Source organism: Ovis aries, chromosome 6 (genome assembly GCF_016772045.2).
Source record: "Ovis aries strain OAR_USU_Benz2616 breed Rambouillet chromosome 6, ARS-UI_Ramb_v3.0, whole genome shotgun sequence".
NCBI lineage: Eukaryota > Metazoa > Chordata > Mammalia > Artiodactyla > Bovidae > Ovis > Ovis aries.
The window spans coordinates 17,323,277-17,808,338 of record NC_056059.1 but is presented as its reverse complement, the minus strand read 5'-3'; the positions used below and the strand labels follow the sequence as shown (position 1 = coordinate 17,808,338).

Sequence of the window (485,062 nt, the reverse complement as noted above, 5' to 3'; positions counted from 1 at the left end):
CCAGGTGGAAGAAGTTAACTATTTGATGACCAGACTGTACCCACAACAGAAGGTGCCACAATTCTGAGAATCGGCCTCAAAGAAATGGTAACAAATGGACCCTGGAACTGAAGATTAACTGTACCTAAAACAGTCTAGATGACGCTGGTCAGACCACTGATGACCAATTTGAAGATGACTGTCAGAGCTGATGTAGCCCTCCCCCCTCTTCTGTCTAAGAATCTCTTGCCCCACTGGCAACCAGTGGGGCAGGGCGGGGGAGAGTCAGTCTGATGGGGTGGCAGTCAGATGTCTGCCACCATCCTCCCCAGTTGCTGGCATCTGAAATAAAGCAAATTTTCCTTTCCACCAACTTGGCCTGTTTATTGGCTTTTGAGCGACGAGCAGTCAGACCCCACAGACTCCTCTTTTGGTAACAGTAGTGTGGCTTGTTGTTGTTTAGTCACTAAGTCCTGTCCAACTTTTTTGTGACCACAAGGATTGTAGCCTACCAGTGGATTTGATCATAGCTCAGTCGGTAAAGTATCTGCCCGGTAAAGTATCTGCCTGCAATGCAGGAAACCTGGGTTTGATTCCTGGATCGGGAAGATCTCCTGGAGAAGGAAATGGCCATCCACTCCAGTATTCTTGCCTGGAGAATCCCATGGACAGAGGAGCCTGGCAGACTACAGTCCATGGAGTCGCAAAAGTCAGACACAACTTAACAACTAAACCACCACCACCAGGCTCCTCTGTCCATGGGATTCCCCAGGCAAGAATACTGGAGAGGGTGGCCATTTCCTTCTCCAGGGGATCTCCCCAACATCTCCTGCATTGGCAGGCAGATTCTTTATCACCGAAGCGCCAGGGCAGCCCAGGATGGCTACAAAGGATATTTATTAGGATAACTAGTGAAAGTTGAAAATGGGCTATAGGTTAAACAGAGCAATGCGTCAGTGTTGAATCTTCCAGTTTCGATAGCTGGATGTGCTTGTTTTAGAAAATATATACCCAAGTATTTAGAGGCAAAAAGTTATAATATCTACAACTTATTCTCAAATGGTTCAGAAATGACAACAATAACCATGTGCACAGAGACACAAAATGAGAAAACCAATGTGGCAAATGATGACTGTTGAGTTTAGTGAAGGGTATACAGAAATGTTTGGCAATATGCTTCAATCTTCTCTGTGTCTTAAATTACTTTGCAATAAAATGTTTAAAAATAACAAGGAAAAAATTAGTAGAAAACTGGAAACAGTGGTAACGTTTGTGAGTAGTGGGCGAGGCCTGAGGGTGGGAAGGGAGGAACACATGGAACTGTGCTAATGATGTGCTAGTCCCCAGACTAGATGATGAGACCGTGGACGCCCATCCGACTATGTAGCTTTAACCATTATGTATGTATACATGTATATGTGTGTATATATACATACATGTATATATATATACATATGTATACTTTGGCCAACTGATGCAAAGAGCTGACTCATCTGAAAAGACTCTGATGCTGGGAAAGATTGAGGGCAGGAGGAGAAGGGGATGACACAGGATGAGATGGTTGGATGGCATCACCAACTCAATGGACATGAGTTTGAGTAAACTCTGGGAGTTGGCAATGGACAAGGAGGCCTGGTTTGCTGCAGTCCATGGGGTCGCCAAGACTGAGCGACTGAACTGAACTGACATATTCTGTACTTTTGTACATGTAAAATATTATACTTTAAGAGATAATAAAAGGAAGAACAAAGAAAAAGATAGTAAGACATGAATCAGATGCAATCTGATGAGCTGTGTGCCCTCAAGTAGGTTTCTTTTCCTCTCTGAGGTTGTCCTCACCTACAGAAAGGGAATAAAATATCTACTGTGTAGCTGTGTTGTAAAGCACTTGGCAGTGAGCGCTCATTAAGTGGCAGCTGCTGTTGTTATTTTCTCTGATAGAGGTAAGAGGCATACACCTACAGAGATAAAGCCTGATAAAAGTAATAGAAGTTTGAAATAATCTTTGGGATCAGTTGGTAAGGAAGTTATCTAGGGAGTAAAACTGAGCTAATGTTGGAAATCATTAAGTAGTTTTAGACCCAATGAGCTTTGTCTATTTTTTCCAAGCTGTACTCCATGGTCAGAAAGTAAGACTTGGAGAAAAACAGGTATTTATGCTGGAAGGTGTAGAGGAAGGTCAACAAAGCAGAAAGGCTGCTGAGAGTGAGGCAGATAGCATCCTGCCTAGGCTATAAGCCTTCTATTACCTAAAGTTTTGGAAAATGAGACACAATTTGGAAGAACTAGAAGATATAAAGGGAGCTGATAATTTGCTAGATTAACTGGAGACTGTGTGAAGAATTCCTAGCAGAATAATGATTTTACAGTCCAGAATAAGGACATCCATTCCTATCTTTCATGTATCAAATAAAAAATCATTCTAACAGGATATATGCACACTAAGTTAGACAGATGCCCTCATAGTTTGCCTACATTTTGTATATGAGAGCCCTTAACAAATTGCAACAAAAGAGAAAAGGGAGCAAATATGTACTGAGCTCCCACTTCATTCAAAGATAGCTCTGCTGTAAGGGTTATAATTGAGGATTTGGTATTAGCTAGTGCATGATTGATTGAAATTTTCATTCTTCCATATTATTTGCTTTCTGAATATATGCACACAGGTGATTTTGGCCTATCATGCATGAAACTAAACTCAAAAGTATGAACACTAGAGCAAATTAAATGAGGCTTATACACTGAAAGTGTCAAAGTGGAAGCTGCTCAGTCACGTCCGACTCTTTATGACCCCATGGGCTACACAGTCCATGCAGTTCTCCAGGCCAGAATACTGGAGTGGGTGGCCATTCCCTTCTCCAGGGCATCTTCCCAGCCCAGGGATTGAACCCAGGTCTCTTGCATTGCAGGCGGATTCTTTACCAGTTGACCCACCAGGGCATTACTAACAGTCAATTCAGTGAAGAAAAGAAATAATATCAGTAGTCTGGCATCTCAAATGTCAAATGTTTTTCAATATAGATAGTGTGCAGAAACAATCTGTCACCCTAAGTACTAGAAATGCTGCTGAAGAACCACTATACTAGCTGTTGGTGTATGGGAAATGCTTTTGTTTTCTTCCTTCAGAGTTTATTTCTTAAATATGAATTATTTATATTATATATCAACTATTATCACCTTATTTTATATCAACATAATATATATTAATTAATGCATTATTATCTATTATCTATTCTTTCCTTTATTGCTTCCTATACTAAATGCACAGACAATTTCAGAGATGAAGGCAGGTATATGTGGTATTAAGTTAGAGATTTTAAAAGAAATTTATTATAAAATTTTGGAGTTATGTGTATAAAAATAGGTAACCCCAACCATTGTCTTGTTCTGACTTTGATAGTTGCACATCATGCAGTCACTATATTCTCCCAAAATAGAATTACATAGAGAAGTTATAACAATTAATGTGAGCTTCCTGAGAAATGCAGTTTTAGAGGAACTGAAGAATATGGGGAGGAATGATACTTGCAAACCTGAGTCAATATAACAAACTAGTTATGAGGAGGCACCAGTGAAATGAAAAGATCTTACAGAGAATGATCTTCCTGGTCCAGGAAGATCCCACATGCCTCGGGGGCAACTAAGTTCATCTGGCACGACTATTACAGAGGAGACACCGCAATGAGAAGCCTGCACACCTAAGCAGAGAGGAGCCTCTGCTCGCCACAACTGGAGAAAGCACTCGCACAGCAATAAAGACCCAGTGCAGCCAAAAATAAATAAACAGTTAAAGAAAAGAGTGGGATGACTCAATTCATGACATATTTCTGCCAAAACTATCTTCGAAAAAATATGTTTCATAAAGAATAAGAGAAAATAATGTACTGCTATCACAGGATTTAAAATATAAATGGGGATTTATGATTCCATATGATAAATTGAATGGATGTATCACTTCCATTCTCTCCTGAATTCCTATTAAAATGATAGTAATAATATTTAAAATACATAGGTCTAAAGGACTGGGAAAAACAGGAGAGAAGACAGCAGGGGATAGGAGATAGCAACAGGTTTTGTAAGATGGAAAGCTGATGAATTAGGAGAGTAGGGAAAATTGAACCTAATTTCGTCCAAAAAGGAGGAAAAACCAAACTGAGAAACTTGGTTGTACAGAAAGACAGTGAGGCACAGATCTGGAATTCAGAGAATCGTTTGAAAGTCTGCACATGAATCAGTTAGACCCAAAAAATCCTCTTCAAAAACCTCAGACATGAGATTGATTCCTTCAGAACATGAATCAAAGAGGTTCTGAGCTTGAGGAGAGAAAGGTTCAGAAAAGCTCAAGGGGAGCCAAGGGGCTGAAAATAGGTGGATTAAGCGGAAGTTTGTATATTTATGGGTAAAATACACAATCACCCTTTCACCAGCCCTGTTTCCCCTTCCAGATCCTCAAATACCTGTAGCCAGGCACAAGACTGGAGGGTCTCTGTGTAAAAACTGAGTGACCCCTGAGGATATTCTGCAAATTCAAAGCTGTCATCAGGCATGCAGAGTCTCAAACAAACATACAAATCATAAACTATGGCTAGAAAGCAACCATTCAAGATTGGAGCAGGAGAACAAAAGTTTTTGGAAATAAATTTAAAATGGAACTCAGATTATTTGACAAGTATTGGGCCATATTTAGAAAAATTATTTGGAAGACTACCAAATGAACAATTGATGCAACTGTTGACTCCAGGGGAAATGAAAAGAAGCATAATCAATCACGGTACACAGCTAGTTTCAGCAGTGAAATATGCATAGACAGTCAAAATAATGTAAACACATAATAAAATTTAGCCAAATCTGTGATCTGATTATATTGGGAGGTTGGAGGGAAAAAAAGTAAGTTGATCATACACTTACTTACCAATGTGAAAAGTCCAATGTGAAATAGACCATGTATAAATAGACGTAATAAATTATATCAGCATAAAGATGTAATTCTCATGTACAAAAATAAATACCACAAGACACAGGGAAGATTAGAAATAGGGAGTGAGACTGGCCACAGGAAGAGTTTTTAAAAATTATAAAAATTAGCAACCCACTCCAGTACTCTTGCCTAGAAAATGCCATGGATGGAGGAACCTGGTAGGCTACAGTCCACAGGGTCGCAAAGAGTCAGACATGACTGAGCGTCTTCACTTTCACTTTTCACTTTCATGCATTGGAGAAGGAACTGGCAACCCACTCCAGTGTTTTTGCCTGGAGAATCTCAGGGATGGAGGAGCCTAGTGGACTGCTGCCGTCTATGGGGTCGCACAGGGTCGGACATGACAGAAGTGACTTAGCAGCAACAGCAGCAGCAGCATAACTATCTATTGTAGCCCATTATTTTAATTATACTATCAAATAGTAGCTTATACATGAGCTTATATTCTGTGTTTTTCAACAATGTTTAATCCATGATTGCATTTGGTAAGCAAACAAAAACCATGTATTGTTTTTAATATTATTTGGAGATTGAAATGAAGCAAACTTTGTGGCTAAAAATAGTTTAAAACAATGAGACAAAAATAAAGTTCATAGGTTAATATAAAAAAATAAAGCAATGAGACAAAATACTGTTTTGCTTTCAAACTGCACGTACTCCTTCTTGCCTCTTCCACAGAACGGGATGAGAACATGCCTCCCGATCCTGGTGGAAAATAATAGTTGGTCGCTCTTTCTCGTTTCCTGGCTAAGGATCTTAAGGTTTCTCCTGACTTCAATCAATCCAATTTAATGTATTCAATCCAAACTCATTGTTTCCTGGCTTTCAAAGCCTGTCCTCTCCCCTAGAGGCTGGATTTCTACCTATCTAGCCTTATTTTCCGTTTCATCACAGTAAGCACCTCTGTTCGAGTTATATGGATGTCTCAGAACCCTGTCCCCCCTGGACCATGCCTGCTGTCATCTTTTGGGTCAAGCTATGACTTCAGTACCTGGGCCCATTTCCTCTGTACCTGGCCAAGGCCTTCTTATCCTTCAAAATCTGCTTCAGGATTGGCAAAGATATTTTTCATCATAATTCTACCATTGTATCATCCTTGAACATTGGTTTTTTATCATTACAACTTGAAAATACTACTTACTGAAGAAAAAATTTGAAAATTTTGTTTGTGACCTTCTCGGACAAAGGAAAATTTAAACAAATGAACATTTGTCTAAATTCAAGACGAATGTGCTGAATCTATTGGGTTGGCACCATACCAATAATTTCCACAATGTGATGTACCAGTGATTTTTTTTTTTTTTAGCATTGTGGCATTTGCTATTAAAGGACCATCTCTTTAAGGCATCCAGTCCCAACAACAAGAACACACACAAAATTTTTCACTGCCTATCTGAAGGGACAAACAGTAAATCAAGATTAGATTAGGATACCAATAAATCTGATAAGAATTAATTTTTATATTGATGGTTCCTGTTAATTATTTTAAAGGCTATAGTTTTTATTATATTTATTGTAGGAGCAACATAATAGTAACAGAAAACAAATAAAAAGCAGTGGGGGAGGGGATTGTCTATACTTTTACCACCCAAAGAAACAGTTTTTCCTTTTTTTTATATAACTGTTTTATTTCTCATCCCCATAAATACATAATTTTACATACAAAGTATTATACTTTTTACCTTGGTATCATATTATAAACATTTTCATAAGACCTCCTTCATACTTATTTTAATACCTAAACAATAATCCATCTATAAATATCTGTATAATAATTCATCTATAGTAGTACCATAATTGTTTCTCTGTCATTAGTCATTTACAGTTCCTTCCAATTTTTTTAGTAGACTGTGGACAAATAGGGACTCTTATGCATGGACAATACTTGTCAAATTTAAAACGTACATCCTCTGACCTAGCAAATCTGTCTCTTAGATTCTATCCTTGAGAGGTAATTACAGAACTGTGTAAGCATATATATGCTCTTTGCTGCATTATCTAATAGTAAAAATTCAAAGTGATCTAAATGTTTGCCCATAGGGTGATAGCTAAATAAACTTTAGTAGACCTATACATAATATATGGTCATTGAAAAAATGAGTTAGGTCTGTCTGGGTTGACTTGGAGGATATTCATAAACCCGATGAATGGTAGTGGAGTTAGGGAGGGCATGAGTTTTAGATAAATAGAGCTCACGACTGTGAGAAAAAATACTATACATGTATGTTTATAACACATTTTACAGATGTGCTTTCTATAATATTTAAAAATTTCCAAAAAGTTTAAAGCATTTAGTTCACTTAGTTTATACAAATACATTGAAAGATGTAAGGGAAAACACAGAAAGAAGCATAATTCATGTACACAGGCTAATTCAAAGTTTAGCTTTTGATGGGCTTCCCTGGTGGCTAAGATGATAAAGAATCTGCCTGCAATGCAGGAGACCCAGGTTCGATCCATGGGTTAGGAAGCTTCCCTGGAGAAGGGCATGGCAACCCACTCCAGTATTCTTGCCTGGCAGGCTATAGTCCATGAATTGCAAAGAATCACACATGATTGAGCAACTAACACTCACACTCATCTCAAAACCCATGGGTAGATTTTCTTTTAATTTAAATGTATTTTTAATTGGAGGATAATTGCTTTATAATATTGTCATGGGTAGATATTGACCAAACCATTAGGTAGTTCAATTCAATTTAAGTGTTATAATCTTAACAAGAAATACTAAGGTTGTTATTCTATTTAAGATTTAAAAAATTACTCAGCCGTTAAAAAGAATACGTTTGAATCAGTTCTGATGAGATGGATGAAACTGGAGCCGATTATACAGAGTGAAGTAAGCCAGAAAGAAAAACACCAATACAGTATACTAACACATATATATGGAATTTAGAAAGATGGCAATGACGACCCTGTATGCAAGACAGCAAAAAAGACACAGATGTGTATAATGGACTTTTGGACTCAGAGGGAGAGGGAGAGGGTGGGATGATTTGGGAGAATGGCATTAAAACATGTATACTATCATGTAAGAATCGAATCGCCAGTCTATGTCCGATGCAGGTTACAGCATGCTTGCGGCTGGTGCACGGGGATGACCCAGAGGGATGTTGTGGGGAGGGAGGTGGGAGGGGGGTTCATGTTTGGGAACACATGTACACCCGTGGTGGATTCATGTCAATGTATGGCAAAACCAATACAGTATTGTAAAGTAAAATAAAGTAAAAATAAAAATTAAAAAAAAAAAAGTTAAAGAAAAAAAAAAATTTTGGAATTGATTATTTACTAGATAGAGAAATTATGATCATGCATGATAATAAAAAAAGAATGACAATAATGTAATAAAGTGTAAATATAAATTCAAAACTGATAATTATCCTGCTAATTTAACTAAGTCGAATTTAGATAGTCTGAGTGACCTAGTTTGGCTGACTAGATTTTTTCTTTAAAAAATAGTCAATTTTTCTCTTACTTTGTACCTAATAAATTTAGTACAAAGGTACTTGTTTATAATTTGAAGAAATCTATTTTTCATGATTTTCCAGTAATGCTACTTTCTATAGAACAAATATTTTCTCAAAATTTTGTGCTCTACTGATAGCATGTTTTTATCCACTAAATAAGCATTTTCTTGTTTATATTCTTGTGTGGCATCCTTCTTTCTAAAACTACTATAATTATCCATCTACTTATCTTACAAGTGGAAACATAATCTTTGTGGCTGTTTCATTTACTATGGAAAGAATACAATGTTTTACTACAAAAGGACATCAAAAAGCCCTATAATTCTGGTGCTTCTTATCCTTGAGTCATAAAAACAGGCTAGGCTTATGGAAGAAAAGAGATTAGAAAGCAGTGTTTATAATCATAGGCAAAACTATACCCTAAAGAAGCTACAAAAATAAGTCTTTTTAAAAACATCACACTCAGAACTATGATTTTAAACCCTTTAATTTAACTTCGCCTTGCCTTTGAAGGGAAAATCTCCTTGAACTTTAAATAACTTTTAAATTTTCACTCCACTCTCTCACTGAATTTTTCAAGTCCCAAAGTCACTATTTGTTGAATCACAAATAGCATTTGTAAAAGAGGCCTTCAATAACTCTGCACATGTACTCGTCAGCTACAGTTTCTAGAGCTCATTTCCATACCAGTTACCAAATAAGCCCAGGGGCTAAAACAACAGCTTAGAAAGCAAAACTCTGTAACCTACAAGATCTCTTATTTTCTCACATTGAATTTTTAAATGTACTGAATAAAAGCGGGAAGGAAGAGAAGGTAGAGAAACTTTTTTTCTTGGCTTAAAAAAGAAAAGATTGGGCAAATGCCTACAGTAAATCTCATAAGCAGCCTAAGTTATTAAATATAAATGATTGTAAAATGAAAACCTGCAATCAGGTAAAGGTTAAAATAAATTCCCCAAATCTCTGAGCTGTGTAAGTGGTTCTCAACCCCAGCACACATTAGAATCACCTGGAAACTTTTTAAATAATACAAAATTAGGTACTGAACTGGCCTGCTGTGGGGCCTGAGCACTGGCTTTTTAAAAATCACCAAGATAGTTTAATATGTTGGAAGGCTGATGATACAGATCCACATATTATCAAATAAAATACACAGGCAGATTTTTAACCAAAGGAAATGGTTATTTTAGCACACATAAGAGTCCCATGGACAGCAAGGAAATCAAATTAGTCAAACGTGAATCTGAGTGAACTCCGGGAGTTGGTGATGGACAGGAAGGCCTGGTGTGCTGCGGTTCATGGGGTCGCAAAGAGTCGGACACGACTGAGCGACTGAACTGAACTGAAAGGAAATCAACCCTGAATATTCATTGAAAGGCTGATGCAGAAGCTCCAATACTTTGGCCACCTGATACGAAGAACTGACTCACTGGAAAAGACCATGATGCTAGCAAAGACTGAGGGCAAGAGGAGAAGGGGACATCAGAGGATGAGATAGTTGGATGGCATCAGTGATTCAATGGACTTGAGTCTGAGAAAACTTCAGGAGATAGTGAAGGACAGGGAAGCCTGACTTGCTGCAGTCCTCGGGTCACAAGGAGTTGGACACGACCGAGTGACTGAACAACAAACCATCGCCAAGGGCCTGCAAGGACCACGCTCTGTGTTAGGCTTTGAGGATACAAAGTATTTGAAAATTAAGGACTTCATGACATACCAGCAGTTCAAATTCTTTTAAAAGTATTCTTTTTAAAAATCCTCCATCATTTTTTTCCTGTAAAAGGAATATGCACCAACACATATTTCATGAAGCAGACTCTAAATACATCAGGCTTGGTTTGCAAGTAAACTATAATTTAAAAAATAAGAACATAAATGGCAATAACAAAATATTTACTAATAAGAAATGAGGATTGATGGTTCTAGAATATAGATGAACACTAGAATCGGGATTTCCAAATAGATGATCCAAAGACTCTTTTTCAGATTTATACACAGTTTTAATGAAAATCCTTAGAGTAACAATATCCATCACTTAATAATGAATAAGCCAGAGACTTTTCAAAACATGGAGATGGAAGTCACAAAATCTGGAAAGCAAGGGGAAAAAAACAAAACGAAACAAAACATTTCAGGCTAGTGCTTTGTGATAGTCAGAGGGAGGAAGCTGCTTACAGCCAGCAGAAAAGCTAAAGTTAGATGAATGACGAAAAGTAAGGAAGTTGAGAAATCTTAGCCAGAAATTTAATATGGCTTTATTTCTCTTAATACGTAAATTCTAAGGAATCAGAACAGTCCATATTCAACTGTGAAAGCAAAAACATATTCCAAAGTGAAGTGAAATTATCTGTAGGTTTTTAACAAACAAATTTAAAATCTTAAGAATTAGAGTTCCCCATTGGATGGGTTTGGGGATTTGATCCAAAAAGAGGCATTTTCACAAGAGCTGAGAGCTTGACCTGGGGACTCTCTTTGAATAACCAAATAATAACTATTGGTGCCGGCATTATGACCACTAGTAACATATATGATTTTAAAAGTAGATCTAATTATTATGATTCATGAGAAAAATCTGGAGAGTACATAATCACCTGTGGTAAGAAGATACTGCTTAAAATACATAGTTTTTCTCAGATTTAGAACAAATTTGTATCTGAAGTTCCCCTGTAAAAAAGGGTGTAGGATTTATTTTCAGTTTCCTTGTACTTGGTTTCCTGAGAACTGCAATGTTCTTCAATTATGCACTATCCGATAAAGTTCTCATCATTTAATGTCTTTGGAATAGTCAACTACTCCTATATATAAGTCATTACTACCAGCATATCCCCTACTAATAAAAATGAATATGATGATGAGACAATTCATTGGACCCTATTATATGCCAGGTCCTTAATGTATACTAAGCATTTTTCTATATTATCTCATTTAATCCACTCAATTAACTGATTCAATTCACATTTTAAGAAGAGGACTGAGGCTAAGCGATATTTTAAAACTTGCCCAAGGTCACAGAATTAGGAAGTGGTAGAACTAAACCCAAAGTTCTTTAGTTGTTGTTGTTGTTGTTTGTTTTCTTTTTTTGTCTCCCGTTTGGGAATCCAACACATTCTAATAATAAATGTTCACTGTACAAAAATTATAGAATATAGAAAAATCAAAAAGATAAAAGGGCTTAGACCTGAAGCATAGCTGTTGCAGAATTTTCAGTGTATTTCCTTTCCATTTTTTTGCCATGCCTTGTAAATCAATGCCCGTAATCTGAAGTACCAAGCTCAGGTAACCCCTCTATGCTTCCTTCTGTGTGTATTCAAAATTTGCCCTTTTACAGACTCCCTGGACATTCTGTCCCCCATACATACACTCCGGTCAGAAATACACATAAGTGCACAGGAAGTTAGACTTCCTACCTCCCCCTCGAGTATTATTCCCTCTGCCCTGTCTACCCCTTATGAAAAAAAAAAAAATTGGCAAAAGGGAAGAAGCAAAACCCAGATGGCCAGACAAACCAAGGATTTCTTCAAAACACAGTAACATAATGAATCACTAGAAATGATGCCTCAGGTCAGAGTGCAGAGACTGATGTCATTAACCCAGGTCTCTGGAGAAAAAGAATAGCATGCAAGATGGAATCTAAGGAAGTATGCCTTAATCTCTAACACACACACACACACGCACACACACACACACACACAGAGCTTATAACTGGCTCCCAAGGGACTGTGTTCTTCTTTAAAACAAATTTTTTAATTCATTTACAATATTATATTAGTTTCAGGTGTTCAACTTCGTGATTCATTATTCTCATACATTATACTCTACTCAGTCATTATAAAATATTGGCTGCATTCTCTGTGCTATATAATATACCCATCTAGCTTATTTATTTTATACACAGTAGTTTGTACTCTTAACTGCCTGCTCCTGTCTTGTCCCTCCTCTCCTCCCTCTCCCACTGATGACCACTGGTTTGCTCTCCATGTCAATGAATCTGTTTCTATTTTGCTACATTCATGCTTGCTTTGGATTTTAGATTCTAATCTAAGGGAAAGCATACAGTATTTGTCTTTCTCTGTCTACTTACCTCACCCTCCAGGATGGCACAATTTTATTCTTTTTTATGACTGAGCAGCATTCCGTTGTCCCTTATCTACCTACCTATATGCATGCGTGCATGCTAAGTCACTTTAGTCATGTTCAGCTCTGTGCAATGCTATGGACTGGAGCCCACCAGGCTCCTCTGTCCACGGGATTCTCCAGGCAACAGTACTGGAGTGGGTTGCCATGCCCTTCTCCAGGGGATTTTCCTGATCCAGGGATTGGACCCACATCTCTTACCTCTCCTGCATTGGCAGGCGGGTTGTTTACCACAGCGCCACCTGGGAAAGCCCCAGGCAAACCTTGAATATGTTTAAATGACACTGTATACCTCTGATCGTTTTTGAGGCTCCTTCTCGGTTTTCGGAGGTGGGGCTAGTTGTCCCTCATCAGCCATCCCTCTGAAGGTACAGAGTTCAGTCCTTGGGCTATTTCTATTTTCTGTATCACTCACTCCCTAGGTCATCTCATCCAGTCTTGTGACATCAAATAGTAAAATAAAAATATTTACATTCATAAAAAAGAAATAGGGCTTCCCTGGTGGCTCAGTGGTAAAGAATTTACCTGCCAATGCAGGAGACACAGGTTTGTCACTGGTCTGGGAAGATCCCACCCGCTGTGGAGCAACTAAGCCCCTGCAACCACAACTATTGAGCCTGCGCTCCAGAGCCTGGGAGCTGCAACTCCTGAGCCGGTGCGCCCTAGAGCCGGTGCTTCCTAGCGAGAGAAGCCCCTGCAACGAGAAGCCCGCCCACCACAACTGAAGAGTACCCCTGGCTCGCCGCAAGTAGAGAGAGAAGCCAGTGTGGCAACGAACACCCAGCACAGCCAAAAATAAAGTCAATCGCAGCTATACTGATGACTTCCAAACAAATATTGGTAGTCTGGATCTCTCTTGTGAACTTCAGACCCACATTTTACTGATCACTTAACACCTCTATTGGCATCTAAGAGGCATCACAACCTCAATATTCAAAACTGAGTTTTGAATATTTCCCTCCAAGCCCTCCTACTGTCGTTCCAGTCTTAACAACAACACTAGTTTGCCAAACTCCTCAGGGGAAAAAAAATCTTTGTGTTAAGCTCAACTCCTCTTTTTTGATCTCTCCCACACCTCGTTTCCAGTTGCCTGGCAAATCTCCTTGGCTCTGCCTTCGAAACATTCAGAATGCAACAGCTGCTTCTCCCATTGCCTTGTCTATACCACTATTTTATCTCATTTAGTTGCCTATGATCACCTAAATAGCCAGTCAGGATTTCAAGTCTCTCTTCCTTGCTTTATATTTTATTTTTCTCCTTAACATTTATTCCTAACAAACTATGCCTTCTATTTACTTATTCTTTATTGCCCACTTAAGCTCAAGGGGAGCGAAGACTTTGGTCTCTAGTTCACTGATGTATCCCCAGAATTTAGAATGCGGCCTGCATTTAGAGCCTACCTTTCAGTAAATATTAGTTGCAAGAATGAATGACTCTTGTTTCTTCTCTGTGGTTTAGGTGTTTTACTTACCTACATGGTTGAGACCTGGTCCAAGCATGGTCCATGTTTGACTCCCAGAGATGGGAAAGAGCATAGAGGAATTTATACATCATGTTTCACAGTCTAAACCAGGAAATCGCACACATCACTTGTATTTACATTCTGTTAGGCAGACCGGAAATTCATGGCTGTAACTAGCCATAAGGAAGTTTGGAAATGGCACTCCTAGCCTGTTAGCCATGGCCTCACCTGAAAGTCTATAGTTTAAAATGTGGAACAGGATCTAGGAGACAGTTGGCAGTCTCTACCTTACCTGTTATTTACATAGCTCATTTTTTCCAGAATGACAACACACTCAAAATACTTCAGAGTTCCAGAAGTAAATTACAGACTGAAGGTAGACGAAGCTGTTCAATGGTGTGAAAATTGAGAGTACTTTACATGCCATTGATCACACCTTTGTTCTTTAAAGCAGAACTGAGGCAAATTGCACTTGAAAGGCTCTGCCAAGTCTCAGAGAGTCTTGCTAATTCTTTAGATGAAAACCGCCTAGGACACATGGACCATATCTTGAGACTTTTATTATTTTATTGCGTAGTACAACTTACAGAAGTTGTGCAGAAATAATATTAAGAACTAAGGGCAAAAAAAGTGTGGATGAAAACACAATGGAAGAAGCTTATTACTTCTATTGCTATCACTTCAGTTACTAGAACTACTGAAATAACAAAACAATTGACTAATTTTCCTTCTTCTAAGAGACTCTAGCAATCTATGGCATGAACCACAGAGAACTGGACCACGTAGAATCACAGGGTGTGGAAATTCTACGATCCGAAGTCCAACCATAGATCTTTGTGGAAAACATAACCTTAGGTGTTAGAATTAATCAGTAGGGGAAAAATAGCATTTTTGTGCTTTATCTAAAATTTTTAAAAATGCAATAGACCCTTTCAAATCTTTCAAGGTGATTGAAGTTAACTCCCACAGTCAACAGATAGAGCTTATATCCTTATGCATCAGTATATCAACATAATATCAAAAAGCATTTGTTAATAAGGCCCTTCTTTCAGCAAATAAAATGTACTAAGTATGGTAGCTCAGACGGTAAAGCATCTGCCCACAGTACGGGAAAGCCGGGTTCAATTCCTGGGTCAGAAAGATCTCCTGGAGAAGGGAATGGCAACCCACTCTAGTATTCTTGCCCACCCCCCCCCAAAAAAGGGACTTCTCTTCACCTTAAAATAACCATTTTGTTGTTCAGTCACTCAGTCATGCTCAGCTCTTTGCAACCTCATGAGCTGCTCCAGGCCAGGCTTCCCTGTCCTTCGCTATCTCCCGGAATTTGTTCAAAACTCACGTCCATTGAGTCGATGATGCCATCCAACCATCTCATCTTCTGTTGCCCCCTTCTCCTCCTGCCTTCAGTCTTTTCCCAGCATCAGGGTCTTTCCCAATGAGTCGGCTTTTCACATCAGATGGCCAAAATATTGGAACTTCAGCTTCAGCAACAGTCCTTTCAATAAACATGCAGGGTTGATTTCCTTTAGGATTGACTTGTTTGATCTCCTTGCAGTTCAAGGGACTCTCAAGAGTCTTCTGCAACATCATAGTTCAAAAGCATCAATTCTTCAGTGTTCAGCCTTCTTTATGGTCCAACTCTCACATCCATATTTTTATTTTTCTTTATTTTTCTGGGCTCCAAAATCACTGCAGATGGTGACTGCAGCCATGAAATTAAAAGACACTCCTTGGAAGGAAAGTTATGACCAACCTAGAGAGCATATTAAAAAGCAAAGACATTACTTTGCCAGCAAAGGTCTGTCTAGTCAAGGCTATGGTTTTTCCAGTGGTCATGTATGGATGTGAGAGTTGGACTATAAAGAAAGCTGAGCACCGAAGAATTGATGCTTTTGAAGTGTGGTGTTGGAGAAGACTCTTGAGAGTCAGACTGCAAGGAGATCCAACCAGTCCATCCTAAAGGAGATCAGTCCTGGCTGTTCATTGGAAGGGCTGATGTTGAAGCTGAAACGCCAATACTTTGGCCACCTGATGAGAAGAGCTGACTCATTTGAAAAGACCCTGATGCTGGGAAAGATTGAGGACAGGAGGAGAAGGGGATGACAGAGGATGAGATGGTTGAATGGCATTACCGACTCTATGGACATGGGTTTGGGTGGACTCCAGGAGTTGGTGATGGACAGGGAGGCCTGGCGTGCTGCGGTTCATGGGGTTGCAAAGAGTCAGACATGACTGAGCGACTGAACTGAACTGAACTCACATCCATACATGACCACTGGAAAACCATAGCTTTGAATATATGTATCTTTGTCAGCAAAGTGATGTCTCTGCTTTTTGATACATTGCCTAGGTTTGTCATAGCTTTTCTTCCAAGGAGCAAGTATCTTTTAATTTCACGGCTGTGGTCATAGTCTGCAGTGATTTTGGAGTCCAAGAAAATAGTCTGTCACTGTTTCCATGAAAATAAGCACGGTTGATATAAGTTTTATTATTGCTTCATTGCAAGAATTTGTGATATTTTCGGCAATGAGTTTGTTCCTCTGCCAAGGAATCCAAAGAAACAATTTCAAATGACCACCTTTTTCTCCATTTTTTACACTGTCACATGAAGAGTATTCAGATAAAGGCAGCTGGTGGAAGCAAGGCAGGAAGATGGGGCCTCTCAACTGTACATGTAAATTGCTATAACTCCCAAATAGCTCAGGATCTAGATGTTTGCTCCTTTTAAAATAATTTAACAGAACTTCTCTGGTGGTCCAATGGCTAAGACTTCATGCATCCACTGTAGAGAGCACAGGCTTGATCCCTGGTCAGGGAAGGTCCTGCATACTTGCAGTGCTGCCAAAAAACAAAATAAAATTTAAAATAAATAACAGAATTTTGGACTTCATCTGACTTATTTATTAACATAAGTAAACTATATAGGATATGCAAAGTTAATTTTAGTTACAATTTCAGAAGCTTCTTTTCTTTTTTTTCATTTAAAATTTTTTACATTTATTTTTTAATTGAAGGATGATTGCTTTACAATGTTGTGTTGGTTTCCGCCGCACAACAGTGTGAATCGGCCATAATTACATGTGTAGCCCCTCCATGTTGAGCCTCCCTCTCGTCCCCCCACCCCACCCCTCTAGGTCAGCACAGAGTGCCAGGCTGGACTTCCTATCTTATACAGCAACTGCCTACCAGCCATCTATCTTACACATGATAGTGTATATACGTCAATGCTACTTTTTCTATTCATCCCACCCTCTCCTTTCCCCACCGGGTCCACAAGTCTTTTCTCTACATCTGCGGCTCCATTCCTTCCCTGCAAATAGGTCCATCTGAAGTTTCTTTTTTTGTTAATAGCTGTATTAGAAACTCTCAGTTTACTGAAGAAGTTATGCTCCTTGTACTCTCAGCATTTACTTGTTTTTACTTTCTTTTATTGAAGTACAGTATTATATGCTATTGGTATACAATAATAGTTTAATGGTATACAATTTTAATGGCTATAGTCCATTTATAGCTATTATAAAATATCGGCTACATTCCCTGTATTGTACAGTATGCCCTTACAGCTTATTGATTGATTGCAGATTTGATCAACTTTATTTTACTCAGTAAGTAATAGCATACATATAGCAAAGTGCATAAAATGTACTAATTGTAAGCTTTATAGTTTGAATTTTTACATATGTATATATCTTAATAACCACCACTGAGATAAAATAATAGAATATTTCCTATAAGAGTCTCCTGCACTTTTCCCTCTTTTCCCTGATGGGTTGATCACTATTCTGACTTCTAAAAACATTTCTTAGTTTTGCTTGTTCTTAAACTGTATGTAAATACAATCACATACTAGACCTCTTTTGTATCCGACTTCTTTCACACAATAGAGTGTCTGTGAGATTTCTCTTTGTGTTAAAACTATTTTGGTTTTAATTGATGGGTAGTATTCCATTACATAAATTATCACAATTTATTTATCTGTTTGTGTGATAAGCACTTGCATTCTTTTATCTTTTGGATATTATGAATAAAGCTGCCATGAATATAATTTACAAATGAGAGAGTATATGAATTCATTCCTTTGGAGGATAAAAGGTGGAATTGCTGTATCATGAAACATAACCCTAGTTGAAACTAACAAATGGTTTTTCAAAGAGATTATATCATTTTGCAAACCCCACCACCTTGTAGCTTATTTTGTACCTAATAGTTTTTAACCTCTTACTCCCCTACTCCTATTTTGCCCCCTTTTCCCTCTCCACACTGGCAACCACTAGTTTGTCTCTATTCCTACAAGTCTGCTTCTTTTTTGCTCTATTCATTAAGTGAAGTGAAGTGAAGTCGCTCAGTCGTGTCCGACTCTTTGCGACCCCATGGACTATAGCCTACCAGGCTCCTTTGTCCATGGGATTTTCCAAGCAATAGTACTGGAGTGGATTGCCATTTCATTCATTAGTTTATTGTATTTTTTGTATAATTCATATTAGTGATATATAGTTTTTGTCTTTCTCTGGCTGACTCATTACACTTAGCATAATACCCTCTAAGTTTATCCATGCTGCTAACAATGGAAAAAAGCCATTTTTTAAATGACTGACTAGTATTACATTTTATGTGTGTATGTATTAATATATGGTGTATATATATATAGTGGAGAAGGCAGTGGCAACCCATTCCAGTACTCTTACCTGGAAAATCCCATGGATGGAGGAGCCTGGTAGGCTGCAGTCCATGGGGTCGCTAAGAGTCGGACACGACTGAGCGACTTCACTTTCACTTTTCACTTTCATGCATTGGAGAAGGAAATGGCAACCCACTCCAGTGTTCTTGCCTGGAGAATCCCAGGGACAGAGGAGCCTTACAGATTACAGTCCGTAGGGTCACACAGAGTCAGACACGACTGAAGTGACTTAGCAGCAGCAGCAGCAGCATATATATAGATCACATCTTCTTTATCTATTTCAAGCTTCCATATCTTGGCTATTTGTAAATGATGCTGCCATGAAACTGGGGATGCATGTATCTTTTTGAATTGGTGTTTCTGAGGGTAATTTTTTCTTGGCCGTATACCCAGAAGTGGAATTGTGGGTCATACGGTGCTATGCTTAGTCATTCAGTCATGTCCAACTCATTGAGACTCATTGGTCTTTAGCACACCAGAATCCTCAGTCCATGGGATTTTTCAGGCAAGAATACTGGAGTGGGTTGTCATTTTCTTCTCCAGGGGATCTTCCCAACCCCGGGATCACACCCACATCTCCTGTGTCTCCTGCTGGGAAGCCTGGGTCATATGGTAGTTCTATTTTTTAGTTTGTTGTGGGTTTTTTGGTGTTTTTTTTTTTTTTTGGTCATGCCACATGGCTTGCAGGATCTCAGTTCCCTGACCGGGGTGGAACCTGGGCCATGGCAGTGAAAGCTAGAATCCTAAACACAAGGTCCCCAGGAAACTCCTTATCTTTAGTTTTTTGAGGAACCTCTATACTGTTTTCCACAGTGGCTGCACCAATTCACATCCCCACCAACAGTGACCTAGGGTTCCCTTTTCTCCACATCCTAACCAACATTTGTTAGCTGTAGCCTTTTTGATGATAGTGACTCTGACAGTTATGAGGCAACATCTCATTGTGGTTTTGATTTACATTCCCCTAGTGATTAGCAATAGAATTATCCATTTGTATATCTTCCTTGGAAAAATATCCATTCAGGTCTTCTTGCTCACTTTTTAATCACATTGTTTCTTTTTTTGGCATTAAGTTATATGAGTTGTTTACATATTTTGTATATTAACCCCTTATGGGTCATATCACTTGCAAATACTATCTCCTATTCAGGAGATTGTCTTTTCATTTTGTTGATGATTTCCTTTGCTGTACAAAAGTTTCTAAGTTTCATTAGGTCTCAGTTGTTTATTTTTGCTTCTATTTCCTTTATTTGAGGAGATAGATTATGCCAAACGATTTATGTCAGTGTTCTGCCCGTGTTTTCTTCTAGGAGTTTTACGGTTTCTGGTCTTGCATTTAGGAATTTAATCCATTTTATTTTTTGCCTGGTGTTAGAGAATATTCTAATTTCATTCTTTTACATGTAGCTGTCAATTTTCTCAGCTCCGCTTATTGAAGAGACTGTCTGTTTCCCATTGTATATTTCTCACCTCCTTTGTTGTAGATTAACTAGCCATAAGTGCGTGGGTTTATTTCTGGGCTCTCCAATCTGTTCCATTGATCTATGTGTCTGTTTTTGTGCCAGTACCATATCGTTTTGATTACTGTCATTTTGTGATATAGTCTGAGTATCCAGGGTGCCTGATTCTTTTAGCTCTCTTCCTTTTTCTCAAGATTGTTTGGGCTATTCAGGATCTTTTGTGTTTCCATACAAATTTTAAAATTATTTTTCTAGTTCTGTGAAAAATACTATTGGTATTTTTGAAAGGAATTGCATTGAATCTATAGATTGCCTTGGGTGGTACGGTCATTTTGACAACACTGATTTCTCCAATTCAGAAACACAATATATCTGTCCATCTGTTTATTCTTCAGTTTCTTTCATAAGCATCTTACAGTTTTGGAATAAATGTCTTTTGCCTCTTTACGTAGGCTTATTTCTAGGTATTCTATTCTTTTCAATGCAATGGTAAATGGAATTGTTTCCTTGAATTCTCTTTCTGATAGTTTGTTATTAGTATATAGAAATCCAACTGATTTCTGTATATTAATTTTGTATCCTGCAACTTCACTGAATTCACTGATGAGCTCTAGTAGCTTTCTGGGGCATCTTTGGGATTTTCTGTGTATCATATCATGTCATCTGCAAACAGGACAATTCTTTTCTTGATTATAGCTATATCAGGAATGCCCAGTTTATTGAAGAAGTTATGTAGCTTGTGTTCCTAGCATTTATTTGTTTTTATTTTTAGGAACATCACAACTTGTTGTTGGGAGGTTATAAAGTGTAAGATATTAAAATAGAAAAATTGCATAACATTTACTTTCTTTATTTCTTTTTTGGCCATACCATGAGTGGCTTGTAGAATCTTAGTTCCTTGACCAAGGATTGAACTTGGGCCCCTGTAGTGAAACTGCTGAGTCCTAACCATTGGACTGCCAGGGAATTCCCAACATTTTCTATTTTAATAACGCTCTAGTGTACTTTGGGCTTCCCAGGTGGTGCTAGGGGTAAAGAACTCGCTTGCGAATGAAGGAGACATAAGAGATGTGGGGTCAATCCTTGGGTTGGGAAGATACCCTGGAGTAGGGCATGGCAGCCCACTCCAGTATCCTTGCCTGGAGAATCCCATAGACAGAGGAGCCTTGCAGGATACAGTCCATAGGGTCACACAGAGTCATACACGACTGAAGTGACTTAGTGCGTAACACCAGAAAAAGCACTAACACATTGTAAAATTAGAACTCTCTATACAATTCTAAATAAAACAGTGATTAGCATGGTCAAATCATTTCCTTCTTTTTGACCACTTCTCAAATATTATTTAATAAATCTTTGGAACAACTCTTTTTAGGGATCATTCCTTAAATATTAGCATGCTACCTAAATGGGTCCTTAAGTTTCTTGAAAACTAAGTAACTGGAAAGAAAAGTTATTTTGAAACAATTATTGACCCTAGGTCTCCTGCATTGCAGACAAATTCTTGACCTACTGACCCAGCAGGGAAGCCCAAAATACAGTAAAGCATTTGAAATCATTTGTGCTCTGAACAGCAGTCAGACTTTTACCCTTTCACCTTCATGCCATTTTCACAGCTGAGTGGTGCTCATTTCCCTTGTGCTCTAAGATGGAATCATCTGGATTTTTACAGTGGGAATCAGTGGGCCATAGAGAACCAGCATTAGTAACGATGAAGCTTTTATGCAACACTGAGTCTCTTTTCATCTCATTTCTATCACATTTTATGGTTAGACAGTCTAGTTCAGCTGGCTATATCCAGTCTCACTGTCCAAGACAGACTAGCTAGGGGATAAAGATGACCAGGCTGTGCTCTCTAGAAGGCCAGCTTCATAGTTCTATGGCAAACAGGACTTGAGAAATATTTGTTCAAACCTCAGACTATTCAGTTTTGTCGATCCATTGGATCTGCCAATGGTTTTAGAATCATTTTTTTTCCATGGTCATACTTCTAGCAGTCAAGATTATTATTATCTTCTATTTTTCTGAAGAATAAGCAAGTGAAACAGAGGAAAGGAAAGCTATTTTTCTATGAACTAACTAACATAATGGGATAAGTATTAATTCAGATTTACTGGTTTAGGAATGGAGACTTGGCCATCTATTGGGCAGAATTCATATATACTATGAATTCCCACCATATTTTTGTTTTCATTCTGTCTTTTGAAACAATTAGTCCATTGCCTCTCCAACTCATTCAGATTCATTCTGAAGCAATCATGGTTGAGATCTGTATTTACTTAAAGCCAAAAATTCATTACTCTTCTAACCTGATACATTTGTAGACAATAGATTATACATTATCCATCTGGTAGCCTATGAATAATGCTTTTAAATGACAACTTTTGTTAATATTTTCTGGTTGAACTCATAGAAACATAACTTGAAATGATAATGCTTTCCTCTACTCATTCATAATGTTTTCCCTGGTTCATTGGGGTTGTAGGTTTCAACATATAACTGCATATGCTTCCCATTCACCAGTTTTAAAAGAAAAGTCACTTCCCCAAGTGAAATGCAAAACATGCTAAATTAGGGACTTAAAATAAACATCTCATAAGGTACATGCTCCTTGTTAAAATCTTAATCAAAAGCAAAATCCCAATGGATAAATAACAAGGTCCTACTGTAGGGCACAGAGAATTTTATTCAATATCCTCTGATAAACTGTACTGGAAAAGAACATAAAAAAGAATGCAGATATAATGTATTACTGAATCACTTTGCTGTACAGCAGAAATGAACATGACATTGTAAATCAATTATACTTCAATAAGAAAAATATTGATTAAAAAAAAGAATCCCAGCCCAAGCTTTGCAAATATGGGCAGCACCACAGGCATTTCTTCGCACTGTCAAAGATTTTGCAGCTTGCTATATGCTATTACCCTTTCCTAAGAAACATACAAGAAAAAAATTTCTTTTCAAGCTTAAGAGAAGAGTCCTGAGAGTGAGTTATTTAAACTCCCCTCCAGTTTCCTGAACTGACGGGCTGGAGAGAGTGCTTACAAGGAGAGGTTCTAGTAGGGCAGGATGTGGAGTGAAGCACAGCTTGCAGACCCAGATTCAGAAGGGACCCTTGAGTTCACTGATTCTGCTTCCTGGATGTCTGCACATGTGCTCATGGTATTTGAGGTTTGGGGGGCATCAAGCCAACATGAAGTATTTTCCTGCGTGATTGCATTCCTTTTCCACAACCTCGATGAAGCTCTATCACCGTCACTGATAATCTATACAATGTGTTATGAAATGCGACCCTGTCTCATTGACATTTCACCCAAGGTCACACTTCAATCCTGGTTCACTTTCAAGAACCACTGCTGAGAAGCATCATTCTTCAGATTAACAGCTGGGGTACACTCCATCACATCTTCCTACAGCAGGTCACCAACAAACACACTCCATCCTTAGGATGTTCCACAAAAGCCCTGAATGGTGTGGATCCTGCCTACCTCCCACTTCAACTCATATCCATCTCTGACTCACACATCCCATGACAACCACCCCGGCTTGCTTTCAGTTCCGCAAAGAGTCAAGCTTCCCCCATGAGACCTTTGCTGCTCCTTCAGCCCACGACACTTCCCAATGTCCCCAGCACTCACACTCTTCACACACACAGGCACCTGTACACGTGCACACACACTCTGCCAACTCCAACCCCAGCCTTCAGCTATCAGCTGAATGTCATTTACTCAAAGCAGGGCCTTCCTTAGCCCCGAATCTAAATTAGGTTCTCCTATAACAATGCCTCACAAAGTATCCTATACTTCTTTTGTTGGACATATCACTGTTTGAAAATATATATTTACTCTGGTGGCTTGGTTTGAAAATTTTCCCCTTGCTGGATAATAGTAGGTTCCATCAAGGTAGGATGGATCTCTCATTTACCAGTGTAGTTCTGGTAACTAGCATGTAGCAAAGACTAAATATTACTTGAAAAAATAAACTATACTTCTACATCACATGCCAAGAGGAAAGGTCTCAGAACATTCGGCCAACCATTTTCCAGATTCTCTGTCCCTGACCTTTGATGAGTTTTTTTAAAGGGCCAGAATGTGCCTTCTAATTGTCACTGAGCCAGGTCATGCCCAGAGATTGTTATCCAGCCCTGGTCACTCAGCCATTCTTCAGAAAAACAACTAGCTTATTCTCTGCCTGGTTCTAGCAAGAGAAGGTTAAGTACAGGTGACCACAAAGTCCCTGTGCGTGACAGGCAAAAGCTATCTGTATGCTTCCCTCTGTTCTCCGTACAGATTGTACAACTTACTCCACCTTCTTCTGAACATCTTCTCTGCTTGCACAGTGAGAAGGCATTAAAGCACTCCTGTACCTGTTTTTATGTGTTACGATAACTCCACTGTCATTAGGCGGTGTTAAGGAATATTATCTTTTAAAATGCCTCAAATCAAATTGTCACACATTGTGAAGCCTGAACTGCAAGGGGACCACATCGTGTGTGTGCGTATTCCAATCCTTTATCTACAGACTTCTCTAACTAGGAGAACTTAATGTGCGTGCTACTACTTTGTTGCAGGGTAGCTGTCGACTCAGGTCCTCTTTACGCAGCTAAGGGACAAGCTATGGCTGCAGCGTGCTCCAAGTAGCAGGGCCACTGGCCCTGATGTTGACCACACGCAGTCCTATCTCGTGCTTTTCTGAAATTTCTGCCCACGACATGAGACCACTGCACAGGTATCGGTGGCCTTCTGTGGGCAGTCATCTGTGGAGGTGAGCGTGGCCCTGGAGCCACTCACAAAAACAAACCCTAGCCCTAGGCAGGCTTTAGGTTGTGTGTGCCCCATCCACAGCTGGCATCTGACCCATGGCTGTAGCCACACCAGAGATCCCTCTTAGCATCCTCCAAGACCATGAGCATGACTAGTAACAGCTAGAAATGAATTATTGTTAGAAATTCTTACTCTAAGCCAGCTGACTTTACAGTTCTTGGGCCATTTATTTTAAGTGTAGTTCCCTTGAAGTTCTTAATAGTTCTTGGCTATACATAATTTATGGCTTCTATTTTTTAAGTGCTATCAGAAATCGATAAGAATACAAACACACGCGCTGTTTCAAACGTCCTCACAGCGACTGTCAACCCATGCCATGCTCTTTTCACCAAAGCGACTAGAACAATTGATGCCTTTTTAATGTCAGCTGTCTCACTCAGGTTGAGCCACAACTGAAAAAAAATATTAACTAGTATTAAGGAAGAACACTCTACCCTGGGACTTCTAACTCAGGATGAATCATTTAAAACATAAGTAGCACTCAGCAGCACTAGAGCACCACGGAGGTTTCAGTGTATTAACAGATATGTATTGTATAAATTGGACGTCCCTGGTGGCTCAGATGGTAAAACATCTGCCTATAATACAGGAGACCCAGGTTTGATCCCTGGGTTAGGAAGATCCTCTGGAGAAGGCAATGGTAACCCACTCCAGTACTCTTGCCTGGAAAATCCCATGGGCGGAGGAGTGTGGTAGGCTACAGTCCATGGGGTCACAAAGAGTTGGACACGACTGAGCGACTTCACTTTCACTTTCATTGTATAAATTATATTGGATATTTTTCCAAGTAGAAAATTTCATTTAAGTTACTACCATGCAAGAAGCTTTCTAGTATATTTCGAAGTCTTCAACTATATTTAGTAGTTTAACACTACAATGTGAAAATTGTTTTATTAATGTATGACCAGTACCTTCATTAAATCATTCAACAAACATTTATTAAATGCCTCCTATATGGCGGTCACCATACCACGGATTGGTGCTCCCATGATGAATACGTCTCCATCTCTGCCTTCAAAGTGTCTTCAGTCTACTCCATGTCCCTGTTTAAACTTCTCCTAAACTCTGGAGGATGGGCAATAGGCTCACTCATCCCTACATCCTCTGCGTCCTATCTAGTGCCTAGCATGAAGAGCCTAACACAACAAATGCTTCCTGAACAAATTGATTAATGCATAGATGAATGAATGAAGAAATAGAAACTACTGAACAAATATTTAAAGAGCCAAGCTGCCCAGAGACCACCAAACCAAGAAGTAACATTCACTTTTCTCTCTTTGAGTTTAGAAAACAGAGGAGATATAGTCTTTGCCACCCTTCCTCCCATTTGGCTTCCACTCAGCTTCCAGTACCTGCCATTTTCTCATGAATGTATTATTTCCCCTTGCTCTCCTATTTGTTCTATATAAGAAAACCGTCTAGAGTAGCACAAGGTCCAGGATGCTTAGTTGAATAAGCAGGTAACAGCTGGGGCTGTCTCCCTTTCCATTTCCCAAAGCAGCTTACATGGTCAGTTGCCATGAGATTTTGATTTGAGATTCTTCTAATATGTGCATGTCCCTCTGTGCGTTTATTAGACCAAGACTGTGCTCCGTGGGTTCCAAAAATTAGGCATCTCATGGGAAGCAGAATGTAACATAAAGGCCAGCTAATTTCTTGTGTTCCGAAATTCACTCTGTAAATGAGCGCCGGGTTTGAATGGGGCAACGGATTTGTCATTACTTCTCTGGTGTCAGTGGCCCAGAGTCACCCTTGTCCTACCTAGTCTAGGGAGAGCATGAGTCAGTGACCACTCAGCAGGTTCCCTGAAGACACCAAGGCACTATGCATTGAGCACCACACCCTAGATACTTCCACAAAAAGACCTAGGAAGAAATAGAGCTTTCTCAATTTAAACTGTGGGGAAAGTTCTAAATAACGAAAGAGACTGGTTAGCATATTGTCTTTGCTCTAATACAGATCATTAGCCTGAATGTTTTTGTTTTTGTGTGTGAAGCAGTCACAGTTCATGAATATTATAACAACTGTGTAGATCAGAAAAATCTCCAAGGGTTCTTTAATAGAAAGTTATTCATTGATTTAACTAGAAACTTCCCCAGAAGGTGACAGGCAGCAGATTAGACAATGAAGATGAGTGTTCCTCCCTCCAGTTCCTTCTGGAGGGGCTCACAATCAAGAAAGGGAACAACTCCAAATGGGTTCAGTGCTGTGGAAGAAATGACACAAACCATTCTCAGGACGCAGAGGAAGAGCAGCCTCCTGAGTTTCAGACAAAGGAGGCTGTGTAGCTCAGCACTTCATAGGACAAGCCCTGGCGACAGACTGCCCTGCCCCAGAGCTCACCAGCGAGACTCAAGGGGTATGAGGATTACACAAGATAGTACAGGTCAGGCAAACGGTAAGCACTTAACAGCTATAGATCCTCTCCCCAAATGAAGATGTCTAGCTCATTCTGCGGGCTTCCCAGGTGGCGCTAGTGGTAAAGAACCCACCTGCTGACACATGAGACATAAGAGACACGGGTTCGATCCCTGGGTGGAGACACAGGTAAATCAGTTAAAATGAGGTCATGAGTGTGGTCCCTAATCCAACATGATCTCCTGGAGGAGGAAATGGCAACCCACTCCAGTATTCTTGCCTGGAGAATTCCATGGACAGAGGAGCCTGGCAAGCTACAGTCCTTAGTTTGGCAAAGACTAGAACACGACTGACACGACCTAGCACACACACAGCTTGTTCTACCCATTGCTAATTTTGAAATTAATTTTTTAAAACAGTTAATTGGAGGATAATTGCTTTACAATGTTGTATTGGTTTCTGCCGTATAACAACATGGATCAGCCATACGTGGACATATATCCCCTCTCTCTTGAGCCTCCCTCCCACACTACCCATTGCTATTTGAAATGTTATCTTTGCCTCATGTATATCTCCATTTCTCCCCTCATTATTGAATATTCATTCCCCTTCTTCAAATCTTTATTAAAAATCTAAATATATATTGTGTACTAACTGCTAATAGCTGTTTCTAAGACTACTGAGAATATTTTCTCCTCAACCTCCCAAAAAGATTAGGCTTGAAAGAGCTTTGTTCCCGAGGGCAGAGCAAACTGAAACTGGCCCCAGATGCAACACCAGGGAGTCCTTAAGTCCCCCGGCATCGAGGCAACCAGTATTCTCAGTACACACAGGTAGGCCCTTTGAGCCCCAAGAGAGATGAGGGACTCCAGCTGACAAGTTTTAGGGCAGGATCACAAGCAATTCCAAAGACCTATTTACTTCCAAAGTCCTCTTTGGACGACAGTTTGGAGATGCAGGTGGAAATGGGAAGGTTTCCTTCCTTCTTCATTTTCCATAGAGAGGGAGGGAGGTTTCTCAGTTCCAGACGTAGGAACACGCTGGACTTCCTTGATCCCCTCTCGCTCTTCCCCAAGCATGGAGGAACTATGTCTCTGATTGGCGACATAGGGAAGAAGGATCAGAATTTATCTTTGGTCCCTTTTCCTCTATTTCGGAGGCTCTGGTCTCAGGATGTTACAGGTGGCATTCTGTCCTCCTAAAAAAGTTGTGTTGAAGTCCTGACCTCCCATTACCCCAGAATGGGACCTTATTTGGAAACAGGGTTTTTACACAGGTAATCAAGATAAAATGAGGTCATGAGTGTCGTCCCTAGTCCAAGATGACTGAAGTCTTTATAAAAAGGGAAAATGCAGACATAGACAGGGATGCGCACAGAGGGAAGGCCGTGTGAATAGACGGGGAGAATACTGTCTGATGAGGAAGGCAGAGGTGGGGGTATGCCGCCACAAGCCCAGGAACACTCGGCGCTAGAGAAACAGGAACACGCAGGGGAGGAGCATGTCCCTGCCCGTCTCAGAGGGAGCATGGTCCTTGATACCTTGCTTTCAGACTTCTGGCCTCCAGAATTGTTAGACCGTAAATTTCTGTCATTCTGAGCCACCTAGTTTGTGACACTTTGTTATAGCAGCCCTAACAAACTGATACACAAGACAAGCACTTAGTCCACTCTGCTGTATATGACCTAATCCTACGAAAAACAAGCCTGTATCCATCTCCACCTGCGATGGAGAGGCCGGAATCAAATGGGGGTGAAGCGGGTGAGGCAGGGAGGTGGTGAAACCTAGTAACAAACCTAATAGCAAGCTTCCTCTAAACAGCCTTTGTTGGTAGCAAAGCCAACACGTCAATGTCCTCTTGTTGCTAATTTTTTTTTTCTGAATTTGAAGCAGGGAAGAAAGTCTGATTTTCTGACCAAAACTCCAAATCTAGGCTGGGATGCAGGTGCCACTAATGGTAAAGAACCAGTCTGCCAACACAGGAGATGTAAGAGATGGGGGTTTGATCCCTGGGTCTGGAAGATCCCCTGGAGGAGGGCATGTCACCTACTCCAGTATTTTTGCCTAGAGAATCCCATGGACAGAGGAGCCTGGCAGGCTGCAGTCTATGGAATCAGAGTCAGACACGATTGAAGCAATTTAGCACGCGCACACACATAGTTTATATGTATATTAACTCATTTAACTTTCACAATAGCCCTATAAGAGAGGATGTCCTACTATTATGCCCAATTTACAAATGAGACAGCTTAAGTCAAGTAAGCTGTCCAGGTCAAGTAACTTACCCAAGGACAATGAATGCTAAGGGTTGCTTGTAGGCAGCTTGGGGCCAGAATCTGTCCTGGCTGCCTCTGCAAAGGTTGCATTCCAAGGAGCAAGTCCTTAAATGGTCCCATTAAAAGAATCTCATGGCTATATACATGAAGAGAACCCTCTGTGAACAAAAGTAAACTTTTCTTTAATTTTTCCTGATCTTCTCAGAGCCTTTACAGTACCAGTGTGCCTTGTGACTCGGTCAGGACAGAGAGTAGCATTTGACCACAGAGCAGTTTACAGGGAGCAGCTCCTGGGACCAATGTTCTGAGGAACACCAGTTTGGGAAACACTGAGAGAATATGTAAGGTGGGAGGTACTCTTTTGTTTGGATACAGCTCTAGGATTTTAAAATAATTTCTATATGCAATTCAAATACTCAGAAATTCCTTCCTTAAAATTTTACAGAGAGAGATAGGTTTACATAGTAAGGCTGGGCTATGAGTCCTGGGAGCCGAAGCTGACGCAAACCCAGGTCATTGCAACACCCAACACTGGAGCTGCTGTAACAGAGCTGCAGAGCAAAGCTGGCAGAAGGTGAGGCTCCATCTCAGAGGGAGAAAGGGGGCGATTTCATGGAGGAGTCAGGCCTTGAGCACGGCTTGAAGGCGAGGTGGGACTTCGGGCAATCATTTTGGATTAACTCCTTTAGGCCTAACTCCTTTGATCCTGCTTCAGGAGGGTGTTAGAAACCCCCATGGCTCTAGAGGGCATTCTGGTCTCAGTTTGTCAGGGGCATTATTTCCACAGCTAAGCAGAGACCACAAACTGGTAGCCCCTAGGAAAGCTCAACATTCAGAAAACTAAGATCATGGTATCTGGTCCCATCACTTCATGGGAAATAGATGGGGAAACAGTGGAAACAGTGTCAGACATTATTTTTTTGGGCTCCAAAATCACTGCAGATGCTGATTGTAGCCATGAAATTAAAAGACGCTTACTCCTTGGAAGGAAAGTTATGACCAACCTAGAAGAAGGCAATGGCACCCCACTCCAGTACTCTTGCCTGGAAAATCCCATGGACGGAGGAGCCTGGTAGGCTGCAGTCTATGGGTCCCTAGGAGTCGGACACGACTGAGCGACTTCACTTTGGCTTTTCACTTTCATGCATTGGAGAAGGAAATGGCAACCCACTCCAGTGTTCTTGCCTGGAGAATCCCAGGAATGGTGGAACCTGGTGGGCTGCCGTCTATGGGGTCGCACAGAGTCGGACACGACTGAAGTGACTTAGTAGTAGTAGTAGATAGCATATTGAAAAGCAGAGACATTACTTTGCCGACTAAGGTCCGTATAGTCAAGGCTATGGTTTTTCCAGTGGTCATGTATGGATGTGAGAGTTGGACTGTGAAGAAAGCTGAGTGCTGAAGAATTGATGCTTTTGAACTGTGATGTTGGAGAAGACTCTTGAGAGTCCCTTGGACTGCAAGGAGATCCAACCAGTCCATCCTAAAGGAGATCAGTCCTGGCTGTTCATTGGAAGGACTGATGTTGAAGCTGAAACCCCAATACTTTCACCACCTGATGCGAAGAGCTGACTCATTTGAAAAGACCCTGATGCTGGGAAAGATTGAAGGCAGGAGAAGAAGGGGACGACAGAGGATGAGATGGTTGGATGGCATCACCGACTCAATGGAGATGAGTTTGGATAAACTCTGGGAGTTGTCGCTGAACAGGGAGGCCTGGCGTGATGCAATTCATGGGGTCAAAAAGAGTCAGACACGACTGAGCGACTGAACTGAACTGAACTGAACTGAGGAAAGAGTGAGCAGCAGACACCTGTTTGGCTAGCACAGTATGGCTGGCGGGTGTGTGTGTGTGTGTGTGTGTGTGTGTGCTGAGTCACTTCAGTCGTGTCCAACTCTTTGTGACCCTGTGGACTGTAGCCTACCAGGCTCTTCTGCCCATGAGATTCTCTAGGCAAGACTATTGGCATAGGCTGCTATGCCCTCCTCCAGGGGATCTTTTCTGACCCAGGGATCGAACCCGTGTCTCTTCTGTCTCCCACATTAGCAGGTGGGTTCTTTATCACTAGTGCCACCGGGAAAGCCCATGTATGTGTGGTGTGGCTTTTAATTTAACCCATGTTCTCTTGGGCCTCACTTTCACATGCACTTTTCTCACCTGTCTGGTCCCTGAAGACATCTGAGTTTCTTCTAGGTTGACAAAGCCACAACACACCTGAAAGGTATGGCACCTTTCCTCTTCTGTCGACATTTCAATAGACAGACAGTGTCACAGAAAACATCAGGGAGTTAGGTTGCTGACGGGGAAAACATGAAATACTAGTTTGGAAATTGTGGTCTGATACTTCCCAAGTTAGTTACGGCAATCTCCCTCCAAAACAGATTCCCACTCCAAGGCAGTGGCATACGTCTGTATGAGAGCCCTGCCTCTAATATTTGAGTTCAGTAACTTTTATAATGGATTATCTTAAATATTACATTAAACGTGGCAAATCTGTCATCTTCTTAAATATGCTGAAAAAAAAGAAACATAGGCTACCAAATAATTTAAAATATCTTCTTTAAACATCCTTAGATGGTGATCTACAGGCCATTTCCTGAGGGCCTTTTTGTGTTTGTTTTAAAATCCCTCATAGTTCTGGTGGTTCTTCTGTACTCGTGTGGTTGTTTCATTAATGTTCAGAAAGTAAACACTGTATGTTTGCTTTATATCGTTATGGTTATAGCAAATTGAGTGCAATAAAATGTATCCCTACAGCACCCTCAGTAGAGGGTGACCATGAGAACTAGCCTGTGCCTCTTTATAATTATGGTACACAGAGTCTCCCTGGAGTAGGAAATGGCAGCCCACTCCAGTATTCTTGCCTGGAGAATCCCATGGACAAAGGAGCCTGGCGGGCTACATCCATGGGGTCACTGAGAGTCGGACACAACTGAGTGACTAACGCTTTCACTTTCATGCAGGGTCTGGGTAAAGATACCAATGGAAAGCGTTTCACCTTTTCTTCTCAAGAGGGCAGAGGTAGGAAACCACTCTCTTGATCTCCCCAAATCAAATTTAGACCTCAAGCTTTTAAGATATGCTGCAAACAGAACTGGGTGTTTCCTTCCTCTTTGCACAGGTCCTAATGAGGGCACTGTGAGTCTGAGACATCACCGAATTCTGCAAAGCAGCGCTGCGAAAATGCCCGACAGCATGCTTCCCGGCTTCTCTTCTGGGCTTTCCTGTCCTCCTACAGGCTGGTGGTGATAAGATGCCAGCAGAGCATGTGCCATTCGGCTTGCACATGGGCTGGTGAAACACTGCTCTCCACTGGCAAAAATCCTGCCTATGCCCTCCTCTCCCAGGGCAGGAAACTTCGTTCACGCTCCTGGGTTGAGAGAAACCATGGTTTAAATGTTTATAAGTGAATGGAAAGCAATGTGTTGGAAAGGGGGTGGGGGGCAAGAGACTCCACTTTTCATTATAAAGCCTGCACTGTTTGATTTGGTAACTAAGTATTCTCACTTGAAACATATTTAGATTCAGGGACTTTCCTGGTGGTGCAGTGGTCAGGACTCCATGCTTCCACTGCAGGGGATACTGGTTTGATCCCTGGCTGGGGAACTGAGATCTTATGTGGTACAGCCAAAAAAAAATTTTTAGATTCGCCCTTGAATGAGTTGCTACCCCATTGCTTTGCTCCCTTCTGCCAGCAAACCTTCCTGAAAGAGGTGTCCATAAATTCCTATCTCTTCTTTTAAACCTCCTGTACAATGTATTTTATGTATTTTTTAATTGAGGTATAGTTGATTCATGCTATTATATGTTTCAGACATATGACATAGAAATTCACGATTTTTAAAGGTTATATTGAATTTATAGTTACTATAAAATATTGGCTATATTATGCTGTATAACACAACCTTGTGACTTGTTCGTTTTATACACAGTAGTTTGTATCTTGTAACCCCCTACCCCCATCTTGTCCCACTCCCCCCTCTCCTCTGTCCACTGATAACTACCAGTTTATTCTATACATCCGTAAATCTTTTTTTGTTATACTAACTAGTTTGTTTTATTCTTTTAGATTCCACATATAAAAGTGATATCTGAGTGACAAAGAATTGACACTTTTGAACTGTGGTGTTGGAGAAGACTCTTGAGAGTCTCTTGGACTGCAAGGAGATCCAATCAGTCCATCCTAAAGGAAATCAATCCTGAATATTCACTGGAAGGACTGATGCTGAAGCTGAAACTCCAATACTTTGGCCACCTGATGTGAAGAACTGACTCACTTGAAAAGACCCTGATGCTGGGAAAGATTGAAGGTGGAAGGAGAAGAGGATGACAGAGGATGAGATGGTTGGATGGCATCACGGATTTGATGGACATTAGTTTGAGCAAGCTCCAGGAGTTAGTGATGGACAGGGAAGCCTGGTGTGCTGCAGTTCATGGGGTCGCAGAGTCAGATACGACTGAGCAACTGAACTGACAACATTTATCACATACATATACACGTGTGTGTGTGTGTGTGTGTGTGTGTGTATTAGTCACTCAGTCGTGTCCAACTTTTTGTGACCCCATGGATTGGGGCCCACCAGGCTCCTCCGTTCATGGGATTTTCCAAGCAAGAATACTGGAGTGGGTTGTCATTCCCTTCTCCAAGGGATCTTCCTGACCCAGGGATCGAACCCAGGTCTCCCATATTGCAAGCAGGCTCTTTACCTCCTGACCCACTGGGGAAGACTATATATATTTTTTTAATTGAAGTATATATACCATATATTTTGAAAAGTTACACGTATCAGTTTTATCTAATATATGTAAATAAGTCTTAAATATTCAACTGGCACTCCCGCTTCACTCCCAGTGGAACCCACTTTCAACTTCTTTGCTGTTTTTACTAGTAATTATTGACATATTTTTATAGGATAGTAATGCTATTTCTTAATATACTTTAAATATCTTCTGAACGCCTCCCGCTACAGAAGGTAAAGTATGTCATGCCACTCTCTCACACACACACAACTCCCCTTTCCTGCTTCATCCCCTCCATGTAAACTTATTATAATTTTTGGCTAAATCAGCTGTTGTTTACATTACTATGTCCAGTAAAGATTCCCTGTTTAACCCAAGATGCATGAATATTTCCTTTTCATACAGCATTTTGCTTTTCCTGCAGTTGAAATTGCCTTTGCTTAGCTTCCCATGTGTTTATCATTTATTGTTTCTCTAAATGTTTCAATAGACTTGCTGAACCTTTACCAATAATTTTCCCCACATGTTTGAACAAATCAGTTTCATTTTTCATTTGGCGCCCTCCCTCTGAAAGCCTCTCTCTTCTAAGCAGGAGAGGTTGGTTGTCCTCTAGAAAAGTCCAGCGCATGGCTCTCTTTTTACTCCTCTCCTCTGTTGAAATCCCTTACATTAATCGAAGTGGGATGACTGCCATTAAAACCAGATCCCAAAGGTATAAAAAGGCACACTATCAATGGTTATTTCCTGTTCAGGGATATGAACGGAATTGTGACCCCCTCTCTCATTAAATTCATGTGTTGGAGCTTTAACTCCAATACGACTGTATTTGTACATAGGGTTTTCAGGAGGTAATTATGATTAAATGAGATGATTGGAAGCTTTATAAGAAGAGGAAGAGAGAATTCTCTCTCTCTCTCCACTATGTGAGAACACAGCTGTCTGCAAGACAGAAAGAGGGCGCTCCCGAACACCGTAACTTCCAGTGATCTTGGGCTTCCCAGCCTACAGAACTGTGAGAAACGCCGATGGTGATTCGTTATAGCAGCCCGAGCAGACCAAGACAGTGCCTTTTTATTGGATGATTCTGGAGATACCAGAATCTGTCAGTCTTTTCTCACATGCAATTTAGATTCTTCAAAGAAAGTCCCCCAATATACTTTCCAATCTGTGGACAGAATTCCAGGAGCACAGCAGGAGAAGGGAGTCTAATCATTGTAATTCAGTATGAAAATTTTCACTTAATTCCCACCTTTATAACTCCATGTCTTGTTCTCTCGTTATCTCTCTGTCCCAAAGTCTAGTCTCTCTCTCTAATCCAGTTTCTCCAGAGGATAAAACTCTTCGGGCAGGCTGGAGGTGCATGGAGTTGTAGTCCTCTGGGCAGGTCATATAAGGAAAGGAATCAGTGAGATCAATTACTCTATAAAAGTTTTCCACCACTATCCCTGTTTCTATCCAGGCAGATTAACTTTACCTTCTGTAGTACCTTCTGGACCCAAGTGCAAAACGTCTGAAGAGTTCTACATAGCAAATGGACTTGTTCGTCATCAAAGCACCCCAATTCCACCACTGCCCCCGGTCACATAGGCACGTATCCCCTGATCTACTAAGTCAAGTCAACTTCTACTTTTTCAGGTGCTTCTCATCTTCCCAAAATTGTTGACATTGCTGATCTGTTGCTGTCTCTTTTCCTATAGTTCTGACCCTGTGAGTTATTATTTCTTGTTATCCTTTGCTCTTATTTGGTGGAGCTATATTTAAGTACAACCCACTCCCTGGAGAAGAAAATGGCAACCCACCCCAGTATTCTTGCCTGGAAAATTCCATGGACTTCTAGAGGAGCTTGGTGGGCTACAGTCCAAAGAGTTGGACACGACTGAGTGACTAAGTACACACACACACACACACACACACACACACACACACACACACACACACACACACATTGAAGTATGTGCTAACTCGCTTTATTCATGTCCGACACTGTGTGACCCTATGGACTGCAGCCTGCCAGGCTCCTCGGTTCATGGGATTCTCTAGGCAAGAACACTGGAGGGAGTTGCCATGCCCTCCTCCAGGGGATCTTCCCAAGCCAGGGATGGAACCCTTGTCATATACCTGCATTGGCAGGTGGGTTCTTTACCACTAGTGCTACCTGGGAAGTCGTATTAAGTACAGTCCTCGAGTAGTATCCTCAAGCCATTTTGGCAATCCATCTCAGCTCTGATCTTCCCAGAAACTGTTCTTACCAAGGTTGGCAAAGATCTCCATTGTTGCCAATTTAATGGAGGCTTTTCTAGCCTTATCTTATCCAACTACACAGCAGGAGATGAGATTATTGACCCCTCTCTCCTTCACACAGTACCACCCCTACCCCAAGTATCTCCTAGTTTTTCTCCTACATTACTGGTTCTAAATATCTTTTCTTATTATTATTATTGGTTTCTCCGTCTCTGCCTGATGTCAAAATGTGGACATTTTCCAGGTCTTAATATTGGAACCTCTCTTTCCTGGTCATGTCTTTACTTTGGGTAGCTTCATCCATTCTCATAGTTTTAACTAATTCATCACGATGAATATTCCCAGACCTCACCTCTCCTTAGGTCTATACTCATCTATCCAACCATCTTTTTGACACTTCTTTGACAACAGATAATTATTTCTACTCATTCAACCAATAAGTATTGGGTACTTAGTATGTGCCATAGAATATTCTAGGTTCTTGGGCTATACTAGTATCAAATTACTGTCCTTCATCCTGCTTACATTCCAGTGAGAGGAAAAGAAAATTAACAGTTGACCTTATAAAAGTGTCATAGTATAGGAAATAACCCAGTGGGACTGTGGTTAGGACTCGGCACTCTCATTGCTGAGGGCCTGGGTTCAGTTCCTGGTTAGGAAACTAAGATCCCACAAGCTGTGCAGGGTGCCCACCCCCCCAAAATGGGGGGTGGTGGTGGTTATGAAATAAAAGTGCTATGCAAGAAGAGAAAGTAGAGTGCTGGGTATGGAAGAACAGTCGTGGTTTTAAATAGGGTGATCAGTATAGACCTTAACCAAGATGCCAAAATTCAGGCTAAGGTTTGGAGGAGGTGAGGTCAGGAAGATAGCTAACTTACTTGTAGGAAGAGCATTCCCCTCAAAAAGGAAGATACACTGCAAAGATCCTGAAGTGGGAATGTACCTGGTATGTCCAAGGGATAGCAGGAGAACAGCGCAGCCGGAAGGGAAGGAGTAAGGATGCGTGCAGGAGTCAAGGGCATGACTTCGGCTTTTACCCGTAGCTAGAGGTGGAGTCGTTGGATGGCTTACATCCAACGCTGAGTTACAGTTTAAGAGGCTGCTCTTGCTGCTGCCCAGTGAGCAGATACCGTAATGGAGTATAAGGGAGACCAGGTAGGACCCTCATTCAGAAATTTCAAACTTAACACATGCAAAATTGAATTTAAAAATTTTCTTCCCCAAATCTCTTCCTCCCCACAGCCTTCCTTATGTCAATAACTGACCCCACCCAGAAGCTAAAGCCACACATCTAGGTGTCGTGCTTGTTTCTTCCTTTGCTATCAACTCCTCCTTAAATCCATTAACAAATCCTATCCCTAACCTGAGCTCCTCCCCATCAGCAAGCCATTATTTCCGGTCAACAACTGTTTTCTCCTGTCTCTAACAAAAGACAGCAGCCAAGTCAATTGCCTTTGTGACAATTACGGGGGTCTCCAGCTCTGGAACTGCCAGCTGCTGCCGGGACACATCTTCTGATGATGAGGGGCATCCCCCGAAGTCATCATTCTCCCCTCATTCTCCAAAAAGTAAAACATTTTCCATTTTATTCAATTTTTCAGTTGAATAAAATAAATAAAAATTTATTCAATTTTTTGTTCTGTTTTATTAAAAAGGAAAAAATACAGAGATGATCTTCTAAAACAAGTCATTGTGGTAGAAACCATCAAAACAATTCAGAAAAGTCAGAAGAAACAGTAATACAATTTTCCATTTGGGGAAGGGAGATAAACACAGCTACTAAAGCATTTCTTTGCTTCTTTCTCTCTGCCACCCAAGTTCTATTTGTACTTAACAAGGCCAAACTAAGGTTTTTGTTTTATTTTTTGGCCTTAGGAAATGCAAGGATTTTTCCATTCTTTTTTTCCCAGGTCACTGTAGTCCTCTACCAATATAGCTGTCTGACTTTAATTTTTCACCATAATCCCACTGGATTTCCCTCCCTATTTTCTCCAGAGAGTGTCATTTGAGTACATACTGCAGTGCTAAAAAGGAAATTTTAGTTGAATTTTTTTTAAATCACTGATAACTACTCAATGAAGCTGAGACACTGGAAGACAGAAAATTTTTTTTTTTTTTTTTTTTTGCTTCCAGACATGTTTTCATTTGTGGCAACTATGCATCTACCCTATTGTGGGCAATGTGAAGACTTCATGAGAGGCTGTCAGAAGGCAACTAACAAATTGCCTTACGAAAAGTGGTCTCAATTTGCTTTGCTTTATTGACTGCTTCATCTGTTTCCTTAACATTTCTGCAACTTGAAGCATTTCTGCTTAAGCAAAGGAAGAACTGCCTAGCAGTTAAGAGTGCTGCAGCTCTGAAGCCAGATGCTTAGGTTTAAATCCCAACCTGACTACTTCTTTACTGTGTGATCATATGCAGGTCACTTTTATCTCAGTTTCCCCATCGTAGTGACAGAAGGGTGAGATATGCCCAGCACATTCTAAGTGCAGTGTAAGTGTTAGCTATGTTAAAGGGCTAGGTATGCATTTATTTGCTGCTGCTGCTGCTGCTCAGTCGTGTCCGACTCTGTGCGATCCCATAGACGGCAGCCTACCAGGCTCTGCCGTCCCTGGGATTCTCCAGGCAGGAACGCTGGAGTGGGTTGCCGTTTATTGCTAGGGATCAAATGATAGACAAGACCGACAGCATCTTGCCCTATGAAGATTTCTAGCCGTAGGACTTAAGCAAATGACTTAACATGAGCCTCAGGTTAATTATTTGTAGTCAAGTGTTTTTCTCACAGGATTATTACGGGTATCACATGAGATATGCCACGGAAAATGTTTCATAGGGTGTGGTGAGTATTAAACACTGGATGTGAGCTAATACTGTACAGCAAGACGGGCAGATAATTAAACATCCTAAAAGATGCGATAGCTTGTGATAAGAGAAGTTTAGGTGCTGTAGGAGTGCCCACTAGGATATCTAAATTGAGTCCTGAAAAATAAGGAATTAGTGAGAAAAAGAAACGGAAAAGGGTTCCCAGAAGAGGAAGCCAGAGGGCTTACCAGTTTAAACAAACTAGATGTTTAATGTAGTGGAGAACGGAAACTGGGAGTTGCAGGCAGAAGTAACCATTAATTGAGATTTTCAGCTGTACTCAGAGCTGACATTGTTCTGAGAAATGAGAGAAACTAGAAGTCATACAATGGGCTCTAGTTGGGGCTGATAAACCCAGAATGTTGTTTATTTATTCATTTATTATTAATATTTATTGTATTATTTATGTATATATAAATATATATTTATATAATATTTTATTATGTATTTACATATTTACATATATTTATATGGTTATATTGGAGAAGGCGATGGCACCCCGCTCCAGTACTCTTGCCTGGAAAATCCCATGGATGGAGGAGCCTGGTGGGCTGCAGTCCATGGGATCGCTAAGAGTCGGACAGGACTGAGCAACTTCACTTTCACTTTTCACTTTCATGCATTGGAGAAGGAAATGGCAACCCACTCCAGTGTTCTTGCCTGGAGAATCCCAGGGACCGGGGAGCCTGGTGGGCTGCCGTCTATGGGGTCGCACAGAGTTGGATACGACTGAAGTGACTTAGCAGCACATATGGTTATATATAAATACGTATTTATATAGTTTTTATAATTATAAGTATATTGTATATTTATTATATTATTCATATAGTTATTATATATATTATTATTATATATAATAACACCATCATTATAAATGGTGCTATTCATTTACTTTTTACTTCTATTTATTTATTTGGCTACACCAGGCGTTGGTTGTGGCGCGTGGTCCTCGTTGCAGCATGGGGGACATTTAGTTGAGTCGTGTGAACTCAGTTGCAGCATGTGGGATCTAGTTCCCCAACCAGGGATTGAACCTGGATACCTGTGTGGGAAGCACAGAGTCTTAGCCACTGACCCACCTGGGAAGTCCTCAGAATGGCATTTTAGGAAGAGTCTGATGGCTGCAGGCTATGGAATGGAATGGAGGACCAGGTCTGGAGGCAGGATGCTTGTTGGGGAGCTGCCTTAGGGTCTAGGTGGGGGGAGGCACCTGGGACAGGGTAGTAACAACAGGGTAGAGAGACCTGGTCCATCCTCAGTCCTGCCGCTCTGGGGAGAACTCCATGTCTTCAGCCTAAAGTCTTCTTTCCCATGTCAATTTCACTGTGACTGTTTTTCTGGCTCAGCTGTTGCAGTGAGGGGTATTACTTGTCCTCCAGAAACTCCCTCCAGCATCCTGCCACAGCAACAGGCACTGGAAGAGAGTTTACCAGCTTAGCTGGTTTGGCTGTTGATTGTTTCCCACAAAGAAAACAATTCTTAATCAAATATAACTTGAGGCTCCGTGTCATTTTTTTTACACACTGCCACCTGGAGCTGCCCTCAGATATGTCTTATGACCACAGGGCTGCCAAGATGATTAGGACTGCAGTTTTCCATCTAGAAAGTTAATATTTACCTCGCCAGGAGGAGAAATGCAACTGCTTCTTCATATAATAAAATAATGATTTACAAACTTCTTCACCACCTGACCGTACTCTATCCAACTATTTATGAACAATTCCTCAGAGTTGACTTAGATATTGGGCAGTGGGGAGGATAAATTAGCTCTGTCATGGAAGCCCGACCCACCCTAATCACCTAATCCACCATCAGAGTTCTCATACAGAGGTGATCTCATACAGAGGTTGTGAGTTGTGATAAGATAACCCTTCATGTGTGCATGCTCAGCTGTGTCCAGCTCTTTGCAAGTCCCTGGACATAACCTGAAAGGGTCTTCTGTCCATGAGATTCTGCAGGCAAGAGTACTGGAGTGGGTTGCCATTTCCTCCTCCAGGGGATCTTCCCGACCCAGGAATCGAACTCTGGTCTTCTGTGTTGACTGGTGGATTCTTTTTTTTTTTTTTTTCCAAATTGTTGTGTTTATTTATTTATTTAAAAAAATTTTATTTTTACTTTATTTTGCTTTACAATACTGTATTGGTTTTGCCATACATTGACATGAATCAGCCACGGGTGTACATGAGTTCCCAATCCTGAACCCCCTCCCACCTCCCTCCCCATATCATCTCTCTGGATTCTTTACCATTGAGTCACCGGAGAAGCCTAAGATGAGTGAGCAGTAAATAGCTAATCAAATGAAGAAGTGCCATTGTAGAGGTCATTGGCATCACTGTGTTTCTCCTAAAGTATTATGGTACTTGGGTAACAGGTTAGTTTTATGGTTTGTTTTTGTTTCTGTTGTCATCTTTGCTAACTAGAAGCCCTGACTGGCATAGCCTCAAGCAAAATTGGGATTTCAGTGGTAAAGAATCCAACTGTCAGTGCAGGAGACAAAACAGGCATGGTTTTAATTCCTGGGTCAGGAAGACCCCCTGGAGTAGAAAACGGCAACCCACTCCAGTGTTCTTGCTTGGGAAATCCCATGGGCAGAGAAGCCTTGTAGGCTGGACTCCATGGGGGTCACACAAAAAAATCAGACATGACCTAGCAACTAAACAGTAAGCACAATTGTAAGAGTGGTGAATTTTCCACTTTTTCCCACTCTTTGCTTTCCTAACCTTCAATGCCTTCACCTGACACTCTCTCGAAAGCAAGAAAATGGGTTAACTAATTTACAATAAGACTTTAGTATGTATGTCTCAGTATAAGGTGAAACCCAATCCCAGGGAAGCAAAGGTGATCTCAGACTAAGGGAGCCTGAGAAATTTGCTAAAAAACATGGATTTAGGGTCATGAGGATATAGAAGGAAGTGTAAGCCTGAATCAGTTCAACTGAATTGTTTTTATTCCATTGCTAAACCATGTCTGGCTCTTTGCAACCCCATGAACAGTGGCACACAAGCCAGGCTCCTCCATCGTTCACCATCTCCTGGAGTTTGCTCAAATGCATATCCAAGTTCAATTGAGATCAATGTCCAGTCTGAGAGCCATGAACCTCTAATCTTCCTCCCCTCCTCCCTTCTGGTCATGCCCTGTGTAACTTTAACTTCTAACTCCACAAACTATCCAACTTCCTAACTTCAAATCTTTAACCACTATAATGAAACAGGAGGAAGGCAGGCAGGGCACAACCTTTGAAAGAATGACATAGCCCAAGGACACAACACAAACTGATGGGAACCAAATAGGTCCAGGATGGCGGACAAGTCAACTTCGTTAGATGTTGAGGCTCAGTTCAGCTCAGTTCAGTTGCTCAGTTATGTCCGACTCTTTGCGACCCCATGAACTGCAGCACTCCAGGCCTCCCTGTCCATTACCAACTCCTAGAGTTTACTCAAACTCATGTCCATTGAGTCGGTGGTGCCATCCAACCATCTCATGCTCATTATAACACATCAGCAAGCTAAGCAACACATCCATAGGCTGGCACCATGACCATTCCAAGGCTGACCATCAAAGATCAAAAGGTGGGTACTGGCCCAACTCCTGGAAATCTTCGCCACTTCCCCAAAATAGTTGGAATAATCCTCCCGCTTATTAGCTAGTGAAATTACCCAGCCTGTAAAAGCTAACCACACTGCATCTCAAGGGCACTCTTGCCTTCTGAGATAGCCCATGCTCTGTTTGTAGAGTGTGCTGTTGTTGTGTAGTCACTAAGTTGTATCCCACTCTTTAGTGATCTCATGGACTGTAGCCCACCAGGCTCCTCGGTTCATGGAATTTTGTAGGCAAGAATACTGGAGCTGGTTGCCATGCCCTCCTCCAGGGGATCTTCCTGACCCAGGGACTGAACCTGTGTCGCCTGCCTTGAAGGCGAATTCTTTACCACTGCGTGCCACCTGGAAAGTCTGTAGAGTGTGTTTCTCTGTAAATAAATCCACTTCTTATCCATTACTTTGTCTCTCACAGAATTCTTCCTGTGATGAGACATCAAAACCTGAGCTTCATTAGGTCTTGAAACCAGGTGTGTTTTCTCAGTTGGAAGACCATGGGTTTTGGTCGGATTCAAGCCCCAATCTGAGGTCAATGGTTTCAATACTGTAGGATGCTTCACACCATGGTACTTATGCAGAAAGTTCCTTGGCCAGAAATACTTTAATCATATCACTTGGACTGTGCCCACTCCAAAATAATAAGCATATATATAAATCCCTCTCTGAGAACAGTGGTCTTCCAGCTTTGTGCATGCATACTTCAGTCACTTCATCGTGTCTAACTCTTTGTGACCCCATGAACTGTAGCCTGCCAGGCTCTTTTGTCTATGGGGATTCTCCAGGCAAGAATACTGGCATGGGATGCCATTTCCTCCTCCAGGGATTATTCCTGACCCAGGGATCAAACCCACATCTCCTGCATTGGCAGGCAGATTCCTTATAACTCAGCCACCTGGGAAGCCTAGCTTTAGAACCTCTCTAGTATAACCTGAATTCCATTCACTGAACTGAATTCATTAGGTTTCTCCTTTATGCTAGAAAGTACTCTAGACCAGATGTTGTCATGTTTGACTGTAGACTGGAATCATTCATAGACCTTTAAAAATACCATGTTTGGAAGCCACCAAAAGATTCTAATTTAACTGATTCAAGGTCCATCAGGAATTTCTAAAGCTCTCCAAGTGATTCCAATCCACAGATAAGCGCCTTTGATCCAAGTACAGGAGATACAGAGATGAACAAGACAAATAAGACAGAACTCTAACAAGTTCAAATTCTATCCCTCCTTCAATTATCAGCTGCTGAAACTCTCTTGCTAGCTTATCTTTTCTACTATTCTTGCTCTTCCAGATCCTGGTCCTAGATAAAACCATCTAACACTGCCTCTTCTCAAGCACCCAGGTGTCCTGGTGCAGCTGTGTGGAACATAACTCTGATTAGCTTCATCATAGATTTATGTCTCCACTCTCAGTCTGGCCCTCAACATTGGCAATTTTTTTACTTATCTTTTGGCAGTCTCATTTCTGATAGTGGATATTTCAAATCTTTATTTTCCTCGTAAAACCCCATATCAAGATCCTACCTCTTTCACTCTCAGCAGGTGATTCAACCTCTTTTTTAACAAAGAAAATAGTAGCCAGAGTCGTGAACTCCCTCAGCATCCCTCCTTCCCACCTTGATAGTGCAATCCTTTTCTCCCTCTTGTATCTATAACTTCTCTCTACAGCCAGATCCTTCTCTGTTATCTGTGACTGTCCTCAAGCATCTGCCTATTAATCCTCCTTGGAATCAGTCTATTTGCTCTCTCTCCCTTCGCTCACTGACCTGTATGTCAGTGAAAGCAATTCTCTACGCGCACAGCCTCCACCTCCGCTTCTCCACTTCCTCCTCCTGAACTGCTGCTTGGCTTGCTCTTCTATCAGTCTTCTATCACTTGGGGCTCCCCTTGTAGCTCAGTCGGTAAAGAATCTGCCTGCAGGGCAGGAAACCCGGGTTCTGATCCCTGGGTTGGAAAGATCCCCCTGGAGAAGGAAATGGCAACCCACTCCAGCATCCTTGCCTGGAAAATCTCATGGACTGAGGACGGAGGAGCCTGGTGGGCAGCAGTCCATTGGGTTACAAAGAGTTGGGCACGACTGAGGGACTAACACTTAACACTTAATCTATCGCTCTATGGCAGTTCTTTCCAAATTTTCCATGTCATGGCAAACAGAGAAAATCCCCATATTTGTTTGGTATCCTGAGCACAGCATCAAGATCACTCTAGCTCCTCCTGGCGCTCACGGGGCTTGGTTCTCAGCTCACCTGCGTTGTTCATGCCTCACTAACCTGCCTTGGCATACCAGACGGGAGACTTTGCAACACTGAAGCTGCTTTGGCAAAGGACACCAGTGACCTCACTGACAAATGTCCACAGTGTCCGCTTCTCTGTCCTCGTCTGCTCTACAGCACTTTATTGATCATGGAGATTCTATTTAAAATGACCAAGATAGTGCGGAGCTGGAGGTCAGGAAGTAGGCTGGAGATGAGAAGAGCAGCTTGCTTTCCTTTCGCTGCTTTGTTGACCAAAGCCCAGTTGTTTAGGAGAATCAACAGGCAATGCTTGGGACCACAACTAGAGAGTAGCCCCTACTCGCCGCAACTAGAGAAAGCCTGCGTGCTGCAACAAAGACCCAGCACAGCCAACATTTTAAAAATAAATAAAATCATTAAAAAATAAATAAAAGCAGGCAGTGCTTTGGAATCCAAAGTCAGATTATGTGCTGTGTGGCATGTAGATCTCAGTTCCCCATCCAGGGATTAATCCTGTGCCCCCTGCAATGAAAATGTGGGGTCTTAACGCTGGACCACCAGGGAAGCCCTTGGGGCCCCAGAGTCTTAACTGAGTAAGCAATTGGTAAACTGAGGCACTCAAGAATCATTTTGTGTACTACTGTACCCCTAGGATGCTTTCACAAATCAATTCTAATTAATCAAGGTCCTGAGCATGGACTATCTGCATCTTTCTGAGGAGAGGTCATTTAGGGAGTCCTTGCATTCCTAAACCTCAGGGCGGTTTCTGTTGTGTGTGTGGCTTAAGTTGGGATTGTCCATGGCATCCATGCCTAACTGCTTATCGTACTTTCACGTTGGCTCATCTTATACCAGTTGGCCCTTACTATTAAGGTAAAGTTTGGCCTGACAAAAGAGCATGTTCCCACCAAAAAAGCAGGGGTAAAATGTGAACAACCTGGCGACATTTAAGCTGTATGGTAGTTGGCGTGGTGGGAGGACTTTGGGAGACTGACTGGTTAAGTTAGATTCTCAGGTCATTTGTTTCTTCAGTTTGCCCAGTTATGCCTCTTTCCAACCAGGTGGAGGATGCTGGAGTTCATTGCCTTAGAAATAACTTATCATAAACCTGCCTGTGCAGACTCCCAAAGCTTTGTAGGGATCTGAGCTTGCGATTCTGTTTGCCTTCCCAGATACAATCTCACTCATCTCAGCTCTGTTGGCTGCCCCTGGACACTAAACCGTTCCCAACAGCATCATCTGGGCTTCATCATCCTTCAGCTTCGGGTTGGGGTCAGTCACGGGCAGGTCATCTGAGGAAGGGAGCAGAGAGAGGTCAGGATCTTTGCTTTCCCCTCTCTGAGTGGTTACCTTCCTCCCCTGAAGGACTTGGCTCCCTCCAGGCAGCCCCTTTCACAGAGCTGTCTTTTCTCTGGTGCTGGAAACATCTTTCCTTTTCTTCCCCCTTCAGCCCCGGAGTTGGTAATGATTTCCCAGAGCCCTTCGGGGCTTCATCATGTCTTGTTCTATCTTTGTACTGGCCTGACTATAGGAAGATCCCCTGGTGGCTCAGACGGTAAACAAAAAAATCCACCCGCAATGCGGGAGACCTGGGTTCAATCCCTGGATTGAGAAGATCCCCTGGAAAGGAGAAAGGCCACCCACTCTAGTATTCTTGCCTGGAGAATTCCATGGATTGTATAGTTCATGGGGTCACCGAAAGTTGGACACGACAACGAATTTCACATTTTTCTTTTCTTTCTCTGACTATAACATTTCTAACTAGTCCCTTCATTAAACTCTTTGTAGTTAAACATTTTGGGGTACATCATCTTTTTTCCTGCCAAGATCCTGCCAACTACAAATTGGTGCTTGCCAAGGATATTTGCCATCTGCCTCTGCAGCAATTGAATCCTGTGCCGCTGCAGCTGCTCACCTTCGACACGCCCTGAAAAGGAGTTCAGGGCGGAGAGTGAGGCACTCTGTGTGCCAGGGAAACTGGTGGAACAGGTCCTTAGATGGTTAGATATTTTCAGGAACTGATTTCATAATCCAACCCTTCCATCTCTTCATATCTAGAAAAGCACTAAAGCATGGTGACATCAGCTCTTTGTGACTAGCAGGAAACCTGTAAAATGAGTGCTTGATTGCATTGAACAGCCCCCATCACCGAAGTCTTATATGTTGACCTTCCCCCACTACCTTTTTGGAGCAGTCGCTCAGAGCTCCCTGAGGTGCTGTCTCCTGGGCTGCAGTCCTCTTTTTGCCCCAGATAAAACTTAACTCACAGCTCTCATGCTAAGTCTCTTCAGTCGTGTCCGACTCTGTGAGCCTATGGACTGTAGCCCGCCAGGCTCCTCTGTCTGGGGGATTCTCTAGGCGAGAATACTGGAGTGGGTGGCCGTGCCCGCCTCCAGGGGATCTTCCTGACCCAGGGATGGAACCCACATCTGCGTCTCCCGCATTGGCAGGCAGTTCTTTACCGATGACACCACCTGGGAAGTCCCACAACTCTCACGTTGTGTATCTGGTTTTTAGCTGACAACCCTGACTGTATGATGACATGTATGACATGAACCGTATGTCTACGGGTCAGCATTTCAGTGAATATAATTACTGCTGTTATTTTACGTTTTTCCTCTTGATTTTTCCTATTAATTTAGTTATCTATGACTTTAATTCCCTAGCATGTTTCAAAGGGTATTTGAAATCTCCTAGAGATGGAGGGGCATTGGAAAGCCAGAAGCTGTTGGCACTGGTAGATACAGTCCAATTAAAGTGGGTCCTAAATAGCACGGCAGCTTCCCAGGTAGCTTAGCAGTAAAGAATCCGTCTGCCAATGCAGGAGACAAGAGTCCAATCCCTGGCTTGGGAAGATCCCATGGAGAAGAAAATGGCAACCGACTCCAGTATTCTCGCCTGGGAAATCCCACGGACAGAGGAGCCTTACAGACTACAGTCCACTGGGTCATGAAGAGTCAGACACGACTGAGTGACTGAGCACACAGGCAAACATCACGGCATGTCACCCATGAGTTGAAAACCTTCAAAAACAAATGTGAAATAAGCATATTAAGATTTAAGTTGCTTCCAGGTGAAATAGCACATTTTGATAAATTTAACTCTAATGTGTTTACCCTCTTTTCCCAACGGTATTGAGAACATTTTGAAACAAGCACAATAGAGGCTATACTTTTGTCCCTCTTATAAAACTCAGTCTTTTTTCTGTAGTAAATACCGCAGTACTACATGGTCTACAGTTGGTTGAGCCTGCAGATACTAGGAACCTAGGAAATAGAGGGCCGACTACCAACTGTAGTTGGATTTTCTAAATACGTATTTATTGATTTTCTTGGCTGCACCTGTCTTAGCTGCATCACATGGGACCTTCGATTTTCACTGCCGCGTGTGGGATCTTTGGCTGTGGCATTCAGACTCTTGGTTGTGGCATGGGGGATCTAGTTCCCTGACCTGGGATCAAGCCCAGGCCCCCTGCATGGGTAGCACTGAGTCTTAGGCCCACCAGAGAAGTCACTGTACTTGGATTTTCAACTGTAGGGAGGGTTGACCTCCCTAACCCTCTAACTGTCTCAACTGTGTAATGAAGGAAACCAGACTAGACGAAGAGAGAGTGAAAAGAAGGACACAATTAATTTATGAGACCTAGCTTAGCAAGTGCAAGGGCAGCAGAGAATGAAGAATACTAGCGTGTGTGGGTAGGGGTGATAAGGACAAGAAATTAAATGGCAAACAATGTTTTAACGTCACAAAAGGAAACAGAAAATGGTTTTTAGAAACTATTATAAGCATTTACTTTCTTCTGAATCTTAAAGCATTTGATATTAAATACTGAGCACAGACTAAGGAGCCATCATGATTTAAGAGACGGTTTTAAAGAGATAATAAATGAGTTAATGATATGAAAGTACTCTGGATTCTTTTCAACAGCAACATTAGTATAAAAGCAAGATGTTAAGTCATGTTAAATTTATAGATTGCACATATGATATATACTCTGATGGCCACTATCTGAGAACACACCTAAGATTAGAAGGGTTCAAGAAACTGGGAGGCCAAAGATTTTTGCCTATGATTGCTCATCTTCTTCCTCTCTTTCTCCCTGATAATATTAACTACTAGAAAGTTGTAAAGATGATGACTGATATGGTATATATTACATGTCTGAATACCTTCATACAGAAAGCACAAAGTAGAGTTATTACTGCCCCCCCCCCACTTCCTTAAAGAAAAGGCTTGCATAAACAGGCAGACTTTGTACCTTTCTTGCTTCCCTGATAGCTCGGTTTTTAAAGGATCTGCCTGCAATTCAGGAGACCCTAGTTCGGTTCCTGGTTCTCCGCTGGAGAAGGAATAGGCTACCCACTCTAGTATTCTTGGGCTTCCTTTGTGGCCCAGCTGGTGAAGAATCTGCCTGCAATGCGGGAGACCTGGGTGTGATCCCTCGGTTGAGAAGATCCCCTGGAGAAGGGAAAGGCTACTCACTCCAGTATTCTGGCCTGGAGAATTCCATGGACTGTATAGGGGTATGGGGTCATGTATAGGGGTATGGCACCCCACTCCAGTACTCTTGCTTGGAAAATCCCATGGACAGAGGAGCCTGGTAGGCTGCAGTCCATGGGGTCGCGAAGTCAGACACGACTGAGCAACTTCACTTTCACTTTTCACTCTCATGCATTGGAGAAGGAAATGGCAACCCACTCTGGTGTTCTTGCTTGGAGAATCCCAGGAACAGAAGAGCCTGGTAGGCTGCCATCTCTGGGGTCGCACAGAGTCGGACACGACTGAAGTGACTTAGCAGCATAGGGGTATAGGTCTGTATGGGGTCACAGAGAGTCAGACGTGACTGAGCGACTTTGACTCTCACTTTCATTAAACATTTTAGTTTGAGCTACCAGATGAAAAGTCAGGGCTGTGTAGAGTTACCATGTCCTTCAGCAATATCATCCTCCTTCACATTTTAAATTGGGGGAAATGTGTGTTTTAATTTGCAATGCAAGTCCCATTCATTTTAATCATTTTCAGTGCCCTAATAAACTCTATGGAGGAAGATGCGTGTGTGTGTGTGTGTGTGTGTGTGTGTGTGTGTGTGTGTGTGCACATTCTAACTGGGATATAACCAGGGAAACAATTGGAGATCCAGCTAATGAAGAAGTGAGTGTGGCCCGGGAGGCTAGCCAGCCTACAGAGAGTCATTTTCCTGGTATGGGCACCAGTCTGTGAAGTCCAGTCTTTAATTTGGTAGGCTTGAAATTCAACTTTGCTAGAATAGCAAGGTGACTAGGTTTCTAGAGACAGACTGATAAGAATTACGTAGACAATGCTTTAACCAGAATATCACTACTAAACTCATTAGTGAATTCCCTTTCTCTTGGTTTAAGTCTAGACCCGTGACTGTCAAACAGGGAAGGAGGCTGGGAGTGGAAAGGTGGGGGATTACCCCTCCTATTGAGAATGAGCCTCAATGTCTCCAAGGAATCTGTTTAAGACCTCTTAAACTTTCCCTGGGCTTCCAAGGTGGCACTAGCAGCAAAGAACCCACTGCCCAGTGCAGGAGATTCTCAGAACTGTATCTGCCATTTCTCATGTGGTCCCAACACTTACCCCTTTATCATGGAATTGAGAGTCAAACAGCAAAAGCAAGGCAGTCTCAAGATTAGCCAGTCAAGACTATATGCAGACCCCAGAGGTTAGACCAGCCCTTCTGGTTAAAGTACTGTGTTTCAACCAACCAGATTCCCCTGATTGATGGCTGTTTGGTGCTATTCTCTTTAGCCCAGTCAATTTACTGCTCCACGCACAGCCGTATACTCTCTTGATTGACTCGTGGCTTTTTATCTTGGTCAGCAGAGGCTGCCCACTCCCGTCCCTGCACCCTTCACCCCTACCGGAACACTTTCTGTCTTCCCCCAAAAGAGTTGGTTAGCACTTTAAACCAATTTTCTCCTGCCTATTCCCCAAATATGGCCATGATTTGTCATTCATTAGCAGACGCATGTGAGAGCAGGTGGTGAGGGGAAAGTTAGTGGTCTGGGGATCCTTAGAGAGGACAAGTGGAGAAGCAGGGATCCTCACGGTAGTCTGGCCTCTGGATGAAACAGCTGTCATAAAATGAAACCATTTGCACTAAGATTAATCTCTTCTCAATGCACCTCCTGAGCTTTATTATGCTAAATAAGTATGTCTCCATTGGAGCCTTGAGTTACATTACTATTTACCCACTTTCTATTTACTCTGACTTTGGCAAAGAATCAGGCTATCAGCTCCCAAAAAAGGGAGGGTTAGGTTTAGGGAGAAAATGTCCCCCTTCCTACTGACATACCTATTCCATCTTCATACATTTATTTCCATAATGCTCTGTGATTTTGTTCCCCTGCTCTCCCGGACTCTTCCCATCACTCCCTAAGCTTCTCTTATATCCTCTGAAATCCCTACTTTATGATCACAAACTCTCCTATATGTTCCATCGCATCTCTGAATATTTCCTATATTTTTTGCCTTAACTGAAATCAGAGGACACACTTTGTCTGCAGCCGGTCAAGGATGTCTGATGACCTTCTCTGTGTCCTTGAAATTGAAAGGTAAAGTCTTCATCCCTTTGATTTCTAGAGCTACTTCTGGACCAAGATTATTCCAGGCTTTTGTGAAACTCCCCACTCCTTTGAGGCATTCAGGTCCTCTGTACCATCCTCTTCCTCTCCTCATTCCAACCCGTCATTGTTGGTTTGGCATCTGATTTACCATCTTCTTCCCTACGTCTAGTCTGGTCAGCATTCCGGGTAACTTTAGCATCCATGACAATTACTCCTCCAATGCCCTGAACTCTGAAGTGACTTCATTCTCTTCTCCTCCTTCCCTACATCCTCACTCATCCACTCACAGCCACAGCCTAGACCCACGCCCTGCCATCGCCGCCAACAGCTCAGATAAATGGCTCATCACCTGATCTCTGCACTTCCAAAGTCTTCCATCTATCAGCCCTAGTTCACCCATTCTGCAGTGTGTCCAAGATCTCTAGGCCATTGGCCCATCAGCTCTTCTCTTTGTCTCCCTGACCGTCTTTTATTCCCTAGGCCATCGTTTCATTGACACTACCCTAGGCCTTGCTCTCTCTCTCCTTTGCCTGCCTGTTCCATCACTAGCCCTATTCTCTGTGCCCTGCCCAGAAAAAAGTCACTCTTGGTATCACTATGGCCCCAACTTCAACTCAATCTTCAGTGCTGTCTGTCAGATTTACAGTTTTTCTAGTAAGCTCATGTTCTTGCTCTCCAGCCTGGCCATTTCAAACTGTTCCTATCCTTTCTAAAACTTCCCACCTCTTCCACTTCTTACTCTCAGTTAATGATGTCACTTTGTGCTCAGCAGACTGGGTCCCCCGAAGATATCCATGCCCTAATCCCCAGAACTTGTGGATATGCTACATCGCATGGCAAAACTGTCCCCATTCCCTTTTATCCTTTTTCCTTTTCTTTTATTTATTCTCTTTCTTTTTTCTGTTGGGCTTCAGTGATTTCCACAATTCTGTTTTCCAGCTCACTGATACATTCCTCTGCATCATTTAATCTTCTCTTGATTCCTTCTAGTTTATATTTCATTTCAGTTATTATCGTCTTTATTTGTTGTTCTTCTTTATATTTTAATCAAGATTATGGGCCTACAATAGAAAAAGTATCCTGAATTATCCAGATGGGCCCAATTTAGTCATGTGAGTCCTTCAAAACGGAACTTTCTCCACCTGAGGCAGAGAGATGTGGCAGATAGAGACGCAAGCAAGAGTCCAATTGTGGGAAGGATTGAACAAGTTGTGACTGGCTCTGGGACAGATGCCTCTGCCGCCATAGGCATCAGACCACCCCCCACCCCCACCCCCGCCCCATCGCTCCCAGCTGACAGCCTGCAGGGAAATAGAAACCTTGTTCGGCAACCGGAAAAGAACTTGATTCTGCTAGGGACCTGAAGGAGTTTGGAAGCCTGCCACTGCTGATAAGAGCCCAGAGAGCCACACCTTGATTTCAGCCTCATGAAACTTGGAGCAGAGAAACCAGCAGATCTGTGGAACTGTGAGTTAATACAGTTGTGTTATTTCAGACTAGTGAGTTTGTGCTCATTTGTCACAGCAACAACAGAAGACTAATATACCGCATAACTCACAGAAAAATGGAAGAATTGAAGGGGTGATTTCAACTTTCTACAAACGGCCTATAAGCATAACTGTGTTACTCCCACACGCCTCTTTTTTTCTTTCCCGCTTGTATTGGTCTAGCCGTTCTTTCTCATCCCTCAGGCCGTTCCTCCCCTCTGTGTTCTGGACGCCTCTTGACTCCTCCTGAATGTTGACTGTTTATCCTCCCCGTTGTATCCTTCTTCCCCCCCTTTACAGACTCTTTCCTATCAGCCTTCAGTCATATTTTCCTTACCTCAGAAAGAAACTCTATAACTTATAGTCAGTCTTCACTTTTTCACCAACCCAAGTTGTATTTTATAAATTTATTCTGGTAATGCTTTAGCATCCCTTATAGATCAGCCCTCCAGGAAGCCAACTCCCAGACCAGCTACTGAACTCAGCTCTCTCTCATTTCCATTCAACCAGGATTCCCCGGCACCATAGCATAACCAACCCCTGTGGTTACAGCTAACAAAGACCTCTATGTTACCAAATCCAGTGGACTTTTACAGCTTTATTTTACCTGCTCTCTCAGGAGAATTTGATATAGATGGCCATTCTACTTTCCTCAAAATATCTTTCCATTGTTTACTTGGATACAGACCTGCATGTCTGTTTCCTTTTCCAGGTTAGGAAAGTATTCAGCTATTATGTCTTCAAATATGTTCTCAGTCCTTTTCTCTCTCTCTCCTCTCTCTGGGACTCTTATAATGCAAATGTTACCAAGTTTGATGTTATCCCATGCGTGCTCAGCTGATTCAGTCATGTCTGACTCTTTGCAACCTCATGGTCCATAGCCTGTCAGGCTCCTCTGTCCACGGGATTTTCCCAGCAAGAATCCTGGAGTGGGTTGTCATGCCCTCCTCCAGGGGATCTTCCCAACCCGGGGATGAACCTGCCTCTCCTGTGTCTCCTGCATTGGCAGGTGGATTCTTTCACCTCTGAGTCACCGGGGAAAGCCTGAGAAGTCTCTTAAAGTGTCTTCATTTCTTCTTATTCAGTTTCCTTTTTCTCTTCAGCTTCAGTGATTTCCACAACTCTGTCTTCCAGCTGGCTGATACTTCCTCTGTGTCATTTAATCTACTCTTGATTCCTTCTAATTTTTCATTTCAGTTATTACATTCTTTATCTCTTGTTTTTCATTATATTTTCTCTTTGTTAAAATCTCCTAATTTCTCATTCTGCTCAATCCATTACTTTGTACTCTTTGTCAGGTAGATTGACTATCTCCATGTCACTTAATTCTTCTTTGGGGACTTTATCTTGTTCTTTCATTTGGAGCAATTGTCCTCTGTCAGCTCATTTTCCAAGTTGCTGGTATGTGGAGCTGGGTCCTAGGGCCTCTAGCTATAAGGCCCTGGATGCTCCAAAGCTGATTTCAGTCTGTTGATTCCGTCTGACTGGCTAGGTTGGATCCTGGAGCCGCTGACTGAAAGGTCCAAGGTGTCCCAGAGCTGCGGGGCATGGCCAGGGCCTGGGAGTTTCTGGGCCTGGTGTCTGGATGCTGGTGTGTTGAGTGGGTCCTGACAAGACCGACTGAAGGCATTGGTCCCAGGGCCAGTGACTGCCTGCTTCTGTGTGGGGTTGGGACCAAGAGACCCGGGGACAGGTCACTCAGCAGTGTGTGGCTCTTGACTATACCATGACTCTCCTCGTCCTGCCCACCTCATTGTGTCTTCTTTTTTTACATCTTTAGTTGTACAAGACTTTTTCTGATCTTTCTCATCAATAGTTGAGCTCTGAATATTTGTAATTTGATTATGCCCATGAGAGGAGGTGAACTCAGGGTCTTCCTACTCCATCATCTTCACCAAGGGTTCCTATGACTTTCTCATCTACACGCTGACTATTCTCAAATTCATAGCTGCTGTTCTTGGCTCTTTTCCAAGTTCCAGAGTACTGTCATCAGCTGCCCACCTGACATCTCCAGTCATACATCTCATATCTCAAGGTCATCATGTTTAAATAAAATTCATCCTCCTCCTTTACAAACCTGTTCCCGCCTTGGCATTCTTTGTCTTGGTAAAAGGCATTACCACCCATCCACCAAGTGCTCAAGGAAACAAAAAAAGCAGGCGTCGTCTTTGGCTCTACCCTTATATACAGTTGACTTGCAAGTTTTGTCCACTGTACTTCACGGCTGCTCTTCTTTTTGCATTCCCATCACTCCTCTCCTAAAGCAGACGACTGCCGTTTCTCACCTGGACTGCTGCAAAGCTACTCATTACTGTCCTTACTCCCGCTCCATTTTCCTCCAGTCCACAAACAGCATGAATAGTAACGTTAATAAGATGTGGCAAATAGGACATTTCATTTACTTTTCTGAATACCCAAACCATTTCCACTAATATAAAACATCTGTATAAATACATATAGTATAGTATTACTAAGTCTAAAAAAATAGCCTAAGGTGTACAAAAATATTAGAATAAATTGCTCCCTAATCAAGAACTAGACTACCAGATTTCAGAGAGTCCAAGTTCAGTGCACATGCATAATCCACAAGTGTGTATATATATATATATATAGGTATACTACCCAGACACTAAAACATTAATTTTGAGGAAAGAACATATGCTATAGTGCTACATTTTAAAAAATATCAGAATTAGAATCATTTCTATGATGTTGTTGAAATTATCTGAAGCAATGGAAATCCAAGGGAAGCAGGCTGGACTTGAAAACATTAATAGTGTTTTATTTTTTTTCATTTTCCAATTGCTCCAAAATATGATACTAAGTAAAGTAAGTAAAGTTGCTCAGTCGTGTCCAACTCTTTGTGACCCCATGGGCTGTAGCCTACCAGGCTCCTCTGTCCATGGGATTTTCCAGGCAATAGTACTGGAGTGGATTGCCATTTCCTTCTCCAGGGAAATATGATACTATTACCTCATATTTTTAAAAATAAAGTTTAAAATACATGTTTTAAAAACCAAAGTAAGAGCATTGTTATATCAAGACAGGTATATCAGTGTGGATGCAATTTATGGAATAGCGGCCACAAGCATGAACTTTGGGACCAGAAGACCCTGGTTTTACACCCCAGTGATGCCACTTAACTTGAGTATGATTTCTGGAAAATGACAATCTCTCTTTTCTTTGGCTACCTCATATGTAGAGGAGGGCACTATGAGTACCTATCTCAGATTGTTGCTTAAAGTAGTAAATGAGATATTATAGATAAAACAATTAGCATAGTCCCTGGCATACAACAAGTATTCAATAAATGGTATGTAATTGCTCTTTGGATGGGCTTGGCACAGAGTAAGTATCTGAAACCCCAAATTCAGAGAGTGATTAGCCTTAATCTCTAGTTGTTCTGGGTGTTATTGTCTCTCCAACTAGACAGTAAGCTTCCTTATGTCTTGGATTTGTATTACTGCCTTCTTGGTTATAATACTGTTTGTGCTATGGTCTTTAATTTCAAAAGTAGTATGGGTGATTGAAAAATAGCCCAGGAATGCTAGTTTCCTCCTCACACCCTTCCCTTTACAGTTGCCCTCGGTATCTGCAGAGCATTTGTTTCAGGACTGTGATGGGTATCAAAATCCATGGACGCTCAAATCCTTTATCCTAAATGGCAAAGATGTAGCATGCAACCTATGCGTACTCTCCCATATACTTTAAATCAGCTCTGCTGCTGCTGCTAAGTCACTTCAGTCGTGTCCGACTCTGTGTGACCCCATAGACGGCAGCCCACCAGGCTCCCCCGTCCCTGGGATTCTCCAGGCAAGAACACTGGAGGGGATTGCCATTTCCTTCTCCAATGCATGAAAGTGAAGAGTGAAAGTGAAGTCGCTCAGTCGTGCCCAACTCTTAGCGACCCCATGGACTGCAGCCCACCAGGCTCCTTCATCCGTGGGATTTTCCAGGCAAGAGTAATGGAGTGGGGTGCCATTGCCTTCTCCTTAAATCAGCTCTAGATTACTTATATTAATAGAATCTAATTCAGTGTAAATGTCCTCTAAATAATTGCTAGCACTGCAAATTAAAATTTCGCGTTTTGGAATTTCCTAGAAATTCTTTCTGAATATTTTCAATCCACAGTTGGTTGAGTTGGAGGCTACAGATACAAAGAGCTGACTGTATCTCATTGCAAGAGGTAATATGTTCTTTGGTTCTGGATATTTGAGGGTAAGGTATATTTGTTTGATTCATTAGAAATAGTGCACGTGTGTGTGTGAGAGAGAGAGAGGGTGTATTTCTTATCATTGTATTGTTCTTGTATTTTTCACTTAACAAGGACAGTTTTCTAAGTCAGAGCCTACAAAACTATTTTTTTTTCCTGTTGCCTATACAGTATCTCATAACATGGGATTACTTCACTATTAGTTTGTTCACTAAAGCTTGTTCATTCACTTATTTCACTCATTGAATAATTATATGCCAAGCACTGGATCCTGGGAAAATTATAAACAGTACTGCTATAAACATCCTTATGTAATTAAAAAAAAATATTTACTTAATTATTTGGCTGGGCTGGGTCTTAGTTGTGGCATGTGGGATCTAGTTTCCAGACCAGGAAAATTCCTGCATTGGGAGCATGGAGTCAGCCCCTAGACCACCAGGGAAGGCCCTACCCTTATGTAATTTTTTTAAAGAAGACGACTTTCCCATTGCTGAGTCATATATTTAGAAGGTGCACGTGGTGATTTTTAGATAAACAATGCGGGCACAAAGTGAGAACTCAATAAATTAATTAGTTACTTGAGTCAATGATTTAGGCACATTCAGAGTAGGAGTTATTATAAGAGCAAATAAGTACTACAGATATGTATGTTTTCCTAACTTAATCAGTATGTCTTATCATACCAAAGAAATATCTGTAAAACTTGATTTATAGTATGTACTGGTTTAGAAAAAAAATTGACAGGAACACAAATGAGAACATTCAGCATTATTGTTTTTGTAAGGTGATTAAATCAAGGACTTAGTAAACTTTGACTTATTATATGAACAAGAAGTTCCAGTTGAAAAAGTCGCTATTCTTGTGAGATGGTCAAGTCAACGTTTTTCAAAACACAGAAATTAAGATGAACAAATTACTTTCTCATATGCTTTTAAAATTATTTATTTATTTATTATTGTCTTCCTTTATTTATTTATTGGGACTTCCTTGCTTTGCATGGGCTTTCTCTAGTTGCAACAAGCCAGGCCTCCTCTTTCTTGCTGTGCGTCAGCTTCTCTCTGCAGTTACTTCTCTTGTTGCAGAACACCTGCTCTAGGCTCCCAGGCTTCAGTCATTGCGTCACTCAGCCTCAGTAGTTGCGGTGTGAGGGCTCTAGGGCATGGGGTCTTAGCTGCTCTGAGGCATGTGGAATCTTCCCAGACCAGGGATCAAACCCATATCCCCTGCAGGTGGATTCTTATTCACTGTGTCACCCTGGAAGCCCTCTCATATGTTGATAATGTTGTTGTTGTCCGGTTGCCGAGTCATATCCAACTCTTTGTAACCCCATGGACTGTAGTGCACCAGGCCTCCCTGGCCCTCACCATCTCCCAGAGTTCACCCAAGTTCATGTCTATTGATCGGTGATGCTATCCAACCATCTCATCCTCTGCCGCCCTCTTCTCCTTTTCCATTCAATCTTTCCCAACATCAGGTCTTTTCTAACGAGTTAACTCTTCACATCAGGTGGCCAAAGTATTGGAGCTTCAGCTTCAGCATTGGTCCTTCCAGTGAGTATTCAGGGCTGATTTCTCTGAGGATTGACTGGTTTTATCTCCTCGCAGTCCAAAGGACTCTCAAGAGTCTTCTCCATCACCACAATTTGAAAGCATCAATTCTTCAGTGTTCAGCCTTCTTTATGGTACAACTCTCACATCAGTATGTGACTACTGGAAGAACCATAGCTTTGACTATATGGACCTTTATTGGCAAAGTGATGTCTGTTTCTTAATACTCTGTCTAGGTCTGTAATAGCCTTCCTTCCAAGAAGAAAGTGGCTTCTAATTTCACGGCTGTAGTCACCATCTGCAGTGATTTTGGAGCCCAAGAAGAGAAAATCTATCACTGCTTCCACTTTTTCCCTTTCTATTTGCCATGAAGTGATGGGACCAAATGCAATGATATTAGTTTTTTGAATGTTGAGTTTGAAGTCAGCTTTTACACTCCCCTCCTTCACTGTTCATCAGGAGGCTCTTTAGTTCTTCACTTTCTGCCATTAGAGTGGTGTCTGCATATTGGAGGTTGTTGATATTTCTCCCAGCAGTCCTGATTATAGCTTGTGATTCATCCAGCCTGGCAGTTTGCATGATGTACTCTGCATATAAGTTAAATAAACAGGGTGACAATATATATCATACAGCCTTGCATGAAATGTTCCTTTGATTTCTCTAATTTTTCTTGAAGAGATCTCTAGTCTTTCCTATACTACTGTTTTCCTTATTTCTTTGCATTGTTCACTGAAGAAGGCCTTATCTCTTCTTGCTATTCTCTGGAACTCTGCACTCAGTTTGGTATATCTTTCCTTTTCGGCCTTGCTTTTTGTTTCTCTTCTTTTCTCAGCTATTTGTAAAGCTTCCTCAGAGAAGCACTTAGCCTTCTTGCATTTCTTTTCCTTTGGGATGGGTTTGTTCACTAGCTCATGTACAATGTTACAGACCTCTGTGCATAGTTCTTCAGGCACTCTGTCTACCGAATCTCGTCCCCTGAATATATTGGTCACCTCCACTGTATACTCATAAGGGATTTGATTTAGGTCATACCTGGATGGCCTGGTCGTTTTCCCCAATTTCTTTAGTTTAAGCCTAAATTTTATGATAAGGAGCTGATGATCTGAGACACAGTTGGCTCCAGGTCTTGTGTTTGTTGACTGTTTAGAGCTTCTTCATCTTTGCCTGCAAAGAATGTAATCAATCTGATTTTGGTAATGACCATTTAGTGATGTCCATGTGTAGAGTCCTCTCTTGTGTTATTGGAAAAGGGTGTTTGCTATGATCAGTATGTTCTCTTAGCAAAACTCTGTTAGCCTTTGCCCTGCTTCATTTTGTACTCCAAGGACAAACTTGACTGTTACTCCAGGTATCTCTCAACACCCTGCTTCTGCATTCTAATCTCCTATGATGAAAAAGACATCTTTTTTTTGGGGGGGGGTGGGTATTAGTTCTAGAAGGTCTTGTAGGTCTTCATAGAACTGCTCAACTTCTGCTTCTCCAGCATCAGTGATTGGGGCATAGACTTGGATTACTGTGACGTTGAATGGTTTGCCTTGGAAACGAATTGAGATCATTCTGTCATCTTTGAGATTGCACCCAAGTACTACATTTCAGACTCTTTTGTTGACTATGAGGGCTATCCCATTTCTTCTATGGGATTCTTGCCCACAGTAGTAGATATAATGGTCATCTGAAATAAATTAGCCCATTTTGGTCCATTTTAGTTCACTGATTCCTAGAATGTTGATGTTCACTCTTGCCATTTCCTGTGTGACCATGTCCAATTTACCTTGACTTAACATTACAGATTCTTATGCAGTATTGTTCTTTATAGCATCGGATTTTACCTTCATCACCAGACAACATCCACAGCTGAGCATCATTTCCACTTTGGCCCAGCCACTACATGCTTTCTGGAGCTACTAGTATTTGCCCTCCACTCTTCCCCAGTAGCACATTGGGCATCTTCTGACCTGTGGGGCTCCTCTTCTGTGTCATATCTTTTTGCCTTTTTATGCTGTCCATGGGGTTCTTGTGGCAAGAATACTGGAGGGGTTTGCCATTCCCTCCTCCAGCGGACCATGTTTTGTCAGAACTTTCCACTCTGAGCCGTCCATCCTGGGTGGCCCTGCGTGGCATGGCTCCTAGCTTCACCGAGTTGTGCAAACACCTTCGCCACAGCAAGGCAGTGGCCCGTGAAGCCTCCCGGGTTTGACGGTTGCGTCATTGGTGGCTGTGGTGTGAGGGCTCTAGGGCATGCGGGCTTCAGTAGTTGGGGCATGCGGGCTTCGCTGCTCTGAGGCATGTGTAATCTTCCTGGACCAGGGCACAAACCCATATCCCTTGCATTGGCAGGTGCATTTTTATCATCTGTATCACCAGGGAAGTCCTCTCATATGTTGATAAAGAGTATAATGGAAAAACTTCATGGAACTCTGTCACAATTATATTATTACTTTTACTAGAGGATATTGACGGAGAAGGCAATGGCACCCCACTCTATTACAGAGTCACAGGATTTCCATCTGCAACAAGACACATCGGATGGTAGGCCTTCTTTTGAGCTTCTTTACTTTACCCCTGTACACGGACCCCAAAGCCCACAACATTAGTTTTTGAGATCTGTAGAAAATCTTATTTAAACATATTTCTATAATGACTGAACATTTGGGTCATAAAGTAGGGAATAGGTGGACTGCTACTCAAACTTTGCCTGTGGCTACATATTTCAATGGAGAAGGCAATGGCACCCCACTCCAGTTCTCTTGCCTGGAAAATCCCATGGATGGAGGAGCCTGGTAGGCTGCAGTTCATGGGGTCCCTAGGAGTCGGACACGACTGAGTGACTTCACTTTCACTTTTCACTTTCATGCATTGGAGAAGGAAATGGCAACCCACTCCAATGTTCTTGCCTGGAGAATCCCATAGACGGAGTAGCCTGGTGGGCTGCTGTCTATGGGGTCGCACAGAGTCGGACACGACTGAAGCAACTTAGCAGCAGCAGCAGCAGCAGCAGCACACATTTCAATCTAGTCCTTCTGTGTTATCTGTGGACAGGACACCCAAGCCTCTGGTTACATCTGTGATTGTCTGTAAAAACTGTTGGTTTGAATTTCTATTTACTTTGCATCCTAGCAAACCAATCCATTTGCTAGTGCCTTCTGGGCAAAATGCCTGGGTTTTATAAAAAAAAACAAACTCCTATTGAAAAGGAAACATAAGCCCAAGGAAAATAAATTTCGATTGTTGGTGTTCTCTTCTGGAGTTCTTACCTTTCTGTACCTTGAAACGTACATTTTCCACAACAGTGATGTTGAACTTCTGGTTAATTTCAGGATCATTTTCATTTCAGGGACACTCCACTAGTGACAACATCATACAGTTGTCTGTTTGGGGACTGTTATGCATGGTTTGTTTGTTTGGTTTTCTGTTACCATCCTGTTTAATGATCATAAACAGATGATTGTTTACCTACACGATTTCTGCACTGGGCACTAGGACATGCCTCTGGATTATTTCTGTTGATTATATGGAATCACCCATAAGCCACTGCAAATCCTAAACATAATTACCCTGTCCTAAAGTAGAAATTAACATAAAACATAGCTGTCAATTAAATTCAATAAAGATTTGGCCAAATTCCCTCTGGTTTCATCCTACTTGGAATCTGAGGCAGTGATCATTTACTCTGAAAACTGCCCAGCAGGTGTATGAATAGCAACTCCAAAAAATGCAGAGCCTTGACCATTTTAAAGAAGGCAACACCCCTTCTAAAAACATTACTGCTGAATTCATCAAAGAAACCTCACCCAATGTCTTGTGCTCCAAAAACCTGCGGAAAAGCGCAGTGTTCAGCTGAGCAAAGAAATATTCTTCCACTGTTTATTTTGGTTATTGTTTTTCAGCCTTAACGAGAAGCAAATCAATTAACAGGACTTATGACACTGTAGTTAGTCACCTAAGGGAAAGTATTATTAGCCTCATTAACTTGGAGAATCCTTCCAGCTCACATCTAGAGTTAATCATCGTACGGACCCACGACTAACCCTGCCGGGCAGTCCTGTGACGTTAGGAAACCCCACCTCTTTGACCTAGGCCCGGGCAATACCCCGTGAGTAACCGCTGGTGCCCCAAGTCCACTCGCGCGGACAGGAAGCAGTTCCCGAAAAAGGCGAAATGCGGGGGTGGGGGACGTCTTCCCGGCCCCACCCTTGAAAGTTGCAGGGAGTGGCACCCCAAGAACTTTGGCAGATCGGTCTGTGTCGCCGCTCGGGGAGGTCGGCTCCAGCTTTCCCTGCCTGAGCCAATCTGCCCTGCCTGCCAAGCCCCTCCTTCCCTGCACCTTTAAGGGCTGGAAGAAGAGAGTGTCGGCTGAGGTTCCCTTCTTAAGAAGTCGCACCGGTTTTTCGAGCTCCGCTCTGAGCCCGGGGAGCCACGGCAGCGGGGAGCGGGCGCCTCCGAGTGAGTCACTGTTTGGAAATGGAGTGGGCGGGCAAGGGTGTGAGAGAATGAATGATGTCAGGAGCGCGCAGGGCGGCGGGCGGGGAGAGCGGGCCGCGGGGCCGCGGTAAACACCGAGCGCCGCGCAGCGGGCCGAGCGGGGAGACCCCGCCCTCGGCGCGCACGGAGCCTTCCTCGGCCGCCCGAGCCCGGCCGGTGCTGCAGCGCCGCCGAGAGCGGCCCGGAGAGCGGCTTGCCTGGTGGGGCCGAGGCAGGAGAGGGCTAGACCCCCGAGCAAACTTTCCAGGGGCTTCAGCCGGGGGCGGCTGCGGCAGCCAGCTCCGGCCCCTAGCGGATCCCGGCCCGGGAGCTAGTGCCTCGGGCTGGGAAGGTCTGGAGCCCCAGCTGAGAGCGGGTAAGGAGCACCCGAGGGGCCGGGGAGGAGGATGGGCTGGAAAAGCGGCGCGGCGCGGGGAAGGGAGGGTGGACTGCGAACGCGGACGTGGCTCTAATTCGGCCCCTAGTCGCCCCGCCCCAGGGCATCCTTCTTTGATTTTGCCTGGTAGAGGATGGACGTGTCTTCGTCTCTTTGCTCCGAGCGTTCAACTCATTCATTTGCAGTCATTGCGGGTAACTCGGTCCTGCCCGTGAAAGGACCCAGATTGAACCGTAGGTTGTCCAGAGCCACTCTGGAGGTCAGGGCTAAAGTTTACGGAGCCGGGGGAGGGACTGTCTTGAAGCTTTTTTGAGAGGCACTTACCGATGATTTGTGAACAGTAAGAGCCCAGGTCTGGGCTGCCCGCACTGAAACCTTTCAACATTTGGCTTTCCAGAGTTACTCCTTAGGAAAGGGAGGTCTGGTGTTGCAGCGCACATAGGTAGGAGCGGACCTGCCTACTTTGAGGTACGGATAGTTAATAGCCCGCGGCAACGCCTTAAAACAACTCTAATGTCAGGTTCTGTTGTTTTTTTTTTTTTTTAATCAATCTTTACCATTCTGTTTCGTCTTGCTTGCTCTAATAAGACCATAACATCGTTTTGACACGTATGTTAAATTTTTGAGGAGATTCGGTTGTTTAGTGTCTCTGGGTAGGCGTGGATTTTGAACTTTTCAAATCCTTGGTTTCATTCCTAGTCTCATCTATTATCGGTGGGTTCTCAGTTACATTAAACACTCAGAACCAGCAAAACGGGACTGTAACTACTTCAGAGGCTAGTAATGAGGATTAAAGCTCAGAAGACCTGTCATGATGTCTGGCGTGAAGCCGACCTCAACAAATTTTAACTGTTTGTGTATAAATAGTGTGTTAGTGACCTAGCAGCAGCAGCAGTGTGTTCCAGCTGGCATAGGTAATCATCAATTAATTTCCACAACGTTTCCTACTTACAGACCTGGTGGGTTGAGGTTTAGCGTGTGAAATCCTTTGGCAGGTTCGTCAGAGTGTGGTGATGTCTTCAGGAAGTTAAATGCTTCCTTGTGGATACCCGTAAGATTTGGTATGTGTGTGTCTTGGTCGCCCAGTTGTGGCCCAGTCTTTGCGACCCCATGGACTATAACCCGCCAGGCTCCTCTGTCCATGGAATTCTCCAGGCAAGAATGCTGGAGTGGGTAGCCATTCCTTCCCTGCTCCAGGGGATCTTCCTGATCCAGGAATCGAACCCAGGTCTCCTGCATTCCAGGCGGTTTTCAGGAAGTTAAATGCTTCCTTGTGGATACCAGAAAGATTTGGGATTCCCACGCCATATTAGGGAAACTGCCATTCACTCTTTAAACAGAGTCAGAGCAGTGGCTGAAAGTGGCAAATGGAATTCGGAGTTAGTTATGGAGAACTCTCTACCCTTAACTGGTGTTTTTTTTTGTTTGTTTTTTTGTTTTGTCTTAAAATATATATATATAATCAGTGCAAAAATGTAGTCCTTTCCTTCCTTGCTTTGCTGCTTGTCTCACTTCACCATAGTCTTCTAGTTGAAGTTTTTTTTTTTTTTAACGAGTTAATGTTTAATTTGATTTCTCTAGTTTCATTTTTAAGCAGAGCTGGTTGACTTATGAACATGGAGGGAAACAGACACCTTTGAGTTACCGCCTCTTGTCCTCGGTTTCTCTTTTCACAGAGTTTTATAAAAGCCTCTAGGAAATATTTGCAGGGATAGAAGCATTTTGCTCAGGTGTTATATTAAAAACAATTGTTTTTACCATATCTACAACAACTTTTAGGGTCAAAGGACTCAGGGAATCCTCCACCTACCCACCCCAACCCCCCACCCCCCCAGTGTGATGTAGAGATCTGGTCATCAGAACCCAGAAGACCTAAGGCTATCCTGGGTGGTAATTTACTGGCTGTGTTGTTACTTTGAGCAATTTATGTAAACTCTCTGGAATTCTTGTGGGACATTTAAACGAAATACAGGGAAAAAAATAGAAATAATCTTACATCTATGCAAATTGACATTGGAATACAAATGAGAACTTTTTTTCATGCTTAACCTTTATTCATTTCAAGAAGCTTTAAAAAGTTTGCAATTTATAACAATAGAAAACTATTACAATCGGTATTTGAACATCAGATATAGGAAGCTATGCACTTACTGTTTGTTTTGTTGCTAAGCCGTGTCCGGCTTTCTGTGACCCCATGGACTGTAACCTGCCAGGCTGCTCTGTCCATGAGATTTCCCAGGCAAGAATACTGGAGTGGATCGCCATTTCCTTCTCCACAAATGAGAACTTTTTAAAGAAGTGATACTTTGAAGTGAGATGTTGTTTTCTTTTTAAAAAAGGAAGAATTACTGAGAATTCTAGACAGTTTCAGAGTAGAGTATCTTACTCACTTTTATCCAGTACCCCTATGGGGGATTTGAAGCCTCCATCCTGAACTATAGTTATCAGGTATTTGTTCAGTTGGTGAATGTTTAGTGAGCAGCTACTATATTCCAGCCACTGTGCTATGTACTAGCAATGCTAAGATGATGGAGGCACTCTAACTGGCTTTCAGTCTGGTAGAAATAGCCCCTAAGTTTTGATTATGGAGAGGAAGAAAGAGAGAGGAGTAGGGAATTGGAAGGAAACCAGAAGTGACCAGGCCATGATAGGCTGCCTTCCACTGATAATTTGAGGTCTATTGCTATCTAAAGTATGCTGAATTGGGGCTCATAAGCTATGAGGCTGAACAATGTAAGTATGCTTTGCTTTACCCAGTAAAAATATTATAGACAAATTTGGCCCATAAATAATTTTAAACGCATCAGAGCAGACTTGTTTAAATGAAATCTGAGGGGTAAAATCGGTTCAACCAAGATTTACTTACTGTGAGGAAAGAAAGCACTGTTTAAAATTTTAAGAGAATAATCATTGTGTGTGAGTAGTATTTCAATTTATTTTTCCTCATAAGTAGCATTTAACTAAAAAAAATAAGTAGTATGTCACTTGTAGAGGTTTAAAAGTACAAGGTAATCAAATCAGCCACCACCCAGAAAATTCTTAGTGTTATATTCTTAAATCCTTTATCACCTGTAATACGCTTACTCTGAGCCAGGCAATGTGACAGTTACTCTATATATTTAGGATCCCCTGTTATGCTCACCCCAACCCTATGAGTTAAGTGTGATTATGGAGGGAAAGGCTGATTTAGAGAAATTAACTTTCCTAAAGTTACACAGGTAGAAAATTATTCTGTATGAAATTGGTTTGTTCTCTACATACTAACTTTTTTTTAAATCCCCATCCAAATATGGATGGCTCTATATCACTGAAATATATGCTTAAACGACATGTTTTATAGTTTTCGGTTGAATGACTGCATCTCTAGCAGTCTCCTATTGTTGGACAGTTAGTTTCCAGTTTTCACTATTTTAAACAGCTCTGCCGTAAATATTCTTATGGCTGTATCTGTGTGCAATTCATGATTATTTTAGTCATTTTGCATTTTAAAAAGTGAATTTTGATCTTTAATTTATGTGCCTTTTTCCCCCCACCATATTCAGGATTAGAAAACTTTCTCCTTTCTCTTTAAACTTTGTTTTAATTTCTATGTTCCTTTAGTGTTTCTTATAAGATTTCAGCAATAGGATCAACATTCTCTGTGGAGCTGCACAGTCGGTCCATAGCTCATTACCCGAGGGATTTATCTGCTGAAAATGGAACACTGAGGCTTTCTTAAAGCACTATTTGTGTTTGTATTATTGCTATTAGACAGAAAGCTGAACTTCTTTTATGGGGAAATATAGCCGAATGGAGCAGTACTGACTTTGCCAGACAGAAAAAAATTTTTAAAAAGACTTACTGAAGTAGAGTTGGTTAACAGTGTTGTGTTAATTTCTGCTATACAGCAGAGTGACTAAGTTATACATATATATTCTTTTCCATTATGGTTTATCACAGGATATTGAATACAGGTTTCTGTGCTATATAGCAGGACCTGTCTGTCTGTCCTATATGTAATAAATTGCGCTGTTAATCCCAAACTCCCAATCCTTCCTTTCCCTACCTAGCTCCTTCTGTGGCAACCACAAATCTGTAATTTATGTCTTTGAGTCTGTTTTGTAGATATGTTTATTTGCATCTTATTTTAGATTCTACATATAAGTGGTATCATATGGTGTTTGTCTTTCTCTCTCTGACTTTTTTTTGCTTAGTATGATCATCTCTAGGTTCATCTCTGTTGCTGCAAATAGTATTATTTCATTCTTTTTATCAGTTCAGTCAGTCAGTTCAGTCGCTCAGTCGTGTCCGACTCTTTGCGACCCCATGAATCGCAGCACCCCAGGCCTCCCTGTCCATCACCGTCTCCCAGAGTTCACTCAAACTCACGTCCATCAAGTCAGTGATGCCATCTAGCCATCTCATCCTCTGTCGACCCCTTTTCCTCCTGCCCCCAAACCCTCCCAGCATCAGAGTCTTTTCCAATGAGTCAACTCTTCACATGAGGTGGCCAAAGTACTGGAGTTTCAGCTTTAGCATCATTCCTTCCAGAGAAATCCCAGGACTGATCTCCTTCAGAATGGACTGGTTGGATCTCCTTGCAGTCCAAGGGACTCTCAAGAGTCTTCTCCAACACCACAGTTCAAAAGCATCAATTCTTCGGTGCTCAGCTTTCTTCACAGTCCAACTCTCACATCCATACATGACCACAGGAAAAACCATAACCTTGACTAGACGGACCTTTGTTGGCAAAGTAATGTCTCTGCTTTTCAACATGCTGTCTAGGCTGGCCATAACTGAGTAATATTCCGTTGTAAATACGTGTCACACCTCCTTTAGCCATTCTTCCGTCAGTGGACATTTAGGTTGCTTCCATGTCTTGGCTATTGTAAATAGTGCTGCTGTGAGTGTGTATCTCAGAAAAGAAATTCTGTTTCTACAATTTACGTCATTGGTACTTAGCAGGATAGGCAGATTACGTTTTGCAGATATTACATTTAGCAGATTTATCACCAGGTTTAGAATAAGCTCTTTCATTTTTAAATAAGCCATCTTTAAAGAAAATCTTAGAGACTTCCCTGGTGGTCAAGTGGTTAAGACTCCCTGCTTCCAATGCAGAGGGTGCAAGTTTGGTCCCTGTTTGGGGAGTTAAGATGCTACATGCTGTGCGACCAAAAAAAGAAAACTTAGACATTTGTTCTTTGATCTCTTAAAAAGTGTATCATTGCTAAGACATTTTCCAGTTGATTTAATGAAAGTGCCGAAAAAAAATCCATTAGCTAGCTTTCATTATAGGTATAAAGCATATGTTCATTTAAACATTTCTCACGTTTTATTATAATATCATACTGTCTTTGCTACTCTGAGTCATACTTTTTTCTTTTGGGTTTATATTTCCATATCCAACACACATTACCTTATCCTCATGATTTTGATAAATGATATTGGAAAATGAGTCGTATTCAATTCAACCTTTTTATATAGAAACTCAGATCAGTTCAATTTATTAATTCCTAACAATAATTATTAATTCAAAGCAGAATTTAAAGAAACAGCTAATAAAATTACAGTATAAATAGGATAATCAGTTATTTGATGATTGGTTTTCCCTGCTGTAAAACCCTCTATGATCATTTGCTTGCAGTTTAAAATTCAGCCTCAGAATTTTGTGCCTTTCGCTTGACGGTGTTGCTTGAAACGTCCAAACAAACTTGTACATGTTCTTGTTTCTTTTTTAAAGCAACATTAGCTGGATTGAGTGTTTGTCTTATGTTTATACGTTTTCTTTCAGTGGATCCCTTGTACTCTTTAAAAAGAATAAAACCACATAATAAAAGTGTTAAAGAGGAGGGCATAAAAGGAGATGAAAGATAATTTTGAAGCCAAAGTGTCCGGAAACTGCTAGTTACTCAAAGTCAAATGAAGTAAACAACTGGAAAGGCCCTCCAGGCCGGTGCCATTTCTCCACCTGGTATTCCCTGTGCTGAGCTTCGTTTTGTTGTTGTTCAGCCGCTAAGTAGTGTCGAATTCTTTGCGAATGAAGAATGGAGCACGCCAAGTTCCTCTGTCCTCCTCTGCCTCCCAGAGTTTGTTCAGATTCACGTCCACTGAGCTGGTGATGCTCTCTGACCATCTCATCCTCTGCCACCCCCTTCTTTTTTTGCCTTTAATCTTTCTCAGCATCAGAGTCTTTTCCAATGAGCCAGCTTTTTGCATCAGGCGGCCGAAGTATTGAAGCTTCAGCTTCAGCAACAGTCCTTCCAGAGCTTCATTTAGGGCAGAGAGAGAGATACCCAAATGTTAGGGCTTGGCCTCAGGCAAAATTGTGAAATTGAGCTGAAATACTCACCGTAGGGTATCCTTAACTCTAAGTTTACCTGACAGGACTTGCTCACACAAGAAAGTGCTTGATAAATACCTGTATAAGGGGAAATGCAAATTGAAACTGTGGAGCTGGAGGCGTCATATTTATGAAAAACTAGGACTAATTCAAAATTGGGAGGAGAGTATACGTCAAGGCTATGTATTGTCACCCTGCTTATTTACTTTAAATGCAGAGTACATCATGTGAAATGCCAGGCTGGATGAAGCACATGCTGGAATCAAGATTTCCGGGAGAAACAATCAACAACCTCAGATATGCAGATGATAACATTCTAATGGGAGAAAGGGAAGAGGAACTAAAGAGACTCTTGATGAGGGTGAAGGAGGAGACTGAAAGCTGGCTTCAAACTCAACAATCAAAAAACTAACATCATGGCGTCCAGTCCCATCAATTCATGGCAAATAGATGGAAAAACAAGTGGAAACTGACAGACTTTATTTTCTTGGGCTCTGAAATCACTGTGAATGGTGACTGAAGCCATGAAATTAAAAGACGCCTGCTCCTTGGAAGAAAAGCTATGACAAACCTAGACGGTGTATTAAAAAGCAGAGACATTACTTTGCCAACAAAAGTTTGCATAGTCAGAGCTATGGTTTTTCCAGTAGTCATGTACGAATATGAAAGTTGGACCATGAAGAAAGCTGAGCACTGACTAATTGATGCTTTTGAATTGTGGTGCTGGAGAAACTCTTTGAGAATCCCTTGGACACAAAGGAGATCAAACCAATCAATCCCAATGGAAATCAACCCTGAATATTCATTGGAAGGACTGATGCTGAAGCTCCAATACTTGGGCCACCTGATATGAAGAGCCGACTTATTGGAAAAGACTCTGATGCTGGGAAAGAATGAGGGTAGGAGGAGAAGGGGGTGACAGAGGATGAGATGGTTGGATGGCATCACTGACTCAATGGACGTGAGTGTGAGCAAACTCCAGGAGATAGTGAAGGACGGGGAAGCCTGGCATACTGCAGTCCAAGGGGTTGCAAAGAGTCGGACGTGGCTTAGTGACTGAGCAACCACAGGAGCTGAGTATCAACTCTAGAATTTAATCACCTCGTTTTTGGTTTTGTTTGTTTATTTATGACTGCACTGGGTCTTTGTTGCTACGTGTGGGCTTTCTCTGGTTGCTGTAAGCGGGGACTACTCTCTAGTTGCGGTGCCTGGGCCTTTCTATGTGGTGGTTTCTCTTGTTGTGGAGTACAGGCTCTAGGCAAGTGCGCTTCAGTAGTTGCAGCTCACATGCTCTTTGAGCTCAGGCTCAGCAGTCGTGGCTCACGGGCTTAGCTGCTGGGTGGGACCTTCCTGGACCAGGGATCGAGCCCTTGTCCCCTGCATTGGGAGGTGGATTCTTAACCACTGGACCACTGGGGAAGTCCCTTTAAATAAACTCTTTTCAATTAAGATGATTAGAAATGCAAAATACTCGATGAGTCAAACTTTGTGAAAAAAGCTTTTCCATAAATGGGAGGGACTCAAGGGAGGAGTTGCCCTGGAGATGGGAAAACAGATATGCAAAGAAGGATGCAGATGTGCCAAAGGCAGATTCTGTGTCCCTTGGGAAGACATACCTAATCCCGAGGCTTGCTGGGATTCAGCTCCTGCTGTTGAAACTGGGATCACATGTGATCCTGGAGGATCTGGCCTCCCAGGAGTGAAAATGCACGTTAGGGGCCTCTCTGACCTGCTCGGCTGATGAGAACCATCCTGGGAAATAGCTCTTAACATGAACCCCTCCCAGATGGGCTAAGGATGCTTTTCCTTACCTGGGAGTACTTTAAGTAGGGAGTCTGATCTGACTAGAGAAAGTGTGAAGGAATGAGTTTTCCTTTAGGGGTAGGAAAAAGTGTTAATAAGTGGTTCTAGATCAGGCATGACTTAGCTAAGTGGGTTGCACACCTCCAGTGAGAAGCGAAGACCTTTCAGGAAAAGACTGGCAGCAGTAGCTGAAAATGAAGCTGAACCTTTAAGACAGAGAGATGGCCAATGCTGACCTAGACAGCATATTAAAAAGCAGAGATATTACTTTGCCAACAAAGGTCATCTAGTCAAGGCTGTGGTTTTTCCAGTAGTCATGTATGGATGTGAGAGCTGGACTATAAAGAAAGCTGAGTGCCAAAGAATTGATGCTTTTGAAGTGTGGTGTTGGAGAAGACTCTTGAGAGTCTCTTGGACTGCAAGGAGATCCAACCAGTCCATCCTAAAGGAGACCAGTCCTGGGTGTTCATTGGAAGGAGTGATGCTGAAGCTGAAACTCCAATACTTTGGCCACCTGATGCGAAGAGCTGACTCATTTGAAAGACCCTGATGCTGGGAAAGATTGAGGGCGGGAGAAGAAGGGGATGACAGAGAATGAGATGGTTGGATGGCATCACCGACTCAATGGACATGAATTTAGGTAAACTCCAGGAGTTGGTGATGGACAGGGATGCCTGGCTTGCCACGGTCCATGGGGTCACAAAGAGTCAGACATGACTGAGCGACTGAACTGAACTGAACAAGTTGGTTCTCCAAGTTTCACCAGACACAGAAGCCAGAGATAGTGCAGTGAAATAGTGATGGTTAAACAATGTTGAGTACTCTTGAGTTAGGTTCTAGAGAAGATTAAATCACATTCTCTATCTTCAGGCAGCCCTGCACAATAGAAATTATATTCTCTCCACTGTGGAAGTAGGGAAACAATTTAGAAAGGTCAATGTGCTCAAGGCTGTGAAGCTGGAAGTACGAGGAGCAGGGCCCGCTGATTCTCATGCCCACGCTCTGCCCAGTAATCCCCCGAGGTGTTTTGTAATCTCTCTGCTAGCTTTGGAGATACAGCAGGTTTGAGGTTTGAGGGCATGTATTTTGATACGTGGTTGTGTACCACCCCATCTCCTGGAATGTTTCTCTGGTCTGTGCTGCCTTCAGGCCATGAAGTAATACCAGAGAGGCGAAGGCCCCATAGGCTTACTCAGGCCAGCTTGGATTTATGACCCAGGAACAACCCTTTACCATTAGGTGACTATGAGCAACTTCCTGCGATGAGTCTCCATTTCCTGGCTGTGAGATGGGACTAAGATAGTATTTACTTCCTGGGGTAACTATGAATCATGCTACTTTATATAAAACACTGAGGCTGATGCTCGGTTCATTGTTAATATTTGGTGGCTCCGCCATCACTTTTTTGCATATAGACTCTATTTATCACTTTTAAAACAAAGGATTCATTCCTGCTGTCTCAAGGATCAAATTGTTTCTCATTATTTCTCATGAAGTTAACATGTTTTTAGGTAATGGAATGACCGTTTGTCATATCTCGCCTCCATTGTAGGCTCTGGGTCCTATCTCTTACCCTCTCCTCTTCCTTTCTTTCGGGGTTAAAATAAGAATTTTTTAAATTGATCATCCATTGCCATTCAATTCAAGAACTTTCATAAGAAGTGTATAACATCAGCTGTGAACGCTGACAAGCCTTCCAGGCTCCCATCACGATACGCCAGGCCTCTCCGCAGATGCTGGTAGCAGTGGCGAGCACAACACCACGGTCCCTCAGAGCCCAGCCTTCTGAGGAGGATTGTACCATGAGCTCCCTGTCCCAGAAAGTGCCAAGGCCATTAAGGGTCACAGACCCTACTGTCTTCCCTGGACAGTGTGCTGGGCATCTTTCTTTAGGAGGCCCTGAGACGGTTTATCTAACACAGCTGCTACTGTTTTCTGAGATTTGCATTGGATCTGTAAGTTCTTTAACCATCCAGTTATTACTGCCCCATAGTTGCTTCCAAACTTTAGTATCAGCAAAGGGCATTTTTTTCCTGTTAAATTAACAGCTCTGTGTGTGTGTGTGTGTGTGTGTGTGTGTGTGTGTGTGTGTGTGTGTGTGTGTGTGTGTGTAAGTTTATAAGCAGCAAGCAGGAACATTTACAATTTTATTTTCCAAACACTTAAAGTGCCCACTATGTGCCAGGGTTTGCTCTGAACAGTTAGAACTCTTCTTCATCTGTTCCTCCTTCAACACTCTGAGACAGATGTTATTACTCCCATTTTAAGAATCCTCTTTTGAGACACAGTGGGCAAATTTTTTGTAGGCAAGTTGTTACTTGCCTACAGTCACACAGGTGATATGAGGCAAATCTGGGTCTTGAAAGCGGACAGTTTGGCTGTGGTGTCTGAGCACTGCACTGTTTGTAGAAAGCTAGTGTGTATTTCTCCAATACTCTTGCCTGGAAAATCCCATGGATGGAGGAGCCTGGTGGGCTGCAGTCTGTGAGGTCACGAAGAGTCAGACACGACTGAGTGACTTCACTTTCACTTTTCACTTTCCTGCGTTGGGGAAGGAAATGGCAACCCACTCCAGTGTTCTTGCCTGGAGAATCCCAGGGACGGGGGGAGCCTGGTGGGCTGCTGTCTATGGGGTCGCACAGAGTCAGACACGACTGAAGCGACTTAGCTGCAGCAGGAGCAGCAGCGTGTATCTTGCACTTCAGGCCTAATTTTGTCCTTGCACGTGAAGTTTTAGCAAAGGAACATCACACCTGTCCATACATGCTATCAACTCCTTATGATTTACCATGTAGAGGACTACAGCTAGGTCATACATTTGTGTCACTATTGAAATATGTTGATGATTGGTATCATTTTTCTGTATAAGCTTGTGAGAGCTCAGTCAGGCTGGGTGTTTTGTCTGAAAAAGGAGCAGTGAGTTCTTTCTCCCAGCCCCCTGATCAGTACACTCAACTGAACCTATTCCTGCTACTTTAATATTACTTATTTTTTAAATTTTAGGCTTTCACTTATTATAAATTAAAATATTAAAAAATCCTCATTGTAAGAGAATAGCTTGAACATGTGAGAGGTTTCTTTAAATGTTTGCTAATTACTCTTGGACAAGGTGGCAGGCAGAATAATGGTACCGCAAAGATGTTCACATCCAAACCCCCAGAAATGATGAATCTGTTATTTTACTTGACTAGGAGGGATTAAGGTTGCTAATCAGCAGACTAAGGATATAGAGACTATCCTGGGTTATCTGGGTAGACCCAATGTAATCACAAGGGTCCTTATAAGCGGAAAAGGGAAGGAGAAGAGTCAAAGAGTTGACACCATTAGAAAAACCCAAACAGCCATTGCCAACTTCGAAGATGGAAGGAGGCCCTGGACCAAGGGATGCACGTGATCTCGAAGAAGCTGCGAAAGGCTGGGAAATGGATTCGGGGCCTCCAGAAAGGGGCACAGTCCTGCTGACATTTCAGTGTTAACCCACCGAATCTCCTTTTGGATTTCTGATTTCTCAAACTGTAACAGAAGAAATTTGAGTTAATTTAAGCCAGTGAATTTATAGTAACTTATACAGCAGCAATAGGAAATGGATAATACAGACAGTTACTGGCACAATCAGTGCTTTGATTTTTTTTTTTTTTTCCTTTATCCCAGCCCCGTGAGAGAGCTGCTTAATCTCATGACTTATTATATGGACTGGTCAGGTATAGCAGTGTTTACACTTTGGAGGTTGTTTTAGTTTGCATGTAAACTGAACCACCTTAGGGCAGAGGGACTTAGCTTTTGATAATTTTATACATTTGTATATTTGTATACAAGTAAATGGGCTTCTCAGGTGCCTCAGTGGGTAAAGAACCTGCCTGAAATGCAGGAGATGCCCGAGCTAGGGGTTTGATTCCTGGATTGGGAAGATCCCCAGGAGGAGGGCAGGGCAACCCACTCCAGTATTCTTGCATAGAGAATCCCATGGACAGCGGAGCCTGGCAGGCTACAGTCCATAGGTCTCAAAGAGTCAGACATGACTGAAGCCAGTAACTGAGCACAGCACAGCACACAAATATATACTGTGCATTTTAAATGACTGTATCAAGGTTTTAGCAAAAAAAGAAAAGTCTTATTGATTCCAGAGCAGGTCGAGCCTCTTAGCCTTTCATCAGATTTACCCAATAGAAATGTGGCTCTGCACCCCACGTGGCAGCCCTTACAGCCTTGCATTTGTTTGGGGTAGGATGATGGTCCACATATGATGCTGGTGATGGCTGTGGGCATTATTGCTTGAGTTTTGACTCCAGATTCCTTTTATTTTATTTTAGTTTTTTTATTGAGGTATGGTATATTACTTTCAGGTATACAATGTAGTGATTCAGATTTTTTATGGATTATACTCCACTTATAGTAATTATAAGGTATTGACTGTATCCCCTGTGCTATACAACGTACCCTTGCATGTGTGAATGCTCAGTCGCTTCAGTCGTGTCTGACTCTTGGTGACCCCTGGACCTTAGCCTGCAAGGCTCCTCTGTCCATGGGATCCTCCAGGCGAGAATACTGGAGTGGGTTGCCATGCCCTCCTCCAGGGGATCTTGCTGAAACACGGATCAAATCCGCGTCTCCTGCAATGCAGGTAGATTCTTTACTGCTGAGCCACTGGGGAAGCCACAACATATCCTTACAGCTTATTTATTTTATACACGGTAGTTTGTGTTTCTTAGTCCCCTATCCCTATCTTGCTCCTTCTCTCTCCCCACTGGAAACCTTTAGTTTATTCTCTATATCTGTGAGTCCGTTTCTTTTTGTTTTATTTGCTAGTTCGTTTTTTTAGATTGCACATATAAGTAATAACATAAAAGATTGGTCTTTTTCTGTCCAACCTGTTTCACTAAAGTATGATATATCCTCCAGGTCCATCTGTGTTGTTGTATGTAGAAATTTTCCTTCTTTTTATGGCTGAGTAATATTCCGTTATATGTACATTATCTCACATCTTTATCCATTTGTCTGTTCTCCTTGGAAGGACAGTTATGCCCAACCTAGACAGCATATTAAAAAGCAGAGATATTACTTTGCCAACAAATGTGCATTTAGTCAAGACTATGGTTTTTCCAGGGGTCATACATGAATGTGAGAGGTGGAGTATAAAGAAAGCTGAGCACAGAAGAATTGATGCTTTTGAAGTGTGGTGTTGGAGAAGACTCTTGCGAGTCCTTTGGACTGCAAGGAGATCCAGCCAGTCCATTCCAAAGGAGATCAGTCCTGGGTGTTCATTGGAAGGACTGATGTTGAAGCTGAAACTCCAATACTTTGGCCACCTGATGCGAAGAGCTGACTCATTTGAAAAGACCCTGATGCTGGGAAAGATTGAAGGCGGGAGAAGAACGGGACGACAGAGGATGAGATGGTTGGATAGCATCACTGACTCTATGGACATGGGTTTGGGTGGGCTCCGGGAGTTGGTGATGGACAGGGAGGCCTGGCTTGCTGTGGTTCATGGAGTTGCAAAGAGTCAGACACAACAGAGCGACTGAACTGAACTGAACTGAACTGAGGCACTTAAGTTGCCTCCATATCTTGCCCATTGTAAATAATGCTGCTATGAACATTGGGCTGCCTGTATCCTTTCACATTAGTGTTTTCATTTTCAAATATATACCCAGGAGCGGGATGGCTGGATTGTATTGTAGCTTCATTTTTTTTTTTTTTTTAGGAACTTCCGTATTGTTTTCCACAGTGGCTGCACCAATTTACCTTCCCACCAGCAGTGTGCAAGTGATCCTTTTTCTTCATATCCTCACCAACAGCTGTGGTCTTTTTGATAACAGTCATTCTGACAGATGTGAGGTCAGAGTCCTTTTACTTCTTTTCTTTTTAAAAAATTTTTGGCCATGCTGCTCGGCTTGCTGGATCTTAGTTCCCCAACCAGGCATCAAATTCACACCACCTGCCATGAAAGCATAGAGTCTTGACCACTGGACCACCAGGGAAGTCCCTCGCTTTATATTTTTAAAATCTGTTTCTTGCTCTGCTTGCCTAGCAATGTTATTATGAATTCTTTGAGAGCAGGAGCACTTCTATACAAGGGCTTTTCAAACTTATTGTAATGAATTAAAACAAATAAAAAGTAGCATCATACATTGGGTCATCTGTAGTAAGTACCTAGAGGGTTGTAGACCCTCGAGTAGACAGTATCTTGGAATCAGCATGTCAATTATGGAAATTTAAAGTAGCAAGAATTATCATAATGAATGGGGTTAGTTTGGGGGCTTTTTTTTTTTAAGGAATCCTCCAATAACAATCTTACATTGTAATTTGGAGACAGCTTCATCAGTTAAGGATTGCCCTTTTGTGCAAAGTAGAAATAGCACCAGCGTAAGAACTAAAATCTTGGGAATTTTCTGCTTAAGAAATGAAATAAGGGATAATAAAGGATTTTTGGTAATTTTGAAGAAATATGGGTGACCATTAGCTAGATGATGTTATCTATATCTATAGCATTTTCTTTGTGACCCCATGGACTGTAGCCTGCCAGGCTTCTCTGTCCATGGAATTCTTCAGGCAAGATACTGGAATCGATAACCATTCCCTTCTTCAGAGGATCTTCCTCACCCAGGAATCGAACCCAGATCTCCTCCATTGCAGGCAGATTCTTTACCATCTGAGCTACCAGGGAAGCCCCTTTCACAGAGGGAATAGACTGTCTCATGCAGAAGCAGAAAAAAAATTGGAAACTCTTAAAACCATGGTGATGGGATATTTGGAGTCACTTTGCTAAAAACACATTTTATTTAATCAATATATTAAACTGTTATCATATTTAATATTAATATTAATGTAAACATTCTTGACATTTTAACTTTTTTTCTAAATCTTCCAAAAATCCAGTGTGTATTCTCCACTGCCTGCACATCTAAGCTTAAGATTGGCCATACTTCAAGTGCTCAGGAGTCACGTGGGCTTAGTGGCTGCTTTGCCAGGCATTGCAGCTCTGACCAGCCTTATCCTTAAGGAACAATACCCTGCATGAATCTGAGGTTATCCTTAGAATATCCCTTAATGGTTGTCATCCATGACTTCGGTGTGTTGTATTTTATAAACTGAATTATCTCCTGGCATTACTAGAGAAAACTGGTTCTGATTCCTTTTGCTAGAATGAATGAACAGGCTGAACGGTACAGTGAACTCTCTCTCTAAGGTTATCTGTAATATAAATTTGTGAATATCAGTGCCAGCGGTGTGCCTGGGCCTATAAATGAAATATTTAGATTATTAGATTCATGTGTATAGAAAGGATGGCTGCTCATATACCTTTGTGAGCTGTGGTGCGTGGGATGTGGTGGTGCCTGCCCTGGTCGTCACGCTTTTCTTGCCCTGTTTATATGCATGATGTTGCTTACTAATTTGTGTTCTTGTCCAGTTGCTTATTGTGACAATTTAGGAAGCAAGGCCACTGTAAAGCCTAGATCAGAGAAATCATTACTTGGTATCAAATATCAGTGTGCCAGGAATAGATAAGATTAGACTGTAAGGAGACTCAGGTTCAGTATGAGAAGGAGAGAAGAAGAGAGAGAGGGATAAGCGAGAGGGTGATGCGGGGAGAGAAGAAGGGAGAGACGGAGGAAGGAAGGAAGGAGAGAGGGCAGTTCTGTGCAGGAAAATCACCTAAATGCAGAGGAAGGAAATCACGATGGATGATTTTGTGGCAGAAAATTCCCCCAGCCACTGGGCAAGCTGATGTTCTCACTGAGGCCTCAAGACAGGTTGCTTTGGGTTTCATAAATATATTGACTTTATCAAATACCTATACTAAACAGGTAACTGAGATTAGACCCAAGCCCTCCTCGGTTTTTTCTGAAATTGATTAATGCATCCAACACTATTTTTGAATACTTGCCGTGTGCTAGACTTTATTCTTGATTCTAGATTTCAGTGAACAATAGACAATCAAAGTTTCTACTCTTAATGGAGACTGTATGAGTTTAATGTGTTGAGACAGGAAAAAGTGCTGAAAAGGGAGGTTGAACAGATGATAAGCAAGTAAGATTAATAAACAAGATCAGTTCAGATTTGGACCAGTTCTTTAAAGGAAATATGCTGAGAGTGACTGGGGAATCCTACCCAAGCATGGTCAGGAAAGTTTTGTCAAAGAGGTTGAACTTGCACTGAGATGTGAAGGGTGAGAAGGATCCAGCAGAGGGGACAGGCTAAGTGCTTAGTTATGCAGGGGAAGGCAGGGAGGCCAGTCTGGCCACAGTGTCTGAGCAGGGAGGCGTGAGAAAGATGGTGCCCCGGCACGCAGGACCCAGTGAGGAGGGGTGTGTGTGCTGAGTCGCTCCAGTCTGTGTCCAACTCTTTGTGACCCCAGGGACCATAGCCCGCCAGATTCCTCTGTCCATGGGATTCTCCAGGCATGAATACTGGAACAGGTTGCATCCCCTCCTCCAGGGGATCTTCCCAACCCAGGGATCGAACCTGTGTCTCTTATGTCCTGCTTTGAGAGGCGAGTTCTTGGCCACTGATGCCACCTGGGAAGCTCAATTTTGTTAGTTCTGTAAATTTTACTCCAAATGCAATGAGAAAGCATTGTGCAGTGATCTGAGAAGGAGAAGCAGGGAGTTCTCTGGTGGTCAAGTGGCTAGTACCCTGAGCTCCCAATGCAGGGGGGCCCAGGTTCAATCCCTTGTTAGGGAGCTCGATCCCGTATGCTGACACCAAGAGTCCACATGCCTCAACTGAAGACCCGCGTGGTATGCTGCGATGAGGATCGAAGCTCCTGTGTGCTGCAGCTAAGACTTGGCACAGCCAAATCCATAATTTTTTTTTTTTTTAAGAAGGAGAAACACATGACCTAATGTGGGCTGGAGCTGTGTGGTAGTATCAGAGATGGAGAGCAGTGGATGGATTTGAGAGGTTTGGAGACAGGATTGACAAGACTTAACTGATAGGCCTGGATGGGTGAAATGACAGAGTAGGAGAAATCAAGCACAAATCCTGTTTGTTTGTTTTTTTCTGCTGGATGGGGGGATTGTAGCGAATAGGGTTCTGTTTTGGCCAGCTCATTGCCTAGTTGACATCCTAATGGAGAGAGTTCTCAAACGACCAGCAATGATTCTGAAAACTGAGTTCAGGGACAAGATCATGGCCAGTGGTGTCAGCACAGAAGTGCTATATAAAGTGACGGGAAGTCTAGAGTCACCTGGGGAGATTTTGGAGGCCCAGAAGAGAGGCAGAGATTAGGCCCTGCAGACTAACAGAATTGATAAATAGGTCAAGTGCGGGGAGAGCCAGGAGTAACCAGCGAGGTAGGAGGAGGACCAAAAAGGCAGCCTTCCAGATGCCAACAAAATTGAGTGTGTAAAGCAGGATGGAGTAATCAGTTCTGTTCTGAGCTCTCGAGCTGAGTAAGATGAGAACACAGTGTTCACTGGGTTTTACAATGTGGAGGGGTCCTTTACGTGGTGATCTTGTTGAGCATTTTAGAGGAATGATTTCAAGCACAAATGCCTTGACCGCCAGCCTCCCCCTCATTCTTTCCTCACTCTTTCCCTTCTCCCCATCACCCCCATGGGCCAGGTGTCCCCTCTTTGTTCCAGAATAGTTGAGCCTTTCTCTGTCACTGGACAACCATACTGTAATATGATTTTCTGCTGAAACTATGTTTCTTCCAGACTGAGCTCCTTGGGAGCAAAATTTTTTTTTCTTTTTTTTTTAAATTTCCTAGCATGATGTAGGCACTCAACACATGGTTTCTAAATTAATGAGCATTCTCGAATACTGCTTTTTGGCCTGCATTATTTACCCCTGTGTGGTGTCAGGCAGAAGCCAGCGAAGAGCCCAGGTTTCCTGATTCTCAACCTGCTGCCCTCCGCCTTCCGCAGCCACTGTCTGGCCTGGGCTCAGGGCGTATTTTGCTCAGGATGGCCCCACTTCCCCTCCCCGTTCTCCCCAGTGGCCAGTGATTGGTCTGGGAGGCTAGCTTAGCCTCTAATGCCCTCCTGGGCATTTTCCCTGTACTTGGTCCCCTGTACCTTCTTGGGAGCCACATGTGAAAACCTGAGGAAATCACTTCTTGTCTATTTCAGGAACCTCACCTCTTCCCTACCTCAGAGTTCTTTTGTGTGATCTGCACTTGCTCCATACAATTCATCATTCTGAAAGCTTTTATTTGCCTCCTTGCATACTTTAGTATCTTAAAGGCATAGTCGCGACCGACTGAAGCAGCCCCCAAATGGTTCTTTCTAGCAAGTTTCCTTTCTTTCTTCTTGGTAGTTACTTTCCCGCCAAGGCTGTGTGGAAGTGTTTTTTCCTTCCGTACTACTTCTATCATTTGTTTTCCACTTCATTATCCTCCTGCCATAAACCCCAGTTATACCAGTTGCTGTGGAGATATTAAGTGCTTTGCTAATCATGGAGGATTATTCCTTTAGGTGGAAGAATAGAAACAAGAGAAGGATATAAATCTTCTTTTTGTGCAAATGTCTCCCGGTAACGGCAGTGACTAAGTGGTACTGGAGACTGTGGTGTGGAAATGTCTATATGGGGTTGGTTTATGTTTTTAGAAAGGATTAGGTTTCTTAAATAAAGAAAATATTACTTTAAGCTTCTGGTCTTGTTAGAGGTTAATTCCTTATGTTAATACTTTACTCTTCATTCTTTAATTTGTATCTGTTGGCACAGGCTCACTAGTTTGTTTAATAGGATGTTGCTTCTTGTGGACTTTAGTTTGTTACAATTCATTTCTTCTTCTTTTTTTTTTTTTTTACAATTCAATTCTAAAACCTTTTTTTTCTTATAAAAACTTTACTAAAGGAGACACATTTTAATATTGTTCATCTGATCTGTGTTTCATGACATCTTGTCGTGTTCCATGGACTCTGTTATAATTAAGGTAATTATGTATCCTGATGGGGCTTCCCAGGTGGTGTTAGTGGTAAAGAACCTGCCTGCCAATGCAGGAAACATAAGTAGTTGTGGGATCCATCCCTGGGTCAGGAAGACCTCCTGGGGAAGGGAATGGCAGCCCACTCCCGTATTCTTGCCTGGAGAATCCCATGGACAGAGGAGCCTGGCGGGCTGCAGCCCATGGGGTTGCAAAGAGTCAGACACGACTGAAGTGACTTAGCATGCATACATACAGTGTGTCCTGATTGCCTGGGACAGTTCCTGTGTATACATATTGTCCTGGTGTGGTTACTGTTTTTTTTAAATTATTTGCTTATTTGTTTGTTTTTAGCTGTGCTGGGTCTTCGTTGCCACACAGGCTTTGCTCCAGCTGCAGCAAGTGGGGGTTCCTCTCTAGTTGCGGTGCAGACGTCTCGTTGCAGTGGCCTCTCTTGTTGCGGAGCACGGGCTTTAGAGCACCCAGGCTTCAGGAGCTGCAGCTTGCGGGCTCGGTAGTTTTGGCTCCCAGGCTCTAGAGCACAGGCTCACTAGCTGTGGCACGTGGGCTTAGTTATTCGGCTGCATGTGGGGTCTTTCCGGACCAGGGATTGAACCCATGTCTCCTGCCTTGGCAGGCAGATTCTTTCCCACTGAGCCACCAGGGAAGCCCCCTGGTGTAATTATTAGTAAATCTCTCTTTTACTCAGAACTGGCCTGGTTAGGATGTTAAGTTAAATGGCCACCCTAATTAAAGGCCATACTTAATAGGAAACTGAGGTAACGAAGTGTTTTATATTTTTTGTTTTAATCCATGTAATTTATGGATAGATATATATGAATATATATGTAGATTATATACATACATATAAAGGTATGTGTATTTTTTTCATTTAGTTTTTCCATTTAACCCAAGTCGCACCTTGCTGTATCTCCAAATCATGGGCTTTTTGCTTGAATTAACAACGTCAAAGTGCCAGCGTCTTTTCATCCTGCACTTCTCAACTTTAATGCTCCTTCCTCAAGGGGGTCCTTCCTTGTCCTCTGTCTAAAGTTAGTTTCTCCTCTTATTTTCTCTCAGCACTGCTGATCCACTTTCAGAGTTTGTAATTAGGTACTTGTTGCCTTCTTTTGACAGGATGTCTCCCACCCTGGGTGGTGGGCTCCACGGGGATATGGACCATGTCTGTTTGTTGCCAGTTTACCCAGCCTGGCACAAACCAAACACTTGCTGCTGCTGCTGCTGCTGCTAAGTCACTTCAGTCGTGTCTGACCCTGTGCGACCCCATAGACGGCAGCCCACCAGGCTCCCCCGTCCCTGGGATTCTCCAGGCAAGAACACTGCAGGGGGTTGCCATTTCCTTCTCCAATGCATAAAAGTGAACAGTGAAGTCGCTCAGTCGTGTTCGACTCTTAGCGACCCCATGGACTACAGCCCACCAGGCTCCTCCGTCCATGGGATTTTCCAGGCAAGAGTACTGGAGTGGGGTGCCACTGCTAGTTCTTGTTAAACCCTTCCCTGTGACCAACTTTTATTCCTCTGACCTACAGCAGGGTGTGTCAGGACCCTTTTCCAGAGATTGGCTGCAAGAGATGGTCTCCAATACTCCTAATTCACTTTTTGTTGCTGTTGTTCAGTTGCTAAAGTGTGTCTGACTCTTTGTGACCCCGTGGACTGCAGCACACCAGGCTTCCCTGTCCTCCATTGCTTCCCGGAGTTTGCTCAAATTCATGTCCGTTGAATTGGTAATACTATCTAACCATCTCATCCTCTGCTGCCTCCTCCTTCTTCTGCCCTCAATCTTTCTCAGCATCAGGGTTTTTTCAAGTGAGTTGGCTGTTCACATGAGGTGGCCAAAGTATTGGAGCCTCAGCATCAGTCCTTCCAGTGAATATTCAGGGTTGAATTCCTTTAGGATTGACTGGTTGGATCTCCTTGCAGTCCAAGGGCCTCTCACTAGAGTCTTTTCCGGCACCACAGTTCAAAAGCATCATTTCTTTGGCTCTTCGCCTTCTTTATGGTCCAACTCTCACTTCCGTACTTTTCTTTTAAAATCACTTTGGGGTCTTCTTGACCCCAGAGATAACCTGCCAGAAATTTTTCCAAGGATCTTAGATCAATTATAAAAGCTTTAGTATGATTCTCAGAGTTGTTATAATAATAACTTGATATTAAGGGAAATGGACGGGGGAAGGAATGTGATTATTTTTTAAGTGCAAGATTGAATATCTAGATAGCACTTTTTATTCTTTAAGGTGTCCGAGATTTTAAAGGACCTTTCCTTTCTTTTTCTAGCAACTATTGTTCTACTTTACGGTGTGTCAGTAATGAAGCTGCTAAAAGAGAGATGAGGCAATGGAACAGTTTGGGACATACACCCATTCCACAGGCGGGGTCGGGGGGCGAGGACAGTCTAATGTGAACTAGAGGTGACGTGTATTTGGCAGAGGGAAACAAAACTTGACATACAGGAAGTCGTTTCAAATCAGGACAGCTGAGATGATATCACCCCCTGAAAATAGATCCTGCCCACCTAGGAGGAGTCGGGTTATGTGTTATCACAGTCGAGTTTATCTTAGTGAAAATATGACATGAGGAAATCAGGAAGATGAACAGGTCTTTTGGTTTGCTTATAGCAACAACAAATATATATCTTTCTATAGTATCGAGATATTTGGCAAGTTCTAAACTCTAAGTTTAATTGGAAAAAGTAAAAGAAAAAACATATATTGCTTATGTGTGTGTATATATGCATATACGTATATAACCCATGTATATATCCATCTATATCTATTACTGAAGGTAATATATGATGTTAGACCCTAAGTTTCATTTCTGTTCTTTTTGTCCCCTTTGCCGAACACTTGAGCCTCTTCCCTATTCTGCCATCATCATAAAAGAAAATGAGGCTGGATTCTTATTTTAAATGATGTGCTTGAACCTAGATTCCAAAATACTATTTGGAAAAATAATCTTAAGGTTGGGTACATACTCCCTTTTTCATGTAAGTGATTAGCTATTTTCGAATTCTAAGAATCCTTTGATCCTTTACAACATGAAACTTGAAAAGAAGAAAATATTAACAGAAGGCATTTATTTATGTGTTTCAGCTGTACTGGGCTTTTGTTGTAACACTCAGGCTTTTTCTGGTTGCGGCCGGTGGGGATGCCTCTTGGTCTTGGTGCACACGCTTCTCATGGAGCTGGCTTCTCTTGTTGCAGAGCAGGGGCCCGAAAGCACATGGCCTTCAGTAGTTGTGGCTCACTGGCTTAGTTGCTCCATGGCATGTGGGATCTTCCCAGACCAGGGATCGAATCCACCCCCCCTGCATTGGTGGGTGGATTCTTTACCACTGGACCACCAAGGAAGGTCCTGACAGAGTGATTTTTTAAAAAATAACTTGTCTTCAAATACATTTTTATTCATTTATATGAGATTTGATCATATCCTAATGAGAATTTAGATTGTTTCTTTTAGTGTAACTGATTTCACAAATATAGTGGTCTGGTGCACCAGATTTATTATTATTATTTTTTTTATCAACCACAAGTGTTACTGGTAGTTTCTGAGTACTGTGTCGGGAAAGGGAAGTAGTGGAAGTGGTGTGTGTCAGCTGTGAGCTGCCGCAGTCAGGGCTGTCCAGGAGCAGCAGAGTGGGCAAAGGGTGTGACTCCAGGAGGAAACTGGAGGTGGAGCTCTGAGGTCCAGAGTCCTGAGGTTTGCCTCCATCCCAAGGATGGCTTCGCAGGAAAAGGTGCAAAGATCCCGCACCCTCTGAGGCAGGACTGAGAAGAGGATCACCATACAGGCTGTGCCGCTCCGCCGCAGGGGCTCAGGGTGCCCGCCTGAGTCTACCTGCCCGGGGCCCCACGTGTAGTTTTCAGCTGTAGCTCACAGAAGCCTTGAGAAGGCTGTTTGAAGCGCAAATGTTTTACTTTAAAATCACAGTATAAAAACTTACCTGGAATTTTGCAAATGGCTGAAGAGATATCTTTTGGGACCTGGCTGTTATTTCTGGGGTCAAATTTCTGTCTTATTGGCAGATGTGCTTGTGTTAGCTGTGTCTTCTTAGCTGATAGCAAAGCTCTTGACAGCAAGGCTCCTTGAGGCAAGCAGTTTGGGAACTCTTCACTAGAGAGCTCTATTAACGTGCATCTTTGGCTGTGAGAGCATTCTTAAGGGTTGTCCCCAAAATGTCATTTCGGAAGGAAAACAAGTCTTAGTTGTAATTTCAACAGGGTACATGTGTGCATATGACACGTTAGAGATTTGTGCTAAGCCCCCTTCTTATTTGTGCTTCTGCGCCACCCTGAATGGAACCTTCCATCTCAGCAGGATAACGCGTGCCCTGCCCTTTGGTACACAAAACGACATCTTCATATCTGTTGGAATGAATATGTACCTAGAGTATGAAAACCTGCAGGGGCGGAGTGACAAAACGGAATGCTGCCCTAACCACAAATGTTGTTTCATCAACATTAAGCGGGGTTCAGAAAGTTCTCTGTATTTAAAAGACTTAAGTGCTTTTGAATTATAGGGCAGTTTTAGATCAGTGGTTGTGCTTGAGCAAATTGTCATTGTCCTTAAAGGACATAACTGGAGGCTATTTTGACATTAATTTTTGAGTGTTGCTTTACAGGTTAAATCACAGTATTTGGAGGGGTTCTTTTGTTTTGTTTTTATTTTTGAAAAAAACTTTTGCTCTCTTAAAATATCTTTAAAATGAGTGAGTTTATAGATAATTATGAGAAGTACTTTTTTTGTAAATTAGTAGGCTTTATTTTTTGGAGTGGTTTTCAGTTCAGTTCAGTTGCTCAGTCCTGTTGGACTCTGCAACCCCATGGACAGAAAAATTGATCGGAAAGTAACAGCGTTCTCATAGGCTATGCCCCCACGTCCCCCAGTTTCCCCTATCATTAACATCGTGCACTAATGGGGTATATTTGTTACAGTTGATGAGCCAGTGTTGACACATTATTGTTAAAGTCCATAGTTTTCATTAGGGCTCACTCTTGTACATTCTGTAGGTTTTGACAAGTGTATGACATAGCCATCATTTACAGTATCATATAGAAAAGTTTCTTCAACCCCAAAACCCGCTGTGCGTCATCTATTCACTCCCCTCTCCACCACCCCTGACCACCACTGATCTTTCTCCTAGCTCCACGGTTTTGCCTTTTCCAGAATGTCATATAGTTGAAATCATATACAGTATGTACCCGTTTCAGATTGGCTTTTTTTTTACTTAGCACTTTGCCCTTAAAGCTCTTCCATGTTTTCTTTTCTTTTGTAGCTTGAATTAGGTCGTTACTTTTTATCACTGAATAATATACCACTATTATTAATAAATGATAATCTGATATACCACAGTTTATCCACTCACCCATTGAAGGACATCTGGTTTGCTTCCAATTTTGGCAGTTCTGAATAACCTTGCTATAAAGTTTTATGTACATGTTTCAGTATGGACATAGATTTTAGCTTCTCTGGGTATATACCAAGGAGCAAGATTGCTAGATCGTATGATAAAAGTGTATTTAGCTTGGTTGAAGCCTCTAGACTGTCTTCCACAGTGGTTGTGCCATTTTGCATTCTGACCGTTCGTTAGTGAGTCTTCTTGTCGCTCTGCACACTCACAGTCGTTTCGTTTTGTCAGTGCTCCGGATTTTGGGCCTTCTGATAGTTGTAGTAGTAGCTCATTGTTGTTTTAATTTGTATTTCCCTGTGATATATGTTGTGAAGCATCTTTTCATACACTTATTTTCTATCTCTGTATCTTCTCTGATGAGGTCTGTTCAAGTCTTTGACCCACTTATTAATTGGGTTTTGTTTTTCTTATTGTTGAATTTTAAGAGCCTTTGGTATATTTTGGAGAATAGTCCTTTATCAGATATTCTTTTGCAAATTTTTGTCCCAGTCCATTGCTTGTCTTCTCATTCTCTTGACATTGCCTTTCTGAGTCCAAGGTTTTAATTTTAGTAAAGTCCAACTTATCAATTATTTCTTTCAAGGATGGTGCTTTCGCTGTTGTATTGAAAAAATAATCTCTATACCCAAGGTCAATTGGTTTTCTCCTATGTTATCTTTTAGGAGTTAGTTTAGTTTTTAACATTTAGGCCCGTGATCCATTTTGAGTTAACTTTTGTGAAGGGTATAAGATCTGTGTCTAGGTTAATTTTTTGCATGTGAATGACCTCTTGATCTAGTACCATTTATTGGAAAGACTGTCTTTGCTGCAAGATATTGTCATTACTCCTTTGTCAGAGATCAGTTGACTTTATTATGTGGCCTCTTAGAATGAATTAGGAAATATTCCCTCTGCTTCTATCTTCTGAAAGACACTGGTATAATTTCTTTTTTAAATACTTGGTAGAATTCACCAGTGAAACCATCTGGGCCTGGTGCTTTCTATTTTTTAAGGTTATTAATTTTTGTTTTGTTTGGTTTTGTTTTGACTGTGCCATGTAGCTTGCAGGGTAATCTCAGTTCCCCAACCAGGGATCTAACCCAGGGACCTGGCAACGAGAGCACCGAGTCCTAACCACCAGGAAATTATCAAAGTTATTAATTACTGATTCAATTTATTTAATACATATAGGCTTATGCAGATGGTTTCTTTCTTTGAGTTTTGGCAGCTTGTGTTTGAATATTTCTGAGATGTGCAATGATGTCCTCCTTTTTATTCCTTTTAAAATTAGCCAACTTATCAATTTAGTTTTGGTTGCTCTGGGTCTTTGTTGCTGCGCATGGGCATTCTCTAGCGGCGAGTAGAGGCCGCGCTTCACTGTGGCGGCTTCTCATTGCAGAGCAGAGGCTGTAGGTGCATGCGCTTCAGCGGTTGCAAGCGGGCTCTACAGCTGTGGCGCATGGGCTTACTGGCTCCACGGCACATGGGATCTTCCGAAACCAGGGATGAATCCATGTCCCCTGCATTGATAGGTGGATTCTTATCCACTGATACCATCAGGGAAGTCTGTTTTAATTTCTGATATTAGTAGTTTGTGTTCTCTCTCTTTTTTCTTGATTAACCTGCCTGGAGACCTGTTGATTTTATTGATCTTTTCAAATAATGAGCTTTTGGTTTCATTAAATTCTCTTGATTTCCTGTGTTTAATTTCATTGATTTATGCTCTAATTTTGTGTTATTTGTCTTTTTCTATTTACTTTGGGTTTAATTTGTTCGCTTTCTAGTCTCGTGAGTTATAAATTTAGATTATTGATACTAGATCTTCTTTTCTGAATTGCATGTTCACTGCTATAAATTTCCCTCTGTTTTTGATGCATCCATAAATTTTGATAAGTTATATTTTCATTTTTATTCAAAACATTTAAAAAATTTCCCTTGGGATTTCTTCGTTGGCTCATTGTGTTAATTAGAAGTGTGTTATTTAATCTCCAACTATTTGGGGATTTTCCAGCTATCTTTCATTATTGATTCCTAGTTTAATTCCATTTTGATATAAAAGGAGACAGTAAAAGAATAGAATAGACTTTCTGTTCTTTTAAATTTATTAAGGTGTGTTTTATGGTGCAGGATATGGTCTCTCCTGGCGCATGTTCAGGTGAGCTTGAGACGAATGTGTATTCTGCTGTTACTAGATGAAGCTGTCTAGAGATGTCAATTAGATCCAATGGATTGGTTGTGTTGTTGAGTTCAACTATAAGTTTGCTGGTTTTCTGCATGAAAGTGACTGTTAAAGTCACTTAGGACTATACTGATATTCTGATATACTTAGAATATTCTGATACACTTAGGAACAGCAGAATCCAGATTCAAATCAGGTCTTCTGCTTGTAATAAAGTATTCTTTGCACATGCTCTGCCCCTCAGGAAGCCTCTTTACTTTCTTGTTTTCATCATATTTCCCACTGCTCTCAATTAGAGAGTGGCTCACCACCTAATACATTATTACAGTTTGGAGTACCATGAAACAGTGAAAAACGAATGTGTGTATTCTCACTGGAGAGAATACACATGCTTGCATTTCCTAGACATATTTTAGTAAGTTTGTTTAGAAATGTGATGTAGCATTGGGATGTAACAATGTGATGTAACATTTCCATCTGTAAGCCTTCCTGTAAGAGTGAATAGGAGTTTTTCGCTTTTCTTTATGGCAAGCTTTAGACACTGTAGGAAGGTTGGGGGGGGCCTCAAAGTTTCTTTCTCCATGCGCTAAACCCCATCCTTCTCTTGAAGGTGCTATATTCTGAAATCAAGGTGATGTCTGAAGTATTCAAAGCCCATGGATTGTATCTCAATAGCAAGAGAGAGTCTAGGATGGTCATTAATAATGACATTCATAAAGCTTACTCAGACTTTTCCTTCGTGTACTCTGAGGTGTAGCCTCTGACCATGCATGATTTAGAAGCTCAACATAAAAGCTCATGGCTGATTTATGTATTTGGTTAGCATTACCATGCATTTTTGTGCCAGCCCATTAGAGCCTGGGTACTCTGGTATCTGATTCACGTCTTGATTCTCACTTCTGGCCCTTACCCTTAAAATGTGCTCTTCATCCTTGGGCTCTGGGTGCTTTGGTTCATTTCCCCCTGCCTTTTTTTTTTTTTTTTTGCTCAAGATTCAATTGCAAAAACTTCTACTAGCGTGCCCCTTGTTTCACATTTTTCTTCTTTCCCCTTTCCGGTTATTCCTGGTATTTTATTTGTTCTTTTATTTCGACACCAGATAAATTTTTTTGGTCCCAAGAGTTTACTTTCTTTCTATTTCTTTATTTATTTGGCTGTACAGGGTCTTAGCTGCAGCAAGTAAAGATCTCTGATCTTTGTTGAGGCATGCGGGATCTTTAGTTACAGCATGAAAATTCTTAGTTGCAGCTTGTGGGATTTAGTTTCCTGTTGAAGTTGTGGTTCTTCAGTCACTAAGTGGTGTCTGACTGTCTGCAGCCCCATGGACTGCAGCATGCCAGGCTCCTCTGTCCTCCACTATCTCCCAGAGTGTGCTCAAATTCATGTCCATTGAGTTGGTGATGCTATCTAACCATCTTGTACTCTGTCGCCCCCTTCTCCTCCTGCCTTCAATCTTTCCCAGCATCCAGGTCTTTCCCAATAAGTTGGCTCTTTGCATCAGGTGGCCAGAGTATAAGAGCTTCGGATTCTGCACCAGTCCTTCCCATGAATATTCAGAATTGATTTCCTTTAGGATTGACTGGTTGGATCTCCGTGCAGTCCAAGGGACTCTCAAGAGTCTTCTCCAGCACCACAGTTTGAAAGCATCAGTTCTTTGGTGCTCAGCCTTCTTTCACTTTGGGCTTCCCTGATGGCTCAGATGGTAAAGAATATGCCTGCAATGTGGGAGACCAGGTTCGATCCCTGGGTCAGGAAAATCACCTGGAGAAGGGCATGGCAACCCACTCCAGTATTCTTGCCTGGAAAATCCCATGGACATATGAGCCTGGCGGACTAAAGCCCATGGGGTTGCAAAGAGTTGAACATAGCTGAGCGATTAATACTTTCACTTTCAGCCTTCTTTATGGTCCAACTCTCACATCCATACATGACTGCTGGGAAAACTGTGGCTTTGATTATACAGACCATTGTTCAAATCTGGGTTCTCTGTATTGGGAGCCAGTCCTAGCCACTGGACCACCAGAGAAGTCACTGAGAGTTTACTTTCTTGACTCATATTTTGTCCTCTGAACATCATCCGAGACTTAAAAGAAGACTTTGATACACATCACTTTGTGAAACAGCAGATTATGTAAATATGCTAATGTGTAATTTGCTTTGACGTTGTTTAGAAGGAAACCTAAGAGCGATGATGTCTGAGATGGGTCATGAGACACAGGTAGACCAGGTAACTCTCTGCATCCCAACCCCAGGATCAAACCCACGCCTCTTGCATTTCCTGCATTGGCAGGTGGCTTCTTTACCACTAGTGCCACATGGGAGTTAGTTAGTTCAGTCGCTCAGTTGTGTCCGACTCTTTGCAGCCCCATGAACTGCAGCATGCCAGGCCTCCCTGTCCATCACCAACTCCCAGAGTTTATCCAAACTCATCTCCACTGGGTCAGTGATGCCATCCAACCATCTCATCCTCTGTCGTCCCCTTCTCCTCCTGCCTTCAATCTTTCCCAGCATCAGGGTCTTTTCAAATGAGTCAGCTCTTTGCATCAGGTAGCCGAAGTACTGGAGTTTCAGCTTCAGCATCAGTCCTTCCAATGAACACCCAGGACTGATCTCGTTTAGGATTGACTGGCTGGATCTCCTTGCAGTCCAAGGGACTCTCAAGAGTCTTCTCCAACATCACAGTTCAAAAGGATCAATTCTTTGGTGCTCAGCTTTCTTCACAGTCCAACTCTCACATCCATACATGACTACTGGAAAAGCCATAGCCTTGACTATATGGACCTTTGTTGGCAAAATAATGTCTCTGCTTTTGAATATGCTATCTAGGTTGGTCATAACTTTCCTTCCAAGGAGTAAGCGTCTTTTAATTTCATGGCTGCAATCACCATCTGCAGTGATTTTGGAGCCCCCAAAATAAAGTCTGACACTGTTTCCACTGTTTCTCCATCTATCTGCCATGAAGTGATGGGACCAGATGCCATGATCTTCGTTTTCTGAATGTTGAGCTTTAAGCCAACTTTTTCACTCTCCTCTTTCACTTTCATCAAGAGGCTTTTAGTTCCTCTTCACTTTCTGCCATAAGGGTGGTGTCATCTGCATATCTGAGGTTATTGATATTTCTCCTGGCAGTCTTGATTCCAGCTTGTGTTTCTTCCAGCCCAGTGTTTCTCATGATGTACTCTGCATAGAAGTTAAATAAGCAGGGTGACAATATACAGCCTTGACGTGCTCCTTTCCTATTTGGAACCAGTCTGTTGATCCATGTCCAGTTCTAATTGTTGCTTCCTGACCTGTATACAGATTTCTCAAGAGGCAGGTCAGGTGGTCAGGTATTGTATTCCCATCTCTTTCAGAATTTTCCGCAGTTTATTGTGATCCACCACAATAAATTTCCCACCTGGGAAGCCCCTTATAAGAGTTAAAGTAAGTACAAATTATTCATTTTCTAAACAGAAGAAGCAAACTGCTGATAACTAGTGAGGAGGCTGCAGTGGACAACCTCTTGGAAATCTTAATAGTAAGGACAAGTTTACAAGAGAGCAAAATAAGAACTAAAGGAAACAGATTACAGGAAGGAGAGATTTAGGATTCTAAAGAAACCTTTCCAAACAAGGGCTGATGAACTCGCACAAGTTCACTGATCCCTTAATTACTCAGGTGTAGCTAGTCTGCTCATTCTGTTAACCTACTCAGGTACCTGTACTACAGAATCCTTACACTTTTGATTATAGTATTTCCAGATCCTCAGGAATCAACTCTGTCTCCCCCACAAACGTCCTTTCTCCCTGACCAGAGGTGACCTCTCACTGTCTGGCAGCCTCTTTCTAATAATATCTCCCCCCACCCCAGCTTGTTTCTGTCTTCATTCATATTTATCCACTTCATTTTTCTGGTTTGTCAGGTTTCATTTTTACTCCTAGTTTCATTTTTATTTTTCAAAGACAGGATTATACTTGAGCAAGAGTAATCATCACAATAAATATGTACATTTTACTTTAATTTTATGAACTATATAATTATGCTATATTTAACTAGAGAGGCTACCTGGTGGTACATCCCCACAGATGGCATCTTGGTAAAAAGAAAACATTTTAAGTTTCCAGGACAGAGTATTTTTATGTGCCTACTCCACACAGTAACCAAAATGAAAAAGAGGTTTGTTATTTTTATCCTTAGTACATGGTATTTAAAAAGACTATGTGCTTATCATAATAAACTCTTTAAAGAGACTGTTAATATGATAGCTAATATTTGGAAATTTATGTTGGGAGTTTAGGACTCACCTTTTCTCTTTAACTTTTAAATTATAAAATTAATAACAGCTCATGTTTATTTTAGAAAATTTCAAACCTGGATAATCAAAGGGAAAATTTAAGCCATCTATAAATTTATTGCTTGTTAAAATTTTGCGTGATCTTTCCAGTGATGATGTCTATGCTTGCAACTTTTAAAAAGCAACTTTTAAATAGGGTCATCCACATGTCACTGTTTTGCACTGATGGATGCATCATGATGGATGCATCCTCTTGTCACTCCCCACATGAAGGGTCGGGAAGTATTTCAGTGTCCTGTTGCATTCATCCAGCACAGTTTATTTAAGCAGCACCCCCGGGTTGGCCAGCTAGTATTGTCCAGTGTTTTACTCTTAATGATGATGTCAGAGGCTATGTGATGTCACATTGATAGGTTGTTTGTAAAATACAAGAAATGTATTTTATGGTAGTCCTGGAGGGTGGCTTGATACTTTTGTGGGTATTTTTAAAATCCAATTTAATATATGAAACACAGTATCTCACTTTTTTGGTTCGGGTTTCTTTGCTCACCAATGAGTGTAAAACACTGTCTCACTTCCAGCGTTAAAGTATGACGGTTGTTTTCTTTGGTTGTAAAAGGTCCAAAAGCATTCCTTAAAATCAGGTAATTATTGAAGTTTCACTGTTATGATACTATGTGATACTATTTCTTGTGACTTTTACTGTAAGGAGTTGAGAAATTGAGATGTAAGAGTAACTTTGTGTCCTGAAGGAGAGAACTAGATTGTTGATTGTTTCTTCATGGAAGACCTAACAGAGGAACTGTAGAGTTGGGGGAGACACAGGGCTTTTTAATCTGTTAGTTCAACCTTTCTCTTTGGGCTTTTTTTTAAAAAGGACTTCTATTTCTGGGATGCTTGAATGCTGCCTACTGTATTAGGCAGAAAGAAGTACAGAGTGACCTTTCAAGATATTTCAAATTTAAGAGTCTATAATTAGAAAACACTGTTTGCGTTCTCATCATAAAATTGTACTCGTATAGCACCCATCTGAATTAGTGGGCCATCCTGCCCCCGTCTCTCTCCCTCCCTCACTCATACCTGCCTTGTATACTCCAAGGACTTCGCTTCTGACACTCTTCAAGGCATCAGACTTATGGGTTGTGTGATATGCTTTCCTCCCTTCCTGCCCACTGTGTAAGATTACTTCAATGACTTCCCGGTTTTACTTGCAAGGGGCTCACATGAGACTCTTTAGGAACACAGCTGCTGCTGCCGCTAAGTCGCTTCAGTCATGTCCGACTCTGTGTGACCCCGTAGACGGCAGCCCACCAGGCTCCCCCGTCCCTGGGATTCTCCAGGCAAGAACACTGGAGTGGGTTGCCATTTCCTTCTCCAATGCATGAAAGTGAAAAGTGAAAGTGAAATCGCTCAGTCGCGTCCGACTCTTTGCGACCCCATGGACTGCAGCCTACCAGGCTCCTCCGTCCATGGGATTTTCCAGGCAAGAGTACTGGAGTGAGGTGCCATCGCCTTCTCTGGTAGGAACACAGCTGACTGTCTTATAAAGTGGGGGTTAGTCAGTGAACAAATAACATCAGCTGTGTGCCGGAAAAACAGCAGACAACCTGACGCATGAGGTCCCTTCCCTCATGGGGTGTACAGTCTGACAGGAAAGAGCCAGTAACTCTGTACCAGTAACAGTGAAAAAGTCAAAGTGTTAGTCACTCAGTTGCGTCCAGCTCTTCAGGAGTCCATGAACTGTATCCCTCCAGGCTCCTCTATCCATGGGGAGTCTCCAGGTGAGAATACTGGAGTGGGTTGCCGTGTCCTTCTCCAGGGGATTTTCCCAAACCTGGGAGATCGATCCCAGGTCTCCTGCATTGCAGTCGGATTCTTTACTGCTGAGCCACAAGGGAAGCCCTCAGCTTTGGTAGTACCCACCTAAGAATTAAAATGAAAATACATTGCTAGAGTTGATTAACAGCTTTAGGATGAACACTATTTTAATGTGAAGAAACAGTCTTAGATTATCAGTCTCAAGAACAGCAACACACTGCCTGTTGGAATAAAGCTGACAAATCACTGGAATATCGGTGTACTCACAGGACTTTTGGAGTAACCATGGAAGATATCATGTCTTCCATGTACAGCACGGGGATATCTGAAGGAACAAAGGTCCTTTTCTTGCTAAGGTTTGCTCTTTTATAACTAGTCTTTGGGGCTTCCCAGGTGGCGCTAGTGGTAAAGAATCCATCTGCCAATGTAGGAGGCCCAGGTTCAGTCCCTGAGTCAGGAAGATCCCCTGGAGAAGGAAATGGCAACCGACTCCAGTATTCTTGCCTAGAGAATCCCGCGGACAGAGGAACCTGGTGGGCTATAGTTCATAAGGTCACAAAGAGTTGGACATGACTGGAGTGACTTAACACTCATGGAACTAGTCTTTAAAATAAAATTTCATCTCTTTTCCAGCTTACAATAAAATGCTCCTTAAGCACAAGGGCCTCTGTGCTTGTATTTGGAAATACTCCACGTTTAACTGTTGGGTAGAGCCTGAGATGCCTGTGACAGAGAGGAATATTCTTTTGAGTTGTTTAATCCCCTGAGATGGTCATAGCTCTTCTTAGGCCAGATGACGACTCTCCAGTCCATTAGGCCTAAAAACAAATGCATCCATGGAAAGTCACTTTCTGTGCATCAGGTTACTCAGTGTTTTTATATGGCTGCATCTTGGCTGTCTCCTGGTAGAATTTGTTCCACAAATCTGGAACTGCCTTCTCTTCCGCTCCAGTCAGATGCATGGCTGGCGGATGTTGAAGTAAAGGATGGGTTTCTGGTGCAGCTGTGTCCCTGAAATGATCCAGACCATTAGAGCCGCTTATTTGTATTGTGTTGCCTGGGTTTCCTGCCAAAAACAACAACAAAACAAAACTCTGGAGAGTTTTGCTTCAGAATTTATTGAGGGGCGTCTCTGGTGGCTCAGACGGTAAAGAGTCCTTGTGCAATGCAGAAGACCCGGGTTCGATCCCTGGGTTGGGAAGATACCCTGGAGAAGGACGTGGCAACCCACTCCAGTATTCCTGCCTGGAGAATTCCAGTGGACAGAGGAGCCAGGTGGGCTACAGTCCATGGGATCGCAAAGAGTCGGACGCGACTGAGCAACTAACATACGCATGATGAAAATCTGTCCTGTGACGTCATCCGGTGGTCTGCCTGGTCGGTGCTGTTGCTCACCGCCCCTGTGTACAGACCTGCAGTGAGCACGTTAGGGCTAAGTGTCAAGAAAAGCTTTTCTTCCACCGGGAAACCGATCCCATACTCCCCTCCCTCCCCTCCCAGTACATGCAGATACGGAGACACCACAGTCTGCCTCTGAGCCTCGAAAATTTCATTTCTTCTCTCTTTTACTCTAGCTGCCAAGGGACTGAGAACTGAATACGTAGCCCAGTTTTTGTCATGCTTGAAGACTTACCTAGTACGCTGTCACCCCTTTTCTTCTCATTTCTATTTTAGTCAGCTAACAAATACGGCTCATGCGTGCTCTGTGCCAGGTGCCGTTTCTAAGCTCTTTATAAATATTAATGCCCTCACCCCTCCTAAGGACCCCATAAAGTTAGTGCTGTGATCCCTATTTATAGGCAAGGAAACTGAGGCACCGGAGGGTTATGCATCCTGTCAGGAGCTCCAGAGGTGCTGAGTGTGGCACCCTGCTCCTGGGAGCCGGTGAGATGTATTCAGTCACGGGAAACACATCCCCGCCCCTCCCACTGCTTCCTGTGATCAAGAACCCTGTCTCTACTTGGCTTTGGGTTCTGCATTTCTCCTCTTGTAGGAGTATTTTACTTTGTAGGTTGTATCGTTTATCTTATTCCTTTATGAAGTGATGCATGGTACATATACTTTAGATTAAGATAAATGAGCTTTTCCATAACACTCTTTTAAATGGGTCTTTTCAGCTACTTTGGGATGTGTACAGAGTGTTTGGAGTGGTCAGCATAAATTTACTGTCTAGTACCCTCTCTGTTTACCTCTCCTTTTCAATAAGAGCACACATTTTAAGTTAGACTAGATGAAAAAAACTATAAACTGATGATTTTATCAGCATCATTAATAGGTGTGCTGTGCTAACTCCCTTCAGGCATGTCTGACTCCCTGTGACTTTTTGGACTGTAACCTGCCAGGCTCCTTTGTCCATGGGATTCCCAGGCCAGAATACTGGAGTGGTTTGCCATGCCCTCCTTCAAGGGATCTTTCTGACCCAGGGATCAAACCCTCATCTCCTGCATCCCTGAATTGGCAGGCGGGTTCTTTGCTACCAGCACCACCTGGGAAGACCATCATGTTATAAACAGTTATAATTGTCCACAGATGTTACAGGCAAGGAGGCACTCTCTCCTCTTCTTTTATTTGATTTACCTTTTTCTACCTAGGAAATAAAATGTTGGCCCTGTTTTATGAGCCACTTTAAGTTTCAGCTTCTCCCATCTTGACGCTCTGGGCTTGTTTTTATATATAGCTGTGTGTAGGTACCTGAAAAATATTGGACCTTCCAATGTGTCTTCTTGAAAAATCTCTTCATTAGCCCAGTTCTTGCTTAATCAGTTATTTATCTAAGCTAACTTAACTCTTGACCTTATAAACAGGTAATTAAATTGATCCTTTTGATAGAGTAGCTTAAGTTGGCAGATGCAGAGATTAGCCCATGAGATTACTGGCGGGTGTTAGCACTGCAGCCAGTATCCCTGAAGGCAGAGACAGGTATAGTTTGGGGATACTCTGAGGTTGCATTTGTAGGCACCTTTGATGTTAAGGGGCTTCCCTAGTGGCTCAGATGGTAAACAATCTGTCTGCAATGCAGGAGACCTGTGTTCAGTCCCTGGGTCAGGAAGATCCCCTGGAGAAGGGAAACCCACTCCAGTATTCTTGCCTGGGAAATCCCATGGACAGAGGAGGCTGGTGGGCTACAGTCCATAGGATTGCAAAGAGACAGACACAACTGATCAACTATCCCTTAACTCTTAATTTTGGTATTAAGAGGCACATGACCCTTTTGATCCATGTACTACCTAATTGCATATGAATATAATTAATTTATTCTAATAAGTACCTCAGTGTTCCAGAAATGGCTTCAATAGGGGGAACCTCTGAAGGGTTTAAAATGAGAGAATAAATTTTTAGAAAGGTCAGTGTGGAAAATTGGGACAGGAAGGGATTAATGCAGTCCAGGGGAAACACGATGGTGACTACAAGTATGGCTATTAGCGGAGCTGTTGGACAGACAGAGTCAGGTTAGTGGAGTTGGTGGGGAGGGTAGAGAGAGGCAGTAGCTAGAGTGAGGTCCCAAATGAGAAAAACATCCTCTGATGGTGGAGTGATCTCTTCAAAGGATTAAACATGTCCCACTGAGAATATTGTATGGTATCTGAAATGAGCACAGAGTTGCTTACCTCCTATTACGGGCCTTACTGGAACGTAGCAGTTTTGACCAGTTGAAGTTTATTAATGCTTAACGTCTGAAATATTCTCAGCATTTCAGATATACCTTTGTTCTTTCATTTTTATAACAACTTTATTGGGATGCAATTCATAACCACGAAATTCACCCTTTTAAAGAGTACAATTCTTTTAGTGTATTCACAGAGGTGTGCAACCATCACCTCTACCTAATTTTAGAACATTTACATCATCCCCCAAAGAAAGCCCCTACCCACTGGTATTCACTGCCCAATCTCCTCTGCCTCCAGCCACTGGCAACACTTGTCTGTGTTCTGTCTCTGTGGATTTTCCTCTTCTGCACATTTCATAGAAATGGAATCATGAAGTACGTGATCTTTTGTAACTGGCTTCTTTTACTTAGTGTGTGTAATGTTAAGGCCCATCTGTGTTTTAGCATGTATCACCACTTCATTATTCTTTATTGCCAAGTAATATTATATGGGTACAGAGCATTGTGTTCATCCATTCATCAGCTGGACGTTTGGGTTGTTTCTGCTTTTTGGATGTTATGAGGAATGCAGAATGAATATTTGCCTACAAGGTTTTGTGTGAACTAGGGTTTTCATTTTTCTTGGATATTTAACTAGGAGTGACACATTCATTCTTGAGTCTTTTCCAACAGTTGAGTATTTTGGGTGAAAGTGGGATCTCAGTTGAAAATCAGTTTCTGGTTGTGGATGCATATATGTGCTGTAATTGTTAAACATAGATTTTAATGATATTGGTTGGGCATTTAAAAGATATACATACTTCAAATACCAAACCTGGTATGTGTGTGTGTGTATTGCGCTATACTCTAAGGATATAAGGTAGTTCCAGAAAAGACTCTGATGCTGGGAGGGATTGGGGGCAGGAGAAGAAGGGGACGACAGAGGGTGAGATGGCTGGATGGCATCACTGACTCGATGGATGTGAGTCTGAGTGAACTCTGGGAGTTGGTGATGGACAGGGAGGCCTGGCGTGCTGCGATTCATGGGGTTGCAAAGAGTCGGACACGACGGTGAGACTGAACTGAACTGAACTGATGAATTGGAAACCTCTGGAAAATGAAGTAAGTAGTTAGAGCACAGAGGAGTTTTAGGGCAGCAAAACTACTCTGATAGTTTAATGGTAGATACGTGTCATTATGCACGTTTCCAGGCACACAGAATGTACACTAGCAAGTGTGAAACTGAACTGTGAGCTGTGGACTCTGGGTGAATCTAAAACTACTCTAAAAAATAAAGTCTGTGAAAAATCCATTAAAATATCATAGCAGTTGTATGTATTGCAAGGGAATCCTTCACCGTTTTGCTGGAATGTGATGCAAAAAATCCCATGGATGGAGGAGCCTGGTAGGCTGCAGTCCCTGGGGTCGCTAAGAGTCGGGCACGACTGAGCGACTTCACTTTCTCTTTTCACTTTCGTGCATTGGAGAAGGAAATGGCAACCCACTCCAGTGTTCTTGCCTGGAGAATCCCAGGGACAGAGGAGCCCGTTGGGCTGCCATCTATGGGGTCGCACAGAGTCAGACACGACTGACATGACTTAGCAGCAGCAGCAATGCAAATATTGAGTTGGCCAAAAAGTTCATTTGGGTTTTTCCATTACATCACCAGCCCAGTACTATCAGCTCATTTCCTAACCACTAATCCCTAAATCGGCTTCCCTGGTGGCTCAGAGGAGAAAATGTCTGCCTGCAATGCAGGAGACCCGGGTTTGATCCCTGGGTTGGGAACATCCCCTGGAGAAGGAAATGGCAACCCACTCCAGTGTTCTTGCCTGGAGAATCCCACGGACAGAGGAGCCTGGCGGGCCACAGTCCACGGGGTCGCAAGGAGTCGGACACAACTGCGTGACTTCACGCTCAATCCTTAAATCAGCTACGCCGGCCTCACTCTGATTCTGACTTCTCTCAGTGGCGTTTCTCACAGTCTTCTTGTTTATCTGCCGTTGAGCATCATGAGGGCTGGGACTCTGCCTACCTCCCTTGCTCCACCTCTGAACAGTTCTGTCAGGTATTGTTAATGGTGGTGGAAAGCACAAGTTGCTTTTCTCCTCCTGAAATGCTGATACCTGTTAGACCCAGTGTCCTCCCGGGGACTCTTCCAGGGGGTGGGACGGCAGTATCGTAGAACTCATCATTTCACTCTCACTCCAAGAAAACCAGCAAAACTTAACAAAGCATGATTCTGACTTAAGCTCTCACTTTCTCTTTTAGAGCTACCATCCTCTGCCCTTCCCATTCTTCACAGAAAGGATCTCTGACAAGTCTTAACAGTGTTGACTGCTGCGAGGATCACGGACCATGGTGGGATTTATTGTTGTTGTTGTTGTTCAGTTGCTAAGTCGTGTCTGACTCTTGTGCAACCCCATGGACTGTAGCCCACTAGGCTCCTCTGTCCATGGGGCTCTCCAGGCAAAAATACTGGAGTGGATTGCCATTTCCTTTTCCAGGGGATCCTCATGATCCAGGGTTCAAACCCACGTCTCCTTCATTGGCAGGCAGATTCTTTACCACTGACCCACCAGGGAAGCCTGCACACAGTAGGTTGGGTGCTTCCTGGTGCCAGATCATAAGTATGATTTGCTCAGTGTTGGATGCCTACCAGTTGTCCTGCAACTTCTCTGCTATCTTCTCTTTCCTAAAGACATTTCAAAAAATGCCTTAAGCAAAACATGCCTTAACTTTGAGAATTTCTGTTTTATCTTCAGGAGAGTCTTAGATTTCAAGCTGTTTCACGTGTGTGGATGTGTCCTCATGTGTTGGATTGTTGTCTAAAATGACAGCAAGAGAAATAGAGGTGACACCCAAGCTTCCTAACCTCTTTGCATGACTGCCCGCGGACAGGGCACTCAGTCACTGCCTCAACTGTGCTTTGAGAAGAATTAGTGGGACTAAAAGCCTTCAAAGAAACATCAGTCAGCTGTGCAACTGTTTAACTACATTACTGAAATGATTACTAGCAAAGTTACTTTGTTTCTGTAGTATTTAAACTAAGGTCAAACAGATGTGGTAATTATACACATTCTTCCCTGGTGGCTCAGATGGTTAAGAATCCTCCCGCATTTGCGATGTGGGTGACCTTGGTTTGATCCTTGGGTTGGGAAGATCCCCTGGAGGCAGGCATGGCAACCCGCTCCAGTATTCTTGGGCTTCCCTGGTGGCTCAGAGGTTAAAGTGTCTGCCTTCAATGCTGGAGACGTGGGTTCAATCCCTGGGAGATCCCTGGAGAAGGAAATGGCAACCCACTCCAGTTTTCTTGCCTGGAGAATCCCATGGACAGAGAGGCCTGGTAGGCTACAGGCCATGGGGTCGCAAAGAGTTGGACACAACTTAGTGACTTCACTTTCACTTTTTGCCCACTGAGAAGGAAGCTTTCACGCTCATGGTTGACATTGTGCAACTCAATCCACTGTCTGGAGTATTGGTAATTTGAATTTAATTCCTAGGATAGTTTAATTCTTGCAAATAAAAATAGCAGTTGCATCTTTAATACAGAAGGGTTTCTTTTTCTTCTCTACAGCAATGGGCACCTTACGACTGGGGCTCAGTTTTTTCTGACGTAGCCATTCTTTTTCATCATTACTTGTTAGCGTCATGTTTGCCTAAAAAGTCTTCAGCGAAAGGTGGACTTCAGGGCCCTATAATCCCAGTTTAATTAAAAGTACATTTTTATGAGCATTTAAGTTGTTCAGCACTGCACTCTATAGGCTTACTTGTTTGTCTTAGGTAAAATTCAAAATAGTTCTAAGAATGTTGCTAGGATTAGAATGCCTATAATGGGCCAATGCTAGGAATGACAACTGTTTCTGAATATTTGATCACAGTAATATCTCTCCCTTTGTCTGATAGTGTCTGTCCTGTTGAAGCTGGGTAAAGAAAAGAATTCATTTGTTCAATAAATACTTACTGAACGGTTTCTGTGTGCCAGGCGCTCTTTTCAGTGTCGCGAATGCAGTGAACAAAGTAAAACCCCTGTTTTCATGGAGCTTTTAAAAGCCCCGAACATCCTCAGCAAACAAGTGGCATTAAAGGAGGCGCAGGGAACTGACTCCCTCTCAAATGTCCCTGGGGAAAGCTCCTTTAAAATGGCAGAGAGACACAGTATGCAAAGGATAGAGCTGGAACCTGGTTTGGAAAATAGGATAAAGCCATCGTGTAATGCTTTAGTTTTGACCACTGCAAAATAGAGAAGCTTATTAAAACAAGAAACCAAAAAACCAGGTGCCAGGGTGATCTGACCTAGGCTAGGGAAAGAAGGATTACTTTTCAAATATACCATTTTAAGTCATTTTGGTTTATAGATTCTGCACACAATTCTGCCTTCACTGCCCCCTCCCAGCCTTGGCCTAATGCAGCTTTCCAGAGTATCTCTATGCACAGTGAGTTCATATTTGCCCCATTCGTAAAGTAGAAGATAGCAAACTATACTTCTGAGCAATGTATTTTTTTCTCCTTATATATGTAGGAGGGTTTAGCAAATCAGTACAAAGAGAGCATCCCCTTCCCTTTTTTTTCTCCCCCTCGTCACAGAGTAGTCCATTGTATGGATGTACCACAATTTAAATAGTGACCTATTGATGGAGGTTTGGGTTGTAGCCAGTCCTTGCTCTTAAACAATGCTGCAATAAATAACTTTGTGTGTAGGTTATTCTGCATGTACACAATTATATGTGTATAAATTTGCCAAGTAGAATTGCAGGTCATAAAGGATGTGTGTAATTTTGATAGCTGTCTTGTCAAATTGCCTCCCAGAGAAGGTTTATCTTATTCGTACCCCCTGCTAGAAATTTGTGAGGCTAGCTGTTATTTGGGTCTGGGTTTTTTTTTTTTTTTTTTTGCCGGTCTGATAAGTTAAATGGTTTCTCAGAGTTTCCGTTTAGGAATACTATTCATTCAGAAATTTCAGTGGTATATTTTTTAAAAGAAAGTGCTCAGAAATGTAAACAAGGCTAGAATTTAGCTCTTTTTATTGTACAAAAAAGAAGCTAAAGGCCATCTTACATCTTCTATTATGTAAGGTAAGTTTGTCCATGTTGAAAATGAAGGAGGAAACAGAACAGGCTCCATCTTGAAAGCAGGACAGCATCTTGGGCCTGACTGGACTTTGAGCTATATCCCCAGTATCTATGGAAACGACATACCAACTGGAAAACCAGGCCCCCCAGATGGAAGAGCCCCAGGGCCCATACCTAGATTCTCCATTGCCTAAAAGGATACCCTAATTATCTGTGTAACCAAAGAGAATCATAAATTCTGTTATGCTTAGTGGGGCATGACCACAGGCCTATTGATAATTGTCCACTGTTAACTACCTAGGCTTAAGGCATATGAATCACGGGTTAACTTTGATTGTATCTTTCTCTTCCTTTGTTCAGACTAGTTTCAAGGAATTTGGGGAGGTGGATTTGAGCACGTACACTTAGGGTATATAAGGTTTTCACAAAAGCTGGTTGGGGTCCTTGGCTAAGAGGAGACTGCCTTGGGCCCGCCGGTGTAATAAATAAACTGCACTCCACTATCTGCATTGTCCTTCTGAGTGAGTTTGTTTCCCGGAACTCGTGGCTACAACAAAAATGCTACGTTTTAAATACTGAAAATAATACAAGGTGAGAGTGCTTCTAGGCTCATGATATACCTAGGTGATCTGCTAAGAGTAAGACCTTTCTTATATAGTTTAGTCCTGCGTGATAGTTAATTGAACTAGGACAGTGTACAAAGATGAGTTAACACAGCAGGCTGAGACTGCTCTTCTAGGAAACAGTGCTTGCAAGTTAGCCCTTGACTGGTGGCACATGGTAACTTAGATTAGAGGAGGGTTCCCACCATTTCCTGGTAAGGATGGCTCACTGTGCCTGACCTGTTTGTGCAAACAGTATTGGTTTCTACTGAATACCTGCTTGCATTCCAGGAGTATAGAATTTAGGTACGTGCCTAGCAGAAGTTTCCTATGTAGCCAGTCCCAATAAAAACCCCAGACGCTGTGTCACTAATGAGCTTCTCTGGTAGACGGTATTTCACAGGTGTTGTCACAACTCCTTGGGGGAAATTAAATACCACCTGTGTGATTCTACTGGGAAAAAGCCCTTGGAAGCTCGCTCCTGGTCTCCTCTAGACTTTACCCCACATACCTTTATCCTTAGCTGATTTTGCTTTGTATCCCTTTGCTATAACAAATAGCCATGAGTACGACTGTATACTGGGTCCTGTGAGTCCTCCTAGTGAATCATCACACTGGAAGTCTTGGGGACCCTGCCCCAAACAGCTTGGAAAGACTAACATTCTCTGTCTGTATTGGTGTTAGTGGTGAGTGACACAGATATTTTTAGCATGCAATTAATTGACTTTGGTATTGTGTCTTGACTTATAGTCTGTGTTCTATTGTAAAGTGTGTAATGCTTTAGATTTCTGTGATTTAACCTTTATATCTACCAAATGGAGGCAACAAGAAGGGTGCTGGGGAATGGAGAGTTTTATGTTTAGTGATGAGTGCACAATTGGTTATTTGGTCTTCCCAGTGCCTATCAGTTCAGTTCAGTTCAGTTGCTCAGTCGTGTCCGACTCTTTGCGACCCCATGAATTGCAGCACGCCAGGCCTCCCTGTCCATCACCAACTCCCAGAGTTTACTCAGACTCACGTCCATCGAGTGAGTGATGCCATCCAGCCATCTCATCCTCTGTTGTCCCCTTCTCCTCCTGCCCCCAATCCCTCCCAGCATCAGAGTCTTTTCCAATGAGTCAACTCTTCCGCATGAGGTGGCCAAAGTACTGGAGTTTCAGTTTTAGCATCATTCCTTCCAAAGAACTTTGGCTTAAAAACTTACTGCTTTAACTTTCTATACTTTGGTTATTAGGTAAATGGATTTACTCAAATTTCTTTGGCTTCATAGCCACAGAATTTTAGCCAGACAGTCTCATTCCTAAATATACTCTGATTCTGAATCTTAACTGCAAACCAGTAGTCCTGGAAGCATCACTTAGGACAGCACATCTTTGCCCAAATAGGACATAAGGCCCAAAGATGGAAATAAAGCTTATTTTTACTTTATTCTATTTTATTAGCCTGCTGTTTTTGTATTAACATCCTGTTTAAAATTTTTCAAATGGAAAACTGATAAAAAGTGTTAAACATAAAGATTTATGTCTTTAAGTTGCTTTAAAAAAGAAAAGAAATTAGATGGCTTCTGAAGGCTGAAAAGGACAAAACAAAAGGCAACACAGTATCTGGTATGTGTGGATGTGTGTGGCTTTTTCAGAACCACTTTCCCCCTTTGACTATTTCATGCATAACAATGACTAGGAAGAAAGGTGGTTCCATAAAGTATTAGTTCAGTTCAGTTCACTCACTCAGTCGTGTCCGACTCTTTGCGACCCCATGAATCGCAGCACGCCAGGCCTCCCTGTCCATCACCAACTCCCGGAGTTCACTCAGATTCACGTCCATCAAGTCAGTGATGCCATCCAGCCATCTCATCCTCGGTCGTCCCCTTGTTCTCCTGCCTCCAATCCCTGCCGGCATCAAAGTCTTTTCCAATGAGTCAACTCTTCGCATGAGGTGGCCAAAGTACTAGAGCTTCAGCTTTAGCATCATTCCTTCCAAAGAAATCCCAGGGCTGATCTCCTTCAGAATGGACTGGTTGGATCTCCTTGCAGTCCAAGGGACTCTGAAGAGTCTTCTCCAACACCACAGTTCAAAAGCACCAATTCTTTGGCGCTCTGCCTTCTTCACAGTCCAACTCTCACATCCATACATGACCGCTAGAAAAACCATAGCCTTGACTAGACGGACCTTAGTCAGCAAAGTAATGTCTCTGCTTTTGAATATGCTATCTAGGTTGGTCATAACTTTTCTTCCAAGGAGTAAGCGTCTTTTAATTTCATGGCTGCAGTCACCATATGCAGTGATTTTGGAGCCCCCCCAAAATAAAGTCTGACACTGTTTCCACTGTTTCCCCATCTATTTCCCATGAAGTGATGGGACTGGATGCCATGATCTTCGTTTTCTGAATGTTGAGCTTTACAAGGAGCTAGTAATATCTAGTGAGAAATGTCATGAAATGCAAACCTAGAATGTTTTATTCTAGAGTTTTGGTTTCTACAGTGATCTAGGCATGGGTGCTAATTTACGTTTAAAGACAAAGATCAGAGAGGTGACCTTAGGCGGCCAGTGACATTTATTTATATTCCTGGTGGTGCTTGAGGATGAACCTCTTCAATTCTAAAGCTACTTGTGCTGTGGTATCAGTTCTTTCAGGTTAAAAAGACAGGTATATGTAAAAGTGTAATCGTTTTTCTGACCTGGAATGGGGCCTACCAAAGGAGTCAACCCTCTGGTTGCCTGAAAAAAATTCCTTCTTGACTCCGAGGTCAGAATTAGTGACTCAGGGCTGTTTAGGAATGTGTTATATCAACTATGAATTCAGGAGAGAATTTTTATGGGGATGGCAGGTAAGTTCCATGACAGCCTGTAATTCCAGTTCACTTGTATGTGTTAGAATCCTGTAATTGCTTTCTCTGTTAAAGCTTTTCTTCAGAACTCAGTAGAAGAAATAAAGCAGACTGTATTTTAGCTGTGAGGGATCTGTTAAATCTGTGCACAGACTTGAAAAGAATTGAAAGTGCCTCTCCCCGCTCCCCGTGGCATGAGAAAGAGCAGTGTCAAGGTTAAACATGAAATCAACAGTCTAGTGCTGGGAGCAGTTTGCCCTGAATAAATATCTGTCCTGCGTCTGACTGTACCTGCGCCTGAGTCGCCTTCCTCCTGCCAAATACAAACAGGTTACCAGGCAACAGGAGTGATTCAGACCCTCTAAACACTTCACCCCGGTGAAATGTCCATCAGCCAGATTTCCAGGAAGTGTCCCTCTTGTAAGTCACTGGGGAGCTGGACAGACATTCACGCAGGCGCTGAAGGTACCAGATGACCCGGAGCTGGGAGCTGTGTTAGACGGTGGGGCCAGCTAATATCTGGAACAACATACCTCCTAGGGCAAACACCAACTGTTATCTGTTAATACACGGTAACTGTGGGAAGAAAATGTGGAGGAAGGAAAGGTGAAATCTCCCTAGAAGGACTCATGGGGAAGCAAATCCACCGCTCTTAGGGGGAGAAAAAAAAAGCCAGCACATTCCAGATTGTAAAAACAGATCAAGATCTCAGAAAATCTAGCAGCGTGGCTAAGATCTCACCACTTGCTGGATTTCTGGGTTTCACTTCCTCTTGCCTCACATGGAGGTGATGATGATACCTACTCTGTAAGTGGTTGTGCATATTAACCAGCTAATAATGGGGAAGCTCCAATCACATCCTCCAGCCCCCAGGCAACTCCCTCAGTAAGCGGTGGGGGGTGGGGAGGTCAGTGGGGGCGGGTGAGGGTGGGGAAAGGTAGAACTGTGTCGGAATGAAGGAACACCCATCGATGGGTGAGAACTTCTTAGGGATTTATCTATTCTTTTATCTTGTTGAGAACTGCACTTACAGACACTGTAGCCTGTTTAAGAAACCTCTCCAAGGGTTTTCAGAATTTCTTACTTAGAAAAGTATTTATATATCAAAAAACTACTGCTGGATTAGGCAGGTGCAGGAGGATATAATCATGGAGATTGGTTGGGGGTTTCCAGGGTATCTGAAGCTATATGCATTTTTTGCTTTACTATTTTTCTATAACCTTATGTTTTATCCTCCTCTTTATGTAAGACACATTATAATTAAAAATGCAGGGAACTTCCCTGACATTCCAGTGGTTAAGACTCTGCCCTTCCAATGCAGGGGGCGTGAGTTCGATCCCTGGTCGGGAAGCTAAGATCTCACATGGTCTCGCAGAGCAGCCAAAAAAATTAAATAAAAATAAAAATGTAGTCACACAGGGACTTCCCTGGTGGTTCAGTGGCTCCACACTCCACGCTCCCAAGGCAGGGGCCTGGGTTCAATCTCTGTTCAGAGGATTAGAGCCCACAGGCCACAATTAAGATTTTGCATGCAACCGCTAAAGATCCCACAAGCCGTAACTAAACTACCGCACGTGCTGCAGCAAAAATTCAAGAGCCTGTATGCCGCAACTAAGACCAGGAACAGCCAAATAAACAGATTTTTTTTTTTAAGATGCAGTCACACAAAGCATTCTAAGTTGGGTGAAATTTTGGAGTCTTGTATCCCATATGGAAATTATAATTATACAGACACATTGTTGAGTCCATTAGAAAAAGAAAGGTGCCTATGGTACTGTGGAGAAGGGTGCAACAGGGCTGGAGTCTCTCAGTGTGTGAGATGACACATTCACTCACAGCCATTCTAGTGCCTCTGAACGCCAGGCACCTGGCTGGTGGCCAGCGACGTTGACACACAGCAGATGTGAACTGACCTTGCACCTTCTAAGCCAGCAGAGGGGATCCCCTGTGTAGGCTGCAAACTACAAACCCATAGGCTGGATGAAAGAAATGGGAGGAGCATTGGTAAAGCGAGAAAGTCCTGACATTAAATCCCAGTCTGATCTTTTAAGCGTTCTTGAATTTATTTTTTGAAAGGAAAGCAGGATGTTAGCAGATTGGATTGTGTTGCTGTACATTGGGCTACTGGCCCAGCAGTGGTTGGGTGATGGGAGAGAGTTGTGAAATTAGGAGTCATTCTTCTTCCTGAGTTTGCAGTCTGGTTCTGTCAGGTGGAGGAGTTTCCCAGGGAAGGATCCGCTGTAAAGTCAAGAGGAAGAACGAGATTACAGGAGTGGCTCTCAGGGCTGGCTCAAGAGCTCATCCTCATAGTCCATGGTAGGACATTAGTGTGTGTAAAGTCAAAGTGTTAGTCACTCAGTCGTGTCTGACTCCATGTGACCCCACGGACCGTAGCCTGCCAGGCTCCTCTGTCCATGGGATTCTCCAGACGAGAATACTGGAGTGGGCTGCCATGCCCTTCTCCAGGGGATCTTCCCAACCCAGGGATTGAACCCTTGTCCCCTGCATTGCAAGCAGATTCTTTACCATCTGAACCACCAGGGAAGCAACCGAGGTTAACTTTGGAATCTCTGTAAAAAGTAAGAGAAAAACCCATTTAACTCTATAAAGTTTCTCACTTTCCCTTAACCCGCACTATACAGTGCTTCATTCGCTGACTTGTTCGTTGGAGGTAGCTTTCTTTCATATGCAGTCTTATACTTTGAATAATTTTCTGAGTGTAGAATGTTGACTTGGGGCAAATGCTTTTAAGTTTGACTTGTTTTAAAAAGAACCGAAGTAATTAATGATTGAAGGATAGTTGATATACAATAATATTACATAAGTTACAAGTATACAGTATAGTGATTCACAGGTTTTAAAGGTTATACTCCATTTATAGTTATTATAAAATATTGACTTTATTTTCTCTGTTATACAGTATATCCTGGTAGCTTATTTTATAACTGATATTTTGTGGTTGTTGTTCAGTTGCTAAGTCATGTCCAACTGTTTGCAACCCCATGGACTGCAGCATACCAGGTTCCTCTGTCCTCCACTATCTCCCAGAGTGTACTCAAATTCACGTCCATTGAGTCAGTGATCCTATCTAACCATCTCATTCTCTGCTGCCCCCTTCTCCTTTTGCCTTCAATCTTTATCAACATCAGGGTCTTTTCCAATGAGTTGGTTCAAGTGGCCAAACTTCTGGCACTTCAGCTTCCGCGACAGTCATTCCAATGAATACTCAGTGTTGATTTCCTTTAGGATTAATTCCCGTTAATTTAGATTCTCAGTCTTTCATCAGGAATCTTTATGTTATTTGATGGGAAACTGTATTAACCGTTATTCATAAAAGCTTACTAAACATATATAACTTCTTTTCAAAAACAGAGGAAGCCATAAATGTCTCAAATAAGTCAAATAAATTTTGGAGTTCACTTATTTTATTTGTTGCAAAAAATGTTTGCTCTAGGAATTTGTGATCTTGATTACTAAAGTTCTAACCAAATAAATTACCTCAGTTTATTGAGGGTGCAGATTTGAGCTTAGTAATTTTCACCTTAGCTAACACATCTCCTTGCCTTTCCTTATGCTCCAGTGATTTATTTAATCAAAAGTTAAGGAAACACTGTTTACCTCTTTATTTCAAAGAAGCACACTAGCCTTTAGAGGCCTCTGTTTGCATTCTTGCAGTGCACTGATCAACTGGTGCAGCTCGGATGAAGTCACACCTGAAAGGCTGGAACTCTCCGTATGCTGACGACATGCTTCCTTTTTCCTAAAAAGTCCTTCCCCCTAGCCCAGTAAATTCAAGGACCAGCTCAAATACTGGTCCAGCTTCCTTTAACACCACGTCCCCTGTAGAAAAGTTAATCATTCCTTCCTCTGTGCTTCTCTGTACTCCTACAACACTTGGTGTTTCCAGAGTAATTAGATAAAGGAAATCTTTTTTTTTTCTTCCTCTTTACTTTTTTTAAATTTTATTTTTTTGCTTTAAAGTTTTTATTTTGAATTGGTATATAGCTGATTAGCAATGTTGTGGTATTTACAGGTGAACAAGGAAGGGACCCAGCCATACATATACATGTATGCATTCTCCCCCAAGCCTCCATCCCAGCAAGACTGGCACATACCATTGAGTAGAGTTCCATGTGCCATACAATAGGTCCTTGTAGATGAAGGAAATATTTCTTCAAAGCTTACTATAGGCTGTCCATCAGAGGCTTTCTTTTTTTTTTTTTCGCCTCAGTGAGTTAATATCACGGGGGTCAGAACAGGCTGCCCTAAAATATGGCATGTATGTTCAGTCGTGTCCGACTCTTTGTGACCCCATGGACTGTAGCCCTCCAGGCTCCTCTGTCCATGGGATTCCCCAGGCAGGAATACTGGAGTGGGCTGCCGTTCCCTTCTCCAGGAGACCTTCGCTCCTCAGGTGGGTTCTTTACTGCTGAGCCACCAGTTAAGCCCTGGGGTCTTCTTTTGCCACTAGCTGTTTTGTCCCTGTCACTTCCACAGCTAGATATTTGCCAAATATCTAATTCTCATTTGAAAGCTTCATGATTATGAAATACAATGTTTAAGTAATTCTGTGGATTTTCTTGCTACTGAAATCTTTGCACTAAAGTCTTCTTTGACCTCCAGAACACCATGTATAAGAGTTTTAATAATTATACAGGAATATGCAGTCAAAAGGCAAAGTAAAAAATGGTGAAATTATCACACACAAAGCACCCCAGAGGTAAAGATTGGTTTCTGTCTTAACAGGCTGTAGTTATAAATTGGCATCTGTGTTTCAGTGGGAACTTGACAAAAGGGTAAGGGAGGTTACACTAGTTACACTAGGTTTTGTAACCTCCCGGGATGGTGAGTGCAGTGTTTGACTATGCATTTCTGGGTCCAGGAATTGTAGCAGGAAAAATTTCTTGGCGTGTATGTAAGCATGAAGTGGGAGTGAAAGGAGGTTTGGGCTGCTGAAAAATTATATGGAAAGCAGGTATTGCATGTGAAGGGAACATTAAGCATTAAACATTAACAGAAATTCAGCAACTCTGTCTGGAAACAGGGTTTCAGTTCAGTTCAGTCGCCCAGTCGTGTCCAACTCTTTGCGACCCCATGAATCACAGCACGCCAGGGCTCCCTGTCCATCACCAACTCCCGAAGTTCACTCAGACTCACGTCCATCGAGTCCGTGATGCCATCCAGCCATCTCATCCTGGGTCATCCCCTTCTCCTCCTGCCCCCAATCCCTCCCAGCATCAGAGTCTTTTCCAATGAGTCAACTCTTCACATGAGGTGGCCAAAGTACTGGAGTTTCAGCTTCAGCATCATTCCCTCCAAACAGTGTTTAGGGAAAGGTAAAAAAAGTGAGTCTCAAAGTGGGCCTGAAAAGGAAGGCAGAACCCAGATTATGAAGTTCTTTTAAGCAGTGTTACCTGATAGAAGGACACAACAGCATCTAAGAAGCAGTCCAGAGAAAGAAGATAATTAGGGAAAGGTGATCTGACCAGATATTTGTTATTAAGGAAATAAAATTTATTTTGTTTACCTATAATGGCATTGGATTTTTTTTTTTTTTAAGACAGCCTCAAAGAGGCATACTGAAATATTTACAAGTGAAATGATGCTTGGGCTTGTTTCAAAAAAAAAAAAAAAAACTCAGGGTAGAGGATAGTTGAAATAGATTTCCCATGATGATCATGGTAACTGATGAGGTTTGCTATACTGTTCTCTCTGCTTTTAATACAAAATTTGAAAAATTTCTATTATAAGGTGTTTTTGTTTTTAAGCGAAAATAAGCAATGGGCTTTTGGCCAATAGAAGCCATTCAAGGGCTTTATAGGAGCCAGTAAAGCAGGAAATGGACTGGGAACAAACCCAGAGAGGGAGGGCATGCTGCCTTAAGTACCTGTTCACTCCTTTCCCAGTGACTGCCTGCGGGGCTCCTCCTTTCCCTTGTGCAGGAGTATTCATGTCCTCTTAGTAGCCTGTTCCTGATTGTCCACTTCCTCTCAATAGCAATATTTTCACTTTGTATCCAGCAGTCCAAAGTACTAGCAGTGCTCCATATACCTAGTACCCAACTCGGCTTTCTCTTTATTCTTTATTTTTATTTTATTTTTTGACTGTGCCACACAGCATATGGAATCTCATTTCCCCAACTCCGATAGCACCTGTGCCCTTGCAGTGGAAGTGTGGGGTCTTAACCACTGAACCACCAGAGAAGTCCCAGCTTTTGTTTTGTTTTGTTTTGTTATCAAAAACAGTTTTTTAAATGTATCTTTCTGGTAGATAAATTGAATCCATTGGAAATTTATTGTGGCTGCTGATATGTTTGGACTCATTCATGCTTTTATAAGGAAAGGTGTTTGTGAGCTGAACTGAGCTAAAGAGATAAGAGTTAGGTAAGATAGATTCAGGATTAAAGTGGGTGGGATGTGGGCTGACTGGGGAGCAGAAGAAGGAATTTGAAGCTGAGAGCATCTCGAAGGTTTTATTTACCCTGTAAAACTGCATGCGTGCTCAGTCGTGTCTGACTCTTTGTGACCCCATGGACTGTAGCTCACCAGGCTCCTCCATCCATGAGAATTCCCAGGCAGGAATACTGGAGTGGATTGCCATTTCCTTTTCCAGGGCAATCTTCCTAACCCAGAGATCAAACCCAAGGATTAGACCCACGGCCCCTGCATTGCAGGCGGATTATTTACCTCTAAGCCACAGGGAAGGCCCTCCTACCCACAAATGAAATTCAGTCCTGTCCTTTAAAGATACTCCTCATCAGCCCATCAGCCCTTTTGACATTCTTAAGATGTGCCTTACTTTAGAGTATAGAAACATATTAACTGGAATGTCATTTTTACTCTTGTTCAGTATAAGCCTTGGAAATGGGCTCCCAGTCTTCTAATGTCTTTATTACTGCATATTATGCTAAGGAGATGTTAGAAGAAAAAAAGACAAAATCAAAAACCTTCAAAATCAGAATATGAAAAACTTCTAGACTGTTACTTTGTTTCAATCAAAAAAAATATTTTAGGGCTTCCCTGATAGCTCAATTGGTAAAGAATCTGCCTACAATGTGGGAGATCCCGGTTTGATTCCTGGGTTGGGAAGATCTGTTGGAGAAGGGATAGGCTACCCACTCCAGTATTCTTGGGCTTCCGTGGTAAAGAAACAGCTGGTTCAAAATCCGCCTGCAATGGGGGAGACCTGGGTTCAATCCCTGGGTTGAGAAGATCCCCTGGAGAAGAGAAAGGCTACCTACTCCAGTATTCTGGCCTGGAGAATTCCATGGACTGTATAGTCCATGGGGTCACAAAAACTTGGACATGACTGAGCAACTTTCACTTTCACTTTGATAGCATGTTTTTAAAAGACAGTTTCAAATGAGTAATCTTTATGTAGAATCATCAATGAAAATTGCATTTAATGGAAATAAGATTAAATATGGAATTATATCTTTTAGTTTCTGGATGCTAATTGAACATTGAGTTTATAGCGTTTCCTGACTACTTTTTAGCTTGAGGTTCGGGTTCAGAGAATGCTTTTAATCATCCCGTGTTTTTTCTAAACCTGCTTCACTCTGTAGAAAACAGTCTGACCATATGATAGACCAGTGCTAAACTGAATAGAATGATTTTTTATTCATTACTGATCTGTGGAGCTTGGCATTTAAATAAGAAGACTTCTACATTAAAAAATTGTTTTCAGTTTTCATCTGTGTACCCTAGACATTTAAAGTTTCTAAGATATATATATGTCTTCCCTCATCTCCCATTTTATGTCCATTATTTGAATTTTCTTTTCACTTTTACTTCTATCTGATACACTTTACTAAAGTTTTACTAAACTTCAAATGTATTTCAGGCTCTTCTCTAATTTATAAAATTTGTTTTTATTGCTCATTCATCTTTTTAAGTGGCTTAGAATGGGGGGAAGGTAGGAGTTACTTAATCAAAAATCTCTTGAGGACAGGAGCCAGCCTTCTGCTACCTTCCTGAGCACTTACAGCCAAATTCCACACAGAACAGAAAGCCAGAAATAATTCTCTGTTCTGATTGGCCAACCATTCATCTGCCTCATCTAAGCTTTCAGCAGTGCAGACAACATTTACTATATATCTAACCCTCAAGTATTGCTTATCTTGAGACTGGTCACCATTTCATTAAATAGCTTTATAAGTTTATTGATATCTGTAGTTTCTCTCCTCCTTATTTAAGATAAAATATAATTTCTGCATCAAAACTCAAACTGAGTTCTGAATCCTTATTAGGTATGTGACAGCTTCAACTTTTCTGTTCCCACATAATATTTTTGTTTTTAATCTTCCTGTGTTTACAATATTGCATCTTTAACTTTTTCTTCTTAAAAGCCTCATGTGGGTTAAACCTTTCTTTAAAGAGTGTACTGGGGTGATCAGTTTTTTAAAAGTCCATTATGACCAAGAGAACTAGAATACTTTACACATATATACATTATTTTAATCTATTAGAAATGGAAAAGAACTCAAAGACAAAAATCTACAATTGAGCGTGTAGGGGGGCATCTTCAGTGAGATTCCTTTTAGTTTCAGAAAGTTTTATTTGTACAGGTTTCTAGAAGCTGTTTACTGTGACCGAGTTTCAGCAAGTTGGAACATAGGTGTTCTTGATATTCATTTGACTTGATGGGGTACTGATTTTTCTTCCACATAATGAGTGTTCATTTAAAAATTTTAAAGTGAATAGTGCTTCATAAGCTTGGTGATCTTACTTTAAACATCCCTCTTATTTTATTTTTTTCATAGCACTTGAAATTTGTTTATTGTTGTTGTAGTATAACATTAGCAGAATTTAAACTCCGTGAAGGAAGTGACTTTTGAAAAACTGTTGTGTCCCTACCACAGCCCCTAATACAGAGTATATACTCACTAAATATTGTTGAATCAACGATTATCTTTGCTCTTAGGCAGTAAAATAAAAATATGCTGCTTACTTATTTTTTCAACACAAAAAGGTAAAAAGTGAGGTAAGTATTCCGTATAATATCACCTTTCTAGTAACTAGTTTATTTATGCATAGCACAATTTTCCCCCACAGTAAAAAATTGTGCTATATATACCATTTTGTAACTTTCTTCACCTAGCATTGTATTAGTATGATGGTATTTTATTGTGTAGGCTTCCCTGGTGGGTCAGTGGTAAAGAACCCACCTACCAATGCAGGAGATGTGGTTCAGTCCCTGGTTTGGGAAGATCCCCTGGAGGAGGAAGTAACCCATACTCCGGTATTCTTGCCTGGAAGATCCCAAGGACAGAGGAGCCTCGTGGGCTACAGTCCATTGGGTTGCAAAGAATCAGATGTCACTTAGTGACTGAACAGCAACAATTTTATTGTACAAGTAATATTTATAATATAACTAGTCCCATCTTGATAGATAATGTGATTTGAGTTGTATAGATTCAGAATCACTGATCTGCAATTTCAAAATCTAAACTTCTTCCTTCCTTCCCGCCTCCTCTTGATAACCCAAGTCAGTGTCAATATATCCCTATGTCTCATTCAGATATATTACTGTTTGAATATCTGGTGTTTCCAGATCCAGCAAGGTGATCGCGGTGAGCCATGAGACCTAATATGTGCTGTATATATGTGCTAAGTCTCTCAGTCATGTCCGACTCTCTGCAGCCCCATGGACTCTAGCCCACCAGACTCCTCTGTCCATGGGATTCTCCAGGCAAGAATACTGAAGTGGGTTGCCATTCCCTTCTTCAGTGGATCTTCCTGATCCAGGGGTCGAACCCGGGTCTCTTGCATTGCAGGTAGATTCTTTATGTCTGAGTCACCGGAGCAGCTCCATAACAAAGCCAAACTCCGCCAAGTAACAGGAAAAAGATTTTCAAAAGTGCTTAAATACACAGGCTTCCTAAAACATTTGTGGTGCACAAAAATTACCAATATTCACCCAGAGGGCTTGGAGATTTGCTGAATGACTGGCTGGTTTTCTTTTGTGAGAGAATGAATGACATCCATTATATGGAAATTTATAAAGCAATCTTTACCCTTCTTGGGAATAAACCCTGCAGAAGATATCACACTTTAGTACAGTGAAGTCTGTTCTTGAAAGTTGAACACTAAGTAAAGACTAATTTAATTGTGTGTTTACTTCAAGTTAGGATTGTAACATCCAAAAATAGTTACTGGTTTACCAGGCTTTCTCTACAGCAGCAATAGTGCAGACTTGTCCAAAGTGCAAAATTCTAAACATATACTGAAAAAACAATTTTATTTGGCTGTACCAGGTTTTAGTTGTGGCATTTAAACTTTTAGTTGCAACATGTGGGATCTAGTTCCCTGACCAGGAATTGAACCCGGATGCCCTGCATTGGGAGCACCGAGTCTTTGCCACTCGACCACCAGGGAAGTCCCTAAACATATGCTTTTTATTGCAGTTAATTGAGGCTGAGTGAAGACATGAAATAAAGCTTTCAGTGGATAAATTTTCTGTGAAAATAACAGCAACAGTTAGACATAGTTTCCAGTACTTTTAGCTATTGGTATAAAATGACACACTGGTAATGAAAATATTTCTAAATGTGGACTATACACAGATGTAGGAAGGAGAAAAATCTCATACTCCTACCACTTGAACAACCATTCTTAATATTTTAGCGTACTTGTGCTCTGACTTGTCTGTAGATGCATTTTTTACATACTTGAAATTATACAAAACAAAATACCTTTTTAAAGAACAGAAGCACATTTTCCCTGTTAACTCTGTCAATACTCTTATAGTTAAAATAACCATTAGCATTTTCCTGATTATTTATTGTTGTTGTTCAGTTGCTAAGTTGTGTCCAGCTCTTTGCGACCCCATGGACTGAAGCACTCCAGGCTTCCTTTCTTCACTGTCTCCTGGAGTTTTCTCAAGTTCATGTCCATTGAGTCAGTGATGCTATCTAACCAACAATGATTAATATGGAAAATTAGAAAATACAATCCAAAATAAAAAAGTTAAAATCACCCATAAATTCATTAAGCAGTATCAATATATGGTGTATTTTCTTCAGAGTTTTAAATATATATATGTAACATGCATCTTTAGATTGCCGAAATCATATTGTATTTTCCTCATCATTAAAATCTTAAACATAATATTTATAAACTGAGAATACAGTTGTATCTATTAATAGATATATAGGTAAATACTTTTGTCGCAGAAAATTTGGAGAAAGTAGGTAAATACCAGAGGAAAAGAAAATAATTAGTAAATCCCACAACCAACATTAACACCTTACCTTCTTTAGGGTGTATTTATTAACTTGTTTTTAAAATGTCATGCATTTAAATTTTTATGAAAATAAAAATATGTTGCTGTTTTTTAAACAGAAAGTATAATGTATTTCAGTCATGTCTGACTTTGCAATCCCGTGGACTGAGGAGCGGTTTTTCCAGGCAAGAATACTGGAGTGGGTTAGCATTACCTTCTCCAGGGGATCTTCCCGACCCAGGGATTGAACCCAGTCTCCCACACTGCAGACAGACTCAACTGTCTGAGCCACCAGGGAAGCCTTAATGTATTTCTTGGGTCCTTCAAAATGTCTGCTGCAGACATTTAGATTGCTTTAATGTTAACCAAATATATTTTTGGGTAATGTTTTTTTCTGTATTTAAAACTGTTCCAAAATAAATTTTCAGTAGTAGTTAACATGTCAAGAAGTATAATCATTTTTAAAATTCATGTGCTTAAAAAGAGAAATTTTCATAAAAATTGTACAATTTATGATCCTTACTGTATTTTTTAATGCTTCTTTCTGATTACAGCTTAAATTACATTTTAATAGGCTTTGTTTCAAGGTAACTTTCTAGTGTTCTTATCCATGGGTTACAATAGACTAGAAGCTTGTGTGTTTAATCTGTCAGTGAGACATTCTGTAGGAAGTTTCTGTTATTAGTAATTGGGAGACATTTAGTCACAGGAATTCTTTTCTTAGGATTTGTCAGAGGAGGTGTAGAAAATAAGGAAATGAACTCTGGCTATGAGATGGAGCTGCAGAATCTTATCTTCTACTTCTGTTTCCTTTCCTGACCACTCTTCACTCACTGCATGGATAAACCAGCAGAAATCATTCTGTTTCTCTTGTCTCTTTCCAAGTTCTTCTAGTGGGTTTTGAGGGTGTACTTCAGGGCTTGGGTTCATCAAATCACCTGCCCTTCCTGCAAAGATTGTGGAAATGAAAAGCCGATTTAATATGCAAAGAAAGGAAAATGAAAGCCAAGGCCCTTTGTGAAAGCCTTGATTAAATAGATCATCGTAATTAAAGGATTTTACATGTTACTTGTGAATCTATCTATAATGAATAATACAGCCAGATATAGATATAATATAAATCATATAAATACATGCTAAATGAAATATTTTTGTTTATTTACATATGATAACTAACCATTTCTGCTAAATACAATATCTGATTGTTTCATATGCTGACTCAGTTGTGGTTGTATTTACTATTGCTCGGGGCTTCCCAGGTGGCTTGGGCTTCCCTTGTGGCTCAGTTGGTAAAGAATCCACCTGCAATGTGGGAGACCTGCGTTTGATCCCTGGGTTGGGAAGATCCCCTGGAGAAGGGAAAGGCTACCACTCCAGTATTCTGGCCTGGAGAATCCCCTGGACTGTGTAGTCCATGGGGTCGCAAAGAGTCGGACATGACTGAGCGACTTTCACTCACTCGCTCCCATTTGGCTCAGATGGTAAAGAATCTGCCTGCAATGCAGGAGACCCAGGTTCAATCCCTGGGTTGGGAAGATCCCCTGGAGAAGAGCATGGCAACACCCTCCAGTATTCTTGCCTAGAGCATTCCGTGGACAGAGGAGCCTGGGAGGCTACAGTCAGTGGGGTTGCAAAGAGTCAAGCACGACTGAGCAACTAACACTTTCACTTATCTTTCTTTGCTATTGCTCAGATAGAAATGTTTCAGTAAACGTAGTCCCCGTACTTTCAAAGTTATGTTACTGTTTAACAGTGTCAACTCCCCCTTCACCCCCCCATCCCTACCACACTTTCTTGGTTTTCTGTCCAACTCCTTGGAGCTCTCCTGGTTTTGCTGAAAAGGACTGATGCTCACTCACCTCCAGTGCCCCTCTGCACTCCCCAAGCTGTAAGTGCCATTTTATGGGACATACTCTGGGCCCCTAGAAGCCATTTGAGTCAGCTCTGATATCTATACTTGTCTGTATTGTCTTTCTCTTCTCAGGGTTCCTTGTAAAAACTCTGACTCATTTTCTTGTATCTTTCTTTCCAAACTCTTCTCTCTCTTTTTCTAACTACCTCCTGGAGGGATAGCTTGGGTATATTAGAACAAAATTTCTCGTGTTATGGTATTTCTAAGAGAAATACAAAATAGAACTGTGTATTCTGTTCCGGATTTTTGTTTAAGGGAAACGGGCAGTTGGCTAAAGGTTAAGGGTCACTGCAAAACCAATGGTATGTAGATAATCACTCAGATATGGTCTTGATCATACCAACAGCCACCTACGTTTTGTGGTAGAGGATTCAAGCTCCATACAGGGGACATTTAGTAGAACAGGCAACAGAAGACACATTTGTTGATGAGACTTTGCAACTTTCCAACTTTTACCTCTGAACAGCCTTGTTTTCCTTAGCAGACCATGTCTGTTGGCAGTTATTCTGAATATCCAAGTATTTACTAATATTTCCTAAAATAATATTTAAATGCTGTGATGTATAAACCAAATTTCTTTTATTTTCTTCAAGTGAGTTTTTTTAATATGCAAACTTTCTGGTGAAAATGAAAGAAATAAACATTTTGTGACAGTCTCTTCTTTTCCTTAATTTATTAGGATAAGTAAAAATTCAGTAGATAAATATTTCAGAGATCTATTTCAAATCCCAATTCTAACATTCACTGGCATTCCTCAGACTTGTTAAACGTGGCATTGTTAGACTCAGGATTTCCATCTTTTAAGTTACTCTTGCTGCCTTTTTCTCCATGGGCGCCATTCTTTGTGTTGGAGTTATTGGCAGAAACCAAAGCCAAGGTTGGAAACATTGGTCAAATAAGTGCTTTTGAGCAAGAAATAATTTATTGAAATACAACATAGTAGTTTAAGTTCTGGAAGCCAAGTGTAGTGACCTTAATGGCTTTGGAGAAAGTATTCCTTTTTATAGCCTCATACCATTTGAAAGCAGTGGCTTATTCGGCCAGTCATGCAAAAGAACCTTTTTGTGGTTGGCATAAGAGAATGAGAAACGGAGGCTTTATACAGGCTTCTCTTGGCTCTTCCATGCCTGCTTTCCTCTCCTACTTTTTCCTTCCCTTATATGAAACTGTGCTCTGCCTTGAGGACGCCAGATGGGCTGCAGCACAGGACTTGAGGAGCTGTCTGGCCTTCCTGCTCTCCTTGCCCTCTGCTAAAGCCTGGCGAACACCACACCCCAAATGCAGCAAGCAAATGGGACTAACCTGCTGAGGGTGCAGACTCTAGAACCTCCCTTTTCCTTCACTTTTTAGTGTTTTAATTCTTGCTAACAGAAAGTGTTCCCCTTCGTCTCTGAGGCTGTTTTAAGCTATTTCTTGTTTTGTTGACACAGTGCACTAAGCAGAAATATAGTAACAAGGAACCCATTGTATTTTAATGCATATTAAAATGTCTGATTCTAGACTTTAGACCTCTACAAGGAGATTGTGTTCAAGTGTACCTAGGTGCCGTTCCTTCAGCAGCCCTGGGGATTGAGTAAGCTTCCTGTTCTTAGGTATTTGCCTCTGTTTACAACTATAAAATGTGCTAACCACAGCCCCAGGTTAAACGTTTGTCCTGAAGTCTCCCCTTTGCCTCCACCCTAGAGCAGGATTATTTAACTCCTTCCTATAGATTCTTGCTTAAAGATAACTTCACTTAAATCTCTGAGTGCTAAGACTTTCTTCTAATGTATTCATAAACATCAAGCAAAGTTCCAAGATGTCAGTTTTTTTAATACTCATTTAAATAGCCTGTTAATTATTTTATGCAAACTTTTTGAAATTGTATAAAACAGACACCAAGTTTGGTCACGACATGGTAAAGGAAGAAATCAAAAGGTATATTTTAAAATAATCTGAAAGGCATGTGGTAAAGGAGCTTTATTAAAGGAAAAAGTTATGAAATTATTTTGAAGAAACTGTTCTTTTTTTCTTCTCACAATTTTCCTAGTGTACGAGACTACGCTTCCAAATCTAGAAAGTTTGTTGTTGTTGATGTTGACAAAGAAATTGCTGTTGACTTTGTGATCTATTTATTCATTTAGAATGAGATCTCTAGTATGGCTTAGAAAATATATGTTTTAGACTGTATAAGGTTAAGCTGTTAGACCCAGCTTCTGCTTTGCTCCTAGACCAGCCAGGGTTAGAAGAAAATGTAAGTTCCACTCTCTTTTGAAAATATTAAATGGAATTTTTTTTAATGAGTTTTAGAAACCTCACACTAGAGTAGGTAATCTGTGCAGACTCCTACTACAGAGTAATAATTATTAAAACCTACGGGAATCAGTTTCTAGGTGTGTAAATCTTTGGGGTATATACGGAAGCTAGAGATGAAGCAGCAGATAATTACCACTGTTGTTCAGTTAGGCTGTTAGCGTTAACCTTTCTGATACAGCCCCCAGGGTGTTTCTCCTAAGCCCGAGCCTTCGACTTTTGTTTGACCATTAAACAGGGAACAGGTGGTACCAGTTAGCGTGGAATAATTCTCTGGCCAAACACCTCTTGGACAGGGTTGCTCAGAAATTAATAGAATCACGGTTCAGGTTGTTAAAGGTACAAATGTCTGTTTAAATTATCAGGAAGGTGTTTTGCTTGCCTGCTGCAGTAGATGTAAGCATTTTACCACAAATACCAGCTTTCGGCCCTCTTTACTTATTCTCCAGGGTCCTGGGTTTATCATGCGGGCTGTAAATACATAAAGGGGTGGGAAGCAGAAGTTTCCTGCCTGGTTCTTTCTTCTAAACCCTGCAGACACACAGGCAAAGGAGGGAGAACCCACCTGGAAAGCCCACTGACCCTCACCCTCCAGAAATTCTCTGAACTCCCAGATGTATCAGGAATGGAGGTGGGGAAAGGGGCTTGGGGCAGACATCATCCAGTATTTGGGAAAAACATGTGTTCCCCCACTCCACCCCTTAACTCTGAGAACCTCTGATTTAGAGTATATCCCCAAGAAACGTAGAGGATTATTTGAAACATTCCCTAGCTTTGGACCTTGTTTTATAGCCGTCTTCTATCTTCAGGGTCTTATCTGTCTGTCTGATTACTTATCCAGTCTGTCCATCTACTTGCTCATTCCTTTATTTACGCTTTTGTTCATTCATTTTCCTTGTTATCACATGTTCTACAATGTACCGGGGATTGTTAAAACTGTCTTTCCCTGGGACTCCACCTCTATGATTCCTCTCCTGGAATTGGATCTAATCTTTGGAATTCTCCGGCCATAAATAAAAAGATGGACAAGAAATAGAAGACGAGATTGAAAACATCCTATGGAACACTTTGCACAGCAGATTTTAGTGAAGGTACTTTATTCTATCAAACTGAATGACATCAGAAACAGTTACTGCTGGCCGAGTGCTGCTCTGCCCTGTGGACAGACCCCAGATGATCACTTCTTGTGAAATACTCTGAGTCCAAATTTATTGTTTTCAAATTTGCACAGCTAATATTTGCTCTGTGTCAATAAATATTCATTTCAACAAGTATTAAACTACCTCGCTAGTTAAAGGGACCAATTTTTTTTAAATAGTGAGAGAGAAAACAGACCCTCACTTTTCCCCCTGGAGATCCAACTCGTAGTAAAGTTTGATGAATTCTGTTAGAAAACCCATCTGTTTTTTGTCACTTCATCTTATTTACTTACCAGTTTATTTTTGGAGCACAGTTTGCACAAATTTTGTTAAACAGTTTGCATTTTATTGGCTGGTTCTTGATCCTGTCTATAGAAAACTTTAAATTGTATGTTATTTCAGTCACTGCTGAGGAAGTGCTCAGCTGGTAAATAACAACACTTTAAAGGGTTAAGTGAGCCTGGAATATATAATAACAGAACAGAACATAGTCTTTGGTTTCTAATTCTTTAGAAATTATGTGTCTTGATGGGCTATGGGTTTTTTTTTTTTTTAAAGAGTAAAGCTTAATTGAGTTATGACTTTCATTCTATAAAATGTATGTGTTTTAAGCATATAATTGAATGATTTTTAGTAAATTTACAGAATTGAGCAGCCACCATCATGATCTGATTTTAGAACATTTCCATTGCCCCAAAAGGAAAATGGCAGCCTATTTGCAGTCTCTCTCCATTCCCACCAGCAACCACCACTGCTAGGCTGAGTCTTCCTCTTATAACAACTAGTTATAGAACTAAAGTTGTCTAGTGTATCTTAGTTCAGTTCAGTTCAGTTCAGTCCCTCAGTCGTGTCCGACTCTTTGCGACCCCATGAATCGCAGCACACCATGCCTCCCTGTCCATCACCATCTCCCGGAGTTCACTCAGACTCATGTCCATCGAGTCAGTGATGCCATCCAGCCATCTCATCCTCTCTCGTCCCCTTCTCCTCCTGCCCCCAATCCCTCCCAGCATCAGAGTCTTTTCCAATGAGTCAACTCTTCACATGAGCTGGCCAAAGTACTGGAGTTTCAGCTTCAGCATCATTCCTTCCAAAGAAATCCCAGGGTTGATCTCCTTCAGAATGGACTGGTTGAATCTCCTTGCAGTCCAAGGGACTCTCAAGAGTCTTCTCCAACACCACAGTTCAAAAGCATCAATTCTTCGGTGCTCAGCCTTCTTCACAGTCCAACTCTCACATCCATACATGACCACTGGAAAAACCATAGCCTTGACTAGATGGACCTTAGTTGGCAAAGTAATGTCTCTGCTTTTGAATATGCTATCTAGGTTGGTCAAACTTTTCTTCCAAGGAGTAAGCATCTTTTAATTTCATGGCTGCAATCACTATATGTAGTGATTTTGGAGCCCCCAAAATAAAGTCTGACACTGTTTCCACTGTTTCCCCATCTATTTCCCATGAAGTGATGGGACCGGATGCCATGATCTTCGTTTTCTGAATGTTGAGCTTTAAGCCAACTTTTTCACTCTCCTCTTTCACTTTCATCAAGAGGCTTTTTAGTTCCTCTTCACTTTCTGCCATAAGGGTGGTGTCATCTGCATTTTAGTGTGGGATAGCAAATTAGTACCAGAAATCAAAATGTTTGTTCTCTACCCAAGCATCACTCTCCCCAAGTTCAGAATTACAGTCATCATAGTAGCTGCTTTTTTAATTCTTCTTTTTAATTAAGTCTTTTTTCCCAGTTCATTCTCAGAATAGTGTCACAAAGCTACCTTCTAGGCCTGCCTGTTTCCCTGATTTAAATCTGTACTCTTATACAGATGTGGGACCTATAAGGGTCTGGATGCCTTTCCATGTAACTTTTGTTGGGAAAGTATTTCACAAATATACATGATCATTTTTTTTTAATTAAATAGTGGGTCTTCTTTTCAGTTTTCAAGAACTTGTTAGTAAAAATATTTAGCAAATTTTATGGGCATTTTTGAAATAGGATGCCATGACTCATAAGGCACCCTTGTTCTGTAATCATACTAACTAATCCCTATCCATTTTAGGCAGGAGGATTTTTACAAGTAAATTAAGCTCTAAGAATGTTAGTAAGGAAAAGCTAAGATGTCTTGGTTTCTGAAAAAACTTTTATAGGTGTAAAATTTCTTAGCTCAGCTGGGATCCTGTTAACATAGCAATATATCTATAATATAAATTTAATATAGTGGTGTGTTTGCTACGGTAATTATGATTAAAAGGGAAATATGGATAACAGGGAAATACTTCACATGCTCCTCCCCTCTCCCCTCAAGAGGGGTGATTTATATATTAAATTTTTTTTCTAAGTTTATATTAATTTTTTCAAAATTATAGAGATTTAAAAATGCCATATTATCTGGAGACTTTCCAATGTGTTTATGCCTCTCTCCTTTTTTAAAAAAAAAAACCTTGTAATTGATTGTCTCGATCTTTTTCACTGACTATATTGTTGACCTCTGTGACAGAACAGGGACTCCTGAGATCGAATTCTTGGTTCAGATCTGAGCTCTGCCACTTCCTCCCTGTCTGACCTTGAGCATTTCACATGGTCTCAATTTCTTTTTTTTTTAAATATTTCCTGGGATTTCCCTGGTGGTCCCGCGGTTGAGAAAACCGCCTTGCAATGCAGGGTAGGTTTGGTAGGTTCGATCTCTGGTCGGGGAACTAAGATCCCACGTGCCCCAGAGCAGCTAAGCTGCATGCTCCCTGTGCATGCTGGAGCCCACGTGCCACAACCCCTGAGGCTGCTTGCCATCACTAGAGAGTCCGTGTGCCACGCTGAAAGATCCCGAGTCACGCAAGGGAGAGCCGTGTGCCGCAACTAAGACCCAACACAGCCAAATAAATAAATGTTTAAAAATATTTCCTAATGTTGTTCTAAGGATTAATTATATAATGCCCAAAGCACAGTGCCTGACACATATTTGGAAACTATTATATTGTGTTTGTTTTATTCTACAGCTTGACTTTTTCATGGCTTTATGGTGACAATTGGGGTTTTTTTTTTTCTTTTTAAAATTTTATCTATTGATTGATTGATTTCCATGCCAGGTCTTGGTTGCTGCACAGGCTACTCTCTAATTGTTGTGTTCAGGCTTCTCACTGTGGTGGCTTCTCTGGTGGAGTACAGGCTCTAGGGTGCACAGGCTTCAGTAGTTGCCCATGTGAGCTCAGTAGTTGCAGCTCCCAGGCTCCAGAGTACAAGCTCAGTAACTGTGGGGCAGGGCGTTAGTTGCTCTGCAGCATGTGGGATCTTCCAGGATCAGGGATTGAATCTGTGTCTCCTATATTGGAAGGCAGCCTCTTTACACTGAACCACCAGGGAAGCCCCCTGGGTTTTCTTTTTTAAGGGCTGGTAAAGCTTTAGTAGTCTGTTAAGAAACTCATCAGCTCTTTTGTTTCCATTGATCATTCAACTCTGTTTCAAAACCTTGTTATTCTTAAGCCTTTAAGCAACATCTAAGTCTCTTTCATTCATAATTGTAATTTGAGGATGTTAGCAACACATTCTCTTTGGTCAGTGTTTAACCTCTATCTTCAACAGATTACATCTTTTTAAACATTGAAACCCACATATAGACTTCAATAAGTTTCCTTAACTTTTAAACTGTATTTACACACTTAATACATCTTATCTTTTTAACCACTCCAAATGTACAACCAGGTCAACATACAACTTTAACAAGCAATGTGCTTCTTAGCCTATTGACTGGAGCACATGTCTGTGCTTAGTCTCCTCTGTGGAATGCTGGCCGGGAGCCTCAGATCAGAACTGGGAGTGAGTCATGAGACTCACACTTGCACCTTTTCTTCAAGCCTTGAACCTCTGTCACATTGCTCCTTTTCCATCTTTGGTAGACCATGAAATTAAAAGACGCTCACTCCTTGGAAGAAAAGTTATGACCAACCTAGATAGCATATTGAAAAGCAGAGAGATTACTTTGCCAACAAAGGTCCGTCTAGTCAAGGCTTTGGTTTTTCCAGTGGTCATGTATGGATGTGAGAGTGGGACTGTGAAGAAGGCTGAGCGCTGAAGAATTGATGCTTTTGAAGTGTGGTGTTGGAGAAGACTCTTGAGAGTCCCTTGGACTGCAAGGAGATCCAACCAGTCCATCCTAAAGGAGATCAGTCCTGGATGTTCATTGGAATGACTGATGCTGAAGCTGAAATTCCAGTACTTTGGCCACCTCATGAGAAGAGTTGACTCATTGGAAAAGACTCTGATGCTGGGAGGGATTGGGGGCAGGAGGAGAAGGGGACGAGAGAGGATGAGATGGCTGGATGGCATCACTGACTCGATGGACGTGAGTCTGGGTGGTCTCCAGGAGTTGGTGATGGACAGGGTGGCCTGGCGTGCTGCGATTCATGGGGTCGCAAAGAGTCAGACATGACTGAGCGACTGAACTGAACTGAACCTCTGATAGGAATTACTGAGGCAAGAATACTGAAGTGGGTTGCCATGCTCTCCTCCAGGGGATCTTCCCATCCCAGGGATTGAACCCAGGTCTTCCACATTGTGGGCAGATTCTTTACCATCTGAGCCACCAGGGAAGCTCAATAATTCTGGAGTACGTAGTCTATCCCTTCTCCAGGGGATCTTCCTAACCTAGGAATCGAACTGGGGTCTCCTGTGTTATAGGCAGATTCAATACCATCTGAACTGCCAGGGAAGCCCTCTACACTTATCCAGATCTAAATCTGTACCTAATTCAATACTGCATCCTTCTTCTATAGAATTTATAGACTTGTCTCACAGTTTGGTAGTTACTGTATCCAAATACAGTATGTTAAGTATATTATGATGGCTGTAATTTATTTAACTCCCTATTGTTGGATATTAGAGTGTTTCCATTTTCTGCTTGTAGATGTATTGAAAGCATACTTGTGGAAATATTTTATGTACATCCTTATTTCCTTGGGATAAATTCCCGAAATAGAATAACTGGGTGCCATTGCCCCAATATTAGTTGTGTAATGCAATATCTACTGATACAAAGCTGCTGCTGCTCCCATTTTTACTCCTTGATGAAGCATAGAATCATTTTGTCAAATTACTATTGAAAAATACTACTGGGATTATTAAGAGAAAGTGATTAATGTATTTTAATATGGTAAGATCAAACCCTTTATGGTATAATAGAGGTAAAATAAAACATATAAGCAAAAGTATGTATTTTCTTATAATTTGACAGATCCTGAAGTTCCCTTAGGGATGAAAAGTATAGGATGTTTTTTCCCGCTAGATATTAGAACACATATTACACAGCTAAAATTGTGATTTTGGCATTGAAAGAGCATAGCTGTATATATATACTTTTGTTCCTACTGTTGAGTGCTTTCTACCCCCCCAAATCAAGTGGATACTGAATTTTATCAGTGCCTTTTAAACATCACTCAAGATGATCATATCTTTTTGGTTTACATTTATTTTTTTTTTTTTGGTTTACATTTCTTTGTATTTAGTAAAATACAAATTATAATCATTTCCTAATTCGCAAGCTTGTATTTCTGGAGTAAATCATACTTTGTTCTTAAAGAAAAAAAAAAAAAGCCCTAGCAAAGCGAGGTTACTGTACTAACAGTTTCTGAGTTTTGCACTTGCCTTCAAAAGCAAGATTAGTCTATAGGGATCTTAAACTTTTAAAATATTATCTAGACTAACTTGCAGTATTTTGCAATGGAAGAAGACTTGGAAAGCTTCTCATCTGCTTGTGCTCTGGCGGAGTATACCCTAAACAAATGACCTAATGGGGTTGCCAGCCTCAGAAGGAACCGCTGTGGTTCTTGTCACTTTCCAGATACTTGCTGGTAGGAAAGTCTCACCGTGGGAATGAGTATGTTGTAATGATCATCGTGATGATGAACACTGCGCGTCCCAAGATTGGCTGACACATGATGATGTGCTTTGTATGTTTAATCTTCTTAATGAAACCCCAAGGAAAACATCAATCCTGCCACTAATGACAATAAACAGGCTTTGTACTCACAGAGTGCTCTTCCTCCCAGGAGCACAAAGCTCTTTATGATTAATTATTTCAGTCATTCTCACACTTGTCCCAGTAGGTAGATAGCTGGATGCTTCCTCTTTAAAATTAAAAAAAAAAAAAAAAGGCAACTATTCTGTTCTACATTCTATGTTCCAGAATTAGGTAGCTACCTTTTAAGGACCATCTGTATCTACTAGAGTGGACCTGGGTTTCAAAATTACAAGCTTCTTTCCCCTACAAACATCAAACTCAGAGCAGTTGTGGAGTAGTGAAGTTGGATGGAATTTGGATGATAGTTTGGCCAGATGCTATGAGTGGTGTAGCCTGAAGTTGGCAAAAAGAAGCAAGTGATGGCTGACCTAGTGCTTCCGTACCTCCATTAGAAGTAGTTGTCCATGGTGTTGATGGTTTGTTTTGGAAAATACCTTACTGAGGCACCTCTTCGTTATACCTAGTCTTCCCACAACACTGAGCCAGGGCACTGCAGAGAGTCTCTCTGCAGAGAGAGGGGCCCTGGTCCTTTCTCACGCTGCTCTGATGCCTTAGTATCTGGAGGCTTTTCCCAGGGCCAGGAGAAAGGTGAGGGGTACTTGCTCTCAGCGGATCTCCATCTCTTAGTGATCCTCCTAGCCCTGCCAGGCTAACTTTCCTCTTGCTTTCACTTCTTCGGAAATGGACAGCGCCTTTCTGTGGACACGTCTTTGGGAACACAACTAGAGCTACATTCTGATCTAGCCATCCACCTCCTCCTCCTTCTTGCAATATGCCAGTCAGTCTTCAAAGCTTCATCACTTCAGTTCTGCCTCTTCAGTTAGACTTTGAGCTCTTTGGGTGGCATTCTGGTTGGCGTGTATTTTTTTTTTTAACTTCTTTTTATTTGCCCGTACGTATCCCTCAGTGTTGGGACATTTAGGTGCACAGTAAACATTTCTGGTTGATCTGTTTGCCATTCACAGCTGTCAACAAATACTGCCTGTCCATACCATCTGTGCCATTTTAACTTTCTTTCCTTGCAGTTTCGTTAAATAAAGGCTTGGCTGTCATCACTTTTTTTTCCTCCTCCCAATTTCCACCCCCTGAGGTCACTCTGAAAGGGAGGTCTTTAAAATGCAAAAGCTTGTGCTTAAGTTGTGCAGTGTCCTCTGCGAGGGGACTAATTACGAGGTTTGGAAGCCTCTTCAGGTGGCTGGGATCTACAGCAGGACGAAAATACTGCTTTCCTAAATTGAGAACAGCTGGAGCTGTATTGCTGGCCCATATAAAAGAGGTGGTGCTGTGGTGCTCTGTGCTGTGGAGAGGCGTCTCTGCTCTTTGGGGCCTGTGGAGCTTCAAGCAGAGAGCACCTCTCGTCCCTGGTGTCCTGGTGGGTAAGTCCTCTGAGCTGGTCCTCTGGGTGCCCGCTTCTATTGTCGGACAGAAATTATGATGGCTGCATGGAAATGTTCTCAGTTACTAATTCACCATGTTGGTTGTAGTAAATTATTTTCTTCTTGCAGAAACCAGTATAACTTGCTCCCTAAATGAGACATAGCTAGTAAGGCTTTGGTATCTTTTCACTGTGTTATTTTGTAGGCTGTCAGCGTTTCTTCTGTATGGTGTGAATCTCTGACTGTAAAAGGATAAACATAGTTAGTACCGTTTAAAATATCTTGAATGTGTTCGGAAAAGTAGTCACTTAAAGATTACTATGAACATAGAAAGTCGACAAATTCACAGAGTAACAATTACTCCATACATGTAAGCAACTCATCACAGTTTTTTATTCTTTAAGCTTCATAGAGAAGATGCCGTGTTAGGAAGGAATGATATGATCTCTGGGGAGGTTCTGGCTTATTATGACTTCATGGTTAGCAACAAGTGATACTGTCTGATGAAGTGTTTGCAATGCTGGGTCCTGACTTTTATTTAAAGAAATTGAAAAGGAATTGTTTATTAGAATGTTCCTATTTATACTGAAATCAGCTCAAAAAGAGAAGAATTCCGAGATGAAACAACTCAGTGTTTTATAAATAAACTCCATCTCAGCAGCTTTTAACTATGTTCTGACGATATATTTATAAAGCAAATGGCTTTGGTATTTATTTCCTTATTTTGATAATGTTTTTGTTTTGGATGGTTGGCAAGTGGACAAGCACGGTTTCTGAACAGAGTTCTGTTTTGTTTTTCCAGGTGGGATAGTAACATCTTTGGGGGAAAGAAAATTGGCGTCCTTTCCTGAAAGTGGTAAACGTATAGCAGATGGTGGCCCAGGAGGAACACTAGAGAGATGGAGACCATCTATGTTTTACACTAGGAAACAAGATCAGTCTTAAGAGTCCATGTTGATCTTGGAAATAGAAGGATTAGAAAAAGTCGAGTTTCCGCAAAGAACAAGAACTTTACCATCTCCTTTTTGACCTGAAGACCAGGGGACAATGGATATCATAGAGACAGCAAAACTTGAGGAGCATATGGAAAATCGAACCAACGACCCTGCAGACACTTACACGAGACCTCCTGAGCCTGTCGAGGAAGAGAACAGAAATGGCAACAACAAACCTAAGAGCTTATCCAATGGGTTGCGGAAAGGCACCAAAAAGTACCCAGACTATATCCAAATTGCTATGCCCACAGAAGCGAGGAACAAGTTTCCCCTCGAGTGGTGGAAAACGGGCATTGCTTTCGTGTACGCTCTTTTCAACCTCGTCCTGACAACCGTCATGATCACGGTTGTGCACGAGAGGGTCCCTCCCAAGGAACTCAGCCCTCCACTCCCAGACAAGTTTTTTGATTACATAGATCGGGTGAAATGGGCATTTTCTGTATCAGAAATAAATGGGATTATATTAGTTGGATTATGGATCACCCAGTGGCTGTTTTTGAGATACAAGTAAGTAAGGTCTAACATGTTTTGGGGGTTTGCCATGGGAGTTTATATTTAAGTGAGTAGATGTGTGATCGAAATGCTCTTTCTTGGTTCTATCTGATAACTTCAGTCTTATCCAGGCGCTTGATGAAGAGATAGAAAGATCTACAACCTTGAGTAAATCCAGTCATTATTCCATCAGCATTTATTGAGCAACTGTATGGAAGTGGCAGGTGTGTATGAAGGTACAGAAATGCTGTGGTGGATGACTCAAAGCTTGTAAATTTAAGGTGCAGTTCTGATTTCAAGCAACTTGGCACTATGGTATGTGCATGGTACATTAAGAGGCTTGGAAAGGAATACAGTCACTTCATCATGCTCGTGTTATTCCAGGCTCTTGACAGGTGGGGAAAGTAGTCGGCTGTTACTCAGAATGTGATGACTATATTGGTCTACAGTCAATCACAGCAGGCTTTGAGGTTTGCCTCTCTTCAAGAGTTCTCAGATTTTACATTTCTTTTCCATTTGCCTATTAGCAATTCAACCACAAGAGTTTGCTTAATAAACTGCATTTAGACCTGGGTCCATGCAGTTCAGGTCTTACATACCTGTAGTAAACAGGCCTTCTAGTTTCCTCACGCCATCACAAAGGAGCAGCCAGTTCACTGGCTTCAGTCTTCCCTGTTTAGAATAGCAGAAATCAGGAAGTGTAGTAAGCCAGGTACTTTTGCTTTGAAGACACTTAAAAATAGGACAAAGCTCTGAAGTGGTTATTTCTGTTTCCCTGTGAATTCAGACTGCTAGCCCATTTAAAAAAAAAGGAGGGGGGGGCTCAGTTCCTCTTTTCTTCTCAGCCATTATTCAGATGTTTTCTCTGCTAAGATTCTAGTAATTAAGTCACAAATTTAAATTTGGTCAAAACATTGCCCACAAACAAGGCTTTTAAAAGTATGATATATGCTAATATATTCAATACACTTCAGAGTCAAATAGGATTTCAGGGTTAATGCCACAAGATCATTTTTTGAAGAGAGAATTTATGCTGTATTATTTTTTCAATTGGTTGTTGCTTTGAGATTTGAAGAGTTCAATCTATCTTTGCTGAAGAGTTCTACATCAAGTTTGCAATTTTTGAAAACTTGTTCCACAAACTGAAGTCATTCCTGAGCATTTTCTTGTAAATAAAATATTTCTCTCAATATGTATAAGTGAATCATGTAGCTGTCAATTGTCTTAGAACTTTTTACAGAAGGTGTTGGTTATGACATGCTTCATGCTAAAAGCTAAAAAACTTTTAGCGTTTTTCTTTTCAGTGTCTGGAATGGACACACTATAAGAGAGACTGCTCAGGCCAAAGGTATTTGCTCTCTTTTATTTCAGAGCAAAGTTTCATTCGTGTATGTCCGTGAAAATAGAAATGTCCCAGGGTCTGGTTAGCAGCTGGCTTCCAGCCCGAAGTACCATTTTGCTGTGTTTGAATGTTCATCCAGAGGATTGTTGTTAACCTGCCTTTCCATGGCCATCTTTGGTTCTACCACATCAAAACTTGAAGTCACACAAGCCAGCCATGCATTTTAATAGCATCCACTGTTTTGGTCACAGTCCACCAGCAAAAACTTGCTGGGGAAAATCGCACTAATTTTCCTTTTTCAGGTAGATTTGGATCTAACATTTTAGTAACTGGTAGAGTACTTTTTATAACTTGTTTTGCACATTCCAGCTGAATAAAAAATTCTACTTGTACTCTCACTCTCTCACTTAAGAGCACCTTCAAAGCGATGGGGGAAAAAATAATTGGCAGTAGTTCTTAAACTAAATAAGACTGCAGAGTGCATATTTCACCTCTAAGTTAATTTTCTGTTCTGAGTACTGCTGAACTGTGAATACTGGAGTGAATATAATCGACTCATAATAATTCCTGCTTATTACTTCACCGTGTCTAACAGCATGGAGCACAAATCAGCGCTCCTTTTGAGCCTGGGGTTGAATCAAAGGGAGGATAGTTTTTCACTTAACCAAATGGAGACAGTCAGCAGTGTTTATCACCTGTTCCTTTTTAGTACTAGTAAAGGCAATGGTAGAATAGTAAGCCTTTGAAAGAAATGCCTTGCAATAAATAAATGCTTTCATCAACTAGTCAAGGTGGTTTTTCTCTATATATTTTGATCCCAGAAACCCTGGAATCTTCTTAAAATAGCTCTTGGAGACAGACAGCTAAAATTATATCTGTACATAATTCTTTAAATTAGAAGTCCCAACAGTTACCTGAATTAGACCTTGATCCACAGCAGATTGCAGTCTCAGAGAAAACTTAAAATATGCCACATGCCTGGAACTGTCTGTTTTTCCAGAGATCTTTGGGAAGATCTGGTTTGGGAAGTTTGAGAGCTCTGAAAATGGGGGACCTGGAGTAATATATTGTATGTGCTAGGAAAGTTACAACTAGTAATTCTAAGGGCTTTGTGGGTCTCACCCATGTCTTAATCCCCAGAGCCCAGAGTTTATAGACCCATCTCTGACTGCACAGCAGGGCCATCTTCAGAACTCTTTTTTTTTTTTTAATTTTCTGAAAAATATTTATTTGGCTGTCCTGGGTCTTAGTTGTGGCATGCAGGAGCTTTAGTTGCAGCATGTGGGATCTAGTTCCCTGATCAGGGATCGAACCCAGACCCCCTGCATTGGGAGCAAGGAGTCTTAGCCCCTGGGCCACTAGGGAAGTCCCATCTTCAGAACTTCCCATGCCCATTCAGGAACCCATGAAGCAGTGGTGCAGACAGGGAAAGCCTTTCCCTTTGGAGACAGGGTGCTCAGAGCCAGCTTCTAGGAACCACTGCCTCAGACTAAGGACTCAGAGGGCAAAGGACAGGACTAATGTTAGTCAAGACAGCTGTCTCCACCAAAACATACAAAGGGAAAAAGGACTTGTGGCTTTTTTTTGCCTCTTTTCATCAAGAATGCATAAAATAAGGGTGAAATTTACAGCTTCACTCTTAAATATCCTTAAATGCACGAGGACCCTTTGACCGTCTTCAAAATATAATTCTCTGAAAATCTCTATAGTCATAGACAAAATAGTTCATGCCGAAGTTGTCAGAATATTTTTGGATGGTCCCCAAATAACCCTTGCTTATATAACTTAGGTTAAATGAGTTGTCCCATTTCCCTATGTGCCCAATTATGTAGTATCACCTTAGCTCATTACTAAATTCCTCTGTGGCTGTGGCTCGCTTATACCTGTGCTGTGTTCCTGAGAGAGGGCTTATTAATGCAGTGGGTTGACTGACAACATAGAGAGGTTCATTGAATTCTCTGGCAAAGAGTGCTTTTTTAAGGAGTGGTGGTTATTTAACCTTTAAACTGCTTTAACTCACCAGAGATTCATCACACCTTTGGGGCCCAACCCACCTAGACTGATCACGGTATGTGAATCTTTAGTTCAGAAAACTGCAGATATTTTTTATTCTGTTAAACCTTATTTTATATTGCCTTTAGGATCAGAAAGCCCCAGTAAACCTATTTTTTCCCATCCCTATTTTTCCCTTAGGTCAATAGTGGGGCGCAGATTCTTTTTTATCATTGGAACTTTATACCTATATCGCTGTATCACAATGTATGTCACTACCCTCCCGGTGCCTGGAATGCATTTCCAGTGTGCTCCAAAGGTAAGCCCCTCCGAATTACCCTTTAGAGGACGTTAAGCAGTGATTGGGCACCTGCTCTCTGTTATTTGTTCTCCTAGACACACTCATACATGTTAACTGAAATCTAGCACATTTTCTGCTTTGCTTTAGATTTTGTGGGGGAGAAATGAAAATGTGGTAATAAAATGTATGTCTTTGTGCATAAAACTTTTATTTTCTGCTACCCGGAAGTTACTGCCGGGTTTTGGACTCTGCTTTTTTCGCCTTTTCATTTTCTCATTCATCCAGTCATTTTGGAAGTATTAAGTTCCTGTTGTATCCCAGGCACTGTATGATAGCAATGACCAAAATGAAGTTCTCCTCCTCTGAGAATGTATATTCTTATGGAAGAACAGCAATGAATAAATAAAGTCATAACTTGTTACATGGTGGTGGGTCAAATAGCTGTCAGTTGGATTAAGGGTGAGTAAAATAAATAAAGCTGAGTAAAGGGTGAAAGGGACTGTGAGGGTAGGTACTATATTTTATATAGGCTTCCTCCACGGCCCAGTGGTATAGAATCTGTCTGCTGATGCAGGAGACGTAGGTGCCATCCCTGGGTTGGGAAGATCCCGGGGAGAAGGAAATGGGCCCTCACTCCAGCATTCTTGCCTGGGAAATCCCATGGTCAGAGGAGCCTGGTGGGCTGCAGTCCATAGGATCGCAAAGAGTCAGACATGACTGATCAGCTGAAACACGACAACACTACTTTACAGAGTGGTCAGGAAAACGTCTTCAATAAGAAAGCTTTTAGCCAACCAGGCTTAGGGAGTGAGCCATGTGGATGGGGTGAGAACTCCAGGACAAGGAAATAACCGTCATGGTGTATTCCAGAAAAGCAGGGAGACCTGTGTGGCTGAGCAGAGTTGTGAAAAGTTGAGATGATGCAGCCACATATTTCACAGGACCTTTAGCCCACTGCAGGAACTTGAACCTTGGTGGTGACTGTGATAGTGAGGAGAAGTCATTCCACTTGGGATATATTTTGAAGGTAGAGCAGACAGGATATACTAATAAGTTGGACATGGGTTTAAGAGAAAGAAATCAAGGATGAACTCAGAGGTTTTAGTAACTGGAAAGACAGAGTGGCCTTTTGCTCAGATTGTTGTTGTTGTTCATTTGCTAAGGCGTATCTACCTCTTTGCGGCCCCATGGACTGCAGCACTCCAGGCTTCCCTGTCCTTCACCATCTCCCAGAGCTTGCTCAAACTCATGTCCATCAAGTTGGTGATGCCATCCAACCATCTCATCCTCTGTCACCTGCTTCTCCTCCTGCCTTCAACCTTTCCCAGCATCAGGGTCTTTTCCAGTGAGTCAGCTTTTCACATCAAGTGGCCAAAGTATTGGAGCTTCAGCATCAGTCCTTCCAATGAATATCCAGAGTTGATTTCCTTTAGGATTGACTGGTTTGATTTGTTTACAGTCCAAGAGAATCTCAAGAGTCTTCTCCAACACCACAGTTCAAAAGCCGCCATTCTTTCCCACTCAGCCTTCTTTTTGGTCCAACTCTTACATCTGTACCTGACTACTAAAACAACCATAGTTTTGACTATATAGACTTTTGTCGACAAAGTGATGTCTCTGATTTTTAATACACTCTCTCAGTTCAGTTCAGTCACTCAGTCGTGTCCGACTCTTTGCGACCCCATGAATCGCAGCACACCAGGCCTCCCTGTCCATCACCAACTCCCGGAGTTCACTCAGACTCATGTCCATCGAGTCAGTGATGCCATCCAACCATTTCATCCTCTCTCGTCCCCTTTTCCTCCTGCCCCCAATCCCTCCCAGCATCAGAGTCTCTTCCAATGAGTCGACTTTTTGCATGAGGTGGCCACAGTACTGGAGTTTCAGCTTTAGCATCATTCCTTCCAAAGAAATCCCAGGGCTGATCTCCTTGTTTGTAATAACTTTCCTTCCAAGGAGCAGGTGTGTTTTAATTTCATTGCCATAGTCACTGTCTGCGGTGATTTTGGAGCCCAAGAAAGTAAAATCTGTCACTGCTTCCACTTTTTCTGCTTCTATTTGCCATGAAGTGATGGGACCAGATGCCATGGTCTTAGTTTTTCGAATGTTGAGTTTTAAGGCAGCTTTTTCATTCTCTTCTTTCACCCTCAGCAAGAGGCTCTTTAATCCCTCTTCACTTTCTGCCATTAGACTGTTATCATCTGCGTATCTGAGGTTGTTGATATTTCTCCCAGCAATCTTGATTCTAGCTTGTGATTCATGCAGCCTGGCATTTCACATAATGTGCTTTGCATGTAAGTTAAATAAGTAGGGTGACAATATACAGCCTGACATACTCCTTTCCCAATTTTGAAGCTGTCCATTGTTTCATGTCCACTTCTAACTGTTGCTTCTTGATCATCATACAGGTTTCTCAGGAAACAGATAAGATAGGTAAGGTGGTCTGGTATTTCCATATCTTTAAGAATTTTCCACAGTTTGTTTTGATCCACACAGTCAAAAGCTTTATCGTAGTCAATGAAGCAGAAGTGGATTTTTTCTGGAATTCCCTTGCTTTCTCCGTGATCAAACAAATGTTGGCAATTTGATCTCTGGTTCCTCTGCCTTTTCTTTCTAAACCCAGCTTGCATTTCTGAAGTTCTTGGTTCACATACTGCTGAAGCCTAGCTTGGAGGATTTTTACCATTACATTGCTGGTGTGTGGAATGAGTGCGATTATATGGTAGTTTGAACACTTTGCCATTGCCTTTCTTTGAGACTGGCATGAGAACTGACCTTTGCCAGTCCTGTGCCACCGCTCAGTTTTCCAGATTTGCTGGCATATTGAGTGCAGCACTTTAACAGCATCATCTTTTAGTATTTTAAATAGCTCAGATGGAATTCCATCATGTCCACTAGCTTTGTTCATCGTAATGCTTCCTAAGGCCCACTTGACTTCACGCTCCAGGATGTTTGGCTCTAGGTGAGTGAATCACACCACTATGGTTATCTGGGTCATTAAGATGTTTTTTTGTGTAGTTCCTCTGTGTATTCTTGCCACCTTTTCTTAATCTCTTCTGCTTATGTTAGGTCCTTACCATTATCTGTCCTTTATTGCGCCTACCCTTGCATTAAATGTTCCTTGTTATCTCCAGTTTTTGTAAAGAGATCTCTAGTCTTTCCCATTCTATTGTTTTCCTCTATTTCTTTGCATTTTTTATTGAAGAAAGCCTTCTTATCTCTCCTTGCTATTCTCTGGAACTTTGCATTCAGCTGGGTATGTCTTTCCCTTTCTCCATTTACCTTTTGCTTCTCTTCTTTCCTCAGCTATTTTAAAATTCTCCTCAGACAACCACTTCACCTTCTTATATTTCTTTTTTTCTGGGATAGTTTTGGTCACCGCCTCCTATACAGTGTTACAAACGTCTGTCCATAGTTCTTCAGGCATTCTCTACCAGATCTAATCCCTCGAATTTATTTCTCACTTCCACTGTATAATCACAAGGGATTTGATTTAAGTCCTACCTGAATGGCCTAGTGGTTTTCCCTACTTTCTTCCATTTAACTCTGAATTTTGCAATAAGGAACCGATGATCTGAGCCATAGTCAGCTCTAGGTCTTGTTTTTGCTGACTGTGTAGAGCTTCTCCATCTTTGGCTACAAAGAATATAATCAGTGTGATATCTGTATTTACCATCTGGTGATGTCCATGTGGAGAGTCGTCTCTTGTGTTGTTGGACAAAGGTGTTGGTTATGACTAGTGTGTTATTCTCTTGAAGAACTCTGTTAGCCTTTGCCCTGCTTCATTTCGTACTCCAAGGCCAAACTGGCTTGTTACTCCAAGTATCTCTTTACTTTCTACTTTTGCATTCCAGTCCCCTATGATGAAAAGGACATATATTTTTTTGGTGTTAGTGCTAGGAGTTCTTGTAGGTCTTCATAGAACCATTCAACTTTAGCTTCTTTGGCCTCAGTGGTTGGGGCACAGACTTGGATTACTGTTACGTTGAATGATTTGCCTTGGAAATGATTGGAGATCATTCTGTTATTTTTGAGACTGTACCCAAGTACTTCATTGTGGACTCTTCTGTTCACTAAGAGGGCAGCTCCATTTCTTCTGCAGGATTCTTGCCCACAGTAGTAGATATAATGGTCATCTGAATTAAATTCACCCATTTCCTGAGACAGAGTGTGAGAATGGATACTGAGACTATTGTAAGCAGGATTTATAGTTTCTCCAGGTAGAATCATTTCTCAAGAGAGCTGTTAATCATCTTAGACTCCAGTGTGCCCTGGTTTATAAAAAAGGAAACGTGCAAATCATGTGCTTTCTGGGCAAGGGAGTAAAGCCTAACATTTTTTACTGAACACTAAGCAGATGTCCAAGGTGGAGGGAAAAAATAGAGTTGTTCTAAAGAAATCAACAGTCTCCTTCACCAAATATAGGTGTGGTTTGAGAAGCTCTAATTTTCTAAAGCCATCAAGGCAGAAAGTGTGTGTAATTAAAACAGTGTACATATTGAATTTAAACATTGGCTGATTTTTAGTGAAACTAATTTAAGGCATGGGAGAAGTTCAGAGGCATAATAAATACTTCTAAGGGGTTATTGTGGTGGGTTAAATGAGGAAATGGCCACAGGAGAGAAGGCAAGCCCATCCTAGTAAAAGGTGTGATTTACAGGGATGAATTGCTATGATTACAGAAAGAAGTAAATTAGAGATTATCTTCTATGGAAAACATACAATTTTCAGAAGCCACAAGAGCAAATGTTACTGCTGAATAACTGAGATGCAAAGACTCACAAGGAAGCTCTAGGGACCTCCTTGCTAATCAGCCCCTGTGTTCAGTTGTCAAGACCCAGAGCCTCTTTCTGAAGCGTCAGCAGGCTTTAGGTGCCTAGATTGTGGCTCAGTAAAGCAAACACACATCAGTTTGTTTGACTAGAGAGGACGTGGTTTGACAGAACAGGGAGCAGAATTGCATTTTGAATGTGGTCCAGCCTCCGGCTTCAGCGCTCCTTAGATTTGTGGTTGCAAAACTGTTAGAGAATATACCTGTCTCCTCTGCTGCTGACTCTATAGAATGCCCTTAGTGACTGAGAGCAATGACAGAACTCTGTGTGCTGAAACCACTTGCTCTGGAAGGCTGTCTGACCGGCCACTGATGCCTGACGTCACTCGTTACGCGCTGGGTGTGGTCACAGAAGCCGTTGCAGTGAAAGGCCCTCGGTAGAATCGTTGACTTGCAGTTTTCTGGTTGCCCTCCTTCCTTCTCCATCCTAGGGTTGAAGTGCTTAGGTTATGATTTGCTCCATCCCACCAACCCAAGCTTTGGTTTGCAGGCACATCTGAGTTCCAACAGTTGTGTTTAGATGGATGTTGGCCTAGTTATTAGGACTCTGCATGAAATACTTTAGGTTTTCAAATCCCTTTTTCCACAGGAAATATTGGGCTGGCACAGCTACTTTGCTTTTCCTGAGAAAGCTGCCCTCTTATTCTTGCTGTAGAGGTGCAGAGGACCTCTTTTCTAAATTGAAGGGAATGTATGGATGGTAAGGTTTCTGGTTTGGCAGCAGCCAAGTTGATCTCTTTTGTACCTAAGTTATTTTGGGGGGAAATGGTGTGTGAAGGTCACAGTTGGAGGAACCCTTGAGAACACTGAGCTCTGTTTTGGCTCTTATGATCAATGCTTCTCTTTCTGCTTTTTTACATCTTCAACTCTATATTCAGAAATAGCATGGAATGGTATAAAAAATGAGGAAATTAAGAGGAACTAGAATTTTAAGTGGTGTATGATGGAGGTCCCAGTGAAATAGAACAGATCTAGGGCTTCTCTGCAGGAGACCTAGGTTCCATCCCTGGTTTGGGAAGATCCCCTGGAGGAGGGAATGGCTGCTGACTCCAGTATTCTTGCCTGGAGAATCCCATGGACAGAGGAGCCTGGCGGGCTACAGGCCATGGGGTCGCAGAGGGTCGAACATGACTGAACGGACTGAGGATGCGCACACACAGGAAATAATCCATTAATCTCAACTCTGTTACCCGTCCCTTCCGCAGTTTTCTTTCCAAGAAAACTCCTCTCTCCCTCGTTTTAAACTTCCTTTCTTGAAGTTCTATTTGGCATTTATGCTGAGCGTGTTCTGACGTCTAAGATAGCAGTGACAGGATTGAGAGATTGAGGAGCAGAAGAGAGCCCTTCCTCTGTCCTGTGAAATGTTATTGCAAATTTCCATACCTGAATACCGCTGGAAGGGAGGAGGGCGGAGAGAATGGGTGGCGGTAGTATTTTCACTCCTGGTTTGGTTATACCTTTGGATTAAGTGTTTTTGCACTTAGAAAATCCAAGCATTGAGTTGGGGTGGGTGAGTGGATTAAAAAAAGTTATTATGGTTTTGAAGTGAAGAATAATGTGTTCTAAAAACTGAGAACACAATGGTCGGCTGGAGTGTACATACCTTTTTATTTGATCTCAGTGTTGACAGTTTGTACCAACCACACAACCAGAAATTCCTGAAGGTCCACCTCAGATCTGATAAAGCGCATGCTAGATTCTATCCTGCACATCAAGGGCTTTCAAGCATTTCATGTGGTCTGCGGGGAGTCCTGCAATTCTGTCAACAGTCCTTCTCTTCCCCGGGTATGCATCCTTTGAAAAGCGAGAAAGTAGTGAAAGCGTTAGTAATTCAGTCATGTCCGACTCTTTGTGACCCCATGGACTGGAGCCTACCAGGCTCCTCTGTCCATGGGATGCTCCAGGCAAGAATACTGGAGTGGGTTGTCATGCCCTTCACCAGTGGATCTTCCCCACCCAGGGATTGAACCTGTGTCTCTCATGTCTCCTGCACTGGCAGGCAGGTTCTTTACCACTAGCACGCCCTGGGAATCCCCTGCGGATCCTTTCCCGCCTTCTAGATCTATCTTTTCAAGGCAGGGTCACCTATTGCTTAACATGTTTGTTTTAAAGACTGTCAACTCAACGAAACCTGTATATTCTCTCTGGTTAGCCTCCTGGGCTTGTCCTGAGCCAACTTTGGAAGGAGGTTAAGTTTCCTTGAAACCTCCGGTTTCTTCCCTTGACCTCTAATCCTGTTTCCCATCATCTTGTGCTACAGAGCCCTACATTTAACTATCACCCCAGCATAGTGTGTTTGCCTTTTTACAGGGGTCATCTGAATACCAGACATGTTTCCAGATCCATAAGATACTTTTCACTGGAAAATTTTTAGACAAAGATCCCTGCCCCAGTTCCTATGGTACTGAACAGGATGGGTTTCCACCTGCTTTGGAGACTGGACTGTCTTCTTACCCATCTGTACACATCTCACCCTCTTTCACAACTGCACATCTGCTTGGACCAGACACTACCTGTCTACACTGCCAAAGACTTGAACCACCACCGTGATCGGCCTGGCCACGTCTCAGGGGCCAGTGCCTAGAAGGATCGTCACTGAGTGTGAAAGGCAGCGTGTCACATAGCTGTGCGCCCAGGCCCCAAGCGAATAGTCATTGACAGTCTTTCTGTATTTCTCTTCTTATGTCTCCTCTTACTTCGTTTTATTTCTGAGTATCATTCTTTGATTTTCTAAACCTACTCACTTGATATTAGGCTGATCCGAAGTCTTCCACCCGGTGGCCCAGCATTTCAGTATTCCAATTTCTCATGTATTCCCGCTCAGTCCACTATTCCTTCCCGTATACCTAAGGTTTGGGTTTTGTTGTTGTTTTTTAGTACAATTTTTAAAGGTTACTTTCCACTTACAGTTATTATGAAATATTGGTTGTATTCCCTGTGTTGTACAATATATCCTTGAGACTTTTTTTCTAATTGGAGGATAATTGCTTTACAATGTTACATTGATTTCTGCCATACAACAATGGGAACCCGTCAGAATTATACATGATACCCCTCTGTCTTGAACCTCCCTCCCCTCTCTCGTCCCACCCCTCTAGATCATCACAGAGCACCAGGCTGCTTTCCCTGTGTTACGTAGCAGCTTCCCACTACTTTCTCAATTCAGCCTGTCCTCTCCATGCCCCGCTGTGTCCACAAGCCCGTCCATAAAACCTGTAACCCTGGGCAATCTGGGGGCAAGAGCCCATCACTTGTGCTCCACTGGAAGATAAACCGTGATGGGTCTAAGCCTCTGGATTGACGATGGCTGTGTCCACACGTGCATCTCCATTTCTTACACCCAGCAGTTTGTACTCCCGCCTTCCCACCCCTGTGTCGCCTCTCTCCGCAGCTCTGTCTGCTCATTGGTAACCACTAGTTTGTTCTGTATGGCTGTTGGTCTGCTTCTTTTTTTGTTATAGTCACTAGTCTGTTGCATTTTGTAGTTGATTCTACACGTAAGAGAGATCTGTGTGCCTCAGCTTGAATGGGTTATAAACCTCTGACTGTTGTATCACACTCCTGCTGTAGCCCTTCATTGTCCCTGCGTCATCATGGACGCTTCTCGGGGCTTCTCCACCTCGCCCAGGGGAGCCCTTCGCTCACCCCCTGCCACAGCACACAGATTTTTGCTCTGAGGATGTTTTTCCTGATCAAGCCACTCCTTTTAAAGCAACCAGTACATCCCTAATCCATCATTTTCAAACCTATTTAAATTATTTAACAAATTGCAGCTCTTTTAAACTGCAGATATTTGGATCAGACATTAATACAACTATATGCACCCTCTAGGCTGCCCACTTAACACAAGGTAAGAATACCCTGTAGAGTATTAGTAATGTGGAGGGCAGCCGAATCAAATATTAACTATCCGAAACCCCGACTTCCCCTACAAAGAGGAAAGAGAGGAGCTTTGATCTTTTCAGTGCATAACTGTGGTGAAGTCATTGGTTATTAATATTTTTAAAAGCTTTGCCCAAGGACACACCACCACCAAGACATATTATTAGTAACATACTGAATAATTTAGAACATGTCACTAAAACTGGCCAATGCAATGAATAAAACCCAGTTTGAGGAGCTTCCCCCTTGGATTCTTTTTGACTTAAAAGGGAAAAAAATCACAACTGATGACCTTTGTAAATGTCACATAAATTAGGCTAACACTTGATTTATCAGCTTGTGAATTTTCTTCCTGATCTTCTTGTGTCATTCAGCTCAACGGAGACTCTCAGGCCAAAGTACAGCGGATTCTACGGCTGATCTCTGGCGGTGGATTGTCCATCACGGGATCGCACATCTTGTGTGGGGACTTCCTCTTCAGCGGCCACACAGTTGTGCTGACACTTACTTACTTGTTCATCAAAGAATGTAAGTGATAACTCATTCCTGCTTTGTTGATTGTTGCAGTGACTGGAATCCCTAGGCCCTGAAACTGATGAGCCCTTATTCTGTTGAAATTAAGAGCCATGGAAGGAGGGGTGTGTGTGTGTGTGTGTGTGTGTGTGTGTATATTAAAAATCATTGCAACCAGTCATGAACACTGAAGGGTTAAATCCTAGCCCTGGCTTCTTGCTAACATTCAGCATGCCTCCAAAATGTCTCCCTCCTCGGATAGTACTTCTTAAGGTGTGTGCATGCTAAGTCACTTGAGTTGTGTCTGACTTTGCAACCCTATGGACTGTAGCTCACCAGACTCCTCTGTCTCTGGGATTTTCCAGGCAAGAATACTGGAGGGGCTTTGCCATTTCCTACTCCAGGGGCTCTTCCTAACCTAGGGATCAAACCAGAGTCTCTTACATTCTCCTGTTTTGGCAGGTGGATTCTTTACCACTAGTGCTACCAAGGTATGAAAGGCTATTTTAATGTTGGAATTAAGAGGAATCGTTAAGTTTATTGCAAAAAGAATCAACCTGCTCCAGAGCCCAGTGGAAAGGACTTTTGAGTGAAATTTCCATTTTACGGATTCATTACATCATCCCCAATGCTTTGCTTAACGTTTTCCTCTTTTGTAACTTTTCCTTGTCTGACTTTATTCTAATTGCGTCACTTCCAGTACTATGCTTTAATAGGCATCTTCACGAAACATTTTGCCAATTCTGACCATTTTCCTCTTAAAAAGCAACATGGAGATGAGAATGTGAGATATCTTTCCATATTTATATACTTAATTCTCATTATACAAAGTTCTTGTGTATTCCAATAACTTCGTGGGGAGGGGGCCTAGAATATCTTGTTCATTGGAAAGAGGGATGGGGACTGTATTTGATTTTAGCTGCCAGCACATCCCCTTGTAGATTTCTGAGGCTTTGTGTAGTGGGGCCCATTATCTCAAAACTCTTTTGAAGTAGTGATGCTTCGTCCTCCATTTTTACCAGCTGGTCAGTATTACCCTTCATCTTCAATTGCAAGATACCCCATCTCCATGCCAGTGTTCTTTTGGAGTCTTATCTCAATTCTGTTCACTTGCAAAGCATATCATAAGGGTCTTTGGGCAGAAAGCAGGGGAAGGAGACCTCCCTTCTGTCCCCTTGGCTCAGTTCTCTTCCTTCCTCTTTTAACCGTCATCAATCCAAACAGGCGTAGACCCATCTTGGTTTCTCTTCCAGTGGAGCAGAGGTGAATTCTTGCCCTTAGATTGCCTGATATATAGGTTTTAATTCTGCTTTGAGGGCATTATGACAAAGAGATACGAGTCTCTGTAGTAGATGAAGTCTTTTTGTTTTTTGATGGCAATTGTATATCTTCTGAATTGTTTTCTTTCTAAATGCTACATACAAGCCTTGAGCAGGGTGAACAGTCTATTAAGTGTTCGGCCTTTGCCGCACTGTCTGCCTTGAAGGCAGAGGCCTTGGGCACCTTTCCCCTCGTATTTATGTTCTTACACTGTTGGGGAAGTGGTGGAAGATAGGAACCTAGCTCTGTGTGGGCACCAGTATCTCCTTCAACTTCAGTCTTCTGAAATTTCTAATACCTAGTTGTTGGTTCTGGGTGGCGGGCAGAGCGATTTATGTTGTGTGTGGTTCTCACTCCAGCTTCTGCTCTGGAAAGGTCCCATCTCTGTGTAAGGTCACTCTCCAGTTGAGAGGTTCATTTGGGTGGTAGAATCTTCCCTCTAATCTGTTACATCATAAAAGCTTATAGAAGACGAGGATGATGGCAGGGAGATGTTACAAGTTGAGAGTGAAGCCACTGTGGGTGGAAAACCAGGTAATGAAGAGAAAATACCCCAGGAAACGGAGGGCCAGTTTGGTAACTGAAGACGAGGGGACGTTACCAATAACAATGAGTAGACAGAATGCTTCCTCTGTGCTGGGCACTATTCTGAGCCCTTAGTGCAGATTAGCTTATTTAATCCCTGCAGCCACCCCAGGAGGGAAGCACTGGTTTCCCCTATTTTTTCAGAGGAAGCTTAAGCATAAGGAAAGTGAGTGGATTAGCCACAGTCCACAGTTAGTAATTGGAGGCTGACTTCAGCAGTGCCACTCTCAGTTTCTTGGCTCTGCTTAGAATTTTTGGAAACCCAAGTGTCTGGTCTGGTAGAATTGCTCAGAAATAGCCTGGATGTTGGCTTATTGTTGTTCCTTTGCCTCCACGCAATAGGGCAACTGCATAATTATTTCTCTACTTTAACAAAGGCAAGTGCAGTGCGTAGACATGTTTCCTTCCCCAGGTATGGTTTGGGCTTGAGCTCTTTAAACTTGTGTAGGTTTACATATAGCAAGGAAAGAATTACATTCTGCTTTCTCTAAGCTTTGTTGAGAAACAAAAGGGCAAATCTGTAATACTGTATACGAACCCAGCTTTAGGATCTGTTCCGTACGTAAGCCAAGGATCCCGTGTTTAGGTCCGCTTCCTATGCAATTAGGGGAAACAGCTTCTAAATTATACCATGTGTTGTTGTTATGAGTAAGCAGTGGTTCCAGTGGTTTCTTTGGAGATTCCGCTGCTAGAGTTAGACGCATTATTTGTATATTTTTGCTTTCCTGACTTTTGATCGTTTTGGACACTCCTTGTTTGACATTCTGTTGTCATCGGTGGATTATCATCGGGACCTAGGTTCCTTCCCTATAAAGTTGGCCTGGAGAAACCCACCTAGCTCTTAGTACCAAATGTCTTACTAATTGAGAAAACTTTTTCTTCCTCTTTCTTTTTCACCTTGCTACTACACTGAGTCCATTATCTCTGGTAGTCATTGACAGGCAGGGATCGGATCCCACACAGACAGTGGAGTTTATTAAGAATTTTGTCATTATCTCTCAGCTCAAGGTTATCCCTGGCGATAGAATGAGAGAGCAGAGAGGATTGCCATTTTGCCATTTCTGTTTCAAAATAGTTTATATTAAATCTTCTATTTGGGTCCACCAGTGTTCTCAATTAATGAGCAGTGGTCCCAATGTAGTAGCTAGTAGGGAATATATTTTTATGGGAGAGCAGTGCTAGGGTGTCTAGATATTCCTAAAGCCTGATTTTCAAATCTGTGAGTAGTAAATTGATCATTCGGGCCACCTCTTTACTCCCCACCTGCTTCAGCTTTGCTTCTTGTGCATAACTGTTAATCGCTCAGTCATGTCCAACTCTTTGCAACCCCATGGACTGTAGCCCACCAGGCTCCTCTGTCCATGGGATTTTGCGGGCAAGAATACTGGAGTGGGTTGCCATTTCCTCCTCCATGCGATCTTCCTGACCCAGGGACAGAACCAGGCTCTCCTGCATCGGCAGGCAGATTCTTTACCGTCTAAGCCACCAGGGAAGCCCCTCTTGTGGATAAACCAATACACAAGTTTTGCTGAAGCATTTTGAACTTTTAAGGTAAATAGCAGGTGACCCGTGAGGATGGGAAGGAAGCAAGACTGGTGTGGAATTTCAGGCAAGGGTAAGGGCTGTGGTGCTGGAGAATCATATTTAGTGAAAGCTCCAGATTGCTGAATGTTACTTCAGTTTTTAACATTCAGAGCCTAACAGAACAGTTATGGGGACTGGATCTGGCCTCCCACATTACAGAAGTAAGGCTTCTCCCAGCTATAAAATTCTTGGATTCCATGAGCTATTGGCTGGAACCTAGTGGCAGGATGAAGCAAGTAAGAATTAATGAGTTGTACATTCAGAAGTAGGAAATCAGACTTTCAAATACAAATACAGGTTTATCATCTTACTGTTCCACGTTGGACCTAAAGAGCACTAGCTATATTATTTTTTACTTGAACCATGCCTGATTTGATGTGTCATGTAACGTTCTGAAAAGTAAATATCACTATACAAATAATCACAGTTAAATATGAAATAAATTTCAGTATTACATTATTATCTTTGTGAGCTAATAAAGCTTTAAAAGAGGGGAAAAAAACAGTTATTCAAGAGAAGAAGACTTATTAGAAATGAGTGCTGTTTCCATTTATACCTGTGTCATTACTGCCTGTGTAGGAAGGTTGGTGCAGGATCATGTTTACCCTGTGAAGGGCCTTACTGCTGCTGCTGCTAAGTCGCTTCAGTTGTGTCCGACTCTGTGCGACCCCATAGACGGCAGCCCACCAGGCTCCACCGTCCCTGGGATTCTCCAGGCAAGAACGCTGGAGTGGGTTGCCATTTCCTTCTCCAGTGCGTGACAGTGAAGTCGCTCAGTCATGTCCGACTCTTCACAACCCCATGGACTGCAGCCTATAGGCTCCTCCATCCATGGGATTTTCCAGGCAAGAGCACTGGAGTGGGGTGCCATTGCCTTCTCCGGTGAAGGGCTTTAGTTCTCTCTTAAAGCTGATCAGTGTCATGAACATAGTGGCCTCACTAGGTAAGGCTCAAACCCATAAGTGCATTGGCAAGAACCCTAAGCTTTTACTCTGCTGTTGTTGTTTAGTTCCTAAGTCGTGTCTGACACTTGCAACCCCATGGACTGTAACCCACCAGGCGCCTCTGTCCATGAGATTTCCCAGGCAAGAATGCTGGAGTGGGTTGCCATTTTCTTCTCCAGGGTATTTTCCCAACCCTGGGATGGAACCCACATCTTCTTCATTGCAGGTGGATTCTTTACCACTGAGCCACCTGGGAAGCCCAAGCTTTACATAGGGACTGTCCTGTAGTTGCTATTGGCAATAACAGCATAAAATTGCTGAGAATCAAAATATTGCTAGGCACAAATGCCATTTTTCTCTCCCTGCAGGAATGAAAATAAGTTTATGTATAAGAACTAAAATCACTCTTGCTTTCTCATCCCTCGTTTCCATAGACGGTACCTTTTTCTTTTGACCTCTGCCCTTTTTCTTTCCAGCGGAGTCCCTGTGGGAGCCAGTATGAGCCAATCTCAACCTAACGTGAAATATTTCTGTTCTCTTCCTTATTATTTGCGTGAGCAAAACCTAGAGCAGTGTTACCAACCTGCGCAGGGAAATGACTATTAGACCTGCTACCAGCAGCCTCCCCTGCCCCCATCCCCTCAACCCGAGCAAATCCTGGGCGGTTCACAGTGACTCATAACTTTGGGTTATCCATTTTCTCTGCCGGTGACGTCTCGGCCTTAGAAAGACTTTTCTCAGGTCTTTAGGGTAGACTGTCATTGTTCAGTTCATCTCGGGGAATGCTTCTTAACTCTTGTCGCTTTTCCGCTGTCCAGATTCGCCTCGCCACTTCTGGTGGTATCACTTAATCTGCTGGCTGTTGAGCGCTGCCGGGATCATCTGCATTCTGGTAGCGCACGAACACTATACCGTCGACGTGATCGTGGCCTATTACATCACAACTCGGCTCTTCTGGTGGTACCATTCCATGGCCAATGAAAAGGTGAGAGCAGTGAAATTATCCTTGGATAATTTCTTTAAAGGCAAGGGGCCTCTTTTCACACAGCGGGGGGGTTCATGTAGCTTAATGGGAATAACTGCTGTTGCCACCTAAATGTGTGGTTGAGGTCAATTGACTTATAGGGATGACTGCCTCTTAAAGAATGTCACAAATATAAATGACATTTAAGGGTGAAATGCTGTGTAATTGTAGAGCACAGTGTTTTACTCATCAGGTAACGTATAGGAGAATTAAAACTGAATAAAAATTTAGAAGCCTTCTCTGTAGAAGCTTTGTTGTGCAGCTAGGTGAGACACTCAGAGAACTTCTTTTGAGGAAGACACCAACTCTTTTAAAGTCAAGCAAAAATGAGTGACTAATGAATAACTGGACTTTGTACATCTTTTAGTGATACTATGCTCTCTGACTTCCCTTCTTATCCTTCCTTCCTTATTTCTGCTGCCTCTTGTTTCCATATGATTCTTTTTTTTCTTCTCCCATTCATTCTGAAAGAGGTGGCTCAGATGTCATCTCTTCTGAGAAGGCTTGCCTATCTCCTGCTCTCTGCCTCTAGTCTCAAGACAGAATGATTCCTTCACCGTGTCTTCCTAGCCTCAGTGTATGTCCTTAGTGTCAATAGAGTTAGTCTGCGTGCCATGACTTACTTATCTGGGGATGTGAGAAAAAAAGTGAAAGTGTTAGTCACTCAGTCGTGTCTGACTCTGCGATTCTATGGACTGTAGCCTGCCAGGCTCCTCTGTCCATGGGATTCTCCAGGCAAGAATACTGGAGTGGGTTGCCATTCCCTTCTCCAGGGAATCTTCCCAGCCCAGGGATTGAGCCTGGGTCTTCTGCTTTGCAGGCAGATTCTTTACTGTTTGAGCCTCCAGCGAAGCCCACTTATCTTGGGATAGTCTGATTATTGTCCAATACCATATTTTCCATATTGTCTGATGCTTACAGTGTTGCGAGAATTTGTGAGCAATGAAATATGCTATTCCCTGCGGATCTAACTCCAGTTCTCAGTGTTGTGCCCAGTAATAAATGCCCTTTCTATGGATTACTTCATTTGTCCTTGTGGCTCTGTTTCCTACTTACATCTTCCTTCTTCCGGTCCCATCTAGGTAACTACTAACGCCACTGAACTGAAATCTCCATCTTTCCCCTTAAAGACTGTCAACCTTATGAGCTCTCCTTTCACTCTTCCACCTTCCTTGAGCCATAGATCTGACCGCTCACATATCCTGAAGATTTTTCCTCCTGGAGATCTCTCACATCCATTCCTGAGTCTCCATTCTTCCTGGAATCACAGGCAGATTTGCCTGAGCCACAAAGAGGGGAGGGGTTCAAGGGTGGAGCCAGAGTCTTGTCGGAGTTGATGCATGCGTGCTGAGTCCCTTCAGTTTTGTCCACCTTTTTGCGACCACATGCACTGTAGCCTGCCAGGCTCCTCTGTCCATGGGGATTCTCCAGGCAAGAATACTGGAGTGGCTTGCCATGCCCTTCTCCAGGGGATCTTCCCAACCCAGGGATTGAACCTGTGTTTCTTACGTCTCCTTCATTGGCAGGTGGGTTCTTTATCACTAGCGCCACCTGGAAAGCCCTATCAGAGTTGGAGAAAGGAGCAACGGCGACTGTTGTCTTGTGATTCAGATTCTGCTGGTTTCCCTGTTCAGTTATAGCAAATGACAGTTTAATTCAGAAGCAATGTAGGGTGCAAATCGTGAAAAATATGTCTCGTTTTCCTGTTCTTTACCTTTTACAGAACTTGAAGGTGTCTTCACAGACTAATTTCTTGTCTCGAGCATGGTGGTTCCCCATCTTTTATTTTTTTGAGAAAAACGTACAAGGCTCGATCCCTTGCTGCTTCTCCTGGCCTCTATCCTGGCCTCCTGGCTGCTTCAAATCATCTTGCAAGAAATACTCACGGGTTCAGAAGATTGGTGAAGATAATGAGAAATCTACCTGAGGAGCAGAGCAGAGGCATTGGCTCTTATACCAAAAGAGTTATCGCTGTAACCAAAGGTATAGTTTTGATTTTTATTTTAGGAAAACTGATCACTAAAGGAAGAAGCGGACCAAGTTTTGTGCAAGTGATTAGAAAGATGAACGAAGTATTACCCTTGGACTGTTTTTTTTTTTTTTTTAATTCATCCTGAGAAAGTTAAATTCTCCTTCGGCTCTTCATTCATTGGTGACAAGCCCTCCAACTGGGATTTTACTAATGAGCTTGTTAAAGAGGTGCCAAAGAACAGGCTACTCCTTTCTTATTCTTTCTCCAGGAAAGCTCTCTACTTCAGAATTTTTTCAGGATTTTTTTTTTTTCCTCCAAGGTCAAAAGAATTTGTTAAAATTTTAAATAAATAAAGATATCTGGATACAGACAGCTACTGTGTAAATAAAATCTCCGAATGCTGAGAGTGGTTTTTAGCATTAGGCTTCTTAGCCGTGGGTTGTGAGTGAACTTTGGGTGAACCTTGTTTCTGTCCTGCCTTAGGGGAGGTCAGGGTCAGGTCTGGGAATACGTGCTGCTGCTACCAGCCAATGTACTCCGTGTCACTTTCACTTGATTTTTTTTTTAACTGATAATTTTATAACTTAAAAAGTGAACTAAGTCAATAGAGAAGTATTTGAGACACCCCGCAGATTTCACATGTGTGTAAATATTTCGTTCTGAGATCCCTATGACAGGTATACAGGAGACATGGGGCTGTGTATGCGAATGAGGGGGGCTTCTGTTCTCCACATATAAGTTCGCATCTGTACCCCCCAGGGCAGTCAACAGTGTAGCACAGGCTGAACATACATAGGTGTGTGAACTGACACTCCTGCCCTGTGGGGAACAAGCCTGTGTTTTTCTCCCAGGTCACACACACCCTGGCTGAGATCTGTCATGGAGCTGTGAATTGGAACTCAGAAATCCAACTGGGCACATGTCATTGAAAACCATTTCTTCCTAGTTCCATTGTGCTTTATGGAAAAACCAAGATAGAGTCCAAAAGTTTATCTCATCCTTGCCTTTTAGCAAGAGACTCGTTTCTTATGTACTGGTCCTAAGGACACATACCACAGTCGAGTAATTTTACTTTGACCCTGAAATTATACCATGGTGCTGCACTGTAATCTGCGGTTCGAATAGGTGCGTTCGATGGTGACGGCTCCTCAGTAAAGGGGGGTAGCTGCTTCTGAGGTTCTTTCAGGTGATGTTAAAAAAAAAAAAAAAGATGGATTAAAAAACAAAAATCCGGCCAGATTTAGTGCATTGTTTAATGCTGTTGAATCTTTTGGAAAATTCTTGGCTTGATTTCTTTAAACTTCTAGTAATCATAGAAAAAAAATTTAAGGTTACAAAATCATCAACAGTAGTCAGGGGAAAAGTCGGTCTGGGTAGCAGGAGGCAGTTACCTTTATATTGATGGTGAAGATTTCTCCCCACTCAGAATGAAAAACATCCCTAAGTTTGTCATTGTCAATGAGTCAGCCTTGACTCGGTACACAGAATTGAACTTGAACTTGTCTAAGAGAAGCACAAAACAATTCTGTTCAGAAGGGTCATCCTCCTCTGGTGCTAAAATTCTGTGTATGTTTTCAGTATGATTCTTTCGGTAAAAGAGAAACACTAAAGGTTGAATCAGGAAGTAGAAAGACTAACTTACTTATTTAAAACACGAATTGAAACCCTATACATCCTTGGCAGATTTTGAAATGCAAGAAGTCTTTCCAGTATTTATTATTAAGTCAATAAGAACCATATGTACAGCTTACGTGGTGTATTTAGCTATACTTCTACGTAATTTTCACTTATTTTCATTTGTTAAATATTGACGCTGGCGATAAGACAATGTATTCCACTTGAAAATACTGATTTTAAATTTTTCTTATCTAATTGTGAGGAAAAGTATCTGACACAGAAGCTTGAGTTTTGTTCTCCTAACACTGATATATTCCTTGAGCCTTGAATTTAAATAAAACAACCTAATATACCTTAGAGCCTCATTCAGCTAGATCTGGTATAACCCATTCTTTTTCAAATTAAGTAAGGAAAGGTGTTTAAGCTTTAAAAATCATGGTGTGTTGATTATTGGACAACCTTGAAAACAGTATAAGCTTTGCATTTTAATCAAGTAATCCAGTTTTCGTTTTTTTTTAAATACCATCACCTTTTGAAGAACTTTAAAAACATCTATGACCCCATGTATGGACACCACTGTTCCCATGTATATGCCACTGCTCTGTAATAAATGCTGTGGAAGCATGTGGTATGAAAATAAGGGGAGAGGGGACTATTAGAGTTTCTAGATGGGAAAATAAGAGAAATAGCAAAACCCATTTACATTTAGGAAACCAAACTTGAGGTTCAACCCCATATGCCACTTGGGGATATAAATCTTAAATAATTATTAGTCTTACTGTGGTGATAATTTCACAATATGTACAAATAAATCATTACATTGTAAACCTAAAATTAATATAATGTTTTATGTCAATTATACCTCGACCGAAAAAAAGAACATAATTATGAGCTTGCCTTTTGAAACAACATACGATCTTATCTATTATCCTTGTTTTTGTATGCCAGTGCTCCAGTTTGAAGCTTTTTCTGGGATTAAGTCCTTGGTGCAATATTTCTATAATATATAATTTCTATGAATGATGCCACATTTAAAAAAAATCTTTCAAGTGAAAATGAGTTCCTTTCAGATTCTTTTTTTTTTTTTCCTAAGTTCCTACATTAGCTCTGAAAACAGTCTTCTTACCCACTCAGTTCCACCCAAGGTAATTTGGAATTTGGTATTTAATTTCCTGGCATCTTGGGAAACAAGTTTTGCTATGGAAGGAAGGTGGGGAGGTGGTTGTGACTGAGCTGGTTGATGAATGACAGTGCATAAGGTTCTCTGCTGTACAGCAGTGCCCTCTTGTGGAAATATGTTATAGATCTTGGAACACGAACTAGGCACAAGTGTATTTCCAAGGTTTTAAAGGCATTTTAAAATTATTATTTTTACCAGTAATCTGAAAGCATCATGAAAAGTAATTATTTTTTTCAAAAGGAATTATTTTAAAGGCATTTAAAACCTTTTCCAAAGGGAAAATGTGCTTAGATCGCAGGGGTTATAATTCTAATCTTTTATCCATCTGATCAAAGAAAATTTGCAGACCATTTTTACCTCTCACTATCACAATCATTAATGTCTCCCTTTATAACTTCCTATACTTTGTTTATCTTGAAACACCAAATTGGCCATCTTTCTCGTGTGTGTGTGTGTTTGTTTTTTTTACATGCTAGAATTCATGCAGTTACTTTTTTGAGAGTTAACATCTTGTTCCTTGAATATTTTGAATATTTCTATTAAAATTCTTTTATATTGTTGACTTTATTTTGTGCTGTAAAGCTGATTTCAAATGTAAGCCAGTCTTAACACACTCACTCCTGTAGTGTAAGGAAGTGTGAGAAGGAATTCTTAATAAATGAGTTTACATGTTTAAATCGGACATATTATAATTAATATGCCATATGTTGAAGGCTTTTCTATTTGTATGTATAAAGAGTCCTTTTTCAATGTCATTGTGTTGCAATAATTTAACTCCTCTGACTTACTTGCTAAAAATATTTCTTCTATTAAGAAGTGCTCTTGACTTCAATACCTAAACCCTGAAAATCATGTCAAAAGGTACCCAAAGATAAGTTTTTATACAGATACACACCTTGTAAGTTCTGATTTATTTTATTACTCATTAATCTAACTATGTTGTGTTCTGAATGAATCATGAATAAGAATAGCTGTTTATCGTGGATTTATTTAAAACTGTCCTTTAAAAGAAAAAGAAGCAGCTATTAGCTAATCTAATTGCCAAGTTGGAATTCATTATTTAGTTTACCTCCTATGCAATGATTAATGCTGCAAAATGTATGGTTATGTTATACTATATTCACAAGAGAGAGATTATTACAAGGTTTGAGAGGTAGCCAATTGCATCGTTCGGAAATTTACTGTACTGTTTCAATGTGTTAAGTGCCTTGTTGTAAAGTAAAATTCTAAGTCTAGAATTCATTATTTTCCTGACATATATTTTTCATTATGATATATACTGTATATTGCTGTAATAGTTTTATTAAATGCTTATGTTTTAATTAAATATGTAAATTTCAGAAACTCTTTTCTCTTACCCACTGGTACCTTAATCATTGGTCTGTCATACAGATTTGAATTCAGGTTCCTTTTTTCAAGAGGGGAAATTCTCTTAGTTTAGAAATATGTTTTCCATGCTTGTGCTTTTGTGTTTGTAAAAACATTTCAGGAGGAATTTGGGCGCGTTGACTATAGTTTGTACTTCAAAATGCCATTTTACATTTACATTTTAAGTGCCTAATTGTTAGTTAAAACTAATTTATGTTTCTATTCTAAAAAAAGAATGTGTCTACTTGGTTTCTAATCTCTTTGGCTTTGCTTAAAAAAAAAAAAAGCAAGAGCCTATACTTTGTATTTACCCAATAAACCACCATGACATCAACAGTCTTTTCAAAATTAGTATTATGGTTTTCTTCAATTAAAATAAGATTATTGCTTTCTTTAAATGTTTGTAAAAAATTATTTAGTTTTAAGTAGCTATTAAAACCACAGGAGGGTTATTTTCTTCAAGCACTATTTTTTAAATAAGCAGATAACAGCATACTAATTAAACTGGGGTGTGTTATTTTCCTCCCCTTGGATTTAAGGTGAGAAATAATTCACAACAGTATAAGGTCATTCATGGAAAGGTATAAAATCAGATCCCTGCTCCATTATTCAGATTCTCATTGTTCACAGAGTAAAAAATAACAAAATGATAAATCACTAATTCTTCAAGGAAAGCAGAGTCCTTTCTGTTGCTCAGTTCTGAAAGAAATTATCATCCTCTTCTTTCACAAAGTGAGCCCCAAGGTGATGTCCTTAGCCACCCTTCAGTAGTCACTGAAACAGTGGTTTGCTATCAGTTGTTTTTAGGCCCCCTGATAAAAGATGAAGTCATGACCCTCAGAGGACCTCAGTGGGATGAGGGCACAAAGGTAAGATAATATGGTTCAAAGAGGAAATTGTTGGATAATTCAGGTTTCTTTGAATTATCTGGAAATGATAGAGTGAGTCTAAATCACAGTAATCTCTCTGTCACCTCCACCCCAGTTGTGGATGAAAACCTTGTTCCATCCTTCTGTTTGAGATATTGGCTTGCTGGTTTTGCTGGCCAGAGCCTCAAAGATTGCCTTTTTTATCGAGAATGCATGATACAAGGAACTAGTGTGATGTTTGACAAACCTTGACACCTAACTTTTCCCTTTCCTTAAAAAAAAAGTTTTTTGTTCAGTTTTTGGCTGCACTGGATCTTCGTCGCTGCACGTGGCTTTCTGCGGCTGCAGAGAGCAGAGGCTACTCTCTAGTTGTGGCACCCAAGCCTCTGATTGCGGTGTGGCTTCTCCTCTTGCTGAGCACGAGCTCTAGGGTGAGGGCTCAGTTGTGGCCCATGGGCCCAGTTGCCCCATGGCATGTGGGATCTTCCTGGACCAGGGATCGAACCCATGTCCCCTGCATGGGCAGGAGGATTCTCAACCACTGGACCACCAGAGAAGTCCTTACATTTCATTTTCTTCTAATAAAATATATAAGACTGTCAGAAGCATACTAGATTACTCACCAAATAATGAGTAACAATGCATGTTAGAATAGTGGATTATGCACTACTGTGTGCCTAAAGCATATTTAATTTATATGTGGCAGATGTAGAATGAGGTGTCTGTCTTTACAGTTTTTATGCTTGGCATACATTCTTGAATCTTTACAAAACCCCACAAGGTAGACAAGGAAAGAGTTGGTGACCTCGTTTTGCGAGATGAAAGAGCTAAGAAGTGTTACAGCTGGAACCTGAATCTTGTTTTCTCTGGTTTTCTGCCTCCCTGTGATAATTACTATGGCTACCATCACTGTTCAGAGGTTTCGTTTTTGTAGTTGTTGTTGCTTGTTTTTAGAGAAGTTTATTCTCTTGTCAGCCAATTCGTTTGTTGAGAGGGAAACTGATCCTTGGAACAAGTTCTTTGTCCAATGCTGCTGATTTTTCTTGTAGTTGGGATTTACTACATTTCAGAGGGGGAGAAGAGTCAACTCTTCTAGTGCAAAATGGCCTTGAAAACAAATGAATCTCTGGGTTTGAGCTTACAATAAAACAAAGTTATTACAAGTATCCCTTGTAGGATGCTAAAGCTAAGTCACTTCAGTTGTGTCCACCTCTGCAATCCCATGGACTATAGCCTACCAGGCTCCTCTGTCCATGGGATTCTCCAGGCCAGAATATTGGAGTGTGTTGCCATTTCCTCCAGTAGTACATAATTACTGTCATGCACCTTAGCCTTACACAGGTTGGGGGCGTGGTGGTTGGGGAGTGCATAAGGTTTTATCTCTAAATGTGACTCTCGGGGATTAGTCTCGAGGGGAAATCAAAAGGAGGAAGAGATACATTGACCTACTTTCAAAGGACAGCAAAGGAAATGGAACAGAGTCTTGGGACACATAGTAGTCTGGGTTGATTCTGGGCTCCCCAAGGGACCAAAGTGAAGCCATAGGATTGTCTGGCCCTAGTGTGAACTGGTTCTGTGTACTAAAAATCTGTCCAACACATGTGCTTGCATCCGACCAAGTGTCTGGGCACACTTTGCCTCAGTTCTTGTTTCCAAGAAGTTATCTCTTTCTCTACCTAAATTCCTTTAAGCTAGCATGGATCAGGCACTGCAAGTTGGTGTCTTCTTGTTTAACACCAGGCGAATCTCATTATGCTCCTTTTACACTTGAAGGAACTCTGACTCAGAGAGACAAACAGGGCACACAACTGCTGATGGGCACGCAGCTGCTGATGGGCACACAGCTGTCCAAAGCCCGTAATTTTCCCATTGCACCAATGGGATGGAAGAATCACCCCACGTGGGAGGAATGAAGGAGAAGAATGGCCTCTTGCAGAAATCTTTTGACAACCAAGTTTTGTGTTGTTGAGAGCAAAGTTAAGGAGTGCGTGACCTTGAGCTCTGTAAGATGCCGTGACCCACATTCTGCAGATGTCCTGTGTCCACGTTACCTCTAGTCCTTTCATCTGTGTGTTCTCTTCCTCTTTATAACCCCATGCCCTGTAACCGATGTGCAGTGATAGCATCTTCCCTCTCCTTTCATCATACACCTGCCTCTGGCAGACGGCAGGAGCCCTGGGTCTGCAAGGAGACTCGCCCCCAGAGCACACACCCCAGGGTCCCCAGGCACACAGGGCTGCAATTGCAGGGAGGAAGGGATACTTTTTGAACATACTTTGTATTACATCTGGTCAATTTCCTAGTCCATGGTTTGAAGGGAATGTTTACATTTGACACCAGGGGAAAGACATTTCCCTGATGTCCTAGCGTTTAAGCTGTTTTAACAAAATACCGTAAACTGGGTAGCTTAAACAACAAACACGTCTCCTGGTTCTGGAGGTTGGGAAGTCGGAGTCCAGGGTGCCAGCACAGTCAGTTTCTGGTGAGGCCTGTCTTTCCTGTTTCCTCTCATGTGGGTCATGGCACGTAGAGAGAGCTCTGATCTCTTTCTCTTCTTTTAAGGACCCTCCTTTCATTACCCAGTCTGACCTTCTCTAAACCCAATAACCTTCCAAAGACCACACCTTTGAATGTAGTCCTCTAGAGGTTTTATTTCAACATGATGGATTTTTTTATTGTTTTGATGGGGAGGGGGACACAAACATGTAGTCCATAACACCTGGGTTTCAAATTTGTATAAAATCAAAGACATTTGATTTTACACAAAAACATTTTTTAAAAGCAAAGTGCACTTTTTATAAGCTCTGAAGCTCTTTGGGCCCCGTCTCTTCCGATCTGTGAGCCTGTTGATGAATGCAAGGCACTTTCCCGCTGCTTCAGTGAGCAGCCCCTCTGTCCTAGTCAGGCTCCTCTTATCCTGGTCTGCTGTGCTGTGGCGCCCAGTCCAACCTCGTGAGGTGCTTCCCCAGACAGACTGTCACCTGTGGAAGGCAGGGGACACGGTGGCCCTGTGCTCTCTGGGTTTGAACCTCGCTTCTTCCAGGACTGGCTTAGGTGAAGGCCTGAAACAAGTTGCCTGGCCTCTGTGCCTCGGTTTCTTTATCTGTGGGTTGGAACAGTCCCTGTCTCACAGAACTGTTGAAAGAAATGAAAGAGGTCGTTATAAGGCACACATTCAGTGTTAGCCAAATGCAGTTAAATCTCTTAGGTACAGGAGTTCTAGCTCTGAAATTATTCCTCTATATCCAGATCTTGCTTGTCCTAAAAGTTCAGGAGAAGTCTTATCTCCTGAAAGCTTTGCCTTACTTCTCTGAATCTGAATTCCTCCCTAAAAGATACATACAAAAAAAACTGTCGAAATGTGAGATACACTCACTGGTTTAAGATCTTAAAAGACAAGCCCTGTTAATATACCAAATTAAAGTTCCTTCAGAGAAAGAATTGTCTTAGTATTCATCCCAGTGTCTAATTAAGTTCTTACCACAGCAAGTATTTGTTGAATGATATTTTTCTACCTAACATCATGTTGCAGATTGGAGGTAAGGTGTAGTAAAGCAGTTGATACTGCCTGATTATATACATCTATTATATATTAGACGTATATAATAATGTCGAATTAGCAAATAAACTTCATGGAATTTTAAAAATTTTTTGGAAGTAGTTTTAGAATTTTTAAATTGCAAGAATTTAATAATTTTCTACTTAATACAAGATACATATGTTTGTCATGCTGTACAAACTTTTTGGATTTCAGTTGAGAACAATGTCCAGTGTTGGAGCTTATGTTTCTAAAGTCCCCACACCACCTACCTTCCCCACATTTACCACACTAGATAAAAACAAGCCCCCCCCCCGTATTTATTCCAGTATAATTTTAATAGAAATCGGAAATAAGCTAGGTATTTCTTAACAGAGAATTGGACTAACATTGTGACGTACCTGTAGTGTTGGTTTCGTCTCTGCCCCTTTACAGAACAGTCAAAATGATTCTATTAAAACATCAGGGTTAAATAAGAAGAGCAGATTAGTAAACCAAAAACATAGTGTGATGCCACTTATGGGGCAGCAGGGGGAATCTATGTAAGCATATACGTAATCTGAGAGGAAAACATCACACTTTCAACAGAGATTCTCTCTCGGGAGTAGAAGGACAAAGTGCCTGATTGTATGTGTGTGTATGTACTTTGTTCTGTTGGTGCTTTGGTCTTAGTACCAGTTCTAGTTCTTGGTATTTATCTAACTGAAATAATCATAGGTATACATACCACATTATTGTTCATAATAGCAAAAAAATCGAAAATAGCTTGTGTTGACAATAGGCTACGGGTCAGATCAATTTTGAAATATTCCTAAACAATGAACAAGATTTTTTAAAGTCCAGAAGTCAGCAGATAATGGCCTTCAGAATAAGTCCATCTGGTTGCCTGTTTTCTCAATCAGGTTTTACTGAAATATGGCCATGACCATCTATTTATTGCCTATGGCTACTTTCCGGCTCCCACAGCACAACTGCACAGTTGTGACAGAGACCAAATTGCCAACAAAACCAAAAATATTTTCTGTTTGGTCCTTAACAGGAAAATCCTTGGGCTAGAAGAGAGCAATTAAAAAATAATTTGTGGGAGAACAACATGAAAAATGTTAATGACACATATACATATGTATAAAGATTAAAAATATCATAGATACATGAATTAAAAGACTGGAAGGATACATACAGAAATATAATAAATTAACCCTAGGTGGAAAAAGTAAAAAGATTATTATTTTTTCCTTTGCAGTTTCTTGCATTTTCAAATTTTCTACAAAACTATGTATTGCCATTTTAAAAATCAGAGTAAAGCTATCAACTTTCAAATATCTGATTTGCTGTGAGTATGTTCTTGCCTAAAGGAAAGAGTAGGTAACCTTTCAAGTCAAAGTTGCTCAGTCGTGTCCGACTCTCTGCGACCCCATGGGCTGTATAGTCCGTGGAATTCTCCAGGCCAGAATACTGGAGTGGGTAGCCATTCCCTTCTCCAGGGCATTTTCCCAACCCAGGGATAGAACCTAGGTTTCCCACATTGCAGGTGGATTCTTTACCCACTTGTGTCCCTCCTAAAACATGATTCTACATGAGACTTAGAGATGAGGCTTCATTATTAGCCAAAGCATGCTGACTGCCATCAGGAAGCAAAAGCCTTATGCTTTGCTGAGGCAAAGGGCTTACACTTGACTTTGGGAATGTACTTTTATTTTTTTCAGATTTTATTAACTAAACGTATTCTTAATCAAGGGCCAAGTTCAAGGTCCTGACAATCTACTTAAGAGGGCAAATCTTAGGGACCGGAGGCATTTTAGAGCCTTGAATTAAGCTCCCTCATTTTACAGTGAAGAAGTCAGAAAGGTTAACAACTTGTCCACGCAGCCCATTTAGATCTAGGCAGACTCCATGCTGAGTTCTGCAAAATAAATGGAAGTAAACGAGGGAGAAGAAAGGAACAGGGATTCCAGCTTGCTTTGGCTTACATAAAAATCAAAGTCCCCAGTATGTAACCATATGGCCAGGCTAATTAAAGCAAGGTTATGTTTATTTTGGTGATTGCAGCCATGAAATTAAAAGACGCTTACTCCTTGGAAGGAAAGTTATGACCAACCTAGATAGCATATTCAAAAGCAGAGACATTACTTTGCCAACAAAGGTCCGTCTAGTCAAGGCTATGGTTTTTCCAGTGGTCATGTATGGATGTGAGAGTTGGACTGTGAAGAAAGCTGAGCACCAAAGAATTGATGCTTTTGAACTGTGGTGTTGGAGAAGACTCTTGCTAGTCCCTTGGACTGCAAGGAGATCCAACCAGTCCATTCTGAAGGAGATCAACCCTGGGATTTCTTTGGAAGGAATGATGCTGAAGCTGAAACTCCATTACTTTGGCCTCCTCATGCGAAGAGTTGACTCATTGGAAAAGACTCTGATGCTGGGAGGGATTGGAGGCAGGAGGAGAAGGGAATGACCGAGGATGAGATGGCTGGATGGCATCACTGACTCGATGCACATGAGTTTGGGTGAACTCTGGGAGTTGGTGATGGACAGGGAGGCCTGGCGTGCTGCCATTCATGGGGTCACAAAGAGTTGACAAATGTGTATACCCATGGTAACCAACACTTCAATCAAGACATAAACCATTTCCACGTCACCCCCTGGAAAAATGTTTCATGTCCCTTTCTCAGTCAGTCCTGCCCTCTGCCCTGATTTATACCACCATGAGTTAGGTGTGCCTTTCTAGAACTTGTTATAAATGAGTTCTTTCAGTATGTAGACTTTTATGCCTGGCTCTTTCACTCAGAATAGTGGTTTTTTAGAATCATCATGCTGTGGGGTGTATCATAACTTTTACCTTTTTACTGATGAGTGCTGCTGCTGCTGCTGCTAAGTTGCTTCAGTCGTGTCTGACTCTGTGCGACCCCGCAGACGGCAGCCCACCACGCTCCCCTATCCCTGGGATTCTCCAGGCAAGAACACTGGAGTGGGTTGTCATTTCCTTCTCCAGTGTATAAAAGTGAAAAGTGAAAGCAAAGTCGCTCAGTCGTGTCTGACTGCTAGCGACCCCATGGACTGCAGCCCACCAGGCTCCTCTGTCCATGGGATTTACCAGGCAAGAGTACTGGAGTGGGGTGCCATTTATGAGTAGTAGTCTATTTTGGGCTTCCCTGGTGGCTCAGATGGTAATGCATCCACCTGCAAGGCAGGAGACCCAGGTTTGATCTCTGGGCCAGGAAGATTCCTTAGAGAAGCAAATGGCTACCCACTCCAGTATTCTTGCCTGGAGAATCCCATGGACAGAGGAGCCTGGAGGCTACAGTCCATGGGGTTGCAAAGAGTCAGACACAACTGAGCAACTTAATCCCCATCCTCTTCTGTTGAAGGACATCTGGACCAGTTTGGGCATTAAACAAAAATATATGTTCTGATCCTACTTTAAAAAGTTTTGAGAATTGGATTTTGTTACTATTGAGATTCTGCCTTCTACCAGTACTTTTCAGGGTCCTCCCTCCCCTCATCTCCTCTCCAGGAAAATCATAATACATTCAACTAGAGAAGAATGATATGGGTAATACTGAAGATGGGCCAGTTTATTTATTTATTCATCATACAAGTCTGAAAGGCTGAATATAGAAAACAAGTTAATATACTGGCCAGTCTCACAATCTAATTTTGGAAAAGGCAGGTAAAGTTGCAAGAGGTGAAAAAGGAAGGCAATACCACCAACCTGTAGAGTCAGGACCCAGAGATAATTATTACCATTACAGCTTGTACTCATTGAGCCTAAACTAAATGCTAGACATTGTGCTCATTACTTCATGTAATCCTTACACTTGATGTAGGCACATTGGTTAACCCAGTTTCCTGTAGGGCAAATGGATGCTCAGAGAACATGCACAGAAATACCCATATACTATATGTGGAAGTATGTATGAAGGAGTATATATGAAGCAAATCATAGGAACTTAAAGGAAATGAAGGAATTAATTTTTAAATGGCTAGTAGAGTTGTGCAACTAAATAATACAATTAGTATTTCAACTTGTCCTTTCGTTAGCATTTTGCAAACTCTTCTTAAGCCATAAGCTCTCTCTGTTCATGCTCACTGACTCTGGATGAGTATCCTGTGTAGCATTTACCTCCCAGGGAATTACAAGCCAGCTGGACAATTGTAGTTTTACAAATAGAGTAATTTAACACCTCTCTTTTAAAGATTTAACACCACTCTTGATAACAAAATAATAGTACTTAGATATTTTGGATATACTGTTACCAACAATTCTGGCTGAAATCCAGCAAGAAGGATTCCAGTGGGAAGGTGAGTGGTTTAAATGATCTTTGGGGATTCCATTTAAAAATGTTTCCCTTAATACTCCTCTCCTCTTCCTTTCCCTCTCTCCCCACCCCAAAGATCTTTTGGTATTCCTTTCTTCTACTGCTGCTGATTATTATATTATTCCTCTATTTAAAGTAGGATGGATGAAGCAGAAAGTATTCCTTTTTCTGACAAGAAAGGCCTGAATATCATTTGGGAAAATTCATCCTTAAGAAGCACTGGATGAGCTATATGTTTCATGTTTAAATAATTTATCCATAGTATGTATTATGAACAAGGTCTCCCTTTCTGAATTTGTTTGCAAGGGCTGCCATAACACAGTACTACAGACTTACTTCCTCAGTTTCTGGAGGCTAGAAATCTAAGAATCAAGGTGTTGGTAGGGTTGATCTCTTCTGAGTCCTTCCTCCCTGTCTTGTAGACGGCCATCTTCCTCCTGTGTTTTCACATGGTCTCCCCTCTGTGTCTGTTGCTGTCCTAATCTCTTCTTCTTAAACAGACAGCAGTCATACTGGGTTAGGGTCCACTTATATAACCTCATTTTACTCTACCTCTTTAAAGGCCCTGTCTCCAAATACAGTCACATTCTGAGGTAGGCTTAGGACTTCAATACATGAATTTCAGGTGAACACAATTCAGCCCATAATACTTCCTATCTGCATCACAGAAGTAAGAGACTTACTTGGGAAAACAAGGCAATTATATCTTGTGTAATGTCAGAGAAAAAGGAGGAGCCATAATTATGGAAAATTAAAGACAGACTTGGAAAGCATTACTCAATTCTTAATATGCCAACCTCAGCATCTCTGGTTTGTTATCATACTTAGAACGATACTGTCACCCCTCCTCGCCCAATTTGCTTTTTATATTGTTAGCTAATTAAACCCGCCAAGCAAATTTCTGGATTAGGTCTCGCGCTGAAACGCACGCTGAGCTTTCACTTTCCGCACAAAAGAGATATTCCCACCGTCTAGTGAACTCCGGGAGTTGGTGATGGGCAGGGAGGCCTGGCGTGCTGCGGTTCATGCGGTCGCAAAGAGTCGGACACGACTGAGCGACTGAACTGAACTGAACTGAACTGAACCGCAAGCTCTACGCGCTTTACTCCATCATCCGCCCCCCCCTCCCCCAGCCTCTCACGACTATTACCCACCCCTCCTTTCCAAAGCGTTGGTCACCTACATCTACAAATTCTACACATTGCATTTCCATCACCCTGCTGTTTCTAGGTGGAGCAAAGGGTCATTTCTTCCTCCGAATCCCGCCTTAGATAAAGCAGCAATCCTGTCCTTTTGCTCCAGGAGACGGGACGAGGACCTCTCTCCCAGCTCAGGGTTAAAGTGCTAATGTTTAGGCTGAGTCATATGAACGGCCTATTGACCTGGCACGGTTTAAGCACGCAACTGACAATGGACACAGGAAGTCTGATAACCAATCAGAGCGTAAATATGCGCGAGCATCTTTTTCTCAGGGGTAGGTCACTGCCAAGTCCGACCCAGCGGAGGGGCGCGACCCGGCTTAAGCCACCAACTTTCAGGACGCGAGCCCAGCCGGGTCCGCAGACCTCAACAAGCGCGGTTGCGAGCGCGTCCCCGTTTCCGCTCGGGCGACGCTGATTGGAGGGACAGGCGGAGACGGTGGGCGCAGCCAATCCGGAGTGGCATCCGCGTCTTCTCCCCGCCCCTAGGCGGCAAGGGGAGTTGGCCCTGGGGCCCGGCACCAGTGTCTGGGAGACCTCTCGTGGGGTCTGCGGCAAGAGCCCGGGAGTGCGGGCACCGGCACACAGGCCATGGCCTCCCCCGGGCTTCCCCCGCCCCCCACCGAGGACGCGCCCTGGCCTCTGCGCCTCCTGCACGCGCCCCCGGGGCTGCTGCGGCTGGACCCCACGGGCGGCGCGCTGCTGCTGCTCGTCCTCGCCGCGCTGCTGGGCTGGAGCTGGCTGTCGCGGCTCCCGGAGAGGGGCATCCCCCCGGGGCCCGCGCCCTGGCCCGTGGTGGGCAACTTCGGCTTCGTGCTGCTGCCGCCTTTTCTCCGAAGGAAGAGCTGGCCGTATCGCCGGGCGAGAAACGGAGGAATGAATGCCTCGGGCCAGGGCGTGCAGTTGCTCCTGAGCGACCTGGGCCGTGTGTACGGCAACATCTTTAGCTTCTTCATCGGCCACTACCTGGTGGTGGTCCTCAACGACTTCCACAGCGTGCGGGAGGCGCTGGTGCAGCAGGCCGAGGTCTTCAGCGACCGCCCGCGGGTGCCGCTCACCTCCATCATGACCAAGGGGAAGGGTGAGCTGGGCCGCGCCTCGGGGGTCACGGGCCGTGTGAACGTGCGGCTGGGGCTGCAGGTGCGCAGAGGCTGTGGGTTCTGTGCCCCTGCGGCCGCGCACCCGGCCCGCCTCACACCTGCAGCCGGAGGTGGAGGGAGGCGCGCCTCCCACTCCTGGATCCCGTCGGTCCAGCTGGGATAGGCTCCATCTGCCCCAGGAGTATTCACTCCTTCCCAGAACAGGGCCTCACTCTTCAGGCTGTGTTCCTGACGAGAAACTTTGGCCTGGTTAAAAAGAGAGAGGGATATTTACACCGTTGACCTTCTGAGTGCAAGACTTTAATGTGATTATTTTCCGATAAGATAGGAGCCAATTGACAAGCCTAATACATCAGGTTCAGAGCCTCTGTGATTCCTGCTTATGGAAGTCTAAGTTGGGCAGTTGTAAGGGTTAGTAAACATCTTATCTGCTGCAGTCGGATATCACAGTTGCCCTTTGTTTATCAGTGTTCCCTCTGTTGTGTTGGCCGGCACGGGTCCCAGACTATTTTTCCATCTGTGCCAATCCTGTCCTTAACTCAGGTGTTAATTTCAGTGTCTTTCCTGCAGGGAGTTTTGTTTTTTCCCTCACTTCTGCTTGGGTAAGTTAGGCTCCCTTGTTGGAACCTGTTTAATTGCAAAAGTACTTTTCCTTCGCTGCAGTAATCAGTACCGAGGCTTCAGAATTTTATAACCTTGGGCTCAAAAGTTGTGTCTTCACCACTAGACTGACATCTAGGAGGACAGAGTAACTCCTGGTCCTTCCTGGCACGCAGTGGTGTGGCAGTGTTGTGTGTGTGCGCTCAGTCGCGTCTGACTCTGCGACCCCATGGACTGTATAGTCCACCAGGCTCCTCTGTCCATGGGATTTTTCAGATAAGAATACTGGAGTGGGTTGCCATTCCCTTCTCCAGAGAATCTCCTGGCCCAGGGGTTGAACACCTTGTCTCTTGCATCTCCTGCATTGGCAGGCAGATACTTCACCATTGTGCCCCCTGGAAGTAGGAGTCAGTAACCATTAAGTAAATGAACTACTGCTTTCCCTTCTTGGAATGTGGCATAAAGAGATTCAGGCTTTTTACACCCGGATTAAGCCAGATTTTTTGCATCAGGATTTTAAATGAATGGTAAAGATGATCTTAATATTTTAATGTTTAAAATATTAATTTTGGTATTACTGAAAATCACGCGCGTCGTGGTCCATACCTCACCTTCTCCACGCCTTCACACAGGCTGCTGCTTCTCCCTGGAATTCTCTTCTGATCTCATGGCCACCTGGAGAACTTCTGCCTGCTTTTCTTCTCTCTCTCCTTTTTTTTTTTTAGTGTGGTGAAGTGCAGATAGCATAAAATTTACCATCTTAATCATTTTTAAGCATACAGTTCAGCGGCATTAAGTCAATAACGTTGTGAAACCATCACTGCTATCTCCAGAACTCTCTTCATCTTTCAAAACTGGAACTTTATACCCATTGAACAAACACTAAACACCCACTGAACATTAAAGCCTCTAACCTCTGGCAACCACCATTCTAGTTTCCATCCTAGGTAATTTATTTCAGTGGAATCATGCAGTATTTATCCTTTTGTGACTGATATATTTCACCTCATACAATACAATGTTTTAAGGTTCATCCATCTAGTGGCATGTGTGAGAATTTTCTTCCTTTTTAAGAGTGACTGCTGTTCAATTTAACGTTTGCAGTGCACTTTGTTTATCCATTCTCCCTTGGTGGACTATTGGGTACTTCTGTCTTTAGACTGTTGCGAAAAATGCTGCTGTGTATCTACAAATAACCGCTCAGAGTGCTGCTATCAGTTCTTTTGGGTGTAAATCCAGAAGTGCTTGATCATAGGTAACTCTATGTTTAATTTTTGACTAACTGCCATACCATTTTCCATAGCAGCTGCACCATTTTCCGTTCCTACCGGCGATGACCCACATTCCTGCCGGCAGTGACCCACACTCCAGGTTTTCCACATCCTCGCCAATACTTGTGCGCTGTTTTCTCATACCTGCTTCAATGTCTCCTCTCTGAGGACATGTTCTATGACATATTTCTCTACCCTCCCAGGCAGAGGTGCGCTACTCTTTTCTCTGTGATACCACTGTTTTCATTTAAACTCTCATCCCATTCCCTTCCAGTCAGTCAGTAAGTCTTGTCAGTTCCTACTGCAGATACATCCACATGCTGTATGCATCCACTTTTCCCCATCTCCAGCTTATCCAAGCTACAATCAGTTCTCATCTCTTACTGCAGAAACCTCTTAACCAGCCTGCTTGCTTCTGCTCCGATCATTCATATATACAGCAATTAAAGGGATCTCTTAAAAAAAAAACACAAATCAGAACCAATCATGTCACTCTGCCACTGAAACCAATTGCTTCTGACCCTGTTCTTGACCTGTATGCCCTAAAGGATCTGGCGTCTGTCTGCCTTTTGGAGTTTATCTTTTTCTATTCTCTCTTTGCTTGTACATTACAAGTAGTGTCTGCTCTGGACACACTAAGCTGATTCCTGGCAAGTTGGTGACTGCCTCTGGCTACTGGGTTTTGTTATCCTTGGGCCTGGAATAACTTTCTACTTGGCTAACTCTTTATCATCTCTTAGGTCAAATGTCACCTTTCACTTCTAGTTTAGACACTGTCCAGTATCATAACTTAATCTCATTCATATTTCACTAAACTCATTCATTAAACATTTTGAAAGCATTTAGCCTATTACCAACCCCACCTTCCTCCAGAATGTGACCTCTGTGAGGGTAAAGACTTAGGTCATCTCAACCACTGTACCCCCACTAATTGGCACAGAATAGGTAGTCAAGAAATGAATGAATGCATGCACCCAAGCACCTATTGTTGTACTTACCACATTGTATTGTCACTTTTATTGCGAGCCTGTCTTTTCCTCCTGATTTTTTAAAGGTAAGAATTGGATTTTCTTCTTTGAGGTCCTTCTTGGTGGCTGTATAGTTTGGTCAATAATCCATAATAAGGCAGTTCTTTTTTAACTGGAAGATAATTGCTTTAGAATACTGTGCTGGTTTCTGCCATACATCAGCCTGAATCAGTTGCAGGTATACATGTGTCCTCTCCCCCTTAGAGCTCCCTCCCATCTGCCCCTTCATCCCACCCCTCTAGACTGTCACAGAGCCCTGCGCTGAGTTCCGTGTGTCAGCAGCAAATCCCCACCAGCTCTGTTTGGCAGATGGTGGCGTGTGTGTTTCCGCGTGCTCTCGCCATGCGTCCCCCCTCCCCCACTGTGCCCACAAGCCGGTCCTCTGTGTCTATGACTCTGCTGCTGTTCTGCAGGTAGGCTCGTCAGCACTATCTTTCCAGATGCCATACACATGCATTAATATACAATGTTTGTCTTTCTCCTTCTGACTTCCTCCATACAATAGGCTCTGCCTCCTGGAGGAATTAATACTTTAAGTGAAGCACCAAAGTATCCCGGGCTCTTAAGACTTTCCTAAATAAGGAGGGATCTAATAACAAGCTGTGATCCAACTAATACTTAAAAACTGCTTTATTAGATATAATAAGGCAGTTATTATTATATGTAATATAATAAGGCAGTTATTATACATAAATATATTATAAAGCATTTATTTACATAAGGTAGTTATATATAATAAGGTGGTTATTATTACATATATAAGGTAGTTGTTATATATAACAAGGCAGTTTTTAAGTATTAGTTGGATCACAGCTTGTTATTAGATCCCTCCTTATGGGGAAAGTCTTGGGTGCCCAGGATAATTTGCTGCTTCAGTGTCTGACCTAAAAGTATTAGTTCCCCCAAGACACAGCTAGGACTTCTGAGGCGATGCTGCTCTGGTGTTCTGGTGGATGTATGTTGGGCAAATGTGCTGGAAGAAATTTCTGTTGCTCGTGAAGGTGATTGACAGGAGAAGGTAAAGCAAGAACCATATGTAACAAGGGAAATGCTTATGGATTTTACTTGGAATAAACAATAGGCCATCTGCACAGGAAAAGGTAGATAGTCAAGGAATCTTTAAATGGAATTGTTGCAAAGGTGAAGAATAAAACAGGAGAAGGTAAATTTATCTCAAGATGCCCATCAAGGGACAAAGGAGCAGATGAGTTCTGGGTTGACTTCATAGATCTGGAAGTGGATGGCATGGTCAGCTTGGAGGAGATTGGCCACAGGAGTGAAAGGCTGGGAGACTCAGCAAGATTTGAGGAGTGCCCAGACATTCCTCACTCCCTCCTCACTCCCTTCAGTGTCGTTTCCAATGGCAACATTATAAAATGTGACATTGTCCAGAAGGAGGATGTGTAGGCTATAAGAGAAGGTGCTATTAGGAACTGGAGACCAATAGGCTTATTAAATGTTTCTTACAAGAAATTGCTTTTAAAGAATTTTGCTACTAAAGTTGGTGAGACTAGCAGAGAAGGAATGTTTCATGAACAGTCATGTGCTGGAAATTGTTCACTTAACACATTGTCAACGAGTTCTAGCATGTAGGAAAGTTATGTATTTGAGTTTTTCAAATGATTGTGCTTAGACAAGTTGATGTTGTTTTTAAGCATAAAAACTATAGTCAGCTAGGTAGGCCATAAAGATGTTCTACATTAGCTATGCCCATCAAACCTGTTGAGCCATCTGATTCTGTTCCTGAGCAGGAATAGTTAATAAAGCTACAAAGTCAGGTTAAGAGGTACAAACTACTAGGTATGAAATAAATAAGCTACAAGGGTATATTGTACATCACAGGAATATAGCCAATATTTATAATAATGTTAAATGGAGTATAATTTAAAAATACAGAATCATCTTGTATGCCTGAAACTAATTTTGTATACCTGAAATTAATATAATATTGTAAATCAACTCTACTTCAAATAAAAAAACTTTTTTAAGTCAGAGCCAAGTCTACCCAAGAAGTACTGTACTTACCAGAATGGCATAGTTTGAAAACCTCAAGGCAGAACTAATGAACACGTGAGACCTTCTCCAGCATTTTTCAGGTTATAACTAGAGAATAGAGGGTTTTGGAAGGGCTTTTCTCTCTAGTGGTGAAAATGGGAGAATGGGCATCTCAGGGTAGCTCCTGATTCTTGGAGAAGCTGGTTCACAGTAAGAAAGAAGAAAGGCAGGCAGAAAGAAGTGAAAGTGGGTGCGGAGAGGAGTTCTGTGGCATTGAGTCCTCTCTGATGCGGTGACACCCAGCTCTTTCTGCTTTTTGATTCCATCCACAGCCTACTTGGCCTTTTTGCCAAACTAGATTGAGGGCATGTTTTGTCATTTCCAAACCGGAGTCCTGATTTTGCTGTGCGATCGTTTTTATTTTTCAGTGTTTTTCTATCCCTCTTGAGATGAAGTCTTTGTAGACAACCATTGTATACATAAGAATAGTGTGAAGTTGCTCAGTCGTGTCTGACTCTTTGCGATCCTGTGGACTGTAGGCCACCAGGCTCCTCTGTCCATGGGATTTCCCAGGCAAGAATGCTGGAGTGGCTGCCATTTCCTTCTCCAGGGGATATTCCTGACCCAGGGATCAAACCCGGATCTCCCTCATTGCAGGCAGATGCTTTAACCTCTGAGCCACCGATGTCAAAAAAAAAAAAAAAGAATGGAGGTGTCAACAATTGGAAGATGTGCCTGAACCTCTTCCAAAGACTCTAAGACTTCCCGACCAGGGTATTTACAAGGTTTGAAACCCTGATGTCATTAATTCTGTCCATGCCTCTCATCCCTGGCATTCTCAGACACTGTCTCCTTGGACACCTCTTAGATCTTGCACTTCATATCTGTCAAAGTGAAAGTGTTAGTCACTCAGTTGTGTCCGACTTTTGCAACCCCACGGACGGTAGCCTGCCAGGCTCCTCTATCCCTGGAATTCTCCAGGTAAGAATACTGGAGTGGATTGCCATTTCCTGCTCCAGGGGGTCTTCCTGACCCAGGGATCAAACCCAGGTCTCCTGCATTTGAGGCAGATTCTTTACCATTTGAGCTACTGGGCAAGTCCTCATACCTGTCAAGTTGTTGTCAATACCCAACGCCCAAGTACCAGCCTCTCTTGAGAGAGTTCCCTCCTGTTCCCCGCCTTATCTAAACCTGAATTTTTCCCTAAAGATAATCCAGCCCCTTTTTAACTTCCCCCAAGTTCTTCATTTTTCTAAAATGTGCCTTCATATACATCCTTATTTACAAATGAAGTATCACTCAGATGTCACTGCTTTTACTCAGCTGACAGGATGCTCTTTCCTCTGTCTACATTGAAACCTCAATAACCTCCAACATACAACATTTAATACAATGTATCCCAACAATGGAACATTCAGTATAGTCCAACATACAGCATTCAATCCTGTACAGTCCAACAATGCAACATTCAATACCATACATACCAATTATGCAACTTTAGTGCAACCCACCATACAACATTCAATATGCTATGCAACCTCAGTAGAGTCCAGCGTAAAACAGTGTATTAGAGTTGTTGATTTATCCAGTTCCTCAAAAAACAAAGCATCTTGAGAACAGTGACTATGTCTTTTAAATCCATATGCCCTTAGTAGCTGACACATAGGGGACTTTAAATAAATATTGGAAAAACTAATAGAGGGCATTTTGCTAGATAAAATGTTTCTAAAATCCAAATGTATGGGTTTAAAGATGAGTTGAAAGGTGAGAGTTTGAAAGATGATAAGTAGGTGATACAGACTGAGGACCTAACAAAAGAATAAAATCTCTTGAGAAATAGGACAGACCAGAGATGTCATATGTGACATCTTAAACTAGATGGTAGTTAACATTAGGATAAAATCCTGAAGTTAGAATGAGAGGCCATAGCTTTCCAAGGAAAGAGAAGGGAGCCCAGTATCGCAGCCTCTGAATGCTGACGGCAGCGAAAGGTTTAGGCATGGTTAAAGACAGGAAGTGTGACTAAGCTGTGGTTCCCTAGAAAATAGTTTATGGGGCTTTAGTAAACAAGAGAGTCTAGTTTCAGAAGTAGTTCATAAATTTTTATTCCTTCTTTGTCTTGAAAATCACACACTACACCAGAGGGACTTTGCACAGAAGCACCTACCCCATCCATGATGAAATGTACCTATAACCCTGTACCACAACACCTGAAGACAAAGAATGGAGACAGGATTGGCAGATGACTTCAAAGTGTGGTGGGTGACCGCCCTTAAGTTTCCACAGGGGGAGGTACTAATGGAGTGTGGTACAGTTCTTCCTAAGGAATCCGAAGTACCAGTGATCACAGGAGATAGGGACGCGCCAGAGAGCTGGAAACAGCACTTGCTAGAAGTGCGCATAAACTACAGTTAGACCAGTTCCTTATCACCACCACCCTCCCGGCAGAAAATAGAAAATAGATGCTCTTGAAGAACTTTGGATTTTAGTGACCTCTTGGTCAGCCAGTGATTTGAAGTAGGGAGGGGAGTGAGGGCAGAGGGATATGACCTTGTGCCATGCAAGATGAAAATCTGCCACAATGAGGAGCCTGTGCACTGCAACTGCAGAGTAGCCCCCACTTGCCGCAACTAGAGACAGCCGGAGCGCAGCAACGAAGACCCAGCACAGCCCCCAAACCAAAGAAACCAAGAATAAGGAAGGCATTACATGGTGATAAAAGGAACCCTGTTTTTAACCAGGAAGATAAAATATTTCTAAATTTGAATGTAGCTGACAGTGTTGTCTGGCATATACAACATAGGTACAGAGATATATAAAATTTTTGTGTATTTTAATTATATATTTTAATTCTTAAAATATTATATATATACATATATACACATAACAAAAACATAATTGCAAAAAGAAATTGACAAGTACCATTAGAGCAAAAGATTTTAACGTAAGTATTTGAATAGTTGAGAGATCAGGCGGATAAAAATTTGGTAAGGATAAAGAAGATTTGAGTCTAACAGTTATCTGGCTTTCTTTGCTGGAAAGGACTTTACAGTGGCAGGCTTAGTGTATTTATCACCCATAGTGGATCAGTTTTTAGTGCTCTGGTCCTTCATGTGAAAAAAAGATTTAATAAGGTCATGTAACAATAAGCAAAAATCACTGTCTTTTCCGTTTCTTCTTTAGTTTCAAAATGACAATTTTACAATGCTAAATTTCAATTGTATTGGATACATGTATATGTATGGCTGAGTCCCTTTGGCTGTTCACCTAAAATTATCACAACATTGTTAATTGGCTATACTCCAATATAAAATTAAAAGTTTTTTTTTTAATTTCAAAAAAAGAGGACCTTATACCCAATAATTGCGTATATAAAAATTCTTCCCTACTTTATTTGGAGGTTAATTAAAATTGATCACATTCTAGACTAAAAAGCTAGCCTCATCGATGTAAAAAATCAGCATAAGCCAGTTAACCTAGGTGGCAAAAGAGAATCATAACAGAAGAAGAACTTTATACTTCAAATGCATTGAAGAGACATGCAAACAATACTTGTGGACTGCAGCTAAGGTGGATCTCAAAGGCAACTGTAGAACCTTGAAAAGCGAAAGTGTTAGTCTCTCAATAGTGTCGGACTCCTTGCAACACCGTGGACTGTAGCCCAAGGCTCCTCTGTCCATGGGATTCTCCAGGCAAGAATACTGGAGTGGGTAGCCATTCCCCTCTCCAGGGGATCTTCCCAACCCAGGGGTGTCTCCTGCATTGGCATGCAGATTCTTTACAGTGAGCCACCTGGGAAACCCTTTTAGAGCCTTCACTATCCTTTATTAGGATAAAGGTCTGAAAATTAGTGGGCTTCCCTGGTGGCTCAGTGTTAAAAGAATCCTGCATGCAGGAAATGAGGGTTTGATCACTGGGTTGGGAAGATCCCCTAGTCCATGGGGTCCCAAAGAGTTGGACACAACTTAGCAACTAAACAACAGCAACAATATACAGTAAAACAGACTAGAAAACCTGTAAATGGAGCTGCCTGTATACAGCAAATGTGTGACAGAGGAAGTGGTGTAGATCAGCAGGGGAAAGGAGAAGCTGTTCCATTAATGCTGCTTGAATAACAGATTATCAAAATAGGGGGTAAAGTGGATTCCTTCTTCACAACAAGTAGGAATACCTAACATAAGTGTAAACTCCAGGTAGGCTATAGAGACCTAAATGTCAGAAAGCAAAATGTTTTAATTTTACACGAAAATAGTTGTATTTATGAACCTGTGGTAGGAAAAGATTTTTAAAATAAGATACACAGAATAAACCACCAAGAAAAGATTGGTAAATGGAACTACCTTCATATTTAAAACTTGTTTATCAAGTAGTAGCATGAAAACATGAAAAAAGCAGTTCACGTGATGGAAGACAATATCTGCTTTGCATGTAGAATATATAAGAAGAAAATTGCACAGTTTATAAGTACAAATCACAGAATAGGAAACTTGGGCAATAGCCATATGAGAAGCTGTTCCAACTCACTGTAACAATCAGGGACATGCAAATAAAAATCAGATGAGATACATTTCAGCCCTATGATTGGCAAAAATAAAATGTTGATAACTGCCAAGCGATGGCAGCTATTTGATGAGATCGTTAATATACTTCTGGTAGGCACACTTTTGGGGTCTTCTCCACTTTGGAGAGGAGTTTGGCCATACCTAGTCACACTGAAGGTGTGCAATTTTATGACACATCAATGTACTGTTAGCAATCTTTTCAAAATTCTGATGGAGGGGGAAAGGTACAGTTAATACATTTGCTGAAAATCTTTAGAAATTTGTCTCTGATGAATTCCTTTCCCAGGAAACTACTAGAGGATAGGCTTCAACAAAATACAGTAGTGAAAGAAGAAAAAGACATAGATTCCAGGGAAATGGGTTCAACACAGGAGGGTCCAAAAAGTTTCTACTCTGCGCTACAACACTTCATTTGTGTTCAGTTCTTTCTGACCCCATGGACTGTAGCCCAGCAGGCCCCTCTGTCCATGAGATTCTCCAGCCAAGAATATTGGAGTGGGTTGCCATGCCCTCCTGCAGGGGATCTTCCCGACCCAGGGATCAAACCCATGTCTCATTGGTTCTTTACCACTAGCACCACCTGGGAAGCACCCCCCACCCCAAAATTTTGTAGATGATGACAAATGGAAGTCATAAAACACCTAAACAAAAGGCCTAGAAAGAATATCATATTTGAGCAGATGTGTGGAAGATTCCAGGCAGGAAAATGAACCTGATAAATCATTCAGAACGTTTGACCATGTGGCTGCTTTTTTATTGAGAATCGTTTTACATAGACAGGCTTAACCACTGCGAGAGGTCTTTATTTCATTCTCAGCTGTATTCACAGCATCCCAGTGTCTGGTACATAGTAGGCATTCAGAAATATTTGTTAAGTGAATGAAGCATGTCCTTGAAGGCAGCAAGAATGAAGTAGATGAAAAATGGGAAGGAAGGAGGAGAACTGGCTGAAACAATAAAGCACACCATGGAAAAGAGGAGGATGAAATAAGTGAGAGGAAGCAAGGAATATTTGAGAAGAGTTTGATACAACATCTGAGAGGATGGTGAAAGATGTATGACGGAAGTGAGAATCAAATAAGATGTGGTTGTGAATGTCCTAGAGTTCAGATGCTTGTAAATTCGGGCTGTTTGCAACAACAGGCATTTTAGATTACTTGCCAGTTCTTTGATCCAAGCTTTGATGAGCAGTGTTCTAATTCAGTTGGGTCACTGATTTATTCAGCTAATATTTAACAGGCTCCTCCTCTGTATGTAGCACTGTGTCAGAAGTTTGGATTTTAATGATGAGCAAACTCGGAGAAGACAATGGCAGCCCACTCCAGTACTCTTGCCTGGAAAATCCCATGGACGGAGGAGCCTGGTGGGCTGCCGTCCATGGGGTCGCTGAGGGTCGGACACGACTGAGCGACTTCACTTTCACTTTTCACTTTGATGCATTGGAGAAGGAAATGGCAACCCACTCCAGTGTTCTTGCCTGGAGAATCCCGGGGACGGGGTAGCCTGGTAGGCTGCCGTCTATGGGGTCACGCAGAGTCGGACACGACTGAAGTGACTTAGCAGCAGCAGCAAACTCAGATATTGTCCCTGCCCTCCTGTGCACTGTGTTACTGTGCTTCTTCTTCTGTTCATAATGTTTAGAATATGGGTGTACCTAGCTTGAGACATTTTCTAAGTCTGGGTTCACTTTAAGAAAATAAGATTTTGAAATTTATGTAACTCTAGAAATCGAGTCTTGTTTTCTCTTATTTCACCCGGAGTTGTTATAATAAGCTTTTTAGCAAAGGTTTCTAATGAAATTAGGTATGATTTTTGTTATTAGAAACATACACTATCTGGACAGCTAAAGTTTGCCAGGCGTTCTTCTTGGCTGGTGGTCCTTATCTATACATATACAAGCTTTGCACAAGTGGCTTGAGAAATACAAGTCCACTTCATGGTTGGTCCTCGTCAGTATTAAATCAAGCTTTGCTGTCTCACCTTCTTTCCTTGGTTTCCTTTTGCAGGGATTGTATTTGCACGTTATGGTCCAGTCTGGAAACAACAGAGGAAGTTCTCTCATTCAACTCTTCGTCATTTTGGCTTGGGAAAGCTTAGCTTGGAGCCCAAGATTATCGAGGAGTTCAAATATGTGAAAGAGGAAATGCAAAAGCACGGAGAAACCCCTTTCGACCCTTTCCCCGTCGTCAACAACGCCGTCTCTAACATCATTTGCTCTTTGTGCTTTGGTCGGCGCTTTGATTACACCAATAGTGAATTTAAGAAAATGCTTAATTTTATGTCACGAGCATTAGAAATTTGTCTGAACACCCAGCTCCTCCTGGTCAACATATGCTCCTGGCTCTATTACCTTCCTTTTGGACCATTTAAGGAATTAAGACAGATTGAAAAGGATTTAACCATTTTCCTTAAAAAAATCATCAAAGACCATCGAGAGTCTTTGGATGTAGAGAACCCTCAGGACTTCATCGACATGTATCTTCTCCATGTGGAGGAGGAGAAGAAAAATAATAGCAGTAGTGGTTTTGATGAAGATTACTTATTTTATATCATTGGCGATCTCTTCATTGCTGGCACAGATACCACAACGAACTCTTTGCTTTGGTGCCTCCTGTATATGTCACTGCACCCCAACATTCAAGGTAATAAACAGATGTTTCCTTTATTCATGGCAAAACCAGGATATTTAAATCAGGATCAACAACCTTGGTGATCCTGTGGCTCCTATCAATAAGCAACGTCTTCAGGCTGGAAAACAAAATGGAAATGCTTGCATCTCATAGGGAATTGGTAAGGTGTTAACAGTGAAACTCCAAGATTCTAGACAGTGGCACTAAGGTCACAGCTTGCATGCATCTGTGTTAAATCTCTACAGGTCTGATTCTGTGTGAAATCTAGGGTGAAGAAAGAACTTTAGAGAAGACTCTTTTAGAGTTGAAGAGTATCATAATCATCTGAACCCATCCATCTTTCTTGAAAATGAGACCAGAGGCCCTGAGTTCTGTGATTTTCACAAGGTCACAGAGCTAGTTCCACCACATCAATACCAGTAGGTAGTGAATGTCAGTGGAAGGACAGGGGGAAGAAGTGTATTCATTTTCCATTCCTCCTACAACAAATAACCACACACTTAGTGACTTAACACAAATTTGTTGTCTTAGAGTTCTGTACATTAGAAGTCTGACACTGTCTCAGTGAGCTAAAATCAAGACATTGGCAGGGCTGCGTGCCTTGCTGGATACTCTGGAGGAGAATCCATCTCCTTGCCATTTCCAGCTTCCTTGGCTGGTGGCCCCCTTGCTCCCATTTTGAAGTCAGCAATCTTGTATCTCTCCGGCCGTTTTTTCGTAGTCACATCTCCCTCTGACTCTAAACTCAACTGGGAAAAGTTCTCCAATTTTAAAACCCATGTAATTAGTCTGGGCACGCCGAGAAAATCCAGCATAATCTCCCCAGCTCAAGGTCCTTCATTTAATCAAAGTCCCTTTACCATATAAGATAGCATATTCACAGGTTCTAAGGGATTATGGACATCTTGGGGGACCATTGTCTGACTACTGTAGATGGGATTTTGCCTACCTGCGTTCATTAACTATTGATGAGTAGCAAATTATCCCAAAATTTAGCATCTTAAAAGAACAACCATTCATTATGTCATATAATTTCTGAGGATCAGGAATTTGGAGCAGCTTAATCTGGATGTTCTGCATAGGATTTCTTATGAAATTATAATCAAGATGTTGGCCGGGGCAACAAATACCTGTAGACTTGACTAGGACCCTCTAGCAAGATGGTTCACCCACATGACTGCTGGCGGGCCTTGTCCTTCAGACCTTGACTTGGCTGCCAGGTTCTCCCAGAGTGAATGACCCGAGAGCGGGTGGTCCAGACAGAAGCCATGGTGGTCAACTAGCCAAGCTCAGAAGGGTCATACCGTCACTTCTGCCTATTCTGTCGGTCCCAGAGACCAGTTTGGTATAAAGTGGGAGGGGACGGCACAAAGATGTGACCACCAAGAGGTGAGGTCACTGGGGGTCGTGTTGAGCTGTCACACGTCATCACAGGTAAAAGCTTAGAGAGCCAGTTCAAAGTTGATACGAGAGAGTGATTCAGACTGGTCCTGAATCCAGTGCACCTTCCCCTTGGCCCCTCTGTCTGCTCTGCCATGCTCCGTTAAGAGTCCCAGGCTGGTACAGAGTCCCTGGGACCAGCTGCCTCTACTGGGATATCTGACCGGTGCTCCACTTCACGGAGGCTGTCAGCTTCTACTGCTGACTTCCCAGCTGTGCGGGTGTGGTGATGGGAAGTGAGCATGGGAGGGCAGTCTCTCCTGGCTTATCCTTTGGATTCTGCTTTCCTTTTTTTTTTTTTTGGTATAGAAAAGGTTCATGAAGAAATTGCAAGGGTCGTTGGTGCTGACCGCGCCCCCTCCCTCACTGACAAGGTGCGGATGCCCTACACAGAAGCCACCATCATGGAGGTGCAGAGGCTGAGCACCGTGGTGCCGCTCTCCATCCCTCACATGACCTCAGAGAGAACAGGCAAGTCCAGAGCCTTCCTCCTTGGAATGCTCTTGAGGGGAACCCAGCCCCTTCACCCGGAGGACCTGAGGTGAGGGTGCAGCGGGGGGTCGGCATGGTCATGGATAGTCAAATGTCCAGGGGATGCTTCAGCCTCACTGTCCCTGTTTGCTGTGCTGGCTGGTGTTCCAGCACTGCCTGTCTGGTAAATGGCTCTCTAGCCTTCAAAGCATGCTCATGTACACTGGTCAGGCAAATTCTGCTAGCCCTTTAAGGTGGCTGTATTGGCAGATACAATAATTAACAAAGGTCCCGCTCAGTCCTCCTGTTCTTGGAGGTCTGAAGAGCTAGCCTAAATTTGGAATTAAGGAGTTCAACTGGGAATTACCCTGCATCGTTTTTAACAATTCTGCAACTGAAGCACAAATGGCGAAGAATTAGAAGAGCCCACCTGCTTCTGAGGGCACATGTTTCAGCCTCTCACCTACAGTGACGTACAGGCACTCAGACTGTAAATGTCCTTCATAGCCAGGAGTTGTCCTCTGGAGACAGCCTGTGATGAAATGGGCTTACATCTACTTACAAGACAATTGTAGGAGGCAATCACTTATAAACGACATTGGATCACTCAACAGTTTGGTGGAAATTAGATACGAAGTATGTGCGGCATCTTTGGGGCATTGTTTAAAGTACATATGGTCTTGTCAGCTGGTAAGAGCCGGTGCTGACATCCTGTTATATCCCTTCGGTTTACCTTCTTCATTGCATTGTTGTGTGGACGTAAAAGACTCTGTGAGCTGTAAATTATATATAAGAATTACTGTAGTCTGAAGTGAACTGAAAGTTGCTCAGTCATGTCCAACTCCTTCGACCCTGTGGACTGTAGCCTGCCAGGCTCCTCTGTCCATGGAATTCTTCAGACAAGAATGGAGTGGGTAACTGTTCCCTTCTCCAGGGGATATTCCCAACCCAGGGATCAAACACAGGTGTCCTGCGTTGCAGGGCAGATTCTTTACCATCTGAGTTTAGTTGTTATGTCCGACTCTTTGTGAACCCATGGAGCGTGGCTGCCAGGCTCCTCTGTCCATGGGATTCTCCACTCAAGAATACAGAAGTGGGTTGCCATGCCCTCTTTCAGGGGATTTTCCCGACCCAGGGATCGAACCTGTGTCTCGTGCATTGGCAGGTGGCTTCTTTACCACTGAGCCACCGGGGAGGAATTTATAATTTTGGGGGACAGTTTACTTGACATGCCACATGATTTCTATTTTAATGTTTCTGTTAATTATAATTTTTAATGGTTTGATTGAATTTATTAACTCAATATGCATCAGAGCAGCTCCTGTGCTCTGTCTTAGGCTGGGTCCAGGGATCATGTGGCGGAGAAGGCAATGGCACCCCACTCCAGTACTCTTGCTTGGAAAATCCCATGGGCGGAGGAGCCTGGTAGGCTGCAGTCCATGGGGTCCGCAAAGAGTCAGACACGACTGAGAGACTTCACTTTCACTTTTCACTTTCATGCATTGGGGAAGGAAATGGCACCCCACTCCAGTGTTCTTGCCTGGAGAATCCCAGGGATGGCGGAGCCTGGTGGGCTGCTGTCTATGGGGTGGCACAGAGTCAGACACGACTGAAGCAACTTAGTAGCAGCAGCAGCAGCAGCAGGGATCATGTGGAGACGATAACAGTTAATAAGGTCTTTTCCCTGCCCTCAAAGGACCTGAAAGTTTACTCTCAGCAGGTTAAGAACCTAGATACATAACTAGCTCTTTTTTTTTTTTTTTTCAAACAGTGATGTTTACTGAGAGCTATTAGTAAAAGCATGTTGAATGATTCTGTGGTTTTGTTCTGTTTTAGTGCTCCAAGGGTATACCATTCCTAAAGGCACAATAATATTACCCAACCTATGGTCAGTACACAGAGACCCAGCCATCTGGGAGAAACCAAATGATTTCTACCCTGATCGATTTCTGGATGATCAAGGACAACTTATTAAAAAGGAAACGTTTATTCCTTTCGGGATAGGTCAGTTAAACTTTTATTTTCTTAATGGTATAATTAAGAAAGAAGTAGAACCAGAAGAATCTTTTATTATTTCATGATATTGTTTTAAAAATGTGTCTTTCTTGACAAGCCAATATATGAGAGAAATAATTTAGATAATGCATTTCCACTGTGTTCATTTCATATTTAAAAAAATGAAAGCAGTTGATTTTAAATCATTAAATGTGACTAGAAATCTTCCTTTTTGAGTTGTCCAGGTGATTGCTTAAGTCCCAGAGACCAATTAGAGTTAAGAGCAGCTTTCAACCTGCCTGAACGATGGGTGAGAGGGTGGGATCTCTGATCTCAGCAGTTACTCTTTTAGGTTCCTAGATGAGGGCAGGGAGGCTTCTTTCTATAGAAAAGGAATGCTCCAGAGATTCTCAAGTGATGTCTCTGCTCTTCAATCTTCCAGGTAAGAGCAGGGAAAGAGAAAAGTAGGTATGGAGGAGACGAGGTAGCCCTCCTTGTTGGGTCCGTCTCCAGTTTCTATCTAGGATGAGCATAGATTTTTGGGAGTAGGAGTTAGCTAAAATGTGAACTTGGTAAAAATTCTGATAGACTGTGGGAAACCCTGGGGTATATGTGGCAATTTTATTTCAAACCTCTCTGTGTCTGCCTTTAAAACACTCAATTTAGAGTTTTTGTATAAATGTATCCCTTTTGAGGTAGGAAAAGGGGTGGTCTTGTAATCCCTTTTTTCTGGTCTTATTTTTAGGGAAGCGAGTGTGTATGGGAGAGCAGCTGGCAAAGATGGAGCTGTTCCTGATGTTCGTGAGCCTAATGCAGAGTTTCACGTTTGTTTTGCCTAAGGACTCCAAACCAATCCTGACTGGGAAATATGGCCTAACTTTAGCCCCACATCCATTTAATATAATCATTTCAAAGAGATAAAGAACATCTCCATGAAAAGATGGTGCAGAAAATGTAAATACACATCCTTGTAAACAGATGCTTCCTTCTATAATTGACAGTGGATCTGGAAACTCTGAAAATCTAGGCTGGGCTCAGATCAGAGAGAGATTGGAAAGAGGGTTGAACATGTGGGACTTTTCCTTTTGAGGGAGCTGGTTCCTCTGCAGGAAACTTCAGCCATTTCTATAATGCATGTGACTTGGGGGATTGCGACCAAAGTAGTGGATGGGGAAGAAGGCGATACGGATTTTTATGCCCAGTGGGCTCCACCAGTGGGCATTTCATTTCATCTCTCAGTGCCTCAGTCTTTCCACATGGAAGGTAGTGGTCACAGAACCTGCCTTATATCTTGGCATGCGTGTGTGCGTGCTAAGCCACTTCGGTTGTCTCCGACTCTGTGATCCTATGGACTGCCCCCCCAGGCTCCTGTGTCCATGTGATTCCCCAGACGAGAATACTGGAATGGGTCGCCATTCCCTTCTCCAGGGGATCTTCCAGACCCACAGATCAAACCTGGGTCTCCTGCGGCTCCTGCATTGCAGGCAGACTCTTTACCACTGAGCTACTGCAGACACTCATCTCGGCGTGAACGGTGGTCAAATGCCTCATATCCTTTCTGACATCACTAAGATGCTGTTAAGTTCTGGAGAACGAATCCGGGAGAAGGAAGACCTACCTGTTTAAGACCCATGGCAACCTGAAAGTGGCATTCAGACGTTAATAGTTCATCAGAGAAGGATGTGGGCTTGAGAGATAATGAACTAGAACTTACCTTGGAACAGAGCTTATGTCCGTTTTAGGGGACTTGGTATCATTACCCTTTTACGATTTTAGTTTTTGCTCTTTGTAGACATAGGATGAAGAGAACCCTTGTTCAGTATGTTGAGGAATGGATATGGTCTGAGTGTATATGTCTGCCTTCTATTTCAACTACATGAAGAGTAAGCCTGGATGAAGAAGTGGCTTCATGGCAGGATTCCTTTCTGCTGTCTTTACCCACAAGGATGTAGCTCTAGCTTGTAACTTGAGCCCTGAAGAGTGAGCTCAGGAATTTTGATACTGGGATTTATAAGGGAAGGATTCGAGCTGTACTGAACGTTCCTTTCCTGTTCTTCCTTCCTGCCAGTAGGCCTAACATATCTCATCCTTGAAGACTCGCAAAGACAGGAAGGCATTCTTTTGCTTATTAAGATAACTAAATTGTTTCTTAATAAATAAGCTCCTTCTGAAAGAACAGTTCTCGAAAAAGGCAACACCCTCTTTCAGGAGGTGTTTGGAAATATGGGGGTGTGTTTTCAGTTATCACAATCATGGGGGTTTGCTGCCACAAAGCCAGGATGATCAGTGTCTGAGCAGTCCTAGACAATGGAGAGCAGACCTGTCCACAGAGAACGTGCTCCAGAAGTGGCCATGCCTTTGCTTTATTCTCCCAGCATTCTCCGTATATAGAAGGAATCGTGATACAACGTGAGCAGCTGTCCTTTTTGAGCCTTCCTCATCCTGGCACCATACTTTATGCTTCGGTCGGATACTTATGTAATTCTTACAGACTGTCCAGTCACAGGATGATATTTTGTAGCTGATGAAGCTCAAGCTTAGAAAAGCTAAGGACTTCCTGTAGTTATTAATAAGAAGTACCGCTGTTTGTTTCACACCTACCAGTTTATAACAGGAGAGTTCTTCCTGTGCCACTTCTTGGTACTTCCTCCACTAGGTCCCATAGCAGCCTATCTCTCTGCATTTTCAACATGGATAAACGAAATACAGGCCAATCTTTAGGTGCCTTGAGCATTTTTTGTTAATTAAAATAGAAAACCTAATGAATGAAACGCCTAGGCACTGTGAATGAGTGGAGAGTTTGTCGTGTAGATCTTGGATGGATGGTGTGGATTACCCTGCGTAGTGAGCAGGGCAGTTTGCTCCTCGTTTGGAATTGCATATGCTTTGGAATTGCACTATTAACTTTGCATTAGCAAATTTATTACTCCTCGATTTATAAATACATTTTCAGTATTCCCTAAACAGTTTGCAGCTAATTTGAGAAAAAAAAATTATTCTGTGAGAGTATGTTGAAATGTTTATTAAACTTTAAAACATAATGCCTTAAACTGTAGCACTTTAAAAACATCTGTTAATGGCAAATCACTGCAAAGACTGTTAGTGCTTTCCTCCCATGTGTTGATGTTTTACGATTTTGTACTTTATGATTTACTTGAAGTGTAAAAAAAAAAAAACTTTGTTTTATAAGTCTGCCTGATACCTACTTTTAGTCCTCATCATGAACATAATTTTTGATGTTTTTATTAAACTTTTAATTTTAACTAAGTGTCACTTCTGGGTTTTGGGGGTTTTTGAGTTGCTAAGCAAAATTCTCTTTACCAGATGTCAAGTTAGGAAGTGGAAGAGGGAACAGACCTCCAGAAAGAGAGAGATGGCCACATATAAGCATGATCTCCAGGCAGGAGGATAATTCTTTTAAAATATGCTTTTACACAGTTACTCTCAGGGCTGTCTTAAAGCCCACGTTTATTATTTCCCACATCAAAATCCAGCATGAGTTGAAGGATGGATGAATCTGTACAAGCCCATGGTGGCAAAGTATCAAGGGCTTGTCTCAGTTCCACTTAGCTCAGGAAGACGAGTTTTTAAAATACCCCACCCTATGGATTTTTCCTCTAGATGAGCCCACTGCCAGCCTTTTTCCATGGCCCAGTCTTTCTCCTACAGGTTACAGCTCAGAGGTCACCTCCTCAGGCACAGCTTCCACTAAAGTCTAATCTAAAGTGGCCTTTCCCGAGAAATCTTTGCTATAGACTGAATGTTTGTGTCCCTTGCCAAGAATTCATTAGTTGAAATCTGATCCCCCGTGTGATGGTATTTGGAAGTAGAATCTTTGGGAGGTGATTATGTCACGAGAGTGGAGCTCTCATGAATGATTAGGGTCCTTATAAGAGCCCGAGAACTGCCTGGTCCCTTCTGTCACATGAGAACGCGATGCAGAGACAGCCGTCCATGAACCAGGAAGCAGGCTCTTACCAGACAGCAAATCTGCAGAGGCCTTGAGTCTGGACTTCTTGCCTCCAGAAGGGCTTCCCTCGTGGCTCAGTGGTAAGGAATCTGCCTGTCAATGTAGGAGATGCAGGCTTGATCCCTGGGTCAGAAGATCCCCTAGAGACGGAAACGGCAACCCACTCCAGCATTCTTGCCTGGGAAATCCCATGGACCAAGGACCCTGGTGGGCCACAGTGTCACCAGAGTCAGACACGACTTAGCGACTAAACAACAGCCTCCAGAACCATACGAAATAAAATTTGTAAGAATCTCAAGTCTATGGTGTTTTTGTTATAAAACCATAAATGGATAAAATACTTCCTAACTTATCACCCAGTTTATTTCCTCCAGAGACCTCCTCGTTATTTACAGTTACCCTGTTTATTAAAATCCTCAGTTTCCATCATCTCTTCCACCTCTGGCCAGAGGACCATTGATGCAAAAGTTTTCAATTTTGATGAAGTCCAGTCAGTCTATTTTTTCTTTTGTTGCCTGGGTCTTCAGTGTCATATCCAAGAAATCACTGCCAAATCCAATGTCATGAAGCTTTTCCCCTGTTTTCTTCTAAGAGTTTTATAGTTTTAGCTTTTATGTGTAGGTCTTTGATCCATTTTGAATTGATTTTTGTATTTGGTATAAGGTAAGTGTCTAACTTTCATGCATGTGGATAACAATTTTCCCAACGCTATTTGTTGAAAAGGCTGTCTTCCCCAATTAATGATCTTGATACTTTTGTCCAAAATTGTTTGACCTTATACACAAGGATTTATTTCTTGGTGGATACTACCTTTTTTTCTTTTTCTTTTTTTCATTGTCTTTTTATTTTGGCTGCATAGTGCAGCATGCGGGATCCTAATTTCCTGACTAGGGATGAAATCTGCAACTACTGCATTGGAAGTGTGGGGGCTTAGCCACTGGACCACCGGGAAGTCCCTGGATACTACTTTTAAAGTAATGAATCACTAGACAGTTTTGTACTAAAGCCAGAATATTCAGAAGAATCAATGAAACAAAATAGCATATCCTCTTGTGTATAAAAGTAGCAGCATGCGGTTGTTCAGTCACTCAGTCGTGTCCAACTCTTTGCAACTCCATGGACTGCAGCATACCAGACTTACCTGTCCTTCACCATCTCCTGGAGTTTGCTCAGATTCATGCCCATTGCATCGATGATGCCATCCAACCATCTCATCCTTTGTTGCCCCCTTCTCTTCCTGCCCTCAATTCTTCCTAGTATCAGGGTCTTTTCCAATGAGCCAGCTCTTTGCATCAGGTGGCCAAAGTATTGGAGGTTCAGCGTCAGTCCTTTCAATGAATATCAGGGTTAATTTTCTTTAGGATTCACTGGTTTGATCTCTTTGCTATCCAAGGGACTCTTCAAGAGTCTCCTCTGGTGTCACAGTATGAAAGAACAAAATATTTTAAAAACCAGTGCTGGGCAATTGGTTGTTGCTGTGTGCCTGCTCAGTCATGTCCACTCTTTGTGACCCCGTGGACTGTAGCTTGCCAGGCTCCTCTGTCCATGGAATTTTCCAGGCAAGAGTGCCGGGCTGGGTTGCTGTTTCCTTCTCCAGCGGGTCAAACATGCATCTCTGCGTTTCCTGCATTGTCAGGTGGATTCATTACCACTGGCGCAACCTGGGAAGGGCAATTGGTTAATTGCTTAGAAAATTAACTCTTCCCTCTTTTCCAAACACCCAGATTCATCCCAAGAGGCCTAATAAGTAAAAATAATATATTTGTATGTGTTCCTGAAATATCTGATACGGGAATGGGAAGCGACTTTTCCAAGCATAAAAAAGTTACGGACATTTTGAAACTCATACAGAAGTTAAGGTCAAATCTTGCTTCATCTATACTATCCCACTTCCGACCAGCCTCATTCTGTACTGATTTATTATGAAGCAAGTCTCAGATGCATCACACGAGCATATGCATCATGTAAAACATGTCTTGCAAGGATGGCTCATCCCGAGTTGTAGTTTTATTTCAAAGAAATATTGACAAGGGGTATAGGTGCCACAGCAGTAAAGAATCCACTTGCCAATGCAGGAGACACAGGTCCAATCCCTGGGTCAGGAAGATCCCCTGGAGAAGGAAATAGCAACTTATTCCAGTATTCTTGCCTGGAAAATTCCACAGATAGAGGAGCCTAGCAGGCTACAGTCCCTGGGGTTACAAAGAGTCAGACATGACTGAGCACAGCACAGCACAAATATACTGACAAATAGCCCAAGAAAATATTTTAGAATGTCAGACCAGAAGACTATGGTGAAGTTATTTTTCTCAAACATGTTTAAAGTTAAATTACTAATGCAACAATGAAAAGAATACTACTAAATGACCTATATCTTATAGTTCCTTCTTATTCAGATTTACTACTCAGTTTTCTTTAGGTTGTGCCTCATTTAAAAGAAAATTTTCCATGACAAATATACCAATTTGGCATTTCTAATACATGACACTAAAGATGGAAGTTCCACCACTGAAAACTCTCTTCTCCCATTATACCCCACTTGGCAGCATTTGTTCTCATTGTGCTTTTTTCCAATCTGAGTTTGTTTAGCAATCCTCTTCCTACCTGAAATGCAAAGACTTGTAGAGGGTTGTTGATTATTATAGTTTTTGAAAGATATCTTCCAAGGATATTTGGTCCTTTCCTTGTATACAAACTCATGTTTATGGGAAAGCCGGTGCTTCAACATAAAAATAAAAACAAATTAACCAAAACTTCAATAAAGCTGTTATTGTAAAGGGAGAGAGAGAGAAACAGTCTAGAGTCATGCCATACGTGACTCTAGACTGGATTAAGTACTAGAAGAAAAAAAAACTATAAAGGACATTACTGGATCAATTAACTAAACTGGATTACACGTGCCCAAATAGATAGAAATGTTGTATCAATATTAAATTTACTAAAGTTGATTACTATCATTATGTAAGAGAATCCCCCTATCCCTAGGAAACATGCATTGAAATATCATAAAGGACAGTGATGTATGTAACTTACATTTAAACAGTTCAGAAATTATTCATCCTATATATATAAAATATCTATTATAGATAAACATATAGACAATTGATAAAGCAGTTTGGTAAAATACTAGCAATAGGTAAATATGAGTAAGAGGTATATGGGTTTCTTTGCACTGTTCTTGCAACTTTTCTATAAGTTCAATTATTTCTAAACAAAAAAACAAAAGAACATGAGTGTGATTATGATTCTCATAAAAACATCTACTCTGATCTGGCCGCTGCCTACCTTTCCAATCTCATCTTCATTCACCCGAAAGTTCCCTGGGCTTTTGTTATCCCTCCTGCGTTAATTGTATTTCCAGACCACTCTCTATTCTTCGCTCCTTTACAGGCTATGTATCCATTTTTCTGTCTGAAACATCTTTATAACACATTCTCTGCTTGAAAACCTTCTAATCATCCTCAGTACTCTGCTGTAACATATCCATCATGATGAAGTAGGTTAGGACACTGGTTATGAGCAACAACTTTGCACTCGGGTAGCCTGGGGTTCAACACCTGGCTCTATGCTCTCTCCCTATCACACATCAGGCAAGTTATTTTCTGCTCTAGGCTTCAGTCATCCCATATGTGAAACATATACATTATGAAATATACATTATGAGTATAATTATATATAATTATGTATTATTATATTAATGTATTATTATATATAATTATATGAATATAATGAATGAATATAAATATACATTATGAAACAGTAACATTAGACTGATGGGAGTGGATGAGAAGATACACATCACATGCTTGACACAGAGCCTGGCAAATTAAGCACTCGTTAAATGCTTGTTTTACCCTTGCTTCCTCCCCTTCAATAAAATAATAAATAAATAAATACCTGGCTCTGAAACTCTCAGAAGTATAGTTAGTCAAAATATATTTTACCCTTCAACTCATTTATAAATATTAGTATATTTATATCAGATAGTTTCCAATTTATAAGCTAAAAAATCAACTTGGTTCTTTGTGGCTAGGATTTAAAAACTCAAAAAAGATGTCCTCTTCATTATAGGGGACTGGAATGCAAAAGTAGGAAGTCAAGAAACACCTGGAGTAACAGGCAAATTTGGACTTGGAATACGGAATGAAGCAGGCAAAGACTAATAGAATTTTGCCAAGAAAATGCACTGGTCATAGCAAACACCCTCTTCCAACAACACAAGAGAAGACTCTACACATGGACATCACCAGATGGTCAACACCAAAATCAGATTGATTATATTCTTTGCAGCAAAAATGGAGAAGCTCTATACAGTCAACAAAAACAAGACCAGGAGCTGACTGTGGCTCAGATCATGAACACCTTATTACCAAATTCAGACTCAAATTGAAGAAAGTAGGGAAAACCGCTAGACCATTCAGGTATGACCTAAATCAAATCCCTTATGATTATACAGTGGAAGTGAGAAATAGATTTAAGGGCCTAGATCTGATAGATAGAGTGCCTGATGAACTATGGAATGAGGTTCATGACATTGTACAGGAGACAGGGATCAAGACCATCCCCATGGAAAAGAAATGCAAAAAAGCAAAATGGCTGTCTGGAGAAGCCTTACAAATAGCTGTGAAAAGAAGAGAAGCGAAAAGCCAAGGAGAAAAGGAAAGATATATAGCAAGAAGAGATAAGAAAGCCTTCTTCAGCGATCAATGCAAAGAAATCGAGGAAAACAACAGAATGGGAAAGACCAGAGATCTCTTCAAGAAAATTAAAGATACCAAGGGAACATTTCATGCAAAGATGAGCTCGATAAAGGACAGAAATGGTATGGACCTAACAGAAGCAGAAGATATTAAGAAGAGGTGGCAAGAATACACAGAACTGTACAAAAAGGATCTTCACGACCCAGATAATCACGATGGTGTGATCACTCATCTAGAGCCAGACATCCTGGAATGTGAAGTCAAGTGGGCCTTAGAAAGCATCACTATGAACAAAGCTAGTGGAGGTGATGGAATTCCAGTAGAGCTATTTCAAATCCTGAAAGATGATGCTGTGAAAGTGCTGCACTCAATATGCCAGCCAATTTGGAAAACTCAGCAGTGGCCACAGGACTGGAAAAGGTCAGTTTTCATTCCAATCCCAAAGAAAGGCAATGCCAAAGAATGCTCAAACTACCGCACAATTGCACTCATCTCACACGCTAGTAAAGTAATGCTCAAAATTCTCCAAGCCAGGCTTCAGCAATACGTGAACCGTGAACTTCCGGTTGTTCAAGCTGGTTTTAGAAAAGGCAGAGGAACCAGAGATCAAATTGCCAACATCCGCTGGATCATGGAAAAAGCAAGAGAGTTCCAGAAAAACATCTATTTCTGCTTTATTGACTATGCCAAAGCCTTTGACTGTGTGGATCACAAGAAACTGTGGAAAATCCTGAAAGAGATCGGAATACCAGACCACCTAACCTGCCTCTTGAGAAATCTGTATGCAGGCCAGGAAGCAATAGTTAGAACTGGACATGGAACAACAGACTGGTTCCAAATAGGAAAAGGAGTACATCAAGGCTGAATATTGTCACCCTGCTTACTTATTTAACTTATATGCAGAGTACATCATGAGAAATGCTGGACTGGAAGAAACAAGCTGGAATCAAGATTGCTGGGAGAAATATCAATAACCTCAGATATGTAGATGATACCACCCTTATGGCAGAAAGTGAAGAGGAACTAAAAAGCCTCTTGATGAAAGTAAAAGAGGATAGTGAAAAAGTTGGCTTAAAGCTCAACATTCAGAAAACGAAGATCATGGCATCTGGTCCCATCACTTCATGGGAAATAGATGGGCAAACAGTGGAAACAGTGTCAGACTTTATTTTGGGGGGCTCCAAAACCACTGCAGATGGTGACTGCAGCCATGAAATTAAAAGACGCTTACTCCTTGGAAGGAAAGTTATGACCAACCTAGATAGCATATTCAAAAGCAGAGACATTACTTTGCCGACTAAGGTCTGTCTAGTCAAGGCTATGGTTTTTCCAGTAGTCATGTATGGATGTGAGAGTTGGACTGTGAAGAAGGCTGAGCGCCGAAGAATTGATGCTTTTGAACTGTGGTGTTGGAGAAGACTCTTGAGAGTCCCTTGGACTGCAATGAGATCCAACCAGTCCATTCTGAAGGAGATCAGCCCTGGGATTTCTTTGGAAGGAATGATGCTAAAGCTGAAACTCCAGTACTTTGCCCACCTCATGCGAAGAGTTGACTCATTGGAGAAGACTCTGATGCTGGGAGGGATTGGGGGCAGGAAGAGAAGGGGACGACCAAGGATGAGATGGCTGGATGGCATCACTGACTCAATGGATGCGACTCTGAGTGAACTCCGGGAGTTGGTGATGGACAGGGAGGCCTGGCGTGCTGCGATTCATGGGGTCGCAAAGAGTCGGACACGACTGAGCGACTGAACGGAACTGAACTGAAGAAGGAAATGAGTGAGTTTAGAGTACTGGGGCCAGGACTTGAGAAGTTAGGTCATTATCCTGTGGGTAAAGTCTTTAAAAGGATGGGAGTGCAGTGATCCAGTTTATAACTTGAGAAATCAGTCTGAGAAGAATGTGAAACATTAACTGGGAGGAAGAGACACTAGTTTCATCAAGGCATGTTATGAATGGGCTCAGCCTATACTTGGGAGACAGTTTGAATAAACGCAGAGGGGGACAAAAGGGAGGAATCCTGGATGGAATCAATAAGGTAGAATTGATGACATGTGACCAACCAACATGGTGGTGAGGGGGAAGGAAAATGCTCTTCGTCGATGACTAAGGCCATCATGAACTGAGATGATGAGTGCAAGAGGAGGCAAAAAGCATCATGGGAGGAGAAAAATAATAGGTTCAAATTTGGTAAGTTACAGTGAAGTAGCTGAGGGGTTTCCAAGCAGAGGTGATCAGTAGACAATTATTAATGGATGTTTCCATTTAGAAGCACGAGTCCACATGCTAGAAATCAGGATGGCATAAAACACATGGCTGTATAGAGTGTTCAGGTGTAAATACTGGAATCACTGTGCAAAACTTACAGTACTGGAGCTAATTAGCAGGAAGGTCTAAAAATATTAATCTGCTTAACCTTAATGATTACATTAATACAACAGTTAAAGCTCCAAATCTAGACATACATATGTGTTACTGGAGCCCACTTCCCCATTTTTTTCCCCTCTAGCAGCAGCAGCACTTTCTAAGGAGTATGAAATTATGAAAGGAGAGACGTTAGAATGGATTCAAATCCGAGCCTAGCCAGTGATTAAGCTGAGTGACATTTAACAAATGCCTTAATCACTCAGAACCTCAGTTTCTTCACCTTTGGAGTTGGATAGCAGTGGTAACCTTAGAGTTGCTATGAAGGAAGGCAAAAAACACAGCGGCCAAGAACATGAGTCCTTAAAACAGACTGTCTTAGGGTTGAATTCTACTGTGCCATTCATTAAGCTGTGTGACTTCAGTTAACTTTCTGAACCTCTCTGGGCCTCAGTTTCCTTACCTGTAAAAAGGGATACCCTTTCCTTTGCTGTTTCTGAATTAATCGGTGACCAGGGCCATGCTTCCCAGTATTCCACTCTTCCTGCAGAGAGAAATGAAGCACCACCCCAAGAACAGGGTGAACGTACAAGTCAAGGACCAGAGAAATTGTTACCAGGTGCCCAGAAGCCCAAGGCTGCACTTAGGAAAAGAATTGCAGTTCTGGCAAAAAGAATGATTCTATTGTAACTGTCATCTGATCAGGACTGGGCAGGAATAGAGGTCAGTGTGGCCTTCCTGGTTCAGAAGAGCATAAATGAGAGTCAGACTCTGAGTGTGATACAGCTGGAAAGATGCCTGAAGCCCAGGTTGTCTGCAGATGGTCATACTCCACACCAGGGACTGAGCAGGACTCCTGATGCTCACTCCAGTGCTCCTTTCTTCACATAATACAGACGGCCTCAGATTTGCTAAAAAATACTGTAGTGGTTGTTCTTTCTTTTCTGAGGAAAGGAAATCAGAAATCTGCTGCTAAGTCGCTTCAGTCGTGTCCAACTCTGTGTGACCCCATAGAAGGCAGCCCACCCGGCTCCTCTGTCTCTAGGATTCTCCAGGCAACAACACTGGAGTGGGTTGCCATTTCAGAGATCTGAAAACGTATCAATTACTCAGGCATTATGTTTTACATTACACACAATAAAGCACTTCCCAGGTGGCACTAGTGGTAAACAAACTGCCTACTAATGAGATCTATGAATTCCATCCATATTGGGAAGATCCCCTGGAGGAGGGCATGGCAACCCACTCCAGTATTCTTGCCTGGAGAATTCCACAGACAGAGGAGACTGGTGGGCTACAGTCCATAGGATCATAAAGAGTTGGACACAACTGAAGTGACTTGGCATTCAAACTCATTAGAAAAATATATGTGGTGATGACAATATGTTTGGCTTAGCATTAGACACAACTTTGAAATAAGAACGAAAATCCACTGAAAGAATCATCTGTGCCTCCTCCTATTCTACCATCCTAGCTTCACCCCTAAACATATCTAATTCTTCATCCTTTTCTCGCGGGCAATATTTTTTACATTCCTACCCGTACATGTGCTGCTTGCTGTGCCTGGAATGCTTTCTTTCTTCATAAATTAATTCACCTGTTCAAGTTACTAGGTTTTCTGTGTAATCTACTCATTTCAATTCTAGTCTTGTTGGTTTTTGCAAGAGGAGTCTGGCAGGCTAGTCAGTAGTGTCCCAAAGATTACGACACGACTGAGCAACTAACATATGCACACACACACACACACACACACACACACACACACTATGGCATTTAATAGACTTTATTTGGATGTGACAGTGTCTTCAGCCAATAATGATCTCCTTAGAAATGTCCCAAGCCTAACCGAATGCTCAACACAAGCACTTCTCCCATATTTTTACAGAATTAGAAATGAGAGGAAAGCAAAGGAATGGTGAAGAAGGGATTCACTATGTAAGTTACTTCCAATAGGAAGAGGCCGACTTTGGATGGTGGTTGGCGAATCGTTATAAAATATTTAAAAATAAATTTAAAAAATTCTGTGTTACTAAGGCACAGTAACTAAAAATTACTCACACGAGAAAATAGGCCTATTGTTATCAGTTACACTACAAAGGTTGCTCTTTGACTAAACTGTCCTCACGTTCGTTCCCTGCATTGATAAAGATGTAAAGTTGAAACGGGCAATTAAAGGTTAAATCTCTTTTGCTTAGTAGGCCTGATTTTTACATTAAAACTCATTTGTCAGTAGACACTGCTTTGGGTGTGAGCACTTTATTTCCTTCCGTTTTTAGCAGGAACAATACGCACCGGGTTAGAATATTCCCTAGACTTGGTTATTTGCTGACGTGAAAGGAAGGTGCTCATTTTTGGTTCCCCCATCACCACTGCCAAATAGCACGTATTTACTCGGCGCCGAGTTATACACGAGGACTAACAGCGAGGAGTCAACAAGGCACCACCACCGACCTCCCCTTACAAGGGGCCCGTAGCTTCTCTGAGTAAACACTTGCCTGGGCCGGTACCCGAGCGCTAACCGCCCCTCCGCGCCTGGCCTGGCGGCGGTGACTGAGTTCACGTCCTCGGCTTCTCCAGAGACCGGCGGCTGCCCGAACCAGCCCAATGGGGCCTGGACGCCGCGCTTGGACGTTCGAACGCCGTCCCTGGGGCCTCGGCCAATGGGGAAAGCGGGCCACGAGGCTACGCCCCGCCGTCGATGACGTCACGGCGACGCCCAGGGCGCGCGGGCTCTTGGGCGCCTGGGCCACCGCCCCCTGACGTTCGGTCGCTGCTGTTTCTTGGGCTCCGTGCAGGTTGCTTCTCCGCCAGGTCTTGTGCCTGTCGCTGCGTTCGCCGTCTGCACCATGGCTTTCGTAACCAGGCAGTTCGTGCGCTCCATGTCCTCCTCCTCCACCGCCGCGGCCTCGGCGAAGAAAATCCTCGTCAAGCACGTGACGGTCATCGGCGGTGGGCTGATGGGCGCCGGCATTGCCCAGGTGGGCCGTCCGCGGGCACCTCTGCCCGCTTGTTTCTCGGCCGGTCCTGACAGGAAGGCGCTTGCGGGCCGTGACACGGAGTGGAGGGTCCGGCCCGAGGCCAGCGCCCACGGGAGACTTGGGGAGTCTTCATCCCGATCCTCCCCCGTGTAGTTTGAAATTTCTGGGCCTGTGGGTCTTCACTCCTCCAAAGGTCTAGTGTGTTTGGGCCGAGCCTCAGTTTCGGGGTTTGCTTCCCGAGACCCGGACTGCGATCAGTTTTAGTTTTATCAGTTATTCTGCAGTCGTTAGTCAGGGCAGTTTTCTGCTCCTAAATGGTCTTCTTTCTCCCCTCCGAGTGTTTCCTTTGCTTGCTGAAAAGAATAGTAGTCAGCACTTTTGTAGCAGTTTGTAAAGTTACCTAATCGGAGCTTGTGAGGCCCTGAGACTTCACTAACAGCTGCACGAGATGTCTTTGACCCAGTGCCCTCTGGCTCTGGGGAGACTGGGGGAGGGGGCGAGTGAGGGCTCTGAAGAAGCCTCTAATCTCACTGCATCTGCAGGACTCTGCCCGGTTCCAGCTAAGCTGTGATTCAGGGTCAGGTGTGCAGTTATTACCTAGGTCCTGGGTTGGGAAGCTCCCCTGGAGGAGGAAATTGCAGCCCACTCCAGGATTCTTGCCTGGAGAATCCCATGGACAGAGGACCCTGGCGGGCTGCAGTCCATGGGGTCACAAAGAGTCGGACACGACTGAGCAGGCGCGCGCCTATTTTTACTTATTGATATTTAACGGTTATTTTCCAGATCGGATCAGGTAGCCGTGATTTTCATAGCTTAGCTGATAATATTCTCAGCATTTCAGCCCTTTCCTACTTGTATTGTGGGCGGGGAGGCATTTAGCTAATTTTTCTTGAAGGAGTACTCAAGTGGCTATGATCATAATAGAGTTTAATTTTTTCTTTAGTGTCTCTTTCTAGCCACAGCATCTGTTTTCTGTGCTTCCTTTTCAGAAAAATCTTTTATTATTATTACTATATACCTTAAACTTTCCTACACTGCAGGTTTTTTGCAACATATTAATTTGATAGCAGTTTCTCCTGAAATCTATATTTCATTATTGTTTTACCCTGAGACGCTCCTATTTCTTCTCAGATCACCCTCAGGCATTTATTGTGTACATGCCTGGTGCTGGGTTCTGGAATCTTTATTATATGTGAGGTGGGAGGAGTAAGTCTCTTTAACCTTGAAAGTTCCACACTTTGTATGCTACATGATACTCAAAAGAAAGTTTAGGTTGAGTGCATTTGTATATCCCTGCTCCACCCAAATCTCCCTGTTCCGTGAAAGAGAGATTTATCGTGGGCAGGTATAAAATACTGTTTGCTTAAAAACCTGTAAACAGCATCTTAGTGGCAAAATATTAGAGCCTTGCTGCTGCTGCTGCTGCTAAGTCGTGTCAGTCGTGTCCGACTCTGTGTGACCCCATAGACGGCAGCCCACCACTCTCCGCCGTCCCTGGGATTCTCCAGGCAAGAACACTGGAGTAGGTTGTCATTTCCTTCTCCAATGCATGAAAGTGAAAAGTGAAAGGGAAGTCACTCAGTCGTGTCTGACTCTTCAAGACCCCATGGACTGCAGCCTACCAGGCTCTTCCATCCATGGGATTTTCCAGGCAAGAGTACTGGAGTGGGGTGCTATCACTTTCTCGGATTAGAGTCTTAAGCTCCCAGTAACAATATAGGAAATGGGTTAGAAACTATAGTTGATGGTCCCTTCAAGACATCAGTGGAAGAGGATTAGAAGCTAAGTTGAAAGTTTTTGTGCACATTTCAGCTTTTGTACACATTCAAGTTGCTCAGTTCTTGGAATATTGTATCCATTGGCCAAAAAAGAGTGTTATGTTGTACAAAAATGCACACAGGTAGAACCTAAGATTATAAGTATGATGTTGGAGCTTTCATCTGAGAAAGGAGGAGCTTGACACTGATGCAGTTCAGACTTGTGGATCACATCCTTGCATAGTTGGACCAAGGTGTGCCTTTTGAAACCTAAGGTGTTAAAAAAAAATGCTGTTTACCCCTCAGAATGGAAATATAATGGAACTGTCATTCAAGAAGTTGATAAAGGCCAAAGATTTAAGTAATTCTGTCCTTACATAACAAGGTTTAAAAGAGCCTCAGCCACTGTGGGTGGCAGTTTTAGTCCTGTAGAGGGGAATCATCCTTTCCTGAAGAATATCTCTGTGCCACTTTCTGCCAGTTGGTTGGCTTTGATCTGTTTTTGCACTTGACCCTAGATCATGCTGTTTGAGGCAGTGTTGCCTCATTCTTTATGCTCCTTGACCTACAGCTCTTGGTACTGGGTAAATCTCTTTTGCTTATTTAGTGCCGTAGACTTATTAGTTGCTACATCTCGACTGTAGATTGTATTCAGTTCACTATGGGGAGCTGGGATGGCCTGTGCTGGCCTGCCTCACGCTGGCTGTACTGATATGGGAAACATGCTTCTGTGCCTTATTTTACTAACCTCTGAGGTAGGACCAGCCTCCTAGGAGAGTGGAGGGATCAAGTGGATTAGCACACATCAAGCACTTAGCATGGTGGCATTTAGTAGGAACTCGAATGTTAGCTGTCTTGGGGGTTATTACCTTTATGGTGTTGCCCTTGTTCTTTTGTCATTGTCCTCTCACACCATTCCCATCTCTGATCTTGCTGCTGTGGTAGGACTGTGACGTTAAGATGGAGAGTGTTGGTTGTGATTCTGTCCCTTCTTGCTTGATCTTCAAGGTGAATGCCAGTTGGCAATGCAGTTTGTTCAGGGACCTCTGAAAAAAGGGAAGGCATTTTTTATCCTCTTCAGGAAAGCTTTAAAAGCATAAGCACAAAGTAACACCTAAATTACGCCGTTAATTTGCATTTAGCTTCATTCTCCAGAACTCTTTCTGAAGTAGTTTAAATTGTAATCAAGGTGTAGTTCTATTTACATTTTTAATACTTTAAAATTTTGTCATTTTTGGCATGTGTTCCAGTTCATGTTGAGTAGGATGAAAAAAAAAAACCCTAGATTTTTGTGGGAGCCTGACATGTTTCTCAAGCAATTAAGCAATTTAAGACAAGTGAGTTCTGTGTTTAATAATATGTAGTTGATCAGAGCACAGACCATATGTATATTTGTTTTGTCCAAGAGTTCTTTGCCTGTCACTTTTTTTTTGCTTGTTTTAAATTTTAAAAAAGCACACACAACTGACTCATGGTTAATATTTAAGTAAGGTTAACTGGTTTTATGTGTTCACACATTATTCTTACTTGGGTCTGATTGCCAGTTATCTTCAGCTGGATATTTAGGCCAGCAGAGAAACTTCTACCAGTAATTGACCCTTGAGTAGGGGATGGGTTGTTTTTTGCTTTGTAAAGAAGGGAAAAAAGGAAGAAAGTTATGAGCTGTGCATTTCTTTAATTTGTAGAATGAGTTTAAGCTTTGCTTCCTGAATTGCCTTTTTTTCTTATAAGGAGCTCAGAGAGTTTATGGCTTTCATTTAGTTACTGGTGGGCAGCCAGTGGGATTTCTGGGAATGACGTGTCAGGAGTGGACTTCTTGGCTTTCTGATTTACCTTCCTTTTAGTATGCCATACTTTGAGGAAGTGAGAATTGGCATCTTGAAGCGGGTTGGAGCTGGGTTTGCACCCGAAGACTTTTTTTTTTGCTCCCTCTTAAAGAACAAAAAGTGCATATTTTTTCTGGGGAGAACTCCTTAGGATGGGGTTGGGGGAGCCGTATTCTAAACTACAGATAGATGTTTCCCCGACGTTGTATTACTGAGGACTCAAGTGGGTTGGAAGTCTCCTCTCTCGGCTCTGCATTGGTTCACCCATCTCTTTTTCCTGCACCCCCAACTCTGAATTTTCTGATGCTGAAGAGAAGAAGGATCAGAATTGCTTTGTGTTATTTAGCTTTACTTTTCCCCTGTTGCCTCAGTGAGTTTGCCTCTGTTGAAATTTGCTTGAAAGCAGTGCAGGGGCCTAGAAGAAGTTTTAAGATCTCAGGAGCCTGGCACCATCATTAAGTGGTAAGCTCTCCTTTGGGACTCAGACTTCTTAATGGAGGGAGTAGTTTTATTCCCAGGTGTTGACTTTGTCCTCAGGTGCATGGGCTGTGTTTGTCGTGAAGTTCTTCCCTCACTTCCTGTGTTGTCGCAGGGTTCTTAATTGGGCTGTTCTCTTATCTCCATGATGTACCGGGGACAGTAAAATCAGCTTCTGTCGGCATGTTAGTCTTTGGACTTGGGGTGTGGCTGGGGATACTCTAGCAGAGGTAGGGCTGACAGGCAGAAAAATGAATGCCGTGGACTGTATTTGGACATGTGGAGCAGAAATGGTACCTCAGTCAGGTTTTGGGTTTTCTCTGCCGTGTCCTGGATGCACCTCACAATTATCTGCCCCCTTCTTGAGTTTCTAACTTCATTTCCTCTCCCGAGTTCTGCCTTAGGCACAGACCTCACTGCCTAGCTCTCCTGGAACCACAGGCAGGTAATGCTGCTGGTCGCTGTGCTGAATCTTCCTCCAGGTTACGCTGAATGTGGGATGGCTTCTGCTGAGTGTGATTGAAAGTGAGCAGGCTGAAAGGTGCCTGCTGGAGTTGGGTTCCGGCCCTTCTCCTCCTGGCCGTGGGAATCTCGAGCGAGTCTTAATCTCTCTCCGCTTCTTCCCTTATCAACAAATAGTGTTACTTGTCTTAGTGTTCTGAGGGAGGAAATGAGCTAAGTGCTTAGAACTGTACTAGTGTGTTCAGTGGAAGCTGTTTAATAATTGTTAGCTGCTTTTATTTGGTGTAGATCCATCAGCTCTAATCTCATGAGGATTCTCTTATTTTAGATTCTTTTAGCAATGCTTAAAGATCTGATAGTCAGTTTGGGAAAGTTCAAACAATTCTAAAGATTTTAAGCTAATTGTGTGGGTTGTTGAGAGATAACCTTAGTGCTTTCTCTACTCGTATTTGGTTATTACAGTAAGTTCATACTCGCAGAGCATTTAAATCTGAGCTTGGCACTTAACACACACATGCACATCTGTAGTGTTTTTTTTGTGCACTTTTTTTCTGTTCTAAGTACTTTAATGTCTCTATCATTTCTTGTGACCATTATAGTAATCATCCCAGCAGAGCTGTCACCTGGGCTCAAGGGTCAGCGGCAGAGCTGAGGCTGGAACTCAGGTCTTTCACTGACGGTTCTGCTGGCTGGAGATTCCTGTGGCTGAGATGACCACGGTTCTACATGTACCTTTTGGCCTCTGCTGTCTTTGGGGAGAAGTGTGGCCTCCATGGGCAAGGGGATCTGTGGGTGTCTGGAGTCAACATTTAGCATCTTGTCCTTTCTTCAGCTCCAGATTAGCTGATCACCTCCATCCTCTGCTACCATCTTCCTGCCCATAATAGACTCAGACTTCCCTGGCATGACTTCTTTGTTCTCTCCAGCTTTCCCAGAGAGCTTCCTTCCTCTGTGATTGCCACTATTGACCTTATGGCCGCCTCTGAATACGGGGTTGCTGTCAGAATGTCCACCGTTCTGCAGAAGGCTCTGAGGAGTGCTCCTGCCCCTGTTCTTTCCTTTCTAATTCCTAGAACAAGGATTGATACCTGAATTGTTGAGGAAGGATCTTAATTGGTTAATTGCCACAGAATCTAATAGAGGAAAAAACCCTCCTAATAACTATTGCCATATTAATCTTCCTAGAGAATAGTTAGGATTTGCACTCTCTTCTCTACTCAGAAAGTATGCATTCTGGCAATGTCCTTCAGAGATTCTTAATATAATTGAGAGCTAGTTGATGCCATGGATGTGTCCATCTATCCCATCTCCTTTCCAGAATTTGTGGGAGATGGGAGTGGAGAGTCCAGGAAGAGAAGTTATTCTTTCTCTCCATCACCAAACCCAGATGCTTATTGAATTTTTAAAAACTTGTGTATTTAACAGACTCACTTAAAAACAGAGGCACATTCCTTTGGCTTTTTAGAAATAGTTTTTTAAGTATAAAAATATAAGTTAAAGAGGCCGACCAATGAACTTAACAGTTTTAAATATAAACCAGCTGTGGTGGTGGTGGAACGCTTCAACAGAATGCCTTTTTCTGATTGTTGAAGTAAGTGAACACAACTGGTATTGATGGCAGAGTTTAAGGCATTGCATAACCAGAGATAATCATGAACCCAGACTTGCCAGCTCTGGGAGAGGCAACTGATTTATGACTTTTTTCTCCCTGGATCATGTCCTGAGAACCCAAGGGCAGGTCTTTATGCAGAGGTGCAGCAGCTTCAGGGGAGCAGTGACTCAGTGTACTTATTCTGGGTGGACACTTCTCTGGATATCAAGAAGTCAGAATTTGGTTGTGGCAAAGGGTACATGAAACTCGGCGGTTTTCAGAGAGAAAGTAATGTTGAAATGTAGCCCTCCTGTAGTGTAAAGGCACATGGAACCCCTCACTGGACCAGTTGCTGCAGTTCTCACAAATTGATAACTCAAGTAATAATTCAGAGAAGGGGCTTCAAATCTCGTGGTATGTTTGCAAAAATATAGAAATCCAGCACACTTCTGCTTGGCATGTTTCCTTGGCCCTGTGACTGGAGTACTTCGGCATTTTGACAAGTGTGCTATTTACTGGGCCTATTTTTATAGCTCTGAAGCATCCTTGTCCAAAAATATTTCTCTCTGGCTAAGCCTGCTTTCCACCAAAGCTAGAGAAGTCATGGAGTTGAGGACATAGCCTTCAAATACATTTTTCTTTTTTCCCCTTGCAGACTTCTTGTCCTCAAGCTCTTGTAGTCATTATCGTATAAAACTAGAGTCCTCAGTGGGTCTTCAGTGGGTTGATTCAGATTATTGGCACTCAAGTTAAAGTGCCAGGGAAAGTCCTCCTTATCTATTGAAAATATATCTATGGGAGATGAAAAAAGATTGCTTATTTTTGTGATCTACTCTTCCACTGCCATCTCCTCGGAAAGTTGGGAATAATTCATTGATTAATTTGAGAAAAATGAGTGTGATTGGTTTCCTTGCATCCAAGACATGTGAAATTCTTTTCTAAGTAAGAACCTTCAGTAATGTAATTTTAAAAACAAGGTGTGAATCATCAATATCACTCTTATCAACAGTATTGATAAGCTGATACGAACCACCTCCAGACTTCTTAATGTTCCAAAGCAACACTGTAAAGCAGTAGGTTTCATGCCTTGACCAGGATCATTGTGATGCTAGAACTTTAGCAGAACTACTCAGGCTAATTCTAGACCTGCTGGAATCAACCCTCACAGCACTGTTGCTATCCACAGTCATGGTCCTGACTTTTGACACACATATGTGCTTGTTTCTCTTGGGTGAAATTGCTGGATTACAAAATATGAATATATTCAACTTCCACAGATAATGCTGAACAGTTTTCCAAAGTGGTTATATCAGTTTAGAGTTCTGCCGTCAGGGTTTGAAGGTCCTCCTTGCTCTATAGGATTATGTTCTTGTTCCTTTAGTCATTCTAGTGGGTTTAGTGATATTTCATTGTGTTTTTATTAGAATTTCCTGTTTACTAATGAGGTGAACCCCTTTTCATATATTTATTGGCCTTATGTATTCTTATATAATGTCTTATTAGATTTCATTCCTATTTTACTATTGTGTTGTACATTTTCCCCCAATTGATTTGTAGGAAATGTTTATGAATTCTTATATGTATTTCAGAGATCTTCAATTTCCTGCATTGATTTTAATTTTCTTTGTGGTTACCATAAGGCTAACATATAGTAACTTGTATGTGTAACAGTCTGTATTTGATTTAATAACAACTTAAGTTTGATCCTATTCTGATGCTCAGCATTAATAACCCTCCTTGGTTTATGTGTTTGATGTCACATTTCACACTTTTTTAATCTTGTGTATCCCTTAACTATTCTATTCCAGTAGAACTGTTCAAAACCCTAGAGAATGATGCCATCAAGGTGTTGCATTCAATATGTCAGCAAATCTGTGAGACCTAGCAGTGGCCACAAGACTGGACCTTTTCTTATCCCAATTCCCAAGAAGGGTAGTACTGAAGAATGTGCTAACCACTGGACAGTTGCACTCATTTCTCATGCTAGTAAGGTCATGCTTAAAATCTTGCATGCTAGGCTTCAGCATTATGTGAACCAAGAACTTCCACATGTCCATGCTGGGTTTAGAAAAGGAAGAGGAACCAGAGGTCAAATTGCCAACATTTGCTAGATCATAGAGAAAGCTAGGGAATTCCAGAAAACATCTACCTCTGTTTCGTCAACTGTGCTAAAGCCTTTCACTGTGTGGATCATAATAAACTGTAGAAAGCTCTTAAAGAGATGCAAATACCAGCCCATCTTATCTGTCTCCTGAGAAATCTGTACACAGGTCAAGAAGCAACAGTTAGAAGGCTGTATTGATTCAAGATTGAGAAAGGAGTATGACAGGGCTGTCTGCTGTCAACCTGTTTGTTTAACCTATATGCTGAGCACATCATGAGACATGCTGAACTGGATGAGTTACAAACTGGAATCATGATAGACTTGAGAAACATCAACAACCTCAGATATGCAGATGATCCCACGCTAATGGCTGAAAGCGAAGAGGAACTCAAGAGCCTGTTGATGAGGGTGAAGGAGGAGAGTGAAAGAGCCAGCTTAAAGCTAAATATTAAAAAAGCTAAGATCATGACATCCAACCTCATTGCCTCATGGCAAATAGAAGGGGAAAAGGTGGAGGTAGTGACAAATTTCCTCTTCTTGTGCTCTAAAATCACTGTGGATGGTGACCGCAGCCATGAAATCAGAAAACGACCGCTTCTTGGCAGGAAAGTGATGACAAACCTAGACAGTGTGTTGAAAAGCAGACACATTACTCTGCCGACAAAGGTCCGTAGAGTCAAGGCTATGGTCTTCCCAGTGGTCACATAGGGTTGTGAGAACTGGACCGTAAAGAAGGCAGAATACTAAAGAACTGATGCCTTTGAACTGTGGTGCTGGAGAAAACTCCTAAGAGTCCCTTGGACTGCAAGGAGATCAAGGCAGTCAACCTTAAGGGAAGTCAACCCTGAATACTTGTTGGAAGGACTAATGCTGAAGCTGAAGCTCCAGTATTTTGGTCATCTGATGTGAACAGCTGGCTCATTGGAAAAGTCCCTGGTGCTGGGAAAAATTGAGGGCAGAAGGAGCAGAGGGCATCAGAGGATGAGATGACTGGATGGCATCACCGATGCAATGGACATGAACTCGGGCAAACTCTGGGAGATGGCAAGGGACAGAGAGGCCTGGCGTGCTGCAGTCCATGGGGTCGCACAAAGTTGGATACGATTGGGCGACTGAACAACAACAACAACCCCTTAACTAATTATAGTAATCATGTGTTTTTTTTTTAATTGCTCTTTTGTCTTTTAACATTCATACTAGCTTTATAAATGATTAATCTACTACCTTTGTTTTATATATGTTTACCTTCATAGTGAGATTTATTCTTTCATATGTGTTCTTGTTACTAATTAGTGCCCTTTCTTTTCAGCTTAAAGTCCCATTAATGTTTCTTGTAATACAGATTTAGTAGTGATGAACTCGGAGAAGGCAATGGCACCCCACTCCAGTACTCTTGCCTGGAAAATCCCATGGACGGGGGAGCCTGGTAGGCTGCAGTCCATGGGGTCGCTAAGAGTCAGACATGACTGACTGACTTCACTTTCACTTTTCACTTTCATGCATTGGAGAAGGAAATGGCAACCCACTCCAGTGTTCTTGCCTGGAGAATCCCAGGGATGGGGGAGCCTGGTGGGCTGCCATCTCTGGGGTCACACAGAGTCGGACATGACTGAAGTGACTTAGTAGCAGCAGCAGTGATGAACTCCTTCACTCTGAGCTTTGCCAGGGAGAATGTTCTTGGTTGGAAGTTTCTATTTTTGTTTTTGTTTCCAGTACTTTGAATACATTGTGCCCCTCCCTTCTTGCCTACAGTGTTTCTGCTGTTGGTCTTATTGGGGATTCCCTTATGTGTAGCAAGTTGGTTTTCTCCTGATGCTTTTACTATTTTACAATGTTAATCTTTGTCTTTAACTTTTGACATTTTAGTTCTAGAGTGTCTTGGTGTGGGTCTCATTTAGTCAGAATCCAGGAGGAGGAGCTTCCCTGGTAGCTCAGCTGGAAAGGAATCCACTTGCAATGTAGGAGACCTTGGTTTGATTCCTGTGTCGGGAAGATTCCCTGGAGAAGGGATAGGCTATCCACTCCAGGATTCTTGGGCTTCCCTGGTGGCTCAGACAGTAAAGAATCTGCCCTCAATGTGGGAGACCTGGGTTCGATTCCTGGGTTGGGAAGATCTCCTGGAGGAGGAAATGACAGCCGACTCCAGTATTCCTGCCTAGAGAATCCCCATGGACACAGGTGCCTGGCAGGCTGCAGTCCATGGGGTCACAAAGGTCAGACTCAGCTGAGGGACTAAGCACTAAGCGCAGGAGTAGGGGAGACGGCAGTTAAATGGCCGATCGTGACACTGTGGTGGGTGCAGTGGTAGGGGAATGTAGGGCTATTACCGGAATGTGGGGGACTCCTTGCTTGGGACTCAGAGGATCTTGGGGGTGGCAGTGCTTAGTATCTGGAAGTGATACTTGGGCTTAGTTAATGAGGGAAGTTGGGGAGAAGGCTTGGGCAGTACAGAGGCCTGGAGGTGAGCGGTGCAGCTGTAGGTACCTACACACCTTGCGGCAGTCTCTGGCAACAGTGAGCAGTGTGTCTGGAGAGGAGATGGGTCCCTTTCCTGGAGGGCCTTGTGTGCCGCGTGTAGGAGCTTTTATTTTGTGACCACCAGGAGCCATTGAAAAGCTTAGTTAGTATTCTAGACAAAAGTACCTTTTACAGAATTATGTTTTGGATACATATGTGATCTTAGGTGAATAATATTTTTGTTTTAGTTGCTGCTGCTTTTCTCAGTAAAATGAAGGTGTGTTGGATTAAAGGTTTTTGTGTGTTGTATGTGGTAAAAACAAAAAAATACATAAAGTAAAACTTACTTTAAAAATGTACACTTCACTAAACAGACCTTTCTCCAAAGAAGACATACAGATGGCTAACAAACATGTGAAAAGATGCTCAACATCACTCATTATCAGAGAAATGCAAATCAAAACCACAATGAGGTACCATCTCATGCCAGTCAGAATGGCTGCTATCCAAAGAATCTACAAGCAATCAATGCTGGAAAGGGTGTGGATACACTGTTGGTGGGAATGCAAACTAGTACAGCCACTATGGAGAACAGTGTGGAGATTCCTTAAAAAACTGGAAATTGAACTGCCATATAACCCACAATCCCACTGCTGGGCATACACACTGAGGAAACCAGAATTGAAAGAGACACGTGTACCCCAATGTTCATCACAGCACTGTTTATAATAGCTAGGACATGGAAACAACCTAGATGTCCATCAGCAGATGAATGGATAAGAAAGCTGTGGTACATATACACAATGGAGTATTACTCAGCCATTAAAAAGAATACATTTGAATCCGTTGTAATGAGGTGGATGAAACTGGAGCCGATTATACAGAGTGAAGTAAGCCAGAAAGAAAAACACCAATACAGTATACTAACACACACACACACACACATATATATATATGGCATTTAGAAAGATGGTAATGATAACCCTGTATGCGAGACAGCAAAAGAGACACAGATGTATAGAACAGTCTATTGGACTCTGTGGGAGAAGGCGAGGATGGGATGATCTGAGAGAATACCATTTAAGCATGTATAGTATCATATGTGAAATGGATCGCCAGTCCAGGTTCAAGGCATGAGACAGGGTGCTCAGGGCTGGTGCACTGGGATGACCCAGAGGGATGGGTTGGGGAGGGAGGTGGGAGAGGGTTTCAGGATGGGGGACACATGTACACCCATGCCTGAGTCATGTCAGTGTATGGCAAAAAACACTACAATATTGTAAAGTAATTAACCTACAATTAAAATAAAACTACAAATAAATACTATACACACACATCAGCTTGGAAAAATTTGAAAAATCTGATAAAGTGTTGGGAAGGATATGGAGCAACAGGAAGTTCATATTTCCTGTTGTTGGTGGGAATGTGTCAATAGATTAGTGTAACTATTTGGGAAATGCTTTGGCATTTATCTAATAAAACTGAAAATATGCACATAAAAAATGTACAGTTCAGTGGCATTTAAGTACATGCCCGTTACATGATAATTTCCCATCTCTCCCTCCCCCAGCCCCTGGCAGCCATGCTTCTACTTTCAGTCTCTATGAATCAGACTGTTCTAGATTCTTCGTATGAGAGAAATCACTCAGTGTTTGTCCCTTTGTGACTGCTTTATTTCATCTAAAAACCTTAAAGGTTCACTGTGTTGTAGCTTGTGTCAGAACTTCTTTCCTCTCTGAGGAATAATGTTACATCGGGATATTTTTCGTGGAGTCGTATTCCATGGCATGTCTGTGGCACATTTTGTCTGCCCGTTCATCCATCAGTGGACACTTGGGCTGCTCCCACCTTTTGGCTGTTGGGGATGCTACCATGAACATGGTCTGCAGCTGTGTTAGAGTGTTGCTTCTAGGTCTGTGTTAGAGTTCTTTTGGATATATACCCAGAAGTGGAATTCCTGGATAATATGGTAATTATTTTTAGTGTTTTGAGAAACTCTAATAGCATATTCCACAGGGACTGCATCAGCAGTGTGCAGGAGTTCCAGTTTCTCCATATCTTCGCTAACACTTATTTTATGTTTTTTGTTTTTGTTTCTTTTTTTAAAATAATAGCCATCTCTGAATAGATCAGAGGTGTGTTGTTTTTTTTTTTTTAATTTTAGTTGGAGGCTAATTACTTTACAGATCAGAGGTTTTTAACACTACACTCTAATGGACTTTAGGGTTAGGAGCTCAGAGCGGTTCCTTGGTGGTTCCCAAACCCCTCTCCCCTGACCTGTGCTTTATGTATTACTCTTCTGTATACTTTCTTAGGAGGCATAATTTCAGGGCTGAAAAGCCTGAAAGCAGTTGCACTGATTTTCCTGCTCTAGTAATCGATGGTCTCGACTATCTGTAGCTAATAAAGCTGAACAGTAAGTAATTTTCCCTCTCTCTGACCTTGCAGTAGTTGAGAAACTAAGGTGCCTCTCACCCTCTCCCTGCTATGACAGAGAAGGAAGCTACATTGGAGGGAAACCTGTGTTGTGTGTCTGCCACCATCCCTGCCCTGGCTCACACATGTCCCTCACAGATGGACACACACAGGGTCTGCGTGTCTCTTTGCGCACAGCCCATTTGATAAATGGTACAGGACACATTGACATGCTGGAGGAAATTAAGCATAAATCCAGTTTTGAAAGTACAGAGGTGGTCATATTACACGGCAGTTGCCCTCTAGTTACCCTTTTGCCTGGCATCTCCACCACCAATGCCAGAAAATGGTTGATCTGCCCACCAAAATAATAGAGATATTATAACGAGTTTCTAATAGCAAAACCAGTCATGATTTCTTGAGAACTTATTCCTAAGATAGTTCACAAATTGAAGCTTTTAAAAACTAGATCTATTGTTCACGCATTCTTTTCATGAAGATTAAGTGTACCTTTGTGCTAGACATTGAGGTGGGTGAGAGGTAAGGTGTGGTTGTTGCTCTAGGATTGCTCACCGTCCACAGGAGGCGCAAGTGTGAGCAGCTAACTGTCATGAAGGCACAGATGGCCTGCTTGCCGTATCTGGGATGTCACCTGAGACAGATAAAAGTTTCAGTGGGTTAAATACTTTACCTTAAGATACGGCCTTTAGACACTTAAAATATGATGTTACAGATACATAAGATATCTTCTTAGGTAAGGAAAAAGGGACATTAAAAAGTATGAGTTTAAAAAAAGGCGTATGTATGTAACTGCACTACATATATGTATATGAAATTTGCGTTTACTGGAAATTTTGGTTGGACTGAAGTTCGGAGTATGACAGAAATACCCTGTGTTGGGCTTTGTGGTAACAGCTACTTCGGATTCTGAAGAAGTGGACGATGTGGCAGGTCTTTTGCAAAGGTCTCTAGCTGTCCTTCAGTATTTTGAGTTCATCATCCAAAGCTGGTGTTAGTTAACTTTTCCATGTCTGATTTATCTTTCACATCTGGAATTTCTCCTACATCGTCCTTGGTTTATGACCTTTGTTCTAAAATTCGTGAGATTTTTACAACTTGAAATCGCTTACAACCACTTGTTTCTTATTTCTCTCTTATATTCATGTCCTGGGGTTTGGGCTGCTGTTAACATAACTGAGTGATCATTGGTAGCTGTGACTCTCACCAGCTCCACACTGGTTTTTTTCCTATATTTAGGGTCCTGCAGGAAGGACCTGCTATATCTGTACATCAGTAGAGCACAAAGAAGCGACTGCCTGTGCTAGAGGTTGAGAGAGCATTCACGGAGGGAGAGAGGGCCTCTCTGTTCGATTACGGGCTGGCCTCAGTGAGGCGGAGGTGCTTTTTGAGGGAGGGAACCTCAGGGCGGGGTTGTGGAGCCGGGAAGCAGCTCAAGGAGTAGTGTGACGGGGCTGGGGGAAGGCCCAGGCTTTGGCCACCTTGCTCTTGGCACCTGGTATTGAGCAGTGAGTTACCGGACAAGACCACGTACAGGTGATGAGTGGCAGGGGACTTAAGGGCCAGATCATTGTCGCCACTAAGGGAGTCAGATCCAAGAGCAGAGACCACATGGCACCGTTGACTGGTGTCAAGCAGCCTAGTAACAGCAGTGAAAGTCTACCTCTAAGGTTTAAAACAAGAAAAAGGACATTGGTTTGGGGAGGGTAGCTTTTGAAATGGGCCTTAAATGATGGATAGAACTTCTTTGGATGTAATTAGGGCGGAGGTTAAGAAAAAAGTGTTGTCCAGCAACTCTTGTGACCCTCAGGATAGTGGTAACATTAATGGAGGTCAGGAGAACTGGTTTTAGGGTCACAAGGTATTGACTGCAGGCTTCCCAGGTGGCTCAGTGGTGACGAACCCTCCTGCCAATGTAGGAGACATAAGAGACACAGGTTCTATCCCTGGGTTGGGAAGATCCCCTGGAGGAGGGCCTGGTAGCCCACTTCAGTATGCTTGCCTGGAGAATCCCATGGATAGTGGAGCCTTGCGGGCTGCGGTCCATGGGGTCACAGAGTTGGACACGACTGAAGCGACCTAGCATAACGCACGTGGCATAGACTAGCTTAGGACAGAATGTGCTGGTGTCACGCCTAGCTGGAGTTATGAGAATGGTTAAGGTTCCAGAAAGAAAAGATGTAAAGACACAGGAGAAGAATACTGAAGGCAGAACCTTGAAAGATAACTTTGAGAAGATTGAGAGAATTAATATGGCTAAAAGGAACAGATAGAGATAAGAAATCGGAGAACTTCAAAAAGGAAGGCTTAGCTGGCAGTTTGTAGGGGTTGGAAAAGTAGATGAGGCCAAAGAACAGGCATTGGCTTTAACGCTTGCAAGACATTTGAGGTGTTCCTGCATTCAGCAGAGCTGGTGCTCCGCAGACAGCTGTGTCCCCCCGCGATTAAAGGGCTTCTGTAGTGAAACAAAGGTCAGCTTCAGGTGGCTAAGGAAGTTTGTGGGTGTTCCCCTGCCTTTTTAACGTTCTTTTTAAATGAAGAGGGTTCCTAACCTGTTAGGGACACAGAAAAGAAAACCTGAAAATGAAAACCAGAAAGGGGGCAAGTCGTGAGATCCGAAGATATAATTTCAAAGGCAAAGTAAAATATATTCCTTTAGAGGCAGTACCTGGATCTATTATTAAGCCTTGGACCCTTACAGAAGGAAGAAGGGGCCTGCCTAGAATAAAATCATTAAGCTGTTGTGATATCCTGGGCACTGTTCTGGGTGCCTAGCATATCACATGTTCTTTAACTCTTAATCCTCTCAACAATTCTACTGTGTTAACTGTTTTAATCCTCTCAACATGTATTAACTCTTTTGATCCTCTCAACAACTCTTCTGCTCCAATTTTACATTAGGAGACAGCCTTTGAGAGTTAAGGAATTTTTCTGTCTCCTAGTTGGTAGGCTCCAGAGTCTGACTCTAGCCCAGTTCAGAGCTGTTTCAGACTGCTTCCCTTGGACCCAGCCATGCCGTGCAGGGTCAACAGCCAGCATGTGAGCTCGGCATACAGGTAGGCCTAGCTTCAAAGCCCCTCACGTCCAGGCTTTGTTCGCTTACTGTTAACAGTGCCTCCCCCAAAGGCTATTATAAAGACCAAGTAGGATAATTTATGAGGAGTGAAAGCTCTCTGAGAGCAGGGGATTTGTTTTGTTCATCACCTTATCCTGGGGCCTGGAACAGGCCCTGCGTGGTGGTTGAGTCGGGAGGAGGCAGCAGTAGTGATGGGAATGAATGCAGAGCTGTGCCCAGCATGCTGCAGTAAGGCGGTTCCTCTCTACCCCAGGGGAGCTCAGGTGTTGGGGTGGTGGGGCAAGAGTGCTCACCTCAGAGAAGCCAAAGTTTTTGTGTGGCCCTTGGTCATTTGGTGTAAAACCTTCTGTAATCATCTGCATTTTTTTCACCCAAACTATTTGAAGACTTTCCCCTTCCAGATTGTTTGTGTATCCCAGTACAATTACTTGGCTTCCAAGAAAAACACAGCACTTCTTGTTATGTTTTTTCTGGCTTTAGCCTTCATACCAGCATGTAGCTGAAGCTATGAGTGAAGATCTAACTACTGGCCGTGCTTAAGGTTGCATCTGCTTGTTGAGCCAGTCTGGGAGGCAGTCACGCACCTTTCAGGTCTGACATGGATTGCATGGGGACAAGCGACAGGCTGCCTGCATCCTCACTCTGTCTTGATGATAGCCCATAACGGTAGGGAGGAATACCAACCCCACTTGGAGGAGATGAATAAAATCAGAGCACTGGACTCATCCCATGGAAATGTCAGGTATCTGATACATACCAGGCAGTGGCTACCTGTGGTTTGTTTGTTCATTTACTTTCCAGCAAATATGCATTGAGTGCCCACTGAAAGGTTGTTGTTGAGCCATGAAAGACGCTAGGATTCTTGGCCTCTGGAGAAGAAGAATTCTATCTGGGGCCAGTGACGAGGCTTGATTGCTCAGAGCTTCTGTGTAATAAAGTTTTATTAAAGTATAAAAGAGATAGAGAAAGCTTCTGACATAGACACCAGAAGGGGGCAGAAAAAGTGCCCCCCTGCCAGTCTTTAGCCGGATGTTATATAGCTACTAGCAGTCTGCTGGAGAAGGCAATGGCAACCCACTCCAGTACTCTTGCCTGGAAAATCCCATGGATGGGGGAGCCTGGTAGGCTGCAGTCCATGGGGTCGCTAGGAGTCGGACACGACTAAGACTAAAGCGACTTAGCAGCAGCAGCAGCAGCAGCAGCAGTCTGCTAATTGGAGAAAGGAAACGTCTCAAAACTCAGAGACTGGCACCAAGCCCCTCACCCACAACATGCATTTTGGCATAACACTGGCACAAGGTGAGTTGTCTGGGGCCATTAGGCAATGTAGATACACAGTTCATTAATGTAGCTTAAGACAAATATTTCCATAGGAAAAACGCTTTGGTTAGCTCAAGGCTTGAGAAAAGTTAAGTGCAGGTGGAACCATGTGTTGTCATGACAACACAGAATTTTAAAAGCAACCTCTTTTTAAATTTGTGTAGAGAAGGGGAAAAAAGCTAACACTTGTTTGTTTCCTCTTACCGCTTAAGAGAGGCAAAAAAATGTCTGACACTTGCAGCCTGTTTCCTCTGTTTGGAGACCCCTGGTCTTCCTGCCTGTTACCCTCTCACCACCATGGACCAGGCACTGGGTTTGTGAAGATGAATAGGACAGGAAGTTACCCTCAAGATGCTGCCAACCTTGTGCCTCTCGGGTATGTCTGCAAACAAATGATTCTAAGGGAAGTTCTTTAGGTTGGATTGGGTTGCTGTCTACAGGTGGGTAGAATGAAAATACTGCTTTCATTGAAATTACTTGAAGTTGTGCTGAAATGGTAGGTTATTGCTATGCAACCAAGAACTTCATCATAAAATGGATAATATTTCAAGAATTTAAGTGTATCTTTTCACCTATATTTTCTCCATTCAGTCTTCATTGTGTCCCCTTTGGGTGGGGTGTTGTTATTATTGTAGTTTGTTTGGCCAGGCCATGCAGCTTGTGAGATCTCTGTTCCCTGACCAGGGTTTGAACAAAGGCCATGGCCGTGAAATCTGCCCCAAATCCTAACTGCTGGACTGCCAGGAAATTCCCCACTAGCCATGTCTACTTTGAGTTTAAACTAGAATATCTTTTTCTGCCTGTGGAATAGCAATACCATAAGATTTCCTTTGTATTTTATTGAAACTTTATGAGTAAACCAAGATAAGGAAAGCTGAAGTAGAAAGTATTTAAAGGGATAACCATTTAGAGTATACAATTATTGCTTTCTCACTAGACCAGAAGTACTAGTCTAGGCATTTTGAAGGTCCCAAAATTGTAGAAAATGTTTGAGGCAGTTGAGTTAGGGAAAACAGTTAAGCTAAGTTCCTACAAGAGCAGCCTCTGTAAAGACCAATGAGGCGCTGTGGGGCTGAGGGACGTTTTGCAGAGTAAGGATGTGCTCAGTGACACGCTGGGAAGGTCTGTCTGCTACCTTTGTGAGACTGGGCCCCTCCTTGCACTCCTGTATATTCTGGTTGATTTGGGAAAGTAAACAGACATTTTGCACACACAGTAGCTTTGACATGGGTCATTTGACATGTGCAGTTTGGTCTTCTAGAAGGTTGCCTAGAGGGCTTTGATTTAATAGCTGATTTTGGTTGGTGTCTGCATACTGTACCATCTCCAGGGTGCCCATGCAGACGCGGGATGAAGAAAAGCAATGACTGAATTGCCCAGTGTCTCCTTATGGGCGGGAGTGAGGGTGGGGGAGCTGGGCTTGTTTATCAGAGGACACTGGATAAGTCCTCATTTAGGCTGAAAATACTTCTTGGCCACGTATTTTCCCAGTTGAATTTTAGTGTTCTTGTAAGTCTCTCTTGGTTCACTTGAATTTTTGAGGGTTGCTTCATGTCTTGGATTGGTTCTGTTTGCAGTTTTTTAAAAAGGTAATCTTAAGGGGATGGCGTTATAGCTTATCTGCAACATAACCAAAGATGCCGGGACTGTCACAGTCACACACGATTACAGTAACTCTGCACGGGGCTTTCTAGGGAGATGGCACGATGCCCCCTCCCTCACTGGCTCCCCTCCACCTCTTTAAGGCTAATGCCTTACTCTTTGGGAGAATGGCATCTTCCAGGTGTACTCCTCCTTCTGGGTACAGAAGGTGTACCCAGCCTTCTGAGACCTGATTCCTGACGGAGTTCTTCACCGTGCGGCTTTTATTTTCTTTGACATCTGACATACAGAGCTTTGTATTGTTGAGTGTTTTTTTTCCTCCCGTGTTTTCTCAGTGGGATTTTAAAGTTTCAAAACAAAAGGACACTGCTTTAACTTTCCCTTTTTATTTCTTTGGCCACTCGCTATAGCTTCTGAGATCTTAGTTCCTGAACCTGGGTTTGAACATGTGCCTCCTGCAGTGGAAGCACAGAGTCCTAGCCGCTGAACCACCGGCAAAGTACCTCTGCTGTCTTTCTTTGTTTCTGTTGCCTTCAGCTTTTTCTCTTGTTCCCAAAGTGCTTGAATTTTCCTCCCCAAGCCCCTGAGGGCAAAAAAAGGCTGAGTGATGTTGGAAGTGGAAGTGAGGGAGAGCGTACTGGGACTGGGCAGGGAGGAATCTGAGGAATCCCATTTGGCCTGTTCAAAGGATGAGCTAGGTCAGAGGTTAAGAGGAAGGTGAAAATCAGTTGTGTTATTCCAGAGGGACTGCCACACAGAGGAGCTGAGACAAAAATGGAAGGTCCCCGAGCCAGCACCTCTGCTTGCCCCCTTTTGGACAAAGTACCCCACCAGTAGTCATCATACCTCCCTTCAGCTGTTGCTCCTCAGGGCTGCCTCTCTCTGAGCAGTTCAGTTTCATCATTAGATGCATCTGAAATCTGAGATCTGTTTTCTTATTTTCTATGTTAGGGTTCCCCACCAAATTCGCCCCCCTGCTCCAGATTTCATGACTTTCTCATCTCACCTCTCTCAGTTGCTCAGTCCTGTCTGCCTGTTTGTGACCCCATGGACTGTAGCCTCCCAGGCTCCTCTGTCCATGGAATTCTCCAGAATACTAGAGTGGGTTGCCATTTTCTTCTCCAGGGAATCTTCCTAACACAGGGTCTCCCGCATTGCAGATAGATTCCTTAACATCTGAGCCACCAGGGAAGCCCAGGACCAGCATATAGTCATCATCATGGCTATAATTTTTTATAGCAAAAGGGCACGGAACAGAATCAGCAAAGGGGAAAGTCACATGGGGCACGGTCTGGAGGAAACCAGGGGCCAGCTTCTTGAGTCCTCTCCTGCTGATGCCGCACAGGACACACTTAATTCCTCCAGCAGCGAGTTACGACAGGTCCTGTGAAATGTCTACCAGGGGTGCTCATTAGAGATGCAGAGCCAAGAATCTTTATTGGGGCTGGTCACACAGGTACCCTCTGCCTGGCCAGTGCCAGACTGTCAGACACTGGGAAGGAAAGCTTAGGTGCGTGGGGCACGAGCCCTCTCCACATACCCGTTTCCAGACACCTGTTGTGTGACTGTGGGCCCATCTCTTGATCTTCTTGTAAGGCTGTTTTGAGAATTGTCGTCATCCATGTTAAGCACTTAAAGCAGTGCCTGAGAAGAAGTGTGTGTTTAATTACTGTTGGCTTATTATCATGTTTGTGTGGCATTTTGAGTAGAATAGTGCTAGTGTTCATGTAGAATATGAAACTCTCTTGGGTTTTATTTGTTTGTTTTGGCTGCGCTGAGCAGCTTGCAGGATCTTAGTTCCCCAACTAGGAACTGAACCCAGGCCCTAGCTGTGAGAGTGCCAAGTCCTAACCACTGGACCACAGAGAATTCCTATCTACTAATTTTTTTAAAATTTTATGTTTTCTTGCCTTTTTTTTAAATTTTTTTTTTCTAGGTTGCTGCAGCAACTGGCCACACAGTAGTGTTGGTGGATCAAACGGAGGACATCCTGGCAAAATCTAGAAAGGGAATTGAGGAAAGTCTTCGGAAAGTGGCCAAGAAGAAGTTTGCAGAAAACCCCAAGGTGATTTCTTGTCGTCATTATCTTCAAGACCGGTTCTCTGACCACTTCACATTTGTGAGGGGGTTCTGGCCTGTGCTTGCTTTTTAAATGTTTGAATTGAAACTTGAGGCCAATAAAACAGGCCTAACTTTAGGCCAGTATAGTAACATAATCACTGAATATTCCACGGGGACTGATAACAGAGCAGGAGAAGTAAATAGCCGTACTGTTGGTTCTTTTCGCCTTTTCGCTATTGTGAATGGTGCCGTAGTGACCGTGAGTGTGCTGTCTGTTCACGTCCCTCTTTTCACTTCTTTCACTATACCTAGCAGTGCAATCACTGGGTCATATAGCAATCCTAGGTTTAGTTTTGCCGGGGAGCCACCCAACTGTCTTCCTCAATGGCTGGACCATTTTACATGCCTACAAGTAATGTACAGAGGTTCCAGTTTCTCCACATCCTCGCCTACAATTATTAGTGTTATTTTTGTAACAGCCATCATAGGAGGTATGAAGTGGTATCTCATTGTGATTTGGGTTTGCATCTTCTTAAAATCTAGTCACCTTTTTAAAAATCAGAGGAGCAGGAGAGGAGATCATTTTATGTTCTCCCTAAAGAAATCTGAGCAGTATGTGTCACAGCAGGTTAAACTCTCCTCACTGGTCGCGATAGAGAGGAGCATGTTATGACAAGGGTCTGGTCAGGTGGGATTGAAGAAGGCCGAGGGGAAGCAAGGACAGAGTGATTGGACCCAAATAACCTGCATTCTCACTTGTTTACTGTGCACACTTCTGCCAGTTGTCCCCTTTGGGCCGAGGCTCTGGGCCCCACCTTGAGGGTAAAAAGGTGGCATCTGTTCTCAAGATGCTTCGCTCCTGACCGGTCACTCCTCAGGAGTCTGGTCTCCTGGAGTTTCCCACCTCTGCCAGGGACATGCTTGAAGGGTCAGCTTCCGCTTGCTGAGTTGACATAAACTGTATTCATCTAGCTCTGTATTCATAAACTGTATTCATCGCCACGGGCTACAAGTGGCTGCTGAGCACTTTAACTGTGGCTAGTCCAAACAGAGGTGCATTGTAAAACAGACATCAGATTTCAAAGACTGAGTAGAGAAAGAACACAAGACATCTCTATATTGACTACGTGTTGGAATGATAGTAGCTTAGATATCTTAGGCTTAAATAAAACTAAGTTTTACCTGTTTTCACGTGTTAAAATGCAGCCAAAAGAAATTTAAAATCAGCTATCATCTTGCATGACGTTTCTATTGATCAGCTCTGATAGTTTTTTTAAACTTTTTATCTTATATTGGAATATAGCCGATTAACAATGTTGTGATAATTTGTGGTGGCCAGCAAAGGGACTCCACCACACATATACATGTAGCTACTTTCCCCTAAACTCCCCTGCCACCCAGACTGCCACATACCATTTGAACAGCTCTGAGAATTGTTTATTCCTTGATGATTTTGGATGCCTTTGCTGGACTGCTTTGAATCCTCATGGGCAAATTATATCTTGAAGTAAAATGGCAGCTAATAAGGGGACCACCTGTCTTTGCCCTGATTGAGATCTGTTTGTGGAAACCTGCAGGTACAAATGAGGAAAAGACAGGACTGTACGCTCTCCTAGGGCAGAGGCTGTGTCTGGCATGTGCTCTTGAACCACCAGTTGCCTGCACATGATGGGTGATTTTTAGTTGATAAACAACTGCTGAGTCTGGCAGCTCTTCCCTGCCTCCTGCTGGAGGGGAATAGTCAGCACCACCTCTCAGACTCGTGGGTGGGGCTGAGCACCACTTTTACCCTTTTCTGGAAGACAGATCACAGGCTTCAAGCCTGTGCTGTCGTGGAACAGTACGCAGCTGTTTGTTGACATGGAGCAGATAGAACAGGCCAATACCAATGCTGTGAACAAGCAGTAACCTGAGCAGAGCTGGCTAAGGGTTATGCCTGACACACGACAGTATGCTGACCAGCACTTGGGATTGTTTACAGATTGATTCTTGCCCTAGGGTCCAGAAGCACATTGAGATGCCATCTACCCTAAGAAGAGACGTAGAGAGTTTATTTCTCAGGATTCCAGAGCACGTTCAGGTTGCCTGGGGTGTCCTGTCCTGTCCTCGCCCTCCTGCTCCCCGCTCTGCAGCGCATCAAGCATTTTCCAGCGAGCCCAGTGACCATTCTCTTCTCCTTCCCCCGCGGCATTAGGGTGCTGATGAGTTTGTGGCGAAGACCCTGAGCAGCATATCGACCAGCACAGATGCAGCGTCCGTGGTGCACAGCACAGACTTGGTGGTGGAGGCCATCGTAGAGAATCTGCAGGTGAAGAACGAGCTGTTCAAGAGGCTGGACAAGTTTGCCGCCGAGTACGTGATCTCTGGGAGACCTCGTTGGTGCTGGGGGCTCCCTTCCTGGCGCTTGGGCTTTCCTCCTGGGAAGGAGTCTCCTGACACTAAGACTTCTTTTTATTACTCTATAGTTGTTTCCGGAAGAGCCAACACTGTTTCCTTTATTCTCCATCCTCCACCCCCAGTTTGCTTCCTGAGGTGTGGGCTGCCCTGAATCTGGTCCTTGTCCCCAGAGGAGGGTAGAGTTTTTCCTACGTGAATTGGAGGGCCCATCCAGGGACAGGTCTTGGTCTCTTGCAGCGTCTGCGTCACGGCCCCTCCCAGGCCAGAGGGTGGAGGCACTCGGTCACGTCCCTAGACGTCTGCTAAGCAACCTCAGAGCAATTTGGTGTGTCCCCTCTTTTGGATGAAACCAACAGATAATGTAATTGAAGGGAATGCCTTCTGTTCCCATGGTTTTCCAGGGTCATCCTGCTTTGAGTCTTCTGTGAGTTAAGTCAAAACAGTTGGGGTCCTTTAAGGAGCACGGAGTTGTTACCCAGCTTCCTGGCAAAGGGTGGGCGAGGAGAGCTAGCCTCGTGCAGGTCGGACGCAGGGCCCCTGGCTCAGGACTGTCTGTGTGGCATCAGCGAGCCACGCACGTGTGCAGCGCTAGTTCTGCCTGCGGCTCCTGGCGATGTTGACCCCTGACGTGTTCATTCATGCTCATCTTGTGGTTTGCTTGGAAAGGCGTCACCCGTCTTGATTGGGACTCAAAGATTAAGATTATGTGACAACAGGAATTCTTAGGCAGCCACCAGCGAGCAGTGGCTAAAGAGAGACACTTGCATACTGGCCTGCTGGCCTGACAGCCCTTAGGGCAGTGTGGTCTGGTGACCCTGACAAAGAGGAAAGGCCTGTCTTTCTGTCCCCTATGCATCATTCAGCTGATCAGCATGCTCACGTACTTTACAGGCTTCCCTGGTGGCTCAGAGGGTAAAGCGTCCACCTGTAATGCAGAAGACCTGGGTTCAATCCCTGGGTTGGGAAGATCCCCTGGAGAAGGAAACGGCAACCCACTCCAATCCCTTGCCTGGAAAATTCCTCAGATGGAGGAGCCTGGTAGGACTACAGTCCATGGGATCACAAAGAGTCACACATGACTGAGCAACTTCACTTCTCTTAGGGGCTGTCGCACCATGTGACAGAAACCAGACTGTCTTGGTTAGGAATGTTGGCTAAAAAGGTTTTTTTGTTTTTTTTTTTAAGAAGCCCCTTTGCCTGGCCTTTAAATTGGCCAACTTGGAAGTTGTTGAGAAAGGCCACTGTTCTGTGCTTTAAAAGTGAAGTGCTGTTTATGTAGGAGAGTGTTATGCCCCTGTTTTCCTCTAAGAGTTTTATTGTATCTGGCCTTACATTTAGGTCTTTAATCCATTTTTAGTTTATTTTTGCATACAGCGTTCTAATTTTATTCTTTTACATGTAGCTATCCAGTTTCCCCAGCACCACTTATTGAAGAGACTGTCTTTTCTCCACTGTATATTTTTGCCTCCTCTGTCATGAATTAAGTGACCGTTGGTGCATAGGTTTTTCTCTGGGCTTTCTGTCCTATTCTGTTGATCTATAAATCACAGCAAGATCTTTTTTGATCCACCTCCTAGAGTAATGAAAATAAAAACAAAAATAAACAAAAGGGACCTAATTAAATGTAAAACGTTTTGCATTGCAAAGGAAAGCATAAACAAAATGAAAAGACAACCCTCAGAATGAGGAAAAAGTACTTCCATAAGATGTTATCGTGTCCAACCCTTTGTGACCCCATGGACTGCAGCCCACCAGGCTCCTGTTCTGTCCAGGAGATTTTCCAGGCAAGGATACTAGAGTGGGTTGCCATTTCCTTCTCCAGGGGATCTTCCCGACCCAGGGATCGAACCCGGGTCTCCTATACTGCAGGAAGATTCTTTACCGACTGAGCTACGAGGGACGACAACTCATGAAGCCCAATATCAAAAAACCATTCAACCCAATGAGAAAATAGGCAAAAGATCTAAACAGACGTTTCTCAGAAAAAGATACACATGGCCAAAAGGCACATGAAAAGCTGCTCAGCATCACTAATTATTAGAGAAATGCAAATTAAAACTACAGTGAGGTATCACTAGTCAGAATGGCCATCGTCAAAAAATCTGCACAGTCAGTGCTGGAGAGAATGTGGAGAAGAGGGAACCCTCTTGCACTGTTCTAGGAATGTAAACAGGTACAACCACTATGGAGAACAGTACGCATGCTCCGTCCCTTCAGTCGTGTCTGACTTTTTGCAGCCCCATGGGCTGTAGCCCACCAGGCTCCTCTGTCCATGGGATTCTCCCAGCAAGCATGCTGGAGTGTGTTGCCATTTCCTCCTCCAGGGGATCATCCCAACCCAGGAATTGGACCCCCATCTCCTGTTTCTCCTACATTGGCAGGAGGATTCTAGAACAGTTTGGAGGTTCCTTAAATAACTAAAAATAGAGCTACCATATGATCCAGCAATTCCACTCCTGGGTATATATCCGGAGCAAACCATAATTCAAAAGATACATGCACCTCAGTGTTCATTGCAGCACTATTTACAATAGCCAAGACATGGAAGCAACCTGAATATCCATTGACAGAGGAAAGGATAAGGAAGATGTGATACATACATACAGTGGAATCCTACTCATGAAATTGGCCAGTGTTTTTAAATTGAAGTGTACCAGCTCAGTGGTAAAGAATCTGCCTGCATTGCAGAAGACCCGGGTTTGATCCCTGGTTTGGGAAGATCCCCTGGAAGAGGGCATGGCAACACACTCTAGTATTCTTGCCAGGAGCATCCCCATGGGCATAGGAGCCTGGCAGTCCATAGGGTTGCACAGTTGGACAGGACTGAAGCAACTAAGAAGCAGCAGCATGGTTCATTTACAGTGTTTGATTTCTGCTGTATAGCTCAGTGACTCAGTTACACATGCATTCTCTTCCAGTATGGTTTATCATAGGGTACTGAGTATAGTGCTCTGTGCTGTACCGTGGCACCGTGCTGTTTATCCATCCTCTGTATAGAATCTCACGTCTCTAACCCCAAGCTCCCATTCTGTCCCTCTCCCAAACCCCTGCCCCTTGACAACCACTGGTCTGCACTCTCTGCCCATGATTCTGTTAGTTTCATAGATTGGTTCATTTGTGTCTAGCTTAGGTTCCACATGGAAGTGATGCCACGTGATGTTTGTCTTTCTCTGACTGACTTCACTCAGTGTGATAATCTCTAGGTCCATCCACGTAGCAGCGGATGGCATGATTTTCTCCTTTTTTGGTGGCTGAGTAGTATTCCATCGCATGGCTGTACCAGTGTACACCACCAGCACACCAGCTGCTTTCACCTCACTCTTCTCTGCTCTTCCCAGATTACTGGTTTCTTCTCCCTTCCCTTCTTCTCCCCTCCCACTCGCTCCTGATTTCAGACAGATTACAGTACTGCCTTTTGGGCAAGCAGGAACACCCTAATCTTCGTAAGGGACCACTGCCCTTCCTGTGCTGTGGCCAAGCCCTTGTGGTGGTGGTTGTTAGTAGAGTTGGGCTGTTTCGTGTATGTTTACCCACAAGGTGGTGCTGTAGGAAAGCTGATAAGTCGTGCCCATCTCTAAAGATTTGCCTGTCATGCCTTTGGCACCCCACTTTACTGAGGTCTTTAAAAATTAAGTTTTGTTGAAATCAGTATAGAGTTTTTAAAATTAATAATATTTTATATACACAAAAGAAGATGGTACTGCTTTTTAAGGAGATTTTATAATAAGAATAGGGCTTCCCTGGTGGCTCAGATGGTAAAAACTCTTCCTGTAATTCAGGAGACCTGGGTTTGATCCCTGGGTCGGGAAGATCCCCTGGAGAAGGAAATGGTTGGAGTGGAAACCCACTCCACTATTCTTGCCTGGAGAATCCCATGGACAGAGGAACCTGGTGGGCTGCATTGTACGGGGTTGCAAAGAGTTGGACACGACCGAGTGACTGACACTTTCACTACAATAAGAATGCGTTGAACTGTGTTTATCACGTGTCCACATGTATCCTTCCTTCCCCAATCCTACCAGTGTGACCTTAAAACTTCTTTTGGACCATGTTGGTTTCCTTCTGTTTTCATTTTAATTCCCAATGAGTGGGAAAGCAAAGCTTTTCATTTGAGGGGAGATGATTTTCGTTCATGTCAGATGTTTCTCACGGAGGAGTCAGGTGTTTCTTCACAGTTTTTGTTTACTTTGAGCGTCTGCGATGCATCCTGTCTTTCCTCAGCGTTTGCTCACGCGCAGTTTCATCTTGTGACTGACGTCATTGCCTCCTTATGTTCTTCCTGTACCATGTAAACTAAATAGTGCAAGCAGCCAGGAGACATTTTGTTGCCTAAAATTGAGGAAGAATTAACAAAGACTAAGCAGACTTTTGGAGCAAGTAACTTTTAAATTTAAAATTTCAGAATTTAAATGAAGTAGATCACTTGATTTCACCCTAATGTTAATGAAGTTGTGTCTTTTCCCTGACTGTTTCCAAAGATGGGACTCATTCCAACACTCCAATGTCTTTCTCTCCACAGACACACAATCTTTGCCAGCAACACTTCCTCTTTGCAGATCACAAGCCTAGCCAATTCCACCACCAGACAAGACCGATTCGCCGGGCTCCATTTCTTCAACCCAGTGCCTTTGATGAAGCTTGTGGAGGTCGGTGGGGTCTGCTTGTGCATGCGGGCTTGCTCTGCCTGCTCTCGGCCCTGCTTCTGAGTGGCACCTGCCCTGCCCCCGGGGTTGCACTCCACGGATTTTAGTGGGAGGTTGGCAGGTTACTTGTGCTTGTGCTTGGGTTTCTCTAGCCAGAGTCTCCTTTCAGAGCCAAAGGAAGAAACAGCACCTAATATCTAGGAAGGCCCCTGGGCTTTATTTCTCTGCAGACCTCTCTTTTGACCAGTGGTGTACAGGAGGGCTGTTACCTGTGTGGAATATCATCATTTGTAAGCTGATGAGCAGTGCAGAGAGAAGCATCAGATTGGGAAGGTGGTACTGAAGACCACTGGCCTGATGAGCCCACGGAGGGGAGAACCACACGCGTTCATGCTGTCTTGTCCAGGCTGAATGGGGGATTTTATTAGAAGCCTGGTGTCCTCCCGGAGCGGCTGTATTGCACTGTCCACTGTTGGGCCACACTGGTGTCAGCTCCGGTGACAGGGCCTTTGTACTGTCCCCACAGGAGGCACAGCTCCTCTGTGTTGTGACCAGAGCTATAAAGCGGCTCCTCATAGCCTCGAACCTCCTGACCTCAGCCCCGGGAGGTGGAGGGAGGTGGCCAGGGAGGGCTATTGGGCTGCTACCGCCGCTTGCTTACTCAATACTCAGGTACAAGGGAGGTGGAGTCACAGTAGATAATTTGCAGTGAAATGCGGCAACTTGCCTTTTATAGGGGGGCTAATTACAGGGTCTGAGGAGCAGCTTCTATTAAATAGCATTTGTACTGAGGTTGAGGAGTTATTGCCGTGCGAAGTGTGGGGGCTGAGGATCCAGGCAGACCTCCAGAGACTAGCCAGGGCTCCCTGGGAGAGAGAGGAGATGTGGTCTTCCACTGCTGCCTTCTCCAGGCCCCCTTCCCTCCGGCGTCCCCTTGTTTCTGCCACCTCCTGATGCTCAGCCCCTCCCCTCTGTAAGCATTGGCATCTAGTTTAAGGATGACTAAGTTTCCTGACAGTTTTCTTTCAGGGGCTACTCTGAACCATCCTAGGATAGGAGTTCTCTCTTCCGCTGTCATTGCTTCTTGGCTTCTTCTAATTTATTGCCAGTCTCTAAGGCTGTGTTTGAAGAAGCTGAGGGACTAAAGGGGCACAGGGAATAGAAGAAAGCGTTTTTCCTAGTGCAGGAGAGAGCGAGGGAGTGAAATGCAATCTTCCACGCTTTCGGTCACTATATCATGTACGTACGTGTTTTGAAGATAAGGACATATTCCAACTCTACTACTGTTTTCCACTGCATTTACCTGATAATGTCCATATGTGTCTTTGGAAATAGGGTACATTGATTATTAACAGTTAATGTTTGACAAATGTTAACATTTTCTAGAAAATGTTTTCTAAAAGTGCTCTTCTTTATGCACCTTTTATTCTTTAACTCGAGCATTCGAGTGTATGTCCCTGGTGGTAAACACCAAAATGAACTGTAAGTTGAGTGGCTCCTTTCCTTTACTTGGGACTGGGCACATTCGTATGTGTATATGTGTAATTTTTCAGACCCTGTGTCAGAACAGAATATCTGCAGCACATTGTTTGTTGGATGAGTGAATAAATATGCATTCGTCCTGTTAAAAACAAAACAAAACTCTTCACTGTTGACTCCTTTAAGTCACCAAATTATTTTTAAAATTCCCTGACTCGCAGCCCTTGTCACAGCCCAGTCTGTTTGGTCCTGATGGAGGTGATGTTTCCGCTTCCTCTTGAATAATCCTCGGGTAGCTGTTTGATTTGTGGTGCCTGCAGAGCAGTATCATGCCGTCCTCAACCCCCTCCTAATGGCGCCTTTTGTCTGTTTTCCCTCATCAGCTTCCCTTCGTGCCATAGCATACCAGCACATCCCAAGCTGTGACCACATTAAAGCATGAATGATAATGCTGATGAGTCCCTTCATTTATATAGCGCTTTCCATCCTGCACAGACACTATCTCATTACCCCGCACAGCCCTCTTAGAAGAGAGAGGATGTGTCAGATATCGTCATCCCTATTTCCTATGCGAAAGGTGAGGCACCAGGGGTTGATTTGACTCACCTGAGCTTACATAAAGGGTCTGCTGTAGAAGCCAAGCCTGTTGGCTTTGACTCTCATTGAAATCCTTTAACTGGCATTTAAATTATATATTTAACTTATATAAATTCATCTGGTCTCCTCATTTGCTGAAATCGAATTCCTGACAGGCGAGCTCTTTCCTGCGAGCTGACTGCCAGGTGTGCCCGGTGCCGACCCCTGTCGAGCCCTGCAGCCCACTGTGAGCAGGGCAGCAGGCATGCTCTTGCCGTGTACCTCACAGAGAGAGTCGGGGGGTGGCCTAGGCCTTCCCGGGGTTCGGGCAGGTGGCACACCCCAGCCATAGCCGTGCGTTTGCTGGGTATGAAGGCCTCCCTCTGGGATGAGCCTATTCTGAGGCAGAGAGAGCTGTTGGCCTTTGGGGCATCTGTGTGGGAGAGGGTGGAGTAATAGGGGGTTACAGGGCCCCCTCAGAGTCCACAGGACCTTGGTGGCCTGGGCGCATCACTCAGTTTTCCTGGGGCTCCTTCTGTTCATCTTTGGACTAAGAGAAGGTGAGTCGTCATGCAGAGTGTGTTAAAGGCAAGCATTGTCCTCTAGTAGACTTCCAGTTACTTCCCTGAACTCATTAACAGTGGCGAGTAAAACCCTAAAAAGAGCCAGCATTTACTGAGCATTTCCTTGGAGCTGCCCTTAATGCTTTACTTCCTAATCTAATTCCATTCTCACCTCAGCTCCTTGAGGATAGGTAGAGTGATTTCAATGTTATTTCAGTTTCTAGAAACATTCCCAGAGTCACAGAGCTGGTAAGTGGTGTGATTGGGGTTTGAACCCAAGTCTCAGTGACAAAGTCTGTAAAACTTCCTACACACATGTGCACACATTTATATCAGTTTTTTTAGCCTTGATTTTGTGTGTTCTGTGACAGTCCAGTGTCTTGAAGTGGATATTCTGTTTCTGGCTTGAGATCCTTCTTTTATGAAACTAAAATTTTTGTCACCTGTGTGGCCGTTTTTTCTCAATGTTTCCTTGAACTGTACTATTGAAATTGTTTGCCGACTTTATGGTTATAATTCTTCTCTGCTTTGTCTTTCCAGGTCATTAAAACACCAATGACCAGCCAGAAGACGTTTGAATCTCTGCTAGACTTCAGCAGAGCCCTGGGGAAGCATCCTGTTGCTTGCAAGGTAGCGTATGGGTGGCCTGGGGAGGGGGTGATTTTCCTGGGACTCTGACTTACGCCAGGAGGGATTCTGACTTACGCCAGGAGGGATTCTCTTGCTGTAGGCTGATGTGGGAGAGGAGAGCTCTTCCGGCAGGTCGGCCTGCAGGCTGTAAAGGGCGAGCTGCATCTAGCAAGGAGTCCTGGTGATTGTAAGATTATCCCTGGTGCTCTCACCTGCTTTGCTCCGATTACCTTCAGTCTCTGCTGTGGTTCTTGTTTAGTTTCCCCCAAGTTTAGGAGCGGCACTTCTGCATGACTTGGTAGTGTTTCTGTAAGGACAACTGTGTCCCAGGGTGCCCTTACAAATTTCTATGCTGGTTGGTGGTTTAGTCACTGTCGTGTCCGACCCTTGTGACTCCATGAGCTGTGGTCTGCCAGGCTCCTCCGTCCATGGGACTTCCCAGGCAAGAATACTGGAGGGGGTTGTGTCTCCTACGTTTCAGGCGGTCTCCTGCATTGCAGGCAGATTCTTTACTGACTGAGCCACCGGAAAGCCCAGTTATTTGTAAATACGTCATTTATCTTTTTGACCATAATTTAATTTTTTACACTTTTAAAGTTTTTATTTTTTAATGTAATTTTTAAAGGTTACTCTGCATTTACAGTTATTACAAACTATTGGCTGTATTCCCCATGTTGTGAAATAATGCCTCCTTGACCTGTCTTACCTCTATTAGTTTGTATCTCCCACTCTCACCCCTATATTGTCCATACCCCACCCCCGCCCCATCAGTTCAGTTCAGACTCCTTGCGACCCCATGAATCGCAGCACGCCAGGCCTCCCTGTCTATCACCAACTCCCAGAGTTCACTCAAACTCATGTCCATTGAGTCAGTGACGCCATCCAGCCATCTCATCCTCTGTCGTCCCCTTCTCCTCCTGCCCCCAATCCCTCCCAGCATCAGAGTCTTTTCCAATGAGTCAGCTCTTCGCATGAGGTGGCCAAAGTACTGGAGTTTCAGTTTCAGCATCATTCCTTCCAGTGAACACCCAGGGCTGATCTCCTTTAGGATGGGCTGGTTGGATCTCCTTGCAGTCCGGCTAATTCGGTCTCTGTGTCTGTGAGTCTGCTCTTTTGTTCTGTTTGTTACTTTGTTGTATTTTTTAGATTCCACATGTAAGTGATGTACAGGAGTTGTCTTTCTCTGTCTGACTTATTTTACTTAGCACAGTAGTCTCCAGGTCCATCCCTGTTGCTGCAGATGGCAGGATTTCATTCTTTTTTATATGGCTGAGTAGTATTCCATTGTATATATGCCACGTCTCCTTAAGCCAGTTGTCTGTTGATGGGCACTTGGGTTGTTTTCATTTCTTGGCAGTGAACAGTGGGGCGCACATATCTTTTTGAATTAGTGTTTTTGGTTTTTTCAGATATATACCCAGGTGTGGAATAGCTAGTTGACTGTAATCTTTTAAATATCATTGTGGTTCTTCTCATAGCATACTTTTACTTTCCAAAATACTCTCAAGTTTGAACTCACAGTATTGAATTAATCCATGAAAACTTCAGTTGTTTATGAATCATCTGAATAAGTCATCTGTCAACATGGACCCCAATAGCCAGAGAGCAGACTTAAATAGGCCAGTCCCCTGAATTCCAGGACTGTAGTGTTATATTAGGAGAAGGCAATGGCAACCCACTCCAGTACTCTTGCCTGGAAAATCCCATGGGTGGAGGAGCCTGGTAGGCTGCAGTCCATAGAGTCATGAAGAGTCAGACACGACTGAGCGACTTCACTTTCACTTTTCACTTTCATGCATTGGAGAAAGAAATGGCAACCCATTCCAGTGTTCTCGCCTGGAGAATCCCAGGGACGGGAGCCTGGTGGGCTGCTGTCTATGGGGTCACACAGAGTTGGACACGACTGATGTGACTTAGCAGTGTTATATTAGGGAATCTCATTTTTTAACACTCATTTTTTGTTGGCTTAGTTTTATGGTTTTAAATCTTCTGGATTAAAAAAATATATATCACATTAATAACCAGAGGGTATGGTTGTACTTTGTTACCAGTTTTTGCTTTGTTCACGGCAAAAAGTAGCCATTGTGTGAGAAAAGACGTGAGTGTGCAGCAGATGAGAAGCTAGATGTGAAATGAGAGTGCAGGAATGAGCCAGGGGTGGTCTTTAGCAGCAAAGTCATTAATTCATGAGAGCGATGATCCATGTTTCCGTCGGGATAGCCATGGCAGGGGCAGGCCTGGGAACCGTGGTCTCATGAAATTGGTCTTGCTACGGCATTGCAGGACTCTCCTTTTAGGTGCTACCTTAGGCATTCAGGGAGACTTTTAGACCCTGACTCGCTCTCAGGGTCAGTTATTCAGGCCCTTGGTGTGGCATCCAGATACTAGAGGAAATCACACAGAACAAACGTCAGCAGACTTTCCTGTCAGGGACCAGATAGTAGTGTTCTAGGGTGTGCAAACTGCGCTGCGACGGCTGGGCTCTGTAACAGGAAAGCAGCACGGGCCATACCTGCAAGGAGCGATGTGCGTCTGCTCCGCTGAAACTTGATTCACACATAGACGTGGATTTGGCCTCCAGGATTGTAGCTTAGTAACGCTCAACAGAGAAGAATGACCTCAGTGCGCCTAAACTTATCTTTCTTCATAGGAAGACTTCACAGGCAAAGCAGCCCGCCTGGGCTCACATCCTGGCTTTGGCCCTTACTGGATGTGTAACCTTGGGCGTGTCTCGTCACCTCCCTGTGCCTCGGTATCCTCTCCCTCGCACAGAGGCAACAGTAGAACTTACCTCACAGGGTTACTGTGAGAGATAAGTGAATGACTATTTGTAAAGTTCTTAGGACAAACAATTCCTGCTCTACAATAAGTACAGTAAATAAAGTGTGTTTAATCAATAAGTGAAGGTATATGAAAAATGGAAGGTGTATGAGTACGCGAAGTTAAATTGCTTTATCAAAGGGCCGCGTCTCTTTACATTCCAGTGTTATGAGAGTATCTCTGTGTATCTTCAACAGCATTGAATATCATAATGGGGAAAAAGCCCCTTGCCAGTAACCTTACTGGTAACGTGCTATTTTGTTTTACTGAATGTTTCTTCGATTTTTTGTTGTTTAGGCACTAAGCTGTGTCCGACTCTTTTGCAACCCCGAGGACTGTAGGCTACAAGGTTTCTCTGTCCATGGGGTTTCCTAGGCAGGAATACTGGAGTGGGCTGCTGTTTCCTTCTCCAGGGGATCTTCCAACCCAGGGACTGAACCCATGTCTCCTGCATTGGCAGGCAGATTCTCTATCACTGAGCCACCAGAGCAGCCTTGTAACAGTATATGAACACCCCATATATTGGAGAAAATATTTTTCCCAGGCTACTTTCTGATTTCTAACCTTGTGTATGGTGTGGCCTCCTGTAGTCAGGTACCCTACCTTGTCCTGAATTTCTGCAGTAAACTTTTTAAAGTTAAAAAACAGGTTTGCCCTGGTTATTATTAATAAATCAGCATAATCTATGAATATAGTCTTGGTTAGGCAGATAAAGCTCTTTTGTGCATCTCTGTGTCCTGGGAGGTAGGTTAGGGGTGGTCTCAGGTGGCCCAGCGTGAAAGGAGGAATGGCTCTGGGCTGCAGTATGCAGGCAGGTGAGCAGAGTGACCCAGGAGCCTGGGCACCTCTGTTCAGATGTTTATGGAGTGCCCAGTGTGTGCTTGAAACGGGACTCACAGCCTGGGCCAGGGTGAGGGTTTTTTCCTGAGGGAGGGTCACAGCCTTCTGTTAAAAGAGGGGGACTCTGTTTACCTAGTGGAAATCAACTTCCCATTAAAAATCACCGAAAAGTTGCCAAGCGAGCCTGCCCCACAGGCTCCCAGGAGAGCTCAGCAGACAGAATCCGCATTCCCGCCATCCCTCCAGGAGAGACGGCTAAGTGTTGGAGTGAGGAGGGAAACGAAGAAAGGGGTCTTCCGGGGAGGAGTCTTGGTCGGTGAGCAGGGAGAGGCCCTCGGTGTGTTGGGACCTGCTAGTTTGTCCCGGGCCCTGTCCCCAGCTCCAGAGTCCTGTGCCCAGCGCCGGAGTGCACATAGGAAAGAGCCTGAGGAAATCCTCAACAGCTGGGAAGTTGTGTTCCTGAGGTGCGTTCAGGAGGGAGTGTGATTTTTCTAGACTTGTTAAGAAATGCAGGAGAGGAGAGGAGTAAAGGGCCTGCTGTTTGAGGGGAGCATAATAATGCTCTATGCGCAGCATTTTATGTGCTTTCATTTATCTTCACAACTAGTGAGGTAGAAATTACTGCTCCCATTTCACAGATGATGAAACTGAGTTTCAGAATGATGCAAGGTCAAAGAGTGTTCGAACCTGAGCCCAGATCCGCCCACTCCCACAGCTGTGCTCTTTGTAGTGGACCCCTGGCTCTGCCTTTACTCCTCTTAGGACCTGTGCAGTAGGGGCTTCTGGTTACTGTAATAGTTGGTTAAATCGTCATGTGGCATAGACGCGAGGCTGTCTTGGCGCTTTGAAACACTGAAAATGTATAGCTTGATAAATGTGTGTGATAATCCAGGGTGAGGAGTGAGCTGGTGACTCTACGTAAAGATGAAGTTCACAGAATTCACTTGTCTGTTTTTCTCTCTGCTCTGACAGGACACGCCTGGGTTCATCGTGAACCGTCTTCTGGTGCCGTACCTCATGGAAGCAGTCAGGCTGTGTGAGCGAGGTAGCTGTCCCCGCCCGGCCGGGAGCAGCAGGCCTGTAGGGCTCCTGTGGGAAGGGCTGGGCCCTGTGGGGCCGGGGAGCAGCCTCTGTTCGCGGACTCCTGTGAATCAGCCTCACCTGAGCCCGGTGCCTTTGTCACTGTGTTCCCAGGACCCACTTGACTCCCTTGGAGACTTCTGGGGTGACTCTGGGGACTTCCCACTCGGCCACCTCCAGCTACAGTCTCAGCCAGAGCAGTCATAGGCCAGCGCGGGTTTATATCCTGGGTCTCTGGCTAAGAGGTTTATTGCTTAAAACAATGACAGCGGTATAAAAATCACTGGGCCAGGGAACCTTTAAAATTCCCTAAGGTTGTAAAATTGTGACAGGAGATGGGAAATTAGTAACAAGATTGTAATGTGACAAGGAATGTTTCTGACAGTGGTGTCCGTCCTTACTGAATGATATTATGATGCTTTTTTTTTTTTTTTTAACCTTAAGAATGGTCTAAAATGGTTTTTCGTCAATACTGGTAGATTGACAAAGAATGATTTTCCCTGTTGTAGAAATAGACTTGGGACATGATCCAAGGTTAGAAAATGTCATGTATCTTCCTGCCTACCTTCCCTAAGGCATTTATGGAAAGGTAATTGTTTCATCTCTGCTTCAAAGGCAAATAGGCCTTAATAGGACTGAATGAAAAGCAACTGTAATTGTTTTCAGTTACTTCATTCACAAATGCTTGCTCCTGAGAATGTCATTTTTGAAACAAAACATTTATACCAGCTCTTCCAGAGAGATGAAAGCATATTTGCTTCCTCAAAATCTGCTTTAAATATTAAAACTTTTCTCTGTGTTCTATGGAGGCATTTGCCTCACTCTTGCTTCTAGATCAAACCAACACTTCTGTGTTTCTCTATCAACAAATACATCTAATTACACCTCAAAGACAGCATGAAGCGTTTTGCCCTACTTTGAAAGACAGGGGTTTTCTTGGTAATGTAATGTTTTAGAATATAGCATATGGGTGATCCACCTCTTAATGGTGTTCTTCTCACTGACACATACTGTCAGTTTTGATATATTTTCACCTGAACTGCGTGTCAGGCTGTAAGTTGAAAGTCACTTTCCTGTCTTCCGCTTTCCTCCCATCAGCAGTGGTCCTTTTCTGTACAGATGGAGTCCCTTTGACCTTCAGCATCACTAGCCACCTGGGAGATGAAACTGGGCAGGGGATCTGACCCCACAGGGGAAGTGCTCTTACTTTGCCCTTGGTGCTGCTTCAGTGTCCTGAAGGTGCTGAGTATTATGAGTGGGTGGGTGCTATTTCCTGGAAAGCCACACTGGGGTCTGGACTCCTCGGCCTCAGGCTTCTTACTGTGTCCCTTCTGCCACCTCAGGGTTCTGCCAGCGGCAGGTGTGCTCACATGCCCGCCTGCCGTCCCATCTGCACTCCCCTGCTTGGAGCGACTGACTGAGCTACCTCCGTTCTACTTTGAAATCTGAAAGTGTTTTGGATTATCCTCCTTCACCTGCCATGTCTGTTCATTTGTCTCTTGACTCCCCACCTGTCATCTCGTCTCCCTCTGCCAGTCAGCCTGCCTTTAGTGCGGCTCGTCAGGCAACAAGGGATTCGCACTTACCTTGTGTCTTTTCTAAACTGCTCTCCTCAATATTGTGTTGTCCAGAAGGGTGAGGGGACAGTGCATTCCGTTTCTGCACGGCAGCAGAGTTGGACCATGAAGGCAGCTTAGCCCACCCCTTTCCAAACTCATGGTGGAGAACTTCTCTGTATGACATTATTTTGGTCAGCTTATGTGCTCTTAAAAAAAATAGCGATATAGACTGGCTGGCATATAAATGACCACAGTTTATTTCTCGCGTTTCTAGAGACAGTAGTCCAAGTCTAGGGTGCCAGCACGATCGAGTGTCTGGTGAGAGCCCTCCTCTGGCTGCAGACCGCTGACTTCTCGTGTCCTCACATTGCAGAGAGTGGAGCGAGGAAGCCAGCTCTCCTGTGACTCTGGGAAGAGCTCTGCGAGCTCCAGCCCCGTGACTCTTCCAATCCCTACAAGGTCCCACCTCCTTACACCACTGTATTTAGGCAGTAGGGTTTCATTGTGAATTTAGGGCACATAACAAATACTTGATATACCTGAGGTGAGCATGCCTCTGAGACAAGGGGGCGGAGTGCTGCTTTGAGCGGTAGGGGGTCATCGGAAGGATGTGTGGGGTGTTAGAGCAGAGAATCTGCTCCATCACTGTCCACTCGGGCCTCCTGGGCAGCTGAACAGCTTTCAGAGTCCACAGGCCCTTAGCAGTGCCTCTGCCAACCGTCCATGGGGTCTCGGGCACGCCACTGCCCCTCCCCATGCTCACCGGCTGTGAGCCTCCTTGCTTCCGGGTCAGGCCTTCCTCCCCAGTGCCTTGCAGCCTCTGTCTTCACGCCTGGTGCTGTCGGCATTCCCACGATAATCTCGTCCCTGGGGCCAGGGCCAGGGCCCTCTCTGTAGACCTGAGCAGGCTGGTGGCTGCAGCAGACAGCACCTGCTATCGGATGCCACTGACGGGTCAGAGTCAGCTCTGGCAGGGTGCTGCACTGCATGGTTAGCTTTTCTTGGGTGACGCCTGGGAGTGTCACGAGCCTGTCCCCCAGTCACCGTGTGACATCCTGCTCACAGTGTCCCTGCCGTGCTCGGGACACGTTCAGTGGTTCCATCGGAGCCTACCGGATAAGTGTCCTCGCCAGGGAGCCGCCTTTCTCCTCACCCTCTGCCTTCTTGTCTCGCCTCACACCTTACTCCCACCTTCTCTCAAGGCCCCACTGGACCGTCCCCAGTGCTTGCTCCAAGCTGGATGTAATCTTTGTCATTGTCCTAACTCTATGCTTTGCTTCTGCTTCAGGGCACGTGCCTGCCGTATGGCACACATCTTCCTTCTGCTGTGCTCCGTTTTCAGTGTTTGGGTCCTCATCTTCATACTTCCAAAGTGTGTGTGTAAGCCAGGCTTTAGGTAGCTGTTGATGGATAAAGGAATGGTGGCTGCGCTGATTCTGATCCTGTTGCCCGTGACCATGGTTTGTTGTTTAGCCAAGAATGGTTGGTAGGTGGTGCTGATGAGTCAGCAGAAGAAGCTTATTCGGGCAGGTCCGCAGTTCCCAGGCCTGTAGAAGAGCTGGAGTTCACTGAGGATGCTCTTTGTTGTCGAGATTTAGGGGATGGGGGGCGGGGGGAGGGGCGGGCGGCTTTCAGCCTTCTAAGGTTGATGCAGAATTTCGTGTGTATGCACATTTTCTTTGGAGAAGGTATCAGATTTTAAGTGCTTGACTAAAGATTAGGAATTAATGATCTAAAGCATGATACCATGTTTAACTCCCACTTGGCATTCTAGTCTCTATTATATATTTCTCTCTCTTCCCCCGCCCCCCGCCTTTTACTCTCTTACTCAGAACAGAGTTTTTAGAATTGTGCTGACTTTGTGAAACTGTTCAGACTTTTTTCCCATGATGTGCTATGTCTTCATATTATTTTTTAGAAATAGTCAAGTGAGTCTCTGAATCTAGGATAACAGTCTTGACTCTAGGGTTTATTGTCTCTCCTGAATATTGATTTGATTAAATGGCTTTAAGGTAAGTTGGAACCATTATGCTATGAGATTTCTATCCACAGGAAGCTGATATTCTAATAAGGGGAGACAGCCTATAGCGAGTGAACCAATAGATAACATGTTAGGTTATGACCAGTAATCCTTGAGAAAGGTAAATATACAGTCTAGGGGGTGGCAGGAGTCCTGGCCTGGAGTCTTGATAGTTCTTAGGTTATGTGCAGAGAGGAGGGGAGTCTGATGCTCTGACACCTGAGCAGAGGTCTGCAGATGTTGACAGGATCCCAGTGCAAGGAGCAGCAGGAGCGAGCCTCAGGAGCATGCTAGGCTTGCTTCAGCACTTGGCCTCTGCACCGCAGAAGCCTGGGAGCCTAATGAAATCCTCTCAGCAGACTCTTATCAGCTGCCATGTGCTTTCTCATTCCTGCTTTGCACATGCTGTTCTTGCTGCCTGGAATGCCCTTCCCTGCCCGCTCTTCCCTGGGGATTCTCTTCAGGACCATCAGGACCCTGCCTGGGTGGTGGTTTTGGTGAAGTCATAGCATTGTGAGTAAACCTCTCCATCTTTGCCCACATAGCCATGTGAATCTTCCTGAATCTTCAGCACTTGTTAGATGAAAGTTTTGGTTTGTACATCTGAATCCTCCCATTAGATTATGAACACTGCAGTGCTTGTCTTGTTTCACTCCAAGTCTCTGGTGCCTGATACATAACAGATATTAAACAGAAGTTGAATGAAAGAGTGAGGCTGCCTGATAAGGCTAATGTCTGTGTGATCATTTTTGCTCTCTTCTGACCTGAAACTCAAATCATTCTCAGGAACCTCTGGTTGACTAATCAGAGGAGTACCTATAAAGTCACCCAGGAGAAATAATTGGTTGGTATTTTAATCATCTTGAACCACCTTGAAAGCCTTTGGCATTATTTTAGTACTTCATATGCTTTTAAAAATAGAACCTTTATGCATGTTTAAGTAGTTCTTGTTCCTCATGCCTAAAATATCTGAAATATTTAGGTTGTGACGTCCTTTCTTAAGTTTTTTAATCACTTTTTAAATTTAGCTTTGTTTTAACTGACCATTTCTTTATGCTTTGGAACAAAATTCTACATAGACACTTGTTACAGGCTAGTTGTGTTCCTGATTTTGGAGAAAGGGGACAGGTTGCTCTCTATAAAGACCTCTGGTCCACAGACATTATGTGAAGGATAATATTCCACGGAAAAAGCACTTTGGTTCTTGTCTTAGTTTCCTCAACACACTTTCAAACTTGAGTGGCAGTTCTAAATCAGGTTTGGGCTTTTTTTTAAACATAATCTTGACTGAAGAGTTTATATGCATGGGATTTCAAAGGAATGACTCAATATTTACAAAACCAAGAAAGGTAAAAAAGAAAATCATATATACAATACATAGAAAAACATATAGCTTCATTGTTTCCTTTTTTAAAAATAAGTCCCTTTATCAATCACAAACATGCTGTAGCTTTAAAGGACTTTTAGTAAGTTATTCCAGAGAAGGAGAATCCCAATCCATTAGAAAGTAACTAATGTTTCCCGGCCTCTGAGGCCTTCTTTCTCCACGAACAGAATGGTAGTGCTTGAGAATTTACCTCACAGAGTAGCTTCATGTAGTAGCTTTGAAAATCTTGTGACCTCTTAGAAAAATCTTACCCAAGCCGGAAATCCTGACTCCAGAACTGTCTTGAATGTGCATGATACGTAGAACACTAGTAATTCAGGGACTAAGCACTGGCAGGGTGGCCATGGGAAGGGTGGTGGTGGCTCAGTGCTGCCCTCTGCTGCTTAGGTGAAGCATCCAAGGAGGACATCGACACGGCTATGAAGCTGGGCGCCGGGTACCCCATGGGTCCATTTGAGCTTCTCGATTATGTTGGGCTGGATACTACGAAGTTCATCCTAGATGGTAAGAATTGGAATTCTCTGTTGTCTGTCTTGAGTTGAGTTGAGGTAGTCTCTTTCAGCAGTGAATTAAATTAAATGCCTATTTAAATAGATAAGGAGCCTTAGTAGACCTTCCAAAGTCCTGTCCCACCAGCTGAAAGATTCAAGTAACATGACTGAAGGGAAAATATGGCTGCTTAGTCACATAAGGCAACTTTTTAAAACATCTTTTGTTTTGAAAGAATTATAAATTCATAGGAAGTCCCACATTCAGTGAAATACAGCACAGACAGGGCCTGTGTACCCCTTTACCTAGTTTCCCCTCAGGGTTGCATGTCATATAGCAGCCACAGTACCTTAGCAGAGCCAGGAAATTGGCGTTGCTACACAGTCATTCTGTCAGGTATGCTGATCTGTGTAACCACTGCATTCAAGATGCAGAACCATTTTAAAATGTGTATTCATTTTACTGTAGTGGCTACTAAAGTTGAATGTAGCTCATAGTACCAAGTTGTACGAAGAATACCTATAGGAAGGAGCAAGGGGAGGTTCTAGTGGAAGCAAGAACTTTATGAGGATATGAAATACCAGTAGCAGCAAATTCAGATTTTTAACATGCCTGAAGTCGTTTCACTGTGTCACTGGTGTCCAGGCACCAGATTAACAGATTAACCAGATCACCTTTGGCATCAGCTATTTCCATGAAGGGACTGGATGAACAGAAGGGCCATGGGAGAGCTGGGCCTCAAGCAAGACATGGCCCAGTGGTGCAGCCCTGCTTTGAGGCTCACGTTCAGCCTTCCCTCTGCCTCTGCGAGTCTGGAGGCAGAGCGTGGGGAGAAGGGTTCCTACTCTGATGTGGGAGAGGCCCATGGGCCTCACTCATGCAACTCCGGCCAGCATGCTCACCCTGGGAATGCTGAGATGTAAGATAAACCCAGCACTTCATCCTAAGCTCTTTTTCCTTCTCTCAATAGGTTGGCATGAAATGGACTCAAAGAACCCCCTGTTTCAGCCCTGCCCATCCCTGGATAAGCTGGTAGCAGAGAAAAAGTTTGGCAAGAAGTCTGGAGAAGGATTTTACAAATACAAGTGAGCAGCTGTCTGGCTCGAGGATGAGGCCCCGTAAGCACATACCAGCAGCTCCCCAAGTGCCCACGGGAATGGTCTTTGGTCAGATGTTCCTCCCACAGCACGATCTATTCGATGTACGTTTTGATTGTAATCTATCTGAAGTAATCATTTACAAGAGTTAGAGTAATAGCAGATTTCTCCATTGAGAAACTAATTCCCTTTCCCTTTTTCAGTCTGTTCATTTCTGTGTATCTTCTAAAAAGCTTTACACCCTGGTGCCTTGGAGCAGACATTTCTTTTGAACCTGTTGTTTTCATGAACAGTTACCAGAACCTGAATTCGTTTACTTGTAACGAGAGCATCCTGTGTCCATTGTTACCACACGGGAAAGTCTCCAGCCACTGACACACTGTGTTGTGTCTGTGGAGGGCTGCGAGGCAGCACCTGCCTCTTGTGTTTACCGGGTTATCTACTGCCTGCAGCCTCAAGCCTTACCCTCCTTTGGGCATGATGTCAGGTATCATGTCTTAATTCAACTCTTCATTGAGATGTTGCTGCTGGATTAGTGGGAATATCTCCAAGTGCAGGAAGATGTTTTGTTCACATCTGAAATCTGAATGATTATTGTCTGTCTCTCTTTTTTTTTCCCCATGAGAAATCATTGCTGCAAATTGACTCTAATAAAATGCAGTTTTTTTAATCTGTGAAAATTTAAATTGAAATAAACATGTATAATTTAAAATCATAATTTGTTTAAATGGTTATAAAAGTAAAGGCTGGTAATTTAGGTGGAAGCTGTGCTGTCTTTGGCCTGTAGTCACTTTTTTGAGTGGTAATGGTGAGGGAGGAGTGGCCAGAGAAGGTGTTTATGTACAGCCTGCCTGTAGCTGTCACTCCAGATTTCTTACCAGGAAAGCAGTAATAAAGGCACAAAAACCAGTTTTTAAGGAACATCTGTTTCTTCTTTGCCAACAAAAAGAAACAGTGTAACATAAGCTTCTTTTAATCATTGGCTTGAGAAAGTGTCTTCCAAGATAGAATTTTGAGGCTGGAAAGACATCAGAAACCCTGAGGTCCAGTGGCCTCTTTAACAGAGAGCTGATGAGATGTGCTCAAGGTGACCAGAAGTTTTGTGACAGTCAGGATTAGAACTAGGTTTCGATAAAATATAACATAGCAAATTTGAAAATTTCAAATCCAGACTTCCTTACAGTACTGTCGCTAAAATGGGCATCCTTGTTTGGAATTCTTGGTCATGGTGCTCATGGTTAAGATTGTCCTCCACCCATTTCATGATGGATAAAGGGGAGCTTATTAAATTTTTTTACTTGAATCTAACTAGAGCATAATGGAAAAATAACCATATGCATACATTTCTACCACACACAGAACCTGGTTTAGGAAACTTGTAGGTTATTCTTATATTTCCTAACGAAAAAAAGGAAGCACCTGTGACACCATCACCATTTCCATTACTTAAGGTTACCCTGTGGTCTGACAGCCCCCTGCACACTCAGGCTGGCTCCTGACCTTTGACAGGAGCCCCAGGCTTAGGAGGGGCTTCCTTTCCTTCTCATTCTCTGACTGGACTGCCCACAGGATGTGGGCCCTCATCCTGGAAATGGCAGGGCTCACTCTTGACCACTGGATTCCAGGAAAGAGCAAACTCAGTGATGTGGCCGTCAGCTTGCCCGGGGTGAGGGTGAAGGGTTGCAGCCACCTTTCCCTGGCTGAGGTTTCTCCATGTGCTCTTAGCCTCTGAATATTTTGTTATTACAAAAATACTCTTGCATGTGTCATGTCTGTGTCTGGGAAAGAATTGTGAACGTCTTCTTACACACCCGAGTGGAGAGTGGCTTTCTCAGCCCCGTGCTCCAGTGTCTGCTTTCTTAGGTGAGCACAGCTACTGCCTGCCAAGGGCTGCGAGGGGAGAAGGGTCTTTGTGGTCAGTTAGGTCCTCTGCTTTCAAATCAGGACCAGAAACTGTATAGTCACCACCTAAACAACATACACTAGTTACACTTCCATAGTTTGCAAATTACACTTTTCACACTTTGAAACAAGCTTTTGTCTTGACCCACTTTGATTTTAATCCCTTTAACATTTCAATCTAAGTAACCAATTAAGTCTTACCAAAATACAAGGTGTGGCTGTAATTTTGTGGAACCAATTTTCCTGTAAACAGGCATTGATGGTACATAAATATTAATCAAAAATGCTTTGGACAATGGAAGCACTGCTGCATTTTCAACCCATTTGGTTGTGTAAATTGTTCTTTAACTCAATATTTCATAATCACAGTTTTTATTTCTATGGCAGAACAAATTTTAACTCCTGAAAGACAGAAAAATCTAATTCTATTTAATGTTTTGTTTAAAATGACCAACTATGGCTGTTGCAGAATTAATTGGTATAAATGATTAACACCAAGGACTTTGGAATTAAACAGACTTGGGATCTAGTGCTAAGCTCCACTCTTTTACCTATGCAGCCTAACCTTGGGGGGGGGGGGGTTACTTGTCTTCTGGAGAGAGCTGGCAGAATGGGCAGAATGATGGGTCCTGTCCCACGAGGTGGCTGAGATGAAATTAGATGATGGATGTTAGATGTTGAGCTCTCTGCCAGGCTCAAAAGACGGATTGCTACCACCTCCCTCCTCTGCGCCCTATTTGAAAGAAAGCCACAGTTCACCTCAAACCTACAGGCTTACAGAGAGCCTGAACTTTTACCGTTGGGGGAGTGGGCTGACGATTGGGAACAGTCCCACGGGTCTAGTAAGAGAGAGTCGTAAAAGTGAAGCCGTGGTGGCACTTCCGCAGCTGCTCCGGAAGTGCTTCCCAAAGCGGTGGGTGGCGTTGCGGACCTTTTCCAACTGACCTGGAAAGAAACTCGCAGGAAGCATCTAGCGAGCAGGTGAGGCGGCTGTCTCCTAGGTATTAGATGTTTTGTGTTTGATAGACTGCGGATGATTTAAGACCCTGGAAAAAAGGCTCCTAACAGAGATGGAAATCAGGGCAATGATTTCCAGGGCAATGATCCCCTGGAGTGGGGCATGCAAACAGGAGCAACGCGAAGGCCACTGGTCAGCAAGGCAGAGCAAAGAGCAGGCCTTACACGGACAGGGCTGCGGTGGGGCTGGTTGGCCAGGTCTCGTGCCTGCCTGAAACACATAGCCTGTTCTCAGGCGAGCGAGCACGTGCCGGAAGGGAAAACCTGATGAGGTTTAGAAGACAGGAAACAGAAGCGTCCCCAACAGACCTGGGGAGTAAGGCGTGTTTGAGTCAAGCTGTCTGGTCACGGTGTTTGAAGGGCTGAACTCTGGAGCCCTGTGGAGGTTTCACCACCTGCTCGTGGGAGGTGGATTTCCAGGGCTTTTCCGCTTGTGTTGAAGTTCCAGGGAAGTGTGCGGGCACAGCGGCAGCCTGCCTTACCGCATGGATTCGGGGCAGGTCAGGGGGGCAGAGCGAGCGCGCCCCGTTCGGTCCTGTGGCCTTTCATCCTCCAGCCACGTCCAGGGGAGAGGCTGTCCGCCCTGAGTGCACCCAGGTGACACTCCTGCTTAACTGGCGTCAGGGAAAATGTGATGCGTGAAGGAAGGAAGCCATCATCCTGAGAGGGAGCCTGCACACCTGGCAGAGCTTCAGCGGATGCCCGCACATCCTAGGCTGAGAACCAACGTGTGTGGGGATGTTTAGAGAGAACCTGCTGCCCTTTGGGTGGGTGGGGGTGGGCTCCCAGGTGGCCCAGTGATGAAGGACCTCCCTGCCAATGCAAGAGCCGTAGGAAGACTCAGATTGGATCCCTGTGTTGGGGAGATCCTCTGGAGTGGGGCATGGCAAACCACTCCAGTATTCTTGCCTAGAGAATCCCATGGACAGAGGAGCCTGGCAGGCCAGGGTCTATGGGGTTGCAAGGAGTTGAGCACGACTTGGCGACTGAACAATTTCTGTACAGCAAAGTGATTCAGTTATATATATGCATTCTTTTTTTATATTCTTTTTCATTATGGTTTATTATAGAATATTGAATATAGTTCTCTGTGCTATACAGTGGGACCTTGTTGTTTATCCATCCTCTGTATAAAATCTTACATCCCCTAACCCTAACCTCCTACTCCATCCCTCTCCCACATCCCTTCCCCTTGACAACCACTTGTCTATTCTGTTTGCCCCTGAGCGGGTTTGTTTCTTAGATAGGTTCCTTTGTGTTATATTTTAGATTCCACATGCAAGTGATACCATATAGTATTTTTCTCTTTCTGAATTCCATTATGTATAATCTCTAAGTCCATGCATGTTGCTGCAAATGGCATTTTGTTCTGTTTCTGGCCGAGTAGTATTCCACCGTATATGTGTATCGCATCTTCTTTCTCCATTCATCTGTCATTGGACATTTGTGTCCATGGCTTGGCTATTGTGAATAATGTTCCTGTGAACATAGGCATGCATGTACATTTTTTAATTATCCAGTTTTTTTCTGGATCTATGCCCAGGAGTGGGATTGCTGGATCATATGGTAATTCTGTTTTTTGTTTTCTAAAGGAACCTCCACACGATCTTTCACAGTGACTGCACCAACTTGCATTCCTATCAACTGTGTAGGAGGGTTTCCTTTTCTCCACACCCTCTCTGGCAGTTATTTGTAGACTTTCTGGTGATGGCCATTCTGAGTGATGTGAGGTGGTATGTCACTGTAGCTTTGATTTGTATTTCTTTGTTAATTAGCAGTGTTGAGCATCTTTCCATGTGCCTGCCTATTGGCCATCTGTATTTCTTTGAAGAAGTGTCTGTTTAGGTCTTCTGGAAGATGGGCCATTTTTGTAAGCGGTGCCTGGATGGGTTAGAGCTCTCTGAGATCAGGCACTGAGGAAGGAAGAATGCCAGCTAACTGAACCATTGGAATTGGAGCAGGCACAGTCTGTGCTAGATGTTGGCATGTGGGGAACAGATGAAGTTGTTCAGCAGGTACCTCTGGGCTTTTTAAAGTCCTCGTGAGCACTGCACAGGCTTTGCTTTATGTACAGCGTGATGGCTAGAACCGGGCATTAGAGTGAGCTAGATTTTAAAACCGTGGGTTGCCTTTCTCCAATTGAGCAAGGTTGATAGGACCTGTCAGAACTACAGGCATTTTGTGTAAGGCTCTGTTTTACTTTGCTTTATACCTTTTTCCTGATGGGAGAAAATATGATTGCAGTATAGAACATAAGTCAGTGATTCTACTCAGTTCAAATCCTGAGACAATTAAGTTACAAACAGAAGAGACTAATCTACTAATCCCTCTGTGACTACAAAGAGAAACTTCTGTGTGATTGTCTGTTTGTAGGCAGTTTTCTCATTCCATTCAGCAAATAATACATTTCCTGCCAGATTTTCCATGTATTTAATGGAGATCAAAAATTAACTTGCTGCTGCTGCTAAGTTGCTTCAGTCATGTCCGACTCTGTGTGACCCCATAGACGGCAGCCCACCAGGCTTCCCCGTCCCTGGGATTCTCCAGGCAAGAACACTGGAGTGGGTTGCCATTTCCTTCTCTAATGCATGAAAGTGAAAGTGAAGTCTCTCAGTTGTGTCTGACTCTTTGCAACCCCATGGACTGCAGCCCACCAGGCTCCTCCATCCATGGGATTTTCCAGGCAAGAGTACTGGACTGGGTTGCCATTGCCTTCTCTGAAAAATTAATTTAGGTGGTTAATAATAATCTCAAGATATTATAGGTAAAGAAAAATAATAAACATACCAATGTAAATGACCCAATAAAATCCAGACTCTGTCCCCTTTGTGTAGGGATTTCCTGTGTCTTTGGTCCAAAACAGAATAGTTAGGTCTGGTTATTAACTGCTTCCATGGATAGAAGAAATATGTTCCCATGTTCTGTGGCTATAGGCATGATGAAAACAAAGTATTTTTTTACATTGGGGGGAAAAAAACCTGTTTAATAATAGATTATGAAGCAATTCAAAGAAAATTAATTTGCTAGTTATTTTATGTGTAGAACATCTCTCATTTTCCACTCACTGTCTTTAGAGGTCAGTGAGGTCTTCTCCAGCCCAAGAGGAGGTGTGAACTGAAGGTTGGAGGACACTGTCCAGCTCTCCAAACCTGGGCTTTCCCCACTGTGAACCTCTTTCCATTATAAGAACTTGATATTTAAAGTTTACTATTGGAAGAGAAGGATGCCTGTGTTATAACAAATGCAGGTGGTGAACAAGCTTACTAACAGCAAAAAACATTCTCCTAGGGAGCAAGTGCCCAGTAAATAGGTACTGAATGAGTGTATCAACCATTTGTGTTTAACTCCTGTTTACTATGCCTATGACACTGCTGAGGACCACATTCTTCTATTAGAATTAAGATGCTTAACTTAGTTCAGTCGCTCTCGTGTCTGACTCTTTGTGACCCTATGGACTGCAGCATGCCAGGCCTCCCTGTCCATCACCAACTCCCGGAGTTCACTCAAACTCATATTCATTGCGTCAGTCATGCCATCCCACCATCTCATCCTCCTCTGTCATCCCCTTCTCCTCCTGCCTTCAGTCTTTCCCAGTATCAGGGTCTTTTCCAATGAGTTGGTTCTTTGCATCAGGTGGCTAAACTACTGGAGGTTCAGCTTCAGCATCAGTCCTTCCAATGAATATTCAGGACTGCTCTCCTTTAGGATGGACTGATTGGATCTCCTTGCTATCCAAGGAACTCTCAAGAGTCTTTCCAACACCACAGTTCAAAAGCATCAATTTGGCGCTCAAGCTTTCTTTATAGTCCAACTCTCACATCCATACATGACTACTGGAAAACCATAGCTTTGACTAGATGGACCTTTGTTAGTCTATTCAATTTCTATTAAAAAGTAGTTCAAGTCTTGTGTGCATGTATCTGTATGTATCCCTAGGTTTCACAGGGCAGCTCTTAAAATTTCTATGTATGAAAAATAACATCCTGTGGCAGATATAGTAATTTGTACAATTACTATGTCACGTGGAATTTGTTTTCTCTTCTCTCCCTCGTGACTTCTCTCCTTTAAAAGGAAACCTATGCACACATCTTGTTATTGCTCATGGGCCTCTATTCAGAGGTTTCTGTATTATTGGAACCTTAGCCCAAAGTACAGAGGAAAAAAGTGACATTTAGGACAGTGAAACTGTTCAAGATTTCTTCCAGCTAAACAGGCAGTTGCTAGAAACCCTACAAGCAAACAAACTAAAGCCAGGAGGAAAGCACCCTCCATGAGGACCAGCCGCAACCCCAAGAGAAAGGCTGAGCCCCACAGGAAGGCTGGCCTGTCCTTCTTGGCCCAGGCCAGCTCTGAGCTCACTGCGGGAAGGAGGGAGAATCACTGCAAGACTGAAGAGAAGCAGGGCCCAGCAGGGAGTCCCTCTGCCCAGATGCCCCAGGAGAGCAGCCCTGGTCTGTGTGTGCCTCTCAGGGCACTCTGGACCACTCTCCTGCCTGCAGAAGCAGGATTTGGGTAGAATGGGCCAAGGTGGGCACTGCCAGAACACCCAAGTTACCTGGGAAAAGTTATTCTGAAGGAAATCCAGGAACTAGGAGGGACCAAGTTGTGGAAGAAACAACTGGCTCAGGAGATTCAAACAAGCCATTTCTTTCAATATCATTTATTCATTTTTTGTGTCATAAAAATGCAGAGGAAGAACCCAGGAGAGGCGACTTGAGTGGGCTTTGGCTGAGGCTTGAGTCTCACTTGTATCCTCGCTCTATTTGCTTGGTGGACAGACTCTTACTACTGATCAGCTTCTTTCTAAAACTTAGAAGGGACAATATGTTGCTCCTTTTTTTCCCTCCAAAGTAGTGTCACTTCCTACAGCATTTTCTAGTTAACTGGAGAGAACACAGTGGCAGCTTTAAACAGTTACAACCACTTGGTTCATGTATGTTAAGAAAATGGAGAGAATTTCAAATGAATATGAAACCTTTAACAAGTAGGTCCCCTGAACATAATAGATATTTTCCCCTGGTTCAAGTTTAGGACTAAATGAGGAGGAATTGGAGAGGTTCCAGAGGATAGTAATGAAAATGATTAAAGGACCAATGATGAAAGGTTTAAGGAATTGGGATTACTTAGCCTGGAGAAGAGAAATTTGAGGGGTGATTTAATGGCAATCTTCAAGTACAGTATGTGGAGGGTTATTACAAGTATGGTAGCCAGCTGTTATCCAGCTGTATTGAAGGCTGAAAAAAGGAAACAGAGCTAGAATTTCAGCAGGAGATTGAAGTTAGACCAGTGGTGTCAGTGGTTCTCAAACTAGCTCAATGGATTGTGGAGCCTTTGTGGAAGATCATGAAATACTGATGTTTTAAACTTAAAATATGTAGGATTTGCTAAACCTGATACCAGGCTATATAACAGTATAACAGAAGCTTAAGGGAGGGAGAATTATGGACTCCAAGTTGGGAAACTGTCGATTTGGGGAGATGAGTGGGAGTTAGACACAGGGATCCCTGACTGGGGGAGACCAGTTTGAGAAGCAGGGGGTCTGACTGTGGTGGCATCTGCAGAGGTGCTGAGGGCTCAGGGAGGAAGGAATCGCTCCCACCTGAATCCCGCGGCCCTGACTCTCACACCGAGCCCTGTGAGAGGCGGCGGCAGCGGTCCAGGCCGCGCACACAGGGCCTCTGAGGACTCAGGGCCTGCGGACGGGGCAGCCGTGGGCCTGTCCTCACGGAGGCTGCGCTGGCAGGCCTTCTGTCACGAGTTCTGGCCAGCTCCGGCCTGGCCTGTGCATTCAGGTCACCATTACCAACTGTAGAGCATCAGGAATTTCACTCTTTAAAAAAAACTTTTAAAATGTTTTATTACAAAGCTCCTTTTAAAAAATGCTCAGCACGTTAACTCAAACTGGAATGACAAACGTTAGATTGACAGCTTGGGGCAAAGGCTGTGCCTTGTTATTTAAAAAAAATGGGTACATATCAATGCTCATTTTAACAACTGGCATAAAATCCCACTAACTGGCTAATAAAAACAGATACAAATACAGAACATTTAAAGTAATAACAATTCAAGTGCTGGGCTTTTTACAACAAGGGGGTAAGAAGGAAAGAAATGAAAATTCACTGCAAACTGGTCTGCTGAAAGTATCTGTTAAGGTTTACCATAAAAAAAAAAAAAAAGAGCATAAGAAAAATAAAGAGGACTGCCAACTGCTACCCACAGAGTGGACTGGCTGTTATGTTTATTTAGCTCTATCAGACACCTTACAAAGACAGAGAGGCCACTATTGTTACAGGTCATTCACGGAGAAGCCACTTAGCAGACGAGATCTCTCTCAAAAGGAGGCTTCTTTTCATTTCGTTTTTATTTCAGACAGTTCCAGATCTTTGAATTTTACTTAAAAAGCTCATAGCTAGCAAAATATACAAGAAAAATAAAAGAAGTGTAAATTTTAAAAAAAGTTCAAGTTTAAAAAAAGCAAACAAGACAGATCTTTTTGCACTGTTAAATAAAAGCTTGAGGAGAAGAAGAAGAAGAAACACGAAGCCAGAAACAGGGAACTCTTCCCCACATTCCTGCAGGGACGCTGGCGGCTCTGCTGCAGCCGCTCCCGGTGCTCAGGTGCTTGGGGCAGGCGAAAGCAGCCAGGTTACTGTCCTTGCCAGAAGGTTACAGATACGGATGCAGGATGCTCTGGGAAGTGCACAGCGGAGACGGGGGAGGAAAGCTGCTCAGCTGACCCAGGGCCTGCTAGCATTCTCAGGTGCTTTTTAATTTTTCTTTTAAAAAAAACCTTATATGCTTTACTGTGGAACTTGGCTCTTGCAGTAGATGAAAGGGGGTTGGCAGTGATTGTCTTTATGGATCAGCGTCTTTAGCAGTGACCTCAGGGTGAAGTTGGTGTCATTTCTCCTTTGGGGTCGACTGGGCAAGCCGTGGAGACAGTCTGGGTTTTCAACAAGCTTCCATCTCCAGGAGAGGTCCCGGGGTCGCTGCCTTGGCTTTGCATGTTGGGAATGAGCTTCGTTTTCCACCTCGAGAAGGAACAAATAAAATGCTATTAATGCACATTTGCCACAGACCTTTACAGATTTTGAACCTCAGCTGCATACAGCACGTCTTAAGAGCTCTGCATTTAATTAATCCTCTTTGTTGATCTGGTGATAGCTAAAACAGATTGCCCTAAGGTAGCCCTAAATCCTGAGATTACGTTAGAGAATAAGTGTACTTTACTGAAGTGTTTACCTTGGTTCCATGTATATGTGTATATATATATATGTACAGAGTTATGTGAAATACACATAATACTTTGGATCATGGTTTTTAAAAATAAATCTGAAAAACATCAGAAGAGAATGGCCAAACATGAACTGTAATGGCGGGCAATGGCCAGCTGAGGGAAGGAGCTGTCGTTCTAGAGTGTTTGGTCTTTCTAGTCCACTGTGGGGAGCCACTGTAGGGCTTTGCATGCGTGCGTGCGTGCTGAGTCGCCTCGGTTGTGTCACACTCTTTGTGACCCTGTCAGGAGACTAAAAGCACACTCAAGTGAGTTAGTGCCCTACATTCCCACAAGCAGCCATGCGGCCAGGATGTCTTCTCTCCGCTCATATTCAGTCTGAGGAGCATAAGCTTCTCCAATAGTCAGGCTTCAATTCTCAGTACTTTTTTTTTTTCCCTTTATAACAACTGGGATCTCTAATATTATCTTGGGTTGTACACTCAACAAGTATTTAAAGATGTTGCTAATGACAAGAGCAACAGAAAGGATAATCCCTAAATCCCAAAAGTTTTAATAATCTTAGACCCAAAGAGTGATTACAAATAAAACACTGCAACAGAACCAGAGAGAAAAGGAAAGCAAAAGCACCCCCACGTTCAGCTCCGCTGTGGAGAGCATCCGATGCCCCTCCTTTGCAGCTGGGGAGACGGCCTCGTCCAGTTGCAGGGAAGTCATCTCCCCCATCTGGTCCCCTGGCAGCTCAGACGAATCTCAACAGTCTGTGCTGCAATGCCCTTTTATTAGCAAACATTTCCTTGAAAAAAAATTAATTCTCAATAGTGGAGTGCATTCCTTTATGCTTTTTATTTGAGTAGAAAGAAACCTTGGAGGAGAAGTAAAAGGGAACTTTGAAATAGTTTAATAATGAGAAACTAAACGCAGGATGGTGAGTTCCAATCCACACGGTGCTGTTCAGAGAAGAGCAGCCGTAGCCCAGGAGCCGGGAGGAGCGGTGCCGTGGGCTGAGGTGAGGATGGGCGTAGCCAGTACCCTGGAGGGACTTGCAGAGCGCAGAGTGCACAGTGAGTCCCTACGCTTAGGGCTTTTACCAGCTACGTGTTAGCACTATTATTACGGCCACCAGCACCAGTGCAGTCCCTCAAGATGACGCATCATCACAGCTGTGAAGAAACTGTTTATCTGGGTGGCTAGTGAACAGACAAGTGAAAGCACAATGGGAGGAATGCTGCCTTCAACACAGCGAGGTCTCCAGTGACGATTTCCACTCCTCTTGTGCAAGATTACCCTTCGCCCAGTTAACAGGAAAACCACGCTACAGCTCTGTGGTTTTTAAAAGTTTGAGCAGAGTACAGATGCTTCACACAGGAGGATGGAAGCGCAGCAAAGGGCCTGGCTTTCCAAGGAGACAGGGGCAGAGCCTGGGCAAGGGGTGGAGGCACTGCCCACAGATTCCTAGTATAAGGTGCTTGGGCACCCCTGACTCCCAGGGCCAGGTCCAGGTTGCTCTTGCTGGTGAGGAGTGGCTGAGCAGCCCTGGGCCAGGAGTGCACAGCAGCGGGAGGCCAGCTCTGTTCAGAAAGGACTGGCCTCAGCAGCCACAAGCACCAGCCCGCTGCTGGAACCTGTCCCCAGCCCAGCCCCAGGCTGACCCTCAAGTCACGGGGTGGCAGCCTGCATGGCCCTGTGGCGCCCTGGCCCTCCTGCACCGCCCGCTCACGGAGTTGGCCTCTTCCCACCTCACAGCACCCTAGGTGCCTTCTGCCCCCTCCACTACCAGTCCTGGCTGGCCAGAATGACCACTTATCACAAGGTCGCTGCCCTGGAAAGAATTTCGACATCTCCTAATAAAGCCAGTTCTTTCTGTAGTGTCACACGTCCCCACCATTGTTTTATCACCACAGTTTCCTCTTCCAGGATCCTCCTGGGAAGCTGGTTTTAGTGGTGCTCTGTACAACTGCCAATCAAAAAGTGACTCTTTCCCACCTTGGATGCTCTGATAGTTTTATTAGTGTTTAAATAAAGTGATAAAGAAACTGTCTATCAAATGGGCACCTTATTTGAACCTGGTTGGTCCTTTAAAATATAAGGTTGTCAGGGGAGACCAATTTTACCCCAAATGGGAAAAATGGGGGCCTTAAAGTGTTGCTTTACAGATATAAAACAGGTCAAATCAAGATTCTTTTCAAGAAACCACAGGCATGAGGCTTGGGAGACTGGAGACGTCCACATCTAAGGCTTCGCTGGGGGGCTGTGGCTGAGGCTGGGCTGGCCAGGCAAGCCCCTGTGCAGCCCAACCCAGCAGCGGAGTCAGTGCAATCAAAGCTGCAATTACTGTGCCCGCTTCAAAGGGAGCTTGGAGTCCCATCTTACATGTCAGGCTTGGGCTCCCTCCGCGAGGAGTCACCATGTGGGCCATTTGTTGAATGACCCTGAAGGAGGCACAAGAAAAGTGCCTGCCCTCCCCCCACATCCAGCTGAAATCCAGCACTCTCTCCTGGACTGAACTCCAATCTTGACAGAATATCCTGCTGACCAAATGGAACCAGGAGCCCAGACAGACAGATTTGCTTATTAAGAGCCCAAGTGCTAAAGGGAAATCTCAGTTTCAAGACGGACCTGCGTCTGGGAGATGACCTTGGCTCATAACATGTGAAGAAAGGGAAAGGGGAGATGTCTTAAGTGCAAACATCAGCCTTTATTGGAAGCCAAGTGCTTTGCCAGCCCTTATCCTTGGGGTTCTGTGGCCCCACCACCCCCAGTCTGTCCTCCAGCAGAAGGGGCAAGGAACCAAGCCCATCAGCAAGGCCAAGGTGGAGAAGAGGACCCACCCGGTCACGTGCAGCCACGCGGGCACAGCACGCCGAGCGATGCCTTGCCTTCATGTAACAGCACCTCCTTGTACAGAAAAGGCGAGGAACACACAAAGGCGGCTGGAGTAAGAGATCCTTCCCCTCCCGAATGTTCCTAGCAAGGAGCAGGAACTTTAAAACGTTTTTAGTTATGATGTGCAGTTTGAGGAGAGAGCATCAGAGATGAGTCTGTGAAAGGTGAACAGAAGCAGAGACTTTGTAAAGAGCGCCCGCCTCTCTGCAGCACACCACACGCCTCCTGCGCACGGCCAAGTTTTCCTGCCTCACCTCCGGGCAAACCAACACAAGCCTGCTCTTTCGGGGCGGGCGCCTCTCTGCATGTGTGTATGCGGAGAGCGGACTTCTAGAGCAGAGAGTGAGCATGACAGAGCTGGTTTGCCCTGTCCTTCTAGAGGGGACGGAGGCGTTTGCTTGTCAGTGACTGGTCTGAGGGACCCCTAGAGATTCGCTGGGGCTCCTGGTTCCCTGTAGGTCACGGGAGCTGGCGAGGAGGAAGGGACAGCGTGGGCTGAGCCCTGCGGCACCAGGCACTGGGGCAGACACAGTGTCATGCAACCGAAGGACCGGGCTGTGTGAGGCGAAAGGCCTTGGCTAAGGTCACCACAGGGGGCAGAAATAGCTTCTGAGCCTTAAACCCAATTTCTTTCCACCGCACTGCAGAGCTGAGTTACCACTCCTTTGCTTCTCGCCTGCCCGCCTGCCACACCCGTGAGCACTGTTATGACAGTGGGGGTGGTGGTGGTCTACATCTAGACCACTGCCCACCCCAAGATGACCTGCTCTCAGAGCAGGATGAGAGGACAAAGAGCATGAGAAGTTAACTGGGAAATTTAAATCTATAGATTTAAAGTATAACCTACAAAAGGCAGATTCAGGTCTTTGAAAGGATTACCCAGCATTTGAGAAAAAGAACGAACCATAATGTGTGGCTGGGAAGGTTGGTGCTGTCTATTCTTTCTACAGTGGAGTTAGTCCTTAAGTCCCAGCATCAAGCTAGCTGGCCCCCAGTCCCCAGCTATAAGCTCTGATGCAAGATGATTCCCAAACTGTGGAGGAAGGAGGGAGAGGTCAGGGCCATGAGGGGTCACTGGCCTTGGGCTTGGACCCAGGTCATTTAAACCAAGGCAAGGTCACTGCATCTGTGTGGTTTCTTCCCTTGTGGTTATTCAGAGTAAATCACTATCCAGGCAACCAGACTTTGGCAAAGTTCAGACGACTCTGAGGCAGGCCTGTAACTATGAATAAACTGCTCTAGGGGCTTTCTTATTCCCATCTGCAGCTACTGGCTTCTCTTCTCATCAGCCCTTTTCCTCTCCCTTGTGAGGAAGGACATCACACTGGTTGGTTGGGCCTCACAGATCCCACCCTAGACCCTTACCTCCATGGGAAACACTGCAGAAATATTCTCGAGGAAAGTTTCGAATAAGAGAGCCTCAAAATCCATTTTACTTCTGTATATCAAAGTGCTTCAGGAGGACAATATCTATGGAGACTCATATACGCATCTTTAAATTCTTTATCCAATTCACTTTTTCTCTCTACAAGTTCTCCTTACTAAAGATGCTAACTTCACCTTCAGAAAGTGAGGCAGTAGAATTAGCGCATGCTCCTTTTTCTTTCCACGGTCATTTCTGCATGTGTAGGAGTCTGGGAGTCTTAAGTGTACAGGGCCTAGGGAGGTGACGATGTGTTGTGGGTTCTGAGCATGAGCTCTGAGAATATCAGTCCTGGGCTGGGGGAGCCCCAGCCTTATCACCTGAGTTATCCTCAGCAAGCTACCTGAATGTAAAAACCCCAGTCTCATCTATAAAATAGAAATATCAATAGTACATCATTACACCTCATAATGTCGCTGAGGGGGATGAAAGGAGATAATCACCCATGACAGACTGCATGCCTAGCATCTGAACGGCACAGGGAGTGTTGGTTACTGCAGAGGGTGGAGACGTGCGCTAAAGAGAAACAGAGCTTGGTCTGAGCCTGACACTGCTGCACACTGACCGCACGGGCCTAGACAAGTTCCTGACATCTCACCCCTCAAAGAGCGCAAAGATCCCTCCCCATACAGGCTGCCACAAAGTGGGGCGTAGAGGCTCCTGTTAGCGCATCCACACAGGATACGTGGCCCAGCAGTGTTGGTTCTGGTTTTGTTTTTCTGACCTCATGTGGCACGTTTGGGGGTAAAAGCAATTGTTGTATTATTTACAGGATTTCTGGTGGAAAATTAAGAATAGAGAATTCTGCAAAGTCTATCTTATCAAATGTATTATAAAATATCTTCTACAGTGTCTACAGAAATACAGTGATACCTGGGAAAAGTAATACCAAAGGGCAGCAAAAATTTTGTTATATTTACAGAGACTATATCTAAAAATTTAGAAAACTTCAAGTCATTTGACTTAGGACGTAAACAAAAAAGTGGGCACTACTGTTTGACTGAAATGCTTTCATTTCTTCCGCCTCATTCTGTAAAAAAAAAAAAAAAAAAAGAGTGACTTTGCTAAGGCAGGATCACCTCAGATTATTAGACTCATTCCTTGGATCTAAGACCTGACAGCTTCAGACCCACAGAACACAGCTGAGGAAGTGGAAGGGCCTTAAGCTCTCACTGCAGTAACAAAAGATTCATGCAAAAAAAAAAAAAGGCACATTTACCCTTCCTAATAAGAGCACCCTCCATATGCCAACTCAGACTCTATTTACTTTTAATGTATATATTATTCAAATAAGCTTTGTTTTCTGGTTCCCAAATCCACAAAATGGATCTGAAGGAACATATTCACTGCTGTCAGGGAGAGATACGGTCCCTGGTCAGAATGAGAAGACAGTAAATTAGAAAGAGCGGCCTTTAGAAATCCCCTGTTATTTGGGGTCATTTACAAGTGTCAGACACCATCAATTCCTTGTTGCCATATACCATACAGTACAGTACACTACAGAATAACGGCATGAGGTATTTAAAAAATATTTAAATTACATGTACTCTGCTGAACAAAGAGCGGTACTCACGAGAGTTAAAAAGTACATGTTTTGATACTTAAACAGGTAAACCTAAAGTTCTCTGGCAAACTCCATTATCCAGAAGGAAAATTCTCTCAGTTTCAGACAACTCGGTGAGAAAACATTCTATTATACCAAATTTGTCCAAAACATTTTATTCTATCAACTATTCTTAAGTGCTTGGATCTTAATTTCACAGGTTTCCATGGACAATACTGAAGACCATGTGTCTCGAGGGTTGTCAGAGCCTTATTCTCCTCTCCGTCTACTATCATTTTTTAATGGCATGTGATCACTCCTGCTAGCCAAGGGGTCAGTTTCCTATTTGTTTCCCTTTGTTTCCCAGGCAACCTAAACCTGGTTTTAGCTCTTCTGACCATTCAAGAGCAGCACAGAACTGATGGGAAGGACACTGCAGCACTGCAGAGGTTTTCAAAGCTCTCACCAGAAGCACGGTCCTCTCCCCGTGCCTTCACCAGAGCACAGCTGCCGAGATAAAACCACCACGCGCGCTAGACTGACAGTCCAGCCACCAGCGTGTAGCGCAACGGGGCATCTGCCTGCCTCCCTCTTGATGATTCCAGTGCCCACACACCCCTGGTTTTTTCACTTTCTCCTTGTAAGCCTTCATTTCTACTTTGAGACTTTGGACAAGCCTTCCTGTTTCCTAGGTATTTCCAGTTTTACTAGTCTGTAAACAGTTGGCTTTGCTTTCTAACTTGACCAGCCAACCTGGGAACCAGAGGCTCACTGATAGTTAATGTGGGTGACTACATCTGTCCTCGGGGAACAGAGTTCAGGGCAAAGATTAGGCAAAAATGTCAAACTCACTAGGGTGAGCTTTAAAACCTGTATGAAGTAAATGTTTTTCTCAAGGAGACTCCTGAAAATCTTTAGACCTCTCCTTGACTCTTAGGAGCACACAGCCAAGTCTCAGGCTTCCGGCAAGTCTCCTGGAAGACCTTCAGTCAGTTCTGAGGAGGATTCCAGTCCAATCAAATGGAAAGCTAGAAAAATTTTTTAAAAGATGTAAATCCAAGCACTGCACAATCAACTATTGTGCTGTCTACTATACTAGAAATTACTTCTCCCACACACCTGCTGGCCCAGGAAAATAAAGGCTAAGGTTTCATTTAGGAAAAAATATTTTAAATTCTCAGTTTAGCAAGTGTACAAGGTAAAGATTATTCCAAGGCCAAAATCATAGTGTAGTGTGTCTGTATATGGGTGCCTGTCTGTATCTCTTGGTGTGCTTAACTCAAGGTTTTTTTTTTTAAGGTAGCTTGTTTTTATTTTTTAAATTTAAATTTATTTATTTTAATTGGAGGCTAATTACTTTACAGTATTGTATTGGTTTTGCCATACATCAACATGAATCCACCACAGGTGTACACGTGTTCCCCATCCTGAACCCCTCTCCCACCTCCCTCCCCGTACCATCCCTCTGGGTCATCCCAGGGCACCAGCCCCAAGCATCCTGTATCCTGCATCAAACCTAGACTGGAGGTTTGTTTCTTATATGATAATATACGTGTTTCAATGCCATTTTCCCAAATCATCCCACCCTCCCTTTGGGACAGAGTCCAAAAGACTGTTCTATACATCTGTGTCTCTTTTGTTCTCTCGCATACAGCATTATCATTACTGTCTTTCTAAATTCCATATATATGCATTAGTATACTGTATTGGTGTTTTTCTTTCTGGCTTACTTCACTCTGTATAATCGGCTCCAGTTTCATCCACCTCATTAGAACTGATTCAAATGTATTCTTTTTAATGGCTGAGTAACACTCAATGCACAATGCTGAGTAATACTCAACATACAATGGAGTATCACTCAGCCATTAAAAAGGTAGCTTGTTTTTAAATTAGACTTTTGGTGTTATATGATCAAAGGAAATACACTGAAATATCATAATTTATATAATTTTAAGATAGTGGACTTTTTATATGTTTTGCTAAAATAAATATTAGTAAACTAATCAGTAATGTTTTTTAAGTTAGTAAACACAGAATCATCATCTCCACCTTTTCAAAAATTCTTAATTCTTTGCTGCTTCAATTCCTCATGAATCTTAAGTCAGGAAGGGAAGTATTTGATGATAATCTTTGACTTCTGACAACCTTGAGATGTTACATAATTCAAATCTAACATGTACCAGAATACTGGAAACTCACAACTTGATCCTTGTTCTTTCAAACCCAAGAATTCTTCCATGACTGCACAGCTCCAGTGTGACTTACTACTCCAGGAAGCCTTCCTTGAGCTCGTTTTGTGTATTAATACTTCTTGTTCTCTTTAACACAGTGGCTGTATGTGCTCCCTCTCTACCATAAAACATATTATTTTGTAATTGTTCATTTGTATGTCTGTACCCTCTTAAACTGAGAGTTCCTCTGGGAATGGGCAGGGTTCATTTAGCAAGTCACCCCACTGCCTAAAGCAGTTCTTGATTTGTACAAGCAGACCTCACTGGATGTTCACAAAGTGAACAAACAATTGGTGTTTATGACATTGGCCTTCACGGGAGAATGTGTGCAGTCTCACTGCCTGGGGCCCTGGGCTCCCAGCATTCCCACAAATGAAGAGTTAGTTAAAACAAAGCTAAGGGTGAATTTGGATTTCTTGAAAGATCCCACAGCTTGGAAATCACCTCCGATTTGGAGGAATGCCTTTTATAGATCCTAATTCTAATTATTCCTAAAGTTGTCTACAAGATGTTGAGACTGGGTTAATGCTAATTTCTTTGTTTCAACTTGATTTCACCAGAATGACTATCCTTATATAATGCACAAAAGTCGAAACACACAGGCAGATGGGGACACGGCTGGGTGTATGAAGCAACTCCAATGGCATTTCCCACCAACAAAGTGAAAGCATTAAATGAAACTTGTGTCTTTTAAGGAGACGAGTTCTCAGAAGGCTTTTTGTTCACAGAGGAGTCTTTTCCCTATAATCCACCATATCCCATGCTAGTTCAGAGTAATGAGAGCTCCCTACCATTTGAGCTACATCACAGACGTCTAAGCTCAGTGATCTCCTTTTAAGGAGAGCAGGATAATGGTAAGTTTCATTGTACAGAGGGAAACCCTCTCGAAAATCTCTTCACGTTGGAGTCACAGCATCTTCCCCGTCTGGGCACTGCGTTCCATCAGCTCTGCCTTCCTGCAGGGATAGCCTGACTTCAGGATTTCCCTTCTGAGCTGAGAGCAAGCCCTAAGAGTCCTCACGCACACTGTGGGCAGGATCGAGCCTAAGCAAACCCTCCATCTGTCTCGAGCTCCTCTCTAAGGTGGAGCCAGCACAAGTGGGACTGAAGTCTGACAGACAAGAGGCCACGTGGCGGCATCAGTCTGCTTGTACAAATCAAGAACTGCTTTAGGCAGTGGGGTGACTTGCTAAATGAACCCTGCCCATTCCCAGAGGAACTCTCAGTTTAAGAGGGTACAGACATACAAATGAACACAGAGGCAGTGCTTCTGTCTCTCCTTCAGGGGGCGAGGGGAGGCAACCTACACAGGATTAAGGGCAAGCACGTCGTGTTCAAGATCACACAGGCGCCTTATTCTACAGAGCCACTCCACTCGGACCTAGAATGAGGACAGATTAGTAAACAGAAAAGAGACTTCGAGTCCCTTTTCTAACACTCGGGAGGCAGGGCAGCCCGCGGAAGCACAAAGCAAACCAGGAAAAGTTGGGACTGGAGGCAGCTGGGAGCTTAGAGGCCAGCAAACAGTCCTCTTTCACTTCTGCCTTCTGCTGCGGGACCAGAGGCTCCTGACTTAAACCTACTGCCCCAGGTCATCACATGGCACAGAGAGGGCTACTGTGAGAGCCTGGGTGGCCTCAGTCCTAGTCTAAGCGCTTTCTAACAGCAGGATGCTCTGTTGCCCTGGTCTTCCATTTAGAACAATACACAGAATACCCTCCATGGGAGATAATCGGTTATTACTGAGTGCCACCCCCTCAGAAGGCCTTTTATCATCGTCAGCCCGAAGCCGACCCTCTGGTCACTCTGCTTTATTTGTATTACAGCACTTACACGCTTCTGTTTGTTTTTAATCAGTTGCCCTGCCAGCAATGTAAGCAGAACAGAGCAGGGACCTCTGGAGCCTCATTCAATGCTGTATTTCCAGAGCTAACTGGCATTTATAAAGTGCCCAATAAATGCTGCATAGTAACTAAACAAGTCAACTACTGCCCATAGAAGTTTCTGAATTCTTAAAACAAAGAAAGGGGTGGGGAAACAGCAGGGGTAGTATCATTCCTAATTTGCTGAAATCTTTATGAATGCAAATCTGACCTCTCTGCTTACTAACTCTTATCAAATGACTGGCAGTGCCGTTCTCTAAAATAGGATAGTGTGGAGGACAGGACTTCAAAGGCTGCATGACTGATCCAGCACCGAGAGGGGAGAGGAACACTGAAGACTCTGATTAAGTGCAGCCCAGCTGACAAGAGCCAAGAATTTTTTCTTGGGGCGGGAGGAAGGTAAGCTTTGTTGTGTTTTTCTGGAGCAGGGCAGAGGGGACACCCTGACCTTAAAAAAAAAGCAAAGATGAAAGTGACAAGGAAGCATAATGATCACTGTAACGTTATTTTTAAAAAAGGAGATATTTGGGGTACATTCTAGAGCAAAAAGGCATTTAGCTAATCTTCGAATCTGAAATACTATTTAATCATAAAGGACACAAAACCAAATATCAACGTCTGAAGTATAGAAACGCATTTCTGCATGATTTTTGAATAGAAACAGCATTAAAGATGGTGGTGCAAACAGAGGACAGAGTAGATCAGAGCATTATCAGTCCTTAGCATGTTGTGCTTATGAGGGTTTTCCATTTAGAGCCAAGCATTAAAGGTGTTCAGTAGTTAAAAGGACAACAGTCTTCAAAAGATAAAATGCGACAAAAAAGGTACAAAAGCATATGTGTTTACTACTAGAACTATTTCTAAACTATGATGCTGTAAGTACCCGGGGGCTGGGCCTGTGCTCCTGGTAACCCAGCTACAAGGCCTGCTCAGAAGAGGTCCTCAATAATAGCTATTAAGTTGAATTAAATATGAACATCAACTGTGACAGTATTTTTCTGATACCCGTTTGGTCACTTGTACGAAGAGCTGATCTTTATACTCGGAGAAAAGCCTGCCACTAACTACTAGTTTGTAAGACTTTTGAAATCATAAAACAACAATGATGAAATTATGAAGAGCTCTGGGACTCTGAATAAAGATGAAGAAAGTCTCACAGAGGAGAGGACAGCTGAATTGGGTCTTGGTGTGGGGTGGAGGGATGAAGGGAAGCCATTGATGATAAACAAAGAACCCTAAGGGGTGGCACTTACTGTTCCACTTACTGTTTTAGAGTGGGGGGAAATGAAGATTAAGAACCTCAAGCTGGGCAAACAGTGGATGTAAAATTCATATCTATTTGGTACCAAAATCCCTGCAGGCTTTCCTAGGAAAGTCCATTGAAATTTTAGCACCAAGATTAAGTTTTAAAAGTTTAAGTGGTCATCTGGTTCTAGTCAAGAACGAAATGACCCACAAGCTAATGCTCTTCTCCTGAGAAACACCATGCTCAGGCAGAGGAAATGGGCTTTCCAAGCACAGGGACAGCACGTGCAGCAGCCTCCATCTGTCTGGGGGACGCAAATGATTTTGTTTGGACAGAGCACAGGACACATGGTTGGCGGTGAGGAGAGGCAGAACACGGAACCTTGAGCAGGGGGTAGACGCAGGTCCGCGCTGACATGGTCTGCACTGTGTCCTTCAGACGGGGGGGGAAGTCCTGGCCCTTTTTAGGCAGGGAAGTGGCACCATCCGTTTGTGTTTCAGCAAATCCCTCTGAGAGCAACAAAAAGAACTGGCAGAAATGAAGTCTGGCCGCAGGACAGTTATCCAAAGGCTAGTACACTGACCCAGAGGGAAAGTCAGAGCACCTGAGCTGAGGCTGTGGACTGCTGAGTGTGGGAGGAAAGACTCGAGACAGACCCCAAAGACGGGAGTTGACGGGACTGGATGCAGGTTCCTAGAGAGAAGAGAATCAAAGGCAGCGCCTCTGAGAAGAACCGAGAATTCACAGACACACTATGAATTTGAAGCCTAGCAAAGAATGAGGTAGTTTACAAAGCCAGATTTCCACCAGGGCTGCTGGTCATATGGTCAAAAATCAAATAACTACCATAAGCAGGAATGAAATAAATTTAGCTATAAAGATGACAGCGAGATCTAGCAATGGTTACCAATAAAGAACTTGATAGTACAACACAGTTAATAAGTCCATGAGCCATATATTTAAACAATAGAAAAAAATGAAGCCTCTTTCTCCCTAGAAATAAATACGTTACTTGTAAGCCTCTAAATATCATCCCAACTGAGAAAAAGTCTCTACAGAGCAAAACCTTCCAAGTCCTGAGCCAGTGTGGGCCTGAGTTCCTCCAGCACAGCCCCAGGTTTGCAGAGTAAGATGGCATTTTGCTGGTTTCTGTTACTTGTCTTTTAAGCAGGCAGATTGCCACTGGTTAGTAAGGAATGGTTGACAAGAGTTAGGGGAAAGGGAATGGGGAAAGATTAAAGGGGCAAAAAGGGGAAGAAGAGAGACACATACTATATTGCAAGTCTATAGCCGGTATAAAAACCATCAGATGTTTTAAAGCACTGCTTTGATTTTGGTGGTCTTTCCTCTTTAAAGGAGCAATGCTGAACGGCATCAGTATAAGCAAGAAGATTCACAAGCAAGTGCCTCTGTTTATAAATAATGTCAGCAGTAGGACCAGAGAGTCGTTCTTACCATGTCTCAGATGTAGGCAGCTGTCATTCTTGGACCTGTACCTGCAGAAAATTGTGTCTTTAACAAATTTTTATTGAAGAGGTTTTTGTACATTCCAAATACGTAGTAGCTACAATATAATGTGGACCTCTTTGCTTTATTTTTTTATGGTTCTTATACCAGCCATTTTTATTTGTGCAGTACAAGTAGAGGCCTTATCTTTAATGAAAGAAAAGGGGAAATAAATAGGACCTCACTGATTGATGCCTTGAATTACTGTACAGGAAAGATAAACCCTAGCATCATGTTTTATATTTTTAAATAACCCCAAACCATAGAAAAGATTCTCCAGGGGATACAAGGTGGCATATCACAGGGTCATCATAAAAAACTGTAACGTGAGCAATTATGCAACTAGAAGAACAGAAGTGTCAAAGCAAAGAGAAGACATACAACAAAAGCAAAAACAAAACCAAGGAAAAAGGAAAACAATCACAGTTAACAACGAGGATTCCCAGTAACAGGGCTTGGGGGAGCTTTTTAGATGTACCTTCACATAGTCACATTTAAAAGAAAGGTCTTTGAGACATTTTAAAGGAATTTCAGGAAGAAAAGCCGAGTTTAGGAATCACAGTAGAGTTGAAGAATAAAGCAGTGTATGGAAAGATGCAGACTGCTTTAAAGGTGCTCCTCAGAAGCAGAATGGGCTGGGAAGGCACATGGGGCCTACCTGATGTGGACTCCTGTAGCTTCTCTCTCTTCCTCTTCTTTTTCTTACCCTGGAAGAAGACAGGCACACTGTCATACACTGTACTGTGAGCACATGGATGAATGTGATACAAAAGGACAGGCAGGCAGGCAGCCGAGAGAGAGAGGCCTCATTATCTCTTTCTTTACCATCTGTACCTAGAAACCGAGAGCAAGAGAACAGTTCTCATCTGTGACCTTTGTCTTTTTAGCTTCACATTTAATGTCATAAGTACTGAGTTGGCAGTGGCCACACGCACACAGGATAATGATGTCCTAGGGCTGTGGTGGGCTTCCCTGGTGGTTCAGGGGTAAAGAATCCACCTGCCAGTGCAGAAGACACAGGTTCAGTCCCTGGGTCGGGAAGACCCCCGGAGAAGGAAATGACAACCCACTCCAGTATTCTTGCCTGGGAAACCCCATGGACAGAGGAACCTGGCAGCTACAGTCCACGGGGCAGCAGAGAGTTGGACAGGACTTAGCAGCTAAACAGCAACAACAAGGGCTGTGGCCACAGACACCACCTCCCATTCAAGGAAAGCCCACATAAGGAGGTACTCCGGTACTCCTTTTATTGCTAACCATCACACTTAGAATCCACTTCTGGTAGAGGTGATGATAAATCTTCCTTACTATGAATTCGACCATCTAATTAAAAATCCACAGTGTTAACAGGATCTTCAGCCCCTGTGACATTACTGAGACAGCAGTAGCGGGGTAAGACAGAACCTGAGAAAACTCAAAAGGTAATTGTAAAGACTCATTTACGGCAGCTAAAGACCTTGCTTCCTAAAAGACATAACAACATGAATATGCCTGCAATTTAAAATGCAGTTCAAAATCACCTTAATCACATATTTCCATTTTAGGTCTATTTATACTGCTTTAATTTTCTGTTTCCCTTCATAATTACTTTCCCCTCAAAAATAATTGTAACAAGGCATAGACACAGTATGTAGTCCACTTATATGAATAGTAAATGACCAACCTAGATTAGGATGGTCTTTTCAAATAAGTATAACAGAACACACATCACATCCAGCTTCTCTGTCTGCTGTAATAATCACATTCACAAAAAATAAAACCATAAGATTATATTGAGTATATTGTACAAATATATAAAAGTATGTATTTTTATGCACCTCAAGATAGTTTTTTTTTCATGTCACATGACCTGATCTTGGGAAAGCTGACTGAAACTGTCCTCATAAACACTAGGGCAAACAACAGATATTAGTAACCTTGAGAAACGGCATACCAAAAATAGTGGAGTCATCTTAAGATGATTAAGGTACTCCAGGAAGAGGGGAGCAGACAGAGGAAGAACATGCTTCTCATAGGCATTTACTGTCCCCCTTTCAAATAAGTCATTCCCTCCCATGCAATGACTTATGGTTTTCAGAAGGTGCAATCAGGTAGTTTCATGTACATGGCGCTTTCTTCCTCACCTCCTCCTCCTCCAAGCTCCCATTCACCCTTTTAAGATTCATCTCAAGTGTCATGTAGGACTCTTCTCTGAGAGCTTCCCACCATAATCTGACTCCTCCCAGGGGCCATGATGAGTTGTGTCCCTGGGCCCCATACCACAGGGCTGTCAGCACTGCCTGAATCTCAGCTCATCTCTGCCACCCAGCACATGCCTAGCACGTGCTCAGAACATCCAACTGTGGCCTGACATGTCAGACTAATGTTGCTTTTGTGAAATCACCTGTACTATATTCTAGGAATACACCTGTGCTTCAAGAGAACTTACATTTATGGTAGACAAAAAGACTACGGAGTTTGGATATATTTGTGTTAGTTTACACAAAAACAAACAAAATTTCATGTGTAGTAAATAAACTTTTCATGAAAACCATAAATAGGACTGGGGTTTTAAGCACTACATTTAGAAGCTTCAATAATACAAATATAACAATACACCTAAGAATATATGTTCACTGTTGATTTATGAAAGCCAGTTACAAAATGAAACATAAAAACAAATTGAAGCTATATAATCTGTGATGCCTTAGGGCATTTTAATATTAAATATTGAGATGTATATTTAATATGATCTCAGTGAGCATTAGGATAGTATTCTGACAAAGAAAAGCTAAGATACAGAGCATATATCTTATTTAGACTGTATTCTTGTACTCCTAAGAATACTCTGTAATATCTTTAGCTAAAATTGATACCACTTGATTGACTTCTGTTTGCTTTAGTAATTACCAGGCTTATTTTGATTATTATAAAAATTTTAAGTTACAAAGCTGGGATTCCCCTTCATTCAAAGAGATCCTAAAAATCAAACTGTGCAAACAATTTCCTTAAAAAGTTGTGCCAAGGAAAATCTTTAAAGGTAAATTCACATTACACTAGTCTTCCTTAAAAACTACTTCCTATCTCTCCACATGGAGAGAAGGGTAGAGAGAGAAAAAGAACATATGTTTCTTTTATCTCTTTTTACAAGTGGCAACTCACTCTTCAAGGATCAGAAACAGAAACTTCATTCAAAGACATGATATCACTTGTATGTAGAATCTAAAATACAACACAAATGAACATATCTATGAAACAGAAGTAAACTCACAGGCATACGGAACTTTGGTTGCTAAGGTGGGTGGGGTGGGGAAGGAAAGGATTGGGTATTTGGGACAGATGCAAACTATTATATAGAGGATGGATAAACAACCAGTTCCTATTGTACAGAACAGGGAACTATATTCAGTATCCTGTGATAAACCATAATGGAAAAGAATATGCACACACACACACATACATACAACTGAATCACTTTGCTGTACAACAGAAATTAACACTGTAAGTCAACTATACTTCAATAACATAAAAAGAAAAGAAAAAAAAGACATTCAACATGCAACACTTAATCTATGTAAATTCTCAGCACAGCAAAGCTCTCCCAGGGGGTCAAAGAAGGAAGACCATTCTTCCCTACAGGCCAACCACATCCAGATGAGACCCAGGACAGGGTTAAAGGAGTATACTTTAGGACTGAAACCCTTTAGCTGGGGGATTGATCTTCCCACTTAAAGGGCATCACAAAGGCTCTATCCAGAAAATACTAATTACAGTCCAGAGAACAGAAGCCCAGTTCTGAGAGGAAACTCTTCAACTAAAGCTGTCTTCCTAAGGAGGCCCTGGCAGACTGGGCTGGTCTGTCTGGAGGAAGGAAATGGCACAGACTGTGCAGTCTGGGGGACTTGGGTGTTCCTTGCAGCTTAGCCACTACACAGCCCCAGACAAGTTACCTAACCTCTTGACTCTTCAATTTCCCTCATCTGTAAAATGCAACAATACTGTTTATGTCACAGGATTATCCTAAGGACTAGAAAACAACACACAAAGCATTTAAGACAGTTCTTGATGACTGGCATGCGGCAGTTACTAAAGCAAACAAGACACAGTCCAGGAGAGTCGAAGAAGCTGCTGCTCCCAAGTCACAAACAGCAGGACTGTTACCTCCGATGTCATACTTGTATCCAATGAGGAAGCTCCAAATCCTGACCAGTAGGGACTTTTTCTTCCATGTTACAGGAGACAGTGTGTCCCCAGTATCTCTGTGCCTCATGATATGGGATGTATGACCTCACACTTGTGGCCCCACAGGATCATCCACAGCAGTGGCCACACGTTAATTTACATGCTGATTCACGGCTTCGCCATTCTTAAAAAGGACGACTGTGTCTAATAGGAAGACTGTCCTAGCTGGCACTTGAATGCTAGCCTCACAAGAAACATGAAAATGATCTTCAAATTTTTAAATTAAGAACTTAAGTGATCAAAAACATTCCCTCTATAAAATATGATACAACTGATATCACTTACAATATTCTTTCTCAGAAGTAGTTTTTGCTGTATCAAGACAAGAACAAGATGTTCAAACTAAAAGTAATAAAAGAACTGGAAATAAAAATGAGGTGCTTACTGCAAGGAGATCCAACCAGTCCATCCTAAAGGAGACCAGTCTTGGGTGTTCTTTGGAAGGACTGATGCTAAAGCTGAAACTCCAATACTTTGGCCACCTCATGCGAAGAGTTGACTCATTGGAAAAGACTCTGATGCTGGGAGGGATTGGGGGCAGGAGGAGAAGGGGACGACAGAGGATGAGATGACTGGATGGCATCACCGACTTGGTGGACATGAGTTTGGGTGAACTCCGGGAGTTGGTAATGGACAGGGAGGCCTGGCGTGCTGTGATTCATGGGGTCGCAAAGAGTCAGACATGACTGAGCGACTAAACTGAACTGAAAATTATGATAATACCTACTCCATCTAAATAAAACATATAATGGACATCAGGGTATGTTAATATGAAACAAAAAAGTGGATTTTTACTTAGTTCTAATTAGTCTGTGGCAAAACAGTCACATGAATACATTGTAATAAGTGTAAAATAACGTAATCCATTTTGAAAAGAAATCTGACAATATATATCAAAAGCCTTTATAATCTGTACTCAACAATTTTACTACTTTGAATCTATCCTATAAAAATAAGTCCTAAGTACAGGGAAAAAAAAAACCCTGTTATTATGCACAGTTCATTGCAGGATTATTTCCACTTATTAAAAAAAATAGCAAATGACTAAAAAGCAGGGAAAAAATGGTTAACTGTGACATTCACTCAATGAGTATTGCGTACCTATTAAAACTGATACATAGAAACACTATGCCGTAACAGAAAAACACGTATTGTACATAAGAGCAAGGAGCATGGTACAAAAGTGTATGTATATACACACCCAACCACCTACCCTCAAACACACATCCAAGTAAAAATGGAAAAATATGCACAGAAAATATACTGGAAGAGAGTTAACTAGTTATTAATAATAATCATCTCATCATTATTTACATAATGAGACTGCAGGCTTTAAAAACAATCTTTTCACCAACATTTTAATGATAAGGATTTTTTTGATGAAAAAATCTTACTTAAAAATGTCATTAGCATATAGCCAAAAAATTATGACAGTGCAATTTTCAAAATGAAATATAACCATGAAGTCTTTATTATAAAGTTCATTAACTTTCAAAAGTAGAAAACAATGCCAGCATTAGTTACACTCTACAGCACATTTCCCTTACGAGAGTAACACAGGGAGAAAACGAGTGAGAAGAGAGAGCCGTCGGTGTGCAGAAGGCGCTTACATAATTGTCTCTTGCAGACCAGCCTGGATAGAGCTGCATATGTAGCTGTCTTTCCTTCCGCGCTAATTCATAATATTTAGCCTGCTCTTCACGAGAGAGGGCATGCCACTGAAAAACAAAGGAGAAGGAGGGGAGGAAAATCAAGTAAAAGCAAAATAGCGATAGTATTATATATTTCATATTTCAGACAGTGGAGAATGAAAATGTTAAGAATGTAATCTTTGACTTTTAAATGGCAGACTTGACCACGTGTTGCAGAAATCCATCTGGAGTTTGGTGGCTGCAATGAGATTCCAACTTTTGTTTTCCTGTCCTGCTCTCACATTACATGAGACCTGTCCAAGTATCCAAAATGAAATGGCCTCTTGCCCAGCCTTTCTCTCCTCCAGGGCCAGTTAAAGAGAGTGTTCACCAGTAAGCTTCAGCACCCAACTTACCCCTTTTTCATAGTTTGTGGCATATTCTGCCATTGAGTCCAAGTGCTATTTATTAATGCCAACTTTCCACAGGTCTTTTCCACACAGATATCTCCTCACCTCACATGCACTCTCCCACTCTGTCATATAAGGAATCTGAAACCTTCATCATATGATCCTGTCTATAAAGCAAGACATCAAAAGTCAGTCTGTCTCCATCTCTTCACCCTCCCCTCACACTTATAGAAACACCGACTGTCCGCAGGGAGAGCACAGATAGCACGGTATAATCGCCACGCACACTTTGTGTTTGGTCTTCTGATGGAAAACAAGGAGCATGGCCTAAATTTATTTTGACATCTACACTTTCAGACTGAAGGATCTAATTTGGAGAATGTAGCACTTGACACCTTGCAAATTTTTCATTCCCCTTTAGGTAACAGATATTTATAGATCATACAGAGCAAAACAGCAAGGCACTGTTTGGGATTTTAAGCAGCCTGAACCCTGTACGGAATAACTGACTGGTTCAAGATCAAAAAAGGAGTACAGCAGGGCTGTCTGCTGTCACCCTGTTTGCTTAAACCATACACCGAGCACATCATGAGAAACGCTGGGCTGGATGAGTTACAAGCTGGAATCAAGATAGGCAGGAGAAGCATCAACAACCTCAGATATCTGGATGATATCATTCTAATGGCAGAAAGCGAAGAGGAACTAAGAGCCTCTTGATGAGGGTGAAGGAGTCAAAGAGCTAGCTTAAAACTAAATATAAAAAAAAAACAACAACAACTAAGATCATAGCATCCAGCCCCATTACTGTGTGGCAGATAGAAGGGGAAAAGGTGGAAATAGTGACAGATTTCCTGATCTAGGTCTCCAAAAATCACTGCGGACAGTGACTACAGTCATGAAGTCAGAAGACGATGGCTTCTTGGCAGGAAAGCGATGACAAACCTAGACAGGGTGTTGAAAAGCAGAGACGTTACTCTGCCAACCAAGTCCGTATAGTCAAGGCTATAGTCTTTCCAATGGTCAAAAATGGTTGTGAAAGCTGGACCATAAAGAAGGCAGTTCAGTTGCTCAGTTGTGTCCGACTCTTTGTGACCCCATGGATTGCAGCATGCCAGGCTTCCCTGTGCATCACCAATTCTTGGAGCTTGCTCAAATTCATGTCTATCAAGTCGGTGATGCCATCCAACCATCTCATCCTCTGTCATCCCCTTCTCCTGCCTTCAGTCTTTCCCAGCATCAGGGTCTTTTCCAATGAGTCAGTTTTTCTCATCAGGTGGCCAAAGTATTAGAGTTTCAACTTCAACATCAGTCCTTCCAATGAATATTCAGGGCTGATTTCCTTTAGGATGGACTGGTTGGATCTCCTTGCAGTCCAAGGGATTCTCAAGAGTCTTCTCCAACACCACAGTTCAAAAGCATCAATTCTTCAATGCTCAGCTTTCTGTATAGTTCAACTCTCACAACCATATATGACTACTGGATAAACCATAGCTTTGATTAGACAGATCTTTGTTGGCAAAGTAATGTCTCTGCTTTTTAATATGCTGTCTAGTCTAGGTTTTGAAGGAAATGGCAACCCACTCCAGTGTTCTTGCCTGGAGAATCCCAGGGATGGGGGAGCTTGGTGGGCTGCCATCTATGGGGTTCCACAGAGTCGGACACAACTGAAGCGACTTAGCAGCAGCAGCAGCAGCAGTCTAGGTTGGTCATAGCTTTTCTTCCAAGGAGCAAGCGTCTTTTAATTTCATGGCTGCAGTCACCATCTGCAGTGATTTTGGAGCCCAAAAAATCAAAGTCTCTCACTGTTTCCACTGTTTTCCCCATCCATTTGCCATGAATTGATAGGACCAGATGCCATGATCTTAGTTTTCTGAATGTTGAGCTTTAAGTCAACTTTTTCACTCTCCTCTTTCAAAGTTTCATCAAGAGGCTCTTTAGTTTTCTTCACTTTCTGCCATAAGGGTGGTGTCATCTGCCTATCTGAGGTTATTGATATTTCTCTTGGCAATCTTGATTCCAGCTTGTGCATCATCCAGCCTGGGATTTCACATGAGGTACTCTGCATATAAGTTAAATAAGCCAGGTGATGATACACAGCCTTGACGGACTGCTTTCCCTATTTGGAACCAGTATGTTGTTCCATGTCCAGTTAGTTCTAACTGTTGCTTCTTGACATGCATACAGATTTCTCAGGAGGCAGGTCAGGTGGTCTGGTATTCCTATCTCTTGAAGAATTTTCCACAGTTTGTTGTGATCTGCACAGTCAAAGGCTTTGGCATAGTCATAAAGCAGATGTTTTTCTGGAACTCCTTGCTTTTTCGATGATCCAATGGATGTTGGCAATTTGATCTCTGGTTCCTCTGCCTTTTCTAAAACCAGCTTCGACATCATGGAAGTTCATGGCTCATGCACTGTTGAAGCCTGGCTTGCAGAATTTTGGGCATTACTTTACTAGCATGTGAGATGAGTGCAATTGTGCGATAGTTTGAGCATTCTTTGGCATTGCCTTTCTTTGGGATTGGAATGAAAACTGGCCTGTTCCAGTCCTGTGGCCACTGCTGAGTTTTGCATATTTGCTGGCATATTGAGTGTAGCACTTTCACAGCATCATCTTTCAGGATTTGATATAGCTCAATTGAAATTCCATCACTTCCACTAGCTTTGTTCGTAATGATGCTTCCTAAAGGCCCACTTGACTTTGCATTCCAGGATGACTGGCTCTAGGTGAGTGATCACACCATTGTGGTTATTTGGGTCATGAAGATCTTTTTTGTATAGTTCTTTTGTGTATTCTTGCCACCTCTTAATATCTTCTGCTTCTGTTAGGTCCATACCATTTCTGTCCTTTATTGTGCCCATCTTTGCATGAAGTGTTTCCTTGTTATCTCTAATTTTCTTGAAGAGATCTTTAGTCTTTTCATTCTGTTGTTTTCCTCTATCGCTTTGCACTGATCGCTGAGGAAGGCTTTCTTATCTCTCCTAGCTATTCTTTGGAACTCTGCATTCAAATGGGTCTATCTTTCCTTTTCTCCTTTGCCTTTAGCTTCTCTTCTTTTCTCAGCTATTTGTAAGGCCTCCTCAGACAACCATTTTGCCGTTTTGCATTTCTTTCTCTTGGGGATGGTCTTGATCACTGCCTCCTATACAATGTCGTGAATCTCTGTCCATAGTTCTTCAGGCACTCTATCAGATCTAATCCCTTTAATCTATTTGTCACTTGCACTGTATAATCATAAGGGATTTGATTCAGGTCATACCTGAATGGTCCAGTGGTTTTCCCTACTTTCTTCAATTTAAGTCTGAATTTGGCAATAAGTTCATGATCTAAGCCACAGTCAGCTCCTCGTCTTGTTTTTGCTGATTTTATAGAGCTTCTCCCTCTTTGGCTGCAAAGAACATAATCAGTCTGATTCCAGTGTTGACCATCTGCTGATGTCCTTGTGTAGAGTCTTCTCTTGTGTTGTTGGAAGAGGGTGTTTGCTATGCCCAGTGTGTTCTCCTGGCAAAACTCTGTCAGCCTTCGCTCTGCTTCATTCCGTACTCCAAGGGCAATTTTGCCTGTTACTCCAGGTGTCTCTTGATCTCCTACTTTTGCATTCCAGTCCCCTATAATGAAAAGGACATCTTTTTTTGGGTGTTATTTCTAGAAGGTCTTATAGGTCTTCATAGAACCATTCAAATTGAGCTTCTTCAGCATTACTGGTCGGGGCATAGACTTGGATTACTGTGATATTGAATGGTTTGCCTTGGAAACGAATAGAGATCATTCTGTCGTTTTCGAGACTGCACCCAAGAATTGCATTTCAGACTCTTTTGTTGATTATGAGGGCTACTCCATTTCTTCTAAGAAGAAAAAAGGTGGCAGAATGTCAAAGAATTGATGCCTTTGAACTGTGGTGCTGGAGAAGACTCCTGAGAGTCCCTTGGACAGAAAGGAGATCAAAGCAGTCAATCTTAAGGGAAATCAACCCAGAATATTCACTGGAAGGACAGATGCTGAAGCTCCACTATTTTGGTTATCTGATGTGAAGAGCTGAGTCACTGAGAAAGTCCCTGATGCTGAGAAAGATTGAGGGCAGAAGGAGAAGAGGATGTCAGAGGATGAGATGGCTGGATGGCATCACAAATTTTCGGAGATGGTGAGGGACAGGGAGGCCTGGTGCGCTGTAGTCCATGGGGTCACAAACTGCATGACTGAACAACAACACTGGCACTTTGTGTGTTTACATAAAACTTACCCCAGGCCCCCAGTAGCAGTTTCCCAGTGCGTTCTCCTACTTTCCAAATGCCAGGGTCTGTTGTCAGCAACTCCCAGAGAACTGGCTGCACTCTGGGGGACCCACTGGCTGGAGGTGACGGCACAGGGGCAGTGGCTGTAGGAGGCATGGGCCAGAGCCCACACCACTCGCACCTGCACACACGTGTGCCTGCACACAGTCTGGATGAGTCCCGCTTCCACTCCAGCGCTCCCAATTCTAGGGTGTACTGCTTCCATTTCACTTCCTGTTAAAGGCTGGGTGGTTCTTTCTCATTCATGTCTACTGTGCATATTGATTTTAATTACTTTCTTCTTGCTTTTTATTAAATGATGGAAAGAATGGTATGACTGGACTGGAGAAAGGAAGGAGAGGTGAGAGAGAGAGCAAGAAGTGAGCGGTGAGCAAGAGGAGGCTGTGCTCGATGACCGTGGTCCAGTGGTCAGGACACAGTCCCTATAGCACAAAGGGGATGTGCCTCCTCAAGGACACAAACACCTGCTGCCCTTGCCCCTGGAAAGGAGGGGACCTCACCTCAAAGAGAGCACTAAAGTGCCTGTGGCCTCATCCCAGCCTCCGGTCCAGAGGTGGTGGGACCCACAGGCAGGGCAATGGATTCCACTCCCTTCCAACCGCCCCCTGAAGGCCAGAGCCTCTAAGTTGATAGCTCAATGATTTAATTGCTTGAGAAGTGCAAAGTGTAAAGTCAGGAACCATGACACTCAGCGGAACTTAGCCTGAGCCTAGAGGCAAATCAAATAATATACTTTTCTTTTAAAAAAAAAACAATGGGGGAGGGAGGGCAGATAGGGAGGTGACAGAAAAAATACAAAACCTGAAAGAAGTTACCTGAGACACAATTCTTTGTACCAGCAGAGTAATCACAATTAGTCAAGTTGAGCCTAAGAAGGCATGTCTGGGGAGCAGTGGAAGCTGAGGCAGGAAAAGTCACACTGCCTCTGTCCACTGAAAGTGAAAGTGAAAGTCACTCAGTTGTGTCCAACTCTCTGTGACCCCATGGACTATACAGTCCATGAATTCTCCAGGCCAGGATACTGGAGTGGGTAGCCAGCCATTCCCTTCTCCAGGGGATCTTCCCAACCCAGGTCTCCTGCACTGCAGGCAGAGTCTTTACCAGCTGAGCCACCAGGGAAGCCACTTTTCTAACCATGAGGTTCTGACCTAGAGCCCTTCACGGGGAGAAAAAGCCACACCAGGCACAGTGGAAGAGATCAGCCTACCTTGGGGGAAAAAAAAAAAAGACTCATCATTAGTATTTAGATAGTTCTGGTGCTAACATGATTGGCAAGAGGCAAAGCATTATCAAAAAGGAACAAAAAGAAGACTAAGAAGAAAAAAGAAGTCTTACTTTGTAAATCTGTTCATTCATTTGATCAATAATCTCTCATACTACTGCAATATGTCAGTGTTACTGCTACTGCTAAGTCACTTCAGTCGTGTCCGACTCTATGTGACCCTGCAGACAGCAGCCCACCAGGCTCCCCCGTCCCTGGGATTCTCCAGGCAAGAACACTGGAGTGGGTTGCCATTTCCTTCTCCAATGCATGAAAGTGAAAAGTGAAAGTGAAGTCGCTCAGTCATGTCCAACCCTCAGCGACCCCATGGACTGCAGCCTACCAGGCTCCTCCGTCCATGGGATTTTCCAGGCAAGAGTACTGGAGTGGGGTGCCATTGCCTTCTCCAAATATGTCAGTATAGAGATATATTTTATCTGGACTAGTAAATAAAACTTATCTCCCAAAATACGTATGGATGTTGGGTCTTCCACCCAAACAACCGGTTAAACAAGCAGGAATTTTTCAGTTACAGCAGGAAATTTAGGTTGACAAGACCCCAGCTAATAAAACTGAGCAAAATTCAAAGTTAAAAAACCACAAACTAAACTGTTTACCCACCTTTTCAACTGCTTTTAGCTCCTAGAGATTTATAATTCACGAACTCAACTCACAAATGAAGCATCATTTACTAGAGTAAAACAGTTAAGTAAAATTATGATATATTAAAGTTTTATGCTAAAAACAAAAGCAAAGTCTGATTCAAAGCTAGAAAGATGATCTTAACAGGCATTTCTGAAACACATATTGACTAAAAGCGTTTTTCCATCTCTTTTGCTTACTGAAAGATTCATCAAGTTGTTGGGAAAATACCCATTTGAAGTTCCAAGATTTAGAAATTCTGACAATAAATATGCAATAAATAGACTTCCTTTAATAGTCTAGAAGGTCTGAAAAAGAAAAACCTTAAAATAATATTTATGTTATTATTATTTATAGTATGAAGAAGAAAACTTGAGTCATTCATATGAATGAACATTTCTATGTTAGAGATAAAGGTGAGTAAAAATCAAAAGATAAAATGTTCCAGGATGAATTTCAAATCCATTATTAAGAATTCTAATTATCCTAGTGTAAAACTTCATGATTTTAAAGCTAGGAACTTTAAAGAACTAGCAAGAACTATCCTGCCAGAGGGGAGTTATGAAAGGATAGAAAACCTGATCTTAATCAAAGATCTCAGAGTCCTATAAATAGAAACAGGTGTCCAAATCAAAGACAGAGAGAGACCCTAAATGAGAACCATCCTTTAGGACACATGCTCTGATCTGGGGATTGTTAAGGGAGCTGAGAAAGTAGCAACTGTTGGAAATGTGCATTAAAAATAGGAAGCATACGTCCATATCATATCCTTAACTCTCTTGAGCAGGAAAATAATTCCCACTGGAGGACCATGGACCTTTAACTTGGGGGAAAGAAAAAAAAAATAAGAGTTTTACACAAGCTGAAAAAAGAACCCTTCTTTTCCTCTAATTTCTTCTTTTGAAGGGTCAGGGGGAAAAAAAATGATGGGAATCACTCATCTGCTATGATCTGGCTTTGAAAATCATTGTAATTATTGTTATTAAGTGTTTAAGAATCCACAGGGAGATAGAGTATTGTACACAGGGCACCAAAAGAGCTATAATCTACCACCACATCCTACCCCCGAAACCTGGGGTCTTGAAGATTGGAAATAGCTGTGTTTTTATGCCATCCAACAGGAATCTATAATTCAACAATGCCTGCTCTCCGCCATCTGCTTTCCTCACATGGACTGGAAATCTCCTAATGTTCTCTGTCATGGATGCTGAAATGTATGAGGTTTTTAACAAACACGATGAAAATGATCATCAGCAGCAGCTAAAACATGACCTTTAAGTTCCACAAAGCTTGTCAAGACCTTCCTTCTCCTGAATGTTCATTTGCAAACCATGAATTTCTTGAGAGTTTGCAAAAACAAATACACAAGATCATATTTTAAGAAGTCACTACACATATATGAGGAGCATCATACAAGTTAAACTGAAGCATTTCTAAAACTTCAATGGAATTATAGTAAAATGCAATTTCAATGAGAAAAATTCCAATTTTCTTCACCACCCTTCAGATACCCAACTAAACCCATTTCAACCCTGAGAAAAGTACTGGGACGGACTGACTCGTTTCTGGGCTGGTGGCTGGACAAAGAAATCTAAGAGTGTCTATTCTAGTTACAAGTCTAGTGCCTGGAACATGACAGGTACTCAGAAAAATATCTCCGCATGGGTGAAAGAAGCAACAACATCAACAGAAAGGGAGGGCAATCGAGAAACCTGGCCCATGTACACCTGGAGAATTAGAGAACAATGCTTCCAGAATTAAGACTTCTCCGGCCCACACCAATTCTTCTATGTAAAGCTTTAAGGCAGAATGATCTGCTTACGTCTTGGAAGGAGCAGCCACTGCTGACTGCCAGGGTTTATCCAGAAACATGGCTGGCCCCAGAGGGCTTGCTGTAGCTCCCTGCTTTCTTGCTTCAGAGTCTGCACACACACAGACACACACAGACAGACACACACACACACACACACACACACACACACACACACACACTGCTTCGTGTGGGGAGAGTCCACCTCACCCCCTTCATCAGGGGTTAACCCCCACTCATCTCTCAACTACTTTCTCAGGAGGCCATTCCCTAGCCCCGCCCCACCTCCATTATTCTCTGATTCTTGCTCTTCATATTGACAGTATTTATCACAATTTTAATTATATATATAATAAGGAATTATTTCATATCAGTATCCTGTCACAAAACTTCAAGATCTGTGAAGACGAAGGCTATATCTATTTCACTCCGCAATAATTACGTAATGCCTACTACACTGCCTGGCACATAAAAGACACTCAAGATATACTCATTTAAAGTATAATAATAGGAAAATAGTTATCATTTACAGGAAATGTTCCAAGTGCCAGATACAATCTCAGTTGTTGATACAATGCATTATATCATTCCTGCTAAAGGTTGTCAAGCGCTCTCTGTTACTACCCGAGTGACTGGTGACTATACAGATGACTCTATGACTACCTGATGTGTTTAAGTGCATTTGGGCAGCTGTTAACGAACCAGTTCCACGGTTACCATAAACATTTACATACCATCCCACTACTTACCCTTCTGCCTAGAATCTGGTTGATAGCTGCACTTTCCTTTAGAGTACACTCAGCTACGACATTCGCTCTCATTTCTTTCATGTATAACATAAAAGCATTCAGAGGCTTTTTAATGTGAGGTCTTTTTGGCTCCTGCTCCTTTCTCTGTTCATGCTGAGGCTTCCTAAAAGTTGGGAGTGGGGAAGGGGTTAGACAAATCAGCAAGAGACGGGAGGAGGAGCAGAGCATCCGCTTCTATCATGAGTCCACCTCAGGCTGGGACCACCCTCTGGGCTCTCTAACAGCCGCCAGGACACTGTCTACTTAAAAAGAGTGACCCATCTACTGTTGATAAATAAGGATCCTTTGGTTTGCGAAAGCTTACCTATAGCTATAGAAGGGTTTAACCCAATACAGAAATGGGCTTGTGAAGACGCTCCATCTAGATTTTAGATGCTCCCTGGTCACCTTAGGAAAAGCTGAACATACAGTGCAGGTAGTCAGTCCTCCACTAGAACTGACGTTCTTAACTTCTGTGGGTCAGGGCTCCTCTGAGAAGCTAATGAAACCTTAGGCTCTCTCCCCCAGACAAATGCACATTGGATTTGCCTGTACTTGCAGGGGTCTTATGGACAGTGTTCACATGCTCCCTGCCACCGCATGCCTTCTGTTCCAGTACAAACTCTAGATTAAGAAACTCAGTTAATTACTAATCTTTTGGGAGAATTCAGCTGTGCTGTAACAGCCTGCAACAACCCTGGTCCGACAGGAAATCCTGGGTTTTGCTTTGCCCCCTTCCTTTCAATTCTGTGCTTCCAAAGCCTTGATGCAGATGCAGGGTGACTATTTCTAGGAGGAAATGCACTGAACCCCCCAATCTACTTCACTCTCATGGTCCCCAAGAATGGGAACCCAATTCAAGCCTTGCACTAAATGGCTGAACAGCTCCGTTTCTTCAGTCTCTCCGCTCTGAAGATCTCTTCTCTTTAGTGGGTTTCCCTTCATCTTTTGAGATTCGTGCTCCTTTTCCATCTCAGAACCAAATCAGAGCACTGAGAATCAACCTGCTCGGTGTCCTCAGGGGCAGAGCTTTCAAGGCGGAGCTACACTGACTTTCAGGATAACAGATAGGGGTAAGATTCGACAACAGCAAAGGAGAAACGGTGGGGTGTAAGTCCTTGGTACCATAAGGCGTTCACAGGTGGAGAGAGGGGCGCACTTACACGTGCATTAGGTCACTGTCAGTGTGGGGGTGTTCCTGTTTGACCTGAGGCGTTACGATGGCTGGATGAGGGATGCCAGTTGTGTGGGGACCAGGAGGACCAGGAATCATATGATGAGAAAACCTGAAAGAAGGAAAGTCGAGAAAACAAAATGTACTGCTGTAGCAAGAGCTGGATGGAATTTTGAAACCACTCACTAACTGCTATTGGCTGAGAGTAAAAACACGTCTTCACACACAGACATATTAACTATAAGAGCAGGCTGATGATTAATTTCTTTCCTCTCTGTATTCAGGTGGAAAATATTTATAATTACACACCACCTAACAGATTTTTTTTTTTTCAAGTTAATGGTGGAATCTGGCATTTTTCCTGGGAGGGCTCTAGGCAATAGGATTTTTTTAAAAAGGTGAGTCACTTTTCTTGCAAAGCAGTTTTCAGAGAAGAATTTCAGTAAGAATAATTACTGGAAATAGAATATTTTTATGAAGATTTAGCTTTTTAAAATGACTTTAAAATCTATAGACATCATATTTTTAAATCTCTGTCTACATCTCTAAGTGGACCTTCATATTAAGTCTTCTCCTGTTGGCTTTTCCCCTAATATTGGGAGAGAGCAACTGAGCAGACAAGGGGCAGGAAGATTTGTTCAGTCTCTGATTTAATAAGGCTGCCATCAGCATCATTCCAAATAATTTTCTACACATAAAGAAGGTAGTGTCTGAGAGATCTAGCCTCATGGAAAATTGATAACAAAATTAAGGGGAATAATTTAATTAAAGGGAAGGATACAGCTCTGCTTCAAGGTAAAAACTACACAAGCTCAAATAAAGGCTTTTTCCCAGAGTATGCTTATAGAGCATTAAAAAAAATCTCAAAATATCCACCACCATCCAACACAAAGGAGGGAAACTGCCATGCAAGAAAAATAAAACAAAGACAGTACTTTCAACAAGCTCTTTGATAAATCTGGATATGCTTTAGAAATTTCTTTCAAACTGTTTTAAAGTAAACATGTAGTTCAGCAAAAAACATTCTCAGGTCTTTCATCACCGTCTGTACAGTTAATTCCTTCTTCTGGGAAGGAAAGAAGGGACTCTGCTTGGATATGTAATATTTCAGAAACAAATCTTTAAAAATTAAGGAGGCATGGGAAAAATACAAACACTTGATCAAATTATGATGCTTTGCTAAATGGACCATTTGCAAAAATACGTGATGCTGGTTATTTGCCTATGAGAAAATCCTGTCATCACACAATTCTTATACACTGTTAAAATATATGTATAAAATATATTTAGGAGGAAGGATATTAATTTTATTCCCTCTCAACCAGTGAGGTGTACAATTTATTGAATAAAATGATTTTTGAAAAAGCTGAAATTCACCACAGAAAACTGCAAATTTCATACATATATTAAAAAGTTAAGATTCACAACCAGTTACTAACCCAACAGTTTGACTTCCAGCATGTTAATGCTAGCTCCCTTGAAAAAGCCACATTGAACACACAGATGATACACCACAAATGTGTGTGTACATCAAGCACAGGGCACAAAAGCCGTCCTTTCCAGAGGCAAAAGCGTTACACAGAGCGGTGTGGCACAGCAGGCCTCGCAGAGCTTCACACCACTACGTCCACACAGGGCCTGATTCACACACTAGGACACACAGCCCGTTCGGCCTGACAGCCCGGAAGCCCCGCTCCTTCTCTTCCCACAGCCTCGGTCCAGGAGGGCTCTAGACTACCTGGGCCTTTTCAGACACCGTCACAGGAAACTGAGACAACCTTCCTCACAGAAGAAAAAAAAAAAAAGCCAGTCTGTATTCTCCCGCTGACCCACCCTCAGCATGTTTTGAATTGAACAAGCTCTTCCTACGATGTCCCCTCAGGGGGCGTTTCTCCTCCCGCCGTCCGGGGCGGCGAAGTCTTTCGGAGGTACGGTCTCCAGGGTGGCTGAGTCCGTCTGCCTGACGGGTGTGGCTGGTGCTGTGGGGCGTGGAGTCTGGCTCCTTCCCGGGACTCCCCAGGACGCCTAGTGTGGGAGCCAGGCACCCTGCGCAGACAGACGCGGGCTGAGCTGTGCGCCCGCCGGGCCGAGAGGCAAGCAGAGGCGCACGAGACGCAAGCGCGCAAGAGCAGCCTGTCCTGGCGCGCCCGGTTCCACCTCCACCTACCTGGACATGGAAGTGTCGACTGACAGTGAGGATGGGTAGGGCTGCCTGAAGCCTCCCGTGATGGGATATACAGGCTGACCTTGCCTGAGGTCACAGAAGAGAGGAACCCATCAATGACAAAACATGAGTTACCAACCAGCAACAAGAGTTTGATGAGGGGAGGCCCTCAACCAGAATCTGGGGCGTGTTACGAGGGGGGTACTGCTCACTCACCCAGCTGCTTCCCTTCCTCACCCTCCGCCCACCCCAAGCATCACTAGTGCCTTGAAGGAACCCTCCTGCTGCAGTCCATGGGTGGCTCGTTTTCTACCCCTGCCCCTCTCCAGCCCCACTGATGCTTTGCACAAAGTAGGCATGTGAACAGCTCTTAGTGAATATAACAGAACCTGAGAATGGTGAACTATTCTTTTTAGGATAACGGATTCTTTATCAGAATCTTTGAGAACTTCAGGGAAGGGAAGAAAGGAGGAAATAAAAGTTTATATAAAAATGAACACGTTTTTGAAAACCCTGCACCCCACCTCCCACCCTTACACCCATGCTGCAGGCAAGAAATAAAAGATCAATTCAAGAAGTTATTTTCTCTCTGCTCTGAGAATTCCATCTCTCCCTCTGTTTTTCCTACATGTCACATTTTTCATTTACACAGTCTTTATTTCCAGATGCCACTGATGGAACTCAGCCCAGGATTATTGCCCTTAAGTAGGTAAGTTCAGACAGAATAATTGATGTAGGTTTGGAAGTGTTCGCATAATCAATTAAATCCAAACAGAGTTATTGACTGTGAAAGTTAATGCTAAAGAGAAGAGAGAAAGCTGGAATATCCATGGCAGGATAAGCCCTCCTTATGAAGAAGAGATAATGTAAGGATGTGAAGGAGGGAAACTGGGGCTTTTGCCAGGGGTCTGCAAGGACACACAGTCAGGGAAGAAAGGAGAGAAAACGTTTGCTGAAGGTGCAGCCCTTTGTCTGTGGAGTGAGCAGTGGGGGGGGAGTGAGGGCAGGGAAAGCTATGTGCTAACTAACAATAAAATGATAGAAACAGGCTCCACTGTATGAAGTGATTCTTTCTTCTCTAAATACATTTCTTTTCCTTTACCTTTATTATTAAAAAAATAAACCTGAAAACAGTGGTATGGATCTTTCAGAAACAACAAAATAGAGAACATTTGGATTCTGAAAGGATAAAGCCCATTCATCAGTTTTTCACTCCTCTGAACTCAAATTGGTGCTTACTTTATTAAAATTCAAAAGATGCTTTTGCATTTGTTACAGTTATTTGTCATTTACATCACTTGCCCATTTACAAGCAAAGATCGATATTCAATATATCTAAGGTTATGCTTCAAAAATATAAGTTGTTCATAAAGAACTAGAAAAGAAAAACCACAGTGAACACTTTGTACAGGCATAGTAAATGCCCAGAGCCACAAATTGAATCCATAAAACTATAAGCTTCAAAGCAAATGCTACACAGTCATTTTCTACACATATTAGCAAACGGACTCAGTCCATTTCAAAGTCTGTATGTTTTTTAATCTTTTAAATTGAAATGAAATAAAGTTAGCACCTTGTGTGTTGAAGTTTCTTCAACTCCACAAGTGTTATTATTCATAAAGCTAATTTCCATAAATGGGGAGTAGGAGATATCAGACGTCTGGCTGCAGGTTGCAAGAAGGATCTTACCAGCCAAGAGGTGGGGTTATCTGTCCAACACCACCTGGAGACAGGGGATAAAACGTAGGGATCTCGGGAGCTGGAGGATGTCTGGACATGCCTATTAAAAAAGAACAATGGAGAGGCAGATTCACAGGACATTCAATTTCTGAGAGAAACAGAAAGGCAAGAAAATGCATTTTATCATTAGCACTTAAGGTGTAGAATGAGACAGTATTTATTTTCTGATTTAACAGAAGTCCATTTGTTATCTTTACTCAAGATTTCAGCATCTGAGAAAACACATCCGAAGGTGGTACATCTTGAGGGGCTCCTAAAATGGTAAATATACTGCGAGTAAAGCAAGCATCAAAATGAGACTGTAAAGGTACTTAAGTTTGCCTCTATTTCACTTCGGTTAGGAAAAGCGTAGACAACTGTTTCTGTGTAGAATGACAGCGCTTCATAAGCAGAAGGCCTGCCACGGTGTTAAGGATTAGGTCAATCGCTCATTTCAGACCTTCACCGACTCCCTTATGGGCACGTAGATTTGGGAAATGTGATACCTCAGAGGATCAAAGATTAATTGGGAATAATCTTCAGCCCCCATAATGGCCGCACGTGACAGGATTCATCTGGTCTCTGGCACTGCAGCTCCAACCGAGCTCTTCACCGGGTCGAGTCCCCTGGGCTCCGAGGTCAAGCCGGTCTGGATCAGCTGTACTCCACAGAGAACGAGCGTGCCACGCTGTTTCACGAGCTCACGCTCCCTGGAGCACACTACCCTAGAGCTGTGAAACCACCCAGAGATGACGCCTAATCCTAGTCCCACTTGACATGCCTGTTTACATCTTACCTTGGGTACTGAAAAGAAGGGGCGCGACGTGTACGTAAACGCAAAACAAAACGTTAACATTCACATCTGGGGGAAAGGGATTCTGAACAGAAGAAAGCCACAGGAGTTTCTTTACACAGTTAATCTGGCTTTAAAAGAGCATTATCCTGTATAAACATATATCCCCAGGTTTAACAACCCGAATATACATTCAGTGGCTATAATTATATTGCCTCGTATGCAAAACCAGGTGAGTACACAGAAGATGTTCTTTACGTATTCTGCTTTTTTACTATTCAAAATGTCTATGAATTTCATTTGGATATTAAAAGATATTGAAGGCCTTGAGCATATGGGAATGGCTTAAGAAGTGTTGTCTTCAAAGTTGATGTTAATTTGACTTTGAAGTTAGGACAAACTATTCTTTAACTCTTAGAAGAAGTAGCTAGGAAGGAGAAAGGTCTTTAATCTCTTTTGATGGAGTTTACATGAGATCATCTCAGGTTTTGCTGTTTTTAAAAGGAGTCTAAAATCTTCTTTTTTGATCTCTTATCACTTTCAAATTTAATGAGTATTTTTTCAAATTCCTTTATATCATCAATTCACCAAAAGCACTGGATACAATAGGACCTAAGGGAGTTCTGTGGATCCACTCTCTCTCTGAAGCAGAGCCCCTGGCAACTGTTTTTATGGAAGCTGGAAGTTCACTTTAGCAGAGTTACCATAAAAATCTCCCTTTATAAAAAAGCTGTCAATACTGCTTCTTTTGATCACAGAGGAGCCCTTGGGATTTGTTTTAACTTGGGCCTGGGGAGGCAGCGGCAGCAGGGGGCCTGTAGTAGTGATTCTTGACATGGCAGAATCATAGGGCAGTTTCTCCAACTTGCTGCCTCCCTCATCCCCAGATTCTCCAAAGCTCTTGTTCTGCAGAGGGGTTGCTCAGTCTTGAAAAACCTGACCAACACAGAAGAATATTGGAAACTTGAACTTGAAAATCATAATTAGAGGCTGAATTATATGAATGGTCAACCTTAACCCCTTTGTTAGGGAGATGAAGTGACTGTTTAGGTACCTAAAAAATACGATTTGTCCTGGGATCTTATCTCTGGGCTGCAGAGAAGTGAACTGCTTTCAGTCACATGCCTCTAAGCAGAGGAGTTGGAAACCTTGCTCTCCACACGAGTCTGTGTTTTTAAGTACACTGAGAACAGTGCATTTGTGATCTGGTGTAGGAATAACTTGACAGAACAAAAAAATACAATTGTTTTTCGTATTTGGATTTGATTTTACTGCTTAAAAACAAACAAGGGAACTACCGTTTCCTTAGCACCTGCTACATGCTGGTTCCTGTGCTGGGTATTTGACTGTTTCTATTAAAATTCTACTCCTATTTCAGATAACTTTCTCTCATGAAATATTCTCTAACTTTCTACTGCTGCGAGAAATCTTTCTTCTTAGAATCTACAACATTTTATTTGTACTTTTAACATGGTACTTAAGATGTTCTTCATTATGTTTTATAGTGAGTTTGTGCAAACGATTTCCTGTGTGAGCTTATCACTGCTAGGAAAAAAAAAAAGACCATTTTTTCCCTTATCTGTGTATCAAACCATGGCTGTCTCGCAGAGAAGGCTCTGAATAGAATTCTGAGTGATGAAACAAATGAACACATTACCCATGCTGGGTCAATACGATAAGCCATTTGCACGTACACACATGGTATGGCTTGGGTCATTACACGAGCAGAAGAAAGTGGGTCTGTGTTTTCTAAATAGCTCATTGTTGTCTTAAGATCCTGTTTCCAAAGATTCCTAAAAGTGTGTGTCTCTCTACCAACTCCTGTGCTACATATCATTTATTTAACGAGTATTTACTGAGCACTTGTTATACAAGATCCCCTGGTGCCTCAGATGGTAAAGAATCTGCCTGCAATGGGGGAGACCTGGGTTGGGAAAATCCCCTGGAGGAGGGCATGGCAACCCACTTCAGTATTCTTACCTGGAGAATCCCCATGGACAGAGGAGTCTGGAGAGCTACAGTCCATGGGGTCACAAAGAGTTGGAAACCACTGAGTGACTAAGCAGAGTGCATATGTTGGATGCTATATGCAATATAGCCTTAAATTTTTTTAAGTTTTATAAATACAGCTAAAATGATTCTGGGGTCAGACTACATGGATATAGTAGTTCTGCCACTCACTAACTATATGTTCTTGAGGAAGTTATTTAATTATTATTCTGCAGAATCAGAATAAAAATGAAATAGAGGTTGTTCTGAAAAGTAAATGCATTCATATATAATAAAGAAAAGTGCCTGGTAAGTGCTGTGTTGAGTGTTTGCTGTTATTTACAAGGACACAAATAGATAAACAGGTACATAAACCCAGTATTTCCTAAAAGCTCTTCCTCTTAACATTTTTATCAGACACAATGAGTGGAACTTTGTTAGATATTAGCTTATTATATCATTTAATATTTAACAAATATTAAATGATGGATATTACCTTCCTTTCTTCTTCTTACAACTATACTTGCACCTACCACCTTACCCCAACACACATGCGTAAAAACTAGTGTGATTCCTAACAGGAAATTAACCTAAAGTTATTTTCTTAAAAATAAGAATGGGTTCTGCTGACAAACTGTTTATATTTACTGAATAAGCCCAACTAGAGTTAGCATATGAAGATGAGTTTCTTTTTTTTATTATTATTATTTGGGGGGATAAAGCTAACCAGCCACCCAGGAACTTTGAAATCAGCAGCTTAGTACCACCATGCTGTAACCAGCTGTACATGATAGAACCAAAAGGCAGGCAGGGGAGAGAAGAGTAAAGGCAAGAGATCCAAGAAGCATTAGACTTTTCTCCATCATACTTATTTTTTGGTGATGATTGCACCCAAGTGGAATGATATAAACTCAAGATCATGTAAATTAATTCTTTAACCAAGGTTTTATATCCCCCTACCTACATGGTGATGGGATACAGTAAGTCTATGACAAAAAAGTAATTAAAAACAGGACTTTTATATTACAACAAAAGCAAACAGTATTATAGAGTAGAATGCAGAAATCACAAATTTTTAGCTCAAAATATTTCAAAGAAATTGCAAGCAGACAATTTCTGGTCATGCCCACTAGTCCCTTCTCTAGTCCTGAAAAGTTTGTTTAACAGAAAAGCTTTGAGGAGTAATGATAAATTAAAATTATTAAGGTAAAACAAGGTAGGGTAGCAGTAAGATATGGAAACAGAAGAGAAAATGCAAGTGCGACTGGTAGCCAGTTAGAAAAATTTCTGTTTTAAAATCTAAACTCTCCTAGAATTTGTGAGAGAAAAACTATTGAACCATCGTGTGTTACTCTTTTAAATTTTTTTATAATGTTATTCTCTTAAATAAGTTCATTTCAAAGTGATCTGAACGGGGACTGGGATTAGGTAAATACTATGTAATTGTTATGTAAATAAATAGTTTAAAACTAAATAAAACATGCTCTTGGATTCTTTATGATGATAGCGTGTCTGGGGCTTTTACATCTATCTTTAACTGTCACCTGCATCTTTATGGTCCCCAGACGCACATCTCTAGCTTAGGCCCTGCTCTGGGATGGTGACCTGCACACTTCCCTTCAGATATCCCAAAAGGACCTCAAACTTGCCACAGCCAAGGTCATATTCTTGAGCTTCCCTCTCAAACTCAGCTTTCTTCCGAAGACGCTTGTCTTAGGTTTCCTTTCTCACTACATATTCACAGCTGCCTCTGTTGTTTCTGATTATTTGGAGATCCTTTACAAAAGGAAGTAGAGGAAAGAAAGGGCTGGAAATGAGAATAAAATAGACACAAACCCAGAAACATCCACCACAGTGATTCTTGCCTTCTCTAAGAAGACGTACTGAGGCTCCAAGCAAGCAAAGTCCTACTAAATTGTCAAAGAGTCGTCTTTTTAATAAAGGTGGGAAATGAAGATGATATATATTTAACTTAAAAGTGTTCACAGAGGTAGGAAAAACACCCAGCTTTTGAACTTCACTGTTGTTTTACACACTTACTAAATACTGTTGTTCACGATCCATCAAAGATAGGGGTGGACAAAAGGGAGAAGTGCTGGAGAAGGCATGTTTGGCCCCTTTACCCTTTACATTCTCTGCCTTCACAAGGTTTTACAGGATCTTTCATTGTGAACACCTCAAGATCCTGCTGAGTCCCGAGTGTACATGCCCATGAAGACAGCAAGGGCTCCCCTGTGAGTAAACTGCCCCTCTCTCAAGGCCTGCTCTAGGGTGCTGGGACCAGAAGGCTTTGACGGTCTGTGCTCTGTGTCCGTCCGACAACCACACCAACCCTCACGCCTCACGTTAGAAACAGGCATTTTGGTTTTTGAGACTTCTTATGATGTATGTTTCTCTGTAAATGACACAAAAGCAGAACTTGGTAACAGTGTAGAGAAGCAAAAGAAGATTCATGTTGCTTTGAATGCAGACCCACTCTAGTATTCTCGCCTGGAAAATCCTATGGACAGAGGAGTCTGGTGAGCTATAGTCCATGGTGTAATGAAGAGTTGGACACAACTGAGCCACCAACACTTAGTCTGTTTTGACTTTAGACAGAAATGGTTTTGTACTTTATATGTGTGTGTGTGAAGTCATTTTAGCCATGTCTGAGTCTTTGTGATCCTATGGACTGTAGCTGCCAGGCTCCTCTGTCCATGGGATTCTCCAGGCAAGAATACTGGAGTGAGTTGCCATGCCCTCCTCCAGGGGATCTTCCCGACCCAGGGATCAAACCTGTGCCTCTTAGGTCTCCTGCATTGGCGTGTGGATTCTTTACTGCCAGCGCCACCTGGGAAACCCTCTGTACTTTAAATATAATTTTTGTTGAGAAACAACCAAAAGAAAAGAAAACACAACAGGGATATTACTGAAACCAAAGGAAATCACAAGTCTCAAAAACATAACATTTGAAGAAAAACTTTGTCCCTTTTCTAACTTCTTTTTCAGTACTATCATCAACATGTAGTACATGCTGAAATAAATGAATATGGCAGGGGGCGCCAAGGACTGAACTTGTAATATATTTTCACAACATATTGGTTTATATTGTGATCATAGATCTTCAGAGCTGTCATGATGAAAATGACCCTTCACTATTTTTTTTTGTTTTTCTTTATCCCGAAAAAGAAAAGGCCAACAACAAATTCTTATATGCTTATTAAAAAATTGCTATCAAATAAATTACTCTTATTTCCTACAAATGTGTTATGATATGAGCAGAGGCACCGGCGAGGTCACTCAGACTGGTGAGACGAGGCTCTTCCTTATCCAAAGAGGCCTGGGCGGTAAGGCTCTCACCTTGTTTGGAATTGACATCTGATGGGATATGTGACGGGTGTGATCCTGGAGAAAAGTGCTCGTCGCTGTACGTGATGAGAGGGGTGAGAGGATGGACCGCATGGGATGGCTGCACCACGGGCACTTTATTTGACTGCAAAGTAACCACAAGGACAACAGTTAATATGGACTCCCAGCTCCTGTCTCCTCTCTCCTCAAAAGTCAACCAAGAATTATCTTCAGACCTAAACAACTGAAGTATCTGCTCTACCCACTTAAGATTTTCAGGATTTTCTCATGTTAAATATGCCTTAAGTACACGAATATCCCACCAAGAGAACGATCAGTTATTTAACCTAGGCCCCTTTGGAGATTTAGGTTGGTCACTATTATTCCATGACATCAATTTTCTATACATACATATTTACACCCCTTTTGGATTATCTCCTTAGCTTTAAGTCAATAAACAGTTTCGGAGCAAAAGTTATGAATGTTTTAGTAACTCTATTCATTACATATGTTTGGCATAAAATGGGCATTCAATAAACATTATGAATAGATAAATGAATAAATGTTCCAACTTAAAAGGCAACTTTTTAAACAATCTCGTATATATAAATTTGCTGTAATGACATCATCTTAGTTTATAAAATTCATAATCCTAGAGTTGTAGAACAGTAAATCTGGCCCAGCTAGCGAAGAACCCGCCTACCAATGCAGGAGATACAAGAGATGTGGGTTCGATCCCTGGGTCAGGAAGATCCCCTAGAGGAGGAAATGGTAACCAGCCCCAGTGTTCTTGCCTGAAGAATCCCACAGACAGAGGAGCCTGGTGGGTCCACAGGGTTGCAACGTGTTGGACACAACTGAGCATACGCACATACATGCGTGTGCTCAGGTGCACACAAACAGAACTGTACATCCTTAAGAGCCAAATTATTCCATTTTTTCATGTTCTATAGTTTCGCCAATCAAACATGACCATCATTTATTATGCGTTAGAGCTGCTTAGCTCATCTTCAGTTCCTCTAGTTTCCGAAAGTATTAACAGAAAAAATGGAATTTCTAATCTTGGGTTTAACTGCATAATGAAAAATATAGCTTATAAGAACACTTCAAATTGTTGACATTTATATTTAACATATTTTATGTCTCTTTGTTTAAAAATAAATTTTACTATTTAATTTGGAATTCTAAGACTATATAATAGTAACACTTATTAAAGGCTCAGGTTATTTATTTGGACTTCAATTTGAAATCTGGAATTCTGTTGTTTGGTGTTAAAGTTGAATCTCCCGTACATACTGCCCCCTCAATAAAGTGCTTACTAAGCACATCAGTAATACAAACAAGACTCAGGCAGTTTAACCTGATTAGAGGATTGTTTTAAAAGAAACTACCCCCCACACACAATTCAACACAATTATATGCACAATATGTTTCTGATTTTAAACTCATCTCCTAATTTAGGCTGTCTCAGAAAAATATCTACTTAGAAATATAATAATAAGTAACTCATGAATTTAAAAGGAATAAACTCTAATGAATTCTAAATATTCTCTAATTCACTAGTTCAAACATGCCTTCATCATGCTAGCTTAAATAGACTGTTACTATTCTACAGACTAAATACATGTGAAATCACTTTCTCCAGAAAAGAACATATTATTAAAATTTTTCTGAGTAAGTCCCTGAAAAATGCACAGTGTAAACTGCTTAAAGTGTAGGGACAAATCTGAATGGCTGAGAACCATGACACAACTGTGTATGATGGCTGTACCTACTACATACACTGATTATGTCCCTTTTTGTTGTTGTTGTTGTTTTACAAACTAGGTGTAAAAAGTATGTGGTTCCAACAGAAAGAACCATCCTCAGGAAAATTAGGAGTAATTTTTCTAGTAACTCTTAATTCTCTTTATAGTTAGTAATTCTTTACACCCTATCATTACAATCTCCACCCAAAGAAACTTATGAACCAAAAAAAAGCGAGGGGGGGGGGGAATCACACTTTTTTAGACAATGATATGCTCTCCTCGCTAGATTTCCCCTTATTTTATAATTACCAGCTCCCCTCTAACAGTAGAACTCGCATGCTCCTATAGCCCTTGGCGTTTATTAAGTAGAGCACCATTATCAAAGCCACACGCCTTTTCTCTACGCACCTCTGCACAGACATCTATGCATATAAATGTGTAAAAGGTTAAAAAAATTTTTTTCCATGGTTTTCAAGTGTTAATGATACAGTATGCCAAGTACACAGAATGAGCTTCTCAAATATAAGGAATTCAGAGTGCTAGAGGAAGTGGGGGGTGGGTGGGTGTGAGGATGTTATTATTATAAACCCCTTTAAATATGGAAGCGAAAATCTCAACACTCAAATGCTAAAACAAATGAAATTCAACTATACTTGAGAATAACTGTTTCGAGTTCCCTTTCAGAAGTCTCATAAGAAGCATAATTGCCAAACGATCTACAAAGATATTTTCTTAGGGTAGTTAAAAAGAGTAAAGCATTGCAGAAATCTTCTGCAAATATATATATATATATATATTTATACACACACACACATTTTACGTGCCTTTCTTATTTTCAGAGCACCACCTTAAGGAACTTGCATTAGCAGGCAGCATCTTCTTAATGTCTGACCTATCCCTCCAGTCATATAGCTCAGAATCTGGTGCCATGAATTTTTGCTAAATTATGCTATCCTTGCTCTCCTCTTAATTTTACGGTTTTCAACACAGATTTGCTTTCCTGTGGGAAGGAGATAAGAAGCTGAGGATTTTAATTTAAGCTCTGGCCTTGTCTTATATTTTGCAAGATGGGTAGCGAAAGCAGTACTAGTAGGTGTGTTAAAGCCAACAAGGATTATGTCCATTTTTGTGGCCAAATAATAAAAGCAATATGAAATCTCAATAATATGAGCGAGCACAATTCTAAGGTTTAGAGTTTGCCTCCTGCTGACCACCTCCACTGTGTATATAAAAGGATCCAACCGACACCACAGACGCTTGGCATAGCACCTCCCCAATCAAGTGTCCTCAGCCCTGAACTGTGGGCTTCCTCTGACGTCAGGAGTTACTGTCCCTTGATACTACCTGCGCACACAAGGTGAGAACCTGGGCACCGCTACTTTGTGCAAGTTTTAAAAAGACAGAAAATATGACCATTGTTTCCCCATCTGCCCTTGGGTTTTTTTTTTTTTAAATTTTTAAATTTTATATTGGAGCACAGTTGATGAATAACATCTCAGTTTCAGGTGTACAGCAAAGTGATCCAGTTACACATGTACATGTATCTATTCCAAATCCTTTTCCCATTTAGGTCATTACATATTACTGAGCAGAGTTCCCTGTGCTATACAGCAGGTCCTTGTTGATTACACATTTTAAATACAGCAGTGTACACATGCCAATCCCAAACTCCCTATATAACCATTCTTAATTCTAGTCTTCTAATCTCCAAATAACAATGTGCTGCATATTGGGGAGGGGAGCATGTGAGGAAAGAAAGAATAATTGATCACTTAGTTTCTACAGACAAATTTATGAAACTATATTATAATGCCTGGTTACAGGTGTCTATGTGGGCACATGCATATATTCATTAACACCTAAAATGTGCCAAGCACGATCTGGTCCTGCTGTCCTGTACATGGCAGCTTCCTTTCTAGGTGCCTGAAAATGGGGATGCAGCTGTTGGAGACACAAAAGAAGTATGTAAAAAACAGAACAGAAAAAACCAAAGCAAAATCTAAGAAGACTGCATCAAGTATTACGAAGAGGAAGAACCAGGTGATAGAATAGACAGTGCATATCTGTATCCCTTTGTATCATATTAAACCTGAAAGAAATCAAAAGTTCATTTGGTCCAAGATTTTTATTTGCCAAGACAGGAAGCTGAGAATCAGAGGTCAACAGGGATGGGTACTCACGTTGTGACTACTGTCAGCGCTTAAAATAAGACAGCTCCGCTCGCTGCACAACTCCAGGAACACAGGGTCACTGTGAAGACAATGGGAACAGAAGCCCCTGCTGCACTCAGGACCACGAGACCGAGCAGGAGGGAAACTCCATCTTTTTTGGCTGGTACTCTGCTGGGTCCTGCGCAGCCAGTATGGCCCCCAGTCTTCTGGATCCTCCCCTACCCTGCCCTGTGCTTTTCCCAGCACACATCTCCCTGTATAGGGGGAGTGGGATTCTTTTTCATTCACAGGGACAATCAGGTAAGTCTTAGAACCACCAGATAGTCCCAACAAGTGTTCCTTCCTCGATCATCTTGGGAAAATAGAATGCGCAATTACTCCACCTTTCCAAGATACCTGGCAGCCTCAAGTCGTCCCAAATCCTCCATGCCTGCTCAGAGAGGGGTTCAGTACCTTGTCTAAGCTCACATAGCAGCATGTGGCCAAGTCAGGCCACAGACCTTCATCTACTGATTCCAGCTATACATCCCCGGCAGGGAGCAAAGGTGAAAGATGGAAAAAGCAGGTACTGGAAGCGGGGCGTGGGTACAAAATATCAAGGATGGATTCGAGAAGACAGCTCTCCTGTCTACACTCAGCACCCACACAGGAGGAAGCCCACAGTACTTTCCCAAACTGGAAGGGCTACCATCAGACCACCCTACCCATGTAGCACACAATAATTATAGCAACTCACACTTAGCCAAGTACTTCTTATGTAGTCAACACTTTATAGATGCCATTATCTGCCTTTTCCGGAGGAGGAAAATGAAGTACAGAGAAGGTAAGTAACTTTCCCAGAGGCCCAGAGCTGGTCAGTGGCAAAGCCAGGTTCAGATGCAAGACGCCTGGCTCTAGAGACCACGTTCATTACCAATACACCATGTGGCCTCCCTGAAGAGCCCAGTTCATAAAATCTTGGATGCTGAGTGAGTGGACCACAGCTGACAGTACATGACATCTGTGAAATGAGCGTGTGGTCTCCGTCCCTGGCACAGGAATCACGTCAGACAAAGAGGCACCTCAGCCGAAGCGGTCAGAGCGGCACCCGCTCAACGGCCACTTTTCTGTCCGGGGTTGGAAAACACTCCAAGAAAGCCAGCTTGGTTGCCACCCAGGCTGGTCCCTGCAGGTAAAGACTGCTCTGACATCATAGCCAATAAAACCCACACCTCCTGTGGACACCAAGTGGGTGCCACTTAGGGACCCTGAGAGCCACCCCCAAAGCAGCATTCCCAGAAATGACCTACTTGCCGCTGGCAGTAACTCAGGCTGTTGCACATGCTGTCAGCCTCTGAGGATGCGGTTCTGGGAAGGACTAAAAAGTGGCTCAGCTTCCTCCTGGCTCAGGCCGTGGGCCTGCTGGTAAGTGGAGTGATTCGGGGAGAAACCTGCTGTCCAGGGAGCCAGTCCCCATTTTTCATGTAACCAGATTTCCACTAAACTCACCATGCAGGAACAGGCTGTGTGTGAGGGTCTTGAGTTCCATTTCAATTGGCTGTACATTTGATCAACTGAAGCCAGGGGAATTTTAACACTCCACCAACTTACTGTGATGAGGAATTTCACCTGGCCTGAATTGTTATGGTGGTACTTTACTTCGTATTAAACTCTAAAGAAGTCTGGTGTTGGTGAAATAGAAGCCAAATTATTTCGTATCGTGCTTTCCCTTCCTCTTCTGAGAATCTGAGCTTCTCAAGCCTTCCCACAATGAAGAACAGATTTAATATACCCCAAAAGGATACAATAATTCTTGTGTTAACGAGAACTCTAAAGTAACCTGGAAAACTGTCCTAAGCTCCACCACAATAAACACCTGACTCAGATCTGATGTGACTGTCACATCTAAGACCATGACTGGTTGTGACGCAGCAGCTTTTTCCCAGATAATGCTGAGCTCCAGGACTTTGCAGACTTCCTGAGCAGGAACTGGAAAAACTCTTAAGGTTAACAAAGGACAAATATTCCATGAGCCCACCTCCAGAGGCAAAGGAACGGTCTCTACTGGACATCTGTTAAATTCTCCTGAAGAAATGAAGGAACATGTTGTAGGGAAAGGAATTAATGTGTCCTGGACACCCAGGAAGTGCCTTCCTTACAGCCGTGCCTTTGCATCTGTGGCACTCATCCACAGAGGTGGGTGGCGTCATCTCTACATTTATAGATGAGAAGGCAGAGGCCTTCTGGACACAGCTACGTCATAATCAGAGGGGAGAGAACTTGTGCTGGCACGGTCAGGCACCCACGTCCTGCTCGTCCTGCCCCAACTACTCACCACTCAGCCCCTCTCTCCACTGCTGCTCCAAACCACCCTGCCAGCTGAGTGTGGCCTGCCCTGGGCCCTATGGTGATGAAGTGTCTGGAAAGAACCATGGGCCACTTGGAGAAGGCTGATGTCACCAGCAGGACTCCAAGCAGAGTGCCGGAACCACTGCTAAAATGAAACGGTGTGGAGGGCCCTTCATGTTCCCACTTCCCCATACAGTGATGATTTCCATATGTTTCCTCACTTAATCCAGAAGTTACCCCTAAGTCAGGTGTTGTGATTTATGTTTTACAGAGAAGAAAACCAAGGTTCTGAGAGGGTAAGTAGTTCATCCAAGATCACAGGATGTTAAGCAGCAGAGACAGAATTTAAATCCAAGTTGGTGACCCTGAAGTCTACAGCATGTCCCAAGGAACTAACAGCAGACAGTGCTGGCATCTTCTTGTTGCCAAGTGGTTTCAATGAGTAATGATACAGTTTAATATTCAAGTACACAGGAACTGGAGGCAGAGAGTTCAAATCCCAAACATTCAAACACCACTCAGTTGCTATGCTTACCTAGGTACGTCATGTAGTTTTTCAGAATCTCAGTATTCCCACATGTAAAATGGGTGGAATCATACCTCACAAGATGAAGGTGAGGATTACTGAACAATGCAAATAAAACGCCTATCAAGTCCTGGAACATATGTTCAATAAATATTTGCGGAATGGATACAGGAAAGAGGAAGGGGAAAAGAGGGCCAATAAATGAATACTCTGCTCCTCAAAATTCAAACCACTCATCTCTAAGACACAGTACATTTTAGAATTTAGAACTGTGCTTTCTTTCAGGTGAATTACGCCTCAAACTCTCCCTTCTGCAACTGGTTTAATAGAAGACAACTGGATTTTTTTTTTTTTCATGACAACTGGATTCTTATATCTGCTTTTACCTTCAGATCTCCATTTTGATATGTTATCTTGACTGAAGTAGAAGAAGAAAATCTGACCTCACAGATACATTGTTGAAAGGGAAGGATTATTTTAAGAATTTATTCAGATAACTGTGGATATTCTTCTTTGATACTAAACCAAAACTCAACAAGTGGTAGTTTCTCAAAAGCCAGTTGTATTGTAGAATCAAAAACCTTATCAATACACTTTTCCTACTCTTACATTAAAATTGGTTGTTCTGTCGAGCACTTTGAATATATCCATGTATCATTTTGCATTGGGTATATGGAAAATAGTGTTCACTCAGTTGACATATTTTGTTATACAATATAAAAATGACATTCATTAATATCATCACTAATCAGAAAAGCTTGAAGGATTTGAGAAGTTATCAAGCCTATGGGCTGCCCTCGTAGCTCAGTTGGCAAAGAATCTGCCTGCAATGCAGAAGACTGGGGTTCAATCCCTGGGTCGGGAAGATCCCCTGGAAAAGGAAACAGCAACCCACTCCAATATTCTTGCCTGGAGAATCCCATGGACAGAGGAGCCTGGCAGGCTACAGTCCACGGGGTTGCAAGAGTTGGACACGACTTAGTGACTAAATCACCACCACCACACGGAGTAGTTACACGTTTTCTCATATTTTAATTTTTGCTTGAAAGCTCAACTTTTATCACTGGCAACAAATGCTATCAACTGTTTCATGGAGGAGAGAGACTTACCTTGCTCATTTGTGAGAAAGTATCTGCCAGGTGCCAAAGTCCAAAGAACCCCAGTTTGCCTGTCAGTTATGCAGTCAAAGGGTCAAGATGGTTTTTTTTACTGCTTCATCAAGGATATTACTAAATGACTCTGGCATTTTTTCCTCTAGGAGCGTGTTGTGACGTAGAATTTAATGACTGTTAGTATCATTTGATGCCAAAGCACCGATCGTTTTACCCACTGTTGCTCCTGGGCCACTGATGCAAGTGCCAACACAGGAGAAAAGACGCAAGTGTCGCTGTTACCATGAGAGCAGTTCTGCCCTTGGGACCTCCTATCTCCAGGAGTCCTGGGGGCCACAGGCCACTCGTTGAGAACCGCAGCCTGCAGTCAAGTAACAGTACAGAGATAGCTGTTGATTGAGGATGATCTGAGCTAACAAGGTGGAAAGTACCATAACTGGTAAGTTAACCTCAGAAAGAAATTGATTAATGAGGTACAAAGGTAAAGTGCTTTCATGATATACTAAGCTATCATTTTTCCCTTTCTATTTGCTGGTGTCACAAATCCACAAGAGAAATTTGAAAAGCAAACAGTCAAACATAATATACACCACATCTTTTAAAATGACATTAAAACTTTTCCCACTCCTTCAACTCTTTAAACTCTATAAAACCCTAAACTTATGTTCGTTCATTCAACTTGACTTATTTTCTTCAAAGGAATCCTTGATACATACTGGCTGGGAATAGACTTGTGCCCTTTGGTGTAAGAAGCCCTGGTCACCTTCCTGGGGTACACCCAGTTATCACCGGCTCTGTGCTTACAGCCCGAGGACAGGATGCCAGGCACTCGCCACACTGTGTTGCTACCTCTTGTCTCCTCTCACTAGATAGAGGGTGGGTCTTGGTAACTCATCCCTAGCATCCAGCACAGGTCCTGCTGAAGTGGAGACATTCAATACCTACTTCTTGCAACTTAAACTCCGAATGAGGCTTTCAACACTAAGAAGTCTGTTTAAGAAAGAATTCACACCCTTAAATTAAAAACAGGGATTGATCCTCATGTTTTCTATTGCTGCCTAAAGTTACTGCAAATTTCTCAGCAGCTTAACACATCACAATGTACTTCGGGGGTTTAAATCACAGATTCCACGGGGACCAATCCCGGTGGTGTCACCAGGCACTCGGCTCAGGGTGTCACAGGTGTCGACCGAGTTTCTGTCTGGAGGCTCTGCAAGCTCCCTCCTGCTGCTAGGAGAATTCTGTGCCTTGTGGTGGTCCCCTGTCCCTTCTGCTTGTCAGATGGGATGACTCATATTCCCTGTCAAGCAGCCCATACACTGACTTCCTCTTCTACAACCACTAGAAAAACCCACTTTCCAAGGGCTCCTGTGACTGTGTCAGGGCTACCCCACAGCCACTCTCTCCTGAAGCCAACAGTGGGAGTGAGAGAGCGGATGGAGGATGGCTCTGATCAGCTCAGGATGCTGCAAGACCTGATGTCATCAGATAACCCACTTCACTTTCTCATTTCTTTCTCCGTTTGCAAAATGTTATCACCGACTGATTTTCAGCAGATAAAAATGAAGTACCATTACAAATGTTATTATCTGGTGTTACAGTTATTCTGGTTACACTGGAAAGTTCTGAGATTTAATTTTGTGTCTTCCTCCTCTCCTTTTTCTTTTTTTAACTGGGGGACTATGTCGTCAACAGTGTGTTACTCACACACGAGAGTGGACAGCAGTGGTGGCTCAGAGGCGAAGGGCTGAGAGAGGATTCACGCATCTCCCCCTCACCTCTCAGCGTCTGGGGAATCAGGGAGAGAGAGCTATGCGCAAGGGAAGTTCCACATTAACAACAGGGTCATGGCTTAGGGATCAGAAACGAGCAAGAACTAAACAGAGCTGGGGCTCTGAACAGATTTATTTTGAAGAAAATGATAACAGCCAACATATCAGATTCTGGCCAAATTACTTGTCTTTTAAGAAAATTTTTTAGAGAAATCATTATTTTATATTTAAGTGCAACTCTTTTATTACAAGGTTCTGTCTAACCTGAAGTTTTTGGCTTAATTATCTGACCCTTTAGGGTGAATAAAGAGTCAGATAACTCCCATACCATTTATTAATCACTAGTAACGTGAAGAGTCAGACATGACTGAGTGACTTCACTTTCACTTTTCACTTTCATGCATTGGAGAAGGAAATGGCAACCCACTCCAGCGTTCTTGCCTGAAGAATCCCAGGGACGGGGGAGCCTGGTGAGCTGCCGTCTATGGGGTCACACAGAGTCGGACACGACTGAAGCGACTTAGCAGCAGCAGCAGTAATGCACTAAATTTTATAGAAAATAAACATGGTAGAAGGGAAATACATCACAGCCATAGGTTAAAACTTGGATGCTTGGGTGAGAAAAACAAGAGAAGGGACATTCACTGAGTGTCCACTGTATTCTGCGGCCTATGAGTGATACTTTTACACTTGGGATCTCCATATTCAAATAAGGAAACAAACTGAGACTCACCAAGTTTAAGTTTTGCCCAAGGTCATAGAGGTTAGCCTGTAAATGGTTGAACCTGGATTAAATACAGATCTGTTCTACCCCAAATAGATGAACTGATCACTGTGAAGTGCTGAAAAGAATGGCAACAAAGGGCAATAACTCATTCTGGAAGCCTAAAGGGGACCTACTTTCCAGTAACTAGAGTCTATAAATAGAGGGACTGGGGTGAAGCTGAGAAAAGATCAGAGTAAAAGGGAAAATGACTTATAATTATGTAAAGTTGCAACATCCTATTATTTGATTTCACAACACCTTCACCACACCCCTAATCCTCTGAACACTGCCTTTGCTTTTCATGTTAAAGACTGCTCTTTGAAAAGTAAGAGGAAGAACTAGAGTCGTTCAAGATAAACCAAAAACCAAAACAAACAGGTTTGAGACTTACTGTTTTAGTGGTAAAATACTAGGAGCAAGGCCTGACAGTGGCTAATTCAGAAGATGAATAAAGCAATGAGGCACAGGTGAAAGGAAGGGCCACTGACTCCGAGGAGGCAGAATGAGGAGGAGGAGCCTGCCGGGGCGACTGGCTGGAGGAGCACGGATGCTATGGGTTGCATATGTGTACGTAACATTTTACAAAGGGAGGTCATGGGTAGAGCGAGATTCCAATGGTATGTAACATTTTCTGGATCACAGACGTCATGATCTGAGAGAAGCTTTTATACAGAAACAGCAATGGACTGGGGCGGGAGGTTTCAGTGTGTGCAGGGGAGGAGAGGGAACGGTGCAGTCCATGGACCCGAGATTAAACACTGCTACCCTGTTCTAAGAGAGAAGCGTTTCAGCAATCATTGCATAAAAATCTATTCTTATTTCTAAGCTGGAGTTTACTCAGCTTGTTGAAAGTGGTGTTTGTGTAGGTCACTGGGAAGTAATGGAATGCAACCACGTCAGTGAGGGCAGGTGAGAAGCAGGGCAAGGGCCTTGTGTCTACCACGGAGCGTGCGGAGCAGGAGCGGCAGGCAGTGTCTCCTCCGTAGCCGTGATAAGGCTGCGTGAGGACAACGGGCAACGGGGGAGGATGCAGAGGCAACTCCAGGAACTCCGAAACCAGAGAGGGTGGACACTGCTTTGGGGCAAGTGGACCCCCGGAGGTTCTCCTCTAACCTCGCCAGCCATCCATTCTCAACAGACTCCAGCAGGTTTTCTGGGGCTGGTCTGAGCACAGGCTGGTTAAAAAGACTCTCTACCCACGACCCTAGCATATGTAAAGCATATGTAAAGGGAAGTTAAGTCCCCACTGTCACCACGGAAGAATCTATTATCCAGTTTCAGGGGGCTGGAAGACTTCCCCACAGCACTCAGAAGGTCCAGTCCATGACCCTGGGTGACTCGAGATCTCCTCGGGGGAGGAGGAAGTGGGGACTCTGCGTGGGGTTGAAGGCAGGGAAGTCCCACAGCTACCCAGAAGGGTGGATGAGCTGATCTGTGCCCAGGTTGCAAATGGATGGTACAAAATTCCATAGGAGCAAGGGCCAACAGGCTTAAACCTAGTATTTTCATACTGAAAAGGGATCCTTGACATGTAAAGTAACTATGAAAAGCATTTGCTTCATTTTAGTTTAAATAAAGTTGACTTCTGTTTTAAGGTCAGGTTTGAAGCATTTATACACAGTAATAAGACGACTTTTGAGCCAAGTTTGTCCCATCAAGTGGTCTGTTTTCAGTAAGTACCATATGTGTAAAATAGTCTCAGCTTAAAAAAAGACGAACATTTAAGTCTGTGGGAATCCTCATTTTTCTATAGAATTTGCTGAAGAGTCTTTCAGAAATCAAAGGAAAGACTACAAATCATTTTGGGTTTGGCTACTAACTATATAACTTGAAAGCTAAAGCTTATTAGGAAAAGCAATTCATTTTCTATGAATGTATGAATATCACATTTATGCTCTAAGATAAGCATTAAAGTTATTCTGTGGAGCCATGCTGTCCAATATGGTAGCCAGTGGTCACCAGCTTCTGAGGGCTTGAAATGTAGCTAGTCCAAACGTAGATATACTATCATTATAAAACACCAGATTTCACACATTTACTGTGGAGAAAAGAGTGTAGAATATCTCAGTAATTTTTCACATTGATTATATACTGAAATACCATTTTGGTTATACTATGTTAAAGTTATTACTAAAATTAGTTATACAGGCTCTCTACTTTTTCGATGGGGCTACTAGAAAATTTAGAATCACATGTATGACTTACAGTTGTGAATGTGCATTATATTTGTAACAGGCAGCTCTGCTTCACAGTTTCAAAATCTGTAGGTAAGAATGTACCTTCCCCTACTGCACTCAATGTGACTTAAGACACATAAACGAAAAAGGGCATGTTTGTTAACAAAAGTTCCTTTCATGGAAAAGGAAACTTATGGAAACTGAAAATCAGAAAAGTTTCACGGCAGAGCTGGCAATCAAACCTTAGGTTCCAATATCTCATACTGAAGGCCAAGTCAATAAGTTTAAAACCAAATATTTAGATGACATAATATGAAACGATAGCATTTCATATTATATAGCACAAAAGGAATTACTAGAGAATATCTATGTTTTATAGGTCAGTGAGCCTTCTGAATTAAAGGTGATTTGCATAGCAGTTATATATAACTTCTTCAACTTGTCAGCACAGATTGTTTTAAAAAACACCTAATACACATTTTTAGATTCATTGCAAGTTAATGATTAACTCAGCCTTTGATAGGTAATCATCTTTCTCATCTCACATCATAGTACATTGTCTGAAAAAAAAACACTAGAATTTATCTTGAGTGAAAATGATGCTATAGATATCACTATTTATAGGATATACTTATATGAGTCAAGGGAAAAGAACCTTTTGTCTTGGATTTGAAGACAAAATCTTGAAATGAGTTGAAACTGAGGCACAAAACCTGAGTGACAAATGAAGCAGATTACATTAAGAGGATTTTATTACATAATTCACCACATTTTGATTCATCTAAAAGCCCCCAAATAAGTCAAACTAGAATAGCAAACTTTCCTTGAAAAATATTTGTCTCAATGGTATAAAAAAGAGGAAGCAAAATGTACAGACTCTTTAGAAACTCAGTTCTACTTGTGCATTTTGAAGAAAAATATCCTATAGCCAGTGGGAAAGTCGAGTAGCAGAGATGACAATAACTATTCTCCGTTGGTGAAAAAGGATACTCCTGTGAATATAAACTCAAAGACAAACTACATTTTGTAGCATCTACTTGAATAATAAATGTCCTTTATGAAATTAGTTTGCATCTTTTTTTGGAAAACTTGCTGATGAACTGAAGGCAGATACTGAATGCCTGACCTACAACCTCTCTGAAGAGCAACCTAGGTTACTGTTAATTTATAGCAGTGTGTAGCTGACTGCTACATTTTCAGGAATTTTGAGAACCTGTTAATACTACGTTGGTAGTTTGAAATTGGCCATGGTGGGATTATTTATACCATGAAAATTGGCAAATGTGAAAAGTCAGTGCCACTTCCCCGCAAGCTGGTTGTTAAACACGAAACAGCACACCACTGGCAAACACTGAATCCCTTCCTAAATTGCCAGGTGAAACAAACTTTTCTTTCCTATTTCTCTTTGCAAGTAACAGGAACATATCCTTATCTTTGTCTGAAACCATTTCAGAATAAGAAAGTCCAAAGATTATCATTTTATTTGATCGAAGGTGACCTGATCCATGTCCCTAGGCCCTGTGAATACTTGGAAGACATGTGGCTACTGGTCATCAGTTACTTTGCCTGGTTCCCCACCCCTGGGCCTCAACAGCACTGGGCGAGTCAGGAGACAGGAGTGAGAAGAGATTTGTAGAAGATTTGTGGGCATCTTCTTCCCTCTTCTCATGGAATAGTTCACGTAGCCCAAAAATTAAGTATAAAATGCTTAATGTAATTATTTTTGAAAGTTATCCATAACAAATGAATTTTACACAGAAAAGCAAATAATTGAAACTATGTCATATGTGCATTAACAAATGCAGCTTCCAGCATGAGGGCAGTATCTCAAAGTGCAACTATCCAGGCCAACTGCACAGAAGCTGGTATTGGGCTAAATACTAATGAAGACGGAGATGAGAGGCTGCTGTCCTTACAGCACATTCATTCAAGAAGTAGGACATAAATTCTCTATAGAGAATTGAGAATCAACTTAGGGATACTGGAAAGCAATTATGAGTTTTAGGGAGAAGTATAAAGGAGCAAAAACAATATAAGGGTTAATTAAGGAATATTCTTAAGACACTCTACTCTTTGCTTTAACAAAGCTTTGGCCTGGGTTTCATTCTCACGCAGATCATAATAGCATACAGGATTTGAAATCAAAAGACCTGGATACTATTCCGGGTCCTACCTGATAACTGCTGTGTGAACTTAGGCAAATGACATACTTTTTTGTATTTCAGATTGCTCATTAAATGAGGCTAATATTTTCCCCAGCTAAGTTTGTGTAAGGATCATATGAGATCATGCATGGAAAAACACTTTGCAAATGGTACAACACTATGTAAATACAGTATTAATTCCACTTTGCAAAAAAAAGAAGTCATTAATCTCATTTCCTACACGGAGAAAGTTATTACCTGAGTCCACACGCATGAGTTTGGTGAATACCAGATGAAGCTAACTTAGAAATTTGCTGAAACAATTAATAACGGCCTCAAAAAATCCTCTCAATCACTGTGTTTCATTACTGATTTGCAGCCTCAAAGAAATCTCTACTCTCCATTAAGATAACTTCTTTGGGGCTTCCCTTGTGGCTCTATGGTAAAGAATTCACCTGCCAGTGCAGGAGACGTGGGTTCAATCCCTGATCCGGAAAGATCCCGCATGCTGCATAGCAACTAAGGCTGCACGCCATAACTTTAGTACTTGCGCTCCAGAGCCCACTAGCCACAACTACTGAGCCCGTGTACTGCAACTACTGAAGCCCATTCACCCCAGAGCCCACGCTCTGCAACAACAGAAGCCACCTAAATGAAAGGACTGTGCACAGCAACAGAGCGGCCCCCACTCGCCACAACCAGAGGAAAGCCCACACAGCAGCAAAGACCTGGCACAGCCAAGAATAAACACATAAAGCGATTCATGAAAAAAGATAACTTCTGTGTTTAAGAATGTTTTTTCTCTGATGCAAGTATGTTACAATATGGTCCATCTAAACGCATGAAGAATATTTCAATTTATAAATATTTCAATTTAGCACGTGTCACCTACTCCATCTGAATACCAATATTTTAATGATGTTTGAAGTTAGTGATTTACCTGATAACACAGAAAGTGCAAATATATATACTGGGGGGCCAAGACAGACCAAAGATGAAAGATGATTCTCAACACAGGAGGTAGCAAGAAAGGTGAACACATGTGAGGGGTTGGCAGACAGGAATCAGGGGCAACAGCTTCATGTTTTCGAGTCTGAGGGTTGGATTCTTGCCATCAACAAATGATAAAAGTGTGGGCCTGAGTATCTTCAATGCTCTCTTTAGCACCACTGATTCTGTGATCCCAAGGGTTCTAAAGCTTTGAATTTCAATACTTTTATATCTTGAAGTTCTGTTTCTTCTAGGGGTAAACAGGAGAAAGGAAGAAGAATGTCAAGAAGCAAAGAAAGAACTGTATATGATCAGAGATGACTTATTTACCTGAACATTTAAAAAATCAGTTTGAAGATGGCTCAGTGTCACACTTCTGATTGGGCATGGGCTTGCTGGCAGTGTGTACTGGTAATCTGAAGGAACATTCATAAAGCTTATAAAACACATGCACATGAGAGGGAAGGAGCATTTTAATTGTCTTTAAACCAATTTTTCCCAGGCCAAGGGCGTGTAAGATTGTGCTAATTATGATTAAGAAACAGAACTTCCAGATGAGATGAGTCATCCTGCCAAAATTCCACTGAGGGCTCTCCCTTTCTGCAGCAAACTGTGTACTCCTGCACCCCAAGTCTACCTGGACTCTCCACCACTACATTAACCTTCAAAGACAGACCCAGTTGACTTAAGGAGCGGCAATCCCCTGTCACCGGGCAGGGAGATGGTGGCCTCCTGACTTAGACACACATGCAGCAGAAGGCCAGCCCAGAGTCTGCACTGGCAGTCTGAGCCGATATTCAGCACCGGTAAGTGCTGTGAGTCATACGGCTACAGTGATGGTCTATAAAACAACAAACGCTGAAGAACCCTGGAATCTAGAGTCCAGGTATCCTTTAAGTGCTTTACTGCCAAGAGGACACAGCATTGGCAGTTTGGTCTAGCTATGAATGAGCACTCTAAGGAAACGCTGATATCCTGCGGGGGAAAGCCCGGACTGAACAAAACGAACTGACGTTAGTTTACAAGATGTCTTCATGTTCCTTGTCTCATTTGGATCTTGGTATCACCCTGCAAGAAAAGTATTATTAGTATCCCCATTTTCTAGACAAGGATAAGAAAGCTCAGGGAAGTCCAACACCACAAAGGAAATAAGAAAGGCAGGACTAAACCCTATTTTCTTTCATCTAACCACGATGCAGCCCATTTTCTGATTATCCAGTGGTTAATAACTTCTCTCATTAGGTTGGAAAAGTTGGCCTGGAACAGGCCACAGGGCCTCAGACGCAGGCATGAGAAATGCCAAGCAAATAGCCAAACAAGAAAGCACCACAGAACCTGCCACCCTCCCACCTTACCCTCCCCATCATCATCTGTGTTTATGTTTTAGGAATGGTTATGCAACACATTAATGAACAGCATAATCAATCAATACATTATCCATGAACCTTGCAATTTCCCAAGCCAAGCTGATGAATAGAATCTCAAGGAAGAATATAAGCTATCATTCTATTTAGAAAATCCCTGCCTATAAAACAAAAAGCAACATTTTAGGGAACCTACGTGCCTCTGTTTTTCACCTTCCCTTTAACTTTCAGTTTATGTTAACAAGGGTCATTTCCTCAGGCTCTCAAGTGTTCTAGTTAATTAGCAATGCTCAAGATACCTTCTCAACCTTGATTATTACTGCTAACTCTTGAAAATAATTAAGCTTTATTTCACCAGAGTTTGAATATGTCTATTAAAAAATCCATGAAAATTCATTTTCTCCATCAACCCTATTTAAGCCAGTTTAATGCAGAGATAACATAAACCATTGTAAATAATATGCTTTCTTGTATTTAACACAACCTAAAATTTTCCTACTCAGCTTATTCCTAGTTCAGTTACATTTCCTCTAACAATAGATATTAACTTGTTTAACTCCTACTTCCCTTAAAAATGTTTTAACTGGGTGATATTTAGGCCTTTAAAAATATTTCAAAGAAATAGGTAAGAAAATAGTTTTTCAACTTCTCAAAAAGTTAAACATAGAATTACCATGTGACCTAGCAATTCCATTGTACCTAAGAGATCGGAATGCATATGTTCATATAAATATTGTACACAAATATTCATAGCAGCATTATTCATACTGGCCAAAATGCAGAACAATCCAAATGTCCATCAACTGATGAATGGATCAACAAATTGTGGAACATCCATACAATGGAATGTTATGCAGTTAGAAAAAAGAATGAAGTTCTGATATATGCTGCTGCTGCTGCTGCTCCTAAGTCACCTCAGTCGTGTCCGACTCTGTGCAACCCCATAGACGGCAGCCCACCAGGCTCCCCGGTCCCTGGGATTCTCCAGGCAAGAACACTGGAGTGGGTTGCCATTTCCTTCTCCAAAGCATGAAAGTGAAAAGTGAAAGTGAAGGCACTCAGTTGTGTCCAACCCTCAGCGATCCCATGGACTGAAGCCTACCAGGCTCCCCCACCCACGGGATTTTCCAGGCAAGAGTACTGGAGTCGGGTGCCACTGATATATGCTGCTGCTGCTAAATCGCTTCAGTCGTGTCCGACTCTGCGCGACCCCATAGATGGCAGCCCACCAGGCTCCCCTGTCCCTGAGATTCTCCAGGCAAGAACACTGGAGTGGGTTGCCATTTCCTTCTCCAAAGCATGAAGGTGAAAAGTGAAAGTGAAGTCGCTCTGTCATGTCTGACTCTTTGCGACCCCATGGACTGCAGCCCACCAGGCTCCTCCGTCCATGGGATTTTCCAGGCAAGAGTACTGGAGTGGGGTGCCATTGCCTTCTCCTCTGATATATGCTAGAATATAGCTAAACCTTAAGAACTACATATGAAGTGAAATAAACCAGCACATTTCTATGAAAGGTCGAGAACAGGTAAATCCACAGAGACAGAAAGAAAAGTGGTTGTCAGGGCTGCGGGGAGTTCAAAATTAGGAATGACTGCTGGTAGGTAAGGATCCTTTTAAGTGATAGGAATGTTCTGGAATTAAACAGTGGTAAGAGTTCCACAACTTAAGAGAATATATTAAAACCCACTAAACTGTACAATTTAAATAGTCAATTTTATGGTATGTGAATTATACCTCAATTCAAAAAATAAAATAAAGGTGCAATAACTGATATGGACTGAATGAAGGCTAATTTGACTACATATGTAAGGCAAATACAAGTGATATTTACTGTGTGTGTGTATTATATCTCTGAACCTTGTAATTTTACATGCAATGATGAAAGGGCAATCTCAAAAGGCTAAACTTGGAATTATGCAGAACCAAAGCCCAGCCTACAGCATGACACACTGTGTGTTTAGGGACACAGATGCCACCTAGATAATCATATTGAGGACACAGCAAGGAGTGAGCCCCCCTTTCTCTCACAGACACACTCCTGGGCCTTTCTCACAAGCCATCAGGAGGGCTATTACAGGTCCTGCTGTGCCCCTGCCCTTCCAGGGCCTCTCTCTGGGGTCGGTCCATAGAAGGCATCCGTCTGACTTTTTGTGGGCACCACTGCAAATGGACACTAGGGAACTGGAGAATTTTCCAGGCATTCTCCAACCTGCCAGGGGATGATTAGGGTGTGTGCAAGCCTCCAGGGAACTGGCACGGACTTCTCAGGTTGCATTCAGCTGCCAGGCAGACAGGCAGGCATGTTTTACGGGCGCTGAAGGGAGCCTACCTTTTAGACTCACATCAGGGCAGACATGGAAGGAAAGCCTCCAGGGACTGTCTGCAGGCCCAACCAGCAGGCCAGGTGCACAGGCAGCAGGAACCTGGGAAGCCTGTGTGTGCAACCTGGAGTTCTAAGTACTATGGCAGATATTTTATATTATACTTAAAAAGGCAGTGAGTTTTAAAGTTACAAGTGTGTAAATAATCCACTGCCATGTATTATCCACTCCTTAAGAGGACTACTGGGGTTATAATAAAAAGTTTCAAGGCTACACTCTAAGTTTAAAAAATTGTTTTCACTTCAAATATGTCCATCTTCCCAATCCCAAGTGGTTTCAAAATTAACTTCAATAATGTTCAAATCATGGTTTTTAACCATTATGTATGAAAATTTTAAGTCTTCTCATTTCTCTATGGAGGATCTGGCCAAATGTTTACGAGAAAACAATGGAAATGATCCCACTCTTCGAATGTGGAGTCTCTGTCAGGGCTCTCATTAGCCTCCCATCACCGGATATGTGCAGAGTGACTCCTGGGCTTGAGATGAAATATTCATTTTATCTCATATGAGAGGAGAAAATTGCCACTTCAAAGTGATAAAGAGGAAAGCAGTTTATTAAAGTGGGATTTGAGAGCTGGAAGAAGCCTAAGGGCTCCAAGTTTGACTACCCTCAGTCGGTCTGTTTGAAGAGCGAGTCGAGGAAAGCTGGGGACGTGGTTGTCTACAGCCGGGATCCAGATCCTTCGCTCCTCCTACGAGAGCACGAAGCCACCAAATCCACCAGAAAGGCTCGAAAGTGAGCCAAATCTGGCTCAGGGAATAAACAGTTCAATCAGTTCACTTCTGCTCAACTTGATAAACTTAAAACTGAGCACCTACCACATTAAGGTGCAGGGCCAGACAAGGGAGGATGGCAAAGGGGCCAAACACAAGAAAACCTCATCTCCATCCTCACGGACCTCGGAGGCGAGACCCATACGTGAGTAACTCACATGCAGCGTTCAAAGCAAGGCTAGGTCAGTGCGGAGACGAGCGAGTCTGGCAGGAGGTGACGGGATGGAGGAGTGGCAGGGCCAGGAGGAGGATCGCCAACGAGGGTGCCTCAGAGGACGCAGAGGACGGTGAGCTGCGCCTGACGGCAGGCTGCGCAGCGTGAGGGGAGCAGCCAGGAGAACCGCCTTCCGGGTTTCTACACAGAAGCCTCAGAGAATGGAGAGGATGCCTTTGTTGGCAAGGATGAGGGAGGCAGGTGGATGAAGAATGACACTGGGCTCTGTCAGCACACACACTTTCTGAGAACATTTTAGGTCCACTGAGGGAAACAAAATGGGGTGTCATGGCCTTTGACTGCCATGAAGTTCAACTGACCAGCTTCACCCCTCCCCTCCCCTCCACCCCGCAGCCTCTTGGCTCCATTTCCCCTGTTACACAAGACCACAGGCTCATGTACCAGTTAGGGTATGCACTTTGTTGTCCTTTAATGAAACAAAATTAACGAAGCGATTTTCATGAGGTCACTGGGTGAGAAAGTGGCAGAGCTGACCCCAGACCCCAGGCGTGGCCCAAGATCTGGGTTCTGGCCCCTCAAGCATGGCCCAGGATCTGGGCTCTGGCCCCCCAAGCGTGGCCCAGGATCTGGGTTCTGGCCCCGGCCATCCTCTACCTCCATAATGCTACCTCTACGGTGGATGAGCTTGAAAGATCGGTTGCAGAAATAGTAATCATTTTCCCAAGCCCACTTGGAAAATGGTAGAAAAATAGATAAGAAAAAGCGACATCACACGGTCATCAAAAAACACTTGATAATGAATGGCAGTTTACATATTTATATTTGCTTTCAACTTTTGTTGAGTGATCAGAGAGGAAATCCACCTGACTGAGAAGGCTGAAAAATGAGGAATAACAGAGGGACGAGTAGAAATCAGACAGCAGGCCAGACCCTGATAGTGTGTCAGCCAGAGGCCAACTTGAGCCTGATTAGAAACTATTTAAAAAAACCCACACTTCACATGCCTCTTGTGGTAAAAAGGCCACTGGTCTTGGAGAAAAGGCGGACTGGCCTTCAACCTGTCCACTCTGTCTGCTTTATGCCCCGTGTCACTTTTATTTCCACATGAATGTGTTTACACGCCTGGAAGAGGGGCTGAGGTCAGCGACCTCTGTAGGCAGACCTGACGGAGCTTATGGGCACTGACAGGGAAAGGGGTTTTAGGAAATGTCCCACAGATTTAGCAGTCTTTGTTCTGGGAAAAGTGAAATTTCCCATAGTATCTATGGAGAGGAAAAAGACTGGAAACACATATACTGACACGGTAACCTCAAGGCTAACTTGTGAAACAAGAGGCGATCTTGTCTCTGGTGTTTTTCTGTTTGCTCTAAAATTTCCACTAAGAATGTTATGTATTAGCATTATAGTCAAAGAAAAACAGTTTTATAACAAAGTGAAATTTTAGTGTTACTTGAGCTTTCCTGTATAAAAGAAATTTCAGGGACTTCCCGTGTGGTCCAGTAGCTAAACTCTGCACTCCCAAATCAGGGGCCTGGGTTCAACCTCTGATCAGTTAACTAGATCCCACCTGCTGCAACTTAGAGTCAGCATGCCAACTGAAGATCCCACAAATGGCAATGAATATCTCACAGGCTGCAACTAGAGCCCGGTGCAGTCAAATAAATGCCAAAAAATAAAAAAAAAGAAATAGTATATTATGAATTTTATTTTGGAGAGCCACTGAAGTCAGCTTCAGGTGTAAATGTTTAGATTTTTCATAAAACTTTCCCCTATATTTCTGTCAAGAAAATGATTATCTTCACACAAACACACTGAGAACATGAAAAGAAAAAACTGGGATGTTATATCCTTTGACTATCATGGAATTCTTCATGGCAAATAGATGGGGAAACAAAGGAAACAGTGACAGACTTTATTTTGGGGGGCTCCAAAATCACTGCAGATTGTGACTTCAGCCATGAAATTAAAATACACATGCTCCTTGGAAGAAAAGTTATGACCAACCTACACAGCATAATAAAAAGCAGAGACATTACTTTGTCGACAAAGGTCCGTCTAGTCAAAGCTATGGTTTTCCAGTAGTCATGTATGGATGTGAGAGTTGGATCATAAAGAAAGCTGAGCACCAAAAAATTGATGCTTTTGAACTGTGGTGTTAGAGAAGACTCGAGAGTCCCTTGGACTGCAAGGAGATCAAACCAGTCAATTCCAAAGGAAATCAGTCCTGAATATTCACTAGAAGGACTGATAATAAAGCTGAAACTCCCAATACATTGGCCACCGATGCAAAGAAATGACTCACTGGAAAAGACCCTGATGCTGAGAAAGATTGGAGGCAGGAGGAGAAGGGAACAACAGAGGATGAGATGGTTAATGGCATCACCGACTTGACAGACATGAATTTGAGCAAGCTCTGAGAGTTGGTGATGGACAGGGAAGCCTGGTGTGCTGCACTCCATGGGGTTGCAAAGAGTCAGACACAACTGAGCAACTGAACTGAACTGATTGTAGAATTCAATAGTCCACTTTCATTCCTTCCCCCCATCCTCGCTGCCTCCCACTGCCACCTCCACTGTTCTATTGATAAGAAAGAGAAGAAGATTCAGAAAACCTAACACAGGCACAAAACCCATGAGGACAGCTACCACATGAAGGTCTTATACTTGGAACCAGGATATCCTCAGAAAGCACAACTCTGACGTCTCAGAGCCAGACATCCACAGCTAAGCTGGCTACAAAGGGCCAGCTCCCTGGGAAGGGGTAGAGGAGACAGAGAGAGCCATAAAGTGAAACTCAATGGCACTGAATTCTAGAGAGAGATGAAGTACTGACTGAGACCCAATCACCTATTCAATCACTCTGGAAAGTGTACAGCTGCAAGGGACCTCAACCTTGCTCTGTGGCTTTGTAACAGTGTGCTTCAACTTTGAGGTTTCCTCTCGGAATAGCTCAGATTTTCCACATCAACCTTCAGGTGCTTTGCAAGAGATGAGTTGTATAACAAGCCATAACATCATGCTGGTAATGAAAAGGTCTCAGCTAATCATCTTATCTGCGATCGGTTTGTCACAGCACCTCTCTCTTACTTTCGACTTCTTCCAGATTGACTCACTCAGAGTACACCCTTTTCTCCTTGTAACCTGATCTGGTTAAGAGGTGCTGCAGTAATGTTCTACTGGGCTCCGTTTTTCCTACCCAAGTTAAAGCAACAGCACGTGTAACAATTGGTAGCTGCCTTCTCAATGTGTACAGTAATTGAATGTGTATTACAACACAGGAGATGTCTCATGGCCTTGGCACTGGGAACAGTTCCATCAGAATACGAACAGTTACATGGTCAGCAGAAACAAGTGACTGGAAAGACCTCCCACCTCATCCCACCAGTTCTTTCTTTCCCATGAAGTAAGCAGGATCACCCGCAATACTTGCACAAATCACTACCTTCTTAATTTATTTATGAGGTATACTTGCACGAGGTTAGGATTAACTGGTAAAGATTAGGTTTGAAAATAAACAGAAAACAAGCAAACAAGTCCTTCCTGTTGAGCTGCAAGTTTCTCTCTCTCTTCCCTCACACTCCTGTCTCTATTAAACCTCTTAATTACATTAAAAGGATCCGGAGTAAAGATCTTGCTAATAATTAAGGGTGCCTTCTGTGTGTTTTTCACTCTTTGTGAACCAGGAATACAGGATCAGATCCAGACCAAGTATGAAATGCAATAGGTCCCTCCTGTCCCCAACTTAGCATACAAACTTTGATGTGTAAAAACTTCCATTTCTACCTACGGATGTGGATCACAATAAACTGCGGAAAATTCTGAGAGAGAGGGGAATACCAGACCACCTGACCTGCCTCTTGAGAAACCTGTATGCAGGTCAGGAAGCAACAGAACTGGACATAGAACAACAGACTGGTTCTAAATAGGAAAAGGAGTACGTCAAGGCTGTATATTGTCACCCTGCTTATTTACCTTATATGCAGAGTACATCATGAGAAACGCTGAGCTGGAAGAAACACAAGCTGGATCAAGTTTGCCGGGAGAAATATCAATAACCTCACATATGCAGATGACACGACCTTTATGGCAGAAAGTGAAGAGGAACTAAAAAGCCTCTTGATGAAAGTGAAAGAGGAGAGTGAAAAAGTTGGCTTAAAGCTCAACATTCAGAAAATGAAGATCATGGCATCCGGTCCCATCACTTCATGGGAAATAGATGGGGAAACAGTGGAAACACTGTCAAGATTTTATTTTGGGGGGCTCCAAAATCACTGCAGATGGTGACTGCAGTCATGAAATTAAAAGACGCTTACTCCTTGGAAGAAAAGTTATGACCAACCTAGACAGCATAATAAAAAGCAGAGACATTACTTTGCTGACTAAGGTCCGTCTAGTCAAGGGTATGGTTTTTCCAGTGGTCATGTATGGATGTGAGAGTTGGGACTGTAAAGAAGGCTGAGCGCCGAAGAATTGATGCTTTTGAACTGTGGTACTGGAGAAGACTCTTGAGAGTCCCTTGGACTGCAAGGAGATCCAACCAGTCCATTCTGAAGGAGATCAACTCTGGGATTTCTTTGGAAGGAATGATGCTAAAGCTGAAGCTCCAGTACTTTGGCCACCTCATGCGAAGAGTTGACTCACTGGAAAAGACTCTGATGCTGGGAGCGATTGGGGGCAGGAGGAGAAGGGGATGACCGAGGATGAGATGGCTGGATGGCATCACTGACTCGATGGACCTGAATCTGAGTGAACTCTGGGAGTTGGTGATGGACAGGGAGGCCTGGCATGCTGCGATTCATGGGGTCGCAAAGAGTCGGACACGACTGAGCGACTGAACTGAACTGAAGGATGTAGTTTGGATAATAAAGGAGGTTGGCATGCAAAAGATAATTTGTTACATCTGCTAGAAGCTACTTATCCGCTGTGGGCATGCGATCTTTGGGCATATCTGAGTGAGTACCTGTGTGGAAAAACTAATTAAATTGGAAGAAAGAAGAGAAATGCACTCCTTGCATGGCCGTCAATTATTCCCCTTTAGTGTTTTATAGCCTGAGCACGTCCTCATTGCTCAATTTGTTTCAATATTTAGCAGATGAAAGCTAAATGCTGGTCCCCTGCTGGAAGCTTCATCTAGAAAGGCCTCTAAGAAGAGAAACAAGTTGTCTTCTAGTATACAAAGGGGCTGAAGTGTGGACTTTGGACCAGACTGCCTGGGTTTGAATGTCACATCTGTCGCTTAACAGCTGGATGATCTTTGGCAAGTCACTCCATCTTCATGAGCTCAGTTTCTTCACGTGCAAAGTGGGAACCAGAACAGGAGCACCCCTAAAAGGCAGCATGAAGAGTGTGTGTGTGCTAAGTCACTCAGTCATATCCAACTCTGCGACGCTATGTACTGTAGCCCGCCGGGCCTCTCTGTCCATGGGGTTTCCCAGGCAAGAACACTGCAATGGATTGCCATGTTCTCCTCCAGGGGATCTTCCTGACCCAGGGACTGAACTACTGTTTCTTATGTCTCCTGCACTGGCAGGTGGGTTCTTTACCACTAGCGCCACCTAAGCCCAGGTGCAGGACTGCATGAAGAGTACATGTGTTAATATCTGCAAGCCCCTTAGAACAGTTCCTGGCTCATGGTAAGTAACTATGTCAATGTGGAGCAGAATAGATGTGTGTGAAGCGCTTGGAATAGTGGCCAATGAGCATTAGATGCAACAGAAGCCAAAACATTCAGCCTCCTGAACACTAAGACATTCACAGAGGTTCTAAACTATGGTCTCCCACTGTATATACATTGATTCTTAAAAATCCAGACAAGTCATTTTCCATCAAGTCCCAAGCTCTCAGGATGAGGGTGTGGGGCAGGTGCAGCAGGTCCATGGAAATACCCAGACCCGTAATTAAAAACAAGTCACCGTTACAGAACACAGATTTGTTTGAAGTTCACTGGAGCTTTACCAATACAAATTACTTTTTCCCAGTATTTCAAGCAATTATCACTTTTAAAGTCTACTGGGGGGAAGGGTGTGAAAGAGAGAATAATGAGGATTTGTATCAGAGCTGCTTTTCCCTTCAATTGTTTATATTCAGCAAGGGTGAGCAGCCTCCAGTAGGGACGGGAGATGGGGAAGAAAGGCAGGTGGCAATGTTGGCTGAATAGTTTTCTGGGTAGAAAATTAACATCCTCCAAACAGTACATAATTGTTAAATTTTTCTGTCTGCTATTTTGAGTACAGCAATAGGGGTCACTAAGTATTATAATCATTTCCTTATGGGGGCATGTTTTCACTTTCTAAAATTAACACGTTTCAGTACTTTATACTTGTTTCTCTGAGGTCAGAATTTCTCACAAGCATCATACAGTATGGGTATTTACTATTGGTGCAATGTAATAGTTTCAATCTGCCATTGGTGACGCAGCCATGTGTCTACTGCCTAGACGGTTGCTAATAGGATGATTATAGCTGTCTTTGAGACTGACACTTGTGCTACTGGCATTTAAATAAAAAGAGAAAAAACCAAAGGATGTTATTTTTCAAGGAGACACACATCAGTGTTCTTGATTTCTTCACCCTCCTGCGAATGCTCCCCTCTCTACTTCTCTCATAAAATCATCTGAGCTAATGTAGGCCCCTCACTTTGCATGGGCACTCCGCACAGGCCTCGTGGTATAGTGCAAGGCTCGCAGATCTGGGTTCAAATGTTGACTCTGCCCTGTTCCTAATCCCTGTCTAAATACTTAAACCTCCCTGTTTCCTCCACTGAAAAATGGAAATGTTAACATCCAACATTAGTGTTAATGTTAACATTAAATGTTAGTGTTATGAAAAGAATTAAGAAAAATGTATAGAAAATTAAAAGCCCTTAGTAGCTGTTCAACAGGACAAGGCAATTTTTAATATTATTTGAAAACTTGGATGGGTCCTACAACCATAAGGCCTCTGAAACCTGTCCATACTGAGCATTTATTAATTGGGAGAAAGATGAATCTTCTTTCTACACTGAATTTCGTGAAATCTGGGAAAATTTCCTCTAAGTTTAAGGAAAAAAAAAAGTTTTATGTATTTACTTGGCTGCACCGGGTCTTAGTTGTGGCATGTGGGATCTAGTTCCCTGAACAGGGATCTAACCGAGGTCCCCTGCATTGGGAGTGTGGATTCTTAGCCACTGGATCACCAGGGAAGTCCTCTCTAAACACAATATGGGGCTAATCAGCACATTACCATTCCCTCACCCAGTAGTTCCATAGGGTACACCGAAGAACACGAGTCACCAGAGGAAGAAGAGAAGATCATCACGCCGATGATGATCTGAGCAGACGCCCACGACGGTAAACGAAGGATGCCCGTCCCTGTGGACTCCGCTCTCGACTTTCTTCCCATTTCCATTGTTTTTTTCCTGCATGTAGCTAACGCTTTGATGACTTCACAAGAGCTGTGTTTTCATCTTGATTCCCAGCATACTGGCCTGTAGCTATTTTTTGAAAGCACCACCTGCTGAGTGTACCTGCGGATCCAGTTAATGAACTGCATAGTTGGCTAAGTCACCTTTCAGCAACCAGGCCACTCTAGAGAGTCCCTACCAACTCCTGCTTGAGGGGAAGACAGGAGGGCAAAACAAGAGATGGCTACAAAAAGAGATTCCCTTCTAGAGCTACCATGTGGATTCCCAGTCCTGATTCTGACACTTACGTCCGCCACTTCACAAGAGGGAGAGCTGGGAAAGGATGAGCGAGAGGAGGACTGAACAGGAACGGTGCGGCATATGAAAGAGAGGCAGATGGATCTAGGGCCTATGCTTAAGCCGGACTATTGGCACTACATCTTCTTACCCATGACATCAATACCTAGTTCACAGGCTGTTAAGGATTAAGTAAGCTACTATCAGTTACATTTCTGGATCACTTCCTGGCTCGTAATACTGACATACATTCATATGTTAGTTAAATAGGTAAAACATAAAAATAAGTCAACATTTGCTGCACAGTAACCAAACGTAACTAGTACAAATGGTTTAACAGGAATGTGATTAAGTATGTACACGTCCTTTTACACCTGAGCCCTTTTATAGAAACAGCCCTCTCAGAAACGGTAGACTCAAGCCAGGGTCTAACTCCACACAATAAAGGGTTATCTATCCCTAAGACATCCTCCAGAGATCCCCAAAGTACAGGGTTAGGCAAAGTCAAAAACACCACTGTCAGAAACTGCGCTGGTGCAGTAGAAGCAACACTGGAAAAGGGAGGAGCCCAGGAATGGAAGCCTGGTATCGCCACGAGCCACACACTGCGGCAAGACGTTACTGAACTGAAAAACATGCGATGTGTTTAATTAACGATACTGGTGGAAACCATTCTCTTTGTTTAATGTCACACCTGACCAAAGAGGAAGAAGTACATTAAGCCAGTAAGTCCACCAACCCGGAACTTTCAATTTGGAAATTGGGGAGAGAGCACACGGGACAGAAGTTTTCTGATGAAGGCAGAAAGGAGGCAGGTGGGAGGGGTCCATCCAGCCCCCAAGTGTAACAGGGGCCCTGGGGAGCACCTCCTGAGTGACTTGTCCCCTGACAAGTCCTATGACTAACCTGCATACAAAGAGAACTGTTGTGGGCGTGGAGGGGGAAATGGAGACTGAAGTCAGGGAGCACCCACCCTGCCACAAGCCTACCACTTGTACAGTCAGGCTCACCTAAAACATCCTGTTTTTGCCGCAGATCACAAGCACCTTAACCCAAGTCTGCACCTTGCGCTGTCAAAATATCAAAACATAAGACATGTACAAATCTGCTCTTCGAAGAATTCAACAAGATTTCCCTGGCACTCTTTATAAAGGAAGGAAGGGCAGATGCAAAACAGCAATCACCGTGTGGGGAGGTTGGGGTCATGAACACAAGGCAGGGTTGTGTGTTGACAAAGGAAAGGGAGGACGAAGCCATATGTGGCTATTTCTACCCTTTGGCCACTGCTGTCACCACTGCTTAGGATAAAAGAAAAGGCAGATTTGACTTGAAAGTTGGCTTGTTCTACTTGTAGCTGTAAAAGATTTAGCTCTGGATGCTGTGTGCTAAATCGCTTCAGTCATGTCTGACTCTTTACGACCCTATGGACTATAGCCCATGTATAAGTACAAGCTTGCCTATATGAAAGACTTTGCAAAAAAAAAAAAAAACAGCCATACAAACAGTGGTATCACTATCATCATCACTGTTGTCGATATAAGAAGAAAATAAGAAATATAAACTGAGCTGTTCCAGAAAACAGCTTTTCAGAAAGCAAGTTTTCATCACCCCTACCATTCTAAGAATTAACTGAAGCCAAAGAATTGATGCTTTCAAACTGTGAGGCTGGAGAAGACTCTTGAGAATCCTTTGGACATCAAGGATATTAAACCTAAAGGATCCTAAAGGAATCCTAAAGGAAATCAACTCTGAATATTCATTGGAAGGACTGATGCTGAAGCTGAGGCTCTAATACTTTGGCCACCTGATATGAAGAGCCAACTCATTGGAAAAGACCCTGATGCTGGGAAAGACAGAGGGCAGGAGGAGAAGGGGGTGACAGAGGATGAGATGGTTGGATGGCATCACTGACTCAACGGACATGAGTTTGAGCGACTTTCAGGAGATAGTGAAGGACAGGGAAGCCTGGCATGCTGCAGTCGATGCAGTGGCAAAGAATCGGACACGACTGAGTGACTGGACACCAACCACTCTGAGGGTCCTGTGTTAAAGGGGAAAGGTGAAAATGAGGAAAGCAGCAAAAGCACAGAGGTGAAAAGGTACACAATTGGGGGAAACAGCCCAAAGTAATATGGAAACAAGTGTTCTCTAGGAAACTGAAGACTGCTCTGGTGCATACGAGCAGACGGACTCCATAAGCTGATGACACGGGATTTAAAGTTTCGGGAAAGACACTGAATAGCAATGAGCAGCAGCCAAAAGGGCAAGGAAGAAACCTTGTGCCCTGGAAAAGGGTTTACAGGGGGCAGTTAGGACCACGGTCAGTGGCACACGTCCTGCGTGACGCATCAATTGTCCTCATCAATGGAACTATCCGGCCCCTCAGTGAACATGGCCCCTGAACCCCCCAGGACTGCACCACCTCAAGCAGCAGGCCTGGGCACCCTGAGGGCGGGGCTGCCTGCCTGGGGAGAAAGCCACTGGAACTGTGCTCCCTCTGGCCTGCTACGCATAACCTAAGTCCAAGAGGCTGCATTTAAAGCAGTGTATTTATTACCCATTTTAGATTATAAGCTTTCAAGTAAAGGTCCCCTTCCCATACACACATACACACAAACACACAGAGACATTGGTACAACTGATACACTCCTCTATTGAAGACAGAAAATCTCTGTTGGCTATGCAAATACACAACTTTGTATATTGGAAAATGAGCTGTCCAAATAGATCAGACCAACATGCCCAGCTTAACACAGGTGTCAACCTCATTATGAGAACAGGAGTAAGTGAAAACAGTACAAAGACCTGAGGAAGGGAAGTTGGATATGGTTTAAGACTGGGAAGCCACCTCCTTTCTCGTTGGTTATGGGGAGACCAAGTTATTCCTCTGCTTTATAACCTTGAGAAAATTTCTATGTTCTTTAAATTTCTAAACATTTCTATATTCTTTAAATGTTATTTTAAAGTGTTTCACTTTGAGGAGATAAAGATCTTTGCAGAAAGTTTTGCTATTAATCCCAATATTGATAACTCTGAGTGCTCCATCAAAAATAAATTAGTAACTAATACTACTGGAAGAAAACTGGCATTAAAACTACAGCACACAGCTGAGGTACTTAACAGACCCGAAGAGGTTAAAGAAAGGAAGACTTTCGTGGCTGTTGTACAAATATACAGTAAGATGTCAACCTCTTTCTGCTTCTGGAATATACTAGAAAATAAACAAACATGTAACAGAAAATGTTGAAAGACTGCACTGAAACTTCTTCAAAGAATCAGAGCAATGAGAGACCTTGAAATTCATTCAATTCTGTCCTTGAATTTTTCCAATGAGGAAACTGAGGCCCAGAGAGTTAAGAGGTCTGCCTGTAACACACCGAGATGGCGTAGATATGTCTGTGGGTTGAAGCCTTCAGGCCAAGGGTACCCCTTCCTTGTTACCTTGCTTTCTGTCCTTCCATGAGAAGCAGTTATGGAAGAGTTATTTTTGTAGACAGAATTGAAGCCATTACAACAAAAAGGAAAGAAATGGTGATTTTAATTCTGAGTGAAGCCACAGACTCATTGATGTGCTCACACCCAGGTAAGATTTTGAGCTTCAAGTAAAATGAACAGTAGACCCTGAAAACCAAGGCTGGGATCCAGTCAAGAGAGTGGGAGGACATGGGCTGGACTCAGCTAACAAGACAGAGAATCAACAGGTCAGAGAAAAGGATCCAGAGAGCCCCCCCAGTTCACCTCGCCATGGCACTCTCTCTTACACACACACACACACACACACACACACACACACACACCCACACCTTCCATGAAGGTAACAGACCCAGAGCACTGAGAACAGTGCTGGGCACGCAGTGTGCACACGTGAAGGAGCCTGCTCCTTTCAGGGCTTCAAGCCCACAAGCCTCCCAGCGTGGCAGCAGGTCGCTTCCAGGCGTTGCTGCACACAATTCACACGCACACATCCTCTTTTCTTTGAAAGGTTAAAACTTTTCTCTGAAAGACAATTTGGTTTCTTTCTTTAAAAAACAAAACAAAAACAGCTTTTGTTTCTCCTTACTAGAATTCTCTGAGTGTATAAAACATTTAGAAAATCCAAGTAAAAGCCAAAAACTACCTGACTGCCACCCAGAAAAGCACTTTGACAAAGTTCCTTCCCTCCTTTTTCTCTACTGGTTTCACACACATGCATGTAAAAACCATGACTGTGATGCTGTTTTGCAATCTAGTCTTTTACTCAATATATTGTAAACAGATCCCTTAGTATGTTTTAGGACACCATTTTTAATGGTGGTACCTCTTGTGCCACCATTTACCACTCATTAACATCTTTGACAAGACTTGACCTCCACCATCCTATTCTCACCTTGTATATATCTCAGAAGAAAGCAAAAGCATAAGCTAAGGCTTTTTGATGGTAACCTCCACATAAGAATTCTCCCTTAAGTTTCCCCTCAGCTCAGGTGGGCTCCAGTGCCCCAAAAGCAGCTTCCAGAAAAGCCTCTGTTTGTAGGAGTTGGTGCCCAGGCAGGACTAGACCAGGGAAGGGCAGCTATTAGCCAGCTGAGTGTCTGGTGCCAGGAATGCCTGACCTTTCCCAGGGCTTTGATCTAGCAGCCTCCTGCTGGGAGCTGACTGGCCAGGGCTGCTGCGGGGAGGGGGAGGAAGAGGAGGCAGGGAAGCTGGGAATGTCATGGCCCCTCCACTGGGCAGCTTGCCAACCTCCTAAACCAGGCTCAGAATGTCCAGCGGGAAGAGTTACTTGGAGCTCACCCACCAACCCCACATTGTAGAGGTAAGAGAACCAAGGCTCTAGAAGATAACAGGACTTAATTAGTACTTGGGAAATACAACTTAAAATTAGCGAAGATAACAGTGACAATTACTATTACTACCACTTGGAGCATTAACTCTGCACCAAGTACTGTGCTAAACAAATGTTTAATCCCAATGACAGCCCTTTGAGATTGCTATAATTATCCCCATTTTAGGAGAGGGGAATGGTGAGTCTTGGAAAGACAAAATGAGTTCCCTAAGATCCCAGAGCTGGTGCACGATAGAGGTAGGAGTCAGATTCATATCTGACACTACTGGACAGGTTCCCTCCAAGCATATCGGAGGAGCGATGATTATTTCTGCTGCATTGTTTTTTCCAAAGATGAGCTTATTCATCTCTCTCATCATCTTTTTACAAATCCAGATTCCTTCACTGGTTAAACATTGACATAAATACTCAACAGATCTGTTGGCAGTCAACCTCCATATTTTTCATATACTGGCTCTGCGTTTAGGCTAAATGTGATACCAGCTGCAGTGCTATAGAGGAACTAGCAGGGAAGGTGACAGGCTCGATAAAGCACCGTGTCTCCCATGAGCGACAAATACCAAGACGTTTCTTCTAATTTCCTCCGAGGCCACTTCAGGGTTGGAAAGGCCTCAGGCCAGGGACTCTCCCAAGTACAAAATTACCCTGTTCTTTTAGATGACTATCAGGTACAAGACAGAGATTTCAAGTAGTCTGTTTACTTATTTTATTTTTTTAAAGGCAGAGTCTCTTCTCAGAATGACTCATGTGAGTAATTTAAACAAACAGCTGTGGCAGGAGATGGCCACTGCCGCCTGCTTTAGTGGGTAAATATGCTGAATCTGTGTCAGGTAATTAGATCAATCTTGACTCATTTACTTTAATGAGACAGTGTAACACAACATTCACCCAACCTGTTCTCTGGGTTTTGTTTCACATACATTGGTTGTTATGGTCAAATCTGTTCTTGAGCTCCTTGTTGGTTGAAGCAAAAACTTGACTATTTTTTTCCAAACATGTATTTTGGTGTGTGTGGATGACAGCTCTGCACCCTTCTGAGGGAGCTGTCCTTCGCCGCACATGCTTTGTGACCAAATACATTCAAGAAACTTACACCAAGGAAAGAAACATAAAAATAAAATTTAAAGAGGAGGACTTTACTCAATTTCTTCTGCCTTCTCACCAGATCAACTACGTAGATTATAGATGCAAATTCTGCAGGAAGCTGGGCTTCCCAGTCTTAATTAATTTTTTCACTTTCTAGAATATATGAGTAACACGGTAAAATGACTGTTTCCTCTTTCTCACTCCCATCTCCTGATTGTGCTTGTGGAATTCCAAGGTCTAAAAGCCAAGAGAAAAGGTAATGATCGGAGCCCCATCTGTAGTCACATACTGAGGAAAAGAGCAAGTCTTTGGGTGCTGAATCCTTTGTTTTTATGAAATGAGAAAATTTTCTTTTCTACTTTCATTTAGAAAAGATCATTCTATTTTTGATCTTTGAATCAACACATTGAAATTTTATTTTAATTTGAAAAGGACATGATGGATTCTCATCATAAATTTTCACTTAAGAAATTTTCAATTCTACTTCAAATATATGATAGGGTTCAGATTTACAGGGTTCAAAATGTTATTTAATAATACTACAGTCATGTACAAAATGATAGGAAAAATTACCAACACTTAAACACACACACAAAAGAAAAAGAAAAAAGAAAAGCTCAAAGCATTCAATAAAATGTCTTACGTCTTGCCAGTATGGCCTATTTGGGATTATTCTGAATGGTGTGGTGCATAACTTAATATCATTAAGTAAGGTATCTTAATAGCATTTAAAAAAAAAAACAAACCCTAGGTATGTATCTATGCTTTTGGCAGCATACAGTCTTTCCCATGACAGCGCTTAAAAGTCTGACTTACTAAACTAGTAGTTCTCAAATTTTCTTATTTCAAGAGACTTTTACTCTTAAAAATTATTGAGGACCTCAAAGGGCTTTTGTTTATATAGATTATATCTATTAATAATTACCCTATAGAAATTAAAACAGCACATTTCAAAGTATTTACTTGTTTATAAAAACAATAGCAATAAATTCATTACATGTGACTTTAAATAATATTAGTATGGAAAATAAGTGCTAGTGTTTTACCTTTTTGAAAATCCCTTTAACATCTGGCTTAATAGAAAACAGCTGCATTTTCATATCTGCTTCAGCATAAAATGCATGATGGTATCTTGTTTTGATTAAAATAGATGTAGAAAACTTGGCCTCACACAGATATGTACTGAAAACAGAATTATTTTAATAGCTTTTTTAGATAATTTTGAATATTCTTCTTATACTTGTAAGATAATGTAGGTATTATACTACATTGGACAAACAATGGTTTCACTTAAGGGCTAGCTGCAAAATGAAATTCGAAACCATACAAGTGAACTTTCCCTACTCTGTCAAATGAAAATCCATTAGTCTATTTTGCACACTGAATAGATTTTTCATCTATGTATGATTTTATAATAGGCACTGATCACTTTGAGAACGTTGGTTTACTTTGTTATTGCAGACCTTCCACATAGTGGCATATTTCATTATACAATATCAAAATCACATTTTTCAATATCACTAATGATCTTATCAGAAAAGTCTCTAAGGATTCAGGCTTTAAGCTCATGGAGAGGAATACAAGACGTCCAAAATTCTAATTTTTTCTTGAAGGTCTGAATTTTATTATTGGTAATAAATGTATATTTTTCTTAGAAAGTGACAGGTTCACTTCACTTAGTTCTGATAAAAAGTCTACCAAAAGTCAAGTCTAAATAGCCATATTTGATCATTAATCATTCTGTAAAGAAAAAAATCACACAGGCATTCTCTTGAGAAAAGAAAACAAATACTAATTTATTAATAATAAAATTAGTAACTTTTACTAATTTATCAGGGGACACCAACATTTCTTAATTGAATTCATTACAGTAAAGAATACAATCACTATCAATAGAGCTGGTGTGCTACCGCCTTGACCTGTGCGGTTACTTTCATAACACTGGTGTGCAAATGTTAACAGTTAAGTGAAGCAGCAAAAAAAAAAAAAAGAAAGGACAATATTATCATGAAAACTATTCTGATCTCATTCTCATAGACTCCCTCCAATGTGTCTCAGGGACCCAGGGGTTCAGAGACTGCACTCTGAGAACCTATCTACCAAACGAAACCTGCTAATTCTAATCCACTCAACTAAGTTGGTTTCATTTTTGCTCTGAGTAAACAAATAGAGATACCAAAGCACAAAGGAAGCATGTCCTAGTATTTTGAGTATTACAGAGAAAACACTTTCCTTTTCTCACCCTCTGGACCAGCTGTTCCCAGTAACCTGGACAACATCTTCTGGTCAAGATTTTGAAAGACTAATTTCTCACAGAGTCATGAGTGACTGCTAGTGGCAAATGGCGGTTATCCCCTCACCTGCACCGTGCTGCAATCACTTCTCATGTCTCAGTCACTCTCTCTGATTCATCACATATTTATCGCACCTTTATTTACTTTCTTGTATTGCTATTAGGAGCATTCACGGCTATAAACCTCTCTCTAAAAATCTCTTTGGCTGCATGTTACTGGTTTTCATATGTCAACTTTTAATTACCATTCAGTCCTAAATATCCTCTTTGACCTTTGAGGCATTTGGAAGAGTTCTCCTTATCGATAAAAGACTAGAAAGTTTTTGTAGTTTCTTCTAAACTAATATTGGATTGGCCAAAAAGTTCATTCAGGTTTTCCTGTCACACTGTTATGGAGAAACGCAAATGAGCATTTTGGCCAACCCAATAACTTTTTGATGAAAGAATACAGCTGTATGATAACTCAGAGAAGGAAATGGCAACCCACTCCAGTGTTCTGGCCTGGAGAATCCCAGGGATGGTGGAGCCTGGTGGGCTGCCGTCTATAGGGTTGCACAGAGTCGGACGCAACCGAAGCAACTCAGCAGTATGATAACTAACCATTTTAAGTTTGGTAACACTTGATTCCTAGCCTATTATTCTATATCACAAAGCAGCTGGATACAAGAATCCACATAATTCAATCAAGTTTGTTAATTGTGTTGTTCAAATATTTTATAGTTTAATTATTTTGAGCAGGAGGAACATCTGGTGATTTTATCAATTATTGAGATATGTTGAAATCCTTTATTGAAAGGTAGTTTTGTCCATATTTCCTTGTGTTTCTATCAATTTTTTCTTTATAGATTTTGAAGTTATATTATTAAAAGCATGATAGTTTAGAATTTATCATCCTTTGTCTGATATTATCATAGTCTATCAGCTTATTCGGGGTGGTCTTTACATGTAATAACTTCTACATTAACTTTCATAATTTTCCTTTTTTTTTCGGTCTCTATGTATTTTGGAAAATCTCTTTAGATTTCTCTCCCATTTCATTAATTCTCCCTTCAGCTAAGTCCAATCTGCTCTTAAACTCATCCATTTTAATTTTCAGCTTTAAACACTCAACTTTTTCCTTTCTAAAAACTGTTTATTTTTCAGAGCTGTCATATTTCTCTAGTCTCTTGATCTTTGCTCATGTTTTTCAATTCCTTTTTACTTCTTAAACACATTAAACTAAGTGTATAATAATTCTATTTTCTAAAGCTGTACTGTTCCATATATTAAAGAAGTCACTAGCTATATGGCCACCTAAATTAAATTAAAAATTCAGTTTCTTAGTTAAGTGCTCAAGAGTCACATACATATAAGGACTACCACCATACTGGATAATACATACAATAATGCTGATTTAAAGACCGTGGTGTCCGACTCAACTGAATCTACCAACTATGGGGCCATGTTTCCTCGTGCATTGTGCTTTTCCTTCTTTACTATTAGTGCCTCTCTCTCTTGTTTATTTACGGAAATTCTCTGAGACCTATTTTAGAGGTAGCGCTTCCAGACAGAATTTGTCTTTGCTTTTGTCATGTGCAGAAGTTAGGATAAATGACATCAGAAGTGATCAAAACTGTAATTTAATCGTTTCTTAACATATTCATCTCCTTAATTTTTATACTTAGGGGAAAAATGAGATGGACAGTGCCATCCATTTGCTTCATCATTTGCTGACTTGTGTATATGTGGCTCTATTTTAGAGGCTAATCATATAAAGGTGACCCCTGTCCTGAAGAATCTGTGCACAGGCTACCTAATAAGAGGAAGGAAGGAGATGTAAACGAACAACTTTCAATACAATGTGTAAAATGCTGTGAGGCATGAATTTTAAAAAACAACAACAACAACATAATTCTACAGGAGTGATTAAGGCCACCAAGGGCCCAAGAAGGGCCCCTCCGGAGAGATGATGTGTGAGCTGGTAGGAGTTTTCCCTGTGTGGGAGGGGGCACTTTAGCAGAAAGAATAACAAATGGAAACCTGGAAGAGACCCGCCACTGCACTTTGGACACTTCCCACTTGACAGGTAGATTCTCTGGATTACATTTCAGCAGGGCTCCTGAGGTTATTTCAGAGTCCTCTAAACTTGGGAGACTAGCAAGGGAATGAAAGACATCTGAAAACTACTTACTTCATTTATAAAGTTGTATACCCAAGGAAACGCTGACCACAGCAAGATAGCTGCGGTCAAATCTTGGGAACCTCCAGAGAGAGGGGCCGAAGAGGGGTGGAGAAGTCAGGGCAGAAAGAAGCCAGCACAGAGGCTCACTATTTATAACTGCCACTGTACTGGCATACATTTTACGGTCTCTTCTCCATGCAGCTGAAAACCACCCACCAATCTACTTGAGGGACAGCGGGCAGTCTCCTGAACTGGTCTTACGGTATATGTCACGTACGAGAACAGAGCATGTATTGTAGCCACACCTCACTTATTTAAGCAGAAAATGTACTGTAGTATTTCTGCCACTGTGAGGAATCAGAGATTTTAGGAATATAAATACACAGAGGGAAAAAGGAAGTCACAGAGAGCTTATGGATGTATGGAGTATAACTTGTCAAGATAGTAAAGGATGAACAGTGGGAAATAGAAATTTAAAGTCTCAAATGTTTGAGGCCAGGCAAAGAGAATGAGGCCAAGGACCCCTTCTCCAGCACTTTAGACCACAGCCCCGAATCTTCTCTGCAGGGTCCAGTGCTAGACATTTCGATCCCACAAGTCCCATTTCTTTCTCTCTCCAGATACTGAAGGTCTGCTAATGTAACACATGCAGAGGATGTTTTCATAAAATACGACTGTTGGGGGAAAAACAGCAAGTGAATTACATACAGTTCTCAAGAGGGGTAGTAGTCTCAAAAAGAAATATACATGCAAACCCCAATATAAAGGTGACAATATTCAACGGTTGTGGAGTTCCCAAAAAAGGACCTCTTACTAATGGAGGGTCCAGCAGTCAGGACTTTCACAAAGATCTTTAGTTTTGCCCTTCAAAGACAAGTTAGAGGTTCAATAAAAACGACAAAGAAGATAAAACTGGAACAAGAGCTCCTAAATGTCAATATTAACAATATAAGCAAAATTATTTTATTGACATTGAAAAAAAAGCTGTAACCATAAAAGCTTGACAAGAAATCTGTCACTCGTAGAAAAGCAAGGTGGGATTCAAATATCAAGGAGATAAAAAAGAGGATGTATTTTTCTTTAAGGATAAATTGATGTGACTGAAAGTAAGGAGTTGGAACTTTTGTTGCCCTTTGGAAAGACATTACTTATCTTTTTTTTAATTTTTATTTTTACTTTATTTTGCTTTACAATACTGTATTGGTTTTGCCATACATTGACATGAATCAGCCACGGGTGTACGTGAGTTCCCAATCCTGAACCCCCTCCCACCTCCCACCCCATATCATCTCTCTGGATCATCCCCATGCACCAGCCCCAAGCATCCTGTATCCTGCATCGAACATAGACTGGCCATTCGTTTCTTACATGATAGGATACATGTTTCAATGCCATTCTCCCAAATCACCCCACCCTCTCCCTCCCCCACAGAGTCCAAAAGTCCGTTCTAAACATCTGTGTCTCTTTTGCTGTCTCGCATACAGGGTTATCATTACCATCTTTCTAAATTCCATATATATATATGTGTTAGTATACTGTATTGGTGTTTTTCTTTCTGGCTTACTTCAGAAGTATAGATGATTTACAATATAGTGTCAGCTTTAGGTGCATAAAGATTCTGTTTTTTTGCAGATTTTTTTTTCCATCATGGGTTATTAAAAGATATTGGGCATAATTCTGTTATACAACAAATCCTTATAGCTTACCTATTTTATGTATAGTAGTTTAATTCTGTATTCCTAATTCATCCTCTTTAGTAACCATAAATTTTCTAAAATAACTTATTTTAAAGTTGACTTTAAACTGTCCTTTTTTAAATTGTGAAATATATTTAACTAGAGAATAAATATATAGTTTTAAATATACAACATCCGTTCTTATTGAAAGGCTGTGTGTGTGCATTAGTCACTCAGGAGTGTCCGACTCTTTGCAACCCTATGACTGCAGCCAGCCAGGCTCCTCTGTCCATGGGATTCTCCAGGCAAGAATACTCGAGCGGGTAGTCTTCCCCTCTCCAGGGAATCTTCCTAACCGAGGGACTGAACCCAGGCCTTCGAATTGCAGGCAGATTCTTTACTGTCTGAGCCATAAGGGATAAATATCTAAGCAGATACAATCACAAAAATGTCAAAAGAATACTTTTGTGTATGTGGGCAAGGACTAGAAAATAGAAAAGATCATAAATAATGAAAGAGCTATTTATTAGGATAGTAAGGCTATGTATGAATCAGTTCATTTGATTTCCTTTGCTGTTGCTTTAAGATATATTAAAAATAAAAGAGGAAAAGAACTCATAAAAACATCTATCATAAATGGTTGTTTGTAGCAATCAAATAAATACCACAGATAAAATAAACGAAACCTTTCCACACTACGAAATCATAGGCATCACTTTTACTTCGGAAAAGAAGGCCAGGGAAAACCCCAAAGTGCATCCACCGGGCACCATCTTCACCACTCTCTGTCTACCTTCTGTTTCTGTCCTTTCTCCAGTTCCTGACATCATCAAACCTGCTGCTCTCAAGGGCAGAAGAAAGAAATACAGAAAATCCAGTTTCCCTGAACACCCTGCAGGATCTGGGCCACTGACCAGTCTCTCTGACCTATATAGAACTCTGGTCAGTTCCAACCAGCTCACCAGAATGAGACAGAAGAACACTAAATCTTTCCATTCCCAAGAACCAGTGGTCAGTCAGAACGTTCCCTTTGCCTCCAGCATTATAACAGCACTAGAATTCCAAAGAAAATTATAATTTTGGAGGAAAGAGTATCTCTGAATCATAGTTTCTCTAAGCGTCAGAGTCATAATTTTTTTTTCTTTTTGGTAAGGAGTAGGTTAGAAGCTCAACCCATGTATAGACTGCATGAATGTTGAATGCTTTGTTCTCAAAAACATGGTCATTCAAGAATAAAGGAGAGGCAGGAGAAGAGAGAACAACTCAAGTGAAATAACTCTTCTCAAATTCCGAGAAAATTTCAGATATAGAACAAAAACCCTGCCCTGGGTATTTCATTTAAAAAAACAAATGACAAAGCTATCTTTGGTGGTTCTTCTCACTCTTCATAAGGCTATCCGACAACAAAATGTTTCCAGTTAATTCAGGATCATATCTTGGTATCTGAATTTTTTAAATGAAGTTAGAAATACACTATTTTATCTTATATTATTAAAAGCTAGTTGCAAATATCCTAGATAAAAAATGTTATATCAGTATTGTTGTTGTTCATTCGTGTCTGACTCTTTGCGACCCCAGGGACTCTAGCCCACCAGGCTCCACTGTCCATGGGATTCTCCAGACAACAATACTGGAGTGGGTTGCCAGTTCCTTCTCCAGGGGATCTTCCTGACCCAGGGATTGAACCCAGGGATCTGCATTGCAGGAAGACTCTTTATCATCTGAGCCGCCTGGGAAGCCCCAATATCAATATTACTAGGGTGTAATCCTAGGAATCACATTGTGTATTCTTTGAACAATTTTCTTAGCCTGACTGAAGTACCAATAATAAATGGTAACAACTTAGGAAAGAAACACTGTCCTCTTAAACCAGGTAATGGGTAGCAGTGCTGTTCAAAGTGAATAGTCAAAAAAAAAAAAAAAAACAAACAAAAAAACAAAGTGAATAGTCACTGAGGTAGTCAATAGTGATTCTATTTTTCATTTCTTTTTTCCATAACATCATCACTACCAAGATCACTTTAAAATACTTCCTTCACTTCCCTTTGCATTCCAGGATGAGTTGAAATAGCCCTTTAAATCCCTCCCTTCATACAAGAACTTTTAGATCGGCAGCTGGAATTTAGTTTAAAAAAAGAGGACTGACAGCCTGTAACACAGGTGACCAGAACCAATGATTAAGAATGCTTATATGATTCTCTTTAAAAGAAGCCATTAAGAGCTTGACAGATAACTATCTACCTGGATAATGTTGATGAGATCCTTAAAGGCACAAGAAGGCTCTCTATGTTGACGGTCCTATGATGCAGTGTTATTAGCCTATGATTACACTATTAACTGTTTACAGTTCATCAAAAGGCTTTCTAGTTAATTTGCTATGAAGTGAAAATAACATGTTCTCTTCCCTGACTTCCCAAGTAGCTTCCTGGAGCTTAGGCTCGTCCTTAACCAACAAAGAAAAAAAATGAATAAGGTACACATATTTTTTTGTGCTAAACAGGATGAAACTATTACATGGTGGTGGGAGGTGCTGTATAGGAACAGTTTCTTCTAACTTAAACCACTCAAAAGTACACAGGCAATGCCTACATGATTATGCAAGAGGCATCACAAAAACACACTTCCGTATATCACTAGACATAATTTCGGCCAAAAGAAAGGCATCTGCAAGCACTGTCAACTCTTGAGCAACAATATCAAAGTCAGTCTCCACAAACTGCTTGAATGATCTAAGAGGAGGTTACGGAAAACCTACTCGTGAGCCCCTATTCTCGGTAGCTTTCTGGGACAAGGCAATTCATGCTATTCTTCACCAGTATGGCTTTTGTGAGGCATGGGCTCTTTGAGAACATAAAATAAAAATTCAGAGTTTCTGACAGGCTGAAAATCAGACAAAATGCTGCCCTTGGGCAGCTGACCATATAGTGTAAAGCATATTTTATAATAAAAACCTTAAAATGTAAAAAGTTCTCAGTAAAATGGGTATGATGATTAAACAAAAGGACTTCTTTTTTTTTTTTTTTTTGCAAACCACACAAGAAATCAAGACTATTTCTTTGTAGTTCAGCAAGTGCACCTGACATGATGTTAGGATTTAGGGCAACTTGGAGGGAGACTGCAATTACAAGTTCAAAGTTTCTATTGATTACCTGGATGAGGATCTAATTAGGCAATGGGGTTGAGAAAGTCAGGAATCCAAAATATTGCAGGACTCAACTAACATGTCTATTTGAGCAAGATGAAATTTAACAAGGGTAAATAAGTTAAGGCACTTGGGTCCAACATTGATTTTACATCCAAAAGTAGTGAAACATGTAATCTAGTATTCTGGCTCGTATCTTGCCTTGGTCCTCTCTTGTCAGTGCTATATCCCCACTGACAATCCAGAGACAACTGCTTTCCCAGTGGAGAGAGAACTGTTCCTTCCTCTGAGCCAGGAATACTAGCCCATCTGTACTCCAAAGTCCTACCTGTCCTAAAAGCACACTCTTTCCAATGAGACTTTTCTCGGTGTCCCAGTTACAGTTCCTTTACTCCCCCTACACTCTCCCTTCTGTATGTGAGTTTCATTTACAGCCCCTTTGAAATAGCCACTCCACACAGAGTAACCTGGGCCTAGACTGCAGGCACCATGGCCCCCCAGGGGTTTCTGTCATGACAATTCAGTACTGCTTACTGAATCAGCGTGCACCAGAACCACCTGGAGGGCTTAATAAAACACAGGGTTTGGGACCTCATCTTACAGAATGCACCAGAACCACCTGGAGGGCTTAATAAAACACGGGGTTTGGGACCTCATCCCTCAGAGTTCTCAGCAGACCTGAGATGGGAACAGAGATTGGCTTTTTTCTAAGAAAATCCCAGGGGACGGTGATGCTGCTGATCCCCAGACCCCACTTTGAGAACGTCTGGGTCAGATCAACCTCATGAAACAGGAGTTTATCATATAACTTTTATTTCAAATTTAAACTTTACAACGACTATTGCATTTTAAGTAATCATGAGACATAAGTAATAAATGTAAAGCAATTATGAGCTTCTCTGTCATTAGGTGCTGGCACTCTGGCAGGCAGGATTGGAAGACTTCATAGGTCCAGTTTCCTACTCATAAAACTCCCTTGACAACATTTTTAAGACATGGTTGCACAGCCCCTCCCCACCGCTGCCACGAATGACCTCAGTGCTAGAGATGTCATCATATTGGAAAATAATCCCAGTTTACTGCCAAGTATATGAGAAAGTCTTCCCTAAGCTAGACTGGTATTCTTCTAAAATTTCTATGTACCCTTTCGTACAGGTCCACAATCTATCTAAAACCCTTGGGATCATATGTTTTATAACTCAATTTTTCAGATGTTAGAAAGGTAAAATGGGACACACACAACATATCATGTACGTCCTCAGTGGGGCCCAGGGCAATGCTCTATAATCAAACATGTTTTTATCTGTGCAGTGAGGCACATGAGTATTCACACTCAGCAGAATAAAGATTATAAATAACTTCATATCAATTAACAGTCAGATTTACCGAATTTACCAAAACACTCAATTTGTAGGTATTTTTCAATTCCAAAGTTATGAATAAAGGACTGTGGACTTATATAGTTTGTCCTTTATGATCACACAAAGTGAGTCTGCTTCCTTTTCCATGCTCCTCAACTATCTGAACACTGCTATCACACCGCTCCTTCCTACCTACTGTGTCTCCTCCTAGGCCACCTTTCTTCCAAAGTATCAACTGATAAATTAATCCAGTGTAATGAAAGAGGCCTAGGCAGCAGGTCAACCACTTATCCAAAGTTCTTTATTTAAGGTTCAAATGTGCAGTAATACAGAGCACCAGAGGAACAGTCAAAAGCAGCCCTCAATCCTAGAAAAGAGAAGACTTGTGAAACTGATGGGGGAGACAATGAATCAGTTAATCCAAGACATAAGGATGGAGGATTAAACTTTATGATTCCACAGCCAAAGCAATCTTGAGAAAGAAGAAAGGAACTGGAGGAATCAACCTGCCTGACTTCCGACTATACTACAAAGCTACAGTCATCAAGACAGTATGGTACTGGCACAAAGACAGAAATACAGACCAGTGGAAGAAAATAGAAAGCCCAGAGATAAATCCACACACCTATGGGCATCTTACCTTTGACAAAGGAGGCAAAAATACACGAGAGAAAAGACATAAGAAAAGAATATACAGAGAAAAGACAATCTCTTTAACAAGTGATGCTGGGAAAACTGATCAACCACCTGTAAAAGAATGAAACTAGAACACTTTCTAACACCATACACAAAAAGAAACTCAAAATGGATTAAAGATCTAAATGTAAGACCAGAAACTATAAAACTCCTAGAGGAAAATATAGGCAGAACACTCTGACACAAATCACAGCAAGACCCTCTATGACCCACCTCCCAGAGGAATGGAAATAAAAGCAAAAATAAACAAATGGGACCTAATTAAACTTAAAAGCTTTTGCACAATGAAGGAAACTATAAGCAAGGTGAAAAGACAGCCTTCAGAATGGGAGAAAACAATAGTAAATGAAACAACTGACAGAATTATCTCCAAAATATAAACAAGCAGTTCATGCAGCTCAATACCAGAAAAAAAAAAAAAAAAAGACCCAATCAAAATATGAGCCGAAGAACTAAACAGACATTTCTCCAAAGAAGATATACAGATGGCTAACAAACACATGAAAAGATGCTCAACATCACTCATTCTCAGAGAAATGCAAATCAAAACCACAATGAGGTACCATCTCATGCCAGTCAGAATGGCTGCTATCAAAAAGTCTACAAATAAATGCTGGAGAGGGTGTGGAGAAAAGGGAACCCTCTAACAGTGTTGGTGGGAATGCAAACTAGTACAGCCACTATGGAGAACAGTGTGGAGACTCCTTTAAAAACTGGAAATAGAATTGCCATACAACCCAGCAATCCCACTGCTGGGCATACACACCAAGGAAATCAGAATTGAGAGACATATGTACCCCAATGTTCATCACAGCACTGTTTATAATAGCCAGGACATGGAAGCAACCTAGATGTCCATGAGCAGACAAATGGATAAGAAAGTTGTGATACATATATACAATGAAACATTACTCAGCTATAAAAAAAAGAACACATTTGAGGCAGATGAACCTGGAGCCTATTATACAGAGTGAAGTAAGTCAGAAAGAAAAATATCAATACATTAATGCATATATATGGAATTTAGAAAGATAGTAACAACAACCCTATATGCAAGACAGCAAAAGAGACACAGATGTAAAGAACAGACTTTTGGACTCTGTGGGATAAGGTGATGGTGGGATGATCCCAGAGAACAGCACTGAAACATGCATGTTACCATATGTGAAATAGATGACCAGCCCAAGTTTGATGCATGAAGCAGGGCACTCAAAGCTGGTGCACTGGGACAACCCAGAGGGATGGGGTGGGGAGGGAGGTTGGGGGGGCGGTTCAGGGCAGGGGGACACATGTACACCTGTGGCTGATTCATGTCAATGTATGGCAAAAACCACCACAATATTTTAAACTAATTAGCCTCCAATTAAATTAAATTAATTAAAAAGAAAAACTTTATGATTCCAAAGCACAGGAAAAAAGGAGAACTAATCTTTGCTGACCACTACTATGTGCCAAGTACTGTGTTTGATAATTGACATACATGATCTCCAATCTTCACAACTGTTCTAATCAAGTGGTATCATCACTTTACATATAAGGACATTAACATCTTGAGAAGTAAACTGCTCAAGGTCACACTGCAAGCCAAAACTAAAACTAGGATTCTTACCTGTTTCCAAAGTCCAAGCAAGATCCTTCCAAAATACCCAAAGGGTACTGATGAATTGCTCGGTACATTTGTTCTTAGCCCTGTCTCCACACACAATTTAAATCAGTGACTTAAAGAAAATGAAGATGCTTTCCTTTCAAATTCCAATAGGACAAGAAAATAGCAAATGTAAAAAACACTATCACTGAATCCAAAATGATCCCAAACGGCTAGAAATGACTAAGTAACACCGAGAAGAGAGGCTTTAATATGGATTAATATGATGGGTCCATATACTAACATGTTGGAAGAAGAGAGGAATTTTAGTTGCCTCAAATTAACTTTGAGTCCAGATGTCAAGAAATGACTAAATCCTATGGTTGCATTGCTGTTCATTGTTCAGTTGCTAAGTCATGTCCAGGGACTGCAGCACACCAGGCTTCCCTGTCCTTCACTATCTCCTGGAGTTTGTTCAAACTCATTTCTATTGAATGGGTGATGTCATCCAACCATCTCATCCTCTGTCGCCCTCTTCTCCTCCTGCCTTCAATCTTTCCAGCATCAGGGTTTTTCCAATGAGCTGGCTCTTCGCAACAGGTGGCCAAACTATTGGAGCTTCAGTATTAGTCCTTCCAGCAAATATTTCAGGGTTGATTTCCTTTAGGATTGACCGGTTTGATATCCCTGCTGCCCAAGGGACTCTTCAAGAGTCTTCCCCAGCATCACAGTTCAAAATCAATTCTTCTATGCTCAGCCTTCTTTACGGTCCAACTCTCATATACGTACATGGCTACTGGAAAAACCATAGCTTTCACGATACGGAACCTTGTTGGTAAAGTGATGTCTCTGCTTTTTAATATGCTGTAAAGGTTTGTCACAGCTTTTCTTCCAAGGAGCAAGTGTCTTTTAATTCCAAGGGTAGAGTCACCATCTGCAGTGATTTTGGAGCCCCCCAAAATAAAATCTGTCATTGTTTTCACTTTTCCCCCGTCTATTTGCCATGAAGTGATGGGACTAGATGCCATGAACTTAGTTTTTTGAATGCTGAGTTTCAAGCCAACTTTTTCACTCTCCTCTTTCATCCTCATCAAGAAGCTCTTTAGTTCCTCTTCGCTTTTGCTCATTAGAGTGGTATCATTTGCATATTTGAGGTTGCTGATATTTCTACCAACTTGATTCCAGCTTTTGATTCATCTGGCCCAGAATTTTGCATAATGTACTATAAGTTAAATAAGCAGGGTGACAACATACAGCCTTGCTGTATTCCTTTCCCAGTTCTGAACCAGTCCGTTGTTTCATGCCAGTTCTGCTGCTTTTTGATCAGCATTCAGGTTTCTCAGGAGGCAGTTGAGGTGGTCTAGTATTTCTACCTCTTTAAGAATTTTTTACAGTTTGCTGTGATCCACACAGTTAAAGGCTTTAGCATAGTCAATGAAGCAGAAGTAGATATTTTCCTGGAATTCTCTTGCTTTTTCTATGATCCAACAGATGTTGGCAATTTGATCTCTGGTCCTTCTGCCTTTTCTAAATTCAGTTTGTACATCTGGAAGTTCTTGGTTCATGTACTGCTGAAGCCTAGCTTGAAGGATTTTGAGCATTACTTTGCTAGCATGTGAAATGAGTGCCATTGTACAGTAGTTTGAACAGTCTTTGGCATTGCCTTTCTTTGGGATTGGAATGAAAACTTTTCTAATCCTGTGGCTACTGCTGAGTTTTCCAAATTAATGGCTGCATTAATAGAACTCTAACGCCTAGAATGAAGAACCCCACATACCAGCTATATACTGCAGTGGTCAGACCCAATCTGAAGCACTGAGGCATTAAAACCGCAAGCCTTTATTGAACCAGAACACAGCATGTATCGAGGAGGGGGGCCAGAACAGCAACAGTTCTAAAAGCAGAGGCTTAGAGGAACTAAGAATGTTCAGCCTGAAAATGGGGACAAGAGTGAGAGGAAGGCAAATGACTGTGGTCTCAAATACACATGCAAGAGTGACTCCATTTATCCTCAGGGATGCCCCTGAAAGGTAGGTGCCTCTCCCTGCGGGGGTGAGAGACGTCGGGACCGCGAGAGATGACGGAGTTACTCTTGCAGAGGGCTGGGCCCCCCCAGGGGGGAGGCGTAAAGCTTGTCTACCAGCCAGAATGTTGGACCATCCTACCTCTCAGGTGCGCCCCATCACTGGCGTCTGGGTTAAGGGCAGAGATTAGGGGCGGGAGGCAGCAGCACCCCTGCTCTGTCTGTAAAGAACCTCTAATAGTGGAATTGGGAGCAAGTAGGTCGGCTGAGTGACACTTCAATGGGCTGCCAGCGGGGGAGAGATTTTTAGGCAAGCAGAGACTTGTAGGCCTCCTCAAGCCCTATAGTGTAGATAATTATCCACTCTGAATCCTTCAGGGGCTAACCCCACTGGGAGCCTCCCACTCACACCACAGGCTGGCTCCAAAATATCTTTTCTTTTTGGCTTCATCACTGCCCTCCACTCCTCTACCCAAATGTACATCAAATGGTATGTGTGATTAAGTACATCCTTTTAAAATTCCTTAGGTTGACTTCTTCCTTACCATTCATCAAGAAAATCAATTACTAAGTTATTAGACAAATAGGCCAACTGAACAAAAACCAGTCTCATTTTACCTGAAAGCAGTAGCCACTCACAGGAAGATGACGATGTAGAGTGAAAAGCAAATCTTTCAAAGGTTAAAATTCAGGTAGGAAAACAAAACAAAACACAGCAGACAAGAAAAAAAGAAACTCCTCTAATTTAAATGCAAAATGATTTCCTGAAGACAACATCAAAAACTCTAAAATTATAAGGCATAGTTTATCTTTTCTAAGACACACAGGAAAACACTATGTGCTCCAGTTCTTTGAAGAACCCTTACTTTTTAAATTTCAACGTCATGTTGACTGAGCATTTTCTACAATTCATAAATTATCTTTCTGTCTGCTTTGTCCTTCCACTATATATATATCCCCCCAAACTTTCAATACTTCAGTTGTACTGGTTATTCAACCAAATATTCCAAAATCAAAGCATTAATCTCAATAGAGATACGTATGCTAAATTGCCAGTTCAATACTTCTAATGAAATAACGCACATCTCCTTAACTTCCTTTTTAATTTTTTTTTAAACTCTAGATGCCTATGTTGCATAGCAACATTCCAACTCTGGAAAACCCACTCAAATCTGGAAAGCAACACATAGGGTCAAATGCCAAAAGTTTGCCTTTTAGGAGTCTTATAACAGCAAAGCTAGAGACAAGATTTACATGTTTCACAAAACTCACTTTTTAACTCTCAGCAGGCCTGAAGAGTCACATAAAATCATTTAGGGTCATGTGCCCTCCAGTAAGATTTGTAGTTTTCTTTCAAAAGCATAAATGTTTGTGATTGTTTACCCTGCTATGCTTGTAAGATTTTGAAAGAATGTTCTAACTCCGAATAGCCAAGAATAAAACGGGAGATACTGGCCAATAACTTTTGTGAAGTCGCTACATAAGTACATAATCACTGAAAATTAAATGACTGCAATTAAGAGCTCTAAGTGTTCCTTTAAAATTCTGAGTTGACTAAAACATTTTTTGTACACCTTTAGTATATACAATTTTAATTTGTCAATTATACCTCAAACAAATTGGAAAAAAATTGAGACACTGTCTATTCCTTTCTGCTAAGGATAAAGCTATTTACTCACACTGTTTGTTTGACTTGTCAAAAATTCAGAGGTTTTATTTCAAATATTTTTATTATCATGTTATTTAACATTCATTAAAATACACTTTGGTGCCCTTCTCCTGAATCATTATTCTTCTAACAATACAGAATTTTGAAGCTAAAAGGAGTCAAATTGTTACATAAGTTAACTTCAATAGTTTTTACAAAAACAACACAAATCACCGAAATTGGAGATTTCCTATTAAAACAGTGTCCAAGTAATATTTTAAATATCATATGGGTATCATCACACTGCAACTGAGATTTAAAATTCTGGAGTTTGTGTGTGATGAAGCGGCCCTCAAAGACCTGAAAGGAGGAAGGTGGAGCCGCGTGACGATGGCTGGCTTGATGGTGGGAGGCCGTGTGCGCTGGCAGGCAAGGGGCAGGCTGAACGGAGGGAGGACAGATAGTCGTTACTGGGCTGCCCAGACTCTGCTTGTAGCCTGGAGGATTTACAGTCATCCAGTCACCGGAATCCTATTTGTTTCATCCACCAAATCCCTAGATATTATAAATTTTACATCTTTAACCCATTTTCACTTGTATCTCAAAATATTTGAATATGGCTCTCCTTTTCACTACTCTAAATGCAAGTGAATGCTATATGCATAGACTCTGTAGAAGAACTTAACACCATCCTATGGAATATATCCAACTAACAAATATAGGATGGAAAATATAACATTCATGTGGTTAAATTTTTTTTCCTTTGAAAGAGATAAGCTATTTCAAAAAGGCTAGGAAAATGTGAATTATGATTGTTTTCCTCAACTCCAAATTATGAAACCTAAGAGGTAAACAAAATATTAACCATATATTTTCTCCCCTGATTATGCAGTTCCTAGGATCATTACAACAAAACCCCTCATTATTGCATCTTCAACAGACATTCAAGCTTAGATGAAATATGCCGGACTCCACACTTCCCTCCACAGCCTGGGGTCTACTCTGGGAGTGGGTCATAAAGAAATTCAAATACCAAAAATGTGTAAATAGATAAAACATCTCAACAATGAGCAGCAAACTGCAAGTAATGTCTTGACTGAGTGAGGAAGTCAAGAGCCACCAACACAGTACCTAAATGCCACCAATGCTTTGTATCTGCATTACCTTTAGAGTCCCTACAGCAGTTACTACTATTACTCCCATTATACAGTAAGGAAAGGAAGGGCTAAAACATTTAAAGTAGCTTGCTTAAGGTCTCAACCATGATGCAGTGGAGCTGGGATTCAAGTGCAGGCAATCGAACTCATCAGCTTGGAACACTGCATTACATGTACGTGTATTTGTACGTGTGTGTATACACACACACAGGGGAAGACGCCTGACAATTTACCTAGCGTGTACTTTTCTACATAAAAGGAGCTTAGGGACAGCAATCTAGTTGGAAGAAGGGATTAGAGGTTCTAGTTTGAAGAATGCTTTTACTTAGCATAGGTGTTTATCTGGGGAGGCTGAGGATATTACTGGAGATTAGCAGGTATAGTCCACCACTACACCCTTGCCCCCCCCCAATCCCTTGGAGCCGCTACTGCCGGTGTGAGAGTAAAAGCTCTGAGCTCAGTATTCAGGGCTGGGATGTCAGGAATTCAGAGATTCTCCCGGCTGGGACAGACCAGACTTTGCTAGAGCATGGAACCCACGCGCTGCATGTGCGTACACCCTGACCCGTTTCCCCCAGTCTTCTTTCTTTCCTCGCATGTAAACGTGAAGACACTTACAACAACATCTGCTAAGTAGCCTGGAAGGATGACAAGATGGGATTAAGGGTAGGAAATGGAGGAGAGAGACTAGAGTAGAAATGGAAGCCAAATCTAGCCTGAAGGAGAGTCAGAGGACAAAGGCCTAAAAATATAGACTGCAATTCTCAAGGATAGCTTAATTATAAGAAACTAAAAAGAAACTCACTTTTTCTCTCAGGGCCTACAGCACATACTTGCTAGCTTCAACGTTTATAATAGAGTACATTCATTAAATAGTTCAAGAAAATTGGAAGCCTTAGATGTGTGGAAATGGCTCTGCCATTTTTCTGCTCATTAACTCTATACTAGGAAATAAAAGTTGCAACCTGCAGTGTGTGGTTGTTTTCCATTTGAGTTTACTTAATTTTCAAAACAGTGAGTCATCTGAACTATGCAAATGAAAGCTATGATGACTGTACTCAAGTGAATAACTATAGTTTATATATAGAACATGTTACTTTAAATAGCAGGGCATCCAGTTCTATAAAGCCAAACGATCTTTTTCTCCCTTGAGATACAGAGACAGGTCAGGCTCTCCGGTGGTTAAGGCGACGAGTGTGGTGGCTCCGGGGGCAGAAGCTCAGGGCCACTATCACTGAGGAAATAAAGGGAAGCCAAGGGGAAGGTAAAAAGAGAATCTGCAGTGTCATCTATTAAAGGCCTTTAGGGAAGTTAATGAAGGAACTGATTTCAGAAATGTTTACAGCTATAAATTAGTGCACAAACAGGTTCAGTTTTCTATAATACCTAAAAATATAAGCCTTTTAAACTCTAACTTGGGTTCATAAAAATACATGTTGGCTCATATATCAAAATGCTGGCCAAACGGCTTCAGAAAGATAGTTAAAGTTAATCTCCAAAAATATCTGACATTACCCACCAAAAAACAGAGGAAAAACACAGATTTCTTACCTCAAAAAGAATTCATGGGGGCTTTCCAGCTCTCCTTAGTAATTAGGCTTGAAGAAAGAATACACACTGTAGAGATCTGCCTTACTTTTCATGTAAATCTACAGCTTTCAATAAACATTAAAAAAAAAAAAAACTTCTCAATTTATATTCAAAATATCAAGGGATTATTGAAACCCCTAATTTGCTGTTGAAGTCTGTGGCAAGTTTTATACCTTGAGTGAAAAGCAGTCTAATTCCTATGTGGTTATATTTAAAGGGGGAGAGGGTGGGAAGCAACCTTATAAAAGCCAATGCTCCAGGCAGCCCTGGAGCAAGCAGACTGGATCCAGTTTGAAAAGAACTGGCAGCCCTAAAACTTTCTGATAAGATAAAAATTCATTGATGTTGGCTCACACGAGGCCCACTTCAACTCTGCACTTGTCCTCCGAGTTTCCTTGGCATATCTACTCCTTTCCTCTATCTGCTTTAGCATAACTTTATTTTTCTCTTTTATCTTTTGATAACTGCACCCAGGGACCGGAGGGGATTGATTTTTTTGTTTTGACTTATTGTTTGAAGATCTGTAACTCAAAGCAGCTCTCACGCCTCTGATGTCTAAGCTGGAGCGGCATGAAAGGTAAACCCAGGCCTGGGTAGCAAGCTGAGCAGCAGCAATACCATTTTATAATCAGCCATCTAGGTTTTCGTCTTATTTTTGCCTTTTCCCGCCCTTTAGCTGGGCTAGCTGGCAAAGTGTGAAGTTACTCCTAAGCCTTTGTTAGGTGACAAGAGCAAGTTAAAATAAAAATAAATGCCTCGACAGCTTTGCATGTCAGGGCTCTGAGATTAAATATACTGCTACTTAAAGCAGAAAGCTATTTCCTACCTAGAAAAAAGGCCCTGTTTTTATTCACAATGAAAGGAAACTTCCAACACATTTCAGAAGCCTGCTTTAGAAAAATAACATGTGAAAACAAGGGAAGACAGAACAACTGACAAAATCATTTTCCCAAAGGGTTTAAACTAAGATGAAAAAAACAAAAGGCTTTTTTTTGAGGCAGATTACCAAATTCAAAACAAAAATGTTCCTCAAACTACAACATGTTTAAAGTCAGGCTCACATATATTACGTCAGGAACTTAGTTGTGTTTTCAGAGTTTGGTGTCAGCAGTATAAATTCCAAATTAGCAAATGTAATAACCCAAAGTTTACTTTCTCTTTTCCAGCCTAATTCTCAAATTATTAGGATGACTTCTGTCTTAATTCAGCTAATATCACATTCACATGCCAGTATACGTACATATAAATACCCACAGGAGTTTCGGAGGGGCTGTTCCCTGAAGTTGTTCGGCTTGCTGAAATATGGTTACATATGCAAACATTATCTCCCAATTGTAACCTCATTTTCTGCTCTGCTGGACAGCGTGACCAGCATTTGTCGCCGTGCCTCCCCCGCCTGCCACACCATTCACATGTCTAGAATTGTCACAGAGATGTGGCATGTCAGCAGGACTCCAGCGTTCTCTGCTCCCTGTCTCCACACAGTCACTCAGGTAACAAACCCGTAATCTCGTCCTGTTTTCATGATGGTTGAATTACACATAATTGTTTCTGCACAGTGATTGATTTCTGCCTGAATAGAGACCTCTGCCTTTTTTCAATGCAAGCGAGTGGCAGCCAAGTCTCTCCATCTAGGAGGAGGCAGCAGCCTTTGAAGAGATCAAAGCCAAGGCCGCAAGCAGTTGTGCGCCCTGGGAATATGGAAAGCCTTTATGCTCTCAACCCCATTTCCAGCACCATGTTGGATTGCAGCTGCACTGCAGTCTGCCAGCATTCTTAATGCTTTTAGTATTGACTCTGACATCACCGAGAGCTGTTTTAAAGTAACAAAAGCCGAAAGATGACTTATTTTCACAACTCTGTAATTGGAACATGCAAAGATGGGGGTGGGGAATCAAGAATGAAGGGGAGGGAAGTACATTTGCTTTTAATTTAAAGCAGCACAAAAGAAAGCCCAGCCCCCCCCAAAAAAAAAATTTATATAAGTTTCCACAAATGAGAAACATGTTTTTCATATGGAAAAACCAGCAGGGGCATTTTTATAACTCAGACCACACAAAATGAACTGATGGCTAAATACACACTTCTTCAAGCCTAAAGAGTAAAATGAAAACGATGGGGTAAGTGATTCCAATTGGGAGAGGGACCCTAACGTGCACTGCAGCTAAAGACTTTGCAGACACCTGATGCAAGGCGAACCTTGCAGCTTAAGAACTGCCTCCTCTCCACGCCAGCTTACATTTAAGAGAGCTGAAATTTGCGCCAGTGATAAATTACACGTTCATCTGGGAAACTGTAAATGCGTAATTCTTTACTACTAAGAGAAGAAGAACAGAAAAGTCAGCGGAAGTTTTTCAGTTCTGGCTCCAGATACACAGACACACATCAGTCTGCCATGATTACACCTTGACATTTCAATCAGAACCCGAAGCCACCAAACGGCAGAAAAATTCTTAAGGATACAGCAACCAAAACGTATCAACACTAATATTCTAAGCTTTCTTATGCTGGCAAATAAGAGTGAAGGTGCTCCTGATTTTTTTTAAAAATTAAGGCATCTTGGAAACTTTTATCAAGAAGCTGTGGGAATATCCATTACCATATTTAAAATCAACACAGAAAACAAGCAACTCAACCATAAATCATTATACTGTATCTCCAGAGTTACACACAGTGTTATGCATGTCCAGTAATCTCTTCTCACTGGCTACCAAAAAACCCCCTTGTCTTCCAATACTTAAATTTCTGCTTTTGAAAATATCTGCCCCAATTTATACCTATAAAGAAGCTCCAAACGTAATACAGGATGAGACTTCAGGACAGAGAAAGTGGAAACGCAGAACTTTTACAAAACTTACAAAAATGAATGCATCTCCTTTATTAAAACCCCCTTTTCAAAAAGATTTAATATAGTTTATGTAGCTATTACTCATGAACCATGAGTCTTTTGCTTTTTCAAGTCTGTGAAGTTCTAAAACATACTGACATTGAAGAAATGATCATCAAATAGCTGCGTCCTTTCATTCTGTACAAAATCTCTTAGTTCTGAAACACCAAGTAATTGATGAACAAAAGCTGCCTCTGTGTGCTTGACAGGATTTTGAATCAACAGGCATGGTAAGGTCCCCACCTGTAAATCTTCTCTGAAAAATTTGTATCAAACTTTGTTGAACTGGAAAATTCTACCTCAGTTTACTGGGTTACAGTTTTGATGCTTGTTTTATTTGGAGTTTATTTTTTTGTTTGGTTTTGTGCTTGGGAAAGGGATACAAACTAAATGAACTTAGAATTGCAACAACAAAGTTCAGCAAGAAAACATGAATAATGACATTTCAAAATACAGACCTTTTTCTCTTGGAAAAATGCTATCTTTCCTGAATTTTACCATTTTCAGAAAATTCCAGTTATTTTTTCTACGTTGCATTCCTAATAAGCTTATCACATTTTCTAGACCTCAAGGCCTCAGTCTAATTTCCGATTACCAGAAAAAAGCATATCTTTTATGAGTCTATCACTGGCCTTCTCCAGCAAACGATCAAGCCAAATAGTCACTGGAAGCGTCCCCCGCTTCTCATTCATACCTGAGGGACAGTCACTGCAGGCTAACTGAACCCAGACCCTTGCTCACGACCAAGCAGCCTACGTTTCCTAGGCTCTTTCTAGTGAGTCCAATATTCTTCAAGGCTCTCTTCAGAGAAATCTTGAATTTCAGAATTTCAGTCACCTGCACAGGATGTGAGATGATCTAGCGCGATTTGCTCAGCCAGCAGCCTTCAGAGCGACACCTCCGTGGCTAAGCAGAGACACACTGAGAGCAAGGAAATCTCAGGAGCCGGGGGCTCACACGCTCCTAAGACTGCCCCTCAGCAAAAATTGCCATAATTGAGAGTTGGGGTGGCAACACTATAATAATACACAGGAGACTCGTTATATAGCATAATCTATATGCTGGCCTATTTATTTTTCCCTTCAGGAAGGACTATAATCTCTTGGAGGACCTGGAGGGTTTGCATGCTGCTGACAGAAAAGAAAATACCACTGCCTCAGAGGTGAAGAGTGGGGGAGGCAAGGTGCGTGAGGCCCAGGAAGAGGCCCAGCCCACCGTCTGGATCCCTCCAGGTGAGGCATTTAAATCGCTTCATACAAACATTTATTCTTAAAACCTTTCAATAATCAGATTCCATGCTTCTCCTTTGATAAACCATTCCAGTGTTTATTAATCCCTCCCTCTGAAGTAATTCTTCCAACCTAAATTCTTTCAACAGTTTAAGCCCATTTTCTTTGGATATTTCTTCAGTGAAGAACAAAGCTGGTCACAAACTTGTTTTGAAGAAACAGTCTTATACCAAGAGATGATTTCAAGCGGCCTCCCTGCCTTGTCCCAGTCAAACGACCAGCTTCTTATCGGGCATGTCCTCTGGGGACTAGCATAGAGATCTACCATTGAGAGCCACATCAATATGTCAAGGTTTGGATGGTTCCCAATTTCCAGTGTGCTCAGGAATGACTGAGGGCTGTCTCAGATAGCAGAGGGCTTTCTTTTCAAGCAGTTTCATCGCTTGCACACACTGTACATTTTTGGTTTAAAATAGCAAACAGCCCAGCACAGACATCTAATCTCTGGGAAGGCAGCAGGATTCCCACAGGGCTGCTAGAGGGCAGGGCCACAGGGACAAGCAGGAGATTCTGCACCGCTGGCACGAGGTAACTCAGTGGGGCTACGGCAGAGTTACACACAGCCTCAGCCCCCAACCCAGGGTGCAGCAAGCCCAGGGGATTCTGAACCATCTGCAGGTGACCTGCACAGAAAAGAACCTCCCTAACAGGCCAAAAAGAGGAAGACTTTTTTTTTCTCACATGTGTGCAGAATGTGCCTGTCTCATAAAAAAACCTTCACAGGAAACACAGCAGCCAGCTTGTCAGAAATATCTCACTGGCTCAAATAGGAATACAGCTTCCCTTTACTTTTCCCACCAGTCTAGAACAGTGGGCTACAATGTAGCAGGAGAGCACACAGCATCGGTGCAGGAAGAAAACGTCACAATGTCAACACTCACATTTATACCAAAACATTTAAGCTTCACAAAATACCTTTAATGTACAGAGTGTCTCAGAAAAGGCCTGCCTTCACTCCGTATGTCAGATGGGTAAGAGTACCGAGGGCACTGAAGATGCTAATAATGAAAGCACAAGGAAACTCAAGAAAATGGCAAAGCTGACAGTTACCTTACTTCTAATAACAACTCTTTAAGAGCCTGCCTTAGTGCTAAAATCTATGATGAGATCTAACAAGAAGCTAACCAAAATAATGAGAGATTATTTTATTTGAAAGAAGAATCTGCAGCTTCCATCAATGACTATAAACAGTACCCTAAGTGTATACTCTGAGTTATTAGATAAATGTGTAATTTATGTATGTAATTCAGAAATAATTACAGTGGTCAAATGTTTTAACTGATTGGGAACTGCAATCAAAAATATTCTCTCATCACTGATTTATATATAAGTATCTGATTTATATTTATATATATTACATTTATATATATCTATCATATCAACTGATTTTACCTTTCCCCCTTCCCCAGACAGACTAACCTAACCCATCTTCTCTCTGTACCGACGCTCATACCTGTGTCAGGGAGAGTATCCAACCTCTGTAAGGGGAGATTCAGCCATGAAAAGCCAGAGGGTAAAAGGAATGAAGTAGTGATAACAGGCTACAACATGAATGAACCTTAAAAATACTCTGCTAAGTCAAAGGAGCAAGTGACAAAGGGCTGCCTATTACGATTCCATTCTTATAAAATGTCCCAAACAGAGAACTCTATTGAGACAAAAAAACAAGATTAACTAGTTGCTCAGACCTGGGGTGGTGGGGTAAGGGAAGAGAGAGATGGGTTGTGACAGCTGAAGGGTGTGGGGTTACTTTCCGTGGTGATGAGAATGCTCTAAAACTGACTGTGGTGGTGATCACACACATCTGTGAATATGTTAAAACCATTAACTGTGCCCTTCAAATGACTGAATTGTACTGCACAGGAATTACATCTCAGTAAAGCTATTTGGGATAAATAATCATTGAATAAATACTAAACACATGAGTAAATTCCTCCTCTCCAATTAAAAAAAAAAAGGTAGAGGCTAAAACCCTCCCAGACATGTTCTCCCTGTGTCAAAGTGCTGTGTGGCTTAATCCTTGTCCACAGGGCTACCCTGTGACTTTAAAATGACAAAATGCTTGCTTATGAAGTGCAGTGTCTGGGTGATAACTGTGGGCAAGGAATTCTAGGAATATATTGGGCTGTGAGAAAAGGAAAAGCAGAAGAGGTATGAGTTGGTTCCCTGAAGGCAGACCTTTAACAATCAGCAACTCAACTGCATGGAACTATCCAAATTAGATGCCCAGATCTCATTTGTATGGTTAGTCTGCACTGGGGGTGCTCCCAGAACTTACTAATGGACAACAGGATGCCTTCCCAGAGCCAGGCAAAAGCAGTACTGGGTCAATTTTCTCCAGTTCTCATACCATCAGACCTTCCTGTACTCCTAGAACAGGAAAACTCCTTTGCCAAAGCACTGGTGTTGGTTCTGATGCTGTCAATATTGATAAAGCAGTGCAAGAGAGAGATGCGAATATGATACAGCTGAGGGGTCTGGCACCCAGAAGCACAGGGGCTTTCAGACAAAGTAAGCACATGGATGTGACTGTGCCTCGCTCGGTCCATGCCATCCCCACTTGTTACCACTTCTAGACAAGAAAACCAAGACTCGAAAATGTTAGGAGCTCCTTCAGAGACCAATAGCCAGTAAATGCCTCGCCTAACTTCTTGTCAATACTACCCCCACCCAGTTCCCATGAAATTAGCAACAGAACTTAAAGAAAAAATTAAAAGCCTTTTAAAATTTATTTTTCCACAAGTAGCCAACTATTTTCAAATTTCTCATTGCATATACGTTACTGAATTTATTCAGAAACTATTCAGACAACCAATAAACATTACATATACACCTCACATGTCCCTGAATTATGAACCAGTTTCTCAGCTGTAGGCTAAATCTCACATTTTTCTTGTTCTTTCCATCTTGGGAGGAAACATTTCCTTTTGAAAAATTTACTAATTTCCCCAATTAGATACATGAGACTGCCTCAAAAATCTAGTTAATAAGATTTTACATTATTTAAATGTGGTTTTAGTTTAGAATTATTTTAGTTTAGAATTATTTAATAAATAGTATGGAAGACATGAAAACAAACATCCCCAGGCCTTTAATTCACAGGTCTATCCTGATACCTATTCCTAGCAGGTAGATTCCCTGCCATGGACCTTGACCAAATATTTAATATATGTGATAACTAAGTAACACCATTTCCAAAGCAATAGTTTCCTGCTGTGTTTCCAACTATTAGGAAAATCTTCAAACTGTGAGTAAAGAGACAGAGACAGAGAGGTAACTGGACAGCCGGCAAGGAGCTGATCCTGGGTTTGGGTTCAGGCATTCGAGACCCAGGGCATGTGTTCTGAGCCCTACGTGATATAACCAAAGGTAAACTTGTCTACCTTCCTGAGAGCCTGTTTCCCTAGTTCTAATCGTGGTCAAGTCTGAAAATAACTCTTTAAAATGTGGTTAGAGAGTACACAGAGTAAATGTAAAGGTTCCTGGTGATGGTGCTAATGAAACAGAGACACACTACCAACAACTGCACAGAGGAGGTCTGACTCCTAGCCTTGGTTCTTGCCAACCATCAGTTAACTTGGCAGCCATGTTGATAAACTTGCCAATTTAAAATGCTTTATGATGGCTGTACGAACTTATTTTACATTAAAAATAAATAAAACAAAATGCTCTATAAATTATTGCTTTCTTAAGTAAGTCTTAGATTACTTACTATGCATAACCTTTTAATTTAAAAAAGTATTTATTAAAGCAACTTTCCTGGCCCAACCCAAATAGAACTATCTCCATAGCCATTTTAAAACAAGTAAATCAAATACTCTCTATCATATTTCTGATGGTCCATACTGAACTGAAAGCAGGTCGAGAAAGGCTGGCACATACGAATACTGTCTTCAGGAACTGCTGTCATATACTAACAATGGGCTCAGCACAGCGACTTTCAAAGTAAGCACCTTCAGTGAATATTTACAAGATGAATGAGAAATCATTCCTCAAATAAACATTCTTTGGTGTTTGTCTTCATTCTACCAGGAAACTCGCTTAACCCTAGACTTGAAGGCTAATTCAGAGACTGCTACGACAGGTCACTTCTGATAGTGAAAGGAAATAAAATGTTTTCTCTGGTTACTGTACCATCCTACAAGAGTCCAAAGAGGGTCTTTCTTCTGAAATAAATTACACGAAATGAGCCAAGCTAATGCTGGAAAGCATTTTCTTGTTATCAAAATGGTTAATATGCTTTATATATAAACATGTGTTATTTGCTGAGTTACGTCTGACTTTCTGTGACCCCCTGGCCTATAGCCCACCAAACTTCTCTGTCCATGGGATTTTTCAGACAAGAATAATGGAGCGGTCACCATTTCCTTCTCCAGGGGATCTTCTTGACCCAGGGAGCTGAATCCATGTCTCCTCTGTCTCCTGCACTGCAGGCAGATTCTTTATCTGCTGAGCCATATATATATGTATACATAAAAAGCTCACATAAATCAAGAAAGTTATGATCCAGTGATTCAGATAAACATAAATACGCAAAAACACATTTACCTCAAGTCTATTTTAAAAGGCTTATTTCTATAATCTATTTAATTCTGTATAACTTATAAAAATAGATTATAAATATGTATTTTTAACAAGGTTTTATTTTAGCATTGTTCAAAATAAGAAAAACAAAGAGCACCCATAACTGAGGATAAAATCGATAAACTTATAACTCGGTAGTATCCAGTCGCGGCAACAGATGATGATATAGATCTTACTCATTCATATGGGAAGATGAGCAACAACATATTTTTGATGAAAAATTTTAACAGTGACCTTATGAGCCCTCTTATAAAAAAAACTTGTATTATACATAGAGTTGGAGAAAGAAAATTTTAAGAAAAACATAAATGAAACCATTATATGCGTGACAGAAGGCACTTGCATTTTTTTTTCTGTTCTTTAATGAATTTTCCCCTAACTTTAAAAATATATATATTACCTTAAAACAACAACAAAGACATTTCCTTTTGAGAGAAAGAAGATTGTTTCTAATAATTATCTTCTTGCCAAAAAAAAAGATTTTTTTTTTTAAAGGAAACCCACTGTTGTAACTTCTCAGGAATGATCACAATTCCAGTTAATTCTAAGCTAATTTCTCTTACTTAACCTAATATCGTGATACCACAAAAATCACTACAAACAGCTCCTAGAAACAAAGCACCTACCACATTTTAATTGCTTATTGTGCAAAGAACACTCTGGCAGCAGATTTTTGCCAATACTACTCAGTTCTTATGGAATAAGGTGGCAACATCATTCGCCAAGGAGATTCCAAAAATGACAAAAACCTCTGGCCACACACTGCTATTTGATTACTCTATTGAGTCCTTACGATTTGTAGACACTGGGGCCCTAGAATTAAGTTATAGGAATTCCCATAAAAATTAAGCATTTATCAAAATGTGGCTGATACACCCAACAAACAAATATTTCCTGGGAATTTTCAAGAACACATTGAACAATTACATGATTATGTGTTGAGTAAACCTGAAGACAATTTTCAAGTATTCTGAGAACTCACTTAAGCCGAACCACTTACAGTGTTTAATAAAACACAAATATAACAGATGTTTCTAATCTTCAATGTAATTTATTGACACTAAGGGTTATTCTTTAGAGGGAGGAATGAGTTTATAAAATGGGTCTGTGGCTTTGAATCCAAGTTCTACCACTTACTAAACTCTGAGACTGCAGTAAACAATGTAACCTGTGTGTGTGTCACTATCTTGAATGAAAAGATGGGAAAACTGGTAGTGTTCCTTTCATAGTGATATAGTGAGTATTTAATAAGAAAAATGCAGTTAAAGTGAATTCATTAGATATTATACAGTAGTATGTTAATACTATTCCTCCCTCACCTGTGGTCAGTATGCACTTCTATTTTTTATAATCACACAGAGGCTTCTAAACAAGGTTCAGGCAGCATTAGAGGAAGTGAAGTGATACTTGTGAGGCATGGCTGACTTAGATAAATTATAGACCAAAATGATGTCCATAATGTAAAATGCTGGGTTGCAGATATGGGTTAATTTTTTGTTTTCTTAACATAGAAAAAAAAACAGAGAATAGTCCTTAAGTCAAACTCATGAATGTCTGTCCTAAAACTTGCTCCTCTTTCTAAATTTATTGTTTCCACTAACACTGCCCCTCTATTATCAGGCCAGAACTTTCTCCATCTGTTTTGTATCTCCTCCAGTTTCCCCTCTCTTCACTGCATCTAACTTGTTGCCTTAAACACGAGCACTTTTTACTAGCACCATAGTTATTACTACCAAAAATAATGTTAAAGACATTTATAATTTCATACATTTTTTCTGTTCACAAACCCTCTATAGGTTAAAGTGCTGCATTCAATATGCAGCAAATCTGGAAAACTCATCAGTGACCACAGGACTGGGAAAGGTCAGTTTCATTCCAATCCCAAAGAAGGGCAATGCCAAAGAATGCTCAAACTACTGCACAATTAACTCATTTCACATGCTAGCAAGGTAATGCTCAAAATTCTCCAAGCTAGACTTCAACAGTACATGAATCAAGAACTTCCAGATGTTCAAGTTGGATTTAGAATATGCAGAGGAACCAGAGATCAAATTGCCAACATCCACTTGATAACAGAAAAAGCTAGAGAATTCCAGAAAAACATCTACTTCTGCTTCATTGACTACTGTAAAGCCTTTGACTGTGTAGATCACAATGAACTGTGGAAAATTCTTAAAGATATGGGAATACCAGACTATCATACCTGCCTTCTGAGAAACCTGTATGCAAACCAAGAAACAACAGTTAGAATCTGACATGGAACAATGGACATCAAAATTGGGAAAGGAGTAGTCAAGGCTGAATATTGCCACCCCGCTTATGTAACTTTTATGCAGAGTACATCATGCAAAATGCCAGGCTGGATGAAGCACAAGCAGGAATCAAGATTACCAGGAGAAATATCAATAACCTCATATATGCAGATGACACCAGCCTTATGGTAGAAAGCGAAGAGGAATTAAAGAGTCTCTTGATGAAGGTGAAAGAGGAGATGAAAAAGCTGGCTTAAAACTCAACATTCAGAAAACTAAGATCATGGCATCCAGCCCCATCACTTCATGGCAAATAGATAGGGAAACAATGGAAACAGTGAGAGACTTTGTTTTCCTGGGCTCCAAAATCACTGCAGATGGTGACTGCCGCCATGGAATTAAAAGATCCTTGAAAAAAAAGCAATGACAAACTTAGACAGCATATTAAAAAGAAGAGACATTATTCTGCCTACAAAGGTCGGTATAGTGAAAGCTAGAGTTTTTCCAGTAGTCATGTAGAATGTGAGAGCTGAACAATAAAAAGGGCTGAGTGCCAAAGAATTGATGCCTTCGAACTGTGGTGCTAGAGAAGACTGTTGAAGAGTCCCTTGGACAGCAAGGAGACCAAACCACTCAATCCTAAAGGAAATCAACCCTGAATATTCATTGGAAGGACTGATGTTGAAGCTCCCATACTTTGGCCACATGATAGAAGAGTCAACTCATGGGAAAAGTCCTGATGCTGGGAAAGCTAGAAGGCAGGAGGAGAAGGGGGCAACAGAGGATGAGATGGTTGAATGGCATCACTGAGCAAATGGACATGAGTTTGAACAAGCTCTGGGAGATGGTGAAGGATAGGAAAGCCTGGCATGCTGCAGTCCACAGGGTCACATAGAGTCGGACACAACTGAGCTACTGAACAACAAATAAGTTAAAAATCTCTTACACCTTCCTGATGAAGTTGCAGAAAGCATCCTGCTGCTGCTGCTAAGTTGCTTCAGTCGTGTCCAACTCTGTGCGACCCCACAGACGAAGTCCACCAGGCTCCTCCGTCCTTGGGATTCTCCAGCCAAGAACACTGGAGTGGGTTGCCATTTCCTTCTCCAACGCACTCTGCAGTGAGGGTCAAAGTCTGGTCCAAGCATGGTACCACTACTTACTAGCTGTGTGATCCTGCCAAATTACCTTCTTTATCTGACCGAGCATTTCTTGGTCTAGTTTTACAGTGGTCCTTTAACCACTTGTTCGATCCCTATGCCTCAGTCTCCTCATCTGTAAAATAGGGCTATTTGGGATATCATAGGGTTACTGTGAAGATTAAATCATCTAATATACATTAAGTGCTCAGAACACTTAGTCCTGACATTTACTAAATACTCAAAACTAACAGCTAATGTCTAGTCCATGGACTATATACTTCATGTTCAGATCGTTTCTGAGCTCAATTTCAGGTATGTGATTCTGTATTAGTCTGTATTTTGTTAAAGACTCTCCATTTAAATACAGGTTGATATCTGCTGTTACTGCTCTACATTAATACATTTTAAAAAGCTTTGCTCTATATATTTCACAATATCTGTGGAGTAATTTGCTCTTTGCCAAGTAGTATAACTGGTTGTGAACACAGAGATGAGTAAGAGAAGCTCCCTGTCTAAAGGAACTGACAGTGAGTGAGACAGACAGACACAGACAACGACGACTGTAAGCAGTGATAACAGTTATGAAGAAGGTTCTGTGGGAGCCCGCCAGGAGAGAGCAGAGTCTTACCTGGTGGTAAAATCAGGAGGAGCGTCCTGGAGGAGATACCATGTAGCCCAGATCTTCAGGGATGAACAAGACTAAGCCAGCAGGAAGAAAAAACAGGGCATTCCAGGGAGAGCAAGCTATAACAACCCGAAGACTGGAATTTGGGAAAGTGATAGGAGGCAGGTGTGGAAATGTAGCTTAACTGCAAGCTGCAGGGTAAGGAGGCAAGGCTTGAAAGGTAGATGAGCCCAGATTGCAGAAAGCTTTGAAAAGAGTGTGGCTTTCATTCTGCAGTCAGTGGAGGAAGGATACAAACCCCTGGAGGTCTCCAGGAACAGAGTGCCAGGGGTCTCCGTGAGGGATAGGGCTGAGTGGCGGAGAGTGAGCTTTGGGGCCATAGCACCTGACTGCTGCCACGAGTCACTCAGGATATCGGAACCTCAGTTAAATTCCTGAAAGTCTACCTGGTCATTATTTTTCTAACCCTTACTTTAGGTAAGAATCGCTGAAGTGCCTGGGTTAAAGTGCCCACGCATGGCCCACCTGCAGCCTGTGGTTCAGGACATTTGCAGGGGGGCCTACATATGTGCCTTTTTAATAAGAACACCAGTAAACTCGGATGCAGTTGGCCTGTCTTCCATAAACACTATTACTAATGCAGAGTACCCTATATTGTACCTTTGTCAGTATCAGTCGAAGAAGTGGCAGTCTATGCTACAGGTTAAGAAACCAAGGTTCAGAGAGTAAGCAGCAGACACCTCGATCTAGACCTTCTGGTAACAGGTCAGCAGCAGACACCGAGCTCTAGACCTTTCTGACTCCAAAAGCAGTGCTCTGCTGCAGCTCCCATCACGTGGACGCACGCATCTCACCACTACTGGCCGTGGGCATTGGTCTGTCAGTGATCGTGACTCAGGGGATAACCACGCTCTCATTGTCCCCTCCACAAGCTTGGCGCATAGAGCAGTAACTTCTCCTCGGCAGCAGCTGTAGCCTTTGTCTCTCCCACACCCTCATTCACTTTCCACAAGGGAGGGCGACTCATATCTGGTGATTTGGAGGAAGAACCGAGCAAGGACAGACTGACCCTTTGTTCTCTTTTGGGGCCAGCTTGCCCCCAACATGAGTTTGTTCTTGTCTCCAGTTCCACTGGAGGTAAATTCCCTGCTCCTGTTGGGGAGGGCTGTGACTTAGTGGTGTTCAACATGCGGAAGTCAAAGCAAGTCCAAACTTGTGTTGTGGTTCAGGCCACTTTCTCCATCCAGCCTGATTAATAATGAAGCTCATATTCTGCTCCCCATCTGTCCAGCTCCTTGTCTCCTGCTGGACTGATTCTTGACTGGAAGAAGGCCTCAAAACATCAACCATAACCAAATGTGAATGTAATCTAATTATACTTCTAAATACTGACTTCAAAACTTTTGAGGGTTAAATCGCATTGTTGGGTTACCCCCGCCCCTCACTTAAAAAGGTGCACTGCCTTTGACTCTACAATTCCACTTCTAGTAATTCATTTCAAAGAAACAGAATGTGTGCAAAGACATACTTAGAAAATATGCACTCCATCAGATGTTGCTTAAGATAGAGGCAAAAAAAAGTGACACTATCCAAATGTCTTACCAACAAAAGACTGATTATAAATAAATTAGGCAATACATTGCTGCTGCTGCTGCTGCTAAGTCGCTTCAGTCGTGTCCGACTCTGTGCGACCCCATAAATGGAAGCCCACCAGGCTCCCCCGCCCCTGGGATTCTCCAGGCAAGAACACTGGAGTGGGTTGCCATTTCCTGCTCCAATGCATGAAAGTAAAAAGTGAAAGTGTAGTTGCTCGGTCGTGTCCAACTCTTTGCAACCCCATGGACTGCAGCCTACCAGGCTCCTCCGTCCATGGGATTTTCCAGGCAAGAGTACTGGAGTAGGCTGCCATTGCCTTCTCTGAGGCAATACATCAGGCATCATTAAAAATGTTATTACAGAAGAGTAAAAAAGATATCCACTGTGTACTGGTGGGAAAACAAGCAGGAAAAAAATGGCATATGATGCTTCCATGGCCATGAGTATATAACATATATATTTATGTATGTTTACATGTATTTCTAAATGTGCACAGGAAGTGGTCTAAAAGGCTGCATGGTGAGCTTTAACAACCATCTCTGACAGCAGGATCCTAGGAATTTAATAATTTTTATTCCTTTTGGTCATCTGAGTTTTCTAGTGTACTGCTTTTTTAAATGAAAGTATTTTCTTTTTATTTTCATAAAAAATAGCTAAGTATTACTGAAAAGAAACTGCCAACAAAATCTTCAAAGTAATAATTTTGGGTTTTATATTTTAATCAACATATGATTCATTTAATCAGTGTTTTATGTTCCAAAAGGCAGTAATGGTTGGTTATTTTACATGACAATTAACAAGTCTTCAGATCTTAAAAAGGGAAGAGCCATGACTCGGTTGCGTACTAAACTGAAGCAGGTTACTACTGCCCCTGAGGATGGGCTGTTATCTTTAGCATGGAGATTACTATACCCAGCCACAGTTTTCATTTGTGCAAACTGCCTAGCTCAGTACCTGGCACATGGGAATACTTAAAAAAAAAAGTTAGTTGTTCTCCCTTTCAAAAGAATTTGAGTTTTAATTTTAAACTTTTTACTTATACAAAAAAAAAAAACTGAGTAAAAACCAATTTAAGCAACGTCTTGGAGACTAGATTCTTTTCCTAACTCTGTCAGCTATTTAGCTGGTTAGCCCAGTTATAGTAAACAGTAAACATTTTTCACTCTGGTAAAAATTTTTACTTTGGTACTGCTGGGTTTGTTTCAGACTTAAAAAAAAAAAAAATTCTAAGTTTTGGAGTCTAAGACAAAGTTTGACACACTTGAGGTAAGATCACAATACGTTTTTTCCTTGGTCCAAGTCATATGAACTACAGTGCCAGAAGCTATGTGTTCATAATTATTACAAGGTACAATATATAATGTTTAAAACTGGAGAAAGCTAACTCTACATTGATATATATATTTAACATTCATTGAATTTTACTGAGAGAAAAAGAAAAGTCTTGAAAGGATGGAAGCTGGAATTTTCCAATGAGACTAGAAAAGCACTGATTTCTCCTTGCTGCCCGGCCAGCCTATCCCCTTGGACCTGATTTTTTTAGGTGCCAGGAAAGCAAGAAAGACTTAAGTCAGAAGAAATTTCCAAGGGGAAAGAAAAATAACTCGCCTGTCGTCCTCTACATTCACAAGATGTTCTTAAATCTCTTCTCTATAGATTGTTCGCAGTGGGGAGAAGAAACCCAGCTCTCAAAGGATTAAGGGAAAAAAGTCTCCTAAATAAAAATCAATTATTACCCCAATCCAAGGACTTAAGAGTCATCTGGCAATTTCATACCAAATAACAGAAGGATGTAAGAATTTTAACAAATCTTTAATTTAGAAATCTGTTCACTCATGCATCTCATTCCCTTAGTAGAAGAAATGGTGCTCTCCTAACAACTAGGAGAGAAAAAAGAGCCCAGGAGAAGAAAGCTGTCTCCCCAAAACTTTTATTTACACAGATATTTTCTTAAGGTTATCGTAAGGCCTCTACCCAGTCATCCAGATTCTAAGTCAGCATGGTGACCTGTAAGAAACAAAAATTTCTCCCCTTTCTCAGGAGCTTCCTAAGTACAGTCAAGTACCTTTTATGGCAGGATTCCTACCAGACTGGGATGAGACTTGTGCTTTGCTTCCTTAGCTAGAAAACGGAGTGCTTTCGCAGGGTCTGTGCCATCTGAATTGCACACCAACCATATAAGGTAAGCAAGCCAGACATTAATATGCCTCATGATAAACAAGGAAACAGAGGCTGACAGAGATCCAAGGCTCTCAGAGAGTGATCGAGAGTGATGGACATGGGACTAGACCCCGAATCTATTGCCATCTTGCCCAGGACTTCCCTCCTCCACAAGCTCAGCCTTCACAAGGGACTGCCTACCTCCACCTAATAAAGACTCAAAAATTTTGGTCTCCGTATTCCCAAAGGATATAATAAATTTACAACACATACTGGTCTAGAAAAGTCAGTACTGATGCTACTACACATATTTAGAAAACACATGCAGAATTTTTAAGTGTCTCAAAATACGTCACCTGTTACTGAGAAAAGAAATATCCTTTCTATCTGGGAAAGAATAAAATGAATTGAGAAGCATTAACCATATGATACTGCAACATAATTGAAGATAGTTTTCTTTTTATTATGACTTCATTTCCGTCTCAAGTACCCTTCTGAAAAAAAGCATTTACATCATCTCTTCTTGTTCAATTAGGTTTCCAGGACCTAAGTAAAGATAAGTACTTCTCAGGATCAGTCCTCAAATGAGGACCCAGTCCCATTCTTTTTCACTCTAGCAGGGAGCTCTCCAGCTGACTGTTTTCAGCTATTACTCAGAAACCTGACATTCTGCAAGCAATGACTCTGACTTCTTCATTAAAGACGTGGTTTAAATGGGTTTTTTTTTTCACTGATGCAACAAATCAAAAAAAGTACAATAATAAAACACTAAGGATTATTTAGTAGACACCTTCAGATTTTCATATAGGATTTGGTTGAATAAAGACAGATCCTTTGGACATATGCAAAAACCATACATGAAAATTTTCTAGTATGTTATTTATTCAGCCAATCTACTGAAGTGTCTATTCTGTGCTTTCCTAACACATAACTAACTCAAAGTTCATCAGTAATCTCTGATTAACTGATCAATTATCATTTGCAGTTGGATAGGCTTTATTGCAAAAATGTTCAGGATTTTTTTTTTTTTTTAAAAGACATAAAAATACCTTTGTTATGTCAGCTTTTAACAGTTTTGGTAACTATTTCATACAGAAGCTGACAATAATAACAGAAAATTAAAACTGTGCTAGAGCCACTCCTCTTTTTAAATTATAGCACCTTCCCTTTATCCACCCCTCATATAGCAGAGTCGACAGTTCCCACAGGAACTTCATAAGGCCACAATTAATGTTTAAAAAGTGATCATCAATCTAAAATATATTTTTTAAATTATTTAAATAAAGTCCAATGGCTGGTACAATACATATAGCTAAAATCTCATAAGAATTAAGGCCTAAACGAAGTGTCTGAGGGTGTGTCTGGTTATAAAGCTGAGAGTTAAAAAAAATAATTGAGTAAGAACCTGCTGGGACAGTACAAAGCATTACCAAGTCTCTCAATTGCTACAATATTAGCTTTCTACAGACTGGATCGGTCTGGCATGATCACTTAAGGATAAATTTAAGATACAAGTTTGAAATGAGTATCTTCTTTTAAAAAACATTCAGTTCCACAACAGCAGCACCTACATAATGCTGAGTTCTACTTTTGCCTTGGAATCAAATATATGCGCTTTTCTGCTTGCACAAGGACAGTGCTGGCATATTTTCTCTTTAAATTTCAAGTTTATCTTGAAATCAAAGGGAAATCAGTTTTATAAAATTCTATCTATAATATGCAAATGAGGAGCAAGGGGAGTCAGAGAGGAATGGAATGATCCCATTGCTTAAAAAAATGCCAGTCACATACATCAGAAACAGTTCTGCCTAAAGAACTAACAGGATTAGTTAAAAACAAGACTCAAAGAGTTGTAAAAAATTTCTCAGTTGATATTATGAAGAATACATGTGAGGTAACAAGTTGACGTCCAGATAGAGCCATTTATGAGGTCCTGACTAGGTCCTTACTCTTTCCTGTTAGAATTACACAAGTCTGTCTGCAAGAGAGAAATGGATCAAAATAATGGGATTGATGAGACCAAGTTGAGGACCTGCATGTGGGCAGGGGGAGGGGAACTTCAAAGAGCAAGATTTTCTGCAAGTTGGCTTAATAGTCTTGTTTTAGTGAAACTGGGTTGTTCTCATGCCTTTATGAATGAACAAGAAATTTCAAGGGTCATTTCGAAAAAACCTATCTGACTAAGGATCACACTTCTGCCGTACCAGTCATGCAAGGCAATATCAACTCCTGAAAGGTCATGTCAGCATGGCACCTGGGACACTTGAATTAGCATGCCAGTCAGTCATAAGATACCTAAATTATCTGAAGGGGGAATGGCAATCACTTCCAATTATTCTGACTGTGGTCCTTTCCCTACTTTGTAGCCGTACAATTAAGATGAATCAAACAGAAGAGTCTGGGCCTCTGAGGAGCTTTCCCACATATTCTCTTGAGATTGCATTCAAATCTGAGATAGAATACACTTTCTAAAATTTAACTTCTCCTGAACTTAAGGTAAAGAGGAAAATTTCATGTACTTAGCTTCAAAAAGTAGACAACTTACAGTGGGAAATTTTAAATCATTAATCAGTAAGTCACATGAGATAGCTCCTCAAGGAAAGTGAAAAGACACTTAAAAATTCTGCTGAAAATATGAGCCAGAGTCTCTCTGAACGGAGTTAGTAAGTCATTATCTTCCCATCAATGACTGTTTCTGTGACTGTTTTCAAAGCTATGCCGTAGTGTGAGAGACAGATGGGTAAGCATTGCCTTACTGATCAGATATGTTCACTTAGTTCCTTAATTCCAGATGTGAACGATGACAAAAATCTAATTTTAACTGTAAGCAAACACAAACGTGGGTGGAAGCTGGTGGGGGCAGGTTAAGACAAAGTTCTAAGAGGGATAATTCTGCTCATTAGATGTCAAAATGTTGACCCCCTCCAGGTAAAAACCATACCACAGAAGTGAGTTGCTCAAAACAATTATAAAAGAACCCTGAAGCATTTTGAGAGCAAAAACAAGAAAAATAAATCTACTAAAAATAAGAAAAGATGATGAAATTCAAACACAGACATCTTCCTTTCCCACCTGAAAATCCATCCTGAGAAAGATCACAAAGAAGCCAACGACGCAGTCAGCAACACTCCTGCCCAGGTGTTGCTGCGGTTGGTGTGAGCCGAGCAGCAACGTCTGCTGTCGCTTCCTGCACTGAGTCTGCTGCTGTTCCTTCCCTGAGCAGCCGAAGAGAACCGAGACGTTTCTCTTCAGAGGTGTTAAACATTTGGGTTGCTTGAGGGACAAATGGAAGTTTGACACCTAAGATGAATAACCACAGTGCGTGAGGCCAATGGGAACTTTCACTATGTAAAGGCAGCCAAGCTCACTGTCTCACGGCTTTCAGGCACACAAGGGCCAGGACCCAGCACAGGAGGCAACCAACTATGTAGTCCTTTTTAAGACATCGCCATTGGCCTCCAAGGATTTTCATAAATGAGACTCAGAAAGAAGGTCTTGGGAGTATGCTTTTAATAAACTCTCCAGGGCCCTTGCTCTGAAATATTTAAGAGGCTACCGCATCTTCTCACACTCAGTGAAAATGACCATCCCAAGCCAAGGTTTACTGTGCTTTAAGAATTCACACTGACACCAAACATGTTATTATTATAGGTGCTTTCTTGCTAGGCCCGCCTCATTTATCTGAACAAGAATTCTTATTTCAAATTCTATGAGACACCCATTCACAAGATTTCTAGTATAGACACACCTCTAAGAATTCCAGTTCTGGAAGGATGTAATTAGCCAATTAAAATTTTCCTTCAGATGGGGGGAAAAAAAGCTTGAATGGCAAAAGTGGTTCTCCTGTGCAGGTAACTCTATATTTAGGTCATGAGTAAGGGCTGTGTGAGCAAATGTATGTCAGTGTTTGTCTTAAAAAGAGCAAATGCATACGGGATTGTTAAAATAAGCTACCAGCAGAAACACTCCTGTGCGTGCCAGTTGGCCATGGCTGGTATTCTCTGCATTATCTAAGGTTACAAGCAAACAGAAGATTCTGTGTGGGCAAGGGGCAGTTGGGTTTTCCCTCACCACCATCCCCCAGATGTTTTTCTAATCCTAACACCTGAGGGCAGCAGATACAGTAAACAAGGGGTTGTTTGTGATGCAAATCCAAGCCACAGGGCTGACAGGGACCGCTCCCACCCTAAGTCCAAACACAAATGGTCACCCTGCTCCTGACACCCTGGATGCAAACCTATTACTGTGGATGTCCGCTGCACAAACACTCAGTCCTGCTAAGAACAGAGTTAAAGAGCAAGAGGCAGAAGTGTGGTTGGGGTGAAGAGGAGGGGTTGCCTTCCGGTTAAAGTGCTTTGGGACTTAGCATTAAAAACAGCTGTTACATATTAAAAACAAAAGACTTCGACCCACTTCGGCTGGACCCTAAAAGAGAAAAATTGAACATAGTCTCGTGGTTAAAACTGCAAAGCTTCTGGAATTGGGCAAACTGCAGAATACTGGCAAGAAAAGATGCCTAAAATAAAAGTGTTCTAAAGTGGAACAGAATAAAAGCAAAGCAGCAGATAGGAGGGGAAGGTAACTGTTTCCTAACCACACCCCTTTCCTCCACTCTACTCCCACCAACATTTATTCTGGCCACAAATCTTTCCTAAACAATGAATGACTGTTCAATTCACTGACCTCAAAATTTTAATATATACACTAACAATAAATACTTTCCATTCTATCAATTTAAAATGATTAGTATACTGAGGGGCTAGGGGAAAAGGCTGGTTTAAAGAGGAAGAGCAGCTTAATTTTCAATATTCTTGGCAATAACAATATAAATAACAATAGATTTTTATTCTATTGACTTTAAAAAAATTATTGCCTTGAAAGAAGAACTGGCTGAACTGAAGAACAAATTCCACAAATACTTATGAAGCATTAACTGTGTTCACAGCCTAAAAGTGTAAGATTATTTTAGTGGCTATTTTCTATTGTTACCAAGTCAGAGACTATAGCTTGATTTGTTGGAAAGATTATTTGTTATATTCTAAGAAGCCTTCAGCAAAAATCTTCAGTTATTCCTTATCTAAAATATAGTCTCCTTCCCCCACCCCTTCAAAACATCAACAAGAAAAAAATAGCCCAACTTTAAATTATCTGATATGCATGCATATCTAATTCAACAGAAACAAAGTCTCCTACAAATTTTAAAACTCAGACGCATTTATCTGGGTGGTCTCTAAATGTTAAAAACTGTATTCACTTTTACTAGTTCATTCACTTTTTAGGTAAGAGATTCATATGTACCACACACACATTTCTATCATTAAATATTTGAAAAGCCTTTTAAAATAAAATGTGAAATCACTTTTTCCTATAACAACCATCATAAGATTTCCTAGATCTCCATTTTAGCTTCTATGTGAAAATTGGAAAACTCTTATTCCCTACTTAAAGAGGTCAAATATCTTTTTGAAATTCATGGGAAAAAATAACTTTTAAATCACAGTGCCCCCCAAAAAGTGGTCATATTTCCTAGATCGATCTCTTCAACAGCTGAGGGCCACAGATAATCAAGATAACCACAAATACTCTTTATTTGTTCATGACTGATTAGGAAATATTTCTCTTTTCTACTTTGGAGTATCTCATGGTTCCCAGATTCTGTCCACTGAGATATCAGTGACAGTACTTGCCCTAGATGCCTTCCACTGATTTTTTTTCTTTTCACTTGGTGAAAGCACTGGGCTAATAGGGCAAAGATACAGGTTCCATTTTATGATCCTAGATTTGACTCGCAGGAGGGCCAGTTAGACTGAAACATCATCCCCAAAACCCAAACAAATACGTTTTGCACTGGGGTTTGGGTGGCACAGGGGGAGTGAGGCCCAGAAAGAAGGTAAATATATTGATGGATCAGCAAAAATCTACCACTACCTCCAAACAGATGAACCTCAGGGAAAACTCCATTTCACATTCACGTACTAAACAAGTTATCCTTTGGATGTCTTCTGACTATATACATTGAGGTTTCCATGTTAACCATAATGTATAAGGCCGTTATAATGCCTCTACATTTTTAGAACTTAAAAGTTAACTGAGCCACCACTTAAAAAATTTTTTTTCATTAAGAGTTATTTTCAAGCTATACTTCTTAGCAACTGACAATAAAGTAAAAATAGCTCATTGCTCCCCTACACCTAAACTGATTTTAAAGAAACATTAGCTAACACAATAAAATGAGACACTGTTTTAAAAGCTGAAGTAACATTCCCAATGTTCAGTTCCAAGTGAGCCAAAGGAATTCTGATTTTACATAGCTTACCGGCAGTGAAAGCCATAGACTACTTAGTTAATTGTAAGATTAAATCAATTTCTCTCTCTCATCAGAGTAGAAAGCATAATACTCATAAAATCATGAGTTTGTTGATTTAAATTCACTTGACATCATGATAGTTCATGATCTGTTTTTCTTATTCATCTTAACCAATAAACCAAAAGCTAATATCCAAAAGTCAAAATATCAAAAAGTAGCACCATTTTAAGGCAGTCATTCCTTATAGCATGTCTTATTTAGCAACAACTGGTCATATATAACGAGAGCATTTGTTTTGTTAAAAAACAAACATTTTGTCAAAAATACAAATTAATTAGCACTTCTGAAAATAATTTGCAACATCAGCATGTTACTCACTGTTCTTGGGATGGGTGGCGAAAGAGATCCATTTGACATGTATGGGTCATTATTCATATTTGGCATCATTATGTATCCAGAATAACTCGAATAAGAGGGTCCCTTACTGTAGAGACCTCCATCTGGATGCTTTCCTAAGAGAAGGCAAAGAACAATCAATAATGCTTTGACTTCCTTTTATAGCACTGTATTTTTTCATTGAAAAGTTAATCGTTCTACTACAGACTTTACATAAAAGATTTGTTTACAAAATATTATAACTGGGTTATTATGCTCTATTTTATATTGACAGTATTTACTCTCTTAAATGGCTTAGCAGTGAACCAGATGTTTTAAAAACATGTGGTTCAATTTACTTCCACTACTGACTGGTGTTTTTACAAAATAAGTGTTATCCATCTAACTTAATTTGCTCTAATACTAACAAACTGGACTAAGAAATACAGACACATGAAAAAAGGCATACAAACCTATAATATAAATACACTAGACTATTCAGCTATACACACACATATATATTTATACACTTAAAGTTACACTCCACTTTATAGGCAAACTCAAAAATTCTACCTGTACTTCTGGATTTCTGGAAAATTTCTAGATTTTACTGATGGAGCAAGTTGTGTCTAGCATATGGGCAACTACCCAAATTTATGAAGGGTTAACTCCAGGAGACTTCATTTTATGTGCTACATTTATATTACACTGCCAAAGAAAAGTGTGTTTGCGTGTGTGTGTTCAGTGTATACATTTCTCCCCTTTTATCTGTGTATCTACTTTGTAGCTCAGAAGGAAGCTTGATATTATAGTTCTCTTCCTTTCTTCCCCTGGCTGACATGTATGTGCGAACCCTTCATTCTGGTCAGGCCAATTGTAAGTAATTAAAGGAGAACAGAAATGCAGGCTGTTCGACAAGGGAACCCTATAGATCACAGATTCTTTTAAAAGTCACAAGGAGTTCTTCTTAAGTCTCAAAAAAAAAAATACAGGATTTTTACAGTTTTGAGCAAGCATCAGAAATAGGGAGAAAATCCATCATGTTTCATATGCCTTGTTCTTAACTTTAAGATTAAAGTGTTATATTTTCACATATTAGATTATTCTTTATTAGTCTGCGCATATAGTGCCTGCCTTCTCACTAAAACAAGAAACAGCAAACAAATGAAGGCCCACTTGAAACTATTCCTGTTGGAAAATAAATCGGTATAGACTGTCACTCTTTGTAAAAATGCATGAAAAAAAAATACTAAAGATCTATGACAATCCGAATATTAGGGAAAATGAGGAAAAGAAAAATACTCATTACAGACATTTCTCTTCCATAAAGAATCTGGAAGCCAAAGGAAATTCAAAGGCCCTTAACTCATTCAGTTTTAGAATTATGGAAATATGTATTAGAGGTAAGCAATAAGTTTTCTGGGTTTTCTTTACCATTTTGCTCAAAAAATGGGCACAATCTTATTAAATCTGCTTTGAGTTTCTTGGATGCAAATAAAAATAGCAAAATGTACCAATATTCACAAATTGTACATGTTAAATAATAAAGTTGGGAGAAGTAGAATTAATATCTTACCATCATCAGGATGTTCTCTGGCCTTGTCATGGTACGACTCCTGAGAGGTTTGTGCTTGTCTGGCCACCTACCAGCACAAATCCCCACCCCCAAAAGAAAGAAAATTGCTTTAGAGTTTGTGACAATGATGATACAAGCGCATATCCACTGGTAACTCAAAAGAGGGGGATTAGATGCAACTCAGTCTACCTGCTTTACTGATCTAAGGGGGCAGGCTCGGACTGAGTCCTGGGAAACCTTTTCAGTGTGTTCCTGAAAACTACCTCTACAGTACTAGAAACTACAAATGACAATAATAACTGAAACGAACTTGTCAACAATCCACACGCTGTTCTGACCACCGTTTACTAAAACACATCAAGACTGCTTGGACACCTAACATGATAGGAATTTGAGTGGCGGGGCTTGTTCACTTCGATAGCTTCTTCAACCACTATTTACTTCAGTCAGAGCTGATTAAAAGCAGGCTGAAATATCATCTTGCAACTGAAAATGACATTTTAAATAAAAACAAGCCCATGACTCACAAACCGGGGGTCTTAGGCAACTGTCCCAAACCAATCACAGCAGGAGCTCCACTGCTCCTAAGCTACCCCATGGCTGTCAGTGTGAGCTCACAAGAGAAAAGTGAACTATTCTGTGGTTAAAGGAGGAAAACTTGAGAGTCGAGCTACAGACATCTAAAAGGTAGCCCAGCTAATATCAGCTCTGGTAACCACCATCCACCCAGACTCAACCACGTGCAAATCGGTGGTATTACCCCTTCACCATCTTCCTTGGGTTTGCCCCATGCCCACTTATCACCAGCAAAAATGAACAGATACCTGAGTTCTGGGGCTTCAAACGCAGCGCCCTTCTCCCCAAGGCAAAAACACGTAGAAAATGTGAAGTGGGTGGCAGATTTATTTATAGAAAAAGGAAGGGCAAGGAAAACGGGCAGAAATTTGAAAAAGCTGTTCTACAAATATGAGTTTGGCCTCGAGTGTTTCAGAGGCTATTTGGTTCCTTGGACATGTGTCCTCCCAGTGACCTCCTCTCCCCGCCCAATACACAGTCACAAATCTTTTAAGTGTAGTTAGGTATGCTCTGGGCAACCCCAGTTTCCCCCTTAAGTTGGTATGTTGAGATGAAAGATTCAGGGTAGAGAGAACATCCCAATGTTTTCCTCAGGAACCAGGCCCTGGGCCTTCCAAAACGCGTTACTCACCCCTGCCATTGGATAAAGAAGGTAATTCTGAGGTGCTCTTAAACTTGCTGTTTAAAACACAAAATGTCTCCGCCCCCAAAACCACAGGCTTTCTTTTTGGGGGCAGAAGGATGCCATTTAAGGAAAAAGAATATACCCTCCAAATTTCTTTGGAGGGAAAAAGCGTTGGTGAAACCATTTGAGTGTCAGGACTTTTCTACCGGATTTCCTCCAAAGCGTCTCCCAGTTGTTGAACAACGGTGGCCAGTGGAGTGTCCGGTATCAGGGTCCATCCGCCTCCCCCACCTCTGAAGCTCTCCGCGAGGCCTGAAATAGCCCTTCCGCGAGGTCCCGCTCGAGGCTTGCTCTCGCCAGCACCCACGTGTCTCTATTTACTCTACTCGGGTTACCAACGCTATCGCCCGCAGCGGGCCAAGAGATCTGATAAGCGCTTTCCACCCTCCCCTGAGTGGGTGCCCTGGCTTCCGCTGCCTCTCTGACTCGCCCTTCTTCTGCATAGATTTAAGGCCTGATTCGGGCCCAAACTTAAGCTTGCTTTTTTTCCCCTTTAAGTGGCGATGGATGGGGAAAACCAGCCGGTAGTGAGAGAGCCCTCCTGGGGCGGCTCAGCTCGGCGCGCCCACGGCTCCGGCAGCTGGCCCGGCGGCCGCGAGGACCCGGCTCCGCACTGCCCCCGCCGCCCGGGCGCGCGCCCCCTCCGCGGGCGGGCCCCGCGCTAGCCCCGCTCGGCGGCAGTTGGGCCCGCCACCCCTTCCTCTCTCCCTGCGGCTCTGCTCGTCTGTACCTAACTAAGCCTTTGGTGGTGTACCCACTTTTGCAGACATCTACCGAGAGATAGCGGGTGCACTTTGTTTTCCGTCCTACGGAAGAACTTCTCAGGAGCGCTGTTCAGACATCCTCGCCTTAATGCACCGCACCCCCTGAACCCCACCATAAAGGCCGAAGGCGAAACGTCAATGGGTTAAGCGCAGGTTCTCCTGGCCGCAAACCAACGGTTTAGTCACCGAACGCCAAAACTGATACACTTGGACGCTTCCCTGCACACCCCTCCACCCCACACACAGGAAGAACGCTGACCAGAAGCCCAGCCACCCCCCACCCCGCTCCCAGCAGACCTACCCGGGACTCGGGCTGCCCGGCGCCTTCCCTCCCTTCCTCCCTCGGCTCTTTCCCGGGATCCGGCACGCCTCTCAGGGACAGGGCAGCGGCCAGCTCACCTCGTGTCCGTTGCTCGCCGGGATGATTTCGGATTCGTTAACCAAGGAAGACTTGATGTCGGCTAAGTCACCTTCCTCTTCAGGGTGACTGATCTCGGCGAAGATCTTCTCCTTCTGAGGATCGCCCTCGTCCTTGAAGGGGATCATCTCGTCCGTGGCGCAGAGTTCCGGGTCCCCCCCACCGCCGCCGCCTGCCCCGGAGAGTTGGGGCATCCCGACCACTGTATAATCTCCGCTCCGCGGGGGGAGCACCCCAGGCAACAGCAGAAAAGAGAAGGGATCAACGAAAAGGGGGAGAGGAAAAGGAGAATTGGAAGGATGCGTCAGGGAGTAGAGCGGGCGGAAGCCGGGCTGGAGAGCGCCGGGCTGGCAGCCCGCAGCCGGAGCTGCTGCAGCGGCACCCGAGCCCCGGTGGCCGCCCGCGCCTTCCCACTCGGCGGAGACCGATGCCGGCGCCCGTCCCCGAGGCCGAGCAGCACAGGGCGGCGAGGACCGCGGCGGCCGGCGCCTCTGGGGGCGTCTGTGCCGGGCGCTAGGCTAGGCTGCCAGGGCGGCCGCCCCACGCCCCCGGTGTCTCCGGGGTCTGCGCGCGGAGGACGCCGGTTCTGGAGGAGATTCGACTCTCCAAAGTGCACGGGAGGGTCTGTCGGTGCGACTCTTCGCAGATCTCTCCACCTTAGCTTCCCTGGATGACGATCCAGGAGTTTGTTTCCCGAGAAAAGGAGCGAGCTGGGCAAAACGGCCCCGTTTACCCCAGTAGAGACGGTGTAAGCAGAATCAGAAGATAATGAAATGTCCACTTCCTGGAAGATTAAAAAAAAAAAAAGCCACCCGGGTTGGAGATGTCCGTTTCAAAGCTTCTTATTTCCTTCCCTTTCGCTTCGGTTTTCCTTCTCCAGGCGCATTCAATCTGCCGGAGGAGAAGGTGGGGGGCGGAGGAGGAGGGGAAGAGAAAGAGAAGAAGTTTGCCAAGAATAAAGTTTGTGCCGGCGAGCGCAGGGAGTCGGCAGTGGAGGGCACTACTGGGTCTCCGGGCGTCACAGCAGGGACCTCGGACCCAAAAGATTCTGCCGGGAGCTGGAGCCGGCACACACACACTCACACACACACAACCCGACTCCTCTTTGTTCCCGGCTCGAGTTTCTTCAGTCTGGCTCGCTCGCTCTTTTGCTCGCTGCTCTCCACGCCTCCGCCGGGCCGCTTGTCAAAGAGCTGTACCCCTCCGGTTCGCCCGGCCGGGGGGTGGGAGACGCCCGGAGCTTAGCCGCGTGCGGGGCTGCGGATGCGTCCCAGCTTCTTCGCCGCAGAGCGCGCAGCCTGGTCCCTCCTCCGCGCCCTGCCCCGCAGGTGAGCGGCTGCGCCTCCCCGCCGCCTCTCCTCCTCCCGCGCCTCGCCGGCGCTGAAAAGCTGCCCACTTGCGTCGCTTCTCCTCCCCTTCCCCTCCCCCGCCTCCAGCTCTCCTTGGCTGCCCGCTGAGGTGGGGGGGAGGGGGCCGGCGAGAAGGAGGTGGTGATTGAGGACTTTTTTTTTTCTTTTCCCAGAGCCTGTAGGACGAGTCCTAGGTTTGGGGGTGTGTGTGTATGTGTGTGTGTGTGTGTGTGTGTGTGTGTGTGTGTGTGTGTGTGTGCGTCCGTGCGTGCGTGCGTGCGCGCGCGCCTAGGGAGAAGATTCAGGCAACTTGGCTAGGGATGGAAGGACCCGGCGTTTCTTGTAACCCACGAGAGGCACGCTTTGCCCGCATGAAATTGACAAGAAACTCTGCCCCAGCGGTTTAACTTCATCATCTAAGTGTCTCTTCTCTTGTTCCCTTCCCACCCACCCCCCTCCTTCCTCCGCCAGTCTCTTCCCCCACCTCTTTTCCGCCTCTCCCTCTCCCTCCCTTGCTCTGGCAGTGGGAAGAAGATGAAAGAGAAGCCGCCGCAGCTGTGATCGACACCACATTGATAGATGCTCTGACAGAGGGGATGAGGCGGGAATCGGGAACACAGAGAAGGAAAAGGGGAAACAACACATTGCTCAACTAATAAGAGAGAACGGAAGCAAGAAGAACAAGAAAGAGTTGTGGCTTTCCTAAATACATGTAAAAGGACAAGGGAACACATGCTAACAAAAATAAAACCTCCAGACTTAACGAGAAAAAGAGGAGGGAGAAAAAACCGAAGACTGAATCTTAATTATCGCTTTTTAAGCAAGATCTTTTTCATTACATCCTCACCATAGGATGCTCACACACAGTTACACTAGGTCGCTCGTGTATTTTCCAAGATACATGCCACAATGTGTGGGAACCTCATAAAGAACCAAAAAAACCACCCAAGTGTGGGGCGGGGGGAGGCAAAAGGACCCAGGAGAGTGAAGCTGGTAGGAGGGAGGACAGGGCAGTCTCTGGCACCTCAGACTTCGGGCTCAAAGAGACCCTTGAAGATGCAAATCCAAATTCAACCTCAAAAATTTCCCAGCCTCCACCGTCTCTTTGATGCATTTTGTACACGGACAGGACTTTTAAGGAGATGCTTTGTGAAAGTTACAGTATAAACGAAGCTGAAGTTTGAAAACACATCACATTTTGTTCCTTGGCTCTCAAACTCCCTCAGTTAAAAATCCAGGCAAAATTATTATACCCAATACAGTAGCCATCTGTAAAACCTCAGAACAGTAAACAAGAGACAGGAAGAAATGTGTCTCCATCTCCCTTAAATTGAAAATGGGGAAAACATTACAGAATCAGACTTTAGCTCTGTTATATAGGAATAGCCATGTAAAGATCCCTCTTCTTTTGTGTAAGGAAGAAATTGCATGCTGCTAGACATCCTATGAGTAAAGACATTAACAATGCTCTAAGTGAGCACTCAAAATATCGCTTATTGGTAATTACTTGAGATGGGAACTCACTAGGAAGCAATTTTTAAAACTATCATTTAAAGCATTCAGTTGGTCTCATAGAGCATGGCCACTAGTCACACGGAAAATTTGTCTCAGGCTCAGTTCAATTCAGTTCAGTCGCTCAGTAGTGTCCCAGTCCTTGTGTCTCAGGTTAGGGTTACATTAAAGGGCTGGTGCTGGGAGCCAGAGAGAGTAAAGCATTAAATCCTCTGCAAATAGGTGAGAATGCTATGCCTTAGAGAAATGATTTTCTACAATGTGTAAGGCAACACTAAAAAGATGGGGGGAAACCCAATTTTACTTTTTGGTTGGTAGCATTATGCAACTTCATTAGGCACCAGTGAGTGTAATGTCAGACATTTATTTCCTCTGTTTTGGAGAAGGAAATGGCAACCCACTCCAGTATTCTTGCCTGGGAAATCCCATGGACAGAGGAGCCTGGAGGGCTACAGTCAATGGGGTCTCAGAGTCAGACACGACTTAGCGACTGAGCACACATACCCTCTGTTCTAAAACAAATATGGGAAAACAAGGTAAAAGTCGTCCCATAAATGCGCCAATTCGACGGACAGGAAAAGAACTGGAAAATGCAGTTTGACCAAAACAGCCAGAGTAGAGACTCCTTTTCATCAGACTGTCAAGGGGTGGGGGAGGGGGGATTTTCTGAAAGCCAAAGAGATTAAATGACGACTCCTACATCTGCCCCCCTCCCCGTTAAAGTGTCGCAACTAATTCGAATCCCATTTACTCCTTCATGTTAATTTTCTGGACTCCCTGAGTCATTTGGAGCTCAGCTCCAGGTGTCCTGGAGATTAAGAGCTCGAGAAGATGGGAATTTTTGGAACAATAACTAGTGGAACTGTTTACTATAAGGGCCGAGGGTAGGTGGCTGCGTTTTGCATTTTGCGGCAAACCTCACCTTTGGAAACACTGTTTCTAACGAAATTACCCAACGTCTTACTCTATTTGCGTGACTGTTTTCCCTCCCCGTGGCGTGCGGGGTGTTTCGTTCGCTGATGTCCTTAGCATTGTTGCAAGTCTTCTGATGAGGTGCATTTAAAAGGGGCTTTTCTAGAAAGCATTCATTCAAGGTTTTTTTTTTTTTTAAGCTTTGTCTGGGAGGGAGATTGACATTTCCACGCGAAGCCTGTCTCTTCAGGGAGAAAAGCTGGGAGACACTGGACGGGCGAGGCAACCCCGGGGAAGAGGTTCCTTCCCTCCTTTACAGGTTCAGTGAAGTTCCTGGCAAAGGTATTTGTGTCGCGGAGAGGTCTCTTCTAAGAACATACACAGCTGCCTTTTGGGGCGCAAGGTCCGGGAGCTGGTGGGTGTTGCGAGCGAGAGACGCCGCCGCCCCCTTCTCTCGGATGTAGAGGCAGGTTATTCGTGTGAACTCGAGCGAACGACTGGAGGTTAGCTGTTGCAGGTTCACTCCTTCAGGATGTGGGTTTCAGGGGGCGTTTTGATGTGATTTAATTCCGACCGTGAAACAATTGCTAAGGACTGGATTGCCGTTGGTTTTTCCCCTTTTGGTGGCTTTGGTTGCTTGGGGTTTACATTGGGAGCGAACTGTGACTTGTTTTATAGCAACACTTCCTTCTGCGCCGGGCGCCGACGCCCGCGCTGCGCGTGGGGGGCGAGGCGCCCACCCTGCGCCGGAACAGGGAGAGAGGGGGGCTGCAAAGACGGTTCTCGAAGTCGGCAGGGTGCATACAGCCCAGCCCCCCGCGGGTGCGGACAAGGGGACTAGACTGACCCCCACCCACACCAGAGACCCCTCCTACCTGTGGGGGGAAGGGGTCGCTGCCAAGTCAAGTCAGCTGCAGACACGCAATGAGTACTTAATTACAGGGAAGAGAGAAAAGCGCGGTGCCCTTCAGAGCCCTCTCCGCCTCCTCAGCCCTAAGCCCCCGCCTGGGCTCCGGGTCTCCCCCTTTGTGTGGCCTGGACTCTCTCCCAGCGACAACTTTGGTGGGATCCCAGAGGAAGGAGGTGGCCGGAGGAGGGGGTACGGAAGAGGATGCTGGAAGAGAGAGACGCGAGGGTGAAGGGCTAGAAAAACGAATAATGTGATTCCAGGGACCGAACACCAACTCCCCTCCAGTTCCCACCCCGGCGTCACCAGGGGACTAAAGCTGTGGGCATCTTCAGTTTAACGGACTTTTCGGAAAGCGGGGGGCGGGAAATGGCAGTTTGTGTCCCAGGGGTTCTTCCGCCTCTTCTCGCCTCCTCCGAATACAAACAAAACTCAGCCCCCCAGCCTCCCCCCGCCCTCCGGGGTAACCGAGGACTCGGGGGACCGTGGAAACGTCCTTCCCCAATCCGGCCGCCTGCGGACGCCCGGCTCCCGCGGGGCCGACGCTCGTTGGCGCCCGCAGCCTAACGCGGCCCCGCGGGGTCGGCTGCAGGAGCCCGCCGCGCCCGCGCGCCCCCGGAGTCCGCCGGCGGCGTCTCCTGCCACGGTGCGGGCCGGGCCCTCCCACTGCCCGCGAGGGAGGGCCGCATCCCACCCCACGACCTGTGGGCTCGGCCGGCCAACCCTCTGCCCACGCGCAGCGAGAAGAGGCAAGTCGGGGTGTTCGCGGACTAGGACTAGGGGAGCCCGCGATAGGCTCAGAGAAGCGGCGGAGGTCGGGGAGAGGCCTGCCACGCGCCCTCGCGGCTCGGCTTCGCGTCCCGACCCCCCGACAACCCCCCGCGGGGACCCGGCCTCCGGCGCAAAGGAGTCGGCGGGAGAGCCTGGAAGGAGATCCCCAGGAAGGGATGGCACGGGTGTGGGAGCTGGAACACAACTGGGCCGCCGGGACGGCTCGCCTCCTGGGCTGGACGTGAAAGTCTTTTCCCTCCTTTCTGAAAACTTTTCTCAGGCGTCTTTCACTTGGTGTGAGGACCTGTCTCGGCCCGCCCTCCGGCCCCTCCCTCAGCCGCCGGGGCCCCCGTCCACGCGCCCTCGAGCCGGGGACGCGCGCGGAGCCGCCGCGCAGAAAGGCCGCCCGCGCGCGCGAGCCGCGCCTTATATCCGCGGAGGGCGGCGCCTGCGCGGGGCCCGGCGCGGCGGCGCGGCCTTTGAAGTCCCGGCGGCTGCCGCTTTCATCCTTTCTTTTTTCCCTTGCAGGCCCCTTTGTGTGACTAAATTTGGAAAGAATATGGATCCGAGCCAGTCTTTCCACGTGTGCTCCCAGCTCCCAGCTGAGAAGGCCAAGGGTTCTCTTCCGGGTAAGGAGACAGGGAGAAAGATCAAAGAGTTTGGGGAGCTGGATCTGAAATGTGAATTGAAAATAAAAATCAAGCCTGGACACATTCCAGTTTCTAAAGCAAAAGCAACCCTCAGCAGAGGCCGTCTGGCTAGGACTCTTCTGCCTCTGCTTGCTATACTCTTTCTTTGTCGCAACCATTTTTGAGCACATGGAGTAAAATGAAGAAGACATAGGGAAACGCTTAGTTTCTCCAGATTTTGTTTTGCAGTAATTTTATTAGGGAAAATATCTTGTTCATAATTGCCGTTATGTGAAGTCGAATTTCTTCAGCCATAAATATTATCTTATTTCAGTCTGCTTAGCACTTTCTTCTGTGGCCACATTTGGGGAGAGAATGCTGACACACACGTGTGTACATGTTCCTTGTGCACAGTGCTGCTTTTTCTACACACCGTACAGTGTGCCATGTAGTCTGGAAAACCAGCGTTAAGACTTATTTTACCAAAGCACTCACTATCAAAACTAGTATCTATGATTTGATGTCCTCTCATTCATTGACTTTGGAAGTCTTTTCTGACACGTTGACTAGCCAGAAAGTTTCTGTCTTTATAGCAAAAAAAAAAAAAGAAAAACCCTCTAAGGTCTCCTATTGAATGGACTTCTTGAGCAATATTCTGTTTTTCAGAACAAACCAACATGAAGAGACAGCTTTGCAATAGTGTACTGCAAAGCATCGGAAATCCTGGGTTGGAGGTGGGTACAGTCACTTCCCCTCATGCTGTGGTGACCTCAGGCAAGCCATTTAACCTCGTCCAGGTTCAGTTTCCTTTCTGCAAAATACATATAATAATATCCTATGTGACAAGACTGTTGTAATGATTCAGTGAGGTAATGCATGTGAAAGTATATGCAAATGTCAGGTATGAAGCAAAGATGACTTTTACGCAGCCCTCTAAGTGTCAAACAAAAAACTTTTAAAGCACTAGCAATCTTTACCACAGGACCAAATGGGGGTGGTTTCACACTTAGGCATCTCTTGCTGTGACCCTCGCCACGTCTTCAACAGTTGTGTTGTAAAGGCATCAGAATCACCTTTAGAATCACTCATCCCAGGAGTGAGTATGGCGGGAGAATGAACACTCCGGGAAGAGAGGGAATGTGCTTTAACTCTTCCTCATGTTTATGATGGACTGTTAATGAACTGATAAATGGATGAAGAAAAATGGCACTGGTATAGACTTTTTGGCTGCGCCTACGGCATGCAAGTTTCCCTAGCCAGTGATCTGTGCCCTCTCCAATGGAAGTGAGGGGTCCTAACTTCTGGACCACCAGGGAATTCCCTAGATGATTTTTTTGTGAGGCATTTGACACAGCGGACAATGACTTTGTAAAAAGCTTTGGTAATGTGATGGCCTATGAAAGGCTCTTCCCTGGTGGCTCAGACAGTAAAGAGTCTGCCTGCAGTGCAGGAGACCCGGGTTCAACCCCTGGATCGGGAAGATCTCCTGGAGAAGGAAATGGCAACCCACTCCAGTACTCTTGCCTGGAGAATCCCATGGACAGAGGAGCCTGGCAGGCTTCAGAGTCGGACACGACCGAGCGACTTCACTCACTTGTGAAAGGAGCAACACGTATATGGATAATATACTCAAAACAACAGAAGTAAGGATACAAGAGTGACTAGAAGGGTTATATAAGAGGTGTTCTTGGGACACCAGAAACTGTTTCAGAATTGAATGTGATTACGTGTCTTAGATTGAGGCATCTCAAGTTTACAAGGCAATAAAACTTATGGCTGGGGCTGGGTGTGAAGTGACAGGAGTGCCGCATGCGTAGCACTTCGGGCATTTAGCTGAGTGTGGTTCATGCGTGATCCCAACCCAGGGTAACCCCACCGATGGAGTCATTTCCTGAGCTCCACCTCCCAGTATGAATTTTTCACTGTGACCTGTGCACCAAGTGCTGGAAGCAGGAGTAAGGGGTGGTTCCCAGTGTTCTGCTCTCCTTTTACTTTGGTCCAAGGCTGCTCAGGTATAGCACCCTTTTGAGATGTTCCAAGTCTTTTGACTGTCTCTTCTAGCAGCAACATGCAAATTTCACAAACAGTATTGAAAGGACTCTACCGCAGTGTGGGGTTGGGGGAGCACTTAGGAGGGGAAACCTTCAAATTTTAATGTATCCTTTCCCCAAAGTCCCAGATGAGACAGAAATACTGAGCAAGGGCACTTCAGTCCTTCCTTTCACTCTTCTTTATGGATGCAGCCATTTTTAAAATTTATTCTTGGCTGAAAAAGGAACATGGGGCCAAGGCACTGAGGGTTCTGTCTTATTTTGGGGGGATCAGTAGAGAGGCCCTGAAAATACTCAGGGAAATCCTGGGGCCCTCTGGAAGAAAGTAATTTCTCTGAAGGTGGCAGTGGGGGCATGACTAAAGGATTTTTCCTATTTTTATAAATCTGTTTCCTCAGCGAATATGGTAATAAGGGTGTTTCTTGAATCGTGGTAAACATACCTCTTAAGATGGACAGCCTCTGTAGTCTGCTCAGGCTCCCTGGGCTGTAGGGGCAGGGCTCTGGGCTCTGTCAGCATTGGGCCAGCGCCTAATCCCTGGTTTGAGGCTAGAAGCCAAAGCCACAACCTTCTTGCCTAAAGGCAAGAGCAGTACCAACAGAGCCATATGGAGATTAATGCAGAACAAGGTCATTAGTCTCATTGTTTATCCAGTTACTCCTAGCACAGATTTGTGTAAATTTCAACTACAGTGGTTGCAGCCTGCCTTTGATGTGTGTAATCTGTACATTTTAGTGCTCCAGGAAAGTGCCTGACTGACAGGAACTACATCCAGTACCCAGAAAACACATCTACACAGGCATAGTGAAGCGTGGAGCTGAACAATTTTCCAATGAGTTCCATCCAAGTAAATAAACCAACCTGGAGGGTCAGGATTGAGCCTCCTTTTTATCATGACATGACTTTTGGGGTTCCTTGTGATTGATTTTTTAATTGTTTTCATTTGAACCTGGGTACCTATTTTAAACCTTCATCTACCTCCCAGAAGAGGAAGGACTTGGCCTACTTAACATTTAACCATGAGGATGCTTTCTTTTATTTGAACTACTTCTGTCCATAAAAACAAACTTAGTGAGTGGAGTTATTCAGACTCATTTATACATTTATCCAAGATACAGCTTCTAGTTCTTTCCTTAACTCTGCCTTGTGTGTGCTGTTATTCTTAAACTCAGAATTAGCAATTATGAGAGTAGTTCAGAAGGTAGCCAGAGCCAGTGCAAATAGTTTAGGCTTCAAAATTGTCATCTGGCTCAACAAAACACTTTTCTTTGGCAAAAATGAACCTAATTTGCTTGATCTGAATCTGACTTAAAGGTCCTGCAATCTCACTCTGCCAATTACAGATCTCAAGTCCACTTCCCTTAGGTTAAATTGGCAGAAAGCAAAGGACAGAGATAAATTACTATTCTATGAAGCTTGATAGTGATTTTTGACTGCCAAAAGATAACTTTACAGACTCTTAAATATGCTTTGAGGCTTAAATTGTCCAGATATTTGACCTTTGCTGTTTAAATTCTCTGGATAATTTTTAGATTATTTTACTTTGTAATGCAGGAACAGCAAATCTCTAGTGGCTGAGTCAGACAAACTTCATAAGACCTCTCTTGCCCTCCTGCAGTACCCTCCTAACATGCCCCACAACAACCACAACAGCATCACAGTACAGGCCGAGCCATTTCCTAGTTGTGGCTTCCAACCCACTCCAGTGTGTCAAGTGCACTCTCTCACGCGTGCGCACACACACACACGCACACACACACACGCACGCACGCACGCCCACCCACCCCTTGGTCATTTACCTGTTGTTGCCTCAGCCCAGAAGCTCCTGGCCAGGCTGATATTCGCAGGACTCCCTTTTCCACTTCATGTTTCTGCTCAGATGACAACTTCTTAGACCTTGTCATCTGAAAAATAATCCAATCCCATCTCACCCCAAGTCTGGGCACTCCATCTTTTACAGGTTTCATCTTTTCCTCAGTCTCACTGCCTGATATAATTTTTATTCTTATTTATTACCTTTCTCTCCCACTAGAATGTAAATTCTATGAGAGTAGGGACTTTGTTTTGCCATATCTCCACTGCCTCCAACAGCCCTTGGTGCATAGAAAATATACGAGGTATGTATTGAATAATGAAATAATATAGGAACTTCCCTGGCAGTCCAGTGGCTGGGACTTCGCCTTCCAATGCAGGGGTATGAGTTTGATCCGTGGCCAGGGAGCTAAGATGCCACATAAAACAGAGACAATATTGTAACAAATTCAATAAAGACTAATAATGGTTCATATAAAAAATCTTTTTAAAAATGAATAAAATGAATTATTATAGCCTTTGAACCTTCAGTGTCCTCATCTGTAATACCTCCTTTGTGGAAGGTCACATATATTTGGTATAAAGTTAAGTGACCTATGATATAAGCACTGAGTAGGTAGTAACTATAATTGTGTAGATCAGCACTGCCGATACAAGTATCACACAATTTAATTTTAAATTAAAAAACTAGAAGAAACACTATTAATTTTAATAGTACATTTTATTTAGGCAACATATCCAAAATATTAACCATTTCAATGTATAATGAGAGATCTTATATTCTTTATTTTATATTAAGTTTTTCAAATTTGGTGTGTTGTCCACAACACTTGAGAGTGTGCCTCTCAGGTCATTTGGAGGGCTCAAAAGAACATCTGTAGTAACACAACTGTAGTCTGTCAACCTTTAATGACAAGTTTTGTCTGGATCATCTTTATAAAACATCCCCTCCCCAATACCTTGTACAATTCCCTCAAAACAGTAGATGACAAAAAGATGTATCAAAGAATATTATAACAATATATTGTTATATACTTTTTTCTTCGCAAATATAGGCTTTCAACTTTATTGGAGAGTGAAATAAGTCTGTGAACCAGCTTGAGATTGTTATCTTAAGTGTACTATAACAATGCTTTGCACGTAATAGGAGCTCAGTGAATAGCTGTTGTTCAAGTGTGTTGCTGAATTGTTTCTCTGAGTGTTTTTTTTTACATTGTATATAATAGATTTACTATTAAACCTTGGGAAATATGTAAGTTGAAGATTTCCTGTATTATATTTTTGAGAGTGACTTTCTCCTCCCCTGCAAAATTGCTAAGCTCAAAGTTCTGTAGGATCAAAGGTCTGTCCGGAAATGTAGAGAGCTCCCACTCCCACCCAGACTGCATTTGCAGCTTTACTTCCTCAGTGGCTTCTTGACCACACGTGGGCCAGATAGTAAATCTCCCTCAGTCCTGTGCCTGGAGTTTTCACCCAAAACCCCTTCATAAGGCACTAGCCCCAGACTTAGGCAGATGCTTTATAGTTGCAAAAATCATTTCACCCATTTCAGATATTTAAACCCTGATGCAATAAAGAGAGCAGGGTAACTTCCTGGAAGAAACGGGTAAAGAACCTTCTGGTACAGCATCTGTCTCCAAGGCCTTGGTGTACCTTTATAGTAGAAAGTATTCTTGGGTGTGTAAGTACGTGAACAGGTCATCCTTTACTGTGACTTTGAAAATAACCTATAGAGTTTTTCCTCAAAAGTACAGAAAATTAAGGCTTAAGCTTGTGGCACCACTGAAGTGAAGGGTATTTAAAGGAAAACAGTTATGTTAGCCATGATTCCTAAAATTATTTTACCAGCAAGATCATGAGATATATATTTTTTAAAAAATTGGAATGAGATGTTTAGAGAAATGTAAGTTATAGCTTTGAAACGTCTAGTTGTTTGAATAAGGGGGTTTATTAAATGAATTTTAATATAGCCATACCATAGAGCACTGTGCAACTATGAAAATGACATCATACAATTTTTGTTCACTCGAAAAAATATGAGTGGTGTATTGCTAAGTGGAAAAATCAGATTATAAAGGAATAAGCACAATCCTGCCTCATTTTTAAAAAATTCCTCTGTATGTATCATTTATTAGCATGTTAAGTTCTATGATGGCAGGGTACTGTTGGCTTAGCACAGTACTTGGTGCCTAGGACAAGTCCTGCCACAAAGTGGGCACTCAGTCAGTATCTATTGAATATACTCAGAGGTGTAGAAACTAAAATACTGAGAGTAGTTTTCTCTGGATAGTAGAGACATGGATGGTTTTTCTCTTCTTTGTACTTTTAGAAACATTTATATACAGTGAATCAGTATTTATATATAGTAAAAGAAGAAGATAAAAAAATGTTAAATGTAATATGATATAAATATTTTAAAAATGAACTGATCCTAGGGAATTTTGACGATAATAATAAAAAAGAAAGAACATAAAGTAATTAATCAGCAAGGAAAAGAAGAGGATGAGGCGCTAATTTCAAGGCCAGCTAGTAGGTATGTGGAAACTAGTGCAAAGGGGCTCTGATCATTTATAGCAGTGAGAAAGGTGGGCTTGTTCATCTCTAAGCTAGAAGTTAAACAGTGAAATGCACAGGTCTTAAGTGTACAAAATCCTGAAAGATGATGCTGGAAAGTGCTGCGCTCAATATGCCAGCAAGTTTGGAAAACTCAGCAGGGGCCACAGGACTGGAAAAGGTCAGTTTTCATTCCAATTCCAAAGAACGGCAATGCAAAAGAATGCTCAAACTACCGCACAATTTCACTCATCTCACACGCTAGTAAAGTAATGCTCAAAATTCTCCAAGCCAGGCTTCAACAATACGTGAACCGTGAACTTCCTGACGTTCAAGCTGGTTTTAGAAAAGGCAGAGGAACCAGAGATCAAATTGCCAACATCCGTTGGATCATGGAAAAAGCAAGAGAGTTCCAGAAAAACACTGAGTCGGTGGACGTGAGTCTGAGTGAACTCCAGGAGTTGGTGATGGACAGGGAAGCCTGACGTGCTGCGATTCATGGCGTCACAAAGAGTCGGACACGACTGAGCGACTGAACTGAACTAAGTGTGCAATTCAGTGAGTTTTTATAAATATATATGTGTGTGTGTATATATATATATATATATACACACACACACATACTTGTGACATCATCACTCCAATCAAGATACAGAACATTTCAGTCATCAGAAATTCCCAGAGCTATGGGATGAACTTTTTCTTTCATGTATTTTTCCTTGGAGGGTAATTGCTTTCCTGTGTTGTGTTGGTTTCTACTGTACAGCAAGGTTAATCGGTCCTAAGTGTACGTGTATCCCCTCCTTCTTGAGCCTCTCTCCCACCCGCACTCCCATCCCGCCCCTCAGGGTCCAGGCTAGGCTCCTGTGTGTACAGCAACTTCTCACGGGCATCTGGTTTACATACATGTATATGTATACGTACATATATGTATGTGTATGTGTATATGTGTATGCCATATACAGCATGTATATGGCGGTACTGCTCTCTCCATTCCCCCCACCCTCTCCTTCCCCTGATTTGTTCCCAAGTCCATTCTCTACATCTGTGTCTCCATTCCTGCCCTGAAAATAGGTTCATCAGCACTATTTTGCTAGATTCCACATATATGCATCAATAGACAGTATTTGTTTTTCTCTTTCTGACTTACTTCAGTCTGTATGACAGACTCTAGGTTGGGATGAACTTATTTTGAAGCAACTTTTTAAGCTACATTTTTGATGACATGTCATGTGTAGTTAGACTTCTTAACTGACTGCTTTGCACATTTCCCTTAAACGCTATGATTTAATTTCTCCATTTGAAAAACTTGTCAGATTGAAATATGCCTTTCCAGAAAATGTGTTGATAATGCACATTATAGGAAGGGAAGAAATGAAACTCATAGTATTTGGTTGAAATACAATTGAAATGCTGAATTGAAACACGGACCAAGTGAATTTGTTGAAATATTTGTGTTGCAAAATGTTTTTCAGTGTAATGGATGAAATGATATTTGTGGTCCCAACAGACACAGCAGTCAGAACAGGTCTGGGGTGCTTTAGATATGGACGTTTGGCGGAGGAGGCTGTAGGGTAAGTTGAGAAGGAAGTGATGGGGTGATTTCCAGAGGCAGCTGGATCCCAGAGACTTGGGAACATGGGGATCCTTGGTGGGTGTAGAAACACGGCAGAGCAAGAGAGCAGATTTGTGCATCCCCCTAGCGCATGCCTACTGAGTTTAACATTCCTCCAGCCTCTGTCTGATCTAGTCTACTGGATACATGCAGTTGAGCTCAGCAAACAGGAGGGTCTCTTGACTGTGGCACAAAATTGTACTCACTGGGGGGAAAAAAAAGCGTATTTCCTGGATTTCTCTTATAGGAAGTGTTAAAATATACAGACAGGATGTAGTCTGATGTTTTTTCCCCTTATTGTGAAATAGTTGACGTTTGTGTCGTCTTCTCTGTTTCTGTCTCTTTCTTCCTCTAATATGAAGATAAACCTGGACTTCCAGGAAAGGGAACATTTTATCAACTAAAATATGGGTTCAGATGCCCATGCCAGAACAATCCAACCAGTAAACAGGTCAAAACTGTCCAAAGGAGGGCTGTGCCATGAACTGCAGTAAGTTTCAGGTCAAATGATTTCCTAACTGTCAAAACGTCTTGGATTACTATCCTGGCAGTCCAGAGAGACGTGGCATGCTGTGAGAGAAATAAAAACAAAAATGCAAATACAACATTCAGGATTTAGCCCAGGTATGTACTGCAGAACACCCCCAGTTGCCATCGAGCTTCTCACTGCCGTCATCTGTCCCCCTTTTGCCGTAAGCCCTGCAGCATGTGGGTGTGAAATCGCTTGATAAACTGTTTGCACCGGTGAGCTATGAGAATTTCATAGTTTGATCCCTGAAAATGAAGGGAATTAAAAGCTGACAAGAAGGATGATTTGATGCCTAAGGTGGTCAGTTGGTCACCACAAAGAGTCACTTAGGTAAGAAAACACCTTTGTATAGTGGCTGTGTCGGGAATAAATTATAAATGAGCTGAAAATTAAGATAATGAAAAAGATCCATGTCTATGAGAAGGCCAGTTGGGTAGAGAGAGAGACAGTAAAAATTGTCATAATCTGTGAAAAAGAAGTTTACTTGTTAAATACTTTTTGTCTCTCCTGTTCACTTATAAACCAAAGTGGGTATTTTTGGTTTGTTTTCTATGTAAGAGTTAATGTTCTATAATTAATTATATTCATTATTTCAACAATAGCAACAGCAAAAATGATCTTTAAATGAAAATCACCATCATCATGTCTATTTATTTTTTGAGTACTTACTAAACATGAAAAAGAGTTGAAAATCAAGTGGACATTATACTACATTAGTTACTGTGAGTATCTCACTTACTATGGTTTATTTTTTAAAGAGCCTATTCTGTTTCACATAATGCTTGAAGTAAATTACATTTTCTACCTCTCACATTTGAATACAGGACTCTTATCTTAGGATTCCCAGCACTGTGGGAGAAACATTTTATGGAAATAACTCTATTTCAGCTATACTGTCTCTTTCTGTTCTTTTTTTTTTTTTTAATTGAAGGGGGGAAAAAAGAAGGAAAAGGAAATGAAACAATAATTTATAGCCTAGGACTATGATCCTTTGAGTAAAACTGTTTTCACTTCTAGTTAACCAGGGAGTGAGTGAAATCCTATTTCCTCGTGGTTTCTTCTAAGATGAAAGAAGAATTCAAAATCAAATAAAAATGATACTGCAGCCATTACAACTAATTTAAATAGTTTAAAGAAACTCAGCACTGTATTCAGATCAACAGGGCACAGATTTAATTGAAAAGGAAAGAGAAATTTCTCTTTTTATTTTGGTACCTTAATTCACAATGTACATGAGTCGGGTAACTATACTCCCAGCCTCTGATACTGTGGACACTGATGACTGTGACTTTGTGTGTTCATCCCATGCGTCGATGCTGAATTTAAATGGAGCTGACTCCATCATCAGGCTGGAGAAAGTTCAGAATGTTGCCTGCTTCTCTTTCTTCCTCTCATCTCCTTTTTCCTGTCTTCTGGATTATTTATCTGTTTATATTTCTGGCTGTGCTGGGTCTTGGCCGCTGCACGGGCCTTTCTCCGGGGCTTTTCTCTGCTTGCAGTGCCAGGGCTTCTCGTTGTGGTGGCTTCTCTTGTTGTGGAGCGCCGGCTCTAGGGCACACAGGCTTTAGTAGTCGGGCTCCCGGGCTCTGCAGCACAGGCTTAATCAGTTGTGGATCAAGGGCTTAGTTGCTCCTCAGCATGTGGGATCTTCGCCGATCAGGGACAGAGCCTGTGTCTCCTGCATTGGCGGGTGGATTCTTTACCACTGAGCCATCAGGGAAACCCCTCTTCTAGGTTATGGATGCCGCACCAGATGGGAAGAGAAAGAGACACATATTTACTGACTTATATAAATGACATACTTCAGGTCGCTTACAACAGAGACTACACATGAAGAATAGTTACCAGTGGGGTGGGAGGTGCGAGGGGGGTTCAGGATTGGGAACTCATGTATACCCGTGGCTGATTCATGTCAATGTATGGCAAAACCAATACAGTATTGTAAAGCAAAATAAAGTAAAAATTAAAATTAAAAAAAACCACTTACTGGATATACCACACATATTATAGTGTGTAGCCAATATTTTTGTTCATGTAAAAAGTAAAGCAGAAAATTAAGCCAATTATAAAAATCTTAGGCAAACTCCCTACTGTGGAAGAAAAAGCTAGTTGTTTTTTTTAACCTGAGTTGATAAATTAAGCAGAGATAATAATTATACTTAATTGTGTTGGGGGGAAAATCAGACATTTCTTTTGGTTCCAAAATCACCAACACAAAGAGGGTGGTAAATAGGATACATTCCTCTTCCCCGCTTCTCTCCCGGACACACTGTGGACACGTATTTGGTCCCAGCTCTTCACTGAAGCTGCTAAATCTGATGGTCAGCTCTCAGTCTCCTTATTTGACCACCACCAACATCCGACGCTGTTGACTATTCTTTCTTCAGAGCTGTCTTGTTTCCAGGATACCCTCAGCTTCTGGTTCTTCCCTGGTCTTCTGGGCGCTCCCCCCGCCAGTCTCCTCTGCCCATCCCCCATGTTCTCCCTGACCTCCGGTTGGTGGACTGCCCCTGTGGCTCAGCCTCTCAGCCCCTTCTATCAGATTGCTTCCCTTGCTGACCTCACCCAGTCTCATGCCTTTAAATAGACTGTAGATGCTAGCAACTCCCAGTCTTTTCTTTGACCTAGACCTAATCCCTGATGCATAGACTTGCTCCAACTGCCTACAGACCCTCCACTGGGATGTCTGATAGGTCTCTGAAACTTCACATGTTCGAAATGCAACTTCTGATCTTTCCCCAAACCTGCTCCTCTTTAGTCTTCTCTATCTCAGGAAAGAATAGGTCTGTTTCTCTACTGCTCATGCCAAAAGCCTTAGCACTGTCCTTCACCCTAATGTTTCTCGTTTCCCATATCTAATCTCTCTCCAAATCCTATACTTTGTGACCTGTAAAATGTGACCAGAACCAATTACTTCTCACCAACCTGGTTCAAGTTGCCATCACCTCTCTGGATTTTGACAACAGCCTCCCAACTAGCCTCCCTGTCTCTGTCTATCATCTGCAGAGCTGCCAGGGGGATCTTCTTAAACCTGAGTCAGGCCAGGTCTTTCCCTTGCCCAGAACTCTCCCTTAGTTTACGATTTCACAATGGTCTGCACGCCTCTACGTGACCCCCCACTCACCCCTTTTTCCTCTCTTCTCTGTCTCCTCCCGCTCTTCCCTTTTCTGACTCTGAACCAGCATTACCAGTTTCCTTGCTGTTTCTCAAATCTCAGGCGAGTTCTTGCCCCATGATCCCCACATAGACTATTTGCTCTCTTTGTAGTTAACTTTCCCAGATCTTCACATGGCTTACTCCTTTGGGTCTTCCTGAATATTTCTTGTCAGTAAGGTCTTCTCCGATCACCCTATTTAAAATTAGAATGTGTCCCCAGCCAAGGGTCCTCCCTATACTCTTTATCTCCTTTGTTTGTAACACTTATTACCAGCTGACATCCTGTACCTATTTTTCATTTATTTATTGACTGTCTTCCTCACTAGGGTGTAGTTTCCTGGAGGAAAGGGATTTTTGTGTTTCCTTCATTGCTGTATCTCCAGACACCTAGAACAGTTCCTGGTATACAGAAACAGTCCCACAAACATTTGTTGAATGAAAGACTATCTATAAAAATTACAAACACTGGTAGCACCTGGAGCTTGTATACTTTATCCTTTGTTATAGTTGTGAGCTATGGCTGTTGTGGAGTTTGATATTTATAAGTAAATAATATTTTAAATGAATCCAGGGAGCTATCACTCGAAGCAATTTACTGTCTTTTCTTTTAAGGGTTAAAAAGTCCTTTTAGGAATGAGCGAGCATACTCTCATTTGTCTATGTTGTCAGCACAGATTTTCATCCTAATGACTTGTTCCCATAGAGAAGATACTTTTTGACCACTCTGTTGGGCAGGCAGATATGATGAGGCTATTTCTAACGGATAGGGAGGAAAATAAACCTAAATTTTAAAATATTGGGAAAGGTCTGTTTTTTCAGTAAGCTGGTATGGATGAGGTTTGACCAGGCTCCTCAGGACAGTTGTTGGGTTAGGCTCAGCACCTTCTGAATTACTTCAGGCTTACCAGGTTATCTGATTTCTTGGGCTAGGGGAATGTTAGCTTGGTGGTGTGGGAGATGATTTTGAGTAATTAACAGGTTCTCCATAAATTCCTTTGACTCAATGAGAGAACTTCTTTCATTTATTAAAAAAAAATTTTTTTTTAATTGGAGTATAGTTGCTTTCTGAAGGAGATCAGCCCTAGGATTTCTTTGGAAGGAATGATGCTAAAGCTGAAACTCCAGTACTTTGGCCACCTCATGCAAAGAGTTGACTCATTGGAAAAGACTTTGATGCTGGGAGGGATTGGGGGCAGGAGGAGAAAGGGATGACAGAGGATGAGATGGCTGGATGGCATCACTAACTCGATGGACGTGAATCTGAGTGAACTCCGGGAGTTGGTGATAGACAGGGAGGCCTGACGTGCTGCGATTCATGGGGTCGCAAAGAGTCGGACACGACTGAGCGACTGAACTGAACTGAACTGAGTTGCTTTACGGAGAAGGCAATGGCAACCTGCTCTAGTACTCTTGCCTGGAAAATCCCATGGATGGAGGAGTCTGGTAAGCTGCAGTCCATGGGGCCGCTGGGTTGGACACAACTGAGCTACTTCACTTTCACTTTTCACTTTCATCCATTGGAGAAGGAAATGGCAGCCCACTCCAGTGTTCTTGCCTGGAGAATCCCAGGGATGGGGGAGCCTGGTGAGCTGCCATCTATGGGGTCGTGAAGAGTTGGACACGACTGAAGTGACTTAGCAGCAGCAGCAGCAGTTGCTTTACAGTGCTGTTTTTTCTGCTATACAGCAAAGTCAATCAGTCTAAGTATACGTATATCGCTTCTTTTTTAGATCTCCTTCCCATGTAGGTCATCACATTGAGTCGAGCTCCCTGTGCCATACAGTGGGTTCTCATTAGTTGTCTATTTTATGTATGGTAGTTGTAAATCATCTCAATGTCAGTCTCGAGGGGGAGGGTGGGTGTGGGATGAGCTGGGAGACTGGGGTTGACAACTGTACACGCTTTCCTTTTGTGTTCTCTTGCAGCTTCAGTTTGGTATGTAGCAGCCTCTGTTGGAGCCCTGTCCATGTTGCCACCTTTATCAAGTGCCTTCCAGCTACAGCACTTGTGTTCTTTGCCTGAGTTCGTCTCTTGCCTCTGGGGCCTGCTTTGCTGCCCTCAAGACAGCCCGGTAATGCTAGGAAATTAATATCCTCACGATCAACCTTTAACAGTGGTTAGTGTTCAGATACCCCAGCTCTCTCACCCACTGTGTGGGCTGATTCTGAGGTGTATTCTGCACTGGTTCCCAGAGTTTGCCCAGGGGGATTAAGCCCCAGTTGCCCAGAGTGATCACTGGCTTGATAATACATCATTTATTGGCTTCCTTCCTTTTTCTCTCTTGCTTCCCAACTCTTTTATTTGTGTTTCAATGTTTCCTTCTCCTTTCTAGTAAATGATTTGCAGTGGAATTCTTAAACCCAAACTACACTACCAGGAAGGCTTTAACCACTTCTAGGACTGTTGATTGTTATTAGTCACTTAGTCACTAAGTCATGTCCGACTCTGCAACCCCATGGACTGTAGCACCCAGGTTCCTCTGTCCCTGGGTTTTCCCAGGCAAAAATACTGGAGTGGGTTGCCATTTCCTTCTCTAGGGGATCTTACCCACCCAAGGATGGAATCTGTGTCTCCTGCATTGGCTGGCGGACTCTTTACCAGTGACCCACCAGGAAAACTGAAGCTCTAATACTTTGGTCACCTGATGCAAAGAGCCCACTCATTCTTGCCCTGACACTGGGAAAGACTGAAGGCAAAAGGAGAAGGGGGTGGCAGAGAATGAGATGGCTAGATAGCATCACCGACTCAATGCACACAAATCTGAGCAAACTCCAAGAAATAGTAGAGGACAGAGGAGCCTGGCGTGCTGCAGTCTCTGGGTTTGCAAAGAGTTGGACATGACTTAGCGACTGAACAACAGCAATACGTGTTGATCTTCCTTATTACCAGAGAGCTAGCTCAGGACTCAAGGTGGACGTCTTGGGTTATTGAGAGGATCTTGCTAGCATTACCAACAATTGTTTTGTTTTCAGTATACTAATTTTTCAGTTACCTTCTATGTATTATGCTAATTATTTTATATTTACTATTGTGATAGAAATGAATCCATTTAAGTTTAAAAAATGAGTTGGTTTAAATGCAGTGTTTATTAAATAGCAGGACTAGTGGTAAAGGAAATCGACAAAATTCATAGACTAAATGCCTGAAATTTGGGGAACACCCTGCTGTAGGTTCCTGAGTCGACTTTGTGGGATCTTTTAGAGGAAGCAGAGAGTTTCCCACCATACTTCATGTAGGGAGTTTCCTGCCATGCTTCATGCTTCATGCTTTGCAAAACAGCAAGCAGTAACATAGTGGCAGTATTATTTTATGCTGTTTTCCCCATAAAGTTATTGTCTTCCCTTACAATTTTAAATGCTTGGACATGTTGAATAAATTTGCTTTAATGATATAATTTTTTAATGTTTCCTTTTGGAATATTGCACCTTCTTCTTCCTCCGTTATCCCTCATCTTTTTTCTAGGAACAGAAGGAAATAGCTATCACCCATGACCTCAACGTCCAGAAATAAGTACTGTTGACATTATGTTATATTTCTTTCCTGCTCTTTTCTAATAATATATGCAAATGATGTGCTGAACCCATTCCAGTAAAACTCCCTGACTACTATGAGCAAAGCTTATTTTCACTTGGGTCAAATTACTCACTGCATTAGATACTGCAGATCCTTCTGGAAGGAGCCTCACTGACTGTGACATGCTCTCCTGTCTCCCCTCCTGGGTCAGCTCCTTCTCATCCTTCTAAAGACTCCCATCTCTGCTCAGTTCTTAAATGTGGGCCTTCCTCTGCTTCTACCTGAGCAGTCTCACCATCACACGAAATCTCCTGCACGCCTACTTCTTTAAGTCAGATTCCTGTCCTTAACCCCAGACATATGACTTCTTTTCCTGGATGTCCCAGGCCACACCACACTTCTCATGTCCAGAGTTATGCTCATAATTTCACCCCACACACCTGTGTTTCTTCTGTAATCCAGTCTCATTAATTTAAGCAGAAATCAAAATGTCCTGCTTGACTTCCCGCTCTCTGTCACTCCTGCAGCTGATGAGGACCCAAGCTCCCTCCTCTCACCCCAGAGCACTGTCTCCACACAGGGCCTGTGGTGTTTGAGCCCCTGGCACTGGGGGAGTTTCCCCACCTTCAGTCACCCTGCTGCTGCTACGTCGCTTCAGTCGTGTCCGACTCTGTGCGACCCCATAGACGGCAGCCCACCAGGCTCCCCCGTTCTGGGATTCTCCAGGCAAGAACACTGGAGTGGGTTGCCATTTCCTTCTCCAACGCGTGAAAGTGAAGTCACTCAGTCGTGTCCGACTCATAGCGACCCCATGGACTGCAGCCCACCAGGCTCCTCCGCCCATGGGATTCTCCCACCGCCTTATACCAAGAATGATTTTTATTTTAAATAAAAAATCGGATGTTTTTTTTAATATATATTAATTAAAAAAAAATACTGAAAAGTGTCCCTAAAACACTCTTCAGTGAATAGTCCAGGATAAATACTGAACTGTTAACCTCTAGGGAATGGGGCAGGATGGTTTATTTTATTGCTTTTATATGACTGGATTTTTTTCTTAAACAATGAGCATGTTATTTTTCCAATTAAAATTAATAAAGAGAAATGTTTTTAAGAGAAAATGCAATTCAGTGAAGACCCCCTGTTGCATGTAAGTAAGGGCTTAAAAATTCACTCCACTCTGCCTCTGCTTCTCTTCAGGCTTCCTGTCTCCCACCCTACAGGCTTATGCCACATGACTCAGGCTTATCCTATAGGCTCCAAGTGTTCTGAACCTCCAGGCCTTTGCTCATGCCATTCCCTCCATCTGCAATGCCATTCCAGTCTTTGTCCTTCCTTAAACATCCTTCATGGCTCAGGTTGTGTGACCTCTCTTTTTTTCCAATCTGGCCAAGGTGTGCAGCATATGGCACCCTAATTTCCTGAGCAGGGTTCGAACCCACATCCCCTGTGGTGGGAGTGTGGAATCTGAATCACTGGACTCCCGGGAAGTCCCTTTGTCACCTGTTCTGTGAAGGACTTCCCCACCCCAAAAGGCAGGACCGTGCTTCCTTTGCTCCCCATCCTGGGGCTTCACCCTATGGAGAGGTCCATTCTGGGGCCTATGTAATATTTACGTTTGCCCCCTCCATTTGTGTCCATAAGTCTCCTAAGAGCATGGACCATGCGTCTTAGCAAGCCCTTAAAAAACAGCGTAAGTAGGCCTGTTATTTACTGAATCTCTCCCTCCCTGTCACCTGCCCTGTGTGTCACACGTCATGTCCAATCCTGGAAGTAATCTGCAAAGCAGAGTAACGGCATCTCACGGAATGAAAACTGAAGCTCAAAGCTAGGCTACAGGTCATCCAGATGGGTTTATGGCAGATCTGGGACCTGGGGCCTGTGCCCTCTACTGCTTCTAATGAGGGACATTGAAGGCGGGGGCCGTGTCTTACATTTGACTCACTGGAAGCAAGTAACATATGATGGCTCAGTAGTCCAGCAATATATATGTATCCCTGAATAATTTGGTGGGATGGTAATCCATCTCACTAAAAGCAGCTTACCAAGTCTCTGTGTGTGAGTGTGTGCTACGTTGCTTCAGTCGTGTCCAACTCTTTGTGACTCTATAGACTGTGGCCCCCCAGGCTCCTCTGTCCATGGGGATTCTCCAGGCAAGAATACTGGAGTGGGTTGCCATGCCCTCCTCCAGAGGATTTTCCCGACCCAGAGATCAAACCCATGTCTCTTAGGTCTCCTGCGTTGGCAGGCAGGTTCTTTACCACTTGCACCACCTGGGAGGCCGCCAGGTCTGTGACTTAATCTCCATCCTCTCTTCTGTACTCCCTGAAAGAGATGCCCCAGGGCGCTTGAAAGACAAAGCAGTTTGCAGGGGTGGGCACATGTATCTACCCTTGACTAATCTGCCCTGGCTGGATCCTCCACAGTCATTTTAAAGTTGTTTGCCAAGTTCATCACACAAGGCCATGTCCCCAGAGACAACAGCTTTGTCCCTGAACAAGGCAAAGAGACAGACAAAATCTCTGGGAACAGGTACTTCTCAGGGAAACACAGGGCTCTTAGGAGACCAGCAGAAAGGTGTACACACCATGGGAATCCTGGAGATCTGGATGGAAAGCCAGGGGCTGTCTGGTCATCTGAGTGTGGCAATTGTATGCATATGGGTGTGTGTGCACAGGTTGGAGGGGGGCACTCTCCAGGGGCATCACAAGGCAGGGAGGACAGTGAGGCTCTGGCAAGTCAGAGCTGGCAAGGGTGGGGATGGTTTGTGCCCCTCAGGACCGGGAGTAGGGGAACCTCTTCTCGGAGGTTCTCAACAGCTCTCCACAAATGTTCAGCCTAAATGGAGCTGGCAGAGAAGTAGGAATGTGGCAGGGAAGATGGAGACCCTAGTTCCCTTTTGCTAGGGAGCGTGAGTGGGGGCCCATAGCAGTTTTATAAGCCCAAGAAAAGAATAAAACGCCAGCACTCTTGTCAGTTTAAAAAATGCATGTGGTTCCTGCTCTGAATTTGCTCGGGTAGAGTAGACCTAGTCCCTCCCTGGAGTTTACATTCTAGTAATGGGAGGCAAACACGGACAGACACCACGGCGGAGGGTGCCGTGGGCTTTGCTGCACACTGGCACACCGTACATTGAGAGCTAAGTGAAACGACATTTAGCTTCCCTGGTGGCTCAATGGTAAAGAATCTGCCTGCCTAATCAGGAGACCCAGGTTCGATCCCTGGATCGGGAAGATGCCCTGGAGAAGGAAATGGCAACCCACTCCAGTATTTTTGCCTGAGAAGTCTCACGGACAGAGGAGCCTGGCAGGCTACAGTCCATGGGGTCAAAAAAGAGTCGGACAGGACTTAGCAACTAAACAAGAAACTATATTCACAGTGTTCTATGCAAATGTGAAGTGCTAATCATGTTCTTACGTTTATACCTAGCACACCAGTACTTAAAAGATAAGTGGAAACCAAACTCGGTCAGGTTGCTATTGGGAAGTTGAAGGCTTCCTGCTGAACAAATAGCATTACTTTTTGCTATTCAGGATTTGGGCCACACAGGACTTTGATCTAAAAATTTTGGTAGATAAAGAATGAATATTTATTGTTTTTATGAGCATTGTTTTGTATGAAACAAATTTGGGGGAGTGGGAAAGAATAAATATTTGGGACAGCAAACATTTAAATGCCAGTAGTTAATTTACTTTCTTACCTTGATTTACAATGATAACTTTGGGTGGAGAGCTGAAAAGAAGGAACACTCTTTGTTCTTGTTTTAGTTAGAATTTCTAACGTCTAAAGGAATGTTTTTATTGCAAGTACATAAAGTAATGAAAAAAAGCCCAAGGATTTAAATGCCGTTAGAGAAGCTTAACCTCCGGGTGTTAAATGAGCAAAAGATATTCTAGCAAATTTCTTTTGAATTGTTTTCTTTTTTTTTTTTCCTTCTTAAATCCCTTCCAACTTCAGACTTTTTTGCTATAAGGAATTGAGGTGAAAGGGAGTGTTAAAAAGGGAGAAACAACAACAAAAGCACCTGAGGCTCCAGGAGAGTAACTCAGGACCCCACAAAGTGAGAACTGACTGATCCCTGGGAGGTTTGGAGTGGAGGAGCCCATAGCTGTCCCATATCTGGGTGAGTCCAGTAGTTCATCTAATAGGCCAGAGATGGCTCTATCTTTCCCCTGCATAGATCCAGTCAGCATGACTGCACAGCCACCAGCTTTGGAGTCTTAGGAACCTGAAATCCTGAAATCATATTTAGAGCTGAGGTGATGTTTAACAAGGGTCACCTAGAGGGAAAGCACCTGATAGGCTCAGGTGGCACAGATACTGGCTGTTCCTGTTTCAACATACCATTTGCCTTGATCAGATGTTATTTTCAGGAAAGAGAATGGTCTTGTATCTGGGACTTGGTCACGCTGAAAAATTGTTCTGAAATTTTAAAACACTCCACAGTTTCATAATCTCTGCAAGTGTTCAAAGGGCAGAAAAATCCCCATAGCTTATGTTTTTCAAGGCTCAGGTTTTTTTCGGATTCATTTTTCCTTATGTTTTGTTTGTTTTGCATCACGATCACAAGCAGTATGGTGTAGCTATGGCAATGCTTACAGAATTTGTGCATCAGGCTTTGTGTGCTTATAGAATTTGTGTATCAGGCTCTGGGCCATGATGCCTTGGGCTGCAGAGTCCCACACTGGGAGCAAGGAGGAAGATGACATCAAAGAACATGAGGACTGAGCACGTTTACTTTTCTGATTCTAATGACTTTGTTTGGAAAAGAGTAAACACAATTACCGTAACGACTGAGCTGAGAGGCTTTGAGGGTTTAACACGGCATTGTTTTCCTAGGGAGAGGGTGGGGACTGCTTAGGATCAGGGACAGGGGCCTGAAGACCCAGGTGGCTTTGTTTGTTTTCACTTTCTTCTCAGAAATGCATTTATGTAGTTACGGAACATTTGATGGAGTTTCACATAAAATTAACTTTGTTTATCTTCCTTATTTAAAATGGACTTATTGTTCATTATAAAATAATTCAAGGGGCCAAAAGAGTAACCTTACAGAGTACTGTCACCAAATCTCTTTCTACATTTGTCTCCCTAGCCAGTTGTTCTCCTACACAGATTTTATATCCATTTATAAATATATAACCTCTCCCCCTAACCCCAAACAACAGCATGTTGTTCAGTTGTTTGCTTTTTTCACTTAATGTATTTTGGAGGTTTTTTCTCTCTCAGTTCTCATAGAATTGCTTCATTCTTTTTATCTGCAGCATAGCATTCCATTATATGTACCCTAGTTTATTTAATCTGTCCTCTATCATAGATATTTAGGTAGCTTCTAGTCTTTTGCTATCACCAACAATGTGGCAGTTAATATTCTCGTAGCTGTGGAATTTTTCGATTGTGAGAATGTGCCTAGAGGATAAATAACTAGAATGCTGCTAAGCTGCTAAGTCACTTCAGTCGTGTCCGACTCTGTGCAACCCCATATACGGCAGCCCACCAGGCTCCTCCGTCTGTGGGATTCTCCAGGCAAGAACACTGGAGTAGGTTGCCATTTCCTTCTCCAATGCATGGAAGTGAAAAGTGGAAGTGAAGTTGCTCAGTCTTGTCCGACCCTCAGCGACCGCATGGACTGCAGCCTTCCAGGCTCCTCCGTCCATGGGATTTTCCAGGCAAGAGTACTGGAGTGGGGTGCCATTGCCTTCTCTGAAATAACTGGAATTGGACTTAACAAGTCAGAATGTGCTTTTGTTTGAAATTGTATTGCCTTGCTTTACATGAATATCATGTATACCCCCTCCAGTTTCTTCATATCCTTTGTAGCATTGTATGATATTAAACTTCTGGATCTCTGCCAGTCTAGAAGGTGGAAATGGAGCCTCGATGCAGTTTAATGTTTACTGCCCTTAAAGATGAACATATTTGCCTCAGTTTAAAGGGTTCTTTCTATTTCCGGTTCTGTGAACTGTTCATTTATATTCTTTTGCCCATTTTTCTATTGAATTTTGTTCTTTTCCTTATTGGTTTGTTACAGCTCTTTATTAATAATGTTCATCTTCTTTCCTGGAATATGAATCACAAACATATTTACCAGTGTGCTGTGTTATTTTACGTTGTTTATCCCTCTCCCTTCACTATGCAGAAAATTTTTGTTTTCATGTAGTCAGATATCCAGCTCTTCATTTTTTATGACATAAAGGTTTTATTTTATACTTAAGGAGACTTTTCCCAAAATACTGTAGTTTATTTTAAAAAAACCTTCCATGTTTTTATTTATTTGTTTATGAATTAATATTTGGTGTATCTGGAATTTATTTTGGTGGAAGGTATAAGGCAGAAAACCAGCCTAACTAGTATTATACATATTGCCATCTGTTTGCCTCAGCATCACTTATTAAATAATATATCTTTCCATTAATGTTTTGACAAGTTACTATTATATGTATTAAATTACTTCAGGAATTTAGTTCTGTTTCTGGATATTCTGTTTTATGTCATTGATCAGTTTTCTAGTCAAAGTCAGTACCACTTTGCTTTTAAAACTGTAGTTTCTTTATGTACTTTTAAATCTTGTAGAGTTGGCTCTCTCCTGTTACTATTTTTTCTCCAGATTTTCATGGCTATTACTGCTTGCTTATGGCTGTTGAAATCAGCTTGTCTAGTTCCCCCACAAAAATAGTTAGCCTTTTGTTGGAAGCACATTACGTTTACAGGTTGATATAGGGAGAATTGAATTTTAGCATATTAAGTCTTTATCTCAGGACATGGTATTTTTTTGCTGTTTTTTTCCAAGTCTTCTTTTATGTCTAGTGGCAGATTCTTTTAATACTCATTCCTGTAAAGAGAATTCCTGCTAATGATTTACTAGCAAGAGGATAAGCTCCCCAGAGAGTTATTCAGACAAAGCACGATTTTGACTTACTTAACATATATAAATATTTCTGATCTTTGAGAATCATCTTCTTCTTTATTTAAATATACACAGCCAGGGATTTTGCATCCGTATGATACTATTAGTAACATAAAAAATGAAAAACATTTGCAAAATCACCCTGCATAGTGGTCCCCTTTGGATATAGTAAGAGGACAGCAAGATAATTTTCTAGTCTCTAGAATTATATTCTCTCTTTCTCTCTCATTTTTATATTTAAATTTTACTTAACTTTTAAAAAAGAAATCTTACATTTTGCAACACTTGTTTATTTTACAGAAAAGCTTCAAAAGTAGTACAGTGTTCTTGTATTCCCTTTACCCAGTTTGCCCTAATATCAATCATTGTAAACAACTATGGCGCATTTGTCAAAATAGAAACTAACATTGGTACGTTACTTGTAACTAAACTCTAGACCCTACTCTTGGGAGAAGGAAATGGCAACCCACTCCGGTGGAGAATCCTGTGGACAGAGGAGCCTGGAGGTCTGCTGTCCACAGGGTCGCAGAGTCGGACTCGACTGAAGCGACTTAGCATGCATGCATTGGAGAAGGAGATAGCAACCCACTCCAGTATTCTTGCCTGGAGAATCCTGTGGACAGAGGAGCCTGGTGGGCTGCTGTCCATAGGGTCGCACAGAGTCGGACACGACTGAAGCGACTTAGCAGCAGCTGCAGCAGCAGCAGCAGACTTTACTCAACTCTCACTAGTGTTTCCATTCATGTCATTTTTCTGTTCTGGGATCCCATCAGGAAACCACGTCATGCTTAGTAGTATTGCTCTTTGGTTAACCCGCAGAGGGAGGCAGCAACCTTGCTCTTCACAGTCTCGGGTTAACCATGCAGGCTCTTGTATGGCTGGAGGGAAACCCTTATGACCACAGAATCAGATCATGTGATCACATGACTCATGCTCTTTCTGTCCTACCTGTGCCTTGCTGTATTTGCACCGTTCCATTAGTCTCACCTAACTGTGTGTGTATGTATCTGTGTGTTTTTAATATGAAGGCAAACCAACATTTCTTTGGGCCTTTGTTAATGTCTCGCCTTCACATGCTGTTGATAACGCTGTTGTACATATTTTGATGAAACTATTGCTTGTTAAATCAATAAATGGGTTCATTTTCTTACTGTCCGCATTTGCGTAACCTACAAAGATAAGCAGGATGGGCTTTTTTTTTCCCCGCCGGTGGTTAAAGGTACGAGGTCTTACAAATCCGGGTTCAAACCTAGCTCAGAGACTTAGCAACTGTGTGATCTTCAGCAAGTTAATGTCTCTGAGCTTCAATTATATAGAACAGAGTGATCACAGAAACTTCCAGAGATAATGTATGCATAGCTCTCAATACAATAAAATTTCTAATAAAAGGTAGCTTGTATCCCTGGCCAGCTCCCGTTCTCCCTGATCTCACATAAGCTTTATACCCAGCACATCGCTTGAGGCCACAGCTTGGTATTAGCACTTACGTGGTGCGCCGTGAAGGGAAAGGTCTGGGGAGAAGCCTCAGTGATCGGGGTTCTGTGAGGTACCGGCGCCACATACTGTTCCACCTCCTCGCCTTTCCGTGCATTGCTATTCGATTCTGTGCGCAGCTCGGTTTTCCCGGGTGTGGCAGTGGGAAGGGCGGACTTGGCTCAGGTGCGCCAGGCGGGTGGAGGAGTGTGGGGCAGGGAGGGTCTCCTCCCTTCTCTCAGGCGGCTCCGTGTGCGGCTGCAGCGTGGGAGTGTCTGCCCGGATGGGCACTGCCAAGAGGCCGGGGCCGAGCTCACTGGCCTGGCTCTGGGCGAGCCTCTGGCTCGCTGCTCTGTGTCTGGGGAGCCCTTAAGGAGCTCCCACAAAGGCAACCGTGGGCCCTTCTGGGTGCCACTTCCAGGCTCTGCTGCCAAAGGGGAATTTTCTAGTTCACCTGGGAACATTCAGAAAGAGCCAGAGAACAGGAGAAGAGGGCAGGGGCAGGCTCCTTGATCTGCTCCACAGATCCTCCTGAGCTACAGGGGGAAATTCTAGCTCAGGGTGTTTCTGGAGATTTATTGTAATTAACCTTTTTCAGTCAATGGTGTTACCTCAGCAAAACTTGATCCATTTTTCAGTATGGAAAAAAGTATTGATTTTACATAGTAAGGCCTTCCATCTCAGCTCACTTTTTTTTTTTTTGAACCTGGAGGTGATGCTAATGATTCCTTCTTCTTTTTTAAATTTCATTTTTTTCTACTGTAGTTATAAAATCCTGCTATATATATAAACTGTTATTATTAATGTTATTTCAGGTTTTCAATGGAAGAATATTAATGAGGAAAATAGAAACTTAAGTTATTTAGTTGCTCTTTTTTCTAATGATATATCCTTAATAATGTATGGAAATAGCTCATAGATAAACACAGTCTTCCTCAAACCTGTTTGTTGTTGTTTAGTCACTAAGTCATGTCCAATTCTTTGTGACCCCATGGACTATAGCCTGCCTGGGTCTTCTGTCCATGGGATTCTCCAGGCAAGAATACTGGAGTGGGTTGCCATGCCCTCCTCCAGGGGATCTTCCTGACCCAGGGATTGAACCTAGGTCTCCTGCACTGGCAGGCAGATTCTTTACCACTGAGCCACCAGGGAAGCCCTTCAAGCCTATTTAGCAACAAAATAATCCCCAATCTCAGTAATAAATAATCCATGCAAATAAATATCTGCAGGATTCTCGTCCATATGCTTACTGTTCTGTTTTGGAGTCAGGGGACCCAGGAAGGCAAAAGGATAATTTTTAGTATAATATGTCTTTGGGTAATATATTCATACATTTTTTTTTGTCTTTGCTATGGTATATTTAGTATAGCACTAAATATATATGGTATATTTAGTTGAGGACTGCTTTATGTTTTGACTGCTTCTCTACAAAGCTAGTGTATGGATCTTTGTATCTTTGAATATGAATGTAAATTATCATTACAGTATTATGGGAAAGAAAGAAGTCTGATACATACATTTCTCTCACTACTTTCTTTTTCTTTTTCCAGGAGAACTAGTTTGGCTATTAAGGGAACCTCTCAACCCAGAGCAGAGCAAGAGAAAGTAAGGTTTCCGAGAAAAGAGCTGTTTACCATCAAAGCAAACTGGGTCCCACACAGACATGGTATATTATACACGAAGACAGAGGTAAATGCCCATGGTTTTTACAAGTAATTTGCTGCGCTTATATAAATGCAGAAGAGCCTTCAGAATCCTTACTGATCATACTGTTTGCTTTTTTATTGTTAAAAAGGGCATCAAATAATCAAATGTAATTTTAAAAATCAATTGTCTGGATTCTGTACCCTCCTCATCCCCAGAGACTGATGCTTCTGTGTATCTACATTTATCTATCAGGGAGGAATGATTCGTTCCATGGGATAATGCGAATTTGGTGACGCCACATGACGAACATTTACTAACCTTTTATTTATCAAAGTGTCTTTCTCTGCTCAGTTTTAACAAGCTGGAATTTCACTCGGAGTTATACATTTCTTGGGTTAATCTATATTTTATAAATACGTGAAATTATTAATTCATTCTGTCTGTAGCGTGCGTGGCCCCTGAAGCTTATGGCAGTGCTGTTATCTGTTGTAGGGATGCAAACATGCTCTTTGATGTGTTATTCTTGGGGACTGGGAAGGATAAAGACGGAATACTCACTGGGCCCAGCTCTCCAGATGGGCTGAAAATGCAGCAGTGAGTTATGTGCATTTCCTGAGAGCAGGGTCGTAACTTCCCCATCAGGACCATGTTGGAGATAACAGGACACTTCCGGGAGGAGCAGCCCCAGCCATTCCGGCTCAGTGCCCCTCTAGGATGGGGCATGGCACCCCGCCCGCCAGTCCTCAGACTCCCCTTCCTGCACATGCATGCTTCAGTAAGCTGCTCCCGCATTTGCTGTGTGGAATGAGTTACACCATCCAGGAAAAATGCCCCGTGGGAATAATGAAAATAATAATCATGTACAGTGCCAGCATATGTCACATCCTGTTCTAAGTGCTTTATTCCTGTTGATTCGTTTAATCCTCACAAGAGCCTTGTAAGATAAGCTTTTCAGCGTCCTCAGTTACAGATGGGGAAACTGAGGCCCGGGGGGCTACCTGTGTATCCCTCTTATTCTCTGCTCCCCCTCTGTTTTAGTGAATCGATTTATGCTTAGAATGGAGACTCATTTGTGTGTGTGTGTTTTTTTTTTTTCCCCTTTGAGACTTTATTCTTTAATTTATTAACTCATTCTTTCAGTCAATGTGTTGAGAAACACTATGAGCCAGGCACTACGGGAGGCTTTAGGATTCCGCCAAGACCAAGACAGGCATATTGGTGACCCCACCAAGCTTATGCTCTGTTGGGAAAGACAGACTTTAAACAGATAATTACGACAGACAGCAGAGATGGTGGGGAAGAGCTAGATGCTGTAGGAGAGCAGAGTGGGAGAATGTAATCTGGTCTGGGCATCAGAGTGTTCCCCAGGTGGAGTGAGAGCTAGCCAAGAGAAGAGAAAAGAGGAAACAGTCCAGGCAGAGGGAACTCCAAGGTCGAGGCAGGCAGGAGGTCTATGGATAAAGAGAAAGTGCTGCTTGGAGAACTCACAAACAAAGGTCAAGTCTGGAGTATGGCCTGGGGTGGGGGTGTGGGGAGGGAGACAGTGGAGAGCAGGCTGGGGTAGAAGGCTGAGAGCTTGGTCAGCAATTGACGATTTGTCATTTAAACTCAGGGAGAGGGCTTTCAAAAGATAATCATGGAAGTGATGTGACCTAACTCACACCTTCACAAAGATCTGCCCACGGCTGTGTGGAGAGTGCCCTGAAGTGGGGTCACCGCTGGGGCACGGGAGGCCAGTTAGATGGCTGTTGCAGTTATCTCCCACCCTTGGGACGCTGACAAGTCCTCTCTTCAGCCAGCAGACACTCGGCAGGGTGAGAAACCTTCAAAGCCCCTGCATTCCGCCAAAGGCCAGGGAATACCAGTGTGCTTGGTTGATGTGGCTGGGTCAGACTGATGCAGGGTTCCCACAGCTGGTGTGCTTAGTGGAGGAGCGCTGCAGAGACAGAGAGCCCAGAGATATGAACTCTGGATGTCTGTTCATTGTTGGTTCATTCAATCAATAAACATGTTGGCACTCAGTTTTTTGTCCAATTAATTGACAGCTACCATTTCAAGCGTGTTTCACCAGGCACCATTCGAGGCCTTGAAGTGGATCGTCTCATTTATTTTTCATCACAGCCCTCTGAAGTGAGTGCTTTATTTATTCCCCAGTTTCCAGTTCAGGAATCTAGGCGAAGAGCTTAAATTACTTACCTAGGCCATACAAGTAGTGACAGGAGAGGAGCCAGGATTCCCCTAAATGAATGAATGAGCACAATCACCACCTCCCCTCACTTGCCTCTAATGATGTGTGAGCATGCTACCTGACTGTGAACTTCCCACCAACAGTGGGAGATCGCCACTGTCTTTATGTGGATTAAGCTACTGTGTGGGGCTCACACAGTCTATCACCTGTGGCTTTGATGCTAGAATAGAGGAAAGAAAATGCAGCCATGACCTTTCTGTGTCATGGGCAACATGTTGCACGTGCTCAGCTATTAAAACAAGTATCTGATAAGAAAGTTTCTGTAGGGAAAATGAATATGCAAAAAAAGTCCAGACTCATAGGAGAAGACCCTGATGCTGGGAAAGATTGAGGGTAAGAGGAGAAAGGGGTGGCAGAGGATGAGATGGTTAGATGGCATCACTGATTCAGTGGACATGAGTTTGAGCAAGCACCAGGAGACAATAAAGGACAGGGAAGTCTGCTGCTGCTGCTGCTAAGTCGCTTCAGTCGTGTCTGACTCTGTGCGACCCCATAGACGGCAGCCCACCAGGCTCCCCATCCCTGGGATTCTCCAGGCAAGAACACTGGGGTGAGTTGCCATGTCCTTCTCCAATGCATGAAAGTGAAAAGTGAAAGTGAAGTCACTCAGTTGTGTCCGACTCCTAGCAACCCCATGGACTGCAGCCCACCAGGCTCCTCCGTCCATGGGATTTTCCAGGCAAGAGTACTGGAGTGGGGTGCCATCGCCTTCTCCAACAGGGAAGTCTGGCATGCTGCAATTCATTGGGTCACAAAGAGTCAGACATGACTTAGCGACTGAACAACAACGATTTTTTTTTTTTTTTTTAGCTTTTTTGTTTTCCTTTTTGGCCATGCCATGAGGCATGTGAGATCTTATTTCCCCAACCAGGAGTTGAACCTGTGCCCTCTGCAGTGGAAGTACAGAGTCTTAACCATTGGGACAGCCAGGGAAGTCTAGGCAATACTCATTTTTAAGGCATTTATAGTTAAGTTGAAACACTTTCATGCCCACAGAAGATGATAATATACTAAAAACCACCAGAATAGTATTATAACTTTTGGTTGTCTTAGAAATTTTTCCCTTTGTGGGCCTCTTTCTCCATTAAAGAAATATTAAAAAATATATATCCTGCAAACATAGGGAACAAAGAGGAATATAATCCAGGCTGGATTCATTATTATATCTTTATTATTATTATTTTTCTTTTTTTGGTTGCACTGCTTGGCATGTGAAATCTTGTTTCCCCAACCAGGCATCAAACCTATGCCACTTACATGGGATACATGGAGTCTTAACTACTGGACCACCAGGGAAGTCCCTTTTTACATAAACGTGTGTGGGCCTCTCGGAGAAGGCGATGGCACCCCACTCCAGTACTCTTGCCTGGAAAATCCCATGGACCTAGGAGCCTGGTGGGCTGCAGTCCATGGGGTTGCTACAAGTCGGACACGATCGAGCGACTTCACTTTCACTTTTCACTTTCATGCATTGGAGAAGGAAATGGCAACCCACTCCAGAGTTCTTGCCTGGAGAATCCCAGGGACGGGGGAGCCTGGTGGGCTGCTTTCTATGGGGTCGCACAGAGTCGGACACGACTAAAGTGACTTAGCAGCAGCAGCAGCATAGCTGTAAGGGACTCAAAGTGAGCCCCAAAGATGATGCTGAGTGGTCAGTTTCCAGGACAAGGCAGAGATGGGAAGGGCAGCTGAATAAAGTCTAGAGTGAAGTGGGGAGGGAGGCAGGTACATAGTGAGAGAGCCTGAGGATTCTCTTTTATCTGATGCCGATGTGGAGTTGGGGAGGAGGTTGCTTAAAGGCACCTAGCAGAGTGGGCGAGACCGATGTGGGCCAATGTGGCTAGGGAAGGGCCCAGGGGAAAGGTGGGACCCTGGCCCAGACCCTGAGAGCCGGAGAGTAGGGCCAGGGAGGCAGACACCACGGCGGGTATAGGGCAGGACTGTGCAAGGCAATCTGGAAAGGCACATTAGATCAGGAGGACACGGCGATAGCACGAATTGGAGTGTTCTCCATTCAGGGACCATTTTGCAAAAACAAAAACTGCTAAATGCTGAAAGCCATTTCCAGTCTCCTTTTGATCATATCTAGTCTGCAAAACACACAGCTGAGCCCAGAATCAGAGGAGTGAGCAGTTCACTGCAAAGTTACATAGCAAAAGACACCAGCACAGAGAGGAGTAAAGGACTAGGGTCATGGAGATGAACTACTGTAGCGAGTGACAGGATGCAGTCCTCATGTGAAAAGGACTATGCCAGTGGTTGCGGGGAGCATAGGTCTGGGGAGCAAGAGTGGGATGAGAGCGGATGGGCAGGAGCCTGTGCCAGAGTCCAGACTGGAAGTGACAGTGGCTTGGAGTCGGCTGGTCCCAGTAGAGATAGTGAGAAAGGCTGAGTTCTGAGTATATTTTGAGGGTAGCGCTGACAGGTACTTGCTGATGGCTAAGATGCATGATATGAAGGGTAGGAAGGAGTGAAAGATGGCTCCTAGGTTTTTGGCCTGAGCAAGTGGATATCACGTCCTCCGAGGCCCCAGTAGTCCAAGAAGTGGTGGGTGGCATGCGGATCCCACGGGCGTGTTCCCTTTTTGATCACTCAAGGAGCTGCACGGCGTGCATTTGTCTGTGTGGCTTTCTGTGTGCATGTTGGCTCTTATTTCTAAAACTCGGAAAAAACTGATAGCAAAGTGCTCAATAAACTCTGAGAGCCAGCCTCACTACTCCCTCTGATTCAGTCCCCTGTGACTCTTCTTTCAGTATCTGTTGAATTTTTCCTTTCTACCTCCCTTGCTTGCTCTTCAGCTCAGACCTCTTGCCTGGACAATTACAATAGCACGAGCTTATCCCCCTGCCTCTGGGTCCCCTGTCTGTTCTTACACTGTGGCAGAAAAACTTTTACAAAGTACAAACACGATCATGGCTCTTTCCTACCAAAAAGTACTTCCCCACAGACTCGAGGTCAAACCCTGCTGTTCGTGTCGTAAACCCCTCTCAGGTGTGGCTTCTTGTGCCGAATCTTGTGCTGCTCGCTCCTCAGGCAGCGCAGCTGTTTCTTATGCAACACCCTGGGCTCACACGGCCCTTGCTCTGTCTAGAGCACCCTTGTCCCCGGGTGGTCCTGGATAAGATTCCCCTCAGTTACCCGCTCCTCTGTGATGCTCTTCCAGTGTTCTCCATTCTTTTCCGCCAGCCCTTGGCTTTACACTTCCTTTCACGTATTATTACAAATAGCATACTGCATTGTAATTAATTTTTAAGCAAAGTTTATTTGCTTCTTCCTAGCAAGGAGACCTGAATAAAGTGAAACAACTAGCCATTTGAATATGATTATACAAAAAAGTAATAGAAAGAAGGAAAAAACATCCTAGATCTCACCACTGAAAAATCTTTCCTTTTAATTTTTTTTCAAGGCTTATTTTAAAAATATAGTTGGAAACATACTGATAACATTTAAATTCTGTGTCTTGCTTCTTCATGTAATATTATAACATAATGACTCTCGATATTTAAAAGTGTTTCATATATTTTTATGGAAAACCCTATTTCCATGCTATCTCTTAGCATCTTAACTTCCTGACCTGTTCAGTTCAGTTCAGTTGCTCAGTCATGTCCGACTCTTTGCGACCCCATGAATTGCAGCACGCCAGGCCTCCCTGTCCATCACCAACTCCCGGAGTTCAGTCAAACTCAGGTCCATCGAGTTGGTGATGCCATCCAGCCATCTCATCCTCTGTCATCCCCTTCTCCTCCTGCCCCCAATCCCTCCCAGCATCAGAGTCTTTTCCAATGAGTCAGCTCTTTGCATGAGGTGGCCAAAGTACTGGAGTTTCAGCTTTAGCATCATTCCTCCCAAAGAAATCCCAGGGTTGATCTCCTTCAGAATGGACTGGTTAGATCTCCTTGCAGTCCAAGGGACTCTCAAGAGTCTTCTCCAACACCACAATTCAAAAGCATCAAATCTTTGGTGCTCAGCTTTCTTCACAGTCCAACTCTCACATCCATACATGACCACTGGAAAAACCATAACCTTGACTAGACGGACCTTAGCTGGCAAAGTAATGTCTCTGCTTTTGAATATGCTATCTAGGTAGCTTTTATCTAACATGTGTTGTCTTTCCATAGATGTATTATTGGATTTACTGTTTTTCATTGATTTATATAAGATTTTTCTATATAAAAAATATAAACCATTTTCAGTTTTAAAGTATCATTTAAGACTGAATTAGGCTGAAAGGAACAGAAAAGCAGGTGTATTTTTTTGGCTCCTTATTAAGGTATAATTGACAAATAGAATGGCATACATTTAGAGTGTGCCATATGATGATTTGATATATGATACATTGTGAAATCATTACCACAGCTAAGTTAAATAACACTTCCATCGTCTCACATCGTGACTCTTTTTGATGGGAACACTGAAGACCTACTCTCAGAAAATTTCAAGTATATATAAATGTTTTAGTTTTCCATTATTGCTGCAATAAATTATTACAAACTTAGTTGCTTGAGCAATGCAAGTGTTTTCTCTTATAGTTATGGAGGTCACAGGTCCAAAATGGGCCTCACTGGGCTACAGTCAAGGTGCTAGCAGGACTTGTTCCCTTCTCGAGGCCCTAGCGTAGCATGCATGCTCAGTCATGCCTAACTCGTTGCAACCCCAATGACAGCAGCACACCAGCCTCCTCTGCCAATGGGATTGTCCAAGCAAGAATACTGGAGTGGGTTGCCACCCCTCTTCCAGGGGATCGTCCTGACCCAGGGCGTGAACCCACATCCCCAGCGTCTCCTACACTGCGTGCTGATTGTTTACTGCTGAACCACCAGGAGGCCCTAGGGGAGAGGATTTTTTCCTGTCTGGTCTAGCTTCTAGAGCCTGCCCGTTTTCCTTGGCTGAGACCTTTTCCTCTATCTTCAAAGCCAGTGATGGCAGGTTCAGCCATTCTCAGGTAGTATAACTCCCATTTCTGCCTCCATCATCACGTCTCCTGCTCTGGCTCTGATAGCTTGTCTGCTTTTAAAGACTCTCGTGTTCACATTGGGCCCACCTGTGTAATCCAGACTACTCTCCCTGTTTTAAGGTTAGCAGAATTGCAGCCTTCATTCCATCTGTACCCTCAATTCCTCTTTGTCATGTAACATAACATAACCACCGTTGCAAAGAATTAGAATATGAACATCTTTCGGGGGCTAGTGTTACATGCCACTCAGGCATATAAATGAGTTAGATGTTGCCTGTCTTATGAAAAAATAAATCTAAGGGTATCAGTCCAGGACTGGTATGACAACTAATCATGCCATTTGGTATTCAGTTTCTTCTCATCTTTCTGCTTCGTCGTCCTTAGTGTATGGACTTTCGACAATGGACTTACTGCCTCACGGTTGCCAGATGGCTGCTGAACCTCTGGGCATTTCTTCTCTGCTTCAGGAAGGAAAAAGGTGCCATTATAAAGGGTAAAAGAGCAAAAGGTAGAAGCGAATGTGTTAGGTCAGATTCCCCAGAAGCAGACCCTGGTCTATGCACGTGTTAGTGATTTACTGAGTGAGTGGTTCTAGGAGAAAGCTGTAAGTGGACGGAATGAGAGAAGCAGCCCAGAGAAGACTATACAGCCAAGCAAGGGAGTGCTTCAACCTGAGTTTAAGGGGGACACAGCATGAGCTACACAAGTCTGTTTCATTTCCATCTCCAAGCAAGTAGCAGACCCCTGCTCCAGCCACTGGGGGAGGCATGGGGATGTGAACACCGTGCTGTCGCCGCAGCGGCTCTAGTCGCCCAAAGAGAGCTGTTTGAAGAAAGTAACAGGTGCCAGCTGTTAGAACTGGGATGCACAGACACGAGGCCAGGGTGCCCGGAACAGATAAAGAGTTTCTGAGAGCTCTGGGCCGAGCACCAAGCACTAGCTGGGATTTGTCTCTTCTGTGATGCCTCTCTGGACGCCCTCGGTTGGCAATCTCCAATACATTCCTTCTGTCCAGACTTATCACCTCCCCACCCCTCACTGCAAAGATGTCTAGAGCAGGATTTTTAGCTGGATGCATTGTTACTTCAACAAAATTAGAGTTCTGTTAGTAAGTAAAAAGGAGAGAATGGATATGGGATAGGCAACCGTCAGAGTCTGCTAAAATGTATATCTCATTTGTTTACTTTAACTTTTAGTCATTTTTCTTAAATGGATGATTAAAAATTTACACTGTAGATATTTTCTTTTGTAATCTTTATCACTATTGAAAAATTAAAATACCCTCCTTAAACAGATCTGATAAATATCAATTTATATTTTATCTGTATTTTCTAGTCTATAAAAATATTTAGCTCTTTATATCCTATTTTGAAGAATAATTTCAAGTATTACCACAGACGATTATCTATACAAAAACACAGTTATTTGGTGGGCCATGTATTTCATTTCACTGGTCTGTTTATTCCCTCTTCGGTGCCATGTTTTAAAAAATTGTGTGCTTTTATACCATATTTTAATTTTAATAGGCAAATGCCCATCTTTATTTCTCTTCTTTTAAATTAGTAGTGGGTTTCATGAAATTACTTTCAACATCCATTATTGTGACATTGATGCTTTTGAACTGTGGTATTGGAGAAGACTTTTGAGAGTCCCTTGGACTGCAAGGAGATCCAATTGGTCCATTCTAAAGGAGATCAGCCCTGGGTGTTCATTGGAAGGACTGATGCTAAAGCTGAAACTCCAGTACTTTGGCCACCTCATGCAAAGAGCTGACTCATTGGAAAAGACTCTGATGCTGGGAGGGATTGGGGGCAGGAGGAGAAGGGGATGACAGAGGACGAGATGGCTGGATGGCGTCACCGACTCGATGGACGTGAGTCTGAGTGAACTCCGGGAGTTGGTGATGGACAGGGAGGCCTGGCATGCTGCGATTCATGGGGTCGCAAAGAGTCGGACACAACTGAGTGACTGAACTGAGCTGATTATGACATTATAATTTTTCTAACTGATCAATTCACATGTATATTATTAATTAACTCTGCACTTAACATCAATGAGCTTCACTTTGCTCTGAAAAAGATGGTGTTCAATTAGGTGACTATTAGGCTCCCACTCAGGTCTAACATTTTAACATTACGTTTTACTGTGTTCCAAACACTGCGCTAAGCATTTTATGTGCATTGTTTTCTTATATCTTCACAACAGTCCTGCAGAGTAGGATTATTATCATTATCTTCAGTCCACAAAAGAGCATTTGCAGATCAGGGAGCTGCATTAGAATCCAAGCCTGGTTGACTTAAAGTCCAGGTCTCTCAACTAAAGCATTCACAGTAGCACTAGTCATTTGTATTAACTGCCTCCCTTATGGGTAATTCATTAGGCATCTTAGGAGAATATGAATGAGGTTTACTCAACTGAATGCATTAACACCTTCTTGGGACTTCCCTGGTGGCCCCATGGTTAAGAATTCGCCTACTAATGCCAGGTTCCTGGTCTGGGAAATAAGATCCCACCTGCCTCGGGGCAACTACACCCCCATGCCACAGCTCTGGAAGCCAGTGCTCCAGAGCCTGAGAGCCAGGACTAGAGGAGCCACCACCATGAGAAGCCTGCGCTCCACAACGGGAGAGTGGCCCCGGTCCCCACACCCAGAGAAGCCCTGTGCGCAGCAGGAAAGACTCAGCACAGCTGAAAAATAAAAATAAAACAGCAGCAGCAACAAAGCACCTTCTTAACTCAAGGGAAGAAAACAAATGTAAAGAACTTGCTACATGTTCATGCATCCCCAAATTCAACCCATGCTTTATTATGTGAACCAAGAAAGAGAAATCTGCAAGGATGGAAAAAGGAAGGTACCCACCAGACCACCTATTTTTGTAATATACTAATTAAAAGTAATAAATGCTAACAGATATTAGCGTAATATCTACATTTCATTAGCTAGGAAAAAAGCACACAATTCCAGAAATGGCACCTTTAGCTCTAGAACGCACTGACAGTGAAACAGCGATCACTACGTCCAACAAGTAAAGCAGATCTTTCTGCTGATGCTTTCAGGGTAATGGTAATTAAATAAATTTTTGGTTACTCCTGTCCTGTGTCCTGCACTAAGTTGATTAACCTGTTTAATGAGTATATGAGAATGACCAAAGCTGACCTCACATCAAAGAGCCCCATTGTTGCTGTGTGCTGACCTGAATTCTAACTGTGCCCTTGGTTCTTTAATTGCTCCACAGATGTGCTGGAGACTAGAGTAGGTATTTTAAGTGGCAATGAATCTGTTTTCCCAGATGTGTTCAGTTACTCAACATACGATTTTAGATGCTGGTCTGCATACCCAGGCTCTGAACATTCCCCCTCTTTGGGAAGATTCAAAGGTTACCCACCTTTGATACATCTCATTGGTAATCAGTCTTATTTCTATGGTAAAACTTAACTACGTATTATTGAACATCACCAAAGAGTTTAGAAAAGAAAGTCTGTAAATTAAGTCAATAGTGAGTAAAACAAAATTCAGGCTTTAGGAATCCCTTGGGGCTTCCAAGGGGGTCGTTAGAAGCAGATAAGGCTTTCTTAGAGCATTGTCATCAAGGGCCAACTGTTACTTCAAGCTACAAGTGCTCAAAAGGAAGCTGGTTCTTAAGTGACAACATTGATTAAAAAACAAAAAACAAACCCCTAAAACTCAATAACATTTGTTGTAGTCTTCTTTCCAATTCCTCTGGAACGTGTTTTTGTAAGCAAGGTGGAGAGGGTGTTATTGCTGTTTGCCGTGGAATGATGACATCCTGATCTCATTCTTCATTCTGGCACTTTTTTTTTTTTTAAAACACTTCAAGTTCATATACTTTTGTTGTTTAAGCCTTAAAAAAATAAGCTGGCTTAAGATCTTTTTGTGACAGGTTTATTTTTTTGGTGGGCAGGGGGACATGTATAAATAAGGATAAATAAAGCAACTAGGCCCCCTTTACTGTAGTCACGCCTGCGCCCATTCCTGGAGTGGAAAGGACCCACTGTGTAGAACGGGGCTCAAATGACTTGTGTCCTCCAATCTGCATCTTATCACCTGTGACAGCATCCCCCGACGTAAATGTGAAGTGGCACCCACCCCAGGCTGGGTGGGTTGGGAGGGGTGGGAGCAGTAGGAAAGGCCACGGGGATGGAGGGAATGTATGGGACCAGCAGCGGACAACAGGGCAAACAGCCTTTCTGCAGGAGCCTGGTGATCCCAGCAGTCCTAGCTTCTCAAACTGCTGTCTGTCGCTGCTTTTCCATCCCTGCCACCTGTCTTGGTCACTTAGATTCTGGTCCTAACGCGATATACTGTGACCTTGAGATAGTCATGTACCTTCTTTGGGCCTCTGCTTCTTCATCTGTAAAATGAAGGTGTCCGACATTATCTCCAAAGTTTGTTCCAGTAAATGAGTCGTCTGCTATCTTGCGGTCATCTTATCAGAGTATTTCAGTAAGAAGGTGAGTAAACTATTTCCCAAAGTCTCTCTCTCTCTCTTTTTGTTTTTTGAGATGTCTTTGGATTTTATTTCTTGTTCCCTCACAAGCATGTTTTAAAAATGCACAGTTTATTGGTTGTAGGTAGTTTTATAAAGAGACAAAGTGGCTGGACTCCAGATAGCCTGAAGATGATGTCGGGGCTCCCCCCTCAACCTCCCAGTTTTCTGAAGAGAAGGATCTAGAGTGCGCATGTTGGTCCATTATCACAGCCAGGAAAGGGCCACGTAAGGAGAGTCAGGGAAGTGGGGAGAGCCAGACTGTTTGTGCCGTTGGCCAGAGCGTTGCTAGTGACCCTGCCCCTGAATAGAAAGCGTTCGGTCGTCTTATTGTTCGAGGAAGATAGCTAGCACGTCAGCTGGACCGCTCCACGCAGTAGTCTGCAGGAGGCCGAGGGATTTTTATTTCTCTAGGTGTCTGGCTGCCACTAATCCCACGTCTAAGTGGGTCGTATTATGCTTCTTCACTCTGTCTACTTGTGTACCCCGCAGTGAAACCTGTAGATGCTGGCGGCAGCAGCTAATGCTCAGAAACACTTCCGGAAAGGCAGCCTCTGAAGCACCTTCCTTAGGGTTGCTCTGGTGGGGAGCTGTCCTGGGAAAGGAGGTTAGCATGTGGGGGAGCGGGAGTGATGGAGCGAGAGCCAGGGCTGACGGGGCAGAAGGGAGGAGAGTCCACCGAGGCTCGTAAGATGCAGGTCTGTCTCCGGAAGCAGCCTTCCCAGAAATTACCTGCCTGTGAGTCGTTCTTTTTCTCTGTTATCAGCATCTCTTCTACATTTTTTTTCCCCAGATCCCTATGTCAGAGACCCTCTGATTCACATTTTGGTTCCTATCTAACTAGAGGGACGAGGGGTATCAGGATTCTGACAAGACACCAGGAGTCTGGTCCATGGGTTTCCCTGTGCCCGGCGCAGAGTGAAGACCTGCCCTGTCCAGGGACCACTGCCCTCCCCCAGCAATCCTCCTCAAAAGATTTCTCTAACCATGGAACTTAGAGTAAAGAGGTGGAGGTGAGGTTTCTGGTCTTAACCCAGAAAGAAAGTTCAGGAAAACTGCTGCCTAGACCTGAGCTGTGACAGGAAGGGCTTACAACTCGGGTCAGTAGGAGTAGTTGAGCATCAGACTCACAAAACACTGGTTTTAGAACCAGACTCAGATGTTGCATGGCCTCAGTTATTGTTACTATGCTGTACTGCTGCTGCTGCTGCTGCTAAGTCGCTTCAGTCGTGTCCGACTCTGTGCGACCCCAGAGACGGCAGCCCACCAGGCTCCCCCATCCCTGGGATTCTCCAGGCAAGAACACTGGAGTGGGTTGCCATTTCCTTCTCCAATGCATGAAAGTGAAAAGTGAAAGTGAGGTTGCTCAGTCGTCTCTGACCCTTCGCGACCCCATGGACTGCAGTGCACCAGGCTCCTCCGTCCATGGGATTTTCCAGGCAAGAGTACTGGAGTGGGGCGCCATTGCCTTCTCCGACTATGCTGTACTAACTGTAGGTAAAGGGGACAAGTAACTATGGTACTTCAACTATAGTTAATTATTTCCCTTCATGTGGGGAAGATGGTTCAGGGGTGGCTGATTGTGAGACCTTCAGAACAGACTTCGAAATCAGTTCGTGACCTCACGGCTAGCCTTGGTCCCACTCACACTCACTCTGTGAACTCAGTTAAGCTCCTTCTCTCTCAGCTCCCAGTTCCTCACCTGGAACTTGCTCATAATAACATTAGTTCTAGGGAATGTCCTCTTTGAAGATTCAGGATGAGGATCTTGGTGAATGTACATCATAAAGGGCTACATACATTTCATTCTTTTGCCACAGTCATAGCAAATGTGCAGCAGCTCTGTTATGTACTTTTTTTTTTTTTTGTATTAGATTCATTCTGAGTTCCATTTATTGTCCCTGGTTTTGTTCTCTTATTTCTTTTCATTTCCAATTTATAGATCTGCAAAATATATAAACTATTCTGGGTACAAGGTAGGGTGTGTGTAAGTAATTGAATACATTTAAATTATAATTTTGCTAGTAGAGTGATAAAAGAATCCAAAAGATAGGCTAACTCCAACCTCCAGGGTCAGCTCTGCTAGTTTATTCCAGCTTCCATCACTGACTTATGTCAAGTACCATCTGTGGCCCCTTACTTGCTACAACTTTCAAGGGGAGGTGATACTTGATCAATGTGTACCCGCTTGACACAGTCAGTCACGTTACTCCCCTTACATAGCCCAGGAATGGAGAGATTTGGGCTTCAGGCCATGTACATCAAGGGCCAGCAGCTTGGTGAGCTCTTTCCCCGATGCCACCACAGGCTATCTTCTTGTGGAGACATCTCCCAATTCACAAACCTAGAAATGGTAGGAAAAGTCCATTCCTTCCATAAATAGTTCATGCTCCCCTACCACTCCCCAGGCACTGTGGCAGGCACTCTGGGTACTGCAGGAATAGATAGGAGGTGGCCCCTGCGCTCTGGAGGTGCATGGCCAGTGGAGAAGCCGTTGTGTGGGTAACTCGGGTGCTTGATGGAGCAGGGAGGTGTGGGAGGGTGCTTCAGTGTGCTGACCCTGGAGCTGGCTGCCCTGTCTTCTCCCAGCCTGGTGACCTCGTGCACCAGTCTCTCAAGCCCCCTGGCTCTTATCTACAAAGTGAGAGTAAGAATGCACTTACTAATAAGGTCGTTTTGCGTGTAAAACATGCAAAATAGCGTCTGGCACCACAGAAAGCTCTTGACGGAGCTGGTGGGGATGTTGGTGGGGGTGCTAGCCTTGCACCATAGGGCTGGGAGGCAGGCTTGCCAGTGTCACCCGGGAGAGTGGGAAGGGCGCTGCGGAACTCGGCTTGCTTGGCAGAGGGGAGAGAGTGCCCTTCAGTCGGAGGCTCGGCACCGTGGGTGCAGTTAGAGCAGAGAGAAGGATGTTCTGAGAGCTCCTGAACTGTTAGCTTGGTGCCAGAGCGAACACAAACACGAGGTGCTTCCATCTCAAGAGCATTGTGTTAGTAACCACGGAAGGAAATTGGCCAGGCTGGAAAAATATGGTTTGTGAACAAATGCTTTTGTCAGATAGACATGAGCAGTGCCCACAGTGGTGGGCAGGTTGATAACAAGCACTTAGCTTGTTAATACCAGGTGGGGAAAAACTCGTCAAGCAAAGAAAGCATGTAATGATTGATTACATTCAGATAAATCTGAATGATTTATACAGGTTGATACCGTGGCCTGAATATGGCAAATTATTTTTCGGTCCTTCACTTTCTTTAAAAAATAATTGCAAGCTGATTCACCAGCCAGGATCAAATGATACCAGTTTGGACACAAACCCTGATAAAATCCCTGGCATTTTAAAATCTTTCTCATTCCCAGAAAACTATTCCTTTAAAAAGTGAGGGACAAGAATTGCTGTGTCTCCAGAATGCCAGAAATTTCTAAAAATAAAACCAATGACAGGTAGTGAGAAAAAGCCCCATTTAACTTTAGCTTGTACGTAAATAAGCTCATTTATATATAATCCAGTGTATTCTGTTTGAAAACATTGAATTCCCAAACAGAATAATCAGTTTAAAATTAATGTGGTTTATTAACAATTAAAAGTGATAACACAAGCTGAAGAAGATTGGAGGTGAAGTGTTGAGTTTCCTTTGATAGGTAGAGTAATTACAAAGTGTGCTTTTGAAGTTCAAGAAGACAGCCTTAGGACACAACATTTTTAAAGTAAAAATTGGCTTGCACTCTGTTCAAGTGATTTATTTTGCACTAAGAAATGGGTGTGAGACATGATGTGATTTAAAATTTCATCCCTTGATGGAACTGCTTGAGGGTGACATGGTTTTTTTCTTTTTTCTTTTCTCAGCTTACTCAGCCTGTGAAGTTTCCTATCTAAAAGCTCATCTTCTGAAGTTCCTTAGGAATTTGAGGAAACCCAATCTTTTGCTATGTAAACAAACGGGACTAAGTATGTTGCTTTCCCTCTGACACCCAGGAGCCAAGGAGGGTCAGAGCTGCCGTAAGCAGAACCTAGTGCTGACCAGGGCAAAGTCAGCCCAGCCATTCTTGTTTCGTTGTCTCTTAAGTGATTAAGGAGAGTTTCACCTTTACCTTTAAAAATGCTTTTTCTCTCTTTAAGGTTTGAGAGGTATGGGATGAATAGAAGAGGGCAGGCAGGATATACTTGAAGAGGGAAGTTAAAAGGAACTGGGATTTAGTTAAAACTGGCTACAGCAACAAGGGAGGGGGTAATTGAGAGAAAAGAAAGGGAAGAATAGTTTAGAAAAAAGGTTCATGGCGACATAGTTCACCTGCTTCTGCTCTGTTTTCTACAGGGAAAAGAAATACATTTAACAGATTTAAATTTTTTTCTATAGTCTATTTATGATGAGGAAAAATACTTGAGAAAACCTATCTATCATGGTATATCAATAAGTGCTTGGAAACTGGCCTTTTGGAGGAGGCGAGGGCAGGCCCTGGTTTGTCGTGGTTGTTAGTTTCTTGCTGTAAACACTTCCGCTCCGGTGGATTCTGCAGTGTGTTGTCTCGGGACGTGAAGCTGGAAAGAGATGAGCAGTAATGCACTGTTCATTTATCCACCACACAGATGTGATAAATGGAAATAACCCCAAGAACATAGGTAATAGTAAAACATAGTTTTAAAAAAATGAAAAGGGAAGTGATGGAGTTTTTTTTCTAAGTTTTGAGTACTTATCTTTTTTTTTTTTTTAATTTTTTTATTTTTTTTTAAAAATCTTTAATTCTTACATGCGTTCCCAAACATGACCCCCCCTCCCACCTCCCTCCCCACAACATCTCTCTGGGTCATCCCCATGCACCAGCCCGAGTACTTATCTTTTAAAATAAGTAATTAAATTGTAAGTTTATATAAATTAATTTTTAATAATGACTGCTTTTATCATCCAGCTCACAACTTGTCCTGAAAATTTGACTCTCAACAACCGGTTCAGACTGGTTCTAGCACACTGCTAAATACATGTATGACATTGATGGAAAGAGGTTTGGAAGGTGACACCCAAAATTATTGACTGTGGTAATCACTTCTTGGTGGGGAGAGTTATGGTGTGTGGAGGGAGGCCCTCATGTTTTACTCTGTACACTTCTCTTTTGTAAATGCTGGTAGTATAATAAGAGTGAATAGATAATGGCTTTCGTAAAATATCTGTTTTTTTTTTTTTTTAATCAATACCTTTCCCCTTCTTTCAGCTGAGCCCAAGTCCCTGAGGTAGTAATGGCTGAATGGAGGGAGTATGGACTAAGCACTAAAAAGTTGGTTTTTAATTCTGGTTTGGCCCCTGGCAGTCCGGGTAACCGAGTACAAGTTACTTAACCTCTCTAAGCCTTGCAGTCTTTGCTAAATGAAGATATTTGAATTTTATCTCTAAGATTCTATGCAGTTCTAACCTTTACATATTGAGTGCACTCTTTGCAGGAGACCACGTCCACACAGACTCTGTGAAGTCCCAACTCCTCCCATTTATTACTTACCTTATTTTCTAAGTTTTCAAAAGACTATGGACTTGAAACTCACTGTCACTGTTGGTAATCATAAAACTTGGCTGGGTTGAGAAAATTGAGGTTTGGAAGCTAGCTGAAGGAAGGTCCAAGAGATGGTCTCTGTTTAGCTCTGTTTCTCGCAGAGAGCCTGTTGGTTTACTGGATTGTGGGTGGTGTGTACCACTAGAGGCTTGGACCCTGGGCCCCGGAGGAGCCCTCCCCATGCTGCCTGGCTCCCATTCTTCTGGAATGTATTGGCTTGCATTTTATGCTGAGCTGACTCTAGGAGTTTGGTTTTCAATCAAAATAATAGCATTAATTTTTATTGTTTTTATTTTTGAACTAAAATATCAGATACTTGTGGGAAATTTAGTAAATATAGATGAGCAATAAAACAAAAAGGAAGATTACTGATTTTAAAGTGGAGAACTTTCCATTTTTGCTGTTACTGTGTTTTATATATATGTTTATGAAGTTATGGATATTTGAAGTAACATCAGCCTTCTTGAGGGCTTCCCAGGTGGCTCAGTGGTAAAAAACAAAAACAAAAACCACGAAGGAGATGTAAGAGACCTGGGTTGTATCCCTGGGTCAGAAGATCCCCTGGAGAATGAAATGGCAACCCACTCCAGTATTCTTGCCTAGAGAATCTCATGGATAGAAGAGCCTGGCAGGCTATGGTTCATGGGTTTGCAAAGAGTTGGGCATGACTGAAGTGATTTAGCACACACCCACGCATTTGAACTGTGGTGTTGGAGAAGGCTCTTGAGAGTCCCTTGGACTGCAAGGAGATCCAACCAGTCCATCCTAAAGGAAATCAATCCTGAATATTCGATGGAAGGACTGATGGTGAAGCTGAAACTCCAATACTTTGGCCACCTGATGCAAGGAACTGACTCATTTGGAAAGACCTGAATGCTGGGAAAAATTGAAGGCAGGAGGAGAAGGGGATGACAGAGGATGAGATGGCTGGATGGCATCACCGACTCAATGGACCTGGGTTTGCGTAAATTCCAGGAATTGGCGATGGACAGGGAGGCCTGGCGTGCTGTAGTCCATGGGGTTGCAAAGAGCCAGACACAGCTGAGCAACTGAACTGAACTGAACTGAATGCATCCTTCTTGAAAGTGAGGTCCAATGCAGATGCAGGGCATGGGCCCTGGAGCCAGGCTCCCCAGGCTGGAATCCCTGTTCCACCCCACGCAGCCCGTGCAGTTTACTCTGCTCCTCTGTGCCTTGCTGTGCTCATCTGTAAAAAGAGGGAGATAGAATTGCCTTATAGGTTTGTTGTGAGGATCGAGTTAACACATATGAAACCCTCACAAAACAGTGTCCGGCAGACCATTCAATAAATGATGGCTTTTAACTTCATTCTGTCATATATCATGTACTGTAGTTTATTAAGATCTTACTGTTGGACATTTAAATGGCTTCTAATTTTTCACAGTTGATAAGAAATCTTATAACTTTACACATATCCTCAGGATAAATTCTTGGGTCTGGAATCACTGAGATGTTTACAACATTTGGGGGTTTTAAACATCTATCAGGTGGCACTAGTGGTTAAGAACCCGCCTGCCAGTTCAGGAGATGTAAGAAACATGGGTTCAATCCCTGGGTCAGAAAGAGGCCCTGGAGAGTAAATGGCAACCTACTCCAGTATTCTGGCCTGGAGAATCCCATGGGAAGTAGAGATTGGTGGGTTACAATTCATGGAGCACAAAGAGTTTGACATGACTGAAATGATTTAGCATGCATGCATGAAAGTGAAAGTCCTCCTTATACTTAGGTAAAGACCATCCATGTCAATGTATGGACACATTCCATCTCTCCCTCATGGCAGTGCTGGTGACTAGGCTGGGCTTTCACATTCCTTATTAAAATGGGAACTATAGTCTATTTCCATAATATATACAAATCTGTGGTCTTCATCTTAAATGCAAAGTAAATGCCCTGAGATACTATTAAGCTATGAAAAATTGATTAAATTGAAGGCAATCATTCTCCAGAAATAAATCCACCTGGTTGTGCCTACGCATGGAAATACACCATAGGAAGGGCAGAAGGGAGCTTGTTATCCCTATTTGCACTCAGGATGATTTGAAAATTACAGTTCATCAGGCTTGTATATTAATGATTTCAGGGGAAAGTCTAGAATAGTCACTTGAAGGACTATTGGAAACAGTAGAGGGTGAATCTCTATTTCTTTACAAAAACCCTGAAAAGCCTCCTAAGTAGGTTAACTTGAATGGGGATTTTTGAAAGGGGCTCAGATATGCAGATTTTATCAAGATTGTGTTATTGTTGTTTAGTCACTAAGTCGTGTCCAACCCTTTGCGGGCCCATGGACTGTAGCCCACTAGATTCCTCTGTCCATGGGATTTCCCAGGCAAGAATACTGGAGTGGGCTGCCATTTCCTTCTTCAGGTAATCTTCCTGACTCCGGGATCCAAACCCACATCTCCTGCATTGGCAGGCAGTTTCTTTACTGCTGAGCCACCAGGAAATCCCCTCATGAAGCTCACTTAATCAAAAAATAGACTTTTTTTTTTTTGCTGAGCATCCTTTGGGTCTAGTGTCCCATGAGAAAGTTTGGGGAAAGATGTTGTAATCTACAGTATTAGATACTCAGAATACCCGTTATGTACCAGGCGTTATGACCAGTGCTGGGAACATAGGGCTTGTAAGACCAATGTGCAGACCCTCATCTCATGGAGCTTATGTCTTTGTCTGGACACGTGGCCTATGAGGAAATGATCCCCGATTCTTCAGCTGTTCCAGGAAGGACCCTATCAGACCTGACATCAACCCTAGTGCACAAGTCTCCTGTAGGTTAAAGAATTATAGAAATGAGACCATGTGTCCAAACAGTCTGTGCTTTGGCTGGAGAAAGGGAAATGCTAAGAAAAGTCACATCTATCTTGCCAGATAACCACGTCAAAACCAGAAGAAAGAGAATCCTTTCATGTGGGGTAGGCAGTTTGGCAAAAAAGCAATGCCTCTGAAGTTGATAGAAATAAAAGGTGGCCAATCTCCCCTTCCTGCTGCTAATGTTTTCCCTGATAGCCAAAGACATCCTGATGGAAGACTTTGAATGTGGGAAGATGCAAACAACTAAAACGCTCTGCCCTATAAAGTTAAAAAGACAACCGGGAAAACCCATCCCTGAGGTTCTTATCTCTGGTTGGTTCCACTTTGCTGAAGAGAAGTTTTAGTCTTTCGTGGGCCTAATAAAGAAGCCAGCTTGGCTGTCTTGCACAGGATTGTTGATTCCTTGGTTTGCCTCACCTTGCGTCTCACTGGTCAAGCTGGTGGGGCCAGCTGGAGCACATATAGCCAGCTCCTAACCAATCCAGCTGCAGGCTGTCTAGAGTAGGTGTCCTGTTCTGGGGAGGTGCTCACTGGCGAAATGGAGGAAGTGATTCTCCAAGAGGATCACTGGGGGACAGTCAGAAGGTGAAGGGCGATCCTTTATCTTCCACTTGACATCAGTCAACACACTTGTATTGAACATCATACATCACATTACATTGTATGTAATGTGTAGAGGAAGGGGGTTTCCCACATCACTAAGGTGGGTCAGGTATCTTGACAGTAGAAATGTAATTCAAATTGGGAAGTAGATATTTTCCCGAGTTTGGAATTGGGCATGGACCTGGAAATTGTTATGTTTATTCCAATTTCCAGTCTCTGTGTTTTCAGCCTCTTACCCACAATGCCTTTGCATTCAGAGGCCCAGCCATGAACGTGTGCCTGCTTAGTTGCCAAGTCGTGACTGACTCTTTGTGCCCCATTGACAGTAGCCCTCCAGACTCTTCTGTCCATGAAATTTCCCAGGCAGATATATTGGAGTGGGTTGCCATTTCCTCCTCCAGGGGCTCTTCCCAACCCAGGGATGGAACCCTTATCTCCTGCGCCTCCTGCTCTGGCAGGCGAATTCTTTACCGCTGAGCCACCTGGGAAACCCAGCCCAGCCATACCCAACTCTTAAATCAGTTCTGATCAGAGCAGTGAGCAGGTTTAATACCTTCGGCTTATGAGGTAGTGGGGCATGACTTAATCCTATTACTGCAAACTGTTTTGGGGATGAGCAGGGACCTGCCCATTCAGTGGTGGTGGTTGTTCCGTCGCTCAGTCATGTCCGACACCACGGACTGCAGCATGCCAGGCTTCAGTAGTAGCTTTCCCTTAATATTGTCCTATTGATTTCCACCTCATTCCACCTTGATGTTTAAATTCCCTTGACATTTCTTCTTATAGATTCCTTTGGGGTCTACAGAAGATACTGCTTAACTTTGTAGGAGTTAGTCTAAAGGCAAGTCAATTTCCTCAGCTAAACTCACACTCAGCCCAAGCAATATTAATCCAAGTAATACGAAAATTTTCATTAAAGGTCATATGTGACCACATGGAAACTTGTAAATGGCAGTGGTCAGTAATGCTTGGTCAGGGTCCAGTCTGTGTAGGTTCAAATCTTGAATCTGCTAGTTACCAGCTTTATAATCTTTGGCAAATCACTTAATCTCACTGGATCTCAGTTTTCTCATCTATAAAATAGATATGCAAACATAGAGTTATTATGAGGATTCACTGAATGATAAAATCTTAGGCATACATTTCACATAGTAAGTGATCAAAAAGGTAACTATTGTTATTATTGTTATTTTCTTCGTTAACTGTATTACAGGTGTGGGAAGTGCTTTTCTGGGCTACTAAATTCACACTGGCATTTTATAGTTGCAAAGAGTTCAAGTTTGACCCTGGAAATGTTCACCTCCCAAATCTGCTGTAATAACTTTGAAATTAGAATTTAAATTATGGTTCACTGTTATTTTTGAGTGCACAGTGGAGATTATCACCACTGCGTACCAAGTCTATCACCGCTCCATTAAGCAGAGGTTCGGGGTAAGGAAACAGGCACTCTCTCACCTCGTTTACCCACTGGAGCACCCCCTGGCTAAGTACCCCTCCCCACCTTTGAACACCAAGCTTTGAACTGTTGCCTAAGACTCTCACACCTTTTCTTTAAGAAGGCTTCTTAATTTGACTATTACCCTCAGGGAAATCTACTTGCCAAAAATTCCAACAGTAACTGTGGGCTGAGATCCTAAGGGTAAATTGGTATTGGATTTCTGGGCAATTTGCCCTAAATGCTAATGTATAAAAATACACCTGGATAAGGATATTTTTCTTCTGAATCATAGATTCATGGTTTAATTTTTACTGACAGGAAGAGAAATGCTAGTTTTCTTTCATTCTTTTTTTCAGCTAAGTGCATTAAATAGGGTCTGTCAGCTAACAACATGCAGGTAGGGATGTTCACCCTTCCATCTGCTGAAGCACCTAGCCTAGTGCCATGAACACATAGACACTCCCGGTGACGTGGTGGACTGCAAAGGGGATGTGTGCTAGAGGCATACAGTTGGGTTCAAATTTGAGCTCTGCCAATTATTTACTAGTGTTGGGATCTCAAGTAAGTGTTTAATTCTCTGAGAACCTGTTCTGAAGAAAATAGTGTAGGTTAAGTGCCTGGCACATCCTCTTCCGTTGCTGTATGTTATATGATTGAACCCAGAATTCCTTCCCAACTCCAGGGACTCTCCAGGACTCTTGAGGAACTTATTTTGCAGTACTTAATTTTATACACTTTCCCCAAAACCACTGTCATTCGAAAATAATTTATTCTGCATAAACTAATTTTCTTAATCATGGAGGTTAATCACATTTGCTGTTTTCCTTCTCAGTTAAAAAAAAAAAAACTAATGATTATACCTTTATAAAAATTAGCCATCATTTTTCTAGTAGAATATAAATTATTCTTAGATCGGTTTTATGAAATCATGAAATCCTTAGGACAGACATTAATGCTTTCTTTTGGAAAAAGTTCTTACTTCATACTTCTTACCTTGAAAATTTTCAATTCATAAGCAAACAGTGTATTCTAAAGGAAAAAGGACCACGGCCCCAGAATCCCACATACAGCGAGAGTATTAGTCACTCAACTCATGTCTGACTCTTCGTGACCCCATGGACTGTAACCTCCAAGGCCAATCAGAGAGATGATTTCCATTTCTCTGATTATTAGTGATTTTGATCATCTTTTCATGTGCTTGTTGACCATCTGTATATCTTCTTTGGAAAAATGTCTATTCAGATTATCTGCTAATTTTTTTTAAGCTGTATTGTTCATGTTTTTGATTTTGAGTTGTATTTAGCTCTTAATATATTTTGAATATTACCCCTTTATCTGATATATGATATGCAAATATTTTCTCCCACTCGGTAGGTTGCCTTTTCATTTTGTTAATGGTTTCCTTCGTTGTGCACTAGTTTGATGTAGCCCCAGTTGTTTATTATTGCTTCTGTTGCCTTTGCTTTTGGTGTCAAATCTAAAAATTCATTGCCCAGACTAATGGCAAGGAACTTATTGCTTATGTTTTCTTCTAGGCATTTTCAATCTTTTAAAAATACTTTTCAGAAAGAAAAATGTAAGCCCATATTTTGAAAGCTACTTATTACTAACTTCTCTTTGCCTCATTTGGGGTACAAAAAGAGAAGTTTCTCTGTAGTCTGTTTATGGTGGTTTGGTGATTTAGTCGCTAAGTCGTGTCCAACTCTTGCAACCCTGTGGACTGTAACCTGCCAGCCTCCTCTGCCCATGGGATTCTCCAGGCAAGAATACTGGAGTGGGTTGCCATTTCCTTCTTCAGGGGATCTTCCCAACTCAGGAATTGAACCTGGGTCTCCTGCATTGCAGGCAGATTCTTGACCAGCTGAACTATGAGGGAAGTCCCTATTTATCTGTTTATGGAGGTACACGTATTGAAGGGCTTCCCTGGTGGCTCACATGGTAAAGAATCTGCCTGTAGTGCGGGAGAGCTGGGTTCGATCCCTGAGTTGGGAAGATCCCCTGGAGGAGGACATGGCAACCTACTCCAGCATTCTTGCTTGAAGAATCCCCATGGGCAGAGGAGCCTGGTGGGCTATAGTCCATGGGGTCTCACAGAGTCGGACTTGGCTGAGTGACCAAGCACAGCACACAGCACAGCACACATACTGAAAAAGGAAGCAAATAGAAATTTTAAACAAAAGTGTTTCTAACTACAGTTTCCTTCAATGCAGACAGAAAGTGGTTCAGGCAGCGTAGCCATATTTCTTAAGGCCTGTGGTCATAATCTATGTGTCTCATCTCAGTCATATGAGATGTTCCATTTCCAGGACAGAAGTGATGTTAACAAACTGGAAGTTTTCCTGATCATCCTCTCTAACACTAGATACCTGGATTTGGAGCAAGTCAGGAGGGTCTGTCTGGCTTCTTCATTCCCGTCCACTTGGTGACACAAACTGAGTGTCTGGCCCAGCAGTTGTTTCCAACAGCTATGTGCTCAGGTTCCCTATGTCTGTAATGAAATCTGGGCCCAGCACCCGCGTCTTCCATGTTTCCATGATTTGCACAGCCTGCTTTCTCTGTCTGTACGCACTCTCCCCTTCCCTCTAACCTGGCTACTACTATTTCTTTTTCAGTCTTCGGTTCAGATGCAGCCGGCTATGGGAAGCTGGCCTAGCTGACCTTGCAAGCCTTGGCTGGTACCTGTCTTTGCATTTATCATAGCATGAATCCTGTTGTTTGTTTCTTGTTTGTGCTCTGATCTGACTTCTCTATGAGGCTAGAGCTGCTTGAGACCAGGTTGGCAGCCAGCCCAGGCTCTGACATATGGTCAGTCCATCAATCAACATTCAGCAAATACTTTCTGGGTCATTTCATTAATTTTCGAGTGAGCAGGGATACTTCTTTTCCTGAGAGTGGAGTGAAGTGGGAGAGGAGGCATGATGATAGAGCTGATCGGAGAGATCAGGACAGAAGCGGAAGTGGTACGTGCTCACAGGCACCTGCTTTCTCAGCAGAAGAGGAAGTTAAGCCACCTGCTGAGAGCAGGGGAGGCAGGAATCTGGCAGGACCCTTGAGGAAAGGCATAAAGGATTGGAACAGCTGTTATGGAGAACGGAAATGGAGTAGGTGAGAAACCCTTGAGGGGCAAGCAAAGGATGGAGCTCATAAATTTATAATGGAGCCCAGCAACATGAATATGCAATTTTCTCCAGAAAGACTTAGCAGAACTGAACTAGAAACAGACAAACATTTCTGTTTATTCATGCCTTCTATGTGCCAGAAGAAGGCTATGCTACGTGGTTAAGATGCCTGTTCTCTAGTCCTTATAATAAGGCCTGTGATGTAGGAATCATTATTTACATCATATGGATAGAGAAACCAGGGATTGTAGAGGTTAAATGCTTAATAAAGCCACACAGCTGGCAATTGGCAGAAGCAAATGCAAACTGCAGGCTGACTCCAAAGCCCAGAACCTTGTCTGGGGCCGCATCATTCCACTGATCCTTCTGTGGGTCCGGTTGGATTGAACTTAGCTGGGGATGGTCATGGTAAAGATCACGAAAGGGCAAAGGAGACTAGAAGCAAGGGTACTGGCCTCTGTGCTGTAACTGCGGGCCCCAGGTAAGCTAGTATCTGAGTCCAGATGTGCTTTCAGACCTCTAAGTGGTGCGGAACTGAAGGTGTCAGTAATATCAAAGAACAGATTTTTAAAAAGTAAAGGAATAGCAGACGGACATAGATCAGAAGATGCAGTTTGTGTTTATGAGTTCAGGGCGACCCAGTTCCATGTGGTGATAAAGCTAAGGTATAGCTGTGGGAATGGATGTGAATGGTCGTGAACAAACCAGAATGAAGGAGGTCATAGAAGTACAAGATCCTCCTGTATTATTCCTCAGAAAGTTAATGTCTAGCGTATTTTAGATGTCTAACATCCACAGAGTCAATGAATAAATAAAAGGATAAACACAAAGAGAAACTATAAAGTACTGAAGTTTTTTTCCTTGTGTGGTGTGTGAGCATGTATGATTCTTTTGTAATCCCAATATACCCTTAATCTAGTAAAATAGATGGCGAGAGAAGAGGGAATTTGTCATCTAAATTGAAGACAAAGTGCTCCCTTGAAGTGACTCTCTGGTTGTGGAGAGTAGAATCATAGAGGCTTAAATATTTGGAAGACAGGCCTGTTTGATTGCAAAAGAAAAGAAAGTTCAGTGAAAATGACATTATTGTTACTATGGCGGAGAGGAATGGTGGTAAAATTTAGAAATCTCTATATAATTTGTTGTTCATTCCTGTGCTATACATGAACTAACACTCATGAAGGCCTTCAGAAAATGTCAGATGAACACTCTGTGTTTCTAGTATTGTATCAGGGACCCAGGCTCAGTCAACACTTTCACTCTTTGAAACTTGTAATCTAGACTCTTGAGAGTCCCTTGGACTGCAAGGAGATCCAACCAATCAATCCTAAAGGAAATCAGTCCTGAATATTAATTGGAAGGGCTGATGTTGAAGCTGAAACTCCAATGCTTTGGCCACCTGATGCGAAGAGCTAACTCATTTGAAAAGACCCTGAGGCTGGGAAAGATTGAAGGTGGGAGGAGAGGGGACGACAGAGGATGAGATGGTTGGATGGCATCACTGACTCAATGGATATGAGTTTGAGTAAACTCTGGGAGTTGGTGATGGACAGAGAGGCCTGGTGTGCTGCAGACCATGGGGTCGCAAAGAGTCGGACATGACTTAGCGACTGAACTGAACTGAGGCATAGAGCCTCATTTAAGCTAAGTCATGATTACCCTTTTCAAATGGAGTATAAAACAGAACACTGATTCAAGAATTAGTGTATTGTCTTCTTCTGCTGATGTCTGATTGTTAGGTATAATATATATGCGTGTCAAATGATGAGAGATGAAGCAGCATGATGTAATCTTGTTGTGTTTCAAAGAGTGAAGCCTCCAGGGTATTGGTAAACACACCGCTAGACAGAGCCTCACAATACACTTCTGTGTTTTATGGTTTTGTCAAAATCAAAGGAAACGTATTTACTTTGGAACAAATAATTGTGGGAAATTTCTATAGTGTCCCTGTGGCTTGTTTTTCATGGTAACTAGAATTCCCTTTGGTGTGTGAATAACATTGTATAAGTAAGCAGTGTTGGACAAAGAACAAGATGTATTCCAGTCTTAATTACAGTGTAGAGGAGTTTTACCCTAGGCTTCTTACTTCATTTGTCAGGAAAGAGCCGTGGAAAGGTGCATTGTTGTTCCACAGCTATCAGATTTAAAGTTCTTAGCTGGATATACTCCTGGTGAAATATAAGAGAAAGGCAATTTCTTAATCCGGATACTTAGATCATTAGAACGAAAAGACAGCCCTGGCTCGCTGCATTTTGCCACCTTTGTGATTTTGCAGTAAAAAGGATAACTTCTATGCATCTTGGCTACTTGGCTCTGGCATTTTCTAGGTACTTGCAAACAGCATTCCACTCTTTTTTGCTCAACTGTGTGATGGTGAATAGTCATTGTGATGAGCTCCTTTTACTTCAGAATATGCTCACAAAAGGAGCACTCTAAGAAATAAAATCTAGGAATCAAGAATTTTTATCATTCTCAAAATCATACTTTCCTCCAATCTTGCTTCTAAAATAATTAAAATCTAACATTTTTTTTGTTTTTTGAAAACAACAGAAGCGCTATTACTCTGTTGATACTCTCAGATATCACCCTGAATAGCAAGAAGTGTAAAGCAAAAGGCAGAAGTAGAAATGTCCTTAGTTATCTGAAAGTGGGGAGATCAGGCAGAGAGGCCACACCCTGGGTTTTCTGAAGGCTCAGTTGATTCTTATACTATGATTGAATGTCATTATCCTAATTATAAGGCATTTATTTTGTGAAACTACCAAGCATGGGGTTAATTGATGACACTAATAGAGATATGTCAAGGGAGAAATAACGCAACTCTTTGCAAGGCAAGAGTGCTTTAGAACAGATTGTCAGCAGAATTCCAGTGAAAGTGAGTCACAGTAAAGGTGTGGACAGAACCAACAACGTCCCCCCCCCCCCCCCCCACCGCCCCCGCTGCTGCTGCTGAGTCGCTTCAGTCGTGTCTGACTCTGTATGACCCCATAGATGGCAGCCCACCCGGCTTCCCTGTCCCTGGGATTCTCCAGGCAAGAACACTAGAGTGGGTTGCCATTTCCTTCTCCAATGCATGAAAGTGAAAAGTGAAAGTGAAGTTGCTCAGTCGTGTCTGACTTTTCACAACCCCATGGACTGCAGCCTTCCAGGCTCCTCCATCCATGGAATTTTCCAGGCAAGAGTACTGGAGTGGAGTGCCATTGCCTTCTCCAGCAACCCCCCACCTAAAATGCAGGAAAACATGATGTTAATATTGAAGTTTGTTCTGCCATAGTTAAAAGGGCATGTCATTGTCCTTGACTGCAAGGACTGGGGATTATAAACACAACTTCATTAAAGACATGTTTTCCCCAATTTTTTTATTCTTCTCTTCAGAATAGTGGAAAAATTAGTTAAATTGATTCATTGCTATTCCTAGGAACTCCTTTATAAATGAAGAGCACTGTATGAACCGTGAGACCCAATATGGTTCATTTCATACTAAGCAGAAAAGTTACAGATTATAAAATCAAGATGGATCTATAAAACACCAAATATTGTCATTACATTCTGAAAATTAGAGTATTTTAGGGAAGAGGAAAAGGCCCACGTGATTTGTAATTTACATCCTGAAGTTTCTTCCTCTTTCAGAAAAACAATTAAGAACATTTTTTTCCTTTTAAATCAACAATACACAACCATGAGAATTGGGTGGTGTTTAATTCCTGTGAGAATCTCACTGAATAGGCCTAACTCTATTCTATTTTAACCTTGGTTTCAAGGGATTCCTCTAGCATCCTGTACTTTCCTCGGTGATCTGTGTTAAAGCACTGTTATTAGAGCCGCTTGGCTGGAAGCTGGATTGCAAAGGCATAAGATATGAGTGGGTGGTCAGGAAGTGGGAATCAGTGAGTCTGTTTCTTTCAAGAAGTTGGCAGTGACGAGAAGAAAAGAGAAAGGACAGGAGCTTGGGGGATATTATGTCAGGGGAATGCTCTTTGGGGATAGGAAGAGAGATTTCAGCTTGCTTATAGGCTGAGGCGGAAGGACAGTGGAGAGGGTGAAAGGGAAGAATAAAGTCATCTGACAATTATCTTGGTACTTGAGGAGGATGAAGTGGATAGAATCAAGGTCACAGGTATAGCAATTAGCCTTGGAGAGCAGAGAGCCCTTCTCTGTACTGGGAAGGAAAGGAGGAGAAAATGGGTGGAAATGTAAAACTATTTTGAGGAGGAATGCGGCGGGGGAGGGGGACAGCTCGCAGAGTCAGACACCACTGAAAGAACCTAGCATGCACGCATGCACGGGGAAGTTGACAGGGCTTCCCAGGTGGTGTTAGTAGTAAAGAAGCCGTCTGTTGGTGCAAGAGACGTTTGATCCCTGGGCCGGGAAGATTTCCCTGGAGGAGGGCATGGCAGTCCCCTCCAGTATTCTTGTCTGAGAATCCCATGGACAGAGGAGCCTGATGGGCTACAGTCCATAGGGTCATGAAGAGTTGGACACGACTGAGTGACTAAGCATGCATCCACGTGGCCTCAGCTGAGGCAAAGTGGTAGGAGGATTTGAAGAAAGGGAATGATGTGGAATTGGTTTGTAGGGAATATGATTGGGTTTCACTGAACAAAAGTACTGTTAGAGTAAGAAAAGGGGCTAGGTGAGATTGGATATATAGATTACAGTGGGATTATTCCATTTTAAAATTATTTTAAATGCCTCCATTAATCAAGGGACAGCTAGTACCTTGGAAGGAGAAAATGTGAATAGGGATATTTTGAAGACCCAGGTTAGGGATTCTTACAGTAAATTAAGACTAGAGAACATGGGCTGGTAGAATTAGTGGTATAGTTAGAGACTGTAAGACTTAAAAGGGATCAGTGAGTAATGAGAATAGGGAATGTTTTAGGAATCGAAGGAAAATGAGGGCAAAGAGCAGTTTTAGCGGGGATTGGAGGTTATCATCAAAGAGGGGAGTTTCAGAGTTTAAGATCTTGGAGGTGAGCAGCTTTAAGTTATGAATAACCAGATCTAAAGTGGGGGTCTGTTTCAGAGAAGGGGAAGTAAGAGGTGGAGGTGATTAAGAACATGTAAGATAAGGGGCTTGGGAGGGCTGACACCATGGACATTGAGGTGCCTACAGGGTCTGAGCTTTCACTGCACCAGTACTGAGCTCTGTGTCAGCACTGTTCCCTTCTCACTACATGTCTGCCTTCCCACTAAACTAATTCGTACAGCTAGGATAAGGTCTTATATACCTTTGTATTCCCAGTGCCTGATGCCAGGTTTCATGCACCTATTAATGGAGTGTAATTATTAAGTATAGGAGTAAGAACAAATTTTGAACTAGGTGTAATTTATGAAAAAGGTACAAAACAGAGATGCAACAATATGGAGACGGGTGATATATGTGATTTCAGAGGTAAGTAGATATTGGGAGACAACTGAAGAAGTAGGTTTGTGATCAGAGTATGCTCATCTCTAAGGTGATGGGTTAAAAATGAGTGGTCTCTATTAGAATGGGTTGTAAGGGAAATGGTATCTACAGGGACAAGCCAGTACGGAGGAGAAAGGACAAAGAGGATGTTTGTTTATATTAAGACAGAGGTTCCCCAGGACATAGTGGAGGTGGGAGGTGCAGGAATTCATGATGCAGGGATGGAAGGAGCTGAGCCAAATCAGAAGGAGGGTGTGGGAAGTGATGCCAGAGGAAGAGGATGGAAATTTCCATTTAGGGCAATATTCCAGTGATAGGAAGGAGACTGGGAAGCAGGCTGTTTGTTGGAATAATCATAGCTAACATTTCCTGAAGCCTTATGATGTGCTAGGTATTATACTAAAGTGTTATAGTCTACTATAATTTTATGAATTTTCTCATTAAGCCATGTGAGATGAAAAAAAAATACCATTTCTGTTTTCTAGAAGGCAAAGTAGCTTCCTCAAGGCCATACTTTAGCAGGCCTAGGATTCACTCCTCAGAGCCTGTCCTCCGAACTGTTACACACCCAGTCTCCAAAATAAACCCCCAAGTTCCAACACATAATGTTGCTTTTTCACAGGCACTTGCCACACGTCATCCAAGGGAGAAAGTTCTAAGGAGATGTCAGGCCCTGTGTTGTTTGAGGTGGTAATCAGAAGGACATTCATTTTTGTTTAGCCTGGGGTGGGTGATCTTCAAAGCTCCACAGTGAATCACTGCCCTGAAAAGCACCTCAAAGACTGAGACAATTGCAACATGTATAGATTATTGATTTGTTTCTTTTTTTCCTTTGCTAAGGAAGCCTAGATAATTACGGAAAATACCTCTAATGGAAGGAAAAAATGCCTTGTGTAATAACAGACTAGAAAAGACAAGGGCACTGACTAACTTCCATGAAGAGATTGTTGTCTGGGGTGCATGCATGCATACGTGTGTGCGTGCGTGTGTTGAAGAGTGGGAGAGTTAACAGTCGTGTGTGGAGGTATGTTGCAGAACTAAATGCTTCCCTATGGCAACAACACTGTAGGAAGCACAGACCATATACTCTTAAATTGTGAATGGTGTCACGTGTTTGCCTGGTAGGTGGGCTCAGCAAAGACAGAGGGGCCTCTGGGTTAGCCTCTGGCATGCAGCAGAGGCAGTCAGACTCACCCTATATGTGGGGGTAGAGTGAGTCAGCGGTGAACAGGGCAGGTGGCAACATGGACTTCAACTGAGCACCAAGAGCTTCCCTGGGGAGCTCAAAAGGTTATCGTCTTGAATGAAGAGGACTTTAGAATTGGGAGAATACTGTCAGGAAGCAGAACACTTGAACGTGGGCTCAGGCATGCTTTCCTCGCACCAGCACTATTTCAGCCACGCAGTGGTCCTCACTTCTGGGTGTGTGCAAAGTGATGTTCACCCTCTGATACCTGAGGCTGCTGGGGGTTGTTTGCTTCAAAAAATGATTCATAACGAACTATATGAGACATTTGTAGTTTCTGTCTTTAGGACATGCTGTGGGGTTTGTAGGAGAAGGCAATGGCAACCCACTCCAATACTCTTGCCTGGAAAATCCCAGGGATGGAGGTGCCTGGTGGGCTGCAGTCCATGGGGTCTCGAAGAATCAGATACAACTGAGCGACTTCACTTTCACTTTTCACTTTCATGCATTGGAGAAGGAAATGGCAACCCACTCCAGTGTTCTTGCCTGGAGAATCCCAGGGACGGCAGAGCCTGGTGGGCTGCCGTCTATGGGGTTGCACAGAGTCGGACACGACTGAAGCGACGCAGGAGCAGCAGCAGCAGTGGGTTTTTTTTAATCCTGTCATACTGGCTTTCACTGAGCTCCAGCGTATCCCAGTGCCAATCAAGGTATTCGTTCCAGTCTAATCTGCTGCAGTGCATCCATCTTGCACACCTCGAAGATCTTCATTTCACAATGATTTGATACAGTGCTGGGTAGTCCATATAAAAATCTAGATCTAGACTCTGCATTTAGCAGGTAAATGTGACTTTGGTAGGTAGATGAATCTCCCTTACTCATCTATAAAATAAGAATAATCAAGCCTGCCTCACAATATTATTGTGAGCTCCCAGTGAGTTTCCACAGGCAGAGTGCACAGTACAGTGCCTGTCACACTCCAATTAATATTACTTGCCCCCCGCCCCCTACTTGGAAGAATCCTAACCAATAGCATCAGCTGGATTTCCCCTTCCACCTCCTACCCCTCGTTGGCTGCTGCTAAATCCTTCCTGCCTCTATTAAGCACAAAGCTATCCGGGCTTATCTTCTTTCTTTCAGGCAACTTTACACAGAGTGAAACTGTGGTAGGTGAAAGTAGTGGCCAAAAGAAGAAAAATCAGCAACAAGAGCAGGATCTAGACTTTTTCTTGTTTGACAGTATGAGTTCTAGCTGTCGTCTTGTCAGTCACCCGAATGAATGGTACCAGCGGTGCCATGGTTGCTCATATGGGGCTATGGCCTCGCCACACACACACACCAAAGATAAAGCTCGAGCAAACAATGAATATTCATTAAACTTTAAATCGTTTAGTTAATTAGCCTGTTAACATTGTGAATTGTAACTTTTCTCAACTATTTAGAGTTATTGCTATTTACCAAGATGTATGCTTTCATTTATTACGTGTTGCTTATATAATTAATTTATTACTTGATAGTAGACCTGATGCTAAGAGCTGACTCATTGGAAAAGACGCTCATGCTGGGAAGGACTGAAGGCAGAAGGAGAAGGGAGCAGCAGAGGATGAAGGTCAGACAGCAAGACTGACTTAATAGATGTGAATTTGAGCAAATTCTGGAAGATAGTAGAGGACAGAGGAGCCTGGCATGTTGCAATCAAGGGGTAGCAGAGAGTCAGACATGACTTAGTGATCGAACAACAACAACAGAGTTGGCCCTTATATATGGGAGCTGCATATATTTAAATTCAAGGAAAATTTATGCTAGTCACTAGGAGTGAGAGGGAATTTATAATTTAGTCAGAAAGATAGACATATAAACTGTTTGTGGAAATCAGTCTGAACATGGTGTCTGACTCTGTGACCCCATGGACTATACAGTCCATGGAAGTGTCCAGGCCAGATTACTGGAGTGGGTAGCTGTTTCCTTCTCCAAGGGATCTTCCTCACCCAGGGATCAAACCCAGGTCTCCTGCATTGCAGGCAGATTCTTTACCAGCTGAACCACCAGAGAAACCCAGTTGTCATCTAGCAGTAATATATATATAGTCTATTGTTTGAACATACATGTAAATTAAAGTAGAGACTTCAAAACTAGACAGACAAGGAGAAGCTGTTATTTTATGTGCTGAATTATAATCTCTTTTCTTGCCTGTCTCCCAAACTGGAAGGTGAGCAGCCAGCATCTTATTCAGCTTGTGTTCCAGACCTTTGCACAGTGCCTGGGTTAAGAGGTGTTCTGTTGAACTGCGTTAGTATTGTAGCTGTGTCCGTGGTTCATTTAACTTCATAAGTACGCACCATATCCATCTCTCCTGACCGCTGGCTGCCTTTCCATCGTTCAGAGGAAACAAGTAGATTTCTTTATCCTGCCTTTTGCTTTTAACATATACTGGGCGTTGGGCCAAGGGACAGCCAGGTGGACAGGCAGACAGGAGCCCAGAAAATTTATCCAAAAGGTCAAGGAAAGGTGGACGGCCTTGGGTTCAGCCGGGCATGAGAAACAAGGTGGGCCCAAGTTTGACAAGCCAAGGGTCTGGGCAGACAGCCAAGGCAGCTCTAGGAACAGAGTCGGAGGAAAGGACGGGGTGGGGGCCGGTGAGTTGTGATTAATTTCCATGCAAAGCTCTAGCCCCGTCAAGAGCTTGCTTCCTTGAGAGGAAGACCCAGTCTTAGGACAGGGGAAATGCAGAGGGCTCTTGAGTGAAACCGGCTAACAGTAGGGTGAAGTTCCAAGGTGGTTCCTTAGCAGGACCTCATTCTATATTTTTCATACTGACAGCCGGATCTCATTCATATGAGCAAAGGATTAGCCTTCACAATACTTCTCTAAATAGGATTTTAATTAATGAATTCACAAGTGTCTGTTTCCTGTTTATGTGCATTAAACAGAGTTTACTCATAAATTATATTTTAAGCCTAAATCCAGTCACACAGCTGGATGCAAAATATATACGCATGTGTCTTTACAGAAACACTTCCTCCCCTCCCGTGCCCACCCCTGCCACACACATACACATACACGCACGCATGCAGAGTTAGAGAGAAAATGTCTCCAATTCATTGGGGTAGGATTTGAAAATGTGGAGCAATACAAACTTATACTTTGAATCTTAACTTACGGAATGAAAATAAAATTCCTATCAGGGACACTGCATCCGCTTGGTCCACACATGTGCTGGGAGGCTCTGGGTCAGATGGAGAAGTTTGTGGGAACTGTTCAGCATTAACCTTTGGAATTTATAGTTCAAATCTCTGAACCTGATATTGCTAAGTCACTTCAGTTGTGTCCAACTCTGTGCGACCCCATAGATGGCAGGCAGCCCACCAGGCTCCCCCGTCCCTGGGATTCTCCAGGCAAGAACACTGGAGTGGGTTGCCATTTCCTTCTCCAATGCATGAAAGTGAAAAGTGAAAGTGAAGTTGCTCAGTCGTGTCTGACTCTTCGCGATCCCATGGACCGAGGCCTACCAGGCTCCTCCATCCATAGGATTTTCCAGGCAAGAGTGCTGGAGTGGGGTCCCCTTAATCAGAGTTTCACACTGTGCTGTGATGGATTGTGGGGTAGGGTGGGGTTTATCCTTCTGCCTTAAACAACTAAAAAGTGTGTGTGTGTGTGGGGGGGGGTGAAAATATATGAAACAATTGTGTTTAGTTATTTTAAAATAGACAGTATAGCACAATAATTTCTGAGAAAAGGGAAACAGATGAAGTGAATCCTGTGACTGGCTCAGCTCATTGTCTGGTGAATGTTTCGAGACTGCAGTGCAACCTCCTGAGATGAGAGGCAAGAGTTTGTAACTCGAGGATGCCAAGGTGGCTAGAATTCATGGTTGAGAGTGCCAGAGAGTAGAGAGCTGCAGAGAGAGAGAGAATGCTCTGGAGATATTCCGAGTACCCTTATGTGTGTGTGTGTGTGTGTGTGTGTGTGTTAGTCTCTCAGTCGTGTTTGACCCTTTGTGACACTGTGGACTGTAGCATAGCAGGCTCCTCTGTCCTTGGAATTCTCCAGGCAAGAATACTGGAGTGGCTTGCCATTCTCTCAAGGATCAAACCTGTGTCTCCTGAATTGCAGGCAGATTCTTTACCATCTGAGCCTCCAGGGAAGCCCACCCTGAAGTCTTAAGCTAAGTACTAATCAGTGCATGTATGTGAGAAAAATCCTGAGGCCAGGGAAAGCATCAGTGGGAAGAAGTAGTTAGGATAATCCCCAGAGCTCATGGAAGAGCTCCCTAGAGCAAGGAATAGTTCATTTTCCCCTATTCAAAGTGGAAAGACCTCTTAATACAGAATGTTCAGTAAGCGCTCAGAAAGGTATTTCCTCTACATGAAATGTTATTGTGGACTCACCTAGCAAATATTAAAAGCAAGCCTTGAAAGGGTCAACCTGTTTCTAAGTAACTTAACTTTCCCAGAACAATGTTCAAGAATATTTAAAGAATATTCAGCCACAAGAATCTGTCACTTCACAGTCAAAGTTCACAATGGCTAGCACTAGTAAAAAATGAGGATGCCTGCAAACAAGGGGGAAGATTCACAATATAATAAGGAGATAAGTCAGTCAATAGACACAGACCCAGAAATGCCGTGGATTGTAAGATTAATAGATAAGGACATTAAAAGAGCTGTTAGAAATATGCTTCATATGTTTAAGAAAATAGGGGAGAACATGACAAGGAGAAATACGGAAAAGATCAAAAAGATCTAAATCAAACTTAAGGGATGAAAAACCAGGGTTTGAGAATAAGTATACCAGATGGGATTAGTAGCAGATTAAGCAATACGGAAGAGAAGATTAGTAAATTTGAAGGCATGGCAATAGAATATATCCAAAATGAAAGACAGAAAGAAAAGAGAGAGATAAGATCAAAACAGAGCATCAGTGAAACTTAGGACAACATTCAAGTTAATCTAAACATATTGATTTATCTAATTAATTAATCTAATAAATTAATAATTAATTAATTAATCTAAATTAATCTAAACATATTGAATTAGTGTTGATAGTAAAAAATTTTCCCACGAGAATGACATTCTAACATGTATACTATCATGTGAATTGAATCGCCAGTCTATGTCTGACGCAGGATGCAGCATGCTTGGGGCCGGTGCATGGGGATGACCCAGAGAGATGTTATGGGGAGGGAGGTGGGAGGGGGTTCATGTTTGGGAATGCATGTAAGAATTAAAGATTTTAAAATTAAAAATAAATTTTAAAAAAAATTTTCCCACAAAGAAAACCTCAGGCCCAGATGGCCTTATTTGTGAATACCTTATTTGTAAATTCTATCAGACATTTAAGGTAAAAACAGTACAAATTCTACACAAACAGCTTAGAAATCTCTCTAGAAGTTAAGCATATACCTTCCACATGACCTTGTCATTTTACTCCCAGGTATTTAACTAAAATAAGAGGAAAGAATATTTCTACATAAATACTTGTATACAAATGTTGTGGCAACTTTACTTCTAAAACTGGAAATAACCCATAAACTCATCAATAGATAGTTAAATTGTTGTGTATTCAGCTAGCAGAACCCTACTACAAAAAGAACAAAGCACTGATATACAGAATGACATGAATAAATCTTAAACTCCTTATGCTTTAAGCTAGGCACAAAAGGAATACATAGAGCATGATTCCTTTCTAGAAAATACAAACAGGTCTATGGTGACAGAAAGCAGGTCAGTGACTGGGGATGGAGATAGGGGGAAGGATGGATTACCAAGGGCCACAGAGAAACTTTTGGGGGGTGATGGAAATGTCTGTTTTCTCAATTGTAGTGACAGTTGTCTGGGGATATACCCATGTCAAAGCTCTCTCCGTTTTCGATGTGCCTTTCTTTTGCCATTGACCTGCTCAACTGATGGGCTTTCCCATTTACCAGGGGCAGGTTTGGATCCAGACTGAATTCTGCGGAGTGGTTCTGCTTAGTGTGTTGTGGTTCTTGGGACACTGGAAACTGACGACAGCTCTGTGTTGGGCATCAGAGCCATAAAGAGGTTGTGACTGCCTCGGGTTTGTGCCTTGGGCTTCTTCCAGAGAAACTCTGTAAGACTGGCAGCCAAAAACTTGAGTCTAGCGGTCATTACTGCGTATTTTTTTGGGAAATGATGGAATGGGCAGGCACCCACCCTTGAATTTTATATAATTCTCTCTTTTGGAGCAAAATTTTCACTCAGTTAAAAACTAACACATAGAGAAACATTTTGCTGTGCAACTTTCTAAAGTAAGTATACAATTTTTTAAATGTTTAAACATAGATGGACATTAATGACCTCAAGTGACCCTTACAAGAAGTCAGCCTTAATCATAAGTGACCAGAAACAGGAAAGAGGTGACTGGTGAAAGTTAATTCCATTTAACTTTTCCGTTTAAGTAATTCTTGTACTTCAGAATGAAATATATTTTATAGTAGAAGAGCTAAGCAAAAAAATCTAAGCAGTTGTATCTGGATACACTGAAGACTGATTTCTGAAGTGGAAAGTCACTAGGACAAAAATCAAGTCCGTAAAATTATCATGACTTCCCCATTAGAACACCCAGTATGGTCCTCCTCAAAGGGTCATCCCTCATCAGAGAGAGGACTTTTTCCTTTTCCTGCTCTCCAGGTCCCACCTTGGTGGCTAGGTTTTGCTCCTCCATCTCTAACTCCTAGTAAGTTTCTTCAGTGCTGGTGGATTCAAGGGGACATTCATGACACTGGGACTTTATTCTGTTGCCTTCCCAGAAAGCTTGTAAGGACAAGCACGAGGGTCTTTTCTGCTAAGCAGTTTTGCTAGCCTGCAACATCCTTCTGTCAAAATAAAGATCTGTCCACTGAGATCTCCTTGTTTCCCTCTCCGTAAGCTGGACTCCCTTCTATTGCTGAGCTACCAGAACACAGCAGGAAGCCTAAGGCTCTTTTATCTCTTTTCTAAAGTAAATTTATAGTATCTACTATTATCTTGGTGGTAAAGAATCCACCTGCCAATGCAGGAGCCACAAGAGATATGGGTTTGATTCCTATTTCGGTAAGATCCCTTTGAGGAGGCAATGGCAACCCATTCCAGTATTTTTGCCTGGAGAATTCCATGAGCAAAGGAACCTGGTGGGCTACATACAGCCCATGGGTTGCAAAGAATCAGACATGACTGAGCAACTGAACATGCACTCATGCTTTATTATCTAAGAAATTATACTTGGTCAAAAAGTTCATTTGGATTTTTCCATGAGATATTAGAGAAAAAACTCGAGTGAACTTTTTCACCAACTCAGTATTTTTTCAAATGGAACCTTTGTTGAATTATAATTCCTAGGTTAGTGTTTTGAAAATAAAGTTGATTAATATATTTTTAAAAATTAAAAAAAGTACTTATATGTGTAAAACTAAAAAAGAATCACTTAAATCCCTAATGTTACTTTTTTGGGGGTATGTTTTGGAAAAAAAGAGTAATTTGCGGGAAGAAAACCTGGGAAAATAACATTTGAGACAGTGCTTAGGATTTAAGAAATGTAAATGATTATTCTTATTTAAGCCAATATTCTATAGTACCAAGTTTTATAACTCCTGTGTTAATTGGCCCTGGTCCTAGGGATGAAAAATTTCTCGAGTATTTGTATATATAAAATGAAATTTTTTTTTTAAATTTAAGCTTTCAGTTAAAGTAAAAATGAGCTTTTAATGTGCAAATTCTCTCCATCTTCTTTCTTTCTGCAGTCTATTAAGCAGGGAACACTCCCTTCTTAAAACTTTTTCGCTTCTGAAGTGAAAAGGTCCTTCCCTTCTGGAGCGGTGAGTCGCTTCTGGCTCTTCCTTTCCCATATAACCCTCTATACTATTCTACAAGTCTGTCCTTGCAAGAGCTCATGGCTGCTAGCTCTCTCTCTAGCTCTAACCTTCCTCCTGACCAAACATCTCAATTTTCAGTTGCCTTTCAATGTCTCTTATGCTATGTCACCATCACTTCAAATCCTGAAGGTACAAGACGTGTCTTTATTTCTAATTGTGTTGTTCCATTGACTTTCCTACTTGACCAGTATTACTGTCAATTTCCCAGCCACTCTGCCAAGAAGTACTGGCGCCTCCCTTTATTTCCCATATCCAACTTTTTAATCAAATAATAGTTTTAGTTTATATGCAGAATTCTCTAAATTATCTTCCTTCATTTTCACGCACAGTGTCACTTGCATAAATTCAGATTCTAATATTCTATTACCTGGATAAATTACAATACTCTCTAACTTTTCCTGCCTGCCAACGTTCTTTATTCAAGGAATCCTTCACTCTGATGCTTGCCTTTTCTTTTTAAATTTTAGCTTGGTTTTGTAGCTCATTCATTTAAAAACTACCATGGCTCATTACTTCTCATGTCTGCAGAATAAAGCCCAACTTCTTTGCTAGTGTTCAAAGCTCTCCCCAGTCTGACAAAGCCTTTAGGGTTTGCTCCCCAACTCCAAACTTTCATGGATCCCTGATGCATTTTGATTACTCACTGTCTTTCCATAGAGCCTTCCTTTTACTTGTGAGTCTTCTTCCATAGCACCTGTTAAAACACAAGCCATTTTTGAAATTGTCTGGAAATGCCCATGTTTTAATGAAGGGTAACTAGGTTTTATCACTTCTTGCTTGCCACTGAGATAGCCATTTGCTTGCCCATCTGTTCTAGTACTCATGCTACAAGATATGTTTGGCTCTACAGCTGGCCTCTATATTCTTAGAAAGCAGAGACTGTCTCACACATCTTTATAACTCTTATAGTGCTTAGCATGCCGCTTGCACAGCAAAGGACAGATCACAGAGCAGAGGAGTGCCGTCAATCCTCTTGTTGCAAAGTGCTTAGACCCTTGTGTAAGTCTGTCTCAGGTACACAGGTAGGGAGTTTGTGGATAAATTCCCTGTATACTAACTGCTTACCACACCAGATTTTGAACACCAGATTTTGAAGTATGTGAACTCTGTCAATAAATACAACAATGTTATTAATATGTTGACAATGATAGTTGGTAGCTCATTTGTGGAGCTATTGGAGTACTTAAAGTCCACCAGCTGCACTGATTCTCATGAGGAAGGAATGAGGAAGAGCATCCTTGTTTTCTAGATGGAGAGGCTAAAGCTAGCATACTGGATCACACAGACAGCAAGTCCCAGAAGTGGGAACCACCATGTCCAGTTTAGGACTGCTGTTTCCATACCTTCATGTTCCCTTTGATGCTACGCTACAATATTTGGGATAGCAAATTGTTTGGGGATAGCAAATTGTTTTGGAATAGTCATCTTAAAATTTCCCTTTGAAGAGTTTTGCATTCCATGAATCCTAGAAGAATAGCCATCTTCTAGGGTTTTCATTTTGTGAATCTGTGTACTTCTGGTTATTCTAATGCTATATTTCTAGATCCCTATCTTCGGTGGTGATGGGTATTATTTAGCCACAAAGCCCTGTATGAAGAAAGGACTTTTTGAATAACAGTCTTCCAAGATTTGAGTTATTTATTGTCTTAGCTTCTTGAGGCCATCAGGGTAAACAGAGAAACCTTTACTTTGTAAGTTCTATTAAAACTCAGTTCTTGGCTTTCTGAATTGCTGAAGCCCTTAATTAAAATGTTCAGAATGGTTAGCAAGAGTTTAAATTATGCCTGTTGTCAACTGAAGAAACCTGTGTACTTTGCACTAGGTTTTAAAATATAACAAAGAGAACGTGCTTTGAAAATAAGCACACTTGAAGCTCGTAGAGTAAACTCATCTCGTTGTTAGTGACAGAAGCCCATCTCAATTGCAGGTATATGAAACTGGGAAGTCCAAGAGCAGAGGACTGTTCAGCCATGCACGGATACAGATAATGTCATCCATCAGGAGTTCGTATTTATCTCTTAGCTTTGCATTCTGCTGCACGGGCGTATTCCCAGTCTGGTTAAGCTTAAGCTGAATGTGGCTGCCATCAACACCAGGCTTCCACCAGGCTTCTACCCTGCCAGGTGAATACACGAACAGAAGGAGAGCATTTCTCTCATAACAGTTCCAGCAAAAGTCTTTGGAATGTATTTTATTGGTCTCGAGCAGGTCACGGGCCCATCCCCAAATCAGTTACTGCGGACAGCAGGATCTAACTGGCCAGGTCTGGATCATATGCCCATCTGTGGACTGAGGTTGGAGTCAACCTAGGCATAGCCTGATGGACTGTGTGAAGGGGAGAGACAGTTTCCCAAGAGAAAATCAGGGAAATGGCAGAAAGGGAAGTGGATTCTGGATATGACAAAACAAAAGAGTTATCTACTCCTATAATGGAAAATATGTTAATTTAGTGAGTTCCTAAATTTTAATAATATTAATAGAATTATATTTTAAAATTAGCATCTTAAGTAAAATTATAAATGTATTTTTAATCTACAGGACAAAAGAAATTTTAAAAATAATGTTAATAAATTGCCTTTAGTTATTAAGACATTCATTCATTCATTCTTGGAACTCCTTTTGAGTGTTTAGCCAGACATTGTCCTAAATGCTCCAAGTCAAAGTCTTTAAGATTAAGTTCACTTCTCTACTTGACATTAATCTCTCCCACATTAAAGCTGTTGAAATAAGAGTTCTACTTGTTAATGGTAATACAAGTTAATTTTTTAAAAATGTATTTGATAAAAAGCATTTTGTAACTTAGTATTTTTCACTGATTCATCCTGGCCTTGCATTTAGTTAAACCTAATTAGTAAGTTGACCAAACAATATATTTCTCTAGGTTATTATGTCAGAGAAGTTCAGGATGACCATATAAAAAGGCCAAAATCCATATATCATTTATCCTTCTTTCATGATGATTAAACTATGGCAGACATGTGGCTGTACCTTCTAACATAACTGATGATGAAGCTCTAGTCTGTGGTGAGTTCCTTTATTTCTGAGCCAGTTATGCCGACACAAAGGCTGTCTTTCTTGTTTCAATTATACTGAATATTTGCATTGCTTATTAAAGGAGGATTATATAACATTTAAACGAAGCCTCCAATCCATAAAATACCTGTTACAGATGAAAGACATATACGTGGATAAGCATAATGCATTCATTTGTAGGCTATGGATCGGCTATCCCTCAAGGAATGTTTCAGACCCACGTAGTGTCCCTGGGTGTCGGGCCGGCTGTGGCATCTGTAGCCGTAGTAGCCAATGTGGCCCAGGAGCCTTCCCGCTGGCTGCACATCTGAACGGCTTCAAGAGTACAAATTTCCCCATCAAAGGTTTGGAATAAATTACACTAAAAAATTGGCTCCAGAAAAAGTTATTTTGGATAGGACAAGATGAAGCTCTCATGAGGTGTGTTAAATGAATCCCTTCTGTGCAGTGGGAGGCTGTGGGTAAGTTGGTGAGGGTGGTTAGAGGCTGTGGGGGAAGTGGGAGACTCGAACCCCACACACGCTTGGATGGACATGCCGAACCTACTGACTGGAAGAGGGTTGTGAAGATTCAGTTTCTTAATAAATGGCTTTATAACTTAATATGAACATATATCTTATGAAATAGTGAGCTTTTTTACTGAGGCTTTGTTTTCCAAAGAATATCTTTTCCCCTTAGTGGAGTGCTGGAGCCAGCTAGTACTAGCATATAAGAGTTGGTTGTTAAGGTTTAGGAATTTTGTGAGCCAGCTGTCAAACAGTCACTATTAAGAATTAAATTATATAGGTCTTCCCTGGTGGCTCAGTGGATAAGAATCTGCCTTCCAATGCAGGGTACACGGGTTCAATCCCCGGCCCAGGAAGATTCCACATTCTGTGGAGCACCTAAGCCCATCCACCACAGCTACTGAGCCCGAGTGCGGCAACTACAGAAGCCCATGTGCCTGGAGCCTGCACCCTGCAACAAGAGAAGCCGCTGCAGTGAGATGCCCGTGCACCACAACGAAGAGCAGACCCACCCACTGCAGCTAGAGGAAGCCTACACACAGCAACAAAGACCCAGGGCAGCCAAAAAATAAATAAAATAAAATAAAAAATTATAATTAAAAAAATTACAAACAAATGTAGCAAATACCCTACACTTACCCCTTTCTGATTATTTGACCACTTTTCAATATACTCTGCTCTTGAGGTCACTTATATTTGTCATACCTGTATGGTGGACAGGTCATATGATGGTGTGTGGCTGTGTGTCTCTTTACAACCCTGCCTTCCGTGACATCACATAAGTCAGCATGATGGTAGTATTTACATCACAGAAACTGACTGCAAATGACGGCTTGATTTGATGTTTTGTTGATTATCTGGACTAGTGATGGAAGTGATGGAGAAAATGTTAATGCATGTTAATTTTAATCAAGTGTCATAGCTGTACTCGTTACACTGTGAATAGCCCCCCAAATTGAGGGAATATTCTTCCAGTGTTCAAACACTGTTGTCTAATTCAGCGAAGAAGTTGCTTATGTCATCAACAAACAAGTGTGGTTCTGATATATGTCTTTGTTGTTTATTACTCCTTAAGACACATGAAAATATTAACCAGCATTCCTATGGGAATTGTACTTCTTTGATAATTGCAACTGCAGGTTGGCTAAGAATACAAGAATTAGATAAAAATCAAGGAAAACATTCTGTGAGAAATCAATTGACTACATAGAATTTATAATATAGATTTATTGGTTATTATTGTTCAGTCACTAAGTCATGTCTGACTCTTTGTGACCCCATGGACTGTAGCATGCCAGACACCTCTGTCCTCCACTGTCTCTCAGAGTTTGCTCAGATTCATGTCCATTGAGTCAGTGATGCTATCTAACCATTTTGTCCTCTGCTTCCCCCTTCTCCTCCTGCCCTCAGTCTTTCCCAGAATCAGGGTCTTTTCCAATGAGCTGGCTCTTCATATCAGGTAGCCAAAGTATTGGAGCTTCAGCTTCAGCATCAACCCTTCCAATGAATATTCAGGGTTGATTTTCTTTAGGATTGACTGATTTGATCTCCTTGCAGTCTAAGGGACTCTCAAGAGTCTTCTCCAGCACCACATTTTGAAAGCATCAATTCCTTGGCTCTCAGCCTTCTTTATAAGTCTCACATCTGTACATGACTATTGAAAAAACCATAACTTTGACTGTATGGACCTTTGTCGGCAAAGCGATGTCTCTGCTTTTTAATACACTGTCTAGTTTTGTCATAGCTTTCTTTCCAAGGAGCAGATGTCTTTTAATTTCATGACTGCAGTTACTGTCCACAGTGATTTTGGAGCCCAAGAAAATAAAATTTGTCACTGCTTCCAAATTCCCCTTCTATTTTGCAGGTTTATCCATTTTATTATATTTATAAACTGTAGCCACACATTCTTTATATCAGTAAAACTTATACTCAGCTTATATTAATACATAGTTTTTTTCTAGAGAAACTTTTTTGAGCACACTGCTGCCCATAGATGAAGTTTTTTCCTACTCCTGCTTGGAATTTCCCCAGAGCCGAAGTTTTCTCTGTGTTAGACACTGGAGGAGGGACTATGGGACAAGTGAGGGACAAAGGTACCTGGCCTGCTTGAGCTGGCTCTTGGGACCTCACAGAGAGAAGAAAGAGACAGTCTTTCTAGGCATTCCTCTGCAGGTCCTAAGGGTGGATCTTATTCATCATAAGACTACATGTGAAAAGCATAAAGATCTATAATTTGGACTGCCTTCTATGGCATTCTTCTACTCTGGTACTCTGGAGCTATAGTCCATCTCCCAGCACTTGCTTCAGGCCCTCTTCAGTTCAATAGCCTATTATCCCTCCTTCTTTTTAGGTACCCCTACCCCTAGGTTAACAATCTATCAGCTCTGGCCCACAGTACGGGAGCCAGACTCTCCCCACCACTCCCACCTCCACCACCCAGGGAAGGCAATGTGGAAGCCTAAAGGTGGGCGTGACGCTTTCAGAGGCAGGGGCTCTTTGAACCCCATTTGATCAATGCCTTCTCCAGGGACAGGAGCCTCAGCGACAATGTCAGGGAAAGGAAGAATGCGGTGGTGGCCACATGGTAGCTGAGAGGTTGGTTTCTGACCCATTTGTGGTCTAAGTATCAAGGTAGAACTTGGTGTTTAGAGGGAAAGTGGACACTATTTTGTATTTCCAGGGTATGTTCCAGCATTCGCAGACTATTGGTCTCGCCCTTATAACAGTTCCTAAGCAGAGATGAGATTGTACAGGGCAGTAGGGAGAGTCTGGAGTCAGGGGACCTGGTTTTACTCCCAGTTCTGCTACTGACGAGTCCTTTGGCCATAGGTTATTTCACTTCCCTGGGGCTCGGTTTTCTCTAAAACGATCTACAGTTTCCAGTAGTAAAGGTCCCTTTGAACTCTGTCATCCTGTGACCTTCTGTCTCTTGTGCTATTGTCAGAGTAAATGAAGCACACATCTTTGGTCAAAAAGTCAAGAGTAGAGTCTAGCATATTGGTCATGTCAGTTCTTTGATTTCCAGGCCTCAAATCCTTTATGGCAGTAGGCATAAATCATAAATAATTCCAGGCTACTACTCCCAGATTTCGTAGAAGGATCAGAGCGCTGACATTCTTTGGCAAATGAAAAAAGAAATTCAATTATCTGGAATGCAAAGAAAAAAGAATATTCTCTCTTGTTGAAAATCTTTCTGAAGGGCAGTAGCAGTTTTTCTGGCTTTCGTAAGAAGAGAGAACATAGCAATATTTCTTCCATTATCACGGCTCTGTTCTGCTTCAGGATTAGGATTCTGAATATGAATGTGTTCAGCGTTGTGTGCTCTGCCTGTAGAAGGTTTAAGAGATTGGCCTGAATGCACACTGCCTTCAGTGTGCATGGGGACATATTTATCAATCATATCTGTGGTCTCTCTGAGTCACTTAGAGTGTATGATTTTCTTATAAAGTGGGATGACCAGAAAGTTATAAAACTTTGAGGGAGTAGTTGTGGTAATGTTCCATTTCATTGATTTCTGATTAATCAAGGCTCTAGATATTTAAAGAATTCAGAAACATAAAACATTTGTAAGATGTGCTGAGTATCAAAGACTACAGTTGTTGTTTAACAAGGCAGTTGCTTATAAGCAAATGTTTTCAGATCCTGAGATGTAAGAAACAATATACCATATCAGTCTGAATCTCCCTGTCCAGAGGCTGCTTCCCTTCTGACATAACGATTTCCCTGGTATGAGACCCTAGGGGTGGTCCTGGTTGCATTTTTAATGTGCCTATTTGAGTATCTTCTCTGTGTTCGCTTTGTACAATGTCACCCTGCACTGAGCTTGAATTCCAGTGTTTAGGTATAAGACATATTTCCCACCTAGACAGTTTCTGAGGTGATAGAAGAGAAAGGAAAGGTGAAAAAGAGGACCAAGAAGAGAAGAAACAGGGAAAGATGTAGAAGAGTGAAAGAGTAGGATTAGACATGAAGAGCTTGTGCTTAATTTTTAACAGGAGGAGAGGATTCAAGCCCCAAGAAGATCAAGAGTGCCCATCCCCTTCGCTTTCGGAGTATCCAAGGTGGAGCTCTTCCTCTCACATAAAAGAGGAATCGCAGGCTCTGGATGTGAAAACTGTGGTATGTAGTTCATCCGCTGGGCTGTTTTGACTCAAGATTTTCCCATTCATTGTCAAGAGTATATCATGAACATTCTACTTATCACAACACTGTTTCAATGATGCAAAGATTCATGTCGAAAGTGAAATAGATTTTAAACCAGAACTACTTGCCTGAAATAATTCACAGTTAAAGTTTCCTGATGACCCTGGGTATTGAGAGCTTTTTGTGAATTCTTAAGTAAGAAATTGGAGAAGGAAATGGCAACCCACTCCAGTACTCCTGCCTGGAAAATCCCATGGACCGAGGAGCCTGGTAGGCGTCCATGGGGTCGCAGAGTCGGACATGGCTGAGCGACTTCACTTTCACTTTAAGTGAGAAATGGAACTAACAGTCTTCATTCCTAGCCAGCCAACCAATTAACCAACCAAAGAAACAATATCTGTCTCCCTCACCTCCACAGTTGCATTCCTGTCAAATGCAAACTATTTTTTCCTTCTGGCTTTGATCTCTTGGTAAGGCAAGTCCTGATTATTTCTGTGTGGCTTACTGATTTCATCAGTTATCCACATAGCTTACTACTTCTCTGGCCTACCTGTTAGCACCTTTGTCAATAATGAGAAAAGAGGGTCTCAAACTAGTTTACTTGGCGATATGTTAACAATTCTTGAACTAGTTTTAATGGAGAGAAGGTTAAAACAAATGGATAAAATGAAGACTTTACATTATTCCTACATTTCATTTGTTTAGATCAGCTCTAACCCATGTTTCTACAGGTATTTGAAAAGTTATTTTCACCTATGCATTTTTAGATTTTAAAAAGTTTTGTTAAATGTCTGACAGCCAACCTTGCAATGTGGTGGTGGTGCTATTGATGCTCTGTGCCTCCTGGCTTCATTCTAGGTAAATAAATCAATAATAACTCTTTGAGCCTTTCATCTTTCTTCCATTTCACTGTGGCAAAGTTTAGGTAGAAATCTATCTATCTATATCATGTGTATTTTTTTTTGTGTAAAGGGTAATGGAATACAGAATGCCATACATGGGTTATTCCCGCTATGAATTAGTCTCTTTTATCTGTCTCTGACCAAAACAGATGTTGGCAGCCTTTCTATTTCAGCTCTCTAAGTCAGACTAAGACTATCAGTTCCGCTTAGGAAAGCTGTAGGGAAATGATTTAACTCTTTCAATAGACCCTTACTAGTTTTTCCCTTGGTTCCTTTTTATTATAAGCTACAAACAAAATTAGAATGCATCTTTATGCAACAATAAAAGAAAAATGGCAATATTAAAAATACATCAATACAACTCTAGAGGGAAGTGAATTTTTATTCAAGGACTTTCAAGAATTCTGACATTGAAAAGACATGTTTGCTTGAGGAGGCAGCTCAATGTGTTTCCAACTTAGAGTCAAGTTCATTTGCATAGAATACGAAAAGAGTGTTTTTGTTTTTTTTTATTCAGAAAAGACTATCTATCAGAGTGTGGCAGAATGCATCTTGCTAGTATTATACTCTTTTCTGTAGAGACTGACCATTTTAAAAAGTTATTCTTTTATTGATGCTACAATAAAGCTCTTGCACCAGGATTTTGCAACAAAATGTAAATTAAAGGAACGTGAGAAGTGGAGGGACTACCAGGGAAAGAAAGGATCAAGGGATGAGAAAGGAAGGGAAGATTATTAGAAAAAAATGTTTAGTAAACACATAGCAGGCCAAGAATTTATCATGGAAAGAAACAATCTCTTTAGATTTTTGATTGTAAAAAAAATTTTGTAAGTTGCCAGATAAAGATTTTAAGCATTTTCCAAATCATGTAAAGAGGAAAAGAATATGACTTCCTAGACTGTAGGTAGTTTCAAATAATTGATCTCGGTTAATACTAACCGTTATCATATGAACTGGGTATTTCTGTCATTACTTTTTCATATAGTAACTATGCCAGGGCACCTAGGCCTTGGACTCCCAGGTAACTGGTTTTGTGAAATAATGTCTCTGCTGGCACTCTGCCTCCCTCCCCTAACCCTTCCAGTTCAGTTCAGTTCAGTCACTCAGTCATGTCCGACTCTTTGCAACCCCATGGATTCCAGGCTTGTCTGTCCATCACCAACTCCCGAAACTTGCTCAAGCTCATGTCCATCGAGTCAGTGATGCCATCCAGCCATCTCATCCTCTGTTGTCCCCTTCTCCTGCCTTCCATCTTTCCCACCATCGGGGTCTTTTCAAATGAGTCAGTTCTTCTCATCAGGTGACCAAAGTATTGGAGCTTCAGCTTTAGCATCAGTCCTTCCAGTGAATATTCAGGACTGATTTCCTTTAGGATGGACTAGTTGGATCTCCTTGGTCTCCAAGGGACTCTCAAGAGTCTTCTCCAACACCACAGTTCAAAAGCAACAATTCTTCAGTGCTCTGTTTTCTTCACAGTCCAACTCTCACATCCATACCTGACTACTGGAAAAACCGTAGCCTTGACTAGATGGACCTTTGTTGACAAAGTAATATCTCTGCTTTTTAATATGCTGTCTAGGTTGGTCATAGCTTTTCTTTTAAGAAGCAAGAGTCTTTTAATTTTATGGCTGCAGTCACCATCTGCAGTGATTTTGGAGCCCCCCAAAATAAAGTCTGTCACTATTTTCATTGTTTCCCCATCTATTTGCCATGAAGCGATGGGACCAGATGGCATGATCTTAGTTTTCTGAATGTTGAGTTCCAAGCCAGCTTTTTCACTCTCCCCTTTCACTTTCATCAAGAGGCTCTGTAGTTTTTATTTGCTTTCTGCCATAAGGGTGGTGTCATCTGCATATCTGAGGTTATTGATATTTCTCCTGGAAATCTTGATTCCAGCTTGTGTTTCATCCAGCCTGGCATTTCACATGATATACACTGCATATAAGTTAAATAAGCAGGGTGAAAATACGGCCTTGACGTACTCCTTTCCCTTCCAGGAATACTGGAAGTGCTGCACAGGAGGAGCCTTGGACTTTCTTGACCAAATCCTTCTAACCAAGTCATCAAACTACAACTAATGATGCATTTAATCACCATTTATTAGTAAATGGCATCTGGAAATTCAAATTCTCCATACTGCTAAGGTGAAAGCTAAGATTTATTGACACACTTACCAAATGCCAGGGTCTATGCTAAACCCTTCACATGACCTAATTTAATCATTTCAACAGCCTATGAGGCAAGTGCTATATTATTTTGTCATTTTCAGAAACGGGCACTATAGAAGTTGTTAGTCATCTGATACCACATAGCCAGAAAGTGGCACATTTTTTTAATTCCAGACTATTCCTAACTATCTCATCCCAAAACGTAGCTCAGTGGGCTGTTGCCCTTCATTCCACTCTTGGTCACAGTCCCCCGCTCTAGTAACCTCATCACAGAACTTTGGGGTGGATCTCTTCCGTCACAGCCCCCATAACTAGTAGGTGTGATGTGTGATACAAGAAACCACAGAGAAGCATTTCCTGCTTGTGAGATCTGATGGCCAACTGGCTTGCTGACCATGGAAGGCCCCAAACAGGAACATCACACAGCAGAGGAAATCGTAGGTGGCAGAAGTGTCCTAACGGGTCTAGGTCACCCGGCGTGCATGATTTCAAAGCCCCCATGCTTCCTCCACACCACAGCAAATTAAGGCTTCAACCAGAAGCCAGATAAGCTCTTCTGATTCCCTTAGAAATGACCTGAAAGCAAAAAATTAGATATCTTTAATGAATAGAGGATGACAGAGGGAGAGAGTAGTGGGTCTTCTAAATTCTCAAGAGTACATCATGTGCTTCTGTGGAGAAGGAAATGGCAACCCACTCCAGTGTTCTTGCCTGGAGAATCCCAGGGACGACGGAGCCTGGTGGGCTGCCGTCTATGGGGTCGCACAGAGTCAGACACGACTGAAGCGACTTAGCAGCAGCATGTGCTTCTGAAGAAGAGGCTGGATCATTCTGTAAGAAGTTACGGCCACATGAGCTGTGGTTAGTACCATGCTAGGGGCTCCAATAATTCTACAGTGATGAGCAGTTATCACATTTTCATTATACTGATTATGTTACATTTTGTATTGGACATTAAAATGTCCCAAAGCAATGAAATTCATTGCAGGATGGCCTTTGAAGTTTATTTGGTACGTAAACACCATTTTAACTGCATCTCAAAGAGGTTGAAGGTATGATATCAGTATCAGGAGGTCATAATTAGGGAAACCAGAGGTAAACATATGTATCCAAAGTGGGAGCTAATTAGTCACAGTGACCCAGATTTGGGGTGGGATAGAATCACATTTCCTAATTCCTAAAATAGATCAGTTCTTCAGCCTCTGTCCATTGTATAGAATGGTCGGGCTGTTTCTTTGGCACAGTGTGTTCTGTGTCTGCTACAGGGCTTTCAGGCAGTGGGAATCTATCCTGTGAGGTGAGAGTCCTGCCCACTCTCTTTTGAGCGAGCCGCGTGTCCCCCACAGCTGTGCTGGCCCTTCAGGCAGTTTGGAGAACATCTGTTCTGCCAGCACACTGGCACACTTCCGTGTCGGGCGTGTCGTCAGAGCAAACTGTTGCACATTTGTCCCTGGATTGTTCTTTGTGTGTAGTCCTCGCTCCTCTGGCTGACAACAAAGAAAGCATCATGTGTCTACAGAAGAGCCGCTTCCCGATGACTATACTAAAATTCAGATTTTTCATTGGCCTTGTGGGTTTTTCTTCCCCCCAGAATTTCTCCCTCTTTTTTCCACAAGTAAGCACGTGTTCCATTCTAGAAGCTGGCAATATAGCAGAGAATGAGATAGACAAGTCCCTGTTCTCATGGAGATTGTGTTCTGGATGTGGGCAAGGGAAATAGGCAATAAACAAAATAATTTTCCAAGCAGACAATACAGGGCATATTCTAGAGAGCACTTGGAGATAGATCTGCTTTAGAGGGTTGGCCGGGGAAGACCAGTGCCTCCGCTGAGACTGGGGTGATTAGACAGAGCAACCAGGAGAAGACGTGGCAGTGCCCAGGGACAATGAGGGGGAATTCAGAGTTCTCAGAGGAGAACAGCCCAGCAGGTTCCTGGGGCAGAAAGGGGCTTGGGCCCCACGGATATGGTGGAGGGGTCGGAAATGAGACCAGAGAGGCAGGCAGGCCACAGATCATGTAGAAAATTGGAACCCCTGACAAGGAGCTTGGATTTTGTTCTAAGCATCTCAAGAAACCATTGAGTACTGCTTTAAGGGCACTGTAACTGTTGCTGTGTGTTAGGGAGACGAGGATGGGAACAGGAAGGCTAGGTGGAAGTTGCTGGGCTAAGACGATGATGGCCTGGACAAAGGTGATACAAGATCCCTGCTGAAGGTACTGAGATGGGAGGAGTGAGGGGGGTCACTCCGGGGCGGGGTGAGGGTGAAATCCACTGCTCTGTTTTGGCAATGACAGTCTGAGATGCCTGTTAGAAATGCAGGTGGAGAGTCAACTTGGAAGTTGCTTATGTGTGCCTGGAGCTCAGGGCTGGACATATAAATTCAGATTCCTCAAAGAATTGGAAGCTACCTCAATCACAGTAGATACAAACACACTTAACAAATCTGGGTAGATTCTGGAAAATAGAGACTTGAGCAATGGCAATTTTAGGAAAGGAGACTGGTTATATTATTGTCATTGCTGTTTATTACATGAACATGCATTTATGTATGAGGCACAGATTATAATAAAATTGAATGAGTCCTAAAACTTGGGCTCAAGGAACTCACAGCCTAGTGGACGGTACACACACGAACAGGCATTTATTTGCAAGCTGCTTCTTTGCGCTGTACTAAGTGTGCGCGTCATTTTCGTGGATGTTGACTGAGGAACAGGTTGTGTGTCTAGTCCTTCAGCTCTCTAGAATCAGCCCCGAGGGCAGTGGAATGACGTGCTGGAGGCAGACCACTCTTGAGACTAACACAGTGTGCTAGAGTGTGGGAGAGGTATCCTTACATGGGACCAAAGGAACCCACTAAGAGATCACAAACCTTTGCCTTGAGGCTGCAGAATGCTTCATAGCGGAGGTGACACTGGGAATACATCTTGAAGGATGAGCAGGAGTTTGCCAGAGGCCTTGGGAAGGCTGTTCCTACCAAAGGAGTTTCCAGAGTGAGGTGTGTCCTGGAGAAGGTCAGCCAAGCACACTTTTTCATCATTGAACACACCACCCAGCTGGACTCACAGATCATCTTTGCTAGGTTTCTCAAGTTGTTGCTCTTTTACTTTTGAAATCTGCCAGTGCCAGATTTTGAGTATTTCACATACGCATTAAAAGTCCCAGATCACTGTATTTATCTGATGTGTGGGGACACAAAACATATTTTCATTTAAAGCTTTGATTGAAGCATATCCTCTTCACACCCTCGTGTCTCCTGTCAGAGACAGAACTCATGAAAACAGTGTATTATTGCAGCATCACTTTAACCTATTTCCTTTTATGTAAAAAAAAAAAATCCAAAATTTTAATTACAGGTAATTACTACAGTGGAAACCTCAGGCTGTTCACCTTCTAACCTAAATCGAGTTCATCTGGGAGTCACTGACTGCATATTGGTGTCTAGTTTGAAATAGATTGGTGCTTTCCACACTTGTTTACCATTGCGTTGGTAACAAAGTGCTCTTCAGTCACTTCTTGGCTGTAGTTTAGAGTCACTGTTTCTTCCCACTACACCTCTTCATACCATTTTCTTCCTCTTCATTTTAATGACTCAATACAGATGCTGAAGACTAGGACAGAGATTACCCCAAACGGGGCTTTCTTTCTTTTTGAAGATTATTCGTCTGTTTTTTATTTTTGCCTGTGCTGGGCCTTTGTGCTGCACGGGCTTTTCCCTAGTTGCAGTATGCAGGATTCTTATGGAGGTGGCTTCTCTCGGGGAGCCTGAGCTCTAGGAATTCGGGCTTCGGCAGGTGCAGTTCCCGGGCTCTGGAGCACAGGCTCCAAAGTTGTGGATCAAGGGCTTAGTTTCTCTGAGGCATGTGGGATCTTCCCAGATCAGGGATCAAACCCGTGTCTTCTGCACTGGCAGACCGATACTTTGCCACTGAGCCACCGGGGAAGCTCCCAGGGACTTTCTTAATACTGATAGTAAAATATTTGCAAACCAGTACCCTGTTCATGTCACTTAGGACGTCCCAGAATTCCTCCAGACTTCCTGAAAATTGTATGAGGAACAACATCACAGCCAACAAATAGACAGGTTAGTTTGTAGGAAAGAACTGATCTTAGTCTAATTAGTCTCTAGAATTTTGTCGGTACATCATAGATTGAATAGTAGTAGTTTCTTGGAGGCAGCAAATAATTTCTCTTCCCCTTCCTAGGTGAGCAGAAGATTAAAGTTCATTTTCTGCTGCCAACTTTAAGCATGCCTCCTGACCATGATTGTGTAAAAACGCTTACTGAAACTATAAATGATTTTCCCTGAGCAAGTTACGCAAACTTACTAATTTCTCAAGCAGCTAAGTGAGGATAATATCTCTTTTATAGAGGTGTGGAGATTAAATCAGAGCACATCCATGAAGAGTCTAGCAAACAGCCTTGCACAGTGAATGTATAGCACATGGTAATTATTGGCCTATTTCCTCTTACCCAGAAGCTGTTTTTATGTGATGTAGGGGTATTTTTATATGATGCTTCAGATTCCAAAATTTTCCAAGTTAAATGATTAATTTCTTACAAGATATCAATATCACCAGCGACCCACTCCATCATTTACTTTAGTGAGCTGAATAACAAACCCAGTGATGATATTTGGAGTTGCACTCAGGCGGTCATCTTTGTACGTGTGTCGTGACCTAATTTGATAGAAATAGAGTTTGGACATACAGTATTCAGATCTGTGCTCTGTTTAAAAATTCAGCAAATTCTTGGGAGATTCACAAGGGTTCTAGGGCAAGATTTTGATGAATCTCCAAAATGGACATGTTTAGATAGCCTCCTGTTTTGCTAGTTATCTGCTTTGTCTGCAAAGCTTCGTACAAGTTAACCAAACTGAATCAAATCTCATTTTATTGCTGTTTTAAATAGAGACTGTTTTTAGGAGTAATTAACCAGCTGTTGTGAACAGATAACTCATTGGAAAAGTCCTTGATGCAGTGAAAGATTGAGGGCAGTAGGAAAAGAGGGCACCAGAGGACGAGATGGCCGGATGGCATCACCAATGCAACGGACATGAACTTGGGCAAACTTCCGGAGATGGTGAGGGACAGAGAGGCCTGATGTGCTGCCGTCCATGGGGTCGCAAAGAGTTGGACAGGAGTGGGCAACTGAACAACAGCAAGAATCAGAGATGCGACTTGCACAAATAGAAGATTCCAGTGCTGGACAGTAAGCAGGGAGACCATGTTTCTCCTTGCCCAGGAAAGACTCTGTTCATGCCTGTGGTCCTGTTGTAATTATTAATAGCACCCGTTTTACTCTCAAAAGTGGTCCCAATATGTCCAGAAATTTGTTGGTCCTAATTTTGACAATATGTTGGACTGCCCTACAGAAGTCCACCGTGTCCCATCATTAGCTACACGGTCTCTCAGGAGCTCCAGCCTTGCAGCAGAACTACAAACGATTACATGGCTTAGACCACTGAGGTTGCTTCCCCGCAGTCTACTACAAACAGCTGAATCTGCAAATGTCAAGGATCTCCAGGATTTAAACGCCCACTGAGCCACATCTGTCTCCCAATAAGCAGCTCCCCATAGGAAGGGATCCTGTAGACTTTCAGCAGACAGACTCCCACTTCGTTCAGAAGATTTCACCAGTGTTTGAGGTTACTTCCTATCACCAAATTTTTATGGCATGAAAACCCAGCCCAAGTAGTTCTTTTTTCTGCCCACAAATATATTCAAGTGTGCTTCTTAAAGCAATGAATATGTAACTCATTAAATGGCTTCAAGAAAAGGGAGATGTAAGGATCTAATTTTATTGACTGACATGGACAGCAGAGACACACAGAGCCTGCTCACATCCTTTGCAAAGTTTGGATTCAGAGACATGTCTTACCGCCACCCCCACAACTCCCATGCCATAAAGAGAGACGCCATCACACATGTTTATTGACTGGTAGACGGCAAAGATCTGTCTGCCATATGCATGCAAGTAAAACAACATGGATCTTGACAGGAGATGTTTCTTGTGAGATACATTTATGAGAAGTTTCTGTATCCAGGGCTGGTGTGGTCACCTTGTTGATATCAAATCAGCCAGCCTGAAGAACTCCACGGTCATCCTGTATGCACCTTACCCTCTAGAAAGGACTATGTTCACACCAACTCACTCTCTCAAACAACAGCAAAATCAGGCCAGTCCCAAAGGACAAGATTCCCATTCCTGCCTGATAAGTAATGGTATACTCAGCATCTCACCTCAATTTCATGCACTTTAATTTAATCCCTGAACTTCTTTGTCCTGATGGAGATAGAGCAGGTGCTTATAGTTAACATAAAACTAACAACACAGCAACCATAGCAAACACATAACACTTGCTATGTGCTGACACTGGGCTCAAGCATTTTACATATAATAACGAAGATGACCCTCATGAAAATGATGAGGTAGGGACCATTACTGTTATTTTACAGGCAAGGAAACTGAGGCTCAGAGTCTGTGCCTGCACCGCTTGCTGCCCTGCCTCCTCCACTGGCAATGTTCTAGAAGGCAGGCAGGGAACTGCAGCTCACAAGAAACATCTCCTGTCAGGTTTGGTGTGGTTCCACTCTTACGGAGCATACGGTCTGACAGACCCTTGTCACGCGCCCGTCAATAGCCATCGCTTCCCCTTAGCGCTCTCAGTCTTCTCTTGAAGCACAGTTCAGTTCAGTTCAGTCCAGTCGCTCAGTCGTGACCAACTATTTGCAACCCCATGAATCACATCACGCCAGGCCTCCCTGTCCATCACCATCTCCTGGAGTTCACTCAAACTCACGTTCATCGAGTTGGTGATGCCGTCTAGCCATCTCATCCTCGGTCGTCCCCTTCTCCTCCTGCCCCCAATCCCTCCCAGCATCAGAGTCTTTTCCACTGAGTCAGCTCTTCGCATGAGGTGGCCAAAGAACTGGAGCTTCAGCTTTAGCATCATTCCTTCCAAAGAAATCCCAGGGCTGATCTCCTTCGGAATGGACTGGTGGATCTCCTTGCAGTCCAAGGGACTCTCAAGAGTCTTCTCCAACACCACAGTTCAAAAGCATCAATTCTTCGGTGCTCAGCCTTCTTCACAGTCCAACTCTCACATCCATACATGACCACAGGAAAAACCATAGCCTTGACTAGACGAACCTTAGTTGGCAAAGTAATGTCTCTGCTTTTGAATATACTATCTAGGTTGGTCATAACTTTTCTTCCAAGGAGAAAGCATCTTTAAATTTCATGGCTGCAGTCACCATCTGCAGTGATTTTGGAGCCCCCCAAAATAAAGTCTGACACTGTTTCCACTGTTTCCCCATCTATTTCCCATGCAGTGATGGGACTGGATGCCATGATTTTCGTTTTCTGAATGTTGAGCTTTTAAGCTGACTTTTTCGCTCTCCTCTTTCACTTTCATCAAGAGGCTTTTTAGTTCCTCTTCACTTTCTGCCATAAGGGTGGTGTCACCTGCATATCTGAAGTTATTGATATTTCTCCCAGGAATCTTGATTCCAGGTTGTGTTTCTTCCAGTCCAGCGTTTCTCATGATGTACTCTGCATAGAATTTAAATAAGCAGGGTGACAATATACAGGCTTGAGGTACTCCTTTTCCTATTTGGAACCAGTCTGTTGTTCCATGTCCAGTTCTAACTGTTGCTTCCTGACCTGCATACAGATTTCTCAAGAGGCAGGTTAGGTGGTCTGGTATTCTCATCTCTTTCAGAATTTTCCACAGTTTATTGTGATCCACATAGTCAAAGTCTTTGGCATAGTCAATAAAGCAGAAATAGATGTTTTTCTGGAACTCCCTTGCTTTTTCCATGATCCAGCGGATGTTGGCAATTTGATCTCTGGTTCCTCTGCCTTTTCTAAAACCAGCTTGAACATCTGGAAGTTCACGGTTCACGTATTGCTGAAGCCTGGCTTGGAGAATTTTGAGCATTACTTTACTAGCCTGTGAGATGAGTGCAATTGTGCACTCTTGCAGCACAACATACCTAAATTCTTTGACTTCTCTCATCGTGAGGACTGTTTCCCAAACAGTTCATCATTTTTGTCATTTTCTTCAAGTGCCCCAGAGCATGCTTCACCGGGTACCCCCAGACTCATCTCCCACTTCAGCCTCACTGGCTGCATGAAGAAGAAGTGGGGTTTTGTATGGTTTAGGGATAAACGGCGAAATAGAAACAGAATCAGCCTGGATCGCCAAAACCATAACCATTTAACCAGAAGGGCAAGGCAACCATGATCCCCTGATTCTTTCCAGTGACCAATGGAAGATAAGTTGTTTCATTTTCCATGAAGAGAGGTTTACACTGACATAGTTTTAATCTAGTTAAAAATCTTCCCTGGTCATCCAGAAAGTTATGCTGGTAAGACCTTAAGCAAATGAACAGGTAGGGAAGGCACCCCACCACTCCAGCCAGCTGGCACGCTATTTTGAAACCTCTCCTCCTTTAGTAAATGTTGGAAGATAATTGATGGTTGTAATTTTTTTTTCTTGTTTCTTGTGGTATTGTGGTCTTTCTCCTTAGGGGATAGTCATGCTTTTAAGTGGGATCCAACAACCTTTCTCAAAGGTTGAAGTCAAAACTGAGCCCAGACTCCTTTGAAATGCTATTTAATATCAGGTTGTCAGGGTTTTGGAATATAAAGGTGTTTGCATTAGGAGGCTGCTTGCTTGGTTACAGTATTTGATTTTGTGAAAATTCTTTGTCTATTCACAGGATTTTTAAAAATCAAATATAGTTGATTTACAATTGTGTTAGCTTCAGGTGTATAACAAGGTGATTTGAATTCTTTTTCAGATTCTTTTCTATTATAGGTTATTACAAGAATCCACAGGATTTTTTAGATAACAAGTACACAGACTACACACAGTAGTTGCGCCCAGATACTCATTTCTCATTCTACTGTAGTGTGTTAAGGTATGCTTCAGCACGGTTTAAGAATGCCATCTGGTACAGTCAATTTCACAGTTCACGTTTGGTCTAGGTTGTCATTTGTGATGTATACAAGGACAAATGACAGCTTTCACATGGCTAAGTTTGAAGGGACTATCTCTGAAGACCCACATTTCCCAAGGTAGGTCATGTATTTCTTTGTTGGTCCACAGTATGATATGAAGTGGTATACAGGGAACTTTTAAAAACATTTCGTTAGCTCTATGTTTACTTAAGATGTATTAAAAGAACTACTACTAACATACCAAGCCTGTTATTTCATAGATGTTATTCCTTCAGATAAGGCTGAAAAGAAAAGGAATAGATTTAAAAGGAAAAATTTAGAGTAAATATGTCTATCAGCCAATGCAGTGAAAACTTTGAGGGAGAGCCATAAACGTATACAGCTTGGGACACACCAATACAGAATATCTTGAGACCCAGGGGTTTTGCTTCCCTTGGTCTATTGATGGATGTATCAGTAGATAAGTGCCAGAAATCTTATTGCTCATGTTCTGATGTGTTCCAGATTTGTCTCAAATTTTCTTGCCCGTTCCTGGTTCCTGATCTGGCTCTTTCCTTTTCTTGGAATCCTTTGCATGCTTGCTAAGTTGCTTCAGTCATATCCGACTCGTTGCGACCCTGTGGACTCTAGCCCACCAGGTTCCTCTGTCCATGGGATTCTCCAGGCCAGAATACTGGAGTGGGTTGTCACTTCATTCTCCAGGGTATCTTCCCAACCCAGGGATCAAAACCAAGTGTCTTGCTTCTCCTGCATTGGCAGGTGGGTTCTTTACCACTACTGCCACCTTGGAAGTCCCTTCCAATCCTCTCTTCAGTTCAGTTCAGTTCAGTTTCTCAGTCATGTCCGACTCTTTGTGACCCCATGGACTGCAGCACGCCAGGCATCCCTGTCCATCACCAACTTCCGGAGCTTACTCAAACTTATGTCCATCGAGCTGGTGATGCCATCCAACCATCTCATCCTCTGCCATCCCCTTCTCCTCCCACCTTAAATCTTTCCCAGCATCAGGGTCTTTTCCAAGAGTCAGTTCTTCACATCAGGTGGCCAAAGTATTGGAGTTTCAGCTTCAGCATCAGCCCTTTCAATGAATATTCAGGACTGATTTCCTTTAGGATGGACTGGTTGGATCTCCTTGCAGTCCAAGGGATTCTCAAGAGTCTTCTCCAACACCACAGTTCAAAAGCATCAGTTCTTTGGCACTCAGCTTTCTTCACAGTCCAACTCTCACATCCGTACATGACTACTGGAAAAACCATAACCTTGACTAGATGGACCTTTGTTGGCAAAGTAATGTCTCTGCTTTTTAATATGCTGTCTAGCTTTTAAACATAACTTTTCAGTTACAACTTTTCTTCCAAGGATTAAGTGTCTTTTAATTTCATGGCTGCAGTCACCATCTGCAGTGATTTTGGAGCCCCAAAATACAAAGTCTGTCACTGTTTCCATTGTTTCCCCATCTATTTGCCATGAAGTGATGGAACTGGATGTCATGATCTTAGTTTTCTGAATGTTGAGTTTTAAGCCAACTTTTTCGCTTTCCCCTTTCACTTTCATCAAGAGGCTCTTTAGTTCTTCGCTTTCTGCCATAATAAGGGTGGTATCTTCTGCATATCTGAAGTTATTGATATTTCTCCCAGCAATCTTGATTCCCGCTTGTGCTTCATCCAGCCTGGCATTTCCCATGATGTACTCTGCATGTAAGTTAAATAAGCAGGGTGACAATATACAGCCTTGACAGACTCCTTTCCCTATTTGGAACCAGCCTGTTGTTCCATGTCCAGTTCTAACTGTTGCTTCCTGACCTGCATACAGATTTCTCAAGAGGCAGGTCAGGTGGTCTGGTATTCTCATCTCTTTCAGAATTTTCCATAGTTCATTGTGATCCACACAGTCAAAGGCTTTGGCATAGTCAAGAAAGCAGAAGTAAATGTTTTTCTGGAACTCTCTTGCTTTTTTGATGATCCAGCAAATGTTGCAATTTGATCTCTGGTTCCTCTGCCTTTTCTAAATCCAGCTTGAACATCTGGAAGTTCACAGTTCATGTATTGCTGAAGCCTGGCTTGGAGAATTTTGAGCATTACTTTACTGGCATGTGAGATGAGTGCAATTGTGCAGTAGTTTGAACATTCTTTGGCATTGCCTTTCTTTGGGATTGGAATGAAAACTGAGTTTTTCCAGTTCTGTGGCCACTGCTGAGTTTTCCAATTTTGCTGGCATATTGAATGCTGCACTTTCACAGCATCATCTTTTAGAATTTGAAATAGGTCAATTGGAATTCCATCACCTCTACTAGCTTTGTTCATAGTGATGCTTCCTAAGGCTCACTTGACTTCACATTCTAGGAAGTGGAATTCCATGCTGGCTCTAGATGAGTGATCATACCATTGTGATTATCTGGGTCATGAAGATCTTTTTTGTATAGTTCTTCAGTGTATTCTTGCCACCTCTTCTTGATATTTTCTGCTTCTGTTAGATTCATACCATTTCTGTCCTTTATTGTGCATGAAATGTTCCCTTGATATCTCTAATTTTCTTGAAGAGATCTCTAGTCTTTCCTATTCTATTATTTGCCTCTATTACTTTGCACTGATCACTGAGGAAGGCTTTCTTATCTCTCCTAGCTATTCTTTGGAACTCTGCATACAAATGGGTTTATCTTTCCTTTTCTCCTTTGTCTTTAGCTTCTCTTCTTTTGTCAGCTATTTGTAAGGCCTCCACAGACAACCATTTTGCCTTTTTGCATTTCTTTCTCTTGGGTATGGTCTTGATCACTGCCTTTTGTACAATGTCATGAACCTCTGTCCATAGTTCTTCAGGCACTCTGTCAGTTCTAATCCCTTGAATCTATTTGTCACTTCCATTGTATAATTGTAAGGGATTTGATTTAGGTCATACGTGAATGGTCTACTGGTTTTCCCTACTTTCTTCAATTTAAGTCTGAATTTGGCCATTAGGAGTTCATGATCTGAGCCACAGTCAGCTCCTGGTCTTGTTTTTACTGACTGTTAGAGCTTCTCCATCTTTGGTTGCAAAGAATATAATCAATTTGATTTCAGTATTGACCATCTAGTGATGTCCATGTGTAGAATCTTCTCTTGTGTTGTTGGAAGAGGGTCTTTGCTATGACCAGTGTGTTCTCTTGGCAAAACTCTATTAGCCTTTGCCCTGCTTCATTCTGTACTCCAAGGCCAAATTTGCCTGTTACTCCAGGTATTTCTTGACTTCCTACTTTTGCATTCCAGTCCCCTATAATGAAAAGGACATCTTTTTTGGGTGTTAGTTAGAAGGTCTTGTAGGTCTTTATAGAACCATTCAACTTCAGCTTCTTCAGTGTTATTGGTCGGGGCATAGACTTGGATTACTGTGAGATTGAATGGTTTGCCTTGGAAACAAACAGAGATCATTCTGTTGTTTTTGAGATTGCATCCAAGTACTGCATTTCAGACTCTTTTGTTGACTATGATGGCTACTACATTTCTTCTAAGAGATTCTTGACCACAGTAGTAGACATAATGGTCATCTGAGTTAAATTCACCCATTCCAGTCCATTTTAGCTCTCTGATTCCTAAAATGTCAATATTCACTCTTGCCATCTCCTGTTTGAGCACTTCTAATTTGCCTTGATTCATGGACCTAACATTCCAGGTTCCTATGCAATATTGCTCTTTACAGCAGTGGACTTTACTTCCATCACCAGTCACATCCACAATTGGGTGTTGTTTTTGCTTTGGCTCCGTCTCTTCATTTTTCTGGATTTATTTCTCCACTGACTCCAGTGGCATATTGGGCACCTACCGACCTGGGGAGTTCATCTTTCAGTGTCCTATCTTTTTGCCTTTTCATCCTGTTCGTGGGGTTCTCAAGGCATGAATACTGAAGTAGTTTGCCATTCCCTTCTCCAGTGGACATTTTGTCGGAACTCTCCACCATGACCCGTCCGTCTTGGGTGGCCCTACAGGGCATGGCTCATAGTTTCATTGAGTTAGACAAGGCTGTGGTCCATGTGATCAGTTTGGTTAGTTCCCTGTGATTGTGGTTTTCATTCTGTCTGCCCTCTGATGGATAAAGATAAGAGGCTTATGGAAGCTTCCTGATGGAGGAGACTGACTGAGGGGGAAACTGGGTCTTGTTCTGGTGGGCGGGGCCATGCTCAGTAAATCTTTAATCCAATTTTCTGTTGATGGACAGGGCTGTGTTCCCTCCCTGTTGTTTGACCTGAGGCCAAACTATGGTGGAGGTAATGAAGATAATCGCGCCACTGCCTTCAAAAGGTGCCATGCATGCACTGCCCCACTCAGTACCCCCAGCGAGCCACCGTCAACCCGCACCTCCACTGGAGACTCCTGGACACTCACCGGCAAGTCTGGGGCAGTCTCTTGTGGGGTCACTGCTCCTTTCTCCTGGGTTCTGGTGCACACAAGGTTCTGTTTATGCCCTCCAAGAGTCTGTTTCCCCAGTGCTGTGTAAGTTCTGGTGGCTCTATGGTGGGGTTAATGGCAACTCCTCCGAGAGGGCTTATGCCATGCCCAGGTCTGCTGCACCCAGAGCCCCTGCCCCTGTGGCAGGCCACTGCTGACCCGTACCTTCACAGGAGACACTCAAACACAGTTCTGGCTCAGTCTCTGTGGGGCCTCTGGGTCCTGGTGCACACAAGGTTTGTGTGAGCCCTCTGAGCATCTCTGGTGGTTAAGGGGTTTGATTCTAAATGTGATTTCACCCCTCCTACCATCTTGCTGGGGCTTCTCCTTTGCCCCTGGAAGTGAGGTATCCTTTTTTGGTGGGATCCAACATTCTCCAGTTGACGGTTGTTCAGCAGTGAGTTGTAGTTTTGGAGTTCTCACAGGAGAAGATGAGCACACGTCCTTCAGTCCTCTGCGACTCTCCAATCTCTCCTATGGTTCAAGGCCAGTTTCGGGTAATAATCTTCTCTGAAGCCATTCCCACCCATGCAGTCACACAGCATCTGCTTTTCCTGTTACTCTGCTTCATACTTAAGTCTCCTGTCCCTGCTCTGGTACGGAGCTTGGTCACCTGTGTGATACGCTGGGTGCTGAGTAGTCTTGGTTTCTACAGGATGATCGGTCTGGGGGAAGGTGAAGGCAAAACCAATTCAAGCAAGTCACAGATCAAAATAGGCCCTGAATTTATTAGCTCTGCTCATAAATATTCTTCTAAGTTGACCTGCTATCCATCAGGCCAGTTCAAGAAACCTCACATTCTCTCATAAATTATATCATCACAATAACATTCAGTTTTGGGTGGCTTGCTTCTTCATTAGTCAAAATCTAATTTCATTTATTTTTCTGAATTCTGGATTTAAATCAGATTGTGAAGTCATAGGACATATGCATTTTAAATTTTGATGTTTTGCCAAATTGTCCTGGAGAAAAGTTGCATAATTCATCTGCCACCACACGCCGGCTGACATGCTTGCTTTAATTTTAGATATATCCTTAAAAAAGGATACATCATTGTTGTGCAAATATGCATTTGAAAATTTATGAGTGGTGCTTATATTTTTAAATTATGAGTGATGTATGTAAAATTATGAGAAGCTTATCATGTTTGTCCTTTGCTTTTCTTTTTCCCTTCCTTCCCTCCCTTCTTTCCTTCCTTCGGTTTTTTTCTTTTCTTTTTACTGACTTATAAAAGGTCTTTTTGTACCAAGCAGTATGATTACAAAAGTTTTTTTCAAGTTTGTCTTTTTACTTTATTGGTATCATTTTTTCCTATAGAATCTAAAAATTTTGAGACAAATTTAGTGGATCAATCTTTTTCATTTATGGTTTCTGGGTTTTATGATTTTCTTAAAAATAACTTCCCTACAGATTTTGTAAAAAGTCCATACATTTTAAAATTCAGACTTCTGATTTTCAGAAGGATGTTCTATATTTGTTCTTTCTCTGGCGTGCTAAGTGGAGCAAACAGCCCACACGGCTCCAGGGAGCAGGGTGATCCTCTTCTGGCCTCCCTGGGTGGCCTTGCCCTTCCCTCGCTCGTTCATTCTGTGTGCTTCGGCTTCTGCTCCTGAGCTCCGACTCAGGCCTTTCTTTCTTAAAATTTTAATTAATTAACTTTTGGCTGTGCTGGATCTTCATTGCTCCTTGGGCTTTCTCTAGTTACAGCAAGCAGGGGCCACTGTCTACTTGTGGTCCACGAGCTTCTCATTGTGGGGGCTTCTCTTGTTGAGAGCACAGGCTTTAGGGTGCTTGGGCTTCGGTAGTTGTGGCTCATGGGCTCGAGAGCACAGGCTCAGTAGTCTTGGCCCCTGGGCTTGGTTGCTTTGAGGCATGTGGGATCTTCTCAGCTCAGGGATTGAACCCGTGTCTCCTACGCTGGCAGGCAGAGTCTTTACCACTGAGCCACCACGAAAGCCCACCTGAGGCCTTTACTGTTTGGATGCCTCTTGGAACCCTCTTATCGGGCCTGTAGACCTCAATCTTGTGTCATACTGTTTGTTGACTGAATGTTTCAAAGGACTCATGTTACACTGAGCAGTGGCTGGGACAAAGTAAGAGTTCTGTACTGTTACTGTTTTCAAGTGTCATGTTGAAATTTCCCTTTTCACAGTTCAAAATGGATAAATAGTTGAGGCTGCTGATTGTGAGGACAAAATCAATTTCTAAAATTCTAACAGGATACAATAAAAAAATTATATATATATATATGTTGTATATATATATATGTATGTGTATATATATATATATATATATAGCTATACTCGATTTTACAATATTTGAGAAGGTTGAATTCTGAGCAATTTCTTTTAAATAATGCCATTGTCTATCTGGGATATACAGGATGCTTGAAGTTTGAACTGAAGCCTTTGGGAAGAAATATGGTGAGAAACCCTGCTAGAGGTACGTTTACGTGTTCTCACACCCTGAGGAATGACTCTGTTGACTTTTTTTGGTAGTGCAGCTTGCAGAATCTTACATCACCGACCAGAGATTTAAACCGTGCCCGTGCAGTGGAAACAGAGCCCTCACCACTGAACTGTGAGGGGAATTCCCTCTCTTGTTGATTTTCTGTGCCAGTTCCTCAGAGTCAGTTCCCTTCTTGCCGAATGCCTGCCATGTGACATTCACGCACAGTTGTATTTGTTTTTGTGGGGGTTTTTTTTGTATTTATCACAAACAAGTCCCATCATTGATAAACTATTATAGATATATGTTCTATTTCCCATTAGATTTGATTTTACAAAAATTATAGCAGTTTAGGGGCTTTCCAGAGAAGGCAATGGCAACCCACTCTAGTGCTCTTGCCTGGAAAATCCCATGGACGGAGGAGTCTGGTGGGCTGCAGTCCATGGGGTCGTGAAGAGTCGGACACGACTGAGAGAGTTCACTTTCACTTTTTACTTTCATGCACTGGAGAAGGAAATGGCAACCCACTCCAGTGTTCTTGCCTGGAGAATCCCAGGGGCGGGGGAACCTGGTGGGCTTCCATCTATGGGGTCGCACAGAGTCGGACACAACTGAAGCGACTTAGCAGCAGCAGCAGCAGGGGCTTTCCTTGTGGCTCAGAAGGTAAAGAATCCGCCTGCAGTGCAAGAAATGCAGGTTTGATCCCTAGGTTGGGAAGATCCCCTGAAGAAGGCAATGGCTACTGGTGCCAGTATTTTTGCCTGGAGAATTCCATGAACGGAGGAGCCTGGTGGGCTATAGTTAATAGGATCACAAAGCATCAGATACGACCAAGTGACTTAACACTTTCAGTAGTTTGCTTTCATAGCAGTTCAGAGGAGTGTTAGGCTTTTTGAACTAGTCTGGAAGTATCATAATAAGCCAGCAGCCATCAGTGCCTCTGTTATCCTTTAAGATCATTCATATCAAACCATAAGAAATGACAACTATTTTATGAAGAATTCAATAGGAAATTCCATACCATGTTGAAAAAAATCCACTGTCATAGTGAGTAGTATCTATTATGGGGAAATTGATGTACTTAATTTAAATATTTTATGCTATATTTTATATAGCTATATATTTTAGGTCTTCCCTGTAGCTCAGATGGTAAAGAATCTGCCTGCAATGCAGGAGACCTGAGTTCGATCCCTGGGTCAGAAAGATACTCTGGAAAAGGGACTGGCAATCCACTCCAGTGTTCTTGCCTGGAGAATCCCATGGATAGAGGAGCCTGACGGGCTAAGTTCGTGGGGTCGCAAAGAGTTGGACACGACCTAAATCCATAGTCTCTTACGGTATCATCAAAAGAAATGGAAAAAACAAAACAAAGCCTTGGACTTCATCAACTGAGATTATTTTTCACAGGTTTGGAACATTTATTAAGTCTTGTGAAGTGATGTGCTACAGCTGGATGGCACCACTCAAGAACAGGAAAATACACATCTCTTCCCAACTCCGTTTAGTGACCTCAGGTTGAGAGCTTGATATTGACTGTTGTGGCAGTACTTACACCATGGAAACTGGCAGATACTATACCAGGGCTTTATTTTACAGAAAGCCATTTGCCAGCGCACCAGTGGTTTCTCTCTGCGTACATCTTGCAAAAGGAGATGAATAACTACCACTTGAATATTCATTTCCTATGTCAATATTACTGAATATCTAAGGGGTTAAGTGACTAAAAAGACAAAGTTCAGCTTTAAATTCTAGAGAATAAGTAATTTGCTTGCTAGTTCTTGACTTAGCAAGTGTGACTTATAAAATAAGTCAACAAGTAAAATTTTTAACTGAAAAAGGTCATAAAAGTTTTGTATGCCTGTCTCCTAACCTCATACAAGATAGCCATTATTTTTGTCTGACCTGAAACCCTTCCTCTTTTACTGATTAATAGCATTTTGATTTTCCCTTGGCGACTCTAGGTCCACATGGTTTGGGAGGGAGAGATCATTGACTCCATACCCAGTCTCCTCTCCTGCTCTAAGGGTGTGCGCATGACCGCAACTTGGCCAAAGAGAGTGCTGCACACCACTGCCTGGATTTGTGCAAGGGCGAGCACGTGACTTAGTTCTGGCTAATGGGATTGCTGCTTCCCCATGTTCATAGCAATCGGTTCAGGGGAGGCACTTGACCTAATCTAGAGTGAATTCCAGAAATTGCTGGTGCTATCAAAAAAGGGGAAAGTCCACTGCCACTGCTTAGTTGGTGGAGCGTGAGACTGAAGCTGTGGCTGCCATCTTGGTTGCCATCTTAGTATGAAGCCAACAGGAAGGCAGGTGGAACTGAGTGACAGAGATTCCTGGGACTTTCCTGGTGGTCCAGTGGTTAAGACTTTGCCTTCCAGTGCAGTGGGTTGGATCCAGTGTGGGTTGGATCCCTGGTTGGGGAGCTAAGATTCCATATGCCTGGTAGTCAAAAAACCAAAATATAAAACAGAAGTGGTATTATAACAAATTCAATAAGGACTAAAAATTGTCCACATCAAAAGAAAAAAAAATTTTTTTTAAGCGAGATTCTTAATGATACTACTTGAGCATCTAGATCCTTCTGTGCTGAGTCTAGAGTTTCATCGAACCAATCCATTTCCTTTTTGTTGAAGCCATATAATTTTGTTCTGTCACTTGCAGCTGAGAACTCTCACTGATAATAGTGCATAATCTCTTTCTATACTAGCTCTGAGAACTCGGCAGCTGACTGTTGAATACATCTAGAGATAGACCCCTCACTATTTTGTGAAACAGTTCATTTCCCTTTTGATCATTATGAATATTAGAATGACTAGAATATTAGAATATGAGACTTCCCTGTAGCTCAAATGGCAATGAATCTGCCTGCGAGGCAGGAGACCAGGGTTCGATCCCTGGGTTGGGAAGTTCCTCTGGAGAAGGGAATGGCAATCCACTCCAGTATTCCTGCCTGGAGAATTCCTTGGATAGAAAAGCTTGGCAGGCTACAGTTCATGGGGTTGCGAAGAGTCAGACACGACTGAGCGACTAACACACAGTCTACATTGATCCCAAATTTATCTCCTTTCGTTGGTCCTCTATGTGTTATCAATCTCAACACTTGTAAGTGTACATATTTGTCTCCCTGCCTCCTTTACAGACTCTGAAATAATTATCATGCTTCTGCTGAATCTTCTCTAGCTAAACATACTTAGTCTCCTCAAAGACCCTTCATGATGTTCATCCTCCTAGTCATATTCTTCTGGACGTACAACAGGTGGTCAACATCTTTTTTAAAATATGGCTTACTCCTAGACCTTACTATCACAAGGTTAAGCAGAATAGAGAAGGATTATTCTCTTGTTCTACCTGTAGGACTGGCTGTAAGTGAAATGCTAAAGATAAAATGCATGGTTGAGACTTGACTACCATTTCTGTTTTTATTTATTCTTCTATTTCTGTTATTTCACCCCATCAGGGTTTATTTTCTCTTTCCGCCCCAGGGGTCCTCTCTCCAGTTGTCCCCATCTCTGCCTCACCACTGTTGCCTCTGCCCCTGCTCTCCTTCAGACACCAGCTGCTCCTCTTACAACAAATAGCAAAGAATTTGACTCATGTATTGGGTTGAAGTACAAAATAATAAGTTTCATGTGCCACCTCTCTTCAAGTGTATACGTTTTTATTTCCATAGGCAAAGCCTTATTTAATTTGAATAAACAGACAAAAGTTGCAACTGTGGAGTTTTATCTGGGGTTGAGCCACTGGGGAGGTGCCCTTCTATGGGGTGCTTTATTAAGATCATGTCATTGTTCAGGTCCTACTTTGCTTGCAGGGTCTTGGCTAGCCAGCAGTCTCCACGACCTGTCCCACTGCCTCCTCTCACAGGTGCAGCCTGCTCTTCGATGTCCAGTTGTGTTTTTGCCTTTTTGTTGCTGTTGTTCTAATTTTTATTTTATATTAGAGCATAGGTGATTAACAGTGTTGTGTTCGTTTCAGGTGTACAGCAAAGCAATTCAGTGATACATATAAATGTGTCTATTCTTTTTCAAATTCTTTTTCCATTTAGGTTTATACAGAATATTGAGCAGAGTTCTCTGTGCTATATAGTGGATCCTTGCTGATTATCTTTGCCTTCTTATTCTTAATGAAACAAAATTCTTGTTCTCGATGGAAGAAATATTAGACAAAGACAAAACAAAAACTTGGAAGCCAGCACCATTTTTCCTGTGAAATGCACAAAAATCCTCCTGTCACTGGAATAGAGGTGACACCAATGTCCTCGACAGTATCTGGGAAAGGGGTGAAAGTTACATATTTCACATACTGCAGTCCTTTTGAGATCATTTTGGCCATTTTAACAACTAAATTCAACTCTGTATGTTTAATGGGTCAATCAGTCCATCTGATACTATCATTCAAGATTAAAAAGAGCAGATTAGCCTCTTTCCTTCCTTTTTCATTTCAGTTCAGTTCAGTCGCTCAGTCATATCCGATTCTTTGTGACCCCATGGACTGCAGCACACTGTCCATTACCAACTCCCAGAGCTTACTCAAACTCCTGTCCATTGAGTTGGTGATGTCATCCAACCATCTCCTCCTCTGTTGTCCCCTTCTCCTCCTGCCTTCAATCTTTCCCAGCATCAGGGTCTCTTCAAATGAGTCAGTTCTTCACATCAGGTGGCCAAAGTTTTGGAGTTTCAGCTTCAGCATCAGTCCTTTCAATGAATATTCGGGACTGATTTCCTTTAGGATGGACTGGTTGGATCTCCTTGCAGTCCGAGGGACTTCCAAAGAGTCTTCTCCAATGCTATAGTTCAAAAGCATCAGTTCTTCGTGCTCAGCTTTCTCTATAGTCCAACTCTCACATCCATACACGACTACTGGAAAAACCATAGCTTTGACTAGACAGACTTTTGTTGGCAAAGTAATGTCTCTGCTTTTTAATATGCTGTCTAGGTTGGTCATAACTTTTCTTCCAGGGAGCAAGCATCTTTTAATTTCATGGCTGCAGTCACCATCTGCAGTGATTTTGGAACCCCAAAATATAAAGTCTGTCACTATTTCCACTGTTTCCCCATCTGTTTGCCATGAAGTGATGGGACCAGATGCCATGATCTTAGTTTTCTGAATGTTGAGTTTTAAGCCAACTTTTTCACTCTCCTCTTTCACTTTCATCAAGAGGCTCTTTAGTTCCTTTTCACTTTCTGCCGTAAGAGTGGTGCCATCTGCATATTTGAGATTATTGGTATTTCTCCCAGCAGTCTTGATTCCAGCTTGTGCTTCATCCAGCCCAGCATTTTCCATGATGTACTCTGCATATAAGTTAAATAAGCAGGGTGACAATATACAGCCTTGACGGACTCCTTTACCAATTTGGAACCAGTCTGTTGTTCCATGTCCAGTTCTAACTGTTGCCTCCTGACCTGCATACAGATTTCTATTTTAGTCACATAAATTTCATCTGATTTTATCATTCTTTTTATATCACTAATAGAATTTTTTGTTGTTGTATCCCAGAGTTACGCCAATTCCTGGCCTTTAAGAAATGTTTTGCGATTGTTTCTTTAAAAAATAGCATACAAATATAAATATTCAAAGCCATATCACAAAGCTATTTAAAACTGCTCTTCAGAATTTCAGTTCTTTGGCAAGTTGAATGGAGTTTTTCTATATGACCTATTTATGGAGGAAAATTTATGATACTGTGGGTCTATCTTGTACCAAGTCCTAGGATATTCACTTCTCAGAAGCAGCAGAAAGACCTCTTTATAATATGGCCTTTCCCTGCGTCACTGTGTTCTGTAAGTGGACCACCAGGCCAGCACTATCTGACATCCCTGTGTATACACACACTGATTTCCTCAAGCAATGGATGGTTTTCACCAAGCTGGCTTCTCCTCAAAAATTGAAACTAAGTTTCTGTCTGGGTCAGTTTTCGTGTGAAGAATCCTTTCCAAATCACTTCCCAGTCTCTCTCCATGAAACCACCGCCGGTTAATGGAGACCTCAGGCACTTGATGGAGCAGGGCACACTGATAAGTTCCTCAGTGTTTTCTTCTTGGGATAAATAGGTCTTTTCTAAGGGCCCTGCTGGTGGTTTGATCCTTGGCAGCGACTCTCCTCAAAAACGTGTCTTACAAGAGCAGGCGGTTCTTCCAAGTAGAATGGGTACCTTTCAGAGCCCTCTCTGTTTAGTTTCTTGATTATATGAAGTACGTTAAAACCAGGCCAAGGCCCATTAACATAATTTTCATGCATGTTAGTTCTGGCAAATCACACTAGGCAGGAACTGTATGATAAATGAGATAAATAATTTTGATGGAGCAGTAAAATAAAATAAACTTTTGCTATTTAAGAAAACAAACTATGACTGGTGGTGTGTATGGGCATCAGTCTGTGGTAGGGTGGCACTTTGAGGGTGGCCTCTCATCCTTATAGTGTTCTGGGAAGAAAGAGCCTCTGTCTAATTCTAAAGAGGTCTAGCTGCAACTTTAAAATAAAATATTATAAGGCCTATTGTCTTTTATTTAGGAGTTGATTATCCAGTCTATGGATTGTGTATGTGGTGGGGGGGGGGGGGCGAGGGGCGGGTCCTAGTACTTAATCATTGGCTGCCTTTTAGCATTCTGCCTAAAGAATGGTCAAGGCAGACAGAATAAATGAAATGTGTGTTCACGGAGAGACTTCACCTTGGGGAAAAAGTCCTTGAAGGCCAAATGGATTCTTTCTAACAAGTTTAATTTTACTTAGTTAGCAGTTTACAGACTATTGTATGAGCAGGTCCTTTGAAAAGCATCTTTCAGCATTAGTAGTAGAATCAGGCTCATGGGGCCTGAGCCAATAATACGGTCTTGGTGTGCTGCTCAAATCATGGAAGGCAGAATGGAGACCTTGAGAGTTTGGGTTAAAAAAAAAAAATTTTTTTTTTAAATGAGGTATTATTGTTTCACAGTGGGTTGATTGTTCCAGCATCACCTGGATTTTGTATTACTGAATCCTCCCTCCTCCAGTGCAGAACTGTATGTCTTGGGTAAGAGGAGGAAAATCCCACAGAGGTATACATGCCCTGGTGTAAGATGGCGAAATTATACTTGTGTACATTTTGTAGTTTTCCTTTAACTCCTCAAAGACCAATCAACTAGGAGAAATTCAGGCAAAATTACTGAGATTATTGGAATGATTGATGGATTTTAAATGTTCTGGCCAAAACTGCCATATATTGTCAGTGCCATAACACTGTCAAGAATTGTAAACTGGCCGTATGCCACATGTGACAGGAAGCCCTAGAGTTTCTAATTCTAAACTCATGAGAAAATATAGTATCACATCTCTACCAACCACAGCACATTTTAGCCTGTCTATAGTTAAATGAGCTATCGGATCTTCTATCATAATAAAATCCTCTTTATCTCAGTAATCTATGTTGTTGATAATGGCCTTCAAGTTTGGTTTTAAAATGTTGGGGAAATGGTGGCAGCGTGATTTTGGGACGTCTTCCTAAATTCCCCACAAAAGGGACAGTAAGAGTTATATCTCAACAAACCTCTTCATATATATATTCTAAACTATAAGGAAAACAATAGAGCAACTGAATCATAAAACTAAAAATCCTTGGACAACAGGTATGTATAAAAAGGCAGGAAATAAGATGAACCAGTGAATCCTAAAATATGAGCTACAAGACCTGTGCCTTCTGATATCTATGTAAGAGGAAACAGAGGGAAGCAGTGGGCTGGATTTGATGAATTTGACAATTGAGGGACCTCAAGATAGATGAAATTTCGAGCTAAAGCAGGTCAACTTGACAACAAAAGCTGATCTTGTCACGTGTCTGCCACGTGCTGGTGTTTTGAGGCTCATGCTAAGGCTCTAAGTGACAGGAGCAGTACGGCCTCTGTAAGCTCTTGCAACAGACTCACCAGACCTCTCTTCCTTCCCCAGGGCCTCACACTGAAGAGATGAAGGAAGAGAAGGTTCAGGTGAAAGTGGATGAAAACAGAGCCAGGAATTCTTAGCAAACTGGTGTGTCTGTGTGTGTATCACAGACTTTATTTTTTAGAACAGTTTTAGATTGACACAAAAATTGAGAAGATAGTAGAGAGAATTCTCATATACTCCCTGCCCAGTTTCCGCTATTAATAACATCTGTAGCATCTTACGTTAGTATTGTAGAATTTTTATAATTTATAAACCTGTATTAATATATGATTATTGCCTAAGTTATATTTTATTCACATCTCCTAAAATTTTACCTAATATCCTTTTCCTATTTTAGGGTTTCATTCATGGTACACCATTACATTTCACTATTATGTCTCCTTAGGTTTTTCCTGGAGAAGGAAATGGCAACCCATTCCAGTATTCTTGCCTAGAGAATCCTGTGGACAGAGGAGCCTGGTGGGCTGCTGTCCATAGGGTCGCACAGAGTCGGACACAACTGAAGCGACTTAGCATGCATGCATGCCTTGGAGAAGGAAATGGCAACCCTCTCCAGTGTTCTTGCCTGGAGAATCCCAGGGACAGATGAGCTCGGTGGGCTGCCATCTATGGGGTCGCACAGAGTCAGACACGACCGAAGCGACTTAGCAGCATCAGCAGCAGGCTCTTCCTGGCTATAACAGTGTCTCAGACTTTCCCTGTATTTGATGATCTCGACAGTTTTAAGGAGGACTGATCAGGTGTTTATAGCTGTCATATATACACATGAATGTGGAGTGAAAGTGTTAGCTGTATCCAACTCTTTGCAGCCCCATGGACTGTAGCACGCCAGGCTCCTCTGTCCATGGAATTCTCCAGGCAAGAATACTGGAATGGGTAGCCATTCCCTTCTTCAGGGGATCTTCCCAACCTAGGGATCAAACCCCAAAACCACAGTCTCCTGCATTGCCAGCAGTTTCTTTACTGTCTGAGCCTGTATATAATTATTAGAACAATTTACAAAACAACAGAGGAGAGGTCTCTGTTAAGAAAATTATACAAGCCAAATCTCTTCCAAAAAGTTCAGGAAAATAATTTTACATAAAAATAACAGTAGGAAATTATTGAGATCACATTTTATACAGAGTTACTATAAGTAAAAAGGGAATTGAGAGCAGAATAATGAATCAACAGGCAATAAAACATACCAGGAAGACATATGCAAAAAAAGATAAAAATAATAATGTACTGTTTTAAAAAAAGCTAAATATTTTAAGTAAATTGTTAAAAACATAAAGGAACAACAGAAACCACAGTTTGAAAAATTCAAAGATCAGAGGAAAGGTATCAAAAAGTTGCTTAAAAGAAAAAGTGAAGATTAAGTTAAAAGAAGTGCAAGAGTGAATAAATATGAGATAATTCCTTAAGGAAAGTAGAAGGTAAAAAGGAGAAAATTTTCTTAATTAAGGAAAATGAAGAAATAAGAAAAGACTCAAGACAATAAGACAGATATTTGAAGATAGGCAAAAAAATTAAGCTTGCAGATCACAGGAGTCCCTAATGAAGAAAACCAATGGACAGGAATCAAGCAAATGCTAAAATTACTGAAAATACTTCTGAAAGAAAAATTGAAATTACATTTTTAAAAAAAGCACTCTGTGAACCTTAGAATACTGACCCAGAATGACCAACATCAAGAAAAAAAACTTGTAAAATTACTGAACTTTAAAGAAAAAAAGTTCTAATCCATGCGAAGAGTTGACTCATTGGAAAAGACTCTGATGCTCGGAGGGATTGGGGGCAGGAGACTGGGATGACAGAGGATGAGATGGCTGGATGGCATCATTGTCTTGATGGACATGAGTCTGAGTGAACTTCAGGAGTTGGTGATGGACAGGGAGGCCTGGTGTGTTGCCATTCTTGGGGTCGCAAAGAGTCGGACACGACTGAGCGGCTGGACTGAACTGAACTGAATCCTTTGTATGTATAAACAAAGAAAGCATACAACATATAAGGAAAATCCAGTTAGGTTCTCATCAGACTTTTCAATAGCAGTGCTTTATGCCAGAAGAAAATGGTGTAAAATATTTAAGGACTGAAGGAAAGAAAATATTCGCTAAGGTTTTATATTTAGTAAAACTGAGTTTCAGGTAGATAGGGCATCAAAAATTATAATCAATATGGAAGAACTTAGGAAGCATTGTTCCCTGAACCCTGTAAAAATCTTTTGGACCCAATTTTGAATTGGAAGTACCAGTATGAGCTAATGAGGTATTTTGAAAACATATATTCATATCTAGTATGTGCATTTCCTAGCTCTGTTCACTGAAAATAACCAACTCAGAAAAAAATGAATATCTCTAGGGCTCAGATGTGGTCTTGACATACCATTCCTCTAAAAGAAATTGGGATTTTGGGGAAAGCTGATCCCAAGTCTGGGGAAGGAGATACAAGAAGAGCCTGGGATGCCTTGTGATAGTGGATAGCAAAGAAGCTCTCTGAGACAGATAGGGTCATGTGCAATGGACTTGAGAACTAACTTGAAGACAAGGTTCCCACTGACCAATCTGAACTTCAGAATGGATAAGAATTGTAAAGGCTTGAAATCCACCAAATACCTTAAAATCTGTGCATTCATAATTTTATATATATGGAAGGCACTAGTTGGCTACCTTTTGAAGATAGCAGGTACCAATTCAGTTATTTAAAAACTGGATAGATAAAAGGGAAAAAATCTGCTTCTACTTTGTGAACCATACCACTAGGTTATCTCCTAATAAAATTATTACAGCTAACAAATGAAAACAAAGTAATAAAATTAGAATGTCACAATCTTGTAACTCCTAATAAATGAATAGATCCAGGCATTGAGTCAGTGGCTGCTTACATCAAAAAGGAATGAAAACCAGACACTGGGTGCCTTTTTATGGAAGAACACAGCACAAATTGAACTTTGCCAAACTGAATCTGATCTACTCTCTGTATTCAGCTGCTAGTTTACAGGAGATATCAAGGACAGAAGAGCAAAATGAGCTAAACCAAGGGTAGATCAGTAAAATCCAGCCGATGGGAGACACTACTGTTAAAGAGCCTAAGATTTTTTTCAAGAGGTAAATTATAAGGAATTAAGAAACAGCATGGAGGATAAGTGGTAGATTAAAAGAGGTTGAAAATATATATCAGATTTTAAAGAATGGACAAGATTAAATGACAGTGTCTCAGGACGGACACGTGGATGGTAAAATCAGAAGGAGCTACAGGAAACTGTTGCTCTCAGTCTCAGGACAGTGGTTATTCCTGAAGAGGGGAAGGAGCTGTAATGGGCAGCTGGGCTGAGGTACATGAAGGGACTGCTGGGCAGCTCGCAGTCCTATTTTTTGACCTGAGTATCGGTCATAGGCTGTTACCTGGTGATAATTCACTATGCCATACTTCTGTTTTGTAGGAGTTTTCTGTTCCGTGTGTTTTATTTACATTTAGAAGTGTATTTTTTAAAAGGCGTTTTTGTGGGTTTTGTTCAGTCACCCAGTCGTGTCTGACTCTGCGCATTCTTTGAAAAAAAAGCTATTTCTGAGTTTTGAGCTCCTTTGGCATTGTGCCAAAATGTGCGAGTGTCTGAATCCTCGTTGTAGAGTCAGGGAGTCTCCTTGTAACTCTTGACACCCCCTCCCCAGCTCCACCCCACTGGGAGCCTTGAGAACTCCTGTTTAGAATGTTTTACTCAGAGGAAGGATAAGTGGAATTCAAACAGAATTGCCATGAGCTGAAACGAACTCTTCATTTTGACGTAAAGGAGTACTTACGTTGGAGTCTGTGGATGAACTGAGAAATCCATGAAATAGGGCGACATACTTCTGTACGTGTGTATGTGACCATTTTTCTGGGAAAAGGATGCAAAGCTTTTATTGATGGTCTCCGGCCTCTAACACTTATCCGAAGCTGAGGAAGCTGTCGTGTCCCTCCGGCTACGGCTACGGGAGCACGGCAGTGGGGGAGGGTGCCTCCTGGGCGTGCCTTCAGTTAACTGGAGAGAGTGTCCCCTCTGGATCCCGGTGGTCTTCCTTGTGTCCTTATCCCCATGCTGCCCATGGTAGGACTGGGCAACGGAAGCAGCAGACGGTCCCCGAGCTCCCAGACAGTCTCTGCTTTTCAGTTTATGCCTGTATCTGGGCTAACAGAAGCACGTCCCTTTCTTTTCAATCTTAATCTCTGGCTTTTTTCCAGATATCAGTCTTTACAGTACCAAGCTCCATAATATCATCTTTGAGAGATCTGCCATTCCCCTCTACAGTAATTTCTTCAATGTTTTATTTCTTTAAATAAAGTGAAATTCAAAAACATAACATGTGGATTTAAAATACCCCCCCACCACCCCACCCCCACCCCCCGCCCCGCAACTTTGTACTTCAGTTTCTTTTAAAAGGGAGACTTTAAAAAGTTTGTGAAATGGTTTTGTAGTGTTACTATTTCTATCTCTAGTGAGTTTCTCAGAGTGAGGCTGTCAGAACACTCGCTGCAGAATCACCTGTGTGGTGCTGACTGGAAAGTCAACCCTCAGGGAGGCTGTGGGGTTCTGCATTTTAACGAGCTTCATGATGATTCTCACTCAGAGTCAAGTTTGAGAACTAATGCACAAGTGAAGCTTTCTCCCAGGTACCACCTAAAGGAGTGTGTGCATGCCATACTTTGTACAACACTAGACTTAGAGCTTACACGCATGGGTTTTGAAGAAAGAAGGTGTGCGTTCAATTCCTGCCTCTGATGTTTTCCAACCATGTGAAGTTAGCTAAACGACCTATTTGCTCGTCTGTAAAATGGATATAAGAAAACTCTATAGGATTCTTGTAAGGATGGTGGGAGATCCTGTTTGATGAGGTCTGAGTCCAGAGGACACACCCTATGCTGTCTTTCCAGGCTTGTCTATCTTCTGAATTTTAATCTAGGCTCAGAGTGGAATTATTACAACACTTGAGGAAAATCATTCAACTTATTTGAAAAGTTCTCTATTAAGTAAATTGTGATAGTCTTTGATTTTATTTCCTACCAGTCCTCTAGGAAATTAAGGGCAAACAAGCCCTTCAGTTCAGCTCAGTTCAGTCGCTTAGTTGTGTCTAACTCTTTGTGACCCCATGAATCGCAGCACGCCATGCCTCCCTGTACATCACCCACTCCCAGAGTTCACTCAGATTCACGTCCGTTGAGTCAGTGATGCCATCCAGCCATCTCATCCTTGGTCGTCCCCTTCTCCTCCTGCCCCCAATCCCTCCCAGCATCAAAGTCTTTTCCAGTGAGTCAACTCTTCGCATGAGGTGGCCAAAGTACTGGAGTTTCAGCTTTAGCATCATTCCTTCCAAAGAAATCCCAGGGCTGATCTCCTTCAGAATGGACTGGTTGGATTTCCTTGTAGTCCAAGGGACTCTCAAGAGTCTTCTCCAACACCACAGTTCAAAAGCATCAATTCTTCGGTGCTCAGCCTTCTTCACAGTCCAACTCTCACATCCATACATGACCACTGGAAAAACCATAGCCTTGACTAGACGGACCTTTGTTGGCAAAGTAATGTCTCTGCTTTTCAATATGCTATCTAAGTTGGAACTTCATAAACTGATGACCAGTGAGAGCTGTGCATCTTTGCTGGGAGCAATATGAACTGTGAATAAACAGTTGCTTTGTCTCCATGTAGCTTTATGAAAGCTCAGGCACACATCTTCACTCCTACCTGCTGGCGCTTGTATGCTTCACAAAGCCTACCTTAAAGAAGACATCATCCTCACCTTTTGACTTGCTCTCTCACACTGTTTACCCTTTTGTCACTTGAACACACCAAATTGTGTTAAAGCACTCTATATGGATTGGCCCAATTATCTGGCCACTTCAGATCCAGAAACACCAGACACTGAACAGGGAGCTCTATGGAATGATGGAAATTGGGGGGCGTGGAGAACAGGCATCCAGCATAAGTCTCTGTTTGCATATCAGTAATGTTGAGAACCCAAGGAACACAGAGTTAAAATGTAAGTGAAGGTGGCTACATATGTCACTCAAAGATCATATGTTCACTTCCTGTCATGCGAATGCCAACCTTACTTCATTCTGAGTATAGGTAGTGCTGAGTAGTATACAGGGGCAGCAGTCAGTCGTTTTAGGAAAAAAGAATTGATGGTTATCTATTAGGAGCCTGGTGATACACCTAGGGCTGTCTGCTTTACATAACGATGGAAATCATTTGGTTCATGGGTCAGACATAACCTTCCTCTAGTACTCCTTTGTGGCAAAACTTAATTCCTTGTGTAATTTTTTTTTTTAATATAAGACCTCAAAGAGGAAATTTCACATTACGTGAAACATGAAATGGTTAACAATTGATCATAATTTGCAGGTGTCCAGATGACAGTTTATGAATCTGGGCTGAGTGTATGGGTTGGTGGAAAAACTGTATCAGAAATCTATTACATCATTGCTGATTTCAATGGAAGAATGAACTTATCTTGATAAGAGACAAAATTTAAAGAGACTTTTTTACTATAAGAGTGGTTTAAAATATGTGCCAGTTAATTCGTTTGTCATCTTTGGAGTTTAATTTAAAATGTGCATTAATATTATCCTACAAACATTGAATGTTGTAATGGTTCTGCTTCCGGAAGTGAAGTGAAGTGAAAGTCACTGTTGTGTCCGACACTTTGTGACCTCATGAACTATACAGTCCATGGAATTCTTCAGGCCGGAATACTGGAATGGGTAGCCTTTCCCTTCTCCAGGAGATCTTCCCAACCCAAGGACCAAACCCAGGTCTCCCACATTGCAGGAGGATTCTTTACCAACTGAACCACAAGGGAAGTCCAAGAATACTGGAGTGGGTAGCCTAGCCCTTCTCCAGGGGATCTTCCCCGACCCAGGAATCAAACCGGGGTCTTCTGCATTGCAGGCAGATTCTTTACCAACTGAATTATCAGGGAAGCCCTCTCTTTCTGGATCACCTTCTTATTCTACTATTCAAATAAATATTTCCTTTCTACCTGGAAAAGACCAAAAAAACACCAATAACATGACAAGAGCACTGTGAATTTAGAGCTTTGTGAGTAGACAGTTTAGAGAATTGTCTATTACTGATCCAGAAGGAAAATTTAAACCTAATCATTTCTTGCAAAGAAGCTAACAAATGGGAGCTTAATTCTGGTGGCCCTGCAAATTCTAAAACAACCCAAGATATGAAAATCAGTTGCAAAGTGAATTCAGGCAAGGACCAACAGGTACATAATTGAAGTGCTGTGTGTTACTTTAGGGATTTCTACAATACAAACCATCTAGCTGGCATCCCACTTCTTCCTGATAGCGATTGTTCCCAAAGTTCAAGAGAACTTGCTGGGTGCTATGGTTGGTTGTGGAAATGTCTTTTCACAGGATTGACAGGACCTGGGCTGGATGTCATTCCTTCATTTAAATCACCAGCACATATATCCACCTGAT

At 42.5% G+C, this 485,062-nt stretch overlaps 4 protein-coding genes and 4 long non-coding RNA genes across 30 annotated transcripts; 4 read left to right on the top strand and 4 right to left on the bottom strand.

Moving 5' to 3' along the window:
• Positions 1 to 40,344: 40,344 nt before the first annotated feature.
• Positions 40,345 to 40,908, bottom strand: LOC132659979 (uncharacterized). The gene is made up of 2 exons (XR_009601110.1): positions 40,706 to 40,908; positions 40,345 to 40,503 (listed from the first exon to the last, which is right to left on the bottom strand). It is a non-coding gene; the product is annotated as an uncharacterized LOC132659979 (long non-coding RNA).
• A 22,449-nt stretch (positions 40,909 to 63,357) lies between these two features.
• SGMS2 (sphingomyelin synthase 2) lies at positions 63,358 to 158,978 on the top strand. Of its 9 annotated transcripts, none has more exons than XM_060416812.1 (8): positions 63,358 to 63,569; positions 77,808 to 77,941; positions 102,511 to 102,600; positions 133,491 to 134,190; positions 137,711 to 137,828; positions 146,898 to 147,051; positions 152,288 to 152,454; positions 154,217 to 158,978. In XM_060416812.1, the coding sequence occupies exons 4-8, from the start codon at positions 133,736 to 133,738 to the stop codon at positions 154,418 to 154,420; spliced, it is 1,098 nt and encodes a 365-aa protein (XP_060272795.1). In that variant the 5' UTR covers positions 63,358 to 63,569; positions 77,808 to 77,941; positions 102,511 to 102,600; positions 133,491 to 133,735; the 3' UTR covers positions 154,421 to 158,978. The 9 variants fall into 9 exon arrangements, with proteins under 9 accessions (XP_060272795.1, XP_042107091.1, XP_060272794.1 ...); XM_060416814.1 differs by lacking the exon at positions 63,358 to 63,569 and adding an exon at positions 63,651 to 63,963; XM_042251157.2 differs by lacking the exon at positions 77,808 to 77,941.
• Positions 158,979 to 169,072: 10,094 nt separating this feature from the next.
• On the top strand, positions 169,073 to 188,907 carry LOC101120834 (cytochrome P450 2U1). Of its 2 annotated transcripts, XM_027970824.3 has the most exons (5): positions 169,073 to 169,633; positions 181,115 to 181,750; positions 183,488 to 183,649; positions 185,486 to 185,653; positions 186,390 to 188,907. In XM_027970824.3, exons 1-5 carry the CDS (start codon positions 169,144 to 169,146, stop codon positions 186,563 to 186,565), a joined length of 1,632 nt encoding a protein of 543 aa, XP_027826625.1. In that variant the 5' UTR covers positions 169,073 to 169,143; the 3' UTR covers positions 186,566 to 188,907. The 2 variants fall into 2 exon arrangements, with proteins under 2 accessions (XP_027826625.1, XP_042107089.1); XM_042251155.2 differs by lacking the exon at positions 185,486 to 185,653.
• LOC132659926 (uncharacterized) lies at positions 185,398 to 199,304 on the bottom strand. Its single transcript, XR_009600989.1, has 4 exons — positions 199,170 to 199,304; positions 197,142 to 197,218; positions 192,219 to 192,333; positions 185,398 to 191,275 (listed from the first exon to the last, which is right to left on the bottom strand). It is a non-coding gene; the product is annotated as an uncharacterized LOC132659926 (long non-coding RNA).
• Positions 199,305 to 199,421: 117 nt separating this feature from the next.
• HADH (hydroxyacyl-CoA dehydrogenase) lies at positions 199,422 to 243,120 on the top strand. 2 transcript variants are annotated; one of them, XM_004009637.6, is made up of 8 exons: positions 199,422 to 199,656; positions 220,698 to 220,826; positions 223,017 to 223,174; positions 227,739 to 227,865; positions 231,021 to 231,110; positions 235,743 to 235,815; positions 241,204 to 241,320; positions 242,276 to 243,120. In XM_004009637.6, exons 1-8 carry the CDS (start codon positions 199,525 to 199,527, stop codon positions 242,392 to 242,394), a joined length of 945 nt encoding a protein of 314 aa, XP_004009686.1. In that variant the 5' UTR covers positions 199,422 to 199,524; the 3' UTR covers positions 242,395 to 243,120. The 2 variants fall into 2 exon arrangements, with proteins under 2 accessions (XP_004009686.1, XP_060272792.1); XM_060416809.1 differs by having other exon boundaries at positions 235,743 to 243,120.
• Positions 243,121 to 251,161: 8,041 nt separating this feature from the next.
• On the bottom strand, positions 251,162 to 373,456 carry LEF1 (lymphoid enhancer binding factor 1). Of its 13 annotated transcripts, XM_042251147.2 has the most exons (13): positions 372,056 to 373,456; positions 369,632 to 369,698; positions 368,059 to 368,192; positions 364,446 to 364,673; positions 291,505 to 291,637; positions 285,354 to 285,444; positions 283,668 to 283,751; positions 281,490 to 281,612; positions 280,288 to 280,450; positions 271,105 to 271,212; positions 265,932 to 265,980; positions 265,223 to 265,263; positions 252,270 to 252,352 (listed from the first exon to the last, which is right to left on the bottom strand). In XM_042251147.2, the coding sequence occupies exons 1-12, from the start codon at positions 372,266 to 372,268 to the stop codon at positions 265,229 to 265,231; spliced, it is 1,428 nt and encodes a 475-aa protein (XP_042107081.1). In that variant the 5' UTR covers positions 372,269 to 373,456; the 3' UTR covers positions 252,270 to 252,352; positions 265,223 to 265,228. The 13 variants fall into 13 exon arrangements, with proteins under 13 accessions (XP_042107080.1, XP_042107085.1, XP_042107083.1 ...); XM_042251146.1 differs by lacking the exon at positions 265,223 to 265,263 and having other exon boundaries at positions 251,162 to 252,352; XM_042251151.2 differs by lacking the exons at positions 265,223 to 265,263; positions 372,056 to 373,456 and adding an exon at positions 370,839 to 371,207 and having other exon boundaries at positions 251,162 to 252,352.
• A 4,508-nt stretch (positions 373,457 to 377,964) lies between these two features.
• LOC132659928 (uncharacterized) lies at positions 377,965 to 452,773 on the top strand. Its single transcript, XR_009600991.1, has 3 exons — positions 377,965 to 378,154; positions 403,311 to 403,449; positions 450,645 to 452,773. It is a non-coding gene; the product is annotated as an uncharacterized LOC132659928 (long non-coding RNA).
• Positions 387,886 to 401,987, bottom strand: LOC132659927 (uncharacterized). The gene is made up of 2 exons (XR_009600990.1): positions 401,775 to 401,987; positions 387,886 to 388,444 (listed from the first exon to the last, which is right to left on the bottom strand). It is a non-coding gene; the product is annotated as an uncharacterized LOC132659927 (long non-coding RNA).
• Positions 452,774 to 485,062: the final 32,289 nt, after the last annotated feature.

Bases quoted from the DNA above. Each gene is read 5' to 3' on its own strand.
- SGMS2 (XM_027970825.3), top strand. From the start codon at position 133,736: ATGGATATCATAGAGACAGCAAAACTTGAGGAGCATATGGAAAATCGA. The intron at 137,829-146,897 runs GTAAGCCCCTCC...TGTGTCATTCAG, and splicing joins ATTTCCAGTGTGCTCCAAAG to CTCAACGGAGACTCTCAGGC. The intron at 147,052-152,287 runs GTAAGTGATAAC...TCCGCTGTCCAG, and splicing joins TTACTTGTTCATCAAAGAAT to ATTCGCCTCGCCACTTCTGG.
- LOC101120834 (XM_027970824.3), top strand. From the start codon at position 169,144: ATGGCCTCCCCCGGGCTTCCCCCGCCCCCCACCGAGGACGCGCCCTGG. The intron at 181,751-183,487 runs GTAATAAACAGA...TTTTTGGTATAG, and splicing joins ACTGCACCCCAACATTCAAG to AAAAGGTTCATGAAGAAATT. The intron at 185,654-186,389 runs GTCAGTTAAACT...TCTTATTTTTAG, and splicing joins GTTTATTCCTTTCGGGATAG to GGAAGCGAGTGTGTATGGGA.
- HADH (XM_060416809.1), top strand. From the start codon at position 199,525: ATGGCTTTCGTAACCAGGCAGTTCGTGCGCTCCATGTCCTCCTCCTCC. The intron at 199,657-220,697 runs GTGGGCCGTCCG...TTTTTTTTCTAG, and splicing joins TGGGCGCCGGCATTGCCCAG to GTTGCTGCAGCAACTGGCCA. The intron at 227,866-231,020 runs GTCGGTGGGGTC...TTGTCTTTCCAG, and splicing joins CTTTGATGAAGCTTGTGGAG to GTCATTAAAACACCAATGAC.
- LEF1 (XM_042251146.1), bottom strand. From the start codon at position 372,268: ATGCCCCAACTCTCCGGGGCAGGCGGCGGCGGTGGGGGGGACCCGGAA. The intron at 285,445-291,504 runs GTGAGAGCCTTA...CTTTTTTAATAG, and splicing joins AGATGTCAATTCCAAACAAG to GCATGTCCAGACATCCTCCA. The intron at 271,213-280,287 runs GTAAGTAGTGGG...TTTGTTTTTCAG, and splicing joins ACCAGATTCTAGGCAGAAGG to TGGCATGCCCTCTCTCGTGA.